We start from the raw sequence: 576,716 nt of genomic DNA, 5'->3' as shown, positions 1-576,716 counted from the left end.
CTGGCAGCTCCCAGCGGTCTGGGTGGTTCCAGGCGGGAGGCAAGCATTGTTGAAGATGAAGGAACTCGTTATTTGGGGAAGGTTTTCTAGTCCACAGCTAAGAGAAATACATGTTAACTGTTGGTAATACATGTCTGGGGCAAGAGTTTCAATGAAAATGGTAAAGACGGGGGATTTTTAATTGTTCAACATCCAATTATTTGCTGTTATGAGCCCAACACCTAGCATCTTAAATGGAGGACAAGAGGTCTTCTGTTCCTCTCTACTTCTAGACCTGAACACACTGTAGGTGCTCAATGAATGCTCAGGATTGAAACAGTGAATGAATGCATAAGTACTAAAAAGCATCTCCAAAAGCAAACAAACTACCATGTCATGTTGAGCCAAAAGGAAAAAAGAAGAAAAAAACCCACACAGGATACAAAATCTGCAGATAGTATGATCCAACTGTGTAAATAAATACATGGAAAAAGAATTGAAGGAAATGTTAGTGGTTATTTCTGGTGGAGGAGATCATGGATATTTTTCCCCCTCTGATTCTTGATTTTCTATCATTTAAAACTACATGTAAAAATACAATAATATATGATCTTATATAATTATATTATATATTTATAATTACATATAATATAAATAATATTTTATATATATTTCTCTTAAAACCCATAGACTTGATGTATATCAAAGAGAAAGAAAATGCTGCTATTTTTGATGAGGCACCAAACTCATAGGTGGATGAAACCTTAGGAATGAGCCATTCAGTCAGTCAGTCAACAAACAGCGTATTAAGCACTCTGCACCTACTATGCCTGGCAATGTATTAGGTGTGGTCCCTGCACTTACTATACGCCATCTCTTAAACACTTTTGCATTTATCTCAGTTAATTCCCGTAACCATCTGCATGTGGTAGGTACTATCATTTTAATTTCTAATTTACAAATGAGGAATTTGCTCAAGGTAGCACATCTATGAAGCAGGCTCCAAACCAAAGCATTTAATCCCACAGCTGTAGATCTTAGCTGCTCTGCCAGCCAAGTCTGGTGGCCCTGTCAGGCCAACCCCTCCAACTCCTAAACTCTGTCTTCCTTTACATTCCATTCACTGGCTTTGTTCAGCCCTCAGAACCACGCAGAATAAAGGAATCCATCGCCCACTGAGTGACCGTGTGTCCTCCTGAAGCCCTCTGCGTTCCAGACTAAACATTCCTGGGTTCTTCGGTTATCTGTCAGGGTTTCCTATGAGCCACAACCCCATTACTTTCCTCTAGACCTCCCCCATTCATCAACCTCCTTAGAAGTTGGCTCCATAGCAGAACTCCTCGTGTGGTTTGACCATGCAGTTGACTGTACCCCACGCGGTTCTGTGTGGTCTGACCAGCACAGAGGGTCACCTCTCTGAGCCAGACACTGGACTTCTATTATCACAGCTCAAAGGCATGCTCATTTTGGCTCCTCTGTGTAGTTTTTTTTTTTTAAACATTGAACTTGCATTCTTTAGTACATAGCATACATAGATTAAGTCCTCTGTGATGAATTATAAACTAGAGAAGAAAATAAGTCCCAAAGCCTATATTCTAAAACTTCACTTGTAGGCCAATTATTTGAAATCAAAACATTAATAAAAACACGATAATACATGATGATTACACGTGCAGGTCAAATCACCAAGCCTACAGCCCTCCCATAATTGTGATACATTTTGTTTGAAATAATGTACAAAACATTAGTAAGGACTCATATTTTTTAAGCATATCAAAGCCTTTTAAACATAGAGAATACTCAATACTGTCTTAGTAAATACAGAGTCATTTCCTGGCATGTTCACGTACTGTTAATTATTAGAGAAAAACTATTGAATATGTGTTTTACTTATCTTAAATTCCAAGGTTTGAGGTAAAGTAAGTTTTATTAAAGCAGATATAAGAGGTGGTTAAAGATTTTAGGGACAGATGCTGGGAAGATTCTGGGGAGATTCGAGAAGAGCATGAGAGATCCATGGAGCTGGTATTTTGTGTGTAAATCAACTTTGAACCGTGCCCCTGCCATTTTTCCTGATACAGCCTGCAGCTGCATTACTCTTGATGTGAAAGCCTCTCTTTTGCTTTCTCAAAATGTCTTGCTTTTGGTCCCAGAATGAGGGGTTAGCCTGGGGGCATAAATGTCCACAAAACGTACAGTCAACTGAATCTAGAGGCCCAACAAAATTGTCAGGACTTTTCTCCATCCCTGGACTCTGCTTTCTTTATGATGGCTTCATTTTAGGCAGGTTCTCAACTCTTATACACAAAGAGGCCTCCAGTAGCTCTAGTTTTACATTTCACCACCTTAATCACCCCAGCCAAAAAAGGGCTCCTTTTTCCCACAGTTCCCTCACAATTTCTAGGTTTGATTCTCATTGGATCAGTTTGAGTCATGTGCCCATCTCTCAGTCAATCATGAGGACCAGAAGAATGGGAAACACTGATTGGCTAAGCCCAAGCCATATGCCCACCCCCAAAGCAGGTAGAGGGGTGGGTAGAGAGGAAGCAAAATAGTGGTCAGTCCCATCTAAACCCATGGACACATTAATATGGAAAGGGAGAGGGATGGTTCCCAAGGTGATTAAGCTGCGATAGTCAGTAGAAGGGTGAGAGGAGATTGATGGACAAAAACACCAAATATCTACTATAAGGAAGAAAGGAGCTTTACCTTTACTGAGGGCCTACTATGTGACGAGCACTAGGTGCTCTACAAGGCATCAGTCATCCTCCCAGAAGAAAAGATGGGTCACCACTTAGCAAATCAGCCCACAACTAAGAGATAAGCAAAACCCAAGGCAAGTAGGAGGGCCTCCTGGTGACAGGATTAAGAAAGAAGAGATGTAAGGAGAATTTTTAGGGGCGATCATTGCACTAAAAGAAAAAAGAGTAACATGTGAAAGGAATGTTCCTAGACCTGCTGTCTATAAGTCAGGTTTGCCTGTAATTATTACAGTAAAAGGAGCCCAACTTGAGGACCACGTGGAGTGATTGGTCTTGTCAATATGGTATCACCTTCCACACCCTTCCAAGGAGTGGGAAACTATAATTCCCAGAATCCCTTCCCTGTGTGGTGCCATATGAGACCCACATGGAGGACTAGGAGCAGGGCTCTTCTGTTGGGCCTCTATCACTCAACTCTTCAGTCACCTGGAGTCGGGCCTATGATTTTCTGGGCCTCTTAAGATGCTCAGTCTAAAAATAACTGTGCAGAGAGAGAAACTTATAAATAAATCAATTAGATTACAGACCTGCCATCTTTAAACTCCATGAATTCTTACAGTTTTCAGGAGATGGTGAGAGGTGCTTGGACTTTGTAACTAGATAGGCCTAGGTTAATATCCTGGTTTTGAGCCTTAATAGATGTTTACACTGCATTTAAACTGTTGAGCCTCAGTTTTCTTTATCTGTAAAATGGGATAATGATAGTGTTACTAATGAAGTAAGTAGAATCATTTTTACATATTAGAAAACTTCCAGAAACATAAGAGCAGTGATGTGCGAAGGGGTAGCTAGAGGGAAGTTACTTTATACTCTTCCATAATCTTTATCAGTGCCCTTCCAACAAGCCACACCCTCCCACCTAAAAGCATAATCTAAGTAAAAAGTTTGCACTTGCTTTTAAAACATAATTCAATGTTGCAATTTAATGTTGAAATGAAATTCAAAAGAAACTCCTAGCCCCTTCCTAACAGAATGCCACCTTCCCTTATACGTTGCCACTTCCCAAAAGAAAATCAATTTGAAACCAGGGTAATCTCTCTAAAATATTTCTTTTTCATGATGATGTTTCATCAAAACTCTACTCTGATGCTCCCTCTCAATAAAATCGTTAGGTTAATGATTTTAAATATCCAGATTAACTCTCTAATTTAAACAATTCCATGAGATAAACCTGAGACTGACTAGTTATAAAAGGAATGTTGTCACTTGGAGGAAAATCCAATGGTAAGTGGTTGAAAAGATCAATAAAATCAAAAGGTCTCTAGCCAGGCTAAGTAAGAAAGAAAGAGAAAGGACACAAATTACTAATATCAGGAAAGGAAGAGGGGGCATCACTACAGAGCCCATGGAAATTAAAAGTATAATAAAGGAACGCTACAAATAACTCGATGCCCACAAATTTGATAACTGAGATGAAATGAACCAATTCCTTGAAAGATGCAGTTTCCCAAAACTCACACAAGAAGAAATAGATGATGTTAACAGGCCTATATCTATTAAATAAATTGAATCAATAATTAATAATCTTTCAAAACAAAAAGCACCAGGTGGGTTCATTAGCATCTTCTACCAAACATTTAAGGGAGAAATTATACCAATTCTCTACAGTCTTTTTCAGAGAACAGAAGCAGAGAGAATACTTCCCAACTTATTCTGTAAGGTAAGCATTATACTAATACCAAAACCAGACAAAGACATTATAAGAGAAGAAAACTACAGACTGGTAAGAGCTTTCATGGACATAGATGCAAAGGCAACAAAATGCTAGCACATTGAATTTAAAAAAAGTATAAAAAGAATTATATACCACAACCAAGTGAGATTTATCCCAAATATGCAAGGCTGACTAAACATTTTTTTTTTTTTATTGGGGTGAAAATTGTTAGAAAAATTACATAAATTTCAGGTGTACCATTCTGTATTACATCATCTATAAATCCCATTGTGTGTTCACCACCCAGAGTCAGTTCTCCTTCATCACCATAAATTTGATCCCCCTTACCTTCATCTCCCACCCCACCCCCCTTACCCTCTGGTAACCAAACATGGATGGATCTTGAGAGTATAATGCTAAGCGAAATAAGTCAGACAGAAAAAGCAGAGAACCGTATGATTTCACTGATATGTGGTATATAAACCAAAAACAACAAAAGAACAAGACAAACAAATGATTAAACATTTAAAAATCAGTTAACGTTATCCATCACATCAACAGACTCAAAAAGAAAAATCGCATGATCATATCAGTATAGAAAAAGTATTCAGCAAAATCCAGCAACCATTCACAATAAAAACGCTCAGAAAATTAGGAATGGAGGGGACATTCTCAACTTGGTAAGGACGATCTACAAAAACTCTAACGATGATGCAACTTAATGGTGAGAACGTTGAAGCTTTCCCACTAAGACAGGCACAGGCACGAGCCCTGCACTGTGGTCCCGTGCGTCTAGCCAGGTTTCTCAATCTTTTCATTTTCATTATTTCCCCCACCCAAGGAGCTACTTAAAACATGTTTCTTAATTACTTCCCTAGAAATTTTAATAGCAGATATACTGCATATCAGTTTATGTACTGAATATGTATCTGTGCCTTATCCATTAAAAGAATAAGATTGTTTTTCATCCTCCAAGAACTAATTTTTTTGTCCTCTTTGGGACGATATTGCTCCAACCATGAGTGGAGGACATGTCCTAGAACATAAAGATTCACCAGAATAGAACAAATCCCAGAAGCTCAAAGACCCTGGAAACTGACAGTCGGTGATAGGGTGGGGGTGGGGACAGAGGGAAATGGGCAACAAAGTTTAACAATTAATTAACTACAGTCATTCAGAAAGTCCTTATCAAATGTCTACTAGATGTCCCCAACTGCTAGGTGTGTGGGGACACTAAAGAAGCAGACAGACACCATCCCTGCCTTTAAGGACTGGGCTGTGGATGACTATATTTGGAGACCTAAGAAGAGACCACATAAGCTGTTGGAAAACAATGAAGTCCCTGTTAGGGAGAGGATTGCAAGCACAATAGTGGGAGACTGAGACAGAGCAGTCCCCATGGGGTGGGAGGGGACAAAGCAAGGCTCTCTGGAGGAGTTGGGGCCACAGAGACCTCAGTGAGTAGGAGTTTGGAAGCATTTCTTCAGCGAGTCAATCATTTAGTGCCTATTATGTAGGCACTGGGCTTCCAAAGATGGCAAAGCATAGGTTCTGGTAGAAAAACATTCAAACGGGACTAACTCTCCACACATGAGGACAGGTGCCAAGGGAAGGACAGGCCACACGGCAGGTGGAAAGAGCAGATGTTGGGGCCAGAAGGACCTGGCTTCAAAACCCAACATAGCCACCCCTCAGCTCAGCTTCCTCAGAAGGGAAATGGGGAGAACATGCCCTCCTTGTCGGGTTGCGAGGAGGTATGTCAGTTTGGGACTTTGAGAAGCAGACACCAAGATCGGATTAGCTGTGCCAGAGATTACTGGGCCGTGGGCGGGAAGGGCGAGAAGAGGCTGGCAGAGGCCTCAGACTGCAGTGCAGATCCGCCCTGTGGAGGAGACCAGGAAGGAAGGGAGGTAGGCTGGGTGAGGAAGAATCTGAGCCTCTGTGCAGCTCTAAGACAGTTTCAGTAAGCTGGTAGGGCGCCCTGGAGTAAAAGTCGTGCATCAGAGGAGACCCACATTTCTCCATACGGCCACTGGCTGGGAACAGCCACATAAACGTGGCAGCAGACTCAAGGCACAGCAGCTAAAGCCAGTGGCAATTATGCTCCCTCACTGGGAGATCTGGGAGGTTTCAAGGCCATTACAGGCAGGTTACAGGAGAAAATGCACAGAGTACCCCAGTAACGTCAAGCACCAAGTTTAACCAGCCTCATCAACAGTAAGGTGTTAGCATTATTATTATGTACAAAATGCCAAGAGAATACCAATCATGGGGTGCTCTTTCACTTCTCCTGGAGGATTTTGGGGGATTCACAAAGGGTGCACGGAGCAAGCAGAGCCTTAAGGAATAGCTAAGGTTCTTCAAGGGAGGGGAGGTTCTGGCCAGATGAGACTAACAGCCTGGGAGATGGAGTCAAGGACAGATGACCCCCACAGGCTCACTGTAGACGAAGGCCTTGAACAGGGTCTTAATTGGCGGAGGGTTATAAGGTTTCCCCAGCCCCCACTACAGGTTGTCCCTATTTCAAGTCAACACACTGACCAGGGTGGCTCTCCACAGGCCTGTGTCTGGCCTGCCCCCCAACCTCCCCTGTGCTAACGTCCAGAAGCAAACCCACACTATTCACTGAGAGCCTTCAGACGGAGGAAGATGAATTACCCCATGTATTCTGACTCCTTTCATGTTACGCACAGGCTTCAAAGAGTTATGAGTTAATCACACCAGGATTGGGAGCTAGCCTAGCCTCCCCTTCACGATCAGTTCTAAGACAAAGTTTAATCTGCAGGAAGTGCTATAAGAAGAAGACAAATTTTCACCACCGTCTCTCTCATTAGCTGCAAATTCTGAATGTAGGAACTACACTCTGACAACAAGCCACACGTAACACTCTGCTTTCTTCTCCCACCTCTTGTCTGCTTATTCCCCACTCTGGCTGGAAGGCCTCGCTGGCATCACAAACCCACTGATGACTCTCCCTTACCTTTGAATCATTTGTCTCCTCCTCCAGGAAGTTCTCCTGGGCCCCGGTGGGTTAAGTACTGGGCTTCTGCCCTCCCACGAGTGCAGCGCCGGCTCCAGCCTTGAACTTAGATATTGTGCTCTGACCTCTCACCTTTAGGCTCTGCGCTCCTTGAAGAAATCATCTGTGTCATTGTCATCTTTTCACGGCTAATGTCTCACAGAAGTGGGCCTGGCTCATGTGGACCCTGGGCAGCAGTTCCTGGAATAAACAAAGCACCGCGATAAATAATGTGTTGGTGAGGGGCGGGGGTGGACACTGATGACATAAAAGGAAGTCACTGTAAGAGATCTTCGATGGGGCTTGACAATCCCTGGATTGTGAAAGGGAATAAGAAAAAAGTCAAAATGATGAAATGAACAACAATCTACAGAGTGAAAAAGCAGAGTCGCTTCAGAGAACCTGGAGTGACAGCATGGCTGGGCTTTAATAAGCCTTCATTCTGAACTTTCCGTTCTGACTTCCTCGTTGGACACACCAATAAAGCCAGATCCTGTGACCCAGGATACCTGTGAGGGTGGCTTCACTCCAGCACGTCTTTCTAAAACCATGGAGTTCTTCTTTAAACCCTTCATTCTAACGGGTAGGGGATGAAACTATTTGAGTGCAAGCTCATAAAATGTTGTATTGTGAATGCCTATAATAACATTCCATGCACAGGTCCAAAGACCTAGGATTTTGATGGTTTTCAATTTAAGCCTCACTTCACCAATATTATCTAGTTTCGGGGTGAACTATTGAAAGAACTTAAAATTCACATTTAAAATTTGATTCCCTCCTGAGTTGACATTTATCCCTACCCTGACAAAGGTGCCCTAGAACCTACACAATAAGACCCCGAATGGATCTTACCAGCGGAGAGCACAACGTTGCATCTAGTTCAGTGTTCTCATCCCAGGGATGAGGAAACATAGGCCTAGAAATTCCATGACCTGCCAAAGGCCCACGGATGGCAAGAGATGGCTGGCCCTGAGAATGAACTTGGGAGTCAGACCCTGGAGTGGATTGAACGGTGTCCTGCAAGAACCTATGTTCAAGCCCTAACCCTAGTACCTGTAAATGTGACCTTAAGGTCTTTGCAGATGTAATTAGTTAAGATGAGGTCATATGGGATTAGGGTGGATTCTAATTCAGTGACCGGTGTCCTTGTAAGAGAGAAATTTGGATACAGAGGCGTGCAGCGAAACTGCCATGTGAAGAGGAAGGCAGAGATTGGAGTTATGCTACCCCAAGGCAAGAAGCACCAAGGATTTCTGGCAGCCACCTGAAGAGAGGCACGGAATAGAGTCTCCCTCTGTTCTGAGCCCCCAAGCAGGAACCAGCTCTGCTGACACCTTGATTTTGGACCTCTAGCCTCCTGAACTGTGAGAGAAAAAATTCTAACGTGGTAGCCATGCATTTGTGAACTTTGTAATGGCAGCTATAGGAAACTAATACCCACTCCAAGTCTGCTTTTTGTCTGCCTTCATGAGTTTCCTGAACTAGAACCTAAGGGTAGAAAACATACTTCTCACCCAGTGTTCTTTCCACCACATTAAGAAGGAGGAAAATGTGACCACTTTGATCCCCGTTCTGATGAGCACACAGACCTAAACCGGGGAAATGTCCCGCCTTAGAAACAAGCTTGAGAGACTCGGGTAAGTCAGATCAGCGTTAAGGCATCGAGCATCCCACCAAGGTCTGCACACTCTGGAAGCCAAGACACAGTGGTCATCCTCGAAAAAACCCAGAAAGAGATATGTCTGCCCAGTTTCCCAACCCAACTGATAAGTAGTCCCAGTGGACACTCTAATTCTATGAATTTCCAGTGTTACTTTGGGGGTCATGTGACTTGCTACACATATACTCTTAGAATTGGCAACAAACTGTTCCAAGAATATCAGCATCCAGGCTGCCAAGATGCTTCTCAATGGAGCTTGCAATCACTGAGGTTTGAGATAATTGTCCCCTAATCATATCATCACTGCCACCCAAGCAGTTCTAACACCCTGGGCAGAGGAGAGGCTGGGAGGGGACCAGACCAACCGATCCTCTACAGCCTTACTCGGGATTTTCCCGCATGGGAAGAGTCAAAGAGAAACCCTCGGTGGTCTTTCCCATTTCCCAGGGTTTTGGTCCTAATTCATTTTTCATCTCACAACTATTTCGGATGATCCAACATGTGTGAGGGTTTGTTCAGGCTGTTTGGGGTTCTTTTGTGAAACTGTCAAAACAATGACCTCATTTGGAGCCATCTGCTGGCAGGCAGGGTTGGCACGGAGTTTGCTCGACTTGTGTCGCTGAAGCAATCAATTCAAGATGGCCACTCTGGGCACGCGGTGTGCTGAGCGATATTGATGCAGATAACTGATTGCTCCATCTCTTCCTCAAGTTACCAAACATGTCAGTGTTAAGGCAGCCTCCACCAAAGGCTGCCTGCCAGGCACGGCAAAGGGAAGACATCAGCCGCTGATCCAGAAACACACTCCCCTCCGCTGCCTGGAGTGGGGGTGTTCTTCCACATCATGTCCCCGCCTGAACATTAACTTGCAAAAGCAAAAGGACTATGATTTAATCAGAGAAAACTGTTGTCTTTGGAGCAGAAAGCATGTGGGTACTGTCAACATGTGAACGCCAACAACACAGGATGACCTTGATCTGACGCCATGCGGCCGAACCACGGCTCTCCCAATAACAGCAGAGTCTGTGGGAAAGAATCACTCAGGGCATAACTCAGATTCACTTTGTGATTATCTAAAGAGAATGAACTGGGGCATTCTGCAAAGGCACGAAGCCTGTAGGTATTTTGGAATGGTGAACGAGGTTGCTGAGCACAGTGCTTTTTATGGCCTGTGCAATTAGAGAGCAGGTGGGTTTTTAAGTCTCAGGAAAAGAAGATTCCTCGTTTCTTTATTGAACGTTTGCCCCCCTCCATTTCTCAAGGAAAGGAGAGAAACTTAAGAAAAACGCAGGAAAATTATTTTTGACCCAATTTGTTTTTATTGCCGATTTGCTTCCTGAAGTGGCCGATTGGGCAAACTCAGCAGAACAGGCCCGTTTTGACTAGGGAGCCAGTTTCAAAGCTCTTCTGTGCACTCCCTCGGCTGAGAGATGACACGGTGACACTGTTGTCAGATAACCGATTGTTTACGATTTCAACACAATGACCTGTGGTGGGGCTGGCGGTGTGGGGAAGCCTCTTCTCACGTGTGAAAACCAGCAACTGGACATTTCTCACAAAGCTGAGCTATTACAGATTGCTCATGCATGTGTTACGTCTGATGTGAGTCTGTAAGTGTAGCCAAATGAAGTATAATTACTTGAAACTTGGGTCATGTGGGTAGCAGTACGTTGCGAGGAGTTCACGGTGACATTATCAACACAGAGCAAAGTGAAAGCAGGGTAGCATCTAAATACACAGGGTGCAGCAAGGAAAAAGTCGTAAAAAATAGAGAGGAGCCCAAATGGGACTGGGAGGGAGGAGAAGTAAGATTGCCATCTGCCTGAAGGAATCACGCCTAAGTTAGCCCCTGTGTCACACCGATAGCAGGTGCCCAGATACTTTCACTTAGGGATGAGTTTTGAATAATCTCTCCTCAGCCTGGACCAGGCGCCCACATGGAAAGCAAACCTAATCTTTATCATGATCGTCACCATCATCATCATCATCAATGTTTTTGTCAGGGGTTGGATGAGGCTGTACAAGAAAGTACATGAGTAAAATTACTTCTTGACATCTCCTTCCCCCCCACCCCCCAGGAGAGCTGTGTATGTTAAGAGGATCTTCTCAACAATGTAACTTCAAGAAATGTTCATTTCTCAAGAGAGGCCACTGATCCAACCCCAATAAAAACATAATCGAACTGGAACTCTATCTACAGAAAAACATCTCTTCTATCTTTAGAAAGTCCAAACTGGACCAAAGATTTGCTGACACACTCGACATTTTGTAAAGGACACTTCAATTAATACCCACCCAAGAATAATACCAGAAAAGATCAACTGCTTACTGCCGGACACGGTCTGGAACGTTTTAGAGCTCCTTTTGTACTTTCACTCATCGAGACTCAGAAGTGGCTCTTTTGGGCTGCTGTCATTCACCAGCACTGTGATTTAAAATACCAAAGAGTTCATGAAACTATCAAAAATTAGCTGTTTTTACGTCCAGAAAGCCACTCTAACTTTGTGATATGTGCGTCTTCATCACTTACTCTAAAAATCACGTTTTACTCATGCTTTTATTTAATAACTCTTACAGCAAGAAAGAAATGATATGACCCAATCATTAACTAACACACTGAACTTAGTGGTTTGAAAGAAGGACAAATGCACATTGTAGCAGCATTTAGCTGCATCCCAAGTACATATTGAAGCTTTAAATTATCTTATTACCTTGTATGATGATTGTTAATATTCACCACTTAAGTGAATGTGTCTTCTATTTAAATACCCCTAATAATTATTATTAGCCATTACTGCTTTTAAAATCCATCCAAAGTAATTTCAGGCAAGACAATGAATACAAAGATTTCTTTCTTCAACAGGATCTAAAACAAGATGGAGGGCTGACAGTGGTTTTTCCTTTTGGTGAAATGTGGTAACAGAGTCACACCTATCGCCAGCCCAGCTCAGTTCCTAATCCACTTAGGGACCACAGCAGAACTTTCCAAGGACATGGTCCAAATCTGAGGTGAGAGTGGGTCCACCCCCTTTATCAGAGCTGGATATTATTATCATCTCACAGAATGCAAATTGTTCCAGACAGACATTTGGTCATTCTGTTGGAGCTGAGACCCTAACTCTCAGGGTGCTGGAATCCCCAAATTCCAGGGACAGAGCCACCAGGTACCTCACCAGGTACTCAGGTGAGGTGGGACAGGCAGTTACTTGATATGTGTTCTACCCAATCCCACTTGCACCTCTAAGTCAAACTGTAACCTTCATTAGAATTTACGGGTCCCGGAGACAGAGATTTTGCTGGAGCTGGGCAGGGGGGTGGAAGACTGGAATACGTGATGCAAATTTGCAATAAATATTTATGTGCTCAGAGAGGTCTCTATTCAGAGTCATGAGTCCGTCCCTGCCGAAGCCTTCACCATCTAAAGCAAATTCCTTCAACAGATTGTTGCTCCGGGGCAGCCAGAGTGAGCTAATCATCTCACCAGCTCTGGAGACAACTGAATCCTGGGTCTCCCACTCACGGTGCTGCTGGCAAATTTCTTTACCTCCCCAAGTCTGTGTCCTCACCTCTAAATGGGCTTTGGTGAGATCAATCCTCCTGCTGAGGTATTTGCTGCACCAGGGGCTTTTCGCTCTCCCTGCTTCTGCCTGAAAGCTGCTGAAGCTGGTTTCCCCTTGGCTGGATTCTTCAGGTTTCAGCTCAAATATATCCACTCCTTGGAGAACAATTCCCTCCTCACTTCTCTCCTTCAGACATCCTGTACATTTCTTTCATTGTAATTACCACATGCTAAATTATTCAGTTTATTTGTGGATTTATTTATTATCACTCTTCCTGTTTCCCCCACCTCCAACCCCAGCACACACACCCATACACGTACACACACACACACACACACACACACACACACACACACAGCCTCTATGAAAACTGGGATCCTGCCTACTTTATTCATTGCCATATTCTTCAAGCCTCAATGAATATCTGTTGTTGGATGAATAAATGTATGTAAAATGCTTGACAAATATTAGGCCCTCAAAAAATAGTGGCTGAACGAATCAATAAAAAGAACTTGAGAAGTTTCTAGTTCAATTGCACATACAGTACTTCGAGAATCCTCTAATTCACTTAGCTACATGCTTCCCATGTTATCTCCCCAAGATTAGATGTGTCTCCTTGAATACAGGATTCCCTCTTATTACCTGTTTGTGAGCAAAGGAGTCAGAGGAAAGTTCAGAGTCTCTCCAGCCAGACAGACACGCATCCAAATCCTGGCTCTGCAGTGTGACCTTGGGCCAGTCCTTCATCCAGGTCCTCCATCTGGAAAGATGGGGTAGAGGACAAAACGTCCTTGGGCTGGTATGAGGCCTGATAGAACACACCCAAAATGCCCAGCAGGTCTGGCTACAGAATTTGCGAGGCCCAGTGGAAAGGGAAACCGTGGAACCCCTTGTTCCAAAATTATTAAGAATTTCAAGTTGGTGACAGTGGAGCATCAAACCTAGCCCAGGGCCCAGTGGGATTGCACTGGACGCAGCCTGCCGGCCAGCCTGGCATCTGGCATGTGGTGGAGCGCTAACAGATGAGAGTCTTTTGTCCTCTTCCCTTCTCATTGAAAATCTGATGTAATGAAATGAGACAGATTGTAACTATTGGCTGAACGAAGGGTTCCTGAACAGTGGAATTCCCGGTAATGCTAACCATTCAGGCTAATTATCCAGTTTGTGAATTATTCACGCACCTTGGTTGTCTTGCTTCTTGTCCTTTGAGTTATGTCACTGCTCACTCACTGGTAATTCAAAAATAAACTACATCTCTCATGTTTTCTCTTCTGCCCTGATAAATGACCATTTAAAGAAGAGTTTGAAACTACAGACTCACATACTTGGACTGAAAAATCCCAGGCTGTGCTATCCCCGAGGTGCTCACTCATTCAATCTGTATTTACTGAGCACCTTCAATGGGCAAGTAAAATCGACTGTCCCTGAGACAAGGACCTGGAATTAGTTAGGACCCTTCTGGTTGTGAGAGATAGAGACCCACCTCAATTAGGTTAAACAAAGGAACGATTTATGGGTTCACTTGACTGTGAAGTTCTGGGATCTGGCTCCAGTACAGCTAGATCTAGAAATACAAATACTATGGTCAGTTCTGCACAATTACCACACAGAGATAGGATCTGAGATTAGCAAGATTTGGTCATGTACAAGGTCAGACAACTAAGTTTGCGAACTGATCCTAGAAAAAATACTACACACCTCATTGCTGAATATCACTATGGTCATCTTCCATCTACTCCCCTTGGGAAGCTATGCACCAACACCATCGCCTAGTCCACCCTTCAAAGCAATTTTGGAACTCTTTTTCTGGAATGGCCATCAGAGCTGTTGTCGTATTACCCTTGATGTCCTGAATGTCATCAAAATGTCTTCCTTTCAATATTTTCTTTATCTTTGGGTAAAGAAAGAAGTCATTGGGGGCCAGAGCAGGTGAGTAGGGAGGGTGTTCCAACACAGTTATTTGTTTACTGGCTAAAAACTCCCTCACAGACAGTGCTGTGTGAGCTGGTGCATTGTCGTGATGCAAGAGCCATGAATTGTTGGTAAAAAGTTCAGGTCATCTAACTTTTTCATGCAGCCATTTACACTTCCAAATAGTAAACATGGTTAACAAATTCATAATGAATAATCCCTCTGGTATCAAAGAAGGTTAGCAACATCATTGCAACAAATTTGCAAACGTAATTGTCAGACCTTGAAGATGGGAAGGATACCACGGGTCACAACTGCCCCGATCTACCCAGGATGAGAAAACAATCTCCCGTTGGAAAGAGTGGTATTGAACACTGAATTACAACCCGTGTCTCCTATTGGTTTTAGCAGGACATTTTGAGAAGTGGGACCCTATGAAGCAAATATTTCTGAAGTTCCAAGTTCCTTCTCAAAAAATATTCCCAGAAAGAACAACCACAAAAAGCCCTGTTCTGAGTGACTATGAGACTACATAGGATTTTAAAAAAATAAAATAAAACCCTTTTTTCTCTGACATTCTAGACACAGAGACTTTGTCTCCGTGATTCCAAACATCTGGAGTAAAAACAGAGCAAACATGTAGGCAATCATTGACATGTTTCTAAATATCCAGCTGTTCAGCATCATTTAGTCTCAGACACAGTGTGTAGGAGTCCCCTCCAGAAGCAGAGCTGGCGTCACTTCTCCGAACCAGGTTCACAGAGCAGTTTTCTGAGAACAGATATCCCTTATCTTGTGTTGTTTCTTATAGACATGAATTAACTCTGCCCTAATTAGAGAACCAAGTATAACGAGTGAAAATTAATACAGGGAAAAGTTTAAAGTCACAACATTTCAGAAGGTAAAGCCAGCCATCTATTTCCCTCCTCTACCTGAATTCTATTTTAGAAGGTGGTATTCGAAAGAAAAATCATAGTAGGTCCTTCCAGGCTTGGTGGATATTGTAATGGAGAGAACGCATGACAGGGGGGTTAGAAAACCTCAGTTCTACCACCCTGGAGCCTTGGGCAAATCACTTAACTTATCTAGGGTTCTGCTTCTCTTCCTGTAAAACACAGGTGTTGGACAGAATGATCTTTCAGGTCTATTCTAACTGCACCATGGTTATGATGAAAAGTGTTTATAGAAGCAATAACACTAACACCTCACATTTTTACAACATTTTAGTTTATAAAGCATTTTTGTGCACGCCTCATTTGATCCCCACAGTAAGTCTTTGAGTAGTTCGTTCAGTTAAACTTGCTTCCTCTGTGGTGTAGCCATGTGACTTACATGAAGACACACAGAGATGGTAGATGTGCCCCGAAACCAGGTCTTCCCATGCCCAAAGCTCTCGCACTCACCAGTGCTGTGAAATAGATCTCCAACTTTCACAACTGGGTTCAAGTGTTAGCATACATTACTAATATTATCTTTTGGAAGACCTTGACAGAGTTTAGGTACCGTGATAGTTCGTCTAGTCTCCTAGTTGTTCATTGGTTTCTAACATCGGATCTGAAATTCAAGGCTAAAATGACTTGGTGCTCCATAATTACCCCCATTTAAAAGTCACTCAGCGACCACAGGGCTGGGGCTGGGAAAGCACAAGATGAGCCAGGAGCATCTTTAGTGCCAGGAAATAAGGGAGTGCTCAAAAGATGATAAAGGCTTACTGATGGAACAGAAAGGCCCAGCCAGGAGAGCTCCTAATGGCCTAAGCTGGAACAATCTGAGCCACAAAAATAAATAATGACAATATTGGGCTGTAACTCATTGAATAGAATAAATATCCAGAGTCTACACGGACCTATTTACATTAATGAGTGAATGAATTCACTCATTAATACATTAATACATCAATGAATGAATGTGTATTAAAGTATGAATTAATTCATGGGAGAGAAAAGACTGCTCTTCCCTAGAATAAAATTTAGTAAATTCCAATTACTAAATGTAGAAGGGAAACAGAAAACTTCATGGTAAATAATAGGCAAACTCCAATAGTAATAATTGCTGCAGACAAGAGACACTTATGGGTGCTAAAATTAGAGGGTGAAAGTTAGAAGAGAAGCAGAATTTGCTTAGTCTTGAAGTATCTCCCCCAAGATACTCATTAATGACAGTGGAAAAGATAGTGGAGAAAACTGGCAGACACCATCTTAACCAAATTGTCAAGGTAAACATCACTAGTGACAAAGTATGTCAACATCAAGAACCCCGTGAGATGATGCACTGAGAAGGATACAACACCACTTCTGTGGGATTCTTGCAAATATGCATAACCTCATTCCAATCACGAGAGAACACTAGATAAGCCCAATTGAGGAATAATCCACAGAAATAGATGATCAGGGGCGGCTGGATGTCTCAGCTGGTTAGAGCACAAGCTCTGAACACAGGGTTGCCAGTTGGATTACCTACCACATGGACCAGGGAGCTGCACCCTCCACAACTAAAGAGCTGCCGCTGAGCTTCCGGAGGGGCAACCAGATGGCTCAGTTGGTCAGAGTGCGAGCTCTCAACAACAAGGTTGCTGGTTCAATTCCCGCATGGGATGGTGGCCTGTGCCGCCTGCAACTAAATATTGAAAATGGTGACTGGACTTGGTGCTGAGCTGCACCCTCCACAACTAGATTGAAGGACAATGACTTGGAGCTGATGGGCCCTGGAGAAGCACACTGCTCTCCAATATTCCCCAATAAAATAAAATTAAAAAATAATAGTAATCTTCAAAAGTGTCAAAGTTGTAAAGAGAAGAAAAGACTGAGGAACTGACAGCTTAGAGGAGACGAAGGAGAAAAAACAATTAAATGAATGTGGGATCCTGGGTGTTAGGGGGAATCTTGGTGAGATTCAAATAAGGTCTTGCTTAGTTAATAGTATAGAACCAATGTTAATTTCCTCCTTCTGATAATTATACTATAGTTATATGATATGCTCCTGTTAAGAGAAACTGTGTGAGGCATATATTGAAACACACTGTACTATTTTTGTGACTTTTCTGAAAGTCTAAAATCAGCTTACAATCCTTTTAAGACATTTCCAAAACCATTCTGACAGTTTCCTGAGATCCTCAAAAATTAAGTTAACTTGCCTGAAACAGCCAGAGTAACTGTAATAATTCATCCTGGCTGTTGCTCCAAAGGATATCTCTCCAGAGAGTGAGATCCATGGGACCCTAAAACCACATTTGACCTTCCCACTTCACTGACAATCCAGCTATTGGAAACCATCTGCATTCTGGACCACGCATCAATGGCAAATACTGATGAATTAACACCTCCCCGGAGACAGTGTAAGCTCTGTCTTACTGAATGAAGCAAGAATGAGCCAAACAGTCCCAAAGATATTTAATTACAAAAGCATCTTCTTAATTTTGATCACATTTATCCTCATTCTTTTCACACAACTTCAAGAGCAAAGCAACCAGAATTCTGCGCTGGTAGAATCTGTCTTTAGCTCCCACCTCTAACTGTGTCCACCCAGCAATTTCTTTGCCATCAGTGTCTCTTCTTGTCCTGAGTTGTTGGTCCTGAGTGGGTGGGGAGCACATGTTCTAACTTAAAGTTTGCTACATCTTTTTTGGTTGTTGGTTTTTCCTAAAAAATACACCAGTCTAACTCCATGATGCATTTCCTGAGGGTGTGAACTGGCAGAGAACTTTGGTTCCAAGCCATATACAAACTGACAATTTTTGAACCCTACTCAGTTGCATACAAAGCCGCATAGCTGCAGAACTGAGTGCCACTTCCTGGGAGGGAATCAAACTCCTGCAGTGTGTGAGTTTTATTTTGGAAACTAGACTTACATTTCTGTTCATGAGCCACAACTCTCCGCTGTTACTGGGGAGTCGCACAGAAAAAGGGCCCTCCCAGAGTTTCTTCCTGCCTCACACCTTGACCGTCTGGCCAGCCAGTATCAGATCAACTCCCTTTATCTGAGCCTGGGAGGTTGTAGGAGAAGCACAAGGTTTGGTCCCTGGGTAAAGGATCTTACAGTTTGGTATGAATTTAAATTGCCAATTTTAAATAGTTAAGCCCCACACAAAAAGAAGACTAAATATTTAGGGCAACTGCAATCCAGGGAAAGCAGAGTGGAAAACAGTCAGAAAAACTTCAATCAGGAGAGAGATTTCATCCATTCACACAATAAATATTTGTTAAGTTTGTTTTCTGTGCCAAGCCCTGTTCTACATGCTAGTGTCTCAGTAGGAAACAGATAATAAAAACAAAAACAAATAACCAAACAAGTTCATTTCAGAGAGTAAGAAATAAATTTTTAAAAATTAAATTCAAAAAATTAACATCGGTGGAATATATTCAATCGATCTACAGGCTTAAGCATGGAACTTCCAGTCAGGCAAGCCCAATGTCGCTGCAATTTAAGTTCAGCCTTTGGGAGCTCCTTCTTGAACCCCAAATTTCAAATTGACTTAATGATTTTTCAACTTTTGTAGACACCATACCATGTTTTAACCCTACACAGAAGCAGGACTTACACCCAGTAAGAGCCACACAGATCTCATTTCTGGCAGTTTTCTTTTAAAATCCCAGGGATCAAGGGCCAAGGCGATTTTCTTTTGCGGGGGGGGGGGGGGGGGGCGCATCATTTCTAGGAAGAGGAAAATGTGCCAAAGGGAAAAAAATGCCATTTTTCATGGCACATAGGCCTCTTTTATCACGTCCTGGGCTAAGTAAATCTAAACCTATTCATTCAACAGTTGACAATATTGACTGAGCACCCACTACCATGATTGTCCTTTCAGCACCTAGGACAGTGCCTGGAGCACAGTAGGCACTCAATATACGTTTATCAAACTACGTGTCACTTAGAATTTTGTCTTAACTGCATTTAATATAGGATATGAGAATGTAATGAGTCGTTTCTTTTACATAGACTTCATCCATTTATGGGTCAATTCATAAATGTGACAAAGAGCTTTAAAAATAGAAAGTATAACCTAGAGGCAAATGCTCATGTCATTATTATTCATGGAAGGTAATGCATCTGGCCGCCAAGTGCGTTAATGAAAGTGTCCACTGCAGACAAAATGATCCTAGGACACCCATTGAAATCCATGCTACAGTATCAATTAATGTCTGTAACAAAGATCATTAAAGCAGGCCTTACTAGTAAAAATAAATGGCTGCAGCCTTTGTGGTTTAGTTAGGAAGGCCTCCCTCACTCACTGGGCTCCCCTACCCAGGTGATGCGGCTAGACATTTATCATTGGTGAGTCCCTCTTTGAAACAAAGCTACTGTATCCTTCAGGTGTATGCTGGTAGTCAGCAAAATGGGCCTGATGAGCCCTGCCCATAGACACAGCAAACTCTTTATATCCCCCACTGCACAAAGCTGCCTCCCCCAGGCTTCTCATCTTAGAAAACAGTACTCCTATACCCCCAGCTGCTCATGCCAAAAGCCCATGTGTGATTCTTTTCTCTCTCTTGATTTCTACGAAGTATTTCTTAAATCCATCCGTTTCCTTCCCTCTCACTGCCACAGTCCAGGCCACCATAATGTCTAGCCTGAGCCAATCATGGTGGTCTTTCCCCCTTGCTGGGGATCAATTAGCCACGAGCACGTGATGCAATTCTGGTCAATGACATGCAAGAGAAAACCTGCTGAGAGCTTCTGGGAAAGGCTCCCACTGTCCTAAGGAAAAACGCTTAGGCGAAACGACCTTTGCTTCAACTGGATTTTGTCATTTCTAGATTTGACACCTAGAATCCTTATATCCATCTGGTCCTCATGAGAGAAGTTAGTCTGGGGATAAAGCCAATACTCCAAGACAGACAGAACAGGGACAAAAAGAGCCAGGGTCCTCATGATACTGTTAGACACTGAGTTAACTACCCTGTGCCTGGGCTTCTTGAAAGATGAGAAAATACGCATCCTTATTATTTACGGCAGTTTTGGTGGGGAATTTCAGACACTTGCAGCCAAGTGCATTTTGACTGATTCAGCCCCAAAGGGCTCATCTCTTCTACTTTTGGCCATCTCCAAACCATTTTTCATGCAGCAACTAGAGTGATCCTTTTAAAAGAATAAATCTGATTATGTAATTACCCTGCTCAAAGCTCTTTGATAACTTTTCTGTCCACTTACAAAACCGGAAGTTCCTTAACATGATCTACCAAGCTGTATCAGTTATTCATTGCTGCATAACAAACTACCCCCACAACTTAGCAGCTTATCACAACCATTTCTTATCTCACCATCTCTGTGGGTCAAGAATTCAGGAGTGGCTTAATTGGGAGATGGGGCTCAGAGCCACTCATAATTTTGCCATCAAATGTTGACTGAAACTTGACCAGAGCTGGGCAAACTGCTTCGAAAATGACACACTCGGTGGCTACTGGTAGGAGGTCTCAGCCATGTGGACCACCTCATAGGGCTGCCTGAGTGTCTTCACAACATAGCAGCTGGCTTCTGCGAGAGTAAATGACCAAGACCTAACAAGCAGAAGGCTGCAGTGGGTTTTTCTGTCCTGCTTTTGAACAATCAACCCCATCACTTCCACTACATTCTCGTCATAAGTATAAGCTGCTCTTAAGGGGAGCGGTGTTGGCGTTCACTCTTTGAAGGGGTGAGTACAAAGAATTTGTGTAGCCAAATTTTAAAAATTACCCCACTGCTTTGCCTGATCTGAGCCACGCCTGCCTTTCTGACCTCGCCTGATATCCCCTTTCTCTTGGATAAGCCATGCTCCTGGCCCACTGGTTCCCCTTGAGTTCACACACATCAAGCACTTTCCCACCTCCAGCTTTTTGCACATTCTGTTCCCTCTGTTTGCAATGTTCTCAATTCCTCGCCTGTCTGGACACTTAAGCTCTAGGTCTCACTTTAAATGTCACCTCTTCAGAGAGAGGCCTGTCCCAACTGCCCACTCTAAGTAAGTCTCGTGTGTTTTTTTTCTTTCATGGCTTTTTATATTTTCCCTCCTGTCATTTGTCACAGTTTTCATTATTTCATTTATTTATTACTTTACTCTTTAAAGATGCAAGGAAGGAGATGATAATTTTACCCACCACAGTATCTCCAGAGACTAGAAACGTACTTGGCACAGAGCAGGCTCTCAGAAATCTTTGCTGAGTAAGTGACGGAGCAAATAAGTGTGTCATCCTTGAACATGGGCAAAGACGTGCTATTTGCAAACTGGGAACGTCAATTCTCGACATGCCACCTCTGGGAAGGGCACTGAGCGTCAGTGGGACTGAGAGGTAAAGCTGCATTATACTTGGATTCTGAAATGGAAAAGCAGAGCCAGGCTAGTAAAAGACAGGAAGTGGGTTTCACTGTCCACTCGGTGTAAGTGGCCTGAACGTGGGCCATGAAGCCACCCAGCAAGGACAGTTCCTTGATGTGGCCGGGCTTTCACCTGCTCTGCTCTTCCTCCTCTTCAGTCCCGTCTTTCTGCCTCCGTTGGGAATCCCTGACTCCCAACAGCATAGCAGGGTGAGGGGTGAAAACGGACAAGCAGTGGCACTCTGCCACAGAGCTGTGAGGTCAAAGGTCAAAGCGCAGCCGTTGAAGGGCCTGAGGGGGCAGCATATTCTAGAGGGTAGCCTTTCACGAGGTAATTCTGGCAAGAGACAATCTACAGACTTCTTCAAGGGATCAAGGGCTCCATTATCCTCCCAAGAGTCAGGGGTGCTGAGGTTTCTCCTGTTCCCACGATATTGCACCAGGAAAATGTCTGGCAAATGCAGAAATCTGGCAAGGGGCCGGGCAGAGCCACTCATGCTCCTCAGCCTAAAATCTGAAGGCGAGTCTCTCATCCCAGGGGCCACAAAAGGGACCAGAGGGGACCGGTGTCCCTAGTCGATGGGGAAACACCGGGCTGGAAGAGATTACTTTTCGTTCCAGGAGGACACTGTCAAAAGGCAGCCTGCAGTTCTGTAACAATTTCATAGTCCTGATATGTAGAGGAAAGCATACTTATGGAAAGGAGTTCTTTAAGAAAAAAAAATAGAAGAAATTTTTATGTTCTAAATCAAATTGAAGGCACTGGATCTCCACAAGTTCTCACTTTAGGTGTAACGCAGTCAGACCCCAAGTTGCTGCAGTGGACAGACAGACAGACTGGGGAAAGCCAGGCGAAGGTGAGGGTCAGAGCATAAAGCAGTGGTTTCTGACCCACGCCTTCTTTGTAAAATAAATATAATGTCCTCCTTATTAACCTATATTGAATTTCATAGCTTATATAATATAGCTACACACACAATTTCTAGAACTCAAATCAATGTGGTTCCCTAACTGTAATATAAAGAGTAATCAAAAGTTAAGTAATTTATAATAAAATGGTCTGTACTTCAATAGGTAAATGCTGGGTACATCTACCCTCAAGATGTAATGGGTAACCAGAGGCTGATAGTATGACTATATTAAGATTTAAGAGAAGTAGTTGTTGACATTCTTCCTTTATATTTAACACTTTAAAACCAGAGTTCAACAAATACATTCATTAGCATACACTGAATTGGACTGAAGGCAACAGCTGTAACTGTAGGCTTATACAGGGCGTTATTTGGGGGACTCACGCCGTGGACAATGTAGCCACAGGTGACATGACTTTCAGAAAGGGTGGGAAAGTCTTGGGAGAGTCCTGAATAAAACAAAGTCCCATTGTCTCTCATTTTACTTGGTTAGGTGAGTCCCTGGAAACTCCTTGCAGGGTTACTGAGTCCCTGGAAGCAGTATGTAATTGGCTGCTTATTGGGTAACTTTAGTTATTAATAAACATGTTACTACAGGGTCCTTGAGCTTCTGCACATTAAACGCCAGACAGAAATTACTTGAAAAGCAGAAATGGCAAACAGTATGGTGGCTTCTTGGCTTCTCTACACAAACTCTTACAAAAAGAAACAAATATTTAAGAATATGTGTGATTCAACAAGATGGGGGTTGGGGGGGTTTCTAACCCATGACATGCTTGAAATGTAAGCATTTTCCCACCAATTTTTATGTAGTAACTACTGTTACTTTCTATTTCTGTTTTTAAAACGTCAGTCTTTAAAAAACTCATTTCCTTAGGGTTCTTTGCCTAGAATTAGAGCAAAGTCCACCAGGTAACAGCGATGGTGGCACTCGAGACAAGCTACATGGGAGGGCAATTGGGTGGTAGAGGCCTTCTTCGAGACTGAAATATTTTATCACTCATGTCATCTTTTATGAAGATAATGGCATAGTTAAGGGGAGGTTTTGACAGAATTTGGTACTGTTATGTTTAGGGCCTTGGGAATAACCAGATCCTACCCTGCTAATAAGCCCTCCTCCCCCTTCGGCCCCCTCGTTATTGTCCCCCTTCCCATTGGTCACCCTCCCCTACTGGTCCCATCATCGTCCTGTTGGCCCCATCCCAATTTGCTCCCCACAACGATCCACTCTCAAAAGCCCTGCCCCACCCCAGTACCCCCTCCCCATCAGACCTCTTACCCATTGCACCCCCGTCTTTATCCATCTTCTTCCTCACCAGCCTCCCTCCTTGCAGGGTTACTGAGTGACCTATATGTAAAAGCAGCGATGGCAGACTGAGGCAGAACCTCTTCCTTACGCACAGCAACACCCCCCGCCCACCACAGGATCTAGACCAGGTGGTCTGGGACAGGTAGCTGAGGAGAAGGCCCAGATGGGGCTCCTATTCCCCACTCCTCCACTCCCAGGATCTTACGTTCCTGGGAAGGGGAAAGACCTAGAAATTGGATGTTAGTTTAACTTCTCTCCCCAGCGGCCCATGGGAGGAAAGTTGAAAGTGAAGAATCTATAGGTCTCTTATATCCTTTATAGATATACCTGTATATCTCATCCAGCAAAGGGGGTGAAGAGAAGCAGGTCTGCGGTAAGAGCAGAAGCTGCAGGGCCCCATCCCTTTGGGTAACCCCAAAGAACCGAGCATGTCAATCTTGAAGAAATTAAGTTCTTCAAGAATATGCACACAAGTTATTCTCAAACTGTCCCGATGGCACTAATGCCAGGATGTTCCCTTGGAAACAGATGGGATGGGGTAGGATCTGGGATTTAAACTGTACGTTGAGCAAAAACACCACTTGATTTTGCAGGAAGCTTTGAAGGAAGACTAATCCTTGAGTACAATTTAGTATCTATTTTATTAATTCTTAGTTGTTGTCCATCTTAACTATTAAGTTAGTAACTGCTTAACACGACTCTGATTTTATGCCCAGACTTGATTAGAATAACTTAATTACCCGATCCCTCAGACACCTTCCTCTGATGGGAGGAAAAGCAGTCCAGCGATGGGATGTTTTGGTTGGTTGGATCGTTGGTTATTGATAAGATCACACAGATATCCTGGATTGCTTCCATTTTCACCTTCTATGAAACTCAAGTCAATAAATGTTTGGGTTTCTACAGCCACAATTGCTCTCCCCTATTTTGGTCTGTGAGCATTCGTGGAGAGGAACTTTCTGTCCTTCGAGAGTCTCTGGGTTACTTGTCTACCCATCACTGTGCAGTGGGGACAGCAAGAGTCTCTCCGTGGTCCAAACTGGCTCAGATGTATCCCACACCCCAGTGTGTGTGGGGACAGGGCATGGACGTCATGGAGCCTCCATCCCTGTATGTAAATGCGACAGAACCACCCACCATGTCTTTTCTCTCCAAGTACCTATCCCTTTCCTAATGGAACTTGTTTCCAGTTACTCCAAAGATAAACTGTCAGGGAAAACTTCTAAAGGAGCTTGTATTCCTACCGGACAGCTCTAAACCAATTTAAACAGCAAGTGTGAATGGCTCTAAAGGAGATTGGGGTGAGAGGGAAGAATAAAAGCCAAAGAAAAATAAGAGATACATCTGTGGATTGGAAATTATTTTATCAACTCCTTAACAAATAAGTACAAAAGGCAGAAGACCTTCTTAGGTTCTCATTCATCCCCTCCTTATATGAGTTTTTGGCCTGTGGCAGTGTAACTAGGGTGTCTCTTCAAAATCATCCAAACACAGAACAACAAAAAAATAAGCAAACCATTTTTTCAAGAAGTTCCCATAAGAAGGCAGCTCTTTATCAGAAGAGTGATTGCTGATATTCGGGCAAATGCACGGTTATCCAGGGGGCTCTGGAGATGCAGGGTCTGCTTGGCCCCTGTCCCTGACACTCTACCCAGTGACCCTTGCTGGCTCAGAACAGGAAGTCACAAACCTGGCAGAGGCTCAAGGCGGAAGTCAAGCTTCTCTTCAGCTGCCTTTTCTCCTGGTTCCACAGCGTATTCTCCTGACTCACCTCAATTCCCTTAAACTGAGAGCTCTGCTCCATAACTCACAACGCCAAAAGCTGAAAGCGCCCTCTGACCCCATCACATCTGGCAACTCATTTGAACCTGCCCCCAAACCTACAGACCAGAACAACACCTTCCCACAGGATGGTCAGCTCTGACATTCCTTTGAGAATTTCCCCTGTGGGGGTACTTGCCCCTCCCCCAACCACCAAGATGGTAGGTCAGATGGGTCAACACTCAGCAACACCCTTGGCTTCAGAGCTCCATTTTGGAAAGTTCTTCATGGCAGTTAAACCCCTCCCTTAATGCCCTCCCAGGCCCTGCCCCTCTTGGTACCTGCCACCTGTCAGAGAAGAGTATTTGTTCCCGTTCTATTTGTCTTTTCACCCTGATTTGGTGTGTGGCCTTTTCCTTGTTATTAAATAACCAGGATACATGTTTATTTTGCCCTGGCTGAAGAGTGCTACACACATATCACAAAATAATAAAAGCACCAAAGAGCACCTGTCGCCAGTTCTGCCCAACTGTGCTTCCCTATATTGCCCACATATTTCTAGGAATGATAATCTCACCGAGCTACAGCAGCATCTGGTTCTCGATGCATAGCTCCCTTTATGGGTCCTCTTCTGGGTCTCACGTAGAACTAACTTCCTCTATTGTTACCATGAAACTCTATGCATCTTTTCATATTCCCCTGCCGTTCGCTCCTTCACCCATATACTTTGTGAAAAAGACAAGTACCTCCAAGTCTCATGGAAAAGGTCATGTCGGCATCCACAAAATGTCGACAAAAACACAGCTCATTCTAAATTCTAATGGCTAGAAAGTGTATCTCAGGGGGAAGTGGTTGTTACTCTTAGGCCGAGGAACTTCCTGCTACACTGAGTTTCCCGAGTGGTCAGCCTCGTGGGAGGACTCCTGGGTACCTGCCTTGGCTTGGAAGCTATTGGAACAGAGGACCTGATTCTACTCCAATAGGACTCTACATGGGACAATCACCACAGAAGAACTGGAGGAAGGAGAGTGACCGGCAGGTTGCTAGAGGATCTGCATCGAGTCAGACATACCAGGTCTAAGCAGAGTCTCACTTAGAGTTGACATGTTCCCGAGATGGCCCAGAAACCAGTCTGAGACCTAAGCCCAGGTGAAAAGTTATTACACAATCATACTTCTAAAATGGAGCCAGACAACATAGATGATACAGACCAGAGCTGCAACCCTAACAGAAAAAAATGGCTCAGGATCGCGACACCCCTCTCCCCAAAAAGAATCTGTCAGAAGGAAAACAGGTAGGATGATGCTATAAAGATGTCAATATGGTCTCAAACTTCACAACGTGATTTCAATGAATGGCACACTACTGGGTGCACATACAACTTCTGTTTCCATGGAAGGACACACACATGATGGAATTTGCGGGGCTGGCTACTGGCAAAATTGAGTTTTAAATGCTCTCCAACTCCTATCGCATTTCCCTGGCTACGAGGATAGTAGTAACAGGCTGAGGTCCGGAAGTTCTGCAACATAATTCTTCATTGGGTTAAAACTGACCTTTGCCTAGCTTACCAAGAAGCACTCTAAACTATAACTAGAAAAATCTAAAAGGACTAAACAAGAGACTCATACCTGGATTACATCCCCGCCCCTTCCCTTAGGTCACCAAGCCTTTGTCAGGAAGGAAGGACCACAGAAAATGCAACCCAGTTAGCACGAAAGTAACAAGCAATTCCACCTGCTGTGGGAACCACAGAAGAACGATCGCCTCCTTCTCATGGTGCCTTGCTATGTTTCAGGAGATGGAGCTAAAATAATGAATGAAAAGGAGGCGGGCCTGGAAAACATGCTTCTGATGGTTATACGGTCCCTTCCTCCAGCCCACCCCAGGAAAGAGCGTCTTCAGAGCTGATCACACTGGCTGGCATCATGGAAGGCACTCATGGAGAACTCTGCACAGGTCCTGGCCCGTGTTACCCAGGGACGCTCCAGACACCTTCCGTTCAGCTCTCTAACCGGTTGAGCAATGTCCTCCTAGGGCCACAGGTTCTCTGTGAACCTGCCTCTCTCAATGGTGCTGTCTGGGCTGACGAGCTGCCCACTTTCCTAGCTGTTGGCTCAGTGAGACAGAGCAGGTGAGAATCTGGGTGGCTCCTGATCATGACTGTCAGAGACGAGCAATGGAGGACATTCCTGCTCAGGTGTGCCTTCCATTCTGTTTATTTTAAGATAGAACAATGACCTCAGCACAGGAATCGCCTGAGAAGACATCTCTATACCTCCCCGCAGTCGTGTTAAACACAGGCTTGTTTTGCACAAGAGCCAGGATGGATTCTGTCTCCATTGACCAGAAGAAGGGAGCAGTAAACAGACAAGGGATGAATGTGCCTACACTCACCTTGACAACCGCCCCCTGCCTACTAAACCTTGACAAAATTCAACCAGGGACGCTCTCGTGAAAAACTCAAAGAAATGAAAAGCAACGGGCACGCACAACATCCTCCTCTTCCTTCTTTCCTTTGTTCCACCTTCTCCGGGGCACAGTGTTTGGTGCGCTCTCTGGCTGTCCATGGTCTTCCCACTCACGGACCATTTGGAACACCTTCCTCTAACAGGGACCCATACCCTAGAGCAGGAGTTGGACAAACTTGTTCTTATAGGAAGGGCCTGCTAGTATAGATTTTCAGTTTTGTGGGTCATATAGCCTCTGTCATAACCACTCAACTCTGGTGTTGCAGAGCAGAAGGCCATAGATGACATATAAATGAATGGGATGGCCAGGCGCCAATAAAATTGTATTTACCAAAACAGACAGTGGGCCAGATTGGCCGTGAGCTGTGGTTTGCCAACCCCTGCGCTGGTTAGTACTTCCCTCTTTGTCCAAGCCTGCCTGCCTGTGTCCCAGGTGCTGTGCTCTGCTTTCTCAGCCCAGTGATAACATGATGCCTTTCTTACCTTCCTGGGTGTGGAGGCCTCAATCTGTCTCCCCTCCCGGGTGCCACAGGTACATGTATTACGTTCTTCTGATTGTTCAGTCCGTCTCCAAGGAAGGGCTCCAATACTGGCAATTCTAAGCTGTTAGAGACCTAAGACGCCCAGTCACATCTTTCTATTTTCCCAGGTGTATTTTCCCTGACCCATCACTGTCCGTGGGAGTGTTTTTCCTCCTTTCTTCACCTATGTTCCCCTTTGACCAATGAAAATGTCATACAATCTTCTGTTATTTGAAATTAAAACTACAGCAAGCATCTGATCAACAGGTGCAGTTATGCATTGTTTACAAACAACACACACCCTCCCCATTCCCCACCACCCCAGCCACCCCAGACCCTGAGAGGGCCTCTAGGAAGACAGATTCCCCCCAATCCTGCCCTTGGAATCAGTGTTCTGAGTGGTTCATAGGATGCGGTCATTCACAGGATCCCAGAGTCTACAACACTCATGGGATTTTAGGGTGGGAAGGAATCAGAACACACAGCACAGAACACCAGTCTCCCATGGCACATCCATTTAAGAAATCCAAAGATTTGCTTCCGGAAGACCTCTGCTTGTCAAAGGGTGAGAAGAGGAGAGCAGTGTTTGTCCAGGCCAAGGAGGGCCTGCTCGCACTTGGGGTAACTTTTGGCGCTAAGATGATGTCCTTGCACAACAAAGTGGAAAATGGCAGTACGTGTTCTGGATAATTCGAACAACAGCTGTCCCTGTGGTTTTGGAGCTGTGGTTCACTTCTTAATCAAAAGTCATTCAGCCTCCAGGAAAGGGGTCCTATAAATCACAGGAAGTTTTAAGAAGTCAACAAAAGGATTCCAGGTGGAGGCAGCCAGAAAGAGGGAAATCTGATCTTCATCCATTTTATTAAGTTAACATTTTTCTACCGGCATTTGTCTTCTCCTCTCTGAAATTCCTCCATTGACTTTAAGGATAAAGAAGCAAATCTATTGTGGGCGAACCCTAGAGTGGGTGGGCCACGATTCTACTTCTCCCTCAAATATCAGCTTCACAACAAAACAACCCCCAAATTAGCTCCTCCTCCTGAGCAATAAATTATAAATCAGTTGAAGTTCACAGCCAGAGAACTTGAGACAACCCTGATACAGGCTAAGAAAATCACATCTCAAGTTACAATATGAAATCCCACTCTGGCTTTTTACTCAATATTATGGTTGGTCGAATGGCAGTAGGTGTCTTGGACTCCCTCCCAGTGTTTTAGGAAACATTCCGCTCTACCCTCATGGACAGCGTGGTCTCACAAAAGCTTTCTTCCTGCCTTGAAAGAAAGCAAGCTGACTTGGGGTTTTAATGCCAAGCATTTGTACTTCCTGCATCCATGAAAATATATGGACACCAGTACCCCTGAGCTTCCTTATGGTTATTTCTAGAACAAGAGAATTCCCCCATAATTTTGCACCCACACATGTGCAAGAAACGTGTAAGAATCCTCTCCCTTTGAGGTACACTCTACACAGCAGCTACAAGGGGTCTTAAAATGATCAAACAGGAGAGAATATTTCAGTAACTCTCATATCCAACCTGTTTCAATTCAAACCTTCAAAGGAACTGGCTTTGGGGAAGTGGGATCTGACCATGAAGAAACGGAGGATTTAGCTCTGCAAAGACTGTAGGACTGGTTTCACCACATTTTTCCTTTCCCTTGGCTTTTTTGGCTCGTTACCTGGCTGGCTGGAGGCTAGAACCAGTAATGGTCTGGCAAGTGCAGGTACGAACACAGGCAAGGCCTTTTGGAGTCCCTTGGTAAACAGAGTTGACATGTGGGTAAATAATGTAGCAGTAGAGTTGCTCGGGGCCAGCTGATGGTTTCCCTGGGGCTTTACCGTCTGGGAGATGGCCCATCTGACCTGCCAGGAGAGCCACAGGCTGGGAACCTCGCCTCTGCCCCACAGGCCAGCTGTGGACTCCTGCCAGTGAACTGGTTTGGACCTAAATATGAACTTGAAAGGAGTCAGTGAGAGAGAATAATGCAATTGATTTGTAATTAATTACCTGCCACGTTTACAAAAGGTTTGAGACCTATAAGCATAACATTGTATATACTAGTGCAGGACTGAGTGAACTATAGCCCAAGGGCCAAATCTTGATTAAGTAAATAAAGTTTTATTGAAACCCGGCAATGCCCATTGATTTGCATATTGTCTATGGCTGCTTTCCCTCTGAAGGGGAAGAGTTGAGTGGTTGTAAGAGGCCATCCGGCCTGAAAAGCTTGAAAATTTTACTACCTGGATGTTTACCAAAAAGTTTACAGACTCCTGTACTAAGGAAAGATATAGAGATAAAATGCTTACAATGATTTATTCCCAGAGGTGGTCATTATGTATGAATTCCAAATCTGAAGTAAAAATTAGAGTCTTCCTGAATAGCCAACAGTAGTGGAGTAGTTGGGGAAATACAGTCATCATATGGCAGAATAGTATGCAGCCATCAAAAATTACATTTATACATCATTTTAACAGCATATGGAAAAATTTACAATATTTTGTTAGGTAAAAAGTGCAGAATACAAAATACATTAGCAATTAATCTCTACTAAGTAAAAAATGTTTTAATAAAAAAATTACTAGATGGAAACAATACACCAAAACTTAAGCATTTGAGAAGTGGGAATTTTTTTTTTTTTTTTTTTTTTGCCATTTCTACAACAAATGTTACTTTTATGAAAAGAAAAGGTTTATTTTAAGAATAAGATTAAATAAAGAGTTCACAAACTATATATTATGGTGGAAGGAGTTGTTTCTGGGATAAAATGATGTTATTGCTGAGCTGCTGGCTGCCAAATTTTTAAAAAAGAGAAAGAGGAGGGAGGAGGAGGGGGAGAAGAGGAGGAGGAGGGGGAGAGAAGAAGACAGAAGGGGTAAGGGAGGGAGATAGAGATCTTTATGATTCTCTGTCTACTAAAAAGAGCATTTCAGTTTCCAGGGGAGATGAAATATTTTTCTGGCAAAAAATTTTCCGAGATGATCTCATGTACATGAGCAGGGTCTTCAGTGAGGAAAGTGACAGCCCACCAGCTGAGTTTTATTGGTGCAAAAGTAATTGCAGTTTAAAAGTTTACCCAAAAAATTGCAAAAATCACAATTACCTTTGCACCAACCTAATAATTACTCCTCTGTTTGGAGATATTCTCAGATTAGAGTAACCATGAAGACTCTTGGGAAGGGTGAGCAAGAGTGGTCCCTCTTTGGGTTTGGGGGGGGGAACCTCAGATGTCCCCAAAACCTCTTATAAATATTAACCAAAACACATTCGTGCAAAAAACTAAAAATAAAAATTATTACCTGAAACGCTTAGTGAAATTTACAATATCAGAAAACAATGCCAGTGTCTCAATTTGAATGAACTGCATATTTTTTGCTGTGTTTGTAATTGTGCAGAGCTAGAAACAAAACAAAGTAGCAAATTTGGAGCTAGAAGAAATGACAGACTAAAGTGTTAAAAATACAGATTTTGCTGTTTTTCCCAGACTAAACATTGAAATGCTATATAGCAAAGTGATAGACAGTTGTAGAGTATGTGGTTAAGCAGACCTTTCCGTGCTTATAGCTTTTATAGTCTATTTACTCCCACACCAAGCTTTTGACCAAAGATGAAGTAAAGAAAGTGAAGGACTATGAAATTGCACAAAATAACTTCAAACGCAAAGAAAAGAGAAAGAAAATAATCTGTTCTATAGAGGAAGTCTGTCAACTTCTTCATTCCCTCCATTGTGAAGGCTAAGAAACACAGAGTTACATTTCCCTCACATCACAAGAAATCCTTTAAAGTTAGAATACAAGCTCTTTTCGCCAAATTAAATTGAGGAATGGGGTTTGATTACTGTTAAAAGCAGAAAGTAGGACAAACTTAGAGATAGTCATATATCACCGAGTTTCTACAGCCTGGAAAAGAGCGGCTTTGAACTCCGGAAAGAACTGCCCAGAATGAAAAACAGAAGGAAGACGCGTCGAAAGCATTTAGCTCGCCAGTCACACCATCCGCGCTGCTTACTCCCAGAGATCTAAAGCAGGGAATGACGTCTCCTTTACCTCTAGCCCAAGTGCAGAATAATCTTTTTACCAGCAAGTTCCAGCACATCAGTGAGTCTCCTGGTCTTGATTTAGATGAAAAGAGTAGTTGGAAATTCATATCCAGTGAGTCCGTGAGTTAGCAATTGACCAAAAAATAACTTTTGTCTTAAAAAATATATGTATAAATAGATATAGATATATAGATACATACATACATACAAATTATATATATATATATATATAGTTTATTATATATATATAATTTGTATGTATGTATACATGTATACATATATAATTTGTATCTATCCTCTTTTATACATTGCAAGGAAGTGTGCTAATGAAGAAAAAGGGATTTAGAAGTTGTATTACTAAAACATGCAAAGACATACTTGAAATGTAAATTGTCTCCCTTTTTTAAGGGCACCATCAGTTTCCTAATATAGGACAAGCACTGGGTCAGCAACAGAAACTTTTCTTAAACTTGTACCTGCACAACACATGTACTGTTTTGTTTTTTACTTAGAGTTTTTGTTAGAAATAAATAAAAATAAAGATGCTTTAATTTGTGTTTTATATAAGATCAAGAAAACATCAATTTTCCATGTTCATAAATACTATTGCTTGTATTTAAAGTTGCTCTGGGAAGAGAGTGATAGAGATTATGGCCCTCAAACCCTACCCCCGCCACACACCACCACAAGGTCACCTCCAAGTTACTGCCATTAAGATTAGACTACTTTATTTTCAAATACTATATTTTATCAATGTAAAATGCTATTAATTGAAAGATGGACTTTTATGTGAAAGAAGGAAAGGGAGGGAAAACGGAAGGAAGGAAGACATTATAAATGTTCGAGACACTACTGATTGATTAGAAGACGCATCGTGACTTCAAAAATATTAACAGGTGGTGGGGGAGGAGTGTGTATCTTAAAACTGCTGAAGAATCTTAGGTTTTTTAAATGGCTGATATTCCAGAGTCACCTACACTTCACCAGTTCTTTCAAAAACTTCTTGAGTTGCAAATGTATCTCAGATTTTTCAGGGCAAGCAATGGCTACTTACTTACTCACTAGTAAGTCCTTTCTACAGCCACATAAAAGGTGAGTGGTATAATCTGTTACCTAAATTGATTGGAGACCAAATGGGTATTTGGTAATTAAACATTCTGGTTAATAAAGAGTTATATTTCTCATATCAAGGGTACCATTTATGAAACAATTGAAACATAGTAACGTGTCTTTAATACCAAGATGATATTAAACGCTACGTACTTACTCTTTAATGATATATTTATGCTTCGAGGTTATAATTATGAGCACTGTTGTCCACTACACAATGGAAATGATAAGTAATTATTAAGTAAATATAATTATATATTATTAAGTATATGATATAATTATATAATATTAAATATATAATATTCCATTAGAAGATAATTTAGGGCCTACTCTACTTCTAAAAGGTTCTCATCAGAAAATAGGAATTGCCAAAAAAATTGGTGGACCCAGGACCTATCCAGCTCAATGACCGTTGCAATAGCAGCCTTGAGATACTCGGGGTGGGGGTGACGGGGGTGGAAAACACTGCTCTGCCCTTGTATCAACCTCAATCACAGATGCATGGAGTAGATACTCTTAGTAGCTACTGCCATCTCATAACCTACATGCTTCTCCCGACTCCTGTGAATTCACTTTTTCGTCTTAGCTGGACCACAGCATCATGAACAAAGGGAGCACCTTGGACAGTCACCTCGCCCAGCCTTACCTGCTATAGCATCCCTGAGAAATCATTGCTCGGTCTCACGTCTGGCACAAAGTAAGCCCTCAATAAACAGCTGTTGAATGGAATGATGGAGTACAGCACTTGTACACCAATATTCAAAGTGGGATCTGAACAGCCCAGAGAAGAGGATAAAGAAACAAATCTAAGCTCATGCCTTGACTTGGGAGACTATTTCTATTAACACAGCTTAAGATCACGTTACTTTTAATTCAGCTGCAACACACCATTGATTCAGACTGAGTCAACTGAGACCCCAAACAAGATGTGGCCCTTGCCCTGTATTCGGGGTTTGGGTCTCTGAACTTATGAGTAGAATTTTATCTCTGTCTCTTAAGGCAACAGGTGCTTAGCTTTCAGCAGCCCAGCACAAAACAACATAAGCTCCTGAAGGCTTATTGCCAGTGGTATGTAGTAGATGCTCAATGAATATTTGTTGGATGAATGAGTGAATGAATGTGTCCCATCACATTTTCTTCTGTTGGATTTGGTCCATCATTTAAGTTGCTCAGGCTTCTTGAGGTCTTGAACCCATCGTCAGCTGTAGCAGGATCCCTCCAAACAGCCTACTGCCTGCACCAGGGGTCAGCAAACGACAGCCACAGGCCACACCCAGGCCACCACCTTCTTTTGTACAGCCGACGTGCTAAGAATGGCTTTCACATTTTTAAATGGTTGCGGCAGGGGAGTGGGGAATCCAAATAAGAAGAATATCTCATGACAAGTGAAAATGATCCGAAAGTCACATTTTAGCATCTAAAAATGAAGTCTTATTGGAACACAACCACACTCATTGGTTGACTTATTATCTATAGTTCTTCTGAACTACAGCAGAGTTGAGCAGTTACAACAGAAGCCAGACAGCCTGAAAAACCTAAAATACTTACTATGTGGCCCTTTACAGAATAGGTTAGTGCACCCCTGGTCTACACATGCCATTAATGTCTTCCTCGTAACCATTATTTAAAAGGTGAAACAAAGGCAAGAACCAACCTTTGAACTGTGCACACCCTGGAGACCTCCCTTCGATAGGCTTCAGCCTTCTAACACCAACCCTTGGGTCGATATGGACACTCTACACTCAGCTCCCACTTGTCCATCATGTACCCCAAAGACTCCATGAGAGTCTGCTGAAACCCAGAAGGTAGCGATGATGATGGCTTTGTGAATTTCCTGAGTGCTATAGACCTCATTCGAACAGCTCTTCCATGTAGGGAATAGGACCAGGAGACATTCAGTCTTGGGCAGGTGAGGAATGTGAACGAGAGCTTATGACCATCACGTGCAAGAATGCAACTCAAGTCTCATCGTCCATTCGACTGAACAACGTGAACTCCTCCTGTACCCAAACATGTGCTAGACCCTGCACTGAAGTGCCCCACCTGGCCTCTGCCCTCGACGTGCGTTTACCTTTCTGCCTCCCTCATATTCTGCCTGGTGCTCCCCCTTTACACACAGGCTGCCTCCCTGCTGGAGCCTTAACCTATTAAGAGAACTGTTTCTGAAACTAAATGACTTGACAAATTAACATCAGCCTTAAATAACAAGCCCCATTTTTGGAACCCAAGGACGGGGGGGGGGGGGGGGGGGGGGGGGGACTCTCTACTAAACTCCAGAGAGGAGATGAATTGATGTCCTGAATCAATTATATTTCATTTTTCTCAAATAACATGTCATTTGGTTTCCATAAAGCTCTGGCCATTGCCTTCTGGAAAAATTCACAGAGCCAACAAGAAAAAGAAGGGAAATGATTACAAAGAATTTTCTCTCAACGCCGCTAATTCACTGAAATCCCTTCAAAGCGCTGAGAAATGGCGCCCGAGCAGTGCCGGTCCCCATTCTCCCTTTGATTGCCCTGCCTTCTCATTCATCCTCTGGCAACCGCGGGCTGCCAAGGAGAAGTCACGGTGTGGTGCAGGCAGCCGTGGGCAGGTGAGTGTTCATTCTGGATGGCAAAGGTCCAAAGGAAAAGAAAGCCTGGGACGACGTCCCATAATACCCATTTGCTCTGGAGATGGATTTGCCCAAGAATAAACCACAGAATGCTAAAGCGGCGCTTGTTGTCAAATCTTGTTCAGAGCACAGCACCAAAAAAGAAAGAAAGAGGCAGTGGAAATTATGAAGCAGAGGTGGCACCATTTCATCACTGCAAGCAGTGGTTAAGAATGCTGCTGAGCGCGGCCATCAATCTGAGACCTGCCTCCCCCAGGAAGCCCTCCTGGATCCCTCTCACAGATCCCTCTTTGGCAAACCTCCCATAGCATTTACCTTCTACAACAACTATTTTCACCCTTCATAGCAGTCTGTTTTGGCTTGTGAGCTAAGTCTTACCTACTCCCTAGTGGGTTAAGTTGCTGGAATTGCTATGGATAATGTTTTAGATTCTTATGTATCCCTCAGAGCACCTGAACCCACATAATAAGTACATAATATTTATCAAAAGAAGGAACATGAGAACATGACCACGTTTTCCTTCAATAAACCTGAAGTAGGCATTTTCTAAAGATGAGATGCCCTCTGAATAAAACAGACTTAAGTCTTGCCTTTCATGCTTTTATTTGGCAGCTTTTAAAATGCTGTCAATTTAAAATGGAATGTCTCTTTCTGATGCGTGCATTAGTGATTGGCAGCTGTAGACTTCCTGGACCACCGAGATGTTCACATGGCAGAGAGAAGGGCAACATTCATTCTAAGCAATGGAGGTCACTTCCGCCTATAAATGACATCAGTGCCTAAATATAGACACGTGCATAAGGCAGAGGTGACTTCTTCAGTTACAGTGCTATCCTTTCCTGCAACCAGGATTTCAATGGACTAACGTCAGCATTCCTAGATGCCAGGGGTCTTTCACTCAGATGAATATTTAAGTAACATTTTCATCTTCTTTTTCTATCTTAACATAAACAATAACAAGACAAAAACCTGCACTACATGTGATGGTACAATATGACATTCCAGAAGCTATTATGCCTCACACTGATAGTGGGGGGGGAATTACAAATATAGTCATGTCGTGTTCTATTTTATTACATGTTGCTGTATTTCTCTTACGTTGGGATGGCTGGAGACTGTAGCGTGTGTTTATTAAAGCTTAGAAGTGGTAAAGATTTCCTGCTATGATAGACTAGCTTATAGTAGATCTCAACAGGGGCGTTTACTGGAAAAGTCGGATAAAATACAAAACCATCTGTCTAGAGGCATCAGAAGGCACATCCCCGAGAGAAAGGAAGTTCACTGAGGTGACCCCAAATTTCTGCACACCTCTTTTTTCCTTGGAGCATTTGCTGAGAAGCAAAGTGGAAAGAGGCTGCTAAGAGGTGGAGGAGCCAGCAGAGTTTCGGCAATCTCATAAGCTGGAGAGACAGTACTTGGAGTCCAGCATTGCCAAGGCAGCCATGTTTGGGGAACAAGATCCCAGAGAGAAGCAGTGTGCAGAGAACTGAGCCCAACACTCAGAACACTCAGTGATTTCTTCTAGAGGCATTTTCTGGTTAAGGCGCACAGAAAATAAAGATACAAAGTCAAACAAAGTGGAACTTAAGAGAAGAACAGAATTTGGGGCTGTCTCAAAGTGATGGAAAGGCCAAAAAAAAAAAAGGAATTCCAGACCCACCAAAGAGGAAGGGCTCTAGGAAACACCTGAAGCATTCTTTTGGGAACCCCAGAGGATGACATCCTAGGAGGAGGAGCAAACCAGGAGAGGACCAAGCATTGCAAAAACTTCAACCCAGACATGGGTCAGCTTAGTCCCTATTATCTGAAATCATCTGCCTATGTAGTGCTTGTCCAAGGATAACGTGTATTCTCCCTGAAGGAACATCAGGCAAAGCTTCTGCCAAATTCATACAGAACTACCTGGCAACCAACTTTAAATCACCTGATCATACCAAGAAACAGAACCAAGATAAAAATTCACAATAAAAACTGAATACAGTTAACCCAAATATTAGAATCACCACACAGACTTTAAAATAGCCCTAATTAATATGCTCAAGAAAATAGAACTGAAATGCATATAAAAAGAAGAGTAGGCACAGCTGAAGAGAGAAAAGTGTGCTGGGTGCTGTAAGAATTCTGTGTCTTCACCTGGGTGGTGATTGCACAGGTTGGTACATACATTAAGATGAATTAAGCTACAGACTTAATATTTGTGTGCTTTACTACAGGTAACACAACATAATAAGAAATTTAAAAACTGAAAACAAAACTGAAGGCAAAATAAAGACTTTTCTACCACGTTTCCCCAAAAATAAGACCTAGCTGGACAATCAGCTCTAATGCGTCTTTTGGAGCAAAAACTAATATAAGACCTGGTATTATATTATTATATTATAGTATAGTATAGTATAGTATAGTATAGTATAGTATAGTATAGTATAGTATATTCTGGTATATATTATATTATATTATATTATATTATATTATATTATATTATATTATATTACATTATACATTACATTACATTACATTACATTACATTACATTACATTATATTATATTATATAAGACCCAATCTTATATTATAGTAAAATAAGACTGGGTCTTATGTTAATTTTTGCTCTAAAAGACGCATTAGAGCTGATTGTCCAGCTAGGTCTTATTTTCGGGGATACACGGTAGAATAACAAAAATTAAGACTTAATCACTTACAGACCTGTATTGAAGGAAATACTAAATGGCATTGTTTTTGTTTTGTTTTTAGACAAGAAAAATGATCCCAGATGGAAACTCAGCTATGCAGGAAGAAACGAAGAGAAATACAAAAGGTCATTGTGTCATGTGGGTAAACCAAAATGAATATAAAGATAATAATATCTCTTGGAAAGTAAAATGCTTGACAACAGTAAAAATGAGGAAGAGGGATAAATAGAGTTTTAAAATGTTCAGAGTTCCTAGCATTATCTGAAGGAGAGAAAGTACAAATTTAAATAAGATTCTAAAAGTCAAGGATGCATGTGGTAATATCTATATTATCCACCAAAAGACGAGTAAAAAATGTACAAGTAATAAGCTAACAAAAAGGGAAACATGGTATGATTTTAAAACGTTCACAAAACACTTAAAATACGTAGGTGGGCAAAATATGAAACAAAGATAGATAGCTAGTTGGATGGATGGATAGATAGAAAGAAATCCAAACACATCAATAACTACATTAAACGTAAATGGTGTACATATTTTCACTAAAAGATATATATCCATATAATATCTTACAAAAGATATACCTTAAATACAAGGACATGGAAAACTTTATAGTAAATGTTGGGAAAATATACTATGCAAAAACCAGCCAAAGAAAACAAATATACTGATATTAGACAAGATGGATTTAAACACAAGGAACATTGATAAAGAGGGCTATTCCATAAAGATAAAAGTATCAATCCAAAAGGAAGATGTAATAATTCTAAATCTGCGTGTATCTAACAATAGAGCTTCAAATATATAAAGCAAAAATTTATATATATATATATATATATATATATATATATATACCTAAAGGGAGAAATATTCTAACCCATAATCGTAGTAGACTCTAGTAGTCTGCAATTGAGACTATTTATCACATCTTTCTCAATAACAGATGGAAAAACCAGACAAAAAAAATGAGTAAGAGCATAGGCGATCTTAACAAAAATAATTAACTGACTTGACTATAAATAGATATAAAGACTATGTACATATTAATTGACATATATAGGACACTGAGTCCCCAAATAGAATACTTTACTACAATGAAAAGATACTGCTACAATAAAGTGGGTGATTAAATTTCATCATCAGAATGAAGTCCTATGCAAAAGAACATATACTATGTGAATCCAATTATAGAAAGTTCAAAAGGAGGCAAAACTAATCGATAGTGATAGCGCTCAGGGTAACTGACCGTTGGAGGGTCTGCCTGGAAAGAGGTGGTGGGGTTGTTAACATTCTTTTATTGATCTGGGTAGTAGTTAAAACTGTGCTAGTTTTATGGGCATCTTCACTTTGTAAAAGTTGATCAAACTATACGTGTACGACTTGTCCATTTTGTGATATGTATGTTCCACTTCCATAAAATGTGTGCTTAAACACACTCAAAGAAATATGAAGATAGCCATCATTCTATGAACTATAACAATACCTTTAATCTATGATGACAATCGACATGCAAGTTACTTCACCCGTACGGGCCTCCGTGTCATTATGTATAAAATGAGACTAATACTGGTGCTTATCTCTAAGGGTTGCTGGGACAATTACATTAATTAACTGGTAAAGACTTAGATCAGTGTCTGACTCCTGAAAAGCTCTAAGTGTTAACAACTCTATCACGATTAGATCTATATCCAGTCTAGGAACAACAGGTTTGTCCAGTACCTCAACTGGAAATATCTACCAGCCAGTTAGTTGTGCACCATCAGACTGATTACCAGTGCTTAGAATGACGTATGTAAGAAATCACATGCACCTCATGCCATTTCTGAGTTAAGAATGAAATTCCATGTAGCAGAGCTACCCTGTGAATGTTACTGGGCACAGGCCCTGCATATTCAGAATCTGTGTAGGATACATATGGTAACTCAGTTAACCGGGTCCCTTAATTCAACAGAACACCAACTGCCAACCGTTTTGGCTATCAGAGTCAACGGCAGAAAGAGAATGCTCGAGTCTCCTTATTATCTGGCACCGTGATGCTATATGCACATTCAATAGTCACAACGCGGATTATTTAAAATGCTCCCATCAAGGAACAAAGCAGTTCTGGATCGCTAGTGAAAGTAATAGAAATATGTCGTGTCGTTCCCATGACCACAGCCACCATATTACCACATGCTAACTGCATTAATACTCGAATCTTCACTAACAGGCTTTTTTTCAACACAAGATTCACCTTTCAAAAACAGCCTCAATATATGCCTTCTCTTATGAAACATTATCTATTGCCAACAACTTTTTACAGTTCTTGTTCAATGCTTCCTATTTTAAAATATATTTTTTTCTTCTGTTTTAAGCTACTCATCATACTTCCCATTACAGTTTACAATAATTCATTCATGTTGTTAACACCTGCTATGTTTTGTATGTGTTAAGTACCTGTTCTCCTCTCATTATGTTGAACTAACAAATGATTAAATTCTAGAAATGGCCAGTTTTTCAGAGATTAAGTCGAACCATCTGTATTCAGTTGTTTTACACACATGAGCCCACTCAGGCTTGGAAGGTAAATGTTTTTCCTTAATTCTGAACTATTTGTATATATGATACAAGCAAGCAAAATCTCATATTTTACAATTCATATTTTAATTGTAAAGTGCTCCATTTAATTGTTCCACATATAGGTATTTTTAAAATACAAGTTTTTGAGATATTTTCTGTGAACTAATGCAGTCTGTCTCTGTTGATTGCTATGTGACTGTTTTATTAAGTAGATAGTCCCAAGTAAAAGAGAGAAATGTGGGACCATTAATTAAAAGATTGAATTAAACTGACATGAAAAAGAAACTGTTATCATTTCCATTTTACAGATTAAGAAACTGAGGCATTGAGGTTAAGACACAGAGCCCTGGAGTGGCAGGGTCAAGATCTGAACCCAGGCAGTCAGACCTCAGAGCTCACATTCTTGACCAATATACTCCACTAGGCAAACAAACAAACAAAATAATGACAATTTATGGTAAGGGCTATAAAGAAAAAACTAGGGTGAATAGGGTTAAGATATTATAGTTCTTATTACTATGGCTGTCTGTTAGTTCACTCTATAGGAAATCTACTCTAGAAGGGGTGTCAGGAAAGGCATTTGAGACCTGAAAGATGAGACAAGTCCAGCTGTACGACAAGCAAAAAGAAGAAAAATCCAAAAACAGAGGCAGCATGTGTAAAGGCCCTGTGGCCAGCGTGACTACAGCACAAAAGGAACGGAGTGGTGCAAGATCTGGCGGAAGAGGCGGGCCAAGATCAGGTCATGCGTGTGACCTTGAAGGCCTTGTCAAGGAGGAGACTGTCTCCTGTATCCTCAGCGCCTGGCATAGTGCCTGACACACAGTAGGTGCTCAGTTAAAGATGGATGAATTCTTAAGTTGAGCTACAATTAAACCTGCTTACAGGTTGAAGCTTTTGGGTGGGGATCGAGGATGAGGCAAGAAGACCAGATCTATTTAAATCCAGACAGCCAGTTGGCTTTGATTAGCCCATGCATGTGTAAGGAGTCATCCTCATGTGAACGACGATCAACACTGACAGTCGCATACCCCACATCTGGTTTACTTGCAGCTCCAAACAGGAACTTTCCATTGCCCCTGGTCACTAGAATCCTTCTAGTCCCCAAAGGACCTCAACAAACCAGCCACACTAATTGGATCAAGTCATAAATCCGGATTCCAATTAGATCAGGCCGCTCTTCTTCACGACAGGCACAAACAGCCACGTCCAAGAGCTGGATTTGGCCTGAGGCCAAGCTCCCAGGGCACAAGATTTCCTCATTTTTGCCGAAGCCAATCTGGGGTCCAGTTGGGTTTTCATTCAGATTCATGCCAAGATTGCTACACTGATGGCTCCCAGGCCTAATGATGTAATTCATGATATGCTCATGCGCCCAACCCCACCCAAGGCCAAACAAACAAACATCCCGGGGCCTTCAAATATCTCCCTGCTGACAGTGACCAGAAGCCAGCCTTTGGCCAAGTCGTACTACACATCCTTGACCTTAAATGCGCACAGCCCTCTTGTTCTTAAAGCCTTCATCGTGGTTTTGTGACTCTCTTTGGGGCTTTCTTTTTCCCTTGGGCTCCCTTCAAAGTGTCTGGAACATTCCAGATCTAGGCAAACAAGTGGCTTGTGGCTCCAACATCTGACATGTGACAACCACCCAGAACCACCAATCCTTTCTGACTACCACCTCACTCATCACCTCTCATCAACCAACATCTCACTGTAACGTGTCGGTGGCAACTTTGAGGTTCCCCAAAAGACACTCTGAGAGGAACTCAACACCTTCTTTGGGTGCCCTATTCTCTCCTTGCTACCGGAACAGAGGGAGTGGGGAGTTTTGGGGCCATCGTCCTGATTTATGAGACTCGTCTCTGAATCTGATTGTTAACTGCTGTAGCACTTACAGAGTGAAACCAAAGTTAAGTAAAGGATCACGGAACACGTGCACACCCTTCACCAGTGTTCCCAGAGAGGTGGTTAAGAGGGCTAAAGAGAGCTGAGGGCCAATCACAGGGCTGGGGGCATCAGTGGGTGACGTCAGGCAGTTCATCTGGGCGTTTGGAACGAAAACGGACCAGGAAAGTGGCCTAGCCTCTGCAAAGTAGGTTCAGAGTGATTCACTTTCTGACCCACTCAATCTATTTAAATGATCCTGGTGCTAATATATATATATATATATATATATATATATATATATATATATATATGATTTATTTATTTATTTTTTTGGCAACTTGGTTGCTTAGATTCTCATCCAGCCCCTGCGTTCTTCCAATTGCCTCATATTCTGTGAACAGAGCTGAGCCGTTGAAAGATTTGTGAAGCAATATCTATATGTTATTTTAAACTTGTTTGGCAGGGAAAATCCTTTATTGGGCTTTTATCATTCTCAGGAATTAGGTAAATTGGGCTCAGAAACAGTCTTCTGCACCCAAAAAAAAAAAATTTTTAGAGCATCTTTTGAAATGCAGTTCTGACAAGGAGAATTTATTGCTTTGATTAAGCAAGTTCAGGCTTGTTGGTTCCGCCATGGTCGTTCCTTCTATCAGGAAAGGGCAAAGAAAGCACTGTGCACGTTGCGGCATTCTTTATTGATTTCCATAATTGATGTCAGAGAATCACATTTCATCGGGAGGCACTTTAACTCCTACTTTTTAAAATAGGGATCACTGGCGTCTTTGTGTTAACAGCGTGTTGCCCTCCTCACGGCAATGAAGGAACATTCCTGGTCCCCTAAAAACCAGTAATGACTTAATAGCGTTTAAAACACAACCTACTGAGTCTTTAATTATATCAAGCTACTGTAGTAGTGAAATTAACTAAATTGCAACTCCTACAAGAGTGACCTAGGTGACAAGTGGGGTGGGTTTCAAACATCTGGCCAGCTTCCCCAGCAATTTATGATGGATGGAGGCTTATTAATAAAAAACAGCTGAATGGCGGGGGACTTGCTTTTTATATGTATTTTGTATCCTAGATGTATAATAACACCTGATCCCTTCTCAGCATGATTACATAAGTGAGGATTTTTTTTTTTTTTCTTGGTAAACCTCAGATTTGCACATAAAATTCATTGGGACTCCTTTAATGATTTACCTACATAGGACTCTAACCAGCTAATAAGGCCCATGTTGATGCAATTACTAACCAATTCTAAAACTCTTGTCTAAAAAATATGACAATTGTTAATCCAAGTCTCCTTCCCTGGTATGTTTCTATAAATGACAGACGCACACACACACACACAAAAACCCCACATTAAGTTAAGAATATATCTAAAAGAAAAAAATTAGATAGGGCACTTGAATATGAAAACATAATGAGACATAGAAGCACTTCTACATCAAATAAGATCACATATGGGATGTACCATAGCATAAACTGCTGGGAACACAATAAATTTAACAAACGTGGAATGGATGAATCAAAGAAAACATGCAGTACAGAATTTGCTAGGTTGTTTGGATTTCTGGAAAGATCCAAAGATTCTAAGTATGGTGATATTTGGGTGTTTGTTTTTGTCTCCAAGTCTTGTCAGAGAGAAGGTAATTTTCATTTACTTATCTATCCAAAGGCTGAATTACTCATGCAATGGTATTTCATTTAAAATACGTCTTAATAATCACTTACATAAGGATGTCTCTGACTGACAATTCCATGTATCAAATGAAAAGAATGGAAAAGCGACATTGATGTTTACCACAGGGAAACTGGAAGTGTCCGTTGAGGCCCAGACATTTCACTGATCTTAGGATGGCTACAGGTTAAACTCCTTCATGCTGCACCTGGGCCCAAGCGGCAGAAGCAAGTGCAAACTGGTTGAGTGTATCGACATCCACGTAAGGTGTAGTCCAAATGCGTCCCCGCTTGCCAACACACCGGCAGAACATTTAGTCTGGCTCTTTGTATGCAAAATAAAAAGGGCCATTAACGTAATTAGTTATATAAGTTTTTTAAAATTCCATTTGCCCTAACGATTTGGCCATCACAAGAAAATGCAAGTGGTGGACTTGCCAGGAAAATTATTGCTGTGTTTTCTTCCCTGAACACTGTTTGCAAGGCCATGAAAAGCCAGGCACACGCAGGCCCCAGGAATGCCCACGGCTCGCTTATCTTGAATTTATTTTCTCAAGTCCTCTAACAAGAGTAGCAAGTGTGAACATCTGTCTCCACATATAGTCACAGACTTTATTTTCACTAGGAAGCATTTGCCTTCCAAATACTACTGGGTTCAATTCACTCTTATTTATTTTCTGTCGGCCCATCACGTTGCACCACAAAGAGACAGGGCATTTTCTGAGCTTGGGGACATGAGGGAACCAGTTAGCTTATTTTGATTTCGTGACTGTGAGTGAGGCTGTCCAGATTAGCTCTGGGCAATGGACATGAGGTGGAAGGTGGCTCTTGTCCACACTGAAGGGTGGCTCTGCTCAAAAGGGGAGGCAGCCACCGTCAGCCCCCTCAGAATGAAGACAGTGCTCGGGTCAGTTGAGAGGAATGGTGTATGCAAGTGTTTTCTCTGGAGAAAGACAAAGCCTGAATCGATAGTCAATTTTGCTAAATCCATTTAGGGGATTTGTGACTGCTGAAATTGGGACTATGTAACAGAACTGACATGCAATTGAGGAACAGACCCTTTCTGCCCATTCAGACATTTATCAGGGCTGACCCCATGCCAGACAGTGACAGGAAACAGGGCAACAATGCTCAGATGTCCGTACGAAGAGTCAGTCACCTGAAAGGCTTGTTAAAGGGGCAGAATCTGCAGGCTCAGCTGGGTGAGGGGCTCCAGGTGGTCTCAGATAGGTGGTCCCCAGACCACACATCAATATAGACACGGCTTCAGAGATGAAAGATGAATTTGCTTTTATTTGTTTACGTCTGTCTCCCGCCTCTAGACTGTAAGATCTTCTAGACCCAGGGTCGGCAGATTTTTTTCTGTAAAGGGCCAGATAGTAAATATCTTTGGCTTTTTGGGCCAAGAGGCCACATGCTCTGCCATTGTAGCATGACAGCAGCCATAGACAAGACATAAACAAATAAGTGTGGCGATGTCCAGGGTCCGTAGAGAATGGGCGGTGGGCTGCATCTGGCCAAGGGCCATCGTTGGCCAATCCCTGCTCTAGCGCGGCCCTGATCTTACTGGTCTTGGTACCCCACACCTAGGACAGAGCTTGGCACATGGGACGTGATGGAGAAAGGTTTAGTGAGAGCGTGAGGGCACAATCATCCTTCTCGCCTCAGGGATATATATTCTCACAAGGAAGACATTTGGCAAGATAAATCACCTCATTGTAAGAGAAGCTATGTTAGATTGTGTACAATGTTCTCCAGGAACATTGAGGCAGAAGGAATGTCAGAAGTAGGTGTGCCAGCCAGAGCAAATGAAAAAACAGGACACACAGTTAATTTTGAACTTCAGATCAACAACGACTACATTATCTGTGACGCACACAGAAACATTATTTGTTGTTGATCTGAAGTTCAGATTTAACTGGACTTCCTACATTTTAGCTGACAAGGAACCAGCGGAAGTTCACAGCAGGACTGATATTTGAACAAAGTCGAACAAATTGGTGCGAAAGGAGGGCAAGGTGTTCAAATGACAGGATGTGACGTGTACACAGCACCAAGTCCTAAGAGCCAGTCCCTGTCCAAGGATGAGGGGTGGCTGCAGGGGGTGGGTGGCTGGGTGTCAGGCTGGAGACTGTAGCTGAGGTCCGATGCTGGAGGCTTTGACCCCACGACCAAGGGTCAGACTCAATCCTGTAGACAACAGGGAGGGAGCTGAAGTTTTTAAGCAGAGGAGAGACTGTTTCCGGCGGTTCCTGTTTAAAAGCACAAGTATTCTCTTTTGAGATTTGCTAACAGATCCACTGACCTACCTAGTCTCTGTCTTCAAGCCATGTGGGCTGGATTTTCCTCATTATGAATTTGCTGGTGAAAATACATACCCTCACACTCACAAATGTACACTCACATACACTTGCACTCACAAACACTAACTTATGCCCACTTACACGTATACATGCACACACAGTGGCAATAGAGTACTTCTAACTGAAAAGAAAACAATGTTACCTCAGGAAGACCCTTTGTCCCAATCAGAGATAAGGGCTCAGGTTCGGGCAGCGGGTTGCAAACATCCCTGGGCACCCTCCTCTATCGACACGGACCCAAGGACCACACCACAGAAGGGAGGGGAGAGGCCAGCCCAGGAATACCAAGCTGCTTCTGCCCAACTGGAAGCCTGTCCCAGGCCACTTCCTCATGGGTCAGTCTAAACATGTGATACAACAGCGCTTCCCACCACTAACAAATCTGAGGGAGATCAAAGTCTACCACTGGCTTCCTTCACTTGGGAGAAGTCTGACACTGGCCACTGCGACGGGCCCGCTCCGCCGTCACGTGATCCTCCGATCTGGCAGCCTGTGCAGGTTGACTTTGAGAGAGAATGGAAGCAGAACCCAGGATGAGGAAGGACGCCTGGCTTTGTGGGACATTGCTGCAATCGAATCACCAGGATGACCAGGACTTGGTAACTAACATCTGTGAAAGGAGAGTCAAGAGGGAATGAAAGACGTTTTGGACCATTATGAAGTTTCTAGATTAGAGATGTAGTGATACCACCGGTCAACCCAGAAAATACCAAAGGAGGCTCAAGTTTGGGATGGGGGTGATTGAGAATTTCATTTGGAAAATGTATCTTTTGCAGGGCTTTCTCACCAGGAGAACACATTTAGTAAGTTGGGCGTATGTATGTTTCCAAAACTTGGAAGAGAGATGGATTTGGGAGCTATTACTCTAGATGTAATCCCAGAGGTCATGTGAGTGAATCAGACCTCACAGTGGGGAGAAAATGTAGAGAGAGGGGTTAATGGTGGAGCTGGGAAGAACCCCAGCATTTATGGAACAACCAATGGAGGAGGCGAGCAAAAGAGATTGACACAGACAAGACAGGCAGTTTACCAAAAAAAGTGATGATTTTGTCCTAGACCCTAACCGGGGACAGGGGTGGAAGTGAAGAGAAAGACATAAGACTAAATGAGGGTGTGGGGGTTAGTCAAACAGCCACTGGCGACTATCGCAAAGCTCGTGTGTAAATAGTCGTGGGGACCCAAGACTGACGGAGCTGTGCATTTCAGTCCCATCCTGTTCAACATTTGGATTAATGCTACAAATGAGCACATTGCTTCATTTCTTCAACAAATATTCATTGAGCACATACTCTGTGCCAGTCACGTCTGTGCAGACAAAAGCCTGCAAACCAGTGGAAGAGATCAAGCTGCAGGGGCCGAGATGAATTCTGATGGGGGAAACTAAAACCATCAGCACACTTGATAAAAAGACCCAGCACTAAGTAAGCATATTGGCAAGCCAAACTGATTGTTTCTGTGGCCCAATGAATTAGCAAACGATAGTGAATGCTAACTCTATCTACTTCCAGGAAACTGCCAGTCTGAATTAGGAGAAAGTCTGAATAAGTAATTATTTTTAATGACAAGTAGTTTTATAACTCTCAAGTACTAAAATAATTCATACTTTGCTAACACCACTGCCGCATAGAACTCTTTTAGGAAATGCTTTATGGAAAATGTAATCTGATTTGTAACTAATGTATCAATTGGCTAGTAATAAATTTTGTTTTTATGCCGCTGGAGCACTTGCTTTCATTAGTAGAATAAGCATTCTCTCTGTGATACTGTTTACAGTATTAATTTGCTTTGTAGTCAAGTATCCAGAAAAGAGCAAACATTTCAGAGTCAGGACAACATGGGTTCAAGTCCTAGCTTGGCTGCTTACCAGGGATGTGAATCAGGGGATTACTCAGTATTTGAATCTCAGTTTCCTACATGGCAAAATGGGTACAATAATATCTGTCTCAAAGAACTACTAAAATTAAATTAAATAATATAGTAACTGATACATAATCCACGCTGCATGTTCTCAGAATGAATGGTAGCTGTTATCAGTCTTAGACACTAAGGCAAACAGCCTCAGGCCTCAGTGATGGACGAGGTCTTCCTGATGTGGCAAAGACAGTATTCAACACAGGGCTCTGGAGTGATGGAAGAAAAATCAGATCGACAAGGTGGGGTTGTTCCATTGCCATAAAACCTGGCAGGGGACAGCAGCCAAAGAGAACTTGCATCGGTTACTACAGCCCTGACTGGATCAACTCCTCATAGCCGGGGAGCCACCTGGAGCATAGATGGCCCGTGTAAACACAGGTGTTGAATGTCTTGCCATGAGTCACAGGTCACAGGTAGGCTTATCCACAACGATGTACTGAGCGCTGCCTAAGGACGTGATTCAACCCAGCCTCCTGCAGCCAAAGGTCTTTTCCCTTTGAAGGAGCCAGAGGAGATTTCTAGCAGCCAGGTTCCCAAAAGCAATGAGACATCCTTGGCTCTAGATTAAAAATCAAAATGATAAGAGGGCCACCACCCACGTGCATCACAGGACTGAACCTGTCCACCAAAGACATATTACATCCTTCCCTGGTTAGAAATGGGAAGATTAGGAGGAAAAAAATTACAATATACTTTTTGTTGTTTGTTTTTAAAGGAAGGCAGCCAAAATCCTATTGGGCAGGATCTTGGGGACATTGTGGCATCAATTTTTACATTTTTATTTTTGAAATCATCTCAACATAAGCACTGGGAATCTGAGATGTGCAGGGGATGGTGTTAGGCTGAGAGAGAGAGAGAGAGAGAGAGAGAGAGAGAGAGAGAGAGAGAGAGAGAGAGAGAACATAACCTCTACCCTCAAGGGACTTTCCATCTACTTGGGAAATGGGACAGACACACGAAGAGAAAATAACAAAGATCCACAGATAGTGGACAGGCATGAATCAGCCATTCTGAGTTTTCATGTTAATCCAGTACATAGCTGGGTAGGGAAAGGCGGGCTATAAAATGAAGTGGTCCTTACTCAGCCATTGACGGGCGCCTGCCATGCACCAGGGACAGGCATGGTCAGCTTGGCCATGACAACTCCTAGTTAGTGCTGGATGCCACGGATGAAATAAATCCAGGTTGTCACACTCAGAAGCCTCCCACATTTGGGGGTGTGGGGGAGGTCTGTGGGAAGGTTGGGGTGAGGTCCGAGGGCTATTATCAGAAGCATGATCTAAAATTATTGCTACTTTGATTTGCTTTTAGTCACAATAGTTGTTTGTTTGTGGGGGTTTTTTTATTTCAACCAATAATAAAAGAGAACAAGATTTTTTTTTTTAACTTAGTAAAGGAGGTATAGGTTTAAAAAGGTAGAAGAATTCGTGTACTTGCTTAGGAACTCCTCGAGGCAGAGAGTAAATTATGGTGACTTCAGGAAGACCTCACTCGGCATTCAATGAATATCAGTTGAATGACTGGATAAACAAGTGAGTAAGTAAAGGCAAGGCATAGATTTCAGGTAACCAGTATGTTCAGGTATCCAGGGAAAGGGGCACATGAAGAGAGGGGTCCTATGTGAATTTGCCTCTAAAGATGCAAAATACAACCAGGAGACAGGAGAGAAAGGGTCCCCTCTGACAAACCAGTCACAGCTTTCTTCATAGATTTCCATTTTTTCTCAGTCTTAGAACAGGGTTAAGTCCATGTCCTGACAAATGACAACAGAAACAGCAGAATGGGCGGTGGGAAGTAGCCAGGAGTCAGGGTCACTTATGCATTCCAGGAACAGGAAGACAACACCAGTAGCAGCAAGTGTACCAGGCAGAGACAAGGCCAGAATACGAGGAGTGTAAATAGGATTTAACGGAGAGGAATTCTGCTCCTTGGAGATTCGGAGCCTGAGAATATAACATTCCTCGATTTGCGGTAACAGAATTTAAAACAAACTCTTTCTTCCACTTAGGGAATTGGGCCCTGAGCAAAAACAACATAGACGGTCGTCAAAACCAATGTCTAAACACCACTTGAGAAAGGGTTATGCTCCGCACACACATTTCCATGCCGTGGAGAGGTCTCAGGCATCACATGGTCTGACCAGAGAGACAGCCTCCATGCTCATTCACAAGGTCTCTGCAGGCCAGCTCAGCAAAGGGTCCTTATTAGCTGAACAATGCCTGCCAGCTATTGACAATCTCCTTGTACCTCCCCTCCCAGGTGTATGATTTGGAGCAGCTGACATAGAAGGTAAAAGTAGAGAAACAGCTGGCAATGACATTGGAAATGCTGCCCAGGCCAGGAAGTGGAGGACTTTGGGCAGGCAAGCGAAGGAGCGTGCTGTCCCATGGCCACATAGGTGCTAAGGGGTTCATGCAAAACAATCAGTAATGGCTCGAGGGGAGAGCAAACAAGAAGTGCCCCCAAACCAGGCTGCCCATCAGCCTACTCAGGAATGTGTTAAAAATAGAGATCCCAGCCTTCATTGAGGGGTTCTGCTTCTTCGAGGCTGGTGTGGGACTCACAGCAGGTGTTGACCCAAATTCTATGGATTGCTCCTCAGACGGTCAGCTCTCTGCCCAGAATGGGAAGGATTGGGATGGAGAGAGCCAGGCAGCTCTCCCAGGATTGGAGGCAATGTCTCTCCATTGGGAAGGGAGAGGCTGAGCCCAAATGCCCTTGTGAGCCCCTCCCCCTTAATGCTCCAGGATCCAAAGCTGAAACCACATCCTACAATGCGCAAGACGGTGAAGTAGTGCTTCTGCCATTCTCTGTAGGCCTTTCACTAAAACGTGGAGTAGGGAAGTCAGCTAGAGCATGAACATCTTAGTATGTATAAATGGATTTCATTCACGTTTTTCCTGCCTGGACCAGCCCCAACAATCCATGGTGCTTGTACGACAGAGTTGGGGCTCAGAGACCGGGGAGCAGGCCAGCCTGGGTTACACATTTGTTCACAGACCACAGTTGGCCCCCAAAACACTTAGACATTTTGACTCTAGAAAACTGATGAAAGTGGTTTCGTTTCCCTGCAGACATGGCTAAGGAAAATAGAAATACTCACATGTCAGCAAGGTTCCAAACCGACCAGAGGTTATGGTGACTTTGGACGACTCTTGAATCTGTTTGTCAAAGTGTTTCCCTTCCAAGAAAGGTGAAAGCTTAAAGAATAACTCCTCACCAAAAACACATTCTTTTTTTTAATGGCAAAGAAGAAGAAAGTTCACCTGGGGCAAAAGCATTTCATGACACATTTGACAAATAAAGGAAGAAAAAAAGTCCAGGCCTGTAGGCTCTTGCCAGTGGCTTGTGGAGCAGTGTGGGGAGAAGCGGGAGTTATGTGACACCAGCCATGTGTGTGTTCCCACTGGCTCCACAGCACGCCTGCAGGCAGGGAGCTTGCGTCAACGTTCCTCGGTATTGCAGTGCCCTGCTTCGAGAGCAGGCCCAAGAAATGAGGTGCCAAATAAAGAGAACATCCTGTCGAAGGAAAGACACGGGTCTTCCTTCTGCCCTCCGCCCCTCTGTGAACAGAGCAGGAAACGTCAGACCTGGTGTTAGGTCTCAATCCTCCAGGTCACGCTTCTCCTCCTGGTACTAGGTATTGATTTGGGGCTGAATACTTCTGTCATGGGGGCCTCTCCTATGCAGTACAGGATTTTTAACAGCATCTCTGGCCTCTACCCACTAGATACCAGTAGCACCACTCCCCCCAGTTATGACAACCCAAAATGTTCCTAGACATGACACAATATCCTCTGAGGGGGACGGGAGAGGGCAAATCTTCCCCAGTTGAGAACCAGTGGTCTAGGGCTGGAGCAGTCTGCCATTCTGCCTGACTTCTGGACAGCAGTGGTCAAAGAGAGCTTTCTGTTTTCTGAGCCAGATGGGAAAAATCACTTAACTAAACCCTAACTTTCCACTACATTTTTTTTCACTTCCAACAAAAAGACAGCTCAGTTTAGTAGAGCAATGAAGAATATAAAATGCAGCCCAGCGATGGGGTTTCTAAGCCAGATTTGGCCTTCCTAGCTTCAAAGATCATGAAACCTCTCATTTGTACTCCACAAAGCAGCAATTTCTCACAAGGATACGTTCCTTTGACTCTCTTTTAAAAGTCAAGTACAGCTTGGCAACCACAGAGTACAGAAAATATAGGCTTTCTGCAAGAAGCAATTATTCAAAATCCAAAGACTGAAAAAAAAATAACAAAAAAAACAAAATGAGCATGTCAAATCATGTCAGTTACAACACGTAAGACAACTGGATTCCTTCACTTATAAGCAATGGAATGGTCTGGGTTTGTTTTTTCTTGCTGACTTTGATTATTTCTTAGAGGTATAACCCAAGCTGTCTAAAACTGTTGACACTGGGTTAATGACCTTTTTAATTTAAAAACAAGAAGGTCCAGGTTCAGCATTTAGGCTTTTACTTTAAATGTTCACCAATTATTGCGCCCATAATTAGACCCTGTGCTGGAATGTACCAAAATCTGCCTCCTGGGTTCACTCACAGGGACTACTACAGAAGCCACGAAGAAACTGAACACTTCAGCAATGGTAAGATTTTTCCGGGTTGGCACAGGAAAACTCAGTTCATGGAATATACACCAGCAAACCTACACTCTAATTTCCACCCTTCACATGTCGCATGATTATACAAGCGAGCCGTACAAGCTTCAAGTCAAAAACCAAGGTTTGTTTGCCAGAAGGAAGCCAAACCTTCAATTCTGTGGTTAATGCCACCTAGGGATATAATTACATAAGCTAATATCATCTTTCTACTAAAGAAGAGGAAAAGGGATCCTCATGGCCAACATTCATGTGAATTAACCATTTTAGGCTTAAAATCAAGGCTAATATCAAATTCCAAAGGAATTCATATTCCAAATTTTAAAAGTGAAAAGTTAGGCATCTGATAGTAACATTCCCATGCTTATAGTAGACCTTCTTCAATGTATTAAATGTCAGTTTCAGCGATGTTCCCCAAACACTGCTCCCCAGGTTATTAAAGGGATTTTGCTTAAAATAAACCAGTTTTAATTATAACCTTCACATACCTGGAAGAATCAGGGAGAGTTTAAGCATTGGGTGGACTGTTGGTTTCCCTCACTGGGTCTCAAAGAATCAACATTAGACCATTTAACTGAAGGCAGGCACAGAAATTATTTTTATTAGAAGGCCCAAACAGGTTATTTATTGAGGAAGTTTGGGAGATGTGGTATTTGCTTTCCAATGCAAAAAAACGTTTTCCTAAAAAGCAAATTAGGCATTTAGAATTATAGGAACCTCCTAAATGGATCTCATCGAATCTTTCAGACCGCTAATATCCTCCTGCAACCTCACTATTACGCAAAGAAATATGCTTCAAATACGAAGAGAAGATTGTTCCGAATGAACAGTTTCTTGTGAAAAGCCATCCACAGGAAAACGTCCTCAGTCTGAGACACTCCACCACTTTACTTTCCTACCCTCAGTGTGGGTCATGCCCTTCACACAAGCTGACACTAACATGTATAAGCATTACCTCCCCATGTGTGAGCCCACAAAACCATGTGTCTTAAAAAGCTAAAATGGAGGTACCCTATGACTCAGCAATTCCGTCCCTAGGTATGTATCTAAGAGAAATAAAAACATATTCACCTAAGACTTGCAAATGAATATTCACAGCAGCATTATTCATAATAGACAAAAAGTGGAAGCAGTCCAAACGTCCATCACCTGAGGAATGGACAAAGAAAACGTGGCATCTCCATACAGTGCAATATATTCAGCTATAAAAAGGAACAAAGACCTGATACATGTTACAACACGGTGAACCTCAGAAATGTTATGCTAAGTGAAAGGAGCCAGTCACAAAAGGCCACCTAGTGTATGATTCCATTTACATGAGATGTCAAAAAAAATATGGGTTCAAGTATAAACAATTTTCCCAAACTATAAGTAATTCACTCGTATGTAAATTTAGCACCATGCCTAACACCAATTTTAAATTCACTTCCTTAATTACATTACTTCCTTGTACTGAAGTGAGACCTGCAAGCATGTTTACCAGTCTCCACCAAACAAAAGTGAACACTGAGGTCCAATATGAAACTTAAAATACGGCAACAAAAAATAAAAATGAACTCTTCTTAAAGAGAAAAATCGCACCATTAACTTCTGTCTTCTAAAACGTTTGCTCCAAATTCGAACTACTATTCCTTAAACTTCTCAACCTGGGACTCTTCTCCAATTATGTGAGAAGAAATGAGACGTTAAGCATTTCAAAGTCTCCCTGAATTATCAAAGAACCAAAAATAAATCCCAAATTGCTTTTTAAGTGTGAAATGTGTTTTTTTTCCACTTTCGGTTGAAAAACGGCTGCAGAAATTGTACTAAGATTTTCCAACCTATAAATCTCTCTCAAGCTAAGACGAGGTAAGGACATTTTTAGCCCTGAAGAATATTTTTGTCAGAAAGGTATGACTGAAGGAATGAGGGCGCTGTGCTGGCCATCTGTGTGTCGCCTTGGCTGTAGAGGTTGTTGGAAACCAGAGGTGGTAAGGTAAGCTCATTACCAAAGAAATGAAGAGAAACAAACACAACAAAAACTTGGAAAAATGCACACCATCTAATCAAATTAAAAGGAATATGCACCAAGCTTATTGATTTAAATGTCCTTTGGTTCAGTGGTTCTATTTTTATGAATTTATCCTAAAGAAAAGCAACCCAACTGCAACATGATTTATAACAGCAAAAGATGTGAGGCAACCTCAACATGGATCGCTTAATTAAATTATGCTACATCCTTTTGATGAAATGTTGTGTCTCCATAAAACTAACTACAAAGGACGTGGAAATGTACTTAAAATATAATGTTGATGGGGAAAGAATAAAAATATATGTACACTATAATAATTAAGCAAGCAAATGTGTGTATATGAAAAAGGACTAGAAGGGACTACATAAAAGTATAGATTATTGTGCAAGCATGGTGGACCTACTCATTTTTTTCTCCATGTTCTCAACTTGCTGAAATGTTATCACTTTCATCCTAGACACAAGAGTCTGTCTGTGATGGTTAATTTGATATGCCAACTTGTCCTGACCACGGTATCCAGATATTTGGTCAAACTATTCTAGAAGTTTCTGTGAAGGTATTTTTGAGAGGGAAATTGAACATTTTAATCAAGAGATTTTGAGTAAAGCAGATTACCCTCCACAATGTGGTAAAACCTCTCCAATCAGTGTAAGGCCTTAACAGAAAAAAGACTGGTGTTTCTCTAGAAAGAGAGAATTCTGCCAGCAGACGGCCTTCAGACGCCTCAGCTCTTCCCTGCATCTCCAGCCTTCCAGCCTGCCCTGCAGATTTTGGGCTTGTCAGTCTCCACAACTCTGGGAGCCAATTCCTTAAAATCAACCAATGTCTCTCTTTCATACACACACACACACACACACACACACACACACACACACAATGTTTAAATGGAAAGTGGAAATTGAAGTAACCTCTGTGACTTCCTATTGAACCAGTAAGTCATTTGTAAATATAAAAGTTGTGATCTCACTGGAGAGCATAACAAGCAACTGCATTGGTGTGCTCAGGTGTGCAGCTAAGGACCTTAGGTCACCTATGCCATCTATAGGTGAACCATATATATATATGTGTGTGTGTGTGTATATATATATATATATATATATATATACACACACACACACACATATATATAAATGATACTATACATATATATATTACATATGTACATAGTGCATATAGAATTAGGTTGGTGCAAAAGTAATTGCAGTTTAAAAGATTAATAATTGCAAAAACCGCAATTACTTTTGCACCAACCTAGGTAACACATATATACATGTGCATTTAGTGCATATACATATATAGCTGATGATTATAGATGTAGAGCAGAGCTAGAAAGATAGAGATAGACAGAGACGGAGACGCAGATAGACAGGTCCTATTTCGCTGGAGAGGTTCCGTTTCTCTGGAGGACCCTAACACAGAGTCCTACGCTTGTAAATGTTCCGTGTGGTGTCACAGGGCACAAAGTGGGCATTCCAAGGATATTTGTTAAACTAGGGAGAGAGGAGTGACCTAACTAATCTTGGGTCCTGGAGTTTAGTTGTCTAGGCCAGTTGTTCGGATCCTGCTGGAAAACTCATGCAAATTAAAATACACGCACAATTATCAAAGTTACAAACGCACAGAACTCCTGTCTTTTTATATATGAATGTTTTGTTAGTATTTCAGTATTTATTAAGAAATCATTCTGCCAGTTCCCTTCCTCCACCTGGTTCACCTGACCTAAGATCCTTAGCTGCACACCTGAGCACACCAGTGCAGTTGCTCGCTATGCTCTCCAGTGAGATCACAACTTTTATATTTACAAATGACTTACTGACTCAATATGAAGTCACAGTAGTTACTTCAATTTCCCCTTCCCATATAAACAGCTAGAGTTTAAAAACAATATACCCACTGTTTCTCTAACGTGACATTAATGTTTAGTTTGCAACAGACAAGAAGACTAGCTTCTCTTTTTAGCGTCTTTTCTGATGAACCCTATTAACCAGTAGTATATTTTTTAATTCTCATTTTTAATACATATAATAGCTTACGTTTGAGTTACTATTTAATTCCCCCCCCCCCAATTTTTGAAGATTTTCATCCTATAGTTCAGTCTAAATTACACATTTTTTATGTTAAAAAAATGTTCGCCCTTTACAAAGTTTTTCTTTTAATGGTAAAAAACAAGAGGTCTGATTTTAACACAACCTTTTACATAAAACTTTGGTTTAAATCAGCAAAATGTATTCAAAGCACCTGACCACTGGTTTAACACATATTTGTTGAAATGGATCATTTCTGATTTAAATAATGAAACTGCCTGACTGTTGCACTAACCTAAAACCAGCTTACCAACAGATATTCAAACTTTGGACCCCAGGAGGGCAGCCCTGCCAGGAAAAGGACATAACAAAGCCCCACTTGAGGCTCAGGAATTAAGAAAGAAGGTGAAGAGGCCTCTCCTTTGGAGGGCTTGCTCTAGCACGGAGCACAGTAGAGCCATCTGATTTAAGGTCAAGTTCCATTGATGCTTTGAGGAAATAGGCCTCTGGATGAATGATGTTAGAAAAGCCACCAGTGCACCAGCTCCCTGGGAACACAAATCCTACAACATGGATCAACAAGATGGCATCATTGCAAAGTGCCAAATAGCCGTTTACAACCTCACAGTTGGCTTTGAATCATTTCCCTTCAGGTAGCTTAAATGAAGCCCATTAACCTCAAACATCAGCTCACCTTCCTTAAGCCACATCTGCTCCTAGATCAGGGGTTCTTAATTCTAACTGCAACCCTCACAAGGCATTTCTCTGGGGGATTTTTAGCACACAGATTCCAGAGCCCATCCCAGACCAAGTAAATCAGAACGGACAGGGGTAGGGCCTGGGCTGATGGTAACGTACAGTCAGGTAAAATGAATACAAAGAGCCACAAGACAGAGGGGCTGTCTGAAGAAGACCTTGACCATCCGTTGAAATAAACCTTCTCCTCTGCAAGCTGCCCCCACATTATTCCAGGCCACGTGCTTCATTGCCCAGGTAACTGAGAGGCACTGGGCTCCTGAGTTTCATTCCCTGTACCCTGAAGGTCCTTTTCTAAAATGACAAAAACTTACGAAGAATTCTCCAGAGTTTCACATGTGCAACAGTTGAAACTGTGTTGTGTTGGTTTTTTTTTTTTTTTTTTTTTCCTGAAAACACATGTGTCCTTTTGTTTCACGGTCTCACTTGGCACCAAGTACCCAGTTCATTTGCCCATCAGATTAGCTCGAATTACATGCTTTTACTGCTCCTACAAGCTAATGCAAGAGACCTACAATTAACTGTGGGCTGGTTTAAGCCCTAAATGGAACTAATGTCTGTCCCAGCCCAATGCCTCAGGACCCGCTTTTTTTTCCTGTAAATTGCTGTTTTTGTAGGCTGTCTTCCAGAAGTTGAGCCCCAAAACAAGTTGGAACTGTAAGCCTACTAGAGTCTACTCACAATAATTGTTGAATCCTTGCCACTTGCACTCTCTCCGAAAGCTTAGCAAAATGCATAATATTGTCCTTGCAATGGAAGACAGATTTGCCACTCATAATGTAATTTCATTCAAGTTCATATAATAGCAGAAGTGAGAGGAAACCACCAACACCTCTCCCTTCCATGGACAGATATTTATGGCAAGACACATAGGAAGACATAATACCGCCTGCCTTTACATCTGTGAATTAAAGAGCTAATTCATTTCTAAGGAAAAACAAACCTATTAGGCACTCAAGGTAAAAATACCAGAAATGTTAGAAACTTCCAGCACCATGAGTTCTAAAATGATGACAGAGTATACAAATTTGTTCTGGCTAGTTAAATTTTGCAAACCTCAGAAAGAGAAAAAGATGAATGGATAACAAGCATGATTCTTACTTATGGGCCTCCATGGAAAAGTAGCATAATATCGGTATTACATTACCTTTCCTTCAAGCAGCAATGAATTACACTGTCAGTCCCTGAGAGGGACAATCAGATAAAACCCTACCAAGTGCCTGTGGAATTTGCTGCTCCTGGCATCAGGACCGAAAAAGCAAGAGTGAATTAAGCAGAGCCAATTCTTCCAAAGGTGGGAGTGCAGGGGGAAAGCATCTATGTTACTCATCAGTAAAGCTGCAGGCTTCGTTTCTCCATAGATCACATTTCCCCCAACTGCTATCATAAAGGAACCAGAAGAGGCCTCAATAATAGGCACTGGAAGTAGAAAACAGGGTCTTGAACTTCTGACTTCGCTTGCCTGACTCTGAAGCCATGTCTGCTAGAATGACTTGGACGGAACAAGCTGTATCCATTACTTCACCTGAGAGTCAGACTCTTAGCCAACATCTTTAATAGTCAAATTAGACCACCGTTTCTTTGAGCTCAACTTTCATTCTTGAACAAATCATTCTGGATGGGAAAATGTTGGATTATACGGAAAGTCAAGAGGTCCGTTTGGTGCTAAAGAAACAAACAACTTTGTGCTACTTGAAAAATATCCATTCTTCTCTCATTTCAGGATTGAAACATATCATCCTAACCACCCTTGCCTAGGAAGCATGGTTTTTGTTCTAAATAATCATATTGTCTCCTCCATGTATATATGATTGTTTTCAAATAGGTGTACATGATGTCATAATGATAACATTCAAATTCATTTAAAGGCATTTCTTAATTTAGAGCAGCTTCTGACATTATGCATTTCAGCAACACTGGATGCTAAATATACAACTACAGCCTGAGGAGCACCTGCAAACTTTCAGACATGTTTGGAGCCACCATGTCTGGAATCACTGACCGAAAAGACCATCCAATTTCACTACTGTCTGAAGTTACTTTCAGAGCCCCATAAATATCCTTTTAAGAGTTTAAAAACACACACACACACAAAATGCTACAACCTTTTCATCCTATTTCACATATTGGTAGTGATAAATTATAACGGCTGAAATAATGATGACATCAGGAAGAGCGCACAAAAATAATGACGACATGTCCCAGGTTGTGGAGGTCCTTAGGTTCATGAGCCGGAGGCTTCTATTCCCCAGTTCTCCTATTTGTCATTTCAATAAGGTCAAGGTCACTTTTGCTTAAGTCATAACTTTGGAGTCAAGCTGTATACATTTAAATCCCAGCCCTCCCTCTCACTAGTTGTATAGCCTTGGGTGACTGACTTAACCTTCCCTCAGCCTCAGCATGCTCATCTGGAAAATGGATCCACAGAGAATGTCTACAGTGGGATGAGCCATGAAAGGCTTTAGCCCCAGAGCCTGGCCAAGGGTTTGCCATCCCTACTGTTATAATTCCCTTCAGTGAGTTGGTCTACTGATTATACACTGCTTCACAGACCAATTCAGAAACATCGCCAAGCCAGGCACTGGCCCAGGGCACTGCTCTGGTTCTTCCTCTTCCAAATACTTCCCACATTTCAGATTTTGGTTTTTTCTTGCATCTTCCACATTTTCAAGGCTTGTGGCAGACTTGTTCACAATACAATGTTTAGGGGTTCTGGGCCTTCATGTATGGGCCCTTCCCCCGCTTGCCCAGATATGGAGTATGGAATATGCCCTCAAGTTGCCTGTAAAGATATGGTTAACCAAAGCTTGCATGTGTGTGCACGTGCACACACACACATACACACCCATCCAGGTACACATCAGAGACCTGTCAGCAGGTAATTATCTTTCATGCTGATGGCTCTGAATTGCTGGGTGCCTTCCAGCTGCATTCACTCTTCAAGCTTCACTTCCTGTCCTCCTTGCATCTGTTTCTGACTCCAGGAGCCCTGGGGCAGCAGACCTGCTCAGCACTTTCAGTCTTGCCTCTTCTTGCCCATATAAAAAATTGCTACCCTGAGCTATACAATTTCCAGAGCAAACATGAAAGATACTTTACAACCCAGCCCAGTCCAAGAGCAGAAAGCTATCTTTCTGTAAAGTCAGTCCAACTGTTGTCTTATTAATTTGTATTTTATTGGCCAAACAGTGCTTGTCCAGACACAGTGGGGCTATTTTTACCCAGCCTGTCACTTTGCAGGCATGGCAGGAAATGCAACCTGGGCCTTGCGGTGGCATGTGACATGGGGGTTTGGGGTTTGGTGAGCTCTGTCACGCATGGAATCCCCCCCACCCCTCTCTTACCTATTCTGTGATGCCCTCCCTCCATGGACGAACACTCTTGTGGGTAGGTGGGTGGGAGGAGGTTATGTGGCTGGAATTTCTAGGAAGAGAGGACTATTTTAATGTGCACTTCCTGAGAGAACAGTGGAAAAGGGACAAGCTAAACGAGGGAGTTAAGTGGTTCTGCAGAATTGGCCTGATACCCCTGGGACTCTAGGGTCAAAGGATCACTCTTCCCACAGCTGGTCAGATTGTGTCAAGGTTTTGGTCCCCCAGCGTTATTCCTCAGTCCCTGTGCATTTGCATGACAGTTTAACGCCTCCAAATTTGACCTTGTTATGGGAAAATTGTTCTCATTTGGTACTTTGAGGATAATGTGTAATTTCAAAACCAGGGTGTGAGTGCATTATAACTATTTTGAAATCCCATATGCTAAAATGTATTCAAAAACTTTTTTTCTGTGCCTCTCCCACTCTCTTCTCCTCCTTCCCGTTCCCCAAATAACCAACCGAGTGGTCATTGTTTTTTCATGCTTTCAGCAATCTCTGCTAAAAAGCTGGATGTGTGTTCATGACAAATACACCCCTGTGGCTACTTGCAAGAGAAACAAACCCCAGCATGAAAATACCAAGGCTTTCCTCTTTTCTTATGTAAATAAATCTCCAGATGGCTCATTTGTAAGACTGTGTTTACTAATTCTTGTTTTCTTTCTAGACAATCTGTTCCCAGTAACCATTCTATCCTTGAAACTGGAGGTAATGCTTACAATTTCACTTAATGGAAAGTCCATCCAAAGACTTGGTTTATAGGGGTAGGGTGGTACCAATCACACACACACACACACACACACACACACACACACACACACACACACAACTCTCAGGAAGGACTAATAATCCTTGTACTGTTGTTATTGTTGTGCGACAGGAGATACTTTCAATTAGAGTCAGAAGAGTGTGATTAGTTTCAGACTTATTAGAATACCAATCAGAGTTAGAAGAGACCATAGGCTCTTCTAGTCCAGGAATGAAAACGTGTGCCATGTGTACAACTTCCCCCTCTCCCATCTAGTGCCCATGGCAGACATCAACAATCATTCATGGAATCCTCTCCAGCTGATCTCAGCGGTGATCCCAGTAACATTTTCAACATGCATCACCAAGTCACTATTAATCAATTGCAGTTGACATGTAAGATGACACATTTGCCATCACTAAGCCCCTCACATTACAGATGCAGAGATTGAGACTCGGAGAAAGGAAACAATACTGTCCAAAGTCTCACAGCTAATTAAAAGCATTGGTTCTTAGCCAGGGAAATTCAAACAGGGATGTGTGATACTGGATGGGAAAAAAAAAATTACATCTTTATTTTCACTACCTGCCACTGTAATTTAGCATTTTCTTCCTTTATGAAAGAAGACGACAAATCACAGTAGTGTTAGCATACATGACTCTGTCACTAACAGCAATCACAAATATTTTCATGTAACATTCAGTTGTAGATTTCTCAAACTATCACTTATATTCATTGCAAATTTTAAATTATACTAGTTATTAGACCTGCAGCTAGATCTTATGTTTTAATGTATCAATTAAGAAGCATATATATTAATATATCACAATTAAAAAATATTTTGATAACTGTATTTCAATACCTTTGGCTTATAATTTTATGTACTTCATTTTTTATATATAATGCATTGTTCTAAGAAGGAATCCAAAGTATTCATCACAAAGATCCATGGCATAAAAAAGGTTTACAGAAACGCCTGCGTAAGAGAAAAGCCAAGTCTCCCAATCTCTAACCTTCATGTTCTTCCCACAAGAGAACAAAGGGCCTTACCATGAACTCCTGCCATCTTGGACTGACTATATATTTACCTCCATATTAATGAGATTTTTTTTATTTAAAAAGTATTCATGCTTATGACTGACAGACAGTGAGCAAGAGAGCAGATACACAGAGTAAACATTACACGTTCCCAAGTTCTACCGCCTCAAGATAACTACTGTTAACAGTTTGGTATATGGCTTTCCAGATACATATACTCATTATGTAATAAAAATGGAATCAAACAATCCATGCTCTTCTACAGCTGGCTTTTTTCATTTAACAAAGTAAAACAATACAGAACAATATCATGGACATCTTTCCTTTACATAGATTTGCCCCATTATTTTTAGTGTCTACAGAGTACTCTATTATATAAATGTATCCCAACTCATTTTACAAGCCCCAGTAAAGGAGATTCAAAATCCAATGTTTTCTTGGCAAAAGATCACAGAGGGAAGACTTTTATCATTTGAACCTGAGAAGATCAGAAATTTGGCTTTAACGGCTGCTAGGGTGCTGCTATGGAACAGAGTCCACAATGGCTGGAGTGGTCACGGCCAGAAAAAACACAGCCAGCAACTCTCAGGACTGAGGAAGGCCCCTTCCTGTGGAGGGTTGGTCTTCTTCACAGATGTGGCCATTCGAGGAGGGTGAGCATGGAGGGAGGGCTGGGGCAGAGCAGAGGAGAGCGGCCCAGCCCAAGAGCAGACAGCAAGCTCTGGGCCTCACATGGTCTCAGGGACACTGCTTCAGGGGTAACCGTCTACACCTCATGAGGTTGATGATGAGCCTTTGACAAGTTCTACCAGACTCGAAGGCCCAGCTGGCTCAGATGCTCACTGCTGGCAGTGGAACGATTCTCCCACTTAACCCATCTTCTGGATTCTGTTTCTCCCATGGCCTTGCACACTTTTCCCCTCCCCCTCTCCCCAACAAACCCCTCTACTTCAGAATCACAAACGACCTAGAGGCCAGCCACCTTGGCATCTGAAGATTTGGGGGACTATTGTCATCAATTCCCTGGAGAGTAGATAAAGGAGGGGTGAAGGGAGAAAGAAACTCTTTAGCCATAATCAGTGAAAACGCAACCTGGTTGTTATGTGCTGGACACTATTACTAAAACAAAACCAGAAAACTCAGGTAAGACCAATTTAAGGTCAGAGCTCCAAATAAAAGAGAAAAGCTTGTTTTCAGAAAGTGAAGTAATGAGACAACAAGGTAGCCTAGGGCACATAAAGAGACCCCGAGAGAAGCCAGTTCTCACCTCCCATTAGGGCCCCGAGGCACAGGGAGCGCTGGGCTTGGGAGTCAGAGACCCAGGCCACTTGGCCCCAGGTGAGCACACTTTCAACTGGACTGGTTCTTTCTGCCCCTTTTCACTGTAGGTACCCCCACCGAGCTGGCCCCCGCTCCAGGGCAAAGCAAGATCAGAGACATGGCTTCTGCCTGTTTTCTTTGCTTCCACCACCTTTTTTCCCTCTTTGTGTGTCTATATTTCTCAAAAACATTGGGCTGCCACTTTGTCTTCATTCCTAACTCAGGGTAAGAATGTCTTTTTACCCTCTCATATAGGCTTTTGTCCCTTCCCATCACATCTTGCTGTCTCCATTCTGCCTTGGGTTTCAACAATTTTAAATTCCCTGGCTTAGAGTCAGCTCTTCTATCAGAACCAATGTGGCTCCAGACTGTTCTACCGCCATTCAATGCAGGAAATAAAACAAAGCTGGGCTTGTTCCCAGTTTGATAGGCTGCAAGTTAGGGGACAGGGGCTTCAAATCTTTCACGATTTTGTTTTGGCACCAGAGCGTCTGTGTTTAATTCTGCGTCTCCTGCCAGACTTGGGAAGCTGAACTGATAATATCAACATGTGGAGAGATGGGGCGCACAACGCCGCCATCTTTTCCCTCACGGGCAGGGTGGGGTGCGGTGGAAGGGGGGGTCCCTCAAGCACACACAGACACACTCACACAGAGACACACATACGTGCACACACTAACAAGTACACACCCACATACAGCCACATGTACACACACATCACAAACACACTCATCCATACACACATCCATACAGACACACACACATGCACACACTGACAAGTACACACCCACACACAGGTAGCGCCCACACACCCACTCACCCACATGTATATATATAAACACACACACATGCACACATTGACTCATATACTTCCACAAAGGCAGTCACATGCACAATCACGAATACACATACACACATTCACCTGTGCACACACATATTCACACCCAAGACACACTCAGATATACAAACACACACGGGCACACTCTCACAGCCTGGCATGTGCACACACACAGACACAAATTCACACACAGAGACACATATACTCAGCTACACACACACAGGAAAAGCAAGTCAAGGCAGCTACAGGGTGCCCTCCTGGAAGGGCAGGAATATGAACGGGGGGCTATCACAGCAGGCGCCCCACCCGGACCTGAGACAAAAGTTTCTGAGCACAAGGGCTCTCCAGGAGGGCTCACACTAAGGTTCAACCAAGTAAGCAGACAGTTTCTATGGAGACGTTTACTTTTCTCAGCTCTGAAGCCCAGTAGCTCCTATGTCCTGGCTGGTACGATGTGAGTGCAAGTTGGTGGTCAACATGTGGCACATTGAAACACCCGTCTCTTTAGATTATTCTCCACAGGTAACCAAGCTGTCTTTCTTCTACACAAGACCTGGGAATGAGAGGACATCAGCTGACCTACAGCCTGTGACAGCTGCCCAGAAGAGAGCAGCATGGACGCCAAGCAAGGAATGAAATCGTCTACCCCTCCTTTACTCTCAGGCTCACCCACTCAGCAAGCCATCCTGAGGGCCAGCCAGGACCTAGGACACAGCCAGCCCTGGGGGTACCTTGGTGGGCCAAGGGGAAGACACCTGTCCTTCTGGATCCTACAGTTGCAGGAGGAGGCAGACATTGATGCAATAATCACACAAAAGGATGGCAAATGACAACTGTGGCAAGATCTCCAATCCCCTCGTGGAGTAAGATAGCGTAACACCTCTCTGCCTGCCTCACCCAGCTGTGGGGACGCTGGGGGCCAGGTGAGGGGGGATATAAGTGAGTCTGCCTACAGACTGCCTGGCCCACGGGAGGGACTCAGGTATGTTTGCTGCATTGTTACTGCCATCGAGATCTCTAGAATCCAGAATCCTGGAGAGAAGCACGTTCAGATCTAAAGACTCATGATCAAGACATGTAACTGCTGTGTGTGTGTGTGTGTGTGTGTGTGTGTGTGTGTGTGTGTGTAGCCACAGACGTCTTTACATTGTTTGAGCAGGAGAAATGACAGAAGAATGAGTGTGCTGTGAGGAGTACACAAGATAATGGATGTGCAATGTGACTCCTATGTCTGGCACATAGAAGCTGCTAATAGAAGTTGCCTCGGTTGTTTTATGTTATCAGTGTCCTAGTTATGTGTGGCTCCAGGTCTCTAGCAAAGAAGTTTGTGTCCCTCAGAGAGAAAAGGACCTGCAGTGAAGGTAGGAGAGGAACCCAATGCCCCAGGGGGAGGGCACAGGGACAAGGGAAAAATGGGCTGGCTTAAGACTTGGGACTGGATGATCCAGGAAAGGATAAGCCAGAACTGACTCAAATCGCCTCTTCTACGTGATACGTCAGACCTATTTCTAATATGTTATATAAAATATGGAAATGAAAATGTTATAGTAAACATGTTGAACGAGTTTACAAAAAAGGGTGGAGTCAAGACTGCTATCTTCTCCAAACAAAGCCTTTTGCCGGCGGTTAACATCTGCCCCCTAAAGCTGCCAGCCCAGGAGTACTGGGTAGGGCAGGGGACCACAAGCCTGGGTGCCATAGTAGCCCCTCCCTCCATCGATCTTGTGAATAGTCTCACAGGGCATCTGCTGTGGTTCCCTGACCTGCCCTGCATCCTTATGGAGGTGAAACCTGTCCTGAATCCCAGCCCACTGTGATCTTTGCTGGAAGAAAAGCAGGGGTTTGAGATTTCATCTACTTATCCATGAAAAACAGTATAATATACTGGTTCTGAATTCTGACCATCCCCTATTAAAATCCCGCTCTGTCTTCAACCACTGTAAGCCTTGGTTTCCTTACTGTAAAATGGGGAGAATAATAAGGCCTACCCCATCAAGTTACTGCAAGAATTAAAGGAGATGTTGCCTACACATAGCCCACACGATAAGCACTCTGTAAATGTTAGCCGTTATTTGTATATACCCCACCTTTTTTTCAGAATAGGAGTGTGTATTTGTGTTCGTGTGTGTGTGTGTTTGAGGGGGTGGGGAGAAGGGAAAACGAATGGATAAATAAAGCCAATTCACAGATCCCATAATAACACAGGGCAGGCCTCCAACACAGCTCTTGCCTATTGTTCTAACAGCCACGCCTCTAAGAACATACCAGTTGTTCCGAAGAAGTGCTGTATTTCTTACTGGTAAGATCAGATAGAAATTTCTCCCAGGGACACATATTTTTAAAATTATAACCATATTCCAGTCGATGCTGTACGACCAAAATGGAATTCAAACGATCTCTTGTGATAGTCATTTAAAGCTTATTAATCACTGTAAATTATTTTGACACCCAAGTGCAAAGTTCTCTGTAATGCTTTTAGAATCCCATTTTCATTAATTAAAGGCCACTAACTATAAAGTATTAATAAAATTAAATTCCCCAAAGGAGCTCCCAGCTAACAGGCTTCGGTTCTTGGCAAGTTATGAGACCCTGAGCAAAACACAGGCCATAATGAAATTTTAACCATGGAAATGGAATCAGCACAACTAGGATAAAGAGAAAGCATCTCTGAGGAAGATAATAGATACTCTCAATAATAAATTTTATGACCATCATTAGCTTATCTCCAGCAGTTTATGGCTATTTAGTGACTTTCAAATCAAACAACCCAACCAATGTACTATGTAGTTGTTGGGTGGCTCTATTTGATTATCCTGTAAATATCATGCCCAAGATCTATATCGGGAGGCAGGGGTGGTGGCCTTGGGGGTGTCAGCACAGGAATATGAGGGCCAACACCAAAGGCAATCCCTGATGATCAGAGAACAGAGGGAGAGGTCTATGTCGTCCTCACAGAGTGTACGTCCCTAAAAAGTCAAGATCACCCACCAACTCCCTTCTCTAAGAAAGAGCCAATGTCAACTGCTCTGGTGCTTCTTTAGTCTTGTTTAATCACCTCCTGGATGTCACCAGCCCCAGCCCAGCAGCTCGGCGTCTCAGGAATGGCTAAAGAATGGGCCTCGCCTCCTTTGCAGCTCCAGGTCCAAGGCTGTGCCATGAAGTCACTACAGCCGAATTCATGGAGCCGAGAGAAAGGCCTGGGAGATACAGTTAAACGCATCCCTCGAAACTGCTGCATTCTCCTAAAAGGGCATCAAAACACTTGCCAAGTTGCCTTTTCTAGCCTTCCCTTGGACAGCTGAATGGAACCAAGAATTTTTTAATCTCTATTTCAGGAACTAAAAGCTATGATTTTACACCTTAAAGCTCGTTTGCTTTAGCCACACCCATTGGAAATCCTAATGACGTACTGAAGCAGAGGCCGTAATTAATAAAGCCGCTGGCCCAGATCCTGACCTCACCTTTGCACAGCAGGGGCTTTGGCTTTATTAGCCAGAGCTCTTCTGACGTGGGGAAATGTCTCCCATTGTCTTGGTGGCATAAAGTTCCTGTGAAAATCTGTCCTAAAACGATTTTGAGTGCCCATCCCAAATAAAAACATCCTTTGTTCTGGAGGTGCCCACTATCTAAAGACGAGGTGTCCATTCTCCCAGCTTGATGGCCTCCACCTCCATCCACTCCACCCCCACAAGAATTCCTGGGAAATTTATCTTCAGAGCCATCTTTAGAGCTGTGGAGGGCAGGGGAGAAGGAAGGACTCAGACACCCTCCAACCACAAACCTTGATATAGGATAAATCTGAATAACACACAGGGAGCCCACATTCTTGCTGGGAAGGAGCAGATCCAGCCACCCCCTCCGGGAGAAGGAACAGGCTTAGAGATGTTCATTTTATCTATGACAGTATCTGGGCCCGTTAATAGCACCTTTTCCAGCCATTGCATTACTCCTCAGTCAGGATCCCTCAAAGCACAGCTCCTCAAAATATGAGGCTCCAAGAGAATACTGACACTCCCCACTTTTGACAGATAGTTCAGTCCACTTAGATGGGCAGAGGGATCCCCTTAACATCCTGACTGCAAGCTTTCTGCCTCAGCAGGCAACAATGAAAATGAAGACCAGATGCGCAACCCCATTTACCAGCAGAAGCGATGACAAGCCACCCCGTGGCCCCCACCAAGTCACTTGAGATGGCACTCTATGGTCATGTGACTGATGTTTTCACAAACCTGTCAGAACTTATCCATCCCAATGATTGCTATTCTCAAGGAGGTCCCCTTAAAATGAATTTTAGTTGTTTTCCTCTAAATCACTTAGAAATCCATCTTTAGTAATGAGTCCATTTCCAAGTCACTTGGTAAAAGTAAGACTTGAAGATCACATGAGAGGATTAAATGAGGTAGACCTGAAGCGTGCCTACTATGTGCTAAGTATACAGTAGGCACTTCATAGATGTTGGTTGGTATCATGATTAGTGCTCTTCCAACCGCTCAAGATGTGGTTGGATGCCCTTCCACAGGAAGTATCAGCCTCAATGGGTAGAAACTGTCAGTCACCCAAATTATTTCCCATCTTATTCCCACACGGTACTGGGAGCACACGATGCAAATTAAGGAATAAAACCACAGTCCTGGGATAAATGTTTCTGCGGTAAAGAATGATGACAAGGCAAGCTTGGATCAATGTCTTCAGGAGGGCAAGAGAGATTACAAATTTTCTTCTGAGATCTACCCAGCTATACCATGAGGGCTAAGGGTCATCATGTGTCCCCTGTCCCTTCATCCCAACAAAGCAGGAAGTAGAATTACTGTAGCAGAGATAATACTACATGCTCACCAAACCTGTTTCCTCTCTGGATACACAGGAAGACTGCATCAACGTCCTTCACAGGGCGCTTAAGTCTCTCTCTCTCTCTCTCTCTCTCTCTCTCTCTCTCTCTCTCTATCTCTATCTCTATCTCTATCTCTATCTCTATCTCTATCTCTATCTCTATCTCTCTCTCTTCCAGGCCATGAACATGGACTTTGAAGTGAAATCAAATGATGGAGGAAGCCTGGGTCACAGCTGGGAAAACAGGCTCTCCTGGGAGGACCAGGAACACATACCTACCTTACACTTTGTGTGAGCACGCCATAGATTTTATTGTGTTAAAAAGTCATTGAGATAATTAATATAGTTAAAATGTCCATACTGCCTAAGGCAATATACATATTCAATGCAATTCCTATCAAACTACCAACGACGTTTTTCACAGAAATAGAACATATAACCCTAAAATTTATATGGAACCATAAAAGACCCCAGATAGCTTCAGCAATCTTGAGAAATAAGAACAAAGTGGGAGGTATAATGATACCTGACATCAAATTATACTACAAGGCTACAGTAATCAAAACAGCATGGTATTGGAATAAAAACAGACACATAGATCAACGGAACAGAATAGAGAGCCCAGAAATAAATCCATGCCTATATGGCCATTTAATCTACGACAATGGAAGCAAGAATGTATGGTGAGGTAAAAACAGTCTATTCAATAAACGGTGCTGGGAAACCTGGACAGACACATGCAAAAAAATGAAGCTGGACCACCTCCTTACACCATATACAAAAATAAATTCAAAATGGATTGAAGACTCAAAAGTAAGATCTGAAACCATAAAATTCCTAGAAGAAAATATAGGAAGAAACTTTACAGACATTACCCGGAGTAAGATTTTTACTGATATATCCCCTCGCGTGAGGGAAGTAAGAGAAAAAATAAACATGTGGGATTACATCAAACTAAAAAGTTTTTTCACAGCAAAGGAAACCGTCAATAAAACAAAAAGGGATCCTACTGAATGGGAAAGGCTATTTGCCAATGACATATCCGATAAGGGGTTAATATCACAAATTCATAAAAAAAACTCTCAACTCAACTCCAAAAAAACAAACAACCCAATTAAAAAATGGGCAGAGGACATGAAGAGACATTTTTCCAGAAAGGACATACAGATAGCAAACAAACATATGAAAAAGTGCTCAACCTCACTGACCATCAGAGAAATGCAAATAAAAACCACAATATTACCCCACCCCATCAGAATGGCTATCATCAATAAATCAACAAACAACAAGTGCTGACGAGGATGTGGAGAAAAGGGAACGCTTGTGCTTGTGCACTGTTGGTGGGATTGCAGATTGGTGCAGCCACTATGGAAAACAGTATGGAGGTATCTCAAAAATCTGAAAATGGAACTACCTTATGAGCCAGCAATTCCATTCCTAGGTATCTATCCGGAGAAATCCAAAACTCTAATTCAAAAAATGTATGCACTCCTATGTTTATTGCAGCACCATACACAATAGCCAAGACCTGGAAACAACCGAAATGCCCATCGCTAGATGACTGGATTAAGAAACTGTGGTACATTTATACAATGGAGTATTACGCAGCCATAAAGAAAGAAATCTTACCATTTGCAACAACATGGATGGACCTAGAGAACATTATGTTAAGTGAAATAAGTCAGACAGAGAAAGACAAATACCATATGATCTCACTTATATGTGGAATCTAAAGAAGAGAATAAGTGAATGAACTAATCGGAAATGGTTTCGAAGACACAGAGGAAAAACTGAGGGTTGCTAGACTGGGGTGGGGGGGGCACTGGGGATAAGGGACAAGGTGAGGGGATTAGAAAGCAGTCAGTAACCACAAGGTTGCCACGGTGATACGAAAGTTAATTTGGGGAATGTAATCAATAATGTTGTAAAGATTTTGTAGGGTATCCGATGGACACTTGTCCCATTTGGGAGACCACCTCAGGGATGATGTAGATGCCTGATCACTGCACTGTACACCTGAGGCTGAAGCTGAACAATAATGACTGTCAACTACAAAAAACAAAACGAAACAAAAAAAAAACTCATTGAGATTTGAGCTGCTATTAGCATGAAATATACTGATTAATGATTAATATACTTTACTAAAGTTTTAGACAAGTTCCTCTTTAAGAGAAACCATCGCAGGTATGAAAGACCCAGGTGGAGGGATGGAGTTAGCTAAACTCTGGGTGAGGATGCCCCAGATTTTCCCCATCTACAGCAACTTGGAACTCTAAGCTGCAACCTAAAATTAATCTGCTTTGGGAGAAGGACTGAAGGCACAGGGAATAATGGGTAACTTTGTAGATAATCTATTTCCTACCTCCAAAGTACAAGTAATTGAGATAAAGATATCAATTGTAGCAACTGAATTTTAAAGCTAGAAATGAGTCTTAGAATCACAGGAAGCATTGGATTTTCAGAACCAGAGGAGGGTTGATAGTTTTAGATCAATGTGAGATGGGAACCTTGAAGCTAAGAGAAATTGAAGGAACATAGCTGAGGTCACTCACCAGTTAGAGAAGGGGCCAGAATCCTTAAATTCCAATTCCAATCAGTTCTAACCTCTCCCTTTATGGTCTCAAGAATTAACGCCTAGATTCTTAAGTGAAAGTGAGATGGTCGACTCATGTCTGTGTATGTCTAGGGCAGGCCCCAGGTGGCTCCAGAGAATGCTTCATGAACCGCGCCTTTCAAAACCCATTTAATGGTTGATTTCGTACTGTCAGGACTTGACTTCAGCCAAACAAAAATCACTAAGTAAAGTGATGAGAGAAACAAACGAAAGGTGAGAGCTTCTCCAAAGAAGCTGCCTGCTTTGCATCTGGGGTGTACTTAGAATTTCCCTGCTGAAAGGACCTTGAATGACACTGAACAAATAAGAACCATCTTTGAAAAAGAGAAGGACGTGACCCTTTCATCAATGCTTAGGACAGTTCAAATACTGACTGACGTCAAAAAGACATTTTCCAACTGTCTCTCCATAAATAATTAACATGTTATTAAGTAATGAATTGTTAAGTAAGATGGCATTTTTTTTCCAGTTACATATTGACATGTACAGGTACCCCCCTCTTTTCAAAGGTTTGCTTTATGCAACTTAGCTTTTACAAAAGACCTACATTAGTATTTGTTTTCATCAACCAAAAGAAATCTGAAGAGGATTTTTTGCTTTTATGGGGAAAGGTGAAAAACGAAAGTGTTCAGCCCTTGTTTTGGAGTGAGCCGCGATAGAGACAGCAGGCGCCCCAAGCAGGGAGAGAGACCCGGTCAAGCTCCTTCCCGGGGAACCACATTCAGCATCTCAGCATCAAGCAGCCAGAGCTTTGAACTGTGTCTGTGAGCATCTGGGCTTTAACTCGATATATTTTGTGCATCCCACTAGCAAGACGTGTCCTGAGGTAATTGCTTCTTTACTTGACACCATTTCAGTTTTCTAAAGGTTTCATAGGAGTGCTGTACTTTCCGATAATGGGGGAAACCTACAATTAATGTGGACATTGGGCCCTGCTCTGCAGGGAAGGGGCTCCATGTTAGAACAAGTGGCACAGACTGAAAACAAAAGGTGGAGGAAGGTCAAAGCTGGGCATTTCCTCTTCCAGGGAGGGAAGGTGGATGGGACAGGACTTAGCCTTTGCTTAGTCTTTCAGGTGAAGACTATCAAGCTCTAAAACCCAGTCCCCTTCTGTACAACTCAGATTGGGGGTGTAGTAGGTTGAGTGGTGATCCCCCAAAAATATGCCCATGCCCTCATCCCTAGTACCTGTGAATGTGACCTTATTTAAGAAAAGGGTATTTGCAGATGTAATTAAGTTAAGGGACTCAAGATGAGATCATCCTAGATTACACAGGGGGGCCCTAACTCCAATGGCAGGTATCCTTATAGAGACAGAAGAGGAGAAGGCCACGCGAAGACAGACGCAGAGATTCCAGTTATGCAGCTAGAAGCCAAGGAACATTGAGTCATGAGAATCTTGAAGAGGCGAGGAAAGATTCTTCCCTGGGCCTTTCAGAAGGAGAGAGGCCTTATCATCAACTTGATTTTGGACTTTCTGCTTCCAGAGCCGGGAGAGAATACATTTCTGTTCTGTTAAGCCACCCAGTTGGTGGTAATTCGCTGTGGCAGTTCCAGGAAACGAATACAGAGGGTTGCTGGGAAAGAAGACCCATGGACTGTGAACCTTCTGAAACCCAGCTAGGAAGTCACTGCTCCTTCTCTTAGCGTCGAGTCCTTGGGAGACACTCACAATGACTCATTTCATTATTCACTCAACAAACGTTTGCTGACCAAGATGTCTCCTAACCCTCAGCCAGTTTCTAGTTTAACAGAGAAGGCCAGCTTCCGCAAAATCAAGCGGAAAGCATCAGAGGTAGTACACAGTGCAGGGGAGAACAGAGTGGGAGATCTCCAAATGTGCCCCTAATAAAAGAGCATGCACATTTGTCACCTAAGTTCCCACTAGGAATAGACATTTTTCCAACCCAAGAATAAAAAAATTGTGAGCAATACGCCTACGACATATCTCTGCCCTTCAGTCCCGTCTGTCCCTAAATCTTGGGAGGGGAAGAGGGCTGGAGGGTGGCAGAGAAGACTGTGAAATGGTCTCTGCAGAGAGAGCAAGGCTCAGATTCTCTCAAAATTCCCTCCCAAGTTCTTGGGTTGGGACCACAACTGCCATTGACACAGTGACTAGATGTGAATACCTGTCGTTTCACAAAAGTACATCACACGTGCCTTCCGGAAGGAAGGGCCTACATGAGAAAATCTCCCATCTGAGGTCCATCTATCACGGTCCTCAATTAACGATGAGGTGAACAAGGGGAAAAATGCCTCCCTCGCCCGCCAACCCGCACTTTCCACTTGATTTTCCTCAGACTGGGAAATAAAAGGCAAGCTATAATCTGCTGAAAATAAACTGTTCAAAGAAATTGCAGATTCTTAGCATGGAGGATCAAATGTTGCAATCGAAGGGAATGAGGATGTTTAATCTAACCAGAAAAGAAAGATCCACACTGCAGAACAATCAGAATTCAGTGAGTCTGTGCTTCTGTGACAGGAAACCACCAAGTTTAACACTGGAAACGTTCATTCAAAAATCCAACGTCTTGGTTTTTCATGGCTCGGGTCCTTAAAAAATACTGGCAGGGGCCAGACCAGCAGGAGTGGAGACTGAAGAGCTGGGAGGAGAGAAGACGTAGATACAATGTGGGTAAATGCCTCTGTGACAACCAGAGTGAGGTTCAAGTAGGGTCCGGGGTCAGCAACCCCACATGAAATCACACAACTGGTCAGCAGCCTTTGACTAAAACCAATTCTGGGAAAGAGACAATCTCCCTGGAAATGTTTATAAGACGTACTGGCTCCGTCCTTTCTGCTCTCCAAGGAGGACTGAATCCATTTTGCTCAATGCAGCATTTTTAGACAATGTGGGTTTTATGGTTTTTGTGAAACAGAGGGAGGAATGGATTGCAAAACCAAATATAACTTGAAATGCCTTTGTAATTTTAAAATAAAATAAATGAAAACAGCTCAGACCAAGGATTGCCCTCCAAGAGTGGAAACCCAAACACAATCACTTTTTTGCTGAAATACAGGGGAAGGAGCAGAAGTACATCCAAAAAAGACTGAGATCCAAAGCTGAAACCCAATAAACTCAACAGTAGAAATTAAATACAAATTATTAAAATCTTACCAACTCTAGAGGCTAGGAGTCAAATAATCTATTGTTCTTTCAAATGTTCATGGGCAAGCATCAAACTTGGATTTTAAAAGTTTCCCATCGCTTTGTGACTACACGTATTTCTGCTGCGAGAAGCAATTGCACCTAAGTAGTCCTGTGTTTAGTTGCAAAAGAACCAAATGAACAGCAAACACTTTGTAGATTCCCCACCAAGGCATGTCTTGGAGCTGTCTGAATTGTTCTTCTACCACCGTAAGTATAGGTATAAAATCTGAGGGTTCTATATTTAATCAACCTGTCTAAATGTCCAGAAGGGAAACAGCTGAGTAAATATAGAATAGCCACTTAACAGAATAACACACAGCCCTTTAGAAGATGGCTATAAGCTTGTATTGCCAGGCAGGGACTGCTTATTATATAGTGTTAAGTGAAAAGCAAGATTAAAAATGCACATGCACAATGAGCAGCACCACATTAAAATCCACAGGAAAGGCACCATCCCAAAATGTTAGTTAACAGGAGCTCTCTTTAAGTGCTAGGATTAGGTGTGATTTTTTTTTCTTCTCTATTTTCCAAATTTAATAACGTAATTGTAATGAAGAACAATGATAAAAGCTTTTAGACGCTTCTGGGGAAAAAATACAATTCTAAATTATTTTTTTTAGAAGTCACCTTTCTGGTAAGGATGCCAAGTGAGAAGCTGCGACAGAATGAAAATGAGAACTCATTTCTTACCCTGAACTTTCTATTGTCTGGCTCCCTGGGGAGCAAGTTAGGGGGAAACTGAGTCTTGTTTTAGATAATTTGGGACTGAGGTGCCTGTGAGACACACAGTGGCAACGCCAAAGGAGTGACTGATTCTGTAAGGTCTACAAGGGAGAGAATTCCTTTTACTTTAAATATTGTGACAGGGGACAAAAATATTTTTAATCTCCAGATAATGGTTCTTTTGACCACTTTTAATAGATGAAACTATAATATAATAAAGGAGTTTGGCCAAACTTTCAGGTCTCATTGCAATGCATTCTGAGTTTATCTTTAAGGTTCTGTCTCTCTGAAATTCTATGATTCTAAGGCAAATGCAAAAACTATACTGAGATAGGATTCTTGCTTGCAAGTAATAGAAACCAATGAGAGTTACTCTAAGCAAAAAAAAGATAAATTATTGGAAGATATGGGAAGCACACAGAACTAAAGAAAAAAAGATGAAGTACCAAGTATCTGAGAGGGAAGAATCAGAGAACCTTCAGAAGTCCAGGTGGCAGGAAATAAATGACAGTCTCTTTAGGAGGCAATTGTCGAGAAGAATCCATTCTCGCAGCTTCCATCCTTGTGGTCAACATGCAGATTCCCAGGAGAAAGCGTTCTGAACGGCTTAGCTTGATCATGTGCTCATATCTTAGCCAAGAAAGAGCAGGGCTTCTCAACTGAAAGTCCCACCATATTGCACAGAACGTAGGAAGGATGTCACCTAAGAGAGGGAATGAATGCCAGGGCAAGAAGAAATCGAATACCCCTCTCATTCCAAACCTGAGAACACATGCTCCATGGGCAGTGTCTTATGTAGAGATGATGCAGAAAGAAACAAGAGCAAGAGTTATAACGGGTCTGTGGAGGCTTCTCTAAGGTTAAGGCCATGTGCGTGACCACGAATACCAACCACCCTGAATGAACAAGACTCGGAGCACACACACCACACTCAATGTCTGTGGTTTAGAGCTTTAGAAAAATCAACAAGAAATTGACAACAAAGACAGTGACTTTGCAGTTATGTTTACAAGCCTCAAGTTCAAAATTAAATGAGCCAAATAGTGAGGGGGAAAACAACTCCAATGCTTTGAGTTAAATGCCTTGAACGGTGAAATTAACAACAAAACAAGTCCCACTGTACCACGAGGCTGTTTTATTGACTTGTTTTCTAACTCTACTTTGAACACAATGAAAGTTGTATGTTTTTCAACTAAAACATTTTTTTTCCCTCTCCCAATACTACGTAGAAACCTCCAGGGCAAAGTAAACTAAAACCTCATTATTTCAGATTCCACTCATTCCAAAATTATAATAATTTGACTTGGGCTGCACTGAAGCCTGCCTTTGTACTCTCTTTGAGTAGTGGTTTCACTAAACAAATCAATAATACAAACAAGATTGCCAGGAGTCATGTTTAAGCTACTCAAGGAAGGCTTCAGCCACACTTTACATGCAAATGACAGCTGCTTGTTATAGAGGCGTCTTAATGGTCATTAAGGCAGAACTGGCAGAGCTTGTAAGCAGCTAATTCAAATTTCTACAGACACCCTCTATTTCTTCTAAAACCCTTCTATAATTCAAATCTCCCTTTCATTCCAAAGCATCTTCACTCTGTTAGTATAATCAAGTGGCGTTTATCCAACCCCGTGTTTAGGACCAAAAAGGTAAAAAATAAAGAACCTGTTTGCCAACCAGCCTTTTCAAAAAGAGTCATGGCGACTGTTTCTACTTTATAGTGAGGCAACAGAAAAAAAAAAAAAAATGATGTGTGTACAAATGCTAGGAAACATAACTAAATCAGCACATGTGTTGAATGAAATATAAAATAATATAATCGTATTAGAAATACTGTAAATTATTTATAAGGTGCTTTAATCTGTAATCTCATTTGAGCATCACAGAACATTCGGTAGACATACATGGCAAGTTTCACCAAACAGGAAGTTTTCACCAAACAGTATATGTGCTCCCTTGCATTTCCCAGCCTCCCTTGCGGGGGGCATGTGACTCACTCACGTGGACAGTGAGCAGAGATGATGAATGACACTTTCAAGTCAAGGCAGTTAACCAGCAGTGTGCTTCCTCCTTTCTCCCTTTTTCCCCTCCATGGTGGCTTTCGAAGCCGCTTGGTGAGCTGGCAAGATTAAATGAAGACAGCCTAGATCTCTGAGTCACCAGATAGAAGAGAGGCACTGAACACTAGCATGAGATATGCAAAAATTAAATAAATAAATTTTGCTCAAGAAAAAACACTAGGCTTTATGACTAAGCCACAAAGATTTGGAGTTATATGGGTGACTTGGGCAGAGCTCTGCCTGTTCGAACTCGCCAGTTATTATTGTTTCCATTTACGATGAGAAGACCAGACTCACAGTGGATATGTAACATGTTGAAAATCATATTGATAGCAAGTAACAGAACCCAGAATGTAACTCAAACCTTCTGCTTCCAGTGCTCTTTCCCACAAGACTCAAATGTTCAGATGTTGCCTGATGCATAAATTAATGATGCGCTGGTATTCAATGACAATATGTACAATTAATATGCAATTTCACAAAAGACAGTTTCATTCCTAATTTGCTTGTATAAGCCAGGACCTCTTCACATCTACACTTGCAGAGGCCCTGCACACCAATGGAGCCTAGAACGTCCCATGAACGTCTACTACAGTGCATTCTTTTTTGTAAAGACTTCTTCATAAAAATCAAAAGAGTATTGTTAGAGGTTAGTGGTGAGAAGAGTCTTGGGAACAAAAAAAAAAGTATATATAAGTCCAATTTTTCATTCTGCCAAATTCAAACAAACATTATTTTAATGACCTGGCAGCCCCCACAAATTCAGCAGCACCAGTGAAATAAAAAGCCCATTCATTTAAGACAAGAAGTGTCAACACAGGCATTTAGCCTAAGTCAGGTTTCAACAGCAGTGACCCTATGTATGGTGACAGGCATATGTAGGCTGGGATTAGCTGAGCAACATCACCCAGAGTAAATGAGAGGAACACACAGAAAGCGTTTCTCCATCCCTGACCCAACTCACATACCATCTCAGGGGCACAGTTTGATGTAAATGTGGGGAATTGGTCAGGATTTTCAAAGGTCTCTACAATTCGTCAGTCTGCAAAGTGATGTCTCCATCAGTGTTCAGAGGTAATAAAAAGTATTGACTACCAACTTTTCTTGGTAAGAAATATAAATTGGTACAGCCTATGCAGAACAATCCACCATATGCCTTGTAAAACTACAAAGCTCCTATAAGAAAACTTACAAATACATCTTTACGATCTTGGAACAGGCAAAGATGATTTAGAGAGGACACAGAAAGCACTAAACATCAAAGGAAATAACAATTATTGAACAGAGTCAAAATTTTACATTTCTGCTCGACAGTCAGTGCTGTTAAGAAAATGAATAGGCAAGCCACAAACTGGGAGGGGACATCTGCAGCACATATATCTGATAAAGGACTTGATTCAGGAATATGTAAAGAATTCATAGAACTCAATAATAAAAAGACAAACCACCCAATAAAAAAGGAGCAAAAGATGTGAACAGACATTCATCAAAGAAAATATTCAAATAACCAATAAGCATATGAAAGCATACTTAACAGTATTAATCATCAGGAAAATGTAAATTAAAACTACAATGAAATGCTATTACATACCCACCAGAATGACTAAAATGAAAAAGATTGAAATCAGATATTGGCAAGGATATAGAGCTACCACATCTCTAATACGTGGCTGGTAGGAATGTACAATGTTACAACTACTTTTGTTATATAGTTAAATATACAGCTGGCCTATGACCCAGCAGTCTCCTAGGTATTTTTCCAAAAGAAATGAAAACACATGTCCACAAAAAGACATGTTCATAGCAGCTTTATTCATCAGAGCTACATACAGTAGTACCTCAGTTTTCGAACGTCTCCGGTGATGAACATTTCGGTTTACGAACGCCGTAAACCCAGAAATAAATGCTTCGGTTTTTGAACATACCTTGGAAGTCCAACATGTCACGTGGCTTCCACTGAGTGCAAGATCCTGAGGCCGAGCTGTCGGCTGTTTTCAAACGTTTTAGAACTCGAATGGTCTTCCAGAACAGATTATGTTCGAAAACCAAGGTACCACTGTACTGGAAAACCACTCAAATATCAATCAATAAATAGCATTATAGAATGGATAAGCAAATTGTGGTAGACTCATACAATGGAATACTACACGGCAATAAAAAGTACAAACTCAGAGACAGGCAACATTATATGGTTGAATTTCCAGAACATTACGCCGAGTGAAAGAAGCCATATACAAAATAGTACACATCAGGTGATTCCATCTGTATGGAGTCTTCATCATGAGAACACTGATATATGGTGACAGAAACCAAATCAATGATTGCTTCTGGAGTTGGGGGGTGTGAAGGGACTTGATTGGGAAGGGGTCCAAAGATACTTCTGGGAAGATGGTGAATTTCTTGCTATGGGTGTGGGTTACACAGGTATATGCGTTTATCAAAACTAATAGAACTAAACACTCAAAATCTGTGCATTTAGCTATATGTACATTATCCTTCAATTTTTAAGAAGCATTGGGGAAAAAAGGGATCCTTTCTATTTTAGACCGAGACTAAGAGCAGACCTCTAAGGGAGCTCTAGAAACATTGCAGGACAGAATCTCACCAGAAAACGAGGCTTCATCTAGACTGGAGAGGTGGCAGGTGTTTCCTTTCAACTAATTTGTAGTCTTGGACCAGGGCAGGATATAATGTTGAAATTACCCAAGCCATAAATCACAGTGATTGGAAATCAGTTAGACTGAAGGTCAGTGTCAGACACCTCCTGTGTACCTCTTCAAACCTTTTTGGTTACGCTTTTACTCCAGGCACCATTGCCATGCCCCGTTCAGTGCAGGCTCAAGCCAGCTTCATCCAGGGGCAGCCCGATGATGCCTAACCATGCCCAACACCTCATGCTTCTCGCTTTCTGCCCTGGAGCGTCTCTGAGGCCCTGGTGTGGGACCCAAAACATGAGTACAGCCAGGAGGTACCAAAGAGTTAGAGCCCTTGGCGCCACCTTGGCCAGTGCCAGGAGGGAGCTGGTGGGCCAACGTCTCCCTCCGCACCGCTTCTGCAGACATTTCTGAGACGTACCCCTATGCGGCTCGAAAGGTCCCATGGGATGGAGAGAAGTTGCCTACTCAGTGTTCATCAGTAACGTATCCCTTTACTAACTTGCTCTCTTTCCCTTATTCACTGCCTCCACCTTTCACTCCTGTGATCTAGGAGCACTCTTTAAATAAATCATCTGCAGGCAAGTCTTTGTCTCAGGTTCTGCTTTCAGGGGAACTAAGGTAGACAGGCTTGTAAACATGTGTGTACAGAAATACATACCCACATACACCAATGCTTCCCGGAGTGCCGAAACCTTGTATAACACAGACCCCTTGTCAACTGGCCGCTTGCCTGGAATGCCTTTCCTAGTATAAACCTGCAAAAGACCGATGGCCTCCTGCTAACAGAGGCAACTCTTGCTAAGACACACACCTTGACAGGAAACATAACAAGACTCATTACCCAACATCCACACCAGAACCACCGCCTTTCTACGTAAATAACAAATTCATCCCTGAGCTGAATCCCACCCCAGGGAGTGTGGGGTCACTGCAGTTGTGCCATCGATTCTGCTGCCACTGACTAGTAACTAGATACACCATGGGCTAATACAGCTTCCAGGGGGCACCCATCTTGTCAAAGACAAAACTTAAAACTTTGGATTTTCACTTTTTAATGACTATTTTTCTCACGCACAGAGAACTCAAACCAATGCTGAAAGAACACTAACACGGGGCAGCACTAGTTGTTTCTGGTTTCATCTCCTGTGGATTCCACGGTCCGGCCGACCCTCAACCACCACAAAACAGGGTACTCTTTTTTATTTATGTATTTACTAAGGGACAGAGGAGAGTTTGGGTCTTTCAGGGCTCATAGTTCCCTTCTTCATTCCTCTTCTGCATACAGTGCAAACCACATGGCTCCAGGAAATCATTTTGAGCAAGAAATTTTGTCCGTTGTATTGCTGTCTTTATGTTGGGAAGTAATTCACCTTTTTAGTTTTTTCACTTTTTTTTTTTTTTTTTTTTTTTTTTGGCACTAGTTTCTGAAAGACATAATGTAAATATGATAAAAAAAAAAAAAAAAAAAAAAACCCTTCAGTGCAGATAGCTCATTAGAATCAAATGACTTGTTGCAACAGGCTTTCAGCTGAATTGCTTAATGTATGCTTTATAACACTATACAAGGCATCTGCCAACATTTAGCCAGAGTGGCGGGTTGGTGTGTTGGTTTTCCTCCACAAGGAAGATTCTAGAAACTGGTAATGGGATATGAAGACAAATTTTAGAAGCATGTTGATGAAGGCTGGAAAAATAAATGAGGAGCTATTAAATCTGCTAGAATTGGGGCCAAGCTCGAACTGTGCAGAGACAGACAGGCTTGGGCTCATCAAGGCAAATAGAGATGAGGGACGTGAAGAAGGCATCAGCTTCCATCATAGCTGCAACCATTGCTCTCAGTTCTACACAGTTCTCAGCACAGACACAGGCAGCATCAGAAGCACAGACTCGGACAGAGTGCAATTTATATTTTGGATTTCCAGGGAGTGTAGAGGAGGTTGGATGAAATGTGTCCTGACTTTGACTGTGTTTTCTGTAATTTACAGATGAGCCTCAAAGTGACTCTGGGTTCATTACTGCAACGGAGGGTGCAAATCTCTACTGGGAGGAAAATCTGCCATTAAGAGCATAAATAAGTGCTCATGACTTAAGCTGCATAAACTTAAAAAGAAATGTTCTCGAGTATGGCATCCAAGCCCCGCCTATACACACTATGTCCGCCCCTATACACTATATGTACCAGCTGGTTTCAGGACTTCATGTTTGCTTCTGTTGCCCCTCCACTCCGAAATGCCAACCCCTGTCTTCTTGTCTCAGGTCAACACCTCCTCCTCGTTCATGATACAGCCCCTGCGTCATCTTCTCTAGGAAATTTTCCACCCAAGCTTTTCCACTTGGAACCAGATTTGCCCCTTTCCTCCTTGGTATTCCCACTGTAGTCTGCACAGTCTTCCATCGTATACCCCACACTATTAGAAAGCAAATTCCTCGGGGGATAGCAGCCATCTGACTCATTTCTGTGTCTTTACTGCTTAGCCGATATTGAGGACATGGCATGTTTTATCACTGAAGGGATGAACATTACATCAGACAATTTGATTTCTTCCCTTGAGGAAGTGAGAAAATATTGAAGGATTGCTGCCTTGAAAAACATTTGGAAGTATTCAGGGTGACATTCATCTGTAGACTCCAGAATACTGCACACAAAGCTCTGAAAAGGCCATGGAGAAAACACACTGCAAAATCCTGAAGGTGTCCCCTACCCAGGGAGCTAGTGTTGGTGAACCTTAATCCACGAGCGGCCCCTCATGCCGCTTCTCAATTCCTGATTCAAATGTACACTGCATTTCCAGAAGGAAAAGCAGCTGGGACCAATGAGGGAAGAAGATAAGGAAACGCCATTTGGATAGCACACAATGGAGGCTCTTAGAGTTTGGACTTCTCTAACTTAAGAAAATATTCCTTCTGGAAGATTCTTTGAGAGAGAAGTACACTTGATCCTAAGCATGACGTCTCTTGGAATCCTACGGGTGGTGTTTGAGGCCACAGAGTCCCTCATGATCCACAGATCCACAGATGCCTTCATGACACATATTTTCTCTTCCTCTTGTCTTCTTCGTAGTCAGATGAAGGCTACGCAACGAGGCTCATTCAACAACTGAAAACTTACCTCGGGCAAAATTCAGAGGCAAAATAGGGAAGGAACCAGCACAGAGAAAAGAATTTAGAAATACTTTTCCTCCTATGAGGGGAACAACTAGTTATTTTGCCACATTGAAAACAATGGTTTCTTGCAATCCATCAAAGAGCTAAATCTGAACACGCCAGATCTCTTCATTATCGCCGTGGTCTGACAAACTCCTAAAGACAACAGGGGCCAATTTCTGAGCAGGCAAAGGGATTCAGGCTGTACACTCCGCAGGGGAGAGAAGGCTAAATCAGCCGGTAAAAGGTACAGCCGTACAGTTCGGTAAGCAGAGTGCAGAGAAGCGTGGATAATTTTGTCTCCCGATACAGCTGGACTGACCACTAAACTGTCACGTCATATCGACCTCGTAACTGAGGAACTACAATTACCCTTTAAGCACATTTACAAGGGAGCTGGGGAGCCCAAGGCATTATGGGTGAGACTATTTAGGACAGGTGGATTGGGACAACAAGCAAGGATTGTCACATGTGGTTCCCTGCAGGGAAGAGGAAAGGAAGCCAGGAGGCCAGCATGGCAGCCTGTGCTATAAAAGGACAGAGCGTGGAAGAAGCAGGGATAAAAAGAAGGCACAAAAAGACATAGTAATGGAGGGAGGCAGAGAACAGTCACTGACTTCTTTGTAAATGCCAACAGCATCCAACACCCAATACTGATAACTCTTTAGGGCTAAAGAGGTAACTCTGAAGTGACGGCAAAGCCTGTCTCTTTTCTTTGTTTTTCCCTTTTGCAGGAAGAGTTACCTCTAAATAAATCTGCCTCTCCTTTTGCTTTCCACTTTAGCAACGCATGTGATTTTATCTGTAGCTCAACTCAATATTGCACGACAACCTCAGAATAAGATTCCTGACATTTGCCGACATGTTTTGACTCAGTAAGATAATGAACTATTTACATTCTGCAAATTCCTTTAAAACTTTTCCAAAGAAATAATTGATGAGTGTTGCCCCCAGTTTTGAAAACATAGACTACTCTTGTTTCCACTTGTCCCCAGTAACTCCCAAATTTCTATTGAGAAAGACACCGAAGCAGTAAAATTATCTGTTACTTTTTACCATTACATTATTTTACTACTTGTTTCCACTTAAGAACATTGGAAAATGACAACCACCCCCACACACACACACACACACATGCTTTACCTTGAGTGTAAATACATTCTGTGTGCATGTGGCAATTTTGAATTCATGCAATTTTGATAAACCAGGGCATTGGTTCATTTTCTATAACCTGAAGACTTAAACTGGAGGCATTCTTGAGGCACAGAAAAAGGTTTAGGTGCCAATTTCTACAAATGAAGTCAGACATTAGATGTCTACTAATATCCAGACATTGAAAAACCCAGGTGACAAAAGGGGAGCTAAATTCTAAGAGTGTGTCATATACAATGAATCTACAGGAACAGGAGAAATTTCTGTTGATGAGGGACGTGCTGAGGGTTGAGGTGGAATCACAAGGGTCACCCCCAGGATCCTATACCCCAAATGCCACGAGCATGACACTGAGCCTCTTCCTTACCTAAGTGTTCCTGCTTAGCGACCAAGGGAATGCCACTGTAAGAGACTATGTCCCTGACTTCCTAGAAGAGATCGGCAAACAAATAGGATTCATTTGTACTTTGTTCATTGGTACATTCACTCGTTCATTTGTACATTGCCTTGTGGAAATACATCTATTCCACGAAGCCAGAATGTCTGTCTTTCCATTTAACACAACAAAAGTATCTTTCGTACGATGTTTTCTCCTTGAAATGAGACAAGAGAATTGAAGCATTGAGTCCAGCATGGAATGTCAGCTCCCTTTTCTTTTGGCCTCACTGACATCAGTGGTTCTCAAAACGTGCTCCCTGGACCAGCGGCACCAGCATTCCCTGGGAACCTGTTAGAACTGCAGATTCTCAGAACCCACCCTACCCAGACCTGACTGATTCAGACACCCTGGGAATAAATCAATACATATAAATGAATAAATATGCCTGCAATGCATATTTTTATAAATTCCCCCAGTGCTCACGGAAGTAGGAGAACCACTGTTCCACATTAATGGAACCCCTTCTTAGGCTATTTCCACTACTTATAGACTAACTCTCCCTGCACCGAGGCCAAGAGAGACGCCCCCTAATGCACACCTTGGTAAACACTAATAATTGGGTTCCCCCTTTGGTCTGTTTGCAGGGCTCCCCTAGTCCTCCCATTTATTGGATGGGTGTGTGTTGAACGTAGAACAATATTGCTCTGTAAACAGTGTCAGCATCTCACACTAAGTTCTTAAAAACGTCTTTCAGCCATTTCAGGTAACAATCCCCCACGTGGCCTTAACACTCCGAACTCTGGTGAATGTTACAATTGTTTTGCAGACAGGAAGTGACTGCAGCATTAACACTGTCCAGAAGTGAGTGGTGATAAACTCTGGCACTGCTACAAAAAAGAAAAACCAGGCTCAGCGACGCAGGAACTCAAAGACTACATTCTGCAGTTGAGAGGAAAAACCCACATCAACTCAAAACAAAAAACCAGTTCAAATAAACCTCGTTCCTTGCCATTTATAAACAGAGTAAGTTCAAGGGAGAGTCTTTTGGCCCCAACAAGAACTATGGACCGAGATAAGATGTTTTCTCCTTTATGTTAATATGGGACTACATTGGCGCCCCATTATAAAGGCATTTCAAACATCCATTAATGATTTAATTGACGAAGCCCCATTCTTCCCTGATGACCATATTGAGTTTATCTGTGCAGAACTTCCTGCTATTATGGTATCTTAAGTCTCTGGCAGCCTAATGAAGGCTGTATGTCAGCAAACACTATTTTTTTTTTAAATTAGAGGATAAACTTACAAGGAGTAAACGCTCCTTAAGATGTCAGAGGTCACTCATGCCCCAACTTGACTTGAATGTTTGACACAGCTACTTCAAGAAGTCCACGTGGCTGTGGGCTGTTAAATCATGTTCACGGAGGACATTCCTCTTTGGGCTTGAAATGTAATCTGGTTAATGAATTTACCTTCAGGCACCGGTCATAATAGACAACATGAGCATCTTCATGCTGAGTATCTTCAAATCTATGTCATATCGAATTCCTACAGGAAAGACAGTGTCTTGTTTCTGCTCTCGAAAAGGGATGCTCACTTCCTATCGGTTGTGACATTACCTAAACTATTAGGCCTGGCGGTGTTTTTCCAAGAGCAAGAATTGGAATTCTTTGCAACCCAACTAAACGCCTCGTGATGAGTTCAGGGGAATCGGCGTGTTTGCGTTGCCTTGCTGGGCCTTCAAGGCTCGCAGATGGAGCCGGCTCAGACACAGAGCAGCAGCTGGAGAAGGCATTCAGTCTCCCCCACGCAGCTACCCTGCATGCTCCATGGCCAAGAGCAATGCCAGGGAGTTCAAGTGATTACTTGCTTTAGGAAAACAAGAGCCAACGTCCCCAAGAAAAGGTCAATAGGTCTCAGTGCTGTGATAGATGTAACAAATATTGAAATAAGGATAATAAAAAAAATGTGTTTGCTTATTTTGATTTATTTCCAATGATTTGGCTTTCACTCCAGTGAGTGGTTCACAAATTCAAACTTGATTTCTACTGACTTGTGTAGCCACACCATTTCTCTTTTCCTTCCTTCTATGTACCTCTCAATCATATTTCACAGTCTCTTCCAAAAGGACCACAAATTATAGCACCAGAGATATTCTCAGTCTATCAAGTAACTACATATTAAGTGGTTTTTATACAGCAGGGAACCTGAGCCATGTTTCTGCACAATCCCAAGGAAAAGTCAGAGCTCTGAAAAGACCGGTCCAGGCCATGGGGAATGGCCAGGCCCCACTGGATCCTAACCGTCAGAGTAGCTCCTTCCCTTCCCAAAGCTTGAGTCCTAGAGGGATGAAGAAGAATGTCCTTCAATTCAGAACTACAGTGGGTCTCAGCTGGAGGGACCCTACGTAGCCCCAGGAAGCAGAGGCTGGACCATGATAAAGAGAATTGCCCAAGATCCTCAATGAGTATACAGGGGAAAACTAGAGAGGGAGAGCACTGGTCTGTCTGGGAGGTGCTGACCTTTTCTTCCTCACACCTACCCAGCTGCATGCGTGTATGCAGGCATGCTTCAACTTAACCGTCACTGAGCCCCAACCTAGAGCCAAGGACTGTTCTGATGCTTCCTGGGAAATCATCCCAATGCCTTCTCTGGGCAGAGTGAAGTATGTGGGGTGTAGCTCCACAGATTGGTGCTCGTCCCCTCCGCATACATTCCCACACATTCTGACTTTGGAAGTCAAGGACACTAGTACCTCTCCCCCAACACGTGTCCATAAAAATGTCCATGGGCATTTCAGCACCACTTCAAAATCATTATCTGCATCTTTGCCACCACAGCCACCGGTTTCTCAAAGAGGACAGAAAAAGCGATAGCCTTTAACTACATTTCTTCTTTCAACTCAACTAACTACGTTGATCAAACACCTACTCTACCCAGGAGCTCATAGATACATTCCCTCATTTGATCCTTACAGCATCTCTATTAGTTTTATAACTGCTCTCTAAGGTATTATATTTGCACTACATCACATTTTATTTTTCGGTTTTTTGTTTGTACTTTAAATTTCAACGCGAATGTGAGTTCCACAAGGGAGGTAAATTGCCTCTTGTTTGCAGCTCTATTTCCAGCTCCTAAAATGATGCCTCACACATGTTAGGTATTTAATAAGTGCTTTCTACATGAATGAAGGAGTCCTCATCTCATAGGTGAGGCAACTGAGGCTTAGGGAGGTGAATTAACTTACTCAAGGCCATCCAACTAATTAGAGGCAAAGTTGCCTTTCAAATACAGGTATGTTTTTATAAGTATAATTAGATACAGAGACGTGCTTGCGATCAAGGGGACTGGAAGCTGTCAAGATTCCCAATTATTCTACCTAAGGTCCATGCAGCACAGGTGTGCTTACTAAAGGCCCTTGACGTCTGTGACCCCCGAACTTGTCATAGCAAAATTTAATACTTCTAATAGATGGAGAATTCTACCTTAATGACACGTTTCTACTACTCAGGAGACTGGTAATTTGTTGAGAAATAGCATCTACTACTACTAATCTTATTTGAATGGCAGGGGCGAAGTCAACACCAAACCTAGAGAAAGAACATTGGGTTGTCCCAGTGAACTGTACACTGTGACAAATTCCATGGACAACCATAATAACGAAATGGGTTATTATAAGGAAATCTGCTAAATACCTAGAATTACAACCTTCCACACTAGTATCACTGTTAGAAATGTTGATATAACAAAAATTGATTACAGAGAGAACTAAAGACTGTTTGGGGAACTATTAATAGGCTTAGATTCATGAGTATTTAGTGAACCAAGGATATTTTCCAGATGCTCTGTGTCTTCATAGAACAAAATATAACTGAAGCTGAAACCTGACTCACAGAGGAGGTGGGATCACCATAAAGGGAATTCCCTCTGGAGGGGGCCAACGGAGGTGGGAAAATATATCCAAGAGTTTTCTGAAAAGAGGACCAATACACCAAGAGACACTAAGCTTAAGGCCGGAGTTAGATGAACGGGCCCATCAGGGGGCCCAAAATGGTTCACTTTTTACTTTAGAAGGGGATAAAGGCCACCTCAGAAGAAAAAGTCCGTGACATTCAATTAATCAACTTTGTACCATGTTACAAATAAAATTTAAGAAATCTAACAGACGCTGAATGAAAAATAAATAAATAAATAAATAAATAAATAAATAAATAAATAAATAAATAAATAAATCTTGAGAAGTTATTATCTGGGAAACCTGGACATTGTCTGAGGACCTGGTTGTCTGTAACAACATACATTTGCCTGGTGGGATTGCCAGGGGATCAGATATCAGAACATAAAGTTGCTAACATAACTGATGCAGTTTGGTGGGAAGGAAAGCATCAATCAATTAGAAAGTCTGCGTAGGCAAAGGAGAGATGGGGCCGGCTCTAAAACCCTGATTCTTAAAACAGAACGTCTCTGTAGAATTTTCTATGGGCTGCAATGGGAGGCCAAGTAAAACCACATATACGGGGAACAAGTAACGACTGAGCCTCTCTAAACTAAGGATGCAGACCACTTGTTTCCGCCAAATTGCAGTAACCACAATTTAGTTCTTTCTTTCAATGGTGACTGCGAAGTTTAAAGACCTCCCCTTTTAAGTTGTCCACATTTGGTGGCAGACAAGAAAATACGGCAAATACACTTACACAGAGATATATAAACATAGTTATATTGCCTTGCTTTCTGGATTTCAGAGGCAGATGGTTGAATTTATCTTATACCTCAGTTCATGGGCTATTATCATCATCGATCCAGGAAAATCTGCTATTCTATTTTATTTACTCATTGCCTTTCTTTTTTTTCTAATTTCCCACTTCCATTCCCGCCCCCACCCCCCAGGCAACAATATCTACAATCCTCAAATTTGTAGGTCTCTCTGTAAAACATAGAACTGTTTTGTGTGTGTGTTTTTAATTTACAAAAATGGCACTGGGCTATGACCCACATTTTTTCTTTTTTTATTCAGCATTATGTTTTAAAGCTATATACCTGTTGCTGAGAGTACATCGATTTCATGGCCTCCAGTTGCTGCTTAGTGTTTCACAATATCCATCTACCCCATTTTACCGAACTATTTCCCCTCTAACTGATGCACAGATATGCTCCGTTTCCCCAAGACACAAACGGTAAGCACTGAACATTTGAATCTATGTCTTCATCTAGATTGACGCACATTTTTTTCTGAGATTACCCACAAGTGGGATTCTGAATCCCTGCATAAACACATACGTCATTTGAGTAAGGCCTGTCCCACTTGCCCCCTTGGGTGCCTGACTAGTTCCATTCCCACCAGTAAGACACAAAGGTTCCTATGGCCCGATATCCCATCCACCCCATGCATTATCCTATTAAATTGATTATAATTTTTTGCCAATTAAAATGGAAATAGAATATTATCACGTTCTTATTTTAATTTGTATTTATCACTGAGTTTGAGCATCTCTTCATATATGTGTTAACCATTCAGGTTTACCCCTTATGTGAATTGCTGTTCATAACTTTTGTTCATGTTTTTTTCTATAGACTTTTCTCTCTTTTTTATTGGCAGAGTTCTTTGTATTCTATCTATTGGTCTCAGACATTGCAGATGTTTCTTAATCTCTCATCTGTCTGTTAACTTTGTTTATGTTACATTTTTTAAACATAACTGTTTTGTGTAATCGGAACAGTCAATTATTCACCTAATCATCCGTTCTTTTGAGGGCACATTGAAAGAAGCCCTTTCTTTTCCCTAGGTCCTACATTTTCACCTATTAGCATTCTAGTTTTACTTTTCACATTTAGGCTTTCCGTCCATCCGGAGTCCACTTTGTATATGATGTCAGCTTTGTTTTGCTCTGTATAGTGAGCCAATTTTCTCAACACCTTCTATTAAGTAATTTGTCCTCTCATTCATTTACCTTTATCATACCATGTAAGTTATTTCTGTTCAATTGCTTCACTTCTCTGTTCTTGTCCCAATGACACATTTTTTATTTCTCTGTTTCTCTGCTATACGTAATAGCTGGTGATGGAAGTCTACCTTCTTCCTCTTTTTTTCCAAAGTAACTTAGCTATTCATGGACCTACATTCTTCTGTAGATAGAAAAATGTGTCACATCCCTTTTAATAAATTAACTGGCATTTTGTTTCAGATCACATTGAAATTGTACATTAGTTTGGAGAGAACTGATGTCTTTATAACATTAAAGTACTCAATTCATAAGCATGGAGTAGCTCTCTATTTAATATTTTTTTAATGTTATCCATATAAATATAATGTATGTTCTTTGTTCATTGCTAAATAATTTGAATTTTTGTTACTATTATGAAGGCATCTTGTCTTCTATTTTATTTTCTCATTAGATGCTGGTGGTATGGAAAGACGCACTTAATTTTTCTAGATTTATCTGTGTCTGGCAAATTTCCTGAACTCCCTTATTCTAATATTTTTCTGTTGATACTAATAGATTTCTATTTAGATCACAGCATTGGCAAATGACAATCTAGTACCCTCCCTCCCAATCATTAGACTAAGTTTTGTTTTAGTTTTATCTTACAGAGTTGGCTAGAACTTTTGATACTATGTTAGACGGAAGCAGCATATGCTCTTAATCTTGGGGGATGAGTCCAAAATTTCTCTGAAGTTGTTGTCAGCTGTAGGTCAGGGGCATAAATCTCTATATGAAAAAGTTCCTTTGTAGACATAACTTGCAAGATATTTTTTTAATCATAAATTGATGTTGAACGTCATAAAAATGCTTTTTTATATCTGATACGATCAAGTGATTTTTCTCCTTTGGATTAATGTACCATGTTTCCCCGAAAATAAGACTGGGTCTTATATTAATTTTTGCTCCAAAAGATCATTAGGGCTTATGTTCAGGGGATGTCATCCTGAAAAATCATGCTAGGGCTTATTTTCCAGTTAGGTCTTATTTTCGGGGAAACATGGTAGCAATACAGTTTCTGAAGTTGAACCATCCTTACTTTCCTGGGCCAAACTCTCAATAATCATCTTTTACTTTTACCCTTTTATAGTTGTAGCTTGTATTTCATTGTGTATTTTTACATCCAAGTTCAAAAATCAAATGGGTCTTTTGTACTGAACTTGACAAAATTTTGAATCAAGAATACACTAGTCTCATAAAATGAGTTCTAATGTTTTCAATCTTTCTTTTTCCCAAAGTTGTCTATACGTTTAAAACTTTGGTAGAACTTGCCTATAAAAACCATAGATCTGAGGCTTTTGAGGGAGAAACAAGCTTGGTTACCATTTTAATTTCATTATTGTTAATTGGTCTATTCAACTTTTTTACTTTTTCTTACACAATTTTAGCATTTTATATGTTTCTAGTAATGTATCCATTTCATGTAGTTTTCAAATTTATTGATGTATATTTGTTCATAATATTTTCATAATTTTTTTCTCAGCTGTCTCTACCTTATTTCCCTGTCTTTCATTCTGTATTTTTGTTATTTGTTTATTCTCTCCTTATCCTGACTGGCCCAGCCAGAGGGTTCTTTTTTATGGTGTTTTCAAAGTACCAGGCTTTGGTTTTGTCAATCTTCTCTATTATGTTTAATATCCCTTAAATTTCTTATCTTAAATTTATTATAAAACTCTCTTTGTTTCTTTGGGTTTTTCTTTTTCCGACCTCTCCACTTGAACATTTAGTTAATTTGTTTTCAGTCTTTTTTGTTATTAAATAAATGTATCTAAAGCTAATTTTTCTAAGTACTACTTTAGCTATCTTACACATGTTGATAAATCGTTTTTTATTTCTGTTTAGTTCTCAGTATTTCATAATTTACCACGAGATTTCTGTTATAACCTGAATTGTTTAGGTTTCATATATATGAGCTATTTTTAGCTTTCTTTTTACACTGATTTCTCATTTTATTATGTTTTGATGATAGAACATATTCTGCATTAAATAGGATCCTTTGGAATACAGAAGCTTCCTTGGTGGCCTAGAAAATTGTCACTTTTTGTGAATGATTTAGTCTCCAAACACCACACACACACACACACACACACACACACACACACACACACACACACACACAGGATGCCAAAAAAATGTATACACATTTTAAGAAAAGGAAAAACTGTATTAAAATTGTAATACTCAATATATACCCAAAAAAAGATGAATACAAGTCATGTGTATACATTTTTTTGGCACCCCCAGTATTTACCTTTACTGTTTGTTGGATATAGAATTCCACATACATCTATTAGTTTCTCCGCTTATGTATTATTCGGATGTTTTATATCTTTGCTTACCTTTGGTCTGCTTAACCTATCAGTTTGAGACAGCTGTTTTAAAATTTCTGTCCACATTTGTTGACTTATCTATTTTTTCCCATAATTCTGTTGACATTTTATATATTTTAAGATGATGTTATTGAGTGCATGTATATTCATTACAACTATGTATCCTTACTCTATCGGTGCACTTACAGCACATCCCTCTTTGCCCTTAACGGTTTATGCCTTTAAGTCTATTTCATCAGATATTAATATCGCTAGTCCAACTTTCTCTTGGTATGTACCTTTTTGTTATTAGCCTAACCAAATTATTTTCTTTCACCTCTCTCTTATTGACAAAATATTGCCAGATTTTATGTTCTGTATTCAATCTGCGTACTTCTGTCTTTTGATTAGTGGATTAAATTTATTGTGATTATTGCTAAATGAGAATTATTTCTGCCATAATATTTTACTTTTCCCCCAATTACTGTACTTTCTTTTGTTTTTGCTTTTTTTTTTTCTTTTCCTTTCCTGCCTTCCCTTGGATAGATCAAATTCATCGGCTATTTGAAAGTTGTACATTCTATTTTTGTTTTCTGATAGTTGCCCCTAATTTATTAAGATCCATAATCACCTTTCCCCCCGGCCCCATTCATATCTTAAACTTATCATTACTTACATCTTGCTTTGAACAAAACAAAAAAGTGCCTTGGAATGCCTTCACTTGCCTCTGTTCTCACCTTCCTCTCCTAACCCATCACCTCTAGGTTCGTTATGTCTTAAATTTTAGTTCTGGGTTGTTATAAATGTGAACAATGATAGTTCTGGGGACATGCCTCAGTCTCTCTTCTGGAGATTGATGCCTTCAAAGATGCTTCTCCAGGCTTTTCATTCTTTACTTAAAGAAACTTGAAAGTGTGCACTAGAGAGTGGGCCGCTTTCTCCTGGTAAATGCGGTTAGTTGTTGACTCACAGGCAATTAACAAAAACAAACTTTACCACATGAATGAACATCAAATCATCACAAACAACACCTCAGCCTTGGAAACCTCGTGGGTGAGAAGGGAATATTTCACCGTTCCCAAGAGACAAGGGATCTCACCTCACTGACAAAAGCCAAGGGTGCTCTTGACCCAAGTCCCAAACCAAACTCTTCTAAACAGCAGGACACTTATATCCATAAAAAGTTCTAAGTAGAAGGCACACATTAGGCAAATATACCTCAACCAAGGCATGCTCACAGTATATAATTTCACACATGTATTCTGTGATACCAATATACTTCAATGGCAGTTTCTAAACATAACACATATGTGTATTCTACACATACGCCTGCACGTTCTTTCAGAATACAGTAACTAAAACTATGCAATATTCATTTTTTAACAATATTACTGTTAACAATGATTCTTCACAGCAAAAAAAGCTATTCTGCTCAAGGAGAACCAACTATTTAAATAAAAGAATACCTTTGCTGAGGCTGCAATTCACAGATTTTCACATCAGCCAACCTGTTTAGTCCAGTTCTTCCCTTTTACATAACCATGTGCTCCTTAACTTCTTTCTTAAATCCTCACATAATTGGAATTTCCCCAGGCTTCACAAGTAAATAAAATGAGATTATATTTAATTAATAGCCAGAGTCTTCTGGCTCCAAAATTTTAGCTGCTTATCTGCAAAGATCAGCACTCCACTGTGGTCTTCCCCTGTTCCTTCTGGGAGACCACAGGAACAGCTCACCTAGTTCCCCAGTCCAGTCTCCCAGCTGGTGCCCACTGCCCTCTGGGCCACCGGAAGAAGGCACATCATTTCTCCTTCGCTGCCAGGGTGACGTCATGCTCACTTTGATGGGACCTCTCTGTATACCTAAGGAAGGGCGAGAAGGTGCCTCGTCTTCTCTACTCCGTGGCGCTCCACATCACCAAGGCCCCATGCTCCACTACTTTTATCCAGCATCTTGCAATGTACTTTGTCAGGGCAGCTCCTTCAGTTTTGCATTTGCAGCTTTTGCTCTCCTTGGAGCTCTTGGTCCATGAAAGCAAGCTGGGAAATTGGGGGAAGCTCACTGCACCCTCTGTATCAGTACGTAGCCTTGATATGATGTGCTAAACATGGCACTTTACCTCCCAAAGCCCACTAATTCTACACATTTTCATCACCCCAAAGGGAAACCCTGCACCCATGAAGCAGTCACTCCCCGGTCCTCCCTCCCCAACCCCTGGTAAACACTCATCTTTCTGTCTCTATGGATTTACACGGTCCTGATATTCCATGCAAATGGGATCATTCAATAGGTGACTTCAGTGTCTTGCATCTTTTTACCTAACGGAAAGTTTTTGAAGTTCATCTGTGTTGTAGTGTGTATCAGTACGTCATTCCTTTTTATAACTGAATAATATTCCAATATATAGCTGAATGATATATACCGCATTTTGCTTATCCATCCATTAGTTGATTGGCATTTAGGATGTCTCCATGTTTTAGCTATTGTAAATGGTGCTGCTACGAACATTCATTGTACATTTCTGTTTGAACACCTATTTTTAATTCTTTAGGTTATGTACTTAGGAAGAGAATTGCTAGGTCATGTGCTAATTCTATGTTTAACTTTCAAGGCATCTCCACACTGTTTTCCACAATGGCTGTACCAGTTTCCGTGCCCACCGCAGGCACAAGGGCTCCGGTTTCTCCAGACCCTCAACAAAACTTGTTTTCTGTTTGTTTAATCATAGCCATCCTAGTGGGTATAAAATGCTATCTCGTTGTGGTTTTGATTTATCCTTCCTTAATGACTAAAGATGCTGAGCATTTTTTTGCATGCTTTGGCCATTTTTAAATCTTCTTTGAAGAAATGTTGGTTATTGGTTTTCACATCAGGTTTCCCTTTCAGGCTTTGAATTCAATGATAGTGGAGGAGCCCTTTCTGCTTTGGGTCTTCAATATGAGGAGCAGCCCCATTTTTAAAACCCCTTTGTTTTAAAAATGGACCAAATAAAGCAGTGGCCTAGAGACTTGAGTGAAGAACGGCCCAACGCATTCTCCCCAATGGTAGGAGTTGTAAGACCCAGGGTGAAAAGGTTACCTACTGGGTGGAAAGACCACACAGGTGAGGTGGGACTATAGCTGGGACTTGGAGAGTGAGCAGAATTGGATTCTGGGTCCCCAACCCCTGCTTTCATCTCCTATAACTCATTTTTTTTAAATCACTGCAATAAACAGATTCGGAGTAACTGTGTCACACTAGGAGCCTAGCTGGGCTCCTGTTTGAGATGGGGGGTGTCTATCCTCGAGACGTCACACCTGCCTTCTGTCCCCATGGCCCCGCCCAGTGCCCCTCACCTGTAGCTGCCCTGAATCAGCTGGTGCTTCTCTTTCTATTGAGGGAACTGTTTATCATCCCAAGCTGATGGGCCTGTAATATGTGGAAATGAGAACAAGATGAGGGGCTCAAAGTACTTTATGGGCTTATGAGGTTCAGAAAAGCACCAGATTTAAACCTGTTGCAGATTTGTTCTCATTTTATTTTTCCTTGCCTTTGGTCACAATCTGCTTCTCACCATTTTCCACATTCACTCCCCCAGAGTCAGAAAGAAAACATTTGCCCCAGCTTTTTCCTTGGATTATTCAATTAAATAGCTCCAGGAATTTTCAGAAACGTTTCAATTCATATTTCCTAACTCTTCGTGACTGTGGTGTGTGATGGCGACCCTCAGCTCGTCACCACCATCAGTAAAAGTTGGAACTCATATTTGTACATACTTATCATCTTAAAAAGGCCTTTCACAAACGTGATCTCAAAATCCTGTAGATGTGCACAGTCACTCCGCATTTACAAACAAGCAAACTTAGGCACAAAGAAGTGGGGTGACTCGCCTAAGCTAGCACTGTCCATAAGTGATGGAGCCAGGATTTCATCTTAGCCCGTTTGTTTTCAAAGCTTCTGACATTTCTACTTATCCAGGAGTGCATTGCAGAAATCTTAGCAGAGGAGCAAATGATCTATTATTAACATGATAGAATTCTTCAGCAACATTATTTCCAAACAGGTTAGTAAGAGTTAAAATTTGGTGAGCCGAGTTGCCTGCCTTAGTTTCCAATTCTCTTCACATTTTTCATATTTAATTTTTGGACTCCAATTTCTTGGCAAGTGATCCAAACAAAATTTCAAACCTAAGCTGTACCCTTGATGAAATGACTGTTTTTCCCAAAATAGTGCCTGGGCAAATGGTTACATGTGCTCAATGACCAGGGACACAGCTGGCGGAAAGCTCCATATAAAGTTTCTCTATTTGCTGAGATGGTTTCGTGCTTGGTCCTCGTGGATTGCTCTTAATAATTTAGTCACGCACTCCTCTGCAGTATATTGCTTCCACCATACTAATTTAAACCATGTCAATATGCTTGCAATATGACTGACAATAGCCAAAATTAAAAAAAAAAAAAAAGAATCCATCCTTCAAATTAAATGTATACTATTCATCTGTGAATACCATGGTTGAGTTGCTAGTTCAAAAATTTATCTCCCTCTCTCCCTTTCTTTCTCTCATTCTGTTCCCCTCCTTCTGCCTCTCCCCACCCTTTCATTTCCTCTCTCTCTGTCTCTCTCTGTCTCTCTCTCCCTCTCTCCCTCTCTCCCTCTGTCTCTCTGTCACTCTCTCTCTCTGTCTCTCTCTCTGTCTCTCTCTCTCTCTCTCTTTCACACACACACACACACACACACTGCCCATTGGACAATTTCCAAGCATCTAACATACACTTTACTGAGACAGGCTGGATTGGACCACACACACAATAGCAAATTGCCTAAATAAGTCAGATGCATACGCAACAGCCACTCAAGTGCAGAGAATGTTTAAACTTTAGGGGGAAAAAAACAATAAATTAAAGCACAGCCTTTCTTCTAAAGTGATTCCTTATTGAGGCTTCTGCTCTGAATTAGGAGGTTGTGTTGCAGGGGTGTACATAGCAGGCGCCCACCCTGAGCTCTCTTGCTCCAGGACAAGTCAAGTGGCTCCCTGGGGAGGTGTCGTCTGGGAAACAGAGGGTCTCTTCCCGGCAACGGGGTGATGGAGCAGAGTGTGTGCTACATTGTCCTGCAATTTCCTAGGGTAGCCTTTGAATCCCTTGAGAAAAAGCCCCTGGGGTTTCAAGTCTTCCTTCTTGTAGGTTTTCAAAACTGATCGGCTCTGCTTGCCCGCCTGCCAGACAGCAGGTACCAGGCTCAGCCAGAGTTTGCTTTTGAAAACTTCAGTACACAAGTCATGCGCATTCTTCCCACTGCAAAACCCAACCTCTCACTGTGACCTGTAAGGTCCCCGTGATCAGGCACCTGCCCAGTTTCCGAGTCTCCCTCTTGCCACCTCCTGCAGCCACACTTGATTCTTTTCTGTTTCATCCAAGCCTCCTGCTGTGGAAGCTCCCCTCCGCTGGGTCCTCTGCCTGGAACTTTTCCTCAGGACCGCCAAAGGACTGGTTCCTTCTCTTTGTTTAGGTCTAAACTTCAATCTGTGGGTACCCCAGCTCTGTGGGGTAGACTAGATTACGGTTCCCAACACTCTGATCCCAGTAATAGGCTTGATTATATGTTCACACTCTTAGCAAGTGCCTTTTCAGTGCCTCTTGCTATAGGTAGAGCAATCTCTTCTCTCCATTGATATCAATCACATGATTTGCTCTGGCCACTGAAATGTGGGCCAGGTCTGAGCTGAGGCCCGAAGAACTATAACACATTTCTACTCACCCACTTGCACTGCTGAGCTCCACTTACTCTGCTGAGAAAAATATGCTCAGATAATCACTGGTCCAGGGGGAATGAAAAACTCATAAATAAATGAGGAACCTCAAAATAAATCCTTTTTGTTGTCATAAGCCACCGAGATTTTAATGCTGCTTGTTACACCGTAAAAAAGCTAATACATTATGCAATCTAAAATGGCCCCCTCAGGCTCTCCTATATCACTTTGTTTTCATGATAGTGTTTACATTCCTAACATAATTTTTGATTTATTTATTTATACTTCCTTCCACTGTGTTATAAGTCCCATGAGGGCACTGTATTCCCAGCCTCTAATATAGTGTCTTACACACATTAGGCACTCAATAAATATTTGTTAAATGAATAAATGAGATCCCAATTCTACTTTTAGAAGGATTTGTATGTTTTCCAATTTGAAGACCCAAGCTCTCTAAGGCATAAAGCAAAAGCCCTATATTATTTTTTCTTTTAGTTAAGGAGATTAACAAACAATATAATATCAATATGTGAGGCCACATCATCAGTACTCTAGATGTTCCCAAGAAACCAATGAACAACTGATTATGTCCCATAATAGGAAAATGCCAACTAGTGTTACTATGACACCAGGGCTAAGATTACTATGACAGTAATAATGATGAAAATGGTGGTGATGGTGATGATATTGATAGAGGTAGTGGTGACGATGGTGGTGATGGTGGTGATGGTGATGGAAGTAGAGGTGGTGATGGTGGTGATAGAAATTCAGGTCAACCACTCCAACCCAGCTCTCTGGGATTGACACTACTATACCCTCAAAATTTGTGGGACAAATTAGTATCCAATGACTCCTCCTGGTAAGGAGACCTCTATTAAATCTACAGTGCCAACTACTCTATTGGTGGTGGGGGCAAAAGTAGGTAGGGTCCTTGAACTCATAAAAGTCACAAGCTAGTAGAGGAGAGATTAATAATCACATGAATAAAAATTGTTAATCGTAAAGTATGAAAAAAGGCTACAAAGTAGCAGTCAGAATCTATAAGAAAGGGATTCAACCCAGGAAAGGTGTGCCTGGGCAGTGATGAGAAATTGGTAACTACAAGTGCATATGACTTAACCAAGCAAAGAAGGAGTGAAAGACAGTTCTAGACAGAGTGAATAGTGTGAAAAGAGCCTGGGGTGTGAAGGGCAAGAAGACCAGCGTGACTGGGGTGAAGAGAACATGGACATGTATAGATTAAAATAAAGTTATCGAGGATAGAAGAGGCCAAACTCAACAGGCCCTGTAGGTCAAGTCAAGGAATTCCACTTTTATTCTAAATAAGAAACAACTGGAGTGTTGTCAGCCGTGAAATCACATGATCACATTTGCCTTGTGAAAGGACCAGTCTGTCTATAGTGCGGTGAATGGAGAACAGAGGGCAGATGTTGTCTAGAGGAACTTGGACTAGGGTGGCAGTGGGAGGTATGGAGAGAACTGTGCACATACCATAGCTATGTAGGAGCAAAAATGATGCTGAACTATGTATTGGGTGGAGACGAACAGATAACTCCCCATTTCCTGGCTTGCCTATGGGATAGATAATGGTGATACTCACTGAGATAGAAAACACTAGATGAACAACAGATTTGGGGAGTGAAAATCTGTCTAGACAAGTTGAGTTTGAGCTTCCTTCAAGAGATCTAAGAGAAGATATCAAGCAAATAATCAGATACACTGGTGAAAGTCCAGAAGGAAGGTTGTGAGTCACCTACTCAGAGGTGGTAATGGTAGCCCCGGGTAAGAATGAGGTGCTCCAGGAAGAGAGTTGACAGTGAAGAGATAAAAGGGTCTGGCTCAGCCTTGCAAAAGTTGACATTTCCTGGACAGGGAGTAAGTGAGTATCCTAAGAGACAGGGAAGATCTGCCAGATGGCAAAGAGGAAATTGGAAAGAGTTGGTACCTGGAAACCTGGGGATGGGATGGAGACATGAACATTTTCCTGAGGGGCTGCCGCCCCCACCCACGCCCCAAATCCCCACTGCACACGTTAAAGAATCCCCTTCATTTGTTTCAGGTCAAAAAAAATTACTAGTAATAAATCTTACAAGAGCAATGGAAGCTCTGAATAAGATAACTTCCTTCAGACCAGGACCAACCTCCCGTTTAGGTGAAAGCAGGACTTGCTACCTAGAGAAATGCTCCCTGAACAAAAAGTCTTTCTCACCTACTGGAAGATGTCTAAAGTGTCCAAATACTGCTACTAATAATTAGTCACTGATTCGAGTCAAACAGTGGTGTCAATTGCTGAGATTAGAGCCTGCCCTACAGTCAGCAAACCCCTACAATCAAATATATTTATTGAGGCTGTGCCACTGCAAAGTATTCCCCGAGGGGTACAGGTCTGGGACAAGGAGCACAGCTGGAGGTGAGATGGACACTGGAAGGAAGATGTAGGTAGAATAAGTTTAGAATTTAGACCGTGAAGACCACGTTCAAGTTGTGTCCCAGATCACTGACATCTGTGAAGCTCCAGGAAGTCACTTAACTACTTTTTAGAACCTCAATGTCTCCATCTATAAAGCAGGATGAATGACATTTTTTCAAAGGGTTGGTGTAACATCAAATGGAATAGCAGGCATGAACATGCCCTGGAAAGCATGAAGGTGACAACTGTGGAAACAGCGCCGCTCAGACCCCAGGCTGGGCACAGTTCAGGCTGAGTCCTCAGTCCCAGATCATTTTAGCAGCCACGTAATTCAACATGGTACAGTGTAGCCTGGCATTAAGCAGTTACCTGGATGGTCTCGGCATGAATTCTCAATTCTCCGATATAAGTCATCCAAACCAAATAAACAAATATCCAACCATAATATTCCAGGTACTGGGGAGTAAAACAACTATGTAGTGTCTTGAAAGAACAAAAGAACAAAGGTTGTGGAACAGAAAGACAGGCTTTGATTTCTGGTTCTGCTTCTGTAGAGTGTGACCTTGAGCAAGTTACTTAACTTCTCTGACCCTTGAAGTCCTCAAAGGTGAAAGGAGGACAAGTTACTAAATCAAGTACCGTGTTTCCCCGAAAATAAGACCCAGCTGGACAATCAGCTCTAATGTGTCTTTTGGAGCAAAAATTAGTATAAGACCCAGTCTTATTTTACTATAAGACCAGGTATAATAATATAACATGATATTACATAACATAACATAATATTGGGTCTTATATTAATTTTTGCTCCAAAAGATGCATTAGAGCTGATTGTCCGGCTAGGTCTTATTTTCAGGGAAACACGGTAGCTCCCTCCCAGTCTTGTTGCTCTGTGTGTTTTCTTCCAAACACTGTCAACTACCTTATTCATGTTGTTTCTTCTTAACTGACTGTCACTGCCATTAGACTGTCAGCTCCATGAAGGCAAGAAGACCTCAGGTGTCCTATTCATGGATGTATCTCCAGGGCCTGATACACAGTAGATACGCAGTAAGTGTCTGTGGGATGGTTGAACAACAGAATGAATCAATCACATGGAAAGCATTAATCCTGTTTTAAGTTAAAACCTGAGCTCAGAGAAATGAAAGATTTGCTTCAGGTCATGCTTGGTAGGAGGTGAAGAGGAGATTCAAACCAAGGCCTGTTTCATTCTCAAGTTCACACTTTCTCCAGCACACCACTCTGCCCGCCAAGAGGAATCTGGAGTCTGCATGTCTGTGAAAGGCATGGCACTCCTTGGAATAAAAACCCATGCTCCCATGTGACCTCTAAGATTCTGCACACTGTAGCCTCTGCCTGCTTTTCCGCCTTTGCCTCAGTCCACGCTACTCACTCAAGTTCCAGCTACACCAACCTTGTCTGTCCCTCAAACACACAAAGCTTGTTCTCACCCCAGGGACTTTGCACTTGCTTTCACTATAACTGGAGCACTCTTCCGCCAGATCTTTCTAAAGGCAACGTTTTCTTATCATTCGAATCTCCGTTCAAACAGCAGGTTAAGGAAAAGGCTTTCCTTGACATCAGCTACAGGAGCCTCTCATCTCCACCTGCACCCTCAGCCATGCTCCAGTCCAGCTACCCACCTGTGTAACTCCTTTGCAGGGTTCATCAATTCCTGAGCTCACCTTGTCTTTCCATGCCTGTTATCTGTACCCACCCTCACCTCACTAGAGCAAAAGCGTCGTGAGCGACCAATGTATCTGCAGCAATGGGAGCAGCACCTGCACATAGTAGGTGCTCGATTAATACTTATTACATGATTGGTATTATTCCCATGACAATTACTCAAACAAATTTCTGTTCTAGAGTTAAAAGGAGAAAAAAACATCCTCTTTTAGAAGCAGTCTCTATGTTGAAACTATAATGAATTCATGTAAAAGCTTGTTACAAGGACTCAGATGAAATGGCATTACATCTTATTTTCATTCAAAAACCCAGATTACAGAGACATCATTCATTTCTTTAAAAAAAAATTTTATTGCACACCTACTATGTCCTAGAATCATGCTTATGGAAATGAAAATATGGCTCCTGAACTCATAGAACTTAGAGCCACAGGCAGAGGATTAAACATGCAATTACAAGAAAGCACGGCAAGTGTTGATGGGGAAAGTGTGGGCAGCCCAGCGCAGGGCCACCTAATCAAACGCCAAAATCAGGGGAGGTAGACGTGATAACATTGTAGCTGAGAACTCAAGGGCAATGTAGGGAAGCTTACTTCAAGTAGACAGGACACAAGTGTGAAGGGGACAAATGCAAATGAATCTAGGGGACCATCAAGCATTGCCAACAAACCTGTGGCCGGCTAATATTATAGTACAGAAAACACAACCACTCCACGTTGTATCAAGCATACAGCCACCTGGGTCATTTTCTATATTTCCACTTTGATGAAGACATGAGTACAGAGAAACACTTCTCTACAAAATATAACAGTGTATTTATGAAAAATTATAAACTGACACTCAGCCTCGGGGTGGGGAAACAACAGGGAGGGGTGGAGACTATGCAATTGGGGTGAGCACAGGCCCTGAGCAGACCCACGGCGGCTAGATCTTTTGATATTTTAAGAGAAACTAGAAATCCAGGTTTTTGTTTCTAAAAAAGTGATGTTGACTCAGAAAATATTTAAACAGCATTTAAACCAAGCAAAACACACTTACAGGGAGGATCAAGCCTATGGGTCTATAAAATCGAATACCAAAAAAAAAAAAAAAAAAAAAGGAATTTCTAAGCATGCTTATTTTGAATTTGAAAGGATTGCTATGACTTGACACTACTATCCACCCTGAAAGTGCCCACCAGGTAGTAATAATAATAATAGAAAATAGGTAACAAGTAAAAATTCTAAACGTCTTCAATAATGGCATAATTTGGATAATCTAGATCTTTTCAAAATCACAATAGCACTATATCCATGCACAGGCTAAATCCAATAGACAGTTATTCGAATTCTAAGGGCATAAACATGTTAAAAATTTGTTTTACGTTTCTAATTGCAGACATGTAGATTCGCAGAAAACCTTATGAAGTCGGTGCTAAGTGTCAGTCTGGCATCATAAATTTAAACATGATATGGAATGCCACAAAGTAAATAATTAAACCCCTTCCTGCCCTCTTAGAACGGGGTGGACATTTCTTACATATTTCCCCCCGTTTTTGCAAGTATGAACTCCACTGAGCAAATGGTTTCTGTTCAACTATCCAATTCAAACACTCTTGTCATTCTTCAGCAAGAGCTTTATTTAGAAGTTCCCAGAGAAATGAAAGTGAGAAAACCTGGTTCATAAAGGGAATGGATATAAAGAGCTCCATTAATGCAGCTGCTGGGCCTGGAAAGTCAACAAAGCCTGATAATGTGTTTTATTTGGACCTATCCTCTACTGTGCGCTGGTGATAAGGACGTACTTGAAGTTCAGACACTCACTGTACTACATGAACTCGGCCCCTTATTGATTCTGAAACAATGCTCCCTTTCAGATCACACAATCTTAAGTGAATAATAATGAGGCGATATAGGGGAGAAGACATGGTACCGTACCTCGAGTGAAATAAAGGCAACACAGTGGGGCTTTATTTCAGGTGCTGCCCACTGCCTGGGTGAGTCACTGTGGCCAATTCATTCAACCTCACCATACCCTCATTTTTTTGCTTGCAAAATAAGACTAGAGGACTTACACAATACTCTGTATATCCCTCCAAGGCACTCTGTAAAACTTGAACTTCTTTAAAAAAAAATTTATTTTATTTTTCAACTGCAGTTGACATAATATATTAGTTTCAGGTGTACAACACAGTAATTAGACATTTATATACCTTATGAAATGATCAACCCAGTAAATCCAGTACCCATCTGCCCCACACATAGTTATTCCAACAGTACTGACCATATTCCCCATGCTATAGTCTAGATCCCCATGACTCTTTTGTAACTGCCAATTGGTACCTCTTAATGCCCTTCCCCCCTTCACTCACGCCCCAACCCACCCCCACAATGCCATCCAGCAATCATCAAAATGTTCTCTGTATCTATGCGCTTCCTTCTGTTTTGGTTGTTCGTTTATCCTGCTCTCTAAATTCCACAAATAAATGAAATCATATGGCATATGCCTTTCTCTCACTCCACTCAGCACAATACTCTCTAGGTCCATCCATTGTTGCAGATGGCAAGATTTCATTCTTTTTATGGCCTAGTGATATTCCATTGTATATAAGTACCACCTCTTCTTCATCCATTCAGCCATTGATGGACACCCAGGTTGTTTCGATATTGTAGCTATTGTAAATAATGCTGCAATGGACACATGGATTCACATGTCCCTTTGAAGTAGAGTTTTGGGTTTCTTCAGGTAAATATCCAGAAATGGAATTACTGGGTCCTTCTTTGTCTCTTGTTATAGACTTTGCTTTAAGTCTATTTTGTCTGGTATAAGTATTGCTACTCCAGATTTTTTTTTTTCATTTTCGTTTTCATTTTCATGAAATACCCTTCTCCATCCTTTACTTTCAGTCTCTGTGTGTCTTTCAATCTGAAGTCTCTTATAGACAGCATTAGTAAGGGTCTTGTTTCCTTATCCATTCATCCACACTGTCTTTTGATTGGAGGATGTAATCCGTTCACATTGAAAGTAATTGTTGATAGATATATATTTATTACCATTTTATTATTCATATTTTTCTCCTCCTCCTCCTCCTCCTCCTCCTCCTCCTCCTCCTCCTCCTCCAGGAAGTCCCTCTAGCATTTCTTGTAATGGTGGTTTGGTGGTAATGAAATCCTTCAGCTTGTACTTGTCTGAGAAGCTCTTTATCTGTCCTTTGGTTCTAAACGATAGCTTTGCTGGGTAGAGTAATCTTGATTGTAGGTCCTTGCTTTTCAGCACTTTGAATGTCTTGTGCCAGTTCCTTCAGGCCTGCAAAGTTTCTGTTGAGAAGTCAGCTGACAGTTTTACGGGAGCTCTCTTGTAGGTAACTACTTTTCTCTTGCTGCTTTTAAAATTCTCTCTTCGTCTTTAATTTCTGGTATTTTAATTATGATGTGTCTTTGTGGGTGAAATGAGCCCAAAGAGGCCCACACGATCTCCGCTGGTTTTCACAGCCAGAAGTTATTGGGACTTCTCTTCCTGACACTGGAACCCTAGACCGAGAAGCCTGCTATGGGTCTGGGACCCCTCACTCCTCAAGGGGGATCTCCACAGCCAAGATATCCCTCCTGATTTTTAACCGCCACACGTTGGTGTGGGACCAACCAGCCTGTTCTGCATCTCCACCCCTCCTACCAGTCTAAACATGGCTTCTTCTGCGTATCCTTAGTTAGAGGACTTTTGTTCAGCTAGACTTCAGACAATTCTCAATGATGATTGCTCTGCAGTTTAGTTGTAATTTCAATGCTTGACCTCTCATTTTATGGAAAGCGTACCAGCCAGTCTCCCAACAGCTCATGCTGCACTAGCCAGTTTCAGAATCAGTTTGGAGGGGATAGCAACAGGCACCTAGTCCAATCTTGGGAGCCACACCCAGCACCAACTCCATGCTCCTCCAATGGCTTCCACAACCTGACCGCAGCATGTGAAGGACACTGCTGCTCTGTCAACTCCTATCCACCCCTCACTCTTCCCACTCCAGCCTTGCAAGTTCTCTGCAATCTCATTCCAGCCTCCTGATTTTGTGCTTGTTATTGCCTATGCCTGGAATGCCACTCCCTTGGAGTGTCACAGGGCTCCGCAAAATGTCACCTTCACAGTGACCTTCCTCACTATCCTATGTAATGTCCTTTCTCCATCACTCCCTATCACATTACCCACTACTAGTTTCTACAGAACACACATCACTGTCAGAAATAATGTTGGCAATTATTTGTTGCCTTGGTTCATTTCAGTCTCTCCTCCTAGAACAAAAGCTTCATGAGGGCAAGGGCTTTCCCTGTCTTGTCCACAAGCACACGAGTATATTTCCAATGCCTGGAACTGTGTCTGGCAGAATTGCCAATGCATTTGGAAGTCAGGCAAGTGGCAGCAATGAGTGATGAGGACTGGGTGTAAGGCAAGAGAGCGGAGCCTGGACTCTGTGATATAAATATTGATAAAACTATTCAATATTTGAATCATGCTGCAGGTCAAGCAAAACATAGGAGGCTGAAAGCCCTCTCTGCGACCGACTCCAACATGGCCAGGCTCATCTTCAAATGCAGTTCCCGGGGTGGTACCTGCTAAGCCAGATGGGGTCTGGCAAGACCAGAGCAGACATTCTTTTCCCCTAGGATTCAGCACACTCCTAGTGTTTTTGGTTTTTGGTTTGTTTTGTTTTCAGCGACTATGTCTCAACATTGTCAAATGTCACATTCAGCCAAAAACCCAGTTGGGTTTGTTTTCCAACTTGCCTCCAAACCACAACTACCTTCTTTCAGAAAATGCAATTGGAATTATAAATCAAATTTTAATAAGAGAGTGAAAGAATTAGAACAGGAAGAAATCAAGACTAGCAGGTTATTCTAAAAAATTAGTAACAGAACAGGCAGAATGTATCATCTGGTTTATTTTCCTACATGATTTATCCTCTTAAATCTCACCTGGTATAGGCTATCAGTAGAAAGAAATGTCTTTCTCAAGTCGCAGAGAAAGCACTGGCTGAGCTATTCTGCCCAGAAGCAGGAAATCTACGTAAACCGAGATTCAACATCTTGCTATAGGTAACCCTCAATCAAGTTTATCCCCGTGGAGATCTCCAAAATAAACTTTTATATTCACCAGGAAAAGCAGAACCCCCAAGATAAGAAATTCATAGTCCTTAAGCAAATTTTGAGCAGATCTGAATCAGAATATTCTTTTGAGTCTGGAAAATGTTGGCGTTTCTCTAACCTGAAGAAAATTGAAAAGTGGAAGTTTATGTCCTCGGAAAGACTGTTTGCTCTGGGTTTTCTGTTCAGTCCAAACCAAAAAACCATGGAAACACATCAGAAGCAAGGCTGTACGTTTCATCCCAATTTCCACTGTGGTTGAGGACTTTCATGCACGCAGACCTTTAAAGTCTGGGGGTCTACTTCCAAATAAAGTGAAACCTCTGCGGCTCTTCCATCACTAACCAGTATCATGCATGAATGAAATTAATCGGAAATGCCAGTTCTCTCCATTTCTCAACACAGAAATGGACGTGAAGAGAGAAAACCTGAACTCACTGAAAATCAAAACACTGATAACACAAGAGGACGCCTCCATCCTCCCAAATGCTTCGGTCGGGAGACGCCTGAGTGTCAGCTCTTTAAGAAGAATGATTTGGGGGCTGCCCAGCACTCCTTTAATCTTCCAACAGAGTGATGACTGAAAGCATTTTTGATCTGCAGACTTAAGTTGGCATCAAAGCAACATGTTTCAGAGCCTGCTGGGGCGATTGGGTCTGGGCAGCCATCTCACCAGTCAGTGAGAGAACATCAGAGACTCAAGGTGGTGACCACCAGTCAGATAACAAAGCCATCGCCCCATTTCATGCGGCCTAACGTGGATTACCCTACATGAAGACCCCCCTCCAACAACTGTCTTCCATCTGGAAACAAGACTTCAAGCAGAAATGCAAAAGCCCTCTCAAAGCTGCTTAGATTTGGGGATTCCCACAATTCCATTGTTTGGTCCAATTTGGTGGGTGGGGGCGGGGGGGTCAGAGGAGGAGAGATGAGAGGGACACAGGCTTCGAGTTACAAAACCCCCGCCCCCATTGTTCCCAGCACCAGCCCCCTCCTGGCCCCCCTGTGAAGTGGCCAGTCCCCCACCGCCCCTTGCACGCCTCAGTCTCTGAAAGGCTCAGGCATCCGCTCCACATAATGCTGTGGGAGGGATGTTTAGGTTCCCTGAGACAAAGGTCCGAGCAGCTCAATGCCCTCTTCCCAGGACTGAACATCAGTCAAGAAAAGAGCCAGCCTGTCCCAAAGCCCCCATCCTGGTGGCAGAATTTAAATAAAGTCCTTGGGTGTCTGCATCCCTTTGGACTTGTTCAGTCAAGTGGGCTAAATGTTCGCAGTGTCTTTATTACTGCTTTATGCTCTCCTAGGCAGCAGCTTGCAGGGAAGAAGGAAGGGGACACAAGACGCTAATATACTTTACCTCCTCTGTCGCCCAGAGCTGCAAATCCTGACAGTGGAACAAGACAGCTGGAGGAGGGGGCAGAATTCTGCTTTGTCTCCCCTGGCCCGTTAGAGGTTTAGAAGAGAGAAGTGGAAGGAGTTTGAATGGGTCTTATACTAATTTTTGCTCCAAAAGACACATTAGAGCTGATTGACCGTCTAGGTCTTATTTTCAGGGAAACATGGTGATTGTTTGTATAAAACTTTTCAGGTTACAAAATTCCTGCTGATTCTAAAAGAAAGTCAGTTTGCTTTGTCTGATTCCCCAGAAAACTGAGGGGCAAGGGGAGAGCTCATTTACTGTCAGGCTGGTCCAAGGCGGCTGACTCCCTAACCCTGGTATTGTTCGAGTATTACCAACCCATTTCCCTTTCTTTGGGATAGACCCCAAGATATCAACACTGGAGTGACTTAGAGGGGTTTCCTGGGATGTAAATGGACATGAGCCCGTGAAGGAACCCAGGGGCCTTTGATCTGGACTTGCTGCCTGGGATTAGCCTATGAATGACTCAGGAGGCCAGTTGAGGACACAAAAGCAGGCTAGATGGTTAAGGGACAGCAAGCACCAAAAGAAACTCAAACATGAGGCTGCGCTCTCCACATCAGCTACCACGGGGCAGCTGAAATTGAATACGGAGCCCGTAAATTGGTTACAGAAACACAGTTCAGAAGGAGAAAGCGAGTCAGAATGATCAAAAGCAGGAGGGCCTAATACCAATGGACACCTCAGTAAAACAACTGTAACATTTGAGCCACTGCCAGGAGCGCAGAGATATCTGAGGATCTACGTTCATACACAGAGCTGGAATCTGGAGAGCCAACCATGAAGATGGTTTTGTTTTTTGGTTTGGTTTTTTTTGGGGTTTTTTGGTCGTGGTTGTCAGTCTGCCTGTGACAACACATTTTTTTTGAATTCTACATTGATTCACCTCTTTAAACTTGGGGGAATCATCCAGCTACTATCACTTCTTCAAGCCTCTCCAGATTCTTAATATTAGTTCCACATTTTTAATTAACAACAGTCTAGTGTATCAGGTATTTGAATGATGGAAGATGAATACAGGAAACAAAATGTTTATTTTATTTTCAATTATCTGACTATTTGGTGTTCTCTGGAGGGGAAGAGGCAGGAAGGAGGGGCATCTGTTGCCACCCAGGGCCCTCAACCCCAGTGACAGTTGGTGCTGCCCCTGTTCTGAGCCTGGCAGGCACTTCCCCAGAACGAGCCACCCAACCATGTGAGATGAATTAACTGTTTAGGGCGAAGTAACCTGACGCTGTTAGTTTCTCCTCACACCAGAGTGGGACTGTCAAATTGGAGTGGAGGGCAAGGCAATGACCCATGTAATTTCGAGATGGTGGGGGAGGAAAAAGACAGTTTGGATGTATATTTTATGGCAAAATACCAAACAAAGCCTATGGTCCAAGGCAGAATGGAACCACAAGAAATGAATGAATTGACAAGGTTTTGTATCTCCTTCTATTCTGAAAGATAATAATTTAAGGAAAACAGAATCTGCGGGTGGTAGGCATCAGCCCTTGAGAATGGTGACTCAGCCTGCTAAATTTAAGGCTGTCATCCATTTCTGGGAAGACAAACAGGTCTTCCTTTTCCCGTGATCCCTATTGTCCTTAAAAAGAAGCGAACAGCAAGTCAGTCATCTCTGGGTTCCGTGGGAGACAACAACATGGAAGGCGAATGTGAGGTGTGGAAAGAACAGACAGCTTGGTTTTCATTTCCAGGCACACTCGCTCGTGGGCCGTATTTACTGATGAGCTGCATATTTTACTGACTTTTCTATCGGAAACTGGTGCTGCCCTTTCGTGTCTGCTAGAAAGCAGCGGCAGGAAGGCTCTCCTCCTCCTCCTCCTCTCTCCACCTGCGCAAACTTGCTCCCTCTTCAAGCCTCAGTGCAGCTGTCACCTCCTTTGAGGGTCATCCTTGACCAGGCCTACACCCCTTCCCTAACGGAATGAACCACACCCTCTCTGTACAGCACTTTTTACTAGCAGTAGATAAGCTACTTTCCCTCTCAGAGATTCAGTTTCTTCATCAGTAGAAGAACGTGCCTCACAAAGGTGACACAAGAAAAATACATCACATGGACGACACCAAGCACCGTTATCAAGTACATGCTGGGTATTTAACAAACGTGGTTTCTTCTTCCCTTCTGTCTATAACACTGTCCTCAAATATATGTTTTACGGTGTTCTTTTACCTGTTCCCCAATATTGGTTAGTTTCTTGGGTGCAAAGAACATGTCTTTTATTCATTTTTGTATGCCAAGAATCTAGCAGAAAGCCTAGAACATAGTAGGTACACAATGCCTGAGGAATGAATTAAAGAATAATAATAAGTTAACGAATTTGATACACATATATGTAGAACCTACTGTGTGCCAGTTTCCTAAGTATTGGGGCCTATAGTGCTGAACAAGACAGAAGTGATGAGTACGCCCATGCAACTTAAGTCGAAGGGAAGTGTGGGAGAGTGGGCAAGAACAATACATAGGCATACAATGGAGGGGGGTGTTACTATACAGTGCTCAGAGATGGACAGACAGACGGATGGATGATGGATGAAAGGAGAGACGTGTGAGTAGATGGAGGCATAGATGGGCACATGGAGGGATGACTGGATAAATGAAGGGTGGAGGGATGGATGGCAAATGAGAATTTTTGAAGGAAGTTTTGAAAGGATCTACTAGTAATCCCATTTGGTCCCAAGCAAACTACACCTTAAATCTGGGTCTTCATATGCCCCTCATTGGCAATTACTATGTACACTGCTGCCTTTAAAGACTCACAATTCATACAAAAGCTTTTCTGGAAACAAAGGACAGTGCTGTGTCCTGATGGCTGCCTGCTTTGGTGGTCTTCCCGCTGCCAGTTTAGTACAAACCCTCCTTCCTGCCCTGGCTTGCTGTGGCCTTTAGCATGGCTTCTGAGTGTTCCTTCCTACTCCTCTTGCTCAAGAAACCCTCTTTCTTCAACCACAGGACCCTCTCTAGGATCCAACATCAGTTTGAGTAATGTGGGTAACACCTCCCCATAAAAAGATGTTTGAGGTGAAATTTCCCGGATGTCAACCTTCCGCTTCCCCACTCGGCTTTAAATCATCAGATGCTGGAGGGGAATTCACTGTCAGGGAATAGTTTACTTCTTTCAACTCACCACAGAATCCCAGCCCCAAATAAAATGAGAAGTGCTTTGTTTTATTTTTAAATAAAAGAAGTGCCTTTTAAGTCCAAGATATCTAAGTGCTCTTAGAACATGTCATATTTCTCCCTCCGTGTAAGGGCTTTTGTCAGAGGGAAAGAAGCAAGCACAGCAAAGTGGCTTGACCAAGGGCACAGTCAGTGTGTCCTCAGCAGACCCATAAGAGAAGGCAACACAGAATGCCCAGGCTGACTGACCCCGGCCAAGGCAATGCCCGTTTTCAATCTCTGCCTCACACCCTCCATGGTCCAGCTCCAGCTGCCTTTCTGTTCTCATGCATCCTTGTCGCTCTACCTGTGTGGTCTCATACTCCACTCTACACTCTCAGGAACTCCACTCCAGCTGTCATACCTCAAGCAGACTGTCATCACTCTGCCCAATCACTTGGCTACTTGTATGCTTTGCTACTTGCCCCACATAAAATGCCCTCTTTCATCTTTCCCTGTTGAAAGTCCATCTACCTTTCAACGGCCAACTCCATGGTCATTTTCTCCATGAAATCTTTTCAATTCTCCCCAGCAAGGAAGCATATTTTCTCTTTGTGTAGAATCTGTTGCACTAACAATACAGCTTATTCCTATCTGTTCTGTATTAGTATTACTAATCTATGTGCATTGAATTATCAATAAGAAACTTGATGTCATATAGTCTTTGTATCAATGAAACTTAACATTATGCAAGGAGGTCAGCAGTGCACAGTAAATGTGTGTGAATGAATGAATGAATGAAGGAATGAATGAATGAATGAGTGAGTAAGAACCATCCTACCACCATTGTTTGGGAGCACTCATCTTTGACACAGGTTTCCCTCTGTCACAAATCTCATAACTATACAGGTGAGGAAGTTAATTTTTTTCCATCTCTGGAGTTTAACTGTAAGTCTCTTGAGCCAGGTTTTCCTATTAAAACACCTTTCAAAAGTCCCCTGGGCTTTGTTAATGAGACTAATGGAAATTTCATTTCCACCATCGCTACCTTCTAATGGAATTTTCTAAAGGTACCTTTCTCCCGTTCTTCGCTTTTTCAGACAAAATGCTATTTTTATTTTATCAATAACTTTAAACATCTAGAAACAGTAATTCTAATACATAACCAGAGCCAAAACTGTCATAAAAGAATCTTAAATCTCCGAGATATGAGAGAAAGAGATTTAATGCCATTTCCCCATAATTAGGAGATTTCCAATGAGCTAGCAATTTGGCAACTATCAGAGAGATACGTGAATATATTTTACTTCTGAAAACTGAGGCCAGGTGAGCTAATTATTAATTTATATTCAGGTTTTAATTCCCAGAGACGCTCTCTGGCCAGCTTTATAGTCAATAACTCATTCCTCACAAAATGAGTAATTAAAGGACCAGGGAGAGGTTTTATAAAGATGAACTTCTACAAATAAGTCCATAATATGGGCTCTGGGGTAATCTTGACATTAAGCAGGATCGCACCACCATACTGATGTGTTGGCACTTTAAAATTTTTTTTAGAAAACTAGACCTTGTTCCATTGGAAAGTCTCTTTGAAGAACAATTAAATGCTATGAGAAATGTGCTACATCAAAATTCACCTGGAGCGCGACTAGAGAAGTAATTGTTATCCTGTGAAATCAAAGCTTTGATCGAGGTAATTCCTTCTGTTTCCAAAAGGAATGCACTTTCCTTCTCAGACGGCCTGGACTACATATGCTGAACCAGATGAAGAGGACCCCTGGGATCCCAGATAAGTGCCCTTATCTCGTTCCTTGAGCAATTATAAACACCAGGTCGTTTTTTGTTGTTGTTGTTTTTGTTTTCTCATTAAGGTGAAATTTACCATCTTAACTATTTTGAAGCATACAATTCGGTGGCATTTAGTACATTCACAATGGGGTGCTTCCATCACCTCCACCTAATTCCAAAACATTTTCATCACCCCTAAAGGAAACGCGATACCCGTTAAGTAGTCATTCCCCATTCCCTCTTTGCAACTCCCCACAGCCCTTGGAAACCGTTAATTTCCTGTACGTCTCTATAGATGAGCCTCTCCTGGCCATTTCATATAAATGGAGTCATACAACGTGCGGCCCTTTGTTATGCTAAGTGAAAAAAAGCAGAAACATTTTCCAAGCTCATCCACATTGTAGCATGTGTCAATACTCCATTCCTTTTTACGGCTACATAATATTCCATGGTCTGGATACACACTTTGTTTATCCATCATGCCAGGTGGTTCTCTTCTGTGATCTGTTACCAGTATAAAGGTACCCACCTTTTTAGGCATTGGAATACATTCTTGGTTTGGAAAATTGGGAGAAAAGCATAAAAATGATGTCCCTGCAGCAGAAGCAAGCTCACCAAATGAGGAAATGTTTACTCCCACCTGAGAACAAACAGGTCAACACTGGGCCCTAACACATATAGTGCGCCAGAAACCTAGAACATGTTTATACTGGTTGGCCCATTAATTACACATCTAGGATTTTATCCTCAGGAAATAATGAGATGAAAACAAATACTATGTTCCACAGTGTCTATCATATGTTACTCGTATTCATATTAGCAAAAAACTCAAAGTGATATAAATGCCCAACAAAATATGACTAAGGAAATTTCGTCACATCCTTTCGATAGGATAATGTGCAGCTATTAAAATAATATTCTCAGGGACTATTTCAGACTATAAAACAATACTTATGATACATAATTAAGCAAAAAACATAACAAAGCCCTTCTTTAGTGCTATGAACATATTTTGAAAGGTATGTGGGTGACTTTGTAAATATACACATGCACGCATAAATACTCGTAAATATGCTATGCTAACAGAAGTCACCTCAGAACCGCAGGATTATGGCCTATTCTTACTCTTCATAACTTTATATTTTTTCCTTAATCCTATATTGCTTATGCATGATCTCTAGGGATAGAAAAAGAAATCAGTAGATGTGTGTGAAACCAACAAAGACATGGCGTCTGAGGTACCAATCCCTCCCTCCCCCATCCAGAGCTCTGTTGGTGGCCTGCAACTTTCTCCAACATGGAAGTCTATTCATTATATCTACAGTAGTGGTCCCTCATTCTCAAGAAGCCATTCTCCAAATAAAATGTGGGCTCAGATCCTCATGGAATAAGACCGTGGTTTTCCTGACCATGGTCCCTCGCCTCTGGTTTTCCCAACCATGGTCCCTCACCTCCTGTCTCCCGACCATGGTCCCTCACCTCCTCTCTCCCGACCATGGTCCCTCACCTCCTGTCTCCCGACCATGGTCCCTCGCCTCTTCGGTGTCTCCCTGTGAAAGCCTATCTGACATTCAAGACCTGCCCCTCGTCTCGCCCCCACCCCATGTCCAGATCGCCCTGCCCAAGTCACCTCCAAATCCTTTGAACTCTTGTTGCCTTTTCTTTTGTAACTGTCAATGCGATGCTTCCCTAACATTACTTTTAGGTGGAAGAACTTGGGTTTTACGTCCTCATGACACTAAGCTCTGTAAAGACAGGGTACAATCTTTTCTGGAGGAGGGCAAGTCCGTTAGGAAACTCGATCCAGTACATGGCACATAGCAAACATTAACTACATGCTGTTGAATGGACAAATGGAAAGTTCTTTGCAGCCAATTTTGTATACTTTTAAAAATCATTTTGGAAGGAAGTTTGGCAGAGTCAAATTTTCTTTTATCCCATCACCCAGTAGGGAACTCAGAGTCTCAGGGTTAGAATGCCACTTCACTCTTAATTTGTCAGTGATTTCGTCTTCCGGGGTGATCCGGCCAAACTTCTAGTGGATCAAAATGGTAGAAGAGATATGTGTGGAGATACATTTTATTCCTAGTTTCTCACTTGGAATTTCTTTGATAATGGTCTCAGTAAAGGCCTCTGTCTGAAAACCTTCAGAATGGCATTTGGTTCTAGGATTTGAACAAGAAGAAACGTTTTGTTTTTTCTGAAACCTATGTATTTCAAAATAACTAAAGGAATATGTACAGAGATTCATCAACATAGAAAACTATGTCAAAACATACTGAAATAAGTATGTTGCAAATCTTTCCAGAAGATCAACTTCAGCATGAGTCTTGTTCTTTTGGGGGCTATTCCTGTACAATCCACGACAGACACAGGATTACTGAAATAATACACAGAAGTCCCCCACTTACACACTCTGCAAAGTGATTTATATCAGCAATAGACTTAGAATTCCTGTTTGGATTCAGTAAAGAGAGGGATATTTTTATAAAACTGCCTTAAGGATATTTTATTTCCCAAAGTTGAATCAGAACGCTCACAGAAACCACAAGGAAGTCCCATTCCTTTTCTTTGTAGAGGGGGAAATGGGCTGTCTCCTCAAGACAGGCTCATTGCTTCCAACTGACCTCCTGTTATCCCGTCCTGGCCCATCTCTGGCCCTTGCTACCCTCTCTCTGTGTCTCTCCCTCTGGATCCAGCCAATGTCAAGCTCTTCCCTATATCACGGCCTCTGCACATGCCCTTCCTAAAGTCTAGAAAGTTCTCACCTCTCTTCCCTGGCCAACTACGACTTTAGGCTTCAATTTAAATGTCACTTCCTGGGAGGGGGCTTCCTAAGTGCCACCCAACCTGACAATCTAAATAAGGTTCCCTAATTTTGCTCCCTTAGGGCATCCTGTCCTTTATTTAACAGCAGTTATCACAGTTTATAATTACAGGTTTGCGTGAGTGTTTATTTGAAATCTGTCACCCGCACTAAAATGGCAAGTTAGTGAGAGTAGCAGTCTTCCTGTTTTGCTTATCCCAGGGACTGGCAAGTAGAAAGTGCTCAGTAAATATCTGTAGCCTGGAAGATTGAATGACAGCCTCCCAAACCTGGATTCAGATACTCTGACCTGCTCTCTCACTTTATCCAGCAGGTAGCTTCTGACTATTTCAATTTCCTAACTTGCACATTTAAAAGGAAGACAAACTTTACCTACCTTACCTGGGCATTTGCAGGACTTGTGCATATTGACTAGGAAACTCTGAGATGTGCAGAAGGGCTGTTATTATTAATGTGCTTTCTAAATTTCCAAAAGAAAAAATATGATCACACAGATGTGATGTCATACATATGTGTATGTTGGAGCAGAAGTGCTCTCCCTGGTGTCTGTTTACTTCTGGAATTTTATGGTTCTTTTGGAAACTCAAATGAGCAGCGAATCAAATGTGGAAATGGCTGCTCCATTGGCATCCACTAGAGGAAATGCATATGACTGAGCCATGAGTAAAGGGACAAATCAATGCCCTAATTGTAACTATGAATTCAAGATGGCTGCCACAGGGAAGGCCAGACTGAAGCTATTAGAGAGTAAGAAGCTGGTTTTCAAATGTTGTGTTTTTTTACGGATGATTGTATTTCTAGCCTCCTCTGATTCACTAGCTTTCCGGTAAATAATGCCTTTACATCTGCTGCTGACATTTCAATATTCCTTCTGATAATGTTCTCAGGTGTCAACAGACAGAGCACGGAAGCTTTGATCTCAATACAGTGATTGTCATCAGTCGCCACACTTTGGAGATGTTCCCCTTGGAAGCCCATCAACAAACTGGAACATTTACATGGTGAGTGTTTCAAATGTGGTCAGACTCTAAGGCTTCTGCCTAAAAATGGGCCTAAATGGCTTCTACTGAATAATGCCAGATTCCTCACACACACACAAAAAAACTCACCCACCCCCACCCATTTGCCTCTCTCCTTCCTTAATCTGTACTCCCACCCCTCCAAAGAAAAAAAAAGAAGAAGAAAGAAAGAAAGAAAGAAAAGAAAAGTTTGCAACACTGCCAAAGTCTTTTAAGAACGATTCCAAGGAGACTCGGACAACACCGGCTCTCTAAAAGGATAGCATTGTAAAGACAAGCTCTCATATTTCAGTGACATACGTATATGTCTCATAGAAACCAAGGTTTGTGTGTCTCAGGATTTCTCCTTAGTTAACCACAATTGCAGGGAAATGGCACCACATTCATGGAGTTAAATGTGGTAGCAATTACTTTGCTGGCAGAGGAGAAGGAGGGTCTTGATGGCCTAAGTCCTACGAGTCAGGATTAAATAAACGTGTCTTTTAGAGTTACACTGATAACTTGGAACGCTCCATCCATGCTGACTGTTTGATGCTGTGACTGCTGCGGGAACCAGCATTTCTCATAGACAAGCCCATTCCAACCTGGCCAGAAGGCATGTAGGACAACATCAGAATAAAAATCAGTTTACAGAAAAAATTAATACATACCTACATGCACATGCACACACAAACATATGCACATTGATTGAGAAAGGTACTCCAAAATCATCTTGCATTTGTAGATTATTAAATGCTTTTAGGTATCAGGAAATAACTTAAAAATTGCTTTCCTGTATCGTATTTACCAAAATGGTGCTATTGCATACTTTAGGGAAGGAAAGATATGGGTCAGGTAACCTGAGCATTGTTTAATGGTCACTGATTTTACTAATGGCCAGCCATTCTCTTTGGATTTCATTAGAACACAAAAATGTGATAAGATTCCTGGGAGTATGGTAAAACTAGAGGGCCATTTTCAAATGCAATATGGTTTATGTTTAAGGTCCCAGATATTGTTGCAACAGAAAGTGATTCCCTTTTTATATCTTCCCCCCAGTGGCTAGAATTCCCACATACGAATAATTTAGACAATGAGTTTCCCAAGTCAACAAAATATAAACAGAAATATAGGTTCCATCACTTCTTCTACCATTAAAATGTGTCAACTCCCAGACTGTAATGGAGAGGCTGTATGTAATAGGACACAGAAAAAGAGCCAGTCAGGGAAGAAACATTTTTCCAGCATGAGAAATGGTGGAGAAATCAGAAGTTTTCTTCTAATTGGGAACAGCAGAGAGACTGAGTTCAGAAAGCCAATAATCCCATAAATTCACCAGTGTGTCTAACAGCTTTGGCCAGCCAGTCTAATGTTCAAAAGGATTCCCTGAGAAGAATGCCCCAGAGGAAATAGATGAGGTGGCTACAAAGGAAAGAAGTGTGTATAGAGCAGAAAAATTTCTTAGAGGAAAAAAATGTCCTAAGAGAGAAAGGTATTTTTAGATAGATCTAGATAAGCAGGTATGTAGGTAGGTAGACGGGTGGCTAGATCAATGGCTGATTGAATGGATGATGATAGATGATAGATAGATAGATAGATAGATAGATAGATAGATAGATAGATAGATAGATAGATAGATAGAACAGCTAAAGATAAAAACGTAAACTTGATTCATTTCCATGTCATCCCAGATTTTGAAAAGTAGAGGTATCTGTTGGTTGACTAGCTCTGGTTCCAAAGAACAATTTTCTACAAATCCCTTTTGAGATCAAGTGGTCATGACTAACATTTATAAGATTCAGAAGAACAAAATGAAAGCCCATATACCACAAGTCTAAATATTTAAAAGTCATATATCACAGTCACAAAGTGTTAAATAAAATCCATTTTGTCCTCCCACCTTAACAAATATAATTTTACAGTGACTTGCAAGACCAGGTTCCAGGTTAGAATTCTCAGAGTTTCTTTCCAGAACGTTGAGGAAGAACCAGACCCATACCTGCAGCCTGAGGGTCTCACCCCATCACCATTGCAAACCATGAGGGTCCCTGTGAGCACACGTGTGGACAGCCTCATCCACACATCCAAGATCTACCCATATCCTCAAGAACAGTCATATCCACAGACCTGGTTTACCTCCAGCAGCACAGTTCACCCTCAGGAGATCAAGCCCAGGAATAAAGCCAACAGATCCTGGAAGCAGGTCTGGGTACATTTGGGCAGAGAACCCCAGGCACTTGGATAGTTGCCACGTGTGGAAATGAGGCAGTACAGGCTACAATTTTCTTGATCCTACAGTTTCCTAGCCCACAGAAAGAGACATGACGAGAAGATGACCAGAGCAGGGCTCACTAAAGCATGGGGCCTGGTACAAGGCATCTCTTGCCCAAATGTAAGACCAATACTTTCATCAGCCATATTCCCATAAACTTTAGAGAGTAGGAACAGGAAAGTGAATGAAGAAGCCAGAAGGTAGCATTTATATTAGTTCTGTTTTGCTGTATAAAAAATTATCCCAAAATTTAGCCGATTAAAACCGTAAATATTTATTAGATCAGATTTCTCTCTGGGTCAAGAATCTGGAGGCAGCCGGGCTGGGAGGTCTGATCAAGGATTCTATGAGGCTTCAGGCAAGCTATTGGCTGGGGCTGCAGTCTCATCTGAAGGCTCAGGGGGAGTGGGTGGAATCTGCCTCCAGGCTCACTCGTGTCATTGTTGGCAAGTTTCAGATCCTCATGAGGTTTTAGCTGGAAAACTCCATTCCTCACCATGTGGACCTTTCCATAGATTGGTTGAGTGTTCTCATGACATGGCAACAAGCTCCCCCCAGAGCAAGTGATCTAGGAGAGTGAGAACACCCCCCAGATAGAAGCTTGGTCTTTCTATTATCTAATCAGAGAAGTGTCATACTATCATTTCTGCCATACGTTCTTGGTCACACAGACCAACAATGGCAGAGGATGAGAGGGGACTACCCATGGCTGGGAATACCAGGAGGCAGGTCCAGCAGAAGTAACGGCTCCTCTCTCATGAGACGAGCATTTGGGCTACTAGCTTTGGTCCAAAGAAGCCCCTCAATAAATTATTTTAGAAGAAAGGAAGGGAGGGAGGGGACAAGGAACAAGGCTGACTGAGGAATCATGGAGTTCCTTTAGTCTAACTCTATTTCCCGCACCTAAAATTTGCCTGAAGGATCAAGTAACCCTTCTCCCCACTTCTCCGTAAGAAATAAGTATTCAGTGCTTAGGCTTGGAGGTGAAATGCCTTTTCCTAACTATCCCCGCATCCTTCAAACCACTGCTCAACCCTCCAGTCCAGCTCTAATGTCCCACACTCCCGTCTGTGAACAATTTTCTGGCTCACCAAATCCCAGTTGGTCTCTGCCCTCCTGGCTCTCACACCCCTGTGTGTCACTTTTCACATTCTATTCTAATTGTTGGGGCGGGGGGGGGGGGGGGGGGGAGGGAAGAGGAGGGATGGAAGGTGGGGGGGTTGCTCCCTCATTCCCTCATTAAATATTCAGCTCCAAGGGTTAGCTCCTTTGTGGCACTAGAACCCTTTCCAAATGAACAGGGATAGTATCACAAATATTGTGAGGCCTTCTCCACGTGCAGACCTCTGTCCACCCAACCCCCATCCACAAGCTCTCCAGTCATCCGGATTTGTGAAAGCCAAGCCTGCAGGGCACTTTCCCATCTGCTGTCCCCCTGAGCCAGATCAGGGCTGCATAACATCTCCAAAGTCATTTGAGAGACTCCCTCAGAGCCAGGCCTAGCCCCACCCCAGTGCCATGAGAAAGACTTTAGCCTAAAGACAAAACATCAGCTTTCTCTTTTCCTCCAGTTCCCTTCTATCTAGCCCTGCAACCCTCTTCCCTAAATCACACTGGAGCACCACTGCAAATTGCTGAGAGTCACACAGAAGGCAGCACTACACTGACATGTGTTAAAGCCATGCTGTGTGTGTGTGTGTCGCTTGCTGCTGCAGCTACATCACAAAAATTTGAAATATTGCATAGAAGTCATTTTAAGATATTTCTTTTCACTGGAGCCTATAAAACTATAGTCACTTAAAAGCTTTCTGCTCTCTTAAAAGGATAATCTCCCCACCCCCCACCCGCAGTAAAGCATCTGACTATAACAATATCAGGAAAAATGGCTAAGACATTTATTATTTCTGTACTTATTCTCTAGTTCATTAAGTTCATAAAATCCGTTATAATTTTTAATAAAATCTCAGACAACTTATTACCACAACTGACTACTGAGCGGTTAGTAAATCATTTTTAAGGGCTGCTCAACTGAGTGTCAGTTCAGTGGAAGCATAACAGCTTTAAGTTGGAGTTAAGACCAAGTATAACTGTTGCTGTGTCTCCCATCCCAGCTGATGGGCAATAGAATGCAGACCTTCTGCATTCTAAGAGCTGTGTCACATCTGGTTCAGGTTGCTAATTGTCCACAGTGGCCCACATTCATTACCATCTAATAGCTACTTGGCCTTTGCCAGGGCTATCTAGAGTCCAGCCTGAGGCCTGACACCCACAGCTGCTGCGGGTGTCTGAATCCCAGCCCTTGGGACCTTCTAGATGGCTTCCACAGTGTCAAATGCACAGGAAGTCAAATGGCCAATCATCTGACTTAAGAGTCTCAGACGTCAATGCTGAAAGGGACCTTGGGTTGAACTCCCTCTGATTACAGACCAGAGGGATGAACCCATCTGTCCCAAGAGAGCAGCAAAGAGTGTCTGTCCTGGGGGCAGGGGATGGGCATACAGATTCAGCCAGATAGCTGGGGCTGCAGAGCCAATTCTGCCACAAACCAGTACCCTGACTACTCTGTGCCTCAGTTTCCTCATTCACAAAATGGGGACAACAATAGTACCTACTGCTTAGAATGGTTGTGAAGATGCATTGAGTTTATATTTGTGACACCCTGAGAGCAGAGCCCGGCACCTTGGACGTGCTATAGGTGTTTGATGAATGAATAAAGAAAGAAAACACCCTTTTAAATATCACAGTGGTTTTGAAGTGTTCTTCACTAAAGGCAAAGAATTATTTCTTTAAATTAAATCTTACATAAAAGCCACATATGTGTACTTTATACGAACACACTAGGTACACACACATAACAAAGATCTTCATGATTATTAAAATCAGGTACACTGTGTACATTTGGACAGTATGATCTGGGATTCCACACTACTGTACCAGACGAAAGCAGAATTCCTTCAGTTATGGTGCTGGCTCAGGGCCGCCTTCCGGCTGAGAGCTGCCTGCGTGCGAAAACCCTGGACCACTCTCTGCCAAGCCCGGAAGTGCACAGTACGCATGGACTGGTGCATGGGCTCTAAACTGACCAGCCTGGGACATTCTGAGGGGAATAACCACTTTCCCTGATGCCTTTGATCATCCCTGGACGTCCCACAGACACCACTGAAGGATGTGGCTGCTGCCCTGGAGCCTATAAGCCAATATGGCCACTGGAGAGAATGAAACGAGCGCTTATCCCATTTCTAAAGACCCACCATCTGACCACAACTGACCACAGAGGGGATCTGGGTGAGGCTTGAATCAGCCTGTCACCCCTGGCAACAGGACCATCTGCAGGTCAGGCAGTCTTCAAGTAGGATGTCTGCGGAAATTTTCTGGCAGGCTTAGAAAAATAGGTCTGAGGTGTTAGGGGGGTGGAGGGACTTTGATCTCAGAGGTGGTTAGTACAGCACCTTGAAGGAAGCCAAGCCATATATTCCTTCCTTCTTGAATGTAATGTAAACAAGAATTTTGAGGTAAAAAAATTTTAAAGAAAAAAATCTAGGAATTTTGACGATTGGTTTTGTTCTTTCATTTTGTGACATGGTTTAATGTCATTACTTCAGATCCTTCTTATTAAGAATCCAGGTAACTCAGACAGAAATGTGACTGAAATTAACTTGAGCCTCATTCACGGGAAAGGGCATATACTAAGCAAATGCAGGAATTGCTTCTAGGTCCATAATTCACGCCACTGCTGGGGCTTTCATTGAGTTCATTGGAGGGGCTATGTGGATTGCGGTGATCTGTGTTGCAGACCACCCAATATGAAAATAAACTCAGCCACTAATTCTTTCAGCGTACAGCTAAACTGAACGACACCAAGAATGACGCAGGCAGATCACCCTTCACCATTGTAGACAGGCGAGTGTGTTGGGTCGCCCATTGGCTGATCTGCTGCTTCTCCAGACTCACAAAGGCTGGACAAAGGCCACTCCTCAGAGGCCGCCGAAGCACCTGGTCCAGTGTGAGCCTTTGTCTTCTCAGTCATTAGATCATCCTTCCTCTTAAAAGGTTGCAATCCATTTACTCAACACCTATTTGGAAGATCATTCGACATTCATTCAATAAACATTTTCTGAGCACCTAGGACATCCAAAGGGAAGACAACGAAGATGAAGAAAAAGATAAGTTTCCTCCCCTCCCCCCCCCCCCAAAGAAGTCCCCAATTCTGGGGAAATACCAGACAAACTAAAAAGCCTGTATGTGCTAGAACCTGAGGCAAGAACCATCTCAAGGAAACACACAAGCAGGAAAGGAATGTGTGACACCTGCTCAGAGAAAGTGATGTTTGAAAACTGGGCCTTAAGGGACAGGAAGAAATTCATTTAGAATTTAAGAATTCTAAATAGTTAAGGGAGAACATTCTAGCTGGAGGAAATAGAGTAAACAGTCCTCGTAGTGCACAGTAGGTGCTCAAAACATCTGTGTTGAATAAATATAAAAAGACACATTCTTGCCACCAACAGAAGCACCCAGTGTTCTAATGCTTAGAAAACATTCATTGAAAATGATAAACCGATATCTGAAAGAATGACTCATGTAAACTTTATCAGAAAAGCTTTTTAAAGTCCTATACACCAGGAATAAAAACCTAGTTTAGAGTCCACTTTATCATTGTTTCGTTATATATTTGAACTGAACATACATCAGAGAAAGCACGTCTTCAGACCCCAGAAAATATCTCATAACTGTCATACCCGCCAAACTTAGATAAGGGCCATGTGATAAAACATGATTTAGATTTCCAATACACATTTCTTTCAAATGAACTTGATTAGGAGAGTTGGAAGATGGAATTTTTTTTTAATATCAGGAGAAAGCCACTGAATCAGGAGTAGTGCTAGAACAGTGCAGGTAGGGATCAGAGAACAAAGTAGTTCCTTGCTCCACTCCAAAGGAAATAAAGAGTTCGTTTCACCCAGCAGATTTCATTAGCAAAAATTAGTAACGCTGGACCACAAATCTTAAAGGTCAGTGCCTGTCCCAAGTTCACGTTAGATCCCTGAGTGCTCTGTGAAGGGAATGTAGAAAACACGGAGTGGGTCGCTCCCTAAGTCCAACACTGTAACTCATTCCACATAAGTCCCCTTGAAAACACTCACCGGAAGTCCTACGAGGACTGGGAAACACAGGAAATTATAACTGGTACTCGGTGGGGGAGGACGGGGGAGATTACGGAGCGAGAATATTTCAAATAACCATCATGTGGAAGAGTATGCTTAACACGTGAAGGACGGGGTTGCCTAACTCCTCAGGTATCAGAAGCCCAGCCCTCCCTGTGTACAGGAGAACCGGCCCCATGAGTCTGCCCGAAATTTGAAATGAACCCAAACAAAAAATTTTAAGATTCAGAGAGTAGTATCACTTCACTCTTTTTATATTATTCTTGAGTTCTGCACATCACTTTGTTTCCCTGTTCCGGCCAAACCCTGCCAAAATACACAGGGAAGCCTGTTCTCACGGTGCAGCCCGGGCTGGGAGCAGGAAGTTCCAGAAAGCCTTCTTGTGAAATCAAAGCTCCATTTGCAAACCCAAGAGATTTAGATAAATGTCATGTGATGTCCTCAAGTTTTAGGTGCTTCTCGGAAGCCCAGTTTTACATACGGCACACTTGTCTGAAGTTGTATGTCCCATCTCCAGAGGCCTTCTCTGGGCATGGCCCCAAATTCTCTCCTTCAGCAGAATTGAGGACTTGAACAAGGTCCTAACTGACACCCCAACTTTGACTCACAAGACTCCAACTACTACCAACTCCCAACTGACAAAATCTCCTGCCTCTATACTATTTTCATTTTAAAGGGGATGGGGGGTTGGGGGTGACAAACGGCATCAGGCCGATAAGACAAACATGAGTGGTTTTGACCACTTAACCCATGCGTGGACAATGCCACGCGTGGACTGTCTGAGTTAATCCTCCTGTCACCGCAGGAGGCTGGTAGGATGATTACCACCATTTTCCAGATGACCAAACTGAAGCTTAAGGTGGTTACAAATACCTCACCAAAGACACGTAGTTACCTTTATGCAGCTAGATAAGTGGGGGAGCCAGGACTCTGAGTCATTTATCCAGAGACTGTCTACTTAGCGCCACGCCAGGGGAGGGAAGAGGTTTTATTCGAACAAAGCAACTTTTAGGTCTGTCCAGTCTGGGTCCCACACTGCCCACATGTATACAATAGGGACTGAAGTCCACGCGGGACAAAATTTCATGTTTATCTCAGGTTCATTACATGATGCCATCAGGAAAGAGGTTTGACAATCATAAAACAATTTTCCAACAAGAATGACTACTTGGAAGGCTTCCCAGTGGGCTCTCAGAGGCCTGGATTACCAGAGCCCTCATCGCTAAGTCCCCCCGACTCGGCAATTCAGCTCTCTTGTGGACTTCACGGCAATCATTTCCCATCTCATTACATATGTCCATGGGACTGAACATCACACGCCAGCCACCAGGGTCATCTAACCACTGGCACCAAATGAGAACTTTTCCCCTAACGATTCGCTCTCCAGCAGAAACCCCTGAAACGGAATTACCCAGAGTATAAGCACAGACAGAGGATTTTCAGTTTTATTGGACCTGACGTGTAAGGCCCGGGTTTCTCAGGCCATCATGTGTTTTGCTGTGATCCAGGGTGTGATGTCCTGGAGTCATGTTGAGGAACTGTACTGGGGAGTCAGGGAACTCTGGACTGCTACAGAGTACCAAGAGACAAAAGCCACGGAGCTAATATAATTGTGGGGCAGAAGCAGATTGGGGAGAGGTAAAACCACTGTTCTCCCTTCCCAAACTGTCCCTACTAAGGAACTGAGAGCACAAAATGGGCTGCAGCTGAGAGAGAGAAAGGATCACAGATCTAGAACAACTGGACAGAATGGGGGTTTCAGTCCATCTGGAATCTCTGGGCATCTGAGTTTTTCAGCATTTGCCTTTACTGTTTGTGTCTATGTAGTAGAGGGCTCATCGAGGGCTCATTCCTTATTGGCATTTGTAATATTTTACATGGAAATTGTTACAGCTCCTAGAAGGGGTAAGCAGATATCTTCCTGTTCTTGGAGCTTTCTTGAAGCTCTAAAAAAGAACCCCAAAGCTTCTAGAGTTCTTTAAAATAGTGCGCACGCGCGCGCGCACACACACACACACACAGAGGCTACACTAAATGGGCGTCCAGCTTCTTCTAGAACACCTCAGGTGACTTTCACTTTCAGAGGCTGCTACCTGGAGGGCACCTCGTCCTTTCCTGAGTTAAAGTTGGTCTCCCTGTAGCTTCCACCCACTTAGCCTGGTTTTGACCGTTGGCACCATAGTAAATAAAGAAGTTTGGTCCCTCTACCAGGATAATGGCTTTTGGTCTCTGTCTTCCACGATGAAGCCAGCCCAGCTTCACCTGTGAAGACATCTGTGGTTCAGATCAGACAGGAGGGACAGTTTTATAAATAAACTATTGAGGAAGGAAAACCGCTCACTACCTACCACAAATCACTCAGCCTTTTCCCCTACAGAAACCAGAACAGCAGGACTTGATAAAGTGTCTTATCTCCTCATATTTGTAATTGATTAAGTTCTTCTTTAGTCCATCCATGTACTCCTTAGAAGGTTAGAAGGTCAGAGCTAGGCGAGATCAGAGAGCCCGCTGTCCAGGGAGGGGACACTGCGGCACAGACACAAAACATTTTGCCCAAAGGCACACCCTTCGGAGTCAGCAAAGCTAGGGACAGAATTCAGCCCCTCTAGCTCCCAAGCTCAGGCTATTTTCTATACCTCGTGTTGCCTTTTCATTGATGAAAATGGTATTGGTCTAGAACTTTATTTTATATGCCATCAGGTATGGAATTTTTCTATGTACCTATGATGATGATATTTCCTGAACCAAAAACAGGGACACATTGCAATTATGAGTTTGGGGAGGCAATGCAGCATATTTGACACTGGAATTCTTCCAAATCAACTGGGATATGCTCTCACTCTGCACGAATAAGACAATAAACCATACCTTCCCTATATACTTCAAGGACTGGCATAAGAAGTACAGGAGATAATAAATATAAGAAAATGTGAGATACTGTGAGGCAAGAAACATTTCCCGTACCTGGCTGCCCCGCTGCCTTTGTCCCTCTGTCCTTGCCGCCTGGAACAGCCTCCTCGCCTCCATCCACTGTCACGTATTCACATCATATGATTTAGATCAAATGCCAGAGCAGTTTTGGACTCAATCTGGCCTGGATTCAAATCTTAGCTCTGCCTTTTTGTGGTTACAGGACGAAGCGCAGAGTTCCTTCCTGAGACTTAGTTTCCTCACCTACAAAATGGGGATGATCCTTGTTGTTTTTAAGAATTAAACCAGCAAATCCAAAATGCATTGAGAATACACCATAGTTTCCTTCACTGGATTATTTTACTACTTAGTTAACAGCCAGTACACAGATCACACCAGCATGCTGATGGTGGCTTTGATTTTCTCAGCTATTCATTTGTAATTTGGGTTCCAACTGTGCATTCACACTGCCTGCCCCTTGGGCAGATAGCACCTTCTGAGTCAGAGTGGTAAGAATAACGGGTAGGCAGGAGGGAAATGAAAGAAGAAAATGAATGAGTGAGGAAGTGAATGAATGAAAAATTCTCCTCTGTATCCCCAGTGCCCTGGCACACCGTAGGTAGTTAATAAATGTTTCTTGTATTAATGGACTACCAACTGCAAATTAAATGTGCAGTGCAAAAGCACAGAGGATTGGAAGCAGGTGTGCAGAAAGAAGAGGCAGCAGTTTAGCTGGGTTGTGAAGGCTAAGTGAGCCAACTCCAATAGGATTGTTGGAGAAGATGAGGGGCAGGGATGGGTCCTGGAAATTTCTTTATACAAAGGTAAGGGTGGGTCATGGAAATACATACAGGGCAGGCTTCATGCATGTGTGATCTGTGCAGCGACTGACACGTAGAGGGCCCCACACTTGCTTGAATGCTCTGCTGTTGGCATCTTGAAATTCTTAATGCTTTTTGAACAGAGAGCCCTACCTTGTCGTTTTTCACTGGACCTTGCGGATTACGCAGTTGGTTCTGAATACACAACAGTGCTTTTCCCACTTACCCCAGAAAAACATATATTAATTCCAGCATCTGAGATATTTATACAGCCTAGTCATCCCCAGACTGAGCAAGATGAGTGAAGTAATGCTCTGAAATGAAACCATAACTAGGAGGGGGAGAGGACCACAGATAAGGGGGGAAAGCAATTCGAATCGGATTTTCCTGGAAAGTCGCCTTTATGCAGAAGAATAGTTTGTACCAGGTGACAACTGAGTTATTCATTACAAGCCGGGATAAATCCCTGTGGTGGGATAAAAGCCCCAGGGTTAGTTATTTGGTGACATTCCAAGAAGCATTAAAAGGAAGGTCCCTCCTATGACCAGGACCGAAGGAGTTAACTTTTTTACATACAGAACAGTAGGGTCTCAGAGAAGTTTTACATTGAACAAAACATATATATACAATATGACAGCAAGGGGGGCCAGCTTTCAAGTCTCTATGTAAACATCACGGCTGACTTTGGAGTTCTGGAACTCTTACTCCTGAAAACCTTATATTTTATTTTCAAATGGCATCCCCCCTGCCAAGAAGTTACATTTTTTCCCTTCTTTAAATAAGCAGCATGGGTAATGGCATGATGAACAAATTTCATTTCTTTGGTTCAGCTTTTTCCATCCCGAACACGGCCTCCATGAGGCCAGATGGCACCAAAGCAATTGCTAGTAAGTCAATACATCTGGCGACATTCCTGAAATGACAAATCTGATGGAGCAACGTCCAGCTCCTACACAAAGCCTCTTTTCAGAACATTTTCACTGGTACTTGTCTGCTATAAGCAGAACCTAATGTGTGAAAACAAAATAAAATTGAGCTCTTTCACCGCCCCGCGCTGAAGTTTCATTTTCACTGCTTTTATTACCGCAGCCCTCTCCCTGCCCCACTTCCTGCACCTCAACCTGAAACCCATGCACATTCTCCCCGACAATGACAGCCTGCTCGGCCTCCAAACGCTGACTGTGTCGGAACTGCTAAGAGTTCAAAGCAGACTACAACAACCCCGTTGGTTTTTGCGCTCCAAGCTTCAAGCTCATTTAGGGAATTAGCTGCAGAAAAGGACCAGTGAGGGAGGTGAGCTGAGGAAGGAACTGGAACCTGCTCCCTCGCCAGTCTTTCACCAGTGGAGTTTGTGAGTTAGGCCTTGTGAGGGACCTCTGACCTTCCGGAGGACAACAACCTGTAAGGGAGCTGCTGGTGTGACCACAAAATCTGATGCAAGATTGCCAGGAGAAAAAAAAAAAAAAAAAACCCGGTCTGCTGGGATCCAGGGGTTTGTATGTAAAAATGTCACTTCCCAAAAATCATTTGGGCAGGTCCACCCAATTCAACCTATTTTCCACACTGTCTTCAGTGACGTCTCAACCTGGTGTGGGAACGGTCATCTGGTCTACTTCTTTAGCCAACCTTCTCTCGTAATTCCATTCAACTAAAATTTACTGAGTGCCAACTAGGTGTTAGACTCTAGGATACAGTAAAAAGGAAATGGTTTCTATTCTTGGAAGCTTACAGTCTAAGAAGAGACAGATCATAAACAAGAAAACAAGAGACTATACCAGATCATTCCAGTGGGAATAAGCATAATGAAGAAAATTAACAGAGAGACGTAACAGAGGGACTAGGGTGGTCAGGTAGGTGGCTTTAGATAGAAAAATCAGGGAAGACTTCTCACTTGACCCTAAGGGATAAGAAGGAGTCAGCCAACCATGCAAAGATTTGAGCAAAGAGCTTTCCAGGCTGAGTTGACAATATTTGGAGACATTTTTGTTTGTCACAACGGTGGGATGAAAGAAGAAAGGTTAGTGCCACCGACATCTAGTAGGTAGAGACCAGAAACGCTGCTAAACATCCTACAACGCACAGGAAAGCCCCCACAACAACAAATCATTTGGTCCAAAATGCCAATAGTGCCGACATTCAGAAACCCTGCTGCTGTAAGTGTCGTGGAAAAAACAATGGAAAGATTTAATCAGAGAAGTGGCATGATGTTGCAAAAAGAAAATTCTAGAAAGCAAAATAGGATATGAAACTCATCACCAATCACTCTAAAATGTTAACTTGTCGAAGAGAACATTTGTTCTCCTTCTGGAAGAAAGCCTATAAACATCTTGGTACCACATTTGCACTCCCAACAGTCCCCAAGCACAGCCACCACCAAAGACCAAACTTCCTGGAGCAGCAGCCAGCTTGGCCCCACTAGCCATGTTCCTCTGGCAAGTGTGGCTTTGCTTCTTAATTCTAAGTGACATTTGAGCTCCACACAGGTTGTCTAAAACTGTTGAAAATGTAAATGGCAGGATACTCTTTCAGGTTTACAGCTTGGTTCTGGGGATGGACTCAGATGCCCTGGCAGTAATTCCCAGGCAAGAAGTCTGTCCCCAGGGTTAAAAGCGAGTTAAAACTTCTGGCCATGGCCGGACCCACTGATTCCACCCAGTCAAAGAAGGCAAGAGTCACTGTGAAATATAGTCGACACTAGCAACGCTCTGTTCCTTTCCTCAGGAATGGACAGATTTAAAATCCTTCGACACCACGAGAACTTATTCATCAACGAAGGTGAAGATGATAAATGATATTTCCTATTACGCTATGTGAGTTTCCTTCTATGGCTATTAATTTCCTACCAGATCCTTCCAAGCTTAACTCCTCTGCTGTACCTCTCTTACTCATTTCCTTTGTCATCAAATATAGAAAACTGTGTCCTCCTCGTACTTGATAATACATTGCTATGAAGCTGTTGCTGAATCATGTTATGTTGAATAGTCTATCACCCACGATTAGATTATAAAATCTTTAAAAAGAAGAAACAATATCTGGCTATCTTTGAAATGCTTTCCATCAAGTTCTGCTCCCCATAGCGTCCCCTTTCTTCCAGTTCTGCTGTGAAAGGGTTAAGCTCTTTGTATAGTCCAGATTTGTTTTATTAATATGAAGAACTTCTCTCTTTGAAGTCAAACACTGGAAGAATTTACTAAGGCTTATTTAGCATCTTAGCACTAAATGGAAAACATATTCAAAAGTCATAGCAGTTGTTGAAGCTATGGTGTAAAAATAAGAGCATACAAACATTACATTTGACAATAAGGATGCTATTTGAAAGTCAAAAATGCAACATTTGTAATGTTTCTGTTCAAATTTTGCTACATGTATATTTCCTCAACTCATTTGATCATTTCATAAAAAATATTTAGGTAGTTTTTGAATGCTACCACACTCTCAGTCTAAAGGTATAAACTATCGCAAAATTATTTTGGAGGACAATTTGTCAATACCTAATAAAGCTGAAGATGTGCTTCCTTCCATAATTCCACATTCTCGTAAATACCACCTCTCCGGACAGCCTCACACCCATGCACAGCCACGTACAATGAATGTACAAAGGTGTTCACTACGGTGATCGCAAGTGGAGACAACCAAACTGTCCCTCGGGAGGTGTGTGGGTAAATAAACTACATTTTAGTCATATAATAGAATTGCATTTAGCAATTAAAAGGAACTGACTAGATTTACGTATGTTAACACCAAATAAAATTTAAAAGCACATGCATATTTATTGCTTATGGATACACACGTGGTGAAAACATACAAAAACGGACAAAAGGATGACCTGCAGCAAGTCCAAGGGGACGAACTGTGGTGTGGAAGAACTGAAACATAGTAGTGACAACATTAATACTAAAAACAAGTGACATCTGCTTGATGTGTCAAGTAGGAGAAGGTGGATGGACAGCTAGAGTAATGACCCGCTGTATCTGCGGAGATTCTTTCTTTTTAGTGGGATCTGAAGCTAACTTAATGTTTACATTTGATACTGGTATCTAAGTAACTGTTTTCTTGTCTTATATCTTTTGAAAGGAATAAAGTTTTCAAGTGTTTGAAAGCTCAAACTGAAGCCAAGTTTTGAAAGTGAAACGCTGCTGCTTTATCATCCAAGGGCAAAAAGAACATCTCTACTGATTATAATTTCTACTTCCCTAGTCACCTCAGCCCCCGGTTCCATAAATGATCATATTTACCCCCCGTGTGGCACTTCTACCTAAAAACTAACCTAGAAAGCCTAATTATCCATTCTGAAGACTTAGCCTACAAAATAAGTAATACATGGGAAAGGCATCTGAGAAAACACAAAACCTGGATACCCTTTGACTTCTTCAAACCAGAGTGAGCAAAGCTGCCTCCAAAGACGTAGAAGTGTGGTTCTGACACCTTGTAGAATACTCCTGACAGCAATATTAATAACAGCCTCCACCATGGTGAACCCTTGCTAGGGGCCAAGCCCTCGCCCAAGAACTTTGCCTCCATCAGGCATGCGAGCCACATGCAAGATGGGGAAGGTCCTCTAATTACCCCTCTAACACAGGTGGGGAAACTGAGGCTTAGAGTGAAGTCATTTGTACAAGGTTACAGAGCTGGTAATGGTGGCAAAATCAATCCTCTTGATGATTCTATCAGGAGACTAGTGACAAAATCTCTCATTCTTTCATTTACTCTGACCTATAATTAAGGGTTAAACTGTTGACTGGATCCTTTAGTATTTTATCTATCAAGATATTGTAGAAAGTTGGCGAAAACCCAGGATTTGAGTTTGGGCATACTGACCTGTCTGTCCTGCCAGTGTTTGGAGCACAGGTTTATTTTTCTCACAAGCATCTCACACTTGGGTCTCGATCAACACAGGGGTTGGGCTCTATGGCTCTGTCCAGGGCAGGGTGGAGGTCATATCATCCTATACACCAGAAGGGAGAGTGCTGGCACAGAAAAGAGCCCCAACTTTTCATCTTGATGACACCAAGCTATCATGTCATGTAACCCACTGGAAGTACCCAAAGAGTAGCCATATCAAGTCCCACTCTTTGCCTGGCCTTAAAAACAATGTGAATAGTTGTCATTTATTGGGCCCCTGCTATGTCCCAGGCACTGTACTAGATACATGCTTTACCCCGTCTCCCCTAATCATACCAAAACCTCTGAGTTTGCCATCATTTGCTCCATGTCACACATGAAAAACTACAGTTCACAGGGTTAAACAATTTGCAGAGCCTCACAGTGGCAGAGCTGGGATTCGAAGCCTTTGCTCTAATTCCAAATCCACATTCCTTCCTCCACACCTGACTGCCTCTTCTTTGTGAGGTGTTTGGTGGAATAGTTCTCCCCAACCCAAAACATTTTTTTAAAAGAACGTACTTCCAAGTCCTAACCCTATACCTGGGAATGTGACCTTATTTGGAAATAGGGTCTTTGCAGCTGTAACTAAGGATCTCCAGACAAGATCATTCTGGATTTAGGGAGGGCCTAAATCCAATGACTGGTGTCCTACAGACAAAAGGAGATTTGACAGACACAGGGGAGAGGCCATGTGAAGACCACACGAAGATGGAGACAGAGATTGGAGTCAAGTTGCCACCAGCCAAGCAACACCCGGACTCCCCAGAAACCAGAGAGAGGCCTGGAAGAGTCTCCCTCAGCCTCCAGAAGGAGCCAACCCTGCCGACACCTTGATTCCGGACTCTGGCTTCCAGAACTGAGCACGCATAAATTTCTGTTGTGGCAGCCCTAGGAAACTAATACTCACACTCAACTGTTAGGGGGCCCAGGAACTTATAGTTTGATCAGGAAATCCTACAGACAACCAGTGAAAGCAGCAGCCAGTTCAGTAATTTAAGTCCCAGCTGGCTCTTAACAAAATTGCCAATAATTTTGCTCCTTAGACTCTCAAAGGCGAGTGAGAACACAATAGAAAGCGTGCAGTTCACAAAGGCTTGCACAACAGAGTTACTGCACAACAGAGTTACACTTTTGGATAGTTTAGGACTCTGCTTTCAATGGCCAGACATCTGAGGTGGGAAGAGTCTGATTTCTGAGGCTGTCTGCTCAGACGCGTTACCTACGCACATGGCTCTCATGCCATCTTCTCTCCAGATCAAAAGTGGGAGCGTGGGCGAATACAATTACTTGTAAGCAGTATGACACATTTTCTTCACACCACATTCTAAAATCTTCAGTCATATTTGTAATTCTTTCAGATGGTCTTTGAATGCCAGCAAATCCACATGGGTCAACATCACTGCTTTGTACTGAGCTCCAAGTTGTCAAAAAAGAAAAAAAGAAAATACAAGATGAGTCTGATTTCCATGGTCAGACTACGTGGCCCACTTGGAATTCACTCCTAGGAAAACAGTTCAAGTCACCCCACGCTCTCGCTCTGCTGGGGCCTGGGTCATCACCACCACTGTCATCCTCTTGTGGAGTAAAAGACTTGTGGGGCCAGCCTGCACGGAAAAGTCAACAGACATGGGCTCGCCAGTGACCGCTGTCACTTGTCATGACAGCAGAGATGACATTTTCACAGTCAAAACACGTTTTAAATTAGTGTCTTCTGGACGTTTTCTCATCTGCTTAATGAGGTGCCAGGTTATTACGTGAGGGAATCTTTAACTACATTCAAGCTGCAGACAATGTTTTTGCACCCAAAATAGACTTTGGGTGAGGTTCCTACATGAGAACATGGTTATCGGATGGTAGTTCATTTACATCTCAAAAATCCAGAAATGCTTTTCTCGGAAACTCCATGAATCCTCTACATCAAATCTTATGTGAATTCTTATATTAAATGTATATGGCCTTACAGAATGTTCCAGATGCATGAGGACCTACCTAGAGGTCCTCCTTGTCCCCATTAGGGCCTGCACAGTTGCCCTGCGTTGTCAAACTAATTCTATTTGCAGCCAGTGCTGTCTCCTTCAGGATTCTGCCTCGTTCCCACACAAACCTCTGCTGCTCCCACATTCCCACCATCTAGAATCAACCAAAGGGTATGGTTACTGTCCTTGATTTACCAGATTCATGTCGTGAGCAATGGTTGATCACGTCACTTCTCCGGCCTTGTTCCCACACTCCAAAGTCTAGAGAAAGGCATGGGCTTCCACGCTGGGCTGTGGGATTCCAGGGGATCTTAACCTGAGTTCATAGAATGCATGGGGCCTGGGAATGAGGATGGGAAAACAGTACATCTGTATCTTCCCTAACCTCTCACTGAAATGTGTCACTTCCTGTAAATATAAACGTAAGCGACACACCGAGGTAGTATGAGTCAGATTCGATACCAACAATATTTCATATCACATTAACATGCTGCAGATCTCAAAATGTCATGTACACTCATCATCAATCTATTCCAAAATTTCGCTAATGAGTAAACCTGCTTCTAGTTTTTGGTATTCAGCATCTTAATTAAAAATATGTGTATTAGGATATTGTTCAAATTTTTTGGTAATTTTAATTTGGTATAATCAGTTTCCCTTTTAAGCCTATGCATTTTGTTCTATGCATTTAAGAACATTAACCTTGGCTGTCCAGGGGGTCCATGGCACAGAAACAGGTGAAGAATGCCCTCACCAAACAGACCCGTGGCTCAGCCTTAGCCGTGCAGGTACCACGCACCTTCAGTGCTTCTCTTCAGCCACTGGGTTCACTGCTTTCTCTCCAGCCACTCCCTTGCAGGCAGACTTGGCCCTGTCCCTCTGTGGAAGCCCCTTGTCCAGCCAGAGACAAGCCACTCCTTCTGTCCATCCCCTGACCCTCACATGACTCTAGCATTTAACTTCCTATTGCTTCTATCAAAACAATCTAATTTTTTGTTTTCCAAGTATAAAGCTATGTCGTAATATTTAATATGCTCTTTAAAAAAACACTCATGGCCACTTTTGCTCCCCAGAAATTCTGCTACAGTCCCCTGTCCCCCATTCACTATCTTCAGATCCTTCTAAGCCTGTCACCCCTACCCGACCACCTCTCCACCCCCCTCCCCCCAGAATCAAGCCGCCCCTTCTATGTCGTAAAATCGCCCTGCATGAGTCGCCTCCACTCTACTTCCACTGCAGACCCAGAGATGTCCAGCATAGTCACCGCATAACTCCAGCCCACATCACCTCTACCACTGCAGCTGACACCTCCTCCCGTCATTAAGCCCGTCATCCTGTGTGCTCACGCTCACACCACCTACAGAACAGACTGCTCAGGATAGGAGGAAGGACTTTGCAAAGTCACACAGTGCCACCATCTCGTGTACCCACTTTCCCACATCCACATCCCAGAGTCCAGATTCAGCATCCTCTGGCCTCTTCCTACGCTGCTCCCACCTGGGTCTCAAGTTCTCCACACTCTACCTGTGAAAGCCACACCTTCTTCCAGGCCCAACTCCCATCCCCATTGTTCCAAAAAGACTTCCCCAGTCTCTTTGTTTGGAATCAATCTCTCCTTTCCCCAGACTCTCCTAGCCCTTTGGGCATACCTTTCTTCCAGTACCTGTTAAAGTCTGCCTGCCTGGCTTCAAACAGCAGAATCACAACACAGGTCAAATAACTTCTATCAGCTCTGTGTATCAAACAAGAAGTACACACATGAATTCACAAGAAAAACAACAAAAAGACAGTGCAGGGAACTCCCTTGCCTGTCCCCTCCCTAGGCAGACATGTCTCTGAGGAAACATAGGGAAGACACACACATCTACTCTTTCCAATGCCTCTTGGCCTGGGGGCATCTTCCCTCTCTGGGAATCATTCTAGCGTTCAAAGGCCTGGACTTTCAGAACCGGCTGGCCCCAAACAGAAGCCAACTGCACTAGCTGGAGCATAAATGGAAGATCGGTAATCTACTCTGGTGCTGGAGGAAACGTGACCGAAGTTGGACTTGTTGAAACGACACTTAGCTCTATCGTGTTTTGACTCTACACAGTTTTTGTCTGTGGACTAACTTTAGAACCTCACCCACTTGAGATGTGACTCCCTCTCTTATCTATGTGCCCCTTCCCCTAGACTGTGGGCCCGTAGAGCACAAGGACGCATCACTCATCTCTATGTCCCCTACGGACTCAGCACCTTGAAAGCGCATGACAACGCTGGGCACGCCCAGATGAACAAAGGATCAAAGATATAAACATTGCTCATTGAATAAGCCATAATATTATTTAACTCATGTTTTCTGAACATAAATGTAGACTTCCTAAAAATACTTTGGATACTATACATTCTGATCAACAAAATTATCAATTTTCTAAAAGTACCAAATCTGACATGGCATTTTTTTCTGTGTTATATTAAGAATTACAACTTCTTGATAAATATACTGATTAAGCCTGGTATTGAGGCCTCGTTAGAAGTTTTAAACTTATTTTCAAGCTAGGTTCTTATCTACCTTCCACCTGCCTTTAAAACGGCATGTCCTCATTTATTTCAAGACTCTGGTCTCAATGAAACGGGAACCAAATAACAATTACAATGAAATATCACTGCATTAATTGCAAAAGGAAATGAGCTTTAAACAAAGTGCATGCTGCAGGCGATGAGTGACCCACTGTGTTCTGAGTATTTCAAAGGACAAAATAGAAAATTGGAAAAGATCAATATCAAGGCAACAGTGATCTGCAACCGTAATAAATAAAGATGTCTTTTCAGGCCCATTAACCACTAATGGCATCTTGGATCAAAACTGGCAGAACAGCTCCCGGGCTGTTTGAAGGGGCAGCCATTTGGGCTCATCCTGAAAACCCAGTGGGGCAGTCCCGGGTTTGTTTCATGTTGATGAAACCTCCATTGTTGGGCTTTCTGGTCAGGGGAATGGAGGGTCTCGCAGAAGGCCTAAAGCACATGCTTCGTGCGGACTGGAGAGCTCCCTTCCACCTGCAATTACACAGCTCATGATAGTGCAGACTGCAGAGAGAGAAACAAGAGGGAATAGGCTGGGTGTCATTCCTGAAAAGAGCTTCCTGGCTGCACCAGTGTGGATTACACAGCTGAGTTAGACCTTGGTATGGAGATGGATTTCAAGGACTTGAGCCATAGCCCCAGGCCTCCTGGGCAAAGCCTCCCTCAGCTTTTGGAATTTAAAACAGAAAAACAGAACAGAACAAAAAGCATGGCCCTAAGGAATGGTCCTCCAGCCTCATCACAACCATCAGCCTTAACAGCTGAAACTATTCAACAAACACATCCATAAAATCACTTTCTAGAATGGTCTAGCCTTGCTACTCAAAGTGTGGTCCATGGGTTGGCATCACAGGCCTTAACTGGGAGCCTCTTAGAATTGTAGGCTCCCCCCTTCCCACACCCAGAGCTACTAAGTCACAGTCTGCATGTTGACAAGAATCCTGTGTTATTTGCAGACACATTCGAATCTGAGAAACATGACACCGCCAGCTGCACAGGAGAATCACCTGGGAAGTTTTGGTGGCGGTTGTTCCATACTAATGTCCAGGCTTCAACCCCAGAAATGGTTACTGGACTGGGGTGAGGTGCAGGCACCAGTTAAACAAAACAAAACATCACAAAACTGCCTATAAGCTGGTAAGTCCAAACATATATTTACTGAATGAATTGCACAAATGACCTAATTGAACAATATATTCAGTCACCGAAACCCTGCTTCTGCCTGGGCTCCCTCACTTGATGAGGGAGGAAGCAGAACATGATTTTTGCGTTTCCCCGAAAATAAGACCTAGCCAGACAATCAGCTCTAATGCGTCTTTTGGAGCAAAAATTAATGTAAGATCCGGTCTTATATTATATAAGAGCAGGTCTTATATTACAGTAAAATCAGACCGGGTCTTACATTAATCTTTGCTCCAAAAGATGCATTAGAGCTGATTGTCCAGCTAGGTCTTATTTTCAGGGAAACAGGATAGGAGATTGAGAAGGCTTTAAAGAACAGTGGCTTTCAAATGCTGAGATCAAATTTTCTTTTCTTTTTAAAGAAAGGAAAGCTCAACATATATTCTTAGATAGATTTATAACCCCAGACTTAGAGACTAAAAGTTAAAAAAAAAAAAAAAAAAAAAGAAAAAGAAAAAGGAAAAAAAAAACTAAATCTAACTCCGGTCTGAAGACAACTAACCTTCCCTTCCCTCAGTTTCTCACCTGCACAGAAGGGAACTCGTTTATTCCCTCTCCAGGAACAAGTCGTAACATCAAAAGCCTAATGTGCCTTCTGACTGAAGTGACTCTGCTCCCTTGGGGCTTTAATGCCATGCCTTAGAGCTGTAGATGAACATCTGGGGATCAGATGTAATTGCTCACGGGGAGGGTGACTATGAGATTGTTACAAGTTATAAAGAAGTGGTGTGTACTTCACCTAGCTGCCTAGACTCCTGCATGGATCCCATGAAACAGTGAGTGAGGTGATCCATTTCTACTCAATGGTCTAATCTACACTGTTGATGCCCTCCCTGGATATCTAATCTGAGATTAAGCAGGACTGATCTTGGCATAGGAAAAGTCTTTCTGCCTATGATCCAACCCAAAACAATAAAAGAAAAACTGGATAGATATGGTAAAAAAATTGTTTATGGTGTTCTTTGTTATGTAAAGTTAACTGATAAACTGGGAGGAGAAAATATTCACAATATACAGCACAAACAGCTAATATTCTTTATATACATGTATCTATATATATAGATACGTATAGATATATATAAAGATCTGTTATAATTTGTGAGGCAAAGGAATAAAACCCAGTTAGGAAAAAAAGACACCAATAGACAATTCACAAAAAAGATCTAACGATGACCCTCAAACAAATGGAAAAAAACGTTAAAACTCACTCATAACTAGAAAAATTCAAATAAAAACATTCTTAAGTTATCATTTCTCACCTGTCAGACTGGCAAAAACTTTTAAGTATGACAATATATCCTCTCAGTGAGGCTATGGGGAAATAGGCACCCTCATACATTTCTGCTGAAAACGCAAGTTAGTATGACCCTTCTGAAGGGAAATTTGGCAATACCTAACAAAACCATATATGCACCTACCTTTCTACCCAGCAATCGCATATCTAGAAATCTACCTTGAAGATAAGCTTCCAACAATATAAAAATACACATGGCAAGGTCATTTATTACAGTATTATTTGTAATTCAAAATTTTGGAAACAACACAAATCTTTATACCCAGGAGAGTAGTTGAACAAGCTACAGTACATTCACACACTGAATGCTATTAAGCGATTTTTTAAAAAATGAGGATGAGCTCTATATGGACTGATTTCCAGGACATACTCTTAAGTGAAAAAAGCAAAGCACGAACGGTACCCATCATATAAAAACAGAAGGGATTTGTGTATTAGTTTGCTAGAGCTGCTGTAACAAAATTCAAAATTGGAAATGATCAAGATCAATACTCTTAAGTGAAAAAAGCCTCTTTGTTATCAATGCATAAACCTATAAATAAACAAATATGAATTTCTTTTTCATGTTAAAAAAATTGTAAAACAACCAGAGACTGGTAACCAGGGATGGGTGGGAAAGGGGCAGGGAAAATGGGGGGATAGGTTACCAGAGATAAGGAAGAAGTGACACACAAAAATATATTTTTTATTTCTTTCACATAGAATTTAGTGTGTGAACCACCGTAATGTTCCAAATGCCCTTGCCATCTTGAAAAAAATAAACAATTAAAACCAAGATATGCCAAGAGCCCAACTGAATACAAACAGCAACATATAAACCTAACAGTAATACAAATAAAATAAGGACTCTGAGGGGATGGAAAATAATAGAGTTGATCTAAGTAACTTTCAAAAACTTGGGTAAAAAATGTAAGTCTAAAGACAAAAGAATTGTACAGTTAACCCTTGAACCCGGGGGTTTGGGGGGGTTGAACCCTGCTACCCGCCCCTCACAGTCAAAAACCCACATATAACGTTTTACTCACCAAATACTTAACTACTAATAACCTACTGCTGACCGTAAGCCTTAGGAATAACAGTCAATTAGCACATATTTTGTGTGTTACACATATTACATACTGTATTCTTATAATAAAGTAAGCTAGAGAAAAGAAAATGTTAAGAAAATCATAAGAGAAAATACATGTATAGTATTTACTGAAAAAAAATCATTTATAAGTGGACCTGTGCAGTTGTTGTTTAAGGGTCAACTGTATATAAACGCTATAATCTAGTTTGTAAATGTGTTTCTCAGAGGGGTACGGGGTAGCAATTTCAAATGACTTTATGTGGTATACTTTAGGACTGAACAAATAAGCATATAATAGATGAGAGGCAGGTTTCTTATTGTTGGAGAAAGAAGTTACAAATAAGAAAGAAGCCTAGAATAAATCCCATGGTGCTGGACTGGAATCAAAGACATTAGTAAGAACTGCTATATTGTGATAGAATAAGAAATATATCTTTGGTCTACATCCCTGGTTCCTGGAACAAGATTTTTTGAAACCCTTGGAATTCCCTGAGTGATAAGGATGAGAAGAGCATCTTTTGTTATTCATGATAAGGCCCTTTCAACCATACCTGAGTTTATGTTAATGAGATGATCTCTCCTGGGCCCCTGGTTTCAGGATGGGACTGGTTGCCAGAAGAACCAACTCTGTGATTAGAGGACGGGAACTTCACAAATCCCCTTGGTAATAGTATTTGATCTCTTGTACAAAAAGTTACCATTAATTCAGAAACTGAATTACTTTGTACTTTTAATTCTAAAATCCTACATATATCTGAGAACTAGTAGTATATGAATGCACGCGCTTTGGTATGCATATGAATTCAAAGATTATTTTTTCTCTGACACCCTTCACCATCACCTCCAGGATGTCAGAGCTGTCACGCGTAGGAACCACAGATCTTCAATATGAATAAACAAAATTCATTCATGAGCTTAGGAGAGGAGGCGTCCTCCACAAAGTAACACATCTGTAGGTCCACTTATGATGCCTGCAGACTTTAGTTAGAGAGAAAAATAAAAAAGAGATGCCACATGTTGCCTTCTGTGAGAGCCGAGGTGCTCACGGCAGTGGTGCTTTGGCCTGGAACACCACAGCGGGGAAGTACCTCACGTAATTCCTACACTGTTTCTGATTTGGGCACAGAAAAGCAGATACTGCTACCCAGAAACTGTAACATATGTTCCATTCTTCCCTCAGAGGTATTTCCGTTTTTACCACGTTTCCCCAAAAATGAGACCTACCCCGAAAATAAGCCCCCGTTAAGTTCGTCAGCCAGACGGACACAGTTAGTACATTATGACAATGTTCCAGAAAAAGATGACATGACTGTATTTGAATAAATACAGATTGTTGTCCATGGAAAAATAAGACATCCCCTGAAAATAAGCCCTAATGCGTCTTTTGGAGCAAAAATTAATATAAGACCTGGTCTTATGGGAAGCACGGTATTAACTATGCCTTTTGCTACACAATAGCTAAAAGTGCTCTTTCCTTTGCAAACAGCTAACCAATTCCTTTGAGAGCATCTATTCCCTGGGATGTGTGAGGCAATGTGCCCCAGTCACAAGGAGCCCTGATCTCTGAACCTTATTAAATAAAACATTGTGGAGAGCTTGCTTGGAATAGAGAGGAGAGCAATCAGAAACCTGGGTGGTGCAGTTCAAGGTCAGTGCACTGACTCCTAACACCTTAGTCTCACCTCAAATGTCCAGAAAAAGGCATTCAACTGTTTCTTAAGCTGGCTAGTGGGTACACAGACATTCTTTATTCCTTACACTTTACAAATGTTCCTTAGTTTGTGCTTAAGTTTTGATTTTGAAATTTTTCTTTACAAGGACTGAAAGAACAACAAGAATATCACAATCAAGAAAGGAAAAGATCAAAAAGCTATTAGAAACAATCAATGAATACAGTAAAGTTGCTGGCTACAAAATCAACATACTAAAGTCCATTGCATTCCTATATACTAACAATGAAATCTCAGAAAAAGAAATACAAAAAACCATTCCTTCTACAATTGCAGCAAAAAGAATAAAATACCTAGGAATAAACTTAACCAAGGTTGTGAAAGACCTATATGCTGAAAACTATAAGACATGTTTGAAAGAAATTGAAGAAGACACAAAGAAATGGAAAGACATTCCGTGCTCATGGATTGGAAGAATCAACATAGTTAAAACGGCCATATTATCCAAAGCAGTATACAGATTCAATGCAATCCCCATTAAAATCCCAATGGCATTTTTTAAAGAAATAGAACAAAAAATCATCAGATTTGTTTGGAACCACAAAAGACCCCGAATAGCCAAAGCAATCTTAAGGAAAAAGAACAATGCTGGAGGTACCACACTCCCTGCATATAGCTTGTACTACAGGGCTACAATAATCAAAACAGCATGGTATTGGCAGTAAAACAGACACATAGACCAATGGAATAGAATTGAGAACTCAGAAATAAAACCACATAAATATAGACAGATAATTTTTCACAAAGAAGCTAAAAACATACAATGGAGGAAAGACAGCCTCTTCAATAAATGGTGCTGGGAGAATTGGATAACCACGTGCAAAAGAATGAAACTGGACTGCTATCGGTTACCATGTACCAAAATTAATTCAAAATGGATCAAAGACTTAAGCATAAGATCTGACACAATAAACTGCATAGAAGTAAACGTAGGTACTAAACTTATGGACCTTGGGTTCAAAGAGCATTTTATGAATTTGACTCCAAAGGCAATGGAAGTAAAAGCTAAAATAAACGAATGGGACTATATGAAACTTAAAAGCTTCTGCACAGCAAAAGCAACCATCGACAAAATAAAGAGGCCACCAACTGAATGGGAGAAGATTTTTGCAAACAGTGCCTCCGATAAGGGGCTAATATCCAAAATATACAAGGAACTCATGCAACTCAACAACAACAAAAAAAAACCCAGTTGAAAAATGGGCAGACGACCTGAAGAGACATTTCTCCAAAGAGGACATACAAATGGCAAATAGACATGAAAAAATGCTCAACATCACTAATCATCAGAGAAATGCAAATAAAAATCACAATGAGATATCACCTCACCCCAGTCAGAATGGCTATCATCAACAAGACAAATAGTAACAAGTGTTGGAGAGGCTGTGGAGAAAAAGGAACCCTCATACACTGTTGGTGGGAATGCAGACTGGTGCAGCCATTATGGAAGGCAGTGTGGAGGTTCTCAAAAAATTACGAATAGAATTACCATATGACCCAGCAATCCCTCTCCTGAGTATCTACCCAAAAAAATCTGAAAACATTTATCCATAAAGACACGTGTGCTCCAATGTTCATTGCAGCTTTGTTTATGGTGGCCAAGATATGGAAACAACCAAAATGTCCTTCGATAGCTGAATGGATAAAGAAGTTGTGGTATATATACACAATGGAATACTATTCGGCGGTAAGAAAAGATGGTACAGGAACATTTGTGACAACATGGATGGATCTTGAGAGTATAATGCTAAGTGAAATAAGTCAGACAGAAAAAGCAGAGAACCATATGATTTCACTTATATGTGGTATATAAACCCAAAACAACAAAAGAATAAGACAAACAAATGAGAAACAAAAACTCATAGACACAGACAATAGTTTAGTGGTTACCAGAGGGTAAGGGGGGTGGGTGTTGGGGATGAGGGTAAGGGGGATCAAATATATGGTGATGGAAGGAGAACTGACTCTGGGTGGTGAACACACAATGGGATTTATAGATGATGTAATACAGAATTGTACACCTGAAATCTATGTAATTTTACTAACAATTGTCACCCAATAAATTTTTTTAAAAAAAGGAAAAGATATCTCAAATGGGTAAAGCGAATGCACAAGGACAGAGTTCATAAAATCCAGTAAATCCTAATGAATAAAAATGATTCTGAAAGCAGCTGCCTGCTTTGTTCAAATATCAGAGTAAGTACTTTGCAGATGGGTGATAATTTGGACTGTGTAGTAACTCTTCAGCAGGATTTGAAAACTTGCCTAAGGCTAGGGTTTTGTTTTGGGTTTTTTCTTGTCCTCTCTAAGTCTCAGTTTCCTCTTCTGTGATATGCTAAGAATACCTTGCTTGACCAATGATTTGTTACAAAAATGAAATTATACAAATTATATACAATAGCTAGCATGGTACACATTGCCTGGAGAATATATAATAAATAACTATTATTCTCATGTTATCATAGAGTTCTTAGTTGGTGGGGTGGGCAGTGCATAAGAATGTGTGTTGGTTGCTACTATTGTTATGAGTTTTGTTTTTTAAACTCAGAAACTTGAGTGCTTACTGCTCACCCCAGATCTACTAGTGAATCAGAATCATCATGCCGAGGATCAGACCATGCACATTAAAAAAAAAGAAAAAACCAACTCTACAGATTTTCCAATTAAGATGTTACTCAAGTAAAAGGGACTGGATTTACTATCTCATCTGCAACAACCAAAAACCCAGACAAAATATATGAAACAACAGTGACCAGGACAGTAGGCATTAAGCAATGAAGAACAGTGATCCCTGAGAAACAGGAAACAAACAAGACAAGACCTATAATTGCCTTGAGAGAGTTTGTAGAATGTGACACAAGGAGGGGAAACTGAGGCAGAGCTTCATAGACTCTAAGTTGAGGATACAGAGCTGAAAGTCTGGGAAGACCAAGGCAGATAAAATTTTTAGGAGAAAGAGAAGTGAACTGCACAGAGAGAAAACCCCAGAGATCTATAGAGGGTCCTCTTCAAAGATTCAGCAGAGTATTAATCAGTGCATGTGTGGAAGAAAACTACCCCAGGCCAGGGAAAGAACCACCCAAAAAGATTAAAGGCAATACCCACACAGAGACAGGTTGTGAGCTAGTTCTCAGCTGCCACACTAGAAAAATTCATCATCGTGGGCATTAAGCTGAGTGCTCAGGAAGGTCTTACTTCAGTGGGGAATAATTAGCCCTAGAATGAGCACTCTTCTGGACCAGCCTAACAAATCAAGATCCGAAAGAATTGAACTTTTTCCAACTCACTTAACTCCATCCCAGAACAAACCTCCAGAATATTTATAGAAACACAAAAATACTCAGCACCTAACAAGGTAAAATCACAATGTCTGGCACCCAATTAAAGATTACCAGGCATACAAAGAGGCAGAAAAACATGACCCTAATGAGAAGAACAGTCAATTGAAACTGACCAAGAATTGACACAGATGTTAGGATTTGTAGAAAATGACATTAAATCAGTTATTATAACCTACACACATATGAAATACAGTTAAATAGAGACATGGAAGATATCTAAAGTACCAAACTCAATGTCTATGAATGAAGAATATACTGGATGAGATTAATGACAGATTAAACATTGCAGAAGAAAAAGTTAGTAAAGTTGAAGACATAAGAGAAACTATCCAAAATGAAACACACTGTTAAAAAAAGAATCAAAATAAACAGCACATCAATATCCTGTGGGATGATTTCAAGCCACCTAAAATATGGATAATTGGAGTCCCTAAAGGAGAAGATACAGAGTAGGTAACAGAAAAAAATATTTGAAGTAATAGTTAAAACTTTCCAAACTTAATGGAAGTTATAAACCCACAATTCAAGAAGCCCAACAAACTCCAAGCAGGAAAAAATGTGAAAAAAAACTACACCAAGGCACGTCACAGTCCAATTGCTTAAAATCAGTGATCAAGAGAAAATCTTAAAAACAGCCAAAGAAAAACCCATGTTACATATAGAGAAATTAAAAAAAAAAAAAAATTACAGATTTATCATTGGAAACAATGCAAGCAAGATGACAGTGAAGTACCATGTTCCCCGAAAATAAGACCTAGCCAGATCATCAGCTCTAAAGTGTCTTTTGGAGCAAAAATTAATATAAGACTGGGTATTATATTAGACCCGGTCTTACATTATATTAAAATAAGACTGGGTCTTATATTAATTTTGCTCCAAAAGATGCATTAGAGCTGATGGTCCAGTGTCGCAGCCCGCATGACCAGGAGGGCTCTGCCTGGGGGGGAAGAGTGAGGAGATTGAGAAAAGACACAGAGATAGGAAAGCTGCGATCGGGAGGTCCACCATCCAAGGATGGTGGAGCAGTGGTGCAGTCTTTATTTCGCACACAGTTTTTATACAGTCTTAGAATAGTCATCTATACAAACAAGTATTAGCAGAACAAGCAGGCTTCCCATAGGGATGACCTTGCAGCTGCAAGGCCCTTATCAGCTTACAGCCCACTCCCTACATCCAAGATTGCTGAGGCAAGGGTTCCCATGGGAATGACCTTGTAGGTGCAAGGCCTTTGTCAGCTCACAGCCTGCTCCCCACACATCCCCCTTCTCTTTTTGCTTTAAGCAGTGGCCTATGAGTTTCACATATAAAACCAGAAAAATAGAATTAAACCAAATCACCCTACTCTGACAAAAGAGTATGAATGTAATAGTAATTGTGTATGTACCTCTCCAGGGGACAATACCTTATGTTGATACTTACTGAAAAGAATAAACGGAGAACTGATGTTAAACTCAAATCATTGAATATAGCCAATTAGATGACCCCTTTGTGACTGTGTCTGTCTTAGGTTGTTCCTTCCTTGAGGAATCTTACCCGTCATTGACTAACCAGCCATCTCTTTGGGGTCAAGTTCTCCAGATGACCCCTCTGCGGCTGTGCCTGTCTTAGGTTATTTTTACCCGTCATTGACTAACCAGCCATCTCTTTGGGGTCAAGTTCTCCCGATGGCCCCTCTGTGGCTGTGTCTGGCTTAGGTTATTTTTACCCGTCATTGACTAACCAGCCATCTCTTTGGGGTCAAGTTCTCCCGATGGCCCCTCTGTGGCTGTGCCTGGCTTAGGTTATTTTTACCCGTCATTGACTAACCAGCCATCTCTTTGGGGTCAAGTTCTCCACATGGCCTCTCTGCGGCTGTGTCTGGCTTAGGTCATTCCTCCCTTGAGGAATCTTACCCATCATTGACTAACCAGCCATCTCTTGGGGCCCCACAGGGAGACACAAGGTGTAAGCACAAAGGTGAGGTAAAGTCCCTGAAAGGATCAATCTCACAGACTCTTTTGTGTCCTCTAAATTTCTCTGGGGTGAGATGTTGGGGCGAGGCCTCAGGCCCAAGGCCTCAGGCGCCTGTCAGCCTACAACCTACTCTCTACATCTCCCCCTTCTCTTTTTGTTTCAAGCCGTAGCTGGTGTTGATTAAGAAGGAAGTCGACGAGTCAGTGTTGAATGACTCGGTAGCCGACTGAAAAAATACAAAAGAGTAAATACTAGAACAATGATACCACATAGAAACCAGAATGAATGTCGGAGAAGGTTAAATGGGTTAAACCCCTTGAGTTGGGTAAGCAACTGTTGAGCTAAATTGGCCGGGTTGAGAATGGGTTTGTGTGTATGTTGAATGTGAAGAATTTCTTGATGAAAAAGAACTTCATGATGAGGGGGCTGCCTGTCCACCTGTGAGGACTAAACAAAATAAACATAAAACAATAACCAGAATAGCAATAGCACCCACAAACCCTCCACCTAAAGTCTTTATCCAATTCACAGGGTTTAAAGCAGAAAGTCCTTTTGCAGCCACAGAAAGTGTCTCCTCTCCAGGGAGGAGTTGAAGCTGGGCATTGGACATCTGATCAACTTCCTGTTATAGTTGTAAAATGTCCACAGTGAGGTTGGGTATATGTCCCAGGAGATGGGCTCATACCTTAGACTAAAGGGTACGAGTTTGATTGTAAGAGAAAGGGGTTACACAATAGGTAGATATATTTCAATCACATTTTAAAGTAATCATAGTCTGGAGATTTTCCAATTGATCACCAAGAAATACAATAGTAGTTTGTAAGTCAGTTAATCTAACATTATTATTATTATTATTACTATTATTATTATTATTTGGGGGGGATCAAAGATTGCTGAGGTGAGGGTTCCCATGGGAATGACCTTGTAGGTGCAAGGCCTTTGTCAGCTCACAGCCCGCTCCCCACAGTCCAGCTAGGTCTTATTTTCGGGGACACACAGTAACATCTTTAAAGTACTGAAAGAAGATACCTATCAACCTAGAATTCTATATCTAGCAGAAGTATTTCAAAATGAAGGCAGCTACAAAATAAAAAACATGGTATTAGATTAGAACCCAAAACATAAAATAAATACCCATGAATCCATAATGATACAAAATGACTGAATAAATAAGTATAAGTAAGGGATAATTTATGTAGAGACTGCCTGCTCAACAAGATGAAATATGATTTTCCACTCGTTAAATGTGGACTGCACAGAGCAACTTCCTTCCAAAGAATATGGTATGAAAGAGTGTGAGGCAACTTGATAGTGGAGAAACCTGACAAACACCACCTTAGCCAGGCAATTAAGCTCCATATATCAATGGTGATAAGTCGTGTTGATAATATGTAGCCTTGATATGATGTAATAAAAATGGCACTTTTTCTCCATGGTCTTCCTCCCCAAACCCCATAACTCTAGTCTAATCATGAAACATATATCAGATAAATACCATATTGTGGGACATTCTACAAAATATCTAACCAGTACATCAAAACATTCCAGGTCATCAAGAACAAGGAAAGTCTGAGACATTGCCATAGCCAAGAGGAGCTTAAGGAGACATGATTAAGTGTAATGTGGCATTCTGGAACAGAAAAATGACGTTAGGTAAAAAATATTCAAGGATTATTTTATACAATAAAGTATGGACATTAATAACATTGGTTCATTATTTGTGACAAATGTATCACATTTGTAAAATGTGAACACGGGGGAAAACTGGGTTTGAGGTGTTTGGGGACTCTATTATCTTTGCATGTTTCCTGTAAGTCTAAAATCTTTCGAAAATAAAATTTTCTTTAAAATGAAATGAAAGCAAAATAGAGACATTGTCAGATATACAAAAGTTGAAAGAATTTATTATCAACAGTTCCACTCTATGACTAAGGTTAAAAGGTGTCCCTCAGGCAGAAGGAAAATGACACTAGGTGAAAATCTGAATGTACACAAAGGATCCATGAGAAATGGATGCTACATGTGTAAATATATAAGTTTTTTTTAAATTATCAAAATCTTTTTCAAAGATCACTAATTTTCAGTTCCCCCAAGCAATCACATTCCTCCCAAGTATAGATCACTATATACCTATCAGAATGGCTAAAACAGAAAGTAGTAATACCACCATGTGCTGGCAGGAATGTGGAAAAACTGGATCATTCATACATTGTTCATGGAAATGCAAAATGGTAGAGCCAGTCTGGAAAATAGTTTGGCAGTTTTTACAAAACTCAACATTTATCTCAGAAAAATAAAAACGTATTTTCACACAGAAACCTGCACACAAATGTTCAGAGGAGTATTATTCATAATAACATTTTCCCACACAAACTGGAACAACCCAGCTGTGTTTCAACAGGTGAGCAGCTAAACAAGTCACGAGATAGCCATAGCATGGAAAACTACTCAGCAATAAAAAGGAATGAACACTGATGCATGCAATTACTTAGATGAATCTCCAGGGAATTAGGCTGTGGGGGGGAAAAAGCCAATCCCGAAAGGTTACACACTATTTATACGACATCCTTGAAATGACAAAATTAGAGATGGAGAAGAGATTAGTGGTTGTAAGGAGTAGGTGGGGTGGGCAAAGAGAGGGAGGTGGTTGTGACTATACAAGCATAACAGGAAGGATTCCTGTGGTGATGGAGATGTTCTGTATTTTGACTGTATCAACGCCAACATCTTTGAAGTGACATTTTCTATAGTTTTGCGAGATGTTACTATTGAGGAAAATTGGGTAAATACCGTGTTTCCCCGAAAATAGCCGGACAATCAGCTATAATGCGTCTTTTGGAGCAAAAATTAATATAAGACCTGGTCTTATTTTACTATAAGACCTGGAATATAATATAATATAATATAATATAATATAATATAATATAATATAATATAATATAATATAATATAATATAATATAATATAATTAATATAATATAATATAATTAATATAATATATCAGGTCTTACATTAATTTTTGCTCCAAACGACACATTAGAGATGATTGTCCAACAAGGCCTTATTTTGGGGGAAACATGGGATTTCACCGTATTATTTCCTACAGTTGCACATGAACTTACAATTATAACAAAATAGTTTAATTTTAAAAATTAAAATAATCCTAAATGCAAGACCTAAAACTAGAAAACATCTAGAAGAAAATATGGAAGAAAGTCTTTGTGACCTTGAGTTAGGCAAATATTTCTGAGTGGACAGTCAAAAATAATCCATAATAAAATAATAAACTGATAAATTGGACTTCATCAAAAATAAAACTTCAACTCTTCAAGACATTGTTAATAGAAAGGGCAAGACATTGAGAGAAAAACTTTGCAAAGCATGTATCTAATAAACAACTTGTATCCAGAATACATTTTTTAAGAACTCTCAAAACCTAACAATAAAACAGTTCAATTTTTTTAAATGAGCAAAAGATTTAAATAGAAATTCATCAAAAATGACACACATGAAATTCATATGAAAGATGCATAATGTTACTAGTTATTAGAGAATTGCAAGTTAAACCCACAGTGAGATACCACTACCTATTAAAATGGCTAAAATTAAAAAGACTGGCCAGTGTTGACAAGAATGAGGGAGAACTAGAACTCTCATCCTCGACAGGTGGAAATCTCAAATGGTTCAACTCCTGTGGGAAATAGTTTGGCAGTTTCCTAAAAATTTAAATACATGCCTGCTACAGGATCAACTATTCCACTCCTAGGTGTTTACACAAAAGGAATTAGATGCCCACAAAAATACATGCACATGAATATTTATAGCAGCTTTATTTGTAAGAGCCCCAAATTGGGAACAGCCTAAAGAGTCATCAATAGATAAATGAATAAATTGTGGAATAGTCATGGAATGGACTACTACTGATAAAAAAAGAATGAATTATCGATACACACAACAGCATGGGTGAATCTCAAAATAATATGCTGAAAGAAGCTAGCAAAAAAAGACTACAGGTTGTAGGATTCATTTATACAAAATCCTAGAAAATGCAAACTAATGTATCGTGACAGAAAGAAGATCAATGACATCGGTGGAGGTGGCAGCAAGGGAGGGACCGAAGGACAAGCATACAAAGGGCACGAGGAAACTCCTGGGGGGGATGGAGACACTGTGGTGTTTTCGAGATGTATATATGTGTCAAACTTAATCAAATTATACACTTTATGTATAATTTATCAACTATTAATTACAACTCAAAGCTGTTTAGAATAAAGATAATACAGTTTTCTCACTGAAAATGTTCCTTACGTTAACATATATTGGGCTTATTTTTTAATAAATTAAAAAATAAACATGTTATAATAAAGGCCATACATGATAAACCCACAGCTAGCATCAAACTCAATAGGGAAAAGCTAAAAGCATTCCTCCTAAGATCAGGAACAAGGCAAGGCTGCCCACTTTCACCACTTTTATTCAACATAGTTCTGGAAGTTCCAGCCACAGCAATCAGACAAAAAATTAAAGGCATCCAGATTGGAAAGGAGAGGTAGCCGGTTAGCTCAGTTGATTAGAATGTGGTGCTAATAACACCAAAGTTGCCAGTTCGATCCCCACATGGGCCATGTGAGCTGTGCCCTCCTTAAAACAAGCTCAAATTGAAAAGGAGGAAGTAAAATTGTCATACTATGCAAATGACATGATACTATATATAGAGATCCCAAAGACTCCACCAAAAAACTACTAGAAATGATAAATGAATTTAGTAAAGTAGCAGGATACAAAATTAATATTCAGAAATCAGTTGCATTTGTATGCATCAATAACAAACTATCAGAAGGAGAAATCCCATTTACAATTGCTTCAAAAACAATAAAATACTTAGGAATAAATTTAACCAAGGAAGCAAATTTAACCAAGGAAGCAAAAGACCCGTACTCAGAAAATTATAAGGCATTGAAAAGATAAATTAAAGAAGATACAAATAAATGGAAACATACACCAGGCTCATGGATAGGAAGAATTAATACAGTTAATTACTTAACTGTATTAATACTACCTCAGGCAATATATAGATTCAATGCAACTCAACATCAAATTACCAATGATATTTTTCACAGAACTAGAACAAATAATCCTAAAATTTATGTGGAACAAAAAAAAGACCCTGAATAGCCATGGCAATCTTGAGAAATAAGAATAAAGTAGGAGGTATTATGCCACCTGACATCAAATCATAGTATAAGGTTATAGTAATCAAAACAGCATGGTATTGGCACAAAAACAGACACATAGAACAATGGAACAGAACACAGAGCCCAGAAATAAATCCATGCCTATATGGTCATTTAATCTATGACAACGGAAGCAAGAATTTATATTGAGGTAAAGACAGTCTATTTAATAAATGGTGCTGGGAAAACTGGACGGACACATGCAAAAAAGTGAAGCTGGACTACCTTTTTATACCGTATACAAGAATAAATTCAAAATGGATTAAAGACTTAAGTGTAAGACCCGAAAACATAAAACTCCTAGAGGAAAATATAGGAAGTAAATTTGTAGACATTACCCTTAGTACTATTTTTACTGATATATCCTCTTGGGCAAGGGAAGCAAAAGAAAATATAAACATGTGGGACTACATCAAACTAAAACCATCAATAAAACAAAAAGGCATCCTACTGAATGGGAGAAGATATTTTCCAATGATACATCTGATAAGGGGTTAATATACAACATTGATAAAAACTCACACAATTCAACACCAAAAAAACAAATAACCCAATTAAAAAATGGGCAGAGGACATGAAGAGATATTTCTCTAAAGAGGACATCCAGGTGGCCAACAGACAGATGAAAAAATGTTCAACGTCACTAATCATTAAAGAAATACAAATAAAAACCACAATATTACCCCACCCCATCAGAATGGCTATCATCAATAAATCAACAAACAAGTGTTGGCAAGGATGTGGAAAAAAGGGAACCCTGGTGCACTGTTGGTGGGATTGCAGATTGGTGCAGCCACTATGGAAATCAGTATGGAGGCATCTCAAAAAACTGGAAATGGAACTATCTTATGACCCAGCAATTCCACTCTTAGGTATCTATCCAGAGAAATCCAAAAGGCTAATTTGAAAAAATATCTGCACCCCTATGTTTATTGCAGTGCTATTCACAATAGCCAAGATATGGAAATAACCAAAATGCCCATTGATAGACGATTGGATAAAGAAACTATGGTACATTTATACAATGGAGTATTACCCGGTCATAAAGAAGAATGAAATCTTACCATTTGCAACGACATGGATGAATTTAGAAAATATTATGCTAAGAGAAATAAGTCAGACTGAGAAATACAAATACCATACGATCTCACTCATATGTGAAATCTAAAGATTCACAGAATAAACGAACAAACAAAACAGGAGTACACACAGAGATACAGGGGGAAAAAAACTGATGGTTGCTACATGGGAGTGGGTCAGGGATGAGGGAGAAGATTAAGAGATTAGAAAGTACAAATTAGTAGTCATAATATAGCCATGGGGATATGAAATACAGTTTGGGGAATATAATCAATAATGTTGTAAAGATTATGTAGGGTACCAGCTGGGCACTGGACATATTAGGGAGATCACTTCATAGATTGTGTAGATGTCTGACCACTGAACTATACACTTGAAGCTGAAGTAGAATAATATTGAATGTCAACTATATTTATATATATATATATATAGATAGATATTGTTATATAAATATATATAGATATATAGATATTTATCTATATAACTATATCTATATAACTATAATTATATATATACACACACACATCATCAGGGGATGTGGAGTACAGCATAAGGAATATAGCTAATGGAAATAACTATATTAATAATTAATACTTGATGTAATAGTTATACTTGATATCAGAGGGGTACTAGATTGGGGGCGGTTATCACTTTGTGAGAGGTGTAAATGTCTATCACATTGTTTTGTACACCTGAAACTAAAAAAATTATAAAATAGAAACATAAATAAACAAACAAACATGTTAGACATTTCTCCATATTTCTAATACGGTAAATATTGATAGCTATAACCCTCATACAAAAGTTCCTGGAGGTCCTTGGTTTTCCAGAGTTTAAAGGGTCCTCAGACCAAAATGTTTGAGGACTGCTGTCCTAGAGAATAGAGACCCTGTCTTTTCATCTTTCTCAGCATCACCATCACCAAAGCAGTGCTGGGCCCACGGCCAGCACCCAACGGATAGCGGATGTCGGCAGTGACTAGATGAATCTACCCAGTGGCTGTTTGATCGTTCTATTTCCCCCACTGGCTTCAGTAGGGAAGTGGTTTTAAAGAGCAGAGAACTCGGTCTCCTCTTACAGTAAAAAAGATGCTCTTTGAAGCCATTTCCCCCAAGCCCAGCCCTTGAGAGGGATGGGGGGACAGTGGGTCCCCCAAGCCCAGCCCTTGAGAGGGATGGGGGGACAGTGGGCCTCTTTTCTGGAACATTCTCCTCACTGCTTGCTCAGGACAAATAGACTCTTCTACAATAAAGCCAGATCCTATGTCAAGGCCAACACGGGGTCCCATATACTGGACATGGCAGCTTTAAGGAACACTGAAATCCCCAAAAGAAAAGAAACCTGAGCAAAACATCCTTGAAGGCACCATGGCCTGGGAGCCCACAGACACCCTAATGTCCTCTCCTGTCGCCTTTCAGGGAGCAGCCAGCCTTCTTGGCTTCCCCTTCAGGCACCCCTCCCCCTAAACAGATCCCATCTCCTAAACAGATAATGTCACAAGTGTTCCAGGACTCAGGCTTACCTGGCCCAAGAAAAACAGGAGGAGTGGACGTGTTGCCTTAAGATCGTAAAGTGCTCACAGATAAGCCTGGCACTGAACAAAGAAGGCCTTATATTCCACTGGGAGTGCAGCTTTTGACATTTGCTGCCTTTGTCCCACAGGCTAACAGTGGGGTAGATACTAGAAACCTCGTGGATTACTAAGGGATTGTGTCCTTTAAGCAGCTCCTGGGCCACGGATCTGGATGGTAAATTATCTGCTCTGGGTGGGAGAGAGGCACAAGAGAGGCAACACCTTCCTGTGGCAGGCAAGGCCTGCTATAGTCTTGTCAAAATCTCTTTTCCAGATCGTATCACCATATACCTGCCTTAAAACCTGCACAACACCATCCTTCAAAGCTATAGTAGTCCAAAGAGTATGGTACTAGCACAAAAACAGACACCTAGCTCAGTGGAATAGAGAGCCCAGAAATAAACCCATGCATATGTGGTCAATTCGTCTATGACAAGAGGGCCAGAATATACAATGGGGAAAAGACAGTCTCTTCAATAAATGGTGCTGGGAAAACTGAACAGCTACATGCAAAACAATGAAACTGGACCCGTCTGACACCATGCACAAAAATAAATTGAAAATGTATTAACGACGTGACACCATAAAACTAAAAGAAAACACGGGCAATAAGCTGTTTGACATGGGTCTTAGCAATATTCTTTTGGACCAGTTTCCTCAGTCAAGGGCAACAAAGGCAAAATAAACAAATGGGATTATATCAAACTAAAAAGCTTTTGCGCAACAAGGAAACCATCAACAAAACAAAAAGGCAACCTACTGAATGGGAGAAGATATTTGCAAATCATACATTTGATAAGGGGTTCATATCCAAAATATAGAAAGAACTTACACAACTTGATATCAGAAAAACAACCCAATTAAAGAATGTGCAGAGGATTAGAATAGATATTTTACCAAAGACGACATACAGATGGCTACCAGGCACATGAAAAGATGCTCAACATCATTAACTACCAAGGAGATGCAAGTCAAAACCACAATGAGCTATCATCTCACACCTGTCAGAATGGTTATTATAAAAAAGACAAAAAATAACAAGTGCTGTGAAGGCTGTGGAGGAAAGGGAAGCCTCATCCACTGTTGGTGAGAATGTAAAATGGTGCAGTCACTATGGAAAACAGTATGGAGGTTCTTTAAAAAACAGAGCTGCCGTACAATCCAGCAACCTCACTTCTGAGTATTTCTCTGAAGAAAACGAAATGACTAATTCAAAGAGATCCATGCACCCCTACGTTCATTGCAGCATTATTCACAACAGCCAAGATATGGAAGATATCAGTGTCCATTGATAGATGAATGGAGGACGAAGTTGTGGCGTGTGTGTGTGTGTGTGTGTGTGTGTGTACATAAAATATTACTCAGACACAAAAAAAGACTGAAATCTTGCCATTTACAACATGTGTAGACTTATGTTATGCTAAGTAAGGCAGACAAAGAAAGACAAATATAATTTCACTTACATATGGAATCTAAAAAAACAAACAAAATAGAAACAGAGTCAGAGATACAGAAAGCAAACTGGTGGTTCCCAGAGAGGGAAGGAGTTCGGGAGCAGGTGAAGTAGGTGAAGGGGATTAAAGGTACGAAATTTCCAGTTATAAAATAAATAAGCCATGGGGATGTAATGTACAGCATATAGTACAGGAATATAGTCAATAATATTGTAATAACTTTATATGGTGACAGATCATAACTACACTTATCATGGGGATTATTTTGTACTGAATATAAATATTGAATCACTGTGATGTACACCTGAAACTAGCAGGATATTGCATGTGAATTATATGCCTATTTTAAAAGAAAGGAAAAAAGAAAGAAAACACCTGCAGACACCAACAAATGCGCGGCTCCTGACTTCTTGAAGTTCCAAGTTTGTAGCCTATGTAGCCTGTCATGCAGGGAGTCACACAGGGTCTCTGGTCCCGCTCCCCACATAAGAACGCAGGACATGGTGAGGCCAAAAAGGAACACCCAAGAGCCACAGGTAGGGGAGTCAGACCACTATATTCTCGCTGGCGGCTGGGTTGGAGACACAGGAAGCAGGAGCCACACTATCTGCAACCTGCCATCCACTTCTCTCTGCCAACCAACCTCACTTGCTAGCTGCAGTCCACCGTGCTAACTGCACTCCACGCTTGCCAGCCACCTTTTTCTTGCTAGCCCCCATTTTTCTGCTAGCGTAGCCACAGCAGTTATATTAGTGGCCAATGGCTCACTGGTTACAGCTGATAGCCAACTAGCCACAGCTGATGGCCATCCAATCACAGTTGATGGCCGTTTACTACCTGAGCAGCACCTTTCTATCTGAGGCCGAGAACCTGGAAACTGCACTCCTGGCTCTGTCCCCACATTCCAATCCTACAGGGTCTCGCCTCACAATCTTTGCGACAACTGTCTTCCGCAAGGGGCCCTGTGCAAGGAGCCTGGAGGTGAATGCAATATCCTGGACACAGCCAGGGTTTCTCAGAACATCACCAGTCCCTCTGGGCACAGCCACACTTCCTGGGCTTCTTAGGATACCACCAGTCTCCCGAGGCACAGCCAGGGCGTCTCAGGGCACTGCCACTCTCTCTGGGAACAGCCAGACTTCCCGGACTCAGCCAGGGCTCTCAGGGCACTACCACTCTCTCTGGGCCTCCCAGGGCACCACGCTGAAACAACAACGACTCACAGTAAGGTACTTACATATTCTTGATGGCGGCCGGTCAAGATACAGGAAGCAAACATCCTCCAGTTCCACTACATGGTGGTACGTTCCGAAGAAAACAGTCAAGTGGTCCATTAAATCAGGGATGGAAGGCAATTCCCCATAGTCCACAGTCATTTGCCAGGGCTGTGCGTTAGCCTCACAATGTGTGCCGTCTCCACAGGGCGAGGGCTCCAAGTCCTCCCAACCTGGGGGTGAGGGCCTCAGCAAGCACTTCCCAGCCCACACGGCCACAACGACCTTCGCTTTCTCCGGCCTATGCTGACTGGGGAACCATCCATGTCCTCCCACCCCTCCACAGGGGTTCAGCTCTCCGGCAGCTGCTCCTCCTGGTCTTCCTGAGACTGAGTGTTCATACGCACAAACTGCTCCACCGCCCTTCGGAAAGTTTTGACCGGCACCATACCCTGCTCGCTGCGCCATTTGTCATGCAGGGTCTCTGGTCCCACTCCCCACATAAGAACGCAGGACATGGTGAGGCCAAAAGGGAACACCCACGGAGCCTTAGATAGGGGAGTCATACCACTATATTCTCGCTGGCGGCTGGGTTGGAGACACAGGAAGCAGGAGCCACACTATCAGCAAACTGCTGTCCACTTCTCTCTACCAACCAACCCCATTTGCTAGCTGCACTCCGCCATGCTAACTGCAATCCACGCCAGCCAGCCGCCATCTTCTTGCTAGCCTCCGCCATTTTGCTGCTAGCGTAGCTACAGCAGTTATATTAGTGGCCAATGGCTCACTGGTTACAGCTGACGGCCAACTAGCCACAGCTGATGGCCATCCAATCACAGTTGATGGCGATTTACTACCTGAGCAGCACCTTTCCAGGTGTGGCTCCTGCTTCCTGTGTGAGGCCGAGAGTCTGGAAACTGCACTCCTGGCTCTGTCCCCACATAACCCAAAGCACCCACCTCACCCCACCACTTTTCCTCGAATTCCCCATCAGCTCCCTACACCTGCCACAGGCTCAGGCCCTCCGTGGCTCCCAGTCTGGACTAGGTCTCAGAGCTGTGCTAAGAGGTGTCTTCACTGGGCCCTGGCATAGCCCAGGCTAACCCAGGGAAGGGGCACAGATATAGGGGAATTTGGCTGCATAAGAGCTCATTGTCCTATACCCAGCGTGATGGCCAGAGAAAGAAAAGCCAAATCAAGGTGTGCTACAAGAGCCTGCCTCTCTCTGCAGATCTGCTCTGGCCTTGATTGTGACACCAGCCAGCCCCAGGGAAGCCAGCAGAAAAACCCTCATCCGGCAAGCTCAGAAAAAAATACCGGGGTCCCTGAGTTGATGAGGATGGACTGAAGCGACGGGAGGGGATGGTGAAGGTGCAAGAACAAATGGAGAAAATGAGAATAACACATTATTTTGGGGAGAGTGACTTTGCTTTACAGCCATACTTCCCGGAGCGTGGACTCAGAGCAGCAACAGCACCTGGCAATTTGTTAGACAAGTCCGTTCTCAGGCCCCACTGAGTCTGCAGTGCGAGGATGGGGCCCACACCTGTTGTCAACCCGCCCTCCAGCTTAAGTCTGAGCATGGGCAGTGGCTCTCAGCCTTGGCTACACATTGCCATCACCTGGGAGCTTTGAAACTTACCATGTTGGTGCCTGGCTCTTACACCAGAGATTCTGATTCAATGAGTCTGGGGTACACCCTGGGCTTCAGAATTTCAAGCCTGGCTATGTGACAGGTACCTGGGGAGCTTCTCAAACATACCATGGTTGGCCCTCCCACCTGGACTTAAGGAATCAGAATCTCCAGGGGGGCTGACTATCTCAATTTCTAACAAGTGCCTCTCACCCACATGATTCCAATATATTTACTGCTTTTGAGAACCATTACTTTGGGAATTTGCCCAAGAGATTCGTTCTCCTGAGCCTTGTCAAACAGACCTAAACTTCTAACGTAGCTCTGACCCTATTCAACCAACACAACCATCATTTGTCAGCCAGCAAACAACATCTTGAGTGCCTGCTGTGCCCCATGCACTGGTCTCTCAAAAAACACAAAAAGAAGCAATATGAAACGACACATTAGCCACATTTTATAATGGGAAGCATGGCGTTGTGGGGGGAAAGGAAAGAGAAGAAAGGGGGTGGATAAGGAAGAATTAGAGAGGTGCCTTTTTTTTATTTAATACAATGGGGAAAACGAAATAAGGTGAGTCAGTCAAGAATCTCTTTGGAAATACCCAGGAAGGTCTGCCCACAAGAATAATAAGAATGCTTCCCTTCCCACGCCACCCCTGGCCCACTTATTCTCGGGGAGGTTAAACAAACAATTTGTTTTGTCTTTTGAAAAGGGGTGTAGAAATCCATCATCAGGGAAAGAAAATGAAATAGCAGTAAGCTGAGATACTTCCAATAAAGATGAAGGCCAACACGAGAGAGGAGACAGGGATCTCAAGTGTGATGATTGAGATTAACCTGCGAGTAACCTGCCCAGCCAGGCCACAGAGGCGGGAGGGCAAGGCCCGAGGAGCAGGCCGCCAGAGCCAGGGTGGGACTGGCTCCTTGAACCGTGTGTAAAGCCAACAGCTCTGGAAGTATTGTTCTGGCTGGAGTTCTGGGCATGCACCAGCCTAATAAATGGAGTGCTGTAATTACTTGTTTACCTGTCCCTCTTCTCCACTAGACCACAGGCTCCTGAAGGGCTGGGACTGCCACTCACCTAGCCCCTGGCTCCCAGCATCTGGCATAGACTAGCTGGCAGGAACCACTTGGCCAGTAACTCTACGAGACAGTTTCTGAGGCCTCATGTAAATAGCCTATTCTTTAGAAAGGATTCAGAAGGTTACGTAAAATCCTGGCAATGTGAGCACGTGGAATGGGGAACTCCTGTTCTCTGAAAGCCCAGCACTTGTGCTACAAGCTGGAGAGTGGGTTGAATAGTGTCTTCCAAAATGCATGTCTGCCAGACCCTCAGAATGGGAGCTGATTTGGAGACAGGGTCTTTGCAGATGAACAAAACGTAAAGATTCAGATGAGATCCGGGTGAGCCGAATGAGGGTGTCCTTATAAGAGACAGAAAGGGACACCCAGAGACACAGAGGAGAGGCCACATGAGACAGAAGCCGAGTTTGGAGTGATGTGGCCACGAGCCAAGGAATGCCCAAAGCCATCAGAAACTGGAAGAAGCAAGGAAGGATTCTCCCCTAGAGCCTTTAGAGGGAGCACGGGCTTGATGACACCTCGATTTCAGACTGCTGGCCTCTGGAACTGAATGAAGAGAATCAATTTCTATTGTTCAAAGATACCATGTTGGTAGCAATTTGTTATGGCGGCTGCAAGAAACTAATACAAACTATACATGTATTTGGAGTTTCACACTCACAACAACCCTGAGAGGTAGATATGAACACCCTGGATTTCCAGGTGAGGAAAGGAGGGCTGACAGTAGCTACGAGTGTCACCCAAGTTGACACAGCCAGTGGAAAACAATTCCAAACAAGGGGAAAAGAAACCCTGCAATGCAGCAAGAGAGATGGACGGAATACAGCCTAGAGATGGGGGAGTGCTCAAGACACCTGCCCAAACTGCGCAGCTCTGACAATTATAAACCAGGCAGGCCAGGCAAACGTGCATCTCAGGGCAATGCTGCGCAAGACCTTTCTACAGGACTCCGGTGTTTATAAGGAAAACTTCACCTTTTCAACTACAAAGACCTGGAGAGACAGAGCATGTAATCAAAAGGAACACATGAAAGGGAGAGCCACATATGCTAACCATAATGTGCTATTTCTACTTAGAGAAGAAAAAATAGTCTACATTTTTCTGGAGTAAATGTCTCATGATTCTGTTTCAAGATGATAGTAAAAAGCTACTTGCATCTGACACAGGCACGTTAAGATCTTAGGAAAGCAAGAACATAATAAGGAAGACGTTAAAAAAAAACTTTTCTTGGTTCTCATTCTTGTTGGCACTTTCTTTGAAGAGTATTTAAAGTGGCTGGAGCACTGGAAAATACGGTCTTCCATATTTGGAATTCCTCTTTTCCTTTCACACAATAGAAAATGCTTAAAACTGTAAGTGACATCCCTACTTGCCCCCAAGGTTGTCTTTAAAGATTTTAAAGCTCCTGAAATATAAAGGATGAAAAAAAAGACAAAATAAGCCTGGTTGTCAAATCATGCTTCTCTGCTTCCCCATCTGTGCATGAAATTGGAGAATCCCCCATTTAGCCTTCAGGATAATGGGGTGGTGGGGGCATAGAACTGGTTATTTTAAATCCTAGCTCACTAGGCAACTGGGAAATACTTTTATTTGTAAATGTCTATCTAAATTGCAAGGCTGCATATTCTGGACATTTGTTTCTCCTCATCGCACATTTTATGCCATCTCCCACCTCTTTCATGGAACCTTCCATGGATGGAGGAGCTTTAACAGTGATGGACCGTCATGGAACAGGAGAAAGAACAGGGATTTGGGAGAAGGATTGCGAGATTTAGCAAATGAAAATGCAGGATGTCCACTGAAATGTGAATTTCATATAAGCAACAACTAATTTTAAGTATATCTGAAATAATGCACAGGATGTACTTATGCTTTAAAAAACGTATTTCTTGTTTGTCTGAAATTCAAATCTATTTGGGCATCCTCTGTTTGTCTTTGCTAAATCTGACAACCCAACTGGGAGTCCAGCAGACCTGGATTTCCATGCCAGTTCCATGCCAGTTCCATGCCAGTTCTGCTGTTAATCCACAATTCAAACTTGGACAGGTCAGCTAACCTCTCTGAGAGTCAGTCTCCTTCGCCATATAATATGGATAATCCCTTACCACACACCAGGAAATGCCCCAATCATCAAAACAGGGCCGCAGAGGTCCCCATAATCCGTCCTTTCAGATGCATCTCTTACCATCCCATAGAGTATGACAATTACAAGCTGCCTTAGAGCTCCTCATATGCCATGCTTCCCTTACCTCTGTGCTTTTGTTCGCGTGGTTCCATTTGCCAGGAATATATTCCCTAGCCCAGTGCATGCATCCCTCTGCCCCCTACATTCCCACCCTTTTCCATTACTCCTTTAAGACTTGGGTCTGGCATCAATTCCTCCAGGAATTCTCCCCCAGCTTCACCCTCCCATCCCCAGTGCCCTTTAGCGATCACGCCTTCACCTCTCCCACAGTCGCTGTGCTTGCCACACTGTTCTGTCATACCCTTCTCTTCAGGGATGCGCATTCCCCATTCCACCGCAGGCTCCTGTGAGTTCCCTTTGCTGCACCCAAAATCAGCACTCCGGGGCAGGAAACCTCAGTGGCTAGTCCCCACCCCACAGAAACACTCAGGGGTCTCAGCCTTTACAGACTGGTGCTCAGCTTTCAGATTGTAAAAGTACTCATTCTACTTCACCTCGTTTCCCCATCTCCCTCATGCTGTTTATCTGAATCCTACAAGCCACTAAAGGCAAATGCATGTAGGCTAGATTACATAATGTGCAAGTTCAAAAATATTCGAAAATGATCAAGAATGTCAAGAGGACCAGAGCAGAGAATTCAACGAGGTGTGGGCCCGTTGTAAGCACAGGGCTGCTGCCCAAGTCACAGGTGCACAGAGCCAGCCCCGTTCCACGCTTTCTCTCTCAGTTCTGCCCAGATGGGCTGCGTGAAGTGTCATTCACGTAACAGCTGCAGGATTCGGGCTCCTGCCTCTACTCCAAGAGTTTCACCAGGAAATCTCGGGTACCTGCTTGTTCTGGCATCCGATGGGCCACTATTAAGACACAGGAATTCCTGTGGCATCCTGAGCACTTAAACCGTGTTTGATGGTGATTGTAAATAGGGAAAACAAATATTTTGGTCAACAGTTTCAAGTTCCATTGGACAAATGAGAATACGGTCAGATACCAAGGTAGTGATAAGGCACCGAGGGACAAACAGAGAGCCTTCGCTAGCTACCTGTATTCAGCCATAACCCACCCCCTACTCAGGCCAGGGGCAGCAGAACCCAATGTGGGTGGACCTCATCCAATTCATTAAGGCCTGAACAGAATAAAAGGCTGAGTAAGAAAGAATTCTCTCTCTCTGCATGACTGTCTTCAAGCTGGGGCACGTCTTCTCCTGCCTTCGGTCGCAGACTCTGACTAGAACTTACCCCATCAGTGCTCCGGAGTCTGGATTTCTCAGCCTCCATAATCACAGGAGCACAGGGGAACATATACAAAAATTATATGTAGATACATATCATCCAGAAACACGCTCAGACAATTCCAGAAATAACGTTTAACCAAATATCTGGGCATCCCAGGGCCCAGCCAAGCTGACAACATAAAATTAACCATCGGAGAGAGAAATCAAACACGAAGGCAGGCCAAACTCCAAGATGGCCCCCAGATTCCTGCTCCCTTGTGTACACACCCAGCGTGATCCTCTCCTCTTGAGTGTGGGTGGGACCAGTGAATACAATGGCATTTCACTCACTTGATTAGATTACATTATACAGCAAAGGTGACGGGGAAGTCACTCCTCTAATTAAGTTACTCTATATAAGACTCCATCTTCACAGACTAGAGGAAGAGACTCTTCCTTCTGCTGGTCTTGAAGAAGTGAGCTGCCATGTTTCAGAGGGCCTGCGGGTGGCCTCTGGGATCCCCAGGTGACAGCCAGCAAGAGAACAGAGACCTGAGTCCTCCAACTACAAGAGGCTGAATTCTACCAACAACCCCGCAAGCCTGGAAGAGAACCCTGAGCTCAGGAAGAGAAAGAGCCCAGGGGACACCTTGAGTGCAGCCTTGCAAGACCCTGAGCAGAGGACCCATTTAAGCCGGGCCCAGTATCCTGATCCACAGGAAAACTGTGAGATAGCAAATGGGTGCTGTCTTAGCTGCTAAATTTGTGGTCATTTGTTCCTCAGAAATCAAAAATTAATATAACGGTAAGCTTAACGTTTTTAATGTGAGAGGACTTTGAAGAGTCATGTTTCCCAAACTTCTGTCTTTTGCAATCTATCTTCCCAGCTTCTGCCACACACACCATCCACCTGGACGCCACACCAGAGATCAACAAGGTCTGCCAGAGAGCTGCTTGCTTCAGTCCCCTCTTCAGACATCCATAAAATCAAAGCCTGATGTGCTAGCTATGTGGGGGTTTTTAACTTAGTATAAACAAAGTCATACTTTAATAGCTATTAAAGTAAAAGAGTGCTTATTTGTGTTACCGCAATGTCATAACATACACACCCCCGTGTGATTCCCACATTCCAAAAGACACAGCAGTGTGGGGTAACACCACTGCCTCAGCAACTGCTGGGACGGTTTTTGGGGGCCTCCCCCAGACACACCCTAGGCCTTGTTACAGCTGTCAAGGAAAGAGTTCTCTGCTAAATTGTGACACGTGAGTCACAAACAGGATCACTCCACCACCGCTCTGTCCTTCCAAGGTCTTTGTCACTCACGTAAAATGTTCATCCCTGCAGTTCATGTCACTTCACAAAATTACCCGTCACAAACAACTTGAGAGAAAACCAGAAACTGCCTGCCCTGCACTGATTTTAATTTTCCAAGGTGCGAATTTTAATCTCACATACAGTGAGGCCAGCAAGGGTCTTAGCAGACCTCTCTGCATTCCTATCTGTTTGTGGCTTGAGTGTTTTCTGCTACCACATATAAAAACATCAAGAAAAGCGACACAGAAGAAAGCTAATTGATAACGATTGTGATAGAATTTTAAAATGTGTGTATGTGTTTAAAAATGAAAATCTTGGGGAAAGAGATCATTCTCAGGCAGAAAACAGACTTTTTAAAGTATCTGAAGGGGGCAGAATGAACATCTCCAGCTTTTGCCATTCAACATGCATTCGCCTTCCAGTAACAGTCCCTAATTTCTTCTAGAATGGGGAAAAGCAACCTTTTCCCTGTTGTCAGTCTATGGACTTGTGGTGAAGTTGCCTCTACCCGTACACCACGACTAGGCATTGCATTCCTCTGGGGGACACAAGCCAGTTAGAGCCAGTGGAAATAATGAGTCTTGCTGGGCCTTTGAGGAAATCCTTTCACTGCTGGACTTGAACAATGAAGGCTGTGGCCCTGTAACTGATGGCAGCCTTTTTGCTGCCACTGGAGTCTGAACATGAAGTCAACTTTAAGAAGCACAGATCTGAGTGATGAAGAAAGACTGAACTTAAAAACATCATGGAAATGAATGTCAACTACAAGTTTAGTGTGTGTGTGTGTGTGTGTGTGTGTGTGTGTGACAGGGGAAAGGGATTCACACAGTGTGAGGGATATAAATGATAAACGTCTAACTATTACATTGTTTTGTGCACCGGAAACTAATAAAAATTAATTAATTAATTAACTAATCTTACAAAAATCATTGAGCTCTGGATCAAGTCACACCGGAAGCTTACGTGTTCTGCCTTTCACTTTCTGGGCCAATAGATGCCTTTCAGTGATTCTTCAGTCATTTACAACCAAAATATCCCTAACAAGGACAAGGAATCCCTTCGATTGGTCAATAATACTTTGTTTCATTTTATAGGTCTACTGTTGATTTATGAATATGGGATTAATCAAGGACTCAAAACACATCTTTCATGAACATCAGGGTTGACTATTCTTTCAGAGAATTAGTCACTCTCCCCTTGTTTTGTTCATTACTAATTTACTATTATTCCGTTAGTAATGCTTTCAGCTACAAGTAACAGAATACTCAACAAAAAGTGGCTTAAACTGTTAGTTTCCCATCACAATTGGGCTACAGGTTAGCCTTCCCAGGGTTGGTTAAGTAGCTAAACAGTGCCACCAAAGATCCCAGCTCTGTCTGTCCGTCTTCTGCCTGGCCTTCCTCACATGTTGGTGAGTCTCCTCTCATGGTCACAAAATGACTGCAGGAGCACCAAACACCATATCGTCACATGTCCCATCCATGCAGGAAAGAAACAGGTGGGAGCAAAGGGCTTTCTCCTCACAACGCTCTCTACCTTTTATCAGGAAGGAAAAGCTTTCCTGAAATTGCTCACAAACCCCACATTATTGGCCAGGACTGGGTTACACGGTCCTCCATAAACTAACTACTTACCATGGCTGGCTTCGACCAAGCATAAATGGTCTAATGCTTACCAAGGAAGAAGGGAGACTAGCTCTTGGGAGGCAGTGATCACAGGGGTCTCATGATTCTACCTTTACCTTCTTGAAACCAAGATTAACATTAGCTTATAAGAAGAAAAAACATCAGGCAGGTGAATTCCAATTTTACCCAAGCCAAGCTCAGCATTCTTTGCCCTTAAAATAAGATCAGAACAAGCCAGAGGGAAAGGGACCAACGTTAAAAACTATATTTGGATCCACTAGAGCTGGAAGAGACGAGCAAAAGCCGGGGGGCTGGGCCTGGCTGACGCACAACTTCATCTGCCCCCCGGCAACGAAGTCTAAAAATACAGACCTTTGACAATCATGTATTTTCAACAGCAAACCCCACATGTATAATCTCCACTTCTTCCTTGCTACAGATTTTTTCATGACGAGGAAGGAACAACAGATACATTTCACTTGAGCAGAACTAGTAAAGGTGACATTTTCAATGTTGGAACGAGCATTTACTAGCCATGCGGCCTTGGGCAAGTTAGACCCCCTTCTCTGTGCCTCAGTTTTCTCATCTGCACTAGGAAGGTATTGGGAATATCTACCTCTTTGGTGAGAGTGGCAAACTGACACAAGTCAATTTGGCCACTCCCAGTTATTAGGTTCTTTTGGGTAAATATCAGTAGCCTCCAACAATTAGATGTAGATGGGGCTATGGTCTCTTCCCTACAACATCCCTTCTAGGTTACAAGGAATACTAGTTTCAGACTGAATTCTGCTCCAGATACAAAGATTTATTAGCAAAAATGGACACACGTGTGTTCTGTGAACTTGAGGAAGTCTCAGCTATCCTCCTGGGTGCTGCAACCACATTTGCATGAAAGGTCAATGTCACTGAAGGTCGATGTCACAATGTTCAAGCCTTGGACACAGGCAGCAAGAATCCTGCATAGCGCCAGCTGAACTGGGCCGGTTCAGATTCAAGCCTGGGGCACCATTCCAAAGAACACAGGCAGTTGGGCTCCCTGTACAGTCTTCCACCTAATGCAGTGGGGAGATGTGGGTTTAACGCCGCAGGCCAGTCACCACACATCGAACACATAATTTACCAGTGGAAAATAGTTTCCCTCAGCTGTTATGTGATTAACAAAAGCCCCTGGTTTGCTGGTAGGTAAAGATAGCTAAGGCCTGCAGTAGCCACCTGGGAGAGCACCCTTTGCGATAATGTTTCAAATACTGGCTGATCGCCTCTGGGGTACCTTAAATAGAACCATTGATTGCACCTAGAGAATAGTTATAACTATCCAGTCCACGCGTTCATCGTCTAGACAGAAGTTTTTTAAACTATGTTAAAGACCACAAACTAGTAGAATTACTAGATAATGAATACAAAACTGCCAGCACCTAGACAGAAAGAAAGGAGGAGGCAGAGGCAGGATTGAAGCCACCTGCCTTCCTTTCCATCCTCCCATTGCCATCCTGGAACCTAGCTGAGGCCCTCATCTTGCTGCTTCATTATGTCTTGAACAGCAGCATGAATTATATGCTCCTCCTCCTCCTCAAAAACCATCTCAAGCTCCCCTTAGCTTCTCATTCAAGACTCTCTGCAACGTGATCTAGCTCTGTCTTTCCAACTCTAGCTCTCACTACCCCACATCAACCAGAGCTCTCTGTGCCTTGGCTGGCATCCCTTCCTTTATGCAGCATGCCCACCCCGCTCCCATACCAGAAGTCTGCCTAGCCTTTGGATGCCACCTCCTCTATGGAGGCTTCCCTGACCACACAGCCAAGGCAGTGTGGAGAGCACAGGGGCTGAAGGGAAACTGCCTGGAATTACTCCTGGGTTATAACATATACCTACTGAGTGACTTTACCTCTCTGGCCTTCAATTTCCTCATCTGTAGAACAGACATGATGAAAAGTCCTAACCCACAGAGTCACTGAGGGTTCATATGAGATAATACATGTGAAATGCTTAGCACCATCACTGGCAAAGAGGACGAGCCCAGCACATGTTGAGTATTACTCAGAACAAAAGCCAGAAGTGAATTCCTGTTCCTTTTCACTGGAGAGAGCGTCACTGCTGGCTTGGGTTCCTGTTCCCTCCTCTCTCTCAACAGATGATATTCTTTGTCATCTTATTGACGTGAGTTTTTCTCAACTCAGAAGTAAATCAGAAATGAAATGCGTATTTATAAACAAAAATAATCCCAATGAATCATCAAGACTCTCACGATCAAAACACGGCCTTCCTCTCTGTTTATGAGCCATGCAATAAAAATACAAACTTTGAACGTTTTCCTATGCCCACATCCAAAAAAAGTAGCTCTCCATTTTCACCAGCCAGAGATGGTACAGAATAGTGGTCAAGGCCTCGGATGCTGGAACCAAACTGCCTGGGTGCGTAGCCAGCACTTAACCTCTGTGTGCCATGCTTCAGCTTCTCCATCTCTAAACTAGAGGTAACAACAGAAGAGGTTGAAATGAGATAATAAGTGTTTGTAGAGCTCTCAGAAGAGTGCCTGGCTGGAGCAGGACGGTGCTCAATAAATCTAGCTGCCATTATTACCCACAGAAACACTTCTTACAGCTAAGCCGAGTATAACATGCAATGGTGGAGAACATTCTAGGGCAGGAGTTGAGGGCAGTCGGGACCAAATTTGATGTTGGCCACCAACTTGTTCTGTGTCCTACAACAACTCACCATGGCCTTCAGTTTCCTCATTTCTAATATAAGAAAATAAAAATAAATGGTATGTCAAGACTACCTCGACCTAAATGTCTATTTCTATGTGTCAAGAACTATGGATGGTTTGAAATTTTGCCCTACTTGCAACGAACTCATCAGCCTGCGACAGTTTCACGAATGCTAAAAGAGACACGAGACCCCTGGACCAGAGATCAAGGATGTTATTGCTCTCAGCATCGCAAGTGACATGGGCTTCATTTTTATAATGGGCTGCAAGCAAAGCTAACTGACCTTTGAGGTAGACATATCTTTATTTTACTGGACAGCGAACAAACTTGCCTTCTGCTCCAGAGGAAAATACTATCTCTATCTTCCCAGGCTGTTCACCCAACAAATATCCTTGAAAACATAGTCAGAAACAAAAGCTGTCAGTGCTTCTGCTCGCAAGATGTGCAGACACACCAGAACCACACGGAGAATGTATCAGTTTCTTCCTATCTCCTCTCAAGCTTGACAATTCAATTCAGCTCATTATCCTCAAAACAGTTCTTCTTAACACGTGTGTTTCTCTTCGTGCGACTACTCGCCGTTTATTCATCTCCTCTCTTCCCTTCCCGCTGTCTCCACCTGCTGGGATTGCTGTGACCTCTGTACCTTTGGGGGTACATTTCTCGTGGTCTCCCTTCCCAGCCCACCTTTCCCACACTGCTTTTTAAGAGCACCACTCCGATGTGTCATGCTCCTGATCAAAAACTGCCCATGGCTCCCCACTGCTTTTGGGCTTAAGTTCCAACTCCGTCAAAATGCTGCATTCCTTATTAGATAATGAGTATGTTGAGGAGAGGGAAACTGGGTCTTATTTTTCCAATGCTTCGCAATAAATACATGTAGAATAAATTGGATAATGCGCTTCTTAGCTTTCCAGTCTTTCGCTTTAAAAGACATAAGTGTCCACTAAGCATGGGATACATTAGAGCGAGAAAATAAAACAAGCCCAGATAAATCATTAAACAACAGATTTTCCTTTTTATAGTTTTTTTTTTAAATAGGGGTGTATTTGTATGTTGGACTTTTGATCATTTATTGATTATGTAAAGAAACATTTCTTCAATCAAAATCCACCTCAGACACCCAAAAATGTGGGCTGCTCCACAGAACAGTGAAAGATCTCATGCTTGGCATCCCATCCCAGGGCTTCTGGTGAGGGGAGAGGGGCTGCCCCATAGTACTCCTGAGCCCGAGGAACTGAAACCCACCCCTCAAAGAGAAGGCGCCTCCTAAGTGGACTAAACATAGCACGCCTGGTCTGACCAAGATGCTTGTACTTTTAGGGATAATAGCACAGAACATTTCATTTAGGTATGGTCTTTTTTAAAATGCATGACACAGGGAGTGCACATAGGACCTCCAGGAGAGCAAGAGCCATGCCTCTCTAAGCAATCTCCCCTGGCTACAAGAGGGTGCCCCCGTGGCCCCTGTGGATGCTGTTACCCAGGGTCAGCTCACACATCATCAAAACGCATTCTGTTCAAGCAATGGGCTCTTTCTCCTAAAGACTCAATATTCTTTTGCTGTTTGTTCAGAATCTGTTATTCAGAATCCTCTGCACTGTCTGGAATTTCTCTGAAGCATTTCAGATTCCTCAGGGATCATTTTAAAATGTTAGAATTTTACATCCCAGTTTCGGGACAGATGGCCTGTATGGGGCTCTCCTCCCCAGCCCTGGTCTTGTGCCACCACCAACAGTGTGGCCTGCCTTCCTGAAACAGGCTCTTAGCTGCCCTCTGAGAAAGGACAACTGATCAGCTGCTGCCTCTCACCCTCTCACCCCACATCAAAGTCAAAGAAACAACTGGGTTGTTTAAGCAAGGGCTGGCCTGGAGCTGGCTCGCACCAGTCCCTGAGAATCCATTATCCGTATCTCTTCTCAATGCTGTGTTCAGTGATGCCATGTTGGTAGCTTGAAATCAGCCACAGTGAGTATTTACACCACAGACATCGGCAAACACTGCAGCTCAGGGCTTCTCTCCACCCCACCCCCCAGACCAGTTGTTAAACATTCACCAGCACACCACTGTCTGTTTGACAACTAGCTGCAGCATTTTTTCATTTCTGCTTCATCAGCACTAATAAATAGGAACTCGAATAGCCCATGATTTTTGCTTTGCTGTAGTTATAGTAAAACCTTCATGAATTCCAACAAATTAAAGAAGCATGACCTCTCCTGTTGAGAGCTTGGGCCGCCTTCCTTTTATCAAGTTCTGTCCACTAGAACCATCTCTCATTTCATCCATTAAGGCACTTCCTAAGCCTTTCCCCTCAAAATGTGCAATAAAACAAACTGGTCTTTATTGCTGTGTCTCTCCAGGCCCCCTTGAAATTACATTTTCCAGTCTATAGCAATCTCCTCCGCCCTGAGGAAGCCTGGGAGAGGAATGCCAGGTTTGATCAAGTTTCACTCTGTATTTTCACTTGCAGTCTTGCATGGACGCACATTTAAGAACTATTTTGCTTTACTTCTGCTAAAAATCTTCGGGTTTTTGTAAGGGCTTGTGTCGAGCCCCTCAGGTTACATGGCCTAATGCAGTCCCAGATTCTGCAGCTCCTGCTAGGGAGGCAGTCCCCTTTGTGCAAATCAAGGACACTGAGGAAGCTTTAGTGTGTCCTTAAAACTCTTCGTCTACAGCTGGCACTACACCAATCTGGAAATGTGCCTTCTTTCTCACCACAGAGAAAAAGAGGCACCAAGTAGTACACAGGCAGGAAATCACCCGTGGGAAGCACTCAACTGGGGTCATCAGTACCTTGAGCATGCCTTCCAGTAGGCCTCAGTCGCACTACCAATGAAATGTCAGCCTCTTGGGAGACCCCATCGATCTGGAACCGGTGCTTATCTGGAAGCAGGACGTCCCCTTTTGTGGGCTGCAATACTGAAGTTCAGCATTCCACCCAGCTGCTAGGAAGCAAAGTGGTCCTTGGCCCCCTTGCCGCTCCTCTCCACAGCTCTTCACTGGTTTTCTGAGCTCTGCCATGTATTCGCTCATAAAGGCTTGAATGCATGCTTTTTAATAAGACACTCCTGATGACCAAAACCTTTCACAGCCCATAGGGATGGAGCTAAGCAGATGGAGGTTGGTCTCTATGACAAGGCATACGGGATGGAGAAAAGGGGACAGGCTTCTGAGCCCGGGACCATCCCACTCCTGAAATCATACAACAGAAGTAATCTCTTCCAGCAACACATGAGATCCACCCCAGGGAAAGACACCCTGTGGCAAGTGATTTAAATCCTCGCAGGAGGAAAAGGAGCGTGCACCCCAGCTAGGCAGAGACACTGTCTCCATGCTTTGAGGTCAGGAGGAATCACCTAAGACAATCTTCTTCAACTTTTTGCCACCCAGCAGGTTGCGGATTAGACCAGCCTTGCCCTTACTTCTGATTGGTGGGCGTACGTGGTGGTAGCTGGAATGGAGAGATGAGGAAGGCAGCTGGGGTGTGTGTGAGCACACGTGTAGGTGTGTGTACGTGTGTGAGCGTGCAAGTGGATACGCTCGGGTGCTGAGGCAGGGAAGGGGGCACGTGGGCTGACGTGATCCGACAGAGGCTGAGCTGATTTGTAGATGAAAAGAGACAAAGCAGGACACTCGCTCCCTAGTGAATCATCACAAGTTCCCACTGCGTCACCCCCCGAAAGAGGTTAGAAACCTCTAATACAGTGAAAGCCACAGCAAAATGATACTAAGCATTGCTGGAAACCAGCTTTTCAGTAAAACCTCATGAACTCATTTGTCTCTGAACAGTATCCAGCCCCATTTTTTCCATTCAAAGAAGTTTCAGATCGATTTCCTTTCACAAACATCTTTTGAGTGGGTGCGTTGTGTGGGTATTATGCTAGTGGCCCTGACAGCCGGGTGTGCGTGGGGTGTGTGCACACGTGTGTGTGTGTGTGTGTGTGTGTGTGTGTGTGTGTAATCACAATGCTTGCTTTTTTTCTGTGCTTGAAACAACCTTTTATGGGCATAATTTACAAGCCAAGTCACCATTTGGCAGTCCCAAGGGACAGCTGAGCACCACAGTGCACCTACCCGGCCCATTTTGTGCCACCAGAAAAAAAATAATAATAATAGGTCTGTACTCAGTACTGGGCTTTGAGATGAAAGCAGGAATTTTCTGACCCACTGTACAACCTCAGAACTACAGTGCCAAGTACACAGGGGAGAGAGCAGATATAGAAACTTGGTTCATCGTCCTCAGTTGTTAAAAACAGATTTCTGATGGCCAGAAAACAATGTGGGCCCTAAATACTCATTGTTGCAAAACTATTTAAAAGAACTTGGATAACACAGTGTTCCAGTTTTTAACACCCTTGGCCAGGGCTCTTGAGCTCTCCTGTACATAGCGGCTTTGTCCAGTCACTCCGTATGAGAGCCAAGAGGGACTTCCAACTGCTAAGACCATCATGGTGGTCTCTGGAGAGAAAAGGGGGCAGCGATCAGGAGGGGAATCAAAGGTGGCCTCTGAGTGCTGCACTGATACCACAAAGTTCAGTGTTTACTTTGCGGAAATTTACATGTTCTGTGCACAGTCCTATCGCTGTTATCTTTTTTTCTAATTTTTTAAAAGTAGAAGTTATTTTTTAATTGTTTAGTCCCATCCGTTTACATTCCAGAATAGCAAATTGAGGCCACACAGCCAGCTTAAGGAGCAGACAGATGATTAGAACCGGGCATCCTCTTACTGGTATAGTTCTCTGTCGACCATCACTTAGCACTCAATACTTGGCCTGTTGTCTTACCGTGTTTCCCCAAAAATTAGAGCCAGACCATCAGCTCTAATGCATTTTTTGGAGCAAAAATTAATATAAAACCTGGTCTTATTTTAACATAAGACCGGGTATAATATAATATAATAAATAATGGGTCTTATATAATACAAGACCGGGTCTCATATTAATGTTTGCTCCAAAAGATGCATTCGAGCTGATGGTCCAGCTAGGTCTTATTTTCGGGGAAACATGGTACACAGATTCATTGCATGTTTCCAAGTGGATAGGAAACCATCGTTAAGGACTGTGTCTTAAGCTTCATGTCACTCATAGGTCCCTGCACACACACACACACACACACACACACACACACACAACACACACACACACCACATGGTGCTCAGATCACGGTAGGTGCTATTAATTCTCCCCTGGCCTGTAAACAAGCAGAGCATCCCCCCTCGCCTGGTTCTTGTGAAGGAGTCATCCTGTTCTAGACGGGACCCCGACCTGCCCCTTGAAGTTGCTGTCCTCTTTCACAGGTGAGTCTCCTGCCTTCAACATCTACCAGTGTCTCCTTTGGTTTGGGGACCTATATCCTGCTTTGTCCCCTTCTCCACTGGCTCCTCTGGGCATTCTCATTGCCCTGGATGAAAAACGGCTGACACTGGTCCAGATCCCCCCATTCCTGGCACAACCAAGACCCTTCCATTTCCGTGAGTGGGTGTGGATGGAGGTAAAGGGGAAAGAGAGGCGATTCAGTCAAGTGATGGATCAATAATTAAGGACTGATCTGACTTAGAAGCTAAGCAAAGCTGGACAATTTCAGAGCTAATTAACTAAAATGTCCAAGATGCTGGAGGACTGGGGAAGTCTTCTGAGGAAACAACATGGATTGCTTAAGAAAGAAAGAAAAGAATGGACAGTGGGGTGGGGGGGTCGGGGCGGGATGGGAGTGGGGAGGAACTGACTAACTTGCAGACCCTCAATGTCTGGGAGGTGAGCAGGATGCAGTTAGGTATGGGTGAGGGGGGACCACACAGGATTGACGACCAGGTGACAATCAGTAACCCCCGATAAACACCCTGATCAAACTTTTGTGTATTCGTGTTTCTTCAACCAGGACTTGCCTATAGACTTAGAAAAGTCACCTCGGCTGAGTCCTGAAACAGAATCAAAATATTGGTCCTTACACTTTGGTTTTTATATGCCTAGTCAGCTTTTTTAAATGGCTCTAGTCCCTTGAAATGTCAGGCTAATAGGCTCCAGGAATTCACACCTGACCTCCACAGAGCCAAAGACTAAGGGCCCAAGTTTGGCCTGGGTTCCAACAGTAAAATTCAGCATCAATATTGACACTCTAGATTACTAATTCTACATTCTGTTTTCTTAGCAATGAAATCCACAAACCTTTCATTTCTGAACCTTTGCCCAGTTTGGGAAGCTGAGCCATCAAACTGAACTTTATCTTGTGAAGGTTAACAGGTTTGAATCCAAATATAGCAGTCCTGTATACCTATCAAGATTTATTATCTAGTTAAGTCCACGTTTGGACTGACAGTTTTAACAACCTCTGTTTTACCAGAAACCATGCAGACCCAGATATTGTGGTTTTGACAACATTGATATTGAAAAGAAATATGTTATTTCTCCAATGTTGCTCTGGAATGAAGTGACCACATGTGAGTCTGTTTCTTATAAATTTAGAGGTTGCTAGGTGTGATGAGAAGCCTTGGCCAGCCCCTCGTTTACAAAAGAAGAAGCATGCTCAATGTCACACCTTGTTAGTAGCAATGGGTAACCAGAAGCTCTGTCCAGAGTGCCTCAACACCACGCCGCACTGCCCTCTCCCCCTAACACATGAAATGCAAAGAAGGTGGTTTTCCAGAGGGGTGTGTTTTGCAGTTCTACCCAGAAGCCCTATTCAGCATCCTACAGATAGCCCTGCAATAGGGCCACCCTAGAGTGGTGGATTGGTACCCAACACCCATTCATTCCATCCTCTTTAGTTGCCTACTTGAGTTGCAGAGGCTAGAAGGCTAAAAACTACATTTCCCAAGACTTCCCTGCAATTACCGTGTTTCTCCGAAAATAAGACCTAGCCAGACAATCAGCTCTAATGCGTCTTTTGGAGCAAACAAATAATGTAAGACTCGGTCTTATTTTGCTATAAGACCGGGTCTTGTAGAATAGAATAGAATAGAATAGAATAGAATAGAATAGAATAGAATAGAATAGAATAGAATAGAATAGAATAGAATAGAATAACTGGTCTTATATTAATTTTTGCTCCAAAAGACACATTAGAGCTGATTGTCCAGCGAGGTCTTATTTTCAGGGAAACAGGGTACGGTTCGTGATTTAGTCTCAGCCAATCAGATGCAAGCAACTATAATTAGGACGTAGACAAAAGTAATACTTCTGTTGACTTTCCCTATAGATAAGCTTGGCCTTGCAGCCCTTTACCTTCTCTGCAGCAGTTCTAGGGTCTATGGAATCATAGGTATCAGTAAGCAGAGTGATACCCATGGGCATCCATTTCACAGGTGTGGAGCAGAGCAGACATGGCCTGGTTTCAGATCTAATGGAAACAGCGGTAGCTTCTGGATTGCAAGAGCCTGTGGCTTCCTTTCATAGAAGAGTCTGTGTTTCCTCAGCATCAGTTGTGTGCTCTAGATCTGGGACTTGTTCTCAAATGGTCAAACTAGAGTTTGTTTCCTCTGCCTTCTCAACAATTCTGTAAGCCATCTACCACTTTGGGAAAAACAAAACAAAACAAAAAACCCCTTCTTGTTTAAACCATGTGAATTGACCCTGTTCTCTACAACTGAAATGTGAATGAAGCATCTGGAGAGGAGGCCTGGGTGGGACTAACTCCCACTTACTGAGCACTCGCCCTGGGCCAGGAACTTAAATTGGCAACCTACGCAACTCTCTCATTTCATCCTTACAGATGGAAAATAAAAAGAAAGGTCAAAGAGGTGAAGAGCCTCCCCATCCTCCACAGCAGCTGACTCTGCAGGAAGTGAGACACCCCTGATTCCCAGGCCGGTTTCAGGAACATCAGTCAATGCTCTGCAGTGATAAAGCACAGGGACTCTGCGTCACACCGCCCGGACTCCGAATCCCAACTCCGCCACTTAGTAGCAAATCACTTTTCTTTGTACCTCGGTTTCCTCACCTATAAAGTGACGATAAAATGGTCCATAGCCTACAGGATTGCTGGGAAGATCAAATAAGCTAACATATGTAAAATGCTGGTATATAGCGAATGTGAGAGAACCATTAACTGCCGCTGAAGATTTCCCCCATCAAAAGGGGGGAACTGGGCTTTACAAAGGGAGCATAGCTGGTCTGTTGACCCTCCCCAGATGTGCTAATGTTATAACAGACATCAGACTGACCAGTGCCCTGCCAATATTACCAGATTCAGACATCTGCTTCAGAGGCAGCTGAAGAGTAAGAGTAAGACCCTACACGTGGAGTCCCTGGGCCTAGATGTCACTCCCACGTCTGTATCTTTCTACTTTGGTGACCTTGACCCTCAGGCTCTTCAAATCTCTGAGATTTCATTTCTTTATTTGTAAAAGCTCACACTCCTGTCTAGGTCATGGGTTGTGCTCAGATTAAATGAGAAGGAAAGGCCTAGCACAGCTCTGGGCAGAGCTTCCCAGTCATCAGCTTCTTTTGGTTGAAGTGACAAAGCTCCACTTAACAGAAATCAGCAAAAAATGCAACACAGGGGCTGGTGGGTTGGAGGAGGGTCCATACAGAGAGCGCAGGAAGTACAGAGATGAAGCTGGTATCATCGCCCTTCTCTGCCAGGGTTCCCACATCAGCACGTTCTTTCTTGCTACAGACCAGCTTAGTGCTTCAATCACACAGAATAAGTGGCTTTGATGTGCCCTCTGGCCTAGGGTGGCCAGCTACCTCGCTTTGCTGGGGACTGAAGGGTTTCTCAGAGGACGGAATTTTTAGTAGTAAAACTGAGAAAATCCTGGGCAAATCGGGAAGGGTTGGCCATGCTCCTTCATTCTCAAATCCAAAAGTAAGGGCCTGACTGGCCCAGCTTGAGTCAGGGGCCACCCAACACCAACAGACAGTCGCCAGCAGCGCAGGTCACTCTAGAACATGCCCCTACAGTGACCATGTGAATTTGGGGGGCAAGATATCTCCGAGATAATAAGGGAATAGGATACCAGGCCAACAATCCTATAAATGTCCACCTTGGACCCCGAGTAAAGGCTCAGTGAAGTGTCCTATATTCTTTCAATCAACAGGCATGACAACACCCTCATCAGCGCATCCCTATAAGACAATGCAAAGGGACTCAATGGACCTTGACCCCAGGGGGGAAACAAAACAATGGATTTGCCTTGGAGATTTGGGTTCCAAGATCAAAGCATGAAAAATAATGGAGAGTCAAAACACCCCCCTACTTCTAAGCCTCCTAATCTCAGTCCGTCAACACAGTGAGATGCTCCCTGAAGAGAGGTAAACTGGAAATGGAGCCAGCGCAGGAAGAGCAGATTGTCACCTCCCATCCAGAGTCACATCAGGATATGGACTCATTGGAGGAAAGGTGGTAGGCCAGCCCACACAATCGAAATGGCTGTGTCTCTCTTACCCAGAAGTTGCGGGCAACATGGTTTTAGAAGCTGGAAGGTTCTGAAATGTACTTAAATGATTAAGGTTCTTTGACATGAGAGGGGAAAACAGAAGAGTTAAATAGCACTCAACCTTTAGAAATAAAAAAAGTCCTTTAGGTGGATGAACTGAAACATTTATCCTCCACAAAACAAAGAGCAATTTATTTATTTATTTTTTTTGGTCTTTTCTCAAAGAAGAATTTCCAATGGTGATTTCATATTATTCATCAGAACAAATCAACAGAGCCAATAACCTAGACAAACAGTAGTGACAGTGAAAAACCCATTTTGCCTGGTCGAAGGCACATCACTCCCTTCTGTCTAAACAGTCCTCCGCGCAGCAGCACACACAGCAGATATTTAGAGCTACAGACAGGAAGCTTAGGTGACATAATGCAAATTAAAACAGAAAAGTATCCCCAACAAGCTCAGTCAAGCCTTTCCTTGCTGTAGCTGGACAATCAGGTGATTTCCCCCATGCTATTTAATACATGGCTGAGCTGCTGCTTTTAGAGAAATTTTTGAGGACAATTTACACCTGGGACTGGCTTTGGCGCGTCACCCCAATTTACCTGAACAGGTAGGAAGGAGGGTCCTAGGTACTTTTATTGTAGCATCTTTACCGCAAGCGTTTTACCACAAACATTTTTGCCAAGTAACTTGTTAGTTAGCTGTAAGGCAATTTTGCCGTATGAAAGACAGAATCACGACAAATAAAAGACAGATATTAAGAAGGATATAACGAAATGTGAAAAAAATGAGTACAAAAAATTTTAAAGACTTTATTTAAAATGTGTGTAGATTCATGGCCATTCTGTGCAAATAACTGTTTTTATTTTGTGGATTGTGCCTAAGCATTTCTCTTCATTCTATGGGAAATGTGGGTTCCACTCTGCAACTTTTATGAAGGCAAGTGAAGATTTATATATAATATAAAAATGGGAGCAACTGGGAGAACTCTTGTCAGTGAAGAAATGAAACCAAACAAAAATTTAAAAACAACACTATCAACCAGTTATTTTTACCTTTTAACAGCAAAATTGTCCTATGGCCAGTTAGTTTGTTTGCTGCAAAAATGTTTGCAACAAAGATGTCTATGTCAAGATGCCACAGTGAAAATACCGGGATAAAGGGAAGGCGATGCCAGCAAGTTCCTCACCTCCCCCGTTCTGATCTGCTGACCCTGCCTGAAGCTGAGACCACTGCTCCCTCCAGCCTCATTTCACACAAAGTCTGGTCATCTTGCACACCTAATGCAGCTTTCTCAGAAACCTCCTTAACCCTGTCCAGGTTTCCAGACCACCATCCCTCCACCCTCAGGTAAATAGGCTTGTTTCACTTTTCAGTCCTGCCTGTTCACATCGTGAACAGTCCCCCTGGTCATTCCACTGTTCTCCCTCTCTACCCTCACCCCGCTGTGGCCCTGGGAGAAGCTTCATCATGCTGGGAACAGCCCTCCTACACCTGCCTTCTCAATTCCTTGACTATTTATCTCCATCGCCTTATTCTCCCCTCCCATTCAGTCACCGGGTGGCCTGCATTGCGGGAATGCTGTACCTCTGAAATCGCAAACGCAGGCAAACCTCTCTCAGATTGTGGTTTCCCTTCCTTTCAGCTTGCTCTTTCAAATGATTCCCAATTTGCCATCCATATGCCCTCAGCAGGTCCTATTATCTATTGGCTTCCTCGACACACGCACCTTTCTCCATCTCTTTATTTCCCTCTATATTCAACTTGGGTTTGATGTTTAGTCATACTTTCTCCTATCAACGTGATAAATTCCTTGCTCATTCTCCCACCTCTCACCAGGGGGAACTTAAATGTCAAATGCACTCTTCTTCCCACAGGCACCCAAACTACTAGCACTCTTGAAGTCAGCAGTGTATCCAAACACATTGGTGCCATCACAAAGTCACACTCACCAGCACCGCCTGGGCCTTTCATTCTGCCTGGCAATCCAATGACTGTGTTTCCCCCAAAATAAGACCTAGCCGGACCATCAGCTCTAATGCATCTTTTGGAGCAAAAATTAATATAAGACCCGCTCTTATTTTAATATAAGACCGGGATAATATAATATAATATAATATAATATAATATAATATAATATAATATAATATAATATAATATAATATAATATAATATACCGGGTTTTATATTAATTTTTGCTTCAAAAGACACATTAGAGCTGATGGTCTGGCTAGGTCTCATTTTCAGGGAAACACATTATGTCTCCTTGATGGGTTCAACCTTCCATTCTGCACGATTATTCCAAACCTGCGTTCTGCTCCAACTTCCCACATACTGTCCACCCTCCTCAGTGGTGACAGAGAAACAAGAAGGCTTAGTAAGAGGAGAATGTCCTCCACGTCCACCCACTCTCCAAACCTGCCTGTCCTTCCCGTCTTCCCTCCTCCCCATTGTAAAGACCCCATGTTATCAACCATCTTACCACCCAGCACCTGCCCTGCCTCCTTAGTCTCTCTTTCTCTAATGATTCTTCTCTCTGCATTTAAGATTCTCAAGTCTCTTATATCTTAAAACAAACAAGTCCTTCCCTCAGCCCTTGTCACTACCAGCCACATTTGTAGCCTCCTTTTATGACCCAACTTCTTAAAGAGGAACTGATGCTTCCCAACCTTCATCTTTAGACTCCTGAATCATAATCATCCAGGAATTATAGATAGATAGATAGATAGATAGATAGATAGATAGATAGATAGATAGATAGATGATAGATAGATAGATAGATAGATAGATAGATAGATAGATAGATAGATGATAGACAGATATAGCAAAGGAGGAGAAAGAAGCCAGACACCAAAGACTACACAGTCTACGATTCCACTTATATGAAATTTCTGGAAAAGGCAAAACTACAGAGTCAGAAAGCATAGTGGTTGCCCAGGGCCATGGTGAGCAGAGATTGACAGCAGATGGGTATAAGGAAACTTTTGGGGGTGAGGGAAACATTCTAAATCTGGATTGTGGGGATACACAATTTTTTAAATTTTACAATAGAAATTGTACAAATGCTCATCAAATGTAGACTTAAAATGGGGGAATTCTATGATATATAAATTATATCACAGTAAAGCCATTTATATATATGAAGCCACAGGTATACACATATGTGTGTGTGTGTGTGTATGTGTGTGTGTGTGTATTATATATACTGGGGGTGCCAAAAAAATGTGCACACATTTTAAGAAAGGAAAAAACTGTATTAAAATTACACCGATGGTAACCATTTTGAGCACCTCTTGTAATTGCAGAAGTCAAATGTGACTTGTATTCTTCTTTTGTTATCAGTATATATTGAGTATAACAATTTTAATACAGCTTTTCCCTTTCTTAAAATGTGTATACTTTTTTTGGCAACCTCTGTATACACACACAAACACACACACGCACGGGCACACACAGTTTTTTCACTAAGGAAGCAAATGGAAAAGGAACCTCAAAACCTCAAGAAGACCAGCAGGCAGGGCATAAACAGGTTGTTTCCATGGAAACAAGATGACTCCTGCCCTTCGTGCTGGATAAAGGTTCCCAAGTTGGGGAAAGGGAGAGTCAGCAGGAAAGGTAACTTAGATAAATATTGGGTCCCTAAGAAGGAGTCCCAAATCTCCTACCCCCATGCCAAGAATTGAATATGGCAGGAAGATGACAAAAGCCAAGAATAATTTTTGGAACCCTGGAATGCAGGGACCTATGCCCCATATCCTCTTGGGTAGAACCCCCAATAATGTGGCCAAACTCCAGCCCAAAATATGACTGTGCCTAGGCAGGCATGGCCTCGGGCCCTCAGAAAGCTCCCCTTGCCCTAGCCTGGGTGTGAGGGCAGCAGGTGTTTCCGGGGTGCCCGGGATGGCACAGAGAGCCATCATACCTGGGGGAGTCTCAGGAAAGAGAACAAGGACAACCCAGCAGCAAGGTCCAATGGGGACAACAGGGAGTTCAGCAGACGTCAGCATGAATAGGTGGCTAATAAAGGCCTGGCCTCCGCAAACCCGTAACATCGGTGTGTCCAAACCCCTGAATTTTCAGACCGAACCCCAGGAAAATTTTCCCTGAGCTGACGGAGATTCAATTTCTGTCATGCTGGGGTTCAAGCTAGACCTTAAATTGAGAATTTAGCTAAATGGAGGAAATCACCCTTTGGACACTTAAGTTGATGAACCACTGCACAGAGAACTGGGACATCACCCACCGCCTCGGCAAAGGGCAAGGAGAGCAAAAGGAGACTGAATGTCCCAGCTCTCCCAAGTGAATCAAAGCCAGGAACGTATATTTTTCCTAGATTAACTTAGAGAAATGACAGAGGAGCCTCTTAAAAGCAACACAGAAAGTCAGTGCATAGCACTGAGGGTTTTTTCCTTTTCCTACCAAGTCAGTGCTTTATACTCGGTGTGAGAGAATGTGCATGGCTGGGAGAGGAGAGCATTATCTGGGAGAGATAAGGCAGAGCCTGAGAAATTAGAGATAGAACCGGAGCTGGAGACAGCATGGAGGCAGATGGCCTGTAAGGCCTGCCCTGCCTGGCCTGGGCCGCAGTGGCAAGTCTTACCGGGAACGCAGGGCCCCTGCCAGGAGGAATCCCAGCCTTAACACACAGCCAGCCTGAGGCACGCAGCGGTGAGCAAAAGCACCAGTCTCAAAGGCAACAGCCTGGCTTCCCCATTGCCAACCTCAGACTAAGTCCTGAGCCCTGAGCAGGTTGAACCTCAGGGTCCCTGTGCAGCAGGAATCCGGGACTAGTTAAGGCAGAGAACGGGGTCTCTACGCTTGCTCACAGGACTCTGAGCAAGTTACGTCACCTCCCAGCTTCATTTTCCTTTCTGGAAACTACTGGGGATTGTAGGCAGAGCGCGACACAGACAGACATATGTTATCCATAAGGGTTCCTCAGGGTTGAAGTTCTGATTCCATTGCAGCACATCAGCACAAGCCGCCACCGCTCCCACTGCACATCTGAAGAGGTGTTTGTTCTATCATCCCAGACACGTCTCCCCTCTTGTGTCTGAGATTTTTGCCAGTTCTCAGAGCTGCGTGCCTTGCAGGAGTCAGCTCCCTCTTCCACCCTCCTCAGCCACCCAGGCACTGGGGCAGCTGTTTTCTTTCTACCCTTTGTTGTCAAACAGTTACACCCGCAGGGCAGACACTAAAAATACTACCTCTTCTCGCAGAATATGTGGATTACAAGGTCTATTTCTCTCTCCTGAGAAAGAGTCAGGAGTGCGACACAAGTACCAAAAATGGACATTTAACCAAAACGATACAAAATCGACCTGTATAATGCCAAGCAGATGAAAACAATTCCCCCAGCAAATAATTTCCTTTTTCTCTTATGAGAAAGCATCAAGGCCACACAAAGAAATACCCCGGGTCTTGGCAATTCATTAGCTGTACCTGCAGAACCTGAAGATCTGGGTCTGTCTCCCTGGTGATGGGAAAAATCAATAAAGAATCAAGCGCTGAGCCACCAGTCTTCCCTGGCAAGCAGAGAAGTATTAGTGAGGCTTATCGCTGGGGAGTTCATCACCCCAACTCTACCCACAAATCCCAATGCAGAGGACACGCTCCTGGGCACCTTCCTCTTCTGGTTCTCTTGCTTTTCTTTTTTTTTTTAAAGCTAGTGATTTTTGTTAGTCTGTCTGTCTGTTTGTTCATTTGTTTCACAAACCTGTACTATTCCACTTGGCATTTTTTCTCCAACTGGGCTGTTTGGACATTTTTTTCTAACTTTCAGACAGCAACTGTAACAAGAATTCACACCAGCACAAGTCTCCTCTTTGGCAAGATAATGTACTAATTCCATTCCAGTTGACTCAGGCTGCGCAAGTTGATATCCTGAAACGGTCTAACACCCACTTTATTAACAGTAGGGCTAATTCCTTTTGAAGGGAGTTTAAAGCCGCCAGGGCTTCGATTCTGGGGTTAATTGGTCTGTTTGCCTCCGTTTGTCAGAACTGTCTTTAAAGAGCATCTTCAAAGACTGCTCTGAAACGGGCCCCTGCCTTGTCTGAAATGCCTGAAATGTCTTTATCAATGCCAAAAATGCAGTGAGTGAAAGGGCTTTTTACTTAATTATTTCTGAAAACCAAAAAGGGGATTCCATGTTGACAGACAATGAGAATTGACACAGTGAAATTAAAATGCGTGTTCAGGCAAAGAAAGCCAGGAGAGCTGAACTTCTAACTAGAGCCAGTTAGAACAGAGTCTGCCTGTCCCGCCCGGGCTCAAGGCACCAGATGCGATGATGGGTGCTTGGGTTTGTCTGTTGGGACAGTTTCCATTTTAAAACCCACACTGATTGGGTTGCACAGGTTGCTTAGCAATCCATAGGCCAATCGTATTTGGTTTTAAAATGCCAACATCTACACAGCATTCGAAGTATAATTTTTAATTCAAACACTTATGTCTGCAGTCAGGGAAGAAAATCTATCTTTAAAAAGTGAAACAAAGTTTATTTCCTTATACAATTTCTCCGACTCCCACCACAAGCAATTCATGATTCGTGACGCTGCTTGTCACAGCTCCATGTCTACATTCTATGTAGACATGTCTCACCTATTCTCAGTTTCTTTCGGGGGATAGAGATGAGTAGAAAGGGGCAACAAAATGGGACAGGTCTTCAGGTGTCCAGGAGAAAAGGAGAAATTCATGCCTTCCATTTTAAACATGACTAGGAATGCTTCAGGACAGAAAATAGTTTGGTCTCCATTTTGTTGAAAATGATGGTTATTATGGATCCAAGTTTCAGCCCAAAGTCACATAAGGATCAGGATATGTCCCCTGACAAGTATCCCACGATGGGGCATTTGGGCTACATGAAGACATTATTTGCTACAACTGGAAAACGCAATACTACTTCCCCCAAAAATAACTGAACTGCAACTCGAAAACGAAATCACAGAACTGTCAGAGAAGCTCAGACTTAATAAGGCTTTAACTTCATGATCTCTAAATGTAGATCACATTTTCGGGATCTTGGTCTCTTCTATCAAACCCATACATGCCTGGGTTCTGTTTTTGGCATACCTTGACAATTGCAACTTCCAGTTCTTGCCACTGTCAAAATTCCCAGGTATATTTGCATGTTGTTTGGGTAACAATGCAACAGAAACCTCCTGAGGGAAATCAGATTTGGAAAGAATACGGGCAACTCCAGAACAACACCTTTCTTTTAAAAAATCCAAATGGCATTGCAAACTGATGCTATCATTCAACTGGCCTCTGCTTGAGTGAATTCATTAGCCTTGTTCCTTCCAATATGGAGAGGTCAGATTACCTGCTGGAGAGCAAAGGAAGCCCTAAATTATTTGATGCAAGAAAAAATAGCCAAGAAAATCTGACCAAGGAGAGGAACTTCAGCTCTCCAGTTAGGGCAGGGTCCCCCTAACTGGGCTTTAACCAGGAGATCCTCTAGCAGAAAAAAAGTCATCAGAGCTTTACTAAAACAAAAACACACATACACATCCCCCTCACCTTTCGGCATAACACCCCAACCCGTTGTGAGGTTTTGGCCACTGCTTTTTGCCCGAGAGCATGAGATCTGATTACTCTTATCTCTGCTTGCATAACTACAAATGTTATCATTACTGCTCAACTGATACGGCTCTGTTTTACAAACACAAAGGAAGACTGTATGTACACTTGCCCTCTCACCAGAAGGGCTGGTTTAAAAGAAAAAGAGAGAGACGGCAAGGGAGAAGAAAAGAGAAGAGGGGGGCTGGGCGCGGAGAGGGGCAGGACTGCTGAATGAGCCTTTCAGAAAGAATTATGTGATAGATTTTGTGTGTGTGTGCGTTTTAAACATGCTGCTGCCAAAGCTAAGAATTGAAAAGTGTTCAATGGGCATCATGTCAGAAACACAGTGATTTATTTTGCTGGTTCATTTTCAAACATGAGCTTTCTCCTTATTCCCTGAAATGTGTTTTGGGCCCGAATCTTCAAAATATGATGAGCAGAAGTTATGCAGAGAGCAGAGTCTGATTCAAGATAAACAAGGATTCGATTATAAATATGACAGCGGCAGATCCTGGCCTCCAAACAGCCTCATCTGTTTGCCCAGACTGCAGACGGTTTCTCCATCCAAACCTGCACGGTGTAGGAGCGGGGGTCGCTCTGGCCAGCCCTCCCCAGGACAGAAGGTATGGCGTGTAAGCCGTCCCAGCTTCTCCATCACCAGCAGTGTCTGAGGGCGGCCTGGTCAATGAGCTCTAAGCCAGAGCTGGTACATACATGGCAGGTTCAAATCTCAGTTCATAAAGTCAGGAGTACAAGAAATGCTACTTCTTTATTTTCCTGGTGCCATCCCACAAAGCTGAAGCATCCACCACAAATTCCCACTCTTCCTCCAAGATTGCATCAAAGTTCCCGGAGACTCCAGGAGCTCAGGCCTGTGTATGGGCGACAGGCCAGGGCAGAGGGAACATCTGGCCCGCTCTTATTTGGCTCCTTCAAGAACCCTGTGCCTAATTTTTTTTAACAGTGTATTTTTTTAATTGAGATCTAATTCACTTACCATCAAACCCACCCTTTTAAAGTGTACAATTCAGTGGGTTTTTGTATATTTGCAAAGTTGTGCAACCATCACCACCAATTCCAGAATATTTCATCACCTCCAAAGAAACACGCCTGTACCTAATTTTGAATTCAATCTTTTGAATTCTGTTTTCTAAAGACTCTCCCAAAATATTTAAGCCTCAAGCCCTATAAAAACTAAATCCACCCATAGATTCAGAGACCTCCTGCAAAGTGACCTCCCTAGCAGCCATTTCTACTCCAGAACCAGATCCCCTGGGTAAGGGGAGGCACAAGGCCCCCTGGAACTCAGATCCCTTCACCTTCCTGGGACTCCGACCCCACCTGAGCCTAATCTCTCTTTCTTCCCTGGGGTCTCTCCCCAGTCTTGAGATCCAGGCGACCCTATCTCCTAATCTATTTCTCCTTTTAAACTCAAAAGACAAGAATTTGCCTCTTTTGTTTTCTGAATTGCTGCTGGCTCCCTTCCCTAAGGCTAGGAAGAGAAAGCAGTAGCTGCCTCATCAAAGGTGACAAAATAACAGAAAACAATGGTTACCAAAACCCCACCAGGGTTAATGCACCCCATTACTGTCCTGGCACACAGGAAACAACACAGTCTGGGCTCTCAGAAACTGTAAAGGTCACTACCAGGCGCTCCCCAAACAGAGGGGTGCCAGTGGGTGAGGCCAAGTGACCTTGTAGCAGGGCGCCTCTTTGAGAAGATGCCACTTCTCCAAATAAGGAAGTGGCATTATTATACATCTTTAAAAAGGGGGGGGGGGGAATTAAAAAAAAAAAAAAAAGGGGGGGGGGGAGTCTAAGGTCTCCTTGCACTGCAAGCTGATGAGAGAGTGGGACCAGGAGCTGCATTTGCGTGTCCCAAGGGAGTCAGGGTCCTGGGTCTGGTCCACCAGGAAATCATTAATTTGGGGTTATTTACCTCCTTTCTCACTCTGAACCTCCGCTTACCACCTACAAATCACCAAACTTCAGTGCCAACCATTTGTGGGATCTTTTCTCCCTTCAGGGCTGTACTTGATTTATGCTTTTATTTGATTTTATCTGATGAAAAAGATTAGGAAATGGATGGGAGCACAAAAAAAGCCCAGAAGCCCCCTGGGTGGCCTAGGCCAGACACTTGAGGGTCACCACTTGCTCCCCTGGAAGAAGACTGGCCAAATGATGGAGCCAGTCTGGGTGGAGGAACACCAGGTCGGGGATTTCTATGTCAGAAAGGGCAGACCTAAGGATGGAGCCATCACAAAGTGTCCAAATAATGGTGACTATGATAACAATGACGTGATGATGGCAGCAAGTAGTGTTTACTACTTGCTAGGCACTGTGCTGAGAAGTTCCCATGTTGGGCTTTGTCTATCATTCTATGAGGTAGGTACTGTTATTATCCCCATTTTGGAAAACAACACAACATAGAGGTTAAAATTTTGAGCAGGGTGCAATTCATACAACTAGGTATTGAGAAAGCAGCATTTTTATCCTGTCTGCCTGCCTTTAGAGTCTTGCTCTTCACCACTATTCTATGCTTCCTCAAGAAGGTAAAGCCAAAAATAGGCCACCCTCTGGTTCCAGTGCCCAGAGAGGTCCTTCCCGTCCAGGGCCAAACAATGAAGTGGGTTTGGGCCACCCTCAGGTCAGGACTGAACGTTTACTGCTTTGCTTCCTTTGGGAAATTCAGGATACGCATATATGATCTCAAAAACAACTACTTTAGGTAGAGGGGAAAATGAATCCCTACCTCACACCATATAACCCAATAAATTCCAGCTATACCAAAGATTGATAATATAGTGAAAATCATAAAAATAGAAGAAACATAAAATTATAGTATAATGTTGGAATGGGAAAGGCTATTATAAGTAGCCACTTTACCCAAGTGGGGACAAATATCTTAGAAAGAAAGAATAAAGCAATTTCTCTGGAGAAAAGAAACACCATTAATAAAGCTGAGAGGTAAACGAGAAGCAAATTATTGACACAGGCCTCTTTTGCTTTATAAATATCTCCTATAAAACAACAACAACAAAAGACCAATAACCCAACAGAAATTACACGCAAAGTCTATGAAAAGTTCATAGCAAAGAAATTACAAAAGGCTCTTAAAAATATATTAAAAGGTGTACAACCTTGCTCATAATAAAAACATTCCAAATGAAAACTTACCATCTAGTTGGCAAAGAGCTACAAGAATCAATAAGGATATGAGGAAACACCCGTATCCTGGGCTGGAAGGCATGCACATTTACTCAGCCTCCAGGGAGAGCAATTAGGCAATCAGTCTTGGATCCTGCAACTCCACTTTTGGGAGTTTCACCTACAAATATGCCCAGATATGTAGGAAGTGATTCTATACAAGAATATGTATTGTATTATTGTTTTCAGTAGGAAAAGATTGGAAGTCACCCAAATATCTGAGTAGAAAACTGGTTAAATAAACTATGGAACAGAATGCTATGCAGATATTAAAAGGGAGGCAAAAGATTGAAGTTGGGTCCTTACCTCACACTATAAACAAAAAATGATATCAAAATGGATTAATGTAAATTCATGTAAGAGCTAAATTTAAGAGCTAAAACAATCTCTTAAAAGAAAACATAGGGGTAAATTTTCATGATCTTGGATTTGGTAATGGTTCCTTAGGTATAACAACAAAAGCACATGCAACAAAAGAAAAAATAGATAAATTGGACTTCATCAACATTAAGAACTTTTGTGTATCAAAGGATATTATCAAAAAAGTAAAAAAACAGCCCACAGAATGGGAGAAAATATTTGCAATTCATATATCTGATAAGGGTCCAGTAGGCAAAATATATAAAGGACACTTACAACTCAACAACAAAGACAACAAACAACCCAATTAAAAAATGGGCAAGAATCTGAATCGACATTTCTCTGAAAAGGAGACAGATGGCCAACAAGCACATGAAAAGATGTTCAGCATCATTAGTCATTAGAGAAATGCAAAACAAAAGCACACCAAGAATCCACTTTACACCCACCAGGATGACTGCAATAATGATAACTTAAAAATGGAAAATACCAAGTTTTTAGCAAGGATGTGGAAATGTTGGAACTTCAAACATTGCTAATGGGAATGTGAAATGCTACGGTATATTTGGGAAACAGTTTGATGGTTCCCAAAAAAGTAAAACATAGAATTACCGTATGACCCAGCAATTCCACTCCTACGTACATATCCAAGAGAGTGGAAAACAGGTGTTCAAATAAATGTGTGTATATAATGTTCATAGCAGCGTTATTCATAATAGCCAAAAAGTGAAAACAACCCAGATGTTCATCAATAGATGAATAAACGAAATGTGGTCTATCCATACAATGGTATACGATTTGACATTAAAAAGGAATGAAGTACTGATATATGCCACAACATGGGTGAACCTTAAAGACATTATGTAAGTGAAAAAAGCCAGTCCAATTCAACTCTGTTATGAACTGCATGTTTGTGTCCCCCCAGAAAGTATATGTTGAAGACCTAAACCCCAATGGGATGGTATTAAAGGTAGGGTTTGGGGAGGTGATTAGATTTAGATGAGGTCCTAGGGGTGGGGACCCTATAATGAGATTAGTGTCCTTACAAGAAGAGAAAGAAACTCAAGCTCCTCTCTCTGCCATGTGAAGACACAGAAAGAAGATGGCCATCTGTAAATCAGAAAGCAGGCCCCCATCAGACACCAAATCAGCCAGCGCATTAATCTTGGTCTTTCTAGCTTCCAGGACAATGAGAAATAAATGTCTGTTGTTTAAGCCACCCAGTCTATGGTATCTTGTTATAGCCACCTGAATAGACGAAGACAAGCTCAAAGAGTGGCCCGGAAGAAAACAAAGGTGTCCAGTTCTACCTGCCCAGCACAGGTGTGGAGTCAGCATGGACGGGGAATCCAGCCCTGCCCTCGGTTCCTGGGTGCCCCTCTGGTGTGAGTATCTCACCATGCCAAGTGCCATTTACTGTTAAAAGATCAGTGTTTTTCATTTAGCATGGCTCATAAATACAAGCCAACTGCTTCACCTGGTGCTCAACTGAAAAAAGTTATATACATATGATCAGTTCCAACACTAGAGGGAAAACTGGATGAAAAGAACTTTTTGAGAGACAGCAAAGTACTGCATTTTATGGGCCTTTACAGGGATTCCCAAGGATAATTTTGGCCATATGTGATTTTTGCTTCATGTGATGGCTCTAGACTCTACTCCCGAGCTAGATGCGACCGCACTGTAATAACAGGGCATAACCAACTTCTGCATGTAGAAAATGAGGACACATGGGGACAGCTGTATGGATGCTACCCAGTTTCCCAACATCCCTCACCATCCCCACCTGTAAGTGTGGACTGATCACATTCATGATGCAGGAAGCAGAGGGAGCAGCTTGCATGTGTTCAAAACTTACTATGTTCCTGGTCATCTCCACACAAATATCATCCACATTACAATACCGGAACATAAAAAAATCTTGGCCTCATTTCATAGGTGGAGAAACTGAGGCTCAAATGGGCTAAGTACTTATCTGAAGGCAAGTGGGAAAGTCAGTGATAGCCCACCAGTCTGATCCAAAGCTCTCCTATCTACTCACTTTGCCTTCCTGCTCTGGTCAAATCACTCTGTCTTAGCTCACCTGTTTCGTACCCCCCCCCCCCACACACACACACACACAAATTTACTTCTTCAGTTTACATCCAATTTAGTCCCTTCTCCTCAGGCAATTTCCTGTCTGCAAATGCTCACAAGGAAAATCATAAGACTACACTTACCCAGAAATGTGTTATCTTCAGCCTAGACACACATACCCAGGCAGACCTGCTGGGTCCCTGAAACCACGCTGTTGCCTCGTGGGTCACTTTCTCTGGTAGCTTCTTTGCCATTGTACTAATGTTTCTAGTCTCTTTCTAACCCCCATAAGATTTCAAACACTGCTCACTTCCAAGACTACCTGCGGCTCTTATTATTTTCCTGTCATTGATTTCGTGCTGGGGATTCTAACTACCCACTACAGATCCTGCTTTTTTTGTTTTTGTTTTTGTTTTTCTGTCCTTGGAATCGGAAACATCTCCCAATTTACCACCATCTGCTCCCTTAATTAATAGGCTCAGCTGTAATTTACCTCCCCTGTAAGAACTTATAGCGATTCTCTTGGACCCTATCCCCAACTCTGTGCACATCGCAGGCTCTCATTAGTCTTGGTTTATAATCCAGCTTTCAACCGATTTGACAGCTCTCATCTCCCAGCTAATTTGAATTACATTTTCCTCATAAGATTTCATAAGATATAAATGTGCTTTTTCGAACCTGGAACAAATTCCATCTATTACATTCCCTCTGTCCACTCCTTTTATAATTTGAAGGGCACAAAAAAAAAAGAACATCAATCCGCTTTGTTGGTTTTTTTAAAAAAATATATAAATTCACCTTCCCTGTCCCTTCTCTGTATTAAAGTTTCAGGTTTGGATGGTGACCGCTAAGGAGTTCTCTCTTCTACATGGTATCTTCCTCCAGCTTCTCTTCACCTCAGGACCCTGATTAGCAGATTTGAACAGCACATAATGCAGTTGTACCCAAATGCATCACCAAAGATATTAATGAATAAAGTGAATGGTTTTATAACCTGAACTACCAAAATCACTTAGAGGTACCTGGTGAGTTGTTTAAAATAGAAAACAACCCATCACTAGAATATGTGTTGTTGTTACGCGAAATGGTCATTGTTGCAAGTGTCCCTTAAAATAAAGTCATTGTCTGTTCTTTCTTCACAGGCGTAGTAAAGTGGAAGGAGGAAGATGGCAGGTCCCCATTACGAAACTCCTACTCTGTATCAAGTCCTGAGTTAGGGGTTGGCTTTATATGCTTGATTTCAGTGATGAGCTTTAAGTCTGGCTTCATCAGCGTCACCTAAAGATTTTGGCAAAGATGTGGGCTTCCAGACCTCACGCCTTGGTTGTGTACGTCAGTAGCTTTGGGTTGGGGCTCAGGAATCCGTCTTTCAGAAGTGCCACAGGCAGTCTTTTGATTATTAACTGAATTTGGGAAGCACCAAATTCTCAAAGCAGCTCAGAAACGTAAGTTTTAGCTTTTTTTTTTTTTTTTTGTTAGTCATTTGTTGGGTGAGGAAACTAAGGCTGAGAGAGCTTAAATAATTTACCCAATGTCACAGATTAGGACATTATAAACCGAGCATTGAAGATCAGTCTGTAGGATTCAGGAGCCCATCTTTTCTCCATGATCCCGCAGAGCCTCCATTTTGGATGGGAAACTTAATTTTTTGTTTTTGTAACTGGAGATACCACAGCATCATTTTTTATGAAAGTGAATTTATCTAGTACTGCCAAAAGGCATTTCATGTACGCTAATGTTCATAGCTGCATTACTCACAATAGCCAAATGTGGAAACAACCCAAGTGTCCATCAACAGATAAATGATATCCATATAAATTCAGCCATAAAAAGGAATGAAATTCTGATACACACTACAACATGGATGAACCTTGAAAATATTATGCTAAGTGAGAGAAGCCAGTCACAAAAGTACAATTATTATACAATTCCATTTCTATGAAGTATATAGAGTAGGCAAATTCATAGAGACACAAAGTAGACTAGAGGTTCCAGGGGTTGGGGGTGGGGGCATGGGGAGTTATGATTTTATGGGTACAGAGTTTCTGTTTAGGATGATGAAATGGATTGTGGTGATGGTTACATAACATTGTGGATATACTTAATGCCACTGAATTAGACACTTAAAGATGGTTAAAATGGTAAATTTTATGTATAATTCATCACAATAAAAAAAAAAAAAAAAACGCATACAAAAGACATTTGAAAGCAATGGGAGATTAAGCCATATATTTATGCCCCTGGAATTTACCGCAAGAGTGAGCTTGTGAAGTGAGCCCCCGAGACTTTCTTCTCCTTTCCCCTGAAGTTGAATGAAAAACAGATTTCTGGTTAATTGAGGGCTTCAGTTGGCCTTGGCTTCACTGTCTTTTCCTCTTTGCCTCATTTTTCCTAAAAGAAGGCGAGGAGGGGAGGATTTGGGCACGCAGGGGATGAAGTTAGCCTGTGAGGTAGGGCAAATGCATTGCCTGGGGCATCAGAAGGTGTGCAGGCAGCTCTGCAACTTCCCTGAGGGGCAGTCATAGTCATTTGAACATGTTTTTTGGGTTTGGGGGATTTTTGTTTCCTTTTTGGATATACGATGTCTCCTGTGTGAGAGGAGAATGCCGTGGCTGCTGGTTTGCTGCCTGCCCCCATTTTTCTGGTAGCAGCATTCCCATGCTAGCTGAGCACATGACCCCAGGTGAGCAAAACAGACCCCTTCTCTGGATTTTTTCTTTTTTAACTCTATGCACTGGAAACATCCTCCTTTATTTTCGGCTACAAGCTCCCAAGGTGTGGGCAGCACTAGTTCTTCAGGGTGGATAAGCTTCTGAGGTTGCAGGTGGGACTGCAGGGAGTTTTAGTGAATGGAGCCCACATTCCAGCACGTGCTTTGGAGACCCTAGAGCTGCCAGCTCCCAGGGGACCTCATCTTTAGTTCTAGGACTTACCCCTCTATTTTCACAATAGTGTTTATTTCTTGAACATGTTTCTGGCACCTGCAATACAAGTGAGTCCTAACCATTATGGCACACATTTGATTAAATGATTGCTAACATTTCTTCTTTAAAAAAGATTTTTTTTTAGCTTTATTGAGGTATAATTGATAAATAAAAATTGTATGTATTTAAGATGTACAACATGATGTTTGATATACGTATATATTGTGAAGTGATCACCACAATTAAGCTAATTAACATATCAGTCATCTCACATTACTTTTGTGTGTGGTGAGAACACTAAAGATTTACCCTCTTAGCAAATGCAAGTATTGCATATAACAATAAAGGATTGTTAACTGGTCATCACGCGGCACATTAGAGCTCCAGAACTTATTCGTCTTCCATAACTGAACGTCTGTACCCTTTGACTATCATATTCCCATTTCCCCGACTGCCCAACCCTTGGCAGCCACCATTGTACTCTGTGCTTCCAGGAGTTTGACTATGTTAGATTCCATATATAAATGAGATCATGTGGTATTTGTCATTGAATCTGGCTTATTGCACTTAGCAAGTGTCCTTCAGATTCATCCATGTTGTCACAAATGGCGAGACGTCCTTGTTTTTCAAGACTGAATAATATTCCAGTGTGTATGTACATGTTTTCTTTATCCATTTGTCAACAGACCTTCAAAAAACAAAAAGCAAACATCTAAAAAATAAAAAAATATATTTACAAATTTTTAAAATCCTGATTCTGAGAAAGTCATTCCATACCAATTTAACCAAAGGAAAAATTTCCTTTTGTGAATGAGCTGTCTTGTTGAGATACAGGATGGACAACAGAGTTGATGCTAAGACCCTTTACAGCTCCGGAACCTTCCCATTCAAATACAAGATGAGAACAGGAGCTAGAGAATGGAGAACTAAGGAATAATTCAAAATAATTAATTTATGTTTTTAATTTGGTTTGAGAAGTTATTTAAGGGCATTTCTTCTCTCCTATGTTCTTCTAGATGATTTACATCTTCAAGAAAAATGTGACTGCCTCCTCTAGATCAAAGATACCAAAAAACGATGCCTATAAAAGAAGATTTTAGGCACATGAAAATTATGGCTTGCGTGCCTCTGCAATGAAAATTGCAATCTGTTTTTTTTCTGAGTAAGAAAGGGAGCAAAAATGTCCAGTGCAGGCCCGTCATTTAGTTCCAGCAGAGGGAATTACTAGTTGGAGAAGAAATGCAACGATTGTCAGTCCCCACTTATCCTATGGCTGTGAGTCTGTTTGGTCACAGTGGACATTTATCCACTGGGTAGAAAATGAGCAAGCTAATTTAACATCACAGTGAAGTAAAACACCATTAATCTAGGCATGGAAGTGAATCAACATGAGATCTCCCGAGAGCCAGGAAAAGAGCTAAGGCTTAAAGCAAGTCCCGCTAAAGCAGCAGGGACGATGTAGGCTTGAAATAAACTTCAGGTTTTGCTAGAAATACTTTTTGTCCTCTTTTAATAGTTAACCTGACCCCAGCTCAAGAATCCGAGATACTGAGTAGTCTATTGTGCACCTGGAGAAAACTTTCAAAACCTTAATTACGCATAATCTTGGTTTCAGCAATAATCTCAGTCATGCTGGTATAACCCCCCTCTTTTACAGCTCCAAACCAACTTATATATCTTATCTCCAGCAGGAGACTCTGTTTTTTATGATTTTAAAACATAGCTTGAAAAAGTCTCCATCTTATCTCAGAGCAGAAGTGGTGTCACTTGCCAGCCCAAATATTCTAGTAAGAGTTTTCCCTCTCACTCAGCTGCCACAGCTGTTTCTTTCAGCCCAGCCAGACTCCTGCTGAGATAAAAATACAACTCATTTAGGTCAATGATTAAATTGAAAGTTATAATATTACCAATTAAGTTTGAGCAACGAGAGAACAACAACAACAACAAAAAACCAAACAAATTCTTTGAGAGGGCCACCGCATGACCTGTCCTCACACACAGCACCCCCGCCACCCCCTACCTGAAAGCAGAAAGTCTTATGAATGTGCTTGAGAAAGCCTCCCCCACTCCTTGTCACTAGGGTCTCCGCTTTCCATCTCAGAACAACTACTTATTGTCTCCTAAGCATATTTTTATCTGGGAGCCCGAGTGCTCACTGGGCTGTGGAAGGAACCTTCCAGAGTCAAGCGCATTCCCCGAGACTGTCAGACCCAAAGGAGCTGGGGAAGAAGATGCACGCAGGGTGAAGAAATCAAGATCACGCTGAGAATTATTGATGGTGCACGTAACTCAGGTGTGGGGAAGATGAAAGCAGCTATAGAGGTAAGCATATTGTGCAATAAGGTCAGGACTAGGTGAGGCGAGCCAGGCACCGAGGGTGCAAAAGGCCCCCCTCTCAGGTGCCGAGCCTGCACTGACTGCGCCCCTTAAAATTGGCACCCTAGGTGTCTCTTTTGCCTCACCTTAGTCCCAGCCCTGTGGGCCCAGATCGCGAAGGACCAAGGACGGTAATAATAGGCTACGCTCCTGACGTGGCTTGTTTCAAAGACTTAGTGAGGGAGGCGTGCCGTCATAGCTTGTCTCCCTGAGTCGGTGATCGACTAACAGTTCACACACCTCCGCCAGCCGCGTCTTCTGACCCATCCCACAACCACAAATGCCTTCCTGTTGGATTCCCCACCCAAGGAAGTCCCAAGTGGCCTGGACGGAGAGATGGGACTCCCGCCCACATCTCACTCCAGGAGATTCCCCGGCTGTAGACACTCAGAATTTTTGCTTCATTGTGCTTTAGAGGGCCTATTAGCCCTGTGATGATGGGCTGATAGTTCTGAAGTAATTAAACAACACCAGGAGTCTTTTAAAACAATCCTCTAATTACTAGTCTCACCATCAGAATTACACCCTCCAAATCCTAGTTGATGCTACTGTAGACTTTTGGGAGCTACAGACAATGGGAGAGAGATCCCGAGAGAACATCCCGTGGGGACAGTTTCCCAGCCTCGTGCCACAGTCAGGAGTTTCCATAGGACCATCCCAGCCCCCAAACCACAGAGCCCCTGGCTCAGGCCCATACTGGCAGGGATGTTTTGTTTTGTTTTGTTTTGTCTTTTAAGAGCAGTTTTAGGTTTACAGAAAAAGAGTGGGAAAGTACAGAGAGTTCCGTATAACCTCTCGCCCTTCCCTCTATTACTTCCCCGTTAGTAACATCTTCCGTTAGTGTGGTTCATTTGTTATAATCGATGCACTGACATTAGTACATTATTATTAACTAAAGTCATCGTGCACATTAGAATTCACTCTTGGTGGTGTACAGTCTATGGATTTTGGCAAATGTACGGTGACCTGTATCCACCAGGATAGACTCATACAGAATAGTTTGACTGCCCTAAAAATCCCCTGTGCTCCACCTATTCGTCCCTCCCTTCTCCCAAACTGAGAGGAATGTATTTAGCCTCCCAATTCGCTAGAGAAATATGTATATTTTTCTTTTTTCCTTTGAAAATAAATGGTGGTAATTCATTCAGGTTATAGGATCATCGTAAAGCTGAGCTCGCAAATTCTCGTGAAGCCGGGTCAAGGACACACAGTACCTCCCGCGTCTCCTGCACAGTGTGGAGAACATGCGCTTCTCACTGGACCACAGCCGTAGCCACCTCTCACCAGGAGCCCACTGGCAGAGTCAAGCTCAATGGCTGCCCATGTTCTAACCCTCACATGACCCAACAAGGACAGGCATGCATGAAGTCCAGACTGTGCTAAAGAAGACAGACAAGAAGTACCAAAGAGCTTCGAGAACACAAAGAAAAGACAGAGGTTATCAACTTAGAGCAGCGGTTCTCAAAATATTGCCCAGGCACCTTGGGCTTCCCTGAGACTTTTCCAGGGTCTCATGTGTTCAAAATGATTTTCATAACAACACTGAAAAGTTATTTGCCTTTGCACCCTTATTATCTCAGACGTATACAGTGGAGTTTTTCAGAGCCTGTCTGATTTGTGGTATCACGACAGACTGAATGCATAAGCAGATATAAGAATCCAGCTGTCTTCTATTAAGGCAGACAGTAAAGGGTTTTGCAAAATGTAAAATAATGCCATTTTTCACTATTTGTTTGTTTTGGAAAACATAATTACTTTTCATTTAAAAAGTCCTATGTTTCATACGTGATGGGTTTATTATTGTTATTTTATGTGAAATACTTTCATGTTTTTCCCAGTTTTAATTTCTAATATGATAAATATTGATAGCTATAACCCACAATGAAAGCTTTTTGCATCCTCAATAATTTTTTGAGAAAGTGAAGGAGTCCTGAGATCAAAGAGTTTGAGAATCGTTGATTGATAGAAGGATCTGGAGTCAGACAGGCCTGGGCTGAAAACCCAGTTCTGCCATTTGGATGAGTTGTTTACCTCCAACCCACCCACCGAGAGCCTGGGCTCCTTTATCTGCAAAACGGTAACGATCATGTTTACTCCATGGGGCGGTCGCAAAGATTAATGACCTGACGTATAAAACAGCACCCTGCACGGTCCCTGGCACAGATGAGGCAGTCGGTCAACAGCAAGAGGAGAAGAAAGAAAATGTGACACTTAGGTCCCATGCTCACATACAGCAGGGGTTGTTCCGCTGTGCACGAAACAACAGTAAATAACTAATGAGGTCTCCTCCCCCTCTGTGTGCTACAAGCCACAACAGGCTGCAGTTGGGGACTTGCGTGACAGGGGTGGGGGGGATTTACAGGAGCAGAAGGGAAGGGCGTTTCTCTCCTGTTCTTGTGAGAGAACAGCGTGAATGAAGGCTCAGAGGGAGCAGTGAACAGAGCCTCTCTGTGGGACACGGAGCAGACCAGCTGGCCTGCCCGTGCACGTAATCGAACATGCACACACCCGTGTACACATGTCCACACTGAATGAGCAGATACATGAAAGTGACCCCATCCAGAATCGAGCTTCTCACACAACCATAACATAACGCACAGGACATCAGTGCATCACAACCTCATGAACACAGGGACCAACCGTCTCCTCTACGGCTTTTCGAGTCTGCTCACCCAAATCCTGGGCCCCACCCAGGCATCTGAATAGGGCAGGTCTGGGGCACAGCCCAGCCATCCGTATTTTCATATATACCCCAGGTGTGCGACCAGAGGAGAGCCCTCCAGCCCGCTCTGGGCAGGCAAGAAAGACCTGAGAGTGTCTTTCTCTCCCCCACCACATGTCCAGTGCGGGGAGGCAGAGGCACTCTGCTCAATGTAGTCTCTGGGGAACCCGGGAATCCGTCCCCATCACCACTGCAGTAGAGGGAAGGGAAGAGAGCCCAGTGGAGACTTCTTACCGACAAAGTTCCACGTGTCACGTCTACACATATTTGGCTGTCCAGAGCAAATCACACGGCCCTGCCAACCTTCACGGGGGTAGCGGGAGGAGCGATCCTTCAGGCCCCATGTCCTCCTGACCTCCATGCTAACTTTCTTGGGGTTCTTACTACTTGCCAGGCATTCTGCTAAGCGGTTTGCATGGATCACCTCATTTGTACCCCACAACAACCTACGAGGTAGGGTGGATTTATAGCCCCACTTCACAAATGAGGGCTACAAGACACAGAGAGGTTAAATAATTTGTCAAGGTCACATAGGTAGCAGGAAATAGGGCTGTGATTTGAATCCAATCACAGACGCACTTACCCACTGGACTGCATTTCCTATCATTCAGCTAATAATTATTCATACAGGGCCCCAAACGGGGAGAACTGGGGACACCATGGCATGTCAGGGAACCCAAGCCCCTGTGCAGATGGCGTGGATTCTTGTGGATTTCACACACACATAAGGTGTGTGACGATTTTAACCCCAAATCTCAAAGCTGGAAAAACTGAAGAACCTAAGTCTACATGACCCGTTCCCCACCCGACCTTCTCCCCGTTTAATGGGGAAGTCTCTCGGCCGCACCCCCTTCTCCCCCCCAGGGGCCTTGCAGCCACTGCATTAGTACTGCCTTTCTCTCTGGGGACAGCTCCGTTAACCACTTCTTCATAGCACGGAGCCCTTGGTCTCTCCGTCCTCAGGCCAGAGGGAACTGGAGTGAACTCTTTCCTCGTGGCATTTCCTTCCACATATTGGAAAGTGCTGCCGTGTTCTCTGGATAAGAATCAGGTTAGGGAACAATTTTTTAAATGCCTCCTCCTGCTTCTGGAATGAGGGAGAGTCTTTAAAGAAAGGCAGAGTTCCCGGTGTTTCCAGGCCTGGCCGCCACGTGGCTGCCTCACACAGTTTCTGCTTCTGCTGTTCTGGATGGATGTGCCCCCACTTCTTTGCTTCACACACCCTGAAGATAACATCAGCTGGGCAACCCCGCCGGCCCAGTTTTTTTCTGTGGGTGGGGGAATATTCACTTGGAAAGGTCAACACCTGTTTTGTTTGGCTTCAGTGATAATGGTGCCCACCCTCTTAGAAAAGGATTGTGGACCCATTGGGAGGATTATCTAATCAGCTGAATGTTCCCAGGCCTTTCTTGTTGTATTCTAACTTCATTTTAAGAGAACATAGCCAAAGACGACAGGTTACTCGATTTCTTTTTCTTTTCCTTTTCCCCCCTTTTTATCATAAAGATTAGTCCCAGTCACTAAGATTTGAATTATTCTATCTTTTCTCAAATGGCCCATATCAAGGGGCCATGTAATCATAAAAGAGAGGATACCGAGGACTTTCATATACTTTTTTTATTTGCTTCTCACATCCTTCTGGTGAAACAGGCATCAGAATTCTATCCATTTTACAGAGCAGTAAACTAAGGCTTAGTAGCTGGCCCAGGGACACAGCATTTACATGGGAGAGCTGGGCTTGAACTTCAAGTTCCAACCTACTGTGCTGCCATTGCCACCATGTGCTTGCCAAATTCTAGTTCGACAAAGCGTAATTTACACTTTCAATCCTTTTGTGACCCTGGACTGAAACTAAGATGTTTGCCCTGCAAGTGTAGAGAGTGTTTCTGGGTAGGTACTGTTTGAGAACCAGCCTGGAAAGGGAAAGTGGGAGGGCAAACACCAGGGATCCGATGGAGAGAGGAGACCAGTCATCATTTATCCCTGCTGTATGCAGAGTGGCCCTGCTGGGAAGCCAGACCCCTGAGTCGGCCCTGGGCACATGACTCTGAATCTGCAAAGAGAAGGATCCTGGGACAGGGATGGTGGACAGGCCTGTGAGCTGGGACTTAAAAGGCCAGGATGAGGATTAGGACAGGTGTAGAGAAAGGTAACTGAGATGCTGGGCAGAGAGCAGCCAAGGCCCGGGTGAGAACGCCATTGCCAGGGATTTTTAAATTCTTCATTCTTAAACACTTTGGCCAAGCCAAAAACATGAGAACGCACGTGACCCCAGAAACCACCATAAACATCCACCTCTCCCGTGTAGTAGGCACCTACTGATAACGCCAGCTCCGAATAGCACCTGACGGGGAGGAAGAGAAGGAGAAATGAGCTGAGACCTCAGTCACACGGGTGTGCTTCACACACTTGCTCACATGCACCAAACTCCCTCTGCCTCTTTTGCAGCTCTGTCCCTTTCAAATATGCTAACTTGACCATTTTTCCCAGGACAAAGATATAAGCCCTTGGGTCCATCAGAAGCCAGAGAGGTACTCACTTGAGTCCTTGAGGTAAAACCCTTCACCTGCAGCCTTTTGTGATTTCTTGTTCTCTTGTTTCTTCCCTATTAGATTTATAAGTCCTGGTGCATCCATAGCACTATGCATACAGTAGGTGCTTAATACATGGTGGCTGGTAGAGTAAATGGAGGGGTGGATGTCCTGAGCAGTGGCTGGGAGGAGACCCTGAGTCAGTTGGTGGTAGGTACCACCTGGGGCACCGCCTTCCCCTCTCCAGCCTCAGTTTCCCTAAAGTTGGAAGTTTGGCTCGGGGCGTCTCTAAGACCGGCTCAGCTCTGAGCCTGAGATTTCTCACTCTCCATCTCAGGAGTGGCTCTTGGCAGGCTGAGAGAACAGTTTTGTTCAGCTCCCTGTCATCATCTGCTGGCCTTTCCTGCCCCAGCGCTTCAAAGTTTGGAGACCAAGCAGCGAGTTCTCATAATTGGTGTGAATGACATCACACACACACACACACACACACACACACACACACACACACACACGCTTCCACCTAGCAGGGTGGGGGGCTGTGCTCTGACGAGGGGCCTGAGTCCTGGGAGGCTGTCATCTCTCAGCCTTGTTATCACACTGGCCCTTCTCTCAAAGCCACCAGTCATCCAGAAACATGTCTTCACATCTACCATATTTGAAAATGAATCCAGGCCTCACAGACATTCAGGAGAGGAGGAACAAGTCTCACCCACAGCCAGAGGATCAAAGCCTTCCAAGTTTCCCACCAACACCCAGTGTTGTGTGCGTTTCTGCCTTTCTGGCACCCAAGCCAACGTCACTCTCCACACCTTCCTTTTAATAACAGTGTCCTGATCTCCTTTTGGAAGCTTGGATGCAGTGTGATGAGACCGTCATTCAAGATGCCCTGCCCTCCCCAAGCTAACAGGTGGGCACCAGAGCTCAGCCCACTGCACAGAGTTTCTTTGGCATCTGAGTTGTCAACAACAGTCAGCAAAGCAGGCCCTGGCAGGTGCCCTGGTTCCAGTGGCAGCACCGGGGAGGGACCGCCCATCAGCTTCTCCAAGAGACTCAGGGCAGCGCAGGCTGCAATCCCTGTGCCCTAACTCTCCCTTCTTCCCTCCATTCTGCCCCTCTTTTTTCAATCTTCTACTCTGTTGCTCACATCCAGAAAACTCTGATTCATGCTCCAAATCCCAGGGCAAAGGGATAGAGACCACACATCTCCAGTTTTCCTGGGACAGCAGAGCAGGACCCCTGCCTCTTCCCGAGAACCAGGCTCACCAGCATGGCCAAAGCACATGTGCGACCAGAGCTAGTCCTGATTCCGCCTCTCAGCTGTGTGGCCTCAGGCTTGGGACCTGACTTCCCTGAACCTCAGTTTCCTCATCTCTAAAATGGGAACATTTGCCTACCTGGTGGGACTGGGGTGTGGGCTAGCACGGGGCTGGGGACCCACAGGACACTCAGGGAGGGTAGTTGTTGTTTTGATTGTCTTTCTCATGAGAAACTCCCCTTGGCTTCTCATTTGTTAACCCCAGGAAGTTCTAAAGAAACAAATCAACTTCTTTCTGATTCACGTGCACTGAGATCACCATGTTTTCAGTTGCATAAAACATTAAGTCGCCAAGAAAAGCCTTCCCAAGCCCCTTTGGATAAAGGGCTCCTTTTTCTGACTTGAAACAAGAAGGAGTCATTTGCCAAACTGAAATAGCACATAAACCTTAGAATCCACAGATTTGAGTGAAATCTAATCTTAGCCAAAACTGGCAGGAGTGAGGGGGTGTGGGGGAGGGGGAGGATGAGTCAGAGATTCCACCCCTTAGAGGGGGCAGCCTAATATGGCATTGGGGAGCCACAAGAGAGACTTAGGTATGCCTGGACTTTCAGACTGGAGCCATGACTCTGGCCAGGAACCAGCTGTGCACCCCCCCACCCCCACCTACCCTCACATATACATGGAGCAGAGCCTTAGGGTAGCAAACCAACACTGGGAGCCCATATCAATGGGAAGGAGCCAGCCAAGAAACCAGCAGCTTGACCCCAGAAATGACGGTCACCACTTTTCTCCCAGCCTGCCCTGGTTCTTGCACCAAGGTGGACCTGCCCTTTCAGGTCCTGGCCGACCCCAAGGTCTCCTAAGTGCAGCTGACACTGAGTCTGTGATATGGCAGGTAAACACGTGAGTAACAGGGAGGCTGCATCCCACGTAACCTCAGAGCATACGAAATTTATTTTCATCCCTGGAGAAAAGGGCCAGGTAGGGGAGGACCTTCAAACGGTGAGAAGCACTTCTGCTGCTGCTAGAAAAGTTTTACAACTTAATGAAAATACAGAGATGCCCCTTAAGTGGTGTGGGTGGAAGCAAAGCCAACTCTGGTCCCATCCTGGGTCCCCAGTAGCTGGGTGACTTTGGGCAAATTACCTTGATTCTCTGTGCCTGTTTTTTTATTGTTTGTGGGGTTTTTTTTAAAATCATCTGTAACTTGAACGAAATAGAGAAGTGGTTCTTAAACTGGAGCGTTCATCAGAATTATGCAGAGGGCCTAGTTCCTGGGCTCGGCTCAGAGAGGCTGATTCCGCAGGTCTGGGTAGGGCCTAAGAATGTGCATTTTTAACAAGCACGCAGGGTTACAGAAGTCCTCAAGTATACTGACAGGGAAAAGAGAGTCTCACTGCCCTGCATTTCCTGCAAAAGTCCTCTGATTGGACTGACTGAGGCCTCATGACCACTCCTGACCAGTGACTGTAGCCAAGAGCCAGAATGTGCTGAGTGGCCAGGCCTTTGGGGCCCATCCCTGGGGCCAGGTGGTGAATCCACTTCCCCAGAACCACGTGGATCATGGAAACTGACGGTGGAGACAGTTGGAAAGGGCTCAAGGGAGGGAATTATGCTAGCGGCACAAGCAGCAAACACTTGCTGTGGTATCAGAGCCAGAACTGGAGCCTAGCTGAGGCCTGCTCTTGGGTCTCTGCTCTTTCAGCACACCTGGATATTTCCCTTTACCCTCTATTTAAATAAAGGGTCAAGCCCTGGCACTGTTTGCCTGACCCAGGCTCCTGTGGCCAGCTGAAATAGATCCCAGTTCAGGTCTCCACCACCACAGAGGACTGTACGTAAACATGCCGGACAGATAAATCCCATCCAAATCCTTGCAGGAAGGAGGTAATTACCTTGGTTCTCCTGACTGGTGTTCCTGGGCCAGCTTCAGCCACACGGTATAGTCACACCGGGTCATCGTGTATAAACCTGTACCCTGGATAAAAGTACAGAGAACAGTCATTCACACCTGGGTTGCAGGCTTGCACAAAGCCGATCTCCTGACGTCAGAGAGACTCGTAAGTCATGAGGGTGATGATAAAGATGATATGGAGGAGTCAGTGTGTCCCTGCCTTTGTTCCTGAGATTCCACGCTCCCTAAGAAGTTTGTCCAGAAAAGGATTTCAGGTTTTAGATGATTTGCTCCCAAAGGTGGGCCAGCTATTCATCAGCCTTCCTACCCAAGCCTCCTGTGGCTCTCCCAGGTCCAGTAGCTGAGGAGGTAAGCAGCACAGAGATTAAGCCTTTGGTCCACAGTCTGAGATGAAAGTCTTAGGATCAGGAATGGATCCTGGGTTTGAGTCCCTGCTATGACCTTCACCTCAAATCTATCCAGAGGTTGGTCAGGGCACTTGACTTGGGACTCATTTACTGGAAAACAGAATAATGTCAGGCTCTGTGCTCAGGCAGCCAGAATTCAACCCAGCTGTGTGACCTTGGGTAACTCACATAACCTCTCTGTGCCTCAACACTCTCATCAGCAAATAGAATCCTAAGAGAGCTTATACCTGAAAGGTGGTTGGGAAAATTAAAATGTGTAAAGCACTTGAAACGGTATCTGGCACATGCCAAGCCCTTTATAAATATTAGCTATGATTATTCAACTCACAAGACATTGACGGAGCACCTCCAATGGGTCAGACACTGTATTAAGTGACAGCAATTCAGAGGTCAACAAAGATCCAGAACCTTGTCTTCAAAGTGTTCATAGTCTAGGGGAAGATAAGACCCAGAGGACGACAGACCACAATACATTATGACAAATATGGTGCTGAGCGTGACTGCAGCACTAACTCCACCTGGAAGAGACCAAGAAAGCCTTGCATTTGACATTCGACATGGGCCTTGAAGGAGTTTGCCCAAAAAGGTGTCTGGGGGAAGCCCTTCTAGGTGGACAACAGAATGTTGGTTTTAGGAAAGAGCCTGATTGTCCATGGAAAGATGGGTGGGAAGTGACAGCAACATAAGGTTCCTGGGGGGGGATGAGCGGGGGGTACGGCGTGGTGTACGGCAGGCCTGGCAAGTTGTTTAGTACGTCATGCTGCAGAGTTTGGACTTTATCCTGAGACAGCAGGAGCCAACAAATGTTTTTAAGCAAGAAAATGGAATGGGATGCGATGTGACTTATTTTTTAGGATTATAACTTGTAGCAGAGTGGAGGGTGAGCTGGCTGGGGAGACACAGGTGCAGCCAGGCCAGTCAGGAGGCTGAGTCAGGCAAGAGGTGGTGAGGACACAGGCACGGCCATGGCCGTGCAACGGGCAAGAGGGGACAGTGTCAGGGCATTTTTGTTAGGACAATGGACAGGAAGTGGCTAACCAGATATTGATGAAGAAAAGAGGAAGGAATCACAGCCACATGTGGAGTGTCCAGCTTGGGAGACTGGGCGGTGACCCAGTCAGGGGACACAGGAAGAGAAGCCATCGTAAGGAGGTGGGCGTGAATGGAGTAAATGACTACACACTGGGCCGGTTAAGTTTACATTTTCTGCAGGCCACTTTTTATACTTAAAATGTCAACCAATTCTTGTTGGGGGGAAAAAGAAAGGGAATAGGTGATGCAGAGAGAATTTTCAGAATTTCCCTGAGCCTAATCATATCCCTGGAGCTCTAGTTCCTGATGAGTAAACAATCAAGATAACCCAGCCAAGTCCCAAATACCTGCAAAGGCCAGGCAAGAAGCAGAAGGAGAGTAACAAGCAAATCACTGCTAGGGCCACCACTTCCTCCTAATTCATGATGGAACCATGTCCACTTATGTTGTCGGTTAACATAAATTAACACTCTTAAGGGACAGCCACTGTAGGATTCTGCCAAGGCCCCATGTCAGCATGTCCCCCAGATGGGAACGACAGACAAAGTCTCCTTTTATGCAACCCTCTCCTCATAATAAAAAGAGAAAATACCAATTTTAACCATGGAAATAAATATAGGAGATGATGGTTTCAAAATGAAAGGTTGGAAAAATTTCATGCAGCAAAATCCAAAACCCCAAGTGCGGTCTGGAGAGCCGCAAACCACACATATTTGCACTTCAAGAGTGAAAGATCTTTTGAAAGAGTCCTTGAAATAAAGATTCCCAGGTTCCACTGGGGGAGGACCAATTTGGGGCCAAAACACATCTTTATGGCTGGGTTTGAAAGCCCAGGAAACTGTTCCTAATGGAAATGCTGACCGGCCTGTCCACACACCACAACAGCAAGCTCTCAGCTTTTTAAGAAAATAAGACGTTCCTTCGCAACTAGGTCAACTGGGAGAGAAAGCAAGAGTTTCTTCTGGAAAGTTTGTGGTGGTCAAATGCACCTTAGGAAAGCAACTCCATTACGGAATGGGATGTCTTATTGCCTTTGCTTTTACCTGAAGCCAGGTTACCTTGTTGAGAGAGCAAAGAGGCAGAAAAAGAAAATAGGAACCACCTGTCGTCTGATTAGCTGGGCAGAATTAAGCATCCTGGATAAGCAAGTTCTACTCAGGAGTCACAGGCTCAGGCACCCACCGAGCCCAGGTGGGCACGTCAGGTGAGGCTGGCCAGGTGAGGTTGGCCAGGTGAGGCTAGCCAGGAGGAGCTCCTGTGTCCAGTCTGAAGGAAACTAATGTTAATCCACTCTAGCAACGGTGGCTGTGTAGCACCAGTTTTACCAACATCTGCATTTTTAAGAGAAGCTTGAAATCTGCATGTTTATGTGAAATCTTCTGAATTTTAACGTGGAGAACCAGTTCCCAAAATTGTAAACACAACATAGGCCAAACGCAGTGCAGCTCACGGGCACCAGCTGAGGCCTGTGCACCACTATCGAGGCAGAATTTCAACAGACCAAGAAAAGGAGAGAAGAGCAAGCACTCATCTGCTGTGCGTGACCCTGACACTGGAAGCCAGGAGACTTGGGTTCCTGTCCCAGCTCTTTGGCCAAGTTCTCTGTGTGTCATTGTGCCAGCTGCCTACTCCCCTTCTCAGAGCCTCTATTCCCTCTTCTGTGAAGAGAGGAAGTAGGACAAAGTGAACTCCAAGAGCTCACCCTCTTACAGCCTGGAAGTCTATACCCTTAACTGATAAAAATCACACAACATGAAAAAGACATTTTCTGGAAAGCAGAGGCAACCCTGAGCTAATGGGGAATTCAGGTAGGTGAAGCCCGCTGTGCCACCCTCACAGGTGTCAGGTGACCTGCCATGGCAAATCTCCCTAACCTCGGGAAGGAAAGAGAACTGATCAACTGAAGGCATCCTGAGGCTTCAGGGATATGGTGACCTGCTGTCCCACCCGTGTGTACCCCGTAGGCGTTTGCACAGGTGCTGAGACTTCGGCTCCGTCACCCCTCCTTATCTTCACAATAAACCTATGGCACCCTTGCCAATGTCCTCGTCTGCATCTTGAAGATGAGGAAATGGAGACTCAGAAGTTTTAAGCATCTTACCAAAGGGCACACAGCAAGTAGAAGGCCATAGTAAATTGAGGCTGGTCTTGGAGAAAAGGCAGCCTGTTTTCTGGGCAATAAAAACCCAAAAACTGCAGAAAGAGTGAGTGTCTCACTTAAAAATGGGCCATTATCAGCATCGTCTCACACTCTGCCCCTTCTATAACCCCGTCTCCTATGGCCACATAAAAACAGACTGGGGCAGGTGGCCCGATGGCTCACTTGGTTAGAGCGTGAACTTGGAACAACAGGGTTGGTTCGATTCCCACATGGGCCAGTGAGCTGCACCCTCCACAACTAGACTGAAGACAACAAGCTGCCTCTGAGCTTCTGGAGGGGCGGCCGGATGGCTCAGTTGTTTAGAGCGCTAGCTCTTAACAGCAAGGTTGCCGATTCAATTCCCGCATGGGATGGTGGGCTGTGCCCCTGCAACTAAAGATAGAAAACAGCGACTGGACTTGGAAGTGAGCTGTGCCCTCCACAACTAGATTGAAGGACAACGACTTAGAGCTGATGGGCCCTGGAGAAACACACTGTTCCCCAATAAAATTTTAAAAAACAGACAGGTTGGGCTCTGCCTGACTTAGTTTACCCAATCCTCAGCCACGCTTCTGTGTTTCTGAAAGACTTTCTTCAACCAAGCTGCCTACCCTTCTTCCACATAGTCCAGTTTAGAAACAAACCTGACTCATCACCTGGAAAGAAAATGGGTTTTTCTTTTTTCTCTTTGATGGGTATTCTTAATTTAAAACCCAATATGAGAAAAGACAGAGGACTTTTTATGTTTATTTGACATCTACAGGGGCCAAGCCTGGCAGGTCACCATCATCCCTGGGGTGTCCTGACGTTAGAGAAGACACACACAGCAAGCATGCCTGTATCTCTGGAGAAGTGAAATTTCCCTGTACCCTGAGTGAACGGGGCTTCTCGTTCTCCAGAACCACGTGACTTGAGCAGCCAGAATGAGCTGGAGAGCCTTCCAATGCTGTATCTGCAACAAAGATTCCTGCCTGTGACGTGTGCACTGACCAAACCCCAACACTCGGTCCCTGGAGCCCAAAGCTCAGCTGTGAGCTCAGGTCTGAGCAGAGGCATCGTCTTCGTGGCCCAAACCTGGCGATTTCTTATTCGCACACATACTCACAGTTACCCTTTACATCTGTACCATGTTTTACGTCTTCTAGCGTTTTGCCCAAGTTACCTGACAACAGCTGTGTTAGGGAGGTGGGGCCTGTATGTTACAGGGGAGAAACTTAGGGCTCAAAGGGACGAGTGACTTGCCAGGGCTGTCTGGCTGGTAAGGGCTGAGCTAGGTTTGAAGTCCAGCTCTTGGACTCCACAGGGCTGGGCTGCCTGCCATGCTGTGAACTTTCCTGAGCCCCACTTGAAGGCCGAGGCGCTCCCTGTGGACCGCAGTGAAGGTGGGCAGGAGATGCCAGGCCTGGCTTTGCAGCCGATGGCTGCCGGAAGCCACCCCATTGGCCTGGAGAGACAAGGTTTAGTGCTGACTGCCCCTGACTGTGAATAGTAGAGAAATTCGGTCCTTGTATCTTGTTGGACAGTGTCTGAGGGCTGGACATGAGACCAGGACAAAGAGGATAGAGAGGGAGGGCAAAGCGCTGCTATGGAGGTCGTTGTGTTCCTCTCAAAGTCACAGGTTGAAGCCCTATCCCCTAATGTGACTGTATTTGGGGCTTTTCGGGAGGTGATTACAAGTAAATAAAGTCATGAGGTAGAGGACCTAATCCCGTAGGCTTGGTAACCTTATAGGAAAAGAGAGCAATCTCTCTCTCTCTCCCCCTCTCTCTCTTTCAGCACAGTCACTGAGGAAAGGCCATGTGAGGACACAGTGAGAAGGTGGCCGTCTGCAAACCAGGAACAGAACTCTCCTCAGAAACCAGATCAGCCAGAGCCTTGATCTTGGACTCTGAGCCTCCAGAACTGTGAGAAGTAAGTTTCTGATGTTTAAGCCACCCCGTCTGTGGCATTTTGTTATAGCAGCCCGAGCTGACTGAGACAAGCATACACTCAAAAGAAGAGGGAGAAAGAGAACCTCTGCGGCCCCCCACCACCTGGGCTGCATCATGTCACCCTCACCCCTCAGTTTCCATACCCAACACCCTCCCCCCAAAATCGCTTCTACCTTCAGGAAGCCACTAAAGATCCTATTCCCATTCCCCAGAGCCCTGCGATCTGCCCCAGTCAGTTCAGGGACCATCTTTTCCTTTAAAACGTACCTCCTCCGTGGACATATTTTCTCACTCCTCTAATGGCTTTATTTCTACTGCTCTTCCACCAGAGAATGATCCTCAAGCCTTCCTCTGATCTGGGTTGCTTGCCTTCCTCAGCTTGTTCTAGCCTCCAGGAAGGCCAAGTGCAGGCTACCAGCTCACCCAAAGCTCACCACCAGAGAGGGACTGACTGTTGGGCAGGGGCCGGAAGGGCAGGATTGAGAAAAGACGCTCAGATCTGGAATCTGGCCAGCTGGGGTTTGGAGCCCAGCTCTCCCATGTGGCCACTGTAATTAGGAATGTATTGGCTGACCACCCTGCACCTATCTCAGCAGAGGGCTGTGAAGATGAAATGAGAAAAGATGCTAGGAAGACTCACACAGCTGAATTCCCTTCTCAACAGGATCAGGTAGGAATGGGTCGCACTGCCTTGTCAGTACCTGGCACACCAGAAGGCCCTTGGATAAAATGGAAGCTCCCAGCAAATTATTTCATGAGTACCAGCCTTGTTCTCTGCCAACCTGATTGTAACATTATTTGAGAGGGTCATCAAGTCTCAAATATCCCACCCTCCATTTATATGTGACTATTAGGAGACAGGTCCTGTAGGGAGGTAATTAAAGGTAAATAAAGTCATAAGGCTGAGGACACACCCTCCATTGTAGGTCGATTAGTGCCACCCCGCCCAAAAAAATACATCATGTCCTAACCCCTGGAATCTGTGAATGTAATTTTGGGGGAAAAGTGTCTTTGTGCATAGATGTCATTAAATTAAGTATCTCAAGATAGATGATGGGGGCGGGGAGGGTGTCTAAATCCAATGACAAGTGTTCTTACAAGAGACACATAGAGGAGGAAAGCCACATGGAGAAGAGGAGGCCATGTGAAGAGACAGAGGTTAGAGTAACAGAGCCACAAGCCAAGAATTGCCCGCAGTGACCAGAAGCTACAGAAGCAGAGGCTGATTCTGCCCTAGAGCCCCCAGAGGAGCACTTCCCTGCTGACACCTTGGTTTGGGACTCTGGCCTTCAGAACAGCGACAATGAATTTCTGTTGTGTTAAGTTACCAAGTTTGTGGTAGTTTCTTACAACAGCAATAGGAAACTAATATAACACCCTGTAGGACTATTTCCACAATGAGAAGTAACTATTACAGCCTCCCACCCCAAGTGCAGCTGGGCCCACAGTCCCTAACTCGTGACTGGCTGGTTTAGTGGAAGGGGGTAGAATGAGCCTAGACATTGTCCCAGAGGTCATCCCCTGACTTCCCCAACTTCATAAATTTGCTCTGGGACAGGCTTAAATAGCCATTTCTGAAGTACCATCCCCCTTTCTCCTTACCCAAGGCCAACTCTACCCAAATAGCCTTTCCTCCCCCCTGGAAACAGGGTGTGGCCACACATTTCTAGAATGCACCGTGACCCTTGGCTCTGCCAAGTGTCAGAGCACCTGCCTCATAGGAGCTAAGTTAAACACTCCGCCGGAGCCTCCCTTTGCGCAAACGCTGATAGTGTGTCAGCTTTGCAGGACAGATGGGGCTCTGCTCATCACGTGCCTCTCGATCCAACAGCCAAGGCTACAGGCCGCTCAAGAAGGCATGGCTTCTTAAGGGAGGGAAAAGGCCACTACATGTTCCTTCTTACCTGCAAGGGTGGAGAGCAGGGGTGGTCAGGAGTTGTCAGAACTCTGGTCTGGTGGCCAGCTGGGGGGAAGGGCTTAGAAAGGAAATTGTTTAGGCTAATTCGACCTCTTTGTAGTGGTGGGCCTGGGCAGGGTGGCTTGGAGAGCTTCTGATGGTCCCTGTGCAATCTCCAGCCCCGCGAAGGCAAGAACAGCAACAATTATGTTTTACATAAAAGCAGGGTGCTTGCGATGCAAAAGCAGCTTGAATTCCCAAACTCCCTTTGATGCTAAGTGCAGACCCTCAACTCATCCTATGAAGAAATTCTGGAACTGTCCATGCCCACCCCCTCCTTCTTCTTAGTAGCTGGTGTTTTCCTCTGCAGATGTGGAGCTAATCTGAACTCTCTTTCTATGCACTTGGGTCGTGTGAGATCTTAAATAACCAGGCGGCCCTACATCATGGGGCCACCAGAAGAATTCTAAATGTTTTTATTGTTCTGAAAAGCTGCGGAAGCCTAGTCCAGAACGGTGCCTGTGCATACACGCACATGCAACCACAAATACCTGCCTGGCCGCTGCCCAGGGCCCCTTCTCAGGTTCTCCACGGGTCCACAGGGGCCATGTAAATCAGGTCAGGCCAACAATGTGTACCTTTCAAGGGACACCATTTACATCCTTGCCTTCTCCCTTGCACCCGCCCCAGTCTTTGCAAAGAGTCTAGGCTTTCACCCTGGGGATCTGCCAGAGGCTCAGCTTCCCCAAAGCAGCTACGCACACCCACTTTCCTTTCCCAGGGGTCCCCTTCCTCTCACATCTCCTGCACTTGACTAAATTCACCTGCTCTCAGGTCAGAAAAATAAAGGCTTAGTGCTTGATTTGTTTTAAACCTCATTTAGAAGACAAGGGGAAAGCTGAAACCAGATCCAAGCATTTTTATTACCAGTCTCCATTACCTGTGCACACTTATTGCATATGTAGATTTTTTTCCGGATCTGTTTATGTGGGGGAGTTGCGTGCTGATTTACGGAGCATGTGGCTCTGTCACCTCAAGCTTTCAGCAATCTGACCTTTAGAGGTGACTTTGATTCCAGCTATTGGGAAGCAAACAGAAGCCATAGCGAGTTCGTTATGTGTCCAGGTGAACTAAGGCAGCGCCAATGCGATCTGTCCTGGGATGGCCTTTGTGTGCAGAGGAGAGTTTGGATGAGGATATGTGCCTACCATCTCTGCCATGAAAACCTTCACGCATATGAGATCACCGGAGTGATGGAAAATAAAACCCAGCCAACAGAGACTGTGAAGATGGCCATCCTGCCCCCTGAACTCAGTGTTCCAGCCCTGCCGAGGAAGACGGTGTCACGGTACAAAGGTGCTCCTTAGCTGGAAGAGATCAGATTTACTTCCTGCCAAACAAGCATCATTCAAATCCGAAGGTCAACCTCTCACCTTCCCTCCTTCTGGAAGAACCACATTGTTTATTTAGCCTTTGGTTTGCGGATCTCTGTGGCAACCTTGTTTGGAAGAACACTGGGCATGTTGCTACATGGCGCTCCCGGGCAGAACCGACACCAAGAAGGCCCGTCTAGACACATCACATTGGCCACTAACTGTCTCCAAAGGATCTTAAAACATCCCACTTGGCCAAAGGGTATGATTTCTCATGACTTGCATCCCCACCTCCAGGCCTCTCTTTCAAGTGGACCCCATTCTTGAAAGCAACACCCAATTTCAGGACCTTGTTATCTGCTACTGTCCTTGCCCACAAGCCATGTGCATGGGCCTGGCATCCAACTGGTACATCATTATCTAAGCCCGGGGTCGGCAAACATTTCTGTAAAGGGCAGCAGATAGTAAATATTTTCAGCCTTTGTGGACCATGCGGTTTCTGTCGCAACTACTCCACTCTGCCCCTGGAGAGCTGTACACAACACGTTACACATACACAATACGTAAATGAATGAGTGTGGCTGTTTTCCAATAAACTTCATTTATCGGTATGGAAATTTGAGTTTTACATAGTTTTCCCACGTCACAAGATAAACCTTTCTGATTTTCTTTCAACTGTTTAAAAATGTAGAAACCTTTCTCAGCTCGCAGGCAGTATAAGAGCAGGCAGCAGGCCAGATTTGGTCTGGGGGCCATAGTTGGGCCATCCCTGATCTATGTATGCAAAAGCAGGACAAGTTTCCCCACTAGCCACACCCCCAGCCCCAGTGATATCACTGCCCTTTTTGTGGTCTAACGTTCTTGACTTCGCCTTTTTTGTTCACAGCTCTGGCGGCTACTGGGTGATGGCCAGCAATGAACCCGGGCCTTCAGCATTTTGGTTAAATATAAATCCAGTACAAAGCAACCAAAGGGTTAGTCTCGTGGGGAATAAAGATGATGCCAGGAAGGAATCTAGGTTTCCGATTTCCTCTCCTGCTGTGTTTGTGGATGCAAGGATACACTGAGCCTTCTTCCAGAAAGGGCAGCATGTCAAGTCACAGAACAAAGTGGAAGGGCAGCTCGCAGACTACATAAACTCACTAGCCGTCTTCTCCCACTTAAACCTCTGCAGGAAAGAGATACGCCTGTGGTCGACCAGAACCCCTAACGATCTTCCCCGTCGAACATACAAAGCTTGCTTGGTTCAACCTCTCCAGCCTGTCAGGTAACTTACACTAATTTCACAGTTCCCAAAGATTCCCTGAACAATACACAATCATAAGCCTTGCAGAACGCTGCATCAGGCCGCCTCTAATTTTTCCATGTGACATTTCCTTTTGTCACGGTACCCATTTCGATTTGCCTGTGACAACATCACATTGCAGAGCCAGAGAGGACCTTCCCTTGCAAACACTCTCCCGAGCTTTTTTGGCCTCTGTTCTGGTCTGCTTTTCTGACCACAGTACTTCAACCATTCACCGGGAGGGTCGGTACAGTTCTAACTAAAAGTGTTGACTTTTCCCTTAAAGCTCACTCAGGGCACTGCCTGGTTGTGTTTACAGAACAAACCCTTCTTTAAAAGGGGGAACGTGACAGGTTGAATGTTGTAAATACAATCTCATGATTTTTAAATATTTTGATTATTATTTTCACTGACTTAACAATTATTAAAAGTTTTTGTTGGGGGGGGGCAGACATGCCCCTAGTGAAATTCTCAACTAACTAGCAATTTCATAAATTTCTTCAGTAATAATAATTATAAACATATGTATACACACACATAGGTTTTTTTATACCTGCCTCTATGTGTATGTCTATATCTATATCAATAGAGAGATGGTTGATACGTAGAGAAAAATAGCAACTAATATTTAAGTGCTACGTAGCAGGCATGGTGTTCAGGGCTTTCCAGGTAAAAATCTCATTTAATCCAACAATCATTTGAGAATGAAATCATTTGTCCCTCCACTTACAGACCAAGAAAACATTTCCTCCTTTATTCTTAATTTATAAATCCATAAAGGTTCTGTGTCCCTTTCCAAGTACGTCATGCTGAGGATTTTGATTCAGAAGGGACACAACCAAGATGCAGCTAAGTGATCTCAACTGAAGATTTAGGAGAAAGAGACTAAAAGGATACAACCCAAAAGGAGACAGTGTTCAGAGCCACAGGAGGAAATCACTTATCTGCATACGTACTGTAAGCCTAATTCTGTCACTGAGCTGCTACATAATTTAGGATTGAGCTTCGCAAATGAGAAGAAATCCACCACCTTTTATTTCACAAGATCTGAGAGGATGGCAAGACCAGCTGGAGTTTCTGAACGGTCGACAGTGACCATCTCATACCCACTGTCCTCTACAGCACTTCATGTGACCTCTGAGACAGGAACTTAGAAGGCAATTTTGAGGAGCCCATCAAATCCCCCCGGAAACCCTTTGGAAAAGAGGACACAAGAAGGGCCTCCTTCCAGAATGTCACTTAAAACTGGAAGGCTTCTGCAATCCCTCCAGCCAACTCATTTCAAGGCTTCCTGGGGCTGAAATGTGAGAAAAGATAAACTTTGCATTCATCTTTTAAAACATCAAAAAATAAATAACATCAGAACACAAACTGGATAAGGAGGGCACTGAAGTGCATACAGATCTAACAGCGCATTAGTCGGGCCAGTGGGTTGCTCCTGCTCACTGGCCTTTATTTGGTATAAAGCTGGGGACATGTGGTAAGGAGACGCACTCAAGGATTCCAGCCAGAATCCCTTTGCTTCATGGGGTAGTGCTTCCTTCTTTTCTCAGCCAAAAGGAAAGAGATGGGATCCATTTCATAGCCCCTCCACTCCACGAGGCTCCACGGAGGCCTCGTAACTATCCCAGCCACGTTATAAGTGCAAAAGCCAGGCCATTTAACTGAGATTAAGTATCTTGTTCTAGAAAACCCAGTACGGTCTTATGTATCTTTGATCTATGAACTGAATGGTGGTATCTCAGCTATTAAAGATATTTCACACCCACTAGGAAGATATTTCACACCCACTAGGATGACTATAATGAAAAAATATGGACAAATAAGCATTGGCAAAGATATGGAGAAATTGGAACACTCCCACATTGTTGGAGGGAATGTAAAATAGTGCAACCGCTTTGGGAAACAGTCTAGTAGTTCCTCAAAAGGTTCAACACAGAGTTACCATATTCTCCTGTGATTCCACTACAAGGTATACATACAGCCAGGAGGAATGAAAACCTATGACCACACAAAAATTCGTACACCAATGTTCAGAGCAGCACGATTGCTAATAGCTAAAAAGCAGAAACAATTCAAATGCCCATCAACTGATGAACAGATAAACAAAACATGTATATAGCCCACAGATATACGACTTAGCAATAAAAAGGGAATGAAGTACTGATACATGCAACAACACAGATAAATCTTAAAAATTATGCTAGGTGAAAAAAGTCGGGCACATTCCATCTATGTGAAATGGCTGGAACAGGCAAATCCATAGACAGAAAGCAGATCTGTGGTTGCCAGGGCTGGAGGAAATGGGGAGTGACTGCTAATTGGTACGGGCTTCTTTTTGGGAGTGATGAAACGTCCCTGAATTAGGTGGTGGCGGTGGTTGCACAGCCTTGTGAATACACTAAGAAAACACAAATGTAGAAGAACAAATTCTTAAGAAGAATAAAACTGTTTATTGAGTACGGCCTGCCAGAGTTGAGCTAAGCTCCTACAAGCCGTCCTCACGGTAAGACCACCAGGCTGGTGATAACTGGTTTTCCAGGTGGGGAAATGAAGGTCCAGATAGAATCCATGACTAGCCCAACGTCACCCAGCTGTAAGAAATAAACAAACCCAATTCTGTCCCAATGACCCACCCATTGTCTTTCTCCTAAACTGTGTAAGGTGGCAGTCTTGTTTATTTAGACCATTTCCCAGCCATGTGAACTTCAGGAACCTCAAGTTCCTAAACCTGCCAATAGCAGAGACCTCTGTACCCCACCTTTCTAGAGCCTCAATTATACAGTACAAGCTAGCAGACCAACTTCTTCTTTCCAGAGCTGGTGACTGGGTCCTCAATCCACAGCTGTTCAAGTCTGCCAGATGTTTTACTGTGACTGCATGTTTTGGTTGCCTGTGTGTGGGATCAAAGACCTTCCCCCAGGACCTGGTGGTGGACAGCTCCCTGAGGTAAGGAGGGAAGAGAGGCTGATAGGGTACCCAGTCCCAGGGGGATCCACAGAACCCTCCTGAATGCCCTGCTTCTCTGTCCTCTCCATGCTGCCTGAGGCCACCACCAGGGGAGCTTTCTGGAGCAGCCCCTTTCATACACCTTTCCCAGTTGGAGGCAGCAGGGCCGGCACTACCCCTTGCTCACCAAGATGCCCCCAGCTCTGCTCTTCACAAATGGACTGATCTCACGTCTTGATCACATTGTGGCTCAAGTAATTCCCATTGCAAGGGGGTGGCTCAAGCTCCAGGATTCCGATCGTGCCCTGCTTCTGTTCAGTTAGGGCAAAAAAGTATTTCCCATCCTTCTCATGGACCACACTGCCTCCTTTCCCTTGATGGCAAGTCTCTCTCGCAAAATAATTCTGAAATTAAAATGGCCCAATAGCTAGTATAGGATTATAATCTACATTGTCCGCTGAAAAGCCATAACCTTCCCCTTGAGTCTCAAAAGCAAAGCATACACACCACTGACCGTCCCAGAGAAGCACCAACATGGACGTGAAGCCCTGCTTTAAACACACCTGCTGGACTGAGAGTTCTTCCTCCACCACGGCCAAGGGGATCCCCTGGGGAAAACGCCCAGGGGCTTCAGGATTTGCATCCTATACACAACTAAAGGTTGCTTTCACTTATCTTTTTAAAATCATTCTTTGGGGTGGGCTTATAACCCTACTCTACTAAAAATAAATGGGAGGTAGCATAGGAGATTGGAAACGTGGAACCAGGATTATAGATCACTCTCCAGATGGCTGGTGACACCCTCACTCCACTAGTAAGAGCCTCAAACACAATCATGACCCCAAAGATGGCACTTCTTAACCACCAACAATCCCATAAGGTCAGTCTGAGAGCATGGCTGAAGCTCGGAAGAAGTCAGGCTGTTTTAGACTCCCTTTCCTGGTGTGGTGGCTGGCAAGCAGACACAATGAAACCTTGAGAGTCCAAGATTTGCATCTGTTAACAAGCAAAATACCACTTCCCTCTTCAGGTTCTTGGTGGCATGGAAATGAGTAAAACTCTTTTAACATTTGGTCAAGCTGTCTTTTTGAAAATCTGAAGCAATTCTACTCTCTCTACATCACAAGGAAGCCAGCTTAAAAGATTTCAAGGTCCCCAAGATCCAAATCTTCTGAACATGTCCCTTTCTCAACCCTTCCCATCCTTAGAACGACTCTCCATTTGCAAAGGTCTCTCCCATCCCTCACCTGCTCCTCTGGGAGCAGCTGGGATCCAGAAAGATCCAGTGACTGCCCCATGATCCAGTAAGCAACAGAGCCCGGGTTTGAACCAACCACCTCTGATTTTCCATGGGATACACGTGTCCCAGATACTTCAGTCCCGGCCAACCCCTCTGGCAAGTCACCCTTTGGCAAATGAGCCCCCCAGCTCTCTGCCTTTCCAGCAATCACACCAAACAGCACTGATCAACACCTCCGAGCACAGGAAACCATGTGGTGAGACACGAATATTAAAAAAATAAGCTGCATGACATTTATTTTGCCTTGTTAACATTAATATCTGTAGAAACATTTTTATTGTCAGTATAAAAATTAACAGGTTTTATTAAATACTTTCTCCGATCTCGTAACACGTAAAATCAGTGTAATCTGCATTCGTGTTGCATGGCTACAGCAAGTGAGTAGGTGTTTCGAAAGCAAAACACAATACTTGAATATAGGACGAACAACAGGGCGATGTTTCGTCTGGCGTTGGTATCGGGCTGGATCTGTTGGTGAGGTCCTGCCAGAATCAGACGGAAGCAATCCCTTAAAAAGATGGAAGTATCCTCCAAACTATCAGCAGAACGACTCAGTGTTTCAATTCTCTATGATGAGACATGAAGATCCTAAAAGGCTTCTCTAATGCCAATAAATCTGGAAGCCATTATCAAAATTCACTGAAGAGAATACAGGCTAATCTGATTAATGTGCAACTCCAGGGCACAAGGCCAGCTGCCGGAGAGAGGAACGTTCTGCTAGCATCTCAAGGAAGGCCCATCCTTGAGGAATGGGTTAAGGCATCTTTTTAAGAGAACGCTGGTCCCATTTGCCTCGGGAAGCACAGTTCAGGGTCACACGGGCCCAATGACATAGCTGCACCTCAAAACAAAACACCTTCTTATTAACCGGTTCTTTTAACATGGGCATGGAGGCGGATTAAGAACAATCATCTGACAGCAGAGTTTAAACACAAATAAATCCAATCTTCACTTTCCCCAAATTAGTCATATTCTGTAAATATTTCTTTTCAAAGGATCTGATAACTAGTCAAGTCTGAGAAACAGATTAACTAGTCCGATGCACTGCCTGCATAGAAATGCCATTTAAATTACAAAAAAAAAAAAAAAAACTATAAATGATTAATTGTTGTGTATATTACCAATTCGTTAATAAATTAATGTTATACCATTTTCCCTGAAAGCAAAAGTATTTTTCCACCTCTGCTCGGTGAAAATTAAGAAACTCTGTGTAAGAACAGCATTTAGCAAATAGCTATTTTTTTAAAAAAGAAAGACCAATTTTCTAGGTGCATTGGGACATCCATTTAAAATCAATACAAAAAATAATTCCTTGTAAATATATAATATATATTTATACATAATTTGAATATATTTACATACATCCAGCACCTATATACTGCAATTGTGCTCTGTAAGTGTGTGCTGACATATATTTTCTCCAATTATTACAAAATTCACAAGGAAGGCAAAAACATATGTTGCCTTGAGTCCAGCTGTTCCACAGCCAGTACCCACAGTGGGTCATGGGCGCATGGTGGCCCATGGCAGTCCATTGCCCCAGAAACATTCTTCTTCTCCTGATGAAGGTTACAAGTTTCCAACTGTATAAATTCTTTACACGTGTGCTGATTACTTTTCCAATTATTTACTCCTCTGATCCATATATACAAGCGGAGACAAGCTCCTGGAGGCATGGCCTCCCTGCTCAGTGTAGCTAGGTTCCTGGTGCTGCTCTGTTTGGGGAACGGGAGGACGAGCTCATTCATGTTTTAACATTGCCGTTTATATGTGGACACTGAGGAAGACATGGTTCGTAAGGCATGGGGTCCGGAGAGAAAACAGAATCATCTCCTGAAGAACAAGAACTCCTTGTGTCAGGGTAACTAGGTGAATACTGTTCGAGAGGCTGACTGAGGTCCAAGTATTCCTGAAAGAAGGGAAGAGAGACGTTTTATTTCATCTTGGGTCAGGACAACAAGGTGAATATGGTTCGAGAGGCTGACTGAGGTCCAAGTATTCCTGAAAGAAGGGAAGAGAGACGTTTTATTTCACATGCAGGCTCTTGAGACATTGCTATGGGAGTCGGGACAGGATGGAGGCACCCCTTGAAGGTTCAGAGACCTAGCCCACCCTGGCTCCCACAAAGACCTCAAGACCCTAACGCTATTTCCTTTTGGCTCTCCTTTTCTTTTCTTTTATGACCAATCATGGATAAATAATTGACAAGTACGGAATGCTAAAACCTAGCTGGACTGTAGTTGCTCAGCTGTCAACCTGACTTACGGAGTCACGTGACCTCCGTGTCATCTGGCTCCTCACTAGAGAACAGGGTTCAAATTGAAGCCCCAGCACAATGCAAAAGCATGACGTGTGGATTCCCAGGACCCCTTTCAATAGTGGAGACCATGAATATTTATTTTATGAATTACATTGGACTATTGCAGTTTCGAGGATCATTTCGGGGGAATATGTCCTCATTCAGTGGGTAATTTCACAGATGTGATTCATTACTCTTAGAAGCTCTCTGAGTTGGAAATGTAAACAGTTTTGCAAAAGCCTTGGATATACTCATGTATCTATTAAATCCACAAAAGGCTGTTAAAAGTTTAGGAAGATAGACGTTAAATTTCAAAGGTTTGAAGGTTTGAAATTCAAAAAGGACTCTTCTGCTTCTTAAGAGCATCCACTGGTGTTGCCCACCGGATGGCCCCAGGATAACACTTACTCCGACTTATGACAGGGCGAGAGCCCACTCGCTCCCTGTGCATGTATGGCCTGTGAGCTAAGAATGGTTTTCAACATTTTTAAATGCTTGGGGGCGGGGAGGAATCAAAAGAAGAATACTGTCTCATGGCATTAAAATGATATAAAATGACATAAAATTCAAATAAACTTTAAATTTTAGGGTCTATCAAGTTGCCTCCAGAACACAGACACTCATTTACACACTCTCTGTAGCTGTATTCTCGATACAAGGCAGAGATGAGTTGTTGCAACAGAGACCATATGCCCACCGAGCTGAAAAGATTTACTGTCTGGCTCTTTACAGAAAAGGTTTGCAGACCCCTGCTCTGAAACTATGAAAAGATTTCTCAACTGGAGAGCTTCTGGGTCTCAACTGCCTCAACTGCGCTAGCACACTGGGCTGGCTGTTGTACTCACACACTCAGAATTCAACTGTCCTATGACACATGCCTTTGCCGGGGGGGCGGCAAAAAAGTGCAGACCACAGCACAACCAGCCTTAGTGTTATCAGAAAAGAGCCCACAGAATGTTGGCGACTCCACATTTTAAAAGACAAAAAAAAAAAAAACCCACTATAATTCATCACCAGGGTTGGCAAAAGAAAGACTCCCCATCCGAGAATGGGGGATGTGTCAGTTCCAACAACAGCAGCATTAACCACACAACTGGAAACAAACACGCCCACCACATCAAAAGCGAACTTTTTGCTTACAATGATAAAAATGAAATTTTGTCCTAAATGGAACCATTTTTCTTGAGCATATGGTAATGATTTTCAGAAGGAAAAGAAACTTCGATTTTTATATCCGTCAGACAATAGGGCATTCTGCTTTTTCATTTTAGGATGCTAGATGTAAATGTCAGTATGAACGGTCCCACTCTAAATGTAAACATATAAATATATAGCACTGCGTACGGACATAAGATCATTAGAATGGAACTTTAGTGCTTTCCCAGTTTCTAAATGAAGCCATAAATGTTCAGATCTGATAGGAAAAAAATAGGAATATCAGTGGATTCCAAGTCTAGGGTGAAAGGAACTTATACTAGAAACAACAATTTTGGCAGGAGAAGAAAGTTGTGTTTTTTTCCCCTTGAACTGTTCCTTTCCTTTCAACTTCTGAAGGTCAGCTGTATTCATTTAAATGCAATCTCTCCCTTTATCAGCCACAGTCAGGCTCGTAAGATAATGCTGCTGGCGTAAGGCTGCCTATAACATTTAATTTTTTTTTAAATCACTCTAAAACTATTAAGTGTATGATTTAAAAATAAATGTATTATTTTCTTTCTAAAATATTTAGGCAATTTTAACGTTTTTGTTGTTATTAAGACAACTGTGGGTTTGTTTGGGGTTCCTTCCTGTTTGAATGAACACTGTTCTGCATCCTTGAGAAACATCACACATTCATTCACTGACAGTTTCTCTCTATCGTGGGATGTCTCTGGCCCCCATGAGCTGATCATCTTTCCTGCTCTGATCAGACTCCTTCCACACCCACAGAGTTCACTATTTGCACACTGAAGCAGCCACTGTCATGGCTGAATTCGGGCGGTGAGGGACAGAAGAGTGTGCCGATTACATGTACTTCATAGAAAATATTTTAACAAAAGGTGCAAGTTTTCCCTTAAAATCATGTAAGTCACTCATGATAGGAAACTGTGTGTCCGCTGACAAGCACATCGATGGAGACCAGCCACACGCCATTCCCAGACAGGGTCATGGAGGGCTGGGTCATGTGTTATATGGAAGCTGGAAGGGCAGGACTTCACTGCATCCAAGTCTACGGGTATCGGAACATCAGCCGCTCTCACACTGATCACCAGGGCACAGAATCAACCAGCCCATATTCCTAAGCTCCTTCCCACACAACCCAAATGCTGCAGTTGGACATTTCTTTTCCTTCTCGACTCGCCATTACACACACACACCAGGACCTACCACCCAAAAGCCACAATGCAGGGCAGCCTCACGTATAGAGCCCTCAGTCTTTGGTTTTGTGAGTCAGAACTCTCAAAATGCAGTTCTGAGAAAAATCAGGACTTGGGAGGAACACAGTCTAACTCTGCCTGACCCCTGTGGAAAAACGATAAACGATGCCACAGACTCCAACAGGCAAGGCTGCATTTACAAAGTCGAGGTGGTTCCCAAGCAAGGCTCACGGGCTTCAGGAAGGAGCTCCTTACCTCGTTGGTGGTGAGAGTGAGGATTCGATCCAAGTCTTCCACCAACTGCTTGAACGTCGGTCTCTGTGAGGGCACTGCATGCCAGCAATCCCTCATCATCATATACCTGGAAAACATGGATTTGCTTGGTGAATTCATTTTGTGAAGCCCCAGATACATGGCTATCAGCCAGTTTTAATAGGCAATATGAGGTATGCCCTCCATAATGAAAATGTACCGGAACTTTTCAAGCAACTAAATCAGAAGGTGGTGATTCACTTTCCCAAAATAGTCACTACTTTGCTCCTCTCCAAGGCACCTGGATGGACAGAAACACCTTTACCCAACATGTTGGACGAAGGTACCTACGCCATCAAGAAAGACATGTGTCCGTTTGTTTTTGGTGTCACAGGGATTTCTAGGATCTATGCCTGATACTTTGGGTTTTCTTTTAACAATTCTAGTGGACAAAGCTTCCTCAGTTTTAAAAAAAAAAAATGAAGTTTGAAAACCACAACGTCAAGGTAAGTTTCTTATGAATTCATCGGCTGTTGCTGAGCTGCACATTAACTTCCTGCTTAACTCTTGGATGGGCCGAGGCTCCCAGGCCTTATCTTGATTATGGGTTTCGACAGGCCTGCTCTATTAGAGAGAGAGCAATAGGAACAACAAGGCGCACAATAAATGCCTTTATATAATATGCTATAAAATGTGGCCATTCATCAGACGTCCACTGTACACCGAAAAGCACTCACGGGATTACAGATATAAAATCCCAGGAAACGATACACCACAGACTGCAGTCTCTGGGACAATCACTCTTCTGAGTTAATCCTGGGGGAGGGAGGAGAGACCCTTTTCAAAGCACTGGTTTTCCTGCACAAGACACATGTCACACACACAGCATAATTCCACCAACAGTGTGGGGCAGGCTTTTCTAGAAATCAGCTCACAGTTTTAGAGTCAGATCTGGTACTCTAAGGATGGCACCTGGACAGATTTTTAATTCTCTGCCCTAAAAATATGGGGGAAAGTAGAGGGAACCAGACACTTGTTCCTTCGCTCTCGGGAAAGGCGGTCGGGGTCAGACTACAATGGCAGTTTTCAGTGATCACAAAAGAAGCTGCAGAAGCACGCGGTCCACTCGCTGTGCTGGGGCCAGGCGCAACTTGTGGGGAAAGGTCGTGTTCATTCTTTGATCCTACACCCTGCGGGGGCAAGCTCCACGGCTTCCTAGCTTGTGTGTGAGGGAGGGCCAGATGTATCTTCCTGTCACTGAGGAGAGCCAACAGCGAGGCACAGCACAGTGGCCCGGAAGGTCACCCCGTCTTACTCTGCAAAGTCGGGAGCCCTCAGCGGGCAGCCCGACACCCTCTGTGATTTAAAACTCACTCCATACACCTCAGAATGATGTTCTTTCTTTTGGACAGGCATGGCTGTCAGTGTAGCTATCTATCTCAGTTCTGGGATAGAGCCCAGAAAGCTTCAGCAATTCTTCTTTTTAGAGCGTGTTTAGAAAACCGAAATAAGTTGGGAGAAGTGCTATTGGCGCGGTGGGTCCACTGCGTGTCGGGGGAGACAACGGCGCTTACAGTTCATTCGTGCAGTTTGCTGGCTTATCCATCCTGTGTCCTTCCTTAAGCAGCTTAAAAAGTTCCTCCACGGGAATCCCTGGGTAGGGTGAGCCCCCCAGAGTGAAGATCTCCCACATCAACACCCCGAAGGACCAGCTGCAGAGAAGGGAGAAAACACAGCGTTACCAACCCACCCAAATCACGAAAGCTAGACATGCCCAGTTAAAACACTACACGCCCACTCACTCCTTCCGTTCAAAGACAGATGACCTGCGGCCTCCTGCAGGTCACCCTACATGCCCCTTCCTGCCCACAAGGAGCATCTCTGGGGATGTTCCAGTTGAATTTTCCATCAACAGACAAGTGATGGTAAACCATCACTCTTTTTCTTTTTGGTGGAGATTTCGGATTGGGTTTCTTCTTCTGTCACTCTCAAAAGTTATTCATCTTAAATGCAATGTTAGCAATGTGAAGACACTGAATCCTAAGCTGCAAGGCTCTTCATGCTCCCAACCAACTCTTACATTGGCCTACATGCCCGACCCAAGGGCTGTGACCTACCAGGACGGGCAAATGACAGAATAAAGCTAGTGAGCTCATTTTGCAAGGTAACAGCTGCCCAACATGGCCAGTGGAGCATCTGAGGGCACAAAGGTTTGTTACCTATTAAGGTCATGGAGGGGAATTAGCATGGGCTGGCGTTGCCATTGGAAGCATCCTGTACCCAGCTGAATTTCATACAACAGAAACTGAAAACATCGCCCAGGGCACAATGTATACCTGACCTTGTAGAGACCCACAGTTGGACTTCCTGAGCCTCATTCAGGAGACTCACTTCCTGGGATAATCAAGCCAAGAACCCTGCATTTAGCTATGTCATCTCATGGCTCTGGAAACACAGCCTTACTGACTCTACCTGGGTACGTTTCAGAAATGAGACTGTCCCAGTTTGTGCAGAGCCAAAGCAGGAGGACAACACAGGCAGCGTGCGTGCTGCAGAAATGCCTTCCCTCCAGGACTGCTGAGGAGGCCCCTCTGTGCGAGGTGGAATCGTGCCTACCCCAGAAACCCTCCAGCTCGCACAAACACAGCTCAGCTGATTTTTTTAAAACTTTATATTCTGGAATAATTAGAGATTCATGGAAATGTGCAAGACGCCATACAGAGAGATCCTCTGTACCTTTCGCCCAGCTTCCCACAACGGTAACATCTTTCAGCCAAATCTATAATTCGAACATACCAATTCAGCCTGACCCTGATAGTACTTTTAAGTGTATCCTAATAGATAGAAATATTATATGGGGCTCACTATATATCTATAATTATCAAGGATGCTAAGACACAGTCAGAATTTTTTCAAAAGATAAACAGCGAGCAGACCCTGTAGAGATCACCTGAGCAGGACCATGTGCCACTCAGCCTCCGCCTCTAAGGACAAACCTGGGTTGGGAGAAATTCGACAACCACCTTCATGGAGGAAAGTTTCAGGATTCCTTCACTAAGGGAGTGAAGACCACACCAACAGCTTGGCAAATGATAGCAGCTTGGTAGCTGCGCGTCCGTGAATAAATTCAAAGGGGGACTTCTGCTCTGACAGGAGGAGGTGAGCCTTCCTACATCCCGTGCACTTTGAAGCCAGTCAGGTTAGTAACAACCGAGCACTGGTGACCAGCCTACCATAAAATCCATCCTTTCTAGAGAAGGCCAGCTCCTGCACCTTCTATGAATGTACAAAACACAGCAAGTACCAAAGAATGAAGAAAGACAAAAAACATGCACTATTTTTGCAAGTCAACCCGATGGAGAAGCCAGAGGAAGGGGAGTTACTTACACGTCACTCTGATGGGTATACACTCTATCAAAAAGGGCTTCTGGAGCCATCCACTTGACTGGAAGTCGCCCCTGCGAGTGTGGATGGAAAAAAAAAAAAAAGCGAACCAATATATTGAAACCAGTTTACTTAGCAGTCTCAACCAGGCTGTGCCCTATTTTAAGAGCTGACGCTCCAATGATTTTCAGTGGCCAGTCAGAGCAGAAATAAGCTCCAAGTGGGACAACCCATAACGTGTGAGAGACACAGATTCAGGCACATTAAAAACAAAGTGTTTTTCCCTTGGATTGTTATTATCATCAATCTCCCTAGTACGCAGACACACGCTGACCAACTTCTAGGCAAAAACACTCCCAACCCCTAATCTTTGCAAGGAAAAGTTATTGGCAAAGAGTCTTGTGATATCCTAGAGGCTGCTGATTATTCTGTATGAATGTTTCACATATACTGTTTCTTACAGAGAGTCAAAATTTGCTTATTGAGAAGTTTGTGAAGAGTAAAGCAAGAGAACAGAAATGAAGGGCAGAGAAATGAACCCTCATCAGTGCTTCTACATATTTCTTCAGGAACATTCTGTGGCACCTCCCCCCCTTCCCACTATATCATTGCCATCTACTTACATTTGTGGTCTTTTTGTAATAGTCTATATTGTTGATATCTCTGGCCAGGCCAAAGTCTGCTATTTTCATCACATTGTTTTCTGTTACCAAAACATTTCTGGCTGCTAAATCTCGATGAATACACTGAAACCGGAAAAAGAAAAAAAAAAAAAAAAGACATTTTAAAATACTGCAAGGATAAAAAAGAAATATACTGTCTTACAACAGACAGAAAAGCACACGGGCCAACTAAGTAACCTCATTCTTTTATCTACAGTTGACTGAGACCACCGGCCTCCTGCATACAAGATCTGTAGTAGATTATCCTAAAATCTTTTATCTCAACACTTGATCTCTTGCCCTTTACAGCCAAACTTTCAGAAGAGCGGGTTGAACTCCGACATCACATGGTCTTCACCTCCTGGTCACTCCTCAAACATTCCAACCTGTTCCCATCCCTGCCCTTCGAAAGGTTATGAAGAACTTCTTGTCAGACCCAAATGTCCTCTTTTTACTGCCTCAAATCTTTCCCTTCCTGCAGTTCCGGACAGTTTGCTTCTTGCTCATTTTTGAAAACCGTCCCCCCACTGAGTCACCCCATTCCTCTCTAGGCTCACACTTTTCCTCTCTCCCCACCCACTCAGATTCCTTGGCCACCTCCTCTCTTCCTGTCCCCAAGGTAGAAGAAATGTACCATCAATTTTGTATATTTCCATATACGTGTATCCTCAGGGCTTCGATTCTTAGGTATATCCTAAAGATTTGCAAATTCCTCTCTCCATCCTGACCTCTCTCCTGGGACCATGTTCTCATTTTCAACAGGCTATGGGCCATTTCCACATTGATGGCCCACTCCCCTAATTCTTGTCTTCTTGGTCTCTCTTGGTCAGGGGGGTAAACGCCAGAATTCTTTATACACTCCTCCCAAGTTCTGTTGATTTCAACCTCCAAATGCCTCTCCAATTTGTCCACCCCACTGCATTCTCACTGCTAACTGCTTATTCCAGGCCATCATCACCGCCCAGCCTCACACTCACAGATGGCCACGCTGCCTACCTGACACGTCCCCAGGCTCCCAAACTCAGGCTTTTTGTACCTTCTATGCTGCCTGCATGTGTGTGGTGTTTCTGAAAGGATCAGTCATGTCCTTTCCTGCCTTGTATCATGGCCAATACCTGTCTCTCCAGAGTCTCAGTCCAGTTCTAGCACAGCTCCTAGCCCCCACAAGGGCCCAACCTCTGTCCACCACAAACATGGGGATAAAACAAGCTGGAATGCTCACTCCAGGGCAGCCGGATTTATAGTCCTGACACTAACTCTTTGGCCTCATAAAGGTCCGGTCATTATAACTTCTATTTTTCCTTTCTACAAATGATACACTCGCTGTTGTAAGCGTTTTAGTTGCACTTTGGTATACCAAGATTTCATCACGATATGTGGTAATCAGGCTCCCAAATCATCACCCCCTTATTTTGGGGAAAGGTATAAAGAAGTAAAAAAATATTCGTAGCAAACATTTTTTCACAGGTGCCCAGCAATGGTTAATGAACATATGAAGGAGAGTCTTAACAATCCATTCAACAAGGCTCAAGTGGGGCTGATGTTAGTTACGCACTCCACGAAAAGGCCAAATAAAAAAGGAGCAAGCCAAACTGTCTCTGAAGAATAAGTGGGGAATTTTTTTTCCGCTCACACCACCCCCATTCCTTGTTTTTATATGCTTCTGTGGCCCCCTGGATAGGCTAAGATCAGAAGAGAGAAAGCAGGAAAGCCCACAAGCGTGCCGGAGCCCCGCCAGGACGGAAGCAGGAAACGTGAGAGCTCCCAGCAGCCGCCTGGGGAGCTGGCTGGGGTGGGAGCTGCGTTCCTGGTTTTGGAGGCCTCTTCAAATTGAACTTCCAAGGCCCGGGCCAAACTCTCCCGGCAGTGTGCTCGCTGCCGACACCAGCTCTGTGCGTTTGGCAAATGTGTGGTCAGTAGAATCTGGCTTCCCGCGCACTGGGCTCCGACCACACATCAGGGCTCAGCTCAGCGATACTGTGATGGCGACCTCTACCATCTTCTCAGCGAGAGCCCAATCGAGCACCCACCTCCTGCATCCCAGGGTGCGAGCAAACACCAAGGCCCTCACGCTGGGCTGAGCAAGAAGAGACTTGGAACCAAACCCAAGAAAAGAAAAGAAGTCAAGCCAAATTCCCATCACGTGCAGAAATCTGAGTTGCTTTCCAGCGCAGAGAGCTGACCACTTTACAGAACTAGGGCCCTCAACTGTTTGGTCTTCCATTTCTTTAGTAAGTGAAAGCCAATGGGTCACTCAGGGAAGGAAAACTAACCCCCCTTTGACCCAGACAGTGTGCTGGGTACCTCTGCTGACCGCATTCAAGTCACATGGCAACCTGTGAGACGGGGAAGCTGGGACTTACTTAAAAGAAAAAAAAAAACCCTACTCGGGTTTAACACCTTGGAGGTTTAACTGTTTTGAGGATTTGGTAAAAATAGGGTAGTTTGAACTGAAAAATAGCAAGGTTTTCATAATTTGTATAAGACTCAAATACCCCATTACCTAATTGTATTACTGTATACATCACGCTGTTTCTTCACTCGTCTGCCCCACAGTCACCGCCCCCTCCCCCGTCCCCCCACACACACCTGTAACTTCCCAGCGCTGAGCACACAGCCTGGCCCAGAAAGTGTTTATTGGGCTGAATTCATAATTATACTCCCTCAGTAACGAGCCAGAGATCTCACTCGTCAGGTTCTTTGTTTTGCTTTTGTGCCCTTTCCTTCCAGACACAGGTCTCCAACAAGCTCGTCCCACCCACTATGAGGGAACGGGTGTGGGGAGCCCGGCATCTGACTGTCTGGATCCTTCATTCTCCACCTTCAGGAATAAGGCCTCCATTTTTGGAAGTAGGCTCCACTCATGGGGACCATTCTTAAGACATTCATCTACCACTTCAAACCTGGTCGAGGTCCTTAGCTGCGTGTGGCTGTCAGCAACGGGTGTTAGAACCCTGCAAAGCCCACGAACAAGCGACTCTGTTCCTTCTACACCCTCCCCCATGTTAGTGAACAAAGCCCTACACAAGGCATATCATGGGTCCTCCCCTCGGTACAGAGGGAGGCAGGTGTGGGGGCGGAGCCCCAGAGAGTAGTTTCCAGGCTCTCGGCCTCACATAGACAGGTGCTGGCTCTGGTAGTAAATGGCCAACTGTGATTGCATGGCCATCAGCTGTGGCTAGTTGGCCGTCAGCTGTAACCAGTGAGCCATTGGCCACTAATATAACTGCTGTGGCTATGCTAACAGAGGGAGAGAAGAAGAATGGGGGCTAGCAAGAAGATGGCGGCTGGGCTGGCAAGCGTGGATAGCGGTTTGCGGACAGTGTGGATCCAGCCGCCAGAGAGAATATAGTGGTATGACTCCCCTACCTATGGCTCCGTGGGTGTTCCTTTTTGGCCTCACCATATCCTGCGTTCTTGTATGGGGAGCGGGAGCAGAGACCCTGCAGGCCTCCCTGCATGACAAATGGCGCAGTGAGCAGGGTCTCCCGCATGACAGCAGGGATTCCCTGAGAGCAGGGGAGGCTGGGAAGCGAATGGGTGGGTGGGTAGAGAACCAAAGGGCCAAGCCTGGGACTAGCCACTTGACTCTGCAGACCTACAATGAGGACAGTGATTCACACACACGTGGCTCAAAGCTTCGCTGGTGCTTCCTAACAGTCCTCAGCACCTTATCCATAAAATGGGGATAGAATCACACCCACTTCAGAGTTGTTCTGAGGTTATGGGCAATATCGTATGTAATAAAATGCTTGCCCCCATTGCTGGCAGATGTTAAGGTCTCAAAAAGTGGTAGCGATTAGGAATAATGATAACTTCCATTATCATAACACTATTAATAAGGGTATTTTCAGTCTGTCACTCTAAAATGTATTCAATTTGCCCTTTTTCGCAGTTCACCCGACTCGTGGTTCTCTCTCCACCATACCAAGCAGCTCTAACACAGGAAGGATGTCAAAGACCTCTGCACTGGGGGGTGAGGGGGCGTCTGCCACTGGCTCCACCAGCCAGCTCCAATGCACGTTCTTCTCTCCTCATTCTGAGCAGAAGGGCCCCCCGCTGACCACTCACCTTCCTGAAACTCTTGTGGCCTCTGTGAACCATATCCCCACCCACCCCCACCAATGACCTCGTCCATTCCCATGGCTTGAACCTACGCCTTCTTTTGCTGGCTCCCAAGGTGTAGTCCAGCCAAGCTTCCGCCTGTAGCTTCTGGGTCAACATCTGGCCTTGAATTCTCAGACAAGTTCTAAATACGCATTGAAATTTCAATGACATCTATTCCGGCCATCTTCCCCCGACCAGCCCCTAGTCTCCTTCATCCTGGCTAGCTGCAACACCATCCAATTTCTCAAGCTGGAAACCCAGGACTCATCCTGGATCTCTCTTCCTCTCCCTCCCCTATCTAATCAATCCATTCACTAACCTGAAAGCAAAATGTATCCAAAAATCAATCTATTTCTCTAGTGTCTTTGAAGCCAATAACCCTCGTCCAAACCACCACCACCACCACCTTTCATAGGACTTGGAACTTCCAACCCACTGTGCATGCAACACAGGAGTGAGCTGCACCACACAAACCTGATCACACGACCCCCACCCCTCAGGGGCTCCTGCAGCTCCCAGAGTGCAGTCCAGAGACCTTGCCTGCAGCTGCAAGATCCCTGATGAGCTGGGCCTGCCCCTCTCCAGCCACATCTCACACCCTCCTCTCCTCCCTAGAGTCTCTGCACTGCGTGTCCCTCTGCGGGCGTGCTCGCCAGCCAGCCACCTTCCCTCCCTAACCTCCCCAGCCCCCACTGTTCCCGCCTCTACACTGTTTGCTTTCTCCACAGTACTTGTCTCAGCTTTTTACATATGTTTATTTCCACATTCATTGTTCACCTCTCCTACTGTCACACACAGTTCCTGCTCCACGAGTTCAAAGACTATGTCCGTTCTGGCCACTTTCTATAACAGCCAACCTGGGACACAAGGCATCTGAACCAGGAATGCTCAGAAATATTCGCTGAGGATGAATAAAACGACTAGGCAGCCCTACTACCAGCCAGCTCTGTATTAGCAGCAGCAGCTCGCTGTGTCCAAAAACTGTGTCCCCCTTTCCCACACAGCGAGTGCCCGGGGTGACCAAGACCAGAGGGTCAGAGCAGGCAGCCGGCTGCCCTCTCCGGGGTTTTATTTAGGAATATTTCAAAGCTACAGACACGGTGAAACAGAACAATGGATATCCATGCTTGCCACTCGCCTGTTTGGTTGCTTTTCTTTCTCTCCACACCCAACCTCCCCCCACACACACGTGCACACAGGCATATTTTATGGTGAACCATCTAAAAGTGAGTTGTAGACCTCATTGATACTTCACATCTAAATCCTCGAGCATGTACCTCCTACCCGAACACGATACCACTCTCACCACGCCCCAAATTTAACCCCGACAATCCTATTGTCTAATATACAGTCCATATTCAAATTTCAATTGTTCATCAACGTCCTTTATAAAAGCTGTCCTCCATCTCCCACCATAACAGGACTCAGTCTAGGATCAGCCATCTGCATGTCACGTCACATCTCTTAGCCGCCTTTAATCTGGAACTGTGTCCCCAGCAATTTTTGTCTTTCATGATGCTGACACTTTGAAGTGAGGTCTTGTCGCCATGTTCCACGTTCTCAATCGAATTGTTTCCTCATGTCAAAGGCTTTTCGACTGGCAACCCCCCCACCCCACCCCATACATGCACACACACACCACCGCGGAATGCAAAACTGTGCTTTCGTTTTCTAAAATCTATACACTGGGAGATTTTACAGGGAAAAAGTCTTCAGCTCTGGACTTCCTTGAAAACAAAAACACCAAAACAACACAAAACACAGAACGTGTCACAGCTCTGGCAATGTTCCCATGTGGCCACAGTCAGCAGGGACTGAAACACAGCACCCCAAATGCCTACATGCTGTGTGATCTGACAGCGGCTGCTTCACTCACTCGTGTGACTCACACGGCCCCCAGGTGACAGGAGGTCCACTCCTGCCAGAGACTCTCTCTTCTTTGGGGAGCTGAGGAATTCCTAAAGCTGCATCAAGCAGCTGACCCCACCTCTGCCCAAGAAGGGAGTTGTGCAAGACCGCACCCACCCAAGTGTCATCCTAAATGCCCCAGAGGGACACCTGGGCACCTGTCTAACTGCTTTTGGAATAACTCAGATGTTTCAAGTTCCATGACAAGTGGCATTCTTAGAATGCAGGGGGTTCACCTCAGGGGACCTGGCCCACTTCTAACCACAGAGGGTCAACCCACTATATGAGACAAAGTAAACCCAGATAATATCCAGGACTCAGAATTACTAAAATATCCCTTCTTTTGATCATCATTTTTAGCACATTTCAAACTCAAAACTGTAAACACTGAGAAGAAAGTCTATGTGCAAAAACTCACTAACTATCAAACAAATAAAGCCCCCAAATCATCAGAATTAATGGCAGCGTGCTCTAAACCAGCTGTTCTCAAGCTGGAGGCCTGAATCCTGGGACGGTCACGCCCGGCCCTGTCTCGGAGAAGAGACACCTTTTCTGCTCCTCTCTACAGCATCACTGAAGGTTTATGAGGCCACTTAGCTTTGAACCCTAATGTGAATAATGCAAGAAATGTTTCCCTGGTTGTATAAGACAAGCAAGGGCTTGATTTAGCAAACGAGCACATCCAAATTGCCTGCTTTCTTCAAAGACATTTTTAAGTGGGATCCCGCCCACCGAGGAGAACGTGAAGGACTCACTTTTTGGGAAGCCAGATACTCCATGCCTCTGGCCAGCTGGTAGGTGCATGACACCAAGTCCTTGAAGGTCATCTGCTCCTCGGGAACACGGTTGATGTCATAGGAGTACTCCATGCCAGGTGGCCTCCGGGCTCGGAGGTACTCGCGGAGGTTGCCTTTCGAGGCATACTCAACTATGACGTAGAGTGGCCCTGTGGGGGGAGAGGACACGCTCCCTGATGCAGTGAACCCAGGCTCTGCCCTCAGGCAGCTCAGCAAAGGAGTTTTAGTTATCACAACCCAGTGCTTTTTCTGTGTGTTTTCATTTAAACACACAGAAAAGCACACACACCTGCTTTCTCATCTCCCCAAATGACAGTCGACACCTGGTCAAGACAGCCTCCAAAGTCTTTAAGAAATTACACAGAGATACGGGAGTGACTTTCCACTCAATCCTACGCCCTCCTGGAAAGCAATGGAGAGCATCAATTTGCCTTCCAGCTCATCTGAACTCTTTTATATACACATATGGATCAATAAACAGTGTATTATTTTAATCACAGGAATGAGTAATAAAGATATATAATTCTGCAACATGTTTCCCCTACATGTTATCCTTGTGACATCCAGTTAGGCTGATAATAAATCTAGACCATTCCTTTTAACAGCGACACACAGGCATACCTCACTTTATTGAGCTTCACTTTACTGCACTTTCACGGATATTGCATTTTTCACAAATGGAAGGTTTGTGCAACCCTGTGAGGCGCAAGTCTGTCAGCGCCATTTTCCAACAGCACTGACTCACTCTGTGTCCCATGTTGGTAATTCTTGCTCAATATTTCAAACTTTTCGTTGTTGTTATTATATGCGTTGTGGTGATCCGTGATCAGTCATCTTTGATGCTGCAAATGGAACTGGGGGCACCACACACCACGCCCTCACAGGGCTGAGAACTTAATAAATGGTGTGTGTGCTCTGACGGCTCCGCCCACCGGCAGTTCCCCATCTCTCTCCCTCTCCTTGGGCCTCCCTGTTCTCTGAGCCCCAATATTGAAAACAGGCCAATTCACAGCCCTGAAATGGCCCGTGAGTGTTCAAGGGAAAGGAAGAGTCAATCGATGTGACACATTTCATTGCCGCCTTTTTAAAGAAACTGCCACGGCCACCCCAACCATCAGCCACCACCATTCTTGACCATCCACCTCGAGGTAAGACCCTCTACCCGCAAAAAGGTTACAACTCGCTGAAGGCTCGGATGACAGTTAGCATTTTTTTTTTTTAAGCAATAAGATATTTTTAAATTACAGTTAGCATTTTTTTTAGACATAATGCTATTGCACTCAACAGACTACAGGAGAGTGGAAACGTAACTTTTATATGCACCGAGAAACCAAAAAATGTGACTCACTTTATTGAGGTGGTCTGGAAGCAAACCTGCAGCCTGTCCGAGGTGTGCCTGTACAGTCTGCCATATAAATACACCGCTGCATCTATCCCTTCCCCTGTAGGTTGCCTCCAGATTGGGGCCATCACTGATAAACAGTGTGTAACAAACATTCCTGTGCATGTCTCCTTATACACATGTGCAGTCATTTCTTCATGGACACCACAGAAGAGGGGCTGGCAAACTATAGCCCACAGGCCAAATCCTGCCCACTGCCTGTTTCTGTAATTAAAACTTTTTGGCACACAGCCAGGCCCACTCATGTCTGTATTGGCTGTGGCTGCTTTCACACTACAACAGCAGAAATAAGTAGTCGCCACATAGCCGAAAGTATTTACAACCATCCTCGACTCCTGGTATAGACTTAAAAGAGAAATTGCTGAGGCAAAGAGAGGCATTTTCTACTGATTAATTGTTGTCAAAGTGCCAGGGAGATCTTAGATGACAGAAGCAGGGGTCTCTCCCCCCTAAGGAAGGTGATATGTCCCTTCAAACCTCACTCCTCTTTTAAGCCATTCTTGGAAGCCCTTCTGTGGGCATCTGCTGTCCAGAGCAAGACCTGGCTTCCTCAATCCCCATTTTAAGAGAATTTGTCAACCAAAACATAGGCCCTTATTGTGAGAAACTTCTCTTAGCACTCACAAAACAAAAACATAAGGAGACTGCCTTTTCCAGACACCCTCCAGGTTACACCCTACAAACAGTAGGGCCCTACAGCCCTCCCATCCAAAGTCGCCCAACACCCATCTTTCCCCAGTGCCCCAAGTACAGTCACAAAGTCCCCTTCGTGTTCAGGGCCAGGCACTTCTTCCTAGGGGATTTTATAGAGAACTTAACCTTGCACTTGAGGTGTCCCTAGGAGCAAACCCTAAAGTCCAACTGTTTCCCACATGGCACTAACATTGACCTGTGGAGAATCTGAATGAAAGCATTTTTGCTGCTACTCACCATCCTGAGTACAGGCTCCAAGGAGGTTTATGATATTTTTGTGTTTTCCGATCATCTTCATCATCTCCATCTCTGACACTAGATCAGAAAGGTCCTTCTCCGTGGCGTCATCTACGAACATCAGGTAAATTAAAAATCAGTTCATTTCTTCTAACCCATCGGCTGCTGCTGTTCATTGCTGAAAACTTAGTTCAAACAGCATGAAATTGACTTTTAGGCCTCTGACACTGAGGCCAATTCTTTTCCAGCAAAAAAAAAAAAAAGACTTTTTCCAAGTCATCTCCCTCATTTTATTGGGCAAAAGTCGAGACGGGGAACTGCCGTACTCCACATCAAATAGCTAATTTGGGGTCCATAGGGTCAAAAGTCAGACCTAGAATAGGGGCCTCTGTCACTGAGGCCAGTTCTTTTCCAGCAAACCTCATACACGTGGAGTGTTTAACTCAATCGTGAAATAAACCCATCCTCTGGCAGGTCCAAGGTGCCTCAGAAAACCACATCAAACTTCATGGTGCCCGAAAGCAACCATGCAGACATCTGGAGAGGAGGAGGAGGGAGGATGGGGCACCTCAAATCACTACAGATTTTCTGCAGACCACGTGTTGGTAACTCAAGCCCTCAGAACCCTGAGAACATTCACAGATGGGTTTCAGGGACACCCCACAACTATGTAAAAAAGTGTGTGGGTGCGGGTGGCCGGTCAGCTCAGTTGGTTAGAGCGCGATGCTCTTAACAACAAGGTCGCCGGTTCAATCCCCACATGGGCCACTGTGAGCTGCGCCCTCCACAACTAGATTGAAACAACTACTTGACTTGGAGCTGATGGGTCCGGGAAAAACACACTTAAAATAAATAAAAAATTAAAAAAAAAAAAAGTGTGTGGGTACACGTGTTCTTAGTAGAAGACGGTCCAATGCCTCCTGTTGGCTTCTCGAAGAGATTTGTGATTCCCATCTTAAAAACTTAAAGTTTTATAAACCTCTGTCTATCATCTCAGGCAAGAATGGCTTAGGTCCTGCATCCACGGGCCCATAGTTAGCTTCTAAAACATGGCAAGACTTTTCTGTTTGCAACCCCTTCCCCCCACGTCAAGCTAATTCAATATGTAAAAATCTGGACTTATTAAAAAAGTGAGATAAGGGCACGGCTAGGAGCCATGTTGAATAAAGCTTTTGAGCTTCACAAAAGGAAGAGCAACACAATTGACTGAAGTGTAAAATCTACACTGACGTGTGTGGCGGACTGAGCTCTTGCTGTGTAGAGGGAGGGGCCCACCTGTGTCTCAGCGCTCAGGGTGTTCTCTTGTCTGGTCTCTGAGCACCCACTGGCTATAAAAAGGGGCGTCACAAGGGCTCTGGGACTAACGTCCTTCTCCATCCTAACACAGAAGGCCGGCCGGGGTGTAACAAGAGAAACAGAACTCCCAGACCTCCCCTCCGGCAGGATCCCCAGGTAACTCTGAGCTCCATAACCCAAAACGGAAGTTCTGCTGCAAGAGACAGGAAGCCTGGGCCTTTCCCCCAATACTCACCCCTGCTTTGTGGCCAGAGGTTGCCAAGGCTGGGTTGTGCAGGGCACACAGTGCACCACACCTGCCACACACCTGCCACACACGGCAGGCCTAGGCCACGCAGGACGCAGGCAGGAGGCTGCCTCTGTGGGTGGAGCCAACAAGTATCCTCCCCTGCATCACACCACCAGGTGGGAAGCAGCTCAAAACACCCTAGTTTTCCTTGGGAGCCATTCGATCAATAGCTTTAAGATTCAACAGCTTCTAAACTATTTCCAGCCTGCTACTTTCCCTCAGAGAGGGACATGATAAATATCCCAGGAGAACCCACAAAACAAAGAAAAGGTCTAACTCTCGAGCACCTACAACGTGTCAGCAGCCCAACATCCCCAGAACAGACCTCTCTGCCGGGACCCGTGGGACAATCTCAGCTTGGGCTGTCCTTTCTGAGACCCCTACCGTTGAATTTATCATGTGACTGTTCCCCGTAACTCCTCCCATAAAAGAATGTCCCAGAAGGAAGCCGTTAATGGTTACAAGTTCTTTACACTCCCTGGACCTAGGCATGATGCAGGGTTGGAAGGTTAATGCAGAAATGTTCAGGTTCCCATGAATGCCACTTGACGCTTACATCGCAGGGTCACTATTTATACGTCCCAGAAGGTGCTGCACCAGCACCAATCCCCTTAGTTCCCTTTCAGCTTTCTAAGTGACTGTCCCAGACCAGTGTCTTTTTTGCTTCGTTCTTCTCACGAAAGAAAAGGTGTGGCCTCCTTTCCCCAACCCTCCTTGCTCGCTACAAAAATGCCAATTGCCCTTAACTTGTAAATTAAAGTTTGGGCCCAGAGACCAACGTACCAACACTCATCAGAATTAACCGACTAAATGTGAGCTGGTATCTTCTAAGCACAAACAAATATAAAGGGAATGAAGAACGGGAGGCTAGCCCTTTCTGACAAAACGGGTTTTTTTATAAGTGCACACAGCTCAAGATAAATAGTCTGTCCAAGATGCTGATTTATACTGAAAACTCCTCAACCCCTAGGTCAACTATGTGCCCTCTGACCCGCTGCCACGATAGAGTTCACATGCCACAAAAGGAACATTCTTGATAAGACTTTCCCCCCTTGCTTCAGCCCCGCCTGTCCCCACCCCCACCTACCCTGCCCCCACCGACCCCCCTCCCCACTCACCTTTCAACATCTTCACTGCCACCGTGACTGCTTCCTTGGGCTTCTCTTTGTCGATTCCCACTGCTTCAGCCATGACCACTTGCCCAAAGCAACCTTCCCCCAGGGGTTTGCCCAGCGTCAGCCTAAATGTGTAAATAGGGGATTAGCACACAGCATCTGGTGAAGGGGTTGCAGCGAGGGAAATTCCAGAACTAAATATAAAAATCTTTCAGCGGCTTGCAAAAGCATGGAGCATTTATCATATGGAACTAATGAGACATGGGGTACACGCGCGCTTGAGTATTTTCTTAGTGACGTTTTAGAGAATGTCAATTACTGGCGGAACAGCTATTAAGTTTCACATTTGTATTCTGGATTTATTTTCTTTACGGAAGGGAGCCTTGCTAGTGAGGTGGTCAGCTTTCCTAAGTGGTAACAAGGACGAGCTTTTGATCTTGAGCCAATCGAATATTCGTGATTCAGAATGCCTCAAAGAATACCGTTAAAGCTGTTTTTATTTTTTGTCTCTGAAGTGATGTCTTTAAAAATCACTATTCTTCAAATACCAGTGGATTTTACGGTCACATTCTGGGGCCAAGTTACATGATACTGTGAATCTTAAACACATTTCAAAGCATCTCTCTAATTTTTCACTAAAGGCAAAAAAAGAAAAAAAATCTAAAAGTTGGGGAGGGAATTTTTTTTTGACATACAGTTTAGAAAACCTTATGACTACCCAAAATTAATAATGAAGAAAACCCAAAGTGAACACAACAAACTAAATTTCTAAGCTCAGAAGCTCTATACACATCATACTAATAGCATTCCAGAAACCAAGAGAGTGGAGAAGTCTTTGGAATACATATGAATGTGTGTGTGTTTTTTCTCTTAAGCATTAACACAGCAAAGTACTGAGCTGACCTTAGCAAACTGTATTTATGGTGAGTACACAAGGTTTGCAAAAGCTAAGCAAAGACTGAGGGCAACGTTTGCTATGCTGAGGTCATTCCATTTCTATGCTGAACTAAAATTTAATATCTTGGCAGAAAATAAACATTTGCGTTGGAAAAATGGCTAATTTATGTCCTATTGCCCTGCTACTACAAGCATAACAATCCTTTCTTTGTATAACTTCTGCCTCCAATCTAATAAACTGCTTCTAAATAGCCTTCATTCATTGGAAATCTGCTCCACCTCCATTTGTGTTAAACACTGTTTGGAAATGCTCAGCACTCAGATTTTCCACACTAGGTACCCCGGGGTGGGAGCTCACAGCTCGGCACACACAGACTCCCACTGTTGACTGCGGCATCACAGGTGGCAAAAACCACGGACAACCTGAGAGCCGCCATTTCTTACCATGTGATCACAGCTCCCCAGTTCAGCCCTATGTCTACATAGGAATGTGCTCATGAACCCACCCACCCACCTACTTTTAGAATCAAACCAAGGAGCTGGGAGAACTCCAAGAAATACCCCTTTTCTCTCTCCACATTCTGTAGGTAGAGAAACCATTCTTTGTGTTTTCTCTGGTGCCTCCCCAGGTAAACAAGTCCTGAATGAATGAATGAATGAATGGTCATCTTACTATGGTACACAAACAAACTGGAAATTACTTTCATTAACACTTGAACAGAATGATACCTGTACAGTTATTTGGTCCTAGCTTACGGTGCACATTAATATCTCTAAATTGGCTGCCGGGAAACAAAACTGGTGTGGAGTTGTACGAATCAAAATGCCAAGTGTTGTACAAGCTCCCGCTCCTTCCAAACAGAGCTCATCATCCAGCCTCTGGAAAAGCTGATCTCTGTAGTATTTCAAAATCTGTGTGTGAGCTCCTTCTATAGTAACTAAACACCTCTCTGACATAATCTCAGGGCGATACTGCAAATGTCAAGAAAAATTGGGTAGCTGTATGGAAGCAAGTCAAGAGCTTATTCCAGCTGATTTGACGCAGATGTGCAGTCAGCCGTTTCCACCTTCCACTACTCTCAAGCTGTTTGGACTCTAATTACCACAAGAGGTACCCAGAAAAGAGAGCTGATGGCCCTTCAATGACCATCGTACTTCATTCAGGAGGCAGGCCTGGGAGTTGGTCCCCACCTGGAAAACAGAAGGCTACTAGCCCAAGATTTGTCCCACTGACTGCTGAGGCTTGCGGTTCAGAGCTCCCAGGTTACCAAGACAGGAAGGGAAACGAAAGGGAAGCAAACTCACATGAGCTAAGAACTGTGCTCAGTCCTGGGACGTCTGTACCATGACCTTCATTTCACAGGGATGAAGTTAAGAGCATCAGGTAACTCAGGGAAGGTTGCCCAGCCACTAGCTGGGATTCAAATCCAGCCCAACAAAGCCCAAAGTACATGGACTTGAAGCCAGACCAAGAGATAAAAAACAACTCCCTAGAATGCCTTCGAAAGAGTCCAGATGGCTACATCCAGTAAGGAAAATATGATGGACCACAGGAAATTCAACATCAGGTACCGTATCTGAAGCTTTTCAGCGTGATGTTACATTAATAACCATTAAAAACAGTAACACTGAGTAAAGATTAAGATGGTTTCTATCCTACACCTAATATCGCCAAAGAAATGAACTACAAAACAGTCAAATTCTAGTAACCTGAAGGCGGAATGCCTGATCTGTTCTAAAAAATAGGATCATTCCACTTTTATTCCATTTGACTGGGTTTGAATTGTCTAGAAAGTTTAAAAAAAAAATGCTAACAAGGTACCATCTTGTTTGGGGACCGGTCATGGCTTAGTAGCTCTGTTTTAAAAGAACTATTTTTTAAAAAAGAGACTAGAGAAAGAGAATCAATTCTTTTCCGGGAGATGGTTATTTAGTAATACAGTATCACTCACTCCGGTTGACTTCATCACAGCAAAACCTTTGTAGTTATGGCTCATAAAAAGAAAATGTCACTCCAATATCCCCATTTATACCTAAGTCTCCATTTGGGGCTGTGCTCAATAGAAGTACTCACTTGTCTCTTGGAAACTCCCACTTGGGGTCTTCCGGCAGTTCATACTCAGAGACCCCTGCCAGCATGGGGGTGTCTGCTGTTGAGGAGAGGCGTGTTGTTATCCTCACCAGTGGGGTGTTGGAGTTCATGGAGGAGCTGGACTCAGCAGAAACCTGGATACAAAATGCAGAGACACAGATGTAATCCTGGTTCCACCTGGTAAGGCTGGAAGCCGGCCAGAGCCCAGCCAGATGGTCAACTCTTAGAAAGGAAGAAAAGTGGCCAAAATCATGAATGTAAGACCAAAACCACTGGATTCCATCTCCTCCCATCAATGCAGTACTAAATCTCATCCAAATTACATGTTCCTAAGGCCTGGTTTTCAAACAACATTTGCAGACAGTGCCTGATCCAAATGTGAAGTCTTCTCTCCGCCCTAATTCCTCCATATGGTCACTGGAGGGCATAGAGACAAACCCCACGGGCTTCACTGGTGCCTCAGTTATTACCTGTCCCAGAGCCCCCAATAATCAGTCGCCCTGCAGACCAGCCCAGATCATAAATCAATGTTGCGCTTATGAAATTCCCGAAGAATTTAGGAGCTATCAGCTCTTCAATATTTTTTGTCTTTTGAAATGTGAAGGAGAATATCTCCAGGAACTAGCTTTAGGATTTGAATGTGAAAGGCATTCCAGTAGCTCCAAGTGCCTTTATTCAAAGTAAGCTGACACCCAGGCACTGGGGGCCATTCTTGCTTCCCCCCAGTCCTTCTGGGTAACCGTTGATGCCCACGCCATTCAGTGAAAATCAAATGACTACCTCTTGTCAACTTCCGTTTCAGGACCTGGTGGATTGAATGGGATGAAGAGTCAAGGGAAAGAAAAATACGTCTTTATTCCCCATCGCACGGGGAAATCTCCTCTCCTACCTGGCGGTGTGTGGGGCTTCAGTGAGGTTTCTCATTTACCCTCACCCATTTCAGTCTGCATCTCACAAAATGGTCGTTTCTCAAATATATCATTTTCCTTGTGCTAGTTTCTAGGAAGCAAAACACGTGCTTCCTCTGAGGATCTCCCTCAGAGGATTACTACACAATTTGGTCCATTCATGGGATGCTTGAACACCACCTTACTGTAAACCATGAACAAGACTTTGGCCCAAGATAGTTGGGGTTAAACATGACCTGTCAAAGCAGCCCACCCACCTACCCACCTTGGTTCTGTCCCCTGCATGACTGCCCATGTCAACCGTCCTCCCCAGCTGTGCTTACAAACACCTTTTAAATCAAGGAGCCAAGATTCAGTGCAGATGGACCAAGTGAGTCGGGATAAACTTTCACAAGGTGGAACCTGGACCCTTCCCACAGGGAACCTGTAGTTCTCTGGGAACGTTCTATTCAAAAAGCTTGACTCTCTCCTTCGTTAACCCAGGTTGCCCTTCATTGGAAACCCGAGAAGAGGACCAAGAATGGTTGGGAGGAAAATCACTTTAAGAATAGGAAGCACGTTTCAGTATTAAAATCAAGAAGTAGGTAATTTTTAACGCAAAATTTCTATCATCTTTTAAGACGAGTACTTTTCTGAGCCTTCTGAGAAGGCTTCTGGCAGAGGGAGTTAGTCCTAAATTTTATTATGTAGACAAAATGAGCAACGTTTATTCACTGTGAGCGTTGTAAATAATTTTTTTCCAAGAGAAACTGAAAAATCATTCATTTTGGAGCTAAGAGAAGCATCGTGGGTAGATTAAGCTCCAAGAGGCGGAAGCCTCACACCCGAGTGTCTGGGTCACACAGACAAATGGTAGAAGCAAGGAGGAAGGGAGGAAAGGTAAATGTGAACACCCACGGAATCCACCCCTGCCTCCCCACTGAAGACATGAACTAGGGAGGGACCCGCCCTGGCCAAACAGACAACAGCTTCAAAGACCCTCCACAGACCTCACGTGGGGCCCGATCTCACTGCTGTGCGCTGACCTCAGCTGCAGGGCCATCAGAGGATACCATCAAATCTCCAGTTTCCACTGACCACATAAATGTCAAAAGGTGCAGACGCAGTGAAGGGCTCAGAAAGATTCAGGAACAGGTTTGGCTAAAGATACTTGCCCAAATCCTAATGCCCTGTGTCAGAGCCATGGGCTGTGGATGCAAAAGGAGGCTGGTATTTACAAAGATCAAAAAGTCTCTGGAATATTCTCCCACATAAAGAGGCAAAAATCCCCATGCTTTGGGAACTTGCACTTGAAGGTCACAGGCAAAAAGATCCAGAAAATCAGTAAAAGTCAGCCTCGCAGTGAAATGAGACAGACCCCCCCGCAAAGGCTGAGATCCAGCAGACTCCCAAGCCGGGACAGTCCCTCAGCGTGGCCATCATCACCGGACTGGCAGGATGCCCAGGACCCCACTACAGGGTGCATGGTGGGAGGCAGTCAATGGTGAGGAGCAATTCATGGGGAAAGAAACGGGAGGGCACAGTTCTGGGTGAAGAGCCCTATCTGGGCTTCTGTGCCTTGTCCTCAAAGAACAACGCACTCACCAGCAAGGCTTATGGAATACGGTGTGTGACAGCAGCCGCCAAAGGTGAGGAGAGAGAACACTGACCATTTTTTCAGGACGGATATATAAGAGACTTAGCAGTTTGGGGGAGAAAGATTAGGAGTTGAGGGAGGGGGTAGAATAAGTCTCACTTCAGGACTTTCTAGACCATTTGAATTTTATGACCATACATACCTCTCTCTTTCATGTTTTAAAAAAAGCAAAATTTTTAAACAATAAAAATATTTTTTAGACTGATAAGAATCTCAACTGAGGCATGTCTCGGGGAAAAGAAAATGGAGAGCATATGCTTGAAATATACCGACTTCATAAATGAGTTAAAAATGATGAGATCATTGTTTTCACCTCTTCTCTGTGCTACCAGGCTGAGTATTGTGGCACTTTCCATGCGGGTACCCCAGTGACGGCCCCCTACCCACACAGCCAACCCTCGCTGTGCCCTTCCTCTGCTAATCGTTTATGAAGTGGGACCCTGCATCGGAAGGCAGCATCTTGACCAACTGCACCCAAGGGGGGTTGTGCAGTCTGACTGTCGGGGTCCCCGACCCAGTTCTAACATTCGCTGACTGTGAGAGCTTCAGGAAGTCACTTAACCTTCCTAAACTCAAGATTCCTTATCTGTTAAAGGGAAACGTTTCTCACTGCACAGAGTTACAGTGAGGATGAAATGAGGTCACCTCTTTATAGTGTTTAGTGCTGAGCCTAGCACTTGCTAAGAGCTCACGTAACATTTGTTACGAGCACCAGTCATTTTACTTAGCACCCTTCTAGAATCATTTGCTGCCCAGATCCATGGGCGCTTATGATGGCACCTCCCTCTGCGGAACTTCTGATGCTCCCTCTCTGAAACCTCAGAATGTGCCATATGTCATACTGTGTGCCCTGGGGAAGAACGAAAACCCGCTGGCTTTACAGGCTGACTGCACAATAGGATATGCCTTCCTGGTTTGGAAGATGAGACCCTCTGCTCACAGCCAGGATGGGCTGCAGCGAACGGAAGAGCAAACCCAGTAAATAAAGTGTTCGGGGGACAGAGGATCTGGGGACAGTCCCAGGACAGGAGCAAAGGTGGACCGTCAGAACGTCCTAATGACAAATATGGCTTAGAGGCAACCTAAGAACAGAAAAACTGAACCTTCAGTCAGAAGTTAACTGCTCTGTGGCTAACCTACGACCCAAAAGGAATCTTCACCCACAAACCTGTAGCAGAAGTTCACACACACATCCATCTTCTCCTAAACAGAGTCTCTCAACAAGGTTCTCACATGAAAGTTCATAAAATGGAAAAGATTTCCAAAGTTGGTTGCTGTCATTATTATTAAAATTTAAAAACTGTGTTTACAAAAAGGATTACTTACGGAAATTTAGTTCAGGTTAAGCGTAGAGGTTTAGAGTCAATACACAAACCCGGAAAATACTTTTGTAAAAAACACACAGGGAAAAAAAGGTAAGAAAACGCCAAATGCTAAGCAACTATAGATTTCAATCGCTCTAAGGAGGTATGTCTTAATTTTACCTCCATGCATTTTTACTATGCTTTTAAAATCCCCTCTGGGACTGTAAAGTATGACTGGCTTTCTCCTCACTCCGTTTTACTCTGAGAGCTAACGTGTTTCCAGGGTTTGGCAAGAGCCCTTGCAGGCGATTCTTCCATGGTTCAAATGCCATGTTTTACTGAGGCGTCTTTCCTCCAGACCATGCCCCTCAACGAACTCCCACTGCCCAACTTCAAATCCTGTGACTAATTCAGATTATAACCACCACCCCCTTTTTTTGCACAAAATCATCTTCCCTATCAGATATTCTTTTTCAATTCCAGGGTTTCCTGTTTATCTAACTTAAAAATATTCCATTGATGATGATAATTAAGTTATCTATAAACAATCAACGTTAACACTCTAATAAACTGTCTTCCCGATCCCAAATCCTGGCAGGCACTTTCTCAGCATGTATTTTCACAGTCTCAATTCAGCTTCCTCACTTTCCGGAATCTCTTTACATGTGCCATAAATCAAACTTTTAACTAAATGTGCTTTTTGTGTATTTCCACAGTACATATGGGAGGTTAAGCAGAGGAAGTGGGGTTTTTTTATTTTATTTCTTTTTAAAGGGCCACCAGGAAACCATGTTATCTCTTTATACTAGATTAGCTTGAACAACTAACTAGCAGGGACCTCAGAGAGAACAGAGCAGGCAGAAGTGGCGATGAACATGTGTGTGTTTATTCCTGAGAACTAACAAGCACCCCCGGACCACAGCCAGCCACAGAAACCCTGGCTCCAGTAGACTGTGAATCCACATTCCCAAACCAGAACATAAGGCTTTGGAGTTCTAATATTCATTTGCTAGAAGCCCTGCTCACCACTGCCCTCCAGCCAAACAAAATGTTCTCACCACCTCAAATCAGGTGGCGAGATAAAGGCTCAAAGGGTTGCTGGGGTTGGATTTGTTTCCCCTCGACAGTGAAATTTAGGTAACTAAGTAGTTTATCAGACACTCACTCTTCTCCCTCAAGCTTCCCCCCAAGATTCACAGTAAACCTGCCAGAGCAATGGCTCGCCAGTCCCACACGGGCTGGTTCTTGTTAGAGGATCACATCTGCCAAAATCCAGGTCAGATCTTAAACGGTCATATCTTTCAGAGACTGAAAGGAGAGAATAGCCAAATGGGGGGCAGAAAGGGTGAGGCGCCCACACAAAAGGGCAGATTCCAGCCAAGCCATCCATGACCACTCTCATTACCAAAATGTTTCCTGGAACCAATGAGCTTTCAATTAGACCATGTGATTGACCAAAATACAGAAAATGTTCTGAGATCATGCCGTTTAGCTGCTAGGTAGTAAATGAGCTTCCAGAAGTGGACCTACCCTTCATGGAATTTGGTGTGTTTAATAACCATTAATACACAGCCCCAAGAGCTGGCTCCGGAATGACATGCACTGCCACGCCCCCTGCATCTGCCACGCCCCCTGCATCTGCCACGCCCCCTGCATCATGGTCCTGCTCTTCACGTCCTTGGGAAGGTGCCATTTGCCTCGAAGGTATTGTTCTAAAACATGACCTTGATTGCCCTTGATTTTTCTCTGGTTTTCAATCGACCTGCATCAGCAAACAAGAGGGTGAAACTCAAGTCTGAGAAAAAAAATACCCTGCAGCCCCTTTCTGAGATGCCAACGGTGGTGAGAGTGAGTGCACTGCACACACGTGTCTACCTATCCAGGAGATGGGTTTATCTGTGGAGACAGTAAATCGCCATCCTGCCCTATGGAAACCTCTGGCTCCAGAGAAAGAATCTGATGTACTCACTGAAAAACCGATTCAATGAACCCAGCAACACCACATGCCTCCTAAACAAATATCCTCAGTTCCCTATGCACCCCTCCCCTGCATCTAGCTGATTGGTGCAAAGCACAGAAAGTAAAGCGCCCTCTTCAACTCGTGGATGTGCAAAGGCTGCTTCACAATGGCCAGGCTGCCCACTCACAGCCCTGGAGACCTATATGAGATCCAACAAGCTCACAAAGATGCCCTCCTGCTGGGTCCCTTTACTGGGTGGCCAACGAGTAGGAGCAGATGAGCAAGTGACTGGCAGTGTCCAGAGCAAGGGCCACCCCCCCCACACCCAAAAAGTTGTTTGTTTCCCCAGATATCAAAGCCTATCCAGAGTCTCAAAAAATGCAGGGGTTACTGGGAAATGATCACAAGGAATTTCTTCTTAGGTATTGGGAGGAAAATATTTTTGTCAAAATAATACACTGAAATGTCTGTCTTGTGCCAGTAAGTCCAGTACAGATGAATAAATGTCAAAAAGGAAAAACTCACAATAGGATCAAGAAAAAAATAACACAATAATTGATTACGTTGAGTGAAACGCTGTGTGTCAGGTAAGGGCGAGGGTCAGGGCCAAGAAGATAAAACTCAGACTCCATCATGAAGTCACTGGGTGCTACCTATACGACAGAGGAGGTTGGGTGAATGCAGCATGAAAAGTGGCCTCATGCATGCCTACGGACAACCCATCCTCAAGGCATCTGATTACAGGCTCACCTGTCGCCAGGTTAAGGCATGCTTGGCATCCCTGTGGTATTTTGTCTTTCATCAACATATCTGCCGGCCTTTCTGGGGATTTCATTCCAGCTACAGTCCAATAACCCTCTTTTATCCAGTTACCTGATAGCCATCTCCTTCTCCCCCAAAGGAACTGTGCTTCTAGACCAAGCGTTCTTTGTGAAGAATCACGCATCCCATTTTGACATGTATGAGGAGCTGTGGTGTGTCAACATTCCTCCATATAAATTAATCTCCCAGAGATTCATTTCTCCAGGGCACTGGTATTTTCCCACTTTCCTCTTCTTCTCTTATACTACTTGACCCTAGTGAAACACAAGGCAATTACATTTCTAATGAAGCCCACCCTCTCCAATAACCTTGGAGCCACTGGCGAAGGTGACAGACCATGCCTTACATGGAACCCGGGTGAGACAAAGCACTCAAAAGATTATGATGAGAAAAAGGAAGGAGAGAGGGAGAAAACAGGAGGAAGAATCCTAACGTTCCCTTCAACTACACAAGGGAGTGTGGGGAAGTGACCAAGTTAGGTGGAGATGGACAATGAAGAAAGGCCAGTCAGCCAGGGAGAAATGAAAACATGACTAGGGTTGAGTCAAGGGGATTTTAAGGGCATCTGCCTTCTTTTATTGAGTAAAAAAGAAGGGCACTGTAACAGCTGCAAAAAAAAAGATGATGGAATAATTATGGGACAGTGGTCTAGCTACACCAAATTACAGGTTTCCTCTAGAAGGTAACATTTTCCCGCTATTAGGAAAATAAAAATAGAGATGAAAACACCTTTTTTTCAATTCCTTAAGGCCAGGTTGTCAAGATGGTGGCTGTAAGAAGGGCCCAGAAGTAACTGGAAAGAAGGGAGGATGGGTAGGGGTGGCTAGACCACCTGAAGGTCACTGACCATGTCAGAGCCACCTTAGGACTGGACTCTCCCAGGATCAGGCAAGTGGCCTCATCATTGCTTCCCTGGCCTCAAGGATGACAGTGGTGTCATTTTAATAACAGTAGTATTCTTGGTGGTGGGAGTGACTCAACAGATACCTTTTACCTGCTCACTCTTAATACAATTTGAGCTTTCACCTGCACTTAACACACATTCCAAATGATAGCCTCAGCCTCCATGAAAAAAGATCCGCTTGAAACATGGCTTCAAAGAAGTCAGCAAGGACCCACTCAGCCCAGAGTTTGGAGCTGGGTTGAGAACAGCCAGCTTGGTGCCAAAACTGCTGCTGACCAGCTGGTGCCTAATCCTTCCTAATGCCTTGTCCAGAAATTGTCATCGCCGCCACCTTAAGTCCTGGGAGGGGTAAGTCTGGGATTAACCCCGAGTTTCTCCAAGTCCATCTCAGAATCACCTGAGGACTTGCTTCCAATGCAGTTTCCCGGTCCCATTCAACCCCTACAGAACCAGCATCTCTGGGGCTGAGACTAAGGACTGCAATTTTAACAAGCACCCTGTAAATTGTACTAAAATACACACTGAATAAGAGCCAGTGTTCACTGTTTTTACTTGCTGTTTCAAGAAAAAGAAAGGGAAAAAAAAAACAACTTTTATTTGAACCAAGTTCCAAATAGTTTCGTAAACGCTTTGCATTCACATCTGCCTTCTCCTTCCATCTTCATGAACAAAGAGGAAAGAGACAACAAACTTCCTGTCCCACTTGGTTTTGCAGGGCTTTGATTTGAGGCAGAGGTGTAGGCTTTCTCTTGCCCCATCTCCCCAAAGCCAAATTAAGCTGATCAGAAGGCCCATATAAGCAAACAGGAACCACCAAAGACCAGGTTCAGGTTAACAATCTGTTGCCTATTCAATACAGAAATCATTCTAGCACCGACCCACAGTCACACTTGTGAACAATTAACAATAACGTAATACATGCATACAGTTCTATTTTAAGAATCAGAGAGGTCGAGCCAAAATTCAGCTTTGGCAAAAACATCATGGGCCGATTTAAATCAAGGAGTAGCTCAGCTTCACCTCCGGCGCATAGGTTTCTGACCTTGATTTAAAAAAATGAGTCAAAGAAAACTAGAGTCCCTCCCTTTCCAACTAATGGCATAAGCCTGTCTCAAAAAAAAGCATTAAATCACAGGGGACAAAAGTGGCCTACGCTTCAAAGGGACCGCTGCGCTGGGTCTCATCAAACACACGAGGGCCCTGCCTCCCCGTGTTACTTTCAGTCCTGCTGATTGGCTCTCTGAGTCTCACACCCTTGTACTTTCTTGCCCTGGAAACTTGATTCGACTGACCCCACTGACACATGAGGACTTGACTCTCCAAGCCCCAAACGCAAATCGGACGGCCACTAAGAGCTACATCGGAACCGATCACACTGAGACGCTCACAGAAGTAGGTGGCATCGGATCAGAAGGAAAGACCCAAGAGCTGGCTGGGGCACGCAGGAGGGGTAAATTTCTTCAAACTCTTTATCTACTTTCTGTTACCTGTCTCCGCAAGGGAATGCGCTTGGTCAGCTTGTGCACAGCTGGCTGGCTGCTGAAGTCCGGCTTCTTGGTCGTGGTCTTCATTCGGCACACAATGACGGTCACCACCATACAGGCGATTAAGAAGACCCCTATGCAGTAAATGGCTATCTCCAGGTAGTCTGGGGAAGCTGTGATCTCCTTTTCTCTTACAGGAGCTGAAGTGTAGATCACAGGGGAGGAACAGATAAGCAAGCCACAGAATTAGGACACTGGATTGGTGAGTCCTGGCATAACTAAAGGATGCAAAAGCCAACAACCGTTCACAAGGATGGGCTTCCCAGTGACTCAGTGCTGCAGAGTGGTGTGGGCCATGGGCCTGCCATGTAATGCTCCCGAATGAAGGTAAGTAACGAAGGGCTCCTCGCTTTACCACCAGGGCCCACGCTGTCACTATCTCTAGCCTCAGTGGGCCTCTGCAATCCAGTGGTCATGTTGGATCGGCTGCCACCAAGGCACAAAGGGCAGGCTGCGAGACCACCTTCTGTTAGCCATTTGGGCAAAACAGGACAGTCAACCGCACCCTTAACAAAAGGAATGTCTTCCATGATGGTCTCTGATGCAAGCCCAATAAAAAATTCTTACATATGAACAATGACCTCTTTTGTGTCTGAAGGGACAGTGCCTCAGTCTTATTTAGGAAAGCTTGTACAAAGGTGACAGGGTGACTTACCCCAGATGAACACAGTTCCATGTGAAATGAAATAAGTATTCATCCAGTAGGCTGGCCCGAAAAAGTGTCCAATTTTTTAATATATATGTATTATTCAACTAAATACACAAATGCATTTCCTATAAAGACTGAGTTGTTCATAATATAGAATCATTATGCCCGCACCATAAAACATCTGTAATGTTCCTTAATGAATAACCATTCAAATTTTTGTGCATCTGGGTATAGTGATACATCACTACAACTTTTCTCTTAAAGAAAAAATAGAAATGGGATGGCACGAAAATATACATATAACGACTTGAGTTAGAACGTTTTTATGGCAACTTCCAATAATGTCTGCTCCCTCCTTAGTCCTCAGTGGTCAATCTACAAGCAGTGTATTTCCAAACAGTATTTTTCTCAAACTGCATGTTTAGTTAATGTGCTAGTACTGTCAGGCAAATGGGTTAAGAAGTGCCAGTTAGGCACTTGCAGAATGCAGCACTGGAAGTAAAAGCAAGCTCAATGTAAGAGGCCTCTCATTGTTTCAAAGCACATATTCATGGAGCGGATTCACAACCAAAGGAAAAATGGATGCAATAGTATTATTTAAAGCTTACACATTTCAAATCAGAAAAATATTTGCAAGACAGTCAAAACTCTCAGCAGCACAGCACAGAATGAAATAATCCATTTATTTTTACTAGATATAAAATAAGCATGCAGGTAGGCACCGTACTCTAAACATAAGGAATTAATAACTTGAGTGGAGCATCATGAGCTAGCAAATGACAGTCTGTGCAGTTTCACAAAGGAAACGATAAAGAGGTAGCTATGTCGAAGTAGACACCGATTTTCAGGCAAGTTTGACGAGGATAGAGACATCGGTTAAAGATTCAGGCAGCAGCAATATTTAGGCAACAGGGCTTCGCTGATGTTGATTTCTCTGTAGGGCAGAAATAACATCAAGCCCAAGATGGCAAGAGCATGCTTTGCAGTAAAAGCAAACTGAGAGTCCCTTCTGTCGGCACATGCAGCAAGCCCCCGATTTCCAAGGAAGGTACCACACCGCTTCTGTGCACCCTGCACGTAGGGGTGCTTCTCCCCAGGCACCTCAACATACATCCATCTATTTATATCTCGTTAAAAATAGTAAGTGGAATAAAAATACAATGGGATTTTAGCAAAATGGAATTTGAAAGAAGAAATTACTTTGAATTTCACAAAGTAATTCAACTTCAAGAGAAATGGGGATGGGTGAATTTATACATTGACTCAATGACTCACAAAAAAACATAAGATCCCTTTAGGTTTTAAGGGTGAAATTTCACGATCATAAATGTGAGTGGGGGATCTCATTGTAAGTGAATTTCCAAGACAACTTTCTTGTCCCTGGGGGATGATTTTAAACATTTTTTTTTTTAATCTTTATACAAGGCTAAAAGGTTCCATTTCTGAGAACAGAAGCTGTGTTAATTTTATAGCAATCAACCACGAAAAGGAAAAAAACCATGGAGAGAAAGAGCAGTATATACCTGGCAGAACTGTCAACCATGCAGAGTGAAAGGATATCCCAATAGAATTACCCGCCAAGCACGTATATTCCCCCGCATCCTCAAAAGTTACATTCCGAATATAGAGAACCTCAATCTCTTTGTCCGTGGTATTTACACCGGCGGCCTAGAAAACAAGGGAAGCAAGAGAAAAGGCTAGACGACACAGGAATGATTGTGGAAGGGGCCATGGAACCAGGAGGCGTCGCACCGGGGGCTCCGGTCGGTGCTGGCCACCGGAAGATTCCGATTGCAGCCCATCCACAAAGCCCACAACCGAGAGACACTGAGCGACACTGAGCAGCTCACCTCCACAGGCCCGTCACCACACCAGCTTCACCACCTAGACATGCATGCAATCAAACACATGGAAAAATCAACCCACAGAGATCCATTCTCTTGGCCACTGGTTTGTTTTTGCTTTGGATTTAGGATGGTTTTCCAAAAGTATAGCACCCAAAAGTCCAAGTTGGGCTCTGGTTCTGTTGGCTGCAGATTCCCGCCTTGAGAAAAGGATGGTTCTGTCTCAATTATTGTGCTGTAAACCAAAACACTGCAGATAAGCCCAAGGGGACATCTTACACATCCTTCTGGCCCTGTGGGAACCAACCAGGGTGGAGGGTCATCTTGGTTACCAGGCTCTGGTTACTTTTACTCCTGCATAACCATCTTGACTTACATTGCATGTGGGGAAAAAATAAATATGGAAGAAAGCATGATCTTGGTAGCAATGGAACTGGGCTTTTTGTTTGTTTCTTTCTTTTTTAATACAAAGATTTGAATGTTAGTCATGACAAACTAAGAATGTGAATCTGCTGCCTTCAGTAGCTTCCAGCAGCACATTCATTAAATGGACTTCCTCCGAATTTGGGATAGCAAGGACAAGGAAGTTATCTCCTAAGTATTGGTTACACAACCAAGGAAATGATGCTTTCTCAGACAAATTATACCATGCCAATATTTCTCTTAAAAAAATTGGGGCAGAAGGAGGTATGAGTTCTGCTGATCGGCAATGCCACAAATTCAACAGGCATGAAGGTGTGTGTTTAAAATGGTGTTTACGGGCAGTAATGATGGGAAATGTGCAGCCCAAACAAGATAAACCAGAAGGAATCACTTAAAAACTGGGTGGGGTGGAGGGTAATCTTTAGAAGAAATTAGAGCAAACACTTTGAACATTGTGGGCATTTTTCCATGGCTGCTGGCATCATACCAGCTGCATCACCAAAGAAAGATTATTACGAATATACCGAGGCCTCAGAATTATCCTATAAGCTGCCTGGAGTCTCCCAAAGCACCAAGTCTTTTCAGCTTCTATATCCAGCCTTCTTTAAAAAAAACAAAACAAAAAAAACCAAAAAACATTGTTACCTTGCTGTTTTGGCAGAACAGTGAGCCAGGCAGACTGGTTGGCCTGCCCTATATAATTGGAGACCTTACATATATACTCCCCAGCATCCGCCTCAGTCACATTGAACAGAGCCAGCACTTCTGCATTGGAACTATTTATCCCCGAGTGCTGGAACAGACACAGGAGAACAATATAACGGCCAGCCAGGAAGGACTTCGCACTGTCTAGGGTCCCACCACCAACACACCACAAGAAAACAACCTCCATTACATGTAAACAACAGTATTAAAGGGATATGCATTTAGGAAGAACAAAGTAAGTCAACTGGTGGATAACGGAGGTGACCCAATAGAGAGGGGTGAAAGGGTGCGATGGATCCTTGGCAGAATGGATTAGAAGTTCCCCCAGGTCAGTCACCTTTCTCCGGCTTTGTGACCCTTGGTGTTCCCAGCTGGAGAGAACACCTCATTGGTTGAGAGTTCTTAGTTGAGCTACCTATGTTCTATTGGAAGGCTGTTCTTTTTTAAGGACATGCTCTATGAGCAACTCAGTGTGGGGACATATGGTGGGCAGTGGGCTAGGAAGCTGTACAGACTTAGCTGCCGTTTGCTATCACCATCCTGAACAGCAAGACAGATCTAAAAAATAAAGAGGCTGATGCTGTTAAAACACGGACTTGCAAGGACCCAAATAAGAAATACAAGGAGAAAGGTAGTTTCCTTGTTCAACGTTTCACTAGCACGGAACCATTTTCTAAAGTCTACTGTCTACATTGCATGCGAATACAACGCAATGTAGACAATAAACTTTCAAAGGAATAAGGGATTCCCCTTTGAAAAGGAAAATCTAAATTGTTTCTAAAAAGTGGCTACTAAAATTTGATCCTAATGTCATATTAAGAGAAAACAACATCAGCGTTAACAGTCAACTTCGGTACATGGCTTAGCGTTTACAAAGCTCTTTCCATCTACTCCATCCTATTTATTCCAAACAACCGCCCTGGAAGGGAGATGACATCATGACCCCCACTTTTATAGATGTGCAGCTGAGCGTAAATATCTCGCCTAAGCTCTCAGGGCTGATAGATGGGGAAGTATTCTGACTCCAACTGCAGTCGTCCCTCCAGTACCCCAAAATTCCCTTCTGAAATTTTACTAGCAAGCCTACTGATCTCTTAATTCCCGAACACACTCTGTACTGGACAGCCGAGTCAGAGAATCATCTTCTCTCAAAGTCAATAGGAAATCAAAAACCCGTGGCCGCACCCATTAAGGAATCCCCCACTGGAGGTACCTGTGGATTCAGAAAGTCCTCACCTTCAAAACCTTGAGGTAGGGCAATCCGTCAGGACCGTATTTACTGCCGTTCTTTTCCACGTGTTTGATCCACTGGATGTGGGGCTGGGCATCACTGTAGACTTTGCAGACAAACTCCACATCACCTCCAACCACAGTGGAGGCGTTGGCGGGCAGTCCAGCTTGGAGGATGGGCCGGTGTGGCGATCGTTCTGATGGCGAGAGGGAAGAAAGGGGCCGTGGGGATGGGAGGGGGAGAGACGAATCCATAAGTGGTGTTGTCCAGAAGGCTGTTTGTGAACTCAAGCCAAAAAGTTCTCAAGTCTGCTGGCTGACGTCTTTGAAATAACACGGCCGCCCAACGCACAACAAAAACGACTTCAAAGGAGACTGCTGGAGCGCAACCCTCGTAAAAAGAATACTTATTTAGAAAACCGAGAAAAGAACTTACTATATCTCAAGTTATGGGTTGTCCATGGCCACCTAATGAACAAGGGAAAAGAATTTGACAATCCCAAAGACACGTGGCAGGGGAATGGGTACCTCTTCACTTATTCCATTTGGGATATCGGAAACTCACCTTGATCATAAGCTTAACTTCACAGGCAGGTGACAAGACGAACTTGCAGTCACCAAAAATGGCTCCTATATCCAGTACCTCCCAATACATTTCTAAGCTGCTCTGAGAAGACTTTTATCCCTTGTTTTAATAAGAAAATAAGCTAAAAGCTAAAGCCCAAAGTTACGTACAAACTGAATGAACAACTGGTTTTCTCTCTTTATCATATAATTTACTCCATTCATTCATTTTTTTATCCACCCATTTATTTCCTTGATAAATATTAAGTGTTACTTGTGTGGCAAATGCTAGATGCACAAGGAAACATTCCCTGGCTTATTCAGATGTGACACCAAAATGAAACATAAGAAGACACCAGATCCCAAATCCTGTCTTAAAGGAGGCACCATACAGGGTAGGCTAGCAATTACTCCCCACCCTCACTTGCCTTATCTCTCTTCTCTCTAGGGAAAGAGTTCCCAAGAAAGGACACCCCCTCTTGTCTCATGCCTGGAAAGGTTCCTCTCCAGTTCAGAGGTGGTCTCTGCAGAACTCTTGTAGAGGCAGCTGTGTCAAGGTGTGTGAACAACTATCCACAAGCATCCTCAAGAATCAAATAACAGGCCAGTCTGCTGTGTGATCTTGTCCACAAAGCACTAGAATTACAAACTAACTGGAACCTTCCTACATGGCACCTCGGTCAAGAGCCACACGTACCCATCATCCATCCGTTCACAAATATCACCCCATCCCCACATACCTGCACACACCAGGCCATCCTCCCTACCTCCCTCTCTGCACGGGGGTACCACTGCCTCTAACTTCTAGCTTAAAAATTGCCAGGGGAAATGAGGAGACCGCAAGCGACCAACACACAAAAGATGTCTCCACTGCACCTGGAATCCCCGTGCACTGGGCTGGGAACAGCAAATTTGAATGATAGATATCTAAGCCTTTCTATATTTGAGCCTTTCAGATTAAAATGTCATTTGGTGGAATTTGTTGGACAAGAGCCAGACCATGTGCAAATTGATTTTACTGCATAAGCCTGTTGCTGGTCTTTAAAAACTTTGAAAAAAAAAGAAAAAGAAAAAGAAAAGATAAAAAGAAAAAGTTCTCATAGTTACTCTCAGCACATTTCATTCCAGAAATCACTTCACAGACACCTACATTTTCACATGAGAAAGATAAGGATTTCAGGGCCCCAAAGAAATCATTCATTTGCCCCAATATCACCCAGATAGGCTGAGCAAAGAGCCCAGAAGTCAAGGCTCCTAGTTTTTGTGGGCAGAAAATCTCAAAGCTGGGATCCCCTCAAACATCACCAGATACCCTCACGCGCTGGCTGACACACCCCAGTACCCAGTGATGAGCCCGTGTGAGCCTCCTGGTCAGGCCTGGCAGCCAGCTGGATGCCACAGGGACCTGCCTGCAGCTGGCAGGGATGGAGGGCTGGCTTCACCCCGGCTCGCCCCATCCACGTGAGAACAGAATTAATTCCACACACACGCTGCTCCTCCCAAGAGACTTAACAGGGCCAGGGGAGCTGTCCTCTGGGCTGGACACTGTCAGCCAACCTCACAAAGTGTAGCTCTTTGTACCGATCAAACATTGAGGTGGTTTACTCCTTCCCATAGGAGTGAATTTTAGGTATCAATTCCTTCTCTGGCTCAGTTTTCCAGTTCTGCGCACACGTGTTTGTGTGTTCAAAGATAAATATTTACAGTGGACCTAAATATTTATTCTTAGAAACAAAGGTACTATAAAATCTTAAATGTCATAAGCCAGATCAACTGAATTTCAAACCACGTCCTCTTTCTTAAACATACTTGTTTCTAATAAATCTTTTCACAAGCAAACATTGTGCGTGTAATACCAAATCACGGTGCCCTGCGAACAATGGGCGCTTTCATGCAGCCCGACATCTCTGGCCCGCGCCAGCCTTCAGCGGGGAGTTTAGTCACTGGGGCAACCCTGGCAGGGCCCACTACAGAGCTGCAGTCTTGTTTTACTTGTGGTCAGCGTGCTGTTGAGCTCCAGTTATTAAGTTATTCCATTGCTATCCGGACTATTTAAAAAAAAAAAATCCTTTGCAATGGTTTAATGTTATTGCATTTGCAAATTACAGCATACCAAATGTTGCCCGCTTACAGTCTTGAATTCATCCTTTCAAATTTTCTCACCTTATACAAAATAACCTCTTAACCACCCCCACTCCCCCTCGGCCCTTTCTCACTTTTGGTACAGAAACTGCAAGCGGATCACTCCGTAATCGAAACCTTACACCATCTTCCAAAACTTATTACAGCTGCCTTCAGTATAAAATGAAACCTTAGAGAATGTTATTTAAAATGTTTTTAAAAAGTCAGTAGGCCTCATGTTTCGTTTCTCCACATCAGGCTTTGATTTCCTTTGCAACCTTATTCTCTGCCCTGAAACAAGTCGGGGAACGAGGCCTGAAACATCTTGGAGGAGGCCCGGGATGCCAGCAGCTGCAGAGCACAGCACTCCTCTCCTCAGATCCTTCAGCGATCACTCTTCCTTGGTGTCCCATCAGACCCCTAAGGACAGTGATCAGTAGCAGGGGATGACAGCACATGGAGTCCTGTTCTAACTTCCAAAAACCTGGGGTAAAAGCAGGGTGCAGCCGGCAGCTGGGGGGGCAAGCTGGGTGGCAGGTCCTACGGACATGAGCAGAGCAGGTGGCCCCGGGGCCGGGCCCAGTGGGAACACGGCGGGGATGGTGGGCACAAAGACCCTGCAACCGCTAACATGCTCTCCCAGAACCTCCCAGGCCCGGGGCAAACCAAACCCCTCGGGTTTGCAACGCTTTTGGCAGCAAACTAACATAAAAAGACTCCGTCGATGAATTATCTCTGGATGAGAACAAAACCCAGAGCTCGCTCAGCTCGCTCTTCTATGTGATAACAAAAGTCACATCATCTCCCCCAGGAAGGATTTACAGTTTTAGGCAAGGTTCTCTTACAACATGTTTAATTCTCAGACACTATGTAAAACAGATTTTTCTTCTTACAGGGAAGTGAAATAAATACATGGAAAACAGAAAAGCTGACGAGCACCTCACCTGTGTCTTTACTGCAATTGTAAAATATAGATACTCAGAGCTCAGCAGGTTGCAGATGTACAGTACACGGGCCTGAAGGGGACAGGAACCTTTGAAATCTCCATTCTAAGGTCCCTGTGTGAATTTCAAATTAAGACAGAATGGGAAGCAGCCCAAGGGGTGCGGCTGCTGCCGATGGGACAGTTGGCTGCACTGCTGGAATGAGGTTCCACCAAATAAATGCATAGTAAACACAGACTGAAGTGCTGTAAAAAATATTCTCTCCCCCGCCTTCTCTCTCTCTCACTCCCTTTCGTCAAGTGCTCCAAATGAATCCGCTTTACTACAGCAGAAGGCCCAGCTGCTGAGTCTAAATATCGAGACTGACTTTCTCTCAAGTCCTGCTCTGAAGGTGGGAGACCAGGGCGGCAGAAGGAAAACAGGCTGCTTCACTCCAAGAGGTAGAGAGAGAGAGGAGAGAAAATACCTGAGTGACATAGAATAAATCTTTGTTAATTGACCACTGAAACTTTATAACACGCCAGTCCTCCTCTGGACGTAATAATATGTTTGCTCATAAGAGATCTACAACTTTTGCTCTGACACAGCAAAGGCCATAAAAAACGTCCACCGAGCAGTGAGGCCTATGTCTACTGCCTCGGTAACTACACATCCCCGGGACAGAAGGAGAACCAGGTTCTTAAATTACACCTATAAATTAATCAAGCCCAGAGTTGCTGGTTTCCCAGCACACATTGGTCTTCTAAGTGTTTCTCCCGAAAAGTTAAGCAGCGCTTGCCACAAAGAACCATTTCAAAGCCGCTCTCTCTCTGGCAGCAAAACACCAAGAGACTCAAATCACACTGAGTGCCCAGTATTGATCTGGTAACAGCCAGTCTCCTGCTCTCAGGCACCCATTCATTTAAGGAGCGGAGAGAACCTTGCCTGCCCTGTCTTTAAATTAAAATCAAAATTTAATTACCCTTCCTCTAAAACGGCAGTTTCTTAGCAACTCCAAGGGGCTGAACAGGGAAAGAACACTCAGATTTGGAGGACAAGTGAGAACAACCAAGAATTCTTTTTTCTAAAGCCCAGCCCAGCTTTTTTCTCAAGAGTAGGCGGTGGTTGCTTTTGTTGCATAAAAACGCACTAAACCAGTTAGCATGCGGCATGGTTATTAGGGGGAGGCCAATCAAAGCCTTCTGAAGATGGAGGGGCCCAATAACCTGCTAAAGACCTCACGCTAATTACAATTAGTAGAATGAGTTCATTGCCTTGTCAAGACTCTGCCTAATGCATTCAAGCCAGACAGGCTAAAAATCTAGTTGAGCTCTGCGTTTTGCTTTCCCTCAACTTTCTCCAGCCTCTAGAGACTGGCACAAAGGGAGGTCAGAACTAAAAACAACCAGCGGAGAAAGGCAAGGCTAGGATGTAGGATGAGAAGGAGAATCAAAGTACCCATCACTTGTCATCGGATGGCTTGCCGCCTTCAAAAACACGTGAGTGGACTGGGAGGCTGGGCACCTGGAGTCACTTTCTAAACAAAAAGGGAAAAGGCATTTTTGTAGAAGGTGACTAGTTTGCTGCTCTCTCTCTCCGTCTGAGGCTTAGCCTCACTTTCCTCCTGCTTGGACATCTGATTCCAGAAAGTCTTGCAGAATTGGGCTGGGAATCCAGCTCCCTCCAAAACATTGATGTTTCTCAGCAGAGTCTGTGGAACAAGAATCTTTGGGGCAAGCTGACATGTCTTCCCTCCAGGGCCAAAGTCCCCCCGTCCCCCCCACCCCCGCCAGCCCCATGACTTATGGAGGCTACACCATGTGAAATGCTAGCAGCAAAACAGCAGTAATTCCTTTGTGCCTGCTCGCTGAGGTGGAGAAGCCGAGTGAAGTGCTGGCTGCGGCTGGGCGGCGTGAGAAGACCAAAGCAGGTGGGGACAAAGTGTCTTCCCTAATTAACGTCATAGACTGTATTATTTGGCTGAGGGTTGAGTGGCTTCTACCAGCTGGGTGTCAATTTAGGTCTCCTTGGGCAAATTACAGGAGCAGGGCTGTGTGTTATTTACACCCCAAATGTTTGGGATACGCTGAGCTCTGCTCCTTCAAAACGTTAAACCGGAACGGAAGACTCTTCGGTGACCACAATTATGCCAAATTGAGGTTCAAAAATGTCTTCCCTTTTCTGAAAAGGGGATCTGGCTTTGGGATGCTGAAAAGTTCTGGGGATGGACAGTGGTGATGACTGCATACGTAACCCTCTGAATGTATTTAATGCCACTGAATTGTACACTCAAAAATAGTTAAAATGGTACATTTTATATTATGGATATTTTATAATTTAAAAAAAGACACAGCAAAGGTGACAGGATCAGAGTGAACAAGATATTTCTAGATCTATAAAACCTACCTTCCCAATTAGCTGAGTGTATTTATCTTGTCCAGTTTACTAAATGAGAGCTTTTCTCTCTCTGGACACAAACAGTCTGCACAAGGTCCCTCCCTATATTGTACTTGGTTTGCACTGATGTAAAACTCAGACGTCAGTCTCCTCAGGCTCCCTCCTGAGGAGATGGGGTAAACACAGCTGAAGGCAGTCATGCTGGGGAGTTCCATCAGAGCCTCAGCACCCCGCCACTTGCCCCAGGGGTGAAAACATCTTTCAACAAAGTGAGATGATCAGCTGGTGTCTGCATAGCTGGGTTTCCTTCATGGGAAGAATATGCTGGAAAGGTTTAAAAAAAATAGTCCAGGAATTAAACACACCCTTTTATTACAAAGGCTGACCTCTGAATTATCTTCTGACCTCTGGAGTATCTTCTCTTAAGCGATTGGCAAAAAAGTTAAAAAACAAACTGCCGGGGAGTCCCCAAAGCCTTAGAATGAAGCTCCTTCCATGAAAAATGTGTTTGCTGACATCTATGAAAAAAAGGACCCAGTTCGTCTACCTCTGGAAATTTGCCCCAGAAAAATATTCACCCAGATGCCCAACAAATAGGTATATATGAAGCTTATTCTCATTATAGCCTCTGGTAAGTGGAAAACAAAAGATGTACACAACCTAGATGCCCACCAATAGGGGAATGATTAAATAAATTATACTATATCCATGACAGAAGGAGACATGGTTCACTAATAATGGGGAAGATTGAGATGTAGAAACGTGGAAAGATGTCCATAGTAATAATATTGACAGGTTTCATCAACTTTCACCGTTAAAAGTCCTTACTTCTGGAGGAAGTCTAGAAAAATACATCACGCTAATCTCTCAGATGCTTTATTTTGCTCCTGGGGTGGTTCAAGCAGAAGCAAAAGCTTTCAGCCCATCTGAGCAAACAAAAAAAAAAAAGGCCTCCCTTTGGTTGGAACCACATGAGAAGTTGTAACAATAAAACCTCATTTGTTTTCCGAGAGACAAACTCAGACACTGAAAATAAAAGTGATCCTAGATATTCCCAGCTAGAAGCATCATCTCAAGAGCAGCTTGAAAATAGTCACCCACCTGACCAAAAGGCTCCCGTCTGAAATCTGCGTCTCTTCTCACTATCCACGTTCCCGGGGTGCCACAAGCCAGCCTGCAGCCCAGCACGATCCCTACTGAACATGCAGTGATGGTATCATCATCACTGAATGGTTTTCTTTTTCTTTTGGCCCAAATGTAAAACTGAAAAGGACTAAATCCTTCGCCTTTCAGTCTCAGCGCAAAGTATATACTGAACCAAATCAATGAGGACTTTTTCGAATAAAGCACAACTTCCAAAAGACCCTTCCAGAAGTACCCAACGCCTGGCTCGCAAAGGTCACTTTCATCCTGATATAATGGGGACTGTGTCTGGGGCCCGATCTGATGTGTTGATCTGAACACTTACATGGGATGGCCAGAATCCCTCCAGGCCTTGTTTGAGAGAATCCCACACGGGGAAAGAAACAAAGGGAAAGTGGTTCTAGCAAGATCCAGGCATCTCTAGCCCTACTGCTCATCTTCTCACTGCGGCAGTTTGGGGTCTTTTGTGCTGTGATATGAGAACTCCAAGAGGGCAACGCCTGTGTCTGAGTCAACGAACTGTCACGTCACCCTCTCAGCCAAGTACAGGCTGCTCCATAGAGAGAGAATTCATCATTACAATACAATAAACACAGATAATGAAATGCCTACTACAGTGCTCTGCTCTATTTTCTCCCTCCAAACCAAGGCAACGATTTTCTCATGTCCTCATCTCTCTCTTCTCAGGAGAAACAGAAAACCTTTCCCATAGACCAACGCCCCGCCCTCTGCCATCTCTTCGCCACCTCCCACCTGCATTTGACCTCATTGCGGTGAAAGATGACAGTGACTCTAGGAACCACCTTTCCAACTTACCCGCCCTCTAAGTTGGGTCTCCATCCCTTTTACAACATTAGGACGTGTCTGCCCTGCCTTCTCCTTGACTATGAAATTAAACCAAACACAAAGACCATGACTAAGGGAGGGGAACTCATAAAAATGCTCTGGTAGATGAATCATTTAAAAAGGGAAGAAGATGATGATATTTCTACACTCACGTCTTAAGGAGAGTGGGCATGAAACATCCCAAATGGGGTCTTTGCTTTATAAAGAGGACCGTTCATCTAAGCTGTATGAATAAGTGAGTTTAGAGAGAAATTAAAGATGTCTTGCTTTAGAATTTGCAATATGTTAAGAACCACAAAGTTCCAAATATAAAAGTAACTCGTTAAACTGTTTTCCTACTATTTCCATTAAACACGTACTGAAAGAAATCTTGCTAAGTTGTAAATCATTACTGGGCACTAACGGCCATTGGTGAATTTACATTTTCATATCAAGCTTACTTGCCCAGGCTGAATGCAGCAGCTTTCTCTAGCCCCTGGCCCCACCTGCATGATCTCCGGGTGTGGCAAAGAGAACCTCCTCTGACAAGATGCTCTAAGACATTCATTTGTCTGTAACACTTCCACATCCTTTGTCCATCGCAATGTCAAAGATCAGACAAGAGTTCAAATATTAGCCCTCTGCCCAGCCACTTCAGCCAGGCCCCCTGCCAGAATCTACGGCAATCAATCAATAACGCTTCCTTCCTCAACTATGGGGCAGAGGGCAATTGATGGCTTGCAAAGAACAGGGCCAAAGTGCTGATATTGCAAAGTTCGAACATGCCCCCTCCACGCTGGCATGTGCCTGCTCCAACCCCAGGAGCTGGCAACCCACAGACACCACCTACTCTCAATGCCTACAAGGAGTAAGGAACATCTGGCAGGTATTGGTCCTGCAGGAAAGCACTTATTTGCTGGTCTGTACATTTGGGGTGATGTAGCTGCCCAGTGGCCAGCTTTTGCCCCCTGGAAACCCTGTTGTGAAACAGGTATGAAAAGCCGCTCTGTAGCAACCAAAAGCTCATTAAACAGTAGCCACCAAAGGAAGTTTTGAAATTTCTGGAAGGAGAGGACTGACCCCTCCTTTAACCAGGGCTGGGCTGCATGCATGTGTCTCTCCCTAGAGATACAAGAGGAGGCATGGGACCGTCTAATGATAGCAACTAACAACCACATGGCACTCTTATTTCATCCTTCCACAAGTGCTACAGGAAAGTGTCATCACCCCCATTTTCCGCATGAGAGAACTGAGGCTCAGCGGTTCCATGATGTCCAAAGGAAGGGAACAGAATTTGAACCGTTCTCCCATGTAACCCCTACCAAAACCTCCAGCAGTGCTATCCCGAAAGAAGTGGAGACCCATGAGGGATGATGAGGTGGTGGCAGTGGTTAGGAAGCAAAGGAGGAAATGGATGATGGAGCCACAAAAGCAGCAACAGAACTTTGCTTCCTACTCAATCCCAGCTCCAGTTCCATGGTTTTAGGCTCACTCAACAAGCCCACTTATACAGGCATTCGCTGTGACCCATTACCTGGCATGGCACCTCAGCCCATGCTCAACGGAGGGGCTTTCTGCCTCCCCCAGCGAGATTTCCCAGCTCCAAGGCTGGCACGCAGAACCAGTATCAGGATAAACACAAGTCTTAAACTCAGGGCAAGAAATGGAAAAGAATTATTTGGCAGCAAGATCAGGAATATGGAAAATCAAACGAGGCCTGGCCAGGAAGCTTCTAGGTCAAGATGCTTCAAGTTCAGAACCCCAAGGGGCTCTGTGAAGCTGAGCCTGGTGAGTGGAAGGGAAAGGCACGAGCGCTGTGACTTAGAATGTGAGAGTCAGGTGTTCAACGTGTTAAAATCTCCGGATACATGGTATTGTGCAGTGTAACGCTACCTATCCAAGTCACCCCTCGTGACATAGAGAAACAAAAGCTTTGTCCAAAAGCCACAGTCTGACGGAAACTAGGATACAGAGGGGTCGTCTATAAGCAGCAAGTGAGCAGGAATGATCCTAATTTTGACAGCTTCAGGCATAAACCCACTGATTAATTAATTAACGAGGCCACCACTTCATTTACTTAACCACGACTTTGTTCCAAACCCAAAAAAAGAGTTGAAAATTCACACTGGAAAAGCGTGACTGGTGGGTCTCTAACGTGCCTCAGTCCCTTTCTTCTGCTCGGGGATCACACTGGAACCTTTGTTTCCTCAGGACAGAGGCTGCCCCAAACAGTAAACAATTGATGCAATTTTTCCTTCTCCCTCTGGGGACAGGCTGCCAAAAGCTCTGCGCCAGGTGTCAAGCCCACAGTCAGGCTTATCAGTCAGTGCCTGGAATAAAAGACTTCATTCCTCCTGAACACACACCTGAGGGGGAGGTAGCATCGGGATGGATTCCTTCGTGCTTTCAGGCTGCGTCCCATCATGTCTGGAGCCGAGTGAACGGCGGAATTATGTCAAGGGCCAGTTGACAGCTGGTCTGCCACCGAGCAAGTTGGGGCTGGTGAGGAGGCCTGAGTGATCTCCACGTAGCCAGAGGGATGCCTGGCCCTGGACCGGCTCCCAAACATCCCCAAGACATTATGTGCCACTTAACAGCTCTTGTCCCAGAGGAGGACAAATTCCTGGAAAGTTAGATTGATAGAGGAGGAGGCACACAGCTGGCTTGGCAAACCCACAGGCACCATTTCCACCTATGCTGCACTCTAACCCCCCACAAACATCCAATGCCAGGTGAAAAGCTCAAATGTTATCTGATGACCTCTGGGAATGCAGAACTGGACACCCCCAAAAAAGAAAATTTCAGAATTCAAAACCAAAGGTTGTACATGAGTAAGAAAGAGCAACTGGTCTTTTGAATACTTCTCTCTCTCCCCTATCTTTCTCCCGTTTTCATTTTTTACAACAAAGAGCTGAACACGGCGTGGGCTAAGAGCGGACCTTTTTACAGTCTTGCTGCAGCATCCGACGCTGGTCCACACCACAGTCACGCTAACAACGACGTCAGCCTGTGGTGCCTGAGCATGAATCTAGGATTTGAGAAAACCCGGATGGAGGTCCCCAAGCTGGAATTCCTCTAAGTCCTTAGCAAACCACTTACCTCCCCCCGCAGTCTCGCACCTGAATTTCCTCAACTGCAGATGGGGTGAGAGGTAGAGATGGAGGCCAACTCAATGAATTTGGAGCTCTTCAACTCTATGAGCCTCTTCTGCCAAGTCCAGCAACTATGACAGTACTAGGACAGCCTTGATGACAGCATTCACCAAAGGTGGTCAGCTCAGCAGGACACGCAAATGTCAGCCACTGGCCACTTCCATTGGTCCCAATACGGCATTCACGTTGTTCAATAAACTTCGGATTGAGGCTAAGAAAAGTTATTAAAGATGCCTTCTTTAACTTGCCTTCAAGTGTCCGGGTTTAGAAGGGAAGACACCAGCATTTTTTTGCTAGCGATCTAGCTGCCAATTTGGTGTTTTCATCTGTTAACCCAACTGATTACTCATAACCAGGCAATGTGTTGCACTGTGGCCCACGCAAGACAAGCCCACGTCCTAAATATAAAGACAGGCATCCTTATAAGAGAAAGACAGGCAGATTTGAGACAGACACAGAGAGAGGGGCCACAGGGAGACAGAGACAGAGATTGGAGGGACATGTCTACAAGCCAAAGACTGAAGACAGCCACCAGAAACTAGGCTGAAACAAATTCTCCCTCCGCGTCGCCAGAAGGAACCAACCCTGCTGACACCTTCACTTCAGACTTCTGGCTTCCAGAACTGAGATAGAATCAATTTCTGTTGTTTTAAGCCATCCAGCTTGTGGTCGTTTGTTACAGCAGCCCCTGTAGGGCCTGACACAACCATCCTAGGAATGAAGTATTGTCACTCCAACTTTACCAATGAGAAAAAAGAAGCTTAGAAAAGCTAAGTAAGTATCCCAATTCACTTGCTGCCCTAGTGTGTGGGTTGACAGACCTACTACTCTCTCCACAACAACAGGCTGCCCTTTCTAACGCCAGCGAGGCTCCTTCCTTTTTCAGACATAAGGATCGTGCAGCCAAGTTAAACGACTTCTCCTAGGTTGCAGCTACTTGGTGGCAAAACCTGTCAGAACCCACTGCTTCAGACTCATTCACTCACAAACCAGAGCAAAGACTTACCACCTCCTGGGGCCAGCTCTCTGAGGGGAGCCCATTTTATTATCGCCGCAATTACCAAAATGTGGGGCTTCACACTAATTTTCCCCTGCGAGTAAATGGCTGAAAAGTAATGGTGTCAATTTTAATGAGGCTCAAGCAAGGCTCCTGAAAAGGGCTCCCATAAGTGAAAGTATTTCCCTCACACACAACAATGGCGTGCTCTTTAATTCCAGAACCCAAGGACGTCACTTAAATTACATGGCTTTTACGTGAACGTCCTTATGGGACTGTCTCTTCGAGGAAGACTTTCAATAAAAAGATCTCACCCATTTTGATGCTCCTTAATATCTGAACCACAAACCTATGTACCACAGCAACAACAAAAAGAACCTCGGAGAATGAGCACAGGACTTCGCGTTCGCTGGTACAGTCTCTGATTTTCCGTGAAACAGAGACGTAGCTGAGAAGCTGTGATCACGCAGCGATATACGGAGCTTGGACCCGTGGGCCACCAGAAATTCGCCATTCAAGCCTGAGTCCCTTCTGTTTCCACTTGCTGAGAGGTGCAGAATGACAGTCTGCCAAGCCTGTCAGTCTCCATGAAACTCTTTAGCCGACTCAATTCTTATTTTATTAGTGCTTCTCAAAGCAATTACTAGGGTTTTGAGCAAAGATGAGAGTATTTCACACCTCCATCTTTCCTGAAAATGTCTTCTACGCCACTGACTTTTGGCTTGTACTTATAAAGAAGGTTCAAGCCTTGGAAAATTGTTAGGGTTGAGCTTTAATGGATATTCCCAACCAGCATTGTGTCACTATTGGCCCACGCTTAGCTGGGCGAGCTCCCAAATTTGTGACATAATCAGGCCTTTCTCTGCATTACTCCATACACTCTTCCTCCCTCCACATTACACCACTGAATCATATGCTCTTTTCAACAAGACCGATTGCCAGAGGATTAACATTAGACAGCACAATTCCATTATTCAGCAGCCCAATGCAAATCCAAGCCTGAACTCTAAGAGAGATTTCAGGGTTTCACAGAGATGAGCTGCCAGAAAGCTCAAAGGGGCGGTGGGGTGAGGGGCTTTTGAATGTTTTACATAACGACTGAACCTAAAACCTGCTATGCGCAAGACGAGCCCCTGGCTGAAGTGGCCGAGCACTGACTCCCCGACTGCTGGAAGGGCCCCAACCAATCTTCATGAATGATTAGAAGACATACGAGAAGCCATAATCCTCCAAAACGGCTACAGCACCATTACTTTATTCCCACAATAAATTACTTATTTTCAGAACTAGGTATTTAGAACTTTAAGCCCCAAATCTTGATTTCCTTAAATAGAAACACTTTCATGTCAAATTCAGGACCCATGAGGCCCAAAGTGAAAAATCCAAGTCATGTGCTTTTAAGTCAATGGACTTATAGCCCAGCAATGCCAAAATAAATGTTAACCATTTTCTTCTCATATTTGAGGGTGACTTCTCTCTGTGTTTGTTTTTGTAAAATAGCTGTACATAGTAATTCCCACTAAGAAGCATTCCATAACTATCTGTGAGAAAAGAGGGCTCTAAATCTCCATCTTCTATGACTATCCGTAGAATGTACACTATACAAAAACCTATCAAATTTTACATTAAGACTTTCAAATAACAAAAAAAAAATTACAAATACTTTTTTAACTGAATATTTATATTTCCGTACAACTGGAAATAAAGACTATACCATGCTTTCTAAGACAGAGTTTCTTAGAGATTTAATTTACTTTAACTTGATAGAAAGTCAAAATGGTTTTCTAATTTTTAGTTAACCTAAAACTTCAATTAACCAAATCTATGTAATTTGTTTAATTAAGCTTTTGGAAAGTTTTGTAATGGTTCTTTGGGCAATTCAAATATTTTGGGATCTCTCTCTTCAAAGAGTTTATATTTTATGGAAGGAGAAGGAATGTCCACATGTGAACACTAGGGACACACGCATCAGAAATGATGGAGGAAAAGCCTTGTTTATAGACACACAGTGGGTGGGCATGAGTTTGCAGAATCACAAAGGGTCACGTTAGGGCAAAATGAATCAAAGTGAGCTTTGTGAGACCTTAGCAGGAGTCAGCAACCTGCATGTGGAGAAGGGCAAACTGATTAGGTAACCCACAGCAAGGACTCAAGGACAGGTGGCAATACAGACAGTCAGGACAGATGACAACACAGAGGAAAAATCGCTTCTACCAAAAAAAAAAAAAAAAAAAAAACTTAGCCCAGCATCCCTGCAACAATGAGACATGTCCTCCATGTAGTTCCATGTATTATCAATCCCCCAACAAGACAGAGAAATACCCTTTCTTTATGACTTAGGACAAAACCCATCGTAATAGGCGAGGGAAGAAATCTGTGTTTCCAGGACAACAAGCTATAGGGTCTTAAGATACTTAATTAAAATAGCACTTTGATAAAAAGATATTTATAAATCCATATACACATTTCTCTTTTCACAGAAGAAACAGCTTCTAGACAGACACTGAACTTGTAGTGTCTTGATGACTTTCTTCTGATGGAAGTGAAGAGCCCTTGACAGTAACAACCTCCCTACAGCCAGCTCTAAGCTCAGTCATCATAACACCTTTTCCTTTACTCTTCAGCCCGCATCCTATAGTTGCCTTTCTTTAGATAATGTTGCCTCGCTTTTAAAAACAAAGGTCTCCAACAATGTATCTGTACCCTTTCCCTGCACACGCTATTTTTCAGAGCAATCTCAGCTTCCAGTATGTCAGCATATTTCATTCCACGTCCATTTTATACAAGAGGACACTCGGGAACCAAGAGGATCACACAAAACACATAAAACCTGGCTTATCAGGAAACAGAACATTGTCAAGTGACAGGAGAATCCTTCTCGAATGACAGCTTGTATTTATAAAGAATTAAAATGAACCAACTCTCCTTAAACCAGGGGAGACACAGGACTCACTTTCTTGATTTCAAATGAGCCGAGCTACAGCAGGCAGACGTACAGCTGCCACTCAGAGAGAAGCAAACTCACCAACAACATCCAGGTGGTAAGTGTGATTGATGGACCCGTATTCATTCTCCACCACACAGGTATAATTTCCTTTGTCAGATGGAACCACGCTTTCCATAATAAGGCTCCAATGCTGGTTTCGTACCTGAAAAGATCACAAGAGAGGTGGTCATTTAACAATCTTAGCACAGAATACCGGGTACTTTGCTTTCTTGATTTAAGAAGAAGTTGGGGAGACAAGGAAGATAGACAAGAGAAGAATCAGCCGAATTTCAATTTTCCCTCAGAATAAGCACTCAGAATGGTGATAAATAGAAACAACAATTATCATCATGGTGACCATCTCGCAAGCTGATATTGACAGGTTCCGATACCCAGGAATGCGTCGAGTGGGTCTGTCACAGTCATAGGTTTGAGGGTTCCTCCAAGAGCGGCCAAGTAGCCAGGAAACCTGAACACTAGCCTGGCATGGTAACAGCAGTGAGCTACTGGGTTGCTTGTCCACTGAGAACTCTCAGCCCCGTGGCCCCAAGGATCCATCTAGGGCCAAGACTAGTGAGCACTTACTGTATGTATGCCAGGCACTGCTCTGGGCACTCCTTCCGGCCTCAGCTAACTTAATTCTCCCAAGGAGCCCATAAGGTAGGTGCTGTGATTGTTCCGGAACACAGGACCACCCTTCCCATCTCTGGGGGTAGCTGAATAGATGCTACATGTTCCTAAGAGATATACTCAGAATTCCAAATATGGGAGCAATGAATACTTAGGAAACTTAAGTTGTATATCCATCTGTTTACAAACTCCTTGAGACTTTTCAAAGATAAACAGCACATATGAAAATAAGTTGTTATGATTCCTACCCATGGTTCTGCCAACATGCAAACAGCCTAGACTCTCATGTTCCCACCTTGCTTTTAAAATGTTTTAATAGACTCAAATTTTCAAGCAAGCATGATTTTTCCTTACTAGGACCAAAGGCAGATTTCATCTCTGGGGGGTGGGGGGGTCAAGGCTTTTAATATTTCTCTCTGAATCCAATTATCATTCTTTAAAGGTATTTTGGACAAGGCACTCTGGGAGAAATGGAAAGAAAAAATAAAAAGCTAGAGCCTACTACTCATTTTAACTATCGTTTCAGGAATTTCAACTGACCTTCTGAATGATTCTCTGAGCAAGTGTTTTCTGCCTTAATCCCATAAAAACCGATAATACGGGCAGAGCCTTCACAAGCACACAAGTGATTCAAGGAACTAGAGAATAAAAATCTCATCTCATGAGGGCTCCACTAGAAAAACAGGAGGGCAGAGAAAGCAACAGAAAAGCAGTGGCAGCAGAGGTAAGAGACTATAAGGGCATGCTCTAGCACAACTCTTTTCATGTCAGGCGTTCAGCTTGTACAAGCCATTACTACAGAGTGGAGTTAGTGATGCCAGGTTCAAAACCACAATCACTGCTCCTCACTGACAGTCTCACAAAGGATCACAGAGGAGAAGACTGGGCTCGTCTTAACCAGAGTACAAGCAATGAATTTAGACTCAGCTCCGGACAGACCGGCACTGCGCTTCAATGGCTGCCTGTCACCACCCACCCTGTATAACCATGGAGGTTGTTTCAGAGTCTGACCTCACGGAGCTGATGACGATATTCATTCTCACTCTCACAGGTGAAATGTCTGGCAGTAAAATGAACCTGAAGGCATCAGGCCTAGGGTTGAGAAAGTCTATTCACCACGCTGCAGAAGACTCACTTTCGGCTCTTGGCTGGGCCACAGCCTTGTAGCAGCACCAAAAACAAGAGGTGAGGCCTTCTCTTACTAGGAGGGCTAACAAGCACGTTCTATGCAGAATGCACAGAAGAGGCGTTCTGAAGGAGAAGGTGTGGGTGCTAAATCTTCCAGTGCAATTAAAATTCTCTAAACCCGGGCCCCTGGGTGCTGCTCTGGAGCTGTGTGCTCAGACAGAGCATGAAGAGACAGGTACTAGAGCTCCTTAAGTTAACTCGAGGCAAATGGGCCCTCAGGAGACACTCCCTCTCCCCAGTGTCTCAGGGATGGGACTCTCGTGGCCTCTGGGGAACCAGTCATGTGGAGGGTAACTTAGGGATGAAGCCATAGGCCCTAACGTCACCAAGGCCCGTAATCCAGCATTTAGCCCTGCTGTAAATATTCAGTTCTTTGAGCCCCTACTCAAATGTCATGCCCATAAGCCCTTAATCATGGCTAGTGCCTGTCTCTGGACCCCATCCAAACTGTCAATGTCTTTCTTGTGCCTGGATCCAGATTTGGCACATGGAGTATTCCAAATGGGGCTGAACCTGAACTGATGGGGAGGGCAGCGTCTGCCTCTGCCCAAGACATTAACGCTTGGCATATGCAGCTCAGCATATTGCTGCCGTTTTTAACCCTAGGGCCTATGGTTGGTCCAGTCTCTCGTTAGGACTCTGGCATTCCACATGAGGTCCCTCTGCAAGGGCCTATGCTCCTGAATATTTACTTCCTGGAGATGCACTACAAATATTAATAAGTTAACATTTATACAATGCTTTCACAATGAGAAACACATTTACCAAACAAAGTATTTCTGCCCTTTCAGAGACCTTGGTACTCAATCAATACTGCCCCATGCAGTGCTGTTAATATTTATTTTCCTACAATGCTGCTCCAGTATTTGATTCCATAACCTATCCCCAATCCTAAATTTTATTAACTCAGGCATATTCCAAATGGATGCCCTTAGAAGCCACCATTAATGGGACTGTTTGACACTTTTGTACAGGATATCGTACCATTAATAGTGGCTGCTTAATGACAAGCTAAGAGACTACAGACAGTAACTCCGAAAAGGCGGAGAACAAAGGCACAAAGATTTGGGTTTTTTTGAACACTCTGCTTCCATACCACAATTCAGTGGAAACCTAAAGAAACCACCCTCCCAACAAAAACGCAAGATGTCCTCTTCAACACATTCTTCTATTTCTCAGGTTTTTAGTGCTTGTTTTCCTGCCAGTTTGGTCAAATGCGCATAAACCACCTTTGCTTTCACAGAAGAGGGGATGTAAATACCCGATAAACATACGAAAAGATGCTTAACCTCATTAACGATCAGGGAAATGCAAATTAAAATAATAATGAGACACCGTTAATCACCAGTTGATTAACAAAAATTAGAAAGATCAATGTCATTGAGTACTTGGTGAGGGTGTAGGGAAATAGAAACTCAAATAAAGAAGGGGAACATAACTAGAAAAAAACCTTCGAGTAAAATAATTCAGTAGTGCTTATTAAAATTAGCAACACACGTTTTTTCGTTTTTTGGCTTCTTTTTTTTTAACTGTTAATTCCACTTCTAGAAATCTAGCCTACACGGAAAATAGCAGGATGCCTTCAAGGCACATGAACAAGATCGTTGCTTCAAGCACTGTATGTAACAGCAAAAAAAAAAACAAAAACAAAAAAAAACAGGAATCCACCAAGAGAGTCATTAATGATATATATAGTTCATCCTATATGAACAAATGTGTAGTTCATTCCAGCAGAATTAGCATACAGTCATTAAAAAGAATGAGGGATTCTCATGTTCAGACCTGGTGAGGTATCATTAATAGTTATGGAGAAATGAAAAAAGGAGCATGAATACAAATATGTATATTCATAATTCCATTTTGTAAAAAATACACACACACAAACACACACACGTACAACTCTATAGATGCATACAGGCCTGAATATATTAGCATGTCTGTACACACATAGCTAAAGTCAGACAGAAAATGTACTAAATTGCTAGCAATATACTTTATATAATTAAGTGGTGGGATTATAAATGCTGTTTACTTTTTTCTCATGTTCACTTTTCTAATTTAAATAGAAACCTCGCGCAACAGAAACCTCGTGCACAAACAACAAAAAAGTGCAATGAAACGGCTCCCTGGGCCTCCCTTCCGTACTAGCTGATCTGCTGCAGAATCACTGCACTTGTCACTCTCTGGCAGACCCAATGCAAAAGCCGGGGAGAAGAGAAATCCATCCTGCACCAACAGACACATGCACAATTCTTTCTTTTCATTCCTGCCCATGGCCAAATCTTTGTGCAATTCATCATTATTTTGCATCTGCCAAGGAGCAGAATGAGAGCATGAGGCTTCAAAACTATGTTCACTGAACACTTAAAAATAACATTTCAAAGCTGAAACAAAGCCGATTGAAGCTAATGGCCTAAACTCTCTCACTTGTAATACAAAAACTGTTTGTAATTCCACAAACATTCCACACCCTCTCCTTGCAAAGACAAAAGGTGGCCCAGGCAGGTTTTTGTGGAATTCTTCTGTTACCTAAATCTTCCAAGGTGCACGTTAAACCCCCAGCTACCTTCAGGTGACAACTGGGAATGTAGATTTTGTTTGTATGACACCAAAACACCTAGGTGAAAGGTGAAAGGTCAGAGACCTAGGCTGTCACCTGGATGTTTGGTTTCCACATTGCAAAAATATCCAGACATTTCCAAATACCCAGGTGTTCGATAACCAGCGGGATAAACATCCAGAATCTGGACGGAAAGTTTCACCCTTTGCCAAGTTGATGAATGCTATGTCCATGTGCTAATAAATACTGCCAAGACTTCCTTCCACCGGTATCAGGGCCCAATTTCCCCAGAAAGACAGCAATCCCTTTAACCCTGGCCTTCATCAAAGTGCCACATCAACTACAATTCAACTCAGAGCAGCTGTCATTAGGATGCATAATAAAATCTTATTATCCCATGCCAGACCCCAGTTTTCTGCAGGTTCCTGGGGGCCTGCAAGCCATCTCTTTTGGATATGTCCGCCCGAACTGAGCTTAAATGCGTCAGGGGCTGGGGAACTTACAGCTGCTTATATCTGCTTAAACGCCAAGAAGTTTGCTTTTCAGGTGTGAGAACAGGCTGGGCGAACTCTGATCCTCTAGGCCAGGGGTGTCCAAACTTTTTTCAATGTTTTTTACCAAGGGCCATATGCGGTAAAATACACAAACAGCTGGGCCACTCACTCGAGGTGAAGTACGTATTGCCTCACCTGGTTTATTTAAGTAAACTAAACATATTTTTGGAATTTGCTGCAGGCCAATTAACAATGGATTGCGGGCCGCAGTTTTGACACCCCTGCTCTAGGCAGTGGCCAAACTCTCCTCCCACCCCCCACCTCAGTTTCCAATGGACGGATCTCCAGAGGAGGTGGGAAGTGAATTGGAAATGCAAGGTTGCCCTCTTAGAAGCCTTTTCCCTGAAGATGCTCAGGAAGGTGCCCAGGGGGCAGAGTGCCAGCAGGGCACCCACTGCCTCCTGAATTTAACTCTTCAAAATTCTCAAGACTCTCCTCAAAAAGCTTTCAATAGAATTACCATGTGACCCAACAATCCCACTCCCAGGGACATACCCAAAGAAATTGAAAGCAAGGACTCAGACAGACACGTGTGCACTTAGGATCACAGTGGTATCATTCACAATTGGCAAAAAGTAGAAACAACCCAAGTGGCCGTCAACAGATGAATGGATAAACAAAATGTGGTCTATCCATAGAGGGGAATACTAGTCAGCCAGAAAAAGGAATGAAGTTTTGATTCACGTGACAACCTAGATGAACCTCGAACCTATTAAGTGAAAGAAGCCAGATACTAGAGGACAAATACCCTAAGATTCCACTTGAGATACCTAGAATAGAGACAGAATTCATAGAGATAGAAAGTAGATGACCAGTGTCCAGGGCCTGGGGCGGGTGGGTGGAGTTGGAAACGAGGGATTATTGCTTACTGGATACAGTTTCCATTTGAGGTGATGAAAAACTTTTGAAAATCAATGACAAACTTTATGTTATGTACCAGGGGTGCCAAAAAAATGTATACACATTTCAAGAGCGGTTATCTATGTATTACTTTTCGAAGTTGAATTGAATTACGGCAGCAATGGGTAGTATGATGTTCGCTCAAAAGATGGCGTTAATTAAATGAATGCTAGCGTCACCCTGTGACAGGCAGGACAGTCACAGAAAATGGCGGAAGCGCAGTTGTCATTCAAGGAGCGCAAGACCATTTTGAAGTGGTATTTGAAATTCGAGAACGTTGTGGAAGTGCAAGGACGTGGGAGGCTTGAGTCTGCAACAGAACCTCCAACGTATATGCCTCACAATTGCACGCATCTGTGGTAAGTCTGAGACGCGTGGTACTGGGTGTGATGTGCACAAGGGAAGATCCAGGAGGCCTCGCACAGCAACAAGTCCTGTTTCTTCTGCTCTGGTGTTGGAACAGTTTACACGCTCGCCACAGAAGTCTCCCAATGTTCACCGTGATCAGCAGTGTCTGGACACTTAACGGAAACCACTTTTAAGCACTTCTTGTAATAGCAGAAGTCAAACGTGACTTATTCATCTGATTTCATCTTTTGTTATCAGCACATATTATTATAATTTTAATGCAGTTTTTTCCTTTCTTAAAATGTGTACACATTTTTTGACACCCTCTGTATGTTCTGCCATAATTAAAAATACCCCCAACTTTGCTCTCAACAGCCTACCTTGGCGCATCTGATATTTACATGCTTTTGGGGGGCCGTTACTATCTCTGTGTTTCTGTTTTATCAGAACAGTATTCTGATAAAACACAGACCCATACTTGAAGAAAACAGTTTAGTAAGAGCATGAATATGGAGCAAAACCGCCAGAGTCCACATGGCAGCGCCACTGTAGCAAACACCTGACAAGCTTCGCCTATAAAAGGAGCAAAATAACAGCGCCCACTGTGCAGGGGACCCAGTGCATGGTACCCAGGAGGCACCTGGCATAGTCAACACACAGCTGAGCAGTCAAGACATATTGGCTGATACCAACATACACCTGCTTCCTCATTAGACTCTTTGATCTGGGATGACAGCTGAAATGTCTTGGCTGAGGAAAAAGCTCAACAAAATAGAACAATATTAATAAGGACATTAACAGTGTTATTTCCAAGTAAGTATACTTTGGGGTTAAGCATAACATTCAATCAAAAGTCTTTAAAATGACATAAGTAACCTAGGAAACTGCAAATCTAATTAGCCTACCCATCAAAACAACCAGTTTAGTTGTGACTGTAAGAAAACAGTTTTTTAACTTGTCTCTTCTTAGATCTGAAATATACTTAGACACTAACAGTCCATACTCTATAATGCTTCCCACTTTTGAGGGGCTCCACGGGAACCAGGATGCCTGGAGGCGTGGGTTTGTGTGCCAGCTCCACTGAGCGCCTCATCCTGTGACCTTTCCTGGTTCTCATGCAGTTAATATGTGGCATGAAAGATGGTTTGTAAGGACACTTTTCCGCTCTATGCCTAAAAGTCATTACATAAGAAAGAGTTGGGAGTTGAGGTGGTCCATTAATTATCTCAGTCATCTTCTTGCTTTTCTGCATTAAATTGTAATTACTGTTCAGAGCCCTATGAAATATCTAGCAATAAAGGTAACCTCTTAAAAAAAAGAAAAAAATCTGTGCTGTTGTTTAAGGTGAGAAATGGTTGATGCTGTGTAATGGTGATGCTCCAGTTTAAATCAGTTTTTAGAGCTGGGCGAGATCAGATGTTTGAGACGATACATCCAATCTTGTCATTTTAAGGACATGTGACCTGAAGTACAGAGAGAGCGCTTAAACACCTTGCCCACTGTCAAGCGCAGGCACCAGTACAATTAGGGAGAGATAGTTATGTTTCAGGTCAAGCTCCATCACTCTAAATAAAGTAACAGCATCCAACCAACGTTTGCCCACATGCTAAGAAAATAATAATTTGACTCTTAATCACTTAAGGAGGCTCAGTGTGAATTCTTTGATAAATAAGACTCATCTGCAAAATCCCAAATAGCTGTATAGGTCATTTTAATGAAAATGAGCTTTCTGTCCCATTCCATAATTCTCTCTAATTTTGGTGCGTGGGTGCGTGTGTGTGTGTGTGTGTGTGTGTGTGTTCCCATCTCTCTTCATTGGCCACACATGCATACCACTTCAAAACAAGCTGAAATGGAAAGAATGAGGGCCAAGGTGCCCAATGCATAAACAGGTAGAAAGAGCTAGACAGACAGCAAGGCCACAGAAAGCACCACCACTGTTTATAGAATGAGATTTATGAAGGAAAAAAAAAATCAAAGAAATAACACGCTTATTTGCGGAAACTCTCAGGTCTTACTTTCTGGAAAAATACACCTTGGAAAACTTGACACCTTGCTTCTTCATTATATAAAATGGCAAAGGGAGGCAGTTGGGGGAGAGAGTCATTTAGACATCAGGCCCTCCGCATGTCAATTAGGTCTCTTTGCTTTTGGGGGGCGTGGTGTTCCGGGGAACAGAAACTACAAATTGGACAACAGTTCCCTCAGGTCACATGTTTAGAAGCATGGTTCTTTAAAACTTTATGTAGGAAAAAACTAGTCTACGTAGGTAATAAACATCAGAGGGGAAACCCAACATGGGTGAGCATACTCCTGACTCTGCCAGACTCAGGCCCTGAGGGTGGCCCTGTGAGCCTGGGGCAGGCCTGTGCCAGCCAAGGAGCTTGGCGCAGCAGAAGCCCTGCATGTCTCAGGAGGGTATCGTCCTCAACCTCCAATGACTTCATGGCCTGGGGGCTTGGGTTGGGTCTAACACCTCATTAGTGTGGCTTCTACTTTAGGTAACTGCGATTTCCCAGGAGATAGGAGATGTCTGTCTTTCCCTTTCAAGTCCCAGAAGCCTATGGGGCTCAAAGAAATTGCTGAATTTCTAGTATCCCCACATGGAATGTCTAATGCCACAACCATTGTGAAAACCCCTTCCTGGATCCGGGTTGACTACCTTGGCATATGATGAGATGACCTCCCTCCCTCGTCCCCCTGACACTCAGGCCCACGACCACAGCCTCTTCTCCACAGAGAAAGTCCAGCAAGGCAGGAAATGCTCCCTCTTCACTGCCAGCCAGCACACCATGATCCAAAAGCCCAGCACCTTCCCCTCTTTGCTCGATTTTCTTCGTATATTTCTAAAGCCAAATATACTTTAGATTTGTATTCCCATGCACTCAAATTCCATTTCTCTTTCACTCCAGAAATGGCTCAAACATGAAACAACAAGAATACTTTGGCCATGTGTGCCTGCTCAAGGACAGCCTGAAGGTATTCTGCTGACGGTTCCTCATGTTGCCTTTAGAGCATAGGTGCTCTCCATTTAGCAGAACAGTGTCATCAGTAATTAGAACTGAACTGCACCTGTTAAAAATCAAGCTGCACTTTCTCATTAGGCACCCCTAGTCTTCCAGCATATTCGCAATCACTAATTCAGATTTGCAAAAAAAGCTCCTTACCCATAATCATGATGTTGGTCCTATTTATTTTGAGACCAAGCCTTTCGGGAGGCTCATCAGCCCTTTGTACTTATTTCCAAGGTTGTCTTAAGGGAGGAAATTAGTTAACCACCAGGATTTTGACCATCATACTTATACTTAAGATGTATTTAAATATAAGTCACTGGAACTGCATCAACTATGTTTTCAGAGAGCATCTGGTAGTTCGAACAATCCCGGGGCCACGATCATTTTAGCAGTTGAACTCTTCCTCTACAAATACCATCACCTAATGAAATCTCTATCTGTTCATTCTTTAAAAAAAAAAAAAAAAAAAAAAAAGCCGACTTCCAATCTCATTTACCTGGTCTAAGAACTGCACTAAGAACAAGGAGACAAACCACCCTCCTGCCTACTGCTTCCACCAACAGGAGTTGTGAAAGGCAACTGAAGTACTTCGAGTATCCCAGCTTCAAAGCACCACCCCCTTCCAGCAGATGGGCCTCATAGCTGTTTCACACATACCATGCTTCCCCGAAAATAAGACCTAACCGGAAAATAAGCATTAGCATGATTTTTCAGGATGACATGCCCTGAACATAAGCCCTAAAGCATCTTTTAGAGCAAACTTTCATATGAGACCCAGTCTTATTTTCAGGGAAACATAGTAAACCACCCGACACTGCCCTTAGAAATTTACTCAAAGGCTTTCCCTATCATCCCCTGGGTTTTGGCTTCTAGATGTTCATTTTTCCACATTAAAACAAAAATCAAAAATTTTCTCAGAAGAAAACAATTCTTTGAAGATGAGTAAGTGTGTGTGATATTTCAGGAAAGGACTGCAGGGCACTTTTGGGGTGGAGAGAAGGCTCATTTAACCACAGCAGTGGTGGGGCAGGGGCACGCATGTCACCTAACATGATGCTGGTTGAGTTAAACACGGGTGAAAGGGGCACCAAGAAAATCCTTCTGGGTACCTCACGGCCGCCACCAAGAAAGCCTCTCCCAGCTGGATTTTAAGGAGCTGTGGTCTGAGTAGAAGTGTCCTCTATTTTACCCACTGTGCCGATTTCTCAGAAGGCTCCCTGTGATCCCTGAGTCTCCTGAGAGTCATGCCCTTGGGTCATCTCCTCCTTAAAACTTAAGCAAGTTTTAGTGACTTGCTTAAAAACAGAAAACAGCAAAAGTGGTGGGAAGAACTTCCATGATTAGGTTCCAGAAGGCTGTGACTTCTGTCTTCCTCATACTCTTCCCCCTGGCTCTTGTCTGTTCACCCTCAGGAAGCCAGCTGCCATGCTGTAAGCTGCCACATGGAGAGGCCCACATGGCAAAGAACCGAGAGAGGCTTCCAGCCAAGAGCCAGTGAGGAACGGAGGCCCTCAGTCCAACAACCTACAAGGAAGTGAATCCTGACAATGACCACATGCGTGAGTCGGGAAGCACGTCCTCCCCGGCCCCAGTTGATCCTGCAGAGGAGAATCAGCCTTAGCTGAAACCCTAATGACATTCGTGTGAGACGCCTTGACACAGAAGGCCCTGTCCTTGGATTCCTGACCATGGAAACTGAGAGATAATAAACAGTGTTGTTTAAAGCCACCGCGTCTTGAGGTAATTTGTTACACAGCACTAGGTAAGCAATATGCCCATTCATGTCCCCAATGCACCAGAGGATTTCATAATGATGTCCCTGAAATCTTCCTCGTACACTAAACTCTTCAAGTTCTCCCTTTCCATAGTAAATAATTTGGAGATTCCATCTCTCCCGCTCTCTGAGACAACTTCCTTGAAACTCAGCCCAGAATCCTTTCCTGGTCCTTTATCCTTAGTCTCCCAAAGAGCCAACATCACCTCTCCCTGTGCGTCCACAGGACAACACACACCTCTGATTTCTCCCGTATCAGTGTCCCGACTGCCAGCTTTTTGGTCTGCCTTGCGTGCTGGACGAGGGGCCCCTGTGAGCTGGACCTGTCTTCGCTCAGAGCCTAGAATGGTGCCAGCCACAGAGGGGGTTCTATCAGTGTTTGCTGCATAGATGAGCCAAGGCCTGAACGAGCATTCACAGGCATCTTCAGGGAGATGGCTGTCAGTTTCCACCCCTCACACCCACCCCCGTGAGTGGGAAGACCACATTTCACCAGTCAGTAATGGGTTCTGTAGACTCCTTGAAGATGGAGGACACGGAGGCTGCTTCTGTCACCTCCGCAGCCTTCTCTTAGTGCGGACCATGTCATCCTCCAGTCTCTACTCCAAATCCATCCACCAGCCGTACAATCCTACTCAAATAAAGCAACTGTACTCACGCTTCTCAAATTCTGCCCCAGTTGTAGTTTTACAGACTATAAAGCATATAGAAAACAGACTCTCAACTTTTGACCCTTCTGTTATTAAACTTGCCTCATATAAAGAATAATGCAAATGGAGGGGTTGTACTTTAAAATTACATGTAAGTCCAGGGTAACGTTTTTGAAAGAGCAAACATGGAAATGATCTATTATAATAATAACTGATTATTTTTTTAATTCCTTCTAGGTCCTGCTAACCTGTGGCTCCTTACAAAAGGAACAAATAGAAAAGATAAGACACAGACGACTCTGAAAGCATAATTCTACCTTATAACCTCCAATGCGATGCTCCTGTTTAAATTCCTTTCCGTTTTTCAGCCACCTCATAGTTGGTGTTGGATTTCCCCCAGCTGGACAGCGAAACTTGACAGTGTTGGCTGCAGGCACCGCATGCAGACGTTTTTCCATCTTCTCTGTGTTGGTCCAGTACGGTGCTCCTGTTTTGGAAAACAACATTAGCATGGTGTCAGATGGACAGCTTCGTCTCAAACTCCTCCTAGGTAAGATCATTTTATTTTGTATGTGAACGATCTGACATTTTCAAAATCTCTGAGTAATATTTACATTAGGAAAAAAATTGTGTGAAGTCTAATCCAGCCGGCCCCACAGAAGGTCCCTGGAGATGAACTGCTTGTTCGTTTATGCCTATTAACAGGGGAGAATAAAGTATCTGCGGAACCTTTTCTCCTTGGTTCCGAGAGCCAGAACTTCAGTTTACATTGAAGCATGTTTTAAAATGTTACTTTATACACACTGTGACAACACACACAAGAACAGCTGAGTCCTCCCAAAATGTATCACCACACCTATGAAATGATCTATGAAATGATCACATACACACACTAGTAAAAACAAGCTGTGCTCAAAAGCCACAACAACATATCCATCGGAGCTTTACTTTAAAAGATAATCAATAGTATAACCTAATCCGCCTGGTAGGATAAAATTCACAGAGGCATCATTACTTTCTCAGCACTTTTTATGACAGCCAACAAACCACATCATTATATGTATTTTAATTTTTAAAATGGAAAAAAGGTTTTTATTCCTCTGCAATGGTGGTTGTAAATGTCATAATTCTACTACCATGTCTAAGCACATAACTTAACTGAAGGCTACCAATGAAATGGTATATAAACTTTTGCCCTCTAAATGGCCCTCAAAGTCATAGGTACAAGTGATTTTATAAACTCAAAAAAAGCGGTATTTAAATTTGCCAGATGAAGGACATTTTATCTAAATAAGAGCCACAACATCAACCCAGAATGCTGCTGTAAATCCTTCATGCCTGCAAGTCATGGCCAAGGACCACTATTGATTGAGTGTTCCTTATTTGATAAACACAGCCCTAAAAGCTCTTACACGTTTAACACATTAATCCTGACAACAATCTGACAAGAAAGGCACTATTACAATCCCTGTTTATAGATGGGGAAACTGAGGCACAGAGCTGTTCAGAAATCTACCCAACACTCCGAAGCTAGGAAGAGGTGCAGCCAGGACCTCAGCCAAGGCATTTGATTCCAGAGCCCACTGTCGTCATCCCCGCTCTGGTCCATTCTCCAGGGGGTCGGAACCCATACCTTCAACCAGTCTGATGTGTAAGGCTCGAGTCCACGACAGGCAGTCTGGGTCAAAGGCACGCTGTCTCCCTTATTACTGTCGGGAACTTCCACTCAAATCTTGTACAGCACTTCACTTTCCACGTGTATGTTTCTGTCTTAGCAAACAGGTAGCCAAAAATCCCAAAATTCCCGTAAAAGCAGCCATCAACAGGACCTCGAACATTCTAGAACATTCTAGAATACTGAAATTCTAGAAGACCAATTCAGAACTGCTTATTTCTGATGAAGATTTTGACTGGGCACCAGCACGCACACCCCACAAGCCAGAGGCAAAGGGGGCCCGGGCAGGGGCTTGGTCTCTGATGTGAACCAACTTAGATGTCGCGTCCTCTTTTCTGTGGATGGCACAGCTTGCTCCTGGAGGTTAAACATTTCCCCCCTTCACTTAACAGCCAGACTTTCATGGTAGAATTAGGAATTGGAATACGTGCATTCAAAACTCCTACCCCTATATGCCTCACCCCTGCTCTCAAAACCGCCTGTAAAAGGTGGAGCTGGGATTTCTTAACAAGGGCACACTGTATCCTCTTTACCCTTCTTATCTAAGCGTCATGGTGGTGGGGTACAGGCGGTGTCTACGTGATCCAAGACAGAGCCAAGTAAGGCAAAACTGGTCAGTCATGTACCCCAGAAAGGCTGCAGGGAGGCAGGGGAGCTGAGGGAGAAGGGAACGGTGCTGCATTCTTTCCTCTGAACCCAGTTGCATCTGCAATGAGAAGGCAACTTGGTAGCCATTTGGCTTCAGGTGTCAAATGCCCGTAAACACACATATTCTTTTGAGGGGTTCACCAGGGCAAACTCGATTCCTATTTATCACAAGACTCCCTGAAACAATTTAAATCATCTCTCATGTCAAAAGGTTCTAACCTAGAAAAATCCATCCACAGCCACTGAAAAGAAACCATTAAGAGCATAAAATAAATAATGAGCTTTGTCGCTACACAAAGACTTGAACGAATCTGAATCTGACCTAATAGGAAAGCACACCTCATGCTGTCAGGTGTCTGCACTCTTGTTGTCATTTAAGTAAACACAATAGCCTATTCATACGAATTGGCCAAATATTAAGGTAGTAGTGCTTTCAGATAGCATTGGTTACAGCTGAGCTGATCCTGTGGATGGTGTTCTCTCTTTTACACAAAAGAAATGAACAGGTACATGCTTCTATACCATTAGGTACGATGTTCATGTTCCCCAAAATGTCGAAAAGTAGGATTTAGCTTCAGGCACCAGGAATATTGCTCTGTTCCTCTCACTGGGCTGAACAGTGAGGGTGCAACCCACACAGGGATCGTCGCCCCAGATGGACCTGGCCTATGGCAACAGCACACTCGCAACCAGCACCTTTGTCTTGGCACCTCCAAAGTGACTTAAGGGTGAGGGTGAAAGAATTTTGCTGGAATTTCTGGCAGGTAGCCACTTCCCTGGGGTGAAGTTTCAATCATCACAATTGCAACTATAAGTTCTGCTCACACAAAACAGCCAGCCAGCCACATGACAGGGTTCAGACACCATGCTTCTCATCGAATGGCTCAGTGATCCAGGTGGGTGGGGCGCCAGGAAATCTAATCAACAAGGTGGAAACAGATCACCTACAGCTCGAAACCTGAATTCACAACATTCTGTTTCCCTGAATAACTAACTGTAAGTCGTGACTCAGCAGAAAGGGCCTTCGAGCCAAGTTTTCAAGGTTCCCTGTGTGGTAGTGATGGGCCACCCCCAACCCTCTGCCCAACCCCACTCTGGGTGAGTGCTAACAGCACAGAGGCACGATGTGCTTTTGTGACTAGGTCTCCTTCAAGATGTCAAGCTCACAAATGTTTTTAATGAGTAGAATGCTGGAGGGAAGGAATTATTTTATTATTTTACAATGTCTCTTCCTTAAATAAACTAGTTTAATGGGAAGCTTGAAGAACCTGGAAGGTCTAGAAAAATAATTACACTATAGGAATAGCCCTGTTGTTTTTTATCAATGGCCTCATGTCCTCTGCAAACTCTTCTTGTCTTCATTTCTGTGGTGTGGACACATGGAAATGCCAGGTCTCCCCCTATCCCCTCCCCCCCCAAAAAAACCCACTATAGAGCAATGGGTGAAAAACAGCGGCCAGGCTTCTGACCAACTCTACTACCTAAGGAGGCCTCTTTCAAACCAAGGCTGGTAAACAGCATTAATAACTTGCATCTAGAGAGGAGCTCAGTCAACAAATTAATGATCTGCAAAAGCAAAGATGACCCTTGCACATAGTAGGTGCTCAGTATGGATGTTGACTCAACAACTTCAAAATGAATCTGCAAGCCAAGGCCACGCCATGTTGCTTAAAACATGTACGAGCACCCACTCTGTAGACCTTCCCTAGCATAACCTCAGGGATGTATGAGGAGTGGGATGAGAGTCAATCAATGGAGGAGGAATTGTGACATCACCTCCAATGGCATAAAAAACGAATTATACTAGATCAGGAGTAAACAAGTTGACCTAGATGATAGGTATGGCCCCCCTGTCCTCTGACATTCTCGGATCTTCGGCTGTATTATAATATGTATTAAAAGAACAATGCTTCTTGCAGTTATTAAATACTAGTAATGAGCAGGTGAAAGGAATAGTAAGACCTGCCAAATAAGTAAAATCTCATCATCAAGGTACAGTATACCTTACTCGTTATCATTTTCTATACTGAAACAGTTATTGTGTATTAGTAACAATGCTAAAAAAGAATTTTACTTTAATACAGAAGCCTCTTAAGTAATGTGGCTGGTTAAACAGATTTATAACCCCACAGAAACTTCCCTCAAAGTTCCCTCAACACAGCCTTTCTCTACCACCTCTACCTCACAGTAAAGATTCATCGTTCCTTTTCTGGGCCATCTCTGTTATTTATGTGTGATTCCATCACCAGAGTATTTCCATACTGAAAAATATTCCTTTCGACCAACAAGAATGGAGCACCTGGCGGAGACAGCTTGAGTTGTCTTTAGCCTATGAAGTAGGCACTCAAGCGTTTGTTGGGTGGGTGGGTGGGTGGGTGGGTGGATGGATGGATGGATGGATGGATGGATGGATGGATGGATAAATGGATGGATAGACAGACGGACCAGATGGACAACTGTTAAAAGCTTGAGCTATAAAATGAGGGAGTTGAACTGAATGTTCTGATAAGGTCCCTCCCAATTCTAACCTTCTTTCCAGGTATCTATATTCTAGGCAGATATTGCTTTCTGTCAACAAATGGTAGGATTAGAGGATTTATTTTGACCCTGCAATTTAAAGTTAATGAAAAAACATGGGCTGCTGAGCCTGCCCCCACAAAACCCCTTACATACCCTAATACTGACATCTAAGGTTTATTATGGTCTCCTCCATCTCTCTCTGAAATCAAAAGGAAGAGAATCCAGCCCAGCAGTTTAAAGGAAAACATGGAATCATATTACCACTGTACCAAAAGCAACCTCGGTGACCATCTGGCCCAAAGGCTGATGTGATCAATGTTATCCAGAAAGGTTAAGTGATTTGATCAAGGTCACCCGGCCAGAGGCTGGGCTGAGGCTAGACCCAGTCTCCAGCTCCCTGAGCAGTGCTCTTTCAACCACTCTAGGCTGCCCTTTGAACTCTCCCATGGTAATTAAGTCAAAAGTTCAAGATTTATGTGAGCTGTGGACGCTGATGACTGCCAACTGTATTTTTATTGATGCAAAAATAAAAAATAAAAACCCACAGCCTGTTTTGGCTCCTAGATTAAGTCTCACAAACTCCCTAAAGCCCCACTAAGGCCTCTGTCTTAAGTCTATAATTAGGGCCTTTAAAAATATCACTAATCAGGACATTTGAATGCTTTGAGACCTGAGTGGGGAGTTGTCTCTGCGAGCTCTACCCTCTCTCCATCCTTGCTGTCGACTGCAGTTCGTCTGTGTCAGTTTTTCATAGATTAAGAGAAAACAAACCTAACAAAATATGGAGATGTGAGTGAGGGTATGGTTATGATGGGGTTTTGCTTTATAATGAGAAGTCTCATTAAAACCACGACTTGTTGACCAGCAAAGCATTCAATAATACATTAAAGCAAACCAGGCTAGTTACCCATGTGTGAAATGCCTGAGTCCGCTGGGAGACCACTTGCCCCGTGGGAGTTCCCAGGATCTGCCTTCAAAAGAAAACCCTCCAGCGGTTTCTGATACTATTTGGCCAGAGGGGAGGCTGAGAACGAAGAGATATTCAATCCAGCCTACTGGATGGAACACCACTGCTGGCCACTGTGATAAAACACTCAACCCAATTTATGATGAGGTTTTCATCACAAAGGAATTTCAAAAAATTTAGGAAACCTGTGCACTTTGGGGTTGTTTGTTTGTTTGTTTTCAATTCTTGGAAAGTTCCACACAACTAAGAAGCCAACATTTACAACTTAGATATAATCTCTACCAACGTAAAACTCCCAATTAGAGCAAAGGTGACTACAAACTGTTATTATCAGCAGATTAATCAATGAAAAGAGTTTGGAACCTCAGGCCAAGAACTTTCCTGTTCCACAGTTACTTCCAAAAAAAAAAAAAAATTGCCTTTCTCCGTGATGCCGGTATGGGCATCTGCTGCAGGTCTAAAGGGAATGAAACCAAAACAGAAAATTACCTTGTCTCTCTCTTCACTCGACAGAAAACCACTCCAGCAGCAAGAATCTTGATACAGCTGTCTCACTATCAATGCCCTCTACTTAAGCCGCCATAACGAACTTTTTGTCAATCGTGGTCTTCCCAAGAACGAAGTCTCGGGCTTTGGGGCAACATTCATCACTTAAACACAAGGTGGAGATAAAAAAAATCACTCCCCAAAAATGGACATAAGCATCTACTTATTTGCTACCAGATAACCCATTTAAGATACTCAGCACCTAGGGAAGGCAAGGACTTGTTGTTATGCTTTCCTATGCTAAAGTATAAAATCAGAACCTGTCAAAACCCTCCACCTGGATGCTTTTCAAAAATTGGCATTTGAAATGGCAACTCTCTGTCCAGAGAGTCTGTTTCACTAAAGGGCAATATGCAACAGCATTATTTCCTGACAGCCAGGCCTGTAATGACGTCACAGGATTGTTCTGCTCAGGGAAATGTCTAGTGCTGGTGTTCTGCTCAGGGAAATGTCTAGTGCTGGTTAGGTGTGAGGTCATCAGCGAGTCGGCTGTGAAAATATGACCAAAGAATGCCCTTCAGACCTGTGATGGAAGAACTTAGCTTAAGAGGGTGGGGAAAGTCAGATCGATCAAAGCAGCCCCTCAAAGGGATTTGCAAAGCATATGCAACAGGATGTTAATAGATGTTGTCTTTTAAGATGGGTCTCAGGTTCAATCAGTTTGGAAAACCCTAGGAAGAGACAAAATTAACTATGTTTTACTACTGAATATTTCAGAGCTTGTATTATGCTGATGGACACCATAAGTCTCCAAGAAAGAGTCACAGTGTGAGGTATTTTCCAAATTCATTCCAAAATACAATTCATTTTTGGCAGAGAATTATTGTGGACTAGGGTTCCCAGGGATATTCTTTGGGAAACACCGGCCTATTCTCTCAATGTAGAGACCAGACCTGAACACTGCTCTGCTTTCCATGAGATCCGTAAAAGATGGATGTGAGGGTTATAATTCCACAAAATAGTCATTCACCATCCAGGCTGGCCCTCGCCCTCCAGAAGCAGTCTACTGGGACGGGTGGGTCTGACCCTGAGATATTATGTGATACTGAACGTGCTACAAGAGAACAGAACACAAACACTCAAAATCGAGCCCCTCAATCTGCTCGTGTAGACGAGGAAACCCTCTACAGAGGAGCCCATTTCTGAGCCGGGTCTCGTGATGACGGAAGAGTTGAGATCAATCTAAAGGTTGCCGAACGTTCCTACAAAAATCCAATCAGAGCTTGATGTCAACGGATACGACTTTCGTGGCCAAACTTCAACAATCTTGTCTTAATTTTTGACGGATATTGTTGCCACTGTATCTGACCACTGGGCTTTCTGTACAGAATCTAAGAACTCTACCAGGGAGATAAGCTTGCCTTCCAAAAGTGAGTTAACCACCAAAATTATATGAACAATAATCCAGCATCCCAGCAGAAGGAACAACCCGCAGTAGAGTATTTTTCAAGCCATGAGCTATAGAATTAACAGATACCAGCCCTCAAAGAGAAAAAAAAAAGGTTCAGAAAAGCCGAGCAATGCTGTCAGCACAGGGTCACTGAAGCATCATTTAACTTCACCAAAGAGGAACTTTCCAACACACCCCAGTGGCATTTCCAGACAATCAGAAGGCACCCAAGGAATCAATCTGGACACCGGGGTGTTTTCCAGGTGGCTGAAAATGCAAAGAATTTGGTGCTTCTACAATTTTCCTTATTAATCAGGTCAGGCATTTGACACTCGAGGTGGCACAAAAATTGTTTTAATGGCAACATCCCTTTCCCCAGCTTGCCAATTACACTGGCCATGGCATTCCTCTGTCCACCCCGGCCACAGCTGCTTAATTTCAGCTGCCCCAGGCTGCACCTGTGAATCAGACCAGCCTAATCACACGAACAGATGGCAGAGGCCGAGTAGCCAGCTAAGAACTGCTATCACTTTAAATCACGTCTAATGTTTCACAGGCACCAAACAGAGGCAGCTCCCGACAGCAGTATCTCTCTGGTACAGCTAACACCAGCCCTTAATCACCACAGAGCACCCATTTCGGGGCAGAGTTGGTGTCATTCGAGAGCTAATTACACAGAACCCTGGCTGCAAGGTGAAGGCATGGCGACTCATTCAATGAGAACTGGCATTCGTTAAATGGAGTACTCTACTTCCTGGCCCGTCTACCTGGGAACTGGGCAGTCAGGGCTAGTGTTCGGGATGAAAACCTGGAGGTCCATAGCAGGTAATCTGAATTATGAGAGAGAGAGTCAGTTCACTGGGCCTACTCGTTATGTAACCTCTACCTTGCTGTTACATGTCATTATCCCCCAAGTGTTCATGGTAACATGCTATTAGGCCACCAGGAAAACACAGTTCCCAGGCATGCCAATTGAACCGAGCTGATGGAATATGACGTCCCAATCAATAACAATGACACCCACATGTGGGTACCACTTTAGAGCTTTAACTAACATTGCAAGCATCCTCACTCTACCCCCACCATCTCCCTGGGTATCAGGGGAGGGGCACTGTGATTAACATGCAACAGACCTACAACTGCATTGCCGCTTTGCCTTTTGTGCACCGATTCATCAATTTCCACTAGACAAAACAGAGTTAACTGGAAAATAAAACTTAAAAAAAAAAATCTAGGAACGACACCCCTCCCTCTTTGGGTTGTTGGGGGCACTGACTGAGCCAGCAGTCATCAAAGAGCCTGCCCAAAGCAGGAGCTCATCATCGCTGCCAGGGTCACTCACTGCCTCCCCTGCTGGAGCCAACGAACTAATTAGAAGTGAGTGATGTCTTCTGACGTACCAGGGTTTTATTATTAAAATATAATAACCTCATTAGAAGGCTGGTACAAGTCACAGTGGAAAAGATTTTCACCCACCTTATTACCCACGGTTTTATGAGCAAGATCTCTAACAGTAAAACTCCTGTTTGAAGCAGATCTGTACACAGGAATCCCTAGGCCAGTGGTTCTCACACGTAGCTGTGAGAATCACCCCCAGCGTTTCTAATTCAGTGGGACTGGGGTGGGGCCTGGGAATTTGCATTTCTAGTAAGTTCTCAGAGGACGCTGAGGCTAGTGATCCACGCCCCAAGCTTTCTCTTGCCAGAAAGTGAACACTTATGTAAACCAAAATATTTCGCTTTTCGCCCAAGCTGCTAGGAGATGCAAGGACTAATCGATTCCCCACTTAAACACATTATTCCAGACGCCTGACAAGATCAATTTTCTCTTCTTCCTTGAAAAAGCCCTGGGCCTATTTTAATATCTAACTGTCTTATTATTTAGCCCTTGTTTAAATTTAATAAACTTACTAAAATCCTTTTTAAGAAAATGTAGAGTATAAATCTAAGCAACAAACATCAGTGACTCACATAAAATCACTTTGGGAACATTCCAGCCACATTATGGGAAAATACAACTAATGCTATGTTTTATCTTCTTTATTGAACAAACACTCACAAGTATTTTTCTGAGCACTACGCAAATATGAACTCACCTAGCCCTCTTTACAACCCCATCAGGTATTGTTATCATTCTCATTTTACAGTTGAAGACACTGAGACACAGAAGTTAAATTACTCGCCCAAGTTCACCCAACTCGGGAAGCAGGATGTGAACCCAGGCTGCCCAGCTCTGAGCAGCCATGTTCTTATTCACCAAGTAAAGGCCTCCTACGTGTCAATGCTCAGTGTCCACTGCCTTTAAACAAGCAAATAGCACTCCACTCACTGGTCCCCTTTCCTATTGGCAAAGTAAGGCACACTTTCCTTATTTCTGCTCCGCATACAATAATGTTTTAAAAGCCATGGTTTCTCAACATTAACACTGTCAACGCTTTGGATCAGATCATTCCCCTACATTGTAGGATGTTTTAACCACAACACCCCTGGCCTCTACCCACTCCATGCCACTAGCCCCCCACCCACCCCGCTGAGAAAACCAAACATTGCCCAGTGTTCCCCGGAGCAAGGGGAAAGGAGAAGAATTGCCCCCAGTTCAGAACCACTGGGTTAAGCCAAGCACCATCGACGGTTATAAAGAAAACCAGGATGTTATGTGTATCTACTAGCTTTGTGTCTCCGAACAGTGAGACACCGATGGGAAAAAAGAAAACCAAGGAAATATAAGTCATAACTACTTTCAAAAGACAGTGGCTACTGACACGGTAAGAAAGGACAAACAGTAGAGAAGCGTGTACAGGAACACTGGTTTATTCTCAGATTTGAAAGTCAGGAAAGTAGACAGAGCAGAGAAAGGTGGGGGCTGCAGCCACCACATCGAGAAGAGCCAACAAGAAGATAGGTGAGAGTCGGGACTTCCCCCCGAGCAATCCTGTCGGGAGGTTCAGAGACGGCTGCTACTTACTCTTGTTGTTACTGTTCTCACTGACAAAATCCTCGGAGCCATCTGTGTCGTCCTCATCATCTCCGGATGAGATGGCATCTGTATTCAAAAGAACATACCCATGGTTGTGTTTTTGCCAAGCAAAAGGCCACAATCATCTACAATTTAGTCCTTCCGGATAGGGAATTCAACAACCCAGGAACCCACGCAAAAAGTCTGAGACCATGTTTAGTTAAGATGGTTTTAATGGCTTAAATTTTCTCTCCATGATGACAGTTGGTCTATATTATGATTCCCAATGTTTTCTGCTTTCACGTTATTTAAACATTTTATAAAATTAGATATACTGAATCTGGATTTTAAGCTTCAAACAGTCTTCAAGTCCCCAGCAAATTTACTGATTGCATAATCGCCAAAGATTCTTTCCAGCACAACCTTTTAGTGTTCGGGGTTCCCTTCAAGAAAGGAATTAGTCTCCAGAAAAACTTAGCCCCTGTGTGGCCTTCCAACCGTTTACTAACATTCTGAAAGCAAAACTGTAAACTCGGCCACCAAGGGGTCTATGCAGTCCCCCCTCACTGCATGGAAGAAAAAAATCCAGGAGAGAAACTCAAATTTTAATAAAAGGGATGAGAAATCTTCAGCATCCAAATTTCAGTCCTATACTCTAAATGCCAAGGACGCCACGCTGGTATGGGGGTGTGGGGGGCTGGGGGGAGTATGTTTTTACTTATATAAAAGCATGCTGTCTTAAAAGAAAAATGTTACTTTGCACATGAGAATCCTGTCCTTTTTAACAACCAGCCTCTCTAATACACCAGGTCCTGTGGGAGAACTTCAGAAGCAGGTCAGTAACAAACTATGAAGCTCTGTGCCTGGCATCCAATCAGCAGATCCCACTATGATTTCACTTGTCCAGTGAAATTTTACCCAGGAAACGGCTACAGAGAAGAGAGAGAGCAGAGGGGCTCGCAGGCCAACTCACCTGTGACATTCACCATGAAGTAGACAGTTTCACTGTCTACAGTCCTAGCAGCAGTACAAGCATAGAGGCCGGAATCTCTAGGCGTGGCACCTTTTATCTGCAAGTATTCCCCAATAAGCACTGTCCTATTGTTGGGCCCCAAGTGTACCCCATCCTTAGTCCAACTGATCATGGCGGCATCTCTCAACTGGCAGCGCAACTCTAGCGACTCCCCGGGCGCAGCCACGTAAACTTCTGGTTGGGAGATTTGGTATTTGGTTGGTGGCTCTGTAGAGAGGTGGGAGAGAGAAGATGGAGACAGATGGGAAGGAGCAGAAGGAGAGAACGTCCAACAAAGGTCAGTGGAGGCCCCTTTATTCGCAGGACAGCAGTTCTTGTTTTGCAAATGGCCCCGGCAGGCATTGGCCTCTCCCCGAAACCCCAGGAAATGCAACCCCAAGAAAAGGGCCTTCACACACAGAACCGAGTATCTGAAACATGAACCAGAGGAAGCACCCAGCAGAAGCTGCCCCACTTAGTTATTACCACAAACTTATAGGGATTTAAACACAAACCCAAAACCCAGCATGGATGGATATTGTACAAGAAAACTTTTAAGTCGATTGGCAATCAGAGCCTGCTTGCAACGGAACCCTCCTGAGAAATTCCATTATTGGGGTGTTTTTTTATGTGGAAGGACGTGTGTTTTACAAAATGTGTCATTCAATGACTGCATGGCTGTGTGTCTACACAAACACACACACACACACACACACACACACACACACACACACACACACACACTTCTATTTATCTGAGCGGGATGTTGCCTGTTGTCACAAAGCCAAGCTTCTTGAAATGCCTCAAACTCAAGGCAAACCAATGGGTCCTTCTACAAAAGGGCCACCTGAGTTTTCATGAGCTCTCAGATCAGAACTTTGCCGGTCTGGAGATTTAATTCCGTGCTGGGTGAGCTAAGACAAGCTGTTTTTCTTAACATGATAAAAGCCTGCAGGCCTTAACACCAAGAACAAAAAGAGGAAAATGCCCCAGACAGCCCAAAGGTGGTCTCCATGGAGCTCAAACTGATCCTGAAGTGAAACCGCTGGGCACTGCACAGTGAACGAGAATCCTGCCCTGCCCGCCAGCCCCCACCACACATCCTGGATTCCAGCCTCCTCACGCCCCTGCCTGTGAATCCTTAGGACTACGCATCCCTTCCCCACTTCCCGCCCCCAAACTCAATTCATCCTTCAAGGCCCAAATCCCGCAGTGCCTGCCTGGACAAGAGACTGTCATCTATCACCGGACCCGGAGCGAAGTGGATGCACCCTCCTCCTCCATCTGCCCACTTCACCACGTCCTTGATGAACTTGTCCTGTCTCCTGAGGAGACACCAAAATCCTACAGGGAGAGCTCGGGTCTCGTGGCTCCTTGGGTGTCCCTTCCCTCCCCCGGGGCCATAGGTGGCACACACATGGATCGCAGTACCCAAATATGCAGGGCAGGATGGGACCCAAGAGGGCCCAACCCATGCCACCTCTGTGAGCAGAAGTGAGAAGGAACAATGAGCCTGTAAGAACAGCCAGAGCCACTGATGGCCCCCACGAGGGTTCGTGGGTCAGCTTTCATACCTCACAGGGAGAACTAAGAATGGTACCCGGAGTCCCAGGCCCAGAAAACACAAAGCTTCCAAGCTCTGGCTCAGCTCCAAATCTGGGCAACATCACAAGGCAGCTGTTTTGCCCTCTGAGTGTGGTCTATACAAATCTCCCAAATAAGACTGAAATAAAGGCGCTTCACATTTCAGTCCCATTGCTGAAGGAACAGTGAGGGTGGCATGCGTCTGGTTCTAAAAATCCTCCTGACCACCTCCAATCACAGCCAACACAGAGGCATACAAGCCAAGAGGGCTGTTGAACAGGACGTGAACATCAAGAGAGAAGCCCAGCCAAAGGAAGAAAACAGAAGTCAAATTTGACATGAACGAACACGCCCCAAAACAAGGGCAGAGAGCCCCAACTCACAGGCAGGTTATGTTCCAAACGTTTGTGTTTCTCATTGAACAATTATTTAATGAACACCTTCTATGGGCCACACTTTATTCTCGATGCACAGGGAGCCACAGCCAACAAGACTAGTCCCTGCACTTAAAAGTTGGGGAGCTTTAGTTACAGTGGGGGTGACAGACAATAAACATAAAATCTACAAAACATACAAAGCATGGAGGTGGTCTTAAGTGCCAGGAAATACACAGCGAGGTGGCACACAGGGAGATGGTGGGTACTAGCTCCTTCTAGAGCAGGAGTTGGCCAACCCCCGCCATTGCCTGCTTCTGTAAACAAGTTTTATTGGCACACAATTATGCTCATCTGTTTGCATCATGAAAATTGTTGTCATTGTCTGGGGCTGTTGTGTTAACATCGGCAGAGCGGCGTAGTTGCTTGCAAGAGAGCCTACGGCCTGCAATGCCTACAATATTTATAGTTCTGACCTTTACAGAAAGTTTGCCAACCCGAGTGGTACAGGATGGTCAGGGAAGGCTTCTCTAAAGAGAAGTGACGGGGAAAGGGCTGTTGCTGGGAACTCAGTGGGCAAGTCCTCAGGCCACAGCTTCCAAGGCTAATAAGTCCTCATGAAGCAGAACTGAGTCACTAATAGAGATATTTTGAACTCTGGATCCTACGCAGAAAAGGGAGAGGGAGAGAAACATGGGACAGAGGGGAAGAAAAGGAGGAAAAAAATTCAGTTTGACCCCAAATCTCAGACCATCTCCCACTTCCAACGTCCTAGAGTCACAGATTCATGGAACACCAGAAAGGACAGGGCGCCAAAGGCCACATGGTCCAAACCTTTTTACACCTGTTCAAAGCAAAGATCAGATGTCATCTGGGTCCCCTGTTTCCAACAACTAATTACAGAAACAGCATCCACATCATTAGAATAAATTTACATTGATTAGCCTGGGTCATAAAATAATATTTACTAAGACCACATTGCGCGATCAGCAAGTCACCGAGAATGTTACGAATTTGCTTTCCTCTGAGCCAGAACTGGTCACCAAGAGATTACTGAGCAGGGAAGTGGCTGGATAAAAGCAGTAACGCTTCCCTCTCTTAAAGGAGAGACTGGGACCCAGGCAGCCAAACTGCTTCTGTCCTGGCCTTCAGATCAGGAGAAGCTATGTCCCTATTTCATGGAGGCAATGGCATGCTCTAAGACTGTTTAAAAAAACAGACATTTGTAATTACGATGCAGAAAAATCTCTCTCCCAACTGGGTGGAGTTATGATTTCTCCGTTTTCAAAAGAAACCGTTTCACTGAAAATCCTTTCCTTCACCTGATACAGGTAAACCACACAGTCTTGCTGAAACCAGAGGTGCCTGAAATGCTGGACCAGTGTCACCAAAAGGACACCACCTCCTGTTGGAGGAGGAGAAGCATGGTACAGGGGCGCCTCAAGGGCAGGGACCACGTCTCCCTGGGGGCTAGACACATGGGAGATGCGCTAGATAAGTGGGTGCTGCCCTGCATGAAAAGTGGAAGCCTTGAGTTCCAACCCCACTCCGCTCTGCCTTCATCTCTCATCCTCAAGATCATCTACTGACAAGCAAGAAAAATGCCCGAATAACAGGGTATTATTACTCATAGGGACCCAACCAACCACATGAACCTGATCTTCCAAACTATTACTTATTGGCTCCATGACAGTCACCATCACTGTCATTCTTCAAGGCTGAAGACGCTCGCCATGACCTCAAGCACCACTATTTTCCGAGGCTAATCAGAGAATATTTGGATTTGTACATCCATAGATACAAAATGATTTTCCTGACGGGCTCCCATCTCAACGGACCAGTAAGATGACTTGATGTACTAAAAATGATTTTCATTTCCATCTTAACCCAGTCAAAACTGTCACCCAGTTTTCTGATTAGATGATAAGCTTCAAGGAGAGTAAAATAAGTCTCCAAAATATACCAGTAAGATAACGATGTTCATCCACACAACTGAGTCATCCCCCTTCCAAGTCTGAAACCAGGAACTGCTGCCGTGGTAAATTCAGAAAGCTTATGCTCCTCCCTTCCCTAAGTGACCATTTCACAAAAGGCTCATCTGGGGTCCCCGGCATCCTTGGTGAACCTCAGCAGAAGCCAGCAATATCTCTGCATATGTTAGGACTCCACGTGCATCATAGGGGGAGTGGCGAAGGGGCCGTTAAAAGCAAGAGAAATCCAGGAGAGGGGAAAGAGGTTGGGGAGAAACAATGCCAAGAACAGGGAGGAGAGTGAGTCAGGGGGAGGGCCAGTGGGTCACAAGACGGGGCACAATGCCACAATGATCCCCTCCCATGCCACCCAGCAGCTCCCAGGGGCCACGCTTGCAGGTCCCTGCATCAAAGACATCTCAGGCCAAGGTGCCAAGAACAATGGAACACAGCCTGGAACCCAAACAGCCAGCTCAGTGGAAGCAATTCTGTCCCCACCCCTGCAGTGAGACCACTCGGGGCTTTGGTTTCTCTTCCATGCTTGAGTCCTTTGGGTGACTTCCCTGCAGTGGCATTTACCTCCCATTGCTCTGTGGGAAGCCATGACAATTCGCCAGCTCCCTCTGACTTCGTCGGTGTCAGCACCCTGCCTCTGCGATACCCTAGCAGCCTCCCTAACTTCCATCGCCTTCCACCCACACAGGCCAGTGCCTCACTTGACTCCAAGGTGCACAGCACAACCTGATGGCTGACACAGGGCAAGGTACTCCCTGGGAGATTTAAACAATACCTCCTAGAGCAATATTAACATTCGCTGGATTTATTGGCTCTGGTGCTACGGCGTACCTTTAACCTTTCTAAGGCGGAGGGGAGAAACCCACACAGGCTCACAGTCCAACACTTCCTTCATCCCTTCTTGCCAAAACACAACGAGGGAAGGCTCCAGAAGCCACTTTGCTACACACCAAATGCTCCTTCAGAGGCTTCCACAAACAAAAAAGTATGTTTCCACACATCTTTCACGATACAAATTAAAATTTGAAGAGAGAAAGGTGGAACAAGCACACACTAGTGTTGGCCATTCTTTGTCACTGGTACCTAAAATTGCTAGACAAACAAGGCGAAGAGTTTACCTTCTGGGAGGGCTCGACACACTTGTTTCTACCTGCTGCCACCACACAACTGGCGGCCAACAGCTCAGCTCTGTAGATGTTTAGTTGCATCCATCTGAACCTGATCCCCAGAAGTTTCAAACATTTGACAAGCGCCAGCAGCATGCGATCGCATGGCTTCTTTTCCATAAATTGACTACCCTGATATTTAAAAATAGCAGAAAGAGATGGGCACTTCTATAGCTAGCCCAAAAAGGAAAGGTGTGAATAACAGCAGTCATGGCATAGTCTGCGTGTCATTCCTACCCTGAGCTGGGTCTCCTTCCCTCCCCTCTAAGAAACTCTTCAGGCCATTATGCCCCCAAAGCCAACGGGAATTTAGAACTGAGGGGCAGTGGGCTGGGAAAAGAAGGAACCTGAGGCAGAGGCTACCTGACTCTCCAGTCCCTTAGCAGATCAGGGTAGAAGAGGTCATGACCTCCTGTCTCGGTGTGACGTCACGCTGATGTCACGAGCTACAAGCTGCATGAATATACCTGTCGGGCAATAAGCCCAGGGAAACCAATTCTCGCTGTGTGTGAGTAAAGCCCTAGGAGGAGAAAGCTTGTGAAATCCAGAAAAGGCTGTGGTTTGTGTGACTGCACTGTGCATGTCCAGCTGAATTCTTCACCAATGTCATCTTAAGACAACTGAAGCACTACCGAGAGTTGGAACAGTAAGCTATTTCAGGTAACACTTTATGTTGCCAAACCAGCGATAGCAGCACTTCAGACTGTCACTTTTTATAATGTTTGCCTATAAACTTTTCCCGTGTGGTTTTTGAAATGGCGCCCAAATGCAAACAGAGAACAGATGGGAAACCCACGTCTTGCCCTGTCCAATCGTTTCGTGGGGAACAGACAACAGATTTAAACAGTTAAGGAAGAAAAAAAAGCCAATGGGACAACTAACTAGATCACATTTCACAAATTGAGCCTTTTCTGGGGTTTCCTCAGGACGGTGTCTTTTCAAATGTCAAGACTAATCACAGCTAAGAAACAGGAACCCCAGCTTCAAGGATACCGTGGGGTCACCCCTAGAATGCATCCCCCTGAGGTTTCTTTCTCTCAGAAAAGTCAGGAGTGTTCAGGCCTCAATACATTCCTCCAGAAACGGGGAGAAAGAGAGAAATCCAGAAAGAGATTCCTCTGGGAGAGGAGGGAAACGAGAGAAGGGGAGGAGAGGGAGAGACAGACAACAGGCAGGTATGTGTCAGACAGCGGAGGCGTGTGCTGTGGAGGCGGGTGTGGGCTGGGGCTGCAGGGATAGACCTGGAGCTCTTGGCACAGCTCGGGGCTCCCACGGGAACTGTAACTGAGCATTTGGGGCAAGACCAGTGAGATGGCCTGGGTTTCCAGGTGCCGTCCAGGTATTCTGCCACCTTGTACAAGAGGAGTAAACATCACTGCTGCATGGGGCTGCCAACGTCTTGGCAGAAGAAACACACAGAATGAAGCGGCAAATGTCACTGCAATGTCACACAGTACACAAAACACAGGCAAGTAAGTGGCAGCTGGTCCTGTCTGTTCCGGCTGACCTCAACTCGCCCCTCCGGGTCTTTAAGATGGCCTGTAGTGGACACGCCACGGTCCCGGTAAGACGTTTTAACGGGCCAATACCCAATTTTTTGTCCATTGGAACGGCACACAGAACCCTCACATACACAGCACCTCTGCCGCCTTTTTTACAAGCTTGAATCAAGGGAGTCTGGACAGACAGACACCTGGCACTCCAGCAGCTTTTCAATGTTTCACGGCACTAGGCACTTTGCTATGGCACAGTGTCAATCTAGTTGGCATCAAAACTTACCAACAGAAAGAGATAAAGCTACTGAGGTCCCCACCATCAAGTCAGAAATGACAGCCCTTGCGTGCCCTGGCATGGGGGCCCTGCTGACACACAGACAAAGACGACGGCAGCGGCAGAGCTGGCTGTTTCAGCTCACACGTCCTCAAAGCTTCCCCTTCACAAGAACAGACTTGCAGAAGGAAAAACAGCCTGACATCAAACGGAGGCCTTATAAGGCATAGGTACTACTTGTCCTGAAATGGGGGAGGGAGAGACAAATGCGCTGCACAATAGAAAACATGAAAATTCTCTTCCTCGAGAAATGCTGCCAGCATAAAGATGGGGGACAAAAAGAAATCAAGGCAGGTAAGTAAGCAGGGTGAAAGGCTGCAGCTTTCTCTTTCCAATCAACTGTCAGAATGTCTTGTGGACACACGTCAGGACTTAAAACTCTCCTTGTCAGTATCACGGGGCCGTAACCACCACTAATAGCTACCTCTGCCACAGTAGCTTGGCTGTTCCAGACTGGCTCACATTCCTCGTGACCAGATGGGATAATGGCTAATGTCTCCAACGTGGTAACCATTAAAAATTATATATTCAGGCACACCCCTCGTATAATTTAGGGCTGTGTTTGACAAACACGGTGAACAGCTCTCCGAGTTTGAAAGAGACAAGAAAAATGTAGAAATGGCACCATGCTTAAGAATGTACGCATTTCAGAGGGAGGCGCCAAATATTCAAGCCCTATTTTGTCAGCATCCCCTCTCCTTGTGATTCTGACGTTTTAGGCTGTTAATTATTGTGTTCTCCAAAAGAGGGGAAAGGAAAGGGGGGGGGGAGAGAGAGAGAGAGAGAAAGAGAGAGAGAGAGAGAGAGAGAGAGAGAGAGAGAGAGAGAGAGAGACAGGGAGAGAGAGAGAGACAGAGACAGAGACACAGAGAGACAGAGAGACAGAGACACAGAGAGAGAGACAGAGACAGAGAGACAGAGAGAGACAGAGACAGAGAGAGACAGAGACAAAAGGGGAGGTTTTCTCCCTGGTCACAATACTTGGCATCAAACTCACATTCACGAGAGCAAAATTCCCACTGGACCACCAGGATACATGTAGGTCGTGAGCTCGTGTTGTCTGCATAAAATCACTAGACAGTGGCAGCTTTTTGAGCGACAATTTCAAAACTGAACCCTGTGGGCACAAAGCATTTCCCAAACACACAGGCCCTCGATGACCTAGTAGTGCCCAGGGAGCAGAAACTGGCACTGCAGGTTATGTCCAAGGGGCTCAGCCCTCAGGTCAGATGTGCAATGAGGAGCCTACGAGCTCACCCCCCCCCCCCCATCCAGACTCCAAACCGCCTGCCTTCCGGAAACACGCGCGCCAGACATGGTAGAGGAAGCTGGCACTTCTCAGGACCTACAGGGCTTCCTAGGGCACACTGTTCTAGGCGACACCATGTCATTGAAACGTTGGCCCTGCCGACCTATGGAGACCACTGGGAAATCTGTCAGCTGGAAGGTTCTGTACTCCCTGTGTCATCGAAAGCAGGAAGGGAATGGTGGGGCCCCAAGGTGTTTGGCCTCATGAGGAGCTGAAGAAATGAGCGGGATTTGCCTGACCTTTATTGACACAATCTTTAAGGACAAGAGTGGCCCTGCAGAGGTGTCACCTATACAATAAACACATGTCATCTCCGGTCTGAAAACCTAACCCTCTGTCCTGATGACAGCCCTTACCCCTGTGGCAGCCTCTTTATTGTATAAAGGGACAAGCCATCTTTCTAATCAGATGCTCCCTCAATTCCCATGGCTATTCCCTGAGCCCTTCGTGGTCCCTGAGCATTAAGACTCCAGTCTCATTTCTGTCCCCTCCCTGGTGACTCTCCAGAAAAAGCAAGGAGAGGCTGGAGGTGTTAGAAGTACAGACCAGACTTTAGAACAGACCCAAGTCCCAACTCTGCCACTTACAAACTGTGTGACCTGGGACAAGCCCCTCACCTTTCTAATCATTTCCCATTTCTTCACCTGCAAACCAAGAACAATACGAAATGAGATGGTGCACAGAAAGCCCCTAGCACATGGATCTGCCACCAGGAAGCCTTCCAAAGGAAATCATTATTCCTCAGCTGCAGGGGGCTCAGCACAGAAGAAGGAAAAGCCACGTGACCAGACCAGGTCTTCTCAACGGGGAAAGATGGGGACGTTAGAAAAGAGGAACCTTCTACTATATTTCTAGAGCCCCAACACACAGTTTAGTGCTTAATTATTTACAGGGCCATTTGTTTTCTGTGTGTGTGCGTGTGCGTGCAGGCATGCGTGCAGCATTCTTAAGAACGGGAACGTTCCATGGGGGTCTTCTTGTTCTTCCGGAAACCTCCCTTCCCACCCCTCCCGCATCTGTGGATAATCTCAGAACTCCATCTCTGCAGCTTCCCCACCCCCTCCATGTTAATGCCACTCAAGTCCCTGCTTGCAGGTTCATATTTCTACGTGCCCGAGGGAACACATTACCTGGATGTCTACAGAGGGCCTCATCCAAAATAGGCAAGTGACCTTTCTCCTCCTCCTCCTCCTCGCTCAATGCAGTCGCCAGGGAACCTCAAGCCAAGCTCCCAGTGGACCCCACAGCCTCTCTAGTCCCTCTTGCCTCTCAACCCATCAGTCCCCACACCCCCTCCCTATTCATTTTGTCCCTGAAACAGCTCTGAAAAGAAAGGGCAAGATTTCACGCCCACAGGTCCACTGCAGGCCTCTACCACCTCTCCAAAAGACCTCTGTAAGCTCTCTAACCCATCACCCATGGTCCTACCCACCATGGAGCACCAGAGTGACCTCATGCAAAGCAAATCTAACCTCCATTTTAAAAAGAAAAGAAAAAAGAAACAGACCACTTCATGCTTTGACAGGGTAAAACCCAAGGGACATCACCTGCAAGGCCCTGGCTGCTCCCGGCCCCAGATCCGTCTCCCTCACACCTGAGGCTTGCCTGTCCACACGGGCGCTGTTCCTTCTCCCTACATCCCCCGTCCCACAACTCTACCTGGCAAGCTCCTATTCAGCCTTCAAAGCCCAGCTCAAATACCTCCCTGGGAAAATTCCTGATTCCCATTCAGACAGACTGCACTGCTCCCATCTCCAAGACACCAAGGCCTTTGTTTCTCCAACTGGTATATACCCAACAGGTACTTCTTCCCCTGCCCACCTACCCACCCATTCCAACTGAGCGCTTCTGAAGGGAGAATCAGCACACAGCTCACAGACTTTATTTTGCATAAAGACTACCTGGACAGTTTGTAAAAACACAGCTTCCTGGGCGCCACTTCCCAAGTTTCTGGGTCAGTAGGCGTAGGGTGGGGTCTAAGATTCTGAACACCCCAAAGTTCCCAAGTGATGCTGATGGTGCTGGTCCAAGGGCCACACGATGAGCCAGTCAGCTCCAGTGTCCAAGGACAAGAGTTTGTGATGAACCCTGTCAAACTGGGGGGCCCTTTCCCATCGCTGAGCTTCAACGTCCTGGTTTATAGAACAGGAAGACACCTATGGGCTAGCCTGCTGCCAGTCAGGCACCACAAGACAAAACCAGAGGCTGCTTGGGGCCGCCTTTATAAACCCTAAAGTGGGGATACATCTGAGAGAAAGCAGCCCTCCCCTCGGTGGGGGTCCCCTGGCAGGGGTCCCCCTGCCTGCCTGTGGCTCCACACTGGCCAGGGCAGGCCTGGGTCCCTGTTTGTGGGTTGTAGATTAATACTGACTCATCAGCACAATGTTTTTTTCCAACCACAGGGGAACCTCAATTTGCATTCCTCTGACTTTAAAACAGGGTTTTCTTTCAAATGAACAAATCTGTCACATCAAATATACGTCCGTTACCCAAGTGGGGATTTCTGGAATGTTCCCAAATGGAACTAAACATCCAAGGACCTTGTGAGTCGTCATCAACACCATGTACCCTGTTTGATCACTTCGGTAAGGGAAGAGGCCTGTGGCTGGTTAAAATACCATCTGCTATTCATTCAGCCAACAAAGTTGAGACGCCTGGTAGTGGTGTGTGGCAGTACAGTAACCCCTCGCAATTCCCCTGAGAACAGGATCCCAGCGGGGCTCAGAGGTCACTTATCACAGCCCCATAGCATGGGGTGGGGGTGGGGTGGGGGTACCTCACATAGCTCACAAGCTTGAGGACCTGGGTTACAGCGGGTGGAGTACTCGGTCTGCTTTCGAGTGAGCGTGCCCCGAAGCCAGCAGTCTGACTACATTCCAGAAGCGAGTTTTCAGGGATGGTCACCTTTTCACACTTAGTGTTACCTGTGACTGCTGAAAGCTGCCGCTGGGCCCTGCTCGCCCCCATGCCCGATACTGACATAAACAGTCCATAAATGATGCATAGTCAGTGGACACATTTGCCCTGTAAGTCTCTGAAAGGTCAGATCGATGTCTAAATCCTGTTTGACATTTTCCCCAAGCCCATGGAACAGGCTCCTCCTCGGTAAGAACTTTCTGAATAAGTGAATACTTTTAAAGTGGCCCCGGGGACAAAAGAAAAATTAAAAAGGAAAGTGGGGAGGGGGGAGTAAGAGTTATTCCACGAGGGCAAGGCTGCCTCATGCTTTTTCAACTGGGAACTTTCGGGTGTATTGTTCAGCAAGTTTACTTAAAGGGCTTGGCCTTTTTTCTCTCAGCAGGACCCCAGTTCCAACACGCATTCAGAGCCTGCAGATGTGTCCCCCAGACTGGTCCCCCCAGCAGCATCCCAGGCATTTGCAAATGAAGGGACAGCAGCTGGATACTGAGAAACAGATGGCCCTCCTCATTTGAATGGGTTTGATCTGGCAGCTCAGGCCAGGACGAGTTCGGGCCTGGCCAGCGCTGCACTCGTGCTCAGGATGAAGGCAGACTCTAGCCCGAGGGGTCTTTAGCAAGCAGCTGGAATGACCTCTTGGAGAGGTTGCCCTCAGTCTATGTCAGGCGGAGGGGGCACATTTCCAGCTGGCTCTGCCCGGCAGGACCCAGAACGGAGGGTCAAAGCCACAGGGATCACTTTTCTCTCGGTGATTTGCAGAGAAAAGAGAAAATTCCCCCTGGGGGAATCCTGTGCCAGAGGACTTGAAACCACATTAATTCAGGAAATTCCAAATTAAGATAGGCGCCACCGTGGTTAACCTTTCTCCCCTGTCCTAAGCCACATATTTGCATAGAGGTAAAAGCTTTGAGAAACAAACAAACTTTGAAGCGTCCCTACCTCACCAGCGCGCCCCTTTCAGAATTCTGGGGAGCATCTGATCTGAAGGGCTGTGCAAGGCTCCCTAGCACCTTGGCTTCCATGGACAGAGCATGTCCGGACCTTTTTAAAACCAAGATGGTGACCCCTCTCCAGGGAGAAAGGTGTCCCCAGGAGAGGCCTGTAACAAAAGGGGAGCTGAACTGGTATTCACTGCCCAGCCCTGGTACGCCTGCCACCCCCCACCCCCCAGTCCCCCCTACACACACCAGCAGCCCAGCTCCCGGGCTCCACAGTGGCCTAACAAGAAAACTGCAGCCTCAGGAAAGAGACAGTCAAAGAGCAGGCTGAAATGACCCACACAAGTGTAGGCTGGGGGCTGCCCACGACCACCTCCTCACTTGCCAGACCTATAAGGGTGGACACCTCTCAGTAACAAGTGACAGTGGACAGCAGAGAGACCAGGCCCTGGACACTTTCCAAACGGAGCAACCTAGCCGGCTCATCTGGCTGGGGCAGAGGAGGGCCGGTGTGGGCTGCGTTTGCTGAAGAATCAAGGTGGGTGCCCACCTCCTTGAAGATGAGCCTCAGGAAGCTGCAAAGTTGGATTTTTTTTTCCAGAAAAATCCTTAACATGGCGCCTAGGCCCAGCAGCCTGGCCTGGCCTGCTTTTCATCTCTTCACATGCCCTCTCATCCCTCCAGCACCACTGGTGTCACTCCAGCACACAGGCCTCGTTGGGGTTTCCCAAATCCCTTTTGAGACACGCCATGCTTTTCCTTCAGAGGGCCTTCACCTGGGAATGAAACTGGCCCTCACTTCTGCAGTCGTGTGACCAATGCCTGTGTCCCCCACTCAACAGCACTGGAGACAGTTTTTTGCTTGCCATTCTATCCCCACAGAACCTGGCACATAGTAGGGTCTCAGAAAACTTATCTGGGGGAACAAACTCTTAGAAGTCACAGCAGTCACCTGCAATCTGAAAAGCATGCTATACCAAGGATTTCGTCGTCTCAGCCAAGATCTGGGAGTTATCACAGCACCAGGGCTGCAAAGTTAAGAGGGAGAAGTGCCGTTCTCCTTCCAACCAAGCATTCTACACCTTCTCTCCACACCGAACCCCCTTCTGAACACCGGTGCCCCGAGTGTCCTGCACTCACTGTGCCAGTGGCCAGTGTGAAGTTCAGCAAACTAAACCAGCCTCCACTCACCTCCGCATCTAGCTAGAACCACTCAGAGTTCACTTTTTTTTTCCCAACCACCAAACTGGTCTTTGCTTTAAAAATGGGCTCTTGTCCGTCCCCAGCCCCTTCGCTCCTGGGGACACCCTTCCTGACCAAAGCTAAAAGTGTAGGTGTTGCTGCTTCTGTCCTTTCATTCTCAGAATTTTTCCCTTTTCTTTTTTTTCTTTCCTAGTCTGACATTAGAAGGGGCCTGACATTAGAAGGGGCCTGGCATTTGGCATTTCCATGACCACAGGTTACAGGAGCCCCAGGTACACTGCAGATGGGCCCTGACCCAATCACAAACCAGAAATGCTGGGAAGAAAAGCTTGACACAATATGAAAGTGACAACCAAAAAGCCTAACTTTTAGTAGGACCCAGGGCAAACTGCCAGAAGCATTTGGAACAAGGAAAAACTGGGAAGGGCCTGCTCCTGCTCCACTGAGGCGGCTTACGAGCAAATGGACAAATACCAGGCCAGCCTCTCCCGTCCTGAACTCCTTCCGTGTGACTCAGCCTGGGTCACTAACTGGGGCTCAGAGCAGTGTTCCCCTTCTTATCTCCTGGGCAGCAGCAGAGAGGGTTTGCTTCTTACCAATAAGCTACATTCCACTGGAGGCCATTCTAGAAGAATCACAAAGTGGTAATTATTGGAATGTTTTTATTGCCTGTGATTTTTTTTCTGCAAGTAGCTATACATAGGTGAATAGTGTGAATACGTGAGGAAGAAGGAGAGATTTAGGAAAGAATGAGAAGGCCATCATAGTACTGCAGGAAAGATCTTCCTGTACATGAAAAAGGAGTCAACTGGGAAATCACCCCCCGCCAACCTCCGACCCCAGACTCTCAAGTGTTATACAACAGGGGTATAACACGCAAACGATTGCCCAGCCCCTCCCCCTCGAGTACTGTGGGTCCCAAAACAATCTCCTTGAACTCCCTTCCATGAAGACTGGAGGCCCAGCTCTCTGTGTTCCTAGGAATGCCCAGCAGGCTGACCAGGTGAAGTCACTACAAGCAAACGTGGCAGGGATGATGGTGACATACTGTGGAGCTCCCCTCACGAGCCAGGACAAATGCAGAGCATGCTACACCCACCTGACCCCCAACCAATCCCATAACCTTCTCTGCATCCGTCTCCACAGGGCCTAATGACAACCCAGTGGAAGCCTCAAACAGAAAAGTCTTTCCTTGCCAAAATACATTGCTCCTCAAGAAGTACATATCCTGCTATGACTGCATTAGCTGCAACTGACTTTTTTCAACAGGGAAAAAAAAATGTCAACCCTGAACCATCTGAACTGCAAGTGGCAAGATGATCGATCACATTTCTTAAGTCTAGACATGCAAACACCCAAGATGATAAAACGGGTTGGACAAACCCAGGGTCTAGAGCTCTTTCTATTTTAATTAATGTAAATGCTTTTGTCAGATTTATCATTTCACTGTAGGGTAAACATCTTTGAAATGTTGGTTTGAATTCCTATATCAGGTTTTTACCTTGAAAAGGAAATGGGGTGGAGTAGAGAGGAAATTATCATTTACTGAGCACCTACCACAGGCCAGGAATTACAGTAGGGGCTTCACGTCCCATCTGCATTTAATCTTCATAGTCCCCCTTCAAGATAGATATTATCAGCCCCATTTCAGGTAAAGGGAGGCTCAGAGAGGTTATCTAACTTGTCCAAGGTCACAGCACCAGTAGATAGTGGAGAGACACAAACCGAACTTAACTAGCTCCAAAGGCCAAGTTCCTTCTGTGAGTTTATGTCCCCAGAAAGCACATCACATGCCATTCAAAATGACTGTATTCATTTATATTAAAAAATGTCCGATGCAGAATTTAGGTTAATTTTATAAGGGATTCTTGGTCTTTTCAAGAATTGAGCGGTTTTCAATTCGAAACATTTACAACATTTAAGATACATCTTCAATTGTGCACCCACCTGAGTCAGCTAAGAAAACAACATGTTTTGGTGGAAATCCAGGAGGTTTAATGGACAGGAAGGAGGTGCCTTAAAGAAAGCCACACTTCTTTGGGGCAATCTCACCCTCAACCAACAATCTCAAGTTGAAGGGTTTTCAAAAAGTTTAAACCCCAAACCTGTCACTGCAAAGACCTTCATTTCATAGCACCACCCCACTCCACCCCCCAACACATAAAATTGGCCTTTTCTATGTCTTGATATTTTTAAAACATTACAGCTGGTCATGTATGGAAAACCTTAACAGTAAACAGTCATGGGTAAAAAGAGGCCACATACAGAAATCTACAAGGAGTTCTCATGTTAGAAAATATTATCGTGACAATTTATACAGAGTTTATAAGGCTCAGAATTGAATTCTTTCTTTCAAGGAAAGGTGCTATATAAATCAAACAAATAAATACGTCCCTTGTCCTCATTCCTTAATCTAGCAGTATTTTCCTTATAAGCTATTTTTTGACCTCCTCATAAAACATGTTCGCCATAACCTGAAATTTGATATATGCCTGCATTCCATTCAGACATGACTTGGAATTTACCATTCTTTAGCCGGACGAGGGGTTAAAGGACAGAGTATGCCACTGCTTGGTTCCCTGACTCAGTACAGTCAAAAAAGAATCTGAAATTTTTAATATTCAATTCACATGACGTGGCCAAAGTCCAGAATGGGGCGTAGTCATTTACGGTATTCCAAAGTGGAATAAATGACCATAGCTCACACCCAATATGTTAAAACTCCGTCATGGTACAAGTTTCCCAGAACCAAAATTACTGAAAACCTGAAGTGCGCCTGTTACTTGACACAAGGACTGTGGTCTGCACCGCAATAATTAAGTATCCTTTTGGTAAAAGCTTGAAGTCATAAATGGAGGCCGCTGAAAGCCTGCAAGCACCACTGATGTGGCTGCCATTTTGGATTTTTCTATCATGCCCTAAACAGGGGTTAGTAATGCATCACAGCAAGCAAAAAGAAAAACAGAAACTTGGAAAAAGTGTGACCTTTGTTAATTTCAGAAGGAGACATCTCCAAGACATGCTGGCCACCACAGAGAAGTGGCCAGCAGCACATTTAACCAGGCCTTTTTAAAGAACTCAGCCTCAGGATAGCTTCCCTACTTCCTCCCCACATCACCTAATCCAAGAAGGCCAGAGCTGCACCTGGCTGGGTCAATCCTGGTCTACCTGGGTAGGCAGGAGGAAGTAGCCAGTTTGTGGAGACTCTCAGGCTGCCAGAGAGCCTTAACGCTTCCCATGAGGATAAACATTTTACCCCAAATGGAACATGAATTATACATAGCTTTAAAAACTCAAGTTCAAGAGCCCCTATCAAGTCAAAGCTGAGTTCTCAGGGGTTTGTTCACCTTGGATATGATGATCAGAAACCTTCAGGTAAGGCCAACTTGCAGCCCTTACACATCAAGCTCAATGTTCAGTCACACAGAGCCTTTCACACCATCAGCATCAGTTAAAAGAAACGACGCAAAGAAGATGACACAGGGAAAAGGGCATGGGGTAAGGGTGTGGCCTGGTGAGCAGCATGAAGCCTTTCAATGCCTGGAAAGCTGGGAAAGCAGAGCCGTCTCTAAATCTCACCTGGATATAGCAAAAGGATAAAAAGAATGGGAAACCTGAGGCTTAAGTCATCCCTCAAGGAGAATATAATAATATAGACCATGGGTGTTTTTGCACAGCCACATAAAACCCACTGGATCAGAACCATTTGTGGGACAGCCTGAAAAACTTTCAAAACATAATTTCTGAATTGCCTACCATAACAAGTCACCTTGCTAAGAAGCAACCAGTACAGCAGGAGTAGCACACCAGGTATGTATTTCCTACCTACTCTAACATGCTGGCACCCCCAAATCAATTTCCCACATTCCTTTAAAGACTGAAATCAGACAGCTTAAACGGAAATGTAAAATTAAGTGAGACTCTGATGAAAGAGGGTGGTAGCCCTTTAGCAATTACCCTGGATAAGTAAACACCCAAACAACAGACTGGCAAGCTAAAGAGCAACTAGATATATTTTATTAAGAATGTGAACATTAAACAAAACTTCCTGTTTAAACGCTACCCCAGTTATTTCATAACCATGTAATTATTCATTAAGTCTAATATTGGAAACATCCCATATTGAACTCTGGTTATCAGTTCTCACCCTCAACTGGGTCGGAAAGATTTGAAAGGAACAAGTCTTCAGTTATAGCCTAGAGGTGGGGCTGGTCACCTAGTAGGTACTCAGTGTTTTAACTGGTTCAAATATACAGGCAACGCATACACGCATGCATACACACACACACACACACACACACACACACACACACACACGAACTGGGGTCAGAGGGAGCCAGTGTAGACAGTATACAAATACCAGTTCTCTGGGCTTGCCAAATTTTTGCACTAGAAGTAATATTAAACACAGCTCTTTGTCTATGAATTGTGAAATACTTTATATACTAATAAAGAATGTGTACTTCATTGTGTATTTAACTGCACAAGCCTGCATTTGGTTTAATTGACCAAGAATAAATCCTTGTTCCTAAGCTATCAAGTTACAGTCAACTCTTAAATATTAACACTCATACTGAGGAACAAAGATGCAGATAATACAAAACAGAAGATTATTTTAAATCATTCACTCTTGGTATGCGGATATATTCTTTTTTCTTCTCTTTTAACTTGCAATTAAATGCGTATGGCTGATATTATGGCATTTACAATACTTCTAACAAAGACGTAAAACCGTACTGGGATAATCCGAGCCGAGGAGCACTCCATGCGGGTCCCTCACTAACCTCTCTGCTATTGAACTGGGGACCAACTCTGGACCCGCACAGCATCACCTCTCAGAAGGTTACCCAAAAATTGGTTTTAAAAAAAAAAAACAAACACGCAAACTACTTTCTTCCCAAGTTGTTGCTTTTCAGAATCACTCTTTGTGGAGGGTGGGAAAGTAATTAAAGGTTTGGGGCTAGAGAAGCCCTTTCATTTTGGCTCCTACTGGGCGGGTGTAAACAAAGATGTCTTAATGTCAACAATGAATTAATGAAGCCGAGTAGGTGACAAAGGAAGGAAGAACTTGAAAGTAAGAGTTGCCTCCTCTCCAGGGTAATCAAGCTCGACCATACATTAACTCATTAGAATATTAATCAATGGAGAAATACTCAGCATGGAGGACTGCCCTCCATTGTGTCAATAACTGACCACCCTTCCGCTGGTCCCCTACAGCAATGAACGACCCATTGAGAATAGCCATTTTTAATCTGGAATATTAACCATTAAAATCTTCTAGAGACTGTTTTCTTCTTAAGTCAGTTGAGTAGACCCAACCCTACTGCTACCACTTCAGAAAATGTCCAGAAGAGAAATTATAGATGCTATGATGACATATGACGTGATATTGTACAAAGCCTAGACAATTGGAAAAGAATTCTCTCCTATCATGGCTCAGACTCCTTCCCGGAACTTAGTCACATTGTTTTCTGGACACATTTCCCTCTGATCCAGCCCCATAGACATTATCTAAACTGAGCTTCCAAATTAGCCAACCACAAAGTCTTCCAAGATAAGGCATTGTGCAATAGAAGGTCAAGGTTGAACTTATTGTTCACCAAAGCTCTAGTTATAGTAACCGAGAAGGACAGGCAGGCACTGACAAACACATACCAAAGGGTGTCCATCTCTTTCTCTCCGTCTCTCCCAACCCCCACCACACCCCCACCTCCAATCCAGCAGGACTGCAACAGCCTAAACGGGAGCTGCCTTAGTCAGTCCGCTCCCGTTATTAAAAACTCTTTTCTCATCTATTATTACATTTCGTTCCTAATAACCTCTGACACCAAAGCAAAACTGCTTGCAATGGAAGAACTCATCTTAAGGGCTCCAATCAGTTGCCAATATTGGGCTAAGAGACAAGCCAAGCTCAGACCCTATAGAAAGCAAACAGCGCTGCCTAGAACCACGAAGGGTCTCTCCATCAGAGAGCAACTTTCTTCTCTCGACAGCCTCCAAAAGCCTAGACGTTTCATGACATTGTGGCAACTGATACGGCCAGCCCACTGGACTGGGAAGACACATGTGCCCAGCTCACTGGGAATAATGAGGATAGCATGTCCTGGCTGCCTACTGGATGGCAGGCCCTGAGCTAACTGCTCTCTCTATGCCCAGGCACATTTAAATCTCCTAGCAACCTTTGGAGGTAATCAGAAGGCTTCTGAGGATATTAATATTCATTTCACATTTAATGAAGAGACCCTAAAGATCATCTTATCAAACCATCAGATAACAGAAAGAGAACCTGAACCTGAGGGCCCAGGGGTCTGTATGCTTTTCCAAAGCCACCTGCTTCTTCGAAGGGTTTAGCACCTTCCACAAAACCTTTTTTTTAAAAAAAAATAAAATAAAATAAAATAACCTCTCACAGCCCTGGACACAAACCTCATAGAAAACTATGAACCCAGAAAAATGCACAGAAGGACATCTGCAAAATATTACTTACAATTTCAGGGGATTCATGGACCTCCCCCCACCCCCTGATGCATCCTCAGATCCCAGGTTAGGAGGACCTGCTTTCAACTCACACTGTTATTGGACACAAATTTTTACACAAAGAACCGTGGCGGGGACTCCCTCCCTGCCCACTGTTTCTCCCTCACCTTTTCTTCCTGCATGTACACACATATTTTAAACTTTCTTCAATAATTAAATACGATAAAAGAAGTCCTCCAGGACCATTTTACACTTTATGTTGAAATAAACTCCCAATAATGCTGCCCTGAAAGTCTAAATGAAAAATGACAGTTTTTTTCCTAACCTGGGCCAGTACTGGGCTCACACCGCTGGCAGTCCACGCTCAGCGGCTGTGGTGCGTGCTGAGCCACAAACTCAGGGGAAAACCAGCAATTAGGGAAACATCCATCGTAATTATTAGCAAAATTAAAGAAGTACAGGCATGACTTTCAGACACCCGGAACCTTTTCCCTCACTTTTAAGCCCTTTCAAATGCATCACCACTGCAAATGACATTCGTGCCTGTGTCACAGCACATGTCACAAGGAAGCAGTCCCAAAAGCATCACAGCTAGAGCCTCGGACACCAACTCTTACCAGATGCATTTCCTGGGGACATGGCAGTCCCTGCGATGTCATCACACCTGTTCATTATGAAACCGCCAGACCTCTGTGTTAGAAAAAAGGGCACCAGCCGCACTCTCACGTTTACCTGCCTGCTTCAGGTAGTACCGTAAGTGCCTCCGTTTTAGAAAGCTTTGCCCTACTGATCCTTTTATGACTCATGCACGGGGTCTCATGGAGAGCCCCTCTCTCAGCACACTTATCTCACACGGGAACACAGCCCTCCTTCCCCTATTGTCCTGGACGGGCTTTCTTGTCCTCTTCCAGCTGAGCTGACCCCAGACCACTCAGGACCGTGGCGGGCCCCCGAAGCTAAGCAGGGACCAGGTGGGCTCTCAGCAAACAGGTTCATTAAACAGCGATGAATGCTGGGATCTGCCGTTTTATTCTCGGATTACCACTGGAAAAATAAGTCAGCCACCAATATTCCCAGCTGATGACAGATTTCAATGCTGCACCAAGCAGAGGCTTGGCTACCCGTCGTCACACAAGGACCTGGGAAAGAGGTTCCAAATCTGCCCAGCTGAATACTTCAGCCTCCGTTAGTGCTCACCACTGGCCTTTAGGCCTTTAAAATTGAATTTCCAAAGCTGAAACACCAAACGCATGCCCTTTTAGATCTGGAAGTTCTCATAGGTGTGGGAGACACCCATGTATATGTACTGTCGAATTTACTAAAATAGAATTTGCCGCTCTGTGATGTAATGCTTCAGTGTTATGAATTATAATGGCTTTAAAGAAAAAAATCTAACACGTCAAGCATCTCTGTGCTGAACTTCAGAAGCTTTTCTCCTTAGACAATGAAAATAAAATGTCAGCATTTCAGATGCAGGCAATTTCCCTTAGTGGCTCCTTTTGTCAGGAAATAGCAATTCTTTACATTGTAAGCAAGACGCTCCTGCCAGTGATAGTACTCCTGCAGGAAGCTCGAGATGGCATTCATCACACGCTCCCCCTTCCAGAGCTCTCCAGGGCGTTGAATAAATGTGGCCTGCCAGCCTCCCTCACCCAGCACAGAGAAACACACACCAAGAAACCACCAAACTATGCCTCTGCTGCAGTCTGACAGCAAAAGAACCTTCCCTCATAATCTCTAACTCCGCAGGGGGTGGGGGGAAACCACTCTCCCTTGTTCTTAGAAGACTCATATCCAATGCAAGGGCAGCTGATTCTGAAACAGGCCTTGACCTAAGTGCCACTTCCCCAGACAAATCCCAAAACAAACTTGGTACCCTGAAAGTGAAATTAAATAACTTACCTTCCGGCTCTAATGTGGTATCCTTCACTAAATTGGAGGGCCGGGCCAGAGACAAGGTTGCCATGGTGACCACAACCAGGCAGATGAAGCGGCCCCAGCTGACCATGTTTACGGTGCCAATGCGCCGTCCTCTTCCATATCTCCATGTGGACGTTAATCCCATCTGCACACTTCCTCTAGGAGCATGGACTGCCAGCAAAGCCTTCAGCCTGCAGTGGGCTCAGGAACCACGGGGCTGCTACAGCCACTGCCGGTCTTGCTGCTGCCTCCGCTGCAGCCTCTAGAGGAAAGAGATTCGGCGACTCAGTGAAATCCTCCCCAATGCCAATTCATTAAACCCAAGTGGGCTCAGACCGTTGTCAGCTTCTCAACTATTCCTCAAACAGTTCTTTTTAATTATCTGCAAAAGTCTTCCCTTGGCACCTCAGAATCCCAGGTGTTACCACCAGACAGGTCCACAAAACGTGTGAGGCTGATCTTTGAAAAAGCATACTTTTAAGAAACAGATAAAAAGAGTAGCTACAGGACACAGATACGCACGGCCACTTCAGTTAGGCAAAGTGTATGCTCTTCTCCAAATGACCTTTACCGCCCTCAAAAAGCAAAAGCCACGTGACCTGAGTTTCAAGGGCAACTAGAAAAGCAAGTTAACAACTCTCAGATTGGCATAACCAGCCTCATTAACTTCTCTTAGGCCAAGTGGGCTTGAGCAAGCTGAACCCTGGAGGCAGCTGCTTACTTCTATGGGGCTGGAGCTGAGTGGAGTGAGTGCTCAGGAAGAAAGGAGGGCAGCAAAATGAAAAGAATCCCAGGAAAGCTACCAAAAATTCCCACCAGTTTACACTTGTCAAGATTCATTTTCAAATGCAGTCTTTCAGCAAGCCGCCACTTACGAAGAATGAACGGAACTGCAATGCATTCAAAGCAGCTGATCCAAAAGAGATTCGAACGCAGACTGAATCCCCTTCCACTGTGACTGATGGCAGCCCAGGCCTAGTCAATGTCTTCAAGCTACACAGAGTGGGTTCAGAAATGGAGTTGATGTGAACTCTGATGAATAATGCAGGCGTTTCTTAGTGATGATGATATGTCGACAATTGTCATGGTGTGTGATTGGGCCAATAACTTTCAATATGCTAATCTATTGGCTTAAACTTCAGAGTAGACATTTTACAAGGGGGCGCTCAACTTACCATTCTGTTCACCCATTTGATCCAAAGGCAAAGAGAATTTCCCAAGCTTAAAATAATCAAAGGACTTTACATTTGTTCAGTACTCTGTTACTAAGTGTACAGCCGAAATGCACAAACGTTAGAGAATTTGATTAAAACAATCACAGTCTGTGAATAATATGAACGAACCGCATTTTATAAGATCGGGGGGTGGGGAGTGAGACCTATAATATAAAAATCTTTTAAACCCTGTGCTTTTTGCTTGCCGACTTGGTGTTCCAAATTGTGACACAGGATTTCAATGCTGCCTGAGCCTCCCGAAAGCTACATCAGAGAAACTGCTCCTTTTAGCCTTGGCTAAGCATTAAAATGGGTAAGGGAAAAGAAAGAGGATGCTGCACCATTTCCAGAGGAGGAAAAAAAAAAAATCTCTGCTACCAAGACAGCACATGTGAAATGGTGTGATTCACGGCAAAAGCGACCGCATGCATGTGCGTGGTGTGTGTACACACTGTGTTTTCAGAGCGCTTGAAGGATTTTTGTCCCCAAACTTTTTTCCTTCCTCTTAAAGTTAAAAGCCTCTAAAGATAATTCCGTATCTATTTCTACATACATGTGGGAGGAAAGTACACAAACATTCTCATTGATTTACTAAGCATTTCCAGAATGCATGGGAATTTTCTGCCTCTCACACAACTTCATGAATAATCTTAAATCCTAGCAGGAGATTTCACCCAGGCTGCTTCCCCAGCCACCTCACCCACCTGTCCCGGCCCAGAGCAGCCTCCCTTGCTCTAAGCTAGAGGAAGGTGGACCGCAACCCCAGCTCAGACTCAAGCCATTCATTCATCCCATCAAATTGCACCAATTTGAATTATACCCATCTCCAGGTCCACGCCCCACAGCAGCCCCCTCCTCAAATCTCTGGAGGCCTAAGGTGGCAGGTATGCACAACTCCTCACCAGAGTGGACAAAAGTATGGAGGGACCTCCTAGGCAGGATAATTAGGTCCCGAGGCTCAGTGTTGGGAACACAGGCCCAGCAGGCTGCTGGCGACCACAATCCCGGCTTCCTGCCTTCAATACCATAATCCTTCCTGCAGTCTGAGCCTCAGTGAAAGCCCCAGCGTGTTTATTTTTCCCCTTGAAAGGGAACTCTCTTCTCAGCCTGGCCGCCATGGGAGGAGTCGTCACCCTCCCTGTGATGGATGGCCCTCCATGACCACCCGCTCCCCTGGTCCATTTTCACCTCCACACAAGCCTGCCCCCAAAAGACAGGCAAAGTGACAAGCGAGAAAGCCTGGCTGGGGAGTAGTCTCTGTGCCAGGTCTATGCTGGGCTCCTCAATTTACCAGAACATTCCCAAACCCCCCACGCTCCAAGAAGGCAAGCCGACACAGTGCCCGCTTTGAACTTCCACCTCTAACCAGTTATCTGTCCAGAGTTGGCTCACCCATGCTGAGGCACTTGGGGGCTTTGTTCTTGTGAGATTTCACATCAGGGAAGTCAACAGTGCCAGGCAAGTGGGGGATGCCCAGGGAACAGACCTATCTCCTGACTCAAAGCCTCCCTGCTGCTCCCCTTTTCCCCAGGGCTGAGTAGGGGCCGCAGCTATTAAGTGGTCAAATCTGGGGTTGGGGGAATTCCCCAACATACTGAAATCTCAAAAAACACAAAATGCAGCTGACTCGGGACCACAATCCCCTCCCGGCTGCTTGCAAACTGATGAGAACTTGCAGCATATCGGGGTAAACTCTTCACCAACACCAACCCGTTTTCATTGTAGCGTTTCTTTCATTTGTTTGCCTGGAATATCCTGTTTTTCTCCCCCTTCTCGGGGCGCTAAAGAGCTCAAAGAAATCTGCATTTTAATTGACATTCCAGGGAAAGGGAGAGGGGCGCCTGATTGCTTTTCTATTCAAACTAAACAGGCTTTTCAGATGAAAATGAGTCGAGGCCAGAGGAAGATTTACAGGGATTTGGGACCAAGGGGACAATAGGGTTTTAAATGTTGATAGCGTTTCACACCAAACACATAATGGGTGCCCAGAGTGTGAAAGCAGGTTTGCCTTTAAGGGCAGGTTTTATTGAATTGGCCGAGCAGAAGGAAGGCCCAGAGAAGAGTTTGCAAGGGAGCCGGGTGCGAGGGGAGCGGCGGAGGCTCGTCCTCGCCCGGGGGCCAGACCCCTGCGCCCCGCCGCCCTGTAGCCGCGTGGGTCGGAGCCACCGCCTCGCCGAGCCTCGGTGGATTCCCCTGCGCAGCCGGGTCGCTGAAAGAATGAGCGCGCAAGTTAGCACTCGCCTGCGCTTTCGACATCTCCGAACGGCGGCAGGCAGCGAACAAGAAAAAGTCGGTCCAGTTCGCCCCCTAGCCCCAGGTGTGCTGAGCTCCGTGCAGCGCCGAAGGCGGCTGCGGGCGAGGGGCGCCCGGCACTGAAACTGTAGAACCGAAGCAGTCCCCCTACCTAAAGATGCCACCCCCGAGCATCGCCAACCCTACGAAGTTGTCGCCCGCCCCATCCCAGCGACTCCCTCCCGGGGAAGGGCCCCCCGCTGGGGCCTGGATGGGACAGGGCAGGCGTTCCCCGGGTCCTGGAATGAGGGACCCCGAAGATGCCCCCCTGAGCCCCAGACCTGCGGGGCTGTGCCACCAGAAAGGCAGCCCAGCCGCTCGCCCGCCGGCTCTGGGGTCGGAGCATCGCGCCCGGTCGGCGGGACAGCGCCGGCCAGAGTTTGACAGGGAGGGGGGCGTCAGCGCCAAGAGGCAGATGTCAGCATCTGGATGGGGGTGGGAGAGGCAGAACTTCTCAAACGCCAGCCGTCAGCACGCACCCTGCTCCCCCATCACCTATGCAGCCAAAGAGGGAAGACAGGGCGCAGCCTCCAGTGCCAGCGCCCCGCTCCTTCCGTTCAGAAGAGCGTACACCCGGCGTCCCAAACTCCCAAGGCGCCCACTTTCCCCGCTGGCGAGGCTCCCCCAGGCGCCCGACACCGCGATTACCTTGAATGGCAACGCTCCTCGGCGATCGGTTCTGTCCCGCGCCCGGCGTGGGTCGGGATGGAGCCAGCGACGAGCTCCCGGGAAACTCCAAAAAATAAAAGTGGCCCTGGGGTCCTCACCGGTGCCAAAGCTCGGAGGCTTCACACGCACCCCAGGCTGAGCAGGAGCGTGGGCATGACGCCCGCGAGCTGCCCTCGGATTTGGGGAGCGAGAGGAAGAAAGAACTCAGGCTCGGCGTTTCCTACACCAAACTTTGCTCGCAACTTGCGTACGCTCCAAGCGCCCAGGAAAGCGGCGGCCTCGGGGCGCCCGGACCCCGCCAGCCTGGAGAGCAGTCGCCGCGTCGGGCCAGCTACGCCGCACGCAGACCCCCCGGCGCCCCAGCTTTGTGGCGGCCGCGCTCGCTCGCTCGCCCGCCCGCTCACTCGCTCGCTCAGCTCAGCTCTCCGCTGCCGCCGCCCGCGCCGCGGCTGCCGCCGCCCCCTCCCGGCGGGTCACGCCCCCGCTGAAACCCGAGCCGTTTCCTGGACGGCGGCGCCCACTCTGCCAATCAGCGCCGCGCGCGGGGCCGCCCCGACTCCGCGCTGCTCCCGACGCCTGCGAGCCGCCCGAGACACCCGCGGGGAAGGCTAGGGGCCCCGCCACCATCCAGACCGAGAGTTGCAGCAGCATCCTAGCATCCTCTGAGAATCAGGCTGGGTCCCGCGCACCGCCCTCTTCCATCTCTTGGGAGTAAGACTGACCAACGGTTTGCCAGATGATTGCGCTACGTTGTTTTAGTTCAAGTCAGAAAAACAAATGACAGAATGCCTGCCCTACCCCTCAAGAGACTTTAAAGTGCGTCTGAATGGTATTGGAGGGAGGGATAGAATGCAACTGATACTTTGGGAGGAGAGGAAACAACTTGACGTTTGCAGGACATTGCACTTTTCTGTCCTTCAAAAGAATAGCAATGAGAGAAGAAACGAGCCATACTGTGGCCCTACTGTGGGTAGAACACATTGAAGAGGTTATTCTTCTAAATCAGCATAGCCACTCCTGCAGAATAATATTTCCAGTTTCTGATGAGGAAACTGAAGATGAGAGAGGTTAAGTAATTTGTCCAGAGCCACACAGCTCGTTACTGACAGAGCCTGGCGTTGAGTCTGTCTTAGAAAAAGTCAAAAACTGCAACAAAAATCTGTTGTTTATTAATACATATTTGGATTAGTAAAAAGAAATTCGAAAGATTCTAAAGACTCAACTCCTCTAGAAATAGCTGTATGACCTTGAGCAAATCAATTTCCCTGTCTGAATCGTAGATTCTTCAACTGTAAAATCAAATTCTTCAGCTGAACGTCAAGCTGTAACTGGTTAAATGTCATATTTTCCATTTACCTTTTGCACTAGGCTATGCCTATGGGATAATTTATTTTTTAATATGCTTTTTCTCCCTCCTCACTCATCCAGCTCCTAAGCCATGGTGCTTAAGTTCAAGGCAGTATGGATAAAAACTTTAATTATTTTTCGTTAGAAAAGCTCATTAAATCCAGAAGTGCTTTAGACTGCTTTTGAGGCCTGAAGATAGGTGGAGCGGTGAAAACAAAACTGACCTGGAAAATCGACTTTCCCTGCATTTATAAATACAGTTGCTCATGGGTCACTGACACCGCACACTTCAAAACATTTACAAAAATATTTTTTTCAAGGTGCCGCATCATTAGGAAATCATTTTTCTTCACAATACATCATAGAAAACTTTTGTGTAAATTACACAAAAGTCAGCAATAACAAATCCATTGAAATACTTCAAGCAAATGGCTATGAAATTATACTTTTGAAATTTGACAGCAAAAATGATCGTCTGATCCGCAAGCAGAATTATCAGTCTATATGCTTGGGGAAGGAGTATGTTTTTGGTCAAGTCTTCTAATCTGTGTCAGTCCCAGAACCTTTTAATTAACTGACACCTCAGCCAGGTAACCCTCAGCCATCCATTCCCACCAGGGTTGTTCTGAACAAACCAATACCTTTTCAGGTTCTCGGACCTGGGGTCACAAAAAGAGATGTGAATGTCCCCTGCTCAGAAGAGAGGCTGGCACTTACATCTTTATATTCCCCTCCAATGGAAAAATCTAGTGGCTCAGGACAGATTCCTTTCCCATCCTGCCACCGTATCCATGAGCCATTGAAAATGCTGTTAACACATTCTCACATAAATTACTGGTGCAGAAAGCCATCGTCCCTATCCCCAGTCATCAATAGCTTTATGAAAGCTGAACAAAAAGGAAGCCTTCCACTGAAAATGACAAATAAGAACATGAACGTCCAGGTGCAGTTTGCAGAATTTATTCTTTATAGGGATGAAAAGACACCAATCCATCAAAAGCCCCTTACTCCCTTCAGAGCGTTCATTTTTAAGTGAGCGAAGCCCACAGGCCCACAACAGCAAACTCTTCAGTTTTGAGAAAAGCAAAAGCATGTGTGGAATTTAAAAAAAAAAAAAATCTGTCATCATATTTAGACTTCAAGTCACCTCAGAGGGTCTAGGAAAGCTTTCACACTAGCGAGGCATCTGAATGAGGAAATAATCTCTTCACAGTTTTTTTCTCTTCCCTCTTCAAGCGGCTGGAACCCCTTTGTCAATAGCCTCCTGTGAGTGGTGTTGCTAATAAGCCTATTAATGAACTTCCATGGCCGCGTGTGAATAGGTAAATCAGCCCCAATCTGTTGAGGTTCAGGGCTGAGGGCAGAAAAGCCAGCAAGAACTAAAGGTGACAGTTTGAACTGAACTCCGAACACCAGCACCAGGTTTCAGCTGAAAGAACCACCAGACAAGCCACATTCACAAACCCTCCACACCTCCTGGGGACACTTTTCGTCACAATTTTCCCCTCTTTACAAAATGTCTTGAGTAGTTACCTTTTTTTTTTTTTTTTTCAAAAGCCCTGAGATGTTCTTCTTTTTTTCACGTGAGTAATGATACATCAGTGGATGAAAGAAAAATGAGGCCACAAGGAGCCAGTGCCCCCAAGTTTCCAGAAACAAACTGTGTCGCTAGCCCTTTGGCTATGGGAGGAGAAAGGGGAAGGGGGTGGGGACCCTCGCTGCCAGGAGTCCCTCCCCTTTAAAGATTTAGAATTTCTCTTTTAATAACTTGTTTTTCAACAGGTGGCTGTTTCTTCATCCCGTAGAGAAGTTAGATGAATAAAGGCTAATTAAGTGCCAAATGAACCCTCCTCATGTGGTTCTGAGCTTCCTGCAACACTGAACTTCATTCTTTAAGGTTATCTCAATAATGTCCATAGCATAAAAGAAATATTTGAAAGAATAAATATAGAACAATCCAAGGACATCGGTAAGAGATGTTACTCTTGGGATGAGGGGAGGGGCGTGATACCCTGACAGCTCCATCCAGTTTATGCTGTTTAACTGAAGGAAAATCATGGGTCCCAGCACTGAACAGCGTCAATGATTTTAAAGACAGAACTGAATCTCACAGACAAGGCTTCCCTGCAGACACCAACAGGCTTTAGTTCCAACAGGCAAGGTGTGGCTCTCTTTACCCATGGCTGTGTGACTTTGGGCAAGTTACTAAAGTTCTCTGAGTCTTCCATTTTCTCGGGTATAAAATGAGGAAAACAGTAGTATCTATCTCGTAGCTATTTAACAAGGTCACTAAGAGGATTAAATGAAAGTGTGACAAGACCTTTTTATTCAGATGTTCCTCGTGGTTCTAGAGAAACCACTTGGCACATGGGAAATGCAATGTGTTTCCTATGATAATTATTAGCTGTTCTTATTAGTCCCACTCCTGGGATTATTGGAAGGATTGAAGTATTTCAATGAAGAGCCTAAAACCCGCTAAGACCACCGAAATATTATTATGGACTTGGTTTTAACAGTCTGGGACCATTACTTCTGAATTCCCATCCCCCTACCTTTCTGCCCCAGCTGAAAGGCCTGGGTGGCTACACAATACCCAGCTGAGATGGCACGTGGCCTGGGCAGGTAGCCTGAGTTGTGCAAATGGCCACCAAATGGAAGGCAATGCAACGCTCATTGGTACCCACTGCCCCCCCCCAGGGGCAGCAGTCCCTGGGGGCAGCAAAGGAGGGAGGGGGTGGTGCCAAGTATAAGGCACTTCTAATACTAGTGAACAACTTAGCCCCAAAGAAAGAGCTTCTTTAAAAACAGGCGCATCTGAATAAAAATTGCCACTCTGCTCTGCTCTTACAGTTTATTAGATTTCCTTGAGTGATACGGAGACCAGACCCAAAGGTAAGAAAGTATGTGTTAAACCATCACACTAAGCCCTGTATTTTACAAGGGAGGAAAGTAGGCTACAGAGAGGGGAACTGATGGGCTCAAGGCCACCCCACTGGTTAATGACAGGGAAACCCAAGGCTGGTCTCCTAATCAGGCGGGGGTTCATTCCGATGGCCACCAGAGCAAGTCAACCACTTTCACCTCTCTGTGCCAGGCGATGGCTCTTTCTAAGTGATTCAACTTAGTGTGGAATTGAAATATTTTGAGTAGAATTCATTGTCTCCCAAAATGTTAAGATTTCCAGAGAAGTTATCCAATCATCATGGATTTAGTCCACTTCTTTCTCCACGTGCTCCAAGAAGAATTTGTGTTTCCAAGGGCCTTCAAGTTCAGGTGCATAAAATTGGTAGACATCTTTTTCGAACACCTGCAGTTTCATTGGCTACATTTGCCTAGTCTTCAAAATAGGGGAAGAATTAAGGGCCAACATTTGTGGTTCATAAAATGATTTTTAGTGATATTATAAAAACAAATGGAAAGGGAAAATTCTGGAGACTTGCTAAAGCTTGACAATTTCAGGCTTAAAAATCTGCCACACATTTGCTATTTACAACTCGGTACCCAGGTCTGTTACTCAAAACGCAATGGAAGGGCAATTCGGGAATCTTGACTGCATTCTGGTTCAAGAAAAGCAAACATTGTTATAAAAGACAGCGGGAGGGGGAATAAATTGGGGAAATTTTACTGTGGCCTCAACATTGTCCCCTTTACCCTCACCCCCACACAATGCCGCAAGTTCCTACCCAGCATCGGCCAATCTGAGCATGTGAATTCGTCAATTCACTGGGTGGCCTAACCAGCCAGATATGTCTACGATGCCCAAAGTCACAGGGTATTTGACAAGCAACATTGTGCGGTAGAAACAGCACCAGGATAGGGCACACTTTCATCCCAACATTGTTAAGAACAAAAAATGTGATTCTGGGGAAGTCATTCAACATCCCCACCCCCCACCTTGGCCTCACCCTCTTTTGCATAATTGAGGTCTCCATCTTCGAGCTTAAAAAATAAATTTGTCTATAACTCCAGCCCCTCTGAACCTTCCCTGCTTCCAGAGAAACGGAGTTGTCACCCATCACCCAAGAGCGACCACCTTACAGGAAGTCAAGTCCACTTTAAAGTATTTTGAAACCATAGTCGAGGAACCCTGCTGTTGACCCCTGTCTACCGGAAAAGTCCTCTAATCCCTGGCCCTCTGCAGTTTAAGGGCAATTTATGGCATGTCATTGCTTGGCTGTGTGACTCTGCCCTCCCACCTCTCCCAACCTGCACTCAACCACCACAACAATGCCTCCTAGCGGACTGGAGAGAAGACATGCAGGTGGTTTTAGCCATGGGGGGCAAATTAGAAAGAGATTAGCAATGATGCCCCATTGCCACCTTCTGCTCCGTCCCCACCCACGCCCACCATCATGCCCTAGAGCTTTGCTGCCACTGTCCAACCTGGCAGCTGCTATCCAATGCCATTATTTCAAGTTAAATGAATTACAGTTAAATAAAACAGACTTCAGCGTTTCAGTAGCACCAGCCACATGCTTTCAAGTGCTCAATGCCACATGTGGCTAGGGCCACCAAATTGGGCAGTTCAGGTATTACGGGAAATTGTCACTGTTGCAGAATGCCGTACCAGACTTCACTGGAGGGCCCCTGCCTTCCCTTTCCTTCCTCCAAGATCAGAGCCAGGGGACTGTCCAGGAACTACTCCTGCCTCCCGCCCCCCATCCATACACTCTCCAACGTCTGGTGCCACCAGCAAGGTGTAGGGCCTGGACCTCTACTTCTCGGCATGGGAAGCGCTGAAGATACCCAGGATAGGCCTTTGTTGGACAAACACAATATTATTGTTTACTGCAGGAAAGTGATTTGGTGCTGGTATCACCTCCTGATTCTGGGGCCCGCTTGAAGCAGCTCTAGTCTCCATGGGAATGTCTGTAGACCCTAAATTCCCCTCTAGGAGGATTGCAGCCCCTTCAAACCCTCTGGACCTCACAGCCCAGAGGAAGAAAGGCGAGTTGAACCAAGGTGGCAATCCCTTGAAGAAAGCCCAGCTGAAATGGACTTTTTGGGGAAGAAGGATTCATTGGGGACCACTAAATTATAACACCCAGGAAAGCACAGCATGTTCCTCCCATCTCTGGATTCCAGAGCCTGGCACACAGCCTCACCAGTCCTGGGCAGTTTATTGAGCTGCCTTTGTGTCTAACAGGCTTTCAGTAGGTACTTGTTGACTGATGGTGACTGTAACTTAGCCTCTTTGGGGGTTTCTTAATTAAGGCATCTGGGTACATTTCCATGCCGCTTTGCACCCAGTCGATGAGGTATATTTAGAAGTTAAAGAATAAAAGCCATTTTAGGGCAAGGTTGACCCAGCTGAACAGTGGAAGTTCCTTTTCTTTGCAATGACCTGATTTTCCACGGTGCATTCTTCCCTCTTTTCTCTTGATTTCTGCATTTGGTTTGTCACACTATTTCCTGGGGGGGGCGGGGGGGGGTGTCTACTTTATCCAAACGTGAAAAGAAGTTCACTTTAATAAACCAAAGGGGAGAAAAATGATGCTGCCAGGATCCTGATAAATTCGGGGAAGGAGCCAGAGAATACAGAGCAGGACGCATCATAAAACCACAAACCCAGTAACTCTTTTTAGAGTCCCAGAGCTCTTATATTTTGTCCCCAGGCTGGGAAGAAAGGCCATCAAGGGTGGGAGGGGGGAGCAATTTCTTTAACAGATTTCTAAGAGCATCGTTGAGCAAAAATTAACTCCTTCGCTGGGGCTGGATGCCGGCGTGGCGCCCGGACTCGGGGCCCAGGGAGCAGGTGGCTCCAGGTGAGGGAGGTCCCCAGGGCTCCCTTTGTTCTCTGGGCTCTGCGCGGGGAGGCGCGCGGCGGACGCCAGCGCCCCCGTGTGGCCGCCGGCGTCCCGCGCGCTCACAGAGTGGATGGGTGGGCAGGCGGTGCCCGGGGCGTAGAAAGACCCCACGGAATGAATGAGGGGGGCGACCCGCCCCGCAGGAGGGGCGATCCCTCCTGCTCCCGGCCTCAGCCCAAAGTCCTCGAGCTGTGCAGGTGATGAGCGATCAGTGTCGAGGCATATCTGCAACAGGAATCCTAGGGCTTCCCAAAGCACAGCTGGGACGGAATGTCTTGCCCCGATGGCTAGGGCTCCATGGCAAATGATCCGTACGTTTTAGCTGGTATTATTTCCAGAGTAGGGGGTTCAGACCTCCCTTTTTGTAGCCCTGTCCTAACCCATGTCTTGCTAGTGCTCTTCGCTGTGTTACCGTGAGCAAGTTACTCAGCCTTTCTGAACCTCGGTGTCCTAATTGATAGGTTGTGAATATTGGATGTAACCATGCTCAATATTCACCTCTAATAGTCTTGATTCACCTCTAATAGTAGCAGCTCAAGATGTCTAGGGCAGCGTATTTGCTCGCTGTCTTCTAGAGGCCTTCTCAATATCACATAGAAATTCATTCCAGTGTTAATTCATCACGATCCGTCAGCAGATTCTTCGTTTTTTCCAACTGAGGCATCCTTTTGTCCCATCCTCTGGAGACAAGGAATGGACCCATTCATTTTCTTTGTAAAAATCTGTATGCATCAAAGCAGGAATCAAGACATTCGTTAGCCATATGTCCTCCAAATAAGACAACACACCGCTTCAGAACACCACTGGGTAAGCCAAAGTTAGCTAATAAAAATACAGGACACGCAGTAAAATTAGAATTTCAGACAAACAAGAAGCAATTCCTTAGTATGAATATTCCACAGTATTGCATGAACAAATATTGCATGGGACATACTTATATTTAAAAAATTATTTATTGTTTATCTGAAATTCAGTTTGAACTGAGTGCTCTATATTTTATATGCAACCCTGCACTGGGTAGAAACCGTTCCCATAAACAGGCTGGTTGGCACAAGTCCAAGAGAGGTGAGCTTCTTTCCAGAGGTCACGGGGGACTAACTGCCTTTCCTTCTACCTGGAGCTGCACCGGAAAAGCCCCCCATTAAATCTGAGGGAGGGCTAGGCCCGACTGGAGACCGTCATGCTCTCCCTGGGCTTGGTTTTCAGAGTCACTGTATGGCAGACCGGGGCCTATTTCGAAGTGATTGGTTTATGTACTGACAGAGCTTTTGGCTGTTTGGTGGTAATGATAATAATCTGTTATGAGGCCATGTTTCCTCTTGAATGAAGTGGTAACCACGCTGTTGACTCTGTGCTGCTGGGGATGGCATGATGTTTGGTCAAGTGTGTATGTGAAGTGCATGGCCAGGGTCAGTTCCCTGGGTACAGTCTTGCCACAGTGGACGGTCTCCATGAGACCCCAACCATATAAGGCACCAGACACTGTAGTCACCATAAGCAGGTACTCGGCACCCGGCCTCCGGAGCCTGCCCCCAAGAAGACGTCTGGCCACCATCCATTTCTCAGAGCCCAGTAACCACGTCACTGAGGAATGGTGTCTCATTGGCCTTCCTGGTTCCTGTATTTCCTGCCCAGGATTAGTGTGACCTACGAGCCTGTGGTGACAGCCTTCTCAGCCACTGTGCTTCCTCACCCAATCTCTACCACCCTGTGGGGAGTTAGGTGATGGACAAAACAGGACTTTGGTCCAAAATGGAGGCAGATAAACTTCCTGTTACAAATGGGACCCCTCACACCCCGTCCATTTTCTAGCTGCTTTCTAGGGCCAGCCCTTCCTCTTCTACCTGGCTCCACTTCTCAGAGCTGGTTTTCCACTCCAGCCTGCGGGGTTTCCAGCAATTTTTCATGACCCCACCAGTGTCAGCCATCTGCTATCAGTACCACCCATATACCAGCCCGGGAGATCGCCGATCCCCACCCCTTCTGACCCATCTGCCAGCCTGTTATGTCATGTCACATGACACTCTGCACATCTGGGGTCACTTTATCTATCATCCGCCTTTGCCACAAATTCCTTCAGCTCACACAGGTAAGTCACGGACATTGCTTTCAGTCAGACCTGGGTTTCCACGCCAGCTTCTCTGCTGAGCAGCTCTCTGAACTTGGGCAAGGTTACCTAACCTCTCTGTGCCTCAGTCGCTACTTCTGTATCATAGATGGTGTCTTAGTTTCCTACTGCTGCTGTAACAAAATACCACAAACTTAGTGTCTTGAAACAACACAGATTTATTATGTCACAGTTCTGTAGTTTGGAAGTCTGGGTGGGCTCAGCTGAAATCAAGGTGTCAGCAAAGCTGTGTTCCTTTCTAGAGACTCTGGGGGAAGAATCTGCTTCCAGGCTCCTACAGGTTGTTGGCAGAACTTGGATCCTTGTAGCTGCAGAGTTCAGGTCCTGTTTCCTGGCTGGCCTTCAGCCAGAGCCTCTGTCAGCTCCCTTCCAGCATTTTCAGAGCCAGCAACAACACGTCAAGTCCCACTCACACTCTGAATCTCTCGGACTACTCCCTCTGCTGCATCCCTCCTGCTTCCAGCTGAAGAAGGTGCTCTGCTTTTAAGGGATTATGTGATTAGATTGAGTCCACGCAAGTAATCTCCCTATTTTAGTGTCCATAACTTTAATTCTATCTGCAAAGTCCTTTTAACAGATTCTGGGGATTAGAGAATGGACGTCTTTGGGGGTGGGGGTGGGGGTGGGGGGTGTTATTCGGCCTACCGCAGATGGGGTAATGATGTTATGGGGTAAAACAAGGTGTATTTGTTTCCTAGGGCTATTGTAATCAAACGCCACAAGCTAGGTGGTTTAAAACAACAGGAACGTACTGCCCCACAGTTCTGGTGACCCAAATCAAGGTGCCAGCAGGGCCATCCCTCTGAGGACAGTCCTTTCTCTCTTCTCCTGGCTCCTAGTGCTGGCTGACAGTGCTTGATGTTCCTTCCCTTGTAGCTGCATCCCTCCAATCTTTGCCTCGGTCATTCATGGCCTTCTCCCTGTGTATCTGCATCTAATTTTTTTCTTTTCTTATAAGGACACCAGTTATATTGAATGAGGGTCCACCCTAAAGACCTCATTGTAACTTGAGTCCATCTGCAAATATCTCCAAATAAAGTCATACTCATAGATAGCAGGGTTAGGACTTCAACATACATTTTGGAGGGACATAATTCCACCCAAAACACAAGGTCATGCCAGAAAAGCACGCAGCATGGGGCCTGACCTCTGGCTGGTGCTTAATCAACAGCAGCAGTTGACATTGCATGAGTCTCTCCCAGGCAGCCTGGGTCCCTGTGGGCATGGACTGGGCTAGTAGTGCATGTGTGGTTAGAGCTTGAGAAATCCTGCCTCCTGCCATCCTGCCTCACTGCCTGTCCCTTTCCCATCTTGGCTCAGCTCCACCTCCAGCCCTTTGCTCAGGCTCCCCCTTTCCTCTGATGCCCTCTCCCTTCTCTGGGGCTGTCCACATTCACATCTTGGCCACTCTTCAAGCCCCACCTGTTCTAGAGGCTGCCCTGTCCTTAGATGCTATGTCCATTGGCAGGTTGGGCCCATTGAAGACGGAGAATGGAGATGCTATGCAGCCCTGGAAATCCCGCTGCTCAGCTGGCTCTCAAAAGAGCCTTCCTCTTAGAAAATGCACGTGTAAAACTGAACACTGCCAGGGAGAAACAAAGATAAAACGAGGTGCTGACTCGATGGCTGGAAGGTTCAGAAGAGTAATTTTAGGCAAGAAATTGCACCCTTTCCTATCCTGGTCTGATCATCTATCTTGTAAACCTGACCTGCTCTTTCTAGAAAGAAAAATAATAACATCCAAACACTCTTGCCAAGTTAGCCTTCCAGGGGCCATAATTCTTTTGGGGTCTGTGTTATATACAAGGCTCTGGGTACTGGCTGATTACCACCCTTGCATATTTATTATTATTATGTTGGCCTGCCTTAAAATGCAAAGGATGAAAGGTTTGACAGACTCCATCAGCAGTCTAGGAATCTCACTCCAATTTTTCAGTACCTCCCCATTTAATAAATTAGAACGCATGCAAACTCAGAGCAGTCCCCAGCCACAAGCAGAGTTTCGTGGAGAGCGAAGGCTCGGCAGTCATTCTCTGAGATGGTGTCCAAACGCTGTAGCATCCTGACCTCTCCTCATTTCTAGAAACATTCTTAAGCTCACTTCCCTCAGCACAGATGAGAACAGAGCTGGGACGACAAGGGACAGCTGGCACTACCAGGGGGTGGAAGAGACAGGCAGTCTCTTTTGGGGTTGACAGATGCCACAGAAGGAAGGCACCGTTTCCCCTGAACCCTGCCCCACTGCCCCTCATGGCTGTCACCTTCGAGTGAGGGTCTCCCAGGGGCTGGGCTAATCATCTTTGTGTCCTCAGTGTCTAGCACAGGGCCTGGGAAAGATCAACATCGGTTTGTTCAATGAAGACCTGGGAGTGATTCAAGGCCACCAGACACGATTCTGGAAGCTGCCCCCACTTGCAATGGAGACTTGGTCTCAGCCCCTGCTGGGTCCCAGTAGGCAGGCTCTCCCCCTCCCACAGGCATCACCCCAAGCCCAGCCAAGGGCAGAGCACACAAGCAGATGCGGCAACGGCCTTTCAGCTGCAGAGCTGCAGTCCTGCAGGTCAGAGCTGAGAGCCACAGCAGCATGGGGTGGGGGCGGGGAGGGGGTGGGCATTTGCAGCTGTTTATATGATGTATATCTGGTGGATAAATAAACTTCATTTGCCAGGGCTGCCGATCTCTAAACAGGCAGAAATACACACTCGCTCAGAAACTTAAATAAAATAAAATAAACAAATATGGTGATGTTTGACTCTCCCTAGCATCAGGGTCCTGAGTCCCAAGCTACTCCCCTTTCAGCTGGTTAATAAACCGAGTTTATGGGTCCCCTCCTATGGGCCTGTGTGTAAAAGTTCCGCTCAGAGGAAACGCTCCCTGTTAGGATGTGGGGGAGGGAGACTCCACACAGCAGATCCTTCCGGTCGGTCTCCCAACAGGCAGGCCCACAGCACAAGCCAGGTGACTCTGCAAATGACCCAGGAGGCGGCCACTGTGGCTGGCCTCTGCTCGGCCTAAAGCCAGTGAGGTCAAGTAAGCCAGGTGAGAAGCTACCAGAGACTTTTACCCTGGGCCTACCTCTTTGTCATGACTCTGAGGCACCTTAGACGGGCATGTGCCTCCCTCCCTTGCCTCTGTCTTCTCTGCCACGGTGAGGACAGGGACGCCACTGCCTGTGGAAGTAAAGGTGGATGGTGAGGTCTCCCAGCGTCCATTGGACTCTAACATGGAAGAATTCACCAGTCAGGTACAGTTTACAGTGGAAGTTTATATCCTGGCTGAACACTGCACTTTATAAGAAATGGGGAAAATCTATTCCCAGCCGTCCAAAATCTTGTGAACAAGCCCATCTTTGGGTTTCTGGTATCCATTGTTGCATAACAAACCATCCCAAAATACAGCGGCTTTGAACAACAGTCTGGCAGGTTGACGGCACTCAGCTGTTGGGGGTTACTGTGCTCTAAGGTGGTGTCACTGGGGAATGCACTCACATGGAGCCTTAAGTGGGCTGGAAGGACCACTCTCTCATCCACTCCCATGGCCAGCAACCTACCGGCTGTCCTCTGGGGGCTCAGGTGGGCTGTCCACAGAAGGCCCACAGGGTCCCTCTGTACAGCCACTCCACAGGGTGTGTGTGAGCTTCTGGCAGCATAGCACTGGGTTCCAGGCAGAAGCAAGTGCAAACAGAAGCTGCAGATTAAGGCCAAGCCTTGGAGGTGACACAGCATCACTTCTGTCACATCCTATCCATCAAAGCAAGGCAGGCCAGCCCAAATCCATGAGGAGCGGAAAGACTTCAGCCTTTAACGGGACGAGTGGCAGAGAATTTGCAGCCATCTTGAATCCGCCACAGTGACCACCGTCAGGGGATGGAGAAGACACTATCCTTTGGCCTGGTTATTAAGGTGCTAGGGACACCAGTCTGTGGGCTGAGGACTCAAGCAGGCTGGGCTGGGCAGAAGGACCAGTCACTCATCTGTCCTGGATTGACATTGAATGGCAGTGAGTCCAATGGCTGGAGGCACAAAGTCATGAAACGGGGAACATCTCCATCTTTCCTTCAATAGGTGAGAGATGGTGCGGGCAGCATGGCTTCGCTCTGAAGCCCCACTGTCCTGGCCTAGCCACTTTTTCTTTTCTCCTTTAAAGTCTGGACATTCCTGGTGCGAAAAGGAAGCCCTCACAGATGGCAAATGCCTACTTTAGTTTACTGATGAGATCAGACGACGAAACCCACTTCCTCTCGGCACTTTTCAATCCCAAACTCCAAACACATTTTCCAACACATGGGTTCTATGTGACAGTGGGCTAAGTAAAGTGGAGCTTAAGCCTAGAGTTTAATTCACCTGTAGTAAATTTAAATCTACCTGGACAGAGAGCACGCAGGAAAGAGACACACGCTTGCTTTTGGGTTTTTTTTTCATTCATTTCTCCCATCCCTGCCTAATTTCATGTGTACCAGCATCTCTGAGCTTGACTGGAGGACCCTGCACACTGAAAAGCCCAATCCAATCAGTCCCTGGGAAAAGCAGGGGGGATGGGTGTGGGTATCGGAAATAGCTTTAAATGCCTCCCAAAGGAGGAATGTGAAAACCACACCAGATTTCCAGAAAGCCATTTTCCCATCCACAAGGCAGTTGCAGAGCTTGTGGAGGCAAAGCTACAGACCGCAGCCCAGCGGTGGTCCTACAGCCAGTGTCCACACGTCACCTCTCCACTGTGACATGTGGTATAGCCCATCAGCTACCTCAGCATAGTCTGCCACTTCCTTTCGCAAGGTGTTCCCAAAGCAAATGTAAAATCCAAATGAAACAGAAAAGATGGTGGGTCTCCACATCACGGCATATCTGGGGTATTTAATAGGAAGGTGTTTTGTGGACAAACATGCACTAAATAACCTAGAAACTCCAGCCTGTGCCACTAATGTGCAGATTTGTTTATTCAGTCCCTCAGTCAACATTTATTGAACGCTTGGGATGCCAGCGATAGCAGCAAAACAAACGTGAGTGAGATGAGCCTGTCAGCTGGGAACGCAGGTGTTCAATAAGTAATTACAAGTGGGAAGAGGGCCATAGAACAGCTCCTCACTGCAAAGACTGTTATTTGTTCTGTGTGTCAATAAAAATTCACAACAATTTTGATTCTGCATCTATAAACCAAAGCTGAAAAAGTCACACATTTTGAGCAAACGATTTAAGCACTAAAGGCTCTCTGTTGCTGAGTTTTGATTGACACAGTCTGGTCCCACACGTGATGAAATGCCCCAGCCCCAAATACCACACAAAGGTTTGTCTAAATTTCACACCAGTAAATGGACACTTGACCAGAGAGAAAAATAAGCCTCCCCTTTGTGACTCACCCCTGAGCCCATCATTCTCGTGACTTAGTTCAGGTTCTATAACAAAATACCATAGACTGGGACAGTGCCCAGGCCAGTCCCCTGCATGGCCCAGGAGGCAGCCCCTGCCACCATGAGCACCTGGTAGGGGACCTCGGGCTGGGTACAATGTCCCCTGAGCTAGAACCACAGGGCAATGAACACCCAGTTACATATGTCATCAAAGTTGGGTTTCTGCATCAGATTTTATTTACAAGTGTTTCCCGGATAAAATAAGTGTGCCAACTACAGCACTAGGTGATTGAAGGGTCCTCTGCCAACTCTACACCCCTAATAATCACTCTGTGAGCCGTCCCACATTTCTACTACCATGTTTCCCCGAAAATAAGACCTACCCGGAAAATAAGCCCTAGCATGATTTTTCAGCATGACATCCCCTGAGCATAAGCCCTAATGTGTCTTTTGGAGCAAACCTTAAGATAAGACCTGGTCTTATTTTCGGGGAAACAGTGTAATGGCAGCTGCGTGAAAAATACTTCACAGGTGAGTGAGGCTGACAAGAGCTGCCTTAAGGAACTCAAGAAGAGGGTGGCCAACACATCAGCCTTTCCTTTTTTATCCCCTCTCTCCATATTCATTTGTTCATTCATTCATGCAACCAACTAGCCAACCTACTAATATTTTTTGCATACCTGCCTTGTGTGGGGCTCTGGGGAAGGTTACTAGGGACCCCCCCACACACTGCATAAGACAATACTTTGTTTCCTATAAAATTTACATTCTGGAGACAGACAATAAACGTGCAAATAAATCAACAAGACGATTACCGATTGCAACAGGGTAAAAATCAAAATAAAGTGTTGGAAGTCAAGAGTACCTGAGGGCTCCCCCTTGTTGGTCTTGGAGCTGCAGCCTCTGCAGTGGGCAGACACGGTCTAGTGTAGGCCTCCATTCACAGCCAGCAGAGCCTCTCATGCCACAGAGCACCTGTGGGTATTGTACAAATGCAGAGTTCGAATCAGTAGTTAGGGGCTGTGGCCGGAGATGCTGCATGTCTGACCGGCTCAGCTGATCCGATGGCATAGAACACGGACTATTCCCTGCCACCCGACCAGGTGGTTTGTCCTTTAGTGACCCATCCCCAACATAGAGGTTGTGGGAGAACTCAGGTGTCGAGCAGGTACCAGGATCTTTGGGAAACGTAAGCACATACATGTACCTTTGTCTGGAAAAAACTCTGTTCTAGCTGAGTGTGTGGTGTGTGTGGATGGACAGCTGACCGATGGCAGGTGGGTTTGTCCTGAACTAGTTTGTGTGAACTGAAGTGGCAGACACATCTCTGCCTCCAGCCATTTTGCTCCCCCCACACCTGCCTCTTTTCATTCCTGAGTCTCTGATTGCTGCACTCAGTCCCCGGGTGCCCCGGGTGCTGTGGGAAGACCACTAGTGTGGATTCAAAGGCACTGAAGCCCCAGCTGTATGTCTAATGAGCATCTAAGCTCTTGGCCCTGGTGGCCCAGCTGTGCACGGCCCCTAACGCCCGTCCTGCTATCTGATCAGAGGAAACAGACATCATTAATAGAACGAGCAGTCAGATCTGGAAGCCTGGAGTTTACCCACCCCTGAAATAGTCAGATGAGGACCCTTAGTTGGGGATTTGAAAGAAGCCGTTGAGCCAGCTGTGGAGTGTAGTTCTGGCCATTCAGCGCGGCAGAAACGAATCTGGAGTTCAAGAGAAAGACAGCAGTTGGGAGTCAGAGAGGCCTGGCATTACCATCACATAAATCGGTGTCTAGAACAGTGCCGGACACACAGGAGCTCCCGTTAAACAGCCGTGGTGACCACTGGACCTGCTCCCCACCTTTCGCCCTGTCCCTCCCACAGGATCCCTTACTCCTCCTTGATCTCAAAGTCAAGGATTGCTCCATTGTGGAGCAATCCAGTCGCATTTGCAAAGGCTGTGCTATCCCTTTAAGCCCCGAGGAGGGCTACCTGAGTCTCTTTGGCATCAGGGTTGGGCATCTCTGGGAATCTGACCCACATCTGCAGGTGATAAAGAACGATTATCAAGCAGAAACATGCCCTGCGCCAAACACACCCACTTAATTGGTGCTTTACTTAAGCTAATGTTTCACATTATTCTGGCCTACCCAAAGCATCAAGTTAAAAAGGCAGAGCTCATTTACTGCAAGATTCCTTGAGGTCTGGACGTGCCTGGTACACACCACACGTGCACCAAGGCCTCCTGGGTGTGCCGTGGGCACGGGCCTCACTAATGATGCTTTAACTTATTAGCAATAACCAACTTCACATGCAGAGCTTTGTAACTTGTTTCTGGAAACCTCTTCTGAACCACAGGACTAGACTAGAATAACAGGAACACTGTAAATATTTGTTGAGTGACTGAACAGCGCTGAGACAGTGAAGCACGGTGGCTCAGAGGAACGGAGTGGCTTCCGGGCCTGAATCTTCATTCTGTCACTAGTTTCGTGACCCTACATTCTCTAAGCACAAGTCTACATAAACTTAAACAATTAAATGAAAGTAAAATCATTAAATGAAATCCTTTATAAAGCACACCTGGCAAGTAGTAATTACATGAAAAATGTTAACTATTGAAAGGGACCATATAGGGGCACTTTGGTAGCAACTATTGCGCTGTAATTAATTACACCAGAAGAGCAGGTGTCACCCAGGACAGCCCCAGGCAAGGGAGGGCTCCTATCTGTGTCTGTTTAATACACATGAAGCTAGTGAGCCCGGGGGAGGTTAAGCGTGACCTGAAGTCACGTTGCCTATTAGCAGAGCACAAGTTCAAGGTCACATTGGCTCAGACCCCAGGTTCGGGGTCACATGACAGGTGATAAGCTCCTTGCCCTCAACAACATGAGTTCTACTGAGAGGTGCTGCAAGGAGCTGGCCTCTCTGTCACCCTGGGTCTGCAAAGGATGATGGTGAAACTCAGAGAAGTTAAGAAACAGGTCCAGGGCCACACAGCAGTCAGTGCAGGTGCCGGGATAGCAGGTGGTCTCCCAGGCTCTTTGCCACTGAAGTATAAGATGTCACGGAGGGGTTTCTAACAGCTGGAGTGGTGATGAGCCTGCTGAAGTCGGCTGTGATACCAACGCTTTCTTTCAGTTCACCCGTCTTCTGTTGATGTGTTTGTTTCCAAGCTCACCAATTCGTCCTGATTATTGGTGCACGATGCAGACACCCGGTCAGCATTCACTGCCCTTCACCTTGCTCCCATACATGTCTCTATCGTCATTGAATTACCTGCTTCTATGTCTGTTCCTAAAGAGGAAGTCCTGCAGAGAAAGATGCCGTGCCCGGCACAAGGGTTCCGTACTGCCGCTCAAGTACAAGTTCGCTGACTGTAATTGTTCTCAGTAAGTTACATTGCCGACAATCAATAGGAACTAACAGTGATCTAGCTCTCCCCCTGTCAAGACATGGAAATCTCCGCCCATGAAATGTCCTGCCTCCAGTGAGCAACAATGAGTGACACCCTCCTGCTAAATAACAAGCCTTGTTTACACCTAATAGGTTCTTCACCCAGGTCTCTTTTCCTCGTGCACATTTCCATCTCTCTCTCAAATTCTGGAGAACCACTGTTTATCTTATACATGTGATTGAGCTGGCTCCTCCTGGCTCACACCTAGCTCACAGGGGCCAAAAGTGTGCACCTCTTGCCACAGCCATGTCCAGGGAGTTCACGTGGTAGCTTGAATTTGGCCATGGCGAAAGTACTCACACCACGGAAATCAGCAAATGCTATATATCGGGGCTTCTTTTTCTTCTTGGAGAACTAGTTGTTAAGCATTTACCAGCACACCACTGCGTATGTGGCACAAACCCTGCCCAGTTGCACATGTCATATGCTCTTGATCCACTCAGCCCTCCAATTTCTCCCCATTTTCTCAAGTCTTCTGGCCCTCCCTGGCAGCTGTGGGCAGCCAGCCCACCACTGTTACGAAAGATACAAGTATCGTCTAGAACAGCATCTTTTACAACCAAGTTTCCCCTAAAATGAGTCCGTTTAGTATGCTGCTTGTAAAAATGTGTTTACAGAATTTCTTTCAGATCTATGCCTTACACATGGCTTGACTCACTAAAAAATTATCCAGTTCCCCTCCACGCCCCCCCATGCCCCAAAGTGTGATCATCATCCCTAATTTATTTCCAGCACACCCTGAGTCTTGTCAGGGGCCCACATATGGACTGAATTTCTAAACAGGCTAAAGGTTCTCAGCTCTCAATTCAGTCTTTAAGGATCTGACTAGGGCGAAAGGCACACACCACTTCCAAGCGAGGCAGCCAAGAAAAGGCTGGGCAAACCCCCTCCCACCCTTCCCACCCCACAGCCCCCTCACCCTCCGAAGCTGAAAACCTCTCCTTTTGAGGAATGCTGATTTACAGAATTAAGTTACAGTCTGACTGTTTAAAGGGATGGTCACAGACTGTGGCAAACCCCTGAGGCTGAAACGTGAGCTGCTGTCTTGCCGCATACATGGTGATTTTCAGCAAGCCTGCCCAAATTGTGAAAGGGTCATCTTAGCGCTGTCTTCATCCTGGTCAGTTTCCATGCGCGAGGGCTCGTGGGTAATGATACGTAAAGGCTGGCCTTCAACTGGCTTTCTCTATGAACCTTTCTTTACGATGCTTTTGAAAAGCAGAGATACCGCTTTTTGGTTTTTTTGTGTGTTTTTTTTTAACCTTGAAGTCTTATATAACTCTATTGCCTTCCTTGCCTGTTCCAACTGTTAGAAAAGACTGTTTGGGGTCCTGATTGCATTTCCATGAGAAACATATTAAGCCTCTTAAGGCAATGAACTGATCAGTCCTTATTAACTTAGCTGTAATGCAGAGACTGGAAAAGCTTACTAAAAATACTAAGTCACTACATTGGAGTAGTTGGTTTTAAGACAATTAGTTATGCAGTGGCCATGTACTCAATCATCTTTAAAGAAAAAAGTTTGCTCATAGTCCTAGAAGAAATCAAGCAAGGGCCTCGCCAATAATTTCCCATTCTAAACTCACCATGCTGGGCCAGTTAGGGCTGGTTAGGGCTGGTTAGGGCTGGTTGTTTCTTGTGTCTGATCGAGGAAGTGCTGGGTGGGACTAAGGGAGGAAGAAGCCATATTGTGGCTACCTGGGTATCATCGAGTAGGAAGAATTCAAGCACGTTTTTTCAGTTCTCGGCTGCCTTCAGTGAGGAGGAAAACCTTAATACCTACCCGTTGTCCCCTGTTTGTCACTGAGCAAAAAAGCCCTGAAGAGGGCAGGGAGGTTCTGCTTTCAGGACTTAATATGTGTGTCATAAATTTGGGACCCAAAGTGCACACACCCACGCAGATCACAAGCATTACCATAGCCCTTCACCGCAGAGATGGCTTGTACTTATTGAGTGCTTGCTGCATGCCACATGTAACGCTAAGCACTGTATGCACACCCACTCTTTATTATTGTGGTAACATGTACATGACATAAAACTCACATCGGCATTGAGCATATTCCACACTGGTGTGCAACCATCCCAACCACCCACATCTAGAACTTTTCCATCTCCCCAAACACAACTCCATACAAATTAAATGCTAACTTCCGGTCCCCTCCCTCTGCACGTGGCATCCACCATTCTACTTTCTGTCTTTGTGAATTTGGCTACTCTAGGGACTTCAGATAAGTGGAATTATACAATATTCTTTTGAGTCTGCCTTGTTACACTTAGCGTAATGTAAATTTCATGTAATTCTTACAGGTCATAAAATAATATTCTTCTTTTGACTTTTTCAATGATTTAAAAATGTAAAAACCTTTCTTCCCTCACCAGCTATGCAAAAGCTAGATTTGACCTGTCAGCCACAGTTTGTCAACCCCTAGTCTAAAGAAAGTTTTCATAAATGCAAGTCCAACCCTCTGTTCTTTACAAATGCATAAACTAGGACCTGCCCACGGAAACACAGCTACAAAGTGGACTTACTCAAATCAGAAGCTGGCAATCGGCAACCCCAGTTTGGTTTGGAAACAAAGCAGTCAAGTTTGGACCCCCAGTTTATCACTGAAAGCGGTTCCATGCTGGGTGACTCCGTTAGATGTTGCACTGCTCCTGGTGAATGCACAGAGGAGGTCTCTACCAGCTTCCCATCCTGCAGATGGATTGGCAACGCATTAGACACTCTCCTTTGGAAGAAATGTCAAGTATGCACTTGTCCTTCTGACTGTCGTTCAAGTCAAACACACTGGACCAGACAGTGAATAGTCAGCTTTATTCACTCAAACCCTCCTTTCATTGGAACATGCATTACTTTTATATGCAGTGACTTGCCAGATGCTTAAAAGACACATTTTAAAGAAAAACAAACACTCCTCTGTTCCTTTCTGGTGGCTGAGGGGGTCTTGGGTTTACAGTGCAGGCTCTCAGCAAGCCCAGCCTTCTTCTGGTTTCCTTCTCCCCAGTCATCCAGAACTTGCACACTTTCCTTCAGGCCACTACTGTTGGCAGGACCGCAGGCAGGATAACCAGAGGGGGCTCCCTTGAAGGGTGGAGGTCGGCCTTCCCCGTGACTGCACAGCAACACAACACACGCTAGTCGTTTGAGTTGGGTCATCAATGCAGCCTGACACCCTGCACTTCAAGGTCAGGGCCGGCAAGAAGAGCGAGCACAGATGATATGCAGGAAATACATAGTTCAGGTTCATTTTCAACAGCTGTCCTTCAAAGCTGGAAACAGAGACCACAGGGCAGGGTCAGAGGCGTTACCATCTGCTGTGTATTTCAGATGGTCCCACCACTTCCTTTCACAACCACCCACCCCAGGAGTTGGGATGTCAGGGCTCTAAATGGAGGGCTGATGTGCCCTGGGGCTTGGCTTGGCCTCTGTGGTTTCAGGGTAACCTTCCCTCTCTGACATTATGAAGTGGATCCTTGGAGGAAAGTGTCCCCCAGGCCTCCACTCAAGCCGAACACAGGTTTTCCATTTTCATTTAATTATTGCCTCACTTTTGATCGATAGTCCTGGCTGGTCCAGTGGAAACTGACAAGGAACTGCTGTTGTGCACTCTTGCCTAGAGTTCTATCCTCAGGAAAGCCTATCAATAAATACAGTTTTGGGTCAGTTTTTTCATAATTTGTAATCAAGAATCGTTATTTACAACAAACCTCATCTTTGGGACAAAAGTGAATGGCTGGGAAGACCCTTATTTCTTCAATGATGCTGGTTAATTGTGACTCCCAAACCGGACGAGCTACGCGAGCAGCGAACTTGGGGGGAACGAATGCATCATCATCATTATCGTCAGCAAGAAGAGGAGGAGATGCAGCAGCTGCTAATTCGACAGCTATAATGTAAACACGGGCAAACAGTCCCGCAAGGCATGCGTTCTGCAGGGGCGCTTGTGCAAGCCACGCGCTGAACCTGTCACTCGTGGGGACTCAGAGAGGAGACTAGCCCTCAGAAGGGCTGCTGCCAGGAGGGAGATAATACCGTACTTGCACATTCATCGCCGTAATACAAAGCGGAGCCCACTGAAGGGCAGGCAGGGAAAGTGTGGGTTCAGAGAAGGGAGGAAATTGCCTCAAGCGTGAAGACGGTAAGTCAAGAAAGGTTAAAGCCTGTAGGTATTCAAGTCTGTACTCCCGCTTTCTGGACCTGTATGTTGCTTTGTTCCTCACGACCAAGCTTCCCCAAACCTCACTGTCAGTGGCAGGAACCCCAACCCATTCTCTTGGCCTCCGGCTCTCAGCTGACTCCCCAGTTTTCCACAACTGGAGCATCACCTTGCCTCACTCAGGTGTCCCACGGGTGAAGTCCAGACCCAGAGCCACATCCCCTGAGGCCCAAGCCTACACCTGCGGTCTGCAGGGAAGTCGGCAGGCACCCACTCAGGGAAGGGCTGCCTCTGCTGGAGGACTCGTGCTGGAGCCTAGTGGCAGCCTGGCTTAAAGCTTTGGTACCCTGAGGACAGGTCTCATCTCTCTGATGGCTCCAGCCAAAGGGTGTGGTGAGTAGCAGGTGCCACAGATAAGAGAACCGGACTGTGGCAGGTCACCAGTGTCCTGGGGAGAGAGGAAAACAAACTCAGTGGAACCAGAGTGATCCGACACCTCACCAGAGAGTAGTGCTGGAGAGGTAGGTTTGTGAGGTCAAGTGCATGAGCTTTTCCACTTTCACTATGATTAAATAGAAACTTTTGTATACTACACTACATACATCCCTAACGTTTCTAATGAGAATTCTGACAAATTTGGGGAGAGAAATAGATAGATAAATAAACAAACAACAAATTTTAAAAAGTTTGCACAAAGAATATCATCATAAAAATTCAATGTCAAACCAGGAAAAAGATTTATAAAATATATATTAAAGGGTTACTACCTTCACAACATAAGCAACTATCCCAAAACAAGAATAGATGCCCAATATTTTTAAAATGGCAAAAAATATAAGAGACAGTCCTTAAAGAAGAAATGAAATTACCTATAAGTAAAAAACAACAACAACAAGAAAACAAAAATCAAAGATTTTCACATTAAAGTAACTTTCAGACACTATTTTTCACCTATGAGAAGGTTGAAGAAACCAATGGGCTGCCTTTTCAGCAAGGTGTAGGGACAAAAGCAGCCATATATTTCTGGTGGGACTGAAATTTGGTCAGTCTTCCTAGATGGCAGTTTTCGATACAGGTCAAACATCGTTTTAAAATGTGTTTCGATTTTGTCCCAGCACCTTTATATGGAAAGAAGTATGAGGGTACACCAACATTTACTTATAAAGCACATTCACTGCGTTATGGATTCTAAGAGTGAAAGACAGGAAACCATCTAAATGGCCAAGAGTGAATTAACCAAAAATAAAGAGCCAAATGATGAAACAGCACATAACCATTAAACTTTAGGGAAAAGTCTAAGGACATGGAAAGAGGATCACAGTAAATTAACTGAAGAAAAGCATATTGGAAAACAGTGTGGTATTGTGACATTTTGTTTAAAAAGAAGTCTCAAGTGGTATTCATATAGAAAAGCATCTGGAAATATAATGTACACCGAGGTGTTAATGGAAGTTGTTTCTGAATAGGTGGAATTGTGTGGTTTTTCTCTATTTTATATTATCTGATTTTCTGCAATGCTCATGTATTTTTTTATAAAGAAAAAAGGTTATTTTAATAATAAAAATATATACACAAATAAGACTAGGAATTATATTTGCAGCAAAGAAGAAACATTGAAGTAGCGAAGGTAGAAAAATCATATACAAACACGTATGAAATCGAAAATTATACAACAGACATTTCAGCAAAGATTAATATATTGCTAGTTAACAAAGATATGGAAAAATGTTCAGCATCATTAGAATGAAAGTGCTGCAAAATTAATAAATGAAAGGGAATAATTCCTCAATTTCCAATTAATTAAATCGTTCGTGTTTTTAAAACACATACCTGTTTTCATTGAAAACGATTACACATGTGCTTTATAAAAAGAGTTTAATCAACAGGAAACATTGAAAGACACGTCAGTATCCACCACCCAGAAATCTGTGTTAATATTTGGTGACCATAATTCTGAATTTCCCTAAAGATAGAAGGATAAGCAGAAAAAATTTTATAGAATTTTTGTTATATAGATTATATAATACAAATGTTATATGTTATATAATTATATTAATGTATGTTAGTTATAATATCAATGTTAGAAATATATATATTATATATAATATATATTAAAATTATATATATTATATATATATATATATAATATAGATATATATCATTTTGTTCTTTTTTTCTCTGCAGTTTCCTCAGGGTCACTGGATGCCCAGAATAGTGTCTGGCACACAGAAGCTCTAAATAAATATTTGTTGAATAAATGAACTGAATAGTATCATGTCATTTTAAAATAAAAAGAATTTAAATTTTATTTTAATTTTATGGAAGGTAAAAAAGCTGAAGGAAGTTCTGAACTTCAAATAAATGTTTGTTGTTCTTTGAATTTCCAAAAGAAATATTAGTTCTTGTAGATTTCTACCAAGTTTTTAAAAATGGTAATTAAAAGTCATGAAGTGATTGGTCATTGAGCTTTTTTCAAATTTTTATGCTTTAATTTTGATTGTTATTCTTAAAAGAAATTGGAAATTTGAACTCATTTCCTCCCACCTCCCAGTTTTTGTTAAGTGCATTATATGTCCAAGTTCTTCATTTTAATTCATCTTTCCTTCATTCTTTTTTTATTCGTCTCAGGTGTAAAAAAACAACATAATGATTGGACATTTACACACCTCACAATGTGATAACCCCAACAAATCTACTCTCCATCTGACACCGTACAAAGCTATTACAATACCACTGACTATATTCCCTATGCTGTACTTTACATCCCGTGAAAAAATATATATGTAAATTCATCTTTCTGATTGGCTGGACTCTTTCCCAGAAGAGCTCACAGGTGCTAGAGATCCTGAATTCTTTCGTGCTCCAGTGTCTGCCTGTTGCGCCTCTACTTAAATGACAACTCCCATCAGTTTAATATTTTTGGATTTTGCTTTCTTTCCTTCAGAACATTCTAGACATTGCTCCATTGTCTTCTCTTAATGAGTCTGGGACACCTGGCTTTTCCCCCTGTAGGTTTCTTCTGCCTGAATGTCTGAGAAGTCTTTGTTTATCCTCCAAGTTCAATATCTTATCCAGGATACAGCTGAATGTCAGTACTTACATATTTTTTTCCTGATGCCCTTTTGATCTAAAGGTTCGTACTTTATTTTTGATGACTTATCTCTCTGAGTATATTTTTTCCCTATTTCATTTGTTGGTTCCCTATTTCATCAGAAACATCAGTTATCATTATATTGGATGGTATCCTCCATTGTGATCATCTCCTCTAATTAATCTTTGCCTTTTTCCTGTGTATTTACCATGAATAATTTCAGCAATTCTTCCTTGTCAATAATTTGATTTTTTTCAGTGGTGTCTTATTTCTTACTTCTGATGTATTAAGTCATCAACATTATTTTTTAAATGTAGTGTGTTTCCTTTGCTCTGAAATCTTTTAAGATCTTATTCTATTCTTTCATATCATCTCACTTTTGAGGTCTTGTTTTACTGAATTCATAGTCTTGTCAAGTTCTTCTGTTATCCCAAAAGTTCATAGGTAGTTCCTTGAATATGTTTTCATCCAGGACCAGCTCATCATCTATTTTCTTGCCAGCTACATCCCCTCTCTTTTGTTTGCTGTTGTTGCTTGCCATAATGTATTCGCACGGTTTCCATACCACGTCTTACCTTATTCAAGTCTATTGAGTGCAGCTCTGTACACATCTACTCTGAACAGTGGGAGAATTTTCCTTGACCCTCCCTTTTCACCTTATCTGGGGCTCACTGTCTTCCAGGCAACAGTGTAGTGGTGGGTTTTACTCAACTCTCTTCTCATCTATAGTCTAGGGACACAGAGATGGGTAAGGGGCTGGTCATGCCTTGTCATGGAAGCCTGGGCTTTGTTCTCTCTTTTGGGATGCCACTAAATGTCACAAATCAAGGTCCCTTCCATCCAGCCAAGGCTGTATCACACTTCTGTGGTTTTTGGCTTCCTGCACAATGGCAAGCCTTGGCAACTCCTCCTCTCCCCCGAGGTTTCAAGGTGACATTTAGGGCCTTCCAACTTCAACGGATCTTTTTCACATGGCTACCTACTCTTGCCTTTTCTTCTGGAGATCCTGTTTCTCTCTAAATTGCAAAGTATTAGAAAAATGCTGAATTTCATCAACCCTTTCTTTTCTTGGAAAGAAAAGTTTGGACTCAGAAGCTGCACTACGTCAGAATTTTCTGATGCTTCACAAGGTCATGACTCTTCCAGACACAAAGGCAATTCCTCATTTGGTTACTATTTGTGCTTTTAGTTCTTTCACTATTAAAATTGGTTTATTTACCAATTTATTTCATTAGGCATTAGGGAGGATGTATCTATAGCCTTCCTTCTTTAGCCAGAAATCGCCCCCTACCTTCTTAAGCGGAACACACAGAGCACGGCTTTTCTGACGGTTAGGGACATCACTGAGATCGTAACCATTGAAGTGTTTCTCACCTGTGGCTGCACTCCAGGTGCTGATGAAGTTGCTGTGGGAGGTAAGGAGTGAGGATCCTCTGACAGAATCCAATCTTTGATGCTGGTAGCTTCCTACTCCTGCCTCATAAAGGTGAGATTAGCCTGTAAAGCACATGCCCCTCTGACTAGTGGGGAAAAGCGTACTTTTCATAAAACCAAATGCACTAGAAGTCAAGAGGAAGAAACCTCCTTCCGAGGGGTTTTCTCATTGCCCCATCTCATCATCTTCACTCCTGCGCTCAGGGTCATTGGACGCGTCGCCACTATTGAAGAGTGATCAGCGCTGCTGGCATTCCTAGGACGGATGACAAAAGCACTTCCCTGTCAGCTTGCCCACTCTCCTTCCTGACACAGCACGACCAGGCAAGTCCCACCATTTTGAGACTATGATGGAGGTTCTACCAGTCAGGGTTTCTTGGTGGGGGGTACCTCTGGCTAAACTGAGCAGAAAAGAATTCATGTAGAATTATGGGGTAGCTCACATAGTCAAAGAAAGACTATTCAAACCCAGAAAAGAGGGGACCAAAGCAGTTCTAGGGCATGAGAGGGAGGACGCAGAGGACAGTTCCTTCTCGGCACTGCTGTTGAAATACATGAGTTCCAACCATCTTCATCCCTAAGTCACTCCATTCAAAACTTAAATTCCCAAAGAGAGAGAGGGTCTGGTTGGCCCACCCCTTGACTAAGTGAGAGCAGAGCACCTCAGGGAGACAGTAGAAGCTTGGTGTTGCTTTGGAGAAAAAGAGAAGGGGGCTGGAGCAGGCCAGGCAGAGTCCTCAGCTGTTTATACAAACTTAGCAGCAGAAGATGATGTTTCTCCTTCTGGTACATCACCAGGCCATTGTTCCCTTAGAAAAACATTTGACTTGATGAAATGTGAGACACACACACACACACACACACACACAATTGCACGTTCAGTATGATGTTATGTGATGGGTCCATTTTTCTCTGAAAATTCTAAGCCATGATAATGTTGTATAGTCTGAATAATGCACTCTGGAGCTTAGGTTAAAGCAGGGAGGTGACTCAGAAGGGAGAGAGAAGTTTAAAAACCACTGCCCTTGCCTTTGTAAAATTAAATGCAAAACCACAGTTTTGCATTAGAGTAGGTGGTCCCTATTTCGTAAGCCAATAATTCTGTAGAGGAAAGAACCAGTCAGAAAAATTTAACGGGAAGCGAACAGGTGATGCACCAGCCTTACAACTCGGACCAGCAGCATCTCCATCACTGGGGAACTTATTACAAATGCAGAACCTCAGGTCCCACCCCAGAACGACCGAGGCAGAATCTGTGTTTTAATAAGACCCTCTGGTGATTTCCACGCACATGAAAATTTGAGCCGCACAGACGCAGAGCACAAACTCTTAAGTCAAACTGCCCGTGTTAGCAAGTATAGGATGTGAGAAGACTCTTCAGAGAGGAAGCTCCACTAATCAATACAGATGGTAATGACAGGATTAGAAAAGCATCATTTTGCTATCCCGTATGCTGTAACAGACCTGGACAGCGCTCATTGCTGATCGACGGCCGCCAAGACAGATGAAAGACTGATGGGGAGCTATTGATTGACCAGGCTGACACCACTTGAATCCACAGAACAATCTTCACATCATAAAAACTGAATCACTAGGGGTGGCCTGTTGGCTTAGGTGGTTAGTGAATGGTGCTAATAACACCAAGGTTGCCGGTTCGATCCCTGCATGGGCCACTGTGAGCTGCGCCCTCCTTAACAAATAAACAAATAAAAATAAAATAAAATCGAATCACTACACAGCCTGCATGATAGTGGGAGGAATGGCACCCATAAAAGATTCTAGAAAATTAAACCTCAATGGAATCCCACCTCTAGTTCTAACTCCCAGTTTAGAGGAAATATAAGGGACCGAGAAGCATGTTAAATGACACCACAAAGACTTAAAGAGCAAAATCCAGAATATTTTACAAATAAATAGCATGGGAAAAAATAAAAAATAAGTGGGAAACTGTTCTAGATCAGAAGAGATTAAAAAACATCAACTGAATGTCGTATTGGGTGGCTTCACTCTGATTCAACGGCGAAAGGACATTTTAGGGGCAATCAGGGAAAACTGAACGTGGACCAAGTATTAGATGATATAAAGGAATCATTTTGGGGGTGGGATAATAGTATTATGGTCATATGAAAGAGGAAAAGTCCTTATCTGTTACATAAACTTACTAACGTATTTACAGGTGAAATGATATGATACCCAGGATTAAAATATTCCAGAAAACTATATCACATGTGGGGAAGGCAGATAAACGAGATGGCACAATGCTGATCATTCTTGAAAGTGGATGTCAACAAACGGAGGTTCATTGTGCTATTCTCGCTACTTCTGTATATGTTTGACATTTTCCAAAGGAAAGAGTTTAAAGGAGAAAACAAACCTGTCTGTGTTCATATCTTGGCTACACAACACGCTCCCTGGCTGTGTGATGGAGGGAAAGTTACTGAACCTCTCTGTGCCTCAATGTCCTCATCTATAAATAAGAGTAGTAAAGTACCTGCCTCAGAGGCTTGTTGGGGGGATTCAGGAGGCAATACATGTAAAGCATATTCAAACATAGCAGGCACACTGTAAACACTCACTACACGTCCGTTGATTCAGTATTTAGGCACTAGCTCAAGTTCTGTACAGTAACAAACCAAGACCAGGCATCTGTGAACCGCCTGCATCAATAAGATTGTCTAAAGACAAGGGTCTTACCTTATGGGAATGTTAGCACATACAAGAACTGTCACCTTATCCTGATTCTGCTGGAATCACCATCCACTGTCGAGTAGAAGAGAATAAGCACGGTGTAAACATGCCAATTCCATCCAGTCGTAAAACTTTCTGGCCCTTCGTCCATGCTCAGAAATTAGTCACCTAAAGAATCCGCAGAATGCTGCTAGAAGGTCACCTCGTGCTATTTTTCTCTGTTGAGCTTTCATAGATGTTATGTCTCAGTCAAAATGGTCCTTTCTGAAAAGGAGCCACCACCACACAACCCCGGACGCGTGGCTCTAACCTCAGTGTGCGTCAGAATTGCCTGGAAGCCTTGGTAAAATGCACATGGCTTACTGCTTACATTCCTGGGGCTTCAAATGACTGTATCCCTAAAAGAGCCTCAGTTTTTGCATCTGTAAAATGGGCATGAAAACATTCCCCTTAACTGATCCTTGGAGGAGTAACTGAATTAATACGCCTACAAAGCACTCACTCCAGGAAAGATTCTTGGTGACAGCTAGGTCCTTCTCAGTGGTGATTTCTCCCATTCCTCAGCCTTTCCCTGCCCTGACCTCCTGCTCTCAGAAGAAATCCTTCATTTCATTCCCATCGGCCTTTACTCTGGTGCCTCCTTTTCTATTTCCCACTAAGCACAGAGGCACCTGTGGGGCCAGTGTCCCACCCCAGCACCTCTGCTCAGATGTCTCCCCAAATTCTCATACACCCCGACCTGCCTGGGCAGCCCCAGACTCCTCTGCCCTGAGTTTGAAGAATAGGAGCTTTTTAAGATGCTTCCAACTGGTCACTCCTACCACTGACCACTTGCCCTTCCACACACACTTTAAAATCTCCAGTTGAGGCTGTGTCCCATCTCACCCTGCAAGGTGAGTCTAAAACTCACGAAAGCCAAATGGGGACACACTTTTGACTCCTTCTCTGGGAACACTCCCGTTGCCCTTGACGGACAGGGAAAGAACAAAATCTATGATTTCTGGCTTTCCACCCCACTTCCTGGAGGAAACTGTTGCCCCATAAATTACGAGGAAAACACTAAGGCCCCAAGGCCTGGTGGCCGCCGAAGGCCTTGAGGGGTATGACAGGGAGCAGAAGGCCAGTGACAAGTAAGGTGCTCATTCCCCACATCCTCTCAGGATTGGGGTGTGCGTTCTCTTCTACTTTCAGAACATTCCAGATACCTTAGTGCACTCCATAGTCTCATCAACCTGACCGCCCTCCAGGAGACACTGAAGCACCAGCTGGGGGACCAGATGGTGTGGGGTCTGGTCCAGGCGGCCCCAGGGGGGGAATCAGCCCCCGCTTCAGCCCCCTGCAGCACAGTGCAGCCCAGGTGGCAGTAATGTGACACCCAAAGTCACACCAACAGTTGACATGACTGAGAGCAGAGCGTAAGGCAGGGTAAGAAGGTCCAACTCCCACCCTCTCCACCCCCGCCCCAACTGTGCACGTGATGCCCACGCCAGTGGGCTGCCTGCCCAAGCCTGGCTGTGCTCACCCGGCAAGAGAGGCAGCCTCAGGCACAGACCAGCAGACTCAGGACACCACGATCACACGTTTTGCTCCAGGTCACTGGCCACCAGCATGGCAAGGCCCCAGCGCCTCTTGTCAGCCAGGCTGGTCCCAGCTGCCAGACTCCTTCTCCTAATGTCACCCAGGAGCAAGGCTTGTGTAGCAAAGGAGAGGTGGAGAAGCCCTGTGAGGGATTTCCTAGACGCTCCTGTGAAGGCTGCACACACAGCTCAGGCACGGGCGGAAAGCTGTGCGCTGCCCCTGGTGGTGGGAGCCACCCGCTGCACCTGGGAGCTTGTTAGAAGAGCAGAGGCTCAGGCTCTGCCCAGATTTGACAAACTGGCCTCCACATCTACAAGGTCGGCAGGTGGTTTGCAAGAACACTCAAGTTCAAGGCACACTAATTTATGAAGATTGTTGCGTTTCAGCCCAACTTGCCAAGGTAGCAATCAGCTCCTGGTGGGATACCATTTGAGAAGCTGGCTCTCTCCTCAAAGCCACTGGGAACAGGATGTGGGGGGGGGGGGTGAGGGGGGGGGCTGCTGAGGAAGTGCTGGCTCTGGTTTGAATCCCCTTAAATATGGACAACACACTGGGGCGCACAGCCCTTGTCTGGCTGACAAGGAGGTGGGGAGCGCTGTGGCTCATGGCCAGGTACTCACAGGTGGTGATGCTTAGCTCCATGCAAGATAGGCCCACGGCTCCCATCTCAAACCCACAGAGGGAAATCGGGCAGTTCACCCAGCAGACAAGACAAGCCAGCTACATTTTTGTACTGCTTTTACCAATGCACCAAATTATCATATTAATTATTGTTATTATTATTGTAGTATTCACAGCTATACTTACCAAAAACTTACCATGAGGCAGGAAAGGTGGCAGAAAGTCCACGAGCTTGGCTTCTGAGCTCACTGTGTAACCTTGGACAAGGCATTTAATGTCCCTAAGCCTCAGTTTCCCTTTCTATAGAATGGGAGTAGTATGTAGTTTTTCCGTTTCCTTTACAGGGAATTGTAAGGAACAAATGGAACCGTGACTGGGAAAGCCATCCAAACACTATGTACAACTGTCAACTTTCCATTAGACAAAGAACTAGAAGCAATCCTCTTAATGATTGTAGGAGAAAACCCACATGAGGTAGATCCCCAGCACTACTGGGGACCCTAAGAAACCACTCAGTCCAACCCCCAGCCTCCTGGAATGAATGGCCTTGCCAGGCAATGGGGCTCTGACACATTCACTTATTCACAAAGTATTTTGGGGATGCCAAGTCTGGGCCAAGCACTTTGGAGGTGCTGCAGAAATACGAGTAGAACAAAATGGAGAAAAATCTCCGCCCTCGTGCAATGCAACTTCTGATCTCAGGAAAAGCAGAGGCGCAGGTGCAAACACATGGCTTCACCATTCAGTGTACTCTCACTCACACCTTCATCTAGCAAACACGCAGGACTGACCACCCTATGCTAATTCAAGAAGACAGGCCCCACTGTGGGTGACACAGGGTGATTGTCTGGGGATGCACGACATCTCATCTGAGCAGGAAGGCCACCCGATCCACCTGCCCATCTCGCCAAAATGCCACTCTTTGGAGACCAGACTGGTCTGTCCGTCTGTCTAATTTAAAACACAGAGGTTCCATGAAGCCAGAGCCAGAGGCTTGGTGTGAACTAATGTATCAGACAATTGGTCAAGCTGACAAAGAGGGACGGTGGTGGTACACAAGCAGCAGGTGCACAAAGAGGGAGAGCAGAGAACAGGTGGCTGGAGCCAGATAATGTCCATCCCTGGCCATGGCCTCAAGGAGGCAGAGCACCTGCTGGGTCCCATTAGAGCAAAAGCACTCAGCCTGCGGAGGAGGAGGGGCAGACCCAACGCTGTAGGACATCTCTCTCTAAACCTGAAGCCACAGGATCAGGGTGAGAAAGAGCCCTGACAATGCCAACATGACACGAGAGGGAGGAGGCATTAAGTCAGTGACTGCAGTGGATGCATCGGCCCAAGTGAGATCAGATCAACCAGGTAACTGAGTTCAGTAAACACGTCCTTGGGCCAAGCACCAAGCCACCCATCCACCCAGCAGGGTGGTGAGGGCTCTGGGACTCAGGACAGGTACGTTTTGATAGAGGGAAGGTAGCGGAAGGGGAAGAAGACTAGGCAAGGGCTGGTCTGAAGACAAGGGGTCCAAGGTGCTAGGGAGGGGGTACTGGCCAGAGAGGCGCTAGCATGAGGGTCCTGGGGGAGCAGGGGGTAGAAGGGAGGATGGGAAGCAGTAGATGCCTGCTGTGCCTGCTGGAAAGTTCCAAATAAGAGTGGAAGGGAAGTGGGAGAAGGTGAAGAGAGAGAACAAGACAGAGGGGAGGGAGGGAGGAAGAAGAGAGGGAATGGAAAGAAAGGAGGATGTGACTGCAGCACAGAGAAGGAGATGAGCTGCGCATGGACCCAGGAGCAGCCTGTGCCAGCCCAGTGCTGTCCAGCTTGGTCCTGCCCGCAGGCCATCAATGCTGCGTTTGTGATTCGGGTACAAGCCGCAGCCCCTCCTCAGCTGCCATTGGAGAGCCGAGGCCTCGCGTCCCCTGGCACCCCACGCGGTGGGGTGTAGGGCAAGGAGCAGCTTCTCTCACTGGCACCAGAAGCGGCAAACAACCAACGTATCACTGCCCCTTTGTGTGGGAACAATGGGGCCCCCAGGAGCCCCACCGGCCAGAGAGAGGAAGTCTCAGGACAATGAGCTCCCTTCCCCCATTTCCTAGTCTGCCTGGAAATGTGGAGAAGGAAGCCTCGTGTTGCAAGTTCTCACTTGCATGTTCTCATCGCCTTTGAAATCGCATGTGCGGGGCCACCTCCGTACCCCACAGCTGTCCCGTTTCCCAGCCCCGCCAACTCTACATCCCCAGCAGTTCCCGCGTCTCCGTGCCCCCTGCCTCGTCTCTTGCCCTTCCGTCTATGTTCACAGGAAGGACTCTTCCACAGCCTCCCAACCATGCATTTGCATCCCTCTTGCTTTCCCCGTCTCCCATCTTGTTCCACCTCAGGCTGCTCTCCACCAGCAGCCAGCATGGCCCGTGTGTATCAGTCAGCTTTGGCTGCCATAGCAAGCACCACAGATGAGGCGTGGGGTGGGGCTGGGGTAAAGGTCTTAAACAATAGACATTTATCCTCTCAGAGTCCTGGAGGCCAGAAGGTGGCAGGTGTGGTTTCTCCTGAGGCCTCTCTCCTGGGCTTGCAGACAGCGGCTTTGTGCTGTGTCCTCTGCATGAGCACATCCCTGGGGTTTTCCTCTGCTTCCAGGGACACCCATCCTCCTGGCCCTGCCCTTAGGCACTCCTTTAAGCTTAATTATCTTTTAAAGGCCCCTCTGAAATACAGTCACACTGAGGGTTAGAGCATTAACATATGCATTCTGGGGAGACACCATTCAGTCATAACATCTCTCTCACCAGCAACTCCTGTCACCTCCCCAGGGCCTCTGAGTACGGCCTACAGAGCCCCCTCACCACAGCCCTATGGGACACACACGTCAGCCTTACCTCCCGTTCTGTTTTCCTCAGAACTACTCACTGCCGGACACTACAGTATATACTTATTTGTCGTCTGACTCTCTGCTGAAACACAAGCTCATAGGGAACAGAGAGTTTGTCTGGTTCAGCAGAGAAACCCCAGCCCTTGGAACAAGGAAGGCCTGGTACTTAATAGGTACTCAATAAACATTTATGGAAAGAAGAAATCTCCCGCTACTTCCCACACTGCACTTTGCTCTCCCTTCTCCCCTTAGAAACTCTGAGCTCCGCTCATGCTGTTCCCTGGGTCTAGAACACTGGGCCCAGTACCCGGGCACAGGCCACCAGATTTGCAGTACTGTGTGGAACTTACCTGCTTAAGCATGAATGTTTCATCCAACTGGGCTGGAACCTCCACGCGGGCAGGGCTGTGTCTTTCCCATCTTGCTCTCTCCGGCACCTAGCATAGAGCCTGGCCCTCCAAAGCAGCATAAGTCTTTTGTGATGTGCGCTACACCTAGCTGTCACACTGCATCTGTTCTAAACCTCTGTCCTCTCATTCGTTTGTTTCGACATCAAATAATTATTGAGCAACTACTGCAGCGTGTCTTCACCTCGGGTCTGAATTCAGGGAGTCTGTGAACTTAGATGGAAAGCAAGGCCATCTTTAATCTTACTAACCTCCAATTAATATTCAGCATTTCCATCAGTGATGACACAGGCACCAAACCACAGCACTAGTACTAGTACCTGTCGCTTCTGTCACCAACAGAAATCTCAGGTCGTTTCATATCACATTGTAACTGTTGCAGACATTGTGAAATAGCCTTTATCCACATCATTACCTTAAAATGTAGTGGTGACGGTGGTTATTACACCCATATTGAATTTCATTATTTAATGTATTAAAAGAAGCATAAACATTATTATGTGTACTGTACATTTGTAATATTTTGACAACCACTTCTATATATTTCAATATGCTTGGTTTCCTTTGTAATCTTATGTATTTTATTATGTGATTTACAAACAGGATTCTGAGAAGGTCACCAGGTGGTAAGGAGACACTGAGTCCCCAGGCAGCACTCACTGAGGTTCTGGGTCTCCGACAACGAACAAGACCAAGGAAATCCGTGCCCCACAGAGCTGTGCTCCTGCAGGTGAGACAGAGAATAAACACGTGCACACATGAACAAATGATATAACCACACATCGTGACAACTACCGTGCAGAAGCTGTAACAGGGCAGAGGGTACAGAATGCCTGGGTGGGGGTGGACGGGCTGTTTCCACGGTGTGGTCAGGAGGGCAGGGTATCTGAAGAGACCTGCATGATAAAACGTGAGCAGTGCAAAGAGCTGGGGGACCAGTGGCCGGGGCAGAGGCTCTGGAAAATGAGAAGGCCCTGACGTGGGTCTGGGGAGGCATGTGCTCTGTGACAGGAAGAGGCCAGGCAGGCGACAAGGATGGAGAATGGCCGGCTGGGCCCACCCTGCAGGACTCTGAAAGCTGGGGAAGGAGCTGGGGTCTCATCCCACATGTAATGGGGACTACCAGAGCCATGAAAGCAGAAAAGCAGAGATGCCTCCTTATCTAATTTACAGTTGAAAGGATCACTTCAGCTGCCATGGGGAGATGAAAACAGGGACCAGTGAAGAGAAGCCATTGTTCTCACTCAGCCAAGAAACAATGCAGCCTTGGGCCAGCATGGGAGCTGGAGAGGGGATGAAAAGTGGTTGGATTTGGAAGATATTTGGAAAACAGAGATGACAAGACTTTTGATGGGCTGTAAGGAGGTGGGCAGGGGGAAGAGGGCTGAAAAAGCGGAATTGAGGTAACGCTCTGGCTTGAGGCCTTAGTAACTGGGTGGATGGTGGTGCCAAGATGGAGAAGTCAGGGAGAGGAGCAAGTGGGGGCAGAGTGGGTCCCTGGAGCTCTGCTCCTGACTGCACCCAGGTAAAAGCTCAAATCTTGTCACCTGGCTGTAACGCCCCCACAACCTGGGCCTAACCTACATACCCATCCTCATCCTGCTCCGTACCGTAGGCAAATACTCTGCACCAGCCAAATCTGTCTGCTTACTGTACCCCTTGTAAGCACCCACTCTCCCCCCTCCACTCTCATCCTGCCTCCCCCAGTCCTCCAACTCCCACATCAGCGCCCAGATAAAGCCCCACCTCTTCCATGCTGAAACCCTGCACTATCTGGGTCCTCTCCCATGGTGCTCAGCACGTCCTGCCTGCTTTGCTGGTCACTTTTCTTCCATCTTCCCTCCAAGTGGTGTCAGTCCTTCAGGCCCCAGTCCAGTGCACAAGGAAGGCATCCCGGGGTTACTGTTCACGCATCTCAGGTGCTGATCTACAGTTAATCTACGAGTGTCTTTGGGTCCGCCAATAGCTGGAGCCACTGATTTTGAAATCTTTGCTTGAACAGTTAGTTAAAAACTACTCATTGAGTTATTATGAAATGTGACATTCATAATGAAACTCACAGTATCTGTGAGTTTCAGAAATTCTTCTAAGGACATTCCAGAGCCATTTAAATCAGAAAACTCAGGATGGAGGTCCACTAGGAGCACAGATGGATGCAAAACCAACATACAGCTTGGCTGGAATTTCTAACTAGTTTTCCAGTTACACTGGCAAGGCAAAATGGGGAGTTTCCTTTTAAACCCATGGCCCCCACGCTTATGGTCTCCTCGTGGTAAGGAGAGGGATGGCTGGCTCTTCATGTCTCTGGAATGTTGGTTTTGTTTCCTCTGCTCAGCCACAGTACATGATTCTGGCAATTAGTTCTGTGCAGCACTATTTCATCACAAGTGTGTCTCAGTTTCCCATAAACGTTGCGGTGTGCTCTGCTCCCTCAGCATGGATATTTCCAGTTGCCTGCCAGATTAGAAATGTGTGGCTGGCTCTCAACATCCCACTACTGTTTTCATGGTAAAATACAACCCTAAGAATTGGAACGCCTTGAGGAGAAGCTGTAAGTTCAAAACTGCATTCTGATTATGTAATCAAAACTCCCATCCATCCCAAGCGTTCACCAAGCATCCAATTCACCCCGGAAATCAAGCCCCTTCCAAGAATTAAAGATGGGATGGAGTCACAGCAGCTCCACAGTTGTGGTAACCTGAGGGATGTGCTCACCTGATCTGAGCTACCTGGTGTTTTGGGGTGGGGCAGCTGTAGAAATCACTAGTTTGCTCCCCTCTTCAATTTACTCAAACTCTAGTCCAGGGGATGAGAGAAATCCACCAGCCCCTGCTTCCATGTGCCATGTGGAGGTATAGAGAGTTGCCAGCCTCTCGTCGAGCGATGGACAAGGGATTCAGGGAGAACCTGGACACGAGAAATGATCCCGGGGACAGGACAGAGGCCATGTTTCTCACTTACCACAGGGGTTCTGATTGGCTCTTTAGATTTGCTGCTTCTGGAAAGTGAAATCGGCACCAGCTTCCGGAGAAGACAGAATCAAACTCAAATCCCAGCCAAGGCACTCAGCCACTTTTTGACTTGGGCACGTTTATTATCCCTCTGACCTTCAGTTTCCTCATTTGTGAAACAGGGTTAATACCTGAAAAAGAGAAAAAAGGAGAAGAAATGGTTTTAAAGTTCTGAGAACCATGCCTGGCGCACAGCAGTTGCTCAATAAATGGTGGCTGTTGATATTGTCGAGGAAGTACTCACTGGTATTTAGAAGACATTCAACATTGCAGGGCCACACTGAAGGGGCGAGGGAAGGCAGGGTCTCAATGAGGGCAGCCACGGACACAAGCGACTTGACAACTCTTCCCCACCAGAGGCATCTGTTCAGTCTTTTCTGCCACTCACACCTGGGATCATTTCACAGGCCCCGTTGCCTGCCGCTGGGCACTGACCGGTCCCCAGGCCTGTGTTGGGCCCACCCAGGGGCGGAGGGAAGTGTGAATGCCGGTGAGAGAGAGGCATTGATGAATGTGAAAGAGACCAAGGAAGATTTTACAGGCCAGAGAGGTTTTTGCAGCCTATTGATTTTGGAAGCCCATTTGCAGAACGCACTTGAGGGCTTGTTCAGGAGGCCTGTGCACAGAGCGGCGCCTGGAAAAATGAAGCAGAACTCTTGTTAATTCCTCCTATGGCTCTGCGGCCATCAGGCCGTGCCAGCCCCTGCTCCATTGACTCCAGGGCTCGCTTGTTCCATACCTCTGATCCTCCAGCTCTCCGAGGAACCTAAGTGGGCAGCCAAAACCCTGCTTGTTACAGAAACAGCGAGTATATGAACAGACAAGGGAGGCGGCTGACCAGCTGCACATGTTATAAGTTACACTTCATTCCATTCTTTTTATCTGCATTTTTCTCTCTACAAAAAAAAAAAAGTTTCTTAATATTGAGAGGCAGACAGGACAGTGAGCCTGATAAATCTTATCAACACTTTAGCCCTCCAACATATGTGACAATTACAGCTCCGGGTAGAAGAGTGACCTACTTGGCCATTCGTGCTGCAGTTACCCACAATCTAGACCTAAGTTCCTACGATCTCCTATAGATGAAGCAGATTCATATGAAGGGCAGTCAGAGCCATGAGGTCCACTCCAGGTTTTACCTGCACACACTGTCAGTTAGCACATCAACTTGCCATCTTTAACGAGACATTATTTTTTAGGTTTTTCAGACCTAGGGTTGAACCTGAACCCTGCCATCTACTAACTGCTTGATCTCAAGCAACAAAATCTCTCTATGTCTTGTCACCACCTGGGAATGTTACCTCCTTCCTAGGATTGCTGTACAGTTTATTTCATTGACTCTAAGGTGCATCATTATTGAACCACTAGTGAACTAAGAAAAAAACCCAAAACACTGTCAACTGGACCATGACACGATGTTTTCTTACCACTTATCAACAGGGGTTGGCAAACTATTGACCTGCCATCTATTTTTGTATGGCCCATGAGCTAAGAATGGCTTTTATATTTGTAAATGGTTTCCTAAAAAAAATAGTAAAATAAAATTTTGTGACACATGAATATGAGAATTCAAAATTTCCATCCATAGACAAATATTATAGACTATTTATATATACATATGAGCTCATATGTTTACAGATGGCCTATGGCTTCTTCCTGCTACAGCAAACAGTTGGCTAGCTGAGACAGAGACCAGGTTGTCCGGCCCACACAGCCTAAGATATTTGCTCTCTGGCCCTTTATAGGAAAATGTTGCCAATCCCTGGCTTAGAATACTTAATACTTCTTAAGAGAACTCTTTTAAACTTATTTGGACAGAGTTGATTTTTTTTAATATCATATACCACTCTTCCACATTCTTGATAAAATAAGAAATATAATTAAATTGACTGAAATATTCCTAAACCCTCTTCTCAATGATCTCTACCCAAGAGTTGTCACTGTCCATGTTTTCCCACACAACAGTGCCCTCCGTGCCTATTGGAGACATAACATTTCTGAAACTCCTACTCTGGTACTAAGTGGCTTTTCTTCAAAGAATGAGCCTCGTTATCTCTGGGACTTTTGTCTAAGCCACTCACCCTGCAGGTACTGATGTTCATGCACAGGCAGGAGTAACATCCATAGCCGGCTCTGTGATCGACAGCTAGGATAACAACCATGCTGATTTTTTTAATGTTAAAACGTGCACACGTTGGGGGAGCATGCTTGTTCGAATCTATGAAAGACAAGAAACAGCACACTGCCTGGCCTGGTGGAATATTCAATACACGTGAAGTTCCCCTCTGCCTGCCCTCGTCCCATTCTAACCATGCTCGTGTCCCTGTTCCCAAGGAAAAGTTGATGAGATTCGTTGATTGTAAGCAACAGAAAGCTGTGGCTCATTTAAGATATTTGGAAGGATGGAGGTGCTAACAGAACTGAAAGAAAGGTTGATTTGAAAGTTGGAAAAGGCTGGAATCAGATCACGTCTGGGGACCTAAGCTATAAGAACCAGGGATGTCACTTGAGCCCATTTGTTCAGGCTTGATTCGGGTCAGAGAGAAGCAAAGCAGCCTCGAGGAGGGACCTTGATTCGGGGCTACGAGTGGGAAGGAGAGAAGAAAGACACCTTTGGATGAATAGTCTTCTTGGGGTTCCTTGACCTCCCTCTTGGGGTGCTGACTGTAGAAGCTCATGAGGGCTCCCAAAGCCATTTCTCATTCCTCTTGCCACAGGAAGGAGAAACGTCACCTAGTAAATTCAAATGATGACCATAAGGCAGGCTGCCTGCCTTCCACATTTGTCCACAGCAAGGTGGGAATCAACATGGAGAAAACAACCTGGGTACAGTGGTCAAATGTCAGTAAATATGACAACGTGCACCCAGCATTACAGAGCTCCATGCAGAGCCTTTGGGGGAGCAAAGAAACCCTCCTCCTGGAAGCAGCTCATACCCAGGAAAGGTGGCAGGTGTCCTTCTAGACTCAGTCCGGGTCCTTTCTGTGTGAGGCTGTCCCTGAACCCAGCTGGGTTAGAGGGCCCACTGTGCTCCGAAGGCAGTTGGTACTTTCCTCACTTTTCCTACGATCTTCTGTATGGATGAAGCAGACTGTACCATTTCATACTGTACCATTTCTGTGGACTGACCAGGCTCCCTCACCATGTTAGTCAGGGTTCTCCAGAGAACCAACTCTATCTATATCTATCTATATCTATATCTAGATATCTATCTATCTATATCTATCTATCTATCTATCTATCTATCTATCTATCTATCTATCTATCTATCTATCTATATATATATATATATATAGAGAGAGAGAGAGAGAGAGAGATTTATTTTAAGGAATTGGCTCACACAGCTATGGAGAGAGGCAAGTCTAAAGTCTGCAGAGTGGGCCATCAGGCAGGAGACCAAGGGGAAAACTGATGTTGCAGTTCAAGTCTGAAGTTCAAGTCTGCTGGCAGAATTCTCCCTGCCTGCCCTGCCTGGGGAGGGCAGTCTTTTGCGCTAGTCAGACCTTCAACTGATTGGATGAGGCCCACCCACATCATGGAGGGCAATTTGTTTTATCCCAAGGCCACCAATTTAAATATAAATCTCATTCAAAACAACAACAACAACAACAACAGCCTCATAGAAATAGCCAAAATAACAACTCTCATGGTGTTGTGGGAACTTCTCTGAAGGCAGGACCTAGGAGAATTTTCACTTTGTTGCTCTGGTAATTATGGCTGAATATACGTTAATTGAAAACAATGACTGAGAAGAAGCATGTGGTGCATGGCAGACCAGGGCTTCAGGCATCTGCTTCCAGGTTCAAGGGAAGGGAGCAGTCCCTACCGGAAGCTATCTTTACACAGTAGCCCTGGGTTTTGAAGAAGCATTAGGATTTGGGATGGTAGAAAGTGTCCATCCTCACTCGAAGGAATGTGTGCACCCGACGGCTATTTACTGGGTGCCCACCATGTGCTGGGTGCCATGCATACAGGACCTGTGGGGAGGCTGTCGGGTAGAGTGGTGGGAGATATGAGCACAGGGGCAGAGACCAGTTTCTGGAAGGTCTTCGTGTAGGCTGGAAAAAGTGCCCAGTTTTTATACACAGAATCCTGTGCAAAGCTCTAGGATTGGTTACCCTAGCCCCAGATTTTCACAAGCTCGGGGTGGCCAGTTAGTTGGGTGGACCTCCAGGAGCTGGTCTCACTGACTCTCGGGTGGTTCCTATCTGTAGGCAGGATTAGGGGCCCAGATGAGGAGTGTGTGGGTACCCACGCCCGCTGCAGCAGCGTCTGAGGCAGCAAAGGGAAAGGGTGGCTGGGGAAGGAGGGCTTCCTGAGCAGGAAGGTGCTGCGCTGGGAGGCCCGGCCGGCAGCCAGCCTCCTTGGTGGGATGAAGCAGCCCAGAATTTCCGCCGGGAGAGCCAAATGTGGAAGCAGCTCTCAAAGCATCTCTTCCAACTGTTTGGGCAGCCAGGGAGCACGGTGCCAGGTGCAACACTGTTGGTGTGACCCAGAGGAGCATCGGAACCAACACGCGGCCTGGGGGGCCTGGCCACCGGTCAGCAACAACCCGGCGGAAGCGATAGCAGGAAGGGAACACTGGGGTTCCGGACGGGAGAGGGAAAAACCACATCCGCTGGGCCCACGCACTGTGCAGCTTGTACAGGCTGAGAGATGGAGGCGCCAGTTCCTTTTCCAGAAAACACAGCATCTTTGTACCACTTCCAGAGTCACGCTGTCTGTCAGGGAGCACAGGCGCTAATCTTCGCCTGCTGTGGGGCGGGGAGGAGAGTGGGGAGCTTATTTTCAAGGGGAAAGTTGTTCTAGGGTACAGAATGCTACACCTGTTGGTCTAATTCAATTCAGAAGTGACTGCTTTCCATTGTAGCAGCGTTACAACTCGCCTGTGAAGGACCTGCTAGTTCAGGTCTGTCTGCGTAAGGCGAAGGCAACCTGAAGACCCCGGAGCCAGCCCACCCACGTGTGTGCAGCGTCCTGGTCCTGGGAAGCCCCAGAGCCCAGCTCAGCAGAGGAAAGAGGGGGTGGGGTGCTTGGGAAACCACACCCTCTAGAAAGTCACAGAGCTCTTCTATGGCCTCATGAACCCTCCTCCCAAACTAGTTCCTCTTCCTGATTGCCAGACTCTGTTAATTCAATCACCTTAACCAATATTTACTTATTGAGCACCTACTATGTGCCATGCACTGTCATGGGCTTGGGGGATATATCAGTGAACAAAGTAGAAAAACATCCTTGCTCGAATGGAGCTTGCATTCCTGCTGGGGCGGGGGTAGTGGGGAGACAGAAAATAAACTAAGCACAATAAATAAGTGATTTATTTAGCGTGTTAAAAAATGACAGGTGATATGGGGGGACAAAATAGAGCCAGGGTGAGGGGCATGGGGGTACTGGGGCCGAGGGCTGGAAAAGGACAGGGTAGGCAGGCATCACACTGTGAAAACGCGTGTCTCAGGACAGGGCTCTGAAACCCACCTGCCTTCAGGACACTTTCCTCCATTGGCTCAGAGAGTGGCCAGGATTCAGGCAGACCCTTCCTGGGAGACACTTCTCCTCTGACAGACAACTCTGGCCAAGGACTCCCCCACAGCTGCTGAGCTTTCTCAGAGCTGCACTGGTGTTTAGGACACCCCACCCAGCTTGCCTGCTTGCCCTCTGTCCTCTACCAGGGTCATAGCCCCACTGTGGTCTGCAGCCTCTCCCAGCCTCTCCCTGCTCCCACCTCAGTTTCTCTCATTGGAGCTGTAACAAATCTCTCACTGGCGAATCCCATCTTGGCATCTGCTGCTTGGGGGACCTGAAGAACACAGATTGGGTCCCACAGAGAAAGTGAGATTGGAGATTTGAGCCACGCGTTGGGGAGGGGGATTAGCCATGTTAGGGGTGCCACATTCTCCCAGCCTTGAACCTCGGAGTTGTGTTGAATATGAACATTTGTGTACATGACTGCACTCCTTGATTTGCTTTGATGGCAGAAACCATGCATTTTGGCTCTGCTCTTAGCATTTAGTACAGTGTATGTCACAAAGTGGGCCCTCAGAAAACTAGGACTGAATGAGTGAACAAATGCACAGCTGATTTTTGGGAGGGAGGGATAAATGGGTGGGGGCATAAATGGATGGATAAATGGATTCGTTTATGGATATATGGATGATTGGACGGATGGATGGATGGGCGGGTAGGTGGCTGGATGAATAGATTGGTATATGATAGGTGGGTGGGTGGATGGGTAGAGGGATGGACAGATGGATGGATGGGTGTGTGATTGAATGGGAATATGTATTTATGAATAGATGGATGTATAGGTGGTGGCTGGCTGGGGGACGGATGTCGGGATGGATGGATGATGCATGAATGGTCAATCTCTGTTCTTTCCTGAACAGCAGATCAAGGGAAGGGCAGTGACAGGTGTTGTCAGTCCTAGGAGGGGTCCTGAGGTAGCTGTGTGACTGACCAAAGTCCTCAGAGGACGTCAGCAGCAGAGCTGGAAAGAGAACCTAATATTTTTGACTCCTAGAATTATCCCTCTGCCATGAAATGGAGCGCCTTCCAACCAGAAGTCTGACGCTCCCTCTGAACTTGTACAGAACCTCCTGCCAGAATCCCTGGAGGACTTCCCTGCCTCTGTATCCATGACGAGCCTACACTTTTTGGTTCAGCCCAGACACCGCCCCCTCTGTGAAGCCGTAGGTGATCACCCCTCCTCTTCTGGCCACCACAGTAGTATTTGGGTCTGTAGCATTCCTTTTCTGAACTTCCGCTTAGCATACACGACGTTGTCACCTGTATTCTAGCTCCCTGCACCTATGTCTTACTTCCTCAACTAAACAAGGGCTATGTTTTCTGTTCCTGTAACACCTCCCCAGGACTCTATTGCGTACCCTATTGCCACTCGGTAAATCTTTGTGATTGCGCTGCAGAACCATGAAATTGGGTCATCTACAATTAATCTCTCCAAGTTTCCATGAGAAACCTTCCTACACGCCTAAGAATCACAGCACTTTAAAAACATATATATTTCTCATTAGCCATCCCTGCTGTCTCAGCTTTCAGCAAAAACTTAGAGCATAAAAGCCAGTTTACCACATGCTCCCAAACGATTCACAGATTCAAAACAGCAACAAAGACTAGGAACTGACCACATGCAAAAAAAAATGACAAAAAAGATTAATTGCCTTTGGAAATAAAAGATGATCACCGAGAACACAGTGATAGCATGTGCCAGTGGGAAAGCATTTGCAGAAATACCATATTAGTGTTGGCAGAGACCTAGATTGAAGCTCCCACTGTGACATCAAGGGGCCGAGTCACGTGCTTAGTAACTGGGATGGTGGGGAAGGCCTAATAATAGTTCCATTCTTGCTATCTCTGCACATTTTGGCATTAAAGTGTCCCCACCAGGGGTTGCCCCTGGGAAGGCTGGCAAAGAGCCAGGTGACTCTCACCTGGAGATCTGCTCAGTTTATGGGGCACCTCAAGGACTGGGGAGGACCCCCAAACCTGCGGGGAAGGGCTGGTCAGTGGATTTACATCTGACCCAGAGAGAGAGAGCAAGAGAAAGCACAGGAGAGCAAGTGAGAGGGAGCACACTCCAAAATCTCTCCCCATCACTCCCAGATCTCTGGGCCAGGTGCCCCGACCCTCCCTTGGGGACTGGCAGTCGGCTCTCCAAGGAGCAAGCAGGACAGGAAATGGCAGCAGGTCCACAGCTGGGTGCTGGAAAGTTGGCCCACAGGAGGCTGAGGAGGGGAGGAAATTTGTTTTGGATGTGGGACCCAGATGGGGTAAGGGGAGTGGGGGGAGAGGAGAGTGAGGCGAGATAAGAAGATGCTGTGATTTAACTAGAAAGGGAAGGCTGGGGAGCGTTCGGGGCTGCGTGTTAGATCTCTCTCATCGCAGCTGCAGAAGCCACCTTTCCTTCTGCCTGCGCAGTGTGCATATGCTCTCCAGGCCAGCTCACTCGGGAACGGCATGACTCAATTGGTCTGCGGCCTGTAACTACCTTATTCAGCACGGCAGCCACGAGCCACATGTGGCGATCGAGCGCTTGAGATGGGGTGCGTCCAAATTAAGATGTACCATCCGTGCGGAATGCACACCAGATTTCGAAGAGCTAGTATGAAAAAACTAGAATGTATAATATCTCATAATTTTTGTATTGATTACATATGGAAACAATGCCATTTGCATACATGGATTAAATAGAGAAACATTAATTTTACTGTGTCTTTTTACCTTTTTAAACGTGGCAACTAGAAAAATCACATAAGCGGCGCATATTTGTGTCTCCCATTATATTTCCACTGGTCAGGGCTGGTCTATAACCTTATTCAGCACGTCCACCTCCAATTTCCAGTAATTCTGTTTAATAAATGCCGGAGGTGCAGGCTACCAGTGAGGACGTAACGATGTTCTCAAAACACTGCTGTGGATTAGAATCACCTCAGCTCGTAAGACGCCCCCTCTTGGCCACACCCAGACTATGTCAGAATCTCTGGGCCTGGGACCCCCAGGCCTCAGTGTTCTTTTAAAGTTCCTCAGGGGGTTCCAATATGCACTCAGATTGAGAACCATCCAGGCAGAGAGGCTGCCACAGACAAATCTGGAGGCCGAAGACCCCCCGGCAGAGGGACAGCTGGGAGGACAGAGAGTTTCTGAGTCAACTGGACTTCCAGGAGGAGGTGAGGCTTGTGGGGAGACAACCATTCGAAAGGCAGGTAGAGTCAGAGGCTACGGGTGCTTGAAAACCAGGATTCAGAGGCTCTGAGTCATGTGATCCAACTGTGATTTAGAAGTGGCTGATTTGACGACAGATTTGTTAAGAGAAGGAGAGGGGAGGGATGGAAGAGGCACAGACAGCATGTGCTCATCTGTGGCAGCCTGGCTTTCCTACTGGAAGGTCACCCCTTGAGGGTGGCCCTGCCCTGGCCCAGTTCTAGGTCGGCCCATGGCAAGTATTTGTTGAATGAACCAAATGGTCAGAGCGTCTGAGAAACTGCTTGTAGTCTGCTCCCCGCTGGCCGCCAGAGGAGCAGGGGAAGAAGGCAGGAGCATTACCCTCAGTTTGCCCAAAGTGCCAGGCCTTTCCCTCCGTGAAGCAGCACTTGAAACTCTGCTGTTTCCTAATCTGTGGTAGTCACCAAAGGGTCCACCGTGATTCTAGGAGCAGGCCTTACAATGGCCCCCTCACCCTCCAAGCTGTGGTCTCTGCTCGCTGGGCTCGGCCCTGCTGGAGAGCCTCGATTTCTACTTCCAGGACTTCGCTGCTCTCCCACAGGTGGCAAACTTGGGCCTGCCCACACTCTCCCCCAAATTTGGGTGTCCTTGCTAACTGACATGTAACAACACCTCATCCTGTCATAAAAGAGCCCATTAGAGTCTCTTATGCAGGACTTTTACAGCAGTCAAGGCATGGAGCAGCTGAAGGAACCCTTCTGCTTCAGGTTGTCCAAACCTTTAGAAACGCATGTTCCAAGAAAAGGCATCAGTGGGTTTCTAAATGCTGCTGTCCCTCCCCTGCAAATGGACCAGAGGCTGCTGGGGCTGCCTCAGCATCCAGCAGCTGATGGCTCTGGGCTGGCCCGAATAAGGAAATGCCAAGTATCTAGGTAAATAGGATCTTTAATGAAAGCTTGTTCCTGTAACCCACGGGCTGGGTTCAAAGAAATATCTATTAATTGTGATTCTTTTGCTAAAACAACCACACCCTTCTGCAGCAGGCTTTCTGCCAAAGAGGCATTTATCATTTTCTTGAATTCCCCTGGGAACACCTGGTTTTCTTTCAGAAGGAAGCTGAGCCTTTCCCTCCGAAGCCAGCCTCTCTGCCAAGCTGACTGTGATCTGTCTGCTTTCCTGGGTCCCCAGAGCCTGAGCAGAAACCAGCTCGGGGGATTAAGTCCTCGGGGATGCTAATAGAAGCCTTGCTGAGGATGCTACGACCGCCTGCCTCTCCTGGTTTCAGCTTGCTGGGCCTCTGGCTTCCCTTTCTTCTTCTCTATCCCTTTAATGTATGGTTGCTGCAGCAAAGAATGCTCAGGCTGCAGAGGAGAGACTGAACAGATGCAGCTGATGCTTATTCTCACTTAATAGATGGAGAAACAGCGTGGAGAGTTTTAAGCGGTTAACTGCACTCACACAACACAAGTAGCCCCCGGCCACCCAAATCAACACATATTTGCCAAGAGACATGATGCAAAATTGTTCCTTCAGTTGCGATCCCCTCACGTGTCCTTTTTCCTGCTCCATCAGTCCAACCTATATGTATGGAACATCAGTTATGCTCATGGCTGCAGGGTACGATGTCTGGAAGACAGGAGTTGCTCAAGAAATATTTTTGAAGGAATGAGAGAGAAGACCTCGAGGGATTCACAGGCCAGTGAGGAAGGGGCATATAAACAAAGCACGGCAACATGGCATGGAAAGTGCAGGAGTGGGCGATGGCAGCAACCTCCAAGAGAAGATAGGATAGGCTCTCCAGAGGACGTGACAGGATCTGGGTGTTGGAGGTGCTGTATTTAAACTTCCAGACCCCTCCAAAGCTTTAGCCATCTTGCTTAACATTTGTATTCTTTTGCTCAGAGGCCTTCCACACTGTAAAAGCCTCAGGCCTCAGGGATCTGTCCCACAAAAACGGGTCCCAGGCAGGTAGGGCTGCCTCACAGAGCCCTCACGTACGTTCCTTTAGTTCTTCTTATATGGAAGATCATGGCCATCTCTAATACATTACTTTGATCATTAGAGTTGTCACATCATGATTCTGTCCCCATTTAAACAGTTTCCCCAAAATGCATACCCAAGCTTGTGTTTATACCTTATGGTCAAAACTGGGACACATGGCTTCCTCTAGCTGCAAGGGAGCCGGGGGCTATAATTTATTAGTTAGGTTTGTTGCCTCCCTGAACAAAACAGGACAATTTGTCATGTCTGCCACAGCTCTTCGCATAGGTGGTGTCTGATTTGTCCCCTATTTCCCATTCAGATCTGCTCATTCCCTGAGCAACGTGGGAGTTGTCCTAGAGGGAGAGGTGGCCGGTGGCTGGGACCTGAAGCGTGGATCATGTGGGAACATCCAGAAACAAAGGGAAGGATATCCAGGATGAGGGAATATCATGAGCAAAGACATGGAGGTGGGAAAGAATGGGTCAGGGAGGCGACCTCGTAAAGGGATCGATATGGTTCCAGCACACGGTGGGAAACAGAAGACTGGGACCAATCAGGAAGGCCTTGCCCATCTTCTAGCACCAGAAATAGAAACAGCGAGCTGGGGGTTTCCAGAGCCGGCTCGACCTGGACTCTGATTCCACAGTTTGCTGAAAAACTGCCTCTTGCCTCATGACTGAACCTGACAACTTGTTCACTCTCTTAGTTACTCACTGTATATGCTGAATGGGAACATACTCTGACCTCATTCACTATAAAATTCCTCCTGAACATATTTTGGAGAAAGAGAGGAAATATTCTATGGGAATATTGAGTTTATTACCCTCCACCCTTCTCTCAATCTCTCTCTCCATACACACACACACACACACACACACACACACACACACACACGCATGCACGCATTTTGGATGACGTTGAGAGCAGAGGGGCCATTACCAGCCCGGATGTGATGGCCTGCCGGCTGACAGCCCACTCCTGCCAGCTTTCTTGAGGCTGAGCCATCTGCAGTAATTTATTACAGACATTGTGGTAAGTTAAGATAGACGCAGAACGCAGCCAGCAGGGCAGGAGAGGGGCATGGTTCCGCTCCCGTGGGGAACAGACTCCTGACGCCACTGCCTCATCCCAGCTCAGGGTGGGCCGGAGCACGGTGCGTGCTGAGCCAGGCAGTGTCAGGAGGGCGGCAGATGAAAGCTCCTGGTAATCTCCTCCCTGTGGCTCACGCCAGCCTGAGGTGAGCAGGTGAGGTAAGACACATGTGAAAGGGGGAGAAGCGATGCCAGAAGCAGACATAGCTGCGCTGGAGGCACGCACCTAATGTCTCCTGTGCTTGCGCACTTAGGCTGTCCCAGCATTCCAGGAGCCCGTGGCAGAAGCAGCCCCTCAGCCCAAGGATGTGCCCCGCAGCAGGCTGAGTGAAGCCTTGAGTCATCATGCAACTTGGGTGGAGTCAGAATGCCTCCCAGGACGTGACCAAAGGCAGAGGCAGGTGCAGGGGGCCCCCTCCCTCCTCCCTGAGAGCTGTGAGCTTCCCTTCCCAAGTGGGCTCCAGGAGAAGCTAGGAATTCATATGCTGCTTTGGAAGGACACCAGGACGCCAGAGGGATTGAAGGTTGAAAACAACCCCCCTTTACGGGAACTTCTTAACTTTTATAGGACAGCCAAGCTCCTAGCCTGCTCCTGCAAAAACAGGTCTTAGGGAGTGGAGGAATCTGAGCCCTGAGCAAACGGGCTTCTCACCATCCTTACTTCAACAGTTTTGCAGTCACCGAGCAACGTAAAAGTGCCCCTTTGGGTGACATCACTGGCAGCGGTGACCATGGCCATGGAGAAATCACAATGTTCTTCCTCACTGAGTTCTTCAAGAGACCCACATCCCAGGGACAAGGTTATTCTTACGCTTACCAGCCTGCAAAGCACTTAAATACCCACGGGGAAGGCTGTACAACATGAAAGTAACAGCCGGGGTTCAAACCCTGACCACTGCTGTGTGACCACAGACTGCTTAGTTGACCTCTCTGTGCCTTGGTTTCCTCATCTGTAAAACGGGACCACCAACAGCACTGACCTCACAGGATGTTGTGTGGATTGAAGGAAATAATGCGTTCAACATGCTTAGCATACTGCCTGCCACAAGGTAGATCCTCAAAGAAACTGGCTGCTATTTTTGTTAATATTATGTCAGGGCACTTGAGAGATGCCCAGCCTAATGGAAATCATTTTTTTCCAGGGAACACAGGCTGCCAATTTTACAATCCTGCCAGGGGTCGTCCCTCCCTGCTCCTCCTGGAACTCAGAAGGGTCCTGCCAACCCTCTGGCAAGCCCTCATTAACACATACCTTGCGCAGCAAGTCTGCAGTGTTAGGAACTGTGAGGTCTTACGGGTGTTTCCTTAACATGGAAAGCAAAAAGCCGAGAGCAAAGACTTACCAGCAAATGCACAGAAAACTACACACAAGTGACCTTACTTAAATGTAAAGAGATGGTCATGAAAGAAAGGAAATCAACAACAACAAAAAGAACGGCCTGCTTTCAATCCTGTTAGCTATCACTTCCACCTTCCAGTGTAGCAAGACACAAAAACATTAGAGACAACCTAAAGGTCCATTTTTAGGAGTCTGGTTGGGTTTGTTATGGGTCCAGTTCACCTGGCCACAGAGGAAGTCTGCATTTCACAGCCTCCCTTCCACCTGGATAACCTCAAAATAAGATGCAGATGGAAGCACTGAAGACTGAGTCTGAATTCCACGCCACTGCTGGCCGACTTCTCTGAGCCTCGGTTTCTGCACCCATGAAATGGGTATAGAAACACCTTCCCCCAGAAGAGTGAGAGTTAAACAGGATGATGTATTTCAAAGCACAGTACTTGGCACTTAATAAGGGCTTGGCAGATATTTGATTATTATTAAATGATTAACCGCTGCAGAGTGGTTAAGAGTGAGGTCTTTGGAGCGAAACAATGTAGGTTCAAATCGCCTAGTGGTTCAATCCCGGTTTTCTCCTCTCTGTGCCTCAGTTTCCACATCTGTAAAATAGGGTTCTGGTGAGGATTAAATGAGCTGCTACGTGACAAACACTCAGAACAGTGCTGGTGCATGAGTGCTAGCTAACTGTTAGCTAGTATTACTAAACTCAGCACTACTGCTACTGAAGGAGATCAGATGGGGTCCCAGCAAGAAGACTACACATTTATCTGTGATTTATCTGTGTTGTCACCTCTCGCCACCTCAACAAAAAAAATATAGTGTGGCGTCTTCCTTCTTTCTCTTGTCACTGCTTAAGTGAAGCTGAACTGGTTGAATAAAGGCCCTGCTTTTCCTCCCCTTCAGATTCCTGGGGCCACAGGTTCTATAAACACCCAAGTGTCTCCTGGTGCCAGTGGGGAGGTAGCCAGCCCACCAGTGGCCTGTGTCCGTGGGACTTGGATGGCCTGTTAGAACAAGGCCTGTGGTGACCGGCTAAGGGAAGCCCCGGATGCAGGCCCTGATGGGCACCCTCCCATCAGGTGGATCCTGTGGTCCCTGCTCTCAGGGGCCTTATGGCTCGAGATAAGAGCCTCCTGAGTGGGGGGCGGTGGGGGGGAGCCGAATCTTTATCCTCCCACAGCCACGCCATGTGAGAATCAGGCAGCTCAGAGGGGAGGCCCAAATTCAGAAACACAGCCTGTGAAATGCTGCCCCGCCATCTGTGGGGATGGAATCACAAAAACTAGAATCGGCTGGAGATGGGGGTGAAGGGTCCTCATCAACTGATCAAAGAACTGAGAGAAGATAAAGATGGGGAACAGGCTCCAGTGGAGAAGAAGGTGGGGCCGCTGGCAAGGATCCACCCGCTGGCAGGGATCCACCCGCTGGCAGGGATCCACCCGCTGGGAGGGATCCATGCACTCGAGTTCCTTTTGGAGAGTTATGCTGACCACTCAGGACAACAGGGGATGCAGTCGCGGGAACTTGGGGTGTCGTGTTGGTTTTCCAAAACAACAGCAAACCCTGAAGTCTGAGACGGAGAGAAGGACCCCTCGGGATGGGATGCGAGCGCACGCCTCCTCACCCCGCCTGCTCTGAATTCCAGGCTCGTCTTCTTGACCTCTGGGATGGGGGCCCTCATCCAGAAGCGACTGACAAATCGCTTAGAAACCGCAAGGCATCCTAGCCTCGCTAATCCACGTGGGACTTCTGTTCTGCAGGTTTAGGTGTCATAATGAGCAGTCGTCTTTTCCTGCCCCTTAAAGGGGCCCAACGCCAAACGCCGCCGGGACTTTGAGGGGAGAGAAAAAAATGAGGAGCTGGAGTCCTGGATAGTTAAAGGCTGGAAGACTAGGATGGTAAATACACCCCCTGCAGGTTGGCCACATCAAGAGGAGACGATATTCCACGGGCTTCTCAGAACCTGCAGGAAATGACAGCTCCCCATGTTGGAGCTTGAAGAAGGACAAGGGGCTGTTTTACCTGAGAATTTCACTTCCATATTTGCCATGAGGCTGCTGGTAGCATGCCTCCACCACACCGCTGCCCTCTGCAGGAGCGTCCCACCTCAGCGCACCTCAAGCCTTTTCTATGTGGGTCTCCAGAGGGTCCGCTGTTCACACCGGACCACACGGTCCCACTGGTGTGTCTTCCTTTCCACAGTTCCCTCCACCTGGGGTGCCCCCTCCCCTCCCCCATAGACACCCACTCTTCCCCAGTCAACATCCTTCCTTAGTGTTGAGAGAATTGAACGAACTAGTGCATGTAAAGCGCCCACCAGGGGACTGTCATGCAGATTCACAAGAACGTGGGGGTGGGGGCCCAGCAGGCTTAGTGCTGGCGGTGGTGGTGGGAGTCTCAGGACTGAAGGCGCCTGAGGTTCACGGAAAAGTACAACCCAAGAAACAGGCTTAAAATGTCCCAGCTCCAGGCAGATAAAAGAACCCTCAATCTAGGGAAAAGGGGGACTGGAGCCAAAAGGGGGCCCAGCCTCTGAAAGAGACAAGCAGAGCCCTGAAACTGACGATCGGTTCCTCCCTTGGAAGTCAGCTGCCCGTGAGTGAGCTCAGAGGCCCAGAGAAACACACCGCAAGGACCTATAGCTCCCTGGCTTCTTAAACAATAGCATTTAAAAAACAACTTTACATTTTGAAATAATTATAGATACACAGGAAGTTGCAAAAATAGTGCAAAGAGGGCCTTCACCCAGTGCCCCCACGATAACATCTCCCGTCACTGAAGTACAACATCAAAACCAGGAAACTGACATTGGGACAATCCACAGACCTGACTCAGATTTAAACAATGGCATTTTCGTCACCTCCTGAAGTGGCTCTCCAATACTATATTACCAGGAATGTCAGCACTGCTCTTAGCAATGATTTGACAGTCGTGTTTATGGTACCAATGCTGTGGTTGTTTAGAAAGATCTCACCTCCCCTCAGCCATCTAGCTATTCCCGAGGAGAGGCCTCTACGCCAGGTGGAAGGGAGAGCAGTTCCACCCTCTTTCCCTCAGTTTCACCGCAAGCCGAGGACCGCAGATTGACAAGGGGATGAGGGGAAATTTTAGACAGAGCCAGGCAGCAGACCTGTTCCTGCCTGTTGTGTAGTGGACCATCCTGGGCCTTGTACGGATACATGAACAGGAAGAATGGGAGCTGAACCTCACCGACAGTGGGTTTTTGGTCTGCTCCCTGCCCCGTTAGGAAACGTCCTTGCAATCTGTGCCATCACCTTTAGGGTGGCCTGTGCCTCAGTTTTCTCATCTGTAAAATGGAGGTAATAACGGCCCACCTCATAGGGTAATTAGGACGACTCGATACAGCACTATTTGTCAAGAGCTTACAGCTTGCTACATAATAAATCTACATGTGTGTTTAATAAATTAGTAATAAAGATGAAACTAAATAAAATATCTGTAAATGACTTTTCAGAGGGGCCAAGCTAGTACTAACTTTCCAAAACGGCCTGGAATGCATGGGGCTTTGGGGAAGCCCAGAAGTCTTTGATAGAGTACTTAATTTATATGGGGATGCTTTGGCGTGTAAAATCGATTTGATGTGCAAATAAACTGGAGTAGACTGAGGATTATTGCCCACATGCTCTGAAGAGAGGTTATCTGAGAACAGCCATCAGCGCCCCCTCAGGCCGTGTTGACCAGGAGCGTTTTCACCCCAGTCCCGGGCCCTGCCCTCCTCTCTGGTGGGATTAGTGAGACCTGACAATGGCAGGTCTAGGGGTCACCACAAGGACGTGCACAAAGCTGGGGTGAGCCTGCATGTTTATTCAATACTTCCTTGTTTCCTTCTTAGAAGTTCCACAGGGCCCGGGAAGGACACAGGCAGAATGTGCTTGGGAATTTCTAACAATGAAATGAGGACCCCTTGAGTGGCCTTCCCAGGACAATCAGCCAGAACTCTGATCCCAGGATGGGAGGTGCCCTGGGGCCCCCTGTGAAGACTGAGTCTGCTGAGGCAGGGGCTGAGCTCTCTGCCCGGGGCCCTTCGGAGAAAGCTGGAAAAGCCAGAAACCCTTTTCTCCCCAGACCACAGCAGCTGGGGCAGGAAAACAGGAGGTTAAATACCTTAAGTGCTCAACGCGGGGAGCTCCGAATAGACCCTATTCAAAGGGGACCTAAGACTCAGGATTCCACAACAGATTCTGGCACACCCACACCTCTTTAGTTTATTCCAGGGGTTGTAAAGGAAAGCTGAGGCTTGTGGGTTTTTTTCATTGTGGTACAACATACGTAATATAAAGTTTACTATTTTAAACATTTTTAAATGTACAGCTCAGTGGCATTAGGTAAATACACAATGTCGCGCACACGTCACTATTTATTTCCGAAATGTTTGCATCACTGCAAATAGAAACCCTGTACCCATCACGCAATAACTCTCCATTCCACCCTCCCACCAGCCCCGGGGAAACTCTAGTCTACTTTCTGTCTCTATGGGAGTACCTCCTCTGGACATCTCACATAGGTGAAAGCATACGGTGTTTGTCCTTTTGCGTCTGGTTTATTTCACTTACATAACAGTTCCAAGATCCATTTTGTAGCATGTATCAGGGCTTCCTTTCAAGACTGAATAATATTCCATCCCACAGATAGACCACATTTTGTTATCCATTCATCTGTCTGTGGAGACTGGGTGGTTTCCACCTTTTGCCTACTGTGAATAATGCTGCAGTGTGAACAGGGGGGTACAGGTGTTTTCAGGTCCTTTGGGCCTGTACCTGGGAGTGGAGTTGCTGGGTCACGTGGTAAGGAGAGCTACAGTTTTGCTTCAAAGCTTTGCTTTCTCGGCTAAGGCCTCTCTTAGCCCACCAGGCAGGAGCCACATGGGCCACGTGTCATGTGGGCCACGCTGCTGGAGCTCAAGCACATGAATTAACTTGTGCCTCTGTTCCAGGGAATGGCACGTGCGACTGCAGGGTGACAGAAAAGTGAACTGAGTGAGGCAAGAAGGGAAGATGTCTATCTTCCGAGGCGGAAGACTCAGCACGGAGGGTCTCGCCCAGATACTCAGGGTAAAGCACAAAGGTGGGGACAGAAGGGCGTGCTCTGCCAGGGACTGAAAGCCCAGCTCAGGGTGGAGACCTATTTCCTTTGAAGGTACTAGTCGTTGTTTTCAAATGATTATTATCCTACGAGCACCATCTGACACGTTTTTATTCCCAATGAGTTTAGGACAGCCTTTTTCATCCACTCATGTGCCCTCCATGAGTTAGGCTGACAGGGTCGATCTCTGTCTGTCACTGAGCAGAGACACTCTGGCACTTTCTGGAAAAGGCAGGTCCTCCAGGGCTCGGGGGGGGGGCACTTCCTGGAAAAGGCAGGTCCTCCAGGGTTCCGGGGGTGATCACACTGTCCTTGTTTGTAAAGTGAAAATTCAATGAGTTGATTAATTAGAAGCACCTAGGACAGTACCTGCAGGTAAGTGCTTGAAGAATATTCTCATTCCAGGAATGAAAATTATTCAAGGGGTAGGTAGAGAAGGCTTTTGGGGTTGCTGGACAGATTGCAGGGGAGCAAGATGGGAGGAATCAAACTCCGATGAGTCAGGACTTCAGAAGGTCTTGAACTAGAGTGAAGGTGGGAGTAGGAATAGAAGTTCAAGGGAAAAGAAAATAACTTCAACCCCAAAACACAGGATAATGATTCAGCCATTAAATTGTGATACAGGCCACAACATGGAAAACCCTCAGAAACATGCTAAGTGAAAGGAGCCAGACATAAAAGCACATATTGTCTGATTCCATTTACATGAAGTATCCAGAACAGGGAAATGCGTACAGACAGAAAGCTGATTGGTGCTCGCCAGGGGTTGGGGGCGAGGACTGGAGTGACTGGATGGGTACGAGGCTTTTTTCAGGGGTGATAAAAATGTCCTGGAAGTAGAGCGTGGTGGTGGTTGCACAACCTTGTATATGTACTACATGCCACTGAACTGTTCAGTTTTAAATGGTTCAGATGAGAAATTTTATAGCATATGTATTTTACCACAATAACATTTAAAAAGGTAGCTGAGCATATATCCACATAGATCCATTTTAATGAGTAAAAGGTGACTTTTCCCCCATTCCAGCATGGATCAAACAGTGTCACAGTGACCAAACAGTGTCACAGTGTATTTTAAATATACTCTTTTGAAAGTAGTTGTACAGCACCTCTGCGGGGGACTTCTGCAAAAAAAAAAAAAAATCAAGAGAAATCGAGCCCAAGGTGTAACAGATACGCTGAAATGCATACATACAACCTCTCCCAGCACACACAAAGGTGTCCAAAGGGAGGTCCAGCATCGAAGTCGGTTGGTTCACTGTCTTGTTTGTACTGGCGGGAGAGAGCAGGAGGTGGAAGGAATAACAGCAGAGTATGGGGCCTTCTGAGCCAAGCCAGGGCTCTGGTTTGCAGCAAAGTGGAGGCCTGGGCAAAGGAGGCCAGCCCACAAGCCTCCGGGATGTGGCTTTCAGAGCTGAGCCTGGCCACCACCCATGAGTCTCAGGGGCTATGTTCCCTCTCCTTTGAAGGGAGCAAAGCAGCAGGATCCATCCCAAACCAAGATGCAAGACGGAGGAAACCAAGCGAACGGCCTGGCCAAGTCTCATGGCAGATGATCAACCAGCTGCCCATGGAGCCAAGACAAACGCTCAGGGGCTTTCACAGCCATCTCTACATGCCCTGTGCACCCAGCACCCAGTTCCTAGAGGTATGCGAATTCGACCCACCACCTGCGTAGACGCCACTCCCCGCCACCCCGCATTCCCAGAGGTGGGCTTCTTAGGGAGGAAGATGGTCAGAAACATGAGTTTAGCTGCTGGCCCTGACGGGCGAGAATGCCGAAAGCTCTGGTGGGGAGAAAGGATTGGTGTTTTCTTTTTCTTTCCCCACTGTAGGTTACAAGCTCTGATGAAAAGGTGGACTTTGATTCTGTTCTCACTCAGCCATCCCCAGGAAAGGAAAAGCCACCGAGAGCCAGCAAAGCCAGAAACCTGCCATGAATGATGCAGAGTCAGCAGGAAGCAGTCTCCCTAGATGTGGAAAGAAATTGTTGCTTGGGGCTTCCTGAGCCTTTCCAGAAGGTTACATTTTAAGAATCACCATGCCTCAATGTTCTGCTTTGGTTCCAGAAACCCAGAGAAACCCTGGTGGTGCATTCTTTTCAGAGGTTCTCAAGCACTCCTGAAATGGCTTGGTTTAACCCAAATCCATTCATTCATTCATCCAGTGTTCGCTAAGTATGTTCTCTGTGTGCAGAACTGGCCCAGGTGTAGTGGGGGCCCAAACCCAGCAGCCAGGCTCAGTGCCCATCAGTAGAAGACACTGAATTAATGTCTGCTGAACAAATGAACAAATGAGTGAACGAATGAATGAATAAGTGAATGAACCTTCGTCTTTGAGAAATTCACAATCCAGTTTGGATGGCAAAACATGTCCATGAAAGGTTAATTCTATGAAAGAACATTGTGAGAGGGAGTTTAGGATTAAACGTCAAACGTGCATAGACGGTACAGGCTTGTGGACAGTAGAGAAGGAAAACTTAATGGGAAGTGTGACTTCAGAGGAGTTGAAAAATAAGAATGTGGGGGAGGGGTGAGAGAAGGCACGTGAGGGTGCAAATAAGCACCGCATGTGGGGAGGTAATACATAGACTAGACCGGAGGAACAGGGGCAGAGAAGAACCGTGGGAGACGGAATTAGGAAGGAGCAAGCACAAGAGTACATTACCCTGCAGGTTAAGGGGACTCAGGGCAGGCTTTGGCTTGTGGTACAAGCCATGAAAATTAGGTTGTAGATAGATTCCGCTAACGTAATATGAAAGGTGAGCTGGAAAGACAAGGACATTGGAGGTAGGAGACCAGTAGTAGTTAGAGTGACAGTGATGGACTTTTGGAGGGGCTCAGACCCCTCTGAGAATCCGTTGAGAACTATTAGCCTTCTCCCCACCAAGAGAAATCTCTGCACATATGAAATAGTGCATTTGGTCTCAAAAGGTGTTTACAACCCTAAAACCCACTTGTGCACTTTCTAGGGTCCAGGGACCCCAGGTTAAGTATTCCTGTTAGGGGAACCACCTTTCCTGAATGCCTGTGTGGGCCAAGCCGGATTAGAGGGTTTTGAGAATGATTTTACATGACGGTAGAAAGTGGAGAAGCAGACACCTGCTTTGCGCTGAGAGCTGAGGGAACAGCCCACAGCAGAGGTGGCAGCTGCAGCACCGGCCCAAACCGTCCCTATGTGCTGGCCAGGGGGTGGCACAAACAGAAAGGTCATGACTCGCAGCTGAAAACGCTGAAGGACTTTGCCATACGACCTTGCATGTCACCTGCAACACAGAACTGTGGGGAACTGAGTAAAACGTGGTACTTTAGTAAACAGCAAGACGTGATGAGAATCATGCAAAAAAAAAAAAAAAAAGTACTACTACTGAACACATTTTCTTTGTGATTAAATCAATACAACTCTAGGTACATACTTTGTCTCAAATGTGATATGTATTTTGAGGGAGTTGTTCTGTTTCTCTGAAGAGCCAAAAAATCTGTACGGAGCTTTGGGTATTACTTAATGTGCACCCCAGGTCACTGATGTCATTGGGGAAGCAGTGTGCCCAGATACTAATTAGTGCGCAAGGATTGTTTCTAAAAAGAAGAGTGAAAGAATTTAAAGTGACAGGTTCACATATAAGCCCACAAAATGTGATAAGAGAAGACCAATAAACCAGAATTACACACATACACACATACACACACACACACACACACACACACACACGAAATCAAATGATTTCCACCTTTGATTTTCCCTTTCTTTCTGTTTTAGAGGCTTGGCGCACCTCATCTCCTAGGGAATGAAAAACTCCTACAGAGTTTTCAATCCATCAGCAAGAATCTATTTTGGTTTCATTTACCATGAAAGCCTGTGGGGGTCTTGCCCTGCCCTGATGGCTGAAGAAGGAAGCGGGTTGTTAGGACACACCTGGGAGTCACAGCAAATGAGCGCGTGAGATAACTTCAGGTCCTCCGAACTTTAAGAGGAGGCCATCAGCACGTCTCATCGTGTCACAGGCAATCGGGACAACAGCTCAAAGGGAAGATTTAAAGACGGTTTTTAAGAGAAAGTCGCCTCTGATAGAGTATGCACAAAATGTGTTCTAACAGCTGGTTTCATGGAAGCCCCAGCTGCTTTTTTATCGAGTGATTCAGCCAGCACAGCACTGTGTGGAGAAGGCACGAGAGGTCTTTGAAGTTGGCTGTGTTTCTTTGGGCGGCTTAGATGTTCCTGGATGACTGATTTTCACATATCCATCTTCTGGTTCTAACTTGGCCTCCACCATGCCAGCGACATGGGCTCTACCTGGTTGCTCATTAACTACGAGGAATGCACATGGGGCTTTTAGGGGCTTTCAAGAACTTTGCCATTGTAACCGAGCTGATTTATGGTCCTGCTTTACAGCTCTGATTTGGTTCAATTTGACCAAAGAAGCGGAGGTTGTGCTTACATACGAGGCGCCGATTACTCATGGATCCCACATGAAGCACAAAGAAAGGGGAGATTCAGCTGCCAACAGGGCCCCTCCTTTCCCACCCAGCTCGAGAGTCCTGGATAAAACATGGGCCACAGCCTGGCTTCTGTGGAGGCAGAAACCCCACGACAGTCTTTTTCCTTCGTGCAAATGTTTGCCCAGGCTGCAGGCTGAAGACTGTGGGCAGTAATACAAATGCAACCCCTACGTGGGCGCATCTCTGAACGAGTCACGGGTGAGAGAAGCCACGGGTGAGAATCTAGAATTCCACACTCTGCGACAATTGACTAGTACAATCAACAGGTGGAGAGCATTTAGTTATTACGAGGGGAGGGTCCTGAAAATTTGGTACATTCTTCAAGAAAAATTGAAACGTGCTTCTCGCCCACAGGGGCAGGTCCCTTTACTCTTGATCATCAATACTTTCTTCTCACACTGCCTGGTTCCCAATACGTCATCTGTTAAATTTCTTAACTAATATTTGCAAAGGGAGAAATAAGCATGACTTGCGTCTGAGCCAGGGGCAAGTCTTCTCATTATGGGTACAGGTTTCTTCTGGGTAAAAAGTAAAAAGTCAAACGTAGAAACCAAGTAAGAGTCAAGCTTGAAAGATATCCTGCTGCTACGTGGGGAGGTTGGCTGGGGCTGCCAAGGAGGGGTCTGTGTCAGACCCATCTTACTTCCCACCTGCTCACGCGAGTCTTCCCATAACTAAAAGGACTTTGAATTTTTCAAAGGCATTTTAAGGAGTCTTGCGTACTCCTTTACTCCAACCAAGGGAGCTGAGAAGACAATGCCTGTTTCTACCACTTAATGCGACTACTTAATATTACTGTTGTCTTCTTCTTCTTCTGAAACATCTAGATTTTAAACCTTTGCATTTATAAGGGTACGTGCCGTTTCCTAGCTGTATTTGTTGGCATTACTAGAAATGGCCTGCTCCTCTTCTGCTTTTTCATTTTTACTTTTAATTTTAAAAAATTGTTTAATTAAAAAAATTTCTTTTCAAGGCCCAGCATCAATCCTGACCTGCGGCCGTGAAGGAAAAGCACGTAGGACCAAATCTGCCAGAATCACCCCTCCCCTTCCTATGGTAGCGTATCAGGAACAGCACTGTTTACTATCATCCTCGCCTCCAGGTATGGAAACCCTGAACAACTGCTCTTGTAGGCGAGTCTGAAAACTGCCTGAGCTTGCCACATGTGGAAGGGGAAGCCAACCTGCTGCCAGGTTTCTCCTGGAGGGTATTCCACGGCAGAGACAGGCACAAAGGAGGCTTTGCTCAGCACACACACCCCGGTTCACGTACGTTCCGGCACATGCTGTGGACCCCTGACTATTTCAGATTTTTAAAAGTAAATAGCCCTGAGGGGAAAGCTGGGTTTTCATCAACACACAGAAATTTAATTTTAACTTCCATGACTACGACTATTAACCAGCGGTCCCTTTCGGGTACGAAGGGCTCCTACCAGCAGAGTCCCTGGCTATTACTCGAGCTCATATGTTTCCAGGACGGTCCACCATGTGCATCTGACAGTGTGAGTGTTTTAAGGAGCGAAAATAACACTGCACACACAACAAAAGTACCTTTTACTTCTCTCGTGCGCTCTCATTCAAAAAATTCTTTCCAGATCCTATCATCTTAAATAAGGGAACTACTGAAGTGGAAACTTCCAGGGCTCCAAATGGAAAAGCATATGGCTACCAACTTTGTGGAAGATGGTCCCAGACCACTGCATTGAGCGCAGAGCTCTGATTCGGAGGTGGCCAGTTCTAAAAGCAGGATCTAAAAGCAGGTCGCAAAAAGATGGTGAGGAAAGCGGCTCTGTGCGTGGAGCCCCTCCGCACAGTACCAGCAAGGAGCTCATCCAGTGAAACAATTACTCGGCGGGGAGGGTGGGTAGAAACGCTGATAATCAGGCTGAGATAACTGGATCGAGCAGCATTAATAGTGTGTCTGTTACAGAGGGCTCACGGCATTTTTAAGGAAACCTGCACAGTGGAGAGAGTCTTCCTCAACTATTATTTTCCAGCAACACACCCCTACTTGCAATTAAAAAAAAAAAAATCTCCTGAGCAGCTAAAAGGAAATTGCCCCGTAATCTCTATGATTCTTTGGCATTTTGTCAAAAGAATGTTTTTCCAGAAAAAGCTGGTTTCTTGTACTGTGTCCCCGATATTGCTGTCTCCCCTCACAGCCGTTTTAAGAAATGGCTAAGGGAGCTGTATCTACTTCCATAATCAAAAGTCTTAGGTCTTTTGATTACGTACCTTGAAAGGGTTTGAAACTTGCCTTAAGCAACAAAAGTATTGGCTACAGAACACCCGTATGTGATAAACACAGTGCCCTAGGCGGGCAGAAGAGGCCCCTGGTTCATACAATGCACGCCAACCACCTTTCTCTACTTAACACCAACCGGGATAGGCAGAAAGGCTGGGTTAAGCCAAGGACTACCCTGTCTCCCCGAAAAGAAAACCTAGCTGGACAATCAGCTCCAATGCGTCTTTTGGGGCAAAAATTAATATAAGACCCAGTATTATATTATATATTATATTATATATTATAGTATACATAGTCTTATGTTATAGTAAAATAAGACCGGGTCTTATATTAATTTTTGCTCCAAAAGACGCATTAGAGCTGATTGTCCGGCGAGGTCTGATTTTCGGGGAAACACGGTAGGAACCTCACGACTTTCATTCTAATTTGGGGTCTTTATTTATGAGCTTGGACAACTTAATGGACTTCCTTGGGTCCTGACTTAATGTCTCTGTGAAATGGAAGCTTTAGACGTTTCAGTCACAGAGTGAAATTATTATAATGCAAATATAAAACTTCTTTGTGAATCGTGGTCAAGTGTAGGAGCTTGTGAGAATTACTGGTTTGTTTACAAAAGCAGCGCCAACCTGCCTCCCCATCCTCCTTCTTAGCAGAAGCCCAAATCCTGCCTCTGAGGCTCAGAATGGGCCTCCTTTCTCCTTCTTCCCTTCTGCCTCCATCCTTCGGAGTTGGGGACATTTCCAAACGGCCCTACCCTTGGCATGGCCATGTCCTGACTGTAAGAAATGATTATCTAAGCTACACTGCTCATCACAAACATCTTCTGCCTCAGTTTCCCCCTTTGTAAGGCTATGTGTAATTACCCCATTTTTTTTGTGCATCAAGATGCAGCCATTTCTACATTGGTTCTGAATTCCTTAGATGCTTGGCTCTGATTTATTTTTTTAATTTCTTATTACACGCATCGTTTCAGAAGAGGCGTAGGAGTAATGAGAACAATAAAAGTTGGGGGGGGGGGTGAGATTGTAAGGAAAACGATAGCAGTTACTGCATATCCAGGTCACAGCTCCGAGAAAGTAGCAGAGCACAGGAATTAAGATGGTGACGCTTTTTAAGTCTCCTAAGTACAACTCTTTGAAACTCACTATCTTTCAAAAACATCATAATGAGCTTGCAATCACGACTTCAAACAGTCTTAATGAAACCCACGGAGGGGCGAGGGGGGCAGGACTCCTTTAGCAAATTAATAGAAAGTAGACGAGTCATTACACGTTGGCTCTCCTGTTGCTACAATACATTATTACATTGTTGAAGGCTTTTATAAAATTAGATATCTCAGTAGCAAGAAAAAAAATGAAACCCTGTTTCATTTATCAGAAGGATCAGTGGCAACTGAAATAACTCCATCCTGGGAAAGGATTAAATTCTAACCTTTCCAAAAAAATGTCATTGGAATGAAAAAGCCCATCTAAGATGGTGCTTCGTGCCGGAGCCGGAGCCTGCGTCGCAGATGCAGGTCGGCGCCCTGGTGCCTGTTCCTGCAGGTCCTAACGAGATGTCTTTCTTATCCACCTGCTTGTCTTACATCCCGGCGGGATGACAGCTAATAGCCAGCAGCTCCGTGCAAGGAGCAGCCGAGCTGGTTTGAACTGGTTGAAAATGACACGTGTAGCTTCCCTCGCACACATTTTGATAGGCTCACGGCTCCCCTTACAGATAACTGGGGGGCGAAGTACCTGGTATAATTTTAAATGCTCAGCTCCTTCCTTAAGGAGCATAGCAACCATCCTTCTCTAATTAAATTCCCAAGAAAACGTCTAGTCTGATGGTCTCCCCAGACCACTGATCATCGGTAACACTACCTCACCGGAATTCGGTTTATATGTTGGTCTTGTCTAGACTAAAGGAACTGTGCCTTCTAAAATTCGTTGATGACTGATGTTCCTTCTTGCTCAAAAGAGTCTTTGCTTGGGCATCTGCGCTTCACATCTATTGCAAGCAGTATGCACTTGAGAATGAGGCCCACAAAACAGCCCAAAAACAAACTGAGGACTCCTTCATTAATGCATTTGTGTCATTTCTCATGAAGCATCCAGAAGCCTTCTGCTTCTTCATTGCCCTTCTGGTGAGAAGGTGCAGGAGAGAAGGCCCAAGTCCAGAAACCGCAGCCACCAAAGAGCCGCGCTCTCCTGGGAAAATCAGCTGGAAGGGACCTTAGAGGCAAGGGAAGCAGGCCTCTCGTTTTGTGAACAAAAACTGGAGGTACAGAGAGGTTTTGCAGTTGCCTGATCAGAGTGACTCACTGTCCTCCCTGGACTCCAGTGGTTTCCCTTCCCTCCTGCCACTCATCTTGGAATGCTCCCTCCCCAGCTGCGGCCACCACTCCTTAGGGGCCTGACCGAGCTGGGAGGAGAGCCCATGTGGAGGAGACTAAGGACCTGGCCAGCAGCCCCAGCTGAGCCGATAGCCAGCAACAGCTTTGCAGGCAAGGCAGTGAGCCAGCTGGTGCCATGTGGAACAAAGGTGAGCTGTCCCCACCAACCTCTGCCCAAACTGCAGAATCCTGAGAAGCAAATGGTGGTTTTAAGCCACTCTGTTTTGGGGTGGTTTGCCACTGAGCAATGGATAACCAACCACTGCGTGAAATGATCTTGTTCATGTATTTGTTTGCTTTCCATGATCTGCCTCCTCCTTCCCCCCAGTCCTTCCATTAGGACGTGAGCTCCATGAACTTATCCATCTTGTTCATCACAGGATCCCCAAGACTCCGGATGAGGCCTGGCCCCCAATGTGCACTCAGAAAACGTTTGTTGAATGAATGAATGGATGGATGAACGAATAAAAGAGAGAAGTCATGCAAGGTTTGGCCGGTGAGGACCCGAAGCCCAGTGTCCTCCTAGTTAGTGTTCGCCCAGCTCCGTGACCCCCAGGCACCACCATTATGCTGCTTCCTCTCTCACAGAGCGTCCTCTTTGATCCTCAGTAAGGACTCAAGTCCTAAATCTGCCTGATTTACTTAAGCATATGTCCTTCGTTCCTAAGGAAACATGCTCAAGGCTACCCATATCTCTAGGTAATCAATCAGAGACCGATTTGCTATGGACACCAGAATAATGATAACGGGTATTTCAGTGAGTGCACCTGTGGACCAAGCACTGCCTTCAGCCTTTTATCTGTATCAGCTCATTTAACCCTCTTTGCAATCTTATGAGACGGGTATGGTTACTTTTACAGACTAGGACACAAGCGGGAGTCAATAACCTGCCCAAGGTCACTTAGCTGGTGACTGGCAAAGCTGGGCAGTGTGGGAACGGTGTGCCCGGCTGGGACTGAGGGCGATAAGGACCCTCCTCCAGCCTCGGACACTCAGCTGGCCCTCCGCTGGTCACATCAGCAGTGAGCATGGTCACCCATCTCTCCTGGTCTTGCTCATTCAAGACCTGAGTTTGGGCTGGAGGACGATGCTCTCGTGGGACTCGTAGAGTGGGGATGGTCCTTTCATCAAAGGCTGGGAAGGCAATGGACCAAGGAGCCCATCTTCTTCTGAAGCCAAAAGTTTTCAGCCGAAATCCAGCCCAACCGTTAAGGTCTGGTTGCCCTAGAAGCTGGCGTCTAGGTGGATAGGGAGATGTCTACAGTTCCACAGACAAACTCTCACAGTTTGAGAGAGAGATTCAGCCCGGATGAGAGCTACACAGCTCTCCTCCGTGGGCGTGGCCTGCTACCAACCACTGGGCCGTCAGTTCCATGCCGCACACATCTGCCAGGCCCCCAGTGTGACCTGGGCACTGTGTAGGGAAAGCCCCTTCTCTCTGATTGTCAGAAAAGTAGGGTCTAAGAATAGATGGTGGCCAGAAGGAAGGGGTGCTGAAGTGTCCTTGGAGCCTGGATAACTTTATTTCCAAAGTGTATCTGAAAAAGCTGTGAGGTCCCATACCCAGAAAGCAAAGAGAAATTCTTTTCTTTGTCTTGTTTTCCTGTATCCAGGCAGAAACCCAGCTGAGATGACCCTTCACAGGAGCCCCATGGACTTTGGGGCTTAGCATCTTCGAACAGAGGCAGAATAAGCACCCATCTTGCTGGGCACAAGCAAACAGAGCTGCTGCTTCCCAGGTGTGCTCATGCCAAGTTGGGTGACTTTTATCTCCCCCCCTGGCCACTGCCCTGGGGCCCGCATTCTCTCTGCAGCCAGCTTCCTGAGACTGATAGGAATTGCGTGCCTGGACAGAGAATGGGAGTGGGGAGAAATGCTTCCCTCCGGGGCTTCAGGTCATAGCAACACACCGATGATCAAAGGAAGACAGATGTCCTGATATGTTCTGAGTCGGAGAACCAGCACCATGTCAAGAACGAATCTGCCCCAAAGCCTGCACATAAGGGCAGAGGACAAGAAAGCAGGCTGGGTAGATGGGCTGCTCACATATGCCCTGGTACAGTGGCCCATCCAGCGGGTCAGGAGAAAACCTGCATTCTCTGATTAATGTGAGGAAACAGCCAGTGGAGCCGCAAAAAATGACTGCACCAGACACAGGTTCTCTTTAAAAATGGTTGGGAATCCTAAATTAGTATTTTAAAGCATTTAAATCTTAAATTAGTATTTTAAAGGGAAGCAGTAATTATCCTTGTTTAGTCCCCAATGTCAAATTTATAAACACACCATCCTGAGCCATTCACAGGTACTGCCATATGCTCCAGAGGATCCTGAGACTTTGTTCTTTGTCACCTCCCAGTTAAGCTGAGAAAATTGTGCAAGTTTTGACATCTTTTACAGGTTTGGAAAGCGAGAGGAGATTTTTCACCCAAGTTTCTCATTTTTGGCTCAGCAAAGAGCTTCCAATCTCAGGCTCCAGAAATCATCAGAACGAGGCTGAGGTCCTGACAGCCACTGCCCAGCTGGGGGACCCTCTCTCACCTGCAGGTTCTTTTTCTATCGAACAAAGACCATCATGTGGATTACGTGGGGGTGGGGTGGAGGGTGCTTCCCACAGGGCCTGCACGGATATGCTGATGTTTGTTATTATCATCCATTCTGTAGGTTGAGGGAGACATGAAGACTCAGAGAACAGTCACGTTTGCCAAGTTTCCTCGAGTGCGCTCAAAATTCCACCTTTGAGGTTGGCATTACTGTGAACTTGTTACTCAAGGGGAAACTGAGCCTCAAACAGCATGGAGGGTCGCCCAAGGCCACAGTGCAAGAGAGGGGCAACAGGGAGAGATGTGGATAATAGGTGCCTTTTGGTTGCTGTTGAGGCAAGTCTGCCAAAGACGAGTGGAGGGCAAGCGCAGAGAGCAGCCATTTTTAAGGATACATTTCCAATCCTCAAAGTCATTCCCTCTGAGTAAGGACAAATGGGTAAATCACTAAGATTGTTGTTAACTTCAAATTTTGATGAACTACATTTCAAGAAAGCATTTCTTTCTCCTTAAGAATGGGTATACAGACTACCTTTGTGCCTCTTTTTAATAACGGAACTTCTGACTTTTAGCTGGGCATGGGGTTACTCTGAATGGAAACTCTCTCCCCCTATTCCCTTGCAACCAGGTACAGCTCTTAAGTTAACTGCTGGCAAATAGGATGTTAGAGAGAGTGTAGTGTGCAGCTTTCCCCCTTTTCCAGCTGATTGCTAGGTTGACTGGTAATGTGATTTCTGGAGCTTGAGCAGCCCTTTTGGACCATGAGGCACAAGCTAAGGTTGGCAGACAAACAAGACAGAAGGAGCCAAGATGATCTTGAGGCCACTGTCCCAGCCTAGACTTTCTACCCTTGGACCTTTATACGAGAAAGAAAGAAACTCTCTCATGTAAGCCCATATGACTTTGGCTTTTCTGTCACTCACAGCCAAATCTAATCCTGCCCCATCTTTCCAGATAGTCCCGATAAAATTGTTTCTAAGCACCCTTACCCGTTTTCCTCTATGTGACTGCTGAACTCTCGTTCTGACTTTTTTTTTAAATCTCACTGATTACATGCCTTTATTTCCAGATGTCAAACTCTGTAAACAGTACATAAATGGTAAACCCAGATAGCAGTAATATAATCCCTTATCCTGAGTGCAGCACAGGAAACTCCTTCAGAGATTTTTGTGGCTTTAAAAGAAAGTAGCACTGGAGCTACCTAAATGAACAGGCAAGTGGGGTCCATTTACTATGACTCTTGGGTACAAGAGCTTAAGCCTTCTTAGCTCAGAGGTTTGCATGGTCCCCCCAGAATAAGTGCCTAGAGTACAGCCTATTAAGAATGAACACTATGTCACTAACCAGAACCGAATTGCCTCAGCCAAGAAGTTTCAGACACCTGGATTCAGTATTTGCACTTTAAAGACCCCCGAGGAGTTGAATGGGAAATCTCGATGTTTGTCAAATTTCTTAAAAACATTTTAATCTTTCATCTAGATTTTACAAACCCTACAGAAAACACTCACTCGTTGTGCATGCTACCACCTAAGAATGAAAGAAGATTGACACGTTGGGTAATTTTACTGGTGGTCCTGAAATCCTCAACTTTCTCCCAGTCTCACCCTTCCCGAGGCATCTTACAAATAGCACCGTGTATCAACGTACCTGCAAAAGGCACAAAACTATCCTCATGCCCCTCTGATGTTGGACTACTGAAAATACTTCAGTACTTCTAAAAGTTCATGCAAGCATCAAAGGCATCTTATTTAGAGAATAATTTTACCCCTCCCCCACCCCACCCCAAAACCCACACTGATCTCACTGTCTCATTCACAGGGACTGGCTGGCTGCTTTGCCCTCACCCTGACATATGCCTAGTGTTTTCCTCTAAAGTATTGCCAAGGAGGTGCTTGCAGTTTTCCAAAATGCAACCCTGACAGGAACGACCAAAAGACATTCACCAAAGCAAAGTAAATAAAAAATAAAATGCAGAGCTTAAAACATTCCAAGTACAGTGACCATTCATCACGAGCTGACTGTCCTCAGAAGAAACAGCACATAAATAGCTCCCTGTGTCTATGCAATCTCTCCACCACCTTTAAAGACCCGTGTGTGTGTGTGTGTGTGTGTGTGTGTTCACAAGCTGCTGTCTTTCCTTTGTTGACACCAATTTGGAAGAGAGCTTTAAAAAAAAAAAACTTTCCTGGGAACTATTACAAGTTCTGCCTTGGACCCAACATTATTTTAGAGTTCATCCCTAAGCTCACACTTCCTCCTCTGGTGACTGTGTTTATCCCTCAGAGAGTGGAGTCTTTGAAACCTCTCGGAGAAAATGATGAGGCTGATAAAAGGGCAAGAAAACAAGGCATAAGAAGAAGGGCTGAAGGTATGCAGGACTCATCTAGATGGGAGAAGACAGAGTGGAGAAAAGCGGCATGACAACCTTCAGGCTTTCGAGAACTCTTGCACAGATAGAGTCTTGTCCCTTCTCCACCTTGAGAGAAGACGTGCGCAAGAAAAGATTTGGAGCAAGAATGATTAAGGTGACAATGAAAGCCTAATTTCCTAACCAATGGAATCATTAGTCCAGACAGAGGCCACTGGGCAAGGCAGCCAGAGCGCCTTCTCTTCACATCTTTTGAAGAACGGAGGCCCCCACCTGGGCACAGAGCTGGGGTATTGTAAGACGTCTCTGCTTGTGGGGTGGCAATGGAAAACCAGCTGACCTCCCAGCCCAAGATTTCGTGTCCTGCATCTCCTCAGAGTGGCTGGCTTCTTCTTGAGGTGACATTTATGAAGTCTGAAAGCATGGGGTCATGTTGAATGAGCACCAAGAATTATTCGCGTCTGTGAAGCCCCAGTTTATCCAAGCCCACGGCGTCCCACTACAAGCTATGTGGTACTGTCAACAACCAAAGGGATGGTGGTACCGCCCTTGCCTGAGAACATTTATTTTAGTGGGAAACAAATTGTGTTTGATAAATGCAGCAAAATGCTATGTTGAGGGGGAAATATTCCATTTATTCCAGTATCTTACGGAAAATAGACATAACCCTGAGAGATCAAGGGCAGTTTCAGGGCCCTGGAAAGGTAGCTTCTTTCCCCCTTATTCCAGTTATAAATAGTTTGGGTTCTGAGTGTAAACCGGGCCACTAATGCACAGTAACAGCTGATGCTATTACAAATGCCTGAAAGTGAAGAAACTCAAAGTTATGATTCCCATTGCCACAGTAACTCAACCACATCACGCAGTCTGTTTGTAGCGTGTACTACCGAATGTCGTGTTAACTTTTATGGTCTCAGTTACATATGTGTGATGTGAAAAGGTTATAGCAGGACAGGGAGTCATAATTCTGAATTTTCTGATAGTTATGACTTGAAAGTGAGTTTAAAATGCTACTCTTTTTCTTTTCTTTCTTTTTTTTGGTTGTTTTTCTGGTCAAGTCTGTTTCTCATTGTATCTTGTCTTCTCAGAATTATTTGGTGATTCTTTATTTCAATACAAAGATTGATTATTTACTTCTGTTCAAAAAATACCCATTAAGTGCTTATGATGGGAAGAGGGGCTGCAGGAGATACAAAGGTGACTGAACACTTTTCCACTTCTCAATTTCTCCATCTAGTTAGGAGGTACTATACATATAAATAATCTTAGCACATAGCAGCCACGACAGCCACATGAAGGTAAGAAGTGAATACTTGATGGAAGGCAAGAAAAGGCAGGGAATTAAAATGTATTAACCTTCTACTGTATTGCAATGTACTAAACATACATAGCTATATGTTATCCCCCACATTTAATAAGAAAGACATTATCCCATTTTACAGGTGTGTATACTGAGGTTCACACAGCTAATATTAGCTCCTGGGAGTAGAAGCAGGGTCTCAACTTAAGTTTGAATAGCTCATACTCTTTTCTACCATCCCAAGCAGAATTTTCTAGGATCTCAAGCTAGGTCTTGAAGAATACATAGGTTCTAGTTTTGAAATCCTTTTTTGTTCCCCACCCCCCTCTTAAAGCAAAATGTATTTAACACCAAAAATTCAGGAAAGGCACAAGGAAGAAAAAATGCCTGCATGACCCCATTACCCAGAAACCACCACTCTGAATATCTGAGTATCTTTTCCACAAACTATTTTTCTGAATGGGAGCTTTTGTTTGTTTATTGTTTATCACACCAGTGTTGTTCTTTTACATGAATGTGTTCATGACTTTCTTTCTCATTGATTGTCAACTGTTCCAGGCAAGGAGAGCACAACAGGTGAGTGGGAGTTGGGAGGAAAAGTGTGTGGGGTGGCACACAGCCCTGGACGCCCAGCACGCCACAGAGCTTGACCGAAGCATCTGTGATCCAGGTGGGCTCCAGCCCTGGGGCCCCCTGAACGCCCGGCTTCAGGGTGAGCAGTTTGCTCGGTAAGCCGCATACATACACGCTGTCTAGCATACCGATGGCAGCAGGTAATGTTACATACACCTACATGGGAAGATGCTGAAAGCTTCTGATAGAGGAGTGACGTAACTGCACTTGTGCTTTCAGATCATGATTCGCACAGCAGTGCCAGGTGGGGTGACCAAGGGCACATAGGTTCCTACCGCATCCTCCAGGGAAGGGAAGAAGAATCTGAGGGAAGGCAGGAGCGGGGTGGGGGAGGTAGAAGGAAGCACAGGGATGAGTGACACACACATTCTCATGGAGCTGTACAAAGAGTGGGACCCCAAACTCTAAAGCAGGAGGCCAGCGAAAGCTTTGGGTTGTCAGGGCCCAAGATAAAATCGAACCACTTCCTGTTTGGTTTTTAGATTCTCTTCTGAGACCACTTTCAGGTAAGAAAAATTTACATTACCATCCTGAGACAAATGCACAATATTTTTCATTGATTTTGCGTGTTTCTATCACCTCTAACGTATGGGGTAAGTATCTATATGACCACGTCTTGGCACAGAATTCTCTTTTCTTCCTCCCTAAAGCTGGGGGCACATGATCATGACACTGAGACTGGACTTCACAAGTGGTGGGTGTGAGAGTACAATGAACCGCAGTCCTGGGAGTCTGTGCCTGACAAACAGCCCCATGTGGGTGTGTGAACTTCTATCCTGTTCCTATCACCTGCGTTATAATTATTTAGTTCCATACCTCACTCTTCTCACAGGTTGGGAACTTCTTTAGAGCAGAAATCATGTCTTCTCTTTGTATTCTAAGCACCTTGCAAACAGCAAACAGAGCAAGCACTCGATAAACGGTTCTCGAATGAAGGCATCCACTGCAGGAAATTACGTGTGTGGGTGTGCGTGTGTGTGTGTGTGATTTTATATATATGCACACCTACATGTGTAAGTGTGTGGCTATATCTATCAATCTCTAAATGAATATATGCAGACGTGTATATATATTCACGTGTGTCTATATATTCATCCATTAAGATGTCCTTTCCTCCAGTCTGGCTGAACTGCCCGTTCCCCACCATAAGCAACTTAAGAAAGAGATCTTGTTTCCCACTATTGTGTTATCTTACTAAACAGGTGGGACTTGCTCTATGCAAACATCCTGAAAGAAATTCCTACAAATCAGATTTTTCTACATGGAATCCAATTCTAAACGGACCAAAGAAGTCTGCGATTTGATGGATACTTCCCATATACTTTTGCAAAGTGCACTTTATAGAAATGTAAATCGTCAACCTTCAATTTATATGTTTTCAAGTCCAAGTGTGATAGATACATCAGGTCTGCTTAAAACTGGGCAGGCCTACTCCCTTCCACTTCCAACTGCCCATCCTCCAAGGCAGAGGGAGCAGGGATTCCCCTTGCTGAGTGGAATGCAGCAAAGGACCCAGGGCCTTCAGACTGGGGGTCCGAGGAGGCACAGTAAGAATGCGTATCATTTTGATCATGTATAGCACAGAAGTTTTACAAAATAATGCGTGTAACTCAACGTCTGCTCCATTAAACCTCCCAATAACATGTATCATTGAAGAGGGATATTAATACTAGTACAGGGGAAGACGGTGGGCTACTAGGAGGGGCTTGACAGAACGTGTGGGCTAAATTTGCTTTAATAGCTGGGTCTTTGGTTTGGGATGGCAACATCTGTTGAGACAGAAGGGGGGGGGACAGAGAGAGAGAGAGAGAGAGAGAGAGAGAGAGAGAGAGAGAGACCTTGATTTTGGCCTGTGATCCTGTGATCTAGGTTGTCTTTACAGAATCATTGTACTTACTTCTTCTGATACGTGGTTGTCAATATCTCTAGGAGAGTTGGAAAACAGTTTGGGGGATGTATAGTTTGCTAGGGCTGTTATAACATAATGCCACAGACTAGGTGGCTTAAACAACAGAAAAGTATTTTCTGACAGCCCTGTAAGCTGGAAGTCTAAATCAAGGTGTGGCAGGTTTGTGATCTTCTGCGATCCCTCAACTTGGCTCATTGATGGCGCCTTTGTGTCGTGTCCTCACGTGGTCTTTTCCCTTCTGCCGGGCATCTGTGGCATCTCCTCGTGTGTCCATCCTCTTCTTAAAAGGACATGGGTCAGATTGGACTAGGGCCCACCCTAAAGGCCTCATTTGAACCTAATCACTTCTTCACAGGCTCTATGTCCAAATACAGTCTCATGCTGAGGTGCTGGTAGTTAGGGCTTCAATATATAGATGTGGGGTTGGGTGGGGGTGGGGGGACACATTTCAGCCCATAACAGGGGAAATACTCTCCACTGCATCCTATCTACTTATATAGGGATTGAGGCCCAGGAGACAGAAACACCTGCCTTCCAGTTCTTTCTTCCCTGATAATAGCCCAACTGGTCAGAAAATAGATCTGCTCTTTGCGGGGTCCTCACCCCAGGATCAGGGCTGTGAGCCTGAAACCAGTCTCTAAGATACAGAGCGTCCACCCAGGGAGCAAAGCATCTCCCCTCATCCCGTGTAATTAATTCTCCACGCTGAAGCCCATTGCTGGTGCACGACGTTCCCACTGCCTTCTCCCTCCACCCATCTCTGGCCCTCAGCGGGCACAGTCAAAAGCAGGTTGGTGCTGACAGGCGATTATGCAGACCCATGAATTCATAACTCAAAATGAACCCATCAAAACATTTGCTCCTACTTTTAACCCCATTGATCCCTGAGTGGAAATGCTAAGACGCAACAGCAGAAGAGATAAATATGGCAGACAAAAGTTTTCCCATAGCCTTTAGCCCCTTAAACATTCTAATCCCATTGAGGATATTTATGCCTGGCCAAACACTGCCGCTGGGGGCTGGGCTCCTGCAGGCTGCCCCCTCGCAGCGCCCAGCCGGCTTTGTAGAGACCAGCTGCCTGTTGCTATGGCGATTTGGTTACGGAAGGGCAACACAGGGCACCTAACCCAAGCGCTTTTTAACCAAACCAAATGCTTATTAAAAGAAAGGAGAAAGTTTCCATTAAAATATCTGGGCTGATTACATTTGGAAACTTAATAACATGTCTTGACTCAAATAACACCCATTGAACTGAACCCCAGCAGGACTTAAGAGTTCACCAGGGGAACAAATATTGCTGATGAAACTTGGCATCTTAACCCCGTTTAACATTTTAATTAAGAAGGGAAAATTCGGTGTCATTTGCTTTTCTTTGGTCTCCAGGAGCGGCAGGGGACGGGCTTGAGAATTCCTCCAAGAGTTCCGCGGAAAGAAATACATTAGCTAATTAGGGATGAAGCAAAACATCTATATACAAGATATATACGCCACTTCTTTGTTTCATGAGCCAACTTTTCTACCGTGCTTTTCTTTCCAGATTTCTCAGGAGAGGATGCATGAGTGTACCTTCTTCTTCTCTCTCTTTCTCTCTTTTTTTTTTTTTTTAAAGAAAAAATACTGTTAATTGAGAGTTAAGCTTTTGCTTGAGTCTTTTGCTCCACACAGCTAGAGAAAGACACAAACTACCGCTCCACTTTTGGGAAATGCCCAAAATATAGTAACTAGAGAACTCTTTCCTAAACCCTCATTTCATAACCATGGAGCACTCAACATTTTTATTAGCATTTCCCTTTTCTAGCCAGGCAAGCACCCTGGGGAAAGTTTCTTAGGATGGCCCAGTTAAGTTGAAAATATTATCTTCACTGTTTTGCAAATAGGCTTGTGAAAGGGAGTGTAAAAGAGCAGCCAGCCAGAGAGATCTGGCCTGGGGAACCCAGAGCAAGGGGCAGCGGTCCTGTCTACGCACACTTGGCTGGGCCACCGCAGTGTCCAAATAAGAAATAGTAGCAAAATCAGTTTCATCAGAGGATGTGTAGAGATATTCAGTATATTTCCAAACTCAAAGAGAGGTGGCAGAGACTTTTTCTTTGTTTCATTTTGTTTTGCTTTTCTTTGAACAATGAACCCTGGCCCTGAGTTTTCGGTTAATTTTTAAGCCTGTTCCTCCTTCTGATGTCGCTTAATCTACAACCCAGTCCTGTGTTGCCGCCTGGGAACACCCCCTGCTCTGCTTGGCCTACGATCTCCTGCGGGCCCCCAGGGAAAGCAATACCCAAAAGCCCCCTCCATCTCGGGACCCAAAAGGGATGGGGAACAACTGAACTATGTGTTAATTGCGTTAAGGCGCTTTCTCTAATGAAATAGTGGCTTTCTCCATAGCAACAGTGATTAAAAGATGCAGAATGGCGGGTCCTCCAGGACCTGTCTGTCTGGGAAGTGATTGCCACTTTACAGAACAATTCAGTGCAGATAGAAGTTTATTGTGCACATTTCGCCTAAGCTGACTGCTCAGGTCACACTCCCCAAAGCCGCTTTCTCTCCCTCTGAGCACTATTTTCAGGCTGATATGAGATGGGGGAGGGGGTCACGGGATGTTTGCTGCCTAGTTGGGGGGTGGTTGATGAGAAGAGTTTGGAGCTGGGGGTGAGGGAGAGAGAGCGCAGAGATCAGCTCCAGCTCCGTTCAGGCAATGGGGGAGGAAAAACACCCAAAGTTTGCAGCTTGCATGTAAGTGGGCTCTAAAGAAGCCCATGCTTCATTAAGCACCTTTAAAAGTGCTCATTGAGATGCCCAGAGGGAGTAAGGTAAATTCCCTTTCCATTTTTGCACATCTTTCTAAAGCACACAGCATTCCTATTTTAGTCACTGTAGGGTAAGTGATTTTTGAAGCTGGAGGGCGGGGGAAATAAACAGTATCCGGATTAAAACATGCAGAATGGACTGAGATAATAGTCCTGACAGATTGCACGATCTGAGACTGATGGATGGGAGGCATCCGTTTGTCCAGCTTCTCTGTCTTCATTCATGCCCAGTCCCTTTTCTCCTCTCCTCCAGGTACGTCAACCAAGAACATAAAGACTTAGATCCCTCACAAATATGGTGCTGAGACAGACACACAGCTTGCACACAGCTGCACCCCTTTGATGCACGTAAAAGGACGTGTAATAACGACTACTCTTCAGAGAGCATGAGCCGAAACCGCAATGCATAAAGACACATTTTGGAGAAGGAAAAGAAACTAAATACCACTGTGATTTAAAACTCCAGACTCAAATCCGAACATCTTCCCACATATGTTCTCACCCAACAACAGAGTCAGGTTTAAATGTAACCTATTTAAGAGCGTAGCTCTGGAGGCCCAGGCCTGGGTTGGTGTCCTCGCTCTGCAGCTCCGCTGTACGACCTCAGGGAAGCTAGTGACGCTCTTGGGTCCTCAGTGTCTCCATTTGTGACATGGAGATGAGAATTCCCTAGCACATGGCCAGTGCTCAAAAATTATAACAGCTATTAATATTATTGTTATCATCATATAGAGAAAGGCTCCATGACATTTGTAGAATACTCTATGATTCACGAAGGGGGGTTACCTTCCCTCTTGTAATCTTCCTAATGAACCCCAGCTATTCTGATAAGCCCTGCTTGTGCTTCCCTGGAGGGAGATCAAAGCCCCTGCACCAGGCACTGCCAGGTCAAGCAGAAAAGGTCAGTTGCTGGGGACAAACAAACCGAGAAATCCAAACTTCAAATTCTTGCCCTGGGGACTGGGAAAGCCCTAGGGTAAGGGATACAGGGGTGAACAAAAACCTGAAAGTCCTGCTTTCCTGACAGAGCTGGGTCTCTTGGGAAGGTGGAGGCACTGAGGGAGTGGCTTACCCAGGCCCCAGGTGGCAAGGAATGCTTCCCAGGAATGTTCACTTCTAAATTTTATTAAGACAATTGAAAAGATTATGTACTTAAAGGGCCCTGAAGTGCTTAGATTTCTCTAGGAAATAGAAATGTTATTTATACTGGCATAAAGCATAATTATTCACACTTTCAAAAGTGTTTGAAGAAAATTGGGTGAGGGCCACAGTTCTAAATATTTATAGTGCCAAGAAATCTGCATGCTACTGTGATTTGTTTTCTACTTAGAAAATAACTCATTTTTATATTATTATGCTAGTAATACTATTACTCAAACTTTCTCATCCTACGGGAAAACTCCAAATTTTAAACAAAAGCTAATATACAAATTACTGTGGGCAAAGAGCCTTTTAATTACACTTCGTACACTGGCCCATTTCTGGGTATTTAATATGAATACGAAATATTCTCCAAAGGTATTTACCCAAATAGCTGGAGGAGCAGCAGTGATAGAAAGATGCAGATGATATCTGCTGCAAGACCAGGCTGCCCTGGAAGCAGAGAGTCCCACCTACATGGTCATTTGCACCCTTGAAGTGTGGTACTTAAGTGTGTTCCAAGAACCAACAGCATCCGTTTCACCTGAGAGCTTGGTGGAAATGCAAAATCTCAACACCCCCATGGACTCATACCTACGCCCTCTGAACCAGAATCTTCATTTTAACAAGATCCCCAGGTGATATATATGCATATTAAATTGGAGAAATGATGATCTACACAGAGTTTGCACATAGCAGAGTGAAAAGGTACATGGTCACCCACTTAAAGAAATAGAGTGGGTGGCCAGTTAGCTCAGTTGGTTAGAGTGTGGTGCTGAGAACACCAAGGTTGCCGATTTGATCCCCACATGGGCCAGTGAGCTGTGCCCTCCTTAAAACAAAATAAAAAACAAAAAAGAAATAGTAGTTACACTTCCCAGCCTCCCTTGCAGCTGGGTGTGGCCGTACGACTATGTTCTGGCCGTTGGTAGGTGATCAGAAGGGATATGTACAACTTCCAGGTGCTGACCTTACAGGGCGGGGCCTGCCTTCTCCTTCCCTTTCCCCTTTTCTCACCGGCTGGATATAAGGATTGTGACAGGAGATGGAGCCACCATCTTAGATCACAAAAGGGAATCCCCATGCTAAGGATGGCAGAGCAAAGAAGAAGCCTAGACACCTGATAATTGCGCAACTTATCAGACTAGCTTTACCTCCAAATGCCTACAACACATCTGTATGTCTATGTCTTTTAGGATCCCACCTTGTGTTGCAATCTGTAAGGATGTTATTTTTCATTAAAGACTGTGAGCTTTTTGACAGGGACCATATCTGATTTATTTGTATACTCTTCACATTGTCTAGTTCTATGTCTTGCCTATAATAGGTACACAAAACTCTCAGTTAAATGAATGAATGATATCAAAAAGTATTCTCTAACCTTACACTGGCCGAAGATGGTACTCTAGGAGCTTCAATAAGGATAATAATTGCAATGGACTAAAATTCATTGATTATGTTCAAAATGTTTAAATCCATTAGTTTACAACTACTACTACTACTACTACTCTACACACACACACACACACACACACACACACACACACACCACTCTAATTTGGTCATCTTCAGAGAATTATATATACAGAGGGGGTCAAAAAATGTATAAACATTTTAAGAAAGGAAAACTGTATTAAAATTGTAATACTTGCAGATGTCATCAAAATGGCGGCGTGAGGTGAGCCTCTGTAAAGCTCCCCTGGAATTTATAACTAATCGAACAACTATAACTCCACAAAGGACTCCCTGCACAGCAGACAGGCAAGACGAAGAGGCCCACTACTGAATTCACCTAAAGGTGGGCGAATCGCATAAGTGGGGCAGGAGGGAAGGGACATGTGCGGAGATGGAGCCGCGTGGGCGCAGGACGCAGACCTAGCTCAGTGCTCCGAGCTCGCTGCTTCCCGGAACCACCGCAGCTGTGGGAGAGGGAAGAACTCGGACTGCTAGGGCTCCGCTTATGGCCCACAGGGCTGAGGGGGCAGCATATAACATGGCTGAACCCAACGCTCATGGCAGAGACCTCAGAGAAAAGACTGAGGGAAGAAGGCTGAAAACGGTGGTTTAAGCCCTCACTGTCGAGCAGAGAACGGAAGCCTTAGGCACTGAGACTAGCCGCGCCCCCCCAACCTCTCAGAGCTCGCCCCGCCCCCACCTGCCCGGTGCTAGAAGTGGAACAGTAGCACTGTCAGATCAAAAGAACAGAATATTTGCTGTTCTGAGAACTGTGAACCACAGACACAGATTCACAGCCCAACTAGTTCTGGCAAAGGGGAGGGAGCTGTGGAAACAGGACTGGCTGTGGTGGTGGTCACCGCCATTGCACTGGGCCACCTGTCACAACTCACCCTGCCCCTGGCCCCACCTATCTGGGCGGATACCTGCAGGAGTAAACAGAGCTGCTGAAACATACAGGCTCTGAATCTGGTGCAGGAAGAGCTTTGGAACTTCAAAAGCTCTCCGCATACCCACATGGAACTGCGCCTTGTGACCCAGGTGAACTATTAACAGAGGAGAAGCCCGTCTCCCAGGGAATCCCCCCATTGTGTGAGAAGCTGCAGTAGTGCAGAGAAAACAGCACTACCGTGTGAGAGAGAGAAAAAAGGCTGTAGTCGGACAGAAAATAAAACATTCTACCAACAAGTACTGGAAAACAAAAGAAAGACCTCTTCCTATCAACCTGTTGCAGAAGTCACTCCTGTAGATGTCTAGGAAGAGAAATAATAAATCAGTAATTGCCATGAATAACCAAGGCAACAAAACAGCTCAGAAAGAAAGTGAAAAGTCTCCAGAAAAGGAACTTAAAGATATGGAAATATGCGACTTAAATGACAGAGAATTCAAGATTGCAGTTCTGAAAAAACTCAACGAGATGCAAGAAAACACAGAAAGGCAGTTTAATGACCTCAGAAACACAATCAAAGAACAACATGAGCATTTTACAAAAGAGATTGAAATTTTAAAAAAGAATCAAATAGAATTTCTGGAGATTAAAAACTCAATAGAAGAAACTAAGAATGAAATAACCAGCATAGGTAGTAGAGTTGACCAGATGGAGGAAAGAATCAGTGACATCGAAGATAGAAACCTGGAAATTACACAGATGGAAGAAGAAAGAGACTTGAGACTTAACAGAAATGAAAGAACTCTACAAGAACTTTCTGACTCCATCAGAAAGAGCAATATAAGAATAATGGGCATACCAGAAGGAGAAGAAAGAGAGAAGGGAACAGAGAATATATTCAAACAAATTGTTGATGAAAACTTCCCAAACTTGTGGACAGAACTGGATCCTTGAATCCAAGAAGCAAATAGAACACCTAATTACCTCAATCCCAACAGGCCTTCTCCAAGGCACATTGTATTGAAGCTGTCTAAAATCAATGACAAAGAAAGAATCCTCAAGACAGGGAAAAGAAGACGGTAACCTACAAAGGAAAGCCCATTAGATTATCATCAGATTTTTCAGCAGAAACTCTACAAGCCAGGAGGGAGTGGAACCAAATATTCAAACTATTGAAAGAGAGAAATTATGAGCCAAGAATAATATATCCAGCAAAGATATCCTTTAGATAGGAAGGAGGAATAAAGACCTTTCCAGACATACAGAAGCTGAGGGAATTTTCTAATACATGACCTGCACTCCAAGAAATAATAAAGGAGGCTATTCGACCACCATCAACAAGGACAATTTGTGGCAACCAAAACATAAAAAGGGGGAGAGTAAAGGCCTGAAGCAGAATATGGGAATGGAGAAAGTAAGCGTGCTGAAGAAAATGGAATACTCTAAACATCAAACTTTCTTTTAAGTACACTTAAGGGTAACCACTCTAAAAAAATCCCAAACTGAAATATATACTGTAATAAAGAAGAAACAGAGGGAAACATCATAGAATACCACCACACAGAAATAATAGACAACAACAAAAAGGCAAAGAAACAATGGAGACACAACCTTACCAGAAAATAAAGATAGAATGACAGGAAATCCTCACATATCAATAATTACCCTAAATGTAAATGGACTGAACTCACCAATAAAAAGGCACAGAGTAGCAGATTGGATCAAAAAACTAAACCCAAGCATATGCTGTCTCCAAGAGACACATCTCAGCTACAAGGACAAGCATAGACTCAAAGTGAAAGGGTGGAAATTGACACTCCAAGCAAATGGTACCCAGAGAAAATCAGGTGTAGCCATAATGATATCAGATGAAACAGACTTCAGGGTGAAAAAGATAACAAGAGACAAAGATGGATATTTCATAATGGTAAAAGGGACTATACAACAAGAAGACATAAGAGTCATCAAAATTTATGCCCCCAATCAGGGAGCACCGAAATATACCAAGCAACTAGTAACAGAACTAAAGGGAGAAATTGACCAAAACACAATTATACTAGGGGACTTCAATACATCAATGACAGCTATGGATAGATAATCCAAACAGAAAATAAATAACGAAATAGCAGCCCTAAATGACATATTAGATGAAATGTACATAATTGACACATACAGAGCACTTCATCCTAAAACATCAGACTATACATTCTTTTCTAGTGTACATGGAACATTCTCAAGGATAGACCATATATTGGGACATAAAATCAGCCTCAGCAAATTTAAGAAGATCAAAATCATACCAGGCATATTCTCTGATCACAAGGCTTTGAAATTGGATATTAACTGCAAAAAGAAAGCAGGAAAAAACACAAATACATGGTGATTAAACAACATACTTTTAAAGAATGACTGGGTCACAGAAGAAATTAGAGGAGAGATCAAAAGATACATAGAAACAAATGACAATGAAAATACATCCTACCAAAATTTTTGGGATGCAGCGAAAGCAGTTTTAAGAGGAAAATTTATATCATTACAGGCCTATCTCAAGAAACAAGAAAAATCCCAAATAAATAACCTCATGTTACACCTTGAAGAACTAGGAAAAGAAGAACAAGTGAAACCCAAGGTCAGCAGAAGAAAGGAAATAACAAAAATCAGAGCAGAACTAAATGAAATAGAGAACAAAAAGACAATAGAAAAAATTAATGTGACAAAAAGCTGGTTCTTTGAAAAGATTAACAAAATTGACAAACCCTTGGCTAGACTCACTAAGATAAAAAGAGAGAAGACACTAATTAACAAAATCAGAAATGAAAAAGGGGACGTTATCACGGACACCACAGAAATACAAAGGATCATCCAAGAATACTATGAAGGACTATATGCCACCAAATTTAATAACCTAGAAGAAATGGACAAGTTCTTAGAAACATATACCCTTCCAAGGCTGAACCATGAAGAACTGAAAAATCTAAACAGACCAATCACCAGTAACGAAATTGAATCAGTCATCCAAAACATTCCAAAAGCAAAAGTCCGGGGCCAGATGGCTTCACCAGTGAATTCTACCAAACCTTCAAAGAGGATCTAATACCAATCCTGCTCAAACTCTTCCAAAAAATTGAAGAAGAGACAGTACTCCCTAACTCATTTTATGGGCCCAACATTACCCTGATACCAAAACCTGGTAAGGACAACACAAAAAAAGAAAACTACAGACCAATATCTCTGATGAATACAGATGCAAAAATCCTAAACAAAATTCTAGCAAATCAAATACAACAATGCATTAAAAAGATTATTCATCACGACCAAGTGGGGTTCATCCCCGGGGCACAAGGATGGTTCAACATCCGCAAATCCATCAATGTGATACATCACATAAACAAAATAAAGGACAAAAATCATATGATTATATCAGTTGATGCAGAAAATGCATTTGACAAGATACAACATCCATTTATGATTAAAACACTTAATAAAATATGTATAGAAGGAAAATACCTTAACATAATAAAGGCCATATATAACAAGCCCTCAGCTAATCTCATAATTAATGGTGAAAAACTGAAGCCCTTTGCTCTACGTTCAGGAACACAACAGGGCTGTCCCCTATCACCTCTGCTTTTCAACATAGTGTTAGAAATCCTTGCCAGAGAAATCAGGCAAGAGAAAGAAATAAAAGGCATCCAAATTGGGAATGGAGAAGTTAAATTATCACTCTTTGCAGATGACATGATGCTATCTATATATAGAAAACCCTAAAGACTCCACCAAAAAGCTATTAGAAACAATCAACGAATACAGTAAAGTTGCCGGCTACAAAATCAACGTACAAAAGTCCATTGCATTCCTCTATACTGACAATGAAATCTCAGAAAAAGAAATACAAAAAACAATTCATTTTGCAATTGCAGCAGAAAGAATAAAATACCTAGCAATAAACTTAACCAAGGACGTGAAGGACCTATATGCTGAAAACTATGAGACATTTTTGAAAGAAATTGAAGAAGGCACAAAGAAATGGAAAGACATTCTGTGCTCATGGATTGGAAGAATCAACATTGTTAAAATGGCCGTATTACCCAAAGCAATATACAGATTTAATGCAATCCCCATAAAAAACCCAATGGCATTTTTTAAAGAAATAGAACAAAAAATCATCAGATTTGTTTGGAAACACAAAAGACCCCCAATAGCCAAAGCAATCTTAAGGAAAAAAAACAATACTGAAGGTATCACACTCCCTGACCTTAGCTTGTACTACAGGGCTACAATAATCAAAACAGCATGGTATTGGCAGAAAAACAGACACATAGACCAATGGAATAGAATTGAGAACTCAGAAATAAAACCACATAAATATAGACAGATAATTTTTGACAAAGAAGCTAAAAACATACAATGGAGGAAAGACAGCCTCTTCAATAAATGGTGCTGGGAGAATTGGATAGCCACGTGCAAAAGAATGGAAGTAGACTGCTATCTGTCACCATGTACCAAAATTAATTCAAAATGGATCAAAGACTTAAGCATAAGACCTGACACAGTAAACTGCATAGAAGAAAACGTAGGTACTAAACTTATGGACCTTGGGTTCAAAGAGCATTTTATGAATTTGACTCCAAAGGCAATGGAAGTAAAAGCTAAAATAAACGAATGGGACTATATGAAACTTAAAACTTCTGCACAGCAAAAGCAACCATCGACAAAATAAAGAGGCAACCAACTTAATGGGAGAAGATTTTTGCAAACAGTGCCTCCGATAAAGGGCTAATATCCAAAATATACAAGGAACTCAAGCAACTCAACAACAACAACACACAAAAAAACCCAGTTGAAAAATGGGCAGACGACCTGAAGAGACATTTCTCCAAAGAGGACATACAAATGGCAAATAGACATGAAAAAATGCTCAACATCACTAATCATCAGAGAAATGCAAATAAAAACCACAATGAGATATCACCTCACCCCAGTCAGAATGGCTATCATCAACAAGACAAATAGTAACAAGTGTTGGAGAGGCTGTGGAGAAAAAGGAACCCTCATACACTGTTGGTGGGAATGCAGACTGGTGCAGCTGCTATGGAAGGCAGTGTGGAGGTTCCTCAAAAAATTATGAGTAGAATTACCATATGACCCAGCAATCCCTCTCCTGGGTATCTACCCAAAAAATCTGAAAACATTTATCCATAAAGACACGTGTGCTCCAATGTTCATTGCAGCTTTGTTTACGGTGGCCAAGACATGGAAACAACCAAATGTCCTTCAATAGATGAATCGATAAAGAAGTTGTGGTATATATACACAATGGAATACTATTCGGCAGTAAGAAAAGATAATATACGAACATTTGTGACAACATGGATGGATCTTGAGATTATAATGCTAAGCGAAATAAGTCAGACAGAAAAAGCAGAGAACCATATTATTTCATTGATATGTGGTATATGAACCGAAAACAACAAAAGAACAAGACAAACGAATGAGAAACAAAAACTCATAGACACAGACAATAGTTTAGTGGTTACCAGAGGGTAAGGGGGGTGGGGGGTGGGAGATGAGGGTAAAGGGGATGAAATATATGGTGATGGAAGGAGAACTGACTCTGGGTGGTGAACACACAATGGGATTTATAGATGATGTAATACAGAATTGTACACCTGAAATCTATGTAATTTCACTAACAATTGTCACCCCAATAAATTTAAAAAAATTGTAATACTCAATATATACCAATAACAGAAGATGAATACAAGTCACGTTTGACTTCTGCAATTACAGGATGTGCTCAAAATGGTTATCATCAGCATCCAGACACTTCTGATTATGACAAACTACTGCTTGAGCAATGCTGACCAAAGTGTCCACTTGTATACATTTTTTGGGACCCCTGATACACACATACACGTATATATACACCTAATTGGTCACCTTCAAGAATAAGGAGCAAATTTATTATCATGAAAACCTCTACAGAAAAAAAAAGGACCAAACATCTATCCTTCATTGCCTATGTGACCTGTGCCACAAGGGCAACCAAACATTAGATGGAGAGAAGCATTTCTTATAATATTATTCTAGTTAATAAATATTATAATTAGAATATCAGCATTGTGCAAACCCTCCCCTAATGAATTAATGTCCCCAGGAACAAAGCATAAAGGGCTGCTAAGATCACAGAAGCAGAAACAAGGAGACATGTGTCTCCTGGGACTGAACCTGAACCTGAGTCTCACGAAGCCCCTGGATCCAGCTGCCAGGCTGTAGGAACACAGGGCACAGAGCGACAGGTTGCATTGCACCATGTGTCTGACGGGCAAAAATCCTGAAGGGGGAAACACTACTGGCTGTCAAACAAGTGACGTTCTTCAACAGATAAATTGTAAGAAAAAAAAGAATGGAGGGGGAAATCGTAGATTTAAGGAAGTAATGGGCGAGTATTCTCCACTATAGCGTAGGAAGGCAAGGAAGTGGATACCATGAGAGTCAAAACAGTAGTTCCTCTTGGGGGAGGAAGCAGCTTGTGAGCGGGATAGGGCACAGGAAGGGCTTCTAGGGTAACGGGTGAAGTTCTAGTACTTGACTTGCATGGGATTCATAGACGTGTTTGCCTTATTAGATAGTTTATTAAGCTATGTGTTTAAAAGATGCACTTGTAAGTGACTTCCCATACATGGGTACCACACTGAGGTGCTGTGATTGTCAATCTATGGCTGTGCTGCCTGTGGAAAGGACATCAAATTAGCCACGTTCCCTTGACCAGTCTCAAACCAGAATCAAGAGGAAAGCTTAGAGTCTGGTCGCAGCTATTCCACCTCCATCATTTTACAGATGGGAACACTCAAGTCCAGAAAGATGAGTTCAGAACTCCTAGGAAATCACACTTCACCCTCATTCTGTATTTCCTCATCCCACCCAAGCTCTCTTTTCCCTGTTGTCCATCATGCCTGGTCATACTGACTCCATCTTATCAAAAGGATTAAAATATTAAAATCAGTCTGGATTTCCTGCTTCCTTCTGACTTAGTTCAAAAGTCTGGACGGCCATACGAGAACACTTACTCATGATCAAATAACCTGATTCAATATTCATTAAAGATAATGTTCATTTACCTTTACTGACTTCTTGCTATATAAGGACCTAACCTTCCTTGAAAAAGAATTGAAATAAAAGTAATTCATCCACAGGGTGAAAAATCTGAACAGTAAACAAAAGAAAAAGACACAAAATGAAAATTAAAGCCTGTTTCCAGTTTCTCTATGCTCGAATCATGATTATAGCTCCATGGTGCCCCCTCCCCCCAGAAAATAATTTCTTCAAATGCAGCATATGTGTAGTCCTTAGAATTATTTTTACACAAATTGCACACAGTCTATAGACTGGTCTTTGCTTTGGATTTTTCACTTAACATATTTTGGTAAAATTTCTAGTTTAGCACATATAGTTCTACCTCATTCTTTTTAATAGTTGAATAATATTGCATTATATATCTGCTCCACAATTTATTTAACCCGTCTTTTATGGATTCCCACTTAGGTTTCTGTAATTTTCTACTACCAAAAACATGCTGAAGTGAACATCCTAGTACAGAGATTGTTGTATAATTTTGCAAGTATATTTTGCACAGGGTCGATTTCTTAGCAAGGAAATTGCTAGTTCAAAGGATATGTGCATTTTGAATTTTTTTGAGACGTAGCATCAAAATACCCCACATTGTTGCAATATTTTCTACTCCTAGCAATAACCTAGTTAGTGCGTATTTCTCTGTGTCATTCATAACACTGATTTTCAGCACACGTTTACATTTTTTGTAAACTTAGTAAGTGCAAAATTGTATCTCACTGATAAGGTTTGACTTGTATTTCTTCAACTGTGAGGGAAGTTGCTTGTCATTTCATGAGCTTAGTGGTAAGCATTATTTTTTTCTGAGAATTACATGTTCAAATCCTTTGTACATTTTTTTTCTATCAGGCTTACACTTCTTCTTACAGGAATCAGTAACCTAGAACACTGACTCAGAAACCTAGAACACTCGTTGACTACAAAGGTATTGTCCTGTCTTGTTATCACCAAAGGATTAACGTCACATGGCACAGCATTAACTTCTATATTTTGTGACTTGGTCATTCTGGAATGCTTACAGTTATACAGTGTGGTCAGATAGCGTAAGAGAGATTAGTCATTATAGTGTCTTATCAGTTGTCATAATTTCTGACATCTTGTCAGCCAAGATAAAATTTAACCTAATTCCTAATAAAATAATTTCGTCATTACGTACTTTTTTGCAATTTAAGCTTCCCCCATCCCAAATCCAGCAAAAAGTGATCACATGAGCACTTTATACTACTTTGCACATTCATTAAAAACATATAAACATAGCACACCCCTCTGAGACCCAATTTTCCTATCTGTAGAAGGAAAGGGTCAGACAGTCTGAGTCACACAAGAAAATCCCTACTGAAAACCCATTTTCAGGAAATGTATTGTTGGTGATAGTGTTGGTATTATTATTCTGAGAATGCTGTGTGCTGCGGGGTAAAGGAAATGAGTTGGTATCACTGGGAACTGGGATTTTCCAACATGGAGAAAAGAGGTATAGGCAAATAGAAGATTGATCTGGCCAAGTAAAATCCCAAGAGTCCTAAATTTGAATTCGAAATATCAATATGAAGTCATGATATAGTTTATTTAAAAAAAACAGCAAAAGTATTTCCTAAGTCTGTCCCTTGAAAAGGCCTAAACTAATCCCCAGCCCAGTAGTAACGAATGTCCTTAAGAGTCACTTCATGGACTCCAAAGACCATTTCTCACTAGAAGGAACTGGGACTCCTTAGAGAAGTGGCTGGTTCCAGGAGTGGGCAGAGATTTGCAAGATGAGCTTAGAAGAACTTGTCATTCCAAAAGCAAAGAAGCTCTCAAGGACTCCTGGGAGCCTGTCAAAAGGACGCAGCAGCTAACTTGAAAAGTCTCCCATGGCCCAAAGACAGGATAACTGAGCACTCGATTTAGGGTAATAACTGCAATGGATTAAAACTCACCAACTCTGCTTAAATCCATGAGTCCGTATGATATTTTAAAAGAAACTAATTGGTTCCCTTTGGAATATGCTAGGAGACAAACGGGTTATTGTGAAAATTGCTGAATAAGGATGAAGCACTTAGCCTGGCATTTCTGTGTGAACTGTACTTTGGGGTCAAATAGTTGATGAGAGTAAGTTATCTTTATGGATAACAAGCTAGGATGGAATGATAAAATTAGAACATCTCCTTTTCAACCCCGAAGTAAATAATGAATCTAGGCAATGATTGCTACTGGCTGCTAATATCAAACAAGAGCAACAACCAGACATTTTTTCACTCTTGTTGGAAGAATACACCATCTCCTATGAAGGAATCTAATTGAAAAACTTGAAGCTGGATTTAATTAAGCCTTGAGATCTAACCAGCAGTTTACAAGAAGGGGAAAACGGAGTATGTTAAATGACACCATGGGGACATAATCACCAAGATCTGGACTTGGGGAAATCCCACAGGACAAATGACCAGGTTCCTTCAACAAGTAACTTCCAAGAGAAGAAAATGTGCAGACAGGACTTATAGATTAAGAAAAACTTAAGAGACATGTTAACTGATTGCAATACTTGGACCTACTATGGCTCTTGTTTTGAACAATTTGTAAAACAATCTATAAGATAATTAAGGAAATGGGAACACTGAACAGATATTCAATAATATTAAAGAATTATTGATGATTTCAAAAATGAAGATGTGATGAGGAATGCTAATGGTTTTATGGTTATTTTTTTAATTAAAAATTATTGGGGTGACAATGGTCAATAAAACTACATAGGGTTCAAGTGCACAGTTCTATAATACAGCATCTATACATTGCCTTTTGCGTTTGTTCATCGCCCAGATTCAGTTCTCCTTCCATCACCATATATTTGACCCCCTTTACCCTCGTCTACCACCCGCCCCCGCCATGGTTAATTATTTTAAGAGCTTATATATCTTTTAAAGATACATGCCACAATATTTATTGATGAAATTATATGCCATCAGTTTTATTCAAAATAATTCAGGATAGGGGAGGGGAGTTGGGGGGTAAGGCGGGATAGAAACACCAATCATGATTGTTGTTGAGGCTACGTGATAGGTACGTGGGGGTCCATTATATCACGTTGATGTGTATGTTTGCAATTTTCCATAGGGAAAATTTCTTTCTTTCTTTCTTTTAATGGCATTACCAGCAGTTTCAAGGGCGTTAGTCTCCACTTTCTGATCTGACACTGAGCACCCTGAATGACCCGACGGACACCTTTCAATAATCCCAGTAAATTAATACCATCTGGAACGTGAGCACAACTCTCAGAAGGTCGACATTCCTACAGTGTGATGAACTATTGACATTCCCATTCAGACAAAAGCCTCTTTGACCTAAAGAAATACACCTAGACCAAAGACACTCTAAGGACACACACACACACACACACACACACACACACACACACACACACGCACCCCTCTAGGACAGGGGGTGGGGAAGGAGAGCATTAGAATGACAATGGTTACAGTCCAATTCCTTCCTTTCTACCATGTAACACTGAAAACTCAACGTTCCTTTTTTGGTGACTGCTATTTGTGAAGTGATGCCATTGAAATAGTTTGTAACACAGAATCCAAAGAACATTCTCATTTATCTTAAGCTATTTTCAATTATTATAGGGTAATATATTGATAACATAAAGTCACATATACATTCATCTTATTTTAAAGGGTAAAGTATAAGTTAGGCTGGAAACAGGTTAACTGTGTTCTTCTCCAATGTTTTGTAATCACCAGCTTCTTTTTCTACTGGAAAGTGGGAAAGAGGGGGCGGGCTGACTTGCTTAATTGGCGGTCAAACATGAACGAGCCCATGCTGGCTAAATGCACTCAATGAGTGGGCCTAGACTGGAAAAGACAGAACTGTAGAAGGCATTAGAGGGGAAATTGGTAATTAGATATAATTTAGATAATATTATTGTGCCAAAGTTTAATTTTCTGATTCTGATCATCGTAGTGTGATTATATGGGGATGAGGGGAATAGTAACACCTGCAGATCCTGGGTAAAAGGTAGGCAGTGGTTCTTTGTACTGTTGTGGCAATTTTCCCAAAAGCTTGAAATTATTTAAAAACACAACATTTTAAGAAATGATGAGGCCTCTAGCCCCACTGGCACTAGAACCCAGCACTCGCGTGTGGCAGCCCGGCGAGTCCCTGCCCGTGGTGAGCAGTGCACAGTGTGATTTCAGGAGAGGGGAGTATCAGGCAGCCCAGGAAGAGGAGGTCCCTTGTAAGGGGCGGGTGGGGGAGTGGCATCAAAAGCTAGAGCCGTCAGCACTCTCTTAGGCCAGATGCCTGGGGACTTTTATTACCAAAACAAAATAACAGCAATCAGAACAAAACAAATATTCTGTATGGTTTAATCTTTATTTTTACAGGATTTGGCAGGAGCCATAAGGTCTGGAACGGTGGGCCTTTTGGGGAACTTTGTATTCATTAAAATGGCTTGGACACTAGTTCTTATTATTCTTTCTCTCCCTTTGAAATGGGAATGGAAAGTCTGATAAATGGGCAGGGGCATGGTCCAGATTCGTGTAACTAACCGCTCTCAAATCCTTTTGTGCTCCAGTCCCAGAATGTACGCCTGCAATTTACCATCTTGAGATTCTAGGCTCTCAGCTACCTCCAGTTGCTGAAAATGCTGGGCCAAGTAGAACACGAGACCCTTGGTCTTGCCAATAACAGAACAGAGTTTCAATTGGAAAGCTTTGTCTAGAAGAATCTTATAAATATTATAAATTTACTACATGAATCTAACTCATCTTTCTTAGAAGAGAGGTGGAGTTTCTGCCCTTAGGATTTACATTTTGTTATTCTGCAAGCTCCACATAATTTTCAAAGTTATCTTCTTCCAAATACTGAAATGCATCCCCATGAAACAGTACAACAAACAACTAGGCTGCTCTGTCATAATGCAAGTTTAATTTTAAAAATTAAAATATATGTATACATTTTTAAATTGTGGTAAAATACACATAACACAAAATTTGACTACTGTAGATATATAGGTGGAAACAAACAGTATTTGTCTTTTTGTGACTGGCGTATTTCAGTTGATATAATCCTCAAAGTTCATTCATGTTGTAGCAGGTGTCAGGATTTCCTTCCTTCCTTTTTAAGGCTGAATAATATTTCATTGTGTGTATTCACTTTTATGCATCCATTTGTCTGTGCATGGGCACCTGGGCTGCCCTCACCCCCTGGCTATTGTGAATAACGCTGCCATGAACTTGGGTGGACGAATATCTTTGAGATCCTGCTCAGTAAATCTGTTTTTAATTTTTTGAGGAACCACCACACTGTTTTGCATAATGGCTGCACCCTTTTGTATTCCTACAAACAGTGCACAGTATTCCAATTTCTCTACATCCTCATCAAGGCTTGCTCTTTTCTGGTTTTTGATAGTAGCCATCCTAATGGGTATATGGTTAAAATTTTAAGTTTAGTGACTCATTGTATAATAAAAGGCTCAGTCAAAGAAATATCAAGAATCAATGAAAAGGTATAAAGGCATTATCTTATTTTAAGAAGAAATGCAGCAAGACATTTAGAGAGAAGAGACTGCAGCCCGCCAGCCCTGGAAGGAGCCTAGTACACTAGTTGAGCTGAGAGCGAAGGGGTGGGGAAACCTAACCAGTGTGAAAGGAACAGAAGGATAAAGATGTCTAGAACTACATGGGAGGTGGAATTGACAGCGCTTTTCAAGTGACTCCACGTTGGGCACACGAGAGAGAAGAGGCCATGTTAGCTCCGAGGCTGCCAGGTGGATGAAGGGGAGACTGATGCCACCGTGGGCCCGGAGTGAAGGAGCAGGAGCTGGCAGTGGAGGACCAAGATGCAAGGAATGGGCTCAAGTACGAAGGTATTAACAAGCGGAACTGGGGGCAGAGGTGAGAGGATGACAGGTGACCCACGAGTGCGGATGACACCACTGGAAGACATAAGCATCAATCAGGGGGCCGTTGCTAGAATAAAAACATATTTATTAAGCTGTCCCCCACAGAGTGTGCTGCCAACTATTTCACCTTGAGCAGAGCCAAAAACTCTCCCCTCCTTCGGCTCAAAGTTTCCAGTGGAGGCGTGTACCGGGTCAGGCTTGAGTCCTGGGCTGGCTAGTGAGAAGCTCTCCACACCCTGGCCACAGCTGACACGGCCACTCTCAGTCCTTTATTTTACAAGATGACATCCAGTCGTCACAGGGGGGCTGCAGGCCAAAGCACTTCTTAGAAAGCAATGCGGGTCTCCTGCTACAGCTGGCAAGTCAGTCGTAGCCCCTTCCTACGGGGACACAGGAAACCCTGCACTCTCTCCAACAGGAGAGCAATGACCACAGTCATGAGGGTGAAACGTAAGAAAACCTGAAGTACATTTGCAAAGTTTGGAAATATATACCACCTTAGATGCCTACGACATTTTATCAACTGAATATGGAAGCAGCTGTTCTCCCACAGAAGGTAATCTGGGGATAAAGTCAGTGTTTTCAGCCATGGCAGGCAGGGAAGAACAGGGTGCACCAAGATTACTCAAGGCCCTGCACAGACGCATCCACAAGTGTGCCTTTCAGTTACAGCAACTGCCCTTGACCTAGCAGACATAATGCATGTTTGCAAAATGCGTGCATGTGTGTTTTATAGTAATAATCTACGTGGGCTCGCCCGCGATGCAAACACATTTGGTTTTAATCATCCTTGACCCACTCAAGGAGCAAGTAGAAAAGATGCCTCTCCCCTGGAGATGATATGTGGGTCAGCCCACACATTTTCCAAGCACAGCGTGTGGTTCCAGTCACATGTCTCTTCTGAAAGTCCACGGGAGCTGGCGAGGGGCAAAACTCCCCGAGGAAATGGGCGCTGGTACCAGATTTAGGAGCCAGAGCATCACATGACAAGGTCTCTTATTCCAGACTATGTCACCGTAGTCCTGATGTTCATAACTTATTACAGTGTTTCCCTGAAAATAAGACCTAGTTGGACCATCAGCTCTAATGCGTCTTTTGGAGCAAACATTAATATAAGACCCGGTATTATATTATATTATATTATATTATATTATATTATATTATATTATATTATACCCAGTCTTATATTATAGTAAAATAAGACCAGATCTTATATTAATTTTTGCTCTGAAAGACGCATTAGAGCTGATGGTCCAGCTAGGCCTTATTTTCGCAGAAACACGGTAGATTACCCATCCCCCAAAAGACTGTGCCTGTCGATTATGGATATAACGGTAGCACAGGAAAGAGGTGGGGTGAACAGTGGGGACAGCATCTGCCTAAGTGTGTTAGAGCTAATGGCCCTTCTGGGTGGGCAGACAGAGCAGGGAGAGGCTCACCAACTCCTCAACACCAGCCTCTTCCAAACAGGCGCAGGGACGATTAAGGCCCGGGCAGTAGACAAAAGCCCCCTCACACATAAGAAAGGGGTAAGTAGGGATTTTCCAGTTTTATTCTTACCAAGGGGAGGAAAAGATCCAAGCCACAATTTAAACAAATATTTGCTTTTTCTTTATCATTTGAGACATGAGCCAGTCCCCTTGATTATCAAGTTTCCACACTTATCTAAAGGAAGAAAAAATGACCTAAAATGGATTCCACATATATCCTCAAAGAAAAATACAGAACGGCTTTATGGAGATATCTATATTATTTAATGCCCGCTCTCCTTAGAATTTCAAAATTTCCATAGTCCTTTCTCATTGTTATCTTTTTTCCTCTTGGGAATCCTACTCAATCACTCAGAAAGTATTTACTGAGCGCCTACTGGGGGCAGGTGCTGTTCAGGGTCTGGCAACAGAGCGATGGGCTGGCCAGAGCAGCCCATTTCTCACAGAGCTAACAGTCCAGTGGGGAGACAGGCAGTGAAATAAACAGGAAAAATGGTCTATGGAAAGCAGGGCTATGCCGAGAACGCAACCAGCGTTCTACTTGTTGTGCTGAAAGAGAATGGTGACGTGCTTATTTAAACAGCAGGGGTGAGGCCCCTCTGAGAAGACAGCAGAGCCAGAGCCGGAGGAGAGCATTCTGGGAAGAACGGGCAGTTAGGACCCAGTACAGCGGGTAGGTATCACGTTCTTCTTCGGGCTGGGTCTGAAGAGGGTAGGATACTTGTCCAAGTCCCACAGCTATCTGGTGACAGAGCCAGGATGAGAACAAGGCCTTCCCCTACTCCCCTGTTCTCCCCATTGGCCCCAGGTGGCTTGCTGCCTTTATCCATTCTTGTGTGTGTGCATAAGCACGCACTTTCTTTTTACTTTCAAGGCAATGCTCTCACCTGTGCCTTCTTTCTTACCTCCTAGAATGCCCCACACTTTCTTCCAAGCCATTCTTTAAATCTTTCCAGATCACTCATCCTGCTTGTGTGTCTTTCTAGCCCTTAACATGGGCGAGCTATAATTGAGATATAATTGACATGTTACATTATATTAGTCCCAGGTGTACAACATGATGTGATATATGTATATATTGCAAAATGACCACCACGATATGTCCAGTGACTGTCCTTCTACTTCTCTAGAGAACAACTCTCCAGCCAACAACACACCAATAACAGTCCGAGGGTGTGACCACTGTGGCACCTGACCTAGGAAGAAGAGGGCTGGAGGGATGGTGCCTCCAGCAGGACAGGAATGTGAAGTTGGTGAGAGACATGGCAACTGCTTCTGGGTTTTCTGCATCTCCGCCGGAGAAAGCGGCCACCCCTCCCTCTGAATCCCAAGGCTGACACTTGGGACTCTGCTCACACACCCATTGGCAAACCTTTTTCAGCATTGCAGTGGATGTGTTGTGCCCACTCAGACCCCAAGCTGCTCACAGCTCACAGCTGCCCCCTTTGCTGGAGCGCTGCCCTTGACTAAGAGGAAACCAACTCACCAGGGAGGTTACTGACCCCCACCTGAGCTGAGCCCACATCATCAGCGGAGCCCACAGCCTCACACAGCCCCGAGCCCTGCTGTTCCGCTTCCACACTCCCCCTTTCCTCAGAGAACACCCTCAGAACTCCACCTGCCCAAGGATCCCTGTCTGGCTCTGTGCCTGGGAAATCGGACCTAAGACAAGCCTGCTTCTCTCCAGTCCACACAGTTATTTACTGATATAGTCAATACACACAGCACTACTGTCATCAGGCAAGAACAAGTCCCTACGTACACTTAGGATGAGCTTAATTGTTAAGGTATATTAATTATTGTAAAATCTCTGGGTCTTCTTGTAGGATACGTTTTGGTTGTTTTTCCCTCATGGTATGGCTGGATTAAGAGACTGTCCCAGGAACAGAAGCCATCAGTCATTTTCTTGTTTGCTTGTGCTTGCACCATCAGACTTACTTTTAGTGTGTGTGTGTGTGTGTGTGTGTTATGGACAGCAGATAAGACCTGCGTCCATTTGCCTTTTAGTCCGTGTGACTCCACTTCGGAATACGTGGTTCTTTCTTTGGTTGTGTCTACTCACTCGTGCTGTGTGTGCGTCCTTTAAGGAAAAGGGCCCTCTTTATGGATTGGAACACTGAGGGGTAAAGAGGGTAGGTAACATCTTAAAGGCACCAAGCAAGTGAATGGCTCAGAATGAGGATTAACACATTTTTTGCGGGAAACGAGTAAACTCGTCATATCGCTTTTTATACCAAAGCACGGGAGACGAGAATAACACATATTTTGCACCTCTTTTTAAACTAAAACACTGAAAGTTTCATAGAAAAATATCAAATAGATCGAAAGATATGAATATTTTACGGAAAGTCTAATTTTGGTGAGAAAATGTCAAAAAAGCCCTGCGTTATGACGCGATTTGGTGGGGAAATGCCCGCTTACGAAGTGTTAAAATCCGGCCTTGGTCCCAGGGCCCATCCTCCGTGCTTGAGGTTATGAGCACTGAACTGACTTCTGAGGCGAGGCCTCATTGGTGCAAAACCCCTGGACCTTAAATCCACCACTTGGACCCAGTAGAAAGTGAGGTTGTTATGCCGTCTCCCTCAGTCACCTGTGGGGATTTTCGTATACCGGTCTTTCTTTTGATTTTGGCACACTCCTTACGAAGATCTGTTAGAAGACCATCTCTTGGCTGCACTGGCATCATCCCATTAATTTGGGGTTCCTATACTTACAATGCAGGAAGCAGCATTCCAGAAAGGCAGATGGCAGTTTACAGAGAAACGAGTGGTCCTCAGCAAATCGCACCAACCAACGCAGCAGCTTCTTCCTGGGCTTGGAGGACAAGCTCTTGAAGTCCGTGTTCTTAGGGAAGTGCCATGTTGGAAATCCTCTACTAGGAAAACTGGTGAAGTGCGATCTCAGTGACTTTTAAATTCTTTTCTGACAGATTTTTGTGGAACTGTAATTTTGATTCACCAGCCATGTCCGTTGGTCTCTGCGGTTGGCCACGCAATGCACCCAGTTGTCACCTCCTGGGCTTGTTCTTGTGGGGCCCTCTGCCCGGCCTCCCCCTCAGGCAGGGTTTTCCCTATGGGAGAGACTTAGGATTCGTGAATATCCCACCCTAGGCCTCCTCGTGAATGGCAAACCAATTTAGCTGATGGTAAGAAGTAATCTGGGCTTGTGGATTTTGTGCTGGAAATGATGCTCTGTTTCCATCCTGGAAGGTGAGGATGTGGCTTCTTCTTCCTGACAGGAGGCTCTTCACAGGCCGGCAGGCCATCCAGCCATGGCCGCTTCCCACCACCACCTACACTGAGTTCTGGAGCTTCTGGCGTGAGGGGGAACACTGCCTGCACCCCAGGGCATGCCAGCCCTGCCAACCCCCCCTCCGTGACATGCCCCGTTTGGCCCATCCGGCTGCAGTGCCCATGCCTTTCTTGCAAGTTCTCTATATTGCGGCCGGATGACATTGCATGCTGCTCCCTGAACACACCCTGCATTGCTAGCTCCACACAGGACCTTACACCATTCTGCCTGCCACGCATGCCTTGACCCTCCTTTCCTAAATTCCACTGCAGATCAAAGACCAACTGTCTCAAGAAACCACTTTGTCTTCTGTTAGAGGCAAGCTTTTCTTCCTAAGAGCATCATGGGATTTCTTGGACCAGCTTGCATCCTACCTCCGAGACTGTGAACTCCCAAACAGCAAAGAACCCGACTGCTTCATCTCTGCATCTCTGTTAACACCACGTGTTCACGTGTTCACAGTTTCATTCACACTCAACACCCATTCACTGTCACCGCTTCAAAAGGGCCTCCCCTCATCATCCCACCCAAAGCGGCCCTTCGTACTACTGAGCACAATCCAGCACTCTCGCTTATTTGTTTACTTCTAAATCATTCGGCTCTCTCCCTAAACAGTAATTCCAAGAAGACAGGGACTCCGTCTGTCTTGCTCACCTCCACGGCAAGCACAACACTTGGCACAGAGCGGGTGCTCTGACAGTTGTTGGATGAAGATATCAATCAAGAAATGAACATGAATGAGGTGTATCCATGTGACCTGGATTTTGCATTGAGCTTTCCAAGAGCAGGCAAGTTGAGAGCCTCAAGCCTCCAGCAGAGAGGTTGGTCGGCAGCCCTGAGATGTGCTGGATGAGTATTGGGGCTGTTTGACCTGGAACTGCCCCTCGCCCCTTGTCAGCCACCTGCCCTGGGCCTGTTCTGTTACTGGGCCACCTGGTGGTTCTCTGCAAATGTCATTGTGCCCTCATGTCTATAAGCAGGCCACATTCAAATGAGACGCACAGTACCTCTCATGCAGTTGGGGCTGTTCCTAGGTGCTTTCTGAACTTCAAGGAAAAGCAGTGGCCTCATAAGCTGAGAATGGGTTAACAGAATGTAAGGCCAAGTGAAGGAAACAGCAGTGAAATCTTCCCAGTTAATGTTTGGCCTCTCTTTCACACCCCAGGCCGAAGGGGCAGTCGTCTTACATCCGCAATTGGGACGGTGACGAGCGCTCCTTTCTGTAGTCACAGAGGTTTATCTGCAAGGTTTTCTCCTTTCAGGATCTCATGTAGGTGCAAGTGGCCCACGCCCCGGGTGAAGAGTGTGTTCAGCGTGTGTGAAAATGCCTGTGTGTCCACAGCAAGAACGTCTTGCAAGGTGTGAAATGAATTTAAGAGGGAAAGTCCAAATCAAATAGGGATTACATTGATCCCCTTTAAGAATCTTCAAGTCATAGTTCTATTTTTTTTTTTTTTTTTGGGTCTGTGAGCACTAAACCAAAAACAGGCCTGCCCCCAAGTACTGGGATCCACATACCCATTCAGCCAGGAATTCATCATGCAAAGTAGCTGTTCCGCTAACAGCCAGATGTCCCCAGACAATCCCTCCCCACACATGCCCTTCCCTGCGGAGCAAGTCAACCCCAGTTTTTCTGGAGTCCTTTATTTTTTCCTTTCTCTCACTGTTCATTTGGTGGCAGGTGATGACAAACGTACCAGTCTAGGCACAAATATCCACACCTCACTTCTGTTAACATAAGAACCCACACAGTCACCATATAACCATTCATACCACAGACGCCTGTCCGTTTGTTTCACGTGAACATATAAGCCAACAGAACCAAGGTTACGTACCATTCCTTAGAGATAATCTTTAGTAACTGCTATTTTTCTAACGTTACAAAGAAAAATTCATCTATGAGTTCGGACAATTAACTTCGGAAACTCATCCTAGAAAAAATGCTACAAACCTCATTGCTGAATCACTATGGTCACCTTCGAAGCACTCCCCTCGGGAAGATATGCACCAACACCAAAGCCTAGTCCACCATTCAAAGCAATTCTTTTGGAACTCTTTTTCTGGAATGGCCATCAGAGCTGTCACTGTATTACCCTTGATGTCCTGAATGTCATCAAAATGTCTTCCTTTCAATATTTCCTTTATCTTCAGGTAAAGAAAGAAGTCACTGGGGGCCAGATCAGGTGAGTAGGGAGGGTGTTCCAATACAGTTATTTGTTTACTGGCTAAAAACTCCCTCACAGACAGTGCCGTGTGAGCTGGTGCATTGTTGTGATGTAAGAGCCATGAATTGTTGGCGAAAAGTTCAGGTCGTCTACTGTGTTTCCCCCAAAATAAGACCGGGTCTTATATTAATTTTTGCTCCAAAAGACGTATTAGGGCTTATGTTCAGGGCATGTCATCCTGAAAAATCATGCTAGGGCTTCTTTTCGTTAGGTTTTATTTTCGGGGAAACATGGTAACTTTTACACGCAGCCTTTTCAGCACTTCCAAATAATAATCTTGGTTAACTGTTTGTCGAGTTGGTACAAATTCATAATGAATAATCCCTCTGATACCAAAAAGATTAGCAACATCGTTTCATTGCAACAAGTTCGCGAACTTAATTGTCAGCCCTCGTAGGTACATCAAACTTACAACTCTTCTTTCTGGGTATTTCCATTGTTCCTAATGTGGTAAGAGCTTACAAAGTTCAATATGGGCCACGTTGTTACTCGTTTCTAGAAATGCTTCCTAGACATTTCCCCTGAGTGCTGTGACACTAAGTGTCCTGGAGGCCTGGACGTCGGCTCTCAGCAGCCACACGACACAGGCCTTTTCTCCAGGATGCTTTCTTGTAGGAGTCCAGTCTTTAGCTGGCTATACTGAGAGCAACATGCCTCATTCCCATGGTCCTTGTGGTGTTGTTGATTTTCTACAGCCTGAAGAACTGCCAAATGAAGAAGGAATTTGGATATTGTAGACAAAGCACTGATGAGGAGGTGACACCTGATCTGGACCTCGCAGATTTGAACCTGTGGAGCTGGAAGGGGTTGGGCAGGACTGAGGGTGAGGGAAGAGACCCAGTGCAGATCAGGCAACAGGAAAGAAAATGCTGACATGGAGTTTCTGGAAGGGAGCTGTCGGGGGAAAGTTGGAAAACTACGCTGGGCCATGGCAGGTGGGGCAGTTTAGAACTCATTTGGCAGATGGTGAGCTGGTGTTGGACCAGGAGAGGGGACAGTGAGTCAGGGAGGTGAAACTGGCTAGGGGAGGCTGGAGGAAAGGCTTTTGCAATAATCCAGATGTAAGGTACTGAGGGCCTGCACTAGCCCAGTGAGGCTGGACACAGGGAGAATAACGCAGAAAAGATTGGGATGCTGTGTGAGGCCTGGGGCTTGAGTCACGAAATCACTAATCAATATAAAATGCTAGGTATATGCAGATTTCCCCCCTCGCAACTGTCTTAGTTGAAGAAGGAAGAATTAATTCAAAGACAACCCAAATCTGAAAAAATCAAAGATATGCAAATTGGCAAGCATAATTTATATGAAAAACATTGGCCCAGATGGAGCCAAAGAAAGGTTTATCTTTTCATGTATATTTAGTCAGAGGGGAAAAAAAAAAACGCAAGGAAGTTTCTCTCTGCCCCCTGGTGGCTTTTGGGAAAATTTAACTGCAAGGGCAGAAAAAGGAAAGGGGACCAATTTCTCCACTTTGCACTCAAGATCAGCTGAGCAAACATCACTCTAAATAATAATGAAGACGTTTCAGACATTTCAACACTTCAGACTTTCCCCACCACAGCTCAAGGGCTGCCTGAGGTTGGCCAGTGGATGTCAGGCCACTGCCAGTGTCCCCTGCTGGGGGCGGGCAGGTGGCTCTGCCCACATCCCGGCCTGACAGGAGAGTCAGGCTGAGACTAACTCCCCCTCCACTGGGCTAGGGGAGCGGTCCCTTGAACGTGAGCTGTGAGCAGTGTTTCTGACAACGCTCAGGAAACAGCTCCGCTGGCCCCCCGTGTCAAACCAGACTGGCCCAGGGGCTGGGAGCACAGTTCCACACACAACGGAATTCACTTTCAGTTAGGCGGCAGGACACTGGTAGTAATACATAAACACTTTCCTTTTTCTGGTTAAAAGCTACAAATCTATTTCCAAGTCTCATCTTCCACCTCACCCCCATCTCCACCCCTACCCCCTGGGGGCCTTCAACTGTCCTACAGAATGTCACTACCTTTCCCTTCTAAACAGTGTGCTTTTGATTTCCTGACCTATTTGATAATGCTTTTCAGCTAACTGGTAACTCTGTGAAAAGCCAATTTTAAGATGCAATGCGTCCCCCTGAATTTGCCTTCACGTGGAATAACGCAGGAGGAGGAGGAAGGAAAGCAAAAGCACTTGGGGGCAAGATGAAACAGTCCCACCATTATCGCTTAAACTGTAACTGGATATGACAGCCTGCTGCGTGAAGCAATCATCCAGACCACGAAATGCTGCTGGTTTTCCAGATATCCTGTTGTTTAGTTTTGTCTCAAACAAAACAAACAAAAACGCGCATAATTGTGCCAGACCTCAAAACCCATTTTATTCTCCCATTATACCCAGGAAATCCTGAATAGTGGCGCCACTGCAGTGAGGCTCTCTCTGTGGGTTCCTATGAATAATTGTTTATCCACATTCTATTAGAGAAAGGCAGCCATTAGGAAGTTCTTACCCTTCTAAGATTAGAGTATCCTTTGTGAACAGGTATTTAAAATGGATTCTAATTCCATGCTCTTGAAGACCGGTTCCAATATTGTAAATTTGCAGGTAACTGTGATTTATCCAGAAATAATCTCTTTATTGCTTTAACAACTTTGAACGGAAATATTTAAAGGCACCATACATTTTCCTACATCGGAGTATACTGAATGTACCGTAACGGTTTCTTGGCAATTCAGCATTGTCATTACCAATCAATGTGAACTGGCCTGAAACTGTTGTGGGCTCAGGGGCCGTTGAGATGGTTAGGGTTCTATGCCCTGGATTAGTAAGGTCTACTCTTTTTCGTTCTTTCACATTTTAACACGTTATTACCTTTCTATCTGCTGACATCTGCTTTGGGCTGAAGAACAGTGAAGCAGAAACAGCGTGCTAAGCCTTCCACGTGGGCAACTTCCACCGACTCCTACCAGCTGGACCCCACCTGCCCAAGTTACACTCCTGAGGAGGAAGCTGAGGTCTGCTGACCTCTGGCCCTCGCCCAAGGTCAGAGTTAGTATGTGATCTGGGACTTGACCCTAGTCTGGCTGGTCCTAAGAGTCCAGGTTCCGCCCCCTCCCCCCCACCCCTTTCAACTTAAGCTTAACAACAGGGTCTGGCGGCTGGTGGAAGTGGAGAGAAGTTCATTCCAGGTCTCCTGTCAGCTCTCCCCGCCCCAGCCCATCCATCGTGCCTGCTCAAGTCCAGGCCACCAGCACAGCTGTCCGTGGGGCAGCGTTGCATGTCAGTGTGCACGCAGCAAGGGCTGGCCAGATGTGCACCCTTCCAGTGACATGCCATCTCCAGTTCGCTTTATCCTCTTACTTTGGCACCAAAAATCTCTTCTTATGCCACATGGACCAAGTGGCTTTCCCATGAGTAAGACAAGAGCTTTCGTGCCTGGATTGAAGCCCATTTTAGCTGCTAAGAGGCGAGTTTGTTTTCCTTTTTTTTTTTTAACCTTACTTTTTGATATTCCATTTATGCTCCAGATGGTGAAGTGGCTAGATAAGTAACCTGCAGATAAGTGACGCCCACAATTCATCATCACTCACCGATAATGCTGACATATTACAGTTCCCGTATCTTAACAAAGGCAATAAAGGAGTAATAGACATGAATAGCTTGCTTGTTGGAAGCTCAAACTGCGCTCCACATTTTTTCCTCTAAACTTGGTTCCTTTATTTCCAGACTTTCCCAACAGAATCTTTGGTGACATTATCAGAAACTTTAATGACCTCCAGCATGAACCGCCAGCTGTTGTAGATGCAGAACTCTTAATTACACACAGTTGGCCCCACACTGATGTTTTTCTGGCCTTAATAGAGTAGCATAAGGAATAGTATTGAGGAAATCACAACGTGGCTCTCAAGAATAGGTGGACAAGGGACACTAGAGATAGCAATTCTAAATTTCTGTAATGTCACCCTGCCCCCAGTGCAGAGAGCTCTGTGGCTACAGACCATCACTGGAGCCTCCTTCGGCTGGCTATCTCCCCACCCCCAGCTCTGCTCACGGGTGTCTGCAACCAATTTTGGTGAAGTGAGTCCAAACGAATGTCTCCCTATCTCAGTAACATGCCTCTAGTGAGATGTCACAAGGTCTCCATGTTGTGGACACTGACACACAGTTTTCGTTGGAAGTAGGCTGTACTAGGAAAAAACCACTCAACAAAATTACCCTTAAGAATGCAATGAAGAAATAAAAGATCTTTTAAAAGTAGAGCTATGAGTCAATCTAATCTGTCTTCTCGGCTGACTTACAGGAGGCAACCACCAGCTGTATATTAAACAGTGTAAGAGAGATGTTGTAATGATTTATTTTTCCCGCTTTTATTTTGCAAAGTCAGGTCACTGCATGTTTTTCGGTAGACTTCTTTTGGGAAATGCACTTAAATCCTTTTTTTGCTAAAGATTCAGAAACTTTTACTGATAAATTTATAACTTTTTCTATTTGATTTGAAAATAAAAAAATAGATTTGAAAATAGAAATAGAAACCTGAAAGAAAATTCAAGATGCAATATAAACATGAAAATAATAAAATACCAAGAATCCTGTACAAATTTTCCTGAATTAATCTTTCAGTTACTCAAATTGTTCTGTAAAGGAACATTATCTCTATATATAGTTTAATTGTAAATCATGACGTGGCAGTGATCTTAGGAAACTGACAACCCCATGGTAATGGTACTGCAAATTCACACATATGCATAGCTGCACTTAAATCAGACATTAAACTAGATCGCACAATGGAAATTACAAGCAACCAGAAAGTGCCAAAGTAAGTTGCCTCAAATGTTTGGCTGTAATAATTCCATAGTGTTTTGCCGTACAGAAACCGAAAAAGTATTGGATGACAACATTTAAGTTTTTGAAAACCACATTACTGCAGCACGTCCAGTAGAACTTGCTGTAATGATGGAAGGGTTCTGTGTCTGCACTGTTCAATGTGGCTGTTCTCGGGGGTTGAATTGGGTCCCCCAAAAAGACAGAGTCCTAATCCCAGGTGTCTGCGAATGTGACCTTATTTAGAATTAGGGTCTTTGCAGACATATCAAGGTAAGATGAGGTCATCCTGTATTAGGGTGAGCCCTAAATTTAATGACTGGTGTCCTTATGAGATGATGACATGGAAAAAGAGATACAGAGGGAAGACCTTGGCCAGGCCAAGACAAAGGCAGAAAACGGGAATGATGCAGCTGCCAGCCAAGAAACACCAAGAAATGCTGGCAACCACCAGAAGCTGGACGGGGCAGGAAAGATTCTCTCTCAGCCATCAGAGGGAGTATGACCCGGCCCGCACCTTAACTTTGGACTTGAGGCCTCCAGAACTGTGGGAATAAATTCCTGTTGTGTAAAGCCACTTGGGTTGTGGTGACTTGTTACAGCAGCCCTAGAAAATCAACACAGTAGCCATGGGCCACATGTGGCGACTGAGCACTTGACATGTGACTAGTGAGGCTACGGAACTGAATTTAAATTTTAAATTTTAATTAGACACGTGGCTAGTGTCAACTTATGGGGCAGGGCTGTTTTATCCATTTTAATGACTTCGTCTTATAAATCCAAACTCTTTATTGAGTTGATCCTTTGAAAACTGAGATTCATACTGTTACTAGCGACACACACACACACACGTACATATGTTTTAATGTTCAATAAAATAACATCAGTAACAGTTACCTTCCAAACTACAGTCCGACCCTATTTTAAAATATGCTGGAAAAGTGCACAAAACTATCCACATGTACAACTGAGCTGAGTCTTAAGCTCTGAATTCACAAATCTAAAAGGCTGTTTTTCTTGTTTCATGATCAAAAGTTCCTTCCATTACTTAAGAGATGTTTTTCAGATTCACTGAATACTGAGTTAACAAAGTGTGATGAATTGGACTTCATGAAGTATTCATGAGTTCTCATTTAACGCTAATTAATTTGTTGTTGTTTTTTTCAAAAAAGCCTGTGTTAAATGATTTTAAGACCCTGCACACAGACTGGATGAAAGCATGAAAAACAAAGGTTCAGGGTAAAGTAGGACCCCAAATCATATAGCTAAATTATACAAGTTAACAGCACAAAGTTTACACCTTTTTGGTATATGGCTCTAGTCTGCTAACGTTTAAATAAATAAAATTTAGAAACCACTTTTTGCATACCAGCTTTAATCAAACAGATGATCAAAGAAACAAAGATATTTGTGCTAGGTCATTTCTAGCCTGCTTTATGCATGCCTGAAAAGGACGCTTCTTCTCCAAGGTGGCTGAAACATTTGAGTGCCATATTAAAGGGTAATTATTAAAAATCATGAATGCCATGTAACATTAAGATTTGCTGTATTGTTTCTGGGTTTTTTTTTTTAACACTTCTATTTGGAATTGCTTCTTCATATTGCAGATGAAGAGATGTGGTAAGGAAACCTACAGAAAGCTATAGAAATCTGCCAACTATTTTGAAGTTCCAAAAGAATATAAAAATTTTGCATGCAAATCATATCCAGCAACGTTAATGCTTATTTTAATTGAAACAGTTAATGGGAAATATTTTCTGGGCAGTACTGAATTGAAGATATCAACTGTGATAACCAACTGGATACAAAAAATGCAATTTTACTTCACACTAAATCTCAAAATATTTTTAACAACACATTTTTAAAACTGAAAAACTTAAATGAATAGTGGTGTGGTTACCAACCCTTTTCAATATGCCCATTTTAAAGACCTCTTTTCTATAAAGAATCAATGAATCAGAACCTTAATTTGTTTTAAATAACCTTCAGCTTTTAAGACGTTTTTGAACTGGAAATTTTAGAGGTGTGCAAACTGTAAAAATGGTAGTACAGGTCTCCTAGAAAATTTAGTTGAGTGACAATGAGAGGAGGAACGCGAAGTTTTAAAAGCTACACATTTTCTGAACCTTCAAGTAAGGAGAAAATTCCTACTGTCCAAAAAAATGCAGAGAACCAGGAAATGAAGAGCAAGAACATTACCAAGTTTTACAAAGAACTGATAAAAACTATTACAACTCCTATTACCCATAAAAAGGGGCTAAAATCTTAAGACCTCACTCTCAGAAGATGATAGACAGTGGAATACTAGGTAGCCATCAAAATGATATTCTTTCTTATCTATTTGCATTTTCACAATATATTAAGATGTTCAAAGATACTGAATAGATAAAAAATTATGAAACAATGTGCACGGCATGATTCCATTTTTATTCAGAAGTAACACAAAACACACATACAGGTAGGCAGAAAGGATATAAACCAAAACGTGAATGGTAGTAGTAGTAGTTAGTGATTATAAGTGACTTTTTCTTCGACATATTTTTCTATATTGTCTAAATGTTCTCTGCTGAACAGTATCCATTTCAAATAAGAAAAACAGCAAAGTTATTTCCATTTTGGAAAAAAAAATGTCTGTGGGAATTATAACTAATATTTAAATCGCTGGAAAACAGGATTCTTTTTATCATAAACACACCAGGATCCTCTTTACCGTAAAAAGGCAAACACTTGTAAATACATTTCATAAATATACTGTGGACTATTATAAACAAAGCACACTTTATTTTATATTTATGAAAATTTCTCTGTAAACTGAACTTTTTAAGAGAAATTATATTTGAGTTTGTTACTTAAATCTTATTTCAAATCCCTTTGGGAAAAAGAATGTCTATTCCCTAATTTATCTTGTGAAAATCCAGACTTTTTGCTTAAGGAGAGATTTTACTTCTCTTTATTCCTTAGAAAGAAATCTACCATGCTTTAAGTAACTAAATGATCTGGAATTCCAATTACTGAAAATCACATATTGCGATTCATAAAATGTTTTACTTCTGTTTTCTGCATATTTACTACAGGTAAAACGTATTCAAGAATTTAAAAGATGAAACATATGTCTTTTAAGTATTGACTTATGTCTTTTAAGCAGGAGCCACTGGCAGATAGAAACAGCTTTATTTTTTTCATTCCAGCTTTATCAAATGGACTGTTCAAAAAGCATATACGAGAGCAAAAAATATCACATGCAATCAAACTTGTTTTGTCTTACAGTCACTGTCTTTCTTTTGGAAAAGAATACACATTTGAACAACTTCTAATTTAAACATTTCCCAATTGTTTCAATTTTATTTCCCTTTTCTTTACAGTTAGCAACAATAGATACATTTTTGTAACTGGTCGTCATATTCTTTCTCATCTTCATTCATACTGAAATAATATAAAGCCTATAAAATCACACCATATATTTTTCAGAAACCCGAAAAGACTCACATAATAGATTCCACTATGTTAAGAAACCACACACAACTGATGTTTTGTAAAACGCAGTTTGAAAGTAAACATAAACAGTAATAATTTTTATCTAAATTTAATCAAATGAATAATATATTTCTCTAATAATAGCCTCTTTTAGAATATAAAAAAGTGCTCGGATTACACTTTAAAAAAATAAGATGATGAAATTCTCAACATAACTGAAATAATTTAAATAAAGATGGTAGAATGGGGAATCTCCATTACATTTTGGCTCCCAAGACCGGAAAGTAGGTGTGAATTTGAAATCAGAAAAGGATTGCAGCACTAATATTATGAATGTAAAGCTTTCAGCATTTAAAAGATATAAACTGACTCTGAAAAGTTCTCATGAGTCTTTCTTTAGATGAAACCCATTAACGTAAAATCAATTTTCTCAATTAGATTGCTTGTCGACTGCCAAAGTCAGGTCACTCTCCTTGATTGTCCTTTTTTAGTCTGTTATCAATATTCACTAAGACTCAAAAGAACACATATATATTTTTTTAATTGGGGAATATTGGGGAACGGTGTTTTTCCCAGGACCCATGAGCTCCAAGTCAAGTTGCTGTCCTTCAATCCAGTTGTGGAGGGCGCAGCTCAGCTCCAAGTCCAGTCAGTTTTCAATCTTTAGTTGCAGGGGGAGCAGCCCACCATCCCACGTGGGAATTAAACTGGCAACCTTGTTGAGAGCTCACACTCTAACCAACTGAGCCATCCAGTCGCCCTTCCATCAGCTCAGTGGCAGCTCGTTGTCTTCAATCTAGTTGTGGACGGCGCAGCTCACTGGCCCATGTGGGAATCAAACTCGCAATCTTGTTGTCAAGAGCTCACGCTCTAACCAACTGAGCCATCCGGCTGCCCAATAATTGTCTTTTGAAGAAACTTTGCTCATTAGGATCATTACACAATCTAGTCTCAAAAAACAAAAACAAAAAACATGAATATAGCAAATGAGCAGAAGAATATTCATCCGAGTCTTGTGGAGTTTCATGGAGCCAACCTAGAAAGCCACCCTGCCGCCCGCAGTGACAGAATCACGGCTGCCAGATAGTGGTGATCAGTCCTTCTACTCTGAAGGAGCCCTACGCTAAATTCTGCAGGAAGAAACCGGCTGTGGTGAGATTCAAGTTCTCTCTTCATTTGATACTCAAGAGGCTGTGATCTTTATGAACAGCAACCTACGTGGCAATCACTACGATGAACGTAGGTGTGAGACAGCGGACATTGGCCTGGCCATCCAAATGTCAAGGGTGCCAGTCCCGATCCTCTTACTTTAGTCACACTGAGATCACACACAACACTGCTGAAATCCTATCATGGTATTTCTATCTAATTTCCGATGTCCAGAACTTACTGTTGAGAAAACAAAACAGCATGTGGAGCATAATTCTATCCATATTAAAATTACAAGTGTGTGTATATATGGCAATTCTCTCTCACTGGTATGGCAGGACTTCAGGTTACTTTTACTTTCTTATTTATATTTTTCTTAATGTTTTAATTGCTCTCAGTATCATGTTTGTAGTTATAAAACAATTAAGCTATCTTCAATTAAGAAAAAAAATGTTCTACAGATTCTGAAGGCAGTTCCCAATAAGCGTCTATCAAATGCTCGCGGGAGATTATTTTGAAGGATAAAGTTACAGAATAATGTAAAATCCATGCTATCAGAGAAAATGACTTCACGAGTCTGTCCCGTTTGCTGCATACAGGCAATGGCCGGTGTTACACACTCTGAATGGATACATACGAGGTGTGATCACAAAATACAGTGAATGTTAAATTTTTAAAAATGTATCACAGTAAAAGACATGTTGCCATTAATCCCCCCTTAAAATACTCTCTCTCGCTTTGAACACACTTATCCCATCGTTCTTGCCACTTTCTGAAGCAGTTCTAGAAGTCCTCTTTCATGAGTGTCTTTAGCTGCGCTGTTCTGACTGCCTTGATGTCCTGTATTGATTACAAATGTTTACCTTTCATGGTCATTTTGACTTTGGGGAAGAGCGAGAAGTCACATGGTGCCAGATCCGGTGAATAAAGTAAATTAGGACACACCGTAATGTTTTTATTTGACAGAAATTTCCATATATTAGAAGCGATATGTGACACGGGACCTTTCTGTTAGGATCACAAAATACGGTGAATGCTGCTGCTGCCAAGTGCCAGCCAACGGAAAGGCGGGGATCTTGAATATAGGCAGGAAGTGGTGCATCAAACCTCAGTAAGAGTGTGTGACAAGTTTCAATTTGTTCGGTGCAGTCAGTCGGGTGTGAGCTACGGTTGAGAGAAGGTGTGTTTTAAAGTGTGCCGTAAATCATGGATCACGAACAATGCATTAACATGAAATGGGCAAAGGGTGTCATCCTCCATCATGACAACACTCCGTGTCACACATTGCTTCTGGTATATGGCAATTTCTGTCAAATAAAAACATTATGGTATGTCCTCATTCACCTTATATACCAGATCTGGCACCATGTGACTTCTTAGCTCTTCCCCAAAGTCAAAATCATTCAGGACGTTGAGGCAGCCATGAGAGTGCAACTAAAGACACTCACGAAAGAGGACTTCCAGAATTGCTTCAGAAAGTGGCAAGAACGATGGGGTAAGTGTGTTCAAAGTGAGGGGGGGTATTCTGAGGGGGATTAATGACACTGTGTCTTTTACTATAAATCTTTTAAAATTTAAACATCCACCATATTTTTTGATCACACCTCATAGTTTATTTGGATGCTGAATTTCTAAACATTTGACTTCTAACACCATTGTCTTATGATCCTTTTATTCTAGCTACCTGAAATTATTTTCTCATGTTTTACTTAAATTCAGTGAATTTACAAGAAAAATTTAAAATCAGCAGTGGGATTCGAACTACTAAGTTTTAGAATACGGTTTTCAAAAAGATCCAAGAAAGTAGAATGGGCAAAGAATCAGCAAAATGGGGACTGAAAAGGATTCAGTGGCCAAGCAGCTGGCAACAGAAGGTGGAGATCAGCTGAGAAAAAGCACAAGAAAACAGCCGTCTTCTGTCCTTCACTGTCTCCAACACAATTAACTCCACTGTAACTATGAACTAAGGCGTCTGCTTCTCTTCCTTCCTCCCAGCACAGTGGTGCTACCTGAACAGTGGAGGACAAGGGCATCTGCTGAATGGGCCAAGGAACAAACGAAAGAAAGTGAGAAGGAAAGAGGGGTTGCCTCTGCTTCAAATGACTAGTGCAGCGTCTCATGACAGCCAATCAAAGGGCAAAACGGAGCGTTTTGTCTCTTACTCTGGAAAAGAGGTCAATATGATTCCTACTTAATTAAATGTGACTTGTAGCACAGCTATAAAAGTGGTCAGATATTAACTAATTTTTAACCAATAACCAAAGACAAGTGTCCTGGCTTCTAAGGAATGAAACTTAGTATACTTTACTTCTGACGAGCCATAGGTGAAGGCAGAAGCCAACATTTTTCTTAAATAACTCATTTCTTAGATTTTTAGAAATAGAGCAAATAATGTAATATATAATTAGGGCAAACACATTTTATGGTCTAAACTGGGATACTTGGAGAGTAAAATGGAGCACTTTTAATCACTATTCTAGGAAAACTATCATGGTGAGACAGCAGACGTGGACAGGATGGTCCTGGGTCAACAGACACCTGATGTCAACATGACACGCTTTTTTAATGTTTGCATTTTCTTGTTCTGAGTTCTCTAGTACACTACGTTAACGACATTCGGCAGTAACTTAGTATTGAGCACTGAGTGATGGCATAGTTCTGTTCTCTGGAGAAGACATCTTCCATGTGACCTAACAAACTTCCCAATTCTTGCCCACACTGAAGGTTTTTAGCACAAACCAGTGTTTTACCTGGATCTCAGGAAAACAGTCTGTCCTGATTTCTCCAGCAACAAACAAGCACAACTGTCATTTAAATTACTTAAGATTCACTTACTAATTTTACTTTCCAAAATATTAACAAGTTTCCCGTATCTTATTCATAAAACAAAGTTCCAAAATGATAGCCCCCACCCCCCACGAGTATGAGGCTAGGTAATAACACGTTTAAAATCTTTACATAAACCATGAGACCGCCACAAATTATTTTAGAAAGGCCATATAACAGTCGAAATAAAAAATAACAGATTTGTGGGTGGTTAGGGCACTGGAGCGGCGGCCGGAGGTGGTACCCGGTGGGAGGGCGGGGCCGGCGGGAGGGCGGGGCCCGGCGGGAGGGCGGGGCCGGCGGGAGGGCGGGGCCGGCGGGAGGGAGGGGCCCGGCGTCTCAGTTCCGGAACAGCAGCATCCGCTCGGAACACGCCTGGCCCACGAGGCTCGCGTACTGCAGCACCGTGGCCTCCTCGCTCGGGTCCTTCTGCTGTTTCTTATAAACACCGTAAGGCATTGTGGTTTTCTTGTAAAACACTTGCAGTCGATCAGGTTCCTTACTGCGACCTTCGTCCACTGCAATAACAAAAAATACTGATTAAAAACGGCCACGTAGCGAACGACTTTTCAGTTCCTCATTTAAAAATACCTATTTAAAATATGAAAATTATGTGTTACAATGCCCTCCTTAAAACTGGAAGCCACATGCAAAAGAATGAAACCAGATTGCTGTCTCACCATACACAAAAATGAACTCAAAATGTCAAATATAAGACCTGAAACAATAAAATGCATAGAAGAAAACATAGGCACTAAAACTTACAGGCCTTGGTCTCAGAGGGGTTTTGTGAACGTGGCCCAAAAGGCAAGGGAAGTAAAAACAAAAATAAATGAATGGGACTACATCACACTAAAAAAGCTTCTGCATAAAAAAAGAAACCATCAACAAAATAAAAAGGCAACCAATCGAATAGGAGAAGATATCTGCAAACAACACCTCTGATAAGGGGCTAATGTGCAAACCTCTCTCTCTCTCTTTCTCTCTCTCTCTCTCTCTCTCTCTCTCTCTCTCTCTCTCATTCTCTCTCTCTCTATATATAAAATATACATACATACATATATGTATACATATAGATAGATCTGTATCTCTATATACATATATAGATAGGTAGATAACATATATAAAAAGAACTCATACAACTCAACAACAAAACCAACAATCCAATTAAAAAATGGGCAGAGGACCTGAACAGACACTTCTCCCAAGAAGACATACAAACAGCCAATAGACATATGAAAAGATGCTCAACATCACTAATCATCAGGGAAATGCAAATTAAAACCACAATGAGATACCACCTCACATCTGTCAAAATGGCTATCATCAATAAGACAAGTAATAACAAATGTTGGAGAGAATGTGGAGAAAAGGCAATCCTTGTGTACTGCTGGTAGGAATGTAAACTGTCATAGTCTCTATGGAAAACAGTGTGGAGGTTCCTCAAAAAAGTATGACCCAGCAATCCCTCTTCTGGGTATCTATCCGAAAAATTTGAAAACACTCATTCGTAAAGATATATGTACCCCTATGTTCACTGCAGCATCAGTCACAATAGCCAAGACACGGAAACAACCGAAGTGTCCTTTGCTTGATGAATGGATAAAGAAGATGTGGTACATATATACAATGGAGTATTACTCAGCCATATAAAATAATGAAACGATGCCACTTGCGACATGGACAGATCTTGAGAGTATTATGCTAAGCAAAACAAGGCAGATAGAAAAGGACAAAAAACATATGATTTCACACACATGTGGGATATAAAACCAAAAGCAACAAATGAACGAACAAAACAAACACACTCAGACACAGACAACAGTATGGTGGCTACCAGAGGGAAAGAGGGGTGGGAACAAGATGTACAGGGTAAAGCAGGTCAAATATTTGGTGATGGATGGAAACTAGACTTTGGGTGGTGAGCACATAATGCAAAATACTGATGATATATTATAGAATTGTATACCTGAAACTTATTCAATGTTATCAACCAGTGTTGCCACAATAAATTTAAATAAAAAAGATGTCTTCTTTGAGCAGTATGTTCAAATGAGGGTGTATAGCATTAACATAAACTTGAGTATGTTAATAAATAACAAATGCATTTCTGAGAGGTAATAAATCACCCCACCAAGAGCTAAAACACCAGGGAAAGACAAAGAACTGTTTGCAATTTAAATGCTGGCCTTGGACACCTTTCTTATTTTCGCGTGACAATAAAGTTTACCACGCTCCAGCATCTTCCCTGCGTCTGACTGAAATTTACTTTTGAGTTTCCTGAGCCAACATACTGTCTGGAGCTCTCATCTGTGCAACGAAGTCTTCTGCTGACTCCACAGTTCTGGTGACTCGCGCAGGCCCAGTCTGGGCAACGAGCACGGAATCTGTGGGCAGATTCTTACAGCTGTCACGGAGGACATGGCAGAGACTGCTAGCAGTTGCCTCTTACCGCGCTTCCTCGAAAATAAGACCTAACCGGAAAATATGCCCTAGCATGATTTTTCAGGATGACATCCCCTGAACGTAAGCCCTAATGCACCTTTTGGAGCAAAAATTAATATAAGACCCGGTCTTATTTTCGGGGAAACACGGTATCAGTTCTCCTTTCTCTTTCACATAAGAGAACTGCTGGTTTTTAGCAGGATAGGCTGTTTCCCAGCTTTCCTTGCAACAGGGTGTGGTCTTGTAATTCTGGCCAAGATGATATATATAGAAGTGTTTTGTGGTAGTTTTCAAGAATCTTTTAAAAGGATAGCTGGTCAATGCCTTTTGCCACTTTCATTTTTCAACCCTTCCTTCATTCTGCTACCTGGAACATGGACGTGATGGCAGGAGCTCTAACCTCTCTCCTGGAAAATGAGGTTAAAAGCTTTCCCTCAGTTCAACAAAAACAAAGGCAAGAAGGAACCTGGGTACCTGAAGACTTTGTGGAACAAAACTGCCCATGTCTACGACTTTACATAAAACAGAAATAAACTATCTTGTTTAAGCCAAGATACTAGGTTTCTATTATTGGCAGTTGCTACTAACTAATATAGACAACATTACAATATCCACAAAAATGTACAATCTCTTTTATCACTGACTCAGCAGGCCACTTCTAAGAATCATCCTGCAGCTGTGGTATCCACCCTGACTATATACTGGAGTCATCTAAGGAGCTCTGAAAAAATACCAAACCCTGGATCCCATCCCCAGAGAGCCTGATTTTAAAACTGGCCTGAATAGAACCTGAGCATCAGTATTTTTTTAAGCCTTTTAAAGTAGGTTAAGAACCACTGCCCTAGAAAAACATGTACACACGGATGTCTATATATGTGTGTGTACAAGGATGCTTGCAGCAATACTCTCTGTAACACTCAAACACTGGAAACCTACATGTCCATCAACGGAGAACTGGTTAAATATGTTAAGGTATAATAAAGTGTTATACTGCTATTAAAAAGATAAAGGAATCTCCTTGTTCTTCCTTTATCTTCCTCATCACACCACCAACTGAGATACATATTTATTGCCTGTTTCCCTTTCCACTAGAACGGGCTATGAGAATAAAAATTAAATAAAAACTTGCGACTGTTTTATCTGCTATTATTTCCCCTGTGTCTAGTGCAATAGGTAACACACCGGAGGTGCTCCATAAGTATCTGCTGAACGAATGAACAAGTCTACCTCTGGAGGCAGTATTACAAGAGACTTTCCCATTGTGGGACACACACACACACACACACACACACACACACTCTCAACTTCTGCATTTTCTATAATAAGCATAAGGTTTTGTAATTTAAAAAAAACAGTTGTTTTTAAGGTTGATTGAGGCATCGTTTCTTTGCTTAATTTGGATCTTCTAGAAATGAAAAGTGCAAGCGCTAGTTTCCTTCCCTATAAATCAAAAGCACTGTTTTACATTTTTCAGGGTCTTTCAGCTATAAACTTCTTTCTCAAAGTTGGTGATGAATTTTCCACAATATTCACTCTAAATTAAACATTTTATTGGATACCCACTTCATACAAGGCTCTATGCTTTAACACGTAAGTTGTATTACATCCCTTATTCTTTTATAAAGGAAGTAATAAATAAACATCTATTCTTCCTCAACTGATATTGTTTTCTCTATCAGATATTCATTAATTAATCAGGATAAAGCATCCAAGATCAGTTTGAGAAGAAACAGAAGTAGCACTATTCCTCTAATACCTGAAAGAGAAAGACAGATCCCACGTAAAGGATGCGTCTCACAGGCCAGCTGATCTCACTCACCTTAGGAGAAGGTGAGTTAGCGCATTCCAAACTGACTACATTCTATGCCTGTTTAAAACTTGGTAACGGGGATCCAAGCCCATCGTGCACTCTTACGTAAAAACAAGTTACACACCGTCAGAGCCCACTTTCTTGCATCTAGAGCCGAGCTCGGGCAGGCATGCAGGGCTGAGGGGAAAGGGGACACCAAGGACGCCAGCCAGCCAAAGGGTCCTCGCAGAACTGAATGCCAGTGTGGTTTTCGATTTTCACTTTATCCAGGACACAGATCAAGGTAAAGGAGAAGGAAGTGGCAGGAGAAGGGATCTCCTCAAGGCTGCTGTCCCTTCCCTGTGCCGCTTCTGGGCCTGTCTGCCCTCAACTGCATTCCCGGCCTCCTGCTCTGCTCTGCGCTGCTGCAGAAGGCGGGAGCTGGGGGAGGCAGAAGCCCCAGCTGCTCTTGGAGTTGTCAAGCTTCCAGCTTCTGTTGTTAGCCCTCGCCCCTGGGCCCATTTTTCTCTACAGCCCGGACGTGGGGGTGGTTTCCTGCTGTTGCTAATCTCTGGGGCACCCCTCTGCCTTGCTTGGCTCTCAGCAACACCACTCCCTGTTATCGTCAGTTCCCTGCATTAAATGCTCTGTACTGTATGTACCTGACGTGGTTTTGGTGTTCCTGGTTGCACATACCAATTCAGAATATGTGTTGTTTCTTACAAATTATTTTATCCAACTGAAGCAGAATATCCACATACTTTTCAAATATGTAACACTTACTAGGTTACTACATCCTTTCTCAGGGGAAGGTACAAGCAAAGGAAAAGGGAGCAACCTGGTTTCTGCCGTTAGTTTCAAACATTTTAATGTCCACTGATTGCAACACAGATAACCATCTCCACCACCTGGCTACAGTGCTACCAGCAGGACAAGGTAAGTTCAAGGATGTTTAGAGTCTAATACAAATAGCAAACTAGTAAAGATCAGTGAGAACTGCGAAAGAGAGACACAAGCACATCGGCAAAACTGCACAAAATCTTTGAAATCTAAAACCTTGGATCTTTTAAAATTGGAATTTTAAAGCATGTCTGTACTTGACTACATAGAAAGATGTTTACTGTTTAAACCTCTATCCTTAAGTATTTTAGGACAGACATCCTTTAAAATTCAAATAAATGGAACACCTTAGCAAAAACATAAGATTTGATATGCCATCATCTTATTTTATCTAGAATGAAATGCCACCTTTTAATTTTTATTCATTTCTAGTGCAACATATAAAAATAAAAATAGATCAAGAAAAAACCCCACCATTGTGTATAATTTATACCAACTACTTTATTTTGAAGTGTACTCCTCCTCTAGAGTAGGAAATGTTGCAGCTTCATTTGTAAAAACACAGTTAACCTTGAACAATGTGGGAGTTAGGGATGCTGACCCCCCATGTAGTTGAAAATCCGGGTGTAACTGCTGGCTCCCTAAAAATGTAACCAATAGCCTACTTTTGAGCAGGAAGCCTTAAATAATAACATGAACAGTTGATTAACACCTATTTTGTCTATTAGACGAGTATGCATTATATACCGTATTCTTATAATACAGCTAGAGAAAAAATACTAAGAAAATCCTGAGAGAGAAAATACATTTCTGCAGCTGTGCTGTCGTTACCAATACCATGTGTCTGTGGTGTCTGTTTACCCGAGGAATTATCTGCCTGTTAGTACTTACATCGATACTGTCTTATATGATACAAAACACTGTAGAGGTTATACATATTACTCACACTAGACATCAAACACAAAAAGATAATGTGAAAAAGAAATCTGTATTTATCTGCAGGTGCAATGATTCACGTACTGGTAACAAAGCAGCAGCAGCAGCAGCAGAATTGGTTTCTGGTAGCCTAGTGTCCTCGATGATTGCTTCACGGTAGCCCAGCCTATACACTAACGAATGAATCGTTATAAAATCTTTATGGCATACAGTATTACAGCCATATTTATAATACAGTATTGGAAACACTGTTACATTTGTAAAAAACCGACTTACTTGTGATGATAGGTTTATATGCAGTTTCTCCAATTACGAGAGACAGAGACAGAGAGAAAGACAGACAGAGAGACATATGCATACTAAACAGTCATGTAATTCTTTGAAAGCCAAGTTACAAAACAGTAGGAAAAGGTTATAACTTTATATTAATATGACTCACCTTATGCAAGGAGAGGCTATCCACCGCCATCGTCTTGCACACGATGATCTACACGACGACTTCGCTGACGATGACGATGACACAAATTCGTCTCACACAGTCCTTGCCATACTGTTACTCGATGGTCACAGACACGCACAACAGGCATATTTACTAACTGTCCGGCATGATGATTATTCACTGTGGATTAAGTGGAAGTGGATCGTCATAAAGGCCTTCATCCTCACGGTCCTCACGTTGAGAACACTGGGGAGGGGGTTGGTCTGTCGTCTCGGGGGTGGAAGGGGCCCAACAGGTGGAGGAGGTGGGAGGGGAGGCCGGAGAGGCAGGCACACTCCGTGTCCCTTTACAGAAATACATTGTAATTTCTGTCTGACTTCTTTGCTTCTTATTTCTCTAAAAACGTTTCTACGCGTACATGGTACCAATCCTTCTCCCATCATTTGCTTTCGCTTCAGTGCCCAGGTCATAGAAGGGACCATGTCATAAAAGACGTCAAAAACAGTCCCGAGTAATCGGAACCCTTCTGCCACCCGGTCTAATGTCAACACGTTTTCTGGCACCGCTGCTTCCACGTCTTCTTCCTCGCCGCCTGGTACTGGTCCGGAGCACTCGTCTCCATCAAGTCGTCTTCGGGTAATAACGCTTGGTGAGGTGTCTATTAGCTCCTGAATTTCTCCAGGATCCACAACTGGAAACCTTCCACCCCCTCTTGCATACCCACAATCTCTTCCATGATTTCCTTCACTGGCTCTGCTGTAAATCCTGTGAAGTCAGACACACCTGGACACAGTTTGCTCCAGCAGGAATTTACTGTTTCAGGCTTCATGGCGTTCGTGACTTTTTCTATGACAACAAGGGCATCTTCAGTGGCATAATCCTTCCAGACTTTCATGGTGTTCTACTGGGGTTCTCTTCTCTTCCATAGCCTTGACAATCCTTTCCATGGTGAACCGCGTATGACGAGACTTAAAGGCCCGTAGTATGCCCCCGAGCTCAAAGCTGACAGAGATGTTGTGTTTGGGGGCAGGCAGACCACTGGGACTCCTTTGGTGTGAATTGATGGGGTTCTGGGTGGCCATGGGCACTGTCCAATATGAGAACTCTAAAAGGCACCCGCTTACTGGCCAAGTACGTCCTGACTTCAGGGAGAAAGCATCAACAGAACCAATCCAGGAAAAGCATTCTTGATGTCCAGGCCTTCTTGCTGTACAACTAAAAATCTGGCAAGTGGTGTTTATCTTTTCTCTTCAATGCTTGGGGGTTAGCAGCTTTCCAGTCTTGATCATAAACCCAACTGCATTTGTACAAAATGGCAGAGTGAGCCTATCCTTTCCTGCCTTAAATCCCGGTGCGTGCTTCTCTACCTTACTGATAAATGTCCCATTTGAATTCTTCCCCAGCCCACTCCCACCCCAGAAGAGGCCACTTACTCTGCATTAAAAAACTGTTCAAGGCGATATCCTTTCTTCTCAATGATTTTCTTAATGGCATCTGGGGACTCGTCCTCTGCCTCTTGGTCAGAAGCTGTTTCACCTGTTATCTTAACATGTTTTAAGCCCAATCTCTTTCTAAAATTATCAAACCATCCTTTGCTGGCATTAAATTCTCCAGCTTTAGATCCTTCACCCTTCTTTTGCATTAAGTTGTTTTTGCACTTGCTGGTGTAGCTGCAGTTATGGCTTCACAAATCTTTCTTTCTTTCTTTTTTGAACAATGGTCCTTATACTGGCTTCATTTATCTTGCAATGCTGGGCAACCACAGCTGCAGACCTCAATCCACAGTACATTATCAAGCACTTCAACGTTTTCTTGTCATGTCATGACTCTTCTCTGCTTCTTGGAAGCACTTCCAACATCACTAGCGGCACTTCGCATGGGTCCCATGGGGTTACTCAAGGTTTACGGCATTGCACTAAACACGATGAAAAATACTCGAGAACGAGAGCTCACGTTTAACTGTGAGACACAATTACCGGCGAGATGCCCTGCTCGTGTAGAGATGATCGGCGTCACTCGAGCTCATTGCATTAGCATCAGGAGATGCTACGAGATATTACAGCAGTGCAGTATGTGCTACAGTTCTTTGTATGCAGTTATAATTTCATAACGCATCTTTATATTTGTCTCGACAGTGAATTGTGCCATGTATGGTCTGTATGAGTGTAACTTTTGATAAATTTTAACTATGTTTTTATAATACATTTGGGTAGACTTTATGGTAGTAAATGACTAGTACCTAATACATTTTATATATTCATGACATACCTCTTTCTTAATCTTTTTGCTATATTGTAGCGTTGCCCCAAATTTGATTTGCATATAATTTTAAAGCCTTTTCTCTAATCTTAATAAATAGAAATGAAGTACAGTTGACCCTTGGGGAACATGGGTTTGAACTGTGTGTCCACTTACATGTGGATTTTTTTTTCAATAGATAAACTGGAAAATTGTTTTGGAGATTTGTGACAATTTGAAAAAAACTCTCAGATAAACTACATAGCCTAGAAATAGCGAAAAGATTAAGAAAAAGGTATGTCATGACTATATAAAGGGTACCAAAAAAATGTATGCACAATTGAAGGAAAAAACTGTATTAAAATTACACTAATGGTAACCACTTTGAGCACCTCTTATAATCGCAGAAATCAAACATAACTTGTATTCATCTTTTGTTATCGGAATATATCAAGTATTACAATTTTAATACAGGTTTTTCCTTTCTTTAAATGTGTATAGTTTTTTAGCGCCCTCTGTATTTTTGAGGCCTTTATATCTGGATCAAAGTAATCAAATGCGTAATATACTGAAAGTAGACACCAACCAGCTATTCCCTTTTCAACATCCCACATAATTACACAAGTGGTAATAACGAATGTTAATATCCTCTCCTCATTCTCTTCAATATTACTGTATCCCAGCCATTTGCAGATACAAATATATTTGGTCTTAGTGTTCAAATCCTTGCGAAGTACATGGGATTATTACTGTTGTTTAATAGTATAAATAACGTGGTACTGAGTGTATCACCAACTCATCAGATTATGCTGAGACTTAATTGAAACTTTTAATTAATTGAAATACAAATTAGTTTTCTTAATTATCCCACATTCTTAAGCTTTCCCATTAGCACACTTTATTTTAAAAAAGGCATTGAAACATCATAGAGATTAAAAAGTAGCACTAAGGTGTATCTCTCCCCACCTAAAAATACGTACATTGCAACTCAAACTAGGAACGTAAATTTAGAATTCTGACTACCCAAAGATATCAACCTAAAATTGCCAGTACTTTACTAAAACGGATTAGAGATCCACAAGACATATTAACAAAATCAAAGGAAAGATTTAAATTTTTAAAAAACTTGGTATTTCAATAACTTGAACTAACAACAAATTCTGGGAATTAGTCATTATGGAATTACTGAATACTTAATAATAAGCATATTAATTTTATTTTATCTTAGTAAATCATAAAAGTATGCTTGCTTCAAAACTCAATATAGAAATAAAGTGATGTCAACCCCCGCATACATAATCCTTTCTCTTACCACTCTCCTTTTTTTTTTTTTTTAGTTTCAGGTGTACAAAACAATATAATAGTTAAGACATTTATCATATATATCCCTCACTCAGTGATAAACCCCATCCTTCTTGCCCCACCAAACTTCCATCCAAATTACCAGTGTTTAACATTTTCATAAGATGCATTTAAATATTTACATACAGAGTTTGGGATTACATTCTTACCATACTTAAATTAAGGCCAGAAAATGAAAGCAGTCACTCTGTCAGGGAGTGTATTGTATTAACTTCAGGAACCACTGATTATCGTCACAAACAAAATAACACATTTCTGTTTTCTGGGCGTGACAGTCTACAGTTTTATAATCATTAGTTACATTCATGATGAAGGCAGATTCTGATTCTTAGTACATGCTACATAATTAGTTTTAAAAACAATTTAAAAGCTACACAAGAAAAATTCTACCAGATACTGAAAATACTGGCAATAAATTAGTTATGATTTATTTAGTAAAGTAAAAAAAATGGATCCCAAATCCTCACAAAAGCCTTTCGTAATCATCCTGTATTGCTTGCTAATAAACGTTCTCCGTGCTTGCAGACAAAAGTCTACATAGCTAAACCCACACAGCACAACAGGCTTCATCTTGAAGGGACCTTCAAGACAATAGAAAAATAAGTTTTTTGGGATTAAAGACCATTTGCCATCTCACTTAAGGGGAACTGCCAGCTTATTAGCTGTCTTGGAAATGTGTGCCAACAAGAGCTTCTTCCATCTTTCCTTCCTCTAATGTATCTCAAATAAAAATCAACGGCAATCCTGCAAAAACTCTTCCTGAGATAAGCATTTGATCACTTATTTTGATATACTTATTGATACAAATATGTTGTCAACTCTCTGATGTTACAATCTTCAAGGAAAATTCTGGTGGGCAACAACTGCTTGATTTCCCACCCCAACTTTTTTTTTTTTAATTTTATTTTATTAAATTTATTGGGGTGACAATTGTTAGTAAAATTACATAGTTTTCAGGTGTACAATTCTGTATTACATCATCTATAAATCCCATTGTGTGTTCATCACCCAGAGTCAGTTCTCCTTCCATCACCATATATTCGATCCCCCTTACCCTCTCCAACTTTTTATTCACAGAGATGAACAGTACATCACACAGGTGCTTTCAAAAGGAAAAGAATATAGAGATCAAAGCTTTACTTCTCTTACAGGGACTCATTCGTTATTCTTAAGGAGACTTTGTAACTTCTAGGCTTTCCAGGAAATGATGAAACAGCCTATTTTCTGAACTTTATATTTATTGCTACAGCATTACTGCATAAACATGAAAACAAACAACGTACTTTATAGTTTCTCATGAAGGCAGCTGTATAAATGGCAGACCCAGAAATGTTAACAAAGCTAAATGTACTCAGGCAGAAGTGTAATAAAATGGGAAGAATATGAAAGTTTGAACCAAATGCATGACAGAACTAAACTCTGGAATCGAACTCAATTCTGGAAGGTCCAAAGTCAAACACAATTTAGCATATTTTACAGAAGGTATTAACAAATGTTTTAATCACCATGGGGGAGGGAATGGGGAAGGTGGGAAGAAATTGTGAAAGGAAATATGGGATAGCAAAAGGTTGGCAGGGGAATGCATAGTAGTTATGACAAAGGTAACTGAGCTCAATCAGCTATTTCTTCAAGCCCATTTACTTTAGGCACCAATCAGGGAGAATTACATTCTCCTATTCTACAAGGAATACTGTTGCTACTAGTCAACTCACACACAGTGTTTTCTGGTAAAAATGAAAACTAATAAAACAAATCTAAACTTAGATTATTTGTACATCATTTAATGTCAGCTTTATTGAGATGTAATTCTCATACCATACAGCTTATCCATGTAAAGTGTATGAATCAGTGACTTTTAGCATATACACCGTTGTATAACCATCATAACCATCAATTTTACAACATTTTCAGCACCCCGGGAAGAAACCCCATACCTATTTTCACTCTCTCGTCATTTCCCCGCAGCTTCCTGAGCCCTAAACAACACCAATTTACTTTCTGTCTCTATGGAATCATAGGATCTGTGATCTGTTGTGAATGATTTCTTTCACTCAGCACAATGTTTTCAAGGTTCATCCACATTGCAGCACTTCATTCCTTCTTATTGCCAAATAATATACCATTGTATAAACGTATCACTTTTTATTTATCCATTTAGCAGGTGATAGACATTTGGGTTATTTACACTTTTAAACTATTATGAGTAATGCTACAAACATTCATGTGCAACTTGTTTTTTGCGTTTTCATTTCTCTTGGGTAAATACACACCTAGGAGTGAAACTGTTGGGTCCTATGATAACTCGATGCTGAACCCACTCAAGAATTGCCAGATTGTTTTCTGAACTGGTGCACCATTTTATATCCCTACCAGCAGTGCATGCAAGTTCCAATTTCTTCACATACAATTTATCAACACTAGTTATCATCTGTCATTTTCATTGTAGCCATCCTAGTGTGAAGTGGTCATCTTATTGTGGTTTTGATCTGCATTTTCCTGACAGCTCATGATGTTGAGTTTCTTCTCATGTGCTTATTGGCCACTCATGTATCTTCTGTGAAGAAAAGTCTATTCAAACTATTTGTCCGTTTTAAAACTGGGTCGTCTTTTCATTGAGTAATAAGAGTTCTATCCATTCTGGATACTAAATCCTTATCAAACATATGATCTGAAAATATATCCTTCCATTCTCTGCACTGTGTTTTTACTTTGTTGATAGTATCTTTGGAAGTATGAAAGTTTTTTATTTTAATGAAGTCTAATTTATTTATTTTTGTTCCTTGTGCTTTTGGTGCCATATCTAAGAAACTACTACCTAATCCAAGGTCATGAAAATTTATTCTTTATTCTTTTGGTAAGAGTTTTATGATTTTAGCTCTTACATTTAGTCCCAATCCATTTTGATTTCATTTTTGTACATAGTGTGAAATAGGGAACCAATTTCATTCTTTTGCATGTGGATCTGGATCCAGTTGACTCAGGACCATTTGTTGAAAAGATTATTCTTACTATTCTGCCAAAATAAAAGATGAAATACTGCCATTTGCAACAACATGGATGGATCGTGAGATTATTATGTTAAGCGAAATAAGTCAGACAGAAAAAGTCAAGAACAATGTGACTTCACTCATATGTGGGCTATAATAAAACTGAAAACAACAAATGAACAAGACAACAAAGAAACAAAACTCATAGACACAGACAAAAGTTTAGTGGTTACCAGAGGGTAAGGGGGGACGGGAAATGGTAGAAGAGGGAAAAGAGGGTCAAATATGTGGTGATGGAAGGAGAACTGACTCAGTGGTGAATATACTGCTGTTAGATCTATTCCTAATAATTCCAGACTTTTTGATGCTACTATAAATAACACTGTTGACTTAATTCCATTTTAGATTGTTCATTCTAAGTGTATAGAAATAAAACTGATGTTTGTGTATTGATCTTTTATCCAGCAACCTTACTAAACCTGTTTATTAGAGTTGTGATAGTTTTTTACTACATTCTTCAGGAATTTCTATATACAAGATCATGTCATCTCCAAATAAAGAGAGTTGATAACTCTAACCAGAAAGAACATCAGATTAGTTTTCATATTATAGTCATTCGGTACCAAATTCCTATAAAAGGTCACCAGAAGAAAGCAAGATGATGCCAAACCCACAATCACATGCAAAAATCACACCAACTTTACCTTCTGCCTCAGCAAACTGCTGGTAGTACTTTTTAATACTGGTTATCTAAGTAAAATGCTAATAAAAACCCTCTTCTGATGAAAGAGTTGTATTCTCTCAAATGACTACGCTAAGCGTTTTGACCCTTAAAAACTCTCTTAATTCTTACTTCACTATCAAGGTTTACCCTAAAGAAATCTACATTTAAAAACTGACAACAATGAAAGAAATATAAATTCAAATCTGCAAAACATGCCAGTACAGAATTTCCCAAAGACAAAGGGAAAGTTGGTTTGCACAGCTGCCGGCTATTGTGCGCTGGGGCTGAGGCTGGTGCCAAAGAGACGGTCTACTAAGGGCCTGCAGGACTGGGCCATCTCTGGCCTGTGTGGTCAAAAGATTAGTTACATACAAGGGAACTGATCATATAAATAAATATAGTGAGAAACATGGGAATCAGATTTTTCTGTCAGAGAAGTGAGGGCTAAGTATGGAAAGGTAGGAGACTAGAACAAATTCTGCTGTGTTAAATTTGAATTGGAGGTACTAGTGAAAACTCATGGTGTTTATACATTGCATAGGCATATAGGTATAAAAGTAGTTATGAGTGAGTGTGAGTGTGTGTGAGAAAGGGAAAGGGAGGGAGGGAGAGAGAGAGTGTGTGTGAGAGTGTGCACAATATATTTCCTAGATCTGTCTGCTAAGAGGACTTGGAAGCCATGCAACCTCAGTAGCAGTGAGCATATTACTGCCCAGGTCTTGTTTTCCAAACATTATTCTCTACGAACAGGAACTAGCGCTCCTTGGAGAAGTGCCTAATTGCAGAGCTGGGTCAGGGAAAGTACAAGATGAGCCTGGAATATTCTGTGCCGGAAGCTAAGTCAATGCTCAAAGAATGATGGGACGTGTCAAAAGAACACAGGAGCCACCCTGAAAAGGTTCCCACTGGCCAAATCTGAGAAAATTTGAGCATTCAAAATAAATAATGAGAGTAACGGATGATAATACATCTCAGCACACACACATGCGCACACACATCCTGGCTCTGCAGAGGTAAGCACTGTTCAAGTTTGGGACGAAGCCTTTGGGTCTTTTTCTATGCATATATATTTTAATTTGGTATCATTTAATTTGATAAAATGATGTTTTAATTATATAATTTATTTACACATTATATAGAGGGTGCCAAAAAAAAATGTATACACATTTTAAGAAAGGAAAAAACTGTATTAAAATTATGCTGATGGTAACCACTTTGAGCACCTCTTGTAATTGCAGAAGTCAAACGTGATTTGTATTCATCTTTTGTTATCGGTATATATTGACTATTACAATTTTAATAGTTTTTTTCTTCTCTTAAAATGTGTATACATTTTTTTTGGCACCCTTTGTATATATAAACTAAATCATTCTAAAAATATTCTGTGCCTTGTTTTGTACATTAAAATTAGGGTATCTTGAAAAACTTTATTATTATATAATGAATTTCCTCATTCTTCTTAAAAATTAACATGAGTGAAAACTCATGGTTTTTATACATGAGTTTTTATACTATATTTTAGAATAATGGCAGATTTACAGAAAAATTGCAATAGACTAACGAATGGTCTAGGAGGCAGCTGAAAAAAAAAACCACTGTGCCAGACTCTCAAAGAAAACACATGTTAAACAGAGTGAACTAAACTCCAGTGCAGTGGTTCTCACGCCAGGCTGCACACTACTATCACTGGGGAAGTGTTAAGAAATTCTGATGCTCAGGATATTATATGGGACAATCAGAATCTCTGCAAGCGGGGCCTACAAATAATGATGTAGAAATACTCTTCATGATGTAGTCAGACATATATGAGACCTTAAAAAATACCAGCACATGAATTTAAGGGTACAGTAACAATTTCTTGCCACTTTGTTTTAAAAATAGTGCTTCAGGACAGAGAATGACTAAAAACAACACCATCACCCCAAAGTTGTAGAAGGACACTCATACTGCCACATTTTTATGGCCATTTTTCATTTCAGTTCCCATTAACGCTTCAGAATAGAGAGAGTGACACTCAGGTGTGCCTTAGCAACAGAGCAAATGAGAACATACAGAATAACCTCAGCTGTCATTTTATATCTTAGTACAATAATGTTTCGAATCACTATTTTTGTTTTAAAACTTAGCAGATTTCCATTTAATTTTATTTGTAATTTGGTAAAGCGAATCTATGGAGACCAAAAATATCCCAATATATTAATCATTGACGAGAGAGAAAAAAGGGAGATTGATGGTCCCTTAAAAATCAATTCAAGAATATCAAAACCTCAGGAGTAAGGGACTGCCACAGTGGTACCTCATATTATCTATCATAGCTGTGCTTTGTTATTGTGTTAGCTTTACTTTAAAACTTGGCTTTCTTTTCTGGATTTTTAAACCTAAAACTGGTTGCTGTAATCTCTCTGAAAGTTAATATATAATGTTACAGTGATACAAATAAGCCTTTTCTAAAACTTGGATAAGATTTCATCAGGTTCGATTTGTATCAGATGGTAAATTAACTTCAGAGTTCCTCAATTATTCATTTGCCATTTATTAACTATCGATGACGTTTAATATCCTTCACGGTGTAGTTGGAAATGCACAGCTAAAACAAAAGTGACAGTTTACATACACTTAACTAATAAAATGTTCTTTGGGCTTCTTTTTTTAATTAAGAAAAGACAAGACTGGCAGGCTTCCACTTCCAGGAAGATACGAAAGACCTACTTTTGTCTACTGTCCCACTACCTACACCTGAAAACCCTGGACATTATCTGTAACAGACGTAACAAGATGTTGAAAGGTCAGAGGAGAAGGCAGCCCAGTAGGAAATCTGATACGTGAGGAAGAGCATGGTGGTGAGCTCCCTGGGTTTTCTTTTTGCCTCACATACTCCAGATACCGGAGAAGTTGGCAACCCTGAAAAGGCAATACACACAGACCAGGAAAAAAAAGTACCAAGAAAAGCCTTCTCTTTCTAATCAAAGGACCTAGAAAGGGCAGCCTATCAAGAAAGAAAACTTTGTGACAACAACTTCAGAAAATACAAACTGCCATGACTCATCAAATATGAAATAGATTATGTAAATAGCCCTATAATTAGTTAAGAAATTGAATTTGCAAGTAATTCCCCCCCAAAAAATCACTAGGTCCCAACAATGTCATTGGAGGATTCTACTAAACATTTAAAGAATTAACACCAATTCTACACAATCTCTTTCAGAAAATAAAAGAGAAACCCAAACCAGACAAAGGCAGTACCAAAAAGGAAAACTACAAACCAGTATCCCTATGAATATGAATGCAAAAATACTTCACAAATTATCAGCAAACAGAACTTAGCATTTATTCCAGGGGTACAAGACTGATTCAGCATTTGAAAACCAATCAATATAATCCAGCATATTAACAATTTAGACAAGAAAAATCACATGATAGCATCAATTGATGCACAAAATACACCTGATAAATTCAACAACCATGCGTGATAAAAACTCTCAGGAAACTAGGAATGGAGGAAAATGTCCTCAACTTGATAAAAAATGAATGCTTTCCCCCTTAGGTTAGAAACAAGGCAAGGATGTCTGATCTCACCATTTTTATTCAAAATAGTGCTGGAAGTGTTAGCCAATGCAATACGGCAAGAAAAGGAACTAAAAGGTATACATGTTGGAAAAGAATAAAACTGTTCCTATCTGCATATGACACGACAATCCATGTAGAAAGTCTCAAGGCCTCTATGAAACAAATCCTGCTGTGAGTTCAGCAAGTGACAGGATCACACGATACACAATTAACATATAAAATCAAATTTACTGCAAATCACGTATCTGATAAGAGATTAATGTCCAGAACACAGAAAGAATTCCTAAAACTCAACAAAAACATCAAATAAGTTGCTTAAGAAACAGGCAAAAGACCTGAGGAGACTTGTTTCTCCAAAGATATACAACTGGCCAGTAAGTACATGAAAAGATGCTCAACATCACTAATCATTAAGAAAATGCAAATCAAAACCACAATGAGATATCATTTCACACACCATGACTACTGTTAAAAAAAAAAAAAATTATATATATATATATATATATATATATATAGATAGTGTTGGCAAGGATGTGGAGAAACTGGAACCCTTGCACACTTCTGGTGGTATTGTAAAATATTGTAACCACTATGGAAAACAGTACAGTGGTTCTTCATAAAATTAAAATTATGATTACCATATAATCCAGCAATTCTACTTCTGGGATTATATAGGAAACAACTGAAATCAGGGACTTAAACACATATTTGTACACCAATGTCTATAGCAGTATTATTCACGATAGCCAATAGGTGGAAGCAATATGGAATGATGAAAAAAAGTTCTGCAGATGGACAGTGGTGACGGTTGCACAACAGTGTGAATGTACTTAATACCACTGAACTGGATACTTAAAAAGGGTTAAAATGGTAAATTTTACACATCCATCACCATACATAGTTACAAAATTTTTCTTCTCGTGATGAGAACTTTCAAGACTCACTCTCCTAGTTACTTTCAAATATATAATACAGTATTATTAACTATAGTTACCATGCTGTACATTATAGCCCTATGACTAACTCATTTTATACTGGAAATTTGTACCTTTTGACTCCCTTCATTCATTTCCCCCAGCCCCCACCACTGCCTCAGGCGACCACCAATCTGTTCTCTACATTCATGAGCTCAGTTTTGTTTTGGTTTTTGTTTTTCAGATTCCACATATAAGTTATATCATACAGTATTTGTCTTTCTCTGACTTATTTCTCTTAGCAAAATGCCCTCAAGGTCCATCCATGTTGCTGCAAATGGCAAGATTTAATTCTTTTTTTATGGCTAGTGTTTCAGTGTGTGTGTGTGTGTGCGCGCGCGTGTGTGCATACACACACACATACATACATACACATATGCATACATACAGAGACACACAAAGAGAATTTCCAGAAGTGCTTCGGAAAGTGGCAAGAACAATGGGAGAAGTATGTTTGAAGCGAGGGGGAGTATTTTGAGGGGGGGATTAACGGCAATGTATCTTTTAGTGTAATAAATTTTTTTTAATTTAAACATTCACCATATTCTTTGATCACACCTTGTAAAACTGGATTGTAGTATTTTTTTTGTTATTGAGTTATATGAGCTCTTTATATATTTTGGATATTAACCCCTTTATGATGTATATGATCTGCAAATATTTTCTCCCATTCAAATAAGTTGCCTACCCCCCCGCCTTTATTAAGGCATACTTGACAAATAAAAATTAAATTGTATGTACTTAAGGTGTACAGTATATTTTGATATAAGTACACACTGTGAAATTATTACCACAATCAAGCTAATTAACATATCCATCAAAAAATGGTGCCTAACGCACAAAAAAATCCTTTTATAGGAACAATAGTCTGGTTGCTCTTTACTATTTTGTTTGTGGATGGCCTTCCAAACCTGATAGTAAACTGCTTGAGGGTGGGAACCAAACTTATACCTCTCTGTACAGAGAAAGGGAGCCCAGACACCACATTCCCTTGACGTGGGGGAAACAACGACATATAAGGCTCAGTGTCGGGCAGGCATCCTGTAAATGTTTGTGGTTCATCGTGCTGATCTTAAATCTCAGACTCTTCGGAGGCAGGCATCAGAAGACATTTTCAGAGCAACTACCCAGCTTTTATCAACTTTCTTGTTAATTAGTACCATATGTTTATTACTCAATGTCTGAATTCTCAAATTAAATCATTCTTGGATTATTTTCCTTCATTTCTGAAGGTTCTATAAATGTTGAAATGAATCAGGTCACAACAGCTTTAACTTGTGCTCTGTGTTTATCAAGAATGGTACCTGAAATCTTCATAAACGCCCATTAATAAACCACAATGAAATGCAGGGAAATGACGCAAAAGCAAGCCACCTATCAAAAACACCCTAGGCTCATCTGGAATGGAAGGCTCTGTCTCATGCCTCACATCCTGGACTAGTCTATGTCTGCTTCTCTAGAGAGGTGCAGACTCCAGAAACAAAACTCTGTGTGGAGAATACCCATGTTACAGATCTCTCAGTAACCGGCAAGGCTCAACCGATGATTTGTATGAAGAGAGGAATTTGGGCCCAAACCCAACAGTGAGTCACAGCCAATGTCAACTGCTTGAGCTGAACTGACAGATCCTTTTGAAGACAGCCATGAGCTACAAATTGCTTTATTGCTTGCTGCTCAAAAGCCCTGTGGTTACTGGTCTCCCATTCAATACACAGAATCACCTGAGTATTTTGATTCTATTATCTTTGGCTACTAGACTGGAACCTGCAACCCACTTCAACAAAGCAAACTCCCCTCTCCAAGGTGATAAACAAAGTACGAAACCAAATAAGCTTTGCCATGTTTCTTCTTGCTCAGAGGAAGAAATGTTTTCTTTTAACCTCTTACAGCTACTCAGGTTATGGTGTTTTTGCTTTAATCTTTATTACACCCTCCTATCCCTTTTTGTGTGTGTGTGTGCTACTAGCCCAGTGGAATGTTCCATGTACTTCCAGAGTTTCTGCTGTGCTTTCATTATTCACACTGGCTTGATGGAATCCATTTGTTACACACTGACTCAAATCTCCCCAAATGACATACGCTCTTGGTTTTCGTTTTCATTACATTGCACTGAAAACGTCTACTCTGAAGGAAAATGTTTTAACATGAACATTAGAACTAGAAGAACATTAAAACCCCTTCCTGCCACTAAGTAACCAAGTCAGGTGAGGCAAATTTGCCAGTGATACACAGAACCTCCGAGCAACCACGGCCGCAGGAGAAACTGTTTTGTGCCAGGCCATTCCGGGACTCTCGCCCGCGTCCCCCCATGAGCGCTGACAGATTGTGACACAGAAACCGAGTCTCTGTCTTCATGTTGCTCAGCCACACGATTTATTCACAAATCCCTAAAAAGCTGAAACTTTCTAAATTCCAGTTTCTTAAAAGGTTTAAAATAAATCTTTAAGAACTCTTCCTATATCCCAAGTACTTCTTCATAAGCCCTGAACCTGTTACAGAACTTTTCAGGGAAACAGAACAAGGGCACAGATTCAAGGCCATTTTCAGAGCAGTGTCACTCAGGCCTTTTCATCCAAACATGCTCCTGTCACATTTTTTAAAATCTCAACTATTCCTTTTATGTATTTTGAAAAACAGAATATATTAAGTATTGTGACTAAAAGCAAAAAAAAAAAACTGTTACAAAGCACTGTTTTCTTAATCTATGCACACTCCTCTCTCCTTGAAAATCAGAATCTGTTTTCAAAAATACTTTCAAAAGTGTGTGGCTGTGAAAGAAACGGCTGCAGTCTAATTTAAAGCGAGCACTATGCTCCCAAAGCAAACTCGAGCACCACTGGCAAATTCAGGAAGCGCAAATAAACTAAATGGTTCCTTCGGCTTTTTCTTGCCTTCTTGGATGCAGTTTGAGTCCTTTAAGAAAACATGTTTAAAAACCCTAGTTTTCAGAATAACAACTAACATGATGGCCGATCAGCTGCACTGCAAAAGAGCCTTTGTTTTCTCAAAGGATTCACAATAATGGATTTAACAATAGTGTCTTTAAAAATGCATTAAAAAATAAAGTGCAATTTACAATCACTAGACTCTACGTGACTTTTCTGAAAATATTAAAGGACAAGGATTGTGCAAATTTAGTAACTTAGTTCAAACACATTCACACTTAGTGCATCACAGGATCTAAGCCCCTCCCTCCCCTGCCCTCTAACTTCATTAACCTGAGAAAACTTTTTCTTTGGCTTAAGTCAGAGTTGAAGAATTACCTGCCATTACTTTAAAATGAAGATCAAAGTTCCCCTAAAAGCAATAATTTGCTTTGGACTGATCAATCTGCTTTGTATTCTCACAGAAGGCAGGTGAGAAAAATGCTGGTGAAAAGTTCAAATAATAGTGGTTATCAGAGGGAAATGGGTGGGGGGAGGTAGAAACGGGTAAAGAGGGTCAACTACACGTACATGGTGATGGAAAAAGACCCGACTGGGTGGTGAGCACACAATACGATATACAGATGATGCATTACAGAATTGTACACTTGAAACCTATGCAACTTTACTAATCATGTCACCCCATAAATTTAATAAAATTAAAAAAAATTTTAAGTTCAAACAGCACTAATATTATTACAGAGCTCTACTGAGCACTTTCATTATATTCTTTCAGAAACACTTAGTAGACAGATATTTACATCACAAAACAAAAGCACAGAGTTAAATACAGCGTATGATTGTATAGTGTGCTAAAACATACACGATAAGCAATGGTATTATATGACACCATGGAATAGAACTGTGTTTAGTTTGGGGTAGTTTTCAGTTAACTATCTAGTCATAATCTTTTGGAATATTTGATCAATAAAATTACAAAATTAGATCCCAGTAAAATATAAAAATATTAAAGTCTTGACCAAGATTGACGGTAGAACCCTTTATAAAAAGAACAAAAACCTGTGCTCCAGTCCTAGGTTTAAATCTAATGTAGCGGAGGACAGTGGGAAAGAACCAATCTGTCACCTCACCAATTTACAAGTGGCATTTCTTACCCAGAGCCCACGTGTGTATGCGTAAGAATAAAACACAAAATGAAAACCGTGAACAAAATTGGTATCTTAGTTTCAGTATCATCACAATGAAGAAACAGTGAAGAGGTCTGTTAGCTACAGACGAGGAAAGCCCAGAAAGTACAAACACTATTAAATACAGATGGGTTTAAATCTGTACAGTAAGTCCTCACTTCCCTCATCGACAGATTCTTAGAAACTGCAGCTTTAAGTTAAACGACATATAATGAAACCAATTCCACCACAGCCTGATACAAACATGAGTTGTTCCTATGGCATATTTCTGGTCACAAAAACATCACCAAACTTCTAAATAAAGACCCAAAACACTTCTAATATGAAAGACTGAAATAAATGTGAGCTACACATACATTTAAGAAGGATTAATAAAAACAAGTAAGAAAATTCTTTTTCAACCCACTATTTCAGTTCAGGGTCGTGGGTGGCCAGAGCCTCTTCCTACAGCTCTGGGCACAAGGTGGGACCAACTCCCTGGACGCAGGGTACACCCACATCCACTCAGACTGCGTGAATTTAGACTCGCCAATTCCCCTAATGTGCACATCTGTGGGATGTGGCAGGAACTGCAGTCCCGGAGAAAACCCACGCAGACGTGGACAGAATGTGCGAACTCTACGTACGCAGCGGTCCTGACCAAGAATCAATTTTCTTTTCTCATCAACATTATAATGAAATGGTATTACTCCAGAACCTGCTGTATAAGTTATAACTTGGCTACAGCCTAACTCTTGCCTATAGCCAAAACTTTGCTCACATTTTTGATGAGTGGGCCCATTATTTATTTCAAACACCCAAATTTCATCACACAGACACAACAGCTGAGCTGGAGCTGTCCACTGAAGCTGTCCAAGGTAGTGACTGGCCATTCAAAAAGGGCCACTTGGGACAGACTGCACATTCCGCGTTCTGACCTCAGCTTCCAGGGCCAAGAACTGGATGCACCCACTGTACATACAAAGTCTCTACCACTCAGCACAGGACTCTCGCTGACTACACCTGAGGTGTCTATTTAGTAATTCGTGCAGGTCCTTCCAGTGACAGGAATACTCTAATACACCCTCCCCATCCCAGCCCCTTTCTTTCACCAGTCGTTCGGCTCATAAATTCTAAGTTAGAGGAAAAAGCAATGGATAAAATAAGATGATACAGGAGATAAACATTTAGTACAAATCTTAGACCAATAAATATTAACCACAGCAATCACTGCCACCACTACTCCACCTACCTCAACAGAAGTAGCAGCAGAACTGGAGTGACAATCCAGCCCCACCTCTGCCCACACCCCGTCTCTCAGCTCGCCCAGACGAGTGGTCCAATTGTAAGTGGTAGTGGTTACGATATCAATGTAATGGATCGTGACAAGCACTTCCTAAAAGGAACCCGAGTGCATCTCAGGCGTAAGGATGAGTTCTACTCGGCACGTTGTTTCAGCTGTGTTGTGCCTGTGAGCAGGTACACATGGAAACGTGCCCTGGTCACAATGTAAACTGCATTTCTTACAGTGGACCACAGTTAGGAGTTTGGGAAACACTGTCTTCAACTCCTTGGCCTCACCTGAAACTACAACTTGAATCTTCTGATCACACAGTGAGGAAGAGAGAAGGAGGATGAAGGGTCCAGCACAGCGAAATTTGGCCCAATTACAGAAAATGTTAAATCAGCCGCATATGAATTCGGGTGCTTCAGAATCGTGTATCTTCAATGTGTGACGCATCCCAGTTTTTAAACAGTCTGAGCCTCACAAAAAGTCTTCAAGGTGCAGTGGTCATAAAGCACGTAACTTTATGTAGTTTGAATTTCCAGCTCCACAGATAATGCAGTTGAGGCTGAGCACTTTGGACCTGCCTAAAATCACAAAGCTAATGTGTGGCTGAGCTAGAACCTTGGTCCTTACATTTCTGGGTTAAATGCTAACATAATGTTACTGGGTGTCCATACTCCAGTTACCTGTCACTAAGTAACAGTAATGATTAAGTAGTAAGTATAAATAAAGTTAACAGACTGATTTGGGAAGTTGCGAATGAATAGTCAGAGAATGCTATATGAAAGATACTAAAATTCAACTGGACACAGTATCACTCAACTCTTAATGCAAGTGATCTTAAGAATCTCACAATGTAGGATTCCATCAAGTTCAAAGCTCTTGATAGTTAGATGGGAACTGGTGATGTATCTTGAAACCTAAATGTAGTGCAAATGCCAGTCAAGATCTAACTTTTTGGGCTTATGGGATGCAAACTGCAGTGAGTAGATGCAGTAATTAGGTAAGGGGACACCTGTCGTGGGCTATGTGACCACCTCTTTGGGATATGGAGCCACCGACAAGCACTATGAACAGGCTTCAGTGTGTCTGTCAGACTGGAAAACCTCAATGAAAAAGGGACATGTCTGAGAATAAATACGATAGTATTAATAATCGGAACGTATTTGCTATTTTCTGTCCTTGTAATGTTTGACAGAACCAGACCCCTCGGAATAAAAACAGATCACTCTCGTAACTTCCTTCAGGTCACGAACATGGTAACTGTCTCCATTGTTTAGGTCCCTGAGTCATGCTTTGCAAGATCCAGTTTACTGGTCTTGATAAATATATTTCTAAGTGCTGTATGTTCTTTTAAGTTACTGTAAGTGGATTTAAATAAATTCGTTTCAATTGTTTGCTGCTCATATATAAAAATACAACTTATTTTTGTACACGCGTATTACCCTTGCATCCTGTGCCCTTGCTAAAATTCACTTATTTAGTTGCAGTAGCTGTTTAGCAGACTTCTGGAAATTTTCTAGGTAAATAATAACTTTTGTCTCCAATAGGATATACATAATTAAATAATTGATTTAGACTTGTGATTTCACACTCAGTAAAAAATTAGCTTCATTAAATCTATAAATTATTAGATTTATAAGAGTACTTTGTCAGACAATTGAATTAAGAGGGGAAACTGGGTACATTACATTTATAAAAGAAGTTTAAAAACGTTCAAAGACATTTACTTAGCATCTTGTAAATGCAATCAAACATTATTTAAAAGCCCTTAAAAATGATTGCAAGACTTCTACATTGAAAATAAGATTTGTAATCTTAATTTAAATGTTTAAAGAAACAGATGTTATTTTAACAGATGTTACTTTAACGAACTGAATAATAATTTTTTTAAAGAGTCCACCACTTTCTCATGTTCGTAATTCTTAATCTGCTCCAATGCAAATGACATGGCCAACTGCCCTCAGGGACATGCCACCTCCTTCTGTTCTTTCTACATTAGATGCCTCTTATCCCCTTGGCTTTGCCTCCGACTCACGCCATACAACGGTGTACGGTTCTGTCAGGACCAAGCGGCAGGTCCATCTGTCTTGCTTCCTGCCTTTCAGATGCAGTAGTCACCTGGGCCCACAAGAGCCAACGGTGCATTTACACTAGCTCACACTCAAAGTAAAGACACAGACATTCACAGCCACTGAGACAATCATCAGCTAGTGGAAAATGGAAGCCAGTGGACATGTACTTCTTCCTTTGGTCCCTCAGGTGGCCATTTCTGAGATATACACCAGAAAGTTTCCAAAAAGGACTAAACTTCAGTCCTTAGAGTGGTGGATCATACAGTAACACATCTTATATTGTCTTTCCCCCCTTCCCTCTAACCCGTCCCCCACTACTCCTGTTCCCAGAGACCATTCCCCAAATAAATTACCTGAATGAGTAACAGCCCGTATTTCGGGATCTGCTTCTGGAAAGAAACCAAGCTAAGACAGTCTCTTTAACATTCATTACAAGTGCTCAAATTTTTATTTTCTTATTTTGATAGAGGTTAGTAAAGCAGGTAACTTTAATTATTTCCTTATTGTCAGTATGTATTTCCTATTTGCAGACAAATTCTGTTTTATTATCAGTGAACATGCCACAGAACGTGAACAAGTCAAGTCTACCCTAAATGATGTCTATTTCAAACGAATGGCAATTAGGAAAATACATTTCCTACAAGAATAGGAATTCTACCCATTTCCATGTTTATATTAAAAGCATTTTGCTAGCATCACATAAAAGAACACTCATAAAATAAACATAACTTCCCATACCTTCATGGTATAGCTTATTTTTCTGCAGAGAAACTGAATATTAACACCCCAAAAAACAATCTAAACAGTTTAAAAGTACCTTGCAGACAAATGCAGAGAAATTCCATTCTCATCTTGAAGCTGGGTGTGAATGATTTAAGAATCCTTGAGGTTGTTATGTCTGTCGTTGGGTTAGTTACTCCAACAGCTAGTAGCTATTCCTCTGCATATCAAATGATGCAGGTTCCAAAAATATACCATCAAATATCCTTTAAGGAGGTTTCCCAATTAAGCTAATGATTCATGTTCTGTTACCACAGAGCCACAAGTTGAACCAAGAATATTTACTGATAACTCACAAGGTAGGGAAATGTTCAATCGATGGCAGTTTAGGGCTGATGACAGGCTTGATGACATCCGAGGACACCATCTTTTGTCCCTTGTTTATTTATTTAATCTTTAATCATTCCATCAACTGGCAGAGATCACTGAATTTATTGGCTAAGCAAAGTTTTTAAATTCTCTACTTTTATTGCTGCCTTTCAACATCAAAGTTTTCGAATGTTTTTAAATTTAAAACCAGAATGCATGGAGATCATCTGCTTACAGCATTTCAATGCTTTCTCAGTAGTAAAAGGTTTTACTTTCATTACAATAAAATATCCTTGTAAAGTAGTTATATATCATCTCAAAAAATTTAAAGTACCTAGATCAGAGTATTAAAAGAACGCTATTATTATCATCAATCAATGATAGTGATCTCATTTTTATATAAAGGCACCTAAAATCAAGGCCTTCCAACTGATACATAAGCACAAGCTCCAGCTATAAAATATCTGATGCCTGGAATTCAGAGGCCACAAAGCTCCCTGACACATAAAAACTAGTTTCCTAAACAGCCCCCAGTTTTGCCAGGTATTATGGTGCACACACTGAACTACATTTTCTGTATTTTAAGATTCACATTTTTACACATTTTGACATTTCTGAAATCCAGATCAATCCTGCTGATTGAGGCATAGTCTAACTGGCAACATTTTTTCGTTCCTAGTGATATGGGGGCTTAAAACGGATGATGTCTCATAGTCAGTGGAATATCACAGTTCAGCCGGCACTTAAACAGCCTTCTCTCTATATATTTATCTATATATATATACACACACATATAAAAACAAAGTCAGTTTTTTCATTCAAACGAAGCGGCACTGTAAGATGCCACACGTTAGGAGGCAGCAGAAGGAGCGTTTATAGACACATTCTGTAGCATCATATTTCTGAGCCTGCTGGAATGATACTGAAATGAGATTTATTATTTATTACAGGAATTATTAAATTAAAAGCTGATTGTAAACAGAATTGTGTGTTTAAAAAGTGTTTTTACTTATTCCATAAGAAAAGAGAAAAGGGATCAGAGAAATATTTCTTTAATAGAGAAATGGAAACCTTAAGTCTGCTTTTCAAACCTTTGAAGAGGCATTTCAGTCGCCTCTGGCCAGGGCTCTAACAATTTTCAGTCATTGGCTCACTGCTCATGCCTGGCTTACTGAGCAAAGACTGACTGGTAAAAATCTGTAAAACAATATTTAAAAAATTTCTCTGCAACACTGGCTTGAAAACATTCTTTAAAAATGAGAACAGTCATTGATAACTGTTGAAGTTTATCTTAGTAAGTCTTAGTTTCACATTTTTAATAGAAAAAGCAAATAATAAAACGGTATAATACTTCAGTCGTACGCACAAATATTGCAGGAAGAGCTTGTTTTTTTTACTTCACAGTGTCCTCATTAAAACACCACGCAAACTAGGAAAATCTAGTTTCTAATTTTTAAACCATGAGTCATATTAGGACTACACTAACATCTAGATAAGGATATCTTTGAAAAGAAGGTAAGTGGGAAGATAGCTAATAAAATAATAAAGTGATATTTTCAGTGGATAGGAAGTAAACTGAAAAATTAGGACACTGTAACTTTCTACATTTTCATATCAAAACACATCCTCCAGAATCACCAAATCTAAGAGCCAAATTTCCAAAGATCTTGTTTTGATGCTTATGTCCTTTATGACATATGGTAGACTATAACTGGTTCTATCTCCAGCTAGCTACGTCAAAGCACCACCATCTTTATTTGTAATGAAGAATATGTTTATTAAATACCCAACAATCAATATCATTCACTTTGCAACTTCCAGGGGGCAAGACAACCTCAAATCTAGATATGAAAAAAATGTACTGATACTGCAGTCCACTTTTAGGGCCCCAGGAAGTTTTGGTAAATGTGCTTTCTCATTAGGCATCGTTTCCCAGTGACTGGGATGACATTTTGGCTGAGGCACACCCTTATTCAGGAAGTAAAACCAGGCTTTGAGAAAGCAAATGCAGGACGGAGCGTTTGCTGAACCCAATTATTTCACAAAAAGAGGCACGGTCAAATTGACTTGCTTTTTCTGCAGGCATATGTGACAGAAACTACAGAAGTATGGGAAAAATGCCAGGAAACCACGCCAGCAAGAAAGAAGAATGGAGTACAGAGAGAAGACAAGCAACCAATGAAACAACATAAAACAACACAGATGGAGCCACAGGAATTTGAGGATCAAACTAGGAAACTGCTTCTCGTACTAGATTTTCAGCAACTACTGGGAAGACTTAAGGTGTCCTAGAAATTCTCTAACCTGGGTAAATGCATAAAGCACTAAGCCAAAATCAGGTGTTGTTATTTTTATAATAATTTAAATTCAATACCCTTACTAATAATTTATGGCTTAGTTACATTACAGACCAATTAGGAAATTCCTTGCAAACATTTTAAAGTATGTATACAAAAGAGTAAAATCTAGATTAATCTGTGGTAAATGTATACTACTGTAATTATAAGTAGAAATAGAAAAAAATTATTCTAGTTAGCTCCTTTGAAATACTTAAAATAATTAGAGAGCAATATTTGAATTAAAATTATTTTAAATCTGATTAAATATTATTAGCTGTCATTTTTGTAATAAACAATATCTGAGGAGCCAATGATGAAACATTCTATTCCATTCTAAGGATAAACTGAGGTAACATGAGGGAAAACACTGAGGTAAAACAGTGCTTGGGAAATAGTATATGGTCAATAAAGTTTTAATTTCTTGTAAATCTGGAACCAAAGGATTTTACAATATTTGTCCAACATTAAGAGTCAAATCAAATCATAGTTAATCGTGGCTCTAAAACCAACAGCAAACATCTGGTTTACTCTTTCAATGACACTTGTAAAACATCAATATTAGACACTGCCTATTACATAAGTGGCGGCATTTGTTTGCTGAATGGCCAATAATCAAGTTATTTTCCTTATAAAAGAAGCAACACAAAGTATTAAGTAAAAATAACAAAAGCACAAAGTATGATTTTTATTTCGTTTTAGGGAAAAAAATACACAGATACATGCACAACATAAAAAAGGAGGGCATAAAAATATTAACAAGGATTATTGCTATATAATGAGACTACAGGTCAATAAAATTTTCTTCTTAGTAGTGGTTTAATGTATTTGGACAAATTTTCTACTAGTGTTCCAGGAAATTTTTTTTTTAATAATTTAAACAAAAACAGTAAGATGCAACTGTGATGCAGAATTTTTAAAATCTATACATATCCAACCATCGATTTAGAAGCAATCTAACAGACTTTTACTTAAAAATCATTTGAGAAACTTTCGAAATCCTTTCTTTAGAGTAGGCAGAGTTCCTGAATTGAAAAACAAAAGACTACTTTTGAACAAAACGATTTCTTTAGATTTTCCAAATTACTTGTTTGTCAGCGCCGCCCCCCACAGTACCTTAAGCAGTAAATACAATAGGTTTTCACTGTTACACAGACTTCCTAGTTGAGAAACAACCATAGAACCCAAACCTCCAAAATGTGGGGCGTTCGGTGGGGGTCGAAGGCAGGGAAGAACAGGATTTCCAGAGGCCTACAGCAATTCAGGATGGGGGGAAATGTAATTTTTCTTACAAGCGGCCACTGATGCACCTGGTAGCCAAACTGTGTTTAACGGAGACCCATGTGCTCAGCTGTACCTTCTGTAATTTAACTACTGAACAGATGAGAGGAGAAACAAGATTGAAAGAAGAAAGCACCATGCTGACTAACAATATTGCCCATATTAAGCTCTGTATTTTCTCTCTGAGTCCGAGTCTGGGTCACATAAAAGTAAAACTAGCCCCAGAGAAGAGAACAGTTTCTCAGACTGTCATTTAAATCTCAAATGACCGAGTTTCACAGCATGATCCATACATTCCAGCATGGAACTGCATTTTAATTTCCTAAAACCACAGGATATAAGTCTGATTTCAAATAGTGTCTGGACTGTGATATTCAACACTGATAAAATTGTATGGTGTTCACTTGAAAGTTCCAAAGAAGGATCTTCATTTTAAAAATGAGACAACAGGCCCAAAATGGAGTCACTTGTGCTAAGCCCCATGTCACCAAACCAAGACTTAATATTTAACTTAAGGATAGTTTCAGGCTCCCCCAGGAATGGAATTTAAACCAGACAATCTGGAATTACCTGGTCAGCACTATGAGGCAATCTGCATGACAGACCCCTGCCATCCCCTAAAGAAAGTGACTTTGCCACAATCAGATCTTCATTGGTATAACTTCCTTGTTCCACCCCCTTCCGCCTACAGAAGTTTTTCATTTTGTACAGCTCCTCTGAGCTCCTTTCTATTTGCTAGATGGGATGCTGCCCGATTCATGAATCACTGAGTAAAGCCAGTGAGAGCTTTGAAATTTACTCAGGTGATTTTTTTTTAAATACTTTAAAGCACTATTTTCAAAGAAATTTACTCCTTTGATTTTTGTAAATGAATTATAAACAATTAATAGTAAGAGCCAAAGCTACTGCTGTAAGATATGTAACTTAAATTATAGGAAAAGAACATGCTATATATTCATTGCTCACTGGGTACAGCACACACTTGACAAAAACCAGTCAATACGAAACTTTAAATTTTCTTTGCCATGATATGGTCACTAGTGCTTATTTTGGAAAATGAATAAAAAATCTATTAACATGAATGAATCTTTACTTGAATGTCCATTCAGTGCATGGAAATAATTCAGACGTCTTTTCAACTTTATAAAAAATTTATAAAACAGGGAGAGCTGGTGATTGCTTTAATTTCCAAGTCTTACATAGGAAGAGAAGCACCTTTTAAAATAGATCAAGAAGGAAAAAAGGGAAGATGAAATTGTGTCATAAGTTTGGGAGTCAGAAACCAATTTAAGATCATATTATTATTTAGTTGTAAGGAACTTATAAAGATAAATTTTTATATGTGCACATGAAATAAAGCTGTAAGATGTTCAGCAGTTTGTACCATAAGGGACTGGCTCTGACCGGACCCTGAGAAAAGCTAAAAGGAAAAATATTTTGTGCGAGGAGAGACTAGTTAAATATGTGCTTTCCTTGAGCCTGACTCTAGAACTAATTGTCAGATTCAGTGTTTGCTTTTAAGCAACATACCTGTTTGTCCGATAACTTTATTTAGAATGAAATGATGAGATTCTGATCAATAATTTAAGGTGCTATAAAGCCCCAGTTGTTCAATAAAACTGAATTATCTAGAAATCCTGGGGCTAACCTCGGGGTGCCTGGCCTGAATCATCCGGGTCCACATGGCCACTCTTCATCAGATTCTAAGGTATCATCACGTGTAAGACGTGCCCACTTTTGATTTCGTAACAGCTGAAGATAACAAAATACAATGAACCAATTTGTTTTATAAGAGAAAGCCTGATTTATGAAAAAAATATGCACATCATAGAACAAAAGAAATTACTGCATTTCTTTCCTTGCCCCCTTTGTGTTCCTATTTGATTTTTCCACTTACTCCCTCCTCCTCCCCTCGTCTTTCCAGTTCTTTCCCTTTTTCCCCCAAACTTAAGACCGCAGGTGGCTAGCACAAAAATGTATTCCGAAGAAGTGTACATCGGGCATCTCCTCTGGTGAGTGCTGAAGTTTCTAAGGTCAGTGACGCACACACCGGAACACCCAGGAACGCAGTCTGGGGGAAGACACACAGCAACCTAATGCGACCATCACAAGAGCGTCGAGAGGATGGCGGCCCTCACCTGATTAACACGGCCACAGTGAGAGGGCAGTGAGGATGGGCACAGCTGTGTGGAGGCCCTCTGTAAACTGTGAGTGGCATTCGAACAACAAGGAGGTGACTAGAACTGCACATTTGTTCAGAGAAAGGGAGAAATAAAGACAATTGCCAATGAAAGCCTGTGGCATTCCGTGTTTCCCCGAAAGTAAGACCTAGCCGGACAATCAGCTGTAACGCGTCCTTTGGAGCGAAAATTAATATAAGACCTGGTTATTTATATTTATATTATATTATATTATACCTGGTCTTATATTATAGTAAAATAAGACCGGGCCTTATATTAATTTTTGTTCCAAAAGACGCATTACAGCTGATGGTCCAGCTAGGTCTGATTTTCGAAGAAACACGGTCTATGGGACGCAGCTTCCTAATTTGCCTCATCACCAACACCACACAGGGGTTATTCTCAGCGTGTGGATCTTATCTGAATCCCCATTACGGCTCAGTACGCTAGGCCAGGAATCAGAGGCCAGGGAGATCATCAAATCGTGTAAAGGCACAGAGTTTACCAGCTGATGATGGAACCGGGATCTGAATGTAGGAAGTGTGACTCCAGGGCAATGCTTTTAGCATCTGTACATACTGCTGGTGCACAGAGTGTCTAAAGGGGAATAACCAGAGAAAAAATATGGCTGGCGCTCTTTGGGGCAGGAGGTGGCCGAAGGGACAGAAAAGGAGAAGCACCAGAAAGATGCAAGAAGAAAGTAAAAAAAAAAAAAAAAAAAAAAAAAAAAAAAAAGTAGTGTCACAAAACCCATCACAGCCCGTCGGCGCCTCCACCCCTGAAACTATTCCACAGCTGTATTCAGTCCAATTGGTCAATACTTCTATCTTATTGGCTAAGTAATCTAGTAAACAATTTTTATGCATTGTGACAGCTGTAAAAGTAGTGGATAACAGTATCAGCCCTCAAAGCATGATGCAAAAACTAATCTAATGAGAAAAGCCTGGTCAATAAGCAGCACAAAAACATGAGGTTCCTGCATTTATTTGCAAAACTCTGACCGTGAGTGTTGTGTGCACATGGTCCCTCTAGCTTACAAACACATACACATGCATACACGCAGGCATACTCTATAATATATAAAAAGCTACCTGACCTTGTTAGAGCCACAGCCACGAACACATGAATTGTAGAAACAAAGTCAACGATTTCCGGCCAGTTCCGCTCCAAACATACCTGCTTCTGGGTCCTGGTTGAAACGGCAGTACTTGGAGTTCTCAAGCGAAGACAGGCACTGCTCGATGGGTACCCACACGTATGTCTCAGGACACAACAAATCAGAAGGCCTGTAATGACCCTAAAAGAGACGTGGGGAAAAGGCACAGGCATTAGTAATGAGCACAGTAACTTCCTAGTTCCAAGGCTCCAGAGTTCCAGGAAAGGTTTTAATCACAAATCTAAATGAAGTCAACCAGAAAACAGCTTTACTGTACATACTAAATGACTACTAGCAATTGCTTTCCCATCTCTAGAATGCACATTTGATTCAAAAGCTCTCTAAAAGAAACGCATCCCCATTTTGGGATGCCTGTGTTGACTTGGGAGATTTGAGTTTCTACCTTCTTTTGGAAAAAATATTTAACATATGATTCTTGCTAACCTGATTGCTAGGGATACCCAGTTTCAAAATCAAGGTGCCTTTTAAATGCTAGTTAATAACAGAGGGAAATTTCTTTTCATATATGAGAGCATTATAATTTATGTATAAACTTATTTTCCAAATAAAATTTCACTATCCTTAGTCACAATATTTCCAATTTGTAGACTCAGTTGGTAATATTCATTCCATTCTAATCTATTAAAAACCACTGTCTTGTCAACATACTTCCATGAGTAACCTAAACTAATAAATGTAAATAAAGTTTTAAACCTTAGAGAAATTTCAGAGAAACATCTGTATAACCCTCTAAAGTTTCTTCACTCTATTGTAGAAAAAATGATTTACATATTTATAAGCCAATGATGTACCCAAATCTAAAATAAAGACTAGACAATAGATGCTGAAGAAGAAAAAAAAAAATCATTCACCTAAAGATAATTTGGTAGACAACTAACAGAGGATGGTACAAATTTTGTGACATCTTTAGTAAAAAATTTCAGAAATATCAAAGTTAGCTAAAATTCAAAATGTCTTTTCTCTAAATTTTAAAATTCAAACTTCATCATCGATGTTAAAATCTAGTACAGCGTTTTTCAATTTTTTTTACAACACACAGTAAGAAATATATTTTATATCATAATCTAGTAAACATACATGCAACTATAATACCAGAAACAAACCTTTACTATAGAATCCTTACCCATGTTATGTAATCCTTTATTTTCATTCTACTCTATTTAATTTTTTTTTAAATGATGCTCTTGAAACACCAAAATTGCTTAATTGCTTTCACAAATAGCAAATGGATTGTATCCTTAAGACTTTGAAAAACACTACGTAGTGTGAAACCCAGTGCACAGAATACTACTGCTTACGGGCTTAGCACTCTCATACAGGATTATGTCAGAAAGGCACTCTATAACCAGCCTGCTACGTACTGGGAACTGTACGAAGCATCACTCAGATTTAAAATGAGCACCATGTCCTCCCAGCATTCAAAGCATTCGGAAGTCTGAAAGCTAACGGAGAAACTACATAACATGTGCTCCAACAAATTAATTCCTGCTTGAGAGGGTTGGGAGAGAGTTCAAGGGGAAGGTGGAGTTTTATTGGGATTTAACAGATTGACTGGATTAAGTCTAGGGCAGACTGAAAAGGAATGAGAACAATCTAGATGAAGGTTACCGCATAAATAAGGATGCAGAGTTGGGCGCAGCACAACTCTGGGGAACAGGAAATAGCAAGGCACTGCAGAAATGGAAAGGTAGGTTGGGATCAGATTCTGTGGAGCCTCAAATATCATGTTTTGGACTTTATTCTGATGAAATGGGAATGTTTGCTGGCTGAGAGAAAGCGTGACAGGATGAAGACCAGAACTCAGGTCTCGGACTCTGATGTTACCAGACAGTTACTGAATGGCTGCTGCCTTACTGCCCTAGAGCAGCAAAGGTCATCTTCAAGGGCAGCTCCCAGTGGTCCACATACCCCTCTATTATTAAAATTCATAACAGGATCATTTTAATAATTTACTTAAGAAGCATAACGAAGCCAGATGTTTCACTGGTATCTTAGCAAAAGCAGTATCAATCTCTCCATTAAGTCAGAAACTGTTTTATTGGGGGAAAGAGACAGAATTATGTGGAGCTGTCCATATTATTAACAATTCTGAAAAACTATACAGCAGCCTAAATCAGTGGTTCTAAATCTTTCCCCATCCCCTTTTGGTTATAGACTATTCTGAAAATCTGATGGGGGTTAAAGAAAACTAAATATAAAACCCAGAAATATAAAACTTCTAGGGGGGAAAAAAGGAGTAAAATTTTCTTGGGAGTATACAAGGATTTCTTAGGATACAAAAAAACATTAACCGTAAAAGAAAAAACAGATGAACTGGACCTCAAAATTACATACTGTCTTCAAAAAATTACTAAGAAAATAATCAAGCCAAAGACTGTAAGAAAATATTAACAAAACATGTATTAGACAACAGAGTCGTGTCCAAACCATATAAAGAATTTAACAACTCAATAGTAAGAATAAACAATCCAATTTAAAGAAAAAAAGGCAAAAGACAAACACTTTTCCAAAGATGTATGAATGTGTAATAGCACAGTAAGATGTTCAACATTAGTTACCAAAATGCAAATTAAAATCATAATAAGATAACACTGAATACCCGTTAAAATGGCTGTACTGAAAAAGACTGAGAAACACGTCTTGGCAAGGATTTGAACTATCTAGACCTTGAAAATTGCTGGTTTAAAATGGTTAACCATTTGGAAAAATGTAAATATTCTTGTGTATTATATCATTTGTGATTATGTCTAGGATAAATCCCAAACTGGAATTGCTGGGCATAGGGGTTTTCAGTTTTATAGCACAAAACTATTTTCCACAGAAGTTGTGCTATTTTATATTTCCATCAGCAATGTTATATATCCAAGTGCTGATTTCCCCACATCCTTACCAACACAGTATACTACCAAAACTTTTGATTTTTGTCAATCTGAGAAATGGCAGTTCATTGTCGTTTTAATTTGCATTATGTATCTTCCCCTATGTTTAAAGGAATTTGTATTTCCTTTTCCATAAAGTTGGTCCATTGTGTTGTTAGATTTCTGGTCTTTCCTTATTAATTAAAAAACTTTATATATTAAGGAAATTAACCCTTAGCTTGTAAAATATGTTGGATTTTCCTAGTTTATCTGTCTTTTGACTCTGTATGCCATGCTCTTTTGCCATGTGGAAATCTGATAAGTGGTATAATTTATGACTTTAAAAAATGGTGTCTAAGTTTTCCAATATAATTAAAAAGGCCACCATCACTCTTTAAGATTATAAAAACATTTTCATGTTTTTTCCTAGTACTTTCATGATTTCATAGTTTTATATTTACATTTATGCTCCATCTGGAATTTATTTTGGTATAAGGTAGAAGAAAAGGATCCAACCTAATTTCTTTCAGATGATTAACAAATGGCCTCAACATTATTTTTTGAACAATCGTTACTTCCCCCACTGATTTAAAATGTCTTTCTGATATCTTACGAAATTTCCACATATATTTACCTCTCTTTCTGGACTTCCTATTTATTATGTTCTGTCTACTCGTATGCCAGTGCCACATAGTTTTAACTATTAAAGCTTTATATTATATTTTAGTGCCTGGTAGATCTAAACCCTCCTCAATGCTCCTTATTTGCCAAATTTTCTGGCTCTTCTCCCTTAACTAGTCTAGGATTCTGATTTATTATACAAAAATATTACCAACATGAACAAAGAAACAGTAATAAAAATGGAATGAAGTATCTTCTCTATTGTGATGGCAGAACGTAAGAGACTCCTAAGAGTGTCTAGTAAAAAGAAAATATATGTATCATCTTTAAGTTAAAAACACCAACAAACACACAAATGACACCCTTTTCTAATTTAAGGAGGAACTGAGTGCTGACTGGCTAAGATGCACAGATCAAATAACTAAGCAGTGGGAGGGGGGAGCGATCAGGCATCAACTTTGAGTCGTTAAGGTTAAAACAGACATATTTCATGAGGATATACATGAACCCAGTGTCTGAACAGCGATGCTACCAAAACTATTCAGTCAGTGAACATTAACTGAATCCTCACTTTGTGACAGGCAACAGGTGCTAGAAACAGAAAGATGAACAACATGCCTCTGGATCATTCACAACCTACTGGGAGTGACAGGCCTGGATGACGCACACGTAAGAATACACTAAGTGTTACTACGTACAACTGTCCAAAGTTCCTCAATTTTCACAATGTTCCTTTAAGGCAATACTTGCTCATAACAATGGGTCAGACATTTTGTTTTTAAACTCTTTAAATACTTAGTTTCTCTCACTGAAAAACCATCAACATATACATTTGAACTTCTGCTCATCATCGAAATCAGATTTTCATACTAGGTTAAAACACTATTTTTCTCCTAAATACATGCTTATTCCAGCGCTTCAGGTATTCTCTCAAGCCAAAGAATGCAAAGAGTTTTATGAAATAAACCGCTTTGAAATGTTATGCTTTCTAAACTGAGCTAGTTGAGAGGTAAGTGACCAAAGTGCTTAAAGCTCAACTTAAAGTCACCATCACACAAATGAAAAATGCAAGGTTTGAAAGCCACCCTGCCTTTTCGGCTAGTGTTAAGAAAATGAGAAATGTCTGTAGTAAGAATGTAATTACTTAAGGATTTGGACATACTTTCCCACGTTCAGAAGAAAAAATATTTAATCAACCTCTAAGTACATTCATTCATATTGGAACAATGAGGTAAAAGTAGATTAATTCTTTCATAGGATGCATGACTTTTTGTAAATAAGAAATTTGAGTTACCACCGATTTCTAAAGTACTAAAAAATTTAAAAATGTAAGTGGTCTGACAGGGCTTAACTCACCATTTTTTAGAGCATTCTTTCAATTTGATCTAGAAGATGACCTTCAGACCCCCCCCCGCCCCCGACACTGTCTCAAAAAAAAACAAAACAAAACAAAAAACCAACCCAACAAGGACAGCACCACAATGAAATCTTACCACGCAGGGAAAAGTATCTGAAAAGGGAGGCTATAGGAGACGACAATGTAGTTCAAGATGCCTAGAAAAGGTAAAGTTATCTTATAAAAGCCCAAGAACAGAGAAAAAAATGTATATTTTTTATTATTAATTAATTTCTGGTGAGGGATAACCACTCCATTCAAAGTCCTCAAAGGGGAATAAATAAGTTCCGAACACTGTGATGTACAACGTCACTGAGAGTTATAACTTCTGTGGCTGCTTACAAACTGTTTTAGAACTGTAAAATGAAACAAAAACAAACTAAGTGCCTCTTTATTTTGAATTGCTATAGAAGAATGAATGTTTTGCTCAGAGTACAACTGTAGTATTCAAGTTTTACTTTCTTGAAAGAAAACCACTTAGACTATCTGTAACACCCAACTTATATTATACTCCCCTTCTAAAAAAAAGAAAAACTTAAAATATGGTCATAACATTTCAATCAACTTTACTAGGCTGTCACAAAATGAAATTCAAGGAAATGCCGCAGCTCAATCTAAAACACTGGGGGGAGTGGGGGAGAGAAAAACCCTAGCTAAATACATTTCCTGCTCTATTTCTATTAAAAAATAACTGCTTCTTCTGGAAGAGATCATACAATTTTGGGTTTTGGTCAATGGAAGAACAGGCATTCTTTTTACTTGCATGCTTTAGACCATAATTTGAAGAGTATTATCATATTGATTTAATTTTCTACCCTATAAAAGAAACACAATAAATTATATGGAGAATATCCTGGTTTAACAAAATATAACAGTCAGAATTTGGCCTAAAAATTACATTCACTTTGGTAGCCAGAGGCTAAAAACATCTCACTATCATTTCATAATGAGAACAGTGAACACAGGTATCTAAAGCGCATATGAAAGGGTGACAATCTGGAAACTTCTGATTTCACAGTCACTAAAGTTTTAGCAAGGATATTTTGAAACAGATTAACATCCGTTACTCCTAATGAAAATACAGCCACCAATAACAGCACTAAGAGGCTTTCCCTCAGTTAAGGTGTAACGAGTTGGAAATCCGGATTTTCAAAGGCAAAAGTTAGATTGAGCACATGGAGAAGGGGCAGAAATAGCAAACCTTGGCCGTCAATTTGTTTGGTAATTTTTGAAAAGATGTAATTCATGTATCCTAAAATTCACCCTTTTAAAGTGTACAGTTCAGTTGTGTTTAGCATATTCGCAGGGTTGTGCAATCAATACGACTACATAATTCCATAACATTTTCATCATTCTACAAAGCAAGTCTGTGCCCATTAGCAGTCACTCCCCACTCCCTCTCCGCAAGCCCCTGGCAACCACTAATCTACTGGCAATCCAGAGTCAAATGAAACACTTGTTTATACGCTTCTCATCTGAAGCAGAATGAAAGCCCAAGCCAGGACACAGCCAACGAGGCCCTAAGTGACACGGCCCACCCTGTCTACCACTTTCGGCCGGTCTACTGCTACTTTTCCCCTCCACCATCATCCACCCTGGCCACACTGGCTTGCTTGGTGTTCCCGGAACACGTCAGGCCTGCTCCCACCTCAGGGCTTCTCACCGACCATTCTCTTCTGATCTTACACATATAATAGGTACTCCCATAGCTTGTCGTCCACTTTAAGTTTTTGCTCAGGTGTCACCTTCTCAATGAAGCCCACCTACTATGTTTCTCCCATAGGACTTATACCTTCTAATACTCTTATCAATTTACTCAACTGTTGTATATATAGGAAACTCCACGATGGAATGTACCGTGTTTCCCCAAAAATAAGACTGTTTCATATTAATTTTTGCTCCAAAAAATGCATTAGGGCGTATTTTCAGGGGATGTCTTATTTTTTCATGTACGACAATCTACATTTATTCAAATACAGTCACGTCATCTTCTTCTGGAACATCGTCATAACGTACTAAATGCGTCTGTCTGTCTGACAATCTTAACTGGGGCTTATTTTCAGGGTAGGTCTTATTTTGGGTGAAACACGGTAGCAATAAGGTTATGTTAGTCTGACTTATTCACTGACGTCCCAAAACCTGCTCAGTAAATACCTGTTGGATGAATGAACAGTGAGTCCAGTACACTCCAGCCATGTTTTTTTACTTCCTCCTCTAAGAGAGTCGGTCACTCAGTACGTTCTGCCTTGCACATTAACATGGCACACATGAACTAATCAATATTTGCTGAATTTGTATTTATGATGCAGCGCCACCATATTTTTATTAAGAAAAGTTCCCAAACTTTAGGAATTCAATGAATTATCATCAAACGCTAAAAGCATAAAGACACTATCACAACAGGACCTATAAGAGTTACTGAATTCAAAAGGGGGTTCTCCAATTTTCCAAGCACCATTTACTGAAGAGGCTTTCTTTTCTCCATTGCATGGTTTTGGCTCCTTTGTCGAAAATTTTTTTATCCACATAAGCATACATTTGGGCTTATTTTTGGGTTCTCAATCTTGTTCCATGGTCTGTGTGTCTATTTTTCTGCCAACATCACACAGTTTTGATTATTGTCGCTTTGTGGTATGATTTGAAATCAGGCAGTGTGACACCTCCAGCCTTGTTCTCTTTTTCTTAGGATTGCTCTGGCTATTCTAGGTCTTCTGTGATTCCATACATATCTGATGAGTTTTTGTTCTACTTCTTTAGAAAAAAATACCATTGGGATTTTGATGGGGATTGCATGCAAAAGAATGACACTAGACTGCTATCTGTTACCATATAGCAAAATTAACTCAAAATGGATAAAAGACCTTTTAAATAAAAGACATGAGACAATAAATTGCATAGAAGAAACCGTAGGTACTAAACTTACGGATTTTGGTCTTAGAGAGGATTTTATGAATTTGACCTCAAAGGAAAGGGAAGTAAAACCAAAAATGAATGGAACTACATCAAACAAAAGAAACCATCAACAAAACAAAGAGGCAACCAACTGAATGGAAGAAGATATTTGCAAACACCACCTCCGATAAGGGGCTAATATCCAAAATATACGAAGAACTCATACAACTCAACAACAACAAAAAACAAACATCCAATTAAAAAATGGGCAGAAGACCTGAACAGACACTTCTTCCAAGAAGACATACAAATGGCCAACAGATATAAAATGCTCAACATCACTAGCTATTAGGGAAATGCAAAGCAAAACCACAATGTGATACCATCCCACACCTGTCAGAATGTCTATTATCAACAAGACAAGGGATAACAAATGTTGGAGAGGCTGTGAAGAAAGAGGCCCTTATGAAGAAGTGTGGAGGTTCCTGAAAAAAATCAAGAATGGAATTGCCCAGCAAACCCACTTCTGGTATCTACCCCAAATATCTGAAAACATTTATCCGTAAACATATGTACCCCTACTTTCATTGCAGCGTTATTCATGGTAGCCAAGACATGGAAACAACCTAAGTGTCCTCTGATAGGTAATTAGATAAAGAAGACATGGGATATATATACAACGGAATATTACTTGGTCATAAGAAAAGATGAAATGCTGCCATTTGCAACAACATGGATGGATCTTGAGATTATCATGCTAAGCGAAGTAAGTCAGAAAAAGTTGAGAACCATATGATTTCACTCATATGTGAGATACAAAACTGAAAGCAACAAATGAATAAGAACAAAACAAACTGTGTTGTCTAAAACTCACAGACACAGACAACAGTTTAGTGGTTACCAGAGGGAAAAGGAGTAGCGGGGCTGGTAGAAGAGGGTAAAGGGGGTCAGGTATATGGTGATGGAAGGAGATCTGACTTTGGGTGATGAGCATGCACCACAATATACAGATGGTGTATCACAGAATTGTACATGTGAAACATATATAATTTTATAAACAGTCACCCCAATAAATTTAATTTAAAAAATAAAAAGGGGGTTCTAATTCTCAAGATTAAAAACTGCTGGTTCATGTCAATTTAGTTTTAGCTCCTCAAAGCTGAAAATATTTCACTGGCACATACTTTCTTTTAAAAAAGCATAGCGTTTCATATTAAATTGTTGTTTAAAGGAGGGAAATGGGACTTGAGAAAGGCCTTGTCAGAGTTGAGCAGTGTCATTTTGGCAATGACAGTAACAGTGAGTTCTCCTCGTGTTTGTTAAGAACATGTCCTCATAACAGTTCTGCGTTTCATCTGAGTGAAATCTGTAACTTAAAAAAGTACTGAAAACAGACGTTATGTCGATTGTAGAGATAGAACAATAAGATCATGAAGAATGGTAGTGAGAAACGCAGGACCATACTCCGATTCCCCTTCTTTGTCTATACCCACATTTTAAAATACTGACAATTCTTTAAAGTATTTTCAAAATAACTTCCAAAAATCTTAAAAATCACAATTCTGTTCAATATGCACAGGGACGGTGACCAGCACCAAGGATGACAAGATGGAATGGGCCTTGTGAGGCAGGCGCCCAGTATCTGCCGGGGGAGGAGGAGGCAGTTTTGCTCCAACGACTTCCGCAGCCAGTGGTAGAGCTGGCTGGTGGGCCCAGGGGCTGTGGGAGCACAAAGCAGCTGCAACGGAAAGTCCAGGGGCCACAATACCAAGAAGAGCAACAAGAACTGGAAACAAGCTGGTGGTGGCACACAAAGGTGAGCAACCAGCTTTCTCTGGAGAGTCCTCCCCAGAGCTCCCTTTTGCAGTGAGTCTTAAAAGGCTGAGTAGCACCATGTTGGGGGGAAAAAGGAGTCACTTACCGAAAGCAAATATAGATCCAAGACCTACATAGCTGACTCCCTCTGCGTCCCAAATACATGTCTGTAAAAACGTCACCAAATAAGAAATGAAATGAGAACCAACTGTTTCACCTCTACAGATTAGTATGTGGTCCTGTGTCTACAGTTTGTAGAAGCTTCAAAAGAAAATTATCTTTAGCTTTACATTCAAAATGTTAGTTAGGTTAGTTATAATGAGTAATTCCATCTTTTCTCTGAACAAATGCCAATTTCCACAATTTCAAATTTATTACCAGTGGGTATCTTTCTTCTTAACGCAGCACGATGAATGGGAAGCACTTTCACATGCATGAACCTGGCATTATCTGGAGAAATACTACGAAACCCATGGTTTTAAATTACATTCTCGTTTCTTTCATCTTATTATATCTTCTTTGATTCCTACAGAAGTACTTCTTACACAATTGAACGTACAATTGATCAAAAATGAAAGATATGCTTATTATTCACATTATAATGGAAAATTCCCTAATAACAACCCTGAAAAAGGCACTGAAATTGCTAACCATCCCTTTTTAAACAAACTCAGTGTTAAAATGTCCACTCTTTGATTACAGTAAATCCAGAAATACATGAAATGGCTTTAACATCTTTTAAAAACCTTTTTTCTTTTTTTCCCCACCTTTATAAGAAGGCATATGTGAACCCCTATGTATTCAGGACTACGTATGTTTGCAAATCTGACATGTAATAATTCTCTTTAAGTGTTACATTTTTCTTTAAGTTTAAACAACACGCAAATGAGAAGATATTTAATTAAAGTTAAAGAATTTGAGAGTTATTTTTCTCAGAAAAAGAAAATCAGAGAAAAGTTAGGAAATGCTTTCATATGACATTCACCCAAGTTAGCATTCTTGGCTTTTAATTGGAAACATCTGGGGATGGGCTTGGCAGATTGCAATAAAATTGAAGGTACCAATTCACACCCTGCCATTCTGAGGGTATTTTGTTTTTACAGTTTTCAAATTAAAACCAAACGGACTTTCCTTTGATCTCTTGTCCTGAAGCAAATATCTTTATGAGATTTCAATGTCAAGAACACTTTATAAATATTTTTTAAAATATGAAGGATTTCGTGAGTATTTGAGAAAAGGATAAAGCAGCAGTTTGTTTTGAAAATTCAAGTTAAATTAAAATGTAAGAATACTACAAAAACAAGATTACTGAGAGAGAGAGAGAGAGAGAAAACGCACCAGCAGCACTGACAACAAAAAAACAGATGAACTAGACATTTAAGTCTTTTATCAGGTAAAGCTGATAGCAGTATTCCATTTTTCTACAATAAACCTATTTGATTTTACTAAAACCAACTGGTTCAAGAGAAGCTCGGACACTAAACAAAACTAGTTCCAAACAGTGCATTCGAGTGGGCTGTACCTCGGAGAAAGCCAGGAAGAATACGGGCTTATTAAATCCAGTCTTTTCCCTGAAAGGCAACACCAACGGAATCCATGCGCGAAGCACGACAGCAGACCTCTTGCTCCCCGATTTCATTACATAAACAGAGATTGACTTATCGGTCCCCAAGAGAGTGCTTGAGAAGTAACTCTAGCTGCTCTGTTTTCAGAAAGTGTGTTTGGATTGTGCCAGGCTCAGTTGGTGAGGTGAGCTGAGACCAGGAAGACAAAGGACCTAAACATCTGAATCCATTTGTGTTCCCCAAATTCGGAAAGCGAACAGATGTACTCCATGTGCTGCTAGGCTAAGCTTTGAAAACTTAAAAATACATATTTTTTCCACTGACAAACAAAAGTGATGGTATTCCGTGTTTCTTTAATTAAAATCCAAGGGTTCACAGAGGCTCCAGGACTTACTTTAAAGCTTCCTTAAGACTAGGCTATTTATTTTACTATTAGCAAATAATAGAGAATAAAGATTCGGATTCGGTTTTAATCACCATCTTTGCTTTTATTTTGGAAACCCTGGGTTAATCTTTTTTCTTCTAGGAAATACAAAGAAAGCTTGTGGAGAAAAGATTCAGGGAGTCAACTTACAGGCCAAATTTAATTTCAAACTGAAGGGTCATAAGTTGAAAAGGATGAAGAGAAAGGAAAAGAAAAAAAGAAATAGATTGAAAGGAGACAAAGAATAAAAGAAAACAAAAAGTACAATCTAACGCTTCTTTAATTTCTGCTAAAGATTAAATATTCAAATGAATATTCATGCATGTGTGTACGAATGTGTATATTAAATTTGGCCTTTGCCACACTGGTAAGAAGACTCAATTTAGGTGTTTGCTTTTTTAGACTATTACTTGTCACTGATTCTGCCACTACCATAGGGGAAGCCATCCTTACCTGGATGACAATGACAAGAGGGGCTGATTCCAAGTTCGCACTCGTGAATCCATTGCCACCAGAAAGAACTCACTGTGTACGTTTTCCATTTAAAACCCCTTTCCGACTTTCCAATACCTATAGTAAAGTAGGATGACCCCTTTTTACATAAAACAAAAATTCAGAGGCCTTCATAAGATAGCATTGTGATTTGAGTTACAGCTGATAAGATATTACACAAAATAAAAAGCCACTACAAATTCATTAATGCTTTGAAGTCAGTTTAGATTTTATTAATCACAATAAACCTATGTTTGTAAAATAATAGTACTGTTCTCACATAGTAGTTACTCTGCATCCACAATGTGCACATGGCTTTACAGACCTCTCCCTGCTTTAAAGATAGCAGGTATCTTGACTATGTGGCACGAGACTTGCTTTCAGCTGACTGTCACCCCAGCACACTCACCCCAGGGCACTCATCTAAGCACAGGCTCTAATCCGGGCTGGCGTGACTGTTCATTTGGTCTAAATGCCTACTGCACTTTTGAAACCGAACTAAATGCTGCCTACTCTTTCTTTCCCCAGATTTCCTCGGACTCTGCTTCACCTCACCACCACTGTTCCCATCTCCAGGCAGAATCATCAATCCCCTGCACTCCAATTCTTGCAAGGGAACAGGTAGTAACGAAATGCCTACCACCTGCCGGGCTTGACGCTACACTAAGGTCATGGGCATGCCGTGAACAACAAACACCACTGCTACTTCAGCTTCTCAGGGACCTCTACTGGAAGGGGAGACACTAAGGAAACAATCACACGGAATCACCGTTACAAAGTATGGTGAATACTGTGAAGAAAAAGCACATTAGGTAGTAGACAGGGAACCCTACTTCAGATCGGGAGGGTCCGGGTTGGCGTCTTCAGGGGTAACTGGGTTTCTACAGAAATCTATTCTAGGACTCAGTCCATTCTATTGCAGTTGTCTGTTTACAAGCTGTGCTTCTCTCACTTCAGCACCACATCTCCCCTTCTCCACAATCCCAACTTGGTGTCTCCTAAGAGCTGGGAGGACATCATCTTTTTGCATTCCTTGTGCCGAGGCGGAATTCCTTGTATAGACTGAGTTCTCAATCAGTACTTAATGAATATTTATTGAATTAAGCTGAACTGTGTCAAATTATATTCCTTAAAAATAGAGAATGAGATCATTTTAAAACTAGAAGAGCCTCAGACCTCCCTAGGTTGTATCCAATTTCATTTTAATATTTAAAAAAGGGGAGGAGGAGACAGAAAAGTTAAGGGACTTAAGGCCAATTACTACCACAGCCAAAATTAAAAGCTTTAATCTCAACATTCCCAAGGTAAAACCAGACACTAAGTATGAACACCTAGAGTGTATCAGCTACATCCTATGTCCCTGTTGATTAAGGTTTGCCAAGTTGGAATCATTTAGGATCTGGACCCTTTAGAAACATATTACTGGCTTTATTTTTAACTGAAAATAGTTCGTGACAAATACACAGCTTTAATAAAGGCATTAAGCTGTCTCTGATTGATCACGTCTCTAACTAAAGCTATTATATTTTTCCAGTAAACATTTTTCAATGCCTGAAAACCTTAAGCATAAAAGTCTATTTAATTACACCCCTGAGAGAAATAAGAAGTTAGCTATAACCTCATATTTATCCCAGGGGTGTGATCTTTGATAATCATTCCTTTTTTTCTGCCTGATGGAAAATTCATCACAAATGACTTAACTGCTTCAAGTTTAAGGATAACCTTTCCCCCTCTCAACTGCTCAGCAGCAGGAGTCCTGGTAGAATTTACATCCTATCCCCTTGAATGTCCTCAGTATTCTGTGTTTCTCTGCAAGGACGGACTTGCTGGTAGAGGGTTAATGTAACAGTTTTGAGGAGTACCAACACTTCTGCAAGCTCAAAAGATACGTAACAGATTATTTCCTCTCCTTCCAAATGATCAGTTTTGTAATTATGAAGAACACAACCACTTTTAACTTAAACATCATTATTCACAGAGAGGGCAAATCAAGCCCATTCACAGAATTTCAGATAAATTATTGGGAAGAATTTATTAAGTTACAAACACTAAATAATCTTGCGTGACAACTTGAGAAGCTTGTGTTTATTCATTTCATCTCAGACATCCAACCTAAAATATCATATTGGTCCAAACTCAATTAACTATGTTGTTAGAATAGAATTTAGAATTATACAGATCATATTAATCATTAATGTCTCTGTAAATGTTTTAATTTTATCCATTTTTTAGCCCATTACAAAATTATATATGTACCAAACACAAAAAATCTTTGAGGTAAAGATTTTTTAGTATTTTCATGCATGGTTTTAATATTTACAATGCATGTATATAAAGGGAAAGTTATCAATGACTAAACCAGTAAAATAAAGTTCTTCTACAATGGTATCTGTCTTTGACTTTACTAAAAAAAAATGCATCATCCTAAAATTTTAAGGAGCCAATCATCACCTCTCTATCCAGTAACAGTCTGGAGAAATCAAAATAGCGTAATTATCTTGTCAGTTTGCTACATCAGAACTCTCTGAAAATAGTATAAATAAAATTGAAGCTGAAATCTACAACTTCCAGATGTGGAAACTATAATTCTGACAAGTTACTATTATGCAGAGCCTGAAATTACGGCATTTGTATGGTTTTGAGCCTCAAAGTGTGGAGCACTGAGTATGTTTGGAAGCTACTGACCTACGGGCTATCTGTAAGCTTCTGGAGATGCAGCATCTAAGTAACACAGTGGGGTTCACAGCACAAACCCCAGCAATGCTCTTCTGTATCATTATGCGCTCACAGGTCTGAAGACATTTAACGCACTTCCATGCAGTGCAGTTATCCTTTTTGATGCTGAAGCTGCCCACATTTTGGCCAGTGGGAGTCCGTTTGCGTTGGCTCCTGAGAGCTTCTGACACAAACAATCCTAGTAGTTTATAAGAGCCTCCACGACTGCTAACTTCATTTTTATCTTCACAAAGACTGTTTATTGAAGGAGTTTTAACACTCCTCAAATTTCACTGTGTGTTTTTGAGTAACGGATTTGAAAATCTACCACTACATAAAGCTTTCGTCCAGTTATTTAACTTTAGTCTCAGGGAACAGTGTAGGCGAGGGGCATCTGGGTCTCCTTCCTGTGATAACAGTGGGAAGCACTTACAAGATGAATGCAAAGGATCACAGAGGACAGAATTAAATGTAAGCTTTTCCAAAGCACTTTTCGCAAAATATCTAGCCTTACCTGAGGGGCATGTAAAAAACATCGAAAAACTAGAATAAAGCAAATGCTTTGGGAGCAAAAAAAGGAAGTTAATCATATTTTGAAATCAAAGAAACAAATATTTAATCTTTTTCTTTCTGTAACTTGAAGCCACTAATTTTTGATAAAGATCATGGCTATATATAAATATTTGATTATTAGTAAAAATAACAATAAGCTAGTATTTACTGAGTTGTTACTATGAGCGTGGCTCTACACGTGCTGCCTTGTGAAGCTTCACAATCACCTCGTGAGAAGCAGTGATGATTATCCTTTTTACCAATAAACACATGGAGACTTAAAAAGTCTGTATAGGAAAGGCATGAAACCAAGATTTGAACTCAGTGCTTTTGTAGGTGGGAGTGCAATCTTACCTTTGATTTCTCCTGATAAAATGGTAGCTAATGTTTAAATTCTGTAAGAAACTATATTTATAGTCCAACGTTCAACAGCATTTCATTAAGAGAATGCATAAATTTTTAAATTTTAAATGTTTGCAAACAACTGGAATTATGGCATATGTTTTTAAAATCCTAATGTTCAGAAGAAATTGTGAAAAAGATTCTACCACTGGGTAAAAAGTTGGGGGTACAGCATAGTCACAGTCTCAAGGTACGACCCCAGAGGGTACTTGCTAATTGCAAAGGGAAAAAGCAACTCGAACTGGAGAAATCTGGTAGCTTCCTCCTAAACCAAGGGAGCAAAACTTATCACCTCTAATGGGACAAACTGACAGTAAGGGACTCCAGATGTGATGTCCTAAGACTGATACTACATCACCTGGGTACTATTCTGACAAAAAAGTTTTACCTGAATAAAATCATAAAGAAATAATCAGACAAATTCAAATTATGAGACATTGAACTCTTTAAAGATGTCAATGTTGTGAAACCAAAAAAAAAAAAAAAAAAAAGGAGTTACAGTCTAAACATATTAAAAAATCATAAAACTAAATGAAATATACAACCTGTGATAAGATCCCACATTAAGGGGAAGAAATAAAATGGATTATTAGGACAACTGGGAAAGTTGAATATTGAGTGTATATTTGATTGTATTATTGTGAGAATATTACATTTCTGGGGAGTGATAATGCTATTCCAGTAAAGTGTGACAACATCCTTGTTCTTAGGAGATCCAGGCTGAAGTCCACGGGGTAGAATGTCATGATCTCTGAAATTTATTTTCAAATGATTTAGCAGACGCAGGCAGACACACAAACAGACACACATACACACACACACGTACAGACATACATACAAAGATAAAACAAATGTGGTAAGATGCTAATTGATGACTCTATGTGAACATATATGGGTGGTCACTATACTATTCTTTTAACTTTTCTGTATGTTTGAAATTTTCAAAATCTTGGGGGAAAATCAGATTCGATAAATGCATAATTCTCTCTACCATGCATCTGTGCTCCCACAGTATTTTGCTCCTTGTTTCTACAACTTGGCACATTGGCTCTTACAGGATAGATTTGCAAACATTTACCTCGTCCCAGAGCTCCTGCAGACTGGGCCCATATCTAACCCACCAGCACCCGCAGAGCGACTTACTCAATGTGGGGCCTCAACGTGCCTCATTCAGAGAAGGCCTAGTCAACACCAGCTGACTTAAGTATTTGCTTTTTCCAAGATACCACCATGTGGGTGACAATAAATGTTTTCTAACAGTAATCAAACAATCACCATTATGTTCAGTCCATAAAGCACTGTGGAATAACTCATGGTTTATTACCTCATATTCTGTCAGTTTAAATTTATGTAGGTAAGAATCCACTTTAAAGTTTGTATCCCAAGATGGTGCTATGTATTCTAGAGACACCAGGGCAATTTTATCCTTGAACTTTACGTAGCAAATTGTCCTGATACTTGGGTTTTGTGATTACAGGAGAACGGCTACAATGTGCCAGATGAAGATGAAACTAATGTTAATCTAGACACGTACAGGCTGGATTAGCCGGTGAGTAAAACAAAGCAGGTCAGTGTCATACTGTAACGGAGGGGTCAACAAACTATGGCCATGAGCCCAATGTGGTATGCTGCTCGCAATGTGTGGCCCGCAACCTAAGAATGGCTTTTACATTTCTTAATGGTTGAAAAGAAATCAAAAGAACAACACTATTTTGTGATATGTAGAAACTATGTGACATTCCAATGTCAATGTCCATAAAGCAGCATTTACTGCAGCGCAGCCACGTCCACTTGTTCGCGTACTGTCTATGGCTGCTTTCGCTAAAACAGCAGACCACACGGCTCGTAAACCTAAAATATTTACTATTTGGCCCTTTACAGGATGACTGTCACGGAGAAAAATTTCAATTTCCAGTAGACAATAATGACCCATGGGTATGTTTATCTTATGATATTTATCTTGTGATATTCTACACTTTTGTGCACTTTTCTGTATTTGTAGCATGCCTTGATTAAAAGGTCTTTGTCAGAAGCAGGGTTTGATTTGTGACGAGGAGTCCAGACTATGAATGGTCAGATATGGAAACTGGAGATCAACCTGAGCAAGTTATTTGGAGACGGTTTCAGAGAAACTAAAAGCAGCCCAGGCAAGCAGGCAGTAACAGCAGGATCCGACTCAAGTAACAGACAGATCCACATGGCTTGGAGTTTAGCTGCAACATTCCAGGACCTAGAAGACTGGAAGAGTGAGACTCATTAATGTGGCTTTGATTTCACACTTACGTGGCGACTATGGACGTGTAGAGGCACAAAGACATTGTCAACGGCTCTCACACCTACCAGGACGCCAGGACTGAAGGCTTGGAAACAATGTGGCAATATTTACTTGTTAGAACTACTTAATTACAATTTGCTTGAATATCTTCAACTGTGAATATTATACGCACAGCAGCGTAAATAACTTACAGCAAAAGCCACCTTATCCAAATGCACAGGACGAGTGAAGGAACTGGAAACGCCCGCTACAGTGTGCAAGCCACACAGACACACACCTTAAACTCTGAATTACAACACGTAAGTGCACACTCAGCCGTTCTCTGACTTAGGACACGTCTCTTCTTTGAGGCTGCGCCACTGTGACTTTCCCTTAACTGGTTCTTGAAAGTGCAGTGAGAACTTAGATACTTAGGAAAGTGCAGAATCTTGCCAAATTTTTATGGATTTTTTTTCTTACCCCAAACTCTTTTCGTTATCTCATTCACAACTAATTCAGCAGCAATTTTTTTATGACTCATCATCTTTGAATCTATCCGAAGCATTCAAATTAGGTTAAATGCAAATAACTGTTTTTTCAAAATACCATTCATCAGTTTACTTGATATTTAATTAAATTACAACAGGTAAAATTGGCATAAAAAGTGATGTAAATACACATGCGTGTATACTGACGTGTAGTCTACCAGCCATAAGCAGCCTGTCACAGGCAGGCATCGCTGGGTGAGTTTTACAGAGGGAATGGAAGAAAGGCATCAACAGATGAACTGAACACAGAAGGGAAGAGATGCAAGGCACTGGGCAGGGAGAAGGAAGCCAGAGCCCGCTGCTGACGTACCACACAGCGGTCCAAGGTTCTGACATTCCGGGGGCTAAGGCAACAGTGAAAAGGTGCCTCTGCAGGAAGATCAGGTGACCCTACTGAGGGGCTGAAAGAAGAAAGTGGGATAAAGTCAGGACAGAGCCACTGCTGCACTGTAGATAGCCTAAGAAGAAATAAAGCCAAAAAAGGGGAAAAAGAAAACAAAAATGGCAAAAGACAATTACCTATTTTCATATTGTTTGAGGCGATCCTAATTTTTCCTGCCAAACTGTCCTCTTAAGAGAAATAAATTTAAAAAGGGAACTTTTATTTCCCTTATTACAAACGGGCTGGCATCACTGAGCTATTTAATTTTCCTTATAATCCTCCTGAGAACTGGAAACTAAGGTTGGAAGTACTGAAAGAACAAAAGTAACCTTTTAGTACTTCAACTTGAAGTTAAAATAGCCACAAGAGATCAGACTACTGGCCCCTAAAAGGTAGCATAAAATGTATCAGTACCTAAATAAATCCAAAAAACTGTAGGAACAAGGGGGATAAACTTACATTTTATCAGTTTATAAAAAAGAACTAAAGCAGTCAAGTTAAGTAAAATTTTAGTGTAAAATTTTAAGAGAAACAGAAAAATTGTAAATAGAAAATTAACTAGTTTATGTTTCCTAAAACAGGAAGTATCCTTTGTTACAGTCCTGTGTATGTTTACCAGTCTAACTTTAAATAGCTTCTGGTATATCATATTCTTCTCCTATCCTTGGAAGAAACTCTCCCACATGAACAGAGACGTAATACAGACGATTCCTTACATTTAGTGTGAATGTGCAAAGCACTAATTCTGCGAGAAGGTCTCAAAAAGAAATATACAAAAAGATGTTTGTCACGTGTTATTTATAACAAAAAGAAGTGGAAAGAACTTAAATGGACAGTAATAGCTTGATAAATTATGGTAATCATGTCACAACATTTATAGTCACTTAAAATCAGACATACAAAAGATTTAAGAAAAACAGGAAAATACTCATGAAACAAGTGGGAAAAGGTAGAAAAGAAAAACTGCATATATCATCTAAACAACTGTGAGGAAAAAGAAATGCATGTATATTTACAAAAGCCTAAGGAAACACAGTAAATGTCAACAGTGATTAGCCCTGGGAGAGACTTGTACGCAGTTTTTCTTCTTAATATTCCTTTTATGTATTCCCTTTTCCACAAGAGGAATTATTTTTTAAATATATATATAAAAAGACAAAGATAGAGGAGTAGAGAAAGGGCAAATGGAAGAGAGAAGGAAGTAATCATTTCATGGAAGGTAATTCTGCGACTGCACAAGTTATTCCATTCAATCAGCTTTAACCATTCTCCCAACCCCAGAAGTAATACAAATGCAAACGGTTAAGGAGATTTTAGATGTCTTTTCAGAAATATTTATATATGTTACGTGTGAAAATTGAGCCTGTTTGGTCTTCAAGCAAGTCCACAATATTAAATAAATGTAGCAGCCCCTCCACCCCCGGGAGCTGGTAATGTAGATACCACTTTCTCTTTCGAGAGGAAAATGGAAAACACACACACAGTCACACACACACACACACACACACACACACACACACAGTCCCCACTGATGCAGCATCACGAGGCTTCAGCGGTCCAAGCACGCCACCAAAAAAAACCAACTTTGCACACACGTAGATAATGATAACTACGTCAACATCCAATGTAAGACATACATCCAGGATTTTAAAATGTGAAAACAAAAAAGAAAATGCATGTCCTAGAAGAGATGAAATACGGACTCGTGTGGCCCACGAGGACAGAGTGCCTCTGAAACCACAGGCAAGTCTCCGCACTGGAAGTTCCTGCCGGGAGCAGCACAGAGCCTGCCCACGTCCCGCAGTAACGAGCTGTACTCCCTCGGACAAGTTATGCAACCCTTCTGGGTTCCAGGCTTCTCATCTACAAAGTGGTGAAAACAATGACATCTATGTCTAGGATTGCTGTGAGAACTGCCTGAGCCAATCATTATAAAACGCTTGTGTACAAAGTACACCTGGCACATAGTAGGCGAAGCACTGTGGAGTCAAGAATCACACAATAAACTTACTAAGCATGTGTGTGCCTGTGTAAGTGTACAAACACACACATTCACCTGGGGTGGGAGAGGAGCAACAGGAGCAAAGGGGGTAAAATGTGCCCAAGAGGTGATGAGTGAAGGGCATACCGTACAAGTATTCTTTGTATCACTTTTATTCTTGCAACTTTTCTGAAAGCTTGAATGTATTTCCAAATAAGTAAGTAAAAAGAAAGTGTACAGCTGGACTATGAATTCCAACAACCATACGGAACTGAGCCCTCTGGTTTTAGTGTCTCGCGTAGAATACCAACTGTGGGCCCTGGGAAAGGTCTGGAAATGGCGCGTCCCAAGGCAGAGCAGGACTAACAGAACTGCACCTTCACTCCATGCTCGGGAAACCAGAACAAATACTTGCCAGGCTCGCATCTAAGATTCACCAGTCCTAGAAGCTGACAAAGAATTTAACAAAGCCTCTGGGAAGGAATTCGATTTAATCTGCGTTAAGGCATGAAAACTACTTTGCATCTCTCTAGATTCTTCTTTCTAGGATTCTGTATCCAAAAATACGAAAACTTTTGTATCACTCTCCTGGTGTTTCCTTGTGAGCCAGGAGCAGGGCAGCCACACAGTCCTGGATTATGGAGCCTTGACTACGGAGAGGGCAGAAATGTCCCTCCTAGGAGCCTTACTCCAAATTCTTAATTAAAGTGTGCAGCTGCAGTCTGTGTGACTCTAGGATAATACCAGAGGGGTCCTTCGCAATTTTTCCTCAGTTCACCCAAATTGATGGAAAGAAAATTAAAAAGTACATCAATAAATGATAACAAATAAGGAAGGAAGTGGGTCTAAATAAAGACCCACTTTATTTTCCTCACTCTCCTTCTATTTATGATTCCTGGCACAAGGCGGCTGTCAGCACTTTAAAATGTTTCCAACATTGAAATCAGAAGAAATAGAGCTAATTTAAATAAGTTATACATTTCTGGTTTTCATAGTTTCAATTTATTATTTTGTCCCCTAAGGAAATTATTAATGAAAAGAATAGAAACTTTATTGGGGAATTAGTGAAAAAAGAAAATATACATTTTCTACTGCTTGATTTTCTCTGACAGTGCCTTTTCTTTCTTCAGTACTTCACCCTAATTTGGTTTAAAACACAGGTTCAAAATTTTGCCTAGCCTAGCATGCAATAAGCAGCAGCAAACCCCTGAAAAAACTGCTGTTCAAATTCAGTTAAGTTTGGGACGTTCCAAATTACAAAAGCACTATTACGTATCCTAGGAAAAACTATAAAGTCATTACCAGCACCTTGGTCTCAGTTTTCATAGATTTCGGCCAAAAGAGCTTTGATGGATCCAGGCCCTTCTGTCTCTAAGGTACAAAGGTCATATATCTTTTTCATGACAACGAATATCTGTTTGTCATTATTTTGTTCTTCAAAATTTGGGGGGAAGAAAATTTGCAACTTCAGTAATCTGTTTCAGTATTTTAAAACTTCAGATAACATAATATTCTCTACCATCTGCTCATGTCAATTTTTAAGTCAGTATTTTTAACCGTAGCATTTATCCCCCTAAATACTCTATCAAGCCCAGACACAAACATAGTTAATCAACCACTCTTCTGAACCCTCCATCATATTATAAGACCCGGTATTATATATTATATTATATTATACCAAATCTTATATTAATTTTTGCTCCAAAAGATGCATTAGAGCTGATTGTCCGGCACGGTCTTATTTGGGGAAACGGTACCGCCCAGCACACTATGGCCCTGTCTAATGTAGCCATGCTGCTGGGAGACAAGTTTATTGGTTTGGCTCCTTCAGCTGAAGGAACAAAGAAATTCCCTGAGATGATCCAGTAAGTGGCTGGTACCTAATGGTGAAGGGGAACAGAACATTTTTAGGGAGGCACATAAGAAAATGAGGGCAGAAATGTTAGCCACTGTAGAGTCAGGCTCCAGAGAATTCCACGCTACCCAGGAAGATGAAATGGGCTAGCGTAAGGCCTCCTGGATAACAGATCATAATTCAAGACCTGGCAAGCAGGTCTAACAGGAGGCTATCTGTGTCCCCTCAGCAACAGGAGGCCCCAGCCTGTGTTTTCATCCGCTGTTCAGTGTCTCTGCTGCGCCCCATCATCTCACTGCTCGCTCATCTGGGTATCTTTTGATTCAGATTCCTTTGAAAACCAGATAAAAGAAATCACAGACTCTTCCTCAAGATAAATGTGCCCGTGTACACAAGTTTGCCTCCGATACAAACTTTATGGACCTGTGTTTATGAAGCCCTAATCTAACTCTGAGCTTTTGTTACCCATTTTCTGGGTGGCTCTCTCTATTCCTATCCCCACTAACTACTGAGTCTCCCTACAGTCTCAAAGTTCCTTAAAAGAGAGGATCTGACTGGTTTGGTCACCCACTATTCAATGAGGAGTTTTTGCGATGCTAATCTACCCTAGACTGAGCTCCTTTGGGGCAGGTACCCACACCGAGTCCAAGTACCAGTGATTAAAATGGAAGGGTCACATGGCACTGAGCACGGAGACCTAAACTTAAAGGCTACGTTGCCTTTGGCGGAGTTGATAAGCAACTTCCCTCAGAAAAGGAGTGTGGGTGTGACAGACGTCTGAGTGCAATGGATGTCTCTGTGTAGGACAAACACAACAGAAGAGAATGGGGGGGTCGCAAATCACCACACGAGTCACAGATTAAATTATGTATGATGTGTATACACAGTATATATATACAAATACATGTATATATATACACGTATGTGTGTCTGTGTAGTTATATGACTAATAGCTGGAGGCACGACAAAAAAGGATGGTAAAAGTGGGGTAAGACGGACTAATGCAGTCTTAAATTGAAATCGTATTTTATAAGAGTGAAGAGACATGAACTGGGGGACAGAATGAAAGGGAGCATTCCCTGATGGGCAAAGGTGCATCTAAAAGCAATCAGGAAGAACCGGAAACCCCGAGAGACCAAGGAAAGGAGTCTGGACGTAGCAGAACTGTGTGAGACACCACAGATTTTCTAGCAAGATGATTCTCACACAATGTAAATCACCCCTGAACAATTCCATGGTGGGGCTGGACGCAGGAGGAAAGGGAGCGATGACTGGGAAGGGCCTCCAGCAGCGGACACCAGGCTTCCTGTTTCTCAGCGCTGTACTTGCCAGCAGACTGCTGTACATCCACGGTAACTGTGCTACTCAAGATGGCCTCCCGTTAGCAATGCCACAAACCTAAACAAGGCTTCCGAAAGTGTCACGTGTGAAAATCTTACCTTATTTTTACAGACTGGAGCTAGAAGAACCAAAAGAACACGTACAGATATAAGGAAAGAAGATCTGAGACATGATGGAGCATCCTGGAGGGGTGAGGGAAGGGTTGGAATTGGCTTCATTCTAACATCACCAAGGGAGAACACCAGGCAAGAAAAACAAGAGCTATACACATATGCACACTGCTTCTCTACAACAGCTCAGTTCCAGCCATGCCAGGCTGAAGCACATGAGCACAGGATGTACCAAACATCTGTCCCAGTACAGCTGAAAATGAGTGCAAGCTCCCATCCTAAACTGTGTATGTCAGTACTGTGGCTCTTTGTACTAAAAAAAAGGAATTGAATTTAGCTGCTAGGGTAAGGGTAATTCAATTCACTTTGCTATTATGAAGCTGTTCAGTTTCTTTTTATTTCTACAAAGCAAGGAACACAGAATGATTTATAAATACTATAGACAGACCCTACCATGCATATCAGAATAGAAAAAGAAAAACCATGCTTTGGAAATTTTAACCTTATTTGCTGTGGCTGCTCCTCCAAGAGGCCTCAAGATTTGCTAGCTACATCTCATTGTACAGAAACACTAAATTACCTTTAAGTTGACATGAAGGCCACATGTAAGTCTCTCAAAGAAAATTTAAGACAGTCCTGGGGTCCTCAATGAGTTTATGGCTGCACAGGGTCATGAGTTAGACACAAGCAACTTCTCTCTGGTGTGTCATATAGGATACTTTATTTCAATACTGTTACAACGGACGCCAAATTAATCTTTCTGACAGTTCCTTTTTGACAGCAATAGTCAGATTACCCACAGTAACTCGGCAACTGCAAAGCCCTACACACTTCACTGGCAAGTAGGTACCCTTTTAAACAGGGCTTCTCAAACCTCAGCACTACTGACACTTTGAGCCAGAGAATTCTTTGTTGCTGGGGGCTGACCTGTGTATTGTAGAGTGTTTGGCGATGTCCCTGTTCTCTACCTACTAGATACCAGTAGCACAATTACCCTCCCCAACGCCCCAAGCACAATAATCAAAAGGGTCTCCAGATATGGGGTGGGGGTGGGGTGGGGGCAAAACTGCCCCGATAAAGAACGACTGTTTTAGGGCAAGAGCGAACAGGAACCCAGGGAGGGAAGCCCTTTCATTGCCCCACCACAGCTAACACATTAGAGCATGAAACAAATTAATATTAAAATGGTTTTTAGATTGTAAAATAACCTCATGCAGTCATGAAAATTTATAATCACACTCCCTAGAAAACATATTTATACTGTATTCTGTTACTTCAAATGTTTTACATAAAATGAACTTTACTGAATTAATTTCTAAATCAACCTATTTAAAAATAAACCTTTAATTCATACATAAACTATATACAAGTATAATATTATACAGGACTATCACTTTAGAATTACAAATGTTCTAAAATATTTGCACTGCTTTTACAATTTGAAGAAAAATGCAAATCCAAGAGTATCTTCACTGTTCACTGGACAATTCACAAATATAACTTTCTCAGTATTCTGAAAGAAAACACTTTTTTAATAAACTTATCTTTGATTAATACTGCCAAAATTATAAAAAGATCTATCCTGTTGAAATGTCAAATGATGCCCCTTTATTTGGCATAGGTATGTACTTTCCCTCTAACCAATAGTCAATTTTTCATTATTCTCGTATCTCCACCCATCCTTCCAAAAATGTATCAACTATTTATTATAAATCAGGAACTTCTATTAAAACAAGTAATAAATGAGCTCAAACTCCATCTCTTGAGAAGCTCAGAGTCTAAAGAGACAGACAGATGAGAAGACAAGTATTTACAACACAATGTGGTAACTGTTAGACGTCAGCGTGTAGGTGGCAATGGGAACAGACTTGTGTCTGGGAGTCAGGCGAGGGTTCAGAGTGGAAGCAAACCTGAGACGGATCTTGCAAGGTGGTAAGGAGTAAAAGGATGGCACAGAGGAGCCAGGAGCCATAAAGGGAAAAAAAATTAGTAAACTGGGCCACAGCATAAAAATTTTAAACTTCTGCATAATTTACAATTAAATAAATATATGTACCATAAATAATGACATAAGGTAAATGACAAAATGGGATGTGACTGGCAAATGATAAATGATATCAGTACTATTAATACATAGAGTTCTCCTTTGTATTCTAATCATTCTCTTAACTGAATTTCCACAAAACACATCATCCTCTTTTAATTCAAGACATTCTTTACAGCTTTTATTTTTTTAAGTTATTTGGAAGAAATGCATAAGAGCAAGTGACTTATTTGCACCCCTTCTATACTTATAAATTGAGCATTCCCTGTACAACAGACTGGCCAGTATCATTCTGTAGGGAAAAACCTAAAGTTAAATGAGTAATATGCTCATTCAGTGGAATCGATGCTAAGTCTGAAAAAGGGAAAGCTGGAACATTTTACCGTAACACAAATATAATGACAGAAATAATTTAATTGAAATGTGTATTAAACTGGTATGTGCAGGGCAGTGTCCTTCAAGAAACTAAAAATAATTATCCATCTGGGGGAAAAAAAAATCAGTCTTGACTACTAGCTCAACCGTACACAAAAAAATCAATTTCAGATTATTGAATTGTGAGAAGTAAAACTATAAAGTTCTCAGAAGAAAGCATAGGCACATCTTTGCATGGCCATAATTCAGGCAAAAGTTTCTTGAACAAGACACAGAAACACTAAATTAAAATTAGGAATTTCTGCTTATCAAAAGATACCACTGGGAATGAAAAGGGAAGGGAAGCAACAGTGGAAGAAGGCAACTATAAAACAGTTATGCAACAAAGAATAAAGAATGTATATCCAGAATGTATAAAGAATTACAAATAACAGACGCAGGCAACCCAATAGAGAAACAGGCAAAAGACCTGAACACTACAAATGGCCACTAGACATGACAAGACATCCAACATTATCAGCCAATAGCAAAATACAAAGGAAAACAATGCTACACACCTATTGGGATGGGAAGCAACTAGAACTGTCCTACGCTGCTGCTGGGACTATAAATTAGTACAATCACTTAAAAAATTACAGGAAGTATGAACTAAACCTGAACATTCACAAACCCTACGATCTGGCAATTCCACACCTAGGTCAATCCCAATCAGAAATGCATACATATGTTCACCAAAAGACATGTAAAAAAATAGACCAGACCTAGAAATGATCCATCCACACAAGGGGCATGGAAGTAATGAGAATGAACCAACACACAACCACATGGCTGAATCTCACAAACACCCTGCTGAGGGGACCAAGTCAGTCACAAAATAAGATACACTGAGTGATTCCATTTATGCCAAGTATACACACAGACAAGATTAGGCTATCACGGTTATCTCTGGGGGTGAGATAATAATCAAGGGGGGGCACGAAAGAGGCTCCGTTTCTCGATCGTGGTGCCGGTATGGTCACTGTGAAAACTTATCACACTGTACGCGTAAGAACGATGCACTTTCCTGTATATACCTCACACTTCAATAACAAGTTTACTTAAAAAAAAAAAAAAAAAAAAAACTTGTAGGGGAGAAAATTCACGCAAAATATCAACTGTACTTCTGAGATGGCACTTTTCATTTTTCCTAAGCCCCATGTTTCAGTTAGAACGAGCTGTGAGGAAGGCCCATTCTCACTACTTTCCTTCACTTCCGAGTTTGCTTCATGCAGATAGGTGCACATCAGTAAACTCACTGAGCACCTTTATTTGCCAATTAAATTTCTGGGCATGGGGGACCATGACACATAAGACACGGTTTGCTCAGGGAACTGACAAGCAGGGACCATGTCTGATCATGCTCTTCTTGCCTTGGCATCTAGCATGGTGTTTTATACAGAGTAAGCCCTCCGTACACACTGACTGATCACATAGACCTACAAACTACAGTGCAAGGAGAGCTGCAGATAAAAGCACTTAGAAATGACAAGAGTTCACAGAATCGGAGCGGCTACCTCCACCTTGAGCACGCAGGGAGCGGGCTGGGTGGGGATGAAGTGGAGAGACACAGAGAATGGCTTCCCTGAAGAACTGGTGCAGAGCTCGGTCTGGAAAGGAAGCCATGACTTACATATGCAGGTAAGGGAATGACCTTTCAGGCACGAGAGGCAGCACAAAGCGTGGAGGGGGGCAGATCAAGAGTACATGAAACGTGCCTGGCAGTCAGAGAACGGGGCTGTGTGAGAGAGAAGCAAACTTTCTTCTTCAGCAGGTCAGGGCAGAGTCGGATGTTAGTATTTTTCAAAAGCTCCAAAGATGACTGATGTTTATCAAGGGTTAGGAATCACATACTATATCAAGCTAAGTTCTCTATTTCACTGAAGAGACGAGCAGGATGGGAAAAATAAGGCACATGATTAAATATGCTTTTAACCCCTGGCAAACACTTACCTTTAATTAATATGCAAGTATTTAAGGATTCTCCAAAATCAGAAGTTAACTACACCTCCTCAAAAATCTGCTGAATAGTGCCATTTATATGCATTTCAATTCTTCAAACTCTCATTCATGTTGCTAAAATTAAAATGTGAGTTAATGCAAACTCTGGGCAAATTAACCAAACTGAGCTTCAATTGTCTCATCCGTGATGAGCAGCTTAGCACACAAGACCTTAAGGAACTGCTTTAGACTCTGATGTGGCAAAATTTAACATGTGACAATTTAGAAACAAGAATTTGTGATGAGCATGTGAATTTTTACCTCCCACCGCCAGTAGGAGGCATCAAAAATCCCTTAGTAAATTATTCTGTGGTTAATATTTTCTACTCACTGTATCTAATTCATTGGACACTTAACATCAAGAAAAATAGACACTGAATCAAAAACTGCAGTGTTTCATTCCATGATGTGGGTAACTGATGAGATCATTTGTATTTCTTTCAGACCAGCAGTAGCAAAGTCACTACCACATGTACCCAAATGCATCTCCCTGGGCTGCAAGACCAGTAAAATAACACTGGCTAATTTGTCTGGTCAGGAAACTTTGAAAAGCTGGGGAGCTTAGGGATTTCAGGAGCACATGATTTTGCGGATGCAGCTCTGCAGACTCCAGTTTTTTGTAGGTGCTTTTATAACTGTAGTGCCAATTGCCTTCTTTTAGGCAAACTCCTGCAGAATTCCAGGGGCGCTGTTTGACCACAGTCAAGCTGAGGCACTGAATTTAAGAATGATTAATCACAGATGAATTAGCCTTTTGTTTCTTTTCTGACATTTCTGAACCCCTTCTGCTGTTCCAACTATCTGATGTCTGGCCACGTCATGACACCAAAGCCGACTGCTTGAAATCACTGTTTACTTTGGCCTGCGTACAAGTCTGGATAAAGAGCTCAGTCAAAACACCTCCATCAGATCACAGAATGGCCTTACAGCAGCACTCTGGGAGACAGCATGGAGAAGAACTTTTTAAAATTCTACCTACTAGCACTTCTGTATACTCCAATTGTCACTTTCAAAGGAAACATAGTATTTTTTAAATGTATGGATAGGGGTCAAAATAGAGAATATTAACTAAGCTTTACATGAAAATATTAAACCGAAAGCATTAAAATTAATTTAAAAATGGTTTAGAAAACAAACCAAGTATATTTAAACAAAAAGCTCAATTTTAAAAAGTATATATAATAATGATATGTAAGTAAACTACATTAATATGTACTTAAGCTATATAATATGTGTATCAAATATAAACCAACAGCTTAGTTAAAAAAAAAAAGAAATACTAATTGTCAAGCAGAATAAAAAAAGGAAAACCTGTTCAGGTGTTCACCCTCTTCAGTGCCACGTGCTCCAGGAAGCAACTCCACCATCACACATCATACATCGTTGCCCTAAGATAATTCCATTCCCCTGGGCAGTGACTGGCTGAGGCACAGACAAGCGGCACAACTCCAACAAATGAAATGAGTGGTGTGGATTACGAGGCTTCTTGGTGAGGTTTTCCTTGATCTTAGAAAGAGATACAGGGGCGGCCAGATGGCTTAGTCAGTCAGAGGGGGAGCTCTCAACAACAAGGTTGCTGGTTCAATTCCTGCATGGGATGGTGGGCGGTGCCCCCTGCAACTAAGATTGAACAAGGCGACTAGACTTGGAGCTGAGCTGCGCCCTCCACAACTAGACTGAAGGACAACGACTTAGAGCTGATGGGCCCTGGAGAAAACAGTTTCCCAATATTCCCCAATAAGATTTATTAAAAAAAAAAAAAGAGAGAGGTACAGACCACTCCACACACACTGGAATAGCTACCATCAAAACAAACAAACAAAAAACAGCAAATACAGTGTTGGTGAGAATGTGGGAAAATAAGAACTTGTGTGCACTGTGTGGGGGGATGAGGACCTTTTGTTTAATGGGTACAGAGTTACAGTTTTGCAAGATGAAAAGAGTTCTGGAAATGAAGATGGTAAATTTTATGTGTATTTTACTACAATTAAAAATAATTTAAGGAAAGAGACACAGGAGAGGACAATTACTTCCTGACTCTAGACATTACTGAGGGCCCGTGATGCCCGAATGGGCAGCAACCACTTTGGAACTGTGAGAAGAGCAGACCAAGAGGACGAGCAGCCCCGAGGATGGCAGCCAGAAAACCGTACCACCCCTTCCCACTCCAGCAGGATGACTGCTCCAAGGAGAAACTTCTAAGTTGAAAGTATAATTTGCATTCATTTCAGCCGCTCCTGAGTCCCCGCATGATAGTGAGTACCAAGTCCAATTAAAGTGGCCACAATTATTGTAACAGTTAATGAAAGCAATAGCAAACATATCAAGGTAATTTCCTTTCATGAATGAAGATTTTCCAGCTCTCATTACATTCTTTTTGACTATCCTGTGCCTTACATCTAAGACCATGACCACATACCTGACTATGTAATGTTTACGTAATTCAGCCTTTATTTAACACACAAACACCCACGCGATAAATAGGAAAAGCAAAAGAATTCAGTAAAAATGCATTTTAGGGACTATGCTGCACAAGAACATAACTGCTATAAACTAGCAAGCCACGGAGCACTCTGAGAGGAGAATTAATTGCAACACATCCTTCTATGGAACTATAAAGACGACCACACGGCAATTTTCACCTTGCAGTGCTCACCATTAGCAAGACGAGCAAAATCAAACTTTGTCGTCATGTTAAGAAATGTCTTGTAGGATCAAGTCAGGGTATAAAATGAAATACCTTATAAAGATGAATTCTCATTAAGCCAAACGGCACATCTCTACGTATGACTGCATATGGAAAAGAAGTGACTTTGCCAAAATTCTCTCACCATGAGCCATCGGAAACTTCCCAGACCAGGTCGGCTCAACTCGGGACACGAGTCTGCAGAGCTCAACACAGAACGATTTCCATCTACATGGAAATCTCCGTCTAGTGATTTCTATCCCATCACCATGGGTTTCCGTCATCCATTTCTCAGAAAGAAGCCACCCCACAACTAGGTCGCTTGACACAACAATAATTTATAAGCCTCATGATTCTGAGTTGGCTACAGTTCAGGTAGGGGTCCTTCGCTGGGCTCAATCACGCAGCTGCATTCAGCTAGCAGCTTGGCTGGGGCCGAAACATCCAAGATGGCTGCAGGACTCCCAGGTGGCCTCTCTCTCCAGCAGGGTAACTGGACCTTTTACGTGATGGCCAGCTCCAAAGACAGAGGATGTGAAAGCTGCCAGCCCTCTTAAGGCCTGGACCTGAAGCTCCAGACAGCTACTTCCCTGCACCCTGTGAGTCAGTGCAAGTCACAAGGACAAGCCCACCCAGGGCAAGGGAAGCAGAACCTGTGTCTGGTGGATGGGACAGCACGCACATACAGAGTCAGAGGAAGTGACAATGGACACCTGGGAACTCATCTAGCCAACCCTGGTCCTCCCCACACAGACGCGTCATCTCAGCACACCTTTACCACAGCTCCTTACTCACTAAGAGAGCTGGTAACATAGCTCCTGTGTGTATCTCAGACCTGCTGTTACATAATCTGCTCTGTATCATACAATAAATAGATTTTATTGTGAAGATTGTAACTTACCTTGTCTAAAGGTACACAAGAAGACCCAAATGAAACACTACTCTGGTTTCAAGTACAGTCAGGGGTCCCCGGGTGCACTTGACCCGCTCTGCTGTCCTGTCATCACCCCCAGGACTAGGGCAGAGCCCACAGCTGCCCACTCACAATAGCAGTCCCAGGACCTAGTGTGCGCCACGTACTTAAGACACTGCTCCTTCTTAGTTATTAAAAATGCTATTTTAAAATACATTCCTTTTTTCTTTAATACCAGACAGAAAACACTTCTGTAAATTTTCCATGTATATTTTACATTGTGGCAAAAATATGCCATTATCAATGATTTAAACAGTTAGTTATGCTCTAAGGAAGATACATTTTAACTATTATTGTAGTTATATGCTAAATTTACCCTCACTGAATCTTAAAAATAAGAGCTATTATAACAGTGTGTTAATTTATTTTCTATGAGTTACCTTTTGTTGGTCTCTAGTTCTAGATAATCAACTTGCAGTGAGAAGTATTTACGCTTGGACCAACATCCATCTTACAATTTGAAAAGCACATTTTCTGATTGAAAATTCCCATTTTTATAAGCATTTGTGCTATTCTTTCATAACTGAGGGTTCTCATTTGCTCAAAATAAAATATCCTTAACTGAAATGAAAATATCTTTACTCCTCAGTTACCTAAAATGACTTATCTTGTGCTCGCTTCGGCAGCATATATACTAAAATGACTTATCTTCAGACATAATGCAATGAAAATAATTTTCTTAAACAATATAAAAATTAAAATCAACATGTTCTTGAAGACACAAAAGTGTTCAAACAACCATGCCTGGAAAATAATGGCTTTACAAAATTAATTTAATATTCAAATATTTTATCATTATCTCACAACTATGACAAAATCACTAACTATATGACAAAATTTCAGAACTGTCTCTCCCAAGATGACATAATTTGAATACAATATATTGGAAAATTTTTAAGTTTTGCTTGAATGGTTAAATCGAGTCCCCTCCCTTTCCACTCTGGGCTGTAACTTAATTTTATAGGTTTTAATACTGTTTCTTAATTCCCAACAGAATTAATTTTTGGGATTTGGAAATGAGAAACTGGGATTCCTAAAATCCTAAATTTTCTTAAAATACTTCCAATATTCTTATACTCTTTACTCATTAATATGGATGTCTTAAAAATTGGTTAATAAGAAAAATCAAGTACTTTCACTTATAGGGAATATTAAAACACTGGAAAATGTCAGCAAACATTAGTAGGTACTATTTTCAATAAGCTAATATTTGGATCTCTTAGCAGGTTAGCACTACACATGTTGAAAGCACAAGTTGAAATTAACAACTTATAAACTTGATTTGCTTCCAAAACTTATTTTTTGGAACACTACTCATATACTCTGTATATAAACTGATTAACACTTACTATATTTACATTATAATAGAATACTTATTATATTTACATTATTTACATTGTTCATAGCAGACAGGGCCACAACACACTCATAACATGGCTACAGCTACAAACAAGACCAACTGATTAGACTGTGACTCCACACTTCTTTTCCTGCCAATGTCGACTTTCTCCTTGTTTTCAACTTTATGTTGGTGGATTCCTTCAAACAGTAACATTTCTATGTTGATTATTAATTGTTGTGGGAGAATTATAATATGTTTCCCCAATTTCCTGACTTCTGCACTGATTTTTCTCAGAATTCATTTGAAAAAAACCCGTAAATTTACCCAGAACAGCTGAGATTCCTATATATTCAGTTAATTACTGCAGATGAACCTACATTAAACAAATATTAAGTGCCTATGTGTCAGGCACAATTCAAGGCAATGAACAAGTTTAAGACACATTTAAAAATAATTCATAATTTACATCAGAGATGTACAAGCAAGTTAAACATGAAATTATGAAAGTACTAATTTTTATAACTTGCATCTATAGCAGACACATGTGTGAAATCAACTTTACCTTATATTTCATCTTGGGACATGAATGAATGTAGAAACCCATATAATAATAGCTGAGTTGAGGTGCTTTTTCATGAAGTTGCCTAGTGAAAGCAATTTCTCTGCCAAAGAAGAATACATATGAAGATACAGTTAAATCTAGTTCCAATATTCAAAGTACTATATAATTTGGTGACAAATATTTGATAAAATTTAATACTAAACTATAAAAAATTCCAAGTGTTGAAAGAAAAACTATTTTAAAAATACTGTAAGATGATTTTTACTGAACAGACTCCAAAAAACTCTAAATTATTTTGAGCAAATGCATCTAAGTTCAGGTTTTATACTTTCTCGGGCATAGTAGTTGATCTAAAATTCAAATAGCATAAAATTAAAGAGATGTATTTAATATGGCTTCTTGTTGTTATTCATTGATCAGATCAGGTCACCTCACCACAGGCTTTACCCTCACACCGGGATGCTATCACTTAGATAAAACCCAATCTCCCTACCACACATGACCTCCAAGCCCTGCTCCATCTGCCCCCGCTCACCAACGCCACCCACCTTGCTGCCCTCCTTGTATAACACTACCCACATCCTACCCCATATCCTAGCCCATAAGACCTCCCTTCTCTCTATTCCAACCACCTCTGGGCATCAGACTTGCTTCCCCTTTACCTAGACATCTACCCTCAGGTCTTTACATAGCTGACTCCTCAAACGTCACCTGTTTGGAGAGGTCTTTCCTGACCACCTCATTCCTACCATGATTTTATTTTTGTCACAGCACAACCGAGTACCTAAAATTATGTTGTAGGTTTTCTAATTTACTGTCTGTTTTGACAATGCGGCAAACCCTGTCTGTCATATTTACCTCTATGAATGGTGCCAGGACACATAGATTGGGCTCAAGTAAATATCTGCTAAACAAATTACATTTCTAAAATTCATCTTTCAGAAAAAGGGGAAATAAATGCCATGCTCAACATCTCCAATTTATCTAATTCAAACCTTTTTTTAACCTGCAAACTAGATTATATAAAAATCTATACTGATTATAGATTAAAATGTAAACATCTATATTTATTAGATAATTGTTTAAGAAACTGAAGAAATGGAGGGAAAACTACTTGAACAGGTTTCACTGAACTACATCACAATCAGTAATGGAACTGGCAACTTGTAACCTCCTCTCCCCAGTTTGCTCTGACATGTTGCTCTCTTGGCTGCCTTTCCTCTTCTATAAGCTCAGGAACTCACAGTCTCAAGAGCACTGAAAGGCAGTGACAAGGCTGCAGCGTGGTGGCAACGACCCCACTTTTTCAGGCTCTTAGGCTCCTCTACTACTCCCTCAAAGCCCTCCAGCTCCAGAATTTTCAAAAGACATACCAAACAATAAGCAGAGCTCCTTCTAATTTTGCTGGGGATTATTTACTATCTCAAATGCAGTAGGATTTCTATGTCTCTTAGTTATTGAGACATGAAATGACATTTCATACATAGGATGGGATTCATTATATAGGAATAAATATTCTGAATATTCATCTGAGAAGTCTAGACAAATCCATAGTTACACACTATAAAGTGATAATACAAAAATAAAATAAGAAAATGGGAAAAATTTCGAAGTACTAACTGATTTTGGTACAAAGAAAATCTTTTCTGAAATAAATAGAATACACTTCTAAAGTTACAAAAATGTGAATGCTTCAAATTATCAGTTCCGATTTCAGTGATACCACCAAGAGTCATGAATATTTTTTATACTCTGCAACTTCTATAATTCAAAAATAGCCATATACAAAATAAATAAAATAATCTCAAAGTATATTTTACCATGATGTGAAAACATGACCACCAGAGAGACTGGGAAAAGTAAACAGAAAAATTGACACAATGACAGAGCGGGAGAAAAAGAGAGACCTCAGCTCCCAAACAGAAAAATTATTCTCAATCCTCCTTCCCCTCTTCTAACACATAGACACACAAACAAGCAGGAATAAAAATAGAAACAAGTATTTTTATGAAATAAGACCCCAATCTCTTTACAATCAGGATTATGCACCTACACATATTTGTGCTGTGTTGCATGTTTTTGCAGCTACGGACATAAAAGAGAAATCATCTTTTGATTAGGTCATAGAGTCAAGCAGAGTCAGGGACTCCCCAGTTCTGTTCTATACTATGTACTTTATATAACTGCTTATTTCTTCCAACAGACTCACAACGCTTTAATTTATTTTTACCAGATTCATTTACTCTTTATGAAAAAAATATATACAACTGTGATGACAAGAAATAATATAAATAACATTTAAGGAACATTAAGTGGTACTGACAGGTGACCTTAAACAAATGCATAAACTAAACAACAAAAGCATCCAATACATAAAATGACTTTTCATACACTAGACTAGATCGATACCTTAAAAAGCTGGGGAATTACCATCAGACATTGGCCTCAGTTCTAAAAGTGGTATGTCTAAGTACCAAAGTAAGATTACTACAATAGCAACAAATTATCAAATAGGATGTCTACTGTTATATAATGAAATACAATCAAATGAGGAACTACTGCAAGTTCTATATGACCCATTACAACTGTCCAAAGCAGGCTTACCGTAGTGCAGAGTAGACACCCAAAGACAGAAACGAATAATCTGGATCGTAGTACAAATATACAGATGATACACAGTGAGGAAGGATGTCAACCACCCCCACAGCAATGATCTTTCCATCGAGCCAATACTGCTGGTGAAAGGAGCCATAACCACAATCTGGTCCATTAGGGGGATTCTCTGCCTATGAAAAAGTAGACACACAAACATGAACAGTTGTCATTTTGTTCTTTATATTAAAAATCTTAATAATTAATCTATTGTACTTTTATTATACTCAGGTTAGCAAGTCCTAACATTTTCAAATTTCTTCTTTGTTGCCATCATCTTCTGCAGTCACACCCTGTAAAACTTTTTACTTGTAAAAACATTGACCAAACAAAAGAATGAGAAAAGAGAAGATTTTTTTCAACTTGTTTTAAAATCTGCCAGTAGGCAATTTTACAGGACAAATAAATATCACACTATGTTTTTCTGTTCCACTATGTTGAACATAATCACCTGTCTCAGAAACTAGACTGCTTTAACTACCGTGTTTCCCCGAAAATAAGACTGGGTCTTATATTAATTTTTGCTCCAAAAGATGCATTAGGGCTTTAGTTCAGGGGAAGTCATCCTGAAAAATCATGCTAAGGCTTATTTTCCGGTTAGGTCTTATTTTCGGGGAAACATGGTACATAATAAGAAATAAGTTTCTACATATTATGGAATTTTACAGAAACCATCTTTTAAAAAGCTCGTAGGAATGCAGCTCTCTGTCTTTAAAAATAATCATGCAGGAGAGCACCCACCACAGTGACACGGACACAGAGAAAAGCTGTCAGTTCATGATGTGTAAGGTTGGGCATGTCAAATGTCAGAAAACCTCCAAGTTCAAAGATGACTTTGAAATGAATCTAAATTCTTCCATGATTTCAGTTCAGTGCATTATTCTAGGTCATTAAATCTAATGTGTGTATGCATTCATTCATTTAAAAATGTGTTTATGAAGGACATAGTAAGTATGGACTAAGTATATCCTCAGTAAATAAGTAACCAATATATTCTGTTAACCCTAAATAGAAATCAATCCTACTTGTTGTACCAGCTTGAAATAGTTTAAAACTGTAATTAACCATCTCAGTTTCCAGTTTTCTTCATTTCTCTCATTCCCTGGACCTCCCATTGAATAACCTGCTTCCACTTACTTCACGGGTTTGCCTCCTGGGAGTCCATTCATGACCAATGAGTCCTACCACCAGCATCATTCCCATCTCTCAATTCGTGGGAAAGTCAGATGTCTTCCCTATCTGCACAGCACTTTGTATACATAGGGGCTGCCTTATAACTACTTAGGAAAGAATAAGCCATATAACTATCTACTCTGACCCTCATCATGTCACAGACGAGGAAACCTAAAATCCAGGAGTCAATTAAACAATACAATGCTCATGAAACTATGGAGTATTAAACCGACTCACAAACTGGCCTCCCAGCCCTCAGGCCAATGCTATTTTTATGTTACTGTAAGAAAATTAGCTAGTCAAACACATTTAAATAAACTCACTTTTTGCATTTCCCTAGTATATCCAAGTGAGTAAATAAATACAGCAACATAAAAAACAAAGTATTTCAATGCATGGTTTAAATAAATTTTTTTTCCTTAAAACTTGTTTGTTGTATTCCTTTTCTTTCCAATGTATTTTCTGATAAAATATGAATGATTTCCTTTTCTCCCCGTGTGGGGCCCTCACTGACCTAATTAAAAAAAAAAAAAAAAAAGATTTAAAAAATGGAAGACAATCCAAGTAAAGGCAGATAAGAAGCTATTTTCCTAAAAGTACATCTGGTTGATAATCATCTGCTATTCTTAATTTGGTTAGTAAGTCAATCAATACTTTCAAGTTTTTCATCAGGTACTCGGCAGCGGTGGGGAATGGGTTAGTGAACCTGTAACCGTGATTCTTTCAGCCTTCCTTGCAGATGGAGTAGCCAGAGCCCCCAGAGCACTCACCGTGGCTGGGAAATCTGGGGAAAACTTCAGTGCCTGCCATGTTTCCAACAGCACAAACTGAACTGATTTAACTAACGTGCTTGATGTTCGTCTCTGAACACACACACACCTGCTGAATCGTTTCTATCCTTCCACCTGCCATAAAACTGCCATAGTACGATTTCTTAACCTCAAACGCAATCCCTTAATTCAAATTATTTAACACTTAAAACATGGAAAGAATACAGGAGTTTGAGAGTAAAAGTAAAGGAGATGAAAACAGAAAAAAACGATTAAATCAGAAATCTGCAGAGCTCTTAGTATGGCTCCCCAATCGTTCAATAACCCCTGGAAACCCGGATTCACTGAATTTGTCATGCCATCTGCTTCAATGTGCTGTTACAGTATTTGGATACCTGTTGGTCACAAACGTGTTCATGAGTAGCAACTGGAAACTATCTTTATTGCAAAGTTATATATTTAACTGTCAGCTAACAGATTTGTCACCCTCACCCCACTAGGTCAGAAAGAGCCACATCTTACAACAGTCCCTGCATTTAATTCCAGGGGGCTCTGTCCCCAGGTTCTAGAGGCCCCTGCAAGTCACTGACTGGCTGCGTATTTATTACCTGGAGAATCCTACTTCAGTACTTGAGATTGTTGCATTGTTCTTCAACCTCTTAAAGCTGTTTAATTGCTAACACTTTTCAACTGTCACAAACACATAATTACAGGTTATGCAGGAAAATACACACACTTTTGGGAAAGGGAAAGTAACAGAGGTGCTGCCTCAGTGACGCAGGCATCACGTCAACCAGCAGCTCTCCAACTCCTTGGTCTCAAAACCCCTTTGCACTTAGAGAACTTACTGAGGACCCCAAAGAGCTTTTGCTTATTAGACTAAGTCTATGCATATTTATTGTTTCAGATATAAAAACTGAGATTAAAAATGTTAAACCCAATACATATTAACATTTTGTTTAAAAACAACTATTTCCAGAACCCCCCAAAAAATTTAGTGAGAAAAATGGCACTGATTTACATTTTTGCGAATCTCTTTATGGTATGGCTTAATAGAGGACAGCTGGACTCTAGTTACCTGCTTCTGCGTTTAATGTGTTACCATCATGTAGCCTCTGGAACACATCCCCATATATTCTTACAAGAGAATGAGCATGGAAAAGGCTAATAAAATAATTCTGACCTCAAGGATCCCTTGAAAAGACCTTGGGGACCACCGGGGATTTCAGGGCCACACGTGAAGACCACTCATACAACGTGTTTTTAAAATGTAACTACAAGAGTCCACAAACTGGAAGCTGCAGACAGAAAGGGAGCAGGTGACAGTGACTTGGGTCCAGGATTTGGAGTCAAAATACCTGGATTTGAGCCTTAACTCCACTGTACACTTTCTGGCTATTTTACCTGACCAAGACAATAATTTAACTTCTTTTAAAAGTATGAGTTCCTGCAATTTTTAAAACAAGAATCATACTACTATCTACCCTCAAAGGTCATTGTGAGAAGCAAATGACAATGTACAAATAAAAAAGCAGACTGTGAGCAAATTTGAGTCAGTTTTAGTTTTTAGTTTTAAGGGGGTCTGTATGTCTGTGAAATAACATCAGTAGCTCATTTAATAGCAGTTATTTAAACTAATAGCAGTTAGGTTTAATTTCCTCATACATAAGTCAGTGATTTGATTAGCAATATTTAATAATTTATCTTTCTCATGCCTGCAGTTTGTACAGTTTTGGATATGTGAAAGAATTAACAAGCAAAGTTATTTTTCAGGCGTTCCTCAATTTCACGGATTTAGCTGATAACAGGAAAAATATATTAAGCTCACCACTAGCTATACAAAGGAAAAAAAAGTCTTAAGTGTTGGGGAAGGATGGCTTGGCTTCCGTGATTAACGAGCTATGCAGTACAATCAATACCAGAGGCTCTATGTAGCGACGCCATCAATGTTAACAGGCCAATTCAGGCTTCTAGTCAAACTGCTCCCAAAATAAGTGTATATTTACTCTGATAAAGCTCACCTGTCTCCTGACCCACCTGCCTCCACTCACCTCAGCTATGCTTAAAACAAACACTGTAAAGACTCAAAGGAACAGGAAAGGGGGGAGTCAGGGGCTTTAAGACAGCAGAACCTGTGTTCTCCCTTCCAAGGCCTCCAAAAGTACCTCTCCCCAGTCACAGCTGTTCACACAAAAATTTACAATTAGACAACTGGTGTCCCCAATTTTTTTTTAACTATAGTTTATAGAGACCACCAAAGGTAATCATTTTAAGCATCTGATTAAAAATCTGCCTTGTTTTGGAGATCCAAGATGGCGGAGTAGAAACACACCATGCCTGCTTCCTTCTGTGAACACATTAACATCAGAACTAAATTATAGAACAATCAACCTGGAGAAGAGAACCATCTGAAGTCTGGCTGAACAGAAGTTTTGTAACTAAGGATACAAAGAAACCACATCAAGAATGGCAGGAGGGGCAGAGACGCGAAATGGCCTGGTCCCCAACCTCTGTGTGGTGGCTGAAAATAGAGGGATACCTCAACCACGGAGCTTCCCCCTGGAGGAGCGAAGGACCCCGTCCCATTCTAGGCTCCCCAGCGAGGAAGAGGAGCCCCCACAACATCTGGCTGTGACAAACAGTGGGAATTCCAACCATCCTAGTGAGATGGGAGGCTTCAGAAAGCCCAGACATACTCTTAAAGGGCCTATGCACACACTCACTTGTTGGCAGGCACTCAGCTTGGGCTCCAGCAGAGGGATGGTGACTCGAGGGGCGTCAGAGGCATACGAGGAGCAGACTGAGGTGTGTGGCTTTGAGGCCAGGGCTGGAGGACAGTCACCATTTCCCCTGTGGCCGCCAACTTTAATGTGTTGAGCCTGCCCCCTACACTTATGGCCAAATCTGAATCTGATTGGCCTAGTGAGTCCTGCTGACTCACTGGGACCCCGCCATACACAACTCCCCCAACGCTGGAGGCACTTTCTCCAGGAGCAGCCAGCCCCGCCTGAATTGTACTCTTTCTTGGAAAACTACAGGCAGGTGATGACTGGCCTTGGTGTGCTCCAAGACTTTTCCTGAGTAGCTCCTGGCTCAGCACTGACACCAAACCAGAATCTACATTAAACTGGTGAACACAAATCTTCTCAATCTGGTGACTCCCTGAGACCCTGCCTCACCCACGTCACATAACACACGAGGCTTTATCAGCAGCTGACCCTTAAGGGAGCCAGTAGGTGGCAGCAGGCCTCGGGATGTTCTGGCTTTTTGAGGAGCTACCCCATGCCGGGTACTGGTGGCAGGCCTCTTCTTCCCAGCCTTATCTCTGCGGCTCTCCAATTCAGGCCAGCTCTCTGATTCTCAGTGTTCTCCTGAATCAGTAAAGTTGTTCGAACTCCCTCCCCAAGTTTAGCAATTCAACCTTCTGCCCACCTCATCCCTCCACTGTACCTCTGAGACCTCCCTTCATTTCTACAGGACCTGGTTTGGGTAACAGCCATGCCCTCTTCCAAATTCTGGCCACTGGATATATCCTGATAGCCACCTGTGGGGGCTGAGCCCCAGAAAGTAGTTTACAGGCTCTCGGCCTCACGTGGAGGAGTGCTGGCTCGGGTAGTAGATGGCCGTCAGCTGTGGCTGATTTGCCATCAGCTGTAGCCAGTTAGCCAATTAGCCGCTAATATAACTGCTGTGGCAACGCTAGCAGGGAGAGAGAGAGAGAATGGGGGCTAGCAAGAAGATGGCGGCTGGGCTGGCAAGTGTGGATGGCGGTTTGCGGACAGTGTGGATCCAGCCTCCAGTGAGAGTATAGTGCCGCCAGAGAGAATATAGTGCTATGACTCCCCTACCTATGGCTCTGTGGGTGTTCCTTTTTGGCCTCACCATATCCTGTGTTCTTGTATGGGGAGCGGGAGCAGAGACCCCCCCGGGTCCCCCGCACGACAAATGGCGCAGCAAGCAGGGTCTCCCGCATGACAAATGGCGCAGCGAGCAGGGTCTCCCGCACGACACCACCTGAGCCACCCCAATGATATTTCATATGCTGACAGACTAAAGAGATGGTTAGATTCTCATGGTCCTTTTTATTTTTTTTATCCTGACAGTAAAGTGAATGCTACCACTTGCTACAAAGCCAGTGACTATGGTAGATCCCCACCCCTGCTCCCTGCAGCTTGCAATCAGTGCACATACATATACATATACATACACACACACACACACACACACACACACACACACACGGTCACATATTTATTTACCCATTCTATCACAGAGGTTCAAGTGAGAAGCAAAGGAGTTCCCAACTCCAAAACACGCTAGGAAAAATGTTTTACAAGCTATCAAAAAATTAATGGCTAACATTGTTTGATATTAAGAGTTAACTAGGTAGTATTTAAATATTAGCTAAACATATCTATTTCAATACACAATACTATCTCGGTGAATACTAAAACTGTGCAAACACTTATTCCACAACCGGGGACGGGACGTAGTATATATGCCAAGAGGCCAAGCTGAGTCAGATCTTTTCTACAACATTTTGGGAAATTAAAGAATAAAGAAAAAATGTATACACTTAGAAAAGAAAAAAAAGAAAAGAAAAACAGCTTTATAGAGGTATACTGCAATGACAAAATTCACCCATTTTAAGTGCAGAATTCTGTGATTTTTAGCAAATTTATGGAATTGTGAAACCATCATCACAATGCAATTTGGGAAATTTTTATCACCACCCCCCCAAAATTCCCACCAGCCCATTTGTAGTCAGTCCTCTATGTCTGCCTCTAATTACACGCAACCACCAATCTATTTCTGACTATAAATTTCCTCTTTTTGGATACCTCATATAAATGGAAACATACAATATGTGATCTCCTGTGTCTGGCTTCTTTCACCAAGCATAATATTTTAAGGTTTATCCACGTATCATAGTTTGTTCTTTTTTGTTGCCGAATGGTATTCCACTGGATGGATAGACCACAATTTGCTTATCCATTCATCAGTTGATGGACATTTGAATTATTTCGAGCTCTTGGCCATTATGAATAATGCTACTAAGAACATTCACACACAAGTCTTTGATTGGACAGATACTTCAATTTTGCTTGGGTATAGTCCCAGGAGAAGAATTTCTGGGTCATATAGTAACCTTATCTTTGATATTTTGAGTTCTATAAAACGGTGGCTATACCACTTTATATTCCTACCAGCAAGGTATGAGGGTTCCAATTTTTCCACATTTCGCCAACACTTGCTGTTGTCTTTTGATTACAGCCATTCTAGTGGTTTTTGGGGCAGTCTCTCATCGTGGTTTTAATTTGCATTTCCCTCCTGATGGTGAGCATCTTTTCATGTACTTACTAGCCACTTGTACGAGTATCTTCTCTGGTGAAATACATAATCAAATATTTGTCCCATTCTTAAGCAGTTTGTTTGTCTTATTATTTTTGAGCTATGAGTTCTTTTAGTCACAATTCTAATACCATTTTGATCAGAAATGATTCCAATCTTTTTCAGTTATTAAGATGCGTATAGTAATACAGCACATGCTATGTCTAAGTGAATGTGTTGTTGGGTATAGTGTTCAGTAGATGTCAACTAAGTAAAACCGTGTGATGGTGCTGTTCAAACCTTACATATGTTCCTTCTAATTTTCTAATTGTCCTATTAATTACAGAGAAGCTGTCCTAAAGTCTCTATAACTGTGGATTGCACGATTTCAGTTTCATCAGGTTCTGCTTCACATATTTTGAGGCTGTTATTAAGTATACTACATTTCAGATTACTGTGTCTTCATATGATGAACTGGCCATTTTATCATTATAAAACATCCCTCTTTCTTTCTGGTAATAGCCTTTGGCCTGAAGTATATTTTGTCAGATATGAATAAAGCCACTGCAATTTTCTTATGATTAGTATTTATTCGCATGGTTTATCTTACTCTGGCCCTTTGCTACCCATATCGTCATAGGTAAGGGAGATCTTGTATTTTTCCTTTTATCTAGTCTGACAATGTCTTTTTTTAATTTTTTTTAATTAGTTTCAGGTATACGAAACAACATAATGATTAGACATTTACACCCCCCACAAAGTGATAACCCCAAAGTCTACTACCCATCTGACACCTTACATACCTATTCTAATACTGTTGACTATTTTCCCTATGCTGTACGTTACATCCTGTAAATATATGTATATTATATATTTAATTATAGTGTAGGTGACATTCAATATTATATTAGTTTTGGGTGTACAGTGCAGTGGTTAGGCATTTATATAATTTATGGTTGAACACCCCCCCCCATAAGTCTAGTACTCATCTGACACCATAGGAAGTTTTCAGTCTGACAATATCTTTCAACTGGAGTGTTTAGAGCTGGACTGTTCAGCAGGATAGCCACTGGGCAACATGTGGCTACGGAAGTTAAGCAAAATTTAAAACACTTAAAATCCAGTTCCCAAAGAGCTCAGCAGCTATGTATGACCACTAGCTACATTCAGGTTTTGGACAGTGCAAATGTAGAATATTTACACACAGCAGAGTTTTGGTTTAGATAATTCATATTTAATGTTATAATTGATATAGTGAATTTAAATGGACCATCTTGCTATTTGTTTTCTATTTGTGTCACGTGTTCTCTGTTCACCTTTCCTTCTTTTTCCTGCCTTTTGAGAGACTGAAAATATGTTATCAGTGCTATTACCTTCACTACTGGCGTATTAACTGCATCTGTTTTTGTTTTCTTCAAGGCTGCTCTAAGGGCAGTGGTTTTCAACAGGGAGCAAAAATTCAACCTAAGGACATTTGGTGGAGTCTGGAGACATTTTGTGTCAACTCAGGGGGAGGATGCTACTGGCATCTATTGGGTAAAGTCCTAAATGTTGGTCAGTATCACACATCGCACAGGTTAGCACCCACAACAAAGACTTAACCAACCCAAAACGTCAGTTGTGCCAAGGAGGAGGCACCTTGTTCTAGCATTTACAAAATGCATCTCAAACTTCACACTGTCTTCCTTTGACATTATATCACTTCGTGTAACGTAAGAACCTTTCAGCAGTATCATGACATTTTCTCCTCCCTATCTTGTTACCATTGTCACACACCAGTAGCTGTGACACTGAGCTTAACTAATCTACCTCTCTAGGCCCAACATTTTTCATAAGAAAATGGAGAATATCCACCTCAGAGACATTCTCTGAGAATTAAAACAATGCAAGCAAAGAGCTTAGCACAGCACCCAGACACTACAGGTGCTAACTTGTCGAGAATTGTAACTGGTAATGAAGAAGGTCTTAATGGATATGAAATGAAGAAACAGAGGACACAGCTGAAGAGAAATCTAAGCGAGCCACATTCACACATGGTTTAACTTTTCTTACAAATGCTTCCCATGTAGATCTCTATCTCCAAAATGACGAAGACACTGCACCCTACTGGATGGACTGGCTGGCCGAGCTGGACTCAGAAGAGAATTTCAAGAATCTTTTAGCCTCTGATATGTAATCCCTTTTATTTACCTACATTTAATTGAAGACATCTGTAGGTGGTGCCACACAAAATGTAATTCAGACTTAGAAATGTCAATAAAAATGTCTGTAAGGGAGAGGTCCGATGTAAACCTAGCAGGGGAGTGCACATCAGCAGCTACAGAGCCCCACGAAATTGGGAATAGAATGGAAATCTGTTGCCTGACTTGACGAGGTGATAAAAGCTCTTTTCCCATAAAGCTTAATGAGCTCTATTAGTCTTTGGCTTACAGGAATGTAAAAGGGTCAGCCCCCACAGAGGGAAGTAACTGACTCTCCACACATGGCTCCATTCAAATGACAGCAGATCAAATTACTGATGTAATTACTATAACCTGACAATTTTGTTAGATTCATGTGGCAGTTAACTGTTGAGGACTTACAACAAAAGGATAAGGTTCATTCACAGTGGTTTTGTGGACAAAGCAAAATTTCAAGTCTCCTTCATTTCCAGTTGCAAGTCTCACGTATTTTATTGTCTCTCCCAGAATTATTTTTCTTTTATTCAAAATTAGGGAAGGTGTTTGGGTATTTATCATATTTGTAATTTTCCTTCTCCAGCTAAAACATAAGCTTAACGGCAAAATTAAACATTACAGACTCCTAACATTCTCCAGCCTTGGATTTGCTTGGACTCTCAGGTTCTGTGCAGGGGCAAAGGAATAGGGTCCTCAGTTCACTGCTGCTGGAAATTTGGGGTAAACAGTCACTATCTGGCGGCCCCTATGAAATTCCAGTCTAGAAAAATATCAAAAGAACGTCCTCAAGTATTTCCCAAATAGTTCAAGAAAAGTGGAAATGGACTCCATGCCCATAAGTCCAGTAAGAAATACAGTAATTTAGCCAAGGTAAAATACAACTCCAGATCATTAAGTGGAAAAAGCAAATCAACAGAAAATGACAGAAACTATCACTAATCTTTGATCGTATTTTCCTTTCTACTTTTCACCAAAGATTAAAGCTCCCACACAGATTCCCAATACTTAACCAGAGTAGCAAGATATAACACACAAAAAAATTTGTTTCGTACAACTCCAGGTGTGTGGTTGGTACACTCCAAGCCCTACCTCTACCTGAGAAAATCCAAAAATGAAAAAGACAAAAATCTTGACCTAAGTAGCTACAACCTAGCTGGAAAGACAGACTGTTAACCATATGGAAACAAATATTGGGCCTTGAGAGGTTTTAGCTGAGTCCTGCCAAAATATGGGTATTAGTCATGAGGTCTACTTAGAAGCATCTCTGTGGCTGTTGAGTAACATCTCCAAACTGCTACTTGCCCCAGTGAAGTGGATATCACACACCAGCCCCCGAATTTACTGCGGGTAAGGCAATCTGGCCTAACTGCCTTCTACTCACAACTCTTATTCTTGGTCACTCCTGTAAACTTGCTGAAATGAGAGTCCAGCCTGAAACATTATCAACATTATCTCTTCATCTAAGCTCTTGCCAGTCTCTTTTCCTAGACCCTACCCTGCATCAATTGATTGTTTCCACATCAGAGACTTCCCCAATGTGCATCACAGTCAAACACTGACTACAGGAGCTACCACCGAACACCTACCAGGGTACCTCTTCTCCCCAGTGAGGTCCCTTCATGGAAGAGCAAAGGGTAAAACAGTTCACATTTCGTAGTTAATATTAGCACTTTGCCTACCTCCTTCCTAATTTCTGTATGTTCAAATTGGGGTTTTTTTCTGTTTTCCTCCCCCTGCCTCAGCGCGCTGTCTCCGCCTCCTCCTCACGCTCCTTCCTCCCACCCCGCCCCAGCGCAACGTCCCTGTGCTTAAATTGTTTTTTAAATTTAGATTCACGTGTATAATTTTGCACCCTGTTTTTATCTTAATAGAACAAGAGTATTTTCCACTGTTGTTCATCAATATATACTCATGAACATATATGCGTAACGCCTATTTTAATGGCCGTAGGGTCTTTTATCATATGGCTGGCTGTACCATGGTTTATTTGGCCTTTTCCTACTGTTGGACACTTAGGTTGTTTATAAATTTTTTGTCATTATACATAATGATGTAATAAACATGTTTACGCAAATTTTGTCCCCATCTTTGATTATTTCTTTTTTTTTTTCAATTGGGGAACAGTGTGTTTCTCCAGGGCCCATCAGCTCCAAGTCACTGTCCTTCAATCTAGTTGTGGAGGGCGCAGCTCAGCTCCAAGTCCAGTCGCCATTTTCAATCTTAGTTGCAGGGGGTGCAGCCCACCATCCCATGCAGGAATTGAACCGGCAACCTTGTTGTTGAGAGCTCACGCTCTAACCAAGTGAGCCATCTGGCCGCACCTCTTTGATTATTTCTCCGGCAGTGATTCTTAGACTAGAATTACTCACCCACAAGGTATCAATTTATGTAAGGTCTTTAATGTACACCAAACTGATTATTCTGTAAAGGATGAAATTTAGTAACATCTCATCTCATCACATCTTCCCAAGCATTCACTTAAAAAATATATACACATCTTGATACGTAAAAAAAAAAAGTCTATCACTGTTTTTTTAAACTGCATTTCTTTGATTACTTAAAAGATTGAACTTTTAAAACATACGTATTACAATTTGTATTTCATTATTTCATCACATCAACTAGCTGATAAAACCCAACCAAATATTATGCAGAAAATAACGCATTTTAAAACTGATTCTAAGAGATCATTATACTAAGCATAATAACCTTTTTATCACACTTTCCCTAAATTGCCTTTTAACTATAATACGTTTTCGTGAACAGAATTACAGAATTTTTACAGAATCTAATGTTTCCATCCTTTCCTTTGATACTTCCCATTCTTCTATGCTTGGAAAGTGCTTCACCAAGTAAAAAGTAGGTTATATAACTTACATTGTCTTCAAGTTTCTTACGGTTTGGTGTTTTTCGTTTTTGCACTAAATGTCATTTAAAATTCTGTGTGACAGGGATTGTTCTCAGTGTTTGCCACACATTACTTCATTTCATTTTAATAACCCTATAAGTATTACTATCTCCATTTTCAGATTAATCGAAAGATGAAATGACTTGTTCGTGGGATTCCCCAGTATCTCTCATTTCAAAGCCCAGGATTTTTCCACGATAGAGCTTCGTTTCCCTCGTGATCTTGGCTATTTAGAAAATGTAACTGAATCTGGGTAGTACCAGCCTCTCCGGTCTAATCAGTTTCCCCAGCAATCATTCACAATGGCCACCAGGAGTGTTCAATGTGCCAGGTGAACTAAACCACATAAAGATAGTTTCAATAATCGTATGAACACAATGTTATAGAAGCAGAAAAGGGAACAACTGCCTCTATGTGGAAAGATCAGACAGAGCCTCACAGAGGACAGAGGATCTAGGCTCATCCTGAAGAGGGATTTGAACAAGTTGGGAATGGGGGAAGGAAACAAAGAGTGACAAAAACAATAGAGGCAAGAGGAAGAACAAGTGAGACAGGGAACAGAGTGTCACTGTGTGGGGTTGAAGTCTAGCCTAAGAGAAGAACGCAAACTATTATTAAGATTTGGATAGCACTTTATAAACTGCTCCCACGTCCACCGCTTCATTTGAGAGGTAGGAACTATATGCATTTTAAAGATAAGAAAACTGAGGCTCAGGGAAGTTGCGACTTGCCTACATGGCTAATAAGTGAAGACATGACCTTAAACCCACGTTTGGTTCCAAGTCCAACCATCTCTCCACACCCTCCGTGACCTCCCCTTTCCTACTCCTTTCTCAAAGTCTCATCCATCTTCTACACTGCAGCTCACAACGATTTCTGATTCTCTCAATATCTAGTAGTTTTTCTTTATCTCATAATTTTATCACTGGATTCTCACTTCTACATGGCAGAACCATTATGAGGATTAAATGAGAAAGTGAAAGCAGCACCTAGAGTAGTTCAATCACAAGAAAAGCTCAATTAAAGGTTATGTCCTTGTTCTTCCCTAACCAATTCATGGATTTGAAAAAGCTCTCAAACCAAATGAAATTTCACTGATGGCCGCCTCTGCCCACAGGACTTCTCCAGCTCTTTCACACCAAGGCAATAAAGAGAGAATAAGGCTGATGTTCAACAGTTAAGGGAGCAGGAGATACAACAAGAACTTTATGACAAAGGATTGAATTCACTCTACTTAATTTTTTTAAATGTATTTAAAAAGAGGCAGTGACCTGTTATGAAGGTGAATAGCTCTGTAACTTCTAGGAATTCTTACCCAAAAAAAGGCTGTATTCATCTCAATACTGTTATTGAAGAATGCATGTGTCACAACAAAATGATCACTCCTAAATTATCAAACAAATGCCTCACAAAAGATACCAATAGTGATGCTCAATTAGTGATTCTAGTATTAAGATCAGTGAGTAAACTTACCTTCAAAGGTGAGCTGCAAAGGAATCTGGTGAACTGCAAAGTCACATTTGAATAGAATCAGTTTCATCCAATAAACGGGCAGCAAAAGAGAATAAAAAAGGAAAAATTATTGCATGCTTTTTCAGTAAGCACATCTATAGCAAACCTAAAATTCTACATAAAATTAATGCTGTCATACATTGTATAATTCATCCAAAGTTCAATCTAGCCCATAGCAGGTATCCAACTATTTGAATTATTTTAAATGAATATATTTTTAAAATCTGGTGTAAAAACAAAGCACAACAAATTAGTCCTAAAATATTTCATTTTTTAAAGTGTTATTTTTAAATCCCTGTGTAATAAAACATCCTCTAAGGAAGGAATTGGCAATCTACTTGACCATAAATGCCACAGGCAAAGTTAAGTAAATAAATGCCAAACAAAGAAAAAGATATAAACTAAAGGGGGAACCAAAAAAAGAGAGAAATAAAGTCATGACCAAGAAAGGAGTGTGGCTGAGCCAGAGGGAAAGAAAGAAGTTATTCCTCCACAATTTGGTACCTGGGGGTCCTGCTGACCCTGTTCCCCCTTTCCCTTTTTCTCAGCCCCATATGCACATCTGTCTGCTCTCTTTCTTTGGTACACACAGAGGCTTACAGAATTTCATCTGAAACTATGCATGCTGTCTCTCAGCATTTAAATAAAGAAACATAAATTGTGGGGTGGAGGGAGCCGTACACGAATGACAAAGTGAACTACCCGTCAGCTCTGAAATGAGGGAGGACTGTCACAACTTCATACATATTCATACCGGTCATTCATAATGTTTTCTTAGATGTTATTTACAAAATCAACATTCCAAATCCTTTGAGATTTACTATGATAATAAAATACCCAAGTAGTATAAACTCTTGATCTTTCTAAATGCAAATTAACTACAAAAACTTGCAATGGCAGGCCTGTTTCCAAGCACTCTTGAACTTCCTCTCCACAACAAAGCGAGCTAGTACTCACAGGGAATACAAATAACTTGATTCTCTTTTAGAGACACACATAGAAATATTTCTCAATGCAATTACATGATGTCTGGGATTTCCTTCAAAATCATTGGGGGATCAGCAGGGAAGTAAAGGGGTGAGTGTGCAGATAAAACAAGACTGGCCATTAAACTAGTGAGCACAGGAGATGAATGGATGAGGATTCATTATACGATTCTCTCTACTGTGTGAATGTCCAAAGTTTTCCATAATAAAGTTCAAGAAATATAGATACTTCCTCCCCCAAATACTAAAGTGAACATATTCCTAAAATATTACTAGTGCATGCAAAAGCCACGTAGTTAACTATATCATTTAGGCTCTAGACGATTTTTTTCCTAAATGATATCAATAATGCAATTCAATTATATTAACTGTTAAGAGAACTTTCTGAAAGTGCAAGACATACCAAAATTTTAAATTTTCATGACGTTGTTATGAAACAAATAATTCTATTGAAATTTAAAGTGCAAACGCTGTACTCTTGGGCTCTTTATCGTAGTCCAACGTAAGATCCTTACCCTTCCTCCCAAGAGAAAACAGTGAGTGTTGAAAGACTCACTAGTTCTAACAGTGGAGAAATACAAGGCATGGGGAATTTCTTATTTTAAAATGAGAAATTTGCTATTGTAGGATTTCTGTGTTTCTCCAGTATGTGCATGTTAACTATATTATACACATTAAACTTTAGAATTTAAACATGGTTCTGGTTTGGTAATAATTGACGCTTCAATTAGGATGGAAGTCACCTTAAATAACAATAAAGAGAAGTATATAAATACCCTCCAAGAAAATAATGACTCCTTGAAACTCCAATAGTTTACACACATCTTTGTCATGTGTATATGGAACATTCCTGCCACAGCTTTTCCAAAACAGACCTACACATCACATCCTCATCCTGTCTGGAGCTGCCAAAACATGACATATATAAATAAAAGTTCTCCCCAGTCCCCAAAATAGTAAAAACAGAATAAATTCAAAAAGACACACATGAAAAGGTCCAAAAATGGTGCTTCTTGATTAGTGAACTAGAAAAGCCCATTGCTATTTCTCCCCAGTTAATCACTTAAATTCTGTCATAAAGAAACTACATATTATTATTACATTCAGTACAAAAGGTAGTACTTTGAAAAAGATTATGAAAAAGCAAATGTAATTGCAAAATACATTTTGTACATACATTGAAATTGACAGTAGAAAGATGCCTGTTAACAAATACTAACCACCATGACGTCTGATCACTATAAAAAATGGCTCAATTCTGCTGTGGATCTAAAATTTCTCTAAAAAACAAGGTATATTATTACAATAATGGTGAAAAAGACTACGGATGCAGCTGGGAGCCCACATAACTCCACTTTTCTAATGGAGTCACACTTACTATGGCTATTCAAACATACTGTGCTATGGGTCTAGTTAGTTAATACGTTTTAAAGGATCCTATTCTAGTTATTTAGGCATAGTGTCGAGAAAATAAATAATTTAATGCTTTACAAAATATCTTGATTTTACAGACCAGGATATACTTCATTATTCCAGAAACAACTGTAGGACAAACACAGCCATTATCTTCATTTTTCATGACCTATTTTAAAGACTACTTCTAAGAAATATCTTGATTTAATACAGTTGAAAATAGGAACAACCTGTCTGACATCTGGCTTTTCAAATTTAAATAGGTAAGTTTCTTGTCAATAACAATATTAAGAACATTAATCTGATTCACTTGATAAAATCCATAACAATTTTAATTGTTATTCTCTCTACTCTTTAGTTTTTTTATTTTTGTTTTTTATGATTTTTTTTTTCTTCCCTCTTCTTCCGCCTCCTCCCAGCCACTCCGGTTCAAGCCGTTGTGTCTCAGTCTAGTTGTGTAGGACACAGCTCCCTGGTCTGTGCTGGGATTATGAGCCTTGCGCTCCCCCCGCTGAGGCAGTCGGTCGCCAGTTGTCGGTTGCCCACTCACAGCGGCTCATGGCAGCTCTCGCCACTGCCGGCCACTCACGCTGGCCACTGGCCGCTCCTGGCAGCACACAGCAGCCTACGGCAGCTCACGCCAACCACGCTCCTGGCAGCCCAGCTCCAGGGAGAGCTGTTGTTCACAATCTTAGCTGTATAGGGAGCAGCTCACTGCCCATGTGGGAATCGAACCTGCGACCTCGGCAATAGGAGCACGGTGCTCCAGCCACCTGAGCTACCAGGCCAGCCCCAGTTAGTTTTTTTTTTAACATAAAGATTATATTCTACATGTAGAATCCAGGCATAAAAGGCATCAGTACTATTTTAAAATCTTTTAGGCCTCTAAAAAGAGAAGAAGAATTCCCCCAGATCAGGACTCCTGTTGCAGCTCTGTACTGACCCTGCTTCTCCTAAAGCATGCTCACTGACCACTCCTACCACCGTCACTCTATTCATCATTGGTAGCCTGTCTCATAACACGTTCTCATTCCTTCCAGAGAAACACTTAATGCTTAACCAAATTTTCTAGTTTTCCAAGCACGTAAAACTGTAGTTAAACCTCCTGTCAGTTACAATTAGTAGATTCTTTTTTTTCCAAGGTTTTTACTAACTCTGCCAGTTATTTGAGGGTGGGGAGAGGCAATAAAAAGGAGAGAAGAATACACACTACTAATTTTGTCAAAATATTCCAGTAAAACTATAATCAACGATTTATCTTTGTAATATGAAAAATTCAACACATAAGCAATTTAAGCTACTATGTTCCTGAAATGCGTTTCCTATTTAAGAAGGACCCATGTTGAATATTTATTTTAAAGAACAGGAAACAATGACGAGCAATTTTTACAAGACAAGCCACAGTATTTTCTCCTAAACCAAGGAACATCAGTGAGGTGTACCTATTCGTCACGGTGGGATTCCAAGGCTTTAACTGCTCATGTAGATTATCTAAAATTTCCTTGAATAATCAAAATACTTATGCTGGTCCGATTTCATTGGCCTTTCACCTAGCACATGGTACTTACTATCTTACAAATTGTCAGGGGACAAACCTGACTATTTTAGGCAATAATCTAATAAAATCTCTATTTAAAATTTTGTAATTGTCAATCTAAATCATACTTCAATGTAAAATACTAAGTTTTTTCTTCTATCAGGAATTGGGAAGCTTTAATTCAGTTAAGAGTCTAAATTATGTTAAGTTAGATAATGTTTTAAGACTCCCTTCCCATCCCCCCACAACTTCTGGTACATATTTATATACTATTTTAAATTGACTGCTTTAAGGCAGTGCAAAAACTAAGTTTTACGTTAAGACTGTGTCCCTTATAAACCTGACTCTTGGAAATTAATTTGATTCCACAAAAGAAAAAGTTTCATTATTTTGTATTTCACTGCAGGAAAATCAAAACTTCCAAAGCAGCCTAAAAACACAGCTAACACCCATTTCAAAAGACAGCAACAGAATGAAAATTAAAGCTACGTTTAGCAGGGAGTCAAAACTAAGGTTTGAGAATTAAGACTGTTTATCCTCAGTTTAGTGGGGAGTAAGAAGAGCAGATTCGGGTAATTCCTTAAGTGCATACTCTCTTTTCCATCTGTCAACAATGTAGCTGAAAGGACTAAAAACTTGTACTGCCTGTTTTGGTTAGAACTTGATGTTAGGCCTGGGCCAGACGTTAAGCTTCAATAACTTTTAAAAGATGACAACAAAAATCTTATTTACATTCTAATATATTTAAACCCATGTCTTCAGAGCCATTAAATCTCCATTTTTTGCTGATGGCAAGAATAGTGACCTAAGAGTTAGACCGTCTGGAATCTCATTGGTCTAGTTATTTGAGTGAGTACCTTAAATTATTTGGGCCTTAGTTTTCTCTCTGTAAAATGATTTCAGCCTAACCACTTTCACCAGTTGGTATCCTGTGGCAAGTTACCGAGACACTCTCTAAAAAATGATTCCATGTTCAAATAAGTTTGGGAACTGCTGTATTCTATTGCTGTCTCACCTCCCCTTCCTCATCCTACAGAATTACATGGTATACTGATAAAAGGCTCTGAGAATTCCTGCAGTTAAAAACAAAAAACCCTAGAAGATGAATGAGTTCTAAGGATCTAAAGCACAGCACTGCGATCACATACAATTCTCTACCACATACTTGAAAACTGCTAAGAAAATAGATTTTAAATGTTCTCACGAAAAAAGAGAAATGGTAAATTATGTGATGTAATGGAGGTGTTGGCTAAGAGTACGGTGGTAACACATTGCAGTATATGTGTATCAAATCAATATGTTGTACACCTTAAAGTTATGTAATGTTACATGTCAATTATATCTCGATAAAGTTGGAAAAACAAAAACAAAAGACCCTTCAGTTTCATTTAACCTGGTGCCTTCCAAAGTTAAATGACCAGGGAGTTTTGTTTTTTGCTTTGTTTTTAATTTCATGTAATATTAGCATTCCACAGAACATTCCACCAAACTCACTCTAGGAGACAGTGCCCTGCAAGCTCTCATTTTCCCCAATCTGTACTGAAAATACTCAGTATGGCCATTTACAGTGTCCAAAAACTCTAACACGAAATATCAAAGAATCACTGGCCCTTTTTCTTCCCCCTTTAAGAGTTATGGTTCCAACCCAATACTATCACTCAGTGAGATCTCTGCAAGATTTAGCACTCTGCATTGGTGAATGGGCTAATGCTCAAACCAACACCATGGAAGTAACTGTAACAAAATGCCTCCTGAAAGATTCTAGTATCTGCCCAGAATCACAAAAGCCTGTAACACTAATACACAGATATATAAATGTTTTGCTCTAAGTGTTGATACCACAGTTTGCTAATGTATATCCTACTTAGTGAGCTACTTCAATGTATCTTCTTTTACTACTTGCAACTCTCTCCCCAATTCTAAGAGCAATAGGGATTCGGCTATAATTAAGTCATTCACTAATACTTATCTCGTGTTCATTATTATAATAATTGTATGTTTTAAAAATAATAACTTGATTTCTATTAACACAAATAGTATACATCTGAACTTATTAGAAATTCATTTATTATTGACTATCTCCAACTTTGGTGTTTCTGTCTAAAAGGTCGGTTTGCAATATGAATCGACAAACACCAGAATTATATATAATAATTCTATAGCTTAAAAAGCTACACTCAAAGACAATGGAATCTAAAAGAATTCTGTTGCTCTTCAACAATACCAACAGCAAACAAAATCACGATAAACAGAGTTCATATCAAAATGCAAAGAAAAAAAAGTCACCAAAAGGAACACCCACTGAAGAAAGACTCAAGTGTCGGTGACATCGTGTGCTGAGTCCAGAATTATTTGCTTCTTTAATGGGAGAATCTTTCTGCCACAGGACCCTAATGACCTAAAGACCTGCTTGTTTATAACATTAAATAAGTTAAGGACTTGTACAAAATATTAATATAAGAAGTGTGGAAAAATTATAAAAGTGTGCTTAAGAGAAAAATGTACTTCAGGATTTGTTATAAGTCAATATTGGGACTGAAATTTTATATAATAAGAGAAACCTTTATATCTGTTGCTTTCTTAATCTGTAAACTGCGTGCTCAGGAATGCATCAAAACTGAAAAGTTTTAAAACTTGCGTTCTTCTACAAATAATATTTTCCTACGTATCAAGTATAGGTGTTTCCAGATAGAAAAAGATATTTAGAATACACCTATGTGTGAAAGTACTCATATCGAGAGAATATAGAGAATTTTCACAGTCAATGAGAAAGACGTGACAATTTTTTAAAGGTGGGGCACTCTTAAACAGGCACTCTACAAAAATTAGTATATTCAAATAGCCAATAAACTTACAAAAAGATGTTTACTTATTTAATCAGCAAAAGGCAAATTAAAACCCCAACATAATACCACAATATACCCAGCAGAAAGACTGAAATTAAAACGTCAGACACTAACAAGTGTTGGTGAGACTGCAGGGCAATGAGAACTCTCACACGGTACAACCACTATGGAAAACTGGCTGTATGTACATTTACCCTATGACCAAGCAAATTAATTTCTAGGTAGATATATATAGCCAAGAGAAACGAGTATCATGTCTATCAAAAGACATATACGAGGGCTGGCCTGGGGGCTCAGGCGGTTGGAGCTCCGTGCTCCTAACTCCGAAGGCTGCCGGTTGGATTCCCACATGGGCCAGTGGGCTCTCAACCACAAAGTTGCCAGTTCAATTCCTCGAGTCCTGCAAGGGATGGTGGGCTCCGCCCCCTGCAACTAAGATTGAACACAGCACCTTGAGCTGAGCTGCTGCTGAGCTCCCAGATGGCTCAGTTGGTTGGAGCGCATCCTCTCAACCACAAGGTTGCCAGTTCGACTCCCGTAAGGGATGGTGGGCTGTGCCCCCTGCAACTAGCAACTGGCAACTGGACCTGGAGCTGAGCTGCGCCCTCCACAACTAAGACTGAAAGGACAACTTGACTTGGAAAAAAGTCCTGGAAGTTGTTCCTCAATAAAATCTTTGGGTAAAAAAAAAGAAAGACATGTCCTTTAAAAAAAAAAAAAAAAAAAAAAAGACATAGACAAGAACGTTCACGGCAGTTTTATTCATAATCACCCCAAATTGGAAACAACCCACATGGCCATCCAGAGGGGAATGGACTGGCTGTGCCCATACAATGGAGTAGTACACAGGAACGAAAGAAAACCACTATTGCTGCCCTGCAGACGGATGTCACAGACAGCAGGTTGGGTTAAAAAAAAGAAAAAGAAAAAGAAACAGGAGTATATGCTGTATGATTACATTTGTATGATGCTCAAGAACATGCAAAACTAATCTACACGGACAGAAGTCAGATCAGCAGTCGCCTCCATAGGTGGGGCACTACCGACTAGGAAGGGGCATGAGGGAGCTAGCAGGCTGACGTCTCTCTTAAGAAGGCACATAACATATCTAAAAATTCAACAAGCTATACACCTAAAATGTGTACACTTTACTGTATATTTAAATTTTAATTTAAAAAAATAAAAAATAGGAAACTATTGAGCTCCTCCTGGAGACTTTTCTTTAAAAATCATTGAACCACAGAATTTTACAGGTAAAAGGAATCTTGGCAATTACCTAGTCCAACTCCTGTACATCTAGATAAACTGTAAACTGAGTGTGCAGGAATGCATCAAAACTGAAAGGTTTTAAAAACTGCAGAAAAGTCACAATACTTCACAATCAGTCAGCAGCAAAAGTAAGGTTAGCACCCAGAAGCCGCGTCTCATCTGTGGTTCCTCTCATTATACCAAGGACTTACACCACCATCAATCAGAACTCACCAAGGCAATAAACCCAGAGACACTGAGCCTCCGTGTGATAAAACAACACTAAAAGATGCTGATGAACAGGTGTCCCACAAGAAAGCAGTGCTAATTAACAAGTCTACAACGAAATACATAATTTTAATGATAACAACAAATTCACCAACAAATGGCAAAGAGAAAGCGGGGAATTAAAAATAACTTTCAGAAGCGATGTAGATAAGGAGCCGCCCCATGCCTTGTTCCCCAGCCTGGCCAGTGTCCCTGCTGACGTGTGGACAGGTCATGCACTTTCCATCAACCTGAAAAGAATCTCCTGAAGATACGCACAGGCACATACTCCTCATCCAGGTGTGTGCCAAGGAGCCCTCTCCTGATGTCTGATATAATTATCACCACCACCTCTCTATCCCTCACCTCTTTATTTCTCTCGTCAGCACATATTATTCTGACACTATATTGCATACTTATTATTATTCATCTTCCTCACCAACATACAATCTCCCTGAGGGTGAGAACTTTTATGTCTTGTTAACTAACTATGCTGCATCCCCAGAATCTAAAATAATGTCTGGCACACAGAAGGGACTCAACGAATATTTGCTGCTTACATGCCTATATGCATCCATTCATGAATTGTATTAATCAATTCATGAACAAAGAAACAAATGTTCATATTCTTTTCTTTTTCCCTATGTCTCCTCATGGTCCTGGCTACTCTGTAGAACTGGGCCACCTGGTAAAGGTGAGATGCTATAAATAGAGAAGCAGGCACCGTAAGCAGGAGCTGGTGTCACTGAAGAAACAACCTGTGCCCTTCTTGTCAGATCTTCTTAGGAATACCGTGTCCTCCAGGCACTCCTTTAATTTCCTGCAGGGAAACTTCCCGTAAGTACTATTTTTTAGGAGCAACTACTCAAGAGACTGAGGACAAAACTAGGTTATCATTTAAACGACACTAAGTTGGGTAAAACAATGCAAATCGATCTTGAAAAATTGGGTTTCTTCCAAAAATCTGAATGACATAAATTAGGGATAACCAGAAAATGCCACAAAACCTAGAAATAAAAATTAGCAGAAAACCATAATCAAGACAAAATTTATTTTAAAAGCCCTCTGGTGAAAGTACTCAGAAATAGAAAACATTATCAGCAATATAATATTAAAAACTAATACTTGGTTATATTAACAATACTTATAGACTCTTAACCACTGCTTGCATACTTAATCAGATCAACTGGTTCCAAACAAGATCAAATATCTCCACATCATGAGAGGTACATATATTTCCAATAACTTTTAATATTATTAGTATTTTAACATTTTTAACCTTAACGCAAACCTATGAAAAGAAATTTTTGAAAGTATTTTCAATTTTATTTTGTTACCCAAAATGTGCAAAGGACCATGTCTTATTCATCTATGCACCACCAAAATCTACCACAGTAATGGGAACATGCTAGAAATTAAATGTTTATACAATTGGTTCAATAGAAAAATCACACTTCTCCACAGCCAAGGAGAAAGAAACATGGGAGCCATTCTAAGTATAAAATTTTGAACTATTTCTATTATAGAATATGACTATCACAGAAAAGTACATACAGTCAGTTTCCCCTATATTTTATTTATATATACGTAAAATATTTATAGACCTAGACAAATATATTCCCTACTTTTACATATTCTTAAAGGCAGAATTATGCTCTGGATAATCATGTACATAATATATTACTTTTTACTGTTATAACTAACTACTAACTAGAAGAAAATCAAATACTTTTTAATTATACATGCAGTTACCTAAAATTATTTGGCATATTAAATGAACTACCACAGCAAAAACACAAACTTTCCTTGTTTAGACTGGTTATCAATAGCTACTGTTCACTTGCCATTACCAGGCGGCCATAAAGCCCGAGGCTCCTGAGATTTAATGGAAAAAGCAGACCTGAAATACAACAACTGAAGACAAATGGCGCTCACAACAAGATTATTCCTATCACAGGAGATTTGCACTCACTAAAACGTGCTTAACTCGTAGGTAAATTTCTCAACACTCTCAGGAAATTAAAAGCAGCTTTTACTTATTATAAAAAAAACAAACAATCGAGCTTTTGACATCATTTGAATTTTCCCTTTGCTTCACGTCACAAGTTTCAAGAACACTATTTTCTTTCTGAGCAGTTTCCCCCCGTTTGGCACCAACCGCTCTCTCCAGCTGTTCCTCAGAACAGTCCAGTCAGCTGCTCATTCATTCACTAGTGTTCACTGGCGTCCACTCCATCCCAGGCACTCTGCTGGGCATTGCGAATTTCTTCTGACTCTGGCACAGTACTTTTATACATTGGTGTAATAGCACGAAGTATGTTATAGATGATAGGAGTCTAATAAATTTTTCAAAAGGAGAGCTCTACTCTAAGAATAAGCAACACACTCTATCATCAGAGTGAAAAACCAGAAATAACCATAGCTCCTTTGTCTCTAGTTCTAAGTAAAGCAGTTAAGAAATACACATATAGGGGCCGGCCCGGTGGCTCAGGCGGTTAGAGCTCCATGCAAGGGATGGTGGGCTGTGCCCCCTGCAACTAGAAAACGACAACTGGACCTGGAGCTGAGCTGCGCCCTCCACAACTAAGACTGACTGAAAGGACAACAACTTGAGGCTGAATGGCACCCTCCACAGCTAAGACTGAAAGGACAACAATTTGACTTGGAAAAAAGGCCTGGAAGTACACACTGTTCCCCAATAAAGTCCTATTCCCCTTCCCCAATAAAATCTTAAAAAAAAAAAAAAAAGAAAAAAGAAAAGAAATACACATATAAATCTTTAACGAATACTTTTTACAGGCTTTCTGTGGTATAAATGTAATTTAAAGACTGAAATTACATTGCGATGAACCAAACTGAAAGGTTTTGAATATTATTTTTTTCCTTTGAAAGGACTAATTCTAATATTAAAATTTAAAACATGTGTGATCTTTTGACTCAAATACTTGAATTAAAATGGAAAAAAAGAACCAAGGAAAAATATCACTTCATTGCAAACGCTGGCTGGACGGCCAGAAGTATCGCTATTTTGCCCTCGACCTCGTATCTCTGATGATTCCTAATGCTTTAGCATCTGCATCCCAGCACCTCAGGTTTAGTCAATGAATAGTTAGCCACGCACCTTTCACCTTTACTTAATCCTCACAACAAACCCCATTGTACTGTTGTCCCCCCTTGTTTACAAATGAGGAACCTGAGTGAAGAAAGCTAAGGAATCAGGAACTTGCTCAGAGCCACACACAGGCAGTAAGTGGGGAAGCTGAGATCTGAGGCAGGAATGTCTGGTCAGAGTTCACCCTGTCACCTTGGATGCCCCTGGGCCTTCGTGTTATCAACACTCTTACCCAAAATGTAGGGAACTATAAACATAACAAGCTCTGTTTGGCAGTACTGGTGTCATCTTCACGCCCTTCAAACCAAATAATTAATCACTGGGCACATCTGTCCTTATGCAGGTGGTTAATCAAAAATCAACGTCCATTTCATGCCAAACATTCCATTTGACACCTAACATTCCATTTCACTCTCATTCCTCAGCTTTCGGTAAATAATTTAAGTGTATACATATTAACTATAATAGTTATTGTTATACTTACAGTAAGTTACACCTTAACTAGAGGTCAATTGTCAAGTTACTCTAGAATTTCAGACATTCAAAGAGAAAACCCCAAAAGAAAGTAGTAAAAGTTAAAATGAGGACTCAAGAAGGCACTTCCCAAAGCTTATGTGCCCACTCACAGAAGAATCCCTCAAGCTCGTTTTGCCCCTTCTCTTGTGACGGTTACTTTCCTAACCAGAAACCGGCCCTCTAGTTTCTAGGACAATTATTAACACTTCCACTCCTCCCTTACCCCTGGCCCTACTTTTCCTCAACACTTACCCTGCTAACCTACACTGTAATTTCCTCATTTATCACGCTTATAGTCTAATGCCTCTCTCTGACCACTCCCCTCCCACCCCAGAAAGGGGCGGAGCTCCAACACTGCAAGGGGTCTTCACCTGACTTACTCACTTGCTAACGCTACCCAGTGCCTCCGAACAGTACCTCGCACATGCTACTATGTGCTGAACAGCTATTTTAATAAACACATTTAGAAACGACAAACTAGAAAGGGAAGGAATGCTAAAAGTAGATAAAAGAATACAACAAAAATGAGAAAGGAGAAAAGATTGAAATAGAGTCACTTTAAAGAAAAAAGCAGTAGTCACAGGGCATGTGGCACACAGAAATACAAGGAGACATTCGCAACAGACAAGTCCTGCTCAGCACTCGGTGTGCGAAGGCAGGGACGGTTTGGGAAAGGCTGTCATTTTACAGGACTTGAGTAAATTCTTAGCAATAAAGATGTTTCAATTATCTGGAAAATTTCCTTATGTTCAGTCACTGGTATTAGTTATTCCATATGAATTATTTAGGCCCACTGTAACTTTTTCATACAGTGATACATGGTCCAGTGTAAAAAGCACTGCATTTATAAACATTGCTCTGCCACTCATCACCCACGTTGTCTTGCACAAATTACTTTAATTCTCTTATTAAAAGAAATTAAACCACACAATCACTACGGTCCTTTTGTCTCTAATGCTGTATGATGCTATGATTTTTCTGATCTGAGACAAGTTTTTGGAAATTACTGACCAAAATAAATTTTAAAGAAAAAATGTTCCCAGTGCTAGCTTTAACTCAACCTCGTTGCATCTCCCCGCAAATTAACATTATGCTGGGGATACAAAAGTGCCTCTGCTCTAATTTGTTTAAGTAAATGATTCAAAAGCTTTGGTAACTGAGCTACTATGAGTAACAAGCATCTTACAACACACCTGAAGACAGACTACACTACAAAAGTGCCCCGATTTAGGAGTTGCTCACAGAAGTGGCTTTTTTGACTGAATTGCAGAAATAATTGCCTAATCCCTCTACTTTATTCAATTAAGTTACCCCTGGCTTTAAAAATATATAAAAAGTATTCCAAAATGTTCAGAACTTGCCTTCATTCAATTTCTGTTAGTTACGCATATATGACAGATAGTTATAAAATACTACATGCCTATACATGCCTGCCTGGTTTGTTTGCATAACTGGAGGAAAACGTCAGTCTGGTACAGTGAATCATTTTCTACACTAAGTTATTATTTTCATATACACCAAGTAAGACTATTAAGAGGGAAAAATGAAGCTGAAAGCTTCTGTAAGTTCAGGTCTAGAAAATATTCAAATCTTTAACAAGCAAAGAACCATTTGCTAATTATCACATTCAATTACCTCTACTACATGGCAACAGAAAAGCATTTATCCCCACTTAGGCTGTGAATACAGAACTCACACATCCCACATGGGACAGAGCCAGGAGCAGAGGAGACCTGGTCCGGACCTAGGGCACCGCCTGGTGGCTGGAGGGAGACAGAATCCAGTGTTGTTTGACCTTGTATTCATTTCATGAGGTCAGAATGTAACGCCGTGACTTTTCCCTCTTTTTGTGACCACACTTACTGTCTAATCATATAGACTGGAACAGAAGGTAACTTCCCTCAAAGTAAGTGTCCATCAGAAGTGGATGTCTCCTTAATATCTGAGTCTCTCACTGGAAGTTCTCTGTACTAATTTTCACAGAAACAGTGCTTCTCGTGAAAGCAGAGTGGCCTGAAATAACCTCCATCGTTATAAGTTTTACATGTATATAAAATCACCTAATGGAATCAGAAAAAAAAAAAAGTACTCATAGATCAAACGGCATAATTTCAGGGACTTCTTTTTAGATAATCCAACAAACAAAACGGGGAAATGAGGCTAAGTGTTGCCAGTGCTGAAGCTGAGTGACGGACATACAGGGGTTCACCAACCATCTTTACCCTGAATGCCTGAAACTGTCAATTTTAAAGTTGTTTTTAAAGTAAAAATATACCCTTCAGATTTACTTATAATCCTAGGGCTGTCTTTCAAATATGTGAACTTCTTTTTAAAAGAAGGCTTTTAATCTAAAACTGCTCTACAAAAAACAAAGTTTATTCATCTTTTTTTAAAAACCTTTTAAATATTCCTTTAAAAAAAATAACTGGGAAGTAACATTATGAACATCCAACAAGTCCTGATGCTGCCCAATCGGGACTCTGTGGCCTAGGAGAGCCACTAGCTTCACCCACGGATCCAAAGTGCTGTGTTTTCATTTGAACAGAAGCAAAGACGATGGGCCCCGTAGTCTCTACCAGTGGAGCAGCTCTGGCAGGTGAGAAACTATTTTCATTTCCATGATTGTTTTCTTGTTCCTAACTTGTGAATGTGTGACACAGCAGAAGGCAAAACAAAAACATGGAACAGGTGACCACGCGCCTGAGAACCTCACTGTTTAATTAGACAGGGAGTGGCAGCTAACAAAAGGACATCCTTTTGTCGTACAGATGTTTTACAGAAACTTATGAAAAGCAGGCAGGTGTCCACCGCAGACAACAGAGCCAGGGGACAAACAGTCCAAGAAGGGTTCTAGTCAACACCGTGGAAGGAGAATAAAGTCAGAGGAGTCCCAATCCAACCTGATCCAAGGGCTGCCCAACCCCTGACCCCAGCCCCAAGGGTCGTGGGCAACAAAGAGGGGTACACACCAATGATGCCACCAGAGAACCCTCCCTGCTTGACACTGGACACACCCCAACAGACCACACAGTGACTTAAAAGCAAATCACTCAAGCCAAGCTTACTTTCTATCTTCCCCAACTATACTTCAGGAACCTCACAAAAAAAGGCGGGATAGGAATATATATTCCTAAAATGTAAAACAAATTTCTTTCATTCTATAAAAACACAACTATGATAGTATATACATAACATATATGCAAAATCACCTCATACTGTGTCCTACAGAGGGGAAGAGGGCACACTGTAAGCCGACTTCTGTAGTGCAAATAGAACATTTTTATGAACCAGCTGGACAAGGTCGAATTTCTCGCTGCTTAAATATTTTACCAAAGCAATTACCTGGATTCAGTCACTAAATTTAACAGGGCAGGTTCATATCCTCACTGAGAAAAATGTTATGACTCATTAAAGACGCTGTTTGTTAGTTTCTAAACCTCATAACTTACATTGTTAATAACATGCCTAGTTATGAGGGATGTAACAAACTGTACTGTCACCTGCATCACCCCTCAGATTGCTACTGTTTATCAGTCTCTTACCTGTTTCATAAAACTACACAAAGTAGAAACGTAAAACAAAATTCTTTCTAAACATTTCCACCTATGATCATAGAAGTTATCCAAAATAAGACACGTCTTCATAAAATCTTTTCAATAATTTAAAAATTAATCAGGCAAACGTTTCTCACGCATTGTCAAAAAACCAAGTTTGATACCACAGCCTGTTGGGAATGCCGTGGAGAAGACCTCACATACCATCCTGAAGTACAAGGGGTATGACATCTATGGGTGGAATTGGGCATATACAGCAAATTTAAATGAACGTCTGCGCTTTGACGTACGATGTGAAATCAACCATAAACGTATGCCTTCACCAAACAAAAATGACAAAATTATACCATCTGTAACAGCAAAAGGTTACAAACAGCCCCAATGTCCATTAATGGGAGATTGCTTTTATGAACTACAGTATGTCCACTCATGGGACAATATGTGACTGAATAAAACACAAAAAATGAGGAAGAGCTCTATGATGTATGAGAGGAATCCCTAGGATATGATTTCAGGGAAAAGGGGTACCAAAGAGTGCACACAGAGTGTTTCTCTTGGTTTAAGACAGGAGTAAAAGTAAGATTAAGCATACATATTTACTTATTTTTGCAAAAACAAACAAAACCCCCAGAAGGAAAAACCAGACAATGATCAAAACGATTTTAAACAGAGGGCAGGGAAGAGGGTGGAGGAGATATGGAAAGGAGACCTCTCTGAGTGTCTTTCTTTTTATACAGTTTTGACTTTCCAACCACATAAATGTATTACCTATTAATAAACTAAAATTAAGTTTAAAAGCAAATCCCAAAATTGAAAACAAACTGAAATAAGTGAACATAAGTCAATTTAGCAGCATAACCATATAAAAGAAAAAAATTATTCCACATGACTTCTGAACATAGTATTCTGATGGAACATCTCAGTGGGATATGCTCTAGGGGCAAAAAAGAATCACAAAATAATAATAAACGTCACTCATCAGTCGTCATTAGTACTGTTATTAATATTGTAATGATACTGTAACATTGAGTCTATTTTACGTATATCAGAACATAAAGCAAATTCATAAATATGCTAATGTGACCAAGAAACACACAAAAAGAAACAAATATAAAATCAGAAAAGTTAAGACAACACCACAAGATTAAATTTGAATTGAAAATATCAACATAAACTCATACTACCCAACCAGTCTTGCTCTTTAAATTTAATCGCCATTATAAGGAACCAAGGCTTCTTAGAAAAACGCTGACAGGTTCGTTCCAATACCAAGCTAGGAAAAGCACTAGATGAGACTGAGGTACCTCTCTGTTCCAGAAAGCAGGAAGGCTCTCAGGATTAAGAGGAGCCCATTAAAAGGACAGAGGAAACGTCCTGAAGGATCCTGCCCTGGCCAAATTCAGGACAATCTGATCATCAGAGAATAACGACTGTGATTATAAAGTACTAAACAACAACAACAACAAATCCTTGACTTTTGCAGTGATAGTAAGAAACAGGGGGGATACTATTTGCCACCAACTCCCTACTGTAAAATTTGTAATTAAAGGGAAAGAATTCAGCATTTACCTTGCCTTCTTAGGAGAAACTGTAGTTCATACTTAGCTGATTTGGAAAACCTCCCCCGGCCTTTCTTTTCAAACAAAGAATGGCTATTAATAAATGTGTGTTTTTAAAAAAAAAAAAATCTAAACAAATCACTGTTCCACAACCACCAGTGAAATGATTGCTCCAAAGACCATCAGTAGATACTAAATCCATGAGATGAGAGGTTGTTGAGGAAAGGGATCTTCATCTGTGCTGAGGGACCACAGATTACCTGCTAATCGCAAATGGAAAATCTTTTTAGCCTTACCAGGAAGAGCTCTGGAGGTCACCAACTAAACATGGTGGTCAAATTCAGCATCACCATTACTGAGACAACCCACGAATATGTATCTTCTGACATAATATGATATACACAAAATCACTGATGAAACACATTTCCCCAAATTATTTAACCTGAATCTGATAAAGACTAAACTTAATTATGAGTCTACAAGAAATGTGGGTAGCAAAGGAAGAAAGGTGCAAACAAACACGGAATGTGGGACATTCTGTAAGACAACTGGCCTGGACATTCAAAAGCCAGTGTCATGCACTACTGAGTTAGTAATAAGCCTAACTAGCATCCTGATTTAGCCACAAAAACACCATTCTCCACTACAAGAAACTAGGAATCCTTAGAGAAAAAACTGATCCCAAATCTGGAAGAAAAATATGACACTAATCTGGAACATCTTGTGCCAGATAAAAAGAATAAAGACTAATGGGGTCATATCAAAAGAACATAGACGCTTGCTTGAAGGGAATCCTACTGGCCAAACTTGGGACAATTGAAGTATTAAAAAGAAATGATGGCAACGGACTATAAAGAAAACTTTTAAACCCATGAGCCCATCAATAGTGATACCAAAAGGGAAAAAAAAAAGATGAGGGGGAGGGTGGTGACTGCAGATAAAGCTCCTTTTTATATAAGATAAGCAATTCAGGATAACAAATGTAGAAGAAAATAGTACGATTAGATCAATCACCATTTTGCAGTTCCTTCCACCTTCCCACAATTGATTCAGGCAAGGAACATCAAATGATGATAAAACAATTAGATGACAGGTTGTTGGGAAAATTATTCAAACTATCTCAAAAATATCACCCCACAGATTATTTTTAAATAATACGGGTATAACATGCCTTCATAATTTGAAAAATCTAATTACAAAGGTGAAAATGTTACTTAATAAAGAGATCTGGTGGCTGCCATCCAACCAAGTGGGCAGACTAAAGCATCACAAATAACGGACAAGCTGACATTACCTGCTGCCTGACATGATACAGCAGAACAAAAAAAAAAAAAAAAAACTGACACAACCTAGAGAAAACTGTGGCAATGACCAAAAGCTGGACATCTGCACACTGTATGACACAGCAATTCTGTCCTAGGTGTACACCCAACAGAAATGTGCTCATATGTTTACCAAAAGACATGTACAAATATGTATGCATGCAGCACTATTCACAGTAGCCTCAAATTCCCATCAGCAGTAGAAATGGAGAAATTATGGTACATTCCTTAAGTAGAACACTATACGAGATTCAACAATCCATGCAATGTGAAATGATGATGAACTGGAGTAACAATGTTGAGCGAAAGAAACCACAAGCAAGAGACACATATATGCTTGCACTTACATAAAGTATAACAGGCAAAACTTCTATAGTCTCACAAGTCAAGAGAGTACTTACTGGTAGTGATTGGAAAAGGCTAGGAGTAGTCAATTTCTTGATCTGAGAGCTCTGGTTACAAGAATGAGCTCAATTCATGAAAATTCACCTATCTGAACACTATGTGTGTTTCTGTATGAAACACTACACTTAATAAAAATATTTTTTTAAAGTACACATCCCCTACACCTAAAAACATTGAAGCTGAATCTAATCACTAGGAAACACTCAAATTCTGAATATAGGACAGTCTGTAAAGACAACTGGCCTCTTGAATTATTTCAGGCATAAGAAAGAAAAAAATCAAAAAAGATTAAAGAAAGTTAACAGCCATCTAAAAACAGCATAAACGTAATAGTTCACGCAATGCATAAACTTTGACTGGATCATTTGTTTTTTAAGCTTTAAAAGATATTTTTGGTGTAACTAACAGAGTTTGTTAATTTTTTAGGAATGATAACTATTGTGGTTATGTAGGAGTATACTTTTTCTTAGGAAAAGCATGGTTAGTATTTACAAGTGAAGTGTTATACACAACTAACAAATGGTTCCAGTAAAAAAAAAAAAGATAAAGCAAATCGGACAAAGTTAACAACTGATTAGCCTTAGTGAACACTTTATGGGTGTTCATTGTATTCTTTCAACTTTTCTGTTCATAAATTTCAAAAGTTTCAAAATACAAAGTTAAGGAAAAGAAGTCAGTATCACAAAAAATAATTAAAAATGGAAGCTGTTCTAGAATTTAAAAAAACAAACATATAAAATATAACTAAATTTAACACATGCACCTAAATTGGAAACTATTTTTTTAATGAGAAAATATAAATAATGACCAGACATCTTACTTCTCAAAAGTATCTGTATGCTAACGAAGTTAGGAGTAAAATGCCATAATGTGTAATGTAAAATAAAATGATTCACATGCAAAAATGATGAAAATACTAACCATTATTAAATCTAGGTGATGGGTGTACAAGTGATCAGCATACTATTCTTTCCATTTTCCTTTTTGTTTGAAAGTCTATAATAAAATCTGGAAAACAATTTAGTCAATGCCTCAAAAGTGTGATGCAATACTGAGATTATGACTACAGTTTTGTTTTTCACAGTTTAAAAGCGCTGAGATCAATTTTAATTATTCTAAGGAACCAGTGGCACTAATAAATATTATTAGATAATGGTATGTTCTATAATATCACATCAATAAAATTTCAGCTAAAATCCCCCATTTATGTCATATGGAATTACTGGTATTTTCAAAAGCAAAGATTCTTAAATGCTGGTTTTATGTTCTATTATACAAAAGGTAGGTCACAAAACACTCGTTTTATTTTATTTACATTGTATTACTTTCTGAAAATGTGGTGTCTACCTGCACGATTGAAAACAGTAACGGAAACAAACATACTGCAGTAATTTATGAAGTCCTACACAATCTCACTATCTTTAATTATGTGCTACTTTTCTAAAGATGTTAGTTAAAAGAACTGACTTGCCATTTTGGTATCATAGCAATCTATATTTATTTATCTTCTCATCAACTCTCTCAAAAAATAACCTAGTTTTCGTGGTTTTTAAGTTATTATTTTACAATTACCAGGAGAGTCAAAATGGATTTTATGCACTGATATGTTTCAACTCCCCAAGTTAGTAAACTAACTATTATTTAAATGTTTTACAAGAGCAAAAAATGTATACTCTTGAATATAATTAAACTAGTTTTGCCCATTATATTAACAAAACCACAGCACAGTGTGCTGCCACATGGAACCCTACATCAGTCAGGAGAACACTTACATTTGCCAAAGGAGAACTTTTTTGGCTTTTCTTTATGCTTCTGAGTACAGGAACACTGGCCATTTATTTATTCACGTAGAAAACTGTAGACACGTACCAGGCGAAACCACTTTTGTACTCTATGACAAGACTTAGGTTCCTTCAATATAAAATGCCACACTTCAAGACTGGGAAGCAAAGTAGTATATCCAAACCAGTTTCTCTAGGGAGCCCGCCCCACATACAGTGTATTTACTCTCTATCTGTAAGCAATGGTTTGCCAAGCAAAGGAAGCATTTCTAGTGTGGAAACACAGCAGCTGAAAGACCTCATCTGGAGCAGTGACCTTCTTACACAGAAATATCGCCCGGGCAGCTCACAGGCTTCAAATTCCCTGTTAATGAGCCCCAAATTGAATCACCTCACCTAGAGAAGATCAGAGGCCCTGCTCATAAAGTTCCATCACACCTCACCTGGGCTCTGCCTCAAGTCTCATCACTCGTGAATAAAAACCTCCCACACAACCCTGCCACCAAAGTAACATTCAGTACCAGGCAGGATTGTGGAGATTGTGAAACCCACTCCACTCTTCTTCAAACATGCAGTGGAAATAAGGATCCTCCTGCACCTGAGCTCTTGGGTGAGGCATGTGATCACATGATGGCCGCAGACGAATACGCATATACGTACACGCAAGAAAAACATATACAGAGAGAAACATATCTCTCTCACACCTCCACACATAGACACCACATACGTACTACTTATATTTTCAAAAAGAATCAATAGAGGGAAACAAAATTAATTCCAAGATAAATGACTTAGTTTATTTAAAAAATGCTACCAAACACAACAGGGAAATCTGTTCTAAATTAAAAGATGTTTAAGAGCACGTCAACCAAATGTGATGTGTACAGACCTTACATGGATCCTGATTCAAACAAACAGTAAAAAGACATGTTTAAGACAACTAAAGAAAACGGAACATGTACTACTTGATTGGGTATGAGATGTATAATTACTGTTAAGTTTGCCGAGAGTGGTTATGGTATTAGTTATATATATTTTCAAGTTTTTAATTTTCAATTTAGAGATTTCCCTGTTTTTAAAGTGTTTATTATGTATTTAAAGAAAACGAGGTCATGACTTACAGAATTGCCCAGTTGTCAGATTAATATATTCTTTTGTCCCTCATATATTTTGTGAACTGATTATATTTAGAAGCTTATAGATTCAAGTTCAATTTCCTAAGCAAGAATGTTCCACAGGTGACACCTTGTACTTCTTACATATAGTCCTGTTGCTGAGATTGCTCTTTTCCCTTTTTGGCCTGCAAACACTCACTCCTCTTTTCGGACTTGGCTCAGATGTCACCTCCAGTCCCACACTAAGCTGGCTTTCTGTGATAATCCACTAACTCTAACAGCACTGGCCTTACGTACCTGTCTGTCTTCCTAATTACACTGTGAACACCTTTAGCAATGAACTAAGTCTGCAGCTATGGACTCCACAGACGCCTGATGCCTAAAAGTCCTGGAAAAGTGATCTTTACTTCACCCCGTAAACATACTGGGTCATGTCAGTGTGTTTTGGCCCAACTATCCACACCTGGTAAGCAAGCAGACACAAAGCCAGAACTCCAGGGGAGCAGGAAGGAGAAATGTTCAGAAAGGAACAGGAGCCCTGAGAATATCCAAGGGAGCTTCTTGTCCTTGGCAATCCTCTCTCTGTCAAGGCCGTCAGCCACAGCTGCGTGGGGAAGCACTTCTCCAAGCACATGAATCCAAGTGCAAAATGCGGATTGGGATTCGGGAGGTCTGAGCTGGGGCCTGAGAGTCTGCATTCCGGAGGCTGCTGGCCTGCACACCAACCTGAACTAGCAAGGCTCTGGGAGACCAGAGTCAGCCCTCCCTTAGGACACCTGCAGCATTAACTCCTGCCTCATTAATCATCTCTTTTAAGCTAACACATTCTTGAAAAAAAGAAAAACCAACAATCAAAACTTTAATTCTTCCGCATCTGTGGGTATCTTTCTTCCAACACATCATGTCCCACAGTGATAACTATGCAACCTCTTCTTGTTCTACATATCTCCAGCCTAAAAAACAAAGACCCTCGATAAATACTTGTTATATCATCTCAACACATTGAATTCTTCCTCACTTGCTTCTTAAGATATGTTTGTTTACTTGTCTGTCTTTCCCATTTGATTATCAATCCCTTGAAGACAGAACCTCTTCCTTGTGCGGCCACATGAAGGCTGACCCGGAAGGAGCACTCAGTGCCGTCTGCTGACTCAGCCCAGGGACTTCACACATAAACACACCACGCTCAGGTTCCTGGGCAGAACCCTGAATAAGAACATAGCCTTATTTTTGAGGATTTAAAATGCTCACAAATATGACTCGTTCTCACAGATATTCAGTAATACACACTGAAAGTAGAGAGCAATATACACTCCACTTAACATAAAAACAAATGGCATTAAGAAAGTTATTATGGGGGGGAGGGGGGTTCACACAGTGTGAGGGATATAAATGATAAATGTCTAAGTTTTGCTTTTGCTTTGTCTTGTGCACCTGAAACTAATTAAATAAAAATAAAAAAAAAAATAAAAAAAGTTTAAAAAAAAAAAAAAGTTATTATGCTTCTTCACAGACAACCTCATCAACATAGGAAAAAACGATTAACGAAAGGTACCTCAGTCTTCCCACATTCATCAGGCGGATCCTGGTGTATGGCCATTTGATACTTGACATATAAAGAAAATGACTGGCTGAAGGACGACTTGAACTCTGGGTCCTCAAAGGAGACAGGTACTAACCTCACCTTCAGAGCAAGGAAAATACAAGCAAATGCTATTGAAACACTTCTACCTGATGATATGCTTCTGAAGGTGAGGCTAGAGGAAGATCTTCGCAAATCCACTTCCAAAGCTCAGCACTGGAATTTTTCATGAAATGAATAAACCCTGGAATGGGCAGACTGGCAGAGTCTGAGGCACTAACTTTATACTAATATTTATGAAAATTGTAACCCACGAGGGCCAAGATAATTTATTTTTCTTTTCTTTTGGTTTTTTCTCTCCCTACCTATTGTGGTTTTCTGCATACCCTAGTCAATATTGTTGCTAATGGTAATGGCCACTACTTTTGTCGCCACTAAACACATTCAGTGTTTTAAGCTTTTTGCCCTTCCAGACTTTTCCTGGGTGATTTGGCTTATAAAGACACAAGCAAATGAGGACTCCTGTTACAGCATCCTGTCTTATTTTTCTAGTTCCACTCAGTTGTGTATGCGTAGTACAGCAACAGAGTAAGTTGGCTGTTATCAACGCTTTCTACACATGACTTTATCATGAGGATAAAGCATATGTTGCGCAAAGTATGCCTACCACAAAAAATAATATTTTTTGGCTTTTTTCTCACAAATATTTTTACTTAGAGCTCTACTTATTAGTTTTAGATAAATGCATCTAAACACAGTGACTTCAGATAAAGGTGATTCATTTTATGTGTTACTTTCCCACTTTGAAATCATAAATGACTGGTACTTAACACGGCACTAGGTAAAATTTGCACTTTCAGAATGTCCATTCATCCACAGACCTATCTCTTTGCAGATAGGCTGCAAACTAAATATAAACAAAATGTATCACAAATAAACCAAGAATTCATACAGTGATATCAAGTGGAAGGGAAAGTTCCGTTTGCACAGAAAAATTACACTTGGCCTGCTGACCTGGCTTACAGTTGGCTTATCAGGTGGGTGCTTGTGAATAACCATCTGGTAACGTTTATAGACCTGGTACGACTCCAGCATTGTGGCTTTGAACTGAGAACTTGGTGGAGATGATCTCACCACCCTCACCTTCAGAAGGAGTTAAAAAACATTTATTAATTCATTTATTAGTTAATTAATTCATTTATTTATCCCATGGAATACGCATTAACAGCAATTCCCACCAAAAAAGAACCAGAAGTGTCAATACAATTGTTAAAGCATAAACATATAATACTTTAAGGCTAAAATCAACAAGTAAATAAATAAATAAAGTTATTTCTCCAACTTACAGATTCATTATGAAGGCAGAGATTCTGTGTAAATTCTAAGACCACTTAGATTCTATGACCAAATTATGTAAGCCTGCCTCATTGTAAAATGACAGAACACGTCTAGCGCTCAAGATACAAACACAAATTAAATACTCTCTATTCTTAGTTGTGTGCAACTCACCTTCAATAAATCAGTCAGAAAGGCTAAAAATGTGAATATATGCTTTGGACACTCTTTCATGTGTTATTACTAATGCTAAACTTAACAACTTTTTTTTTTTAAGTATAAAAGACAACAAAGGGTTCCTATTTCATAGCATAATTAAGAATGAAGACTCTTGAGTCAGATTTCCTTTACTCAAATCTTAATGTCACCATCTTGGTCAAGTATATAAATTAAGCCTCTGTGCCTTACTTTACTCATATGTGAAATGAGGGTGACTTAAAAACAGTAACTGCACACAACGGCCAACATTTATTTTAACATTAATTATTTACTAACCAATTAAAATGTGTTAGCAAAACAGAATAATAAAACAGAAAGTGAAATGGAATATAATAAAAACGCATACTTGGAAACTTTTCGTGTTTGCCTTGAGAAGTAATTCTTCTGTGAAGAAAGAGTGACACCCAGTGGACAATAAACCTCTATCCATCCTGGGTACCATTACCCTAAAAAAGTAAAGGCTGACTACTGACTGTAGAACTGTTCGTGTGCCTGGTGCCCTAAATACATTACTTTTATGATCCAAATATAGAAGAACTCCTCACAAAATATTGTAAGTAGCGTGTTAATTCACTTTACAATTTGGGAAGGAGAAAGTAAAAACCAAAATCAGAGTAGCCAAGGAATTATAATAGTCAAAGTTGTTAAAACTTATTTCTGATAATATATATTATCCTAAGGTTCAGATGTGTTGAAGTGAATTTTTAATATCAAGTCTCTAGTGATAAGTGATGTTCTTAGATGATATCAAGCTATAAATTCAAAGACTCACCAGTTACTAATCAGGTATGAGAATATAATAAAATAATTATGGCTAATGTTTTAGAAAAAATTTATAAATACCAACTAAATACTGAAAAATCTAGACTTAATCTGGAATGTAAATCAGTTTGGGAAAAATAATAGGAATACTCTAAAAGTATTCATATTATGTCTAAATTGGTTTGGGGAAATTAATGCGAGACGTTTATAGGAGCACAGCTTAGTGCTGTGTAGTTAATTCCTAACTCCTGGCTTGCATATCTACCTCATACTACCTGTTGCTTTGATTAAGATCAGAGTATTAGAATAGATAAAACAGTGATTATTTTTTCCTATCTAAACAAAAACTGCCAAAAATGAAATTTAAATAATATTTTTTCTTTTTCACTTTACTGAATTTCAGTCAAGGGATACAAAAAGCCAGAGTGCCTTATACATCATAATTAGCTAAACTTGGAACTATTTGCGTAACTTTAGTCAAACTGCCTATTGTTTTCATCTTTAAAAAAGTTTCTCTCAAGTAGCAGCTGACTTAGTAAATAAATACAAATGCTACTCCATCCCAACTCATTTTAATTTCCCATTATTTAAACAGTAACATATCAACAGATTAGTATAACCACAAATGAAAACATACATAGTACTCAACAAAAAGCAAAAACTAAAACAAACCAAAAATATATATATCTTCCAAAATACCTCTAACTTGTGTGATGCATTCTCTGGTAAAGATTCAAAAATTAAATCTTCAAGTGATTTGGGCTGGTTGGATTTAGCCTTTGGTGGGAACAAAGGTTCTGGATGAGCCTGGAAACCCTCAAATTCTCCAGCTGGGTTCTGCTGCATGAGTTTTAACCTTTTCCTTTCTTTCCGAATTTCCTTTGCTTTTCGACATGGAGGCTTACTCAAATCTGCCCCTTTGCCTAAAAAGAGATTTAAAACATTAGACCAATCACATTGGCTCTAGACGTGTTTTTTTCAAAAGTCTGAAAGATTCTACAAAGTCCAAAGAGTTCCACTGTTAGGTTAGATTTGGGGTAGAAATTTCAGAGGCTCCTGGTGCAGAGCTCTAAGTTGATCTTAAAATTCCACCGCAGAAGCAGGAAATGCCAAAGAAAGTAAGTAGGCACAGAACTTTTCAGGCAGCTCTTATTGTTGAAAATCTCAAAAAAATATTCACCCACTTCTCTGCCTTTGTAAATAGAAACCAATAACAACAACAAAAAAGGTACAAATAGTATAGTCCTGAATTTAAACTGGAAATATCAATACGACTTCATGGTCCGTTAAGTCTGTTCACCGAAAAGGCATAGAAAACAAGGCAAGCCAGTAGCAATAATAGCCTCTAGTCTAGCTGGTGATCTCCAAATAGCATTTCCAACTAAAAGCAACCAGGACTCCTTGGAGAAATGACTGTACAAGATGATCCAGGAGAACCACGTCATCCCAGATAGCAAGGGAGCCATCAAGATGATGACGACTGCATCAGAAGTCCTCAGAAGGCAACTTAGACAAGCTCCCACAGGAGCAAAGAACTACAACACAGCGAATGTGTTTAGATCCACACGTTCACCATGCTACCCACCCCCCAAAATGAACTGGTCCGTTAGAAGATGTTATTTTGAAGAATGCAAAATAAAATACAAGAATTTATCCTGCCTTTGCTACAAGTTCTTATGGGGAAAAAAGCAGATGAGGGGACGGTTCTCTTTATAGAAGTATTCCGGCCAGTGAATGAAGAATGAATAACAGAATTAGAATATCTAATAGATCAATGAATTTAAGCATTGAGCATCCATGGCTTTTAACATTAACAAAAAGAGAGGCACCCAGACATTCTGTGTCTCCTGAAAGAACATCCCACCACTCAAGAAGTAACCTCACCCATCCATCCTCAGGTAAAAAATTTGAACCCAAATCTGATTAAGATTTAGCCCCCTCCAAAAAGCAAAAAAAGCAACTTAATCCTGAAACCTGATAAAGACTTCAGATCAACTATCAATTTATAGGCAGTTAAACTGCACTGCAGATGTTACTGGGCAAATGCAGAGAATAGGACCAACAGCCCAGAACAAACAACCCAGTTTCTTAAACAAGCAAATTGCAAATAAAAAAGTGGGAGCTAATGCAAATGTTTAAATATTGAAAACTAAACACTGAATATTCAGTAACATTAAGGAATTTTATTTAGGTGTAATAATAGTATTGTGAATATGTTTTTCTAAAGTTATCGTTTACAGATACATTCTGAAATGTAAGATGAATAATGAATTTGCTTCAATATAATACTGGAAGGGAGAAACGTATACATGAAACAAGAGTGGTCACCGTGAGTTAGTTGTTTCAGAGGAGGCGAGTGTACATGGAAGCTCATTGTAATATTCAGTCTATATTTGTCTCTCTCAAAAATGGCTTTCTAAGTTTGATACACTATCAATAATTTTTAAAATTAAAAGAACTGACCCTATCACTCAAGACAGTAAAAGTTGAAAGAAATTCTCTAAATCATTCAAAATATTTTACTGGATTGTTCTTATTAGGATGACATCTCAGACCAACACCAATTTAAATGCCATGAAAGCCTTACGTGAAAAAAAAACAAAACTATTCAATAAAAATGCAAACAGAAAACTTTTTGTGCTTTAACATGCAATGTAATTTAGACAAGAAAAACTAATATTGCACTAAAAATCTCTTCCTTGGATCATTTTGTATAAATAACTATAAAAACGAATTCAAGAACTGAAGCATAATAACCATCCAAATTGACATTTTATGAAATAATTTTAAAAGGGTCACATACAGACACATGCACCTGTACACACACATATAATAAACCCATTTAATGTTGAATATATTTTTAAACCCCATTCTTTTATAAGTGAATATAGAAAAAACTGTTACCTCATTAAAGGTGAAGTATTAAAATCTGAAAATTTTTAAACTAAAATTTATTATGATTACAAAAAAAAAAATCTAATGAAAAATTGAAGAATTTTACAATGTCTATTTTGGACATAATAGCTTAAAATTTCATTTGTCTCACTTAACACCAAAAATAAAAATGTTTGGCACATCTTTTCACTGACAAAAATTTGATTCTCAAACCTCTAGGGCCCTAAGATAGTAAGAAGAAATGGAACTCTTTTGAAATGTCTGTATTCAGGGATAATAAGGCCGTTAGTTCAGGCCTTTTAAACACTGCAGTCCTAAAGAAAGATGTGATTTGTCCACCTAAATCCAGGTAATGGTAAGTTGTATAAAACAGCAATCCATTTTACAGATTTCATGAGTAATTCATTTTTTCAGTGGATGAGAGGGCCCTGGGGTAGTATCTCTAGCACAAAGAAAATCATTTCATACGACTTTAATAACAAACTTTCACTACCTGGCTTAGGAACTGTATGCACTTCAACGGAATGTGATGGTTCACCGGTGCCCAATTTCTCTTCTGTATGTTGTGACTGAATTAATTCATTAGATTCTGCTTTCTTTGCACTTCTTCCTTTCTTCTCTTCACTCTCTAAGCTCTCTTGGAGCGTTTTGAGGTCACACTGTATATCCAATTTATTTATTAACGCAACATCCCCAGCAACGGCGTCCTCCATGGTGGGCTCCATAGGCTCATCTACAAATCAGAAAACATCAAAGGCCATCAGCCAGACCATCTGACACAATTAAGATACATAAAGTAAAAAACATGCCCCTTTAATCCAATGTCACAGAAACTATTTTGTGTCCACCAAATCTATTCTCCCACCTTCCACAGTAACAGCACTGCAGTTAAGACTCTGGCACCAAAGCAACGGCATGCACTGCCCGTCCCTCTGCAAGTTGTGACCACGCTGCCACCAAAGAAATAGAACCACACTGGTATGTCCAATTTTGCCTTACTTGTTTTAAAGGAAATTTGTGACCTTGACCTTCCACCCTTTCTCCTCCCCATAGGCTAGATTAGGAAAACAAGAAGACCTTGGAAATCATGTTGAAGAGAACCCAGAATGGCTGGGGGTGGGGGCGGGGGGCAGAGCTGAAGGCCAACCTGGAACGCCCACAGTGGCTGCCGTATGAGAAAGGAAACAGACTTCTACCATTCGTTTAGTCACTGCCTTTTGGTGACTTTCTAACTGCTGCTGGCCTTTACCCTAATGAGTAAACACATCACTCCTATGAATTAAGTTGCAGGCATAAATAATTCAGAAGACTATAATAAGTCAAATAAAGAACCGACATAAAACCTACATAAAAAGACAAGCAACTACCAATTAACAAATAAACAGCATCCTCAAAGCTTATCTGAATATTAATTTTTGAAACTCAGAACATGATTCCCAGACACTGAAAATTTTATATTGACTAACCAACAAGATCTTTTTAACCTCCAAGACTCTGCTACTGACAATAGTAATCGAGCTGCAGAATTCTGAACGGTCCCTGAACTCTGACCGTGAGCCTTCCTGCTGTCCCAGCTCTGCCAAGTCTGCTCCAAATTGTCCTAAATCCTGGTCTGTTAAGGACCAGTGCATGAGGGCAAAGAACTTACCTGTCTCTCTGGCCACTGTCTCTCCAGTGTTTAAAACAGGGACTGGGACATTGTAGGCATTCAGAACACACTCGGAGAATGAATTAACAAGCTAAGACTCGGGCAGGAGGCTCCGAGGACTAGGCATTTCCTATGGCTGCCCAGAGCAAGAGCTCTAACAATGGGTGGCAGTCCCGATTCACATGTGCATGTATTTAGGCACTGCCTACAAGAAAAGTTTTCTTTTAAAGTAACAACACTGAAAACACTGAAAATGAAATGCAACATATCTATAACCAATGTTAATTAAACATCAGTCATCATCTTTTAGGAAATTCACTCACAATCCAAAATTTATCAGACAAGTAAGAAACAGAATTTTGGGCAACATAATTTACTGAAGTAAGACTTACTCAAACACAGAAACTTGGAGCTTTACTCTGCAGTAAAAGTGATTGTGCAATCTGGTGTAAACCGCATGTGAGATCTGTATCTCCAGAGATAATACCACTTTCTAGTTACTTCATAAGGATATTATTAGGATCAAGTAAGATAAGAGTTGTCAAAGCATAGTGAAAATTAAAATTTCAATAAACTCCAGGACATCACAACATCTTTAAGATAATAATCCCCCATCTAGACTCTCCCTGGCATATATTCCCCACATCCCCGATTTAGGGCCCGTGGTAATAGTACCAGCAGTCCTAACGGTGATCGTCCTCACCATAGTAATAGCACCTGATTGGAGTAAGGACCCCTTTTCCCCTACTTAACTTAAGAAATGACTGAAAGTGAGAACCTTGGAAAGATACATCATTTTAAAGTGATTAGTTTTTAGATCCCCATCTCATCTTACCCTCACAATTTCCTTTGGAGATTTCCCCTTTAGCCAGAAATTTCACCATTTTTTTCAAAACCTTCTTGTGAGATTTTGATGGCTGGAACTGTAATGATCGGCACCTAGGAAAACAAAATAAGTATTTAAAAAGTGAACTCACACTTTTAAGAAATGAAATCAGTTATGGATAGTATCCGGTACAATGAAGCAAGGCTCAGGCCTGGGATTTCCAGATAAAGACAGGGTTTACGTAGCTTCTAACCCCATCCCAAATCTTACTAAAACTAGTTAAAGGATTAGAAGAAGAGAAAAAGACATAAAGCACTAGGAAAAAGAGAATGAGAGAACTGTTGGAAGCTGGAAAGCAGATGTACAAGTGGTAACTGACTTGGGAGACCAAAGAAAGTTGAATCCTAACGCAACAGTGAGAAAAGCCAAAAGATACCCAATCTTCTCTACATTACCCATGAAGGACTCAGGGATTGGCGATACCTGATATCTGAGGAGATATGCAAGAAGGTGGGTCTAAAAATATGAAGATGCCTCAAAAACGTGTTTCAGAAGCAGTTAGATGTCAAATGCCCTCCCTGATTCTGCATAGATAACAACACTCTACTTAATCCAGCAGAAAACTGCAAACTTTTAGGAAAGAGTGAAAAACAAAGCCTCTTACATGAGGAATACAAGCACAACTGAAAGCAATGAAACTATACTGGAAAAAGGAAGCTTAAGGAAAGTCTATACACTGAATGCTGAGCCCTCAAACCCACTTCCCCAACCCAGCCCGGAACACCCGCAGGCACCTTCTCTCCAGAATATGACCAGACCTAAAATTACTAACATTAGGGATTCCCCAACAAAACAGCCCGGCCAGATCACCCTACACAAAGCCCACAGTAAACAAGAGCCACCCAAGTACACAGAATTTCCAGTGGGACACTGGGAAGTTGGAATCACCAGACACTTGAGGTGGCCTACAAAAAAGACAGGTGCCAAAAAACAGGAGAAAGTAACTCAAAGGATGGATATAGAGTATGCAGGAAGAAGAAAACCTAAAATATATATGTGTGTGCGTATGTACACACACACACACACACATATCTCCTCGGCTCTTATTTCTCTTAAGCTATTATTATAACCGTAGAATGTTACAAAAAAAAAAAAAAAAAAAAGGAAAGTCCAAGCACCAAAAAACCCGACAAGTAAAAATAGAAGAAATAAAAAATGAAATAGAAGACTTGGAAAATAAAGATGAGGAAAGCTCCTAAAAGATTCAGCAAAAAGAGGCTCTTTCTCCTACAGCTTCCCAGGAGCGCAGCGTCCTGTAGCGTCCACTCCCGTGGGTCACTGCTCACCACAGTCTCACCGTAACCACCCAACAAACAGTGCTCCAGGGCCCAGTGCCCCGGGGCTTCACCTTGTGGGGGGCAAGGACCTCGAGCAGCTTGTCGCCATTTCCCGGGTCACTCTCGGGGGCAAAGTTACTATCGCTAATTTATGTACTGGAGATGTAATCACAGCCACTGATGGGGAAAATACCAGCAATATGACACACTGGAAGCTCTGAACAAAATCAAGGGAAACACAGACAACATGATTTTCACGGTAGCCAGATCTGAACATAAAGTCTGGCCTCCTCTGGTGACAGAGGAAAGGAAATGTCACCCATACAAGTGAATTTAGCCTCCGAACAGCAAGAGGCCCTGCACATACATAGGAAGCGCTCACAGCCGGAGCACCAGGCCCTTCACCGCCTGGCCTGTCCCAGCTCTGCCCCAGCGTCACCACAAACCAGTACAACAACCCCTCCGGCCTCTACTCCTCTGGAAACAGCTCCAACTTCAATAGCACCTTGGAGTCAAAGCCAGCAGCCAGGGGACCAGGGACAAAGGCAGTCTTAGAGGATTCTCAGCCTTCAAGCGGACTGGTCATCAACAAGGAATCTGAAGTTTACAAGATGCTACAGAAACAGGAGTTAAATGAACCCCCAAAACAGTCCACTTCATTTCTGGTTTTGCAGGAAATCCTGGAGTTTGAGGAGAAAGCGGATCCCAGCGAGGCCTCAGGATTCAGAAGTGTTAAGGCTCCGATCACCAAAGTGGCTGCATCTACTGGAAATGCGCAGAAGTTGCCCATGTGTGACAATGTGGCACCGGCATTCTTGGTGTGTTTGTGAAGCTGTGGGACCATCACCGCCACCCTGAGTGTTATGTGTGTACCAACTGTGGCACAAACCAGAAACAGAAGGACCATTTCTTTGCGGAAGATCAAATCGACTGTGAAAAGCACGCCGGGGGGCAGGTCACGCCTCCCAAAGGCTACGATATGATCACCATGTTTGTTCCCCAAGTGAACCAGCAGATCTGCACAAACACTGTTCTCCAACCAGCCTGTTGTAACCTGTCCTCTAAAAGCTCTGGCCCTCTCCTCTCTTGGAAGTTCTTGCTCACTTTGGGTTTATCCCTGCTCATTAAACATTGCTTTCCCCGCCTTTGCTGACTGGCTCACACTGCTGTGTGAGGCCTGCTTTTATAATTAATGGAAGACTGTTCTGTTCAGTATCGACATGCCAGCATCACAGTGTCTTCTCACCTCGGTTCATCTCTGCTGCAATGGACATCAGCCAAATTTGAACCAAACCAAATTGAATGTGTCTGACATTGATTTAGCTTTTACTCAACAAATTTATAGACTCTAAAAAAAAATTAAAAATAAAGATTCAGCAAGAAAAAGATGAAAAACCAAAAAGAATTAGAGGACCAGTCTCAAAGATCCAGTATCTAAATAAAGGCATTATACCGTAGAAGAGAAGAAAAAAAATAGAGGGAGAAGATCACCACATAATACAAAAAATATCCATGAACTGAACGATGTGATGGGAGGACCTCCCAGATAAGAAGGGAGCCTCAAGTCCATAGGTAATGGATGAAAACAGACACCTCACCAAGCATATTATGAAACAGAAGAACATTCAAGACAAAAAAAACTTACAAAGAGAACCCTTTTCGGACAATGGATCTATTAATACAATCAGAACACTACTGGACTTCTCAACAGTAATAGGACAACAGTGGAGCAAACCCTTCAAAATTCTACAGGAAAATTATTTCCAAGCTACACTTCTATACTCAAACTGTTTAAGTTGAATAGTGGATTAAAACATTTTCAGATACACAAAGACTCAGAAAGTTTACCTCTCATGCACTTTGTCTCAGGAAGCTATTAGATGTGCTTTACTAAAAAGATGGAATAATCTAAGAAAGTGGGGAGAGGAGACAGGAAGACGGGAAATCCATCTCGAGAGCCAACAAGAATCCCCAAGATGACAGTAAAAAGAGATCCCAAGATGATAGTGATGTGTCAAGTATAAAGACAATCTGTCCAGATCACAGCTGGTCAGAAGACGCCACAAAAGAAGCATCTAAACACACCAAGAGGAAATTTACACAACTGGGGGAGCATTTCAAAATAAACTCGTGATAGGCACATCGAAGACTATGCAAACAAAAAGATAACGGTCAACTCCAGAGAAAGCAAAAACTTGTGCAATAAAGAAAAAGTAATCAACATACTCCATGGCTCGGCTGGGCAGTGTATTACACGGTCACAATGACATGACTACATCTATCCAAGATTGCAACTCTTCTAAGATGGGAAGCTGAGGATGAGGACAAAAAGGAGCTTGAATGTGACAGGGAAATTAGGGGTAAAACAAAGTTAAATCCTTATCTTTCAAAGAGAGAAGCCCAGAGATACTGGGGAAACAAAACAAAAATCAAGTATTACAATTACATAAGCATGTTTCTTAAAGATAGGGAGATGGAAAGCCAAAAAAAAAATCAAAGATTTGAAAGTGACCGTACTGGTAAACAGAAAATGGGATGGGGGTTCAGGGGATTGTTATTTCATAAAATAAGCTTTATGGAGCTATTTCATTCTTTAAATTATTAGCATATATAATTCTGATAAAAAATAAAAACTGAAGAGAAAAAAAAATCATAGCCAGGAAGTTCATCCTCATTTATACTCACATACTGAGCAGCCCCTAATGTCTCCCTAACAAGAAACTAAATTGTAGGCTGTAACCGCCTTGGCTTTACATTAGGTCTTATTATAACTACTGCAGTAAACAGGTCAAAATCACCAAGAGTAACTACGCAAAATGAGCCCATAATATGGATCAATACATATAATAAAGTTGTGTAAAGAAAAACAATTCACATTTTATAATTACTTTGTTTTGCAATGTTAATTAAATCCCTTTTCACAAAAACAATTTACCTGAAACAGTGCTTTGTATGTGATAGGCACCCAATAAATTATAGATACATTATCTTTTTCTTTAACCCACTGAAACTGGCCTTTTCTGGTTAGAGATGCTCAGGGTTCAGGCCACTCAATTTCAGACTTATTTGAACAGAATCCGGGGCATCATCCAAAAATAAATTGCTATCTGAAAGGAAATGACCTCTGCCTTTGAATGAAAATGAATGCTTCATAACCACCAAAGCTGCCAGAGGACAGCACAGCTACTCTGTCATTGTATTCTTTGTAAAATAAATGAAATGGTGCAGCAAAGCAGAGATCCACCTTTTCTCTTTATTGTTCCAGTCCTATGACCAGTTAGATAAGAGAAAGGCGTCTGAACCAGAAATCAGTGGAACTCTGGGAGTCTGTGACCATTCTAAAATTAATACGTAAAATGTTACATAGTTTTATCTATATGCCCCTTCCCTTGTTTTGTTGCAGAGGGTCTGTAACATTTATCAAATTCTCAAAACAGTCTGACACCTAAAGACAAATTAAGAACAGCTAAAGGAGATAGCTGTGAGGATGAGCCAAAAAGTGATGGCTATAACTGTGTTTGCTTTTGTTATTTAGAGCACGTACGTCTACGTACGCATGCGCTGAAACTGGAGACAGACAAATGCGTCACAATGTTAACGTACTTTCCCTGATTTCTACCAGAAGGGGAAGCGGAGAGGAGGACAATGAGGGAGAAGAGGAAGACGGCCTTTGATCAAAAATGAAGGGAAAATCTTTCCGTTAAGGTGGGATGTAGGGGGCAGAGAGTGAACCCAAAAGATTATGAAAAATTAACCAGACACTTTGTGGGAAAATAGCCTTTTTGTTTTCCAATGAAGAAAACTGGTCTCTGAATACACGTCAGCCCTCTTCTTCCTCGCCCTCCAGGAGCTGATAGCATTGAATGTAAGCACAGTGTCAAGTAACATGCCAGACTAGGGAAAGCCCAACCTGAAACTTATGGAAATCTGATGTCTAAAAGTAATATGAGTATTTAGCAATATTTCTGCAATATCTCATGGTGTCACTGACTAGACTGCCAAATAAAGAGGGTATTTTTTCACATATTTAGGTGTGAACCAATTAAACATTACTAAAAGCTATTGATCAGCACGTGAACATAGCATCATCAGTACATAGAAAAAACATAACTCATTTGCTTTTTTCCTATAAAGAATGTCTACCTAGAATGAAAATTAATTTTAAAAAAAAGCAAGATTCTACTAAAACATTATGCACAATCTTCATATTACCGTGTTTCCCCGAAAATAAGACCAGGTCTTACACTATGTTTCCCCGAAAATAAAACCAGATCTTACATTAATTTTTGCTCCAAAAGACACATAGGGCATATTTTCAGGGGATATCTTATTTTTTTCATGTACAATAATCTACATTTATTCAAATACAGTCGTGTCATCTTCTTCTGGAAAATCGTCATAATATACTAAATGCGTCCATCTGGCTGACGATCTTAACTGGGGCTTATTTTCAGGGTAGGTCTTATTTTCGGGGAAACATGGTATAGATCTTCTTTCCATTAATCAAAATTCTTACCTTATTGTGTATTGAGGACAACATGTTTGATTCATGACGGGTTTGTATACATATTTCCCGCTTCTAAAATTATAAAATAGTTTTGTTAATTTCTTACACATTTCTCATATGCACCAAAGTAGATTAGTATAGAAACACAAACTTAATTAGAGTAAAAATCTAATCAATAGTGTAAAAACCCGTTTAGCTTTAGTTACTCTTCCGAAGCTAAGCAATCTTGCCACGTGGGTATACCAAGGACCACAGGCCAGCTTTTCCTCTGCTAAACCTTTACCTGTGTACCCCAACGTTAAGCACCTCAGTCACCCTCCCTTCAGCATCTGCAATCCCTCCCATGCCTGACCTGCCACCAATCCTCAAAACCACACGCACAGAAAACTGCCCAGGATGCTGTGGGACCAATGTCCGCTGCTATGATACCCACATTTGGGGATTCCATGTGTACAAGCACAAAGTACACCCAAACCAACCTGATCCTTTCCATGCTTTCTGGAGCTCAGTTAATGGCAGAACCGTGACATTCTGGGCTGAATTTTGTCCCCCCAAATTCATATGCCGAAGCCCTAATCCCTAGCCCTCAGAATGTGACTCTATTTGGAGATACGGCCTTTAAAGAGGTGACAGGGTTAAAATGAAGCTGTTAAGATGAGCTTTAATCCAATGTGATGGTGGGCTTATAAGATAAGGAAATTGGACACATAAAGAGACAGCAGGGATACACACCCAAAGAGAAAGTACCACGTGAGGACAAAGGCAGAAGACAGCCATGTGCAAGCCAAGGAGAGGTCTCAGAAGAAACCAAAACTGTGGACACCCTGACTGTGGACTTTCAGCCTCCAGGACTGTGAGAAAACAAATTTTTGTTGTTTAAGGTGCCCAATCTGTGGTATTTTGTTATGGCAGCCCAAACACACACGAGTTCAGTTCTCAAGCCAGGAACCTGGGGGTCACCTTGGACTCCTCCCACTAATGCAGCTCTATATCCTGTAAGAAAGCATTCTACTTCTAAACTGTATCCTAAATCTGTCCCCTCCTAAAGCCACTGCTATTGATGATACCAACAGTCCTCACCATCCCAACACTGCAATCATCTCTGGAACTGGTCCTCCTGCCTCCAGGGTCACCTCCTCAGATACCGCTCTGCTATGTAAGTGATCATTTCCAGAATACAAATTCCATCAAGTTATCGGACATAAAAGACATCAGTGGCTCCCCTCTACCTTTGAAAAGATTCCTTATGTCATACAAAGTCTTTCAACATCTGACCTATATTACCTTTTGGGACTCATTAAGTTTAAGGAAAGCTGTGAAGTTTCATTTGGGTAAGCAACCCCATGTCTCTTGGGGATTACTGGCACAGGGCACTTAACACTGCTTGCATTTATGTACGGAACTTTACCTACATAAAATAAGTACCAAAATCATCTACATAAAAATAACTACCAAAATAATCCTAAGTCATCAAAGGCAATGTGTGGATTTTAATGGAATCCTGATTCAAATGAATCAACTATTAACAAAAGACATTCTGAGACAAGCAGAAAATCTAACCAAAACTAGGAAACAGGTGACATCGAAGAATTATTAGTTTTGTAAAGTATGATAATGGCATCGTGGACATGTTATAGTTATAAAGCAAAGAAGAATACTTCTTAGGAACATATTTATTAAAGGTATATTGACATGGTACTTGAAATTTGCATTAAATTATTTTGTGGGGACAGGCTGCTCTCACAAAAAAACTTCCTGGTTCCTATTTTCATTCCATCTTCACATGAGAGGAGGGGCAAAGGAGCTCTCTGTGGTCTCTTTTGTAAGGGCACTAATCCCATTCACAAGGGATCCATCTTTATAACCTAATCATCTCCCAAAGGCTCCATCTCCAAATACCATCATAATGAGAGTTAGGATTTAACATAAGAATTTTGGTGGGACACAAACATTTAGTCCTTTGCAGGGAGCAAGAACTATGAGACTGCACTGGCAAAATGTTAACAGCTGAAGCTTGCGATAGCTACATGAGGGTCATTACAATGTACTCTATGTTTGTATACATCTGAAGTTTTCCTAATAAATGTCTTTAAAAAGAGAGAGTACAAAATTACTACATAAAAGAATAAAAAATTTCTAAAACCTATTTCCAACAACAGGAAAACATTTCAAAGGCAAACAATATTTTTTTCAATCATAAGAAGTCCCTGAGTAATAAGAGAAGGATCTTTGTATTAAGGAGCTTTACCTTCGCCATCCTCGGTCTATGAGATCCTGATAGTCCCGCACTGTCATGGAATGTGCCCACATGCCTGAGAAAATAAGTAACATGTTAACTACAGTAGGTTGAACTTTTTACTTTTTTTAATTCAAAGCATTATTTTTTAATGTGACTATAGAAGCAAAAAAATCTAGTTCACACTGGAAGAATGAAAGTTTGCACATATGTCCTACTTGTTAGTTTGACATAATACATAACACAAATGAAAAATATATTTATCTTAATTGAAAAACAAACGCATCAGGATTTAATTCAGGATTAGTCAATAGTCTCTATGACACCATAAATGTAGGTCCTCACTACAATCAGATTATATCACACTTTTAGAACATAATATCAAGAATAACTTAATAAGCTGGTGTTTTCAGATGAATTAGAAAGCAAGTGTTTTCTTCTGCATATAAATTCTCAATTTTTCTATACATTTACAGCATAGTCTTGAGCACTGAAAATAGGACAAAAGTATACAGCAATATTCCTTTTATTTTTTAACTTTTTAAATTTAAGTGTGTTTTTCCAGGACCCATCAGCTGCAAGTCAAGTACTTGTTTCAATCTAGTTGTGGAGGGCGCAGCTCACAGTGGCCTATGCAGGGATCGAACCAGCAACCTTGTTAAGAGCACTGGCTCTAATCAACTGAGCTAACTGGCCACTCCCGCAATATTCCTCTTATGTATAAAAACTGAAAGTAACCCAAATGCCCAGGAACAGGAAAGTGATTATAGGTTCTATATGTTATCAGTATGATGAAATAAGTATGCAACCATAAAAAAATGAAGACTATCAGAAAACATGAAAAGGTATATTTGAATTAATGTTAAAAGAAAAATAAATTTTTCTCATATAAACAGTAAACTGCATCGGGGATATGTTAAGACAGAGGTAGGCTTGATAGAACAGGATGTCATGAGGAAAGCTGAGGAAAGCATGGGCACTAGAGTACAATAAAAATGTCCAGAAGCCTGATAGGTGCTCATTGAGACCAAATTACTCTCTGAGGCTCAATTTCATCATCTGCAAAACAGGAATCATAAAACCTACCTACCCAATAGGTGGGGTGCCCTATAGGTAAGATTATTATTCGAATTAAAATCAAGATGATAAAAATTTAGTTATCTCTTTAGGTGGTCTCTTCCACAGGACTTTACACACAGGACATCTACATTAATCAATTTTCTCTTACTAAAAGTAAAATTATTGGAAAAATAATCAAGAATTAAAACATTACCTTTAGACATATTTAGTGTAACTTATTTATTACATACATATCATAGCCACAACACTAAAATTCTGAAAAGGAGAGGGAGGAATCTGCAATACCCTACGGCCTGATCCCAGTCACCGTTTGTGGGCTTCTCCTGGGTTGCTTTCCTCCCAGAGTTGTAATCATGTCATCTCGTTTAAGTCGGGTTTATTTTCTGCGTTTAACCCTACACTCTAAACATCTTTCCACTTAGCTCCTCTTCATGCTCTTCACTCCCAGCAACTGCATGACATCCTAGTGCCTCTCACCCACATGAAGGACCTAATAAACACTTTTAATTAGTGAGTAAACGGACACACTATAATCGCCCAAAGTGTCCTTCCCCAACTGTAGGGCATTTATAATATTTTTAAACGGAAACTACTTAAATTTACATCTTCGTGGATATCCCATTTTCCACAGTGCTGGATTATTCTTTAGAACATGGGATTCTACATTGCCAATGGATGACATTTAGGAAATACAATGTTTTGTTTACAAACAACAACTCTTCAGAAAGAAAACTGAAGCATGATGAAGAAGGAAAAAAACTGTAGGCTAACTTTGTCGTCCTCATGGAGTTGGGGGGAGGAATGAATGACACGGCATATAAACACCTGGTGAAATGTCACACACATCAATACAAACCAGCCTCCTGGCCAGCAGCAACTATGGTCACCAGTTTCTGGTACATTCTTCCAGAGGCATTTTATTCCTAGATGCCCAGGCACGTGCGCACACACACCGTTTTCTACACTAACAGCACCACCCGACACTCATGTCCTGCACCCCGCGTTTTGCACTTACTATGGGGGATGCACTTACAGGTCGGCCCCAGCCAGGACTGACTACACTATAGTGCTTCCTGGCACGGCATGCCACCGTCTATTTACCCGTCTCCTGGTAGTGACGGACATGTTTCCACTTTGAACTATTGCGAGACAATCACTGTCTCGCCTGTCCCAGCACCTGTGTGAAGATGAAACACCGAGAAGCTTCCCTGCTGCATCAGGTGAGGTCCATTTTAAATTCTGACAGCCACGGCCCTCCCGGGGTAGCTGCGCTCCGCACTCGCTCCACGAGGCAGGGGCTGGGTGGAGGTTCCAGCCGCCGTGGGTCCCTCGAGCCCGTCGGCCCGAGCCGGGGAGCCGCGACTCCCGGGGACGCCCGCCAGCCGCAGAGCCCCCCAGGCCGCGGCGCCCTCCCCCGCCCGCCGGTCTGCTCACCATTGGAGCGACTTCCCGACTCGTTCTTGCAATAGCCACAGCGATAAAAGTCCTCGCCCTCGAAATACTCCACGACGCTGGACGAAACAGCGACCCAGGAAGCCATGGCCTCGACCCTCCAAGCGCGACGCAGCGCAGCCCGACACCGCCGCCGCCACCCCACAATGCACCGCGCCGCACGCAGCCGCGAGGCGCTCGCGAAGCCGCAACCGCACCGCCGGCCGGGACTCGCCGCGGCCCCTCCGCGCTGACGCTGCCCGCGCCATCTTGGCCCAGGGCAGCCGCCCGCTATTTCCGTTCCTCCTCGGGGAAGGACCGCCATCTTCGGGGAGGGGGAGACGGGGAGACGGAGCGTGAAAGGAGACGGTATTGGAAGAAACGAATGGGACAGGAACGTGGGCGGGGAGGAACCGAGCCTGTGGGCTCCCCAGCAAAGGGATGGCCCGAGGCGCGGCGGACGGGACGGCGGGTGGACGCGGGGCGGCCGTGCTCGCTCCGTCAATGGGAACACTCACCGTGGGACACCTTGCCTGCTTCTGAGTCGCAGTATCCGCAATGGTAGCCGGCCTTGAGTCCCTTGTACTCCACCACCGAGGCCATGGCCGCCAGCAGGGTCCGCGCGGGCCGGCCACGCCTCTCGGCGCCCCGGGGCCGACCTCAGCGGAGTGCGGGGGCCCGCGGCGGGGAGGCGTGGGGAGCGAGGCCCGGCGGTGCACCCCAGGGCCCCGGGCCGCGTCCCGAGCGCCTCTTCTGTTCCAGTCCGTGCTTGGCCCGGGGACAGCCCCGGACGTTAGCGTGAGTGGAAGTCGTGAACCCAGGTGCTTTTGCATAGTCCATGGCGGCCCTTCCCGCGGCTGCGTGTTGTCAGCCCCGTTTTACAGCTATGGAAACTGAGGAATGGAGGTTGTGATAACCCAAAGTTATTTCCTGTAGGTCTCAGTTTGAAAGTTACCATGACAGGCCGTCGCTGATCACCATGCAGCCAGCGCAAGCTTCTTCCAAACCAACAAGCACTCCCTTTAGGCTCAAGTACTGCATGCGGCCATTCTGTGCGTGTCTGGGGTATTTGAATTGAAGAACACTTAACGCTTTTAAAGGAACCTGTCAAAGCCAGTTGCTGCCTTGTGCCACGATAAGCCCAGTGACAGCATAATTTAAGATTTTTAATGAAAGAAGATAGAAATCTAGATTTTTAAAAAAAAAATGCAATTTTTAAATGCTACTTTTAAACTGTATAGGCCAAACGAAACATTTATATAGGCTGAATTCAGCCTATGGGCCTCCAACTTGCAACCACTATTTCCTAGAGACTAACAGTCTGAAGTAAAGTACAAAATGAGTACCTCCAACAAGGTAATATTCCTTAATCTTTACTTCGTGTGCACAGATAATTTAAAACTCTGTCCTTATATTTTTCCCAGTCAACAATAAAGCTAAATATCTTTTTGCAATGTTTAAAAACGTGAAATCAAGAAGCTTGGAAAAATAGAGGTAAACTTTTGAGGTGAGTGTCAACATTCTTGACTGTGCCTTATGGCACAGTGACCTGTTATGTTGGGAAGCATCACTTGTGCCTCACACAATGGGGGGGAAAAACCCTAAGGAATATCCCTCAACAATATCGTGTAGCATGCAGCAGGTTTTCAGGATCCCTTAGGCTTCTCTAGCTCCGCGAGCTGCCCCAACGCCTCATTTGAAGGCTCCTTACTAGATCTCAGTACCATGTTCTTAAGACAGACATCATTCATTGTGTTTATTAAGACAGATTTGATTATTCCCAGGCCTTTCTGGGATAAGCTCTCATTTTGAATGAAAGTAAATGCCTGTTAAATGAAACAGCAGAATGCCATGCTCTCAATATAGAGAGTAGGAAGAGGCCAGGAGGCTTTTCAGTCTCATCTTACTTCACCTCTGTCCTTTGAAGACACAACCTTATCCCAGGCCCTAGACCAACCTCAGCCAGGGTACTCCAGGACATACCAGCCTTGAACTACAAGAAAGTCCAAAATCCTAGGCAACTTCACAACATAGAAAATGAAGACCAAGGAGGACAAATAACTTGCCCAAGGTCATACAACTAGTGAAAGACATAGGAGGGGGAAAGCGTGATAAAAATAAAATAAATCAAAGAGGAAAAAGATCAACAAATACTAAGTCTGGACTTACATGAGACGATGTTTCCTAGATATCTTTATTTTGCTGAAGACCAGAAACAGTTTTCATCTTCCAAGCTCAAATGAGAAAACTACCACAAAGTTTCATTTAGTTTCCCCCTTTTTTTGAGGGGGAACACTATTAAAATGTCCTCTTATTTATGAAATTACCAGCAATAGACAGTTGTCTTTGTTTTCAATTATTCCAATTATATCAATAATCACTTTAAACGTCAGTGGTCTAACTATACCAGTTAAAAAGTCAGACTGGATGAAAAAATAAGACCCCAACTACATGTCATCTACCTAAAAATCCTACTTGAAATATAAAAACATTAAAGGGACAGAAAAAAAATACATTGTTAACACTAGTCAAAAGATAGTAGAGTAGCTACATTAATTTCAGACAAACTAAACGTAAGAGCAAGAGAAATTAGGCATAAAAGGGGCATTACACAACGGTAAAGGGGTCAATTCTCCAAGAAGACATAACATTCCTTAACGTGTATGCACCCAGCACAGAGTAGCAAAATATGTGAGGCAAAAACTGATAGAACTGCAAGGAGAAATAGATGAATTCACTATTATAGTTAGAGGCTTCAGGACCCCTCTATCACTAATTGACAGACTCAGCAGGCATTAAATCAGTAAGGACATAATTGAACTCAACAATATCATCAATCAATTGTATCTAACTGGCATTCATAGAACACTTGATCCAACAGCAGCAGTATACACATTCTTCTCAAGGTCATAAGAACATTCACCAAAATAGATCACACTCTGGGTCATAAAAAACACTTCAACAAATTTAAAAGAATAGAGCTCATACAAAGTATGCTCAGACCACAATGGAATAAAACTAGAAATCAATAACAGAAAGGTAACTGGAGAATTCCAAAATGCTTGGAGATTAAGCAACACACTTCTAAATAACACTTGGGTCAAAGAAGTTGCAAGAGAAATTTAGAAATACTTTGAACTAAATGAACATAAAAATACAACTTACAAAATGTGGAATGCAGCAAACACAGTAATTAGAGGGAAATTTATAGCACTGAATGCATTTATATGAAACGATCTCAAATCAATCTAAGCTACCTCAGGAAACTAGAAAAAGAGCAAATTAAATCTGAAAAAAAATGAAAAAATAAATGAAATTCATTTCCTGTATTCACAGGAAATCAATAGAGAAAATCAACAAAAACCAAAAGCTAGTTCTTTGAAAAGACCCAATAAATTGATGAAATTCTAATGAGGCTAATTAAGAAAAAAACGAGAAGACAAATTACCAATATCAGAAATGAAGGACCATCACTACTGATGACATGGACGTTAAAAGGATAATAAGGAAATAGTATGATGAATAACTCTATGCCCATACGTATGATAAACTAGAAGAAATTGATCAATTCTTTGAAAGACAATCTGCCAAAATGCACAAAAGAAGAAATAGATAATCTGAATAGGGCTATATCTAAAGAAATAGAATCAATAATTAATGACCTATGAAAACACCACCAGGCGCAGATGGGTTCACTAGTGAATTCAACCACACATTTAAGGAAGAAATACCAACTCTCTACAGTCTCTTCATGAAAATAGAAGCAAAATTTCTAACTCATTCTGAGGCCAGCAATTCCCCAATACCCAAAACCAGACAGAGACATCACAAGAAAGGAAAACTACAGACCAGTATCTCTAATGAACATAGATGTGAAAATACTCAATAAAATATTAGTAAATGGAATCCAACAAAGTAGAACAAGAATTATGCATCACCACCAAGTAGGACTTATTCCAGGTAAGCAAAGCTGGTTTAACTCGACAAAAGCAATTAATGTAATCCACCACATCAATAGGCTAAAGAAGGAAAAGTCCTTCCATGCAGTACTCTGAGTGTGCAATTTTCTCTAGTTAACAACCACTCCGGTTGAGTCACCTCTTCTTGACTGGTCTCATGAGCGTCTCCGTTTCTACCAACTCTGCTCAGAATGTGCTCCCCAAGGCCTCCTTGTTCAGTCCCACCTCACTAATGACTCCTCCATACTTAAGCATCCCATTTGTACTGCTATTATCACACGTGTGTACTTGCATACATCTGCACCTCTAATTGGATTGTAATCTGTATGCCAAGGTTAGGTGGGATGGCATGTGCTGAAGATCACGAGCTTTGCTCTTAGATATCCGTGTTCAAGTTTCAGCCTCCCACTTGGCAGACGTGTGGCATTGAACACATCGCATAAGTTTTCGCTGCCATTTCCTCATACAAAAAATGGGGAGAATATTACCACATAGGGTAGTTGGACTGTCAGTGTTTTGTGTTTAAATACTATCGGAGGCACTTCTGTTTTAGAGTTTGTTTTCAAACTACTACTGCAAAATGGAGACGGCAGGCAAGGTGCTATTTCCAATACCAGAAGTTAATTTGTGATTATACTGTGAAGTTTAATTCAAGTTCAGTGACGTGAGAAGTGGTTAACAATAATTTCAATTCAGGAATCATCATCATCTTCCCCGGCTAGGACTTCTCATAACTATTTAAACATGTTTCATGATTTTTGACAAGGGATTAAAATTCAGGTATATGATAAAATATTGTTAGCAGAGTCCTTTTCTATCAGATAAACACAACTCAGGCCATCTTTTGCTTGTTAGGGCAAAATTCAGACTTGCTCATAGTTTGTTTCAACCTGATTTGCTGTCAAAAATGTTCATTTATCTCCCTGACTTATAAATATTCTTTATCCCCCCCGTTTCTTTTATCAGGAAAAAAAACAATTTATAACGTACTTAAAAATCCTTTTAGGTCCACGTGATGATTCTCTTTATATATGTTTTATTTTAATTAAGCTGATTCCTTACTTAGAGGCTCACATTAAGAATTGCGTATTTTTATCAAAAAAAGAGGCTTCTATATTATCTTGTTTTCACAGGAGATAAATAAAATACTGCCTTTTTGCACTTCACACAGTACCTGGCTCATAGTGAATTCAGGCCAACTTTGGATATATGGCGAATTAGGTCCTACACCACCGCAATAAAGCAAGTTGTAATCTTTTTCTAGTTGGAGGGTCGCGCTTTCAATGTGTAAAAAAAAAAGCAACATCTGTGAAGCACAATAAAACAAGGTCTGCCTGTATTAGGAACTTGTGAACTTGTGGTAGTATGATGCTGTCGTGTCTCAGGTATTATAACAATTTTGGCTGAATTAACATCACAAGTGACATCTAAGTGCCATGACTTTATTAAAATGGTATCTTGTTTAGGAAGCAATTGAAGATTAAAATGTAAATTAAAATTTAATTCAGTGCTTTGGTATGAAATAGAAACCACTGTCATGACTTTATGTTTGAAATTCTTTGATCTTTTAAAGCATAAAATACCTGTTTTTAATAACGTTTATTTCTGAATGTGAGTTTGGGGCTACAGTTTCAAGAAGTCTCTGCAAACAACACATCTTGAAAGGGATAGAGTCTATTCCTAATAATAAGCCAAGTTGTGATTAATCACTGTATTTTCTCCTTTTCACATTTTTTTAAGCACTAAAGACATCATAAGGGGCTACATGAAGACTGTGTTTAGACTGATACAGCTTCCATGTATTATGAAGAATAAGCAGAATTGTTTTCATTAATTGGTGTTTGTTCTGCTTCTTTGTCTTTAATGACCAGTTATGAACATAAATAATGTGACTAAAAGTATATTAAATAGTATGAAAGCTCAAACCTTCACAGCAGCCACAGTATTTAGCTTAGTGTCACGCCAGCTAAGTGAAGATGAAACCATGTGAGTGGGCCTTCTGCACACTCGTCAGACATTCGTTAACTCCAAGGTTTTCCACTGATTCCATTTCCATGGAAGATAGACAATATATAGTCCCAAAAAAGAAAAAACATGCTTCTGTTGCCTTGAAAGGTGCTTTCTCCGACTGCACTGAGATGGGATGCCTGTCTGTGCAACGCAACCCCTCACTGTGTCTGTGGCCACTCAGCCCAGCTCACACTGAAGTTCGTTCCCTGACAACCAGAGATCCCTTCACCTACCACCTCACAGTAGTCTCAATCTAGGCTACTGATGACATATCAAAACGCTTGTGACGGCTTCTGGTTGCCTTAGAAATCAACCCCAGGCATCCTGTAGGATCAACAGTAGATAACTGAAAGTCTGAAAGAAGGCCAGAAACTTTAATGGCTGGAAAACAGTATTCTGCAGAAAAGAGAATGAGAGATTAGAGTGGGGAGAACAGCTTAGGAGAGCAGACGCTGAGAGGAAGAGAGTGAAGAGCAAACATGTTTTTCCTAAACCTGGCGATTGACAGGGCAATGGCTGAAAAAGACATCAAAGAGAAACAGTACAAGGCCACAAGAAGGGTGGAAGTGCCCAGCGGTGGGGGTCTCTGGAAGGATCAGCCAGCAGTGCAGACCCCACCCTCACACCCTCCTTTGGTGACAGACTCAGAATGGTTCGATCTGAGTGCAGAAGAACAGTAGGTATCATTTTCCTCCCACTTGGAGTCAAGGCAGGGGAATGTTCATTTATCTGGGAACGAATGTAGCACAGGAAGGAAAATCATGAGCTCTGGAGTCACACAGGCAGAAACTCTTTCTGAAACTAACCGTGGGACCTTTGGCAAATCTGAACCTCTCTTGGCCTCAGTCTGCTTTGCCATCTGGGGGTAAGGAGTATCTATCCCATATGGTTGTTTAGAACTTAAGAATCCATTTAAGTTCTTTCTTAACATAATGCCTAGTGTACAGTAAACTCTATACACATTGCTGTGGAAATGATACAAGAACCTCTTAGGAAAGAAAAATCTGAAAGCAGAAATATGAATCCTTTTAAGAAATTAGCTTTACTTAAAGGCAAATATAGTTTTGTTTTTCCCAGTTCTGTTATAAAATCCTTCTCTTTTGCTGCTAAGTCAGAGAAACAATATTTATAAATCAGATTGCTAAACATAGAGCCTGTCTGCTTACCAAGCAGGTTAAGAAATAACAGTTCTCGAGGATGCCTAAATGTGACTGTGCTTTATCTTAAGTGACAAATTCTTCTGCATTAAAAAAAAAAATCTTTCTTGCTGTCAAATTGTTTTGTTTATCTAAAATGTAAACCTTTGACAAGAATCATGAAACATAGTTGGATAGCTGTTGTTGGAAATTAATGATAGCTTATAAATTATATTAATTATGCATAACAACTTAAAATGGACTTACCAACTTTGAGAACTTGTTTTCCCATCAAAGGTAATTTCTTTGTGCTACCAACAATTATACACAAACAGTGCTCTGTGGAACTTGAAATAGCAACTCGGCCTCCTCTGTCCAGTGTTAAAATAAAGGTACTTCTGACAGTCTCAACCTCAAGCACAATGTGGCTCTTTTTTTGTACTTTTATTAGAGAACATCCCTTCCTCACTTCACGGAAAAATAAAAGAAATTAAACATATCGTAGAGTCCTGCCTGTGGGCACAGAGAAATGCCTTTTGCTACCTGTGGAAAGTCAGTTCCAAATCAAGTCCCTAATACAATTCATACCAGAGAGTGTTTTCTGCAACCCTTGTGCAAATCCTAGTATAATTTCTCTTCTTGATCTTCTAGATTGGCCTGGGCCCAAAATACTCAAGACCCTCGGATTGCAGTAGGTTCCCAGTCCCCATTTGAAAAGATGACTAAGGTGAGGAAATACATTTACCATGAACTTTGGAGCCAGTGAGTCATAAAAAGTTTATCACCAAGGTAAACAGGGCCTGAGAGTTTCAAGGGTGAGTGCTTTGCCTGTTGTGTTTAGTTCAGCATTTTGTTCCCTGAGCACCAGCGGTGTTTGCTCGACAGCACTGAACACGATAGACACAGCCCATGCCCTCATAGGGTTTAGTCGAGTGAAAGACATGGGATATTAAACAATTGTTACCACAAATTGTGCTAAGTGTCATGAACGGATGGGATTTCATTTGAATGAGTATGTAGGAGATCTGAGGAAGTGACATTTAAGCTGAAACCTAAAAATGACATAAGCACCACAGTCGGAGCTGCTATATTGTGTATTTTGGAAGTATATGAAGGAAGAGCACGTGAAAATACTCAGATGGGAAATAGAATGTGGTTTTTGAGGAACAATTAGTTGAGCTGAGAAGGCTGTTTGGAGAGGCAATCAGCGAACAGGTGATGTGCGCCAGGCTGGAATTGGGGGTTTTCTCCTAAAAGCGATGGGACCCGTCACAGGTTCCTGTGCACATTTGTGTAATGCAGAGCATGCTGGCTGCTGTGTGAGCGGTCTGATGGGGCTGCAGACAGAAGGAGACAAGGGTGGATCCGGGGAAGTCAGTTAGGCTGCCTCCCCGAGGGTGGGGGCGTTTTGAAGTTAGAAGTGACAGGAATGAGAAGGGGGCAACTGAGAACACTTCAGAGGAAGAGTCAAGTGGAGATGTCAGGTAGACGGTATCTAGGTCCATAGTTGAGAGGCGAGCATAGGGCAGCCTCATGTGCCTCAACTGTCCTGCTCAGCCCTGAATCCCACTCTGCAGAGCAGAGCCTGACAAGGAAGGTCACCTGGCTGAATGATTGAGATTGTCCATGTCCCAGAAGGTCCACATGTACCTGTGCTCTATTTTCCCATATTTTATTCCATTTAAAAGAACCAGCAAAGCAGGTAGAGGGCGTGGCTGTGAAGTAGGAAGACAGTGAAGGACTAGTCAGTCACTTGTGGATATCCAGCTAATGGCTGGAAGAGTCTGGATCTCCAAGATAGTCTCCATCACATGCCCTTGGCCATAGCCCATAAGCCAGAAGAAAATAAAAGTATTTCAAGGAGGAGAGAGTGGTTACCTCTGTAGAATGAGGTCAAGTACGACAGGGACAGAGATGGGGGCACTGAATTTGTCCATGCGGTCATGACCTAGCTGCGGGCAGTCTCACAGAAGAGGCGGGGGATGAAAACCCAGCTGAAGAGGCCTGAGGGGAGAATGCGAGGTGAGAAAGTGGAGAAGGGTTACAGGTAACTGCTTCAAGTTACACTGTGATGGGAGCAGAACAAGCAGTGGACGCTAGAGAGGGATGGGCGGGCAGTAAAGGAAGATTTCCTCTTTCGAGATGATATAGACTGAGGCATATTTTGTGCTGATGCAGTGATCCAGTCGCGGGGAAATTCTAATGAAGCAGGAAAGGGAATTTGGTTCTTGAAGTTCAACAATCCCAAGTGGAAGAACTGGCTTTTGATAAAGGGGTAACGTTTCCATTGTAAAGGCAGAAGGGCAGGGTCCGGGATAGATGCACTGTGGTTGTTCTGACGGTGGGAAGGAGGGTGCTCCTGAGGAAAGGAGAGGACACTGGGGAGGGGAGTGTAGGCGATCTGAAAAGGACATGAAACCCAGTTAAGAGTCCCTCACTGGGACGTGGTGGAGGAGTGCCAGGCAGGGCTAACTGTCACTTGAGATCTGTGCCATGGATGATAATAAAGGACATCTAACTTTAAAAGTTTTCGTACTTCCTTCTGACAAGAGTTTAGGTGGTGTCCATTCTTCAAAAGTGAGGCAACTGTTAGCCCAAAAGTTGCAACAGGAGAATGAAACAGTTCATAAACTTAAGACCATGTCTTTTGACTTCTGGATTGCCAAAGCAGATGAATACTATTGTCAGCAACATCAAAAAATGATGCTGGAAAAGGCATGGAAATACAAAGTCGTTCCGAAATGGGCAATTACAACAAAGGAAGAGAGACCACAAAGTGAAAAAACAGGAGATGCTAAAAAATGGGACTATCTAGTGCCTGAGGGGGAGCTGAACCAGATAAAGAAACACATATACAGAACCGAACAAGCTAGAGGCCTCAGAGACCACCAGAATCGACTACTTCCTCAAAGAATTCCAAGTGCAGAACTTTTCACCAAAATGTCCACACTAGAGAAGGATGAGAAGACCAAAACTATCCAGAAAACACCCAAAGCTACAACCCAAAAGCACAAGGTGGCGTGGGCAAAGGAACAGATACAGGGACACCGAGATCGAATGACTCGAGGGAGAGAACTCTCAGAGCAAAGGAATGATCAACGACATGCTCAGAGACTCTCTACCCAAGCTCCTCTCCCAAAATCTCAAGTGGAGAAAGAGGAAGTGAAAGAATTTGAATGGGTCACAGCCTATCCAATTGTCCAGCCTCACCAGACAGCACTTACAGAAGTGACTGTCCTGATGGAAAAGTCAAAAGAGGGCAAACTTAAAAAACCACTTCGAAGAGAGCACTTGAGCATTCCACCGTTTCTGAAAAGTCAACTAGAAAAAAATAAAATTATTGTCTAGACGATTGTTCTTTCTTTTTTAGGCTAGCATACTTTCATAGTTGTCAGTGTGGTAAAATCCTATACCCTATATAATTTTGTTTCTAAGTGTATCAAGCTGGAAAACCAAGAAGTAGACCACAAGCGCAGAACTCAGTGACTTAAAACCACTACCATTTTATTATACCTCACAATTCTGTATCAGGAATTCAGGGAGACCTCAGCTGGGCAAGTTTTCTGCCCCATGTGGCACCACCGGAGCCACCTGGGGCCGTTCAGGTGATGGCTGGGCTCGTCCGGAGAGTCCAAGATTGCTTCCCCTATATGCCCTTGGCAGGAGCGGCTAGAAGGCTGGGCTGGGCTGGGCGGGTCCCGTCCTTCTCAGCCCTCTACAGGGCCATGTGGTAGTTTTCCTTATGACGTGGTGATTCAGGGCTCTGCGATGCCTGTCAGACACTACGCGGCTTTTTATGACCTAGCCTCAAAAATCCTAGAACGTCACTTCTGCTGTATTCATTCTATTGCCCAAACAAGTCCCCAAGGCCAGCCCAAATTCAAGGGGAAAGACTCTTCCTCTCAAAAACATTTGCAGCCATTTTTTAATCTACCACTCCAAAACTCTGGAGAGTCTATCACACACCTCTATCCTTCATTACAGTAATATTTCTCACTGTTCTTCCATGCTAACACTGCTCATAAAAATGGAATAAATATTTTTATATGAACAAAGAATATTATCATTTCACAGCCCAAGTTGATACTGACTAAACAGCCTGGGCCCCGCTCTGCAGAGGTAAATATAGACAGAGGGTGTAAAAGCCTGTTACAATTATTATGCTGAAAACACACTTGCATTCCGTAATTCATCAGAATTTTAATGGGATATCATGAACCTAGGCCTAAGCCCTAGCCTTGCCAGAGATCCAAGACTCTAGGACACAGCCCTCCAAGGGGATTACAATCTATCTGGGGAAGAGAACAGATGAAACAGGACATGTCCAATTCAGTAGTATAAAATGCTCTTATTGAGAATATGGACGAGAGTAGGGTAGCACTTTATGGGGAACGTGGAGAGTGAGAGCATGCACCCGTGATAGTAACTCCTTAGGAGGAAAGCATGGCCCATATTCAACGCTGATGCCTACCTCCTGCCAGCCTCCATCAGCACAGAAATA

At 42.9% G+C, this 576,716-nt stretch overlaps 3 protein-coding genes, 1 long non-coding RNA gene and 1 pseudogene across 42 annotated transcripts; 2 read left to right on the top strand and 3 right to left on the bottom strand.

The window, feature by feature from the left end:
• Positions 1-226,055: 226,055 nt before the first annotated feature.
• On the bottom strand, positions 226,056-326,996 carry FGFR2 (fibroblast growth factor receptor 2). 17 transcript variants are annotated; one of them, XM_019752934.3, is made up of 18 exons: positions 326,540-326,995; positions 322,368-322,647; positions 300,642-300,908; positions 299,678-299,755; positions 289,285-289,454; positions 277,389-277,512; positions 262,248-262,438; positions 260,952-261,099; positions 257,328-257,530; positions 248,295-248,446; positions 245,327-245,448; positions 242,624-242,734; positions 240,250-240,440; positions 233,441-233,563; positions 232,821-232,891; positions 231,008-231,145; positions 229,437-229,542; positions 226,056-226,434 (listed from the first exon to the last, which is right to left on the bottom strand). In XM_019752934.3, exons 2-18 carry the CDS (start codon positions 322,528-322,530, stop codon positions 226,270-226,272), a joined length of 2,523 nt encoding a protein of 840 aa, XP_019608493.1. In that variant the 5' UTR covers positions 322,531-322,647; positions 326,540-326,995; the 3' UTR covers positions 226,056-226,269. The 17 variants fall into 17 exon arrangements, with proteins under 17 accessions (XP_019608493.1, XP_019608496.1, XP_019608497.1 ...); XM_019752937.3 differs by having other exon boundaries at positions 257,334-257,530; XM_019752938.3 differs by lacking the exon at positions 260,952-261,099 and adding an exon at positions 259,563-259,707 and having other exon boundaries at positions 257,334-257,530.
• An 11,921-nt stretch (positions 326,997-338,917) lies between these two features.
• Positions 338,918-343,739, bottom strand: LOC148755156 (uncharacterized). Its single transcript, XR_016019108.1, has 3 exons — positions 342,798-343,739; positions 342,055-342,164; positions 338,918-339,012 (listed from the first exon to the last, which is right to left on the bottom strand). It is a non-coding gene; the product is annotated as an uncharacterized LOC148755156 (long non-coding RNA).
• Positions 343,740-347,427: 3,688 nt separating this feature from the next.
• On the bottom strand, positions 347,428-565,761 carry ATE1 (arginyltransferase 1). Of its 14 annotated transcripts, XR_016018855.1 has the most exons (17): positions 565,114-565,435; positions 562,612-562,675; positions 560,373-560,435; positions 554,529-554,632; positions 552,539-552,778; positions 549,850-550,073; positions 547,849-547,977; positions 546,808-546,936; positions 523,553-523,585; positions 509,673-509,854; positions 507,069-507,168; positions 472,846-472,966; positions 364,426-364,606; positions 353,461-362,188; positions 353,254-353,376; positions 348,958-349,906; positions 347,428-347,901 (listed from the first exon to the last, which is right to left on the bottom strand). XR_016018855.1 is itself a non-coding variant. In XM_088791815.1 (13 exons), exons 1-13 carry the CDS (start codon positions 565,433-565,435, stop codon positions 365,340-365,342), a joined length of 1,743 nt encoding a protein of 580 aa, XP_088647941.1. In that variant the 3' UTR covers positions 365,220-365,339. The 14 variants fall into 14 exon arrangements, 7 of the variants coding, with proteins under 7 accessions (XP_088647941.1, XP_019608484.3, XP_019608483.3 ...); XR_012498369.2 differs by adding an exon at positions 348,181-348,269 and having other exon boundaries at positions 348,958-362,188; XR_012498370.2 differs by having other exon boundaries at positions 348,958-349,236; positions 349,740-362,188.
• On the top strand, positions 554,849-557,170 carry LOC141572757 (PDZ and LIM domain protein 1 pseudogene; annotated as a pseudogene).
• On the top strand, positions 563,697-575,564 carry LOC109458899 (RNA polymerase I subunit H). 10 transcript variants are annotated; one of them, XM_088791824.1, is made up of 3 exons: positions 563,697-564,899; positions 572,867-572,942; positions 574,766-575,564. In XM_088791824.1, the coding sequence occupies exons 2-3, from the start codon at positions 572,934-572,936 to the stop codon at positions 575,561-575,563; spliced, it is 807 nt and encodes a 268-aa protein (XP_088647950.1). In that variant the 5' UTR covers positions 563,697-564,899; positions 572,867-572,933; the 3' UTR covers position 575,564. The 10 variants fall into 10 exon arrangements, with proteins under 10 accessions (XP_088647950.1, XP_088647947.1, XP_088647945.1 ...); XM_088791819.1 differs by lacking the exon at positions 563,697-564,899 and adding exons at positions 565,375-565,479; positions 566,047-569,070 and having other exon boundaries at positions 572,867-575,564; XM_088791825.1 differs by lacking the exons at positions 563,697-564,899; positions 574,766-575,564 and adding exons at positions 565,669-565,931; positions 566,047-569,070 and having other exon boundaries at positions 572,867-574,702.
• The last annotated feature ends 1,152 nt before the right edge of the window (positions 575,565-576,716 follow it).

Source organism: Rhinolophus sinicus, chromosome 15, assembly GCF_057876585.1.
Source record: "Rhinolophus sinicus isolate RSI-liver-muscle chromosome 15, RSI-T2T, whole genome shotgun sequence".
Taxonomy (NCBI): domain Eukaryota; kingdom Metazoa; phylum Chordata; class Mammalia; order Chiroptera; family Rhinolophidae; genus Rhinolophus; species Rhinolophus sinicus.
Note: the sequence above shows the minus strand (reverse complement) of the source record. Positions and strands in the feature narration are given on the sequence as shown.

Excerpts from the sequence above, each read along its gene's own strand:
- FGFR2 (XM_019752934.3), bottom strand. The coding sequence starts at position 322,530 with ATGGGATTAACGTCCACATGGAGATATGGAAGAGGACGGCGCATTGGC. Across the intron at positions 299,756-300,641 it reads CTTCATGGTGAATGTCACAG|ATGCCATCTCATCCGGAGAT; the intron begins GTGAGTTGGCCT and ends TTTTGAATACAG. Across the intron at positions 229,543-231,007 it reads GCAAACTGCACGAATGAACT|GTATATGATGATGAGGGATT; the intron begins GTAAGCGCCGTT and ends CATGTTTTCCAG.
- ATE1 (XM_019752924.3), bottom strand. The coding sequence starts at position 565,435 with ATGGCGGTCCTTCCCCGAGGAGGAACGGAAATAGCGGGCGGCTGCCCT. Across the intron at positions 562,676-565,113 it reads GTCGGGAAGTCGCTCCAATG|GCATGTGGGCACATTCCATG; the intron begins GTGAGCAGACCG and ends TTATTTTCTCAG. Across the intron at positions 509,855-523,552 it reads TTTGCAGCTCACCTTTGAAG|GCAGAGAATCCCCCTAATGG; the intron begins GTAAGTTTACTC and ends ACTTTTTCATAG.
- LOC109458899 (XM_088791821.1), top strand. The coding sequence starts at position 574,709 with ATGGATGATAATAAAGGACATCTAACTTTAAAAGTTTTCGTACTTCCT.